The 560417-nt window shown below is 37.0% G+C and overlaps 30 protein-coding genes and 2 long non-coding RNA genes across 48 annotated transcripts; 13 read left to right on the top strand and 19 right to left on the bottom strand.

The window, feature by feature from the left end:
* Positions 1 to 3350: 3350 nt before the first annotated feature.
* On the bottom strand, positions 3351 to 47059 carry LOC106137204 (uncharacterized). The gene is made up of 28 exons (XM_060952369.1): positions 46940 to 47059; positions 40067 to 40161; positions 39780 to 39836; positions 36610 to 36756; positions 35733 to 35811; positions 34027 to 34148; positions 32881 to 33053; positions 31359 to 31465; positions 30632 to 30739; positions 29330 to 29402; positions 28068 to 28300; positions 26568 to 26647; positions 26169 to 26281; positions 25270 to 25427; positions 24295 to 24388; positions 23589 to 23695; positions 21110 to 21247; positions 17970 to 18073; positions 17332 to 17545; positions 15992 to 16080; positions 14677 to 14774; positions 13427 to 13571; positions 12249 to 12438; positions 10793 to 10919; positions 6344 to 6501; positions 5475 to 5561; positions 4415 to 4523; positions 3351 to 3721 (listed from the first exon to the last, which is right to left on the bottom strand). The coding sequence occupies exons 2-28, from the start codon at positions 40128 to 40130 to the stop codon at positions 3587 to 3589; spliced, it is 3309 nt and encodes a 1102-aa protein (XP_060808352.1). The 5' UTR covers positions 40131 to 40161; positions 46940 to 47059; the 3' UTR covers positions 3351 to 3586.
* Positions 47060 to 49349: 2290 nt separating this feature from the next.
* LOC132903606 (uncharacterized) lies at positions 49350 to 50353 on the bottom strand. Its single transcript, XR_009657458.1, has 2 exons — positions 50213 to 50353; positions 49350 to 49529 (listed from the first exon to the last, which is right to left on the bottom strand). It is a non-coding gene; the product is annotated as an uncharacterized LOC132903606 (long non-coding RNA).
* A 2199-nt stretch (positions 50354 to 52552) lies between these two features.
* LOC106137203 (ruvB-like 2) lies at positions 52553 to 68254 on the top strand. Of its 2 annotated transcripts, XM_060952273.1 has the most exons (12): positions 52553 to 52733; positions 52864 to 53050; positions 53573 to 53689; positions 54218 to 54299; positions 55052 to 55214; positions 59674 to 59770; positions 61189 to 61320; positions 62073 to 62185; positions 63443 to 63663; positions 65303 to 65441; positions 66530 to 66641; positions 67719 to 68254. In XM_060952273.1, the coding sequence occupies exons 1-12, from the start codon at positions 52728 to 52730 to the stop codon at positions 67748 to 67750; spliced, it is 1401 nt and encodes a 466-aa protein (XP_060808256.1). In that variant the 5' UTR covers positions 52553 to 52727; the 3' UTR covers positions 67751 to 68254. The 2 variants fall into 2 exon arrangements, with proteins under 2 accessions (XP_060808256.1, XP_060808255.1); XM_060952272.1 differs by lacking the exons at positions 65303 to 65441; positions 66530 to 66641; positions 67719 to 68254 and having other exon boundaries at positions 63443 to 64482.
* Positions 68255 to 68946: 692 nt separating this feature from the next.
* Positions 68947 to 91740, bottom strand: LOC106133729 (xaa-Pro aminopeptidase ApepP). Its single transcript, XM_013333548.2, has 17 exons — positions 91636 to 91740; positions 90442 to 90521; positions 89234 to 89358; positions 88385 to 88556; positions 87881 to 87987; positions 86836 to 86971; positions 85815 to 85910; positions 84685 to 84761; positions 81773 to 81910; positions 80984 to 81058; positions 79752 to 79957; positions 73907 to 74056; positions 73154 to 73286; positions 71564 to 71741; positions 70838 to 70929; positions 69521 to 69634; positions 68947 to 69155 (listed from the first exon to the last, which is right to left on the bottom strand). The coding sequence occupies exons 1-17, from the start codon at positions 91653 to 91655 to the stop codon at positions 68970 to 68972; spliced, it is 2085 nt and encodes a 694-aa protein (XP_013189002.2). The 5' UTR covers positions 91656 to 91740; the 3' UTR covers positions 68947 to 68969.
* Positions 91741 to 92976: 1236 nt separating this feature from the next.
* On the bottom strand, positions 92977 to 170168 carry LOC132903597 (uncharacterized). The gene is made up of 2 exons (XR_009657457.1): positions 170004 to 170168; positions 92977 to 93922 (listed from the first exon to the last, which is right to left on the bottom strand). It is a non-coding gene; the product is annotated as an uncharacterized LOC132903597 (long non-coding RNA).
* On the bottom strand, positions 94143 to 108298 carry LOC106133735 (uncharacterized). Its single transcript, XM_060952248.1, has 13 exons — positions 108116 to 108298; positions 106976 to 107103; positions 106545 to 106780; positions 105655 to 105825; positions 103547 to 103861; positions 102259 to 102923; positions 101507 to 101636; positions 100949 to 101046; positions 99661 to 99811; positions 98781 to 98910; positions 97719 to 97791; positions 97276 to 97406; positions 94143 to 96908 (listed from the first exon to the last, which is right to left on the bottom strand). The coding sequence occupies exons 2-13, from the start codon at positions 107084 to 107086 to the stop codon at positions 96780 to 96782; spliced, it is 2340 nt and encodes a 779-aa protein (XP_060808231.1). The 5' UTR covers positions 107087 to 107103; positions 108116 to 108298; the 3' UTR covers positions 94143 to 96779.
* LOC106133705 (xaa-Pro aminopeptidase ApepP) lies at positions 109710 to 142282 on the top strand. Of its 3 annotated transcripts, none has more exons than XM_060952251.1 (18): positions 109710 to 109846; positions 117954 to 118015; positions 118278 to 118375; positions 119717 to 119888; positions 120843 to 120955; positions 122768 to 122903; positions 123996 to 124091; positions 126260 to 126456; positions 127604 to 127684; positions 133497 to 133586; positions 134467 to 134594; positions 135828 to 135980; positions 136970 to 137099; positions 139390 to 139567; positions 140375 to 140466; positions 140986 to 141099; positions 141824 to 141949; positions 142192 to 142282. In XM_060952251.1, the coding sequence occupies exons 3-17, from the start codon at positions 118280 to 118282 to the stop codon at positions 141947 to 141949; spliced, it is 1902 nt and encodes a 633-aa protein (XP_060808234.1). In that variant the 5' UTR covers positions 109710 to 109846; positions 117954 to 118015; positions 118278 to 118279; the 3' UTR covers positions 142192 to 142282. The 3 variants fall into 3 exon arrangements, with proteins under 3 accessions (XP_060808234.1, XP_060808235.1, XP_060808236.1); XM_060952252.1 differs by lacking the exon at positions 109710 to 109846 and adding an exon at positions 112590 to 112813; XM_060952253.1 differs by lacking the exon at positions 109710 to 109846 and adding an exon at positions 112814 to 112923.
* LOC106133708 (monocarboxylate transporter 13) lies at positions 144455 to 179912 on the bottom strand. 3 transcript variants are annotated; one of them, XM_013333520.2, is made up of 9 exons: positions 179645 to 179912; positions 167544 to 167833; positions 159891 to 160013; positions 158640 to 158783; positions 157920 to 158046; positions 156611 to 156790; positions 153707 to 153833; positions 149890 to 150969; positions 144455 to 146990 (listed from the first exon to the last, which is right to left on the bottom strand). In XM_013333520.2, the coding sequence occupies exons 2-9, from the start codon at positions 167686 to 167688 to the stop codon at positions 145764 to 145766; spliced, it is 3153 nt and encodes a 1050-aa protein (XP_013188974.2). In that variant the 5' UTR covers positions 167689 to 167833; positions 179645 to 179912; the 3' UTR covers positions 144455 to 145763. The 3 variants fall into 3 exon arrangements, with proteins under 3 accessions (XP_013188974.2, XP_060808232.1, XP_060808233.1); XM_060952249.1 differs by lacking the exon at positions 149890 to 150969; XM_060952250.1 differs by lacking the exons at positions 149890 to 150969; positions 179645 to 179912 and adding an exon at positions 168628 to 168696.
* Positions 179913 to 181985: 2073 nt separating this feature from the next.
* Positions 181986 to 184011, top strand: LOC106133684 (uncharacterized). The gene is made up of 3 exons (XM_013333495.2): positions 181986 to 182462; positions 183121 to 183378; positions 183565 to 184011. The coding sequence occupies exons 1-3, from the start codon at positions 181986 to 181988 to the stop codon at positions 184009 to 184011; spliced, it is 1182 nt and encodes a 393-aa protein (XP_013188949.2).
* A 377-nt stretch (positions 184012 to 184388) lies between these two features.
* On the top strand, positions 184389 to 189835 carry LOC106133738 (motile sperm domain-containing protein 2-like). Its single transcript, XM_013333565.2, has one exon. It carries the CDS (start codon positions 184549 to 184551, stop codon positions 185923 to 185925), a length of 1377 nt encoding a protein of 458 aa, XP_013189019.2. The 5' UTR covers positions 184389 to 184548; the 3' UTR covers positions 185926 to 189835.
* LOC106133711 (adenosine 5'-monophosphoramidase HINT3) lies at positions 188931 to 192424 on the bottom strand. The gene is made up of 3 exons (XM_060952559.1): positions 192029 to 192424; positions 191514 to 191707; positions 188931 to 191196 (listed from the first exon to the last, which is right to left on the bottom strand). Exons 1-3 carry the CDS (start codon positions 192219 to 192221, stop codon positions 191170 to 191172), a joined length of 414 nt encoding a protein of 137 aa, XP_060808542.1. The 5' UTR covers positions 192222 to 192424; the 3' UTR covers positions 188931 to 191169.
* Positions 192425 to 192654: 230 nt separating this feature from the next.
* On the bottom strand, positions 192655 to 194683 carry LOC106133710 (EEF1A lysine methyltransferase 2). The gene is made up of 5 exons (XM_013333525.2): positions 194530 to 194683; positions 194227 to 194424; positions 193711 to 193847; positions 193122 to 193281; positions 192655 to 192816 (listed from the first exon to the last, which is right to left on the bottom strand). The coding sequence occupies exons 2-5, from the start codon at positions 194420 to 194422 to the stop codon at positions 192659 to 192661; spliced, it is 651 nt and encodes a 216-aa protein (XP_013188979.2). The 5' UTR covers positions 194423 to 194424; positions 194530 to 194683; the 3' UTR covers positions 192655 to 192658.
* Positions 194684 to 195953: 1270 nt separating this feature from the next.
* LOC106133709 (alpha-1,6-mannosyl-glycoprotein 2-beta-N-acetylglucosaminyltransferase) lies at positions 195954 to 231905 on the top strand. Of its 5 annotated transcripts, none has more exons than XM_013333521.2 (13): positions 195954 to 196430; positions 202973 to 203214; positions 205379 to 205447; positions 208036 to 208134; positions 208828 to 208967; positions 219574 to 219717; positions 220167 to 220264; positions 220928 to 221073; positions 222520 to 222680; positions 224189 to 224320; positions 226842 to 227059; positions 227804 to 227983; positions 228737 to 231905. In XM_013333521.2, the coding sequence occupies exons 2-13, from the start codon at positions 203100 to 203102 to the stop codon at positions 228822 to 228824; spliced, it is 1590 nt and encodes a 529-aa protein (XP_013188975.1). In that variant the 5' UTR covers positions 195954 to 196430; positions 202973 to 203099; the 3' UTR covers positions 228825 to 231905. The 5 variants fall into 5 exon arrangements, with proteins under 5 accessions (XP_013188975.1, XP_013188976.1, XP_013188978.1 ...); XM_060952245.1 differs by lacking the exon at positions 195954 to 196430 and adding an exon at positions 196639 to 196778; XM_013333522.2 differs by lacking the exon at positions 205379 to 205447.
* On the bottom strand, positions 210224 to 217867 carry LOC132903541 (uncharacterized; the record flags this gene model as incomplete). The annotated part of the gene is made up of 7 exons (XM_060952107.1): positions 210224 to 210466; positions 211077 to 211191; positions 214076 to 214147; positions 214953 to 215104; positions 215631 to 215732; positions 216521 to 216671; positions 217674 to 217867. Coding segments are annotated over 7 exons (1029 nt in total), but the record flags the coding sequence as incomplete, so codon positions are not given.
* A 1058-nt stretch (positions 231906 to 232963) lies between the features above and the next one.
* LOC106133683 (uncharacterized) lies at positions 232964 to 238122 on the bottom strand. Its single transcript, XM_060952482.1, has 6 exons — positions 237986 to 238122; positions 237424 to 237561; positions 235795 to 235967; positions 235337 to 235470; positions 234133 to 234245; positions 232964 to 233028 (listed from the first exon to the last, which is right to left on the bottom strand). Exons 2-6 carry the CDS (start codon positions 237552 to 237554, stop codon positions 232986 to 232988), a joined length of 594 nt encoding a protein of 197 aa, XP_060808465.1. The 5' UTR covers positions 237555 to 237561; positions 237986 to 238122; the 3' UTR covers positions 232964 to 232985.
* A 5860-nt stretch (positions 238123 to 243982) lies between these two features.
* On the top strand, positions 243983 to 250146 carry LOC106133726 (uncharacterized transmembrane protein DDB_G0289901). Of its 2 annotated transcripts, XM_060952330.1 has the most exons (5): positions 243983 to 244063; positions 245029 to 245065; positions 245826 to 248636; positions 248961 to 249360; positions 249563 to 250146. In XM_060952330.1, exons 1-5 carry the CDS (start codon positions 244031 to 244033, stop codon positions 249963 to 249965), a joined length of 3684 nt encoding a protein of 1227 aa, XP_060808313.1. In that variant the 5' UTR covers positions 243983 to 244030; the 3' UTR covers positions 249966 to 250146. The 2 variants fall into 2 exon arrangements, with proteins under 2 accessions (XP_060808313.1, XP_013188997.2); XM_013333543.2 differs by having other exon boundaries at positions 245826 to 249360.
* Positions 250147 to 252042: 1896 nt separating this feature from the next.
* Positions 252043 to 263754, bottom strand: LOC106133682 (uncharacterized). The gene is made up of 13 exons (XM_060952118.1): positions 263741 to 263754; positions 261981 to 262117; positions 261479 to 261632; positions 260364 to 260550; positions 259313 to 259431; positions 257301 to 257481; positions 256782 to 256867; positions 255144 to 255241; positions 254232 to 254306; positions 253274 to 253392; positions 252910 to 252947; positions 252259 to 252559; positions 252043 to 252111 (listed from the first exon to the last, which is right to left on the bottom strand). Exons 2-12 carry the CDS (start codon positions 262107 to 262109, stop codon positions 252267 to 252269), a joined length of 1479 nt encoding a protein of 492 aa, XP_060808101.1. The 5' UTR covers positions 262110 to 262117; positions 263741 to 263754; the 3' UTR covers positions 252043 to 252111; positions 252259 to 252266.
* A 2813-nt stretch (positions 263755 to 266567) lies between these two features.
* LOC132903593 (uncharacterized) lies at positions 266568 to 270773 on the bottom strand. Its single transcript, XM_060952223.1, has 5 exons — positions 270593 to 270773; positions 269496 to 269663; positions 268346 to 268500; positions 267506 to 267632; positions 266568 to 266684 (listed from the first exon to the last, which is right to left on the bottom strand). The coding sequence occupies exons 1-5, from the start codon at positions 270771 to 270773 to the stop codon at positions 266647 to 266649; spliced, it is 669 nt and encodes a 222-aa protein (XP_060808206.1). The 3' UTR covers positions 266568 to 266646.
* Positions 270774 to 276365: 5592 nt separating this feature from the next.
* LOC106133719 (uncharacterized transmembrane protein DDB_G0289901) lies at positions 276366 to 282921 on the bottom strand. Of its 2 annotated transcripts, XM_060952367.1 has the most exons (5): positions 282808 to 282921; positions 282328 to 282355; positions 280903 to 281004; positions 278031 to 279584; positions 276366 to 277814 (listed from the first exon to the last, which is right to left on the bottom strand). In XM_060952367.1, exons 1-5 carry the CDS (start codon positions 282835 to 282837, stop codon positions 276487 to 276489), a joined length of 3042 nt encoding a protein of 1013 aa, XP_060808350.1. In that variant the 5' UTR covers positions 282838 to 282921; the 3' UTR covers positions 276366 to 276486. The 2 variants fall into 2 exon arrangements, with proteins under 2 accessions (XP_060808350.1, XP_060808349.1); XM_060952366.1 differs by having other exon boundaries at positions 276366 to 279584.
* Positions 282922 to 288372: 5451 nt separating this feature from the next.
* On the bottom strand, positions 288373 to 304656 carry LOC106133690 (heart- and neural crest derivatives-expressed protein 2). 2 transcript variants are annotated; one of them, XM_060952320.1, is made up of 8 exons: positions 304481 to 304656; positions 300650 to 300740; positions 299751 to 299861; positions 298856 to 298933; positions 298118 to 298305; positions 294775 to 294867; positions 293863 to 294003; positions 288373 to 288834 (listed from the first exon to the last, which is right to left on the bottom strand). In XM_060952320.1, exons 2-8 carry the CDS (start codon positions 300732 to 300734, stop codon positions 288736 to 288738), a joined length of 795 nt encoding a protein of 264 aa, XP_060808303.1. In that variant the 5' UTR covers positions 300735 to 300740; positions 304481 to 304656; the 3' UTR covers positions 288373 to 288735. The 2 variants fall into 2 exon arrangements, with proteins under 2 accessions (XP_060808303.1, XP_060808304.1); XM_060952321.1 differs by lacking the exon at positions 294775 to 294867.
* Positions 304657 to 310220: 5564 nt separating this feature from the next.
* LOC106133681 (endoribonuclease Dcr-1) lies at positions 310221 to 365869 on the bottom strand. The gene is made up of 43 exons (XM_060952116.1): positions 365679 to 365869; positions 364862 to 365010; positions 363591 to 363750; positions 358545 to 358670; positions 356726 to 357264; positions 356150 to 356299; positions 354884 to 355002; positions 353304 to 354430; positions 352711 to 352829; positions 352295 to 352399; positions 351584 to 351713; positions 350412 to 351304; positions 349870 to 350026; positions 349078 to 349183; positions 348640 to 348758; positions 346811 to 346922; positions 346304 to 346451; positions 344363 to 344479; positions 340008 to 340117; positions 339588 to 339730; positions 336627 to 336746; positions 335798 to 335976; positions 335190 to 335360; positions 334321 to 334459; positions 332783 to 332868; positions 332353 to 332467; positions 331885 to 332002; positions 330927 to 331014; positions 329853 to 329929; positions 329213 to 329376; positions 327906 to 328451; positions 326833 to 326985; positions 326037 to 326174; positions 324946 to 325042; positions 324172 to 324344; positions 322794 to 322985; positions 320310 to 320397; positions 319381 to 319524; positions 318554 to 318683; positions 317811 to 317901; positions 317123 to 317231; positions 315522 to 315654; positions 310221 to 310633 (listed from the first exon to the last, which is right to left on the bottom strand). Exons 2-43 carry the CDS (start codon positions 365008 to 365010, stop codon positions 310474 to 310476), a joined length of 8040 nt encoding a protein of 2679 aa, XP_060808099.1. The 5' UTR covers positions 365679 to 365869; the 3' UTR covers positions 310221 to 310473.
* A 721-nt stretch (positions 365870 to 366590) lies between these two features.
* Positions 366591 to 381063, top strand: LOC106133734 (adenylyltransferase and sulfurtransferase MOCS3). 2 transcript variants are annotated; one of them, XM_060952255.1, is made up of 11 exons: positions 366591 to 366775; positions 366885 to 366994; positions 367418 to 367551; positions 368872 to 368992; positions 369432 to 369582; positions 370165 to 370251; positions 371030 to 371144; positions 371907 to 372017; positions 372726 to 372832; positions 377220 to 377442; positions 380391 to 381063. In XM_060952255.1, the coding sequence occupies exons 1-11, from the start codon at positions 366674 to 366676 to the stop codon at positions 380543 to 380545; spliced, it is 1416 nt and encodes a 471-aa protein (XP_060808238.1). In that variant the 5' UTR covers positions 366591 to 366673; the 3' UTR covers positions 380546 to 381063. The 2 variants fall into 2 exon arrangements, with proteins under 2 accessions (XP_060808238.1, XP_060808237.1); XM_060952254.1 differs by lacking the exons at positions 377220 to 377442; positions 380391 to 381063 and adding an exon at positions 374984 to 375935.
* Positions 381064 to 382416: 1353 nt separating this feature from the next.
* LOC106133680 (transmembrane protein 26) lies at positions 382417 to 395084 on the top strand. Its single transcript, XM_060952517.1, has 10 exons — positions 382417 to 382619; positions 385198 to 385324; positions 386035 to 386194; positions 387505 to 387682; positions 388555 to 388711; positions 389203 to 389336; positions 389973 to 390074; positions 391940 to 392035; positions 394388 to 394531; positions 394761 to 395084. The coding sequence occupies exons 1-9, from the start codon at positions 382417 to 382419 to the stop codon at positions 394467 to 394469; spliced, it is 1239 nt and encodes a 412-aa protein (XP_060808500.1). The 3' UTR covers positions 394470 to 394531; positions 394761 to 395084.
* A 1427-nt stretch (positions 395085 to 396511) lies between these two features.
* Positions 396512 to 398852, bottom strand: LOC106133679 (juvenile hormone esterase). Its single transcript, XM_013333489.2, has 3 exons — positions 398639 to 398852; positions 397187 to 398469; positions 396512 to 396784 (listed from the first exon to the last, which is right to left on the bottom strand). Exons 1-3 carry the CDS (start codon positions 398816 to 398818, stop codon positions 396631 to 396633), a joined length of 1617 nt encoding a protein of 538 aa, XP_013188943.2. The 5' UTR covers positions 398819 to 398852; the 3' UTR covers positions 396512 to 396630.
* Positions 398853 to 400593: 1741 nt separating this feature from the next.
* Positions 400594 to 403144, top strand: LOC106133694 (zinc finger protein PLAG1). Its single transcript, XM_013333505.2, has one exon. The coding sequence runs from the start codon at positions 400874 to 400876 to the stop codon at positions 401435 to 401437; it is 564 nt and encodes a 187-aa protein (XP_013188959.1). The 5' UTR covers positions 400594 to 400873; the 3' UTR covers positions 401438 to 403144.
* A 2862-nt stretch (positions 403145 to 406006) lies between these two features.
* On the bottom strand, positions 406007 to 471830 carry LOC106133713 (cytoplasmic polyadenylation element-binding protein 2). Its single transcript, XM_013333527.2, has 10 exons — positions 471591 to 471830; positions 451023 to 451107; positions 422266 to 422388; positions 421389 to 421517; positions 418302 to 418414; positions 416988 to 417198; positions 416044 to 416129; positions 415301 to 415402; positions 414573 to 414677; positions 406007 to 413704 (listed from the first exon to the last, which is right to left on the bottom strand). The coding sequence occupies exons 1-10, from the start codon at positions 471801 to 471803 to the stop codon at positions 413588 to 413590; spliced, it is 1284 nt and encodes a 427-aa protein (XP_013188981.1). The 5' UTR covers positions 471804 to 471830; the 3' UTR covers positions 406007 to 413587.
* LOC106133725 (guanine nucleotide-binding protein-like 1) lies at positions 441792 to 510140 on the top strand. 2 transcript variants are annotated; one of them, XM_060952484.1, is made up of 13 exons: positions 441792 to 441797; positions 497470 to 497521; positions 497808 to 497921; positions 498077 to 498224; positions 498785 to 498932; positions 500642 to 500782; positions 501771 to 501981; positions 503289 to 503462; positions 504333 to 504535; positions 505109 to 505224; positions 506774 to 506908; positions 507743 to 507840; positions 508788 to 510140. In XM_060952484.1, the coding sequence occupies exons 3-13, from the start codon at positions 497822 to 497824 to the stop codon at positions 508994 to 508996; spliced, it is 1683 nt and encodes a 560-aa protein (XP_060808467.1). In that variant the 5' UTR covers positions 441792 to 441797; positions 497470 to 497521; positions 497808 to 497821; the 3' UTR covers positions 508997 to 510140. The 2 variants fall into 2 exon arrangements, with proteins under 2 accessions (XP_060808467.1, XP_060808468.1); XM_060952485.1 differs by lacking the exon at positions 441792 to 441797 and having other exon boundaries at positions 497471 to 497567.
* LOC106133699 (uncharacterized) lies at positions 476749 to 480076 on the top strand. Its single transcript, XM_013333509.2, has 5 exons — positions 476749 to 476884; positions 477665 to 477794; positions 478436 to 478603; positions 478917 to 479001; positions 479259 to 480076. The coding sequence occupies exons 1-5, from the start codon at positions 476817 to 476819 to the stop codon at positions 479537 to 479539; spliced, it is 732 nt and encodes a 243-aa protein (XP_013188963.1). The 5' UTR covers positions 476749 to 476816; the 3' UTR covers positions 479540 to 480076.
* Positions 480168 to 487449, bottom strand: LOC106133701 (uncharacterized). 2 transcript variants are annotated; one of them, XM_060952464.1, is made up of 8 exons: positions 487287 to 487449; positions 486697 to 486904; positions 485439 to 485609; positions 484931 to 485014; positions 483879 to 483923; positions 483240 to 483297; positions 482740 to 482902; positions 480168 to 481851 (listed from the first exon to the last, which is right to left on the bottom strand). In XM_060952464.1, the coding sequence occupies exons 1-8, from the start codon at positions 487292 to 487294 to the stop codon at positions 481773 to 481775; spliced, it is 816 nt and encodes a 271-aa protein (XP_060808447.1). In that variant the 5' UTR covers positions 487295 to 487449; the 3' UTR covers positions 480168 to 481772. The 2 variants fall into 2 exon arrangements, with proteins under 2 accessions (XP_060808447.1, XP_060808448.1); XM_060952465.1 differs by having other exon boundaries at positions 482752 to 482902.
* On the top strand, positions 489065 to 497116 carry LOC106133678 (probable galactose-1-phosphate uridylyltransferase). Its single transcript, XM_013333487.2, has 8 exons — positions 489065 to 489173; positions 490169 to 490332; positions 490766 to 490893; positions 491828 to 491905; positions 492398 to 492550; positions 493231 to 493306; positions 496111 to 496330; positions 496892 to 497116. Exons 1-8 carry the CDS (start codon positions 489149 to 489151, stop codon positions 497107 to 497109), a joined length of 1062 nt encoding a protein of 353 aa, XP_013188941.2. The 5' UTR covers positions 489065 to 489148; the 3' UTR covers positions 497110 to 497116.
* Positions 510141 to 510420: 280 nt separating the features above from the next.
* On the bottom strand, positions 510421 to 511201 carry LOC106133723 (U6 snRNA-associated Sm-like protein LSm4). Its single transcript, XM_013333541.2, has one exon. The coding sequence runs from the start codon at positions 510880 to 510882 to the stop codon at positions 510463 to 510465; it is 420 nt and encodes a 139-aa protein (XP_013188995.1). The 5' UTR covers positions 510883 to 511201; the 3' UTR covers positions 510421 to 510462.
* A 754-nt stretch (positions 511202 to 511955) lies between these two features.
* LOC106133720 (zinc finger protein 57) lies at positions 511956 to 535980 on the top strand. 2 transcript variants are annotated; one of them, XM_060952290.1, is made up of 13 exons: positions 511956 to 512162; positions 512889 to 513008; positions 513708 to 513855; positions 514447 to 514628; positions 514991 to 515209; positions 516075 to 516280; positions 517359 to 517469; positions 524255 to 524353; positions 529922 to 530134; positions 530477 to 530588; positions 531885 to 531995; positions 532676 to 532831; positions 533824 to 535980. In XM_060952290.1, exons 1-13 carry the CDS (start codon positions 512031 to 512033, stop codon positions 533962 to 533964), a joined length of 1950 nt encoding a protein of 649 aa, XP_060808273.1. In that variant the 5' UTR covers positions 511956 to 512030; the 3' UTR covers positions 533965 to 535980. The 2 variants fall into 2 exon arrangements, with proteins under 2 accessions (XP_060808273.1, XP_060808274.1); XM_060952291.1 differs by lacking the exons at positions 529922 to 530134; positions 530477 to 530588; positions 531885 to 531995; positions 532676 to 532831; positions 533824 to 535980 and adding an exon at positions 525717 to 527144.
* Positions 535981 to 560417: the final 24437 nt, after the last annotated feature.

Genomic DNA, 560417 nt, shown 5'->3' with positions numbered 1-560417 from the left:
AGAAACACATAATTGAATACAAGATTGGTAAAAAACGCAATTTCGTGATTGCTATTTCATTTTCACTTGTTTTACACTGGTGTGGCAAATTTCAATTTTTATTACAATTAAAGGTGACTTCAAGTGATCTTACGACGTAACGCCAGATATAAATTAAGTCATCTGTATTAAAACACTAGATACATATGTATATATTATGTCCCTATTTACTGCCGGTAGTAATAAACTGAATAATGTTATATTTCAAAACTGTTGTTTAAAAGACGCAAATATTATCTATTTTGTTAGTTTAAGAAAAATATATTTAAATATTATATGTTCGTAACTAATGTAAGGACCTTGACGAATTTTGTCACGGAGATGAGACTAAGCTTGCAGGAGATACATAGGCTTATATTTTAGGAAATTCCCTCAGGAGGTGAGCCCCGGGCAATAATATGGTGAATTATATTTGTCTGCACTATCCTTAAAAATAGCTTTTTAAATAATTATTTAATGTAAAAAATAAAACTCCATTACATTTGGAAAGTTTATTACAAAAGCAGATACAAAAATTACATACAGTCACGTTGTTGTGGTCGCAAACATTGAATACATTAAAAAAAAGAATTACTTCATATTACTTAGGGTACATTTCAACATAAAAGAAAACAATTATATATTTAAAAATTATTTTTTATTTGATACATAAAATAATTTAATGTTAAGAATTAAACATATGAATAAAAATGATTCTATTAAAAATACTATACAATAGAAACCATTTTTATAAAAAAAATAACAGCTTTTGCGACGAGATAATACTAATGATGAAAATATGAACATAATACCGATAAATATTGAAGAAAGATATGGCAGTGCTCAGACACCGTAGTAAGGCACGCGCGACGCCATTTTAATTTTTAAAAAAAGGCGAAAACTATCTCTATTTCGCTTTTTATTTTGTTGTGAAACGTGACAGCGATAGTTTTTCGCATCGCGCATGTCATCATACTACGGGATCAGGAGCGGGCTATGGCTACATATAATATTATAGTAACATTACATTAACGCCACTCGTCCAAACACTAAGACTACGGTCGGAACGTAGGTATCCGAACACTTCAAATGCTAAATAGAAAAATTCACATATAAAAGTTAGTTTAGTCCTACAAAAATATACAAAAGTTTCGCTAATTTGGTCACAAGAAATATTTTAATCGACGGCATGGATTTTTTCAATTTTTTTTTATCATGTTTAAGGCAGACTGACACTTAATATACTTACAACATTGTTTAAAATAAAAAGTTTATGTAACCACATTGATTTTAATTATAAAATCAAAATTTTTAGTTTAAACAAAATAAGTAAAATTTGGACGGCTTCCATCAAACATTGAGCCAGATTTAGGAAAAAGGTAATGGAATTGTATTATACTTTGTAAAAATCAGTCCTGCCTTCAAAGTCCTCTAAATTATGAGCCGATACTAAAATCTGTTTATTCAAAGAAAATATATTTTTTTTTTGTAATTTTTTTTACCTCAAAATTAACATTAAACACCACGTTTTTGTCGAGTGAAATTTTGACTTTTTAGATTTGTGGTGATTTTTAGTTGAAAAAGTTGACTAGATTTTTATAAAATGTAGAAAAAGTTTTATTTGATTCACTCTAAATTTACAATTTGTAAAAACATTTATCTAAAAATTTTGTCTGATGATCTTTAAAGTTATTTCTAAGAACATAAATAACAAGCATTTAGCATAAAAGCAACTACAGATATTAATTTTATTTATGTCACAGAAATGAGGAAACGATGCACTATAATTCTTAATTACTTCTTTATTTTGTGCAATTATTTTTTTTAATTAAACTTTTGTTAGTTATGTCTAAATGTCTATATATATGATAAAATTATATGTTTCGTGCGCAAATAACTGTGAATATAATAGTTATCTGTTATATATTTAACGTTATAAATTTTATGATAATACTGCGTTCTTACAACTATAGCGAACATGAAATATTTTGATAGAACCATATTGAAGTAGAATTTGTTTTAACGGCCTTGTTTTTTGTTTATATAAATATAGGATATTAAAGACGCGTGAGTCGCAGGTTTCAAAGTTTTTGACTTTTCAAGAAAGATTTAAAAGGTACAACCTTGGTGTTTTGTTAGTTTTAAATCTTTAGTTAATACAAGCCGTACAACAAATTCTATTTCATAAATTATTTTCATATGAGATGACATTTAATATCGACGCAGGGTGAAAAAACAACCAGTGCATGGCTTTAGAATGAAATATTTGGCCAAAATATGCTAAAATATATTTTCAATGCTGTTGATAACTTTATAAATATCTACATAAATAGGCCAATCTGGCTGAATAATTATGTAGAATAAAAAACAAAGCGCTGATTCTTTTTACGTAAAAAGTAAAAATGTCAAAAATTGACAACATTCTTTTTTTTATTTCGACAATAATTTAGACAAATAATAAACACGTCGATTATAAGAACGTTAACTCACGGTAAATTGAATCTGTATTCTACATTATATTTAGGTACTTTCTATGGAAGTTAACAAAGCTGATATATTTTTGCATAGGCATACGATAAGTCACATTAATCCTATAATTTTCAGATATTATCAATGGCGGCGCGATCGTCGTTTATACCAGAAACATTTTTTTTTAATTTAGATTTCGAAAAGACATTCTTTTTTTCAAATGAATAATTTTTCATAACACGTTCTGGTGTAGGTATCCAAAATACTTTTTTCCAAATCTTTATCAATTTAAGGAGATGTAAAAATTTTTTTACATTACCCTTTTTACACGCCTATCGTTTCATTCTATAAAAAAAAACCACATTTCTTCATAAATTACAAATCATCTGTTTGAATTTTTTTTTCAAAGATTATAATAAAAAAAAATACAATATCAAATTAAGGAGATATTATATTCATAATACAAACCAATAACCGGAAAAAAACATTTATTAAACCCCTATTTTAAGTTTTATAAACTAAAAACACGTTATTTTTGACAAACAATTAGAAGTATATAATTTTTACACATACAATTCTTCCACCATAATTTGACTTTACATTCCTAAAATACAGTAAACACCAGAATGCATCAAAGATGTTAATTTTATTTCTGTCCATATTCGAAGAGCTCGGCAAATTTTTGCAAAAAATATTTTGTATAAGAACAATTAAATGTATATATTTAAAATACAAGATTATTGAAGAAGGAGTAAAAAAAATTTCTTTTTTTGATAAATTATTAAACCATTATTTTAGAATTGGTTTTGTTATTAGTAAATAATAAAAATCATTTACTAATAACAAAACCAATTCAAAAAAAATGTCTTTTCCATTAATATTATTTATACTTTTATTGTTAAAACAATCAAAAATTGTAAAAAAATAATAATCTAATTTTAAAGTTTTTGCCAAGCTCTAAAGTCATTCATGCATAATATTGGAACAAAGTTGAGAATCATCATCTACTCTTTTCTCTATTATGTTTTTCCACTTTATTTTTTATTCACGGATAGAAAATAATGCCATTCGTGTTTCTGCTATAGATCGCGAGCCAGGGTTACTGTTTCGTCCTGTCCAGCACGTTGAAGTAGCGCGTTATGTCGTTGTCGGCGCGCTCCATCCAGTTCAGGTTCAGCGCTATTATGTCCAGGGCGGCCGCGCCACCCGGGGTGGAGCCGAATGTGTTTTTGAACTGCGAGTTAATGTTATTTTTACTTTGATTTGAAAGAAGAAATTTGATTTGATTTGAATTTACAACTGTTACAACAACATGTAATGGACTTCCTCTGTAGGGTAGGTTGGGATTACATGCATGCGGCGGATGAATTGCTAAATAATTTAAAGTGATTTGGACGGTGAACTGTTTTATCGATTGCAGTCGGTGACAGTTACCGCCATCTGTCGGAAAATGATGTAACTAACCTGTTTCTCAATTTATGGCGCTGATGTTGTGTTACATTTTTTTTTTCATTATATGAATATCCTTTGCAGGGTAGACAGAGCAAGTAGTCTTGAAAGACTGACAGGCCACGCTCAGCTGTTAGACTCAATAAAAGAATTGAGATTCAAATAGTGACAGATTGCTTGCCCATCGTCTAAAAGAAGAATCCCAAGTTTATAAGCCTATCCCTTAGTCGCCTTATACGACATCCATGGGAAAAAAATGGAGTGGTCCTATTATATTTTCTATTACTGCCTTGAACCACACAGCACAATATGTATTGTATATTATCTTATATATAACATTCTCGTGTCACAATGTTCGTTCGCGCACTCATTTTTTTTTAACTTTAAATAACTTAAAAATGATTTATGTGGCAAAACAACGTTTGCCGGGACAGCTAGTTATATATTTAATTGGTATCTATATCTACACACAACTGACCGTGTGATAGTCATCGGGCAGGTGTATGCAGCGAGCGGCCGCCTGCAGCGCCTCCGGCGGCAGGTCGGCGCCGCGGCACGAGCGGAGCGCGCCCGCCGCGCCGCGCCATCTTGCGGCGGGAAATACCGACATTATTATTTCTCGAAAATCTTATTTTTTAAACTGTTTTTTTTAGTGAAGACCTGTAATTGGCTTTTAAATGTACTTATAATTGAAAATCGAATGATTGTAAAACTTGGTGTTGTTCATTCAAATGTATAAAATAAAAAAAATTAAAACCGGATTTACATTACGAGATTAGTGACTTGAAATTAGTTTGATAAAACTAATTTGACCGGTAATTTCACGTGTAGACGGTTCAGTTTTATAATGCGTGCGTTACTTTTGTGAAACTAGTGTAGTTTTGTGTTGTGTGCATATATTTTTTGTAAAAGAAATGTCGTGCCACTAATTTCGTAATGTAAATCCGGCTTTAGATATGACATTAGGATATAAATGTAAGTGATACGAAGTGTCCCCATAATAACGTTTATTTTTTTTTTTGCATTATATAACACATACAACCCTAAATTTTTACCCTTTTATCACCAACCCCTATTTTGCATAGCCATTTTAGTAATTTAATCATTTTCATCACCGGTCGATAACTGATCAATCGTCATTTTATATTATTTACTAGCTGTGCCCGCGACTTCGTCGTCGTGGAACAATTATTTTGGGCATCATTAAAGCCCTCAAGGATTAATAATTTACCCGTTATTTTCGCATTTTCCATTATTTCTTCGCGCCTAATAGTTGCACCGCGATGTTATAAAGCCTTCCTCGATAAATGGTCTATTCACACAAAAAATAATTTTTCAATTCGAACCTGAGATTAGTACGTTCAAACAAACAAACTCTTCAGCTTTACAATATTGGTATAGATATGGCAAAGAACCAGCAGTTCCTGACATTAGCACGTTCAAACAAACAAACAAACAAACTCATCAACTTTATAATATTAGTATAGATATGGCAAAACAAAGTTTGCTGGTCAGTCAGTTAGCGGCCGGTCAGTCACCTGCAAGCGGACGCACAGAGCGAGGTGACCCACGCGCGCCAATCGGGCGCCCGCCGGGCTTCTCCAGTCAACACCACCACCGCGAACCTGATAGAGGAATACAGGTTCATTTGGAAAGAAATTATATGCTGTAGGAGTTGAAAAACGCGAATGTGATAGAAAATAGAGTAAATTTGGTGTAATTTATATAGGTAAATATATTATGATGTTTTATTTTCTCGACCTCCGAGTAAGTTTCTTGTGGAATTCCCGTCCTGAAACCACCAGGAATAGTGATGTGCCGTTCCCAGGAACGTTCCCACTTTCCCAGAAATAAGAGGGAATTTTCCCATTCCGTTTGGCAATGATAGAGAAAGTTGTAGTTTTCTCTTTAAAAAATAGTTTTTAATGTCTTCCAATACACTAATCTTATATAAATACAAAATGTTGACTAAAAAAAAATATTGAAATTGTACTCACTAGTTCTTTAATATTTCAACATTCCCATTTGTACTGGTAATATTTCATGGGAATTTCCTCAAATTTCCGGGGAACGTTCCCATATTTTGGGGAACATTCCTTTGTTGTTTGGAACGTGATTAGATTTATTTATTACTAGCTTTCCAGGCGCGGTTTCACCCGCGTGCCGGAAACCCGGGAACCGGGAACGTTCCCCGGAACGGGAAGTGGAAACATTTCCTGGAAACGGGAATTTAGGAACGGCACATCACTATTCAGGAAAAGGGAGATTCGACGTCCCTTCAATAAAAACAATAACAATATTATAAAATAGCAATTCAAACAAACAAGTGAATAATGAAAAACATATTAATACGTTTTATTATTATTGCTTAAATAAAAAAAAAAACGAATGTCAACGTCAAACTCACTTGTTATATAGCCAGTCTACAGGGGAGGAGCCGAGCGCGTTGAGCAGCGCCGCGTGGCTGTAGAGCGGGCGCGGCGCGGCGTACGACGCCAGCAGCGCGGCCCAGCACGCGCGCCACGCCCGCTCGCCGTGCGCGCGCACGCCCGCCGTGAACGCCGCCTGCCGGTGTGACACACATCATCACTATATATATATATCAGCACGCGCGCCACGCCCGCTCGCCGTGCGCGCGCACGCCCGCCGTGAACGCCGCCTGCCGGTGTGACACACATCATCACTATATATATATATCAGCACGCGCGCCACGCCCGCTCGCCGTGCGCGCGCACGCCCGCCGTGAACGCCGCCTGCCGGTGTGACACACATCATCACTATATATATATATCAGCACGCGCGCCACGCCCGCTCGCCGTGCGCGCGCACGCCCGCCGTGAACGCCGCCTGCCGGTGTGACACACATCATCACTATATATATATATCAGCACGCGCGCCACGCCCGCTCGCCGTGCGCGCGCACGCCCGCCGTGAACGCCGCCTGCCGGTGTGACACACATCATCACTATATATATATATCAGCACGCGCGCCACGCCCGCTCGCCGTGCGCGCGCACGCCCGCCGTGAACGCCGCCTGCCGGTGTGACACACATCATCACTATATATATATATCAGCACGCGCGCCACGCCCGCTCGCCGTGCGCGCGCACGCCCGCCGTGAACGCCGCCTGCCGGTGTGACACACATCATCACTATATATATATATCAGCACGCGCGCCACGCCCGCTCGCCGTGCGCGCGCACGCCCGCCGTGAACGCCGCCTGCCGGTGTGACACACATCATCACTATATATATATATCAGCACGCGCGCCACGCCCGCTCGCCGTGCGCGCGCACGCCCGCCGTGAACGCCGCCTGCCGGTGTGACACACATCATCACTATATATATATATCAGCACGCGCGCCACGCCCGCTCGCCGTGCGCGCGCACGCCCGCCGTGAACGCCGCCTGCCGGTGTGACACACATCATCACTATATATATATATCAGCACGCGCGCCACGCCCGCTCGCCGTGCGCGCGCACGCCCGCCGTGAACGCCGCCTGCCGGTGTGACACACATCATCACTATATATATATATCAGCACGCGCGCCACGCCCGCTCGCCGTGCGCGCGCACGCCCGCCGTGAACGCCGCCTGCCGGTGTGACACACATCATCACTATATATATATATCAGCACGCGCGCCACGCCCGCTCGCCGTGCGCGCGCACGCCCGCCGTGAACGCCGCCTGCCGGTGTGACACACATCATCACTATATATATATATCAGCACGCGCGCCACGCCCGCTCGCCGTGCGCGCGCACGCCCGCCGTGAACGCCGCCTGCCGGTGTGACACACATCATCACTATATATATATATCAGCACGCGCGCCACGCCCGCTCGCCGTGCGCGCGCACGCCCGCCGTGAACGCCGCCTGCCGGTGTGACACACATCATCACTATATATATATATCAGCACGCGCGCCACGCCCGCTCGCCGTGCGCGCGCACGCCCGCCGTGAACGCCGCCTGCCGGTGTGACACACATCATCACTATATATATATATCAGCACGCGCGCCACGCCCGCTCGCCGTGCGCGCGCACGCCCGCCGTGAACGCCGCCTGCCGGTGTGACACACATCATCACTATATATATATATCAGCACGCGCGCCACGCCCGCTCGCCGTGCGCGCGCACGCCCGCCGTGAACGCCGCCTGCCGGTGTGACACACATCATCACTATATATATATATCAGCACGCGCGCCACGCCCGCTCGCCGTGCGCGCGCACGCCCGCCGTGAACGCCGCCTGCCGGTGTGACACACATCATCACTATATATATATATCAGCACGCGCGCCACGCCCGCTCGCCGTGCGCGCGCACGCCCGCCGTGAACGCCGCCTGCCGGTGTGACACACATCATCACTATATATATATATCAGCACGCGCGCCACGCCCGCTCGCCGTGCGCGCGCACGCCCGCCGTGAACGCCGCCTGCCGGTGTGACACACATCATCACTATATATATATATCAGCACGCGCGCCACGCCCGCTCGCCGTGCGCGCGCACGCCCGCCGTGAACGCCGCCTGCCGGTGTGACACACATCATCACTATATATATATATCAGCACGCGCGCCACGCCCGCTCGCCGTGCGCGCGCACGCCCGCCGTGAACGCCGCCTGCCGGTGTGACACACATCATCACTATATATATATATCAGCACGCGCGCCACGCCCGCTCGCCGTGCGCGCGCACGCCCGCCGTGAACGCCGCCTGCCGGTGTGACACACATCATCACTATATATATATATCAGCACGCGCGCCACGCCCGCTCGCCGTGCGCGCGCACGCCCGCCGTGAACGCCGCCTGCCGGTGTGACACACATCATCACTATATATATATATCAGCACGCGCGCCACGCCCGCTCGCCGTGCGCGCGCACGCCCGCCGTGAACGCCGCCTGCCGGTGTGACACACATCATCACTATATATATATATCAGCACGCGCGCCACGCCCGCTCGCCGTGCGCGCGCACGCCCGCCGTGAACGCCGCCTGCCGGTGTGACACACATCATCACTATATATATATATCAGCACGCGCGCCACGCCCGCTCGCCGTGCGCGCGCACGCCCGCCGTGAACGCCGCCTGCCGGTGTGACACACATCATCACTATATATATATATCAGCACGCGCGCCACGCCCGCTCGCCGTGCGCGCGCACGCCCGCCGTGAACGCCGCCTGCCGGTGTGACACACATCATCACTATATATATATATCAGCACGCGCGCCACGCCCGCTCGCCGTGCGCGCGCACGCCCGCCGTGAACGCCGCCTGCCGGTGTGACACACATCATCACTATATATATATATCAGCACGCGCGCCACGCCCGCTCGCCGTGCGCGCGCACGCCCGCCGTGAACGCCGCCTGCCGGTGTGACACACATCATCACTATATATATATATCAGCACGCGCGCCACGCCCGCTCGCCGTGCGCGCGCACGCCCGCCGTGAACGCCGCCTGCCGGTGTCACACACATACATACACAACGTCTACGTACGTCTCTTTCCCATGGATGTCGTAAAAGACGACTAAAGGATAGGCTTACAAACTTGGGATTCTTCTTTCAGACGACGGGCTAGCAACCTGTCACTATTTGAATCTCAATTCTTTATCATTAAGCCGAACCTCGCAAGGGATAAGGACGTGATCATATGTATGTATATATAAATATTTACAGGACAAATTGCACAGATTTGAGTTAGCCTTGAAGTAAGTTAGAGACTTGTGTAACGAGATACTAACTCAACGATACTATATTTTATAATATTCATTCATGTTTTTTAATGTAGACAATGTGCATACGTCCACGATTTAGATTTAAGAGATCTATATTTGTAAATTGACGTCCGATAAAAATGCTGCTGTGTAGTTTGATCCGCCGCTTGTTCTACACATGCGCTTTGGAAGCGGTAGTAGTTATAATAAGATTTAAGTTATGTGACGTCAATAAGTGATAACTTGTATCCAATTTTGAAAATAAATCTATTCTATTCTAATAAATACTTATATAGATAAAAATCCAGGACCCATGCCAAACAGTAAAAGTTCTTTTATCACCATGCCCTGGCCGGGATTCGAACCCGGGACCTCCGGTGTCACAGACAAGCGTACTACCGCTGCGCCACAGAGGCCGTCAAATGTTAATGTTACACACACAAATCACGTCACGGCTATATCACTTGCTGGGGTCAGCAGTGGGATCGAGCCTGAGTGACGGAAGTCAAAGAAAGATAATCTGTATATCTTACACTTGGGATTTCCTAAGCATATCCACTTCCGGTTCTAGGGTCAACGACCTGTTAAGCAAGTTACACCTCGCCGTCTTTGACGACAAAATATTAAACCAATTATACATATAATCACGTCTATATCCCTTGCGGGGTGGATGGAGGCAACGGTCTCGAAAACACTGATACGTCACGTTTAGGTGTATGGCTTTGTCATGGAATTGAGATTCAAATAGCGACAACCTGTCATACTTCATATGCTTATATCCTTTCCAATGGAATTCGTAAAAGGCGATTAAGGGATAGGCTTAAAAACTTGAAATTCCTCTTATAGGCGACGGGCTAGCCACCTGTCACTCTACGCCACAAGTCACAACAGCCAATCACGCGACGCTATCCAGCCAATAACAGCGAAGAGTCTAAATCGCGCAAGCAAAAATTTCCCGGATTGGAACATGTATACAACCTCCGACACAAAATCGTTCGTCGCGCGGTTCCCCAGACATCACACCAGCCTGCAGGAAGATCTTCCCTTTGGTGGCGGTCGAGCCGAATCATCGCTCCCGCTACACTGTATATGTATGTGTATATACATAATGTGACTTACCTCCTGATAGATTTCTGGTATAGTCTTGTTGTTCTTGAACCAGGGGTCAAAAAGTTGCAGCGCTTGTTTCGTCACCTTGGCGTTGCCCCACTCCACACCGGCTGTCAGGAGGGCGCCACTGAGCCAACTGGAAACAAAATATACATACATACATACTTATGATCACGTCTATATCCCTAGCGGGGTATACAGAGCCAGCAGTCTTGAAAAGACTGATAGGCCACGCTCAGCTGTTTGGCTTTGTGATATAGAATAGAATAGAATAGAAGCTTAAGAGATCCCGAGTGTACAATATACAGATGATCTTTGACTTCCGTCACTCAGGCTAGAATCCCACTGCTGACACCTACTAATGATTTTTCTCTCTCTGACACAGTGAAGATGACATCTTGAGGAAACCGGAACGATCAGGAAACTGTTCTAAGATATTAATTGCTCTATCTCACTACATACATACATACATAATTATGGTCACGTCTACATCCCTTGCGGGGTTGCTAGCCCATCGCCTAAAAGAGAATCCCAAGTTTGTAAGCCTATCCCTTAGTCGCCTTTTACGACATCCATGGGAAAGTGATGGAGTCTATTCTTTTTCGTATTGGTGCCGGGAACCACACTATCTCACTATCAAGGACGCGAAACTGAAAAAGGACTTAAAAGATGATCAAAAGTATGCAGAGATCGTGGCAAGTGGAAAGAGGTAGTCTCTACTCTACCTACCCCTCCGGGAAAGAGGCATGATTTTATGTATGTACTAGCGACCCGCCCCGGCTTCGCACGGGTGCAAAATTATAAATGTTATTTTACATAAAAACCTTCCTCTTGACTCACTCTACCTGTTCCAAAAAAACGGCATCAAAATCCATTGCGTAATTTTAAAGATTTAAGCATACAGACAAACAGACTAAAATAGCGACTTTGTTGTATAGGTACTACTTAGGTATATAGTGATGTTTTGACGGCCTCTGTGGCGCAGCGGTAATACACTTGTCTGTGACATCGGAGGTCCCGGGTTCGAATCCCGGCCAGGGCATGATGAGAAAAGAACTTTTTCTGATTGGCCTGGGTCTTGGATGTTTATCTATATTAAGTATTTATTATAAAATATAGTAAGTATCGTTGAGTTAGTATCTCTTAACACAAGTCTCAAAGAACTTACTTCGAGGCTGACTCAATCAGTGTAATTTGTCCCGTAGGTATATATTATTATATTTATTTATATATTTACTAGAGGCCGCCCGCGACTTCGTCCGCATGGAAACCCTATCAATCCCGCGGGAACTCTGGGATAAAAAGTAGCCTATGTGTTATTCTGGGTCTTCAGCTACCTACATACCAAATTTCATGGTAATCGGTTCAGTAGTTTTTGCGTGAAAGAGTAACAAACATCCATACAAACTTTCGCCTTTATAATAGTAGTAGGATGTATGTAAGATGATTAAAAAAACACTCTCACAGCTGATCCTCGTCCAGCTTCCCGCTTTCCAAATGCTGTGCACTGTACACTTGCACAGCGGGGTGAAGTTTGCTCAGCAGGTCGTTGACCCGGGGGCCGGATGTGGCCAAGTTCAGGAGTTCCCGCCACCACGACAAGTGGTTGAGGGCGACCCGCCACGGAGCCCAATGGAGTTCTGTTGTTAAGCGCGCTGGAAGAACAAAATTGTTGTGTGCTAATACTAGAAAGGAGTTTATAATCTACTAGCGACCCGCCCCGGCTTCGCACGGGTGGACATATTTTGAATAATCTACCTGAAAACTAATTTATTTCAAAACAAATTGCCTATGTCACTTTTGAAGGTCTATTCTATATCTGTGCCAAATTTTATCAAAATCGGACCAGTAGTTTTTGAGTTTATTCCACACAAACATACAAAAATACAAATCTTTCCTCATTATTATAGTATATAATCTATATGTATATTATGTCACTAAATGTTTTGTCATCGATCAATCAAAAGTTAATACTAACAAAACTTCAAAAATTGTTTATTTTTTAAAAGCTTTTATCAGTTTGTCTTGTATGTAGACAGAGCTAATAGTCTTGAATAGACTGAATGGCCACGTTCAACTGTTTGGCTTAATGATAGAATTGAGATTCAAATAGTGACAGGTTGCTACCACAGCACAGCTGCCACAGCAATATATTCTTCATTCCACTTGTTAAAAATCCGGAAAAAATCTTAACAATTTACAAATCCCGCAATCCCGGACGGAGGCATGTCCATATTAATATATACGTTTCAATTCATTGACCCCAATTCAATCTACCTATTCCGATCTTCAGTAATGACTAAAGTGACCATACGTCCCGCTTTCGGCGGGATTGTCCCGCTTTCAGGCTGCCTGTCCCGCTGTCCCCAGCGAGAGCAAAAATGTCCCGCTTTTGCAAACAAACTAAATTTTTACACTTATTTTATATCAACATTGCACTCAAATCTCGCTGACGAGAACAGTCAGTCAAAAATACTAAATGTACAGACAAAATATTTTTTACTGTTTTATTATATCTATAGATAATTATTTATAATTAACTTATATATTAAGTATATAGTATATTTTTTTATTTACTTATGTACAAAGTTCTGAAAGCGTCCCGCTCTGACGCATAAAAATAATGGTCAAGAAATGACTCACATGCGGCCGCTATAGCCCTGCTGGCAGGCACCCTGCACACCCTGGCGAGCACGAACAAGTCGTCCAACAGCAGCGCCCTTTCAGCCGGAGCCCCGCTCTCGTACATAGCCGCCGCTCGGAGTATCGCCTCCTCGTCTGTTTCTGTCTGTAAATGATTGATTGATTTCAATAATTTGTAGGCCTAACCTTCTTGTACGCCATAGCAACGGTTGCCGTGGATTTTGTTTAGTCAGAAACATACATACATATAATCATGTCTATATCCCTTGCGGGGTAGACAGAGCCAACAGTCCTGAGCGGACTGATAGGCGAGATTCGAATAGTGACAGGTTGCTAGCCCATCGCCTAAAAAAAGAATTTCAAGTTTGTAAGCCTATCCCTTAGTCGCCTTTTACGACATCCATGGGAAAGAGATGAAGTGGTCCTATTATTTTTTTGTATTGGTGCCGGGAACCACACGGCATTTTAGTCTTATTTTAGTATTTATTTTTATTTTAGTCAGAAAAATGACAGATATAATTTTTATTATAAAATTTTCTTAATTTTTTGCTCAACAATATAGTAGTTTTAAACTGAATATTTCTCTCCTCTTTTCTCCTTCTATCTTCTGTAGGAATAACTAACTTTGTAACTATACTTCGTTATAATATCATAAGGTGTTGACGGTATCTACAGAAATGTACCTTACGGTACCTCATCCAAATACTTGTCGTCAGGAGAGACTTTCTTTAAGCCGCGTGCCCCAAGTTGTAGCGAACCCAACTGTTTGTCGTTAGATATAGTCACTGTAACGGGGGAACTAAACTATCTGAGAAACAAAAACAACTAACATCATCCAAGTATCTGTCGTCAGGCGCGATTCTGTACAGTCCGCGTGCCCCACGTTGTAGCGGCCCACTTCTTTGACATTATGTATACTCACTGTGATAGGGAAACTAAACTATTTGATAAACTAGAGACCCGCCCCGGCTTCGCACGGGTAGCATTTTGACATTGAAACTTTCCTCAGAACAATCTCTTTCTATAATTTCAGACAGGAACATAATCCGTCCATAACTTACCGAGATTAGTGCATACATACAGACAGGAAAAATAGGAAGACTTAACATTGTTATATGTAGTGATACATCATCCAAGTATCTGTCGTCAGGCGAGACTCTGTACAGCCCGCGAGCTTCCACTTTTTTGACGTCAGTTGTATAATTAGTGACTGTGATGAGGAATTAAACATTATCTGATAATAAACTTACATCATCCAAATATCTGTCGTCAGGCGCGACTCTGTACAGCCCGCGAGCTCCAACGTTGTAACGCACCCACTTGTGTTTACCGAGGTCAGGGATGGTCACTGTGATGTGGAAATAAAATATAAGTAGGTATTACATTTAGTAATTTTTTCAATCTTGGTTTAAACGTGATCATTAAAAGGCTAGCAAGAGAAATTAAGATTAGATTATGCAGTATTTGTGTGCCGTGTGGTTCCCGGCACCAAAAATAAAAGAATAGGACCACTCCATCTCGCTTCCATGGATGTCGTAAAAGGCGAATCAGGGTTTAAAAACTTGGGATTCTTCTTTAAGGCGATGGGCTAGCAACCTGTCACTATTTGAATCTCAATTCTATCATCAAGCCAAAAAGCTGAACGTGGCACATCAGTCTTGTCAAGACTGTTGGCTCTGTCTACCCCGCAAGGCATATAGACGTGACTATATGTGTGTATTTATTTAAATAGATTTCCTCAATCTATCACCTAAATGACGTGTATATTTGATAGTCACTACATATTTTCACTTCCTACGTCCAAAACGACAATGTATAACAGAAACTTAAACCTTACTACTAACTCACTACTGTCATAGTAGTACTACTGAACTGACTAGCGCATTTTTGTCACAGTCAGTACTGACTAGCGCAATACTGCCACAACTGACTAACGCCTTTTTCAGGGGACCTACTACAGGTTTTTCGCAAATCCTACTGGGACTTTTATATTTACCGGAATGAAACTTACCCTATATCCTTGTACACCCATTCATACATACATATGGTCACATCTATATCCCTTGCGGGGTAGACAGAGCCAGCAGTCTTGAAAAGACTGAATGGCCACGTTCAGCTGTTTGGCTTAATGATAGCATTGAGATTCAAATAGTGACAGTTTGCTAGCCCATCGCCTAAAAAAGAATCCCAACTTTGTAAGCCTATTCCTTAGTCGCCTTTTACGACATCCATGGGAAAGAGATGGAGTGGTCCTATTCTTTTTTGTATTGGTGCCGGGAACCACACAGCACGTATCCTTGTCCAGACTCTTTAATATACACGTAATTTCAAGAAGATTCTTTCAGAAGATAATGCGTGAAGAGGTTACAAACATTTTTGCATACCATGACGGTTAAACGCGCGAAATGTATATGCTTTGTAACACATATAATTGTACCGTACCGCATTTATAGCAAATAAAGTATTTTTATTTGTATTATTTGTAACATAATTCACTTATTTTAGGACCAAGATTGTATAAGTAGCTAGTATTTCGTGAGATATGTACGAATAAGTTAAACTTACTCTCCGTGTCGTTCATCCAAATGAGATGGGTTACGTTTTGCGCCCATCGCGACGTCCTCGCCGATTTTGTATCGTTGCCTACGTCATACCTGTTAAGAGATAAATAACATGAAGGTGGAGGTTTCGACGGCCTCTGTGGCGCGGCGGTAGTACGCTTGTCTGCGACACCGGAGGTCCCGGGCTCGAATCCCGGCCAGGGCGTGATGAGAAAAGTTACTTCGATTTTTTTTAAAGATAAATAACATGAAGGTAAAGGTTTCGACGGCCTCTGTGGCGCGGCGGTAGTACGCTTGTCTGCGACACCGGAGGTCCCGGGTTCGAATCCCGGCCAGGGCATGATGAGAAAAGTTACTTCGATTTTTTTTAAAGATAAATAACATGAAGGTGAAGGTTTCGACGGCCTCTGTGGCGCGGCGGTAGTACGCTTGTCTGCGACACCGGAGGTCCCGGGTTCGAATCCCGGCCAGGGCGTGATGAGAAAAGTTAATTAAATTTTTTTTAAAGATAAATAACATGAAGGTGAAGGTTTCGACAGCCTCTGTGGCGCAGCGGTAGTACGCTTGTCTGCGACACCGGAGGTCCCGGGCTCGAATCCCGGCCAGGGCGTGATGAGAAAAGTTACTTCGATTTTTTTTAAAGATTAATAACATGAAGGTGAAGGTTTCGACGGCCTCTGTGGCGCGGCGGTAGTACGCTTGCCTGCGACACCGGAGGTCCCGGGCTCGAATCCCGGCCAGGGCATGATGAGAAAAATTACTTAGATTTTTTTTAAGTAAAGTTTGTTGAAACACAAGACAGGAATGGGACTTAAAAACTTTTTGCAACGGAAAATGTTATCTGTTATGATTTGACAAGTAATGTAGAATTGCTTAACTTGTGGAGTAGGCTGTGAGGAGTTTTTAAAATCCTTATATTTCGCAGAATGTTCATTTCTCAAACTAAATGTGCATTAGTACTAACTTGATAAACGGCACTATTAGTTATACCTAGAAAACTGCTCATTATGACAAGTGCACATTTTGCAAAATACTCATTTTGCAAAGTGCACATTTTGCAAAGTGCACCATTTGCAAAGTGCTAATTTTGCACAATACTCATTTTGCAAAATGCACAATATGAGAAGTGCACATAATTTTGCACAATACTCATTTTGCAAAGTGCACAACATGAGAAGAGCACATTTTGCAAAGTTCTCATTTTGCACAATACTCATTTTGAAAAGTGCACAATATGAGAAATGTCCTTATTAAGAAATGCACATTTTTCGTAATGTAAATTTAACTTTAAGTTCGTGCTCATTCTGCGTAAGACCCAGTAAACGTTAAAAGACATTAACTTACCACGTAGCATTCTGCATAGCCTCCGTCGCATTCTTGAACACCCTGGTCACATTATCCTCATCCACCTCCTTAAGTGGACCCACAACAAAAGTGAGGGGTACCATCCACTTGGGGTCCGGTGGTCGGGGAGTGGTCTTAGGGTAGACCTTCTTGGTGGTGGGAGCTGGCGTGGTGGTTGTGGCGTTCATGTCGTCTTCTATATCTGTGTCGTTTTCTGGAACAAAGGGGTTTGGTTGAATTTAGGAGTCATTTGCCGTGTGGTACCCGCCATTTTGGAATAGAACCACTCCGTGTCTTTCCCATGGATGTCATAAAAGGCGACTAAGGCTAAGGCTATAAACTTGGGATTCTTCTTGAAGGCGATGGGCTGGCAACCTGTCAATATTTAAATGGGTGGCGCTAAATTCGTTGCTTGTTTTTGTACGTGGTGTGCTCATTTCGTCGCATTTTTGTTAGATGGCATTAAATTTGCCGTGCCGTGTGGTAGAGACGTGACCATATGTACATATGTATGGCATTAAATTTTAATTCTTCGCTTATTTTAAATGGCGCTTAATTCACTCAGGCGAAGCAGTATATGTCATTGACTAATTTGCACGTTAGAACAATGAAGATCAAAACAAAAATGAACAACTCACCAGGCTCATAGAACACGTTGTTGAGATCCCGCCTCAAGTCCAGGGTGATCACAAATTCCACCAGAGACGGTTCATCTTGAGGAGTCGGCGCTTGCATCACGAATCTGTTAGTTGAAAATTTATTAGTCCGGGTCATTGTGGAATTGATTATTTCTAACTGTGAGAATTAGATAGATAGATAGATAAAAATGTTAATTCAGTTGCTACAGACACAAAATACAGAATTAAACACAACATTATAAAAAAAAACACAGTTGAGATGCATTTGCGTGCTGCAGCAAGTAGAAATGGTCATGGAATTGAGATTCAAATAGTGACAGGATGCTATTCCATATAAATAGCATCCTGTCACTATTCATATAAAGAAAAATGAAGGTGAAATGCAGATTCGACTCTGTTGTACGTGTGTGAGAGAGAGATAAACACTGAGAGAGAGAGATAGATAGACTCTATTGCACCATAAGAAAAAGAAAAACAGAAAAACAAAAACACAGGTAATGAGGTACAAAGGCGGACTTATCGCTAAAGCAATCTCTTCCAGTCAACCTTAGGATGGGAGGAAATTAAAATAGAAAGGCGATTGGCGCAGTACATCTATACTAATATTATAAAGCTGACGAGTTTGTTTGTTTGAACGCGCTAATCTCAGGAACTACTGGTTCGAATTGAAAAATTATTTTTGCGTTGAAAAGACCATTTATCGTGGAAGGCTTTAGACTATATAACATCACGCTGCAACTATAAGGAAAACAAAGAAATAATGGAGAATGTGAAAAAAAAACGGGGAAAATTATCCATCCTTGAGTCCTTCAATGATGCCCCAAAATAACTATTCCACGAGGACAAAGTCGCGGGCACAGCTAGTTTAAAACAAAATGCAAAGTGAAAAAAAAAAACGACAAGTGTGCCGTGTGGTTCCCGGCACCAATAAAAAAAGAATAGGACCACTCCATCTCGTTCCCATTTATGTCGTAAAAGGCGACTAAGGGATAGGCTTATAAATTTTAAGCGATGGGCACCTAGCAACCTGTCACTATTCGAATCTCAATTCCATCATAGCGCCAAACGGCTGAACGTGGCCTATCAGTCTTTTCAAGATTGTTGGCTCTGTCTACCCCGCAAGGGATATAGACGTGACTATTTGTATGTATGCAATGCAATGCAATGCAATGCAATACAGTACAATACAAGACAATACAATACAATACAATACAATACAATACAATACAATACAATACAATACAATACAATACAATACAATACAATACAATACAATACAATACAATACAATACAATACAATACAATACAATACCTCAATCAATCCTCCCATTCCTATCAAAAGTGCTAGAGCGGTTAGTCCAATTACAACTTAACAGTTTCCTGGTCAAAAACAATCTCCTCAACCCATTTCAATCCGGATTTAGGGCTGGACATAGTACGACTACCGCTTTAGTAAAAATCACAGATGATATCCGATATGGCATTGAAAATTCACAAGTCACAATCCTGGCTCTTCTGGACTTCAGTAATGCCTTCAACACTGTGGACTTTGACGTTCTCTTAGGTCTGATGCAATCACTGAACATATCTCCTTCAGCTATTAACTGGTTTCAATCTTATCTGTGCGGACGCCGCCAGCGGGTGCGCATTGAGGACGAGTTTTCTTCTTGGTGCCACACCGTGGCTGGTGTCCCTCAGGGTGGTGTGCTCTCTCCTCTCTTATTTGCGTTATTTATAAACTCCATCTCGTTTCAGCTCTGCACTTCCTATCATCTCTATGCTGATGACCTTCAAATTTACTGCCACTCTTCTTTAAGTGACCTATCAAACGGCATCGAAAAAATTAATGGCGATTTGTCTCATATATCCAAATGGAGCAGGGATCACGGGCTAATTGTTAACCCCACCAAAACTCAAGCAATCATAATAGGCTCCCCGTGGCAGATTTCAAGAATTGATTGGTCTTCCCTCCCTCCTATTTCCTTTAATGGAGTAAAAATTGTTTATAGCGAAAGGGTCAAAAATTTAGGTGTTCTCTTTGACCGTCAGCTCTCATGGTCCCCTCAAGTGGCGGAAGTTAGCAGGAAAATATTCGCATCAGCAAGATCACTCACAAGACTAAAAAAATTCTTACCCACTGCAACTAAAATTTCACTTGCCCAATCCTTACTTCTGCCTGTCCTTGACTATGCTGATTCATGCTATCTCAATCTTTCTGAAGATCTACTTAATAAACTTGAGCGCCTTCAAAATTTCTGTATCAGGTTCATATTTGGTTTACGCAAATATGACCACATCTCCTCTTTCCGTGCACAACTCAAGTGGCTCCCAATCAGGTTACGTCGCAATTATCACATTCTCACACTGCTTTTTTCTGTACTTTTCATCCCTTCTACTCCTCAGTATCTTAAAGAGCGCTTCACCTTTTTTCATCAGAATAACAGTCACACTTCCCGTAGTCTAATTGCCCTTCGCCTCAATACTCCCATTAATATGACTGCAGCCTACTCTAAATCCTTTACAGTTCAGGCCGTTCGTCTGTGGAATGCTTTACCCATTGACATACGCACCTCACAAACAATAGGTACCTTTGGAACAAACTTGAAGAAGTACTATCTCTCTTCTTAACTTTATTCATGGTAATATTCACTTTAATCAATCTATTTTTATATAGGTATGTATATTATTATGTATTTTTTTATTTTGTGTAATATTATGTATGTAGTCTGTGTAAGTTTATATTTATAGTTTATGTATGTGTGTAGTTTATTTATTATACACTAACTAACATATCTTAAATATGCTGCCCACCCGGTTCCAGGATTTTACCTTTCACTACCCAAAGGTTGGCTGGAAGAGATTGCTTAGCGATAAGTCCGCCTTTGCTCAACATATTCATAATGTATGTTTCTACTACGTTTGTATTTTTTTTATGGGCAATAAAGATAATTTGTATTGTATTGTATTGTATTGTATTGTACAATACAATACAATACGATACGATACGATACGATACGATACGATACGATACAATACAATACAATACAATACCTATTTATTGCACCACAATAAATTACATCGAATCCACAATCATGTATTAAAAACAAAGCAACAAAAGGCGACCAAAGTGAGCACTGACCTCTCTTGCCGCACGTGCACGTCGTCTCCTACGGCGTGGGTGCAGAGCAGGGGATAGCCGGGCAGCTCGCACCAGCCGTCCCACGCCGCGCCCGCCGGCGCCCCGCCGCTGCCCCGCTCCAGGGCCCGCCACAGGTCCCTGGGCAAATACAGTTTGTTACCGCTTCAGCTGCGTTCCAACTTTATTTTTCTTTATATGAATAGTGACAGGATGCTATTTATCTGAATCTCAATTCTCTCAGTAAGAATTATCGCCTTGGAAGCGGCAATAAACTTAGTTTTAACCACTCTATTATTAGCAGACGCAGATTTTAGGCTGTGCAACTAAGAAACTATTTTATTCAATATTGGATTTACCATGAAGAAAATGCTGCAATGCAGTTTGTTACCGCTCCTTCTGCACTGACGCCTTGGAAGCGGCAATAAACTTAGTTTTTTTTTTATATACGGGAATAATACTGGGTACAAATAAATTAACGAACTGACTTCGACATTTGTAAAATTAGTATGGATTAAATGTGGCGCCATGTGGTCCATGGCACCAAAATAAAAATAAATAGGATCACTCCGTCTCTTTCCCATGGATTTTGTAAAAGGCGACTAGGGGATAGGCATATAAACTTGGGATTGTTCTTATAAGCGATAGGCTAGCAACCTGTCACTATTTGTATCTCAATTCTATCATTAAGCCTAACAGCTGAATGTGACCTATCAGTATTTTCAAGACTCCGCAAATGTAAAGACGTGATTATATGTATTTATGATAATTCATAAATACATGTACTACATGTATGTACATACATGTACAATGTACATACACATACTTATAGAATGAGAGTGTATGTAATCTTAGATCGCGGAATGAGAGTGTATGCATGTAGGTATGGATCGCGGAATGAGAGTGTATGCATGTATATATGGATTACAGAATGAGAGTGTATGCATGTATATATGGATTACAGAATGAGAGTGTATGCATGTAGGTATGGATCGTCGAATGAGAGTGTATGCATGTATATATGGATTACGGAATGAGAGTGTATGCATGTAGGTATGGATCGTCGAATGAGAGTGTATGCATGTATATATGGATTACGGAATGAGAGTGTATGCATGTATATATGGATTACAGAATGAGAGTGTATGCATGTAGGTATGGATTACGGAATGAGAGTGTATGCATGTATATATGGATTACGGAATGAGAGTGTATGCATGTATATATGGATTACGGAATGAGAGTGTATGCATGTATATATGGATTACGGAATGAGAGTGTATGCATGTATATATGGATTACGGAATGAGAGTGTATGCATGTATATATGGATTACGGAATGAGAGTGTATGCATGTAGGTATGGATCGTCGAATGAGAGTGTATGCATGTATATATGGATTACGGAATGAGAGTGTATGCATGTATGGGTTACGGAATGAGAGTATATGCATGTAGGTATGGATCGTCGAATGAGAGTGTATGCATGTATATATGGATTACGGAATGAGAGTGTATGTATGTATGTATGGAGTACGGAATGAGAGTGTATGTATGTATGTATGGATCGCGGAATGAGAGTATATGCATGTATATATGGATTACGGAATGAGAGTGTATGCATGTATGGATTACGGAATGAGAGTGTATGTATGTATGTATGGATTACGGAATGAGAGTGTATGTATGTATGTATGGATTATGGAATGAGAGTGTATGCATGTATGGATTACGGAATGAGAGTGTATGTATGCATGTATGGATTACGGAATGAGAGTGTATGTATGTATGTATGGATTATGGAATGAGAGTGTATGCATGTATGGATTACGGAATGAGAGTGTATGTATGCATGTATGGATTACGGAATGAGAGTGTATGTATGTATGTATGGATTATGGAATGAGAGTGTATGTATGTATGTATGGATTACGGAATGAGAGTGTATGCATGTATATATGGATTACGGAATGAGAGTGTATGCATGTAGGTATGGATCGTCGAATGAGAGTGTATGCATGTATGGATCGCGGAATGAGAGTGTATGCATGTATATATGGATTACGGAATGAGAGTGTATGCATGTATGGATTACGGAATGAGAGTGTATGCATGTAGGTATGGATTACGGAATGAGAGTGTATGTATGTATGGATCACACAATGAGAGTGTATGTATGTATGGATCACACAATGAGAGTGTATGTATGTAGTATTATTGATCACACAATGAGAGTGTATGTATGTAGTATGGATCACACAATGAGAGTGTATGTATGTAGGTATGGATCACACAATGAGAGTGTATGTATGTAGTATGGATCACACAATAAGAGTGTATGTATGTAGTATGTATCACACAATGACAGTGTATGTATGTATGGATCACACAATGAGAGTGTATGTATGTATGTATCACACAATGAGAGTGTATGTATGTATGTATCACACAATGAGAGTGTATGTATGTAGTATGCGAGTCACCTGGCGTCTGCGCTGGCGGCGCGGTGGTCGCGCAGCAGGCGCGCGAGCGCGGCGCGGCCGGCCGCCTCGCCCGCCGCCTCCACCGCCATGCTCACTATGGCCGCGCCCTACGTTCATGTCAAATTCAATGCGAATGCCTGATCGTTATCATTTATACCCTGAATAAAATAAATATAGTTGTGCCGTGTGGTTCCCGGCACCAATACAAAAAAGAATAGGACCACTCCATCTCTATCCCATGGATGTCGTAAAAGCCGACTAAGCGGTAGGCTTATAAACTTGGGATTCTTATTTTAGGCGATGGGCTAGCAACCTGTTACTTTTTGAATCTCAATCCTAACTTAAAGCCAAATAGCTGAACGTGGCCTATCAGTCTTTACAAGACTGTAGGCTTTGTCTACCCCGCAAGGGATATAGACGTGATTATATGTATGTATGTATGTAAATAAATATAGATAGATAGACTCTTAATTGCACCATAAGAAAAAGAAAAGCAGAAAAAAAAACAAAGGTAATGAGGTACAAAGGCGGATTTATCGCTAAAGCAATCTCTTCCAGTCAACCTTAGGGTGGGAGGTATAAATAAATATATACGGGACAAATTACACAGATTGAGTTTGCCTCGAAGTAAATTCGAGACTTGTGTTACGAGATACTAACTCAACGATATATCAACGATATGAAATAACATTAAAATGATATTTACCTTGTGCAAGGAGAGTTCGTCAGAAGCGGCCTCTATGTCGGCTCGCTCGAGTCTTGGCGATGCGACTGCGCGCACTGTGTTACTGGAATCTAGTCTGAAAAGGAAAAAGGAATAATAATCAAGGATAAAAGGTATATGACAAATTAAATAAATTGATTGACGGCCTCTGTGGCGCAGCGGTAGTGTGCATGTCTGTGGCACCGGAGGTCCCGGGTTCGAATTCCGGCCGGGGCATGATGATAAACGAATATTCTCTGATTGGCCCGGGTCTTGGACGTTTATCTATATAAGTATTTATTATATTATAAAATATAGTATCGTTGGGTTAGTATCTCGTAACACAAGTTTCAAACTTACTTCGAGGCTAACTCGATCTGTGTAATTTGTCCCGTATAATATTTATTTATAATATAAAAATAAATCTCTCAATTGCTTTCCTTGTCTTACCTTACCTTAACCTGACAAAATATTTAAAATACGAAGTTTTACCCACAGTCACCACGCCGGGCAGACGGGTTGGTGACCGCCGACCGAATAAAATAATCATTCATAACGCCATCTATAAATATAATTCAGAACTACCTCTTGATACATCAAAATTATTAACAGCGCCATCTGTGAATAACAATAAGAACTACCTCAATGCTGGCAGAACGTGGTCCAACAGTAGCGCGTCGAGTTGTCTTTCAGCCGTGAGGTCACCAAAGGCCGGGGCCTTCCATCAGCCATCGTGATAATATAATATCATATAAATTTCAAATAAATGAAAATTATTAACAGCGCCATCTGTGAATAACAATAAGAACTACCTCAATGCTGGCAGAACGTGGTCCAACAGTAGCGCGTCGAGTTGTCTTTCAGCCGTGAGGTCACCAAAAGCCGCGGCCTTCCATCAGCCATCGTGATAATAATATCATATAAACATATAAATGAAAATTATTAACAGCGCCATCTGTGAATAACAATAAGAACTACCTCAATGCGGGTAGAACGTGGTCCAACAGTAGCGCGTCGAGTTGTCTTTCAGCCGTGAGGTCACCAAAGGCCGGGGCCTTCTCGGCCAGTACCGAGGTCAGGGCTTCCATCAGCCATTGGGAACTCCACCACCGAGGGGACACAAGGCCGCCGAACCACTGAAACATACATACATTACATACATATAATCACGTCTATATCCCTTGCGGGGTAGACAGAGTCAACAGTCTTGAAAAGACTGATGGGCCACGTTCAGCTATTTGGCTTTATGATGGAATTGAGATTCAAATAGTGACAGGTTGCTAGCCCATCGCCTAAAAAAGAATCCCAAGTTTGTAAGCCTATCCCTTAGTCGCCTTTTACGACATCCATGGGAAAGACATGGAGTGGTGCTATTTTTTTTTTTTGTAGTGGTTCCGGGAACCACACGGCACTTGAATTTATACGAGACTAATTATTACTCGAGATAGGAGCAGCAGGTTGAATCGGTAAGATATATGCCCGGTTCAAATGCGTGATGCCTTGAAAGGCTAAGGTTCTAATCCCATCTCGGCCATGTAGCAATGATTATTTCCGAAGTTACATACATTAGTTTGAATATTAACCGATGATCTTACGGTGAGGGAAAACATCGTGAGGAAACCTGCACATACATACAACGATGAGTATGAATTTGCAGGATGAGGAACCATGGATCCAATACGGAATGTCAGATGTGTAAGTACGGAGGTCAGACGGGAGTCGCTTCGTGTAGAAACCTGACTCACCCAATCCAGGATACATGGTCAAAGACATACCCCGGGCTCCTCTCCAGGTGCAATCGGGACTAAAGTCAGGAGGAAGAAAAAAACAGGTGACTTCTCTTGCAAACGCTGGTGAGTAATATATTCTTCAGTCACCTGCTGTGCCAGTAGCCTGGCTATGATCTTGGTGTCGGAGAGCATCGCTGGAGACAGGGTGATGAGTCCCCAGCCTTCCGAATACTGGTTCCCACCTTCAACCACCACGATATCTGGGAAGGATTGGATTTTAAGACATAAAATCTTCAAAGCTTTATATTCATATTTATTTGCAAACTCAATGTAGGTGCATTGGTCTTCTTAAATAGATTCTGTCAAGGTAGATAGCGACATCAGTCTTGCAAAGACTGATAGGCCACGTTCAGCTTTTTGGCTTGATGATAGAATTGAGATTCAAATAATGACAGGTTAGCACATCGCCTAAAAGAAGAATCCCAAGCTTATAAGAGACTATGAAAGAAGAGAGGCTGTCATAACTATAAGAAAGAATATACTCACCAAACTTAGGTAAAGGATATGACGTGTTCAGTTCAAATGCAAAATGTTGTATTGTCTTCTGCACCCACTCCAGAAGAGGCCTGCAAGAAGAAAAAGGAAAGCTGATGGGATAGAAAAACCTATAGGTATGTAGAATTATTCTAGTGTTTTCTCGATTGAAATAGTCAATTGTTAGCTACTAGATGGAAGCTCTAACTATTAGAGTCCCTATAGGCTGATGATCTAATTATAGTTAAAAGTGTCCAAATAGTTCGCCGGTTTGTATCCGGGTCGAAGGACCAATATCACTTTCTTAGGCTTTATATGTTAAGATGAAATCCGTCTTCATCAGTTGTGGTATCAGTTTCTACTGTAGTAACTTCAGAATCGTTAGCTGTTTTACTATATTAAGTGACACTTGTATTTAATACTGCTTAAATAAAATCTTCATTGATCTCAAATCACTTGTTGGTCACTATACAGGCTGAAATCAGGCGGGGGCAGTACAAAATCATCTTATACATCAGTCGTAGTATCAGTTTCTACACTAGAAACTTCCTTTGCAGTCTGGTTATCTTCGGTCCCAACAGTAGCACCTATATAAGGCTAATCTATATCTAAATTTAGACAAGTCACTCACCCAGACTTATCTAAAATCACTTGTTGGTCACTATACAGGCTGACTTCAGTCGGAGGTAGTACAAAATCTTCTTCAACATCGGTCGTAGTGTAAGTCTCTACTGCAGTAAGTTTAGAATCATTGATTGTAGCCTCATTAGTATATACGTTAAAGGTAAGGCTACCTCTGCTTCAGCTAGACTTTTCTTAACAGGTTCTTTGTCTTAATTTGACATATTAGGTTCTAAAGATTTATCTAATTTTAAATCAGGTATATTTACTCACCCAGACTCATCAAGTATCACTTGTTGGTCACTATACAGGCTGACTTCAGGCGGCGGTAGTACAAAATCATCTTCTACATCAGTAGTAGTATAAGTTTCTACTGTGGTAAGTTCAGTATCATTAACAGTAGCCTAATTATCGCCTAGACATTAATTTTTGTCTTAATATATTATGTTCACTCACCCAGACTCATCAAGTATCACTTGTTGGTCACTATACAGGCCGACTTCAGACGGAGGCAGTACAAAATCATCTTCTTCATCAGTCATAGTATCAGTTTCTACACTAGGAACTTCCTTTGCAGTCTGGTTATCTTTGGTCCCAACAGCAGCACCTATATAAGGCTAATCTATATCTAAATTTAGACAATTTACTTACCCAGACTCATCAAGTATCACTTGTTGGTCAGTATACAGGCTGACTTCAGGCGAAGGCAATACAAAATCTTCTTCTACATCAGTCGTATAGGAAGTCTCTACTGCAGTAAGTTTAGAATCATTGATTGTAGCCTTATTAGTATATACGTTAGAAGGTATGGCTACTTCTGCTTCAGCTATACTTTTCTTAACAGGTTCTTTGTCTTAATTAGACATATTAGTTTCAGGTATATTTACTCACCCAGACTCATCAAGTATCACTTGTTGGTCACTATACAGGCTGACTTCAGGCGGGGGCAGTACAAAATCATCTTCCACATCGGTCGTAGTGTAAGTCTCTGCTGTAGTAAGTTCAGTTTCATTGACCGTAGCGTCGGTGGGTAGCGGGGGCGCGGCGCGACGCTGGAGCCGACACACGGCCAGCGACACCATGTGGGGCGGCATCGGTGGGGATTGCGCGAACTCGTCTTGGAGCTAGAAGTGAAGATCAAATTCTTACATACATAGATATGGTCACGTCTATATCCCTTGCGCGGTAGATAGAGGCGACAGTCTTGTAAAGACTGATAGGCCACGTTCAGCTATTTGGCTTAATGATGGAATTGAGATTCAAATAGTGACAGGTTGCTAGCCCATCGCCTAAAAAAGAATGCCAAGTTTGTAAGCCTATCCCTTAGTCGCCTTTTACGATATCCATGGGAAAGAGATGAAGTGGTCCTATTCTTTTTTGTATTGGTGCCGGGAACCACACGGCAGCACTCTTGGAGCTAGAAGTGAAGATAATATATAAATAAATAAATATATACCGAGACAAATTACACAGATCGAGTTAGCCTCGAAGTAAGTTCGAGACTTGTGTTACGAGATACTAACTCAACGATATACTTCGAGGCTAACTCAATCTGTGTAATTTTCCCCGTAAATATTTATTTATTTATTATTATTTGCATATACAGGTTGACATTAAAAACAACTGCATCCTTTTAAATATAGACTATACCCATGCTTCTGAGCTGTTTGAGCCTATTTTCATTTAAATTAAACGTCATCATTTTCACATTTAAAAAACCCTCAAAAACTACGTCACACGCTTTATTAAAGAATCAATCAATACTACAAAAAGAAATTAAAACTAAACATGTAAATGAATGTCTGAAAAATAAATTATTTTTCTAGTATCAAAATCAAATAATGTACAGAGTTGTCGAGATTGCTCAGCTGAATGAATTGTGTCGTTGACCTCTGAATCTTACGGGTCGCTTTTCCGCCGGCCGGGGTGATATGACGTATTTAGGATCGTGGATTTTGATACTTTTATTTTTATTCGTACTTTCTGAAATATGAACCGATATTTTTCTTTAAACGTTTTTAAATATCCGTTAGATGAGTACACTTAACACTTAAATTTATGCAGTTGAATTAAAAGTCAACCTGTATATCAAGTTGAAAATAGAGTTTTCTTCATTGATTTTACACTATTTCACGACAGTTCGGGTAACTTACCAGACGATGTCCTAAATAGAAGCCAGCTTCCTCCGTCGCCATGATGGGCATATTTGTCAAGGACACGTGAAACCTGGAATCAAGTTTGGTATAATGATATCTTTTTAATCCGTTTAATGGTGTCGTGTGGTTCCCGGCACCATTACAAAAAAACAATAGGACCACTCCATCTTTTTCCCACGGATGTCGTTAAAGGCGAGTAAGGGATAGGCTTATAAACTTGGGATATCTCTTTAAGGCGATGGGCTAGCAACATGTCACTATTTAAATCTCAATTCTATCACTAAGCCAAACAGCTGAGCGTGGCCTATCAGTCTTTTTAAGACTAGTGGTTCTGTCTACCCCGCTAGGGATATAGACGTGATCATATGTATATATTTTAAAACATGTGTAGCGGGAGCGATGATTCGGCTCGACCGCCACCAAAGGGAAGATCTTCCGCCGGGCTGGTGTGATGTCTGGGGAACGGCGCGACACACGATGTTGTGTCGAAAGTTGTATATATAGCTCCAATCCGTGAAATCTTTGCTTGCGCGATTTAGGTTTTTGCTGTTTTTGACTGGCGTCACGTGTATTCATTATGTATCGTGTGGTGTCCGGTACCGTTAGAATAGGCCAACTGCGTCTCATTCACATGGATGTCGTAAAAGGCGACTAACGCCGATCGGTTACGAGGAGAATCCCAAATTTATTAGCATTTCCCTTAGTCGCCTTTTACGACATCCATGGGAAAAATATGGAGTGGTCCTATTAATTTTTCCTATTGGTGCCGTAAACAATTTTCTTGAAATATCAATTCAATTAAAAGTCTGGAGAGTGTTCATCACGATAAAAACTGTAGTTCTCGTGGGATTTGCGAAAAACGTTACAAAATGGGATTTTTGTGGATGGCGTTAAATTCGCCGCTTTTTGTGGATGGCGTTAAATTCCCCGCTTTTTGTGGATGGCATTAAATTCGCCGCTTTTTGTGGATGGCGTTAAATTCGCCGCTTTTTGTGGATGGCGTATAATTCTCGCTTTTTGCGGATGGCGTTAAATTCGCCGCTTATTGCAGATGGTGTCAAATTCGCCGCTTTTTGTAGATGGCGTTAAATTCACCGCTTTTTGTAGATGGCCTCAAATTCACCGCTTTTTGTAGATTGCGTTAAATTCGCCGCTTATTACAGATAGCGTCAAATTCGCCGCTTTTTGTAGATGGCGTTAAATTCGCCGCTTTTTGCAGGTGCCGCTAAATGCACGCGTACGAAGCCGCGGGTATTACCTAACTTGCTATACTTATAACTAAAACGGGACAAGACTTACCTGTCCCTAACGATTGTCAACCTGAAGGTGGCCCTGAGGTGAGGCTCGTCCAGACAGGGGAACGCTGAACGCGCATGCGTCAACCAGAACCGTGACACTGCGCAGCGACTGAAATTCGATTGAAAAAATATTGTTCTATTCTGATAGGCTGAAAATAATTACTGCCTTTGTACCATCTATATCTGCTTTGTGTTGTTTTGTATGTTTTCTCTTATGGTGCAATAAAGAGTTTTATCTATCTATCTATCTATCTACTTGCGTAAGTATATGTAGGTATACATACATACATAAAGTCACGCCTCTTTCCCGGAGGGGTAGGCAGAGACTACCTCTTTCCACTTGCCACGATCTCTGCATATTTCTTTGCTTCATGCACATTCAAAACTCTCTTCATGCAAGCTCGGCGGTGTCGGGTACTCTTGACCTGACCCTTTACCAGGACGTCCTTAATTTGATCAAGATACGTTCGTCTAGGTCTTCCCACTCCGACCTTTCCCTCCACACTTTCCTTGTATATCCTTATATATGTAGGTATCGGTGTATGTATATTTGAACCTTTTGGAGTAGAAACCCTGGGGCCCATATGTCCACCAGCTGAACAGACAAACAGCTCCTTCTTCTACTACGTATATGTATTTAATACCACGTATATACTACGTATATAAAGTCTAGATATTGTTTCTGTCCATGGAATTTGAACGGTCTGTGTTAACGATAGATCACTTACTGCTTGTGAGTCCCGGTCATGAAGAATCCGCGACGCTTGTCGTTCTTCTCCAATTTCGTGATGAACCTGAGGCTTAGGGTGTAGTTGTATTTGCGCCGGAGTTTCTCCTAAATATATTTAAAGATTTATTTTATACCTACGTATACATACATATAATCAAGTCTATATCACGTGAGGGCTAGATAAAGCCAACAGCTTAATGATAAAATTGAGAATCAAATAGTGACGTTGATAGCCCATCGCCTATAAAGAACAAAAGTTCATAAGTCTATCCCTTAGTCGCTTTTCACGACATCTTTGGGAAAGAGAATAATAAGAAACACAAGTTTGTAAGCCTATCCCTTAGTCGCTTTTTACGACATCCATGAATAAAATATGGAGCGGTCCTATTCTTTAGGTAAGCTTATCCCTTAGTCGCTTTTTACGACATGAAGATGGTGGTAGTCCTATTCTTTTTGTGCTGGTGCCGGGAACCACACGGCACTATAACTAGACACATTTAACAACAAGATGTGAGTGTTGAGTATGAGGCTGACGCATTGAGAGCAGTAGTTTTATTTTTTTTTATTTTTCAATTTTATTTTTATTTTAAATTTTATTTTTTTATTTTTAATAAGGCTTAAAAACTTGGGATTCTTTTTTTAGGAGATGGACTAGCAACCTGTCACTATTTGAATTATTTGTAATATTAGTTTACTAGCTGTGACCGCAACTTCGTCCGCGTGGAATAGTTATTTTGGCCATCATTGAAGCCCTCAAGGATGAATAATTTTCCCCGTTTTTTTTTTCACATTTTCCATTATTTCTTCGCTCCTAATAGTTGCAGCGTGATATTATATAGCCTCGATAAATGGTCTATTCAAAAATAATTTTTCAATTCGAACCAATAGTTTCTGAGATTAGCACGTTCAAACAAACAAACTCTTCAGCTTTATAATATTAGTATAGATGTATGAAGTTACCTTGAACTCTATATAGTTCTGTTTGGCCGGCAAAATTAGTCCAAAGTCTTCACCACTTTTGTCCCAAGAGTCTCTTACAAGGCTTGTAAAGACAAACAGACTTTCGCATTTGTAATATTAATCTTATATATATTAAATTCTCGTGGCTTGACTGATTCTCGTGAAATTTTGTGAGCATATTGAGTAAATCAGAGAATCGACCAACATCTATTTGTCATTCCCACAAAATGCAAAACCAAGTTTGCCTGTACGCTTATTATGTACGAAGTTACCTTGAACTCTATGTAAGTCTGTTCAACGGCAGATAGTCCAGAGTCTTCACCACTTTAGGCCCGAGAGTCTCTTACAAGGCTTGTAAAGACAAACAGACTTTCGCATTTGTAATATTAATCTTATACATATATAACATTTTCGTGTCACAATGTTCGTTCCCGTACTCCTCCGAAACGGCTTGACCGATTCACATAAGTGTAATGTGAGCATATTGAGTAAATCTGAGGATCGACCAACATCTATTTGTCATACCCACAAAATGCAAAACAACGAATATATGAAGTTACCTTGAACTCTATATAGGTCTGTTCAGCCGGCAGATAGTCCAAAGTCTTCACCACTTTAGGCCCGAGCGCCCCCCCACTCCTGAACAGGGCTCGTTCCGTCACATTCATGTCGCGCACATTCAACACCACGAAGGTAGTGTCTCTGTCCACTTTGAAGTCTATGGACACCTCTCCTGCGATGAAAATTACATACACGTTATAAGCCATTCCTTTAGTCGCCTTTAACGACATCCATGGGCAAGAGATGGAGTGGTTCTATTCTTTTTTGTATTGGTGCCGGGAACCACACGGCACGAATGTAAATTAATTATATTTATACATAAATAAATAAATAAATAATCTTTGTGGCGCAGCGGTAGTACGCTTGTCTGCGACACCGGAGGTCCCGGGCTCGAATCCCGACCGGGGCATGATGAGAAGAACTTTTACTGATTGGCCCGGGTCTTGGATGTTTATCTATATAAGTAAGTATACATACATACATATGGTCACGTCTAAATCCCTTGTGCGGTAGACAGAGCCAACAGTCTTGAAAAGACTGATGGGCCACGTTCAGCTGTTCGGCTTAGTGATAGAATTGAGATTCAAATAGTGACAGGTTGCTAGCCCATCGCCTAAAAAAGAATCCCAAGTTTGTAAGCCTATCCCTTAATCGCCTTTTACGACATCCACGGGGAAAGAGATGGAGTGGTCCTATTCTTTTTTCTATTAGTGCCGGGAACAACACGGCACAAAAATTGTTGAAGATTTAGTATTTGGTACATTAAAAAAATACTAACATTATTCCTTATTTTATTTCTTTCTTATACATACATACATACATAAAATCACGCCTCTTTCCCGGGGGGGTAGGCAGAGACCACATCTTTCCACTTGCCACGATCTCTGCACATTTCCTTCGCTTCATCCACATTCATAACTCTCTTCATGCAAGCTCGGATTCTCTCATTCTTTCTTTTTTTTTTATATAGATATAGATAAACATCCAAGACCCAGGACAATCAGAAAAAGTTCTTTTCTCATCACGCCTTGACCGGGATTCGAACCCGGGACCTCCGGTGTCACAGATCACAGACAAGCGTACTACCGCTGAGCCACAGAGGCCGTCAATAAAAAATTCTTATTTTATTTCTTTCTTTCACCTACCCCTTAGCTCCCCAGTGGTCAAGTTGGGGTGCAGCCACAGGCTGTAATGCTTCGGAATGACAAATGTGGGCAACCTCGCGCCGCGCCACGGAAACACCGCGCCGTTGGTAGCTATTCTCTCTCTGCGAAAAATAAATAAATACATTTAAATACGATACGATAATAAGATAAATAAATAAATGCTGCAGTGCAGTTTGTTACCGCTCCTTCTGCACTGACGCCTTGGAAGCGGCAGTAAACTCAGTTTTAAGTAATTTATTTGACGAAAACCAATGTTGTTAAACCATACGTTTTGACAATTATTAAGCGATATGAAGTATCCTATAAAAATTTTGATTTTGATTTTTTAATACGATTTAGACTTAAGAGATCTTCAAAAATTAATATTTAAATAAATACATTTAAATATACGATACGATAATTAGACGATGTGCATTAGTCTACGATTTAGATTTAAGAGATCTGCAAAAATAAATACATTTAAATACGATACGATAATTAGACAATGTGCATTCGAACACGATTTAGATTTAAGAGATCTGCAAAAATAATTACATTTAAATACGGTACGATAATTAGACGATGTGCATACGTCGACGATTTAGATTTAAGAGATCTGCAAAAATAAATAAATAAATACATTTAAATACGATACGATAATTAGACGATATGCATTCGTCTTGGATTTAAATTTAAGAGATCTGCAAAAATAAATAAATTTAAATACGATACGATAATTAGACAATGTGCATTAGTCTACGATTTAGATTTAAGTGATCTGCAAAAGTAGATAAATAAATACATTTAAATACGATACGATAATTAGACAATGTGCATTAGTCTACGATTTAGATTTAAGAGATCTGCAAAAATAAATTAACAAATACATTTAAATACGATACGATAATTAGACAATGTGCATTCGAACACGATTTAGATTTAAGAGATCTGCAAAAATAAATACATTTAAATACGATACGATAATTAGACAATGCGCATACGTCCACGATTTAGATTATAGAGTTCTATATTTGTAGATTGACGTCCGGTAAAAACGGTGCAGTGTAGTTTGTTCCGCCCGCTTCTTCTACACATGCGCTTTAGAAGCGGTAATAGTTATAATTAGATTTAAGTGATGTGACGTCAATGAGTGATGCATCACAGGTTTATAAGACCATACCTTAGTCGTCTTAAACTACATCCATGTGAACGAGCTGGAGTGGTCCTATTCTTTATTTTTATTAGTGCCGGGAACCACACGGCATAAATCTTTTCTATACATACGTACATATGGTCACGTCTATATCCCTTGTGGGGTAGACAGAGCCAACAGTCTTTGAAAAGACTGATCGGCCACGTTCAGCTATTTGGCATAATGATAGAATTGACATTCAAATAGTGACATGTTGCTAGCCTGTCGACTAAAAGAAGAATCCCAAGTTTATAAGCCTATCCCTTAATCGCCTTAAACTACAACCATGTGAACGAGATGGAGTGGTCCTATTCTTTATTTTTATTGGTGCCGGGAACCACACGGCATAAATCTATTCTATTGTAATACTAATATACTATTGCTTGCATGAAGAGAGTTATGAATGTGGATGAAGCGAAGGAAATATGCACAGATCGTGGCAAGTGGAAAGAGGTAGTCTCTGCCTACCCCTCCGGGAGAGAGGCGTGATTTTATGTATGTATGTAATACTAACTTGTTGGCAGCGGTGTTACTGGCGTCTGAAGTCGGTTGCTGTCCTGGTATCAAAGGGTTTTCTCCGGCGCAAGGGCAATCTAAAAACAACATAGTAAGTAAGTTAGTAAGTAAATGCTTTATTGTTCACTAAAGGAGTACATCTACACTAATATTATAAAGAGGCAAACTTTGTTTGTTTGTTTGGTTGTAATGAATAGGCTCAAAAACTACTGGACCGATTTTAAAAATTCTTTCACGATTCGAAAGCTACATTATCCACGAGTAACATAGACTATATTTTATTTTGGAAAAAAATAGGGTTCCGTAATATATTAGCCGGGGCGGGTCGCTAGTTACAAATAAAAACAGTAGGTACAGTACAAAGGCGGGCTTATCCCTTAGCTACTTCTTTTTCAATGAAGAATGTTTACAAATTGTTACGTTTCCAATCTAAACCTATTATCTATATCTACTTCTACTAATTATATAAAGCTGAAGAGTTTGTTTGTTTGCGCTAATCTCAGGAACTATTGGTTCTAATTGAATTTTTTTTTTGCGTTGAATAGACCATTTATCGAGGAAGGCTTTACGCTATATAACATCACGCTGCAACTACAAGACGCAAACAAATAATTGAAAAAGTGAAAAAAAAAACAGCTAGTTAAAAATACAACTAATCTTATATATAAAAGTACTCCTACGATTCTCATGAAATTTTGTGAGCATATTGTGTAGGTCTGAAAAATCGGCCAACATCTATTTTTCATAGGGTACCTAGTCCATACCCTTAACATTTTTTTTTTACTAGAAATAACTTTAAAACATATTTATATGGCAAAACAAAGTTTGCCGGGACAGCTAGTATACCGATACATTATAAGATATATAAGACTTACCGGCTTGAGGCGTAGCGTAGACGACTAGTAGCGCAGTAGCGAACATAGCTGAGAATACTAGCGCGGCGAGGCAGAGCGCCCTGCGCTGAGAGCACACTGCCACGGGCGCCTCGCGGAGCTCCCGGGCTTCGCGGGCCTTGTCCGTGTCTGATGGAAAATATAGATAAATATGTAGGTACAAATATATAAAATTCTCGTGTCACAAATGTTTGTCTCCGTACTCCATCGAAACGGCTTTACCGATTTTAACCAAATTGAAAAAAAAAATTGAAAAAATCTTTATTTCCAAGCCTTAGTTTCTAAAACTACACAAAACTGGGACACACCTAGTAAGCTTAGAAAATCCTGTGGCAGGGGGACCCGCTCTTCCAAAAACATAATATTTACTTAGGCCTAGCCTATTCTAACCAAATTTTGCATGCATATTCAGTAGGTCTGAGAATCGGCTAACATCTATTTTTCATACCCCTAAGTGTTAAGGGTTGTCCACACTTAACATTTTTTTTTTAACTAGAAATGACTAAAAAGTGATTTACATGGCAAAACAACGTTTGCCGGGACAGCTAGTATATAATAAGGGATAGGCTTATAAACTTGGGATTCTTCTTTTAGGCGATGGGCTAGCAACCGGTTACTATTTGAATTTCAATTCTATCATTAAGCCAAGCAGCTGAACGTGGCCTATCAGTCTTTTCGGGACTGTTGGCTCTGTTTATCCCGTAAGGGATGGAGACGTGATCATATGTATGTATGTAAATACAAATTTAGAGGAAGAATCCACGTTTACATTTCCCAAGGAACCTTGTCTTCTTCTTCTACGACTCTTGTCTTCTTAGACTACGCTACAGTCCAAGAGTACATACATACATACATAAAATCACGCCTCTTTCCCGGAGGGGTAGGCAGAGACTACCTCTTCCCACTTGCCACGATCTCTGCATATTTCCTTCGCTTCATCCACATTCATAACTCTCTTCATGCAACCTCGGCGGTTACGGATACTTTTGACGGAAAATATCGCAGATGATTACAAATTTAGAGGAATAATCCACGTTTACATTTCCCAATGAACCTTGTCTTCTTCTTCTTCTTCTACGACTCTTGTCTTCTTAGACTACGCTACAGTCCAAAAGTAAGATAGCAAATTCTGATATAACCTTTAGTGAATCTATGGACAGATTTACCCAGCTTGGCTAATGGTAGACCATCAAAGTTGCATCAAATTTTACATACATGCGTCACATCTATATCCCTTGCGGGGTAGACAGAGCCAACAGTCTTGAAAAGACTGATAGGCCACGTTCAGCTGTTTTGCTTTAAGATAGAATTTAGATTCAAATAGTTGTCACTACTGCTAGCCCGTCGCCTAAAAGAATCACAAGTTTATAAGCCAATCCCTTAGTCGCCTTTTACGATATTCACGGGGAAAAGATGTAGTATTCTTTTTTCTATTGGTGCCGGGAACCACACGGCAAACATTATTTTTAATCGTTCGGAATGCATAGAGGGAAAAATACAAGTCTTTTTGTATACCTTCGTCTATGGTATAATGTCATAAATTCTGTCAAAGCATTCCAGAAATTTCTTTATTGTCAGCAGCCTACTAGCACACTTGTGTGTGACATTGAAAGTGTCGAGAACACTAGAAGCACTCTACTACGACCTCGATTAGAATCTTGCAAGGCGAGAATGAAGTGGGAAGAAGTGGCTGTTGGGTTATAATAGTTGAAGTGGAATTATTGAGTGTTAGCCACTTTTTAAAGACCTAGGTTGAAATAAAAATGCTGAAGTGAATATTGTTGTTCCATAATGGACGTAGCCGGGTGTAGGGGGGCTAATGTAAAATAACTTTGAAAAAAATAGTCAAAGTAGACAAGCAAAGTATAGTACCTACCTACCTACTCGCAAAGATAAGAAAGGGATTATTTTATATTAAAAAAAAAAATTTCTTGCATTAGGTATATGGCGACTGCCCATTATCTACGTGATTTTTAAAGAATATTCAGTATATGTATGTATAGTATAACATATAATACATACTGTATAGTATATATAGTGTGAAATCCTTATATGAGGATTCGAGTGCTTGTGTCAGGATAAACGGAGCGCACACTGAGTGGTTTAAGATTGAGAAAGGCGTTAGGCAAGGATGTGTTGCGTCACCGTGGCTGTTCAACCTATTTATGGATAGCTGTTTGACAGATTTGAAAGAGTCTAAAAGTGGATTAAGGATGAATGAGTTACTCGTCAAATGTCTGCTCTATGCCGACGATCAGGTTATACTGGCGTCATCAGCGGAGGAGTTACAGGAGATGGTAAACTGTATGCATGAAGCTTTAAAAGAGAAAGGAATGAAAGTGAACGTAAGTAAAACTAAAACACTGGTTTTTGAAATGGAGAAAGAAATGACAGCATGTAATATTTTGATTGGAGGAGAAAAAGTGGAGCAAGTGAAAGAGTTTGTATATCTAGGATCAAAGTTTACATCAGATGGCAAGTATGATAGTGATATTGAAAGGAGAGTGAACGCGGGGAACATGGTGAATGGAGCTTTGCATGCCTTTATGAGCAGTCAGAAACTATCCAAAAAGGCTCGACTGGCTGTGCACAGGGGCGTGTTGGTCCCGACATTAATGTATGGGAGTGAAAGTTGGGTATGGCAAAAGAAGCATGAAAGCAGAATAAATGCAGTGGAAATGAGAGCGTTAAGGAGTATGATGGGTGTGAAATTGAGTGACAGGATAAGGAACAGCGTGATAAGGGAATGTTGTGATGTGAAAGAAGATGTAGTTACAGGAATAGAAAAGGGTATGTTAAGATGGTTCGGTCATGTGGAGAGGATGAATGAAAGCAGGTTGACTAAGCAGATATACAAGGAGAGTGTGGAGGGAAAGGTCGGAGTGGGAAGACCTAGACGAACGTATCTTGATCAAATTAAGGACGTCCTGGTAAAGGGTCAGGTCAAAAGTACCCGAAACCGCCGAGCTTGTATGAAGAGAGTTATGAATGTGGACGAAGCGAAAGAAGTAGGTAGTCTCTGCCTACCCCTCCGGGAAAGAGGCGTGATTTTATGTATGCATGTATGTATGTATATATAGTGTATATAGTAGGTATATATAGTGTATAAAGTATAAATGGTAGAAATGTTATGATTTTGTGTATGTACTTACCGGCCAAAAAAGCGACATCGTCCAAATCCTGGTCGACCATATTACGCCAAGCAGCTGCTGAAAATATATACATTTCATTTAGTTTAGTTTCCTACTCACATACATATAGTCACGTTTATACCCCTTACGGGGTAGACAGTGTAAATAGTCTTTGAATGACTGAAAGACCAGCTGTATAGCATTAAGGTTCAAATAGTGACAGGTTGCTAGCCGATAGCCTAAAAGAAGAGTCTTAAGTGTATAGGGTTTTATGACATCCATGGGAAAAGGTAAAGGCATTTTCCTACCTTTCGCAGAACCGTTTCTGTCGGCTTTGTACTTGCCGATCGGCTCCATTTGTATACCGTCCATCTCACGCCGACCACCGCATGCCGATGTCTACCTGCCAACAAACAGAGCAATGGATTTAAAAGAAACGTCTACTTAATTGAATCAAAATAACGACTATGTGTCGTTGACATTTCCCGACAAACTGATTCATTTATTTATTTATTTATTTATTTGGAAGACCAACAACCGTTTACAAAAAATAGCGTCACATATGTAAAACAAATGGTCAATTATAGGTCCTCACAGATACAAAACACTAATACAATTAAAAAAAAGGAACATCAATCTCTAAACAATCAACAATAACAATCTATGAGTTAACGTCTAATTACTAAATTTAAAAGAACTTAATTCTATCGACAGTTAAATATATATAAATTATTGTGATATAATCTCCGGTCAGCCATCAACCACATCGCTTGGAAAGAAGAATTGTATAAGAGTCCGCCTCAATTTAGGAATGCTAAAATCAAAGATATCAATATCAGCGTCTACTGAAATTCGATTGTACAGATGAGCGGTTCTCCATAAATAATTTATGGAGAACCGCTCATCTGTACAATCGAATTTCAGTAGACGCTGATATTGACATTGACAAAATTCTTATGAATTTTGTCTATAATTAGTGTTGACGAAGGGGGTATTAAACAATGGATTACTACGCATAGTTCTAGGTGGGACTTTAAAGCCTATTTTTGCAAGAATATCAGGACAATCAACAATACTATTGATTATTTTGGAGAAAAATATTAAATCTGCCACATTCCTTCTAGTGACTAGAGGAACGAGATATTGCTTCGCACACAACTCGTCATATTGATCAGAACTATAAGAAATATGTAACTGAAAACATAAATAACGTAAAAATCTTTTTTGAATTGCCTCAATTCTGGAAATATAAATATCATAAATTGGGTTCCAAATCTGACAAGCGTACTCCAGATGGCTCCTTACATAAGTACAGTATAAAATTTTTAAGGTTTTGGCTTTTTTAAAACTTTTGGAATTGCGCATCACAAATCCTAAGCATTTGGAGGCTTTATTAATTATATTGGCAATGTGAGTATCAAATAATAATTTAGAGTCATGAAATACGCCTAAATCACGAATGCCAGACTGTTTTTTCAATTCGGTACCTTTAAGAAAATATCGTGAATTTACTGGTTTACGTTTTCGAGTGAACGTGGCAAACGCACATTTATCAGCGTTTAAATCCAACTTATTACGTAGACAATAGTCAGATAACCGATCTAAGTCCTGTTGAAGTAGCTCAACGTCAACACCGGAAGAAATAGAACGAAAAACTTTCATGTCATCTGCATAACACAAAAGTTGTGATGAATTAAAGCAGCTAGTAATGTCATTGACAAAGACAGTAAAAAGCAAAGGACCAAGCAGTGAACCCTGAGGAACGCCGCTTGGGACAGGAATCCAACTAGAAATATTATTTCACTCTGACATTTTCATTCGGACTGCGAACGAGTAGAGATCCACGTATACATACATTACATATCTATATATAAGTGCCGTGTGGTTCCAGGCATCAATAAAAAGAAAAGATCCCATGGGATTTGCTTCAAACGAATCTTAAAGCTTTAGCAAAAATATGGACATATCACAGATATTAATGTCTAAGACATAGTATAAAAATCATAAATTAAAAAAAAAACATTTAAATAATTTTCCCAGTGTAGCAAAACAATGGCGCGAACTGCAAAAGACTAAAGAAAAAAGCGGAAGGCAAAGAAAGCAACGCATACAGCCGCCCCATTAAAAAGTTGAAAGAACGCACAAGCGATTGGATGCGTAACACAAACTCTATGGTGCGAAGATGCCTGCGGGGCAGGGTTACCGAGATACGAAATTAAAAATAAACAAATAAGTACTTATAAGTGCGCTCGGTTGCATAAAAATTAGTAAATACATTTTTGCGGCGGTGAAAATTCCGCAAATATGTAAGTCTATTACCGATACAAACAATGCATTCAATATGTGAACTATTTCGATACTTAGTTTATGGTACTTAGGAATCTTATGTATATAGTTAAGTATCACAGAACACAAAGATTTATAGGCGATGCCATGTCCTGTTTAAAAATATCCATTAATATGATGTAGCTTATAAATCAAAAAAAGAGGTACTAATAAATTAAGTACTTTATAGTGGCTAAACAATAGGATTCCCTCGACTAACACACACATCTCGCTTATGGGGTAGACAGAACCTCGAAGGCCACTGTTAACTGGAGATATTCCGAGAAAAAGATTTGCTAGCCTTACAAAAACTGCCCTAGTTGTTAAGACTTTCCCTTTTTGGCGGTTATGACCTACACAAGCAGAGAAGCAGATGACAAATACGTTTTTATCGATTCAGCATGGATATAAATGTCACTACGGTAACCTAAAAAGCATTATTTTAAAACTAGTAAAAACCTAGCTTAGATAATATATTCTAGGCATTCAACTAGCAACCCTATGTCACATTATCCCGCTGCCCTATAGAGGAAGAGGGGCTTTCATCCCCTCTTAGGCATAGAGGGTAAATATTTGTATACAAAGAAAAGTGGGTTTTGTTTATGGATAGACTAGGTTTTAACCCTGGATAGTAAAGAGGCTGTAGCGGGAGCGATAAGTTTTAAATACTTATTTTTTAAAACATTTTTTTTTTAAATTTTTATTAGTATGATTTAGAATTTGTAATAGTCAAGTCACATTTTGTCAACTTTATTCGCCAAATAAATGTCATGCAGGTTTTTTTTCAATTATTATATGTTTTGTTAATGAGAATTTTTTTCTTAGAGTATCGACTTAATTATAAATAATTAGGAATTTTTTTAGACAATGGCAGATAATGTAAAAAAATATTTTTAATATTACATCTAAACCACCTTGCTAAATCTAAATAAAACTAATTAAATTATATAAGACAATGGAAAATTATAGAACCATGATTAACTGTTGTTTCTTTTTTTTATCAGTACTGTTCTTATGGGGACATTTTTTTCTATATAAGTATATTTCCTTCGTAGATTTAAGGACTTGGTTTCATAAGTATTTGAGAATCCTTATTAAATTATTTTATAACAAAATTTTGATATGTACAGATGCGTTTTCGTGCTGGTCTAGTAGTGAAGAAAAAGCGTAGTGTGTGCCAGACAGACTCTCCACTACCCAAACAGACTAAAAGTTAATCAAGGGGAAGGCTTATAATACATACAATATACATACATTTAATCACGTCTATATCCCTTGCGGGGCAAACAGAGCCACCAGTCTTAAAAAAGACTGATAGGCCACGTTCAGCTGTTTGGCTTGATGATAGAATTGGGATTCAAATAGTGAAAGGGGTATAGCCATTTCCCAAAAGAAGAATCCCAAGTTTTCAGGCCTATCCCTTAGTCGAAAGAGATGGAGTGATCCTATTCTTTTTTTATTATAATTAATAGTATAATACCTAATACTTGAGATTATTTATTTTAGGCGATAGGTTAGCAATGTCTAACTAGTTGAATTTCAACTCCATCAAAAAGCCATACTTACACGTGGACATTGGCTTTCAGACTTTTCGAGACTGTTGGCCCTGTCTACTTTGTAAGACGTGTTTTTATTGTACTAGCTGTGCTCGCGACTTCGTCCACGTGGAATTTTTATTATGGGCTGATGCCCATTGAAACCCTCAAGGATGAATAATTCTCCCCGTTTTTTTCACATTTTCCATTATTTCTTTGCTCCTTAAAGTTGCAGCGTGATATCATATAGCCTAAAGCCTTCCTCGATAAATGGTCTTTTCGACGCAAAAAGAATTTTTCAATTCTGACCAGTAGTTCCTGAGATTAGCGCGTTAAAACAAACAAACAAACTCTTTAGCTTTATAATATTAGTATAGATGTAAAGTTGACATTCTCATAAAAATACTTAATTGTTATTTGCGAAACCTCATTAAGAATAACAATTTGTATTTTTAAACGGACAGACAGATATATAGGGTTATACATTTATCTTATATTAAGGGACATCCCCTCTCTAGCTGTCATTTCTAATAACCTTTAACTAGGCAAGGGAGGGTAATTTCCCGCGCAGACGACGGGAAATGATCACTCGTCTGGCTATATCCGGGACTCCAGTCTGCCATAATTTTACAAACGTTCCTGGATTGGTAATTTTTTTAAGTTCTAGATTTAAGTCCTAACATTTTGGGATTCTAATTCACCTTCTTTCTTAAAAAAGGTGGATCCCAGTTTGTGTATGTATGTATGTTTGTTTGCGATTATCTCGCATTTCGCTGAACCAATTATGATGCGGTTTTCAGGAAAGCATTTGTTACATTACACACAGGTAAAGTTTTTAGAAATTTAACCGAATTCAAAAAAGAAGGCAATCGATAACCGTTATCTTTTTACAATAGTCATAGACAAGTAGACTAGACGCAGGTACATAAAATCACGCCTCATTAGGCAGAGACTACATCTTTCCGCTTGCCACGATCCTTGCATAGTTCTTTCGCTTTATCCATGTTCATACTCGTACCTCTCATCATGCACGCTCGTCGATTTTACCTACTCTTAAACTGACCTTTTGCCAGAATGTCCTCGACGTGTGGACAGAGCCAATTGTCTTGATAGGGTCACTTAAGTCTTAAGGGCACGTTCAGTTGAATTAAGATTCCATAGTGGCAGATTTCTAGCCCATCGCCTAAAAGAAGAATCCCATGCCTTTTACGACCTCCATGGGAGAGAGATGGAGTGGTCCTTTTCTATTTTCTATTGGTGCCGGGAACCACACGGCTAGTTAAAAGTGTTCAGCTACCTAAATACCAAATTTCATCGTAATCGGTTCAGTAGTTTTTGCGTGAAAGAGTAACAAACATCCATACTGACATCCTGACATACTCACAAACTTTCCCATTTATAAAATTAGTAGGATGTATTTATCAAATCAAATAATTTATCTGAATGTGACTAATTAATTGTCACAATTAGGCTCTGTCTACCCCGCCAGGGATATAGACGTGATTATATGTATGTATGTGAGTAATTATTATACGGATAGTAACTATAGGTCAATGGATTCGGTTACTGCCGTGCGCCATTTCAAAAATATGTTTACCTTCTATAAAACCATGTACTTAACATCAACTATGGAAAGTTATTGTGGGCGTCTTTATTTGCTTACCTGAAGGTCGGCCCAGCCCATTTGACAATAATAAATAGGTATGTAACCATAGTATAATCAATCAATAATAGGTATGTAAGCATAGTATAATCAATCAATATATAAATCAATATCGAAATTAATGTGCCGTGTGGTTCCCATTTAAATAAAAAATGAAAAGGACCACTCCATCTCTTTCCCTTGGATGTCCTCAAAGGCGACTAAGGGATAGGTTTTATAAGCTCGGCATTCATCTTTAGGCGATGGGCTAGCAACCTGTCACTTTTAAAATTCTATCGTTAAGCGAAACAGCTGATCGAATCTGCTTGAAATATAACGTTTTTATAATTAAGAGCCTATAGAATGAAATAGGATACCTCTCATCTCGGAACAAACTGTAGTTCCTGCAGGATTTGCGAAAAACATGTAATTTTTTGCGGTGGCGCTAAAGTCGTCGCTTTTTTTAGATGGCGATTAATTCGTTGCCTTTTGCAGGTGGCGTTAAATTCGTTTTTTTAGATGCAAAACTAAGTAAAAGCTAATTAATATATAAAAGAGGACATTGACTGATAAAGAGAGCTTAATAAAAAAAGTTATGAATGTGGATGAAGCGAAAGACAATGCAGGGATCATGGCGTGGCCAGTGGAAATATGTAGTCTCTGCCTACTCTTCCGGGAAAAAGCGTGTTTTTCATGTTTGAAAACAAACAAGTATGGAGTGCTAATTAAAAAAAAAGAAAACAATTATTTCAAGAAGTATTATTTTCATTTCTTCTTTTTTTTTTACTATTTCAAGGAACTTGTTGTAGAAAATTATATTAACCTTTCTTCGTTTACTGTAGTACTGTGGTAAAAAAAAGTTAGGTAAAACGTCAAAGTAAAAAAAAAGCAAAACATAATATTTAAATCGATAATCCTGTAACCTGTATACTAATCTAATCGGCAATATCTCCCTTCGTTAAGGGATGGCCTGCCCTTTAGGATTAAGAAGGGTCGTGTGCATTATGTTGGTATTTGTTATAGTAAGGGTATCGGTGCTAGAGAGATATACATACATACATAAAATCACGCATTTTTCCCGTAGGGGTAGGCAGAGACAACATCTTTCCACTTGCCACTAGCTCTATAGATATCGATATAGAGTGGTATTTGAGCCTAAGGTTTGAATTAACTGCGGCCATGTACTAATGACTCCTTTCTGAGTTACGGACATTAGTTTGTTTGCTAACCTAGTAGTGTAGTAGCGTTTTTCTAAGAAATTTTATCAGAAAAATAATTTTTCAGTAGGTATAAATACTTATTTTTTTCTTTGAGATCCAATTTAGAACCATGATTCTGAATTGGACTGCACGAAAATATATTACGCAAAATTAGATAAAATATATTTAAAACCCTACATTTCAGAGTTTCCAAAAAATTTAAAATACGCCCGCAAAGTTTTAATTAGACTGCGCTTTGAATTTTCTCTTCTCTGGAATAAAAAAGAACAAAAACGGTAAACACAGCCATGCGACCACAGCGCCTGAAAAAACGACGGCTAGTGCAAATAAAAACAAAAACAAGCATCGACGCCATTTTCTCTACATTTTCCAAATTCAAATCGAGAGTAAGAGACCAAGTTTAAAAAAAAAACATTTTGACGTCCTTGATTTTCAAATTTAGAATAAGTGCTAACTTACCGGACACTGGTCCTTTTGTGCAAAGATCACAGACTACAACAGGGTAATTGAAATCGATATTATTATTATTATTCAGAAAAATTGGAAAATAGGCGGTATTTTCACCGATAAATATTAATTTCCGTAACTACGACACACGGGGTTATTTCCGTCACAATTTTCACGAGCACAGCGCGCGGTGGGCTCGGGAAATGTGGCAAAATCGATTTTGCGCGGGAAAGAGAACTTCCTTGCGCGAAAAAGAGATGGGTATAAGGGAATGTGTGAGAGAGAAAGGGAAGAATGTTTATTGCGGAGCGAGCGAGGGGAGGCTTGGTGTGTTGAACCCTCGAAAATAGGGTTGTTTTATGAAGAGTTACTATCTGTTCTCGAATTAGGATTTTCCACAGATTCGAGTTCCAGATTTAATTCAAACAATTAAAATATTATTTCCTTTATAGATTTCTTCCTCTTGGCTTTTGTCACTCACCACCCTGGAAAGGAGCCCAGGGTATGCCTTGACCATTGATTGCATTTTCCTTTAAATATATTTGTACTTGTCTTTGCTAATATTTATATTATTACTAATCATTTTAGTAAAATTTTTATTTTTAATGATTATCGAGAAAATAATATTTTTGTAGTAATAAGTAAAATTACATTTTCTCAAATAACTTTGATTTGTTTAAAATTCACCATGAAAAGCGCAACTGCGTAAGCGCTCGACTTGACGGCGCACTTCAAACGCAAGAGTAAAAAATCAGCAATAGACCGCCGCCGCCGATACCTCGACTCGATCACACCTCACCACACTCATCGTGGTAGGGGCGTGTGTTTTGAGCTCGTATGTAGAGCAGTGGGGAAGCTGTACTGTGAGATGCGTTCTGCAGTCAAAGTCATTGCACTCGTCATTCTTTTGTCCATAACAGGATTTTCCATTTTTAACCCACTACAAAAAAAGAGGTTCTACGTTCAACTTTAGTTATGTATGTTAATTTTTTATTTATATATTTATGTACATGAAGGAAAATAACAATAAAACTTAAAATAAAGAGAAGTTCAGTATATTATTCTTTAGATTTTTCTTGGGAATTGACAAAACATTTTTGAGATGAACATTCACATTTAGTTGTAGATTTGAACGTCTGTCTGGCGGACTCCAGGCTCCTTTTTAGAAATTTAAGGGACTAAATACCTACCGAAACTAAGTAAACGCCAAGGAACTAACTTAACGTCTAGAAGCAAAGCATTGTAAGCCATCATCAAGATTATGGATTATTTTATCTAGATAATAAGTAGCTATTATCTACACTTGTATTATAAAGCTGAAGAGTTTTTTGTTTGCACGCGCTAACCTCAGGAACTACTGGTTCGAATTGAAAAATTATTTCTGCGTTGAATAGACCATTTATCGAGGAAGACTCTTCCCTGCTAATGGCTGAGCGCGTCGCATTCTTCCGCTTTCATTGACCAATAGCTTGTGACGTAGATTATATCGCCACAATACTAAAGCTGACTGGTTTATTTATCCCCAGGGAGATGAGAAGGCTAAGGCTAGGATATTCTGGTTAGTAATGAGCTTTTCTGAAACACCCCACGGCCATCAACTGTCACCAGATGAAGATCCACAGATAAAACAAGACCCCGCGAACGTAGGAGACCATGTGTAAACAACGAAATAAATAGTTCTCTCTCAACATAAGTCTTATATTTATTTGCAAGCTTCTAAGAGGTTTTACTAAAAAAATATTTTTAGTATAGTAAATACATATAGTCACGTCTATATCCCTTGCCGGGTAGACAGAGCCAGACAGTCTTGAAAAGACTGAGAGGCTTTGTTCAACTGTATGGTTTAATGATCGAATTGAGATTTAATTAGTGACAGGTTGCTAGCCCATCACCTACAAGTAGAAAACTTAAGCCTTTTCCTTAGTCGCCTTTTACGTAGTCCATAGGTAAGATGTGGTCCTAAATTACCGGGAACCAGACAGCACTACTATATACTTATACCACAGTTATTAGTTATTACATAAAACTGTAAACAACCAATGTTTGTGCTTCAGTGTAAGATTATCTGAAATATTAAATACTAGCGGCCCGCCCCGGCTTCGCACGGGTGGTAATATTTTTATGTTTTATATTTTGAAATAAACAAAGAGTAAAAACAAATTTATGCCTATGTCACTTTTGAAGGTCTATTCTATATCTGTGCCAAATTTTATCAAAATCGGACCAGTAGTTTTTGAGTTTATTCCACACAAACATACAAAAATACAAATCTTTCCTCTTTATTATTAGTGTGGATGGGGAATCTACATATATACAACCGATAAAGCCAAAAACGAGGTTTTTATAATATCTGTCTGTATGTATGTACTCTCTATGGTGAACAAAATTGCAGGCAAAAGCTAGTTACAAATAAAACACAGAATTATTAATAGATTAAATCACTTTTACTTAACATAATAACGAAACTTGCCATAGATATATATCTACATAAACTAATGTCTATGGTTTAGTTCTTGTCCCGGTAATTCTTGATGTGGCAGAGTACCCAGGCGGGGACGGCGGTCCAGCCGATGACCAAGACACCACCTAGGAAGATGAGTTCCTGGAAATAAAATAAATCATTGAAACTCAGTACACATATAACATATACCAAATCAAGCCTCATTCCCTGCATAACTTATTTCGCTTCATTGTTCAGTTCTAACCATTATGATTCAATGCTTACGGGGTAACCCTTCATTACGGCCAAGACAGATATTTTAGCCTATTGGTTTGATTCATCCGGTCTCTAAAAAATAGTAACATGACTTGTATTTTATTTATAAAAATGTTTTTTTGAATTTTGTGCAATGTCTCACCCGGGTATACCATTGATTAGGGATAATAGTGAAGGCTCCTTTGATTGTAGGTAAAAGTATAAAAAAAAAGGTTGTTACATGTGTTATACAAAGTTACATAAAATATGCACACAAAAATTGTTACTTATGTGAAACTAGTAGAGCATGTCACGCTTTTGGCAACAAAGCATATTAGGTACGCCGAAACGTCAGTAAGTAACAACTTAGAGCGTAAATTATTTTAATTACAAAGACCAGTAGGGGGAAATATTTTGATTCCAAAGATAACCTATACGGAAAATTACGTAATGTACAAAAGTATCCAAAATCCAATCAATTAGCAGGATACAACCAATGCATCCTTAAATAAACCAATTTAGCTCTATATTTTGTAGATTCTAAACGAAACAAGTCTGAATATAGTGCAAAAATATAATTAAGTACTTACACCAGTGGAAACCTTATTTCTGGCCGGAACTGCGGTTGCACTCATATTTCTTTGTTGGATTACATTCTTGGTAACCTGGGGTGTGTTTCTAAGTAGGCTTCTGATTGCTAGCATTTTGATTTAGTTGAAAAAATCACTTCTCAAAATTACGACAGCCCAAAAAGAGAAAAATATGAAAAATCGATAAATGTTTGCCATATTTAAAAAATGTTATGTCAACGTCATGTTACCAGGATAAAAATACATATACAATTTATTTCTTTTGTGTTTTTATTTCACATCAAAGCACAAATGAAATTGTGAAGGATAAATACTGCTTTATTATAAAAGGAACCCTTTTTTTAAAGAAATCTATATATCCCACTGTACTATAATGCATTTCTATATGATTTTTATCGATCTAACAAGCACTTTTAACCCTAAGCATTGTATATATACTTTGCTATGCCCATGATTTTACCAAAAATAAAAAATATAGATGTTAGTGTTGCTAACTTATGAATTCTCCAATGATTTAAGAGTAAATTGTTTATCGGGATGAAGTAACGGTGATTCTGCAAATAATATTAGTTTCGCTAGTTATATTATGTATAGATAGCATTTTAGTTTAAAACTTAAGAATCGTACAAGAAGAAAAGTAACTTAATATCTTAAAAGGTGACATAGGTAACATATGCGTCATATGCCCTTCCTAACTGGCTTTTTGGCTGGTGTAGAAAAAAAACATACCTACTGTGTGCCAGTTGCTTTTTCCCCTTCTTTTTTTTAGATATTAAAAACCTTGCCTGTCACTTTTTGAATCTCAAACCTTAGTATTTTTGAGACTGTAAGCTTCTACTTTGAAGGTTAAGAAGTGATTGTATGTTTTCTATAAATGAAGATTATAATACAGATTCTTTAAATGAAGAAAGTCGCGTCAGTCGTTAAACAGTTGAGATAAAAAAGTTTATTGTGGAACGCAATTTCAAAGTTTGTCGCGGCAATGCGTCTAAGTCTATTAGTATACCTCTAGGTTTGGAGAGATATACTAATTAAGCAGAGTAGTGGTTTTTGAAATAACGGAGCACTCGGTAGAATAAAAGATATTTTATTTTAAGATATATATAGGATGAGAGGCAGAGACATGACATGAATGTTAAAACAAAATCTATCAAAAAAAATATAATTAAATCAAAGATGAAATTAGAAGAAGAAAAAACATCTTACACTCTAAAGAGGTTTATCTCTTTAACAAAGTCTCTGTTTAGATTTTTTTAAAATAATTTATATACAAACATATTATCACGTCTAAATCCCTTGCGGAGTAGACCGATTTAACAGTCTTCAAAAGACTAATTTCTTATTGATAATCTCCAAACTCATGATGATGGATTTTTATTAGAGGTGTTTGATATACATATAGAAGTAAATGAATTTGATATATTTTTTTCAATATTTTGTAACATATTTTAATAATAGCTAATACTAATATAACATATAAGTACAGTTTTTTTATTATATATGAGAACACCAGGCGATGGGCTAGCAACCTGTCACTATTTGAATCTCAATCCTATCATTAAGCCAAATAGCTGAACGTGGCCATTCAGTCTTTTCAAGACTGTTGGCTCTGTCTACCCCGCAAGGGATATAGATGTGACCATAATGTATGTATGTATGAGAACACCTATCATAGCTTGCGTAAAATAGTTATTATGATTTTAATGACATCTATTAAATTAAACTATGACATAAATTGATGACACAAGATGTCTCTGTTCCAATCTGCAATAAAATTGTGTAAAAGTCACAACTAACACTCGAGGAAATTCTATGCTAAAAATATTAAAATTACTTTGTTGAATAAAGTGAACCACCTTTAATCAATATCCTCCTTTTTTTAAAGCGCTAAAATTTCTTTTACCTCTTCGTTGGTGTAAGAAATACTTTCCTGAAAACCGTATCAAAATCGGTTTAGCGAAACATACATACAGGTCAAATTTCGTGACTGACGCTCGTCGAAATTTTCACATAAAAAATATTAATAGCAATGTGTCCATCATCGCTCCCGCTACAGCAGTTTGAAAATAATATACATATACTTATAAGTATTAATAACATATTCAGTAACGCACACCATCCGTAACGTAATGAACGATTTCGCAACTAACATTCGACGACGAAAGTTTATTATGAAACGTAGCAGTTCGAACTAATATAATATGCACTTGATAAATATTAAGTTAAAAAGTAATAGCATACTCACATAACTCGTTGTCAAAATAAAGCCGTTGTGAACCTCCTTACTTTTTATTATTATTTATTTGGCAAGGGTATTTGGTATATAATTGGTGGCAACACTTTCGGAAATGAACAAACAAAGTGAACAAACTGATGTTTTGTAATTGTTGATTGTCTGACAGATTTTTAAAATTTGTGAAAATACAATAACATTGTTCTATATTTAATGCTACATTGGCATTTCAATTAATTTCCAATTATATATCTCTAAATATTTGTATCATTAAATACAAACATGACTGTGAGTATTTTCTTCATCCGGTGTTAAACAATCGAACTAACATAACCTCAAAATATTTTTATATACAACAATGTATTAACACATTTCAGCTTTTTCGCTACTAAAATTTGTTTTATATATCATTTTCTAGTCGTTAGCAGCCGCTCAAGTGCAAGAGGTTCGGTCTATAACGCGGATTGAACGTATAGGAGCGCATTCTCATATTAGGGGGTTAGGATTAGATGACTCCTTGGAGCCCCGCGCCGTGTCCCAGGGCATGGTGGGACAGAAGACAGCCAGGAAAGCCGCCGGAGTGGTCTTGCAGATGATTCGAGAAGGTATGTATTTATTGACTAAACAATATTGTAACCATGGCAACCTGTAAGATGGGTGTAAAAATTGTTTTGTCGCCATATGCTTTGTGAGTATGAAACGAGCTCTTACCCGCAGCTTCGCCCGCGTGAATTTAGCGCAATTTACAAAAAGCAACAATTTAACGTTATCTACAAAAAACTATGAAATCAGCACCATTTACAAAAAACAAAGAAAGAAACGTCACTAACAAAAAGAAATGAATTTACCGCCACCTATAAAAGAAATCAAGGTTTTCACAAATCTCACGGGAACTATAGTTTTTACCAAGATGAAAGGTACCCTATGTCCTTCTCAAGACTCTTAATTATATACATATATGTATGATATTTCAAGAAAATTAATTCACTCACACTCACTGTCGAGTTTATATTACTTGGATTATAGGTAGTATCATATCTTTAGTATCCCAGTCAAGAATATAAAACTAACCTAAAGGTTATTATGCTAATCAGTGTTTCCTTTTATTAATGAATTAAACTTTTCAGGAAAGATAGCGGGTCGGGCGGTACTCCTGGCTGGGCAGCCTGGAACGGGCAAGACGGCTATCGCCATGGGGCTGGCCCAAGCATTGGGGCCGGACACACCGTTCACCAGCATGGCTGGTATGTACGCTTAAATCACATTAACTGTGAGACTGATGAAAAACTTTGAAATTATATTGTCATCAAGGCACGGTTAACTGATCTGACCCAGGAACTTTTTGGTGAAATGGGCGGCCATGCTGCCAATTACTTATGTTAGAGCATTTATGAAACTACATACTACAAAAAAACCTACTACTACTACTAAAACTACCTATTTTAATGAATTGGGATAGACTCCAGAAGTGACTTTGTTTTAAACTATTTTGAATAGGACCACTTCTTCTCTGTCCTATGGATGTCGTAAAAGACGATTAAGGGATAGACATATAAACTTGGAATTCTTTTAAGCGACGCGCTAGCAACCTGTCACTATTTGAATCTCAATTTTATCATTAAGCCTAACAACTGAATGTTGCCTGTCAGTCTTTAAAGGATCTGTCTACCCCACAGAAGAAATGAACGTGATTATATGAATGAATGAATGATGGAATGATAGTATAATGCAATGCAAAAGTTTAATAATCAGTCATAATTTTCTCTTTGTAGGATCCGAAATATACTCACTGGAAATGAGCAAGACGGAAGCACTCACACAAGCCATCAGGAAGTCCATTGGTATCAGAATCAAGTAAGTTTTAAACCTTTAGTTTGACCTAATATGAACTGAGTCAACATAATAGCCAACAAAATCTGCCCTCCCGTTCCATATTATTTTATAATTGCGATGCCCAACAGGGTTCATATGTTACCTGTTTATAGATAGATAGATAAAACTCTTTATTGCAACATAAGAGTAAAACATACAAAACAACACAAAGCAGATATAGATGGTATAAAAGCGGACTTATCGCTAAAGCAATCTCTTCCAGTCAACCTTTGGGTGGAAGGAAACCAAACAGGAGATCGGCGTTGGCGCAGAGCAAGATAAATAAATGTTTGAACATAATAAAATACATACAGAATATATATCTATATATAATACATACAAATACGCATAAATACAGATAAATACAAAATAATAACATAACCTAACCAGATTTTATAAGCAGTAATACAGTTACTAATGAACTTTATGATATGATATGCAATAATGATTTTGAATTTGATTCAGAACTTTTTTCTCGGAGTCACAGCACTACTATTTTTTATCATATGCATCTGCAATATTCGACGGCGCAGAAAAGCGCAATCCACCGCCGAATCAAAGCTATCATCAAGCTCAAAAAGCTGTATGTGGCCTATCAGTCTTTTCAAGACTGTTGGCTCAATCTACCCCGTAAGGGATATAGACGTGGCTATATGTATGTATGTAGGTAAAATAATAATAATTAATGTCAATATTTATTAACGCATAGCTAATTGTTTTATTGAAATCCATAGAGAGGAGTCAGAGATAATAGAGGGGGAAGTGGTAGAGGTGGTGGTGGAGCGAGCGGCCGGTGGGGGGGGCGCTAGAGTGGGGAGGCTCACGCTGAAGACCACGGACATGGAGACCAACTACGACATGGGCGCTAAGATGATTGACTCGCTGCTTAAAGAGAAGGTATTATTATATCTTATACAAGGTGTAACGGAAAGGGGGTTATCATAAAAAGTGGGTGGATACTATACCTTAAATAGATTCTTCCTACTGCTACTGCTGGTCCTTATCACCATGTTCATAAATGCATGTCAATAAAATTTCGCAATAAAATGTATTTATTTAAATGTAAACAAACGTGGCAAATCACTATCGGGTCAACATCCCCAATTCAAAACAACACACACACTAAGACACTATCGATGTACACTAAAACACTAACTCCTCACTCGTCATTTTCTCCTGGTACCGTCGGCGACCTAAGTCGTAGGTAGCCACTTTGTCGGCGCCGTCAAAGAGATCGCGGCAAGGCGGCGAACGTTTGACGAAGATTCTAAAACAAACAAATAAGACTCGTTTACTTAATCAATAAGAATCATTTTGTTTTGACAGAGGTACGTCGTTTAAGACATTCAATCGATTTGAAAATATTCGCATGAAATGCAAAAGAAATAATAATTACCTACATACATAAAACCACGACTTTTTCCCGGAGGGATAGACAGAGACTACATCTTTCCACGATCTCTGCATACTTCCTTCGCTTCATCCACATTCATAACTCTTCATGCAAGCTAATAAATAATTACCTACATTACAAAATAAATTGGTAACTAAGTCAAAGAAAGATTGAAAACCTACATACCTTTCAAAGAAAGGGTTCAAAACGTCGACCTCCTTGGATGCACAAGTCAGCTCTCTGGTAAATGGAAACCCAGACATTGCGAAGCATTCCTGGCGTTACAGTATCGCATGCGGTTTGATGCGGGCAACCATTTCTTCGCTCGAAGGGGAATCCGACGCATACACTTTATTTTTAATGTATCCCCAGAAAAAAAGTCAAGTGGTGTGAGTTCTGGAGACCGCGGAGGCAATGCGATACGTCCTCCTCGTCCAATCCATTCCGGGAACCGGGCAATGAGGTGGCTGCGCTCATCACGAGCGAAGTGAGCTGGAGTGCCACCATGTTGGAATATTAGGTTGTTTTCCATCACGATATCCACGTAACTTCTCACTGGCATTACTGTTCCTCATTTAAGTAATTTTCTAGGAAATTTAGGCTGTTAGGCAAAAAATATGGTTCAACGACAACATCTCCGACTATTCCAGCATCCAGCCAACACATTTATCCGCCACTGGTACTGGAAAGATGACTCCGTAAAAACATGTGGATTGGTAGCTAGGTATGCGACCAATAATGTTCATTGTAGTCGTAATAATATTCTGAATTACTCAAAGAAATCACGAAAGAGAACACGTGTACGAAAAAGTCAAAACACAAACACAAACAATGTTGTCATCAGTGCTGCCAGACCAAAAATCCGATTGAGCGCTGTAAGATGTAAAAAAGCGCTCGATTTCTTGGAAATTGTGCTTTAAAAAAGCGCTAGATATCGCGCTAAAAGAACAATTTTTCTTGAATGAAATAAAGCAAACAAACAAAAAAACACTCTATTAGGCTTTAAAATAACTGATGCTGATAGAGCCATAGAGTTTTTTAATATGTCATGATGTAAATTAAAAAAAACACCAGATTATCCGCTAGGTGCCATAATTCTGTAAAGCGCACCAAACACATAAAAAAGCGCTAGATCTAGCGCCCAAAGCGTTAAAATGGCAGCACTGGTTGTCACGCAAATGGATAGCGAACGACTGATTGACTTCTCAAATAATTGTACATTTCCGCTTCCCGATTCTGGCATCCTAGTACAGGGGAGACACGGGCAAAGTCGACCACGGTCACGTTAACCGGCTATTTTTGTAAACAAAGGTGAAATAAAATTATTTTAGTACAAATATGTTTTGTCCCTTTGATTCAATATCTTATTAATTTTACCATAATAAACGGGTTAAAAACAGTATTATTTGATTTCAAAATTTTACCATACTTACTACCACTCTTACCAATAGGAAAAAGTGGCATGTACAAAACGTGTTTCCTAGGTTGACTAAATGTTGACAACTTTTTTATGAATGTGGCGATAAAATTAAACAAAGTAAAAGTTTACTAATCACAAACGTAAATAATCAGGTGGGATCATCATTTTACCCTCACTTACCCTAAAGCGGAAGAAAGGATACGTGTACATCACCTGTCTCGCGGCGTAGCGCCATTGGTCGGCGCTTAGTGTACTAGACAGTGAACCCATTGACTGCGCACACACACACTCTCAAATTTGAATATTGACCTTGAATTAGTCGAATTTAAGAACGAGAGACAAGTACTCTATCTAGTCTTGCCTTCTCGTTTTGGTAAATTAGGGGCCCGTTTTCATTTATTTTTAAGTAGATAAATTAAACCTCTTGCGTATCCATGAAATCCTGGTAGCTAAATGATTAATTCCTTTATTTTATTCGGAGATGTTTTTACCCATGATGCAAAAAAGAGCAGTGTTGTTGATGCAGATGACGCAGAGAGACTGCCGTCTGACGTCCGCAAGGATCAGAGACTTAAAAGAAAACATGTTTCCCTTCACGAACATTTCTTTCTTCCCGGACTTTTAACAACCTATGTAAACGTCATTTAAGTACTAGATCATTAGTAATAGTTTTATTAATTTATGACGATATTCGTTAATCGGCTTCTTAAAATATGAAAAAGAATTTCGTTCGTAATAGAAAATTTCTTAAAATATCCGGAACCATTTTAATACATTATTAATCGACCTTGCTCTTTGCTCCTTGCAAAGAAAAGTCACGCCTATTTCAGGGTTCATTTGGAAAATTTTAGTTAAAACCAACAACAATAGTTTGCTCGGATTTTGTGATTCAATAATAGTTTGATTATTTCTCTTTTTAATTATTATTTCTTTAAAAAATATTTCTTTCATATTTAAGTTTTTCATAATGTTACAAACACGTTCTCTGGTAACTACTACATTGATATTATTCAGTACGCTTAGTTCGTTGTTTTACTTTTACTTTATTACTGTAAAAACGCCAGTCCGGTATTTTAGTTGCTACAATTAATCTGCTAAAATAATTGATGAGAAACTGTTAGTCAGTTTTCTTTTTTGCCATGAGATTGAAGAGTCATATGAAACTTCACTTCAGTGTAAAGTTGTAATTTTAATGAGATAAAGTAAAAAATCAAGTTTCGCAGGTGGGACTCGTCAGCTAAATAGTAAAAAGTAAAGAAAAAAGCAGGAACACTTAGTTAAGAAAAACAAAAAAAAAAGATATCCGGAACCCTGGCTCTAAAATACTATTTTAAAGTACCAGGAGTACAGACGGGTGGCGTCGACATTAGGCCAGTGGGCCAATGGGTGTGATCGTTAAGATGCTATTGACCTCACAGCTGTTTACTGCTGTAGTGTTGTGCAAGTTTTAATAAAATAACATAAAATAAAATAAAATCGGCTGTAAAAAATAAAAATTTCAAAATAAAAAATTTACTTTTAGGGTTTTGCGTGGCACCAGGCTGTTTGTTACCGGTAACTCGTTTGGTGTACTCAATATGATAACCCCCTTTCCGTTACACATTGTATATGTATATTATATCTTATATATAAAATTCTCTATACCTTATCTGAAGGTATTGTTATATCTTATATGTATTATTATATAATATCTTATATATAAAATTATCGTGTCACAATGTTCGTTCCCGTACTCCTCCGAAACGGCTTGACCGATTCTCATGAAATTTTGTGAGCATATTGAGTAGGTCTGAGAATCGGCCAACATCTATTTTTCATACCCCTTAGTGATAAGGCTTGCCCACCCTTAACAATTTTTTTTAAACTAGAAATTACTTAAAAATTATTTATATGACAAAACAATGTTTGCCGTGACAGCTAGTTACTTAAAAATATAGCAGTTTCTGTCCCCTGGCAGAAGGGTGAAGAGAAGAATTAGAAGAGAGATAAAACAGAGGTGGTATTGTTAGAAGAGTCGGATAGATGATTGACTCCCTGTTCAAAGAGATGGTATTATTATCACGTTAATATATCTTGATAGATACAGGAGCAAATGTTACAGTCATTGGTTTTTGGATAATTTAGATCCGATCTATCTGGAGTCGCCTTTTTTATAAAATACTCGTAAAGGAGCTAGACCTAATGTTTATGTCATGTGGTTTATGTCACACTTTAGAACGAGTTTAGACCGGATATATCTTCCTGACTTAATCATGAAATTGGTATCTTTGTAACAGCAATATAGACTTAAGAAGATAAGAATAGAATAGAACAAATTTATTTTCAAAATTGGATACAAGGTATCACTTATTGACGTCAACTTAAGTCCAATTATATCTACTATCGCTTCCAAAGCGCATGTGCAGAAGAAGCGGCGGAACAAACTACACTGCAGCATTTTCACCGCACTTCAATTAACATTATATACATCTCTTAAATCTAAATCACGATTTATCACCGCGCCAGTGTTTTTATCTTAAGATTCCTTGTTTTGTCTGTGGTAGGTGCAAGCTGGTGACGTCATTACCATAGACAAAGCGACCGGAAAGATAAACAAGCTTGGCAGGAGTTTCGCCAGGGCGAGGGACTATGATGCAACCGGTAAACATTATTTCTTTATATCATAATAATGATTTTTATAATATCTTTAAACAGTATAAATTAGTTGATAAAATAAAAGATTACACATACTTAAGTACTTAATTAAACACATTATGTGAATTAGTTTTGATTTTCGAAATAAGTCATGTATCGTGCCTATTTGAAGTACTTATAGCTTTTACTTGCGGCTACGCGCGCGCTAATTTATTATTATGTAATAAAATTTATAAATAAATTATGAATGTATAAATTTATTACCGTGAACTTAGTGCCGTGTGGTCCATAATGTATAAATAATAGGACCTAGTTCCTAATATAAAAATAATAGGACCACTCTATCTCTTTCCCATGGATGTCGTAAAAGGCGACTAAGGGATAGGCTTATAAACTTGGGATTCTTCTTTTAGACGATGGGCTAACAACCCGTCACTATTTATCTCTCAAATCTATCATTAAGCCAAACAGCTGAACGTGGCCTTTCAGTTTTTCAAGACTGTCGGCTCTGTATACCCCGCAAGGGCTATAGACGTGATTATTTATTTATTTATTAGTTTGTTCTGTGCGACAGTCAATCTGTCACATTTGCGTTTTTTATATACATATAGTATATACATACATACATACATATGGTCACGTCTATATCCCTTGTGGGGTAGACAGAGCCAACAGTCTTCAAAAGACTGATAGGCCACGATCAGCTGTTTGGCTTAGTGATAGAATTGAGATTCAAATAGTGACAGGTTGCTAGCACTTTCTTGTTATTTCATCTTATGTTTTCGGGGAAACATTTTTCCCAGAACTGCGTCCTATAATTTCATCAGCAACCATTATATAAATAAATAAATAAATATATACGGGACAAATCACACAGATTGAGTTAGCCTCGAAGTAAGTTCGAGACTAGTGTTACGAGGTACTAACTTAACGATACTATATTTTATAATAAATACTTATATAGATAAACATCCAAGACCCAGGCCAATCAGAGAAAGTTCGTTTCTCACCATGCTCTGGCCGGGATTCGAACCCGGGACCTCCGGTGTCACAGACAAGCGTACTACCGCTGCGCCACAGAGGCCGTCAAATATATACATATATATATATACGGACGGACGGCCTCTGTGGCGCAGCGGTAGTGCGCTTGTCTGTGTCACCGGAGGTCCCGGGTTCGAATCCCGGCCAGGGCATGATGAGAAACGAACTTTCTCTGATTGGGCTGGGTCTTGGATGTTTATCTATATACGTATTTATTATAAAATATAGTATCGTTGAGTTAGTATCTCGTAACACAAGTTTCGAACTTACTTCGAGGCTAACTCAATCTGTGTAATTTGTCCCATATAAATTTATTTAATTTATAATTTATTTATTTATATATATAATATAGATTGAATATAAATTGATGATTTCTTTTTCAGGCCAGCAAGCCCGCTTCGTACAGTGCCCAGAAGGCGAGCTGCAGAAGCGGAAGGAAGTCGTACACACGGTCACTTTGCACGAAGTGGACGTTATAAACTCCAGAACACACGGATTCCTGGCGTTGTTTTCTGGTAAGTTTTATTCGCATACATACATATGGTCACGTCTATATCCCTTGCGGGGTAGACAGAGCCTGTAAGGGGTAGCAATCTTGTTTTATGTTAAGAAAAAAATAAATATATGTATATAAAAATGATTTAATGCACACATACATATGTATAGTCACGTCTATACGATGTTTATGGCAAAAAAAAAATACTATGCCGTGCCGTGTGGTTCCCGGCACCAATACAAAAAAGAATAGGACCACTCCATCCCTTTTCCCATGGATGTCGTTAAAGGCGACTAAGGGATAGGAGGCTTACAAACTTGGGATTCTTCCTTTAGGCGATGGGCTAGCAACCTGTCACTATTTGAATCTGAATTCTATCATTAAGCCAAATAGCTGTACGTGGCCTATCAGTCTTTTCAAGACTGTTGGCTCTTTCTAACCCGCAAGGGATATAGACGTGTCCATATGTATGTAATATATAATATGTAAAATCACGCCTCTTTCCCGGAGGGGTAGGCAGAGACTACCACATTCCACTTGCCACGATCTCTGCATACTTCCTTCGCTTCATCCACATTCATAACTCATAATGTTAAGTATGTAAAAAAATTACTAATAAAATTTATCGAGTTCAAATAGCTGAACGTGGCCTATCAGTCTTTACAAGACTGTAGGTTCTGTCTACCCCGCAAGGGATATAGACGTGATTGTATGTATGTATGTATGTTTATCGAGTTCCTCATAAATTATGTCTGTCTGTTTGTATGTCAGGTGACACCGGCGAGATCAAGTCGGAGATTCGTGAGCAGATCAACAGCAAAGTGGCCGAGTGGAGGGAGGAGGGCAAGGCCGAGATGATACCCGGGGTGCTGTTCATTGACGAGGTACTTGCGGCCTTGTAGGCTTCATACACACCTTTTTTTTTACATACATACACACCTTTTTCTTACATACATACACCTTTTTCTTACAACGGCTTATAGGCTTCATACACCTTTTTTTACATACATACACACCTTTTTTTATATACATACACCTTTTTCTTACAACGGCTTAAAGGCTTCATACACCGTTTTTTTACATACATACACACCTTTTTTTTATATACATACACCTTTTTCTTACAACGGCTTATAGGCTTCATACACCCTTTTTTTTTACATACATACATACACACCTTTTTTTTACGACATCCATGGGAAAGAGATGGAGTGGTCCTATTCATTTTTGTATTGGTGCCGGGAACCACACGGATCTTTTAATAACATCATTGATATGGTCACGTCTATATCCCTTGCGGGGTGGACAGAGGCGACAGTCTTGAAAGACTGAATGGCCACGTTCAGCTATTTGGCTTAATGATAGAATTGAGATTCAACTAGTGACAGGTTGCTGGCCCATCGCCTAAAAAAGAATCCCAAGTTTGTAAGCCTATCCCTTAGTCGCCTTTTACGACATCCATGGGAAAGAGATGGAGTGGTACTATTATTTTTTTCTATTGGTGCCGGGAACTACACGGTACATACTTTTTTCTAGATTATAAAAAGGCGACTAAGGGGTAGGCTTATAAACTTGGGCTGCTTCTTTTAGCCGACGGACTAGCAACCTGTCACTATTTGAATCTTAACTCTATCTTTGAGCTGAACGTTGCCTCATCAACCTTTCAAGACCCGCTTGTTCTATCCACCCCGCAAGGGATATAGACGTGACCATATCAATGATGTTATTAAAAGATCCGTGTGGTTCCCGGCACCAATACAAAAAAGAATAGGACCACTCCATCTCTTTCCCATGGATGTTGTAAAACGGGACTAAGGGATAGGCTTACAAACTTGGTATTCTTTTTTTAGATGATGTGCTAGCAACCTGTCACTATTTGAAACTCAATTCTATCATTAAGCCAAATAACTGAACGTGACCTATCAGTCTTTTCAAGACTGCTGCCTCTGTATATAGTCGTGACCATATGTATGTACCTATGTACATACATAAAATCACGCCTCTTTCCCGGAGGGGTAGGCAGAGACTACCTCTTTCCACTTGCCACAATCCCTGCATACTTCCTTTGCTTCATCCACATTCATAACTCTCTTCATGTACCTATGTTATTAAAATTAATCGTTCCTCTGCCCACCCACCAGGCGCACATGCTGGACATCGAGTGCTTCTCGTTCCTGAACCGGGCGCTGGAGTCGGAGACGGCGCCGGTGGTCATCATGGCGACCAACCGCGGCATCACGCGCATCCGCGGCACCGCCTACCGCAGCCCGCACGGCATCCCGCTGGACCTGCTGGACCGCATGATCATCGTGCCCACGGCGCCCTACCCGCACGGCGAGCTCAGGGAGATCCTCAACATCAGGTCGGATATATATATATATATATACCGCATCCCGCTGGACCTGCTGGACCGCATGATCATCGTGCCCACGGCGCCCTACCCGCACGGCGAGCTCAGGGAGATCCTCAACATCAGGTCGGATATATATATATATATATACCGCATCCCGCTGGACCTGCTGGACCGCATGATCATCGTGCCCACGGCGCCCTACCCGCACGGCGAGCTCAGGGAGATCCTCAACATCAGGTCGGATATATATATATATATATACCGCATCCCGCTGGACCTGCTGGACCGCATGATCATCGTGCCCACGGCGCCCTACCCGCACGGCGAGCTCAGGGAGATCCTCAACATCAGGTCGGATATATATATATATATATACCGCATCCCGCTGGACCTGCTGGACCGCATGATCATCGTGCCCACGGCGCCCTACCCGCACGGCGAGCTCAGGGAGATCCTCAACATCAGGTCGGATATATATATATATATACCGCATCCCGCTGGACCTGCTGGACCGCATGATCATCGTGCCCACGGCGCCCTACCCGCACGGCGAGCTCAGGGAGATCCTCAACATCAGGTCGGATATATATATATATATACCGCATCCCGCTGGACCTGCTGGACCGCATGATCATCGTGCCCACGGCGCCCTACCCGCACGGCGAGCTCAGGGAGATCCTCAACATCAGGTCGGATATATATATATATATATACCGCATCCCGCTGGACCTGCTGGACCGCATGATCATCGTGCCCACGGCGCCCTACCCGCACGGCGAGCTCAGGGAGATCCTCAACATCAGGTCGGATATATATATATATATACCGCATCCCGCTGGACCTGCTGGACCGCATGATCATCGTGCCCACGGCGCCCTACCCGCACGGCGAGCTCAGGGAGATCCTCAACATCAGGTCGGATATATATATATATATATACCGCATCCCGCTGGACCTGCTGGACCGCATGATCATCGTGCCCACGGCGCCCTACCCGCACGGCGAGCTCAGGGAGATCCTCAACATCAGGTCGGATGGGTGGAGAACCTGTCACTATTTGAATCTCAATTCTATCATTAAGCCAAAACAGCTGAACGTAATGTAGCGGGAGCGCCAAGCTGGTGTACCGCGCGACAGACGATGTTGTATCGGAGGTTGTTTATATAGTTTAAGTAGTTTGAGTATATCCAATTAGTGAAATCTTTGAAATCGCGTCTTAGATTCTTCGCTGCTATTGATTGAGCGCGTCAATTTCTTTGCGATGATTGACAGTAGTTGTTTGATTGGTTGTTGCGACGAAATGAAATACGATATTGTACGTCCAATTTTATTTATTTAAAACTAGCTGTGCCCGCGACTTCGTCCGCGTGAAATAGTTATTATGGCCATCATTGAAGCCCTCAAGGATGAATAATTTTCCCCTTTTTTTCACATTTTCCTTTGTTTCTTCGCTCCTTATACTTAGTTACAGAGTGATGTTATATATCCTAAAGCCTACCTCGATAAATAGTCTATTCGCAACGCAAAAAGATATCTTCAATTCGAACCAGTTAGCTCCTGAGATTAGCGCGTTCAAACAAACAAAACAAAACTCTTCAGCTTTACAATATAAGGTATAGATTTGATTATTCATTAACATACCTTACAGATGCGAAGAAGAAGACTGTGAGATGTCTGCCGACGCCCTGACTGTCCTCACGCGGGTAGCAACAGAAACATCGCTCAGATACGCCATACAACTCATCACTACAGCCTCTTTGGTTGCTAAGAGGAGGAAGGCCACTGAGGTAAGTACATACATACATACATACATATGATCACGTTTTTATCCCTTACGGGGTAGACAGAGCCAACAATCTTGAAAAGACTGAATGGCCACGTACAGCTATTTGGCTTAACGATAGAATTGAGATTCAACTAGTGACAGGTTGCTAGCCCATCGACTAAAAAAGAATGCCAAGTCTGTAAGCCTATTCCTTAGTCGCCTTTTACGACATCCATGGGAAAGATTTGGAGTGGTCCTATTCTTTTTTGTATTGGTGCCGGGAGCCACACGGCATCTTTATTTTTAATAGGAAGATCAACAGTTACAGACATAATATAGTAGTAGAAATAAAGCTAGTTAGCAAAGCAGCCAATTAAAGGTCCTCACAAATAAGAAACAAGATAAACAGAAAAAGTTGAAAACGTTGACAACACACAACTTAGAGTTCTAAAAATAATAGAAACTTAAAGTAAAAGTTATATACAAAATGACGGCCTCAGTGGCGCAGCGGTAGTGCGCTTGTCTGTGACACCGGAGGTCCCAGGGCGTGAGAAACGAACTTTCTCTGTTTGGCCTGGGTCTTTTACGATATTCACTATTTACATATTAAAACATCGGAAACCACACGGCATTCATTATAGTATGGAATATCTTGTAGTGGTTCCCGGCACCAATAGAAAAAAAAGAATAGGACTACTCCATCTCTCTCCCATGGATGTCGTAAAAGGCGACTAAGGGATAGGCTTACAAACTTGGGATTCTTCTTTTAGGCGATGGGCTAGCAAACTGTCACACAAATAGCTGAACGTGGCCCATCAGTCTTTTCAGGACCGTTTGGCTCTGTCTACCCCGCATGTGATATAGACGTGACCATATGTATGTATGGCCCCGGGTTCGAATCCCGGCCAGGGCGTGAGAAACGAACTTTCTCTGATTGGCCTGGGTCTTTTACGACATTCACTATTTACATATTAAAACATCGGAAACCACACGACATTCTCTATATGTAATATGGAATATCATAACAGGTGAGCATGGTTCACTATTTACATATTAAAACATCGGAAACCACACGACATTCTCTATATGTAATATGGAATATGATAACAGGTGAGCATGGAGGACGTGAAGAAGGTGTACTCCCTGTTCCTGGACGAGCACCGCTCCGAGCAGTTCCTGAAGGAGTACCAGGACGAGTTCATGTTCAACGACGGCGCTGGAGGTAATTATGTATACACACATACATACATATGGTCACGTCTATATCCCTTGCGGGGTAGACAGAGCCAAACGGTCTTGAAAAGACTGAAAGGCCACGTTCAGCTATTCGGCTTAATGATAGAATTGAGATTCAAATAGTGACAGGTTGCTATCCCTTTCTTGTTATTTCATCTTATGTTTTCGGGGAAACATTTTTCCCAGAACTGCGTCCTGTAATTTTATCAGCAACCATCACTACATAGTATAAAACAAAGTCGCTATTTAAGTCTGTTTGTCTGTATGCTTAAATCTTTAAAATTACGCAACGGATTTTGATGCGGTTTTTTGTAACAGGTAGAGTGATTCAAGAGGAAGGTTTTTATGTATAATAACATTTATAATTTTGCAATTTTTATAATTTTTTGGGGCGGGTCGCTAGTTATATATAACCAGCTGTGCTCGCGTCTTCGTCCGCGTGGAATAGTTAGTAGCAAATTTATACTTATAAAGCTGAAGAGTTTGTTTGTTTGTTTGAACGCGCTAATCACAGGATCTGGTTCGAATTGAAAAATTATTTTTGTGTTGAATAGACCATTTATCGGAGAAGGCTTTAGGCTATATAACATCACGCTGCAACTATTAGGAGCGAAGGAATAATGGAAAATGTGAACAAAAAACGGGGTAAATTATTCATCTTTGAGAGCTTCAATGATGCCCAAAATAACTATTCCACGCGGACGCAGTCGCGAGCACGCGAGCTAGTCTATTATAGAGAAAAATTATAGTTTACAAAACATATATACATACATATCATCACGTCTATATCCCTTACGGGGTAGACAGAGCCAACAGTCTTGAAAAGACTGAAAGGCCACGTTCAGCTATTTGGCTTAATGATAGAATTGAGATTCAAATAGTGACAGGTTGCTAGCCTGTCGCCTAAAAAAGAATCCCAAGTTTGGAAGACTATCCCTTAGTCGCCTTTTACGACATCCATGGGAAAGAGATGGAGTGGTCCTATTCTTTTTTGTATTGGTGCCTGGAACCACACGGCACAAAACATATATAGTTAACATTTTTGCATTTTCTTTGATTGTAGATGCCCCGCAAATGATGGATGTCGCTCAATAAAAACATACTTGTTCCCAACAGCTGATATGTCAAGATTGAAAAAAAAAAATGAATCCCACATCTAAATATGTCTTCAAGGTTGAAGAAAATTGAACAGTTTATTTTTTTGTGCAAACTTCCTTATTATTTTAAGATATAAAAAGTAACTAATACCAAAGTTTTGTTTTTTCATATCCGAAAGATGGTTTGGTTTGTCTGTTTTTACTCCTAACTTTAGTCCCGGTTGCATCCTCACCACTCTGGAGAGGAGCCCGGGGTAAGACCATGACCATGGATCCTGGATTGGGTGAGTCAGGTTTTTACACGAAGCGAAGATGGTTCATGTCACCATTAATAGAGATAAAGTTGACATTTTTCAATGAAAGAATTGCGGGATTCCTTAAACTTACTCTATGTATTTCCAATTTGTGATTATTCTAGTATATATATTTTTGTATTCAGAAGTATCTTTTAAGTTACAGTAAGGTTAAGTTTATTTTACAATAAAGTTCATTGTGACTATAATTACGGCTTTTTAATGTACTTAATTACTTTTACCCTCGGTCTTGGTAGAACTGAAGAAGCTTTTAAATTAAGAAGCGCCTATATATGACTCAAAATCATGGTTCTAAGACACTTATATAAAAAAAATTAACGATTATCTTTTTTTTGCCTCAGTTTTTAAGTGCCGGTTTACTACCAGAAAATTAATGAAACTATATAGTTTATTATCTATGTATTAACATAGGTACGAGCCGTATGGTTCCCGGCACCAATATAAAAAATAATGGGACCATTCCATCACTCTTCCATGTCGTAAAAGACGACTAAGGGATAGGCTTATAAACTTGAGATTCTTTTGGGCCATGGGCTAACAACCTGTCACTATTTGAATCTCAATTCTATCATTAACAGCTGAACGTGGCCTGTCAGTCTTTCAGGACTTCTAGCTCTTGTCTACCCCGCAAGGGATATAGACGTGATAATACAAATGAATGACTTTCACTTCCTTCTGTCAAACGGACACGAAAAGATCGTTTCACTTCATGTTGATATCTCAAATATGTTTTCACTAAATATAATTAGCCATAGCCATAATTAGCTATTTGTAGTATTTTATTGCACTGTAGGTCATATATTAGTTGGATATTTTAGTCACATAAGAAATCTTGAACCGACCCTTTTTTGCTTCAATTAATAAATAAAAGAAAAAAACATAATATTCATATCTATGTTTAATCTATAACCTAAACACAATGACAGCTACAATCCAAAATGGCGACGACGTCAACAAAATGGCGGCGCTCCTCGCGATTGGCGCGCATTCCCTCTCCAACCAATTGTAGTCTTCAAACAGTTCCCTCTCTTGTAATATAGGGCCTAGAGTCGATAATACTCTGGCGTGGTAGTCGTTTATGTATTTTATCTGTAATAAAAGAAATTTTTGTATTGAAATAAATCTTATTCATATAATTCAAAAAATTCTTAGCTGATTTTATGAATGCGATAGTGAGCCTCACTTTTTTATATAACACAATCAGACTATTAAACATTTTCAATATACGTATACCTATATACTTATATTGAATATATATATATGTATATGAAAATGTATAACGTATATATATATATAATATCAGCATTCGATCAAGTGAAAAGTACCCTTTAATACCTTTCTCCGTACTCCACATTATTTATGTTTGCAAAATGTCACATGTAGATCGTGCACTGGTTTTGACGAGCCGTGTGGTTCCGGCATATTATTTATACAATAAAATATATCTCTCTCACCTCCAAATCCGTAAGCAGCTCTACATCCAGGCAGGCAGTCTGGTGCGGCACCAAAGATATGGTGTAGAAACCTAGGGCTCCCACGCCGGCGAAGTCACCCACTATACTGTCTGCCTGAAATAGATAATACGAATAAGGTAAGTACTATTTTTTCTATATTCCATATTCCTGTGTGAACAATTAAACTTATAAATATTAACGTAAAACACACACCCATTTATACCACCTACATTTACATAAAACATTTAGACTCAGTTAATATTTGTACTATTAATAATAATTTAGCTTTTATGATGTACTAACATAAACTTAAATACTTGTTGTTATTGAAGAGCGGGATCTCTTAACACAAGTAATTCCTTACATAAAAGGAGATCTCGGTCACAAATATGTTTGATCTAAGTTGGTACAGAAATAAAGAAATTATTATTATTTTTTTTCTATATTATATACTTATTAAGGAAATCAAAAGAACGTAGGTATGTGAAAGAATTTTGCTGTTTGGTGATAAATTCTGTGGTCGAATCGGTTAGGCGGCCGGATTAAATGCGTGAAGCAATTAAAAGGTGCAGGTTCAAATCCCACCGCGGCCATGTACCAAAGACTATTTTCTAAGTTATGTACATTAGTTTGAATTCTAACCGATGGTCTTACGGTGAGGGAAAACATCGTGAGGAAACTTGGACAACTGGATGTGTAACCATGATTGATCCAATACGAGTTATGTTCTCATGCAAAAGTTGTGAGTCTCAGATGGTAGGGTTCATGATCAAAGACATACCCCGGGTTCCTCTCCAGAGTGGTGAGGATGCAACCGGGACTAAAGCCAGGAGGAAATGGTTTTTATATACTCCCTTAATTACAAATACATATAGTCACGTAATTTTTAGCTGGGTGTACCTTTATTTATTTATTTAGGTACACCAACAGGTTACATGGCAAACATTTACAATAAACATTACATTTAGTGTGCTAGCATGCAACCCAATTATAGGTGACACAGCATTTCCAAAATTAAGCTTAGTCCTAATTTGTAGGTACAAATATCATGCAATTACATATATTATTAACCTACATTCATTCATATAATAACGTAACGTAATATAACGTCTATATCTCTCGTGGGGTAGACAGAGCCAACAATCTTGAAAAGACTGAAAGGCCACGTTCAGCTGTATAGTTTCATGATGGAATTGAGATTCAAAAAGCGACAGATTGCTAGCCCATCGCTTCAAATAAGTATCCCAAATTTTTAAAGCCTATCCCTCAGTCTAATAAAAATAAAAACCTAAATAAAATTAAATTGGGGATGTTTACCATGATGTGGTCAGAAGTGCTGTTGACCACGATGACTTCCACCAAGTCTTCATGTCGGATTCCGTACTCGCCCACTTCGTAGTAACCAGGCTCTGTAAAATTCACACTTAATACATACATATGGTCACGTCTATATACCTTACGGGGTAGACAGAGCCGAACAATCTTGAAAAGACTGATAGGCCACGTTCAGCTGTTTGGCTTGATGATAGAATTGAGATTCAAATAGTGATATGTTACTAGCCTGTCGCCTAAAAGTCGAATCCCAACTGCAATATTTTTTTTTTATAAATTAGTATTTTAGGAGCACCTAGTTGTTTTTTATTATTAGTAGATACATACATACATATAATCACGTCTATATCCCTTGTGAGGTAGACAGAGACAACAGTCTTGAAAAGACTGATAGGCCACGTTCAGCTATTTGGCTCAGGAATAGGCTTAACAAACAAACAAACTCGGGATTCTTTTTTAAGACGATGTGCTAGCAACCTGTCTCTATTTGAATCTCAATTCCACCATTGAGCCAAACAGCTGAACGTGGCCTATCAGTCTTTTCAAGACTGTTGGCTCTGTCTACCCCGCAAGGGATATAGACGTGACCATATGTATATGTATGTATTAAGTGTTAATTTTGCAGAGATTGGTTACGGCAACCTAGTCACTATTTGAATCTCAATTCCATCACTAGCTGAAGTTCTACCTACATAATATTTGCATACGAACCGTTGCTGAATATCATCTTCTCAACGATCCCAGGGTCTGTAGCTATGGGGCCGGACAGGATGCCGGAGGGACCCTCGTGCACGTTCAGGAAGTGGCCCACCCCGTGCCCCGTGCCGTGCCCGTAGTCCAAACCCACGTCCCATAGGGCCTTCCTGGCAAGAGTCTCAAGTCTGTGTCCCTGGGTGCGTAAATTTGGTGATAATATAATTTTTAAGAGCGATGATTCGGCAAAGGGAAGATCTTCCGCCAGGCTAGGTTGGTCGGTGGTTGTATATACAGGGTGACTTTAAATTCAACTGCATAAATTTAACTGTTAAGTGTACTCATCTGAAGGATATTTAAAAACGTTAAAAGAAAAATATCGGTTCATATTTCAGAAAGTACGAAAAAAAAATTAAAGTATCAAAATCCACGATCCTAAATACGTCATATCACCGCGGCCGACCAAGCAGATATGCAAAGAGTTCGGAGGGAAAAGTCGGAGTGGGAAGACCTAGACGAACGTATCTTGATCAAATTAAGGACGTCCTGGTAAAGGGTCAGGTTGAAAGTACCCTAAACCGCCGAGCTTGCGTGAAGAGAGTTATGAATGTGGATAAAGCGAAGGATGTATGCAGAGATCGTGGCAACTGTAAAGATGTATGTGCCGTATGGTTCCCGGCACCATTACAAAAAAGAATAGGACCACTCCATCTCTTTCCCATGGATGTCGTAAGAGGCTACTAAGGGATAGGCTTACAAACTTGGGATTCTTTTTTAGACGATGGGCTAGCAACCTGTCACTATTTGAATCTCAATTCTATCATTAAGCCAAATAGCTGAACGTGGCCACTCAGTCTTTTCAAGACTATTGGCTCTGTCTACCTCGCAAGGGATATAGACGTGACCATATGTATGTATGTAAAGATGTAGTCTCTGCCTACCCCTACGGGAAAAAGGCGTGATTTTATGTAGATATGTATTGTTTGTGAGGTGCGTACGTCAACGGGTAAAGCATTCCACAGACGAACGGCCTGAACTGTATTTGACGGCCTCTGTGGCGCAGCGGTAGTACGCTTGTCTAAGACACCGGAGGTCCCGGGTTCGAATCCCGGCCAGGGCATGATGAGAAAAGAACTTGCTCTGATTGGCTTGGATCTTGGATGTTTATCTATATAAGTATTCTATTATAAAATATAGTATCGTTGAGTTAGTATCTCGTAACACAAGTCTCGAACTTACTTCGAGGCTAACTCAATCTGCGTAATTTGTCCCGTATATATATATATATTTATATACTAGCTGTCCCGGCAAACGTTGTTTTGCCATATATATAATTTTCAAGTAATTTCTAGTTAAAAAAATGTTCAGGGTGTACAACCCTTATCACTAAGGGGTATGAAAAATAGATGTTGGCCGATTCTCAGACCTACTCGATATGCTCACAAAATCTCATGAGAATCGGTCAAGCCGTTTCGGAGGAGTACGGAGACAAACATTATGACACGAGAATTTTATATATAAGATTTTATATATAAGATTTATATTTGTAAAGGATTTAGAGTAGGCTGCGGTCATATGAATAAATAGGCAATTTAAAGAGTTTCCTACTTGAATTCCCCGCGGGAAAACAGCGGTGGCCATCAGAATCTGCCCTTTCAAGACTCGTGTGAACGCGCGGCTTTGCTCGAAGGAGGGCGACGCGCCCACGTGGCGAGTCCTAGTAATGTCGGTTGTTCCGTCTCTACAGAAATAAATTAATTCAATGCTTAGAACCATGCGATATGTTTTTACCATAGATGTAGTAATAGGCGACGAGATAGGCTTACAATGGTTCCCTGCACTTTTTAATAGAACCACTCGATATTTTTCACATGGATGCCGTTAAAGGCGACTAAGAGATAGGCTTACAATGGTTCCCTGCACTTTTTAATAGAACCACTCGATATCTTTCACATGGATGCCGTTAAAGGCGACTAAGAGATAGGCTTGCAATGGTTTCCTGCACTTTTTAATAGAACCACTCGATATCTTTCACATGGATGTCGTAAAAGACAACTAAGGGATAGGCTTACAAACTCGGGATTCATCTTGTAGACAATGAGCCAGCAAAGTGTCACAATTTGAATCTCAATTCCAGGTGTGGTCTCCTGCACTTAAGCATAGAACCATTCGATATCTTTCGACTCGAGTAAGGCGACTAAGGGATAGTCTTACAAACTTCGGATTCCACTTGTAGACAATGGGCCAGCAACCTCTCACTATTCGAATTACGAACCTTTCATTATTATCGAAACTGTTACCTCCGTCTACCCCGCAAGGGATACAGACGTGACTATACCTATGTACCTACGTATGCCTTACATGTACTGCCCCCCGGAGTCCACAAGAAGCATGTCATCAGACCTGATGACCCTGGAACCTTCCCTGGGCGGGCTGTAGTGGATGACGGCGCCGTTCTCACCAGCGCCGGCTATGGTGGAGAAGGAGGGACCATAAGAATCTGCTTCTTCCCTGAAAATATGTTTCTAATTTAATATCAACTAGCTGACCCGACAGACTTCGTTCTGTCAAAAGGATTTGTAATATGACAGTTTTTTGTTCCTATCTATTAGACCTACATTGCTTAGACAATAGTGAACTTTATACATTAGCAATAAAGCTCAAATTGATTGTACGTATTAGTTAGAAAACGTTTGTATGGGATAAAGAAAAGGACTTTTTAAGGTTTTTCAGGCAATTATTTGGTATTTTTTCGCCGTAAAAATCATCCATGAGCTTCGACGAATATTAAAAAAAAAGAATTGGCCAAATTGGTCCAGGCGTTCTTGAGTTATCCGCTTACCAACACATTTAGCGATTCATTTTTATATTATAGATTTTTGTAGGTGATGGAGTTTAGCATTTAAAAAATAGCTTCTTCCCTGAAAATATGTTTCTAATTTAATATCAATTATTGTAGGTGATGGGGTTTCGGCATTTTAAAATAGTACCACTCCATGTCTTCCCCTTGGATGCCGTAAAAGGCGACTAAGGTACTAACCTAATAAAAGGCTTATTAACTTGGGATTCTTCTTTTTGGCGATGTGCTATCAAACTGTAAGTATTTGAATCTCGATTTTATCATAAAACCAAACATCTGAACGTGGCCTATCAGTTTTTTCAAGCCTTTTGGCTGTCTACCCCGCAAGACGTAATTATATGTATGTATACTTTCCTTCTAAAGTGCCGTGTGGTTCCCGGCACCAATACAAAAAAGAATAGGACCACTCCATCTCTTTCCCATGGATGTCGTAAAAGGCGACTAAGGGATAGGTTTACAAACTTGTGATTCTTTTTTTAGGCGATGGGCTGTCACTATTTGAATCTCAATTCTATCATTAAGCCAAACATCTGAACGCGGCCTATCAGTCTTTTTTTTTTTCAAATTTCAAATTCTTTATTGCATATCATAAAGTACATCAGTTAAATTACAATTCTGCTTATAAATAGGTACAATATGAACCCTGTTGGGCATCGCAATTACAAAATAATATGGAACGGCGGGCAGGCTTATGTCGACTAATGTGTTGAATATATCTAACAATAAAAAGTGTCGCATTATATTTGGAGAGAACATTAATAAGTAATACAAAATGAATATGAATATAATTTATAACATGTATTTAATTGATAAAAGTATATGTATGTATATAATAATGAAAGATAATTTAAATGTCAATATTTCTATCGTTTAAAAACTCGTCCAGTGTATAGTAGCATTTATCGGTCAAAAGTAATTTTAAGTTTTTAATAAATAAGTTCATATTTTCTTCTTTTCTTATGCAGTCAGGTAGGGCATTATAGATTTTTGTAGTCATCGCTAATGGGCCAGAATTTGAGATTACCAGTTTATAGCTAGGTGTTACTAATTTATTTTTCTGTCTTGTGGGATAACGCCGCGGTAAATTATCTTTTTTATTGTAGAATTCTGGGTGTTTTCTCACGAATTTACATGCCTCCAAAATGTATATTGAGGGTAAAGTCAAAATTTTTAGGTTTTGAAAGTGAGGTTTGCAGGTATCCGTCCCTTGAACATTATTTATTATCCGAATACATTTTTTTTGTAGGATAAAAAGTTTATCTGCGTCGGTGCTATTTCCCCAGAGAACAATTCCGTATATTAGCCACGAGAATGCATATGCATAATAGGCTGTTAAGGCAGTGTTTTTGTTTGTCGTTTTTTTAAGTTCTCGGAGTGCGTAAATGAATTTAGATAATTTTGTTGCTATTTTGTTAATATGGGCTTTCCAATTTATATTTGTGTCCAACACCAGCCCGAGTAGTTGGAAACTACTAACGCATTCTAGTTTTATGCCATTATAGGTGAAGTCTATATTTATAGGGGGTTTTTGATAGGGTCGAAATTCCATTATTTTTGTTTTAATAAAATTAATGTCAAGATTGTGGTCGGATAGCCATGATATTACGCAGTCAATAATTTGTGTAAGTTTTTAAGTATGGCGTTAAAATAGATACGTCGTCCGCGAATAATATGCAAGTCTGAGTCAAAATTTTTGGTAAGTCATTTATATATATAAGAAATAATAAGCATCCGACAACACTACCTTGGGGAATAGAACACTGCATGTGAGCGGTTTCTGACCTGACTGGTACAATCGTTCCCGAATCATAGTCAAAATACTCTATTTCAACATATTGCTCCCTATTTTGCAAATATGATCTAAACCAATTAAGAGCAACTCCCCTTATGCCTACTCCCTGTAATTTATCCAATAATATATTGTACTGGACCCTGTCATATGCCTGTGTCATATCCAGCAGTATTCCAATACCATATTTTTTATCGTTTAATAAGTTTAGTATTTCTTGTATATATTTAAAAGTCGCAAGTGTAGTGGATTTATTTTTTCGGAAACCATTTTGGCAATCGTCAAGGATGTTAAATTTTTCACAATAATTATAGGCTTGTATGCACATTGCTTTCTCAAAAACTTTTGCAGCTGTGCAGGGTATTGCTATAGGACGGAAATTTCGAGTCACCGTTTTTTCCCCTTTTTTATGTACAGGTGTAATCAGGGAAATTTTTAAGAGGTCTGGAAATTCACCTTCCGTAAAGGATTGATTAATCATCAACGTTAGCGGTAGGGTAAGCTCGTCGGCACATTGTTTAAAAAGAATAGGTGGCATCTCGTCAATTCCGGTACTATATTTACTTTTTAGTCGTTTCAATATTTTCTTGACTTCTGATAAATCCATTTGTCGTAAGAACATGGAATTTTCTGGGGGATGTAGTACGGGCCTGCCTGGTGGCTGCGTGGAGCCACCAGGCATCCCAACTGATGCAAAGTATTTATTAAATGCGTTGACCACTGCATTTGGATCCGACGTCAGATTGTTATGGATGTTCAATTCTATGTTTTGATGCAGGTTTCGTGTGTTTTTATTTGTTCTCTCTTTTATAATTCGCCACATCGATTTTACAATATTTTTAGATGTTTTAACTTGGTTTATATAATTAAATTTTTTTGACTTAATAATCGCCCTCTTTAAAGTTTTTTCATAAGTTTTATAGTATTTTTTTAGGATATCACTTTTTGAACTATTTACCAAAATTTTTAACTGTCTTTTATTTCTACACGATATTTTTATCCCTTTTGTAAGCCAGCGTTTTTTGAAGTTTGATTTAACTTTTATAGTTTTTTTGGGAATGCATTTGTCAAGTATGTTTTTTAAAACAATGTTAAATGAATTATAATTTTCGTTAATATTTTTTTCATATTTTATGATGTCATTCCAACATATACTGTGTAATTCTGTTTTGAATTTTTGTATGTTATTATTGTCAAAGATACGTTTTTCTCGTCGCCAGATTGATGGTTTGTCAATTATAAGTAAATTTGTTTTAATAGTTACGCTTTTATGATCAGAAAATCCAAAATCCCTAACTTGTGCATATAAGTTCAAGTCAGAAAAATTTGTAAAAATTATGTCAATGCAAGTGGATGACGTGCTTGTTACCCGTGTCGGATCTTTTATTTGAGGTGTCAAATTATGTTCCGCCATTAGGAAAAGTAGTTTTTTGGAATTAACGTCGTCTAATAAAATGTCAATATTAAAATCTCCTCCAAGCACAATGCGTTTCTTACTGTATTTTTTAGACAAATAGTTCAATATTAATTCTAATTGTATAAAGAAATCGTTTATCTGTCTGTCGTTCCAATAAAATGAGATAAGGATAACATTATGGTCAGTTAGTTCCACGGCACACAATTCCACAAGAAACTCGATTGACATGTCCCTAATATCTTTTCTCTCAACATAAACAAGATCATTCCGCAACACTATGCAGACCCCGCCCCTCGCCTTTGTTTGCCGGCAGTATGCAGTTGCTACGTGATACCGATTGAAGTGTAAAAGCGTCAATTTATTTTCATTTAAAAAGGTCTCTGATAAACAGCATGCGTGAAAGGTGTCTTGATATTGATCAAGGAAAGCTTCAAAAATATCTCGTTTGTTCCATAGGCTTTGCATATTCTGAAACATCACATTTAGTTCACAAGTGGTCGCGAAATGTGCGGTGTGAGTTAGCTGCTGGAATGTGCTCGTTTATAGTGACGCTGTTGTTGTGATATGAACCGGAAGGCAGGTGAGTGGTGCTGGTCCTAGTTTTTGGTGAACTCACGCTGGTGGTGCACTGCGTACTTGTGTATCTTCTTACTGATGTGTTATTATTTTGGGTCATATTATGTTTATGTATCGTCATTCTATGTTTGTTTTTGTCGTCCAGTGTTTTTTTATCTAGTAGCTTCGATACATATAGTCCTGTGTTTTTAAAATATTTGACATTTCTAAGTATATATTGCGACATTCGTTTACTTATTAATTCTATACGCAGAGGTCGTCGTGGTCCTCTGTTTCCTAATCGTCTTATTTCTTCTATGTACCCTGTTAGATCTATCTGTAATATGTCTTTAAATGCATTAATAATTCTAGATTCGATTTCATATTCCTGTTCTCCTAAGTATTCAGTAAGACCGTATAATACAAAGGCATGCATGTTATGCGGGTCACTTATTTGTCCAGTTTTTTCTTGTATCTTATCTTCTAATCCTAAGGTAATGTTGTTTTTTTTTTGTAAGTCTTCAAGTTCCTTTTTTAGTCTTTCGTTTTCTAAACTTATTTTTTTAACTTCTTCACTTATTGCAGAGATTTGTTTGTTCTGTTCATTTTGTTGGTGTTGCAAAGTGTTTGTTTTTTCATTGAATTCCTGTTTTAATCGTAGAACAGCGGAGTTTATTTCTGATGTCAATATAGCCTTTATATCTGATATAATCGATATTTTGTTCATTTCAAGTTTCGAATCTAGTAAAAGACTAATTTTTTCTAGAGTGATAATGTTTTGGTCCTCAATACATTGGCTTTTTATACCTCTTGGTGTATTTTGTGTATTTGGGGGTGTGATTGAATCGTCCAATGTTTTATTATGTAAATTTTCATCTATCGACATAGTAGTCTCGTCTAAAAGGAATTGTCTGTGTTTACTAACGGGTGTGTTGTCGTTTCTGATTCTTTTTGTGACATTTTCACATGAAGGGCACCGCCATGTATTGGTTAGGATGTGTTTGTTTTTTATGTAGTAAGATAGTGTCATATTAAGGCAGCCATGATGGTACTTTGCTTGGCAAGTAGTGCATTTTAAAAAGTCTCCATTTTTCAAATTTTGATCGCACCCTGCAGCGCAATTAATTCCCTGTGTAGCCATTGTCGTTTTTGCGGTAGATTTTTTATTAATCTTCGTAATTACGTACAACGACAATCAACATTGGTCGCCGAGATGCGCGCGAATATGTATTTCACACGGTGATTGGTTGGTCGTTTTTGGCGCGGTAACGGCGATGAATTCCGAAGGGTTGTTCTCACTTTTTTTGTGATAGATTTGAAACTGTTTTGTTTTTTAATTGACAATTTTTATGGTTTGGCACTATGTTTATGCATGAGAATGTTTGTTTTTTTATGGAAGCACAGTTTTTTATGAAATATATCAGCACTTAATCACTTTTAACAATTATTATAGTGAAAAAACTTAGCACGTATCTACTTCCGATCTTTTGCTTTCGGGCCCGCGAGCCGAACCAGCCGTTCTTTTCGAGCCTTTTGGCTCTGTCTACCCCGCAAGGTATATAGACGTGACCATATGTAAGTATACCTTCTGAACTCAGCTAGTTTGTCAGACAGGTCGATTTCTGTTATGACCTCCCCAGCGGCGACAGCTTCTTCAATCCATCTCAACCCGCGGACCACAGCAACTCCGTCTTTGACATGAGCGGATCTGAACCCGCTAAGTTCTACGTCGTTCTTGATACATTTAATGTTCGAGACTGGAGATAGGGTTGATAAGATACTGGCGTTGCCCTGTGGGAATCAGATCAGGAGCCTCGTGAAGGTTCGTTGTTTGATATGAAACTCCTTAGATCAAAATTAGGTACACCTACACTCTGTACCTATATTAGTTTATTTAAAATTGCCGTTCCGTATTAAAATTTTATATTTTATTGATTAAATTGACGGCGCAGCGGTAGTGCGCTTGTCTGTGTCACCGGAGGTACCGGGTTCGAATGCCGGCCAGGGCATGATGAGGAACGAACTTTCTCTGACTGGCCTGGGTCTTGGATGTTTTTTATATAAGTATTTATTCTAAAATATAGTATCGTTGAGTTAGTATCTAGTAACACAAGTCTCGAACTTACTTCGAGGCTAACTCAATCTGTGCAATTTGTCCCGTATATACTTATTATTTATTTATTTATTAAATTTCGTATGAGTCAATTAATCACAACAATGTATTCTCTCGTCCACATTTCTATTATATAAGTTGGATAATTGTGAAGTTGACGTTATTGAGGAAAATGCTGCAGTGCAGTTTGTTACCGCTTCTTCTGCACTGACGGTTTGGAAGCGGCAGTAAATTTAGTTTTGAGTAATTTATTCGTCGACAACCAATGTTGTGCAACCAAAAGACAATAATAAAGTAAAAACAAAATATGACAATAATACAGTTATGTCTGAAAATGAATAAAAAAAAATTAATTTGAATTTTGAACGAGGTCGTCGCAGCGCCGACGAAGTTCAAATTCAGAAATTCAATAATTTGATTATTATAAGATTGAGAACTATGTAATAATATGGATGTTAAAAAAAATATATAAAAAAAGATATTAATTTAATTTATTAGCTATTATTAGATTAAGAACAATGGTAATAATATGGATGTTTTAAACATAAAACAAAAGATATTAATTTAATATTAATAATAGACGACGTTAGAAATTCAAAAATTTGATTATTATTAGTCGAAGAACTATTGTAATATTGATGTTAAAAATAAACTGATTAAATATAAGTAAAAAAGATATTAATTTAATATATTGGCCCACTCACTGCTTCTGCCGCAGTATATATAGCGTGGCTCCCACTGTCAGGCAGCCATATGACACTGCTCGGTGGTAATTCACTCTGCAATCAAATATCATTTAATACTAAGATAAAATATTTTTAAAATAATACATACATACATATGGTCACGTCTATATCCCTTGCGGGGTAGACAGAGCCAACAGTCTTGAAAAGACTGAATGGCCACGTTTAGCTGCTCGGCTAATGCTAATGATGGAATTGATATCCAAATAGTCGCAGGTTGCTAGCCTATCGCCTTAAACAAGAATCACAAGTATGGAATCCTATCCCTTCGTCGCCTTTTATGGCATCCATGGGAAAGAAATGGAGTGGTTCTATTCTTTTTTGTATTGGTGCCGGGAACCACACGGCACCTATAAATTACCTATTTATTAATATGACTGCAGCCTACTCTAAAACCTTTACAGTTCAGGCCGTTCGTCTGTCTGTCTGTCTGTCCCGTTGACATACGCACCTCACAAACAATACATACATACATAAAATCACGCCTTTTTCCCCGAGGGGTAGGCAGAGACTACATCTTTACACTTGCCACGATCTCTGCATACTTCCTTCGCTTTATCCGCATTCATAACTCTCTTCATGCAAGCTCGGCGGTTTCGGGTACTCTTGACCTGACCCTTTGCCAGGACGTCCTTAATTTGATCAAGATACGTGGCCACAGCTGTCTTCCCGCGAGGAATTCAAGTAAGAAACACTTCTTCCTCCTAGCACAAACACTAAAACAGCTAAATGTTGCAAGTACCCACTCACAGAGAATTCAGACAGATAATTAAATATGTCAGCATACGGCCGGGTTTCAATCTGCAGTCCTTCTGAAGACAAATGCTCCGTTATTTCACTGGGCAGCACACCTGTCCCCCAAAATAGTATAACGTTGTTTGGTGCGTCCTAAAAGAAAATAATAATATCTATACTTCTATACTAATATTATAAAGCTGAAGAGTTTGTTTTGTTTGTTTGTTTGTTTAAACGCGCTAATCTCAGAAACTACTGAACCGATTTGAATAATTCTTTCTCTGTTAGATAGTCTATTTATCGAGGAAGGCTATAGGCTACATTTTTATCCCGGATTTCCTACTGGAAACGTCAACAATGACGGTGAAAGTTGAATAAGTCGGCTATCTGCGAGCTTTCCACGCGAACGCTGCGCAAACCAACAAAGATATAGTAAAACAATGTACTAAAGATGTGAAGTACACATTTTTTGCCACAAAAAAGTCCGCGAGAGCATATATCTATCTCTTAAGGTTTACTTACAATAACCACTTTTATGTTCATTTTTTAAGATTATTTTTTCATTATAAACATAAGTTATTTTGAAACCAATTTTCTTTAATTCAGTATTAATCCTTATCCAAATAAATATGTTTATTACTTTCGGCTTTTCATGTAGATTAAAATTGCCATTTACAGTATATAAATCAGACGAATAGGTTTTGAGATATAGTGGTTATAAGCAATTTGCAGCGAAACATTTAATACGGCGAACCAGCGTTCTTTCTAATACGCGTGACCGCCTGACCGCCCCCCTCACCCCGCATCTTTCGATTGCCCTTATTACTATTTTAAAGTAAAATATCAGCCTGTAAGATCCCACTACTGGGCAAAAGCCTCTCATCTCACTATACGGTCTCCGTTCCGTCACGGGTAATGATGTGGGCCAAGTCGTCGCCAAGTCGCATAACAATTAGCAGCTATAATTGATAAAGCCGAGGAGGATGTTTGCAAAAATAAATATACATACATACATACATACATAAAATCACGCCTCTTTCCCGGAGGGGTAGGCAGAGACTACCTCTTTCCACTTGCCACGATCTCTGCATACTTCTTTCGCTTCGTCCACATTCAAAAATAAATATGATGCCCAAAATAAATATTCCACGCGGACGAAGTCGCGGGCACAGCTAGTTATTTTATACATATGTAGCGGGAGCGATGATTCGGCTCGACCGCCACCAAAGGGAAGGTCTTCCGCCAGGCTAGGTGTGATGCCTGGGGAACCGCGCGACACACGATGTCGTCGTCGTCGTGGGTCTTCCTGCATTTCCGCCGTTAGGCGGAAATGTGGGGTAGCTGTTCAGGGATTGTGGCCCTCTTCAGCGGATGTCTACGCTGCCTGCAACGGCAGGCAGGTCACGAGCGTGGCCGTGGCGGCCACTAATGAGGTCTTCCTCTTCCTGCGGGGTCAACGGGCGCCGCGGGTGCGGCGCCTGCAGTGGTGTTCGCTGTGAAGATGGCTTCTACAGACAGACGATGTTGTGTCGGAGGTTGTATATATAGCTCCAATCCGTGAAATCTTTGAAATCGCGTCTTAGATTCTTCACTGCCATTGGTTGAGCGCGTCAATTTCTTCGCGATGATTGACAGTTGTTGTTTGATTTGATGTTGTGACGAGTGGCGTAGAGATGTCGCCACACAAACATACATATATATCATGACGTCTATATCCCTCACGGGGTAGACTGAGCCAACAGTCTTGAAAATACTGAAAGGCCACGTTCAGCTGTTTGGCTTTTTGATAGAATTGAGATTCAAATAGTGACAGGTTGCTAGCACATCGCCTAAAAGAAGAATCCCAAGTGTATAAACCAATCCCTTAGTCGCCTTTTACGACATCCGTGGGGAAGAGATGGAGTAGTCCTATTCTTTTTTCTATTGGTGCCGGGAACCACGGTATTATTTTATTTAATTGAAAATTTTGATCTTAATGCTGTTGCATCGTATAAATTTTAAATACTCGTATATATTAACTTACAAAATAAATAATTAAATAGCGATTAATTTTATTGCTTAAATTTTATTGCTTTTTAATCTCCTACACATCAAAAGTAATTATTAAGCAATTTTTTGGTCGATTTTAATAACCAGATACTAATATTATAAAGCTGAAGAGTTTGATTGTTTGTTTGAACGCGCCAATCTCAGGAACTACTGGTTCGAATTGAAAAATTATTTTTGTCTTGAATAGACCATTTATCGAGGAAGGCTTTAGGCTATTTAACATTACGCTGCAACTATTAGGAGCGAGGAAATTATGGAAAATGTGAAAAAAGGGGTACATTTTTCATTCTTGAGGGCTTCAATGATGACCAAACTATCACGCGGACGAAGTCGCGGGCACAGCTAGTATGTAATAAAAAATGTATTGGAATGGAACCCTTCGCGCGCGAGTCGACTCGCACTTGGCCGGTTTTTTTCTTCTTAAACCCCTTATGATTCTTACGAAATTAGTTTTAGGCATGTTTACACTTATTTGGACTAATTCCTATAGTCTAAAGGCACACAAATCTATACTTCTTATAATATAAAGCTGAAAAGTTTGTTTGTTTGAACGCATTAATCTCAGGAACTAGGTACAGGTTCGAAATGAAAAAAATATTTTTGTGTTGAATAAACCATTTATCGAAGAAGGCTTTAGGCTATATAACATCACATTACAACTATAAAGAGCGAAGAAATAATGGAAAAAGTGAAAAAAATAAACGGGGTAAACTATTCATCCTTGAGGGCTTCAATGATGCCCAAAATAACTAATACGCGAAGTCGCGGGCACAGCTGCTAGTCTATTATTATAAAGAAAAATTATAGTTTACAAAACATATATACATACATATCATCACGTCTATATCCCTTATGATATATAACTTAAATTTACTTACCACATCAGTCCTGATGATTAAATAAGAGAAAAACACAGGATTGTACGGTATGTCCGAACCTCGGATGTTTAACGTGTCTGAAATAATAAAAATACATACATACATACATACATATGGTCACGTCTATATCCCTTGCAGGGTAGACAGAGCCAACAGTCTTGAAAAGACTGAATGGCCACGTTCAGCTATTCGGCTTAACGATAGAATTGAGATTCAACTAGTGACAGGTTGCTAGCCCATCGCCTAAAAAAGAATCCCAAATTTGTAAGCCTATCCCTTAGTCGCCTTTTACGACATCCATGGGAAAGATATGGAGTGGTCCTATTTTTTTTTTGTATTGGTGCCGGGAGCCACACGGCACTAAAAATACAAGTTTCTTATAAACGATTAGGAATTCCTTGCCAAATTCTTTAAGAGGTGTACTACTTCCGTTGTATTATTGGTGTAAATAAATAAATAATAATTAAATAAATAACAATCGGAAGGCTCATGCATTACTTATTTTTTAAACAGTTTTTGTTATTTTATAAAATGTAGGTATATTTAAAAATCTAATGATTGTAAAACTTGCTTTTGGTCATCCAAATACATAAAATATAAAAAAATATATAAGTACTACCTGTTGCCGGCGACTTCGTCCGCGTAAACTTCGAGTTGAATCTACAATTTGGCACGCAAACTCATGCCTGAGTTCATTCAAATGACGATAACTTTTTTTTTTAGAGAACCGATTTTGATGAAACAACCTTTAAATGTTTTTCTGAGTTAAAAAAAGTTTTAAGTAAATCGGTTCAGTACTTTCGGAGATAAGCGTGATCATACATACAGACAGACAGACATAACATTAAAAAAAAATTTTTTTGCTTTCTATTATTCATTCTAATTCTAAGTCCATCTATCCATTTCAGTCAAAAATACTTAATGTACAGACAAAATATTTTTTACTGTTTTATTATCTATATACATACATAAAATCACGCCTCTTTCCCTGAGGGGTAGGCAGAGACCACATTTTTACAGATTCAACTCTGTATTTACGCGGACGAAGTCGCGGGCAACAGCTAGTACCTACTTATATATATTTTTTTATATTATATGTATAGATGTATAGATTAATATAAATAACTTACACGCGATGTCATCTAGAGCAGTCAAGACCAACGCTGTAGCGCCACGATCCAACATTAAATCCGACAATTCTGTTATTTTGTGGCTCGCCAGCCTACCTGCAAACCAAAATAATATTGATATATTTATAGATACATACATATGGTCACGTCTATATCCCTTGCGGGGTAGACAGAGCCAACAGTCTTGAAAAGACTGAATGGCCACGTTCAGCTGTTTGGCTTAATGATAGAATTGAGATTCAAATTGTGACAGGTTGCTGGCCCATCGCCTAAAAAAGAATCTCAAGTTTGTAAGCCTATCCCTTAGTCGCCTTTTACGACATCCACGGGAAAGAGATGGAGTGGTCCTATTCTTTTTTATAAGTATTGGTGCCGGGAACCACACGGCACTTTTATAGATATTTATAAATATTCATGCAATAAAACCACAGGATAGCTTGGACACGAATGCCATGTATTTTCAAGATGCGCGCGCATGGGACGCCGCACCACAGATAAACAAGGATCTAACAAGGAGTTTGTATAACATTTCAAACTTCTTTGAACATATATAACAGATATTCTTCCTTCCTTTTGGCTATAGTCCCGGTTGCATCCTCACCACTCTGGAGAGGAGCCCGGGGTAAGCTGTTGAGCGTAAATCCTGGACTCTCGCAAGTCAGGTTTTTACACGAAGCGACTCCCATCTGACCACCATAACCTTTGCAGAGTAACCTAACCCGTATTGGATCATTTTGTTAAACATACAGTCGCCTGAATGTGCAGGTTTCCTCACGACGTTTTCCCTCATCACAAGGGCATCGGTTGGCAATGAAACTAATGTGCGTTTATTTGAATTACTTCCATACATACGTACATACATACATAAAATCACGCCTCTTTCCCGGAGGGGTAGGCAGATACTACCTCTTTCTACTTGCCACGATCTCTGCATACTTCCTTCGCTTCATCCACATTCATAACTCTCTTCATGCAAGCTCGGCGGTTTCGGGTACTTTTGACCACAATTACTTCCACCTACCTGAAAACTCCACAGGCAATACAATCAGATCATTGTTAGGTCTTCCCGGCGGGGGATCCCCGATGTTAGTTCTCGCGATGTCCACCAGGTTATTTGGTGTCGCTACTAGCTCTATGTTAGCGGATGACAGTGTCGCCTTCAACAAATGAAGGGTGTTAAATTAATAATGAAGATTTGTCGTGAAGCGGATCCCAAGCCCCGAAGCGGCAAAGGGTGCAATTGGGAACGTGCGAAGATAGGAAGAGCACGTTGTTTTTTAGAATTCTAATTCTAATTTATTTCCTTAAAATATGGTATTAAAGTTGCCACAGTTTCGTATGTGTGAGGCATTTTGTTGTCCACTGATTTCTATTACAGCCGCATAGATCATAAATATTACAATTAAGTACCTACATTGTACTTGGGATTCTACTTTTAGGCGATGGGCTAGCAACCTGTCGCTATTTGAATCTCAATTCCATCATAAAGCCATAAAGAAAAGCAGACCCTGAGCCGAAAAGAACAGCAGCAGAGGGTGCAACTGAGATCATGCAGATTTGAGAGAGAATACTTAGAGAGAGAACGAGAAAAGCGGTCCCTGGGCTCAAAAGAAGAACAGCAGAGGGTGCAACTGGGATCATGCAGATATGAAAAAGAGAATAGTTAGAGAGAGAACGAGAAAAGCGGTCCCTGGGCTCAAAAGAAGAACAGCAGAGGGTGCAACTGGGATCATGCAGATATGAAAAAGAGAATAGTTAGAGAGAGAACGAGAAAAGCGGTCCCTGGGCTCAAAAGAAGAACAGCAGAGGGTGCAACTGGGAACATGCACATATGAAAAAGAGAATAGTCAGAGAGAGAACGTGAAAAACGGATCCTGGGCTCAAAAGAAGAACAGCAGAGGGTGCAACTGGGATCATGCAGATATGAAAAAGAGAATAGTTAGAGAGAGAACGAGAAAAGCGGTCCCTGGGCTCAAAAGAAGAACAGCAGAGGGTGCAACTGAGATAAGTGAAATTACCTGCAAAGAAGTTCAATAAATGAGGAAGATATAAGAAAGAACATATACCTGCAAAGAGTTCCAAGCAGTGCGCGTGTAGGTAGTAGGGTCCACTCCAACCCTGCTGTTTGCGGTCAAGTTCTGGGCCAACCAGTTATTGATGGGTGGGTCTATACCTGGAATATAGGTAGTATAAAATGTAGTAGTTAAATTTATATTATATACCTAACCTAACCTATATTAAAAAGCAAGCATGTCCGCTAGTCTACTGTTTTCAGTTGTATCAAATGAATGCCAAACAACATAGATGGCTTGAGAAAATTTCCAAAAAAAGACCTGCGATTTAAAATACCAGTCAATAAAAAAACAAAAACCCTTACCGTTACCTTAACTCAGAGAGCCTATTTTAGGTTAGGTTTTTTTTCTCGTACCTATACACACTCACGTACAACTCAAGAGGGCAAGAGAAAATAATAAAAAAAAATACACTTGCGTCAAAAGACACAATGCAATAAAATAAAATAAAAACCTAACCTATATTTTTTTTTATTGCATAGCGATAAATGAACCTACCCTGCCTCATGAGCTGCCAATGCTCCGTGTCCACCTGCATAAAAAACTGAGTAAAGTATCTGCTGTCAGTCCACAGCAGCGCCTGGGTGTCGGTCACCACCGCCGTGCCGGAGGAGCCCGCCAAACCGGATATCCAGACTCGGCGGGCATCTGACGGAGCTATGTATTGCGACTGAAACAAGACGTGCGTGATAATTTACCCAGAAAAGAAGAAAATCTTGGCTTGACGTACAAAAGAGCGGAGAGACTGAAGACAAAAAAAAATACAGATATGTGCCTTGTTGTTCCCGGCACCAAAAGAAAAAAGAATAGGAACACTTCATCTTTTTCCCATGGATATTGGCAACTAAGATTATGCGAAAAAACTGTATTCTTCTGTGGGTGACGTGACTAAACTCGAGCGAGCGAAGCTATTTTTGGAGCATAAAATCGAAACGTTAAAAATCTTATTCTAACTTATTTCTACCTAAAAATTCAACTCAGGTTTAAGCCATGACATGACCATAACTCTGCTTTACACTGGTTGTAAGTATGTATGGTTGTATAGTTTTTGTAGTCGAAAATAAATACTTACTTGGTGCCGTGTGCTTCCCGGCACCGATACAAAAAAGAATAGGACCACTCCATCTCTTTCCCATGGATGTCGTAAAAGGCGACTAAGGGATAGGCTTACAAACTTGGGATTCTTTTTTAGGCGATGGGCTAGCAACCTGTCACTATTTGAATCACAATTCTATCATTAAGCCAAAAAGCTGAATGTGGCCATTCAGTTTTTTCAAGACTGTTGGCTCTGTCTACCCCGCAAGGGATATAGACGTGACCATATGTATGTATGTAATAAATACTCACATTATGCGCGTCCGCTGTGGGCACGATGTACGCGTCCAAATAATTTTCAGTCAACACTTGTCTCAGTGCAGTCAGCCTCTCAAGACTGTTGTCAATGCTCAATCTTGCAGTCTGTGAGCCTAAATCTGTACATAAAATGATGACACAAAATAAATTGAGTGCCTCTCTATTGACATAAAAAAGGCCTTATTGCAATGAAAGTAGTATAGCGTATTATTGAATCAAAAGTTCCGTTCAAAAGTTTTTGAGATTTCGTAATCAGTGAGTGAGTGAGTGTTTTTCGTCTTTATATGTATATACCAGAGGCCGCCCGCCACTTCGTCCGCATGGAAACCTTATCAATCCTACACGAACTCCGGGATAAAAAGTAGCCTATATGTTATTCTGGGTCTTCAGCTACCCACATACCAAATTTCATCGTAATCGGTTCAGTAGTTTTTGCGTGAAAGAGTAACAAACATCCATACTGTCATCCTGACATACAAACTTTCGTATTTATAATATTAAGTGGGATAGGATATATGTGTCTGGTAAATCGCGGACATTATAAATCATGAGCACGCTTAACTTTACAAAATATAAAACTGACAAAATAGTTACTTATTATGAGTATTAAAAATTAAATAAAAAGGAAAGGTCGGAGTGGGAAGACCTAGACGAACGTATCTTGATCAAATTAAGGACGTCCTGGTAAAGGGTCAGGTCAAAAGTACCAGAAACCGCCGAGCTTGCATGAAGAGAGTTATGAATGAGGATGAAGCGAAGGAAGTATGCAACTATGCAGAGATCGTGGCAAGTGGAAAGAGGTAGTCTCTGCCTACCCCTCCGGGAAAGAGGCGTGATTTTATGTATGTATGTATGTTAAAATTAAATAAATCAAAAGTTTTAGCATGTTTGGACGCCTTGCGCTCGCTAAGCGGATTCAGCGAGACGGGCGGCTCCCTATCCGCATCGCTGCGCTGGCGACTCGTCTTGTTCAAATTTTCGCCGCCCGCAAGGATCGACACACTTCTTGTTTTTGTTGGATAAATAAGATATTTTTTTTTCTTATTTTTTTTTTCTAATTATTTGGCACGAGAGTCAGATACTCAGTGCCCTCTTAAAATATATAACGCGATTTACCAAACACCCTGTATTTAAAAATAAGTATTATATATTTAAAAAGGGTATTATATGTTAAAAAGGTATTACATATATAGATTACTTACGGTATTCCGGCCCGCCATCTGGTTCCGCCCACTTTTCATAGTGGTCAGGTATATGAGCATTTACCACTGATGTGGCTATGCTGAAATATATAGTTATAACTATATGTTAATACTAGAATTATATAATGGGCAGATTATATGTAAATAGGCTTGTGACGTTAAGGTAAAACGTCGCAGGTAAGAGTGATAATAATAAATCTACATATAATATTAATACAGTGCCGTGCCGTGTGGTTCCCGGCACCAATAAAAAGAAGAATAGTACCACTCCATCTCTTTCCCATGGATGTCGTAAAAGGCGACTAAGGGATAGGCTTAACTTGAGATTATTTTTTAGGCGACAGGCTAGCAACCTGTCACTATTTGAATCTCAATTCTATCATTAAGCCAAATAGCTGAACGTGGCCTTTCAGTCTTTTCAAGACTGTTGGCTCTGTCTACCCCGTAAGGGATATAGACGTGATGATATGTATGTATGTATGTAATATTAATACAAAATTTTGAAACATTGCGTGTGGTTCCCGGCACCAATAGCAACAATAATAGGATGTCGTAAAAGGCGACTAAAGGATAGGCTTATAAACTTCGGATCGGATTCATTTAGGCGATGGGCTAGCAAACTGTCACTATTTGAATCTCAATTCTATCATTAAACCAAACAGCTGAGCGTGGCCTATCAGTCTTTCAAGACTGCTGGCCCTGTCTTGCAGCCCGAGAGTCCTATATAGACCTTTGGACTACTTCAGCGGTCACCAACTCAAAGTACCTAGCTTGCCATCCCCTGACGGCTACTCGCTAAATCTCGTGTCTATGACTAAATTGGAAAACTAGTCCTAATAAAGGCTGAGTTATACATACATATACGTACATATACGCGGCAAATGTTTATATTACATACATACATATGGTCACGTCTATATCCCTTGCGGGGTAGACAGAGCCAAGTCTTGAAAAGTAAGTAAGTATTTGGCTTAATGATGGAATTGAGATTCAAATAGTGACAGGTTGCTAGCCCATCGCCTAAAAAAGAATCCCAAGTTTGTAAGCCTATTCCTTAGTCACCTTTTACGACATCCATGGGAAAGAGATGGAGTGGTCCAATTCTTTTTTTATATTGGTGCCGGGAACCACACAGCACTCACATTTATACATATTTATGAAAAAACAATATTCAAAAAAGCAATAAATACTCACATAAAATACAGCAACATCATGGCGGACTGTCCTCATAGAGGCCATAACAATAAAAAAGCAACTAAATTAATATTTTACAGCGATACTTACCGATTAACTTATCGTCTAGCTATTGATACACTATCGGATTTAGATAAAACACTCATTTCGAGATTATCGTATGTAAATATTATCGAATAATTTAGCTAAAGGTGCGTACAGATTGTATCACTCTGGAGAAGAGCCCGGGGTAAACCCTTGACCATGGATCCTGTCACTATTTGAATCTCAATTCTATCATCAAGCCAAAAAGCTGAACGTGGCCTATCAGTCTTTTCAAGACTGGTTCTGTCTTCCCCGCAAGGAATATAGACATGACTATATGTATGTATGTATCAAACTGAAAATATAAACATATATACTATCTCACCTTGTCTCTAAAAGTAAACGCGGCCAGGGTCTTGGTGATCGTAATTACAGGGCCATTGAGATTACGAGTACTATTTTGTAGCGGGAGTGATGATTCGGGCTCGAACGCCATAAAGGGAAGATCTTCCACCAGGCTAGGGGTTAATCCTGAGGAATTGTTGCTCCGACGATGTTGTGTCGGAGGTTATATATACATATGTTCCAATCCGTGAAATCTTTGCTTGCGCGATTTAGACTCTTCGCTGTTATTGGCTGATAGCGTCGCGTGATTGGCTGTTGTAACTTGCGGCGTATAGAGTTGCCACTATTTTATTAAAATTCAATAGAGACTGCAGTGTGTTTTTACCTTTAGATATAATAGGACCGCACAATCTGTCCGTGAATGTTGTAAAACATGACTAAAGGACAAACTATACTTATAATATTGCTAGTCGAAAGCAGTATAATTTACGAAATAAAAACAAACATTCAGAATATTTTTTTATTAATTCTATAAAAGATCACAAGTTTTCGAGATATGTGCACGAGTATAATATTCGTAACTTAAATACATCACAAAATCTTAATATACTGGGAGCGCTGAAATTGAGTACAAACATTTATAATGTGGGTTCAACCGACTACAACAAGGGAGGTTCTCATTTATCGAGGCCGGAAACTACAGAAACAAATTTAAATAGAACGTATAAAAAATTTACTTGACTAAAAATTATCATGAATAATTCTTTCTTCAATAACAAAAGAGGTAAAGTCCTTCTATGAGTATTTGTTCGTAGTCCCTTTTTTTCTACACATAAAATATTTGTACTTAATTAAAGCGATCCTTACATTGTAAGTATTACAATTACATATTTAGCAAAATAACCTTGAAATGGAAATACAATAACGGTTAAATAATATGCATTTAGCCAAATAAATAAATAAAACAAAATAATTTATCAGATCTATCTTTGAATACATTCAAAAATGTATTATATTGTATACCACCAAACGAATTTAATTTTCGGTCAATTTGTATAGAGCATAGTAGATTTGGATACGACCAAAGAATTTGACAGCTGTTAAACTACGAAAATAATCGCGTGCGTAGGTTATATAAATATGAAGATATGTTATGTAAAATTTAACACCTTGTTGTAGGTACTAATGTTATGCATATAAAAATTTGAATTTGAATTATATAGAAGTATAATTTGGCATTTCTATTATCTTCTATCATTTCAATGTCTGTGAATTGGTACGACGCAAATCAATAGTAAATAAAGGGTGAATTATTTTTTTTTCGCTTCAAATTTTTTTAATTCCAAAATTAATCTGGCTCAGACAATTTGGTTTAGTGTTTAAAAACTCTTTTGCATTTTATGTATTTACTAGCTGTGCCCGCGACTTCGTCCGCGTGGAATAGTTATTTTGGGAATCATATTTATTTTTGCAAACATCCTCCTCGGCTTTATCAAGGGGGGGGGGGGCGGTCAGGCGGTCACGCGTATTAGAAAAAACGCTGGTTCGCCGTATTAAATGTTTCGCTGCAAATTGCTTATAACGACTATATCTCAAAACCTATTCGTCTGATTTATATACTGTAAATGGCAATTTTAGTCTACATGAAAAGCCGAAAGTAATAAACATATTTATTTGGATAAGGATTAATACTGAATTAAAGAAAATTGGTTTCAAAATAACTTATGTTTATAATCAAAAAATAATCTTAAAAAATGAACATAAAAGTGGTTATTGTAAGTAAACCTTAAGAGATAGATATATGCTCTCGCGGACTTTTTTGTGGCAAAAAATGAGTACTTCACATCTTTAGTACATTGTTTTACTATATCTTTGTTGGTTTGCGCAGCGTTCGCGTGGAAAGCTCGCAGATGGCCGACTCATTCAACTTTCACCTGCATTGTTGACGTTTCCCGTAGGAAATCCGGGATAAAATGTAGCCTATAGCCTTCCTCGATAAATAGACTAAATAGACTATCTAACAGTGAAAGAATTATTCAAATCGGTTCAGTAGTTTCTGAGATTAGCGCGTTTAAACAAACAAACAAACAAACAAACAAACAAACAAACAAAACAAACTCTTCAGCTTTATAATATTAGTATAGATTTATGAGTGGCGTCCATAACAAAAAAGGAATGTACCTAATTATTTTAAATGCTTAAAAAATATGTACATTAATATGCGCATTACATATTTTAAAATCACGTGTATGTAGTAAATAGTATATTATTATAAAATTGTAATAAAATGTACTAGAAAAATTACGTGATATGTAATCAAGCAATAATTACATTTAATTGTTTGTATATTTTATCAACAATTGTACATGTGTCTAAAAGTCATTTAAAATTATACAAATATTCACATAAAAATTCGCTTTTGGCCCTCACTCGATTAAATTTTTGGTTAAAATCTTAAGATTAATTTTTAAAAGTATTTCTATGGATCAAGTCTAAATAATTCGTAGAAATTCGAAATTACTAAATTTCTTTTGTAAATAAATTGAAAAATATTTTAATAATTTTACTAGGACGCAATTTTTTTAGTCGTATGTATAGAATTAATTTTAAAATATTGCAAAATAAACCTTTTATAATTCAGTGAATATAATTTGTTATAATTAGTTAGTAATATTATAGTGTAATGTATTTTTATTAGTTGTTTACAATGCATATTATAAATAAAAACACTCCCGTTTCCTAAAGGGGTAGGCGGAGACTATATCTGTCCAGTGAATAAGATGCTAACATATTTTTCTTCTAATAAAAACTTGAAAAATATTTCGGTAAATATTTTAATTTATACTAAATATTAACAAAGTATTGCAATTAAAATTGCTATGAATATTAAAATGTACAGTCTACAGATAAACTTGACATGGTTTAGATCTCAATTCTATCATTAAGCCAAACAGGTACTGGCCTGTACCTGGCCTTTAGTCTTTTGATGACTGTTGGCTCTGTCTACCGCACAAGGGTTATAGACGCAATTATATGTATGTGGTCTTGATTTTTATGAACAGGAAGTCATGTTTCACCTACAGGCGACTGTACATTATGGTCGGTTCATTGTACAAGTCTTTAAAAAACAGTTTTAATAAGTAATACCTAAATAGTTTACAACATTATTTGCACATCACCAACTAAAATACAGATATGGTGTTACAAGTTTACCGTTATAAAAAGTTTTCATACAACCTGTTTTTATTTGTCAAAAAAAAGTCCTTATATTAGAAGCCTTAGACACAAATTTAGTTGTATCTCTTTCTAATTAATTTCTAAATTATAATTAGACACAATATGTGCGTTTAATTGATGAGTTTACACGATGATTACAATTTAAACTTGATTATGATCAGATCATTTTCAACTATTTCCTTAATCTTATGTAAACGAACGTATTATAAAATAATGTACTAAATCTGTTCAACAAAATTCATTTTAATGATATCGTACAAAAAGTGTATATAAATATATAAAACTGCATTTTATACGACACAATTATTATACACAGTATATGAATGTCAACATTCTATGTAAATTTATACATACGAGTATGTTATCTTGTGATTTCTTTTTTCAAATACATGTACTTCATGATGTACATTTGATTCTAACAGCCTTATTCATAAATGTGACATAAATTTAAGACACTCTTTACGTCATAAATAAATACGGGACAAATTACACAGATCGAGATAGCCTCGAAGTAAGTTCGAGACTTGCGTAACGAGATGATATCTCAACGATTCTATATTTTATAATAAATAGTTTTAAAATATATAGATAAAAATTCCGATCAGAAAAAGTTCTTTTCTCATCATGCCCTGACCGGGATTCGGACCTCCGGTGTCACAGACAAGCGTACTACCGCTGCGCCGAGGCCGACAACTCATACTTTAAAAAATCGTATTAATATATGCTGTTAAGAGTTTAACATCTTCTTAAATTGCTGTCAAATTAAACAGCCTCGGACGCTAGTTCAAGGGTTTAAGAAACAAAATGGCGGACCAGTCACAGCTGATTCCATTTGCCGCCGATGACTGTCTCTCACATCTGGCATTTCAATGACTTTGGCGCGTTTTGTTTACATTTTTTTGGGAACTTTTCTTTCGTTTCGTGACAATTGTGTTAAGACGTTCTCAAGAGACTAAATAGGTTTAATTTTTATGAATAAGGCTGTAAATGTTTACACGGATATCCTACTGAAGTTAAAAAAAAATGTAACAGCAATAAAACAGACATATACTTTTTTACTCAATTATCTAGTTCCTTTATTGTTTGCCGGTTGACTGGAGGAGATCTATTGATGGGATAAATCCGCCAATGCAAATGATTTATTTATTTTAAACTACTGTACTATTTCTTGTAACGGAGTAAATTTACATACAATTACACAGTATTTTTTTAAAGTTAAGTTCGCTTTCCTTTCAAATGATATTACATATTGTTTGATTCTTCTAAAGTATAGAAATCAAGCCTTCTAATTTATTTCTGATTGAGCAAACCTTGAAAGGAGCTGAACGTGGCCCATCAGTCTCTCAAGACTGCTGACGCTGTCTACCCCGCAAGAAATATAGATGAATGAATATATATGAACGAATGAATGATACAAGAAATAGTACATAGTTATTTAAAAAAAGAAAACACTTGCAATGGCGGACTATACAATATTTTTTCAAAGCAGCCAAAACCTTCATTTTTATTCCCGGCTGCCATGCGACAAAGTGCTTTCCCTACCTGTATATAAGGTGTTTATTGGCTTTGAGAGCCGTCCTTATTTTCTTGACTAGAGCTGACGGCTGGATAAGAACTGACACCTCGGAGCCGTGCATGATGAGACGCTGCATCTCTTCTTCGCCACCCTGGTGATAGAAAACATATATATTTTTTTTTATAAATAAATATACATATTCATAAACGGGTTAGCCTCGAAGTAAGTTCGCCACTTGGGTAACGGGACCCAGATCAATCAGAGAAAGTTCATTTCTCATCATGCCCCAACCTGAAGTCTGACCTTTCCCTGAACCCGGGACCTCCGGTGTCACAGACATGCGTATTACCGCTGCGCCAGAGGCCTTACTATATGTATGTATATACTACTATATACATACATAGGTACGTACTGTCTGCTGAATGTAGCCTATCAGCTTTTTCAAGACTGTTGGCTCTGTCTACCCCGCATGGGATATAGAAGTGACTATATGTGTATATACATTATACGGCACATACCTTGAGTAAGTTTATATGTCGGTTATTGACCTCAGTGACCGCCCACCGCCCCGCCGGCGGGAGGCCTGCGCTTGCGCACACTGAACCGCGCTCCACCGATGTTATGTTGCATTCACTGTCCAGTTTTAAACCTGCGAGGAAGAATATTGTTTATTTGTTTGTATTAAAATTATAGAAAAAAAGTCTCCAATACAAAAAAAGAATAAGACCACTTTATCTCTCTCCTATGTATGTCGTAAAAGGCGACAAAAGAACAGACTTATAAACTTGGGATTCCTGTTTTAGGCGATGGGCTAGCAACCTGTCATTATTTCAATCTCAATTTTATCATTAAGCCAAACAGCTGAACGTGGCCTATCAGTCTTTTCAAGACTGTTGGCTCTCTCTATACCAAAACAAAAAGACATAATTTATTTGTAAACTGAATTAATACAAAAACTCACCCAAACTCTCATTGTTCCTCCTGTTGAGAACGTATATTTTTCCGAGGGGCACCCGGTGAAACAAAATGTCCACCTGAAAAAACACGAAGTAATAAAAAATATATAATTTTTTAAACAATAAATTAACCATCTATACAACCTTATTGCCGCGGCTTAAGAGTATGTTACAGGGTTATATACTTAACTAGCTGTGCCCGCGACTTCGTCCGCGTGGAATAATTATTTGTGGCATCATTGAAACTCTCAAGGATAAATAATTTTCGCCGTTTTTTTTCACATTTTCCATTATTTCTTTGCTCCTAATCGCGCCTATCCTGTCTGAACATACCACGGCGCCTGCCTCCTGACTCTGTCTCCAGGGCTGTTCAATACGAGGCCAGTGGACTGGAAAGGTCAGGTCAAAGACTATCCTGAACCGACAATTTTGCATAGTGATAATGCATGTGGATGAAGCGAAAGAAGAATAAATAAATAAATATAATAAATAGAATAATAGAAGAATAAATAAATAAATAGCTGAACGTGGCCATTCAGCCTTTTCAAGACTGTTGGCTCTGTCTACCCCGCAAGGGACGTGACCATATGAATGTATATTATAAATACATACGGGACAAATTACACAGATTGAGTTAGCCTCGAAGTAAGTTCGAAACTTGTGTTACGAGATACCAATCCGGCATTCGAACCCGGGACCTCCGAGACAAGCGTATTACCGCTACGCCACAGAACGTTCTTCGGAACATATTATTTTGTGCCTGAAAGAGGTTGCTTGCCTAGTTCTATGTCTGTCCCCCACTCACCCTCTGCCTATCCTGCCTGAGGAGCTGCGAGGCGTGCTGGGCGCTCCTCGGCGCCTGTCTCCCCTCTGCCTATCCTGCCTGAGTGCCTGAAAGAGGTTGCTTGCCTAGTTCTATGTTAGTCTCCCACTCACCCTCTGCCTATCCTGCCTGAGGAGCTGCGAGGCGTGCTGGGCGCTCCTCGGCGCCTGTCTCCCCTCTGCCTATCCTGCCTGAGTGCCTGAAAGAGGTTGCTTGCCTAGTTCTATGTCTGTCCCCCACTCACCCTCTGCCTATCCTGCCTGAGGAGCTGCAAGGCGTGCTGGGCGCTCCGCGGCGCCTGCCTCCTGACGGCACACACGCGGTCTCCGGGGCGGCCGTTCACCACGCGGCCGGAGTTCCCCCAGTGGCATATCCTGTAGGAGAGAAGATTAATCAACGAATTAATCCTACTAATATTATAAATGCAAAGTTTGTATGTCATGATGTCAGTACGGATGTTTGTCCAAGACGTCCAGGAACGTTGAACCAAGTAACGTCCCTCTCCCCCCCCCCCCCATCTTAAACCTACCCAAAATCTCTTCCTCTCCGACAAACCTACAAAATATAACCTCAAATCCTCGTTAAAACTTACCAAGCCTGCTCATCGTAATCTACTTTCGCAGACACCTTGTACACACACATATTATATATATATCACGTCTTTATTAAAATTTAATTATATATGTGGTCAAAATATACTCAAAAAGCTTACAATGCCATTCGTGTACAGTACAATAACGCTTTTAGGATATGCTGCTGGGGCTGCCTCGCTTCTGGGATATTTGCAGATGCGCAAATTGTTTTTACAGTGTGATGCGCAAGCGGTGCGCAGAGTGCGAGAGAGCGACAACAGCATCCTGCGCATGATTGCGGCCAGGCTGCATGGCGGCTACGTAAACCACTGCGGTACTGTAGCTGGGGGGACAGTGCAGATAGGTGGTCTGCGCATATGTAACTCGAATTTTAATTTAATTTAATTTTTTAATTATGCCTACTAACATATTTATATGTATACTAACATAATGAGTCTGGTTACTTTAATAAATAATTTTTCATTCATTCATTTTATGCATTTCAATTTTAAAAATCCCAAACATACGACCTCTTCTTCGTGTAAAACTCACCAAACCTGGTGATCGTAGTCCACGAAGGCGGGCGGGTCCCTCGCGGACACGGTGACCGCGACGGCGGCGCCGCGCCTCTGCTCCGCTACCAGCGCGGCCGCCTGGCGCGCGCGCAGCGGCCGCAGCGGCGGCGCGGGGCCGGCGAGCTGGCCTGAGGTGACGGAACTTCAATATACATACATAAATACAAGCACGAGACCAAGAAGAAGAAAATGCTGCAGTGCAGTTTGTTACCGCTTCTTCTGCACTGACGCCTTGGAAGAATAGAATAGAATAGATTTATTTTCAAAATTGGATACAAGGTATCACTTATTGACGTCACATAACTTAAATCTTATTATAACTACTACCGCTTCCAAAGCGCATGTGTAGAAGAAGCGGCGGAACAAACTACAATGCAGCATTTTCATAGGACGTCAATTTACAAATATAAATCTCTTAAATCTAAATCGTGGACGAATGCACATTGTCTACATTAAAAAACATGTATGAATGTAGAACTGATTATGTCAATACGAATATTTCGTCAATTTAAATAAATATAAAATAAAATATGTACATACTGTACAAATTATATCAAGATTATGTCAAAAATACACAAGCATTTAAGAGGCCATTATGTCCAGCTCAGGCCACACATGCTTATCATTAATATAATCATCCGTGCTGTAATAGGCTTTCCTACAAAGCTCAACTTTAATATACTTTTTGAATTTTCTATCATTCATTTCAAGAACACTTTTTGGTAATTTATTATAAGCGGCAGTAAACCTAGTTTTAAGTAATTTATTTTGACGTCAACCGATGTTGTTAAACCATATGAAGTATCCTATAATAATGAATAAAATTTTCGAATTTGAATTTAACCACATCTATTCCACTTGCCACGATCCCTGCACACATCATTCGCTTCGTCCACATACATTACTCTCTTCGTGCGACGAGCTTCGTCGCTTTTTCGGGTACTCTCGACCTGTGACCTTTTGCTTTTACACAACATCGTGTGTCGCGCGGTTCCCCAGGCATCACACCAGCCTACAGTATATAGCCGAATTTTCTTTTCCGCTACACCAACAAATCACATTTACTCTAAATGGAAAACCTTAATTATATAACCTTCAATCTATAACCTTTATACAATAACCTTTATTCAATAACCTTAATCCTATAACCTTTATTCAATAACCTTTATCCTATAACCTTTATCCTATAACCTTTATTCAATAACCTTTATCCTATAACCTTTATTCAATAACCGTTATTCTTCTGGACAAAAGCAATATCTTACCGTTGTTCAAAGAGCTGCTTCTTCTCCTTACTCCGTCCACTCTGCCTTCAGGTCTCGACCGACGTACAACTTTAACGGGAGAAGTTGTTGCGCGGTGACTGAAACAAACATACCTATATATATATATTTCTACTTGTATATGTTATTTTATATTTAATTCCGGGAATCACGGAATGCCGTGTGGCTCCCGGCAAAAAAAAAGAATAGGAACACTCGGTCACATTCCCATGGATGTCGTAAAAGGTAACTATGGGGAATGCTTATAAAGTTGAGAAATATAACTTATTTCAGGCGATTGGCTAGCAACCTGTCACTATTTGAATCTCAATTCTATCATTAAGCCATACAGCTGAACGTGGTCATTCAGTCTTTTCAAGACTGTCGGCTCTGTCTACCCCGCAAGGGATATAGACGTGACCATACGTATGTATGTATGTATGAAGCTATACAGCTGAACGTGGCCATGGCCATTCAGTCTATTCAAGACTGGTGGCTCAGTCACAAGCACAAGGGATATGATAGACATGATCATACATATGTATGTATGTATGTATTTACCTGTCAACATCCGGTTCCTGTCTGTTGGGGCTCTCGTGCCGTTTCCCGCCAATCCTCAGCTTGGTCAGCAGAGACAGTTCCGTGAGACCCCGTTTCCATATTGGTTTCGTTGGCAGAGCCTCCGATTTTTCTGAAAGAAATTATTATTATAATCTTTTAAAATTAAAATTTTAATTAACGTTATCTACAAAAAAGTGACGAAATTTTACGTTGTCTACAAAAAAGTGACTAATTTAACGTTATCTACAAAAAAATGACGAACTTCACGTTATCTACAAAAAAGTGACGAATTTAACGTTATCTACAAAAAAGTGACGAATTTAAAGTTATCTACAAAAAAGCGACGAAATTTTACGTTATCTACAAAAAAGTGACGAATTTAGCTCCACCTACAAAAGAATACGGCTTTTTTTGCTTATCCCACGGGAAATATACTTTTTGTCGGGATGTTCATGTCCAGACTCTTAATTATATGTATATTTCAAGTTGAATTCATTAGATAACACGTCAAGAGGTAACAACAAACAAACAAACTCACTTTCGCATTTATAATATTTACTTGGATTTAAATTATAAAACATGTAGGTTTATTTATTTAAAAAAAAGGATTTTTTTTATTATAAATTAATAACTTTTTGGTTTATTACTATCAGTAAGTTTATACATACACACATACAGTCACGTCTATATCCCTTTGCGGGGGAGACATACACCACTGACTAGGCAAAATAATTAATTAATATTTTACTCACCAGTCTTATTAACATCTCTTCGTGGACTCCTACTAGGTCTCACAAGTCTATCTCTAACTCTGTCTCCGCTATCGTACGCACTCTGACTTTGAGATCTCTCTATACTACTCCTCACTCTAACCGTATCCACATTTTGCACCAAATTAATCCTACTCACTTCATGTCCATTACCATTCTGCGTTACACTCTCTTCTGTTCTAGAAGAATCATTTCCATTATTATTCGGAAACAAATATTCATACGTTGAATCGTTCGTGTCCAAATTTGGAAGCGATGACTTCCTCAGTTTCTCCATATTCCTCAAACGTGACACCGTTTCGTTTGAAGTTGAAGCCATACACAACCTCTCGTAGACACCTTCCGTTGTATCGTTGCCTGTTGAATTATCCGTTACGTTAACATTGCTCGAAGAGTTATCCGTTGTTAAATTAACCGTGGTTGTTAAACTCAAGTGACCGTAGTCCCCATCGTTGAAAACTGCTCCGTAACCGTTACTTTCTGTGTTGACTATGTTGACGAAGTTGTCCGGTTGTATTGTGACTTTCTCTTTGAATTCAAAGTTGAAGACATCTGTCTCCGGACCTAAAACCGGGATGGCTGTGTGCGGAGGACCTTTATTGGATACTTGGATCACCGTTATGTTTGTTGCTTGTGGAGGCGTTTCGCTGAAACCAAAAGAGGATTAATATCGTATTTACTTTTCCAAATGCTCCTCTTGCCATTAGCCCCGGTTGCATCCTCACCACTCTGGAGAGGAGCCCGGGGTATGCCTTTGACCATGGATCCTGGATTGGGTGAGTTAGGATTTTGCAGGAAGCATCTCCCGCCTGACCGATATTGGATGATCAGGGTTGCCTGAACATGCAGGTTTCCTCAGGAGGTTTTCCCTCACCGTGCTTAATTCACTTTTCTAAATATCTCTCTTAAAATTATATTGTTTTGTATTGTACTCCGATTTATGTGCATTCTTTTTGAGCATTTAATAATTTTGTGGGTTCTGTCTACCCCGCAAGGGATATAGACGTGACTATATGTATGTATTTTAACATTGCAATTTTCAGTTTCCACGTTTGCGGTAGCTACACTTAGTATATGTATGATTTCATAGCTATAATTAAATAAATTAATTAAACGCCAAAAAAAAATGGAAAAATCAGTGTCAGCTAATGATTGTCAATCCTTAACATATACATACATGATTATATGTAGATATGTACTACTATAAAACCAGCCAGTTATGAGCATCGTATCTTCGTCAAAAAAAAATTACAAATTATAAGTCTCTTACCACTGAACATTTTCTTCAGCCGCTTCATCACCAACCTTCACCGTCTGCTTATAATCCTCGTTGCCATCATCATCATCAAAGAAATCATCGCAACTCTCTCTCCGTCTCAGGATAGAGTCATCGAGACATATATTCTGTCCGCATATCTTGGCAACACTTTGGGGTTGGTCCATACTGGTGCCGGGTTGGGGGTCCACTTCCCAATTAGAGATGTCCACGGGTTCCGCTTGTGGTGGTGGTAGTGGGAGCGGTTCTGGGGGGTTCTGGGCCTCTTCTGGTGGGGGGCGAGGTGGTATGAGCTCTATGCCCGGTACCCTGTAAGTGAATTTGGGGTTAAGTTTTTACATATAATCACGTCTTGAAAAGACTGATAGGCCACGTTCAGCTGTTTGGCCTAATGACAGAATTGAGATTCAAACAGTGACAGGTCGCCAGCCCATCGCCCAAAAAAGAATCCCAAGTTTGTAAGCCTATCCCTTAGTCGCCTTTTACGACATCCATGGGAAATTGATGGAGCGGACCCATTCTATTTTGTATTGGTGCCGGGAACCACATGGCACATGGTACGTTTATATGTATGTATGTATGTTTCTAAGTTTAATTAATATTGTTAAGTTGACGTTGTTGTAGAAAATGCTGCAGTGCAGTTTGTTACCGCTTCTGCATTGACGCCTTGACGACTTTAATTTATTTGACGTCAACCAATGTTGTTAAACCATACGTTTTGACAATTATTAAGCGATATATAGTAATGAATAAAAATTTTGAATTTTTAACACTTAAGGACTCGCTAATGGGTCCAGTGGACCCAGTCCTTTGTATTTTGTTGATTTATTTAAAAATTACGACATTTGCGACGTTGCCGTTTTTAGTACCTTTCGGCCATAGCATAAGGCGGTAGTTTACGATCTAACTTGTCAGTTAGCGTACTGCCCGTGAGTGCTACGGACGTAAAAGGTGCGTATGGGTCCGCTGGACCCGGTAGCGATTAAATACGTAAGTGTTTTTTCTCTTATTCGTAGTACCTTCATATGATCTCACCCGAACAGATTTTTATCCAACCGATACTATTTCTTTGATTAAACCACACCTACATATAAGAATTTCTATCCTTAATATTCGACACCATATCAAAACCCGTATTCGAAATATAATTTCGGAATTAGAACCAACTGAAGCATGCAACGCATCTCTACCAACGAGTGGACGAAAAGTACGTTGTGGTCCATGTAACTGGAAGAGAGATAGGAAAACCAAGGTTTTTTGTGTAAAATGTAATACACCAGTTTGTGGAGAACACATGAAACAGATTTGTGCAAATTGTTATGGCTTATTTTCATGTAGAAAAATGATTTTATCCCAAAAATATTTTTCTAAAATTTGTTGATTTTGAAAGTTGACTTGTTCCTATGAAAATTGATCTCTTAGATATATTTTTTCTTAGTAGATACATTATAGTAGTATATTAAGGTAAAGAAGATTTAGTTTAAAATATATCGTTACAGAATTTATTAATACTTATTAGTCTAAGTTCAGTCATAAAACTATGCCAAAATTACTTATATTTTTGTACTGACTACTTGATTAAGTAAAAACAGTAAATTTTTCTTTTTTATTAAATATTTGTTTTCTTTATGAACTTAATTAACGATATTAAAAGAAACCAACTCCTTTCATTCAGCAGTTTATAAAAAAAAAGATGTTTTTTGTCTGGGTCCGCTGGACCCGATTGCGAGTGTTTATGTTGCTTTTTGAAGTGCGGGTCCCCAAGTGTTAATTTGAATTTGTATGTTTGTATGTATGTATGGACGTCCTGGTAAAGGTTCAGGTCAAAAGTACCCGAAACCGCCGAGCTTGTATGAAGAGAGTTATGAATGTGGACGAAGCGAAAGAAGTATGCAGAGATCGTGGCAAGTGGAAAGAGGTAGTCTCTGCCTACCCCTCCGGGAAAGAGGGGTGATTTTATGTATGTATGTATGTATGTGTATGTATGTATGTTTGCATGTATGTTTGTATGTTTGCATGTATGTATGTTTGTATGTCTGTTTATATGTATGTATGTCTATATGTATGTATGTATGTACCTACGTATGTACGTACGTACGCACCTGTCGGGCGGCACGGGCGGCGTGGGCGGCAGCGGGCTGGTGGGGTCGCGGGCGGGCGCGCGCGGCGCCGGCGCGGCGGGCGCGGCGCAGTACACGTTCTCGCCGGGAGACACGATGCGCAGCTCCTGGAGCTTGCTGCGGAGGCACGACACCCAGTCTTGCATCGTGTCCCTAAGATAAATAAATAATAATAAATATATATAAGAGACAAATTACACTGATTGAGTTAGCCTCGAAGTAAGTTCGAGACTTGTGTTTACGAGATACTAACTCAACGACACTATATTTTATAATAAATACTTAAAAAGATAAACATCCAAGACCCAGGCCAATCTGAAAAAGTTCTTTTCTCATCATGCCCTGGCCGGGATTCGAACCCGGGACCTCCGGTGTCACAGACAAGTGTACAACCACTGCACCACAGAGGCCGTCAAGTAGCATCATCATTTAAGCTGTAGGACGTCCACAACTGAAGATAGGCCTCCTCCAATGACTTCCACCTCGCTCTGTTGGAAGCGGCCTGCATTCAACAATATCCTGATAGGCCACATAAATGTTTAGCTTAATGATAGAATTGAGATTCAAATATTGACAGGTTGCTAGTCCATCGCCCTAAAAGAAGAGTCCCAAGTTTATAACCCTATTCCTAGTCGCCTTTTACGACAACCTTGGAAACAAGATGGAGTGGCTCTATTCTTTTTTTTTTTTATTTGTGCGGAGAACCACAGGCACTTTATAAATTAAGTTGATTATGTAAATATGATAGATTAGTTAATCTATCACCAAATCATGAGAGTGCGCTACACACGCGTTTGCACTCTAACAGTGCACATTCGCATTCATAAATAATATCTAATTCATTGGTAAGTAAAAAAGAATTGCATGAATACCAATCAGGAGCGATCATCCTAATAGATCCGTGCTGCGTGTCCACTAAGAAGTCATACTCCCCCCCGGCGCGGGGCTTCACACTGGCTGTCACGTGTCTCGCTGTACGGAGACACGCTGTCCACACCGGCTTGTGGCACAGCGTGGTGGGGGAAGTCGCTTCTGGGTACTGCTCGAGGTACGGAGTCCGTCCGTTGTGGATGCAGAATAGCGTCCACATTGGTTTGAGTGGTACCTTCTGGAAATACAATTGTTTTGGGTCAAATTAGACAATATTGTTGATGGTTTCACTTGACTTCTTCATCATAAATTTCTATACATGTTAACATATTGTGTTATTTTCTAATGTCTTAGTTTATTGCTACAAAATATGAAAACAAACAAACACATCCTTGTAATTTAAGTAAACATAAAATAACTTTGAATTACCTACCTTATAACCAAGCTGCATGAATTTACTGCCCGTTGGTTCGTTCGGTACTCTCTTGAGGTACGCATTCTTCTGTATTTCTCTATAATACAGCGGTCCCTCCTCAAAGGACATTGTGATGTGATACGCAACTGAAAAAAACAATTGTAAGCTGTTAATGTTTGGATAAAAACGCCACTAGTAAATTCCAACTGACCATTGTAATTTACTAAAGAGTGTGTGCAATGTGGTTCCCAGCACTTCTAAATAGGACTGCAATGTTGGTTAAAGTGACTAAGGGATAGGCTTATAAACTTGGGATACTTCTTGTAAAAGATAGGCTAGCAGTGCCGTGTGGTTCCCGGCACCAATACAAAAAAGAATAGGACCACTCCATCTCTTTCCCATGGATGTCGTAAAAGGCGACTAAGGGATAGGCTTACAAACTTGAGATTCTTTTTTCAGGCGATAGGCTAGCAACTTGTCACTATTCGAATCTCAATTCTATCTTAAAGCCAAATAGCTGAACGTGGCCTATCAGTCCGCTCAGGACTGTTGGCTCTGTCTACCCCGTAAGGGATATAGACGTGATTATATGTATGTATGTATGTATGATAGGCTAGCAACCCGTCACTGTTTGTATCTCAATTGTTACATTAAGCAATACAGGTGAACATGGTCTTTCAATCTTTTTAAGACTGTTGGCTATGTCTACCCTGTATGCAATATAGACAGAATTCTATTTATGAATGTACAATATCTAATTAAATATACAAATTTTCCAACTGGATCCTAGACTAGTTGTGACCAACACAGCATATCATTCCTATCAAAATCCATTATGAATAATTCATTAAACAATCAATTTATCTCAGTCCTCATATTACTGTCTGTGTGACTAAACTTTCTAAGTAGTGATTCTCGAATTAATTAAGCCATTGGCGACAAACACTGTGACTCAGAACAAAAATATGTCTGTCCTAGTGTCCTTTACTTGTAAAAGGTACATAACCATGTAAGGAATAAGATACGAATACTTTCATGGCCTCTTTTCACACTACGATAAAGATAGAGCGAAAAAAAAAATAAACAAATGCAGCTAGGCAGTTAATAATAGTCAACTGAATATAAAAAGTGTAGGAAAATGAGGAAATTAAAACTTACCATGTACTACCTATGTAAAAACTAACTTTCTACAATATAAACACTGCAATATCAACGGCTGACCTTCATGTTATAAGTCGACCGCGACAGTTATCGCACCTGCAAAGTTATTACGACACAAATAAAGCATTTGAATGCATAGGCGAATAAATATTTGCCAAACAGTGCAAACACAAAGCGAGCACAAACGCCATTTATTGTAATTGACGTTTGTTTGACGTCTAAAGTATGTTATTGCCAGTAGTTTTGAGAATAAATAGCTTCACAAAAATTTTAAAGATCAGTGCCCACGTAATAACTTAGAAAGTTGAAGGTGGTTTATCAAGTTTATTGATCGAGCAACAAAAGCGACTAAGCCCAATCAAAATTGCCACTATTAGTATGTATATACGTTTGTAATTGTAACGCAATAACATTCGGAATCCAACCTTAAAAATTCTATTGATAGATTCTACATACTTACCTTTTAAATTCCATCCACCTTGGACCAGCGGACCAATACATCTCTATGAACCGCCAAGCGAGCCTTTTAAGACAGCTTCTGAGTGCTCATAAAGGCGTGCAACTCTCCATCCATTCACATTTCACTCTCCTTTCATTCAATGTCACTGTCTCACTTTATGCTGTAAACTTTGATTCTTGATGTATTAACTCTTTAATTTCTCCACTTTTTCTCATTCAATCAAAATATTACACGTAGGTATATAAAGCTAATACCGACAAAAGATATTATGAAACAGCAAATCGTAATTAGCTAAAGAATAACAAGGTATTGTTAGTTTATGAATCTTAATTCTATCATTATGCCAAACATGTGAACGTGGCCTTTCAGTCTTTTGATGATTGTTGGCTCTGTTTACCCGGCGGGGGATATAGACGTGTTTATATGTTAAGAAAGAAAGAAAGAAAAATCTTTATTTGGCGCAAGATGTAACATAACATTTTCATTCATAAACAGAGATAAAAATAAAAAAAAATACATGATGCGACCAAAAGGGTTCCACTCAGCATATGCATGTGTATGATGAGGTTACACAATGCGCTGATTTTCAGTGGAACCTAGTACGGAGGCTTTGCCATTCAATATGAAGGATACATATTAAAAATATCAACACAAAATAACAAGAAGACAGCAGTGCTATGGAGTTTATGTTATGTTTGTTTATGTACTCAAAAACAGAACTACGATTCATTTTCAGAGTATTTGCATACAAACATATTGCATAATAAACGACGCGACACTTAAGCAGTATTGGCTTATGAACAAAAGAAAATCGTTAGTCTTAACTTTACCTCACTGACCACCCACTTCATCGCATTTTTTAAATGCTTAAAAGTTTATTTAAGACAGTGATAACCGAAAAATGTTTAAAAATATATAGAAAATCAATGGCAAGTAAAACGCACTAATAAACTAACGTCACTAACAAAACCGTCGAAACGCTAACAAACATATTCTACATAAATATAAATGGATAACTAGAGCAATTTTAATGATCTCCGGAACGTTCAATTCCAATCTCCCATGTCCGGACCGCGTAGATTATCTATAACTATACTTTTTCTACGCCGGAACTTTATAAAACAATGTTGCTCATATTGTCTTTGTCACTTTTCGACATTGCAACATAACTAACATCTGTGGTCATTTTCCTCTGTTGTTTTTGGGTAATTTGACGTTTCTTGTGTTGGTGATTTATTCCGAAATCTAAATTAGAAATTCAAGTTTTGGTAAGTTTTTTTCAATTGGTTTCGAATGATATTGTTTCTATAGCAATCTTAGGACTTTTTTATCCAAACTTAGAACTCTAAATTTAACAATAAAAATGATAAAATAATGCCTTATCATTGAACTGTCAAAGTAAATTTGTTTTTAATTTTAGTTCATATTTCAGTCGCAATAGCGCTATTATCGTATGTTATTTTGATCACGTGACGGTTTGAACCGCCAAAATAAATGTCATTTTGTTTGTCATCTGCCGATGTAATTTATTGGCGTGAAAAAACATTTTTCCGTGATTTTTCGTTATAAAAGCTGTGGTACATCATTTTGTGGATTATAAATCGTCAGAGACGTGTGATTAGAAATAAATTTGTTCACGAAGCAATGGCCAAAGTGCATATTACAAATGTGGTGGTCCTAGACAACCCGAGTCCATTTCTCAATCCATTCCAATTTGAATTAACCTTCGAATGCATTGAAGAACTAAAAGAAGACCTCGAATGGAAAATGATCTACGTAGGATCGGCAGAAACTGAAGAGCATGACCAGGTTTTAGATACTATTTATGTCGGTCCTATACCCGAGGGCCGCCACATGTTCGTTTTTCAAGCACCTCCACCCGACGTTAGCCGGATTCCTGAAAACGACGCTCTAGGCGTCACAGTTGTGCTATTAACGTGTTCATACCGAGGACAGGAGTTCGTTAGAGTAGGATATTTCATAAATAATGAATACAGTGATAGTGAACCTGAATTGAGAGAAAATCCGCCGGCGAAACCACAATTCGACAAAGTCGTAAGGAATATTCTGGCGTCGGAGCCTAGAGTGACTAGATTTAAGATAAATTGGGCTGAACCCGATGCAGCAGCAGCAACGGATTCTGGAGATGGAAATTTGGAAACATCACATGCTCCAAGCAATGACTCATACGGAGCGTCCTTCAATGCTGACAGCCAAATCAGTGGTATTGAGTTCCAAGGTAGTTTAAGTGGTTATGGTGATAATTCTAATTCAATTGCTCCTATGGAGTGCTGAGGTGAGACTTATTTTGCTTTTATATTAGAATTAACTCTTCAAAAAAATATCAATCAAATTAAAGTCCAGAACCTCTGAATGGACTAAGCTAAAATGAAGAAACTTAATGACTGAAAATCTGCAATTTTAGTAAATGGGAATTCCCACAAAATGTCTTTTTTTCTCAGTTGTTCAGTGTGGCAAAAGCTACCCTATCTAAAGTCAATTGAATAGGGAAAAGAAAATAAAAGGGAGGTACACAATGTCTACAAAAAAATGTCAGCACCAAAGACTTTTGGGATAACGAACTTGTCTTTCCTGAATAGGTTTCTAGTAAATAATTTTGTCATATATTTCCTGTGATCCATGTTTTTTTATCCAATTAATGAGAGAATGTCTTTGTTTCAGATTACCAAATCATAGGCCAAATGAATTTAATTACGCAGAAGATTCATTGAGATGGAATGGAGATAATAGTAATAAAATTGAACTAACAGCATGAACACCATGAAAATGTGGAATGAAAAAAGACTGTGAGAGAGACATTACTGAGCCATATATCATGTTAATTCATTAGTAACTAATAGTATAGTTTGAAATTCTGTCTGGTTGTATCACCAATGCCTACATTTTTACTAAAAATTTGGTATGAAGACAGTTATTCTGAAGACCGGAAGTAGTTAAACTTTTACAACATTTTAAGCAGATGAAAGTTCCAACCAACAATTTTTTGTACAAAGTTTAAAGTTACCAACATCAATACATTCATGGCTCAGAATTAGTAACAGAATAGTTTTTATCAGATTATCATGACAACCTCTTGGCCGATTCAATAAAATATGTTAAAACTAGTTTTTGTCTGCCTGCAAGTTTTGTATGTGATGTACAATTGATTGGATATTTATCTATAACTTTTTGGTTAAAAGGGAAAGTTATTCAATTAGCTGCTTCTTCAGTTGTCTATATAATGTATTTTTCAACAGAAAGATGTGTTAATTTGTTTACCCTTATTTCATTACCTAAAGAAACTTTCCAACTAATATTACAAATTTGAAAGTTAAGTTTATTTATTTGTTTTTTAATTATTTGTTAACTACTGAATTAATCTTCATGATATATCTTGTATATATAATTAAGAGTCTGGAGAAGGACATAATGAACTTTTTATTCTTGTAAAAACTATAGTTCCCGTGGCATTTGCAAAAACCCTGTATTCTTTTGTAGGTAGCGGTAAATTCTTAACTTTTTATAGATGGCGTTTAATTAGTCCCTTTTTATAGTTGGCGCTAAATTCAAGCGAACGAAGCTGCGCGGAAAGGCTAGTGAACTATATATGTAGACAGAAAGCTAGATAAAACTCTTTATTGCACCAGAAGAGTATAACATACAACACAAAACAGACAGAGATGGTTCAAAGACAGACTTATCCCTAATGAAATTTCTTCCAGTCAACCTTTGGGTGGAAGGAAACCAAACAGGAGAATGGTGTTGGCATATGTAAGCACCGAACAAATTGTGAATGTAACTAATATAAGGCAATAGTTTGATTATGTTGTATTTTTATTTGTATAATTTAGTGTGTTATTAATTTAAGGTTTTACTTTTGAGTTATTAATATTTACTTAAATATACCTCTTAAAATTTGTAATAAGGAATAGTGATTTAAAAGTATGTATGCATAATTTGTCATTCTATGCTAACAAAGATATCTGAAAAAAAAATAAAAAAAAAACTTGTTTTGATATCATAATCTGGCTAACCAATATTTAAAATAAGAATGTCTCACTAGAAACTCACACTATATTTCTGAAATCAAGACGTAGGTACTTATTTGTAATTTGTTTGATTTTCATACATTGGTTTGATAAATGTTTTATTTAAACAAGATTATGAATATGTACTTATTTGTGTTATCTGTATGTTGTATTTTAGTATAACAGCAAGTTTCACTGGAATATATGGTATGTTAACAGTTTTTTGGCATATAAGACATTATCCATACATATATTTTCCCGCGATTTTGGCTGCCAAATAAAGCTGAGCTCACTCTATTGCCCCGTTAGACGTGTGGGTGAGACATTTTTGTATACAAGTTTTTTAATTTGGCATAAAATGAAACATTATATGTATTGTCATAGATATGGTATTGTCATACATATTTAACTATTTCTCAGTCTTAACTATGATTTTCTCTTTTATTTATTTGCTTAATATACCAAATCATTTATTTACATACTTAAGAAAAAAAGAACTAAGTTATTTGTCTACAAATCTGTATGAAATTGTTTTGTTTTGAACAAAACTTATTTTTCTGCGTCAAAAATGTAAGTACTTTTATAAAAATAGACAATATAAAAACTGAAGTTCTTTAAATGTCAAAATAGATAGAGCACCCGGCGTATAAGTCTACAATTTGATGCTTCAGGAATGCGCAGAGGCAATTTTTCTTTAAAAAAAATAGGTCCTTGCGTAGCTCCCTAAAGTACAATTTTGATTGAACTTACTCGCCTGGCACATGTCATATATCTCTCTCTTTCTTTCTTATTGGTTATTCTCAGTAAGATAAGGGAGAAAATATTTAAGTTGACAAGAAATATGTATTATCTCACCTCTCCCTCTATTACATACATACATAAAATCACGCCTCTTTCCCGGAGGGGAAATCTCCCTCTATTTCTGAGGTTAAATGCAGCAGAGGAAAAGAGATGGAAAAAGACATCCCTTATCAAGTTCGTGCATAACCTTGCTGTACTATTACCATCTCTTTTTGCTTCGCCGTAGTCGGGTAAAAATTATTCTGTCACGGACACAGAGAAGTGTATTTTTCACTACAATGACGAAAAGGCTCTCGAATAAGGTCTGACTGGATTTTGTAAATTAAAATTTGTATATTAAAAAGAAAGTGATCGTACAAACCTATATTTTTATTTAATTAAAAAAAATTATTAGCTCCTGCCATGTAGGTTCAAATCGTACAATTATGTTCCTTCACCCTATTGGCGTTAGGTTGCGTTTCCACTTAAGCGGAAAAGAGACGTAAAAAGTGGTGTGTTTCCACTGAAGCGGAACGGAGGGAAGTATACCGACAGATATCAGTTAGGTACGGTTCATTTTTCACTCAGCACCACACCGTGCCACCCCACTACGCCCTGCCCCGCTTTGCTAGAGTTGAACGGTGGCCACTTTTCATCTCGGGCACTCCTTAATTTTATATTTTAAGCCCTCAAGGATGTTTTTTTCACATATTCCATTATTTCTTCGCTCCTTATAGTTGCAGCGTGATAATAAAGCCTCCCTCGATAAATGGTCTATTCAACGCAAAAATAATTTTTCTATTCGAACCAGTAGTTCCTGAGATTAGCGCGTTCAAACAAACAAACTAACTCTTCAGCTTTATAATATTAGTATAGATATAGGTATAGTTATGAAAATCTGCTCCTCTCTCCTGCACTGTTTGCATTAAAGCGATAATTTTGAGTATTGCGATTGGTTAAATCATACATCGCTTCAGTGGTAATTCAGCTTTAGTCCCAGTCATTGGATTACTGAATAGAATAGATTTATTTTCAAAATTGGATTGGATTACTGTAGCAGCGGTACCTATATAAACCTACACTACAAAATAACATCTAAATATACAATGTATTATTTTCCCGCGTTTGGGGACATTTTAAAGGTCACCGCACATCGGCGGCTTTTCTCCGAGCGGTCAACTATGTGCCAAGTGACCTGGAAGCTATTATAAATACATATAATTACAACTTTATCCCTTATGGGGTAAACAGAGCTAACAGTCACGAAAATACTGAAAGGCCACGTTCAGCTGCAATGGCTTATTGATACAATAGAGATTCAAATAGTGAACGCTCCCTAAAACAAGTATCCCAAGTTGGTAAGCCCTTCCCTTTGAAAGGCAAGGTGGGATTCGAACCAGTAATTTTACACGAAAGTAGAATAAATGCGGTGGAATATAGAGCGTTAAGGAGTATGATCGGTGTGAAATTGAGTGACCGGATAAGGAACAGCGGAAAATAAGGGAATGTTGTGGTGTAAAATAAGGTATGTTAAGATGGTTTGGTCATGTGGAGAGGATAAACGAAAGCAGGTTGACTTAGCAAATATACAAGGAGAGGGTGGAGGGAAACGTCCGAGTGGGATGGCCAGGACAAACGTATCTTGATCATATTACGGACGTCCTGGCAAAGGGTCAGGTCAAGAGTACCTAAAACCGCCGAGCTTGCATGAAAAGAGTTTCTGCCTACCCTCCGGGAAAAAGGCATGATTGTATGTAAGTATGCAACTGCCGCTTTCTTTATTATAATTTTTTAGCAGTCACTATCGTCTACTATACTACTATTTTTTATAACATTTGCCCGTTTACTGATCTACTGAGGTCGCCAACCTGAAACGATAGGGCAATATTCTTAAATAGGCGATTGAGTTATTCTGGTTAAAGTTTACATATTTTATACAAGTTTTATTTGTATAATGACTAATTCAGCCCACGATTTCTCACTTATAGTAAACGCTCACGTTTCTTAAAATTAATACCTACACATCATATGACAGACAAGTATTGATGCAGAGATATATTATCGTAATAAAATATTGCATAAAATTTATCTTTATTATTAGTTACATGATTAATGTGGTATCGTTTACAGTACAAATCAATAAATAAAATTTTATAACATATAAATAGAATTTGTCAAATAGAAAAAAAAATCAAAATACCTATCATTTGTCAAAAACTCCGCCCCGAATCGTATCTACCTGATGGGAGAAAAATCGAACCAAGTTTATTAATACCGATAACTCTACATTTATTAATCTATGCTGCAATTTAAAAGGGTAAATGAAGTCCAACGCTGCTTCCATTACAAATTTTAGACATTTAAAAAAAAACATTCTGAAAAAGCTATTTTTAGTAATAATTTTTAGTAAGTTATGCAAAATGTTGTCACCCTATTTCATTATTTTCATACTAAATTAAAATTGATTTTCTTATACAATAAAAGATGTTTTTATTAACCAATGGTACTGTATTTGTAGCACATTTTTTTCCACAAAAGGAGACAATTTTGTGTTTTTGTTAGCTATCATACGTTAAGCGAAACAAAACGAAAACCAAAAAGTGGACGACTGAGGGTCCGAATTTTAACTAGGTGATAATTTTTAACCAACATGATATCGTGATCTGTTATTTCTTTCACAAAATGTCACAATTTATATACTATAATATAGGGTTTCAAAGAGTAGCCAAAAGTTAATGGTTTTGTTATTATAAGCGTAATAATCTTTCCACGTGAGGGTCCATTTTGAACGCAGGTATGGAAAATAATACAATGTTTTTCTTGTAATTTCTTGTGTCCGCAATTTTTGCTTGGCATTATCTTACATTTTGGCGTAAAGACTTTTTCTTTAGTGCCCTTAGTTTATCCGGTACAAGTGGACCCTCAATCCTCTATGTGCGGATTGAGGGTCCAACTTTAAAGCCCATAATTCCCTTATTTGATTTTCACAAAATCTGGTTCCAACTTTCACAATTCTTTGGGAATCTTCACTAAATCCTGAACATGTTTTCAAAGAAATTCGAGAGAGTGGCCCTCAGAGCACACGCACATCCATCGTTGTATCGCGAGTGAGATGCGTTATAATTAGATAAGATAAAATAAATCATTTATTTTAATTAAAATTACAATTGCAAGCTTTATTTACTCCTCTTCCTCCTGGCTTTAGTCCCGGTTGCATCCCCTCCACTCTGGAGAGGATCCCGGGGTATGCGTTTGACTATGGATCCTAGATTGGGTGAGTCAGGTTTTTACACAAAGTGATGCCCATCGGGCCTCCGCAACCTCTGCAGGTAAACCTAACCCGACTTGGATCCGTGGTGATGGTGACACATGCAGTTGTCATTGGTACATGGCCGAGGTGGGATTAGAACCTGTGCCTTTCTGCGCATCAGGATTTTTTTTACACGACGAGCTTGTATAATTAATTAAAAGTACCTGAATGTACTATAAAAAAAATATATAAAAATCTATGGGAAATGTATTTATTATACAAGCTCGTCGTTTTAGGGAGCGTCTGCAAACTAACTAAACTATTTTACACTCTTCCTCGACTAATATGGACGTTCAAGCAAGAAAGAGGTAACTAGGTAGCTATTATTCCGTTACAAAGCAGTCTACATTGATGCTTTATAAAATGCTGGCTGAATACACTATTATTTAGTATTGCTGAGTTTCGACACGTAAAAAAGTAAATGGATTTACTGGTTTTTTTTTATATTGAATCTGTTTTCGATATTTAATATTCTTTTGTGTTGTCTTGTTGTTATTGATTATGTACGTCAGCCATTTTATGTTATTATTTATTGTGTAAGTACCTACAATAGAATAATAAAAATGAGAAGTGAAAGACAAAGATTTATATGTACTTCCTTAAGAATTATGTACCGACATAATATAAGTATGTAGGTAGATATTAAAAAGTTTTGTAAAAGGGAACATTTGTCACATCTTGTCTTTTTTTTCTCCGTCGTGGGTGAAACTTCATCCGGAGGTTATTTTAGCCAGTGTTGAATTTTTATTTAAAGGTTAGTCTTCGTCTTAGAATATTAAACTATTTAGGGAGGTTCTCGTTATGGTTGAATAATAGCTGTGAGTGCATAAGTAAGTACCTGTAATTGTCGTTTCTCGGGGCTTCTTGGAGACAACCTGAAAACCCACTAAATTCGAAATTATAAAACTATCCAGCAGTAATAATTAAAAACTTTGACTCAAATATAATGCCTTAGTCCAAACTTTTTTTTTTATTACGCCTCACACTAGACCAGTCTTTGCCTGCAGGCCTCGATTAGACGAATTTAAATAGCGAATGCAATAATCATTGGTACCTACGTATTTGTTTAGTCTGAGTTGTTTTTATTGTAGTCTTTTTATGTGACTTTCTACATATATATAGGTAGCTCCTAAAACGGTGAACTTTTTTTTTTAAATGTACATTTTTATAAAAGAAAATAGATTTTATTTTAGATTTCCTATTGATGTTGTTTTTTTTAATACTCTTTTGTAATGTTACTATTTTCTATCTTTCCAGGCTGACTGGGAACCGTGTGACAGCGACTAATGATACAAATAATCCAAAGGCATTAAAAACAAGTAAGTTTCTATATTAAATACAGTACTTACTTATTTTATAATTGCAATTTTCATGACACTTAAGTAGGTTTAGAACCATCGACAAATTGCTAAAGAGTCGTGAGGTCTCTGCACCCAAATGTTAGGCCGAAAAAAAAATATTTTAATATTCTTATACAAATTTTTATCTTTTATTTTTTCAGCCATAGTTCCGTGCACCGTAAAAAAAATATTTGAACTTTTTTATACAAAAATTTAATTTTTTAAATTATTTTTTCCTTAGAAATGTCGCTGCAGCGTTTGACGGCGCTCCGGGCGCTTATGGCAAGCCAGCCTAACCCGCTCGCGGCCTACATCATACCCACGGCAGACGCCCACAATGTAAGTCATGACTCGATATATTTCTTACAGGAACACATACAAACATATTATGATCACGTCTATATCCCTTGCGGAGTCTTGAAAAGATTGACATGCCACGTTCAGCTGTTTGGCTTAATGATAGAATTGAGATTCAAATAGTGACAGGTTGCTAGCCCATCGCCTCAAAGTAGAATGCCAAGTTTAGAAACCTATCCCTTAGTCGCCTTTTACGAAATCCATGGGAATGAGACGGAGTGGTTCTTTTCTTTTTTATTGGTGCCGGGAACCACACGGCCTGCGAGTATTTTTGATTTAGTTAATTGATGAAATATACCTAAGTATGTGTCAGCGGCCTATCTTCCTGTTAAAGCCAATCAGGAGAGAGGTGAGGCGCTCTTTTTTTCCCGCTACAGTCCTGTATTGGGTATGTAAGTCAGGTTTTTATACGAAAAGATTTTCATCAGACTTCCACGCCGTGGGCAGAGGAACCTAACCTGTATTGTAATGGTTACACATCCAGTTTCCTCACGATGATAGCCCATAAGAGATTCGGTTACCACTCAAACTAATGTACGTAACATAGAATAGAATCATTGGTACCTACATGTGGTAGGATTTAATCCTGTGCTTCCGTGCCCATCACACATTTAAATCTGCATGACAAGCAACGATATTTTTTTTAAATGAATAAGTAGTTACCTAAGTACGTCCTGGTAAAGGGTCAGGTCAAAAGTACCCGAAACCGACGAGCTTGCATGAAGAGAGTTATGAATGTGAATGAAGCGAAGGAAGTATGCAGAGATCGTGGCAAGTGGAAAGAGGTAGTCTCTGCCTACTCCTCCAGGAGTGAGGCGTGATTTTATGTATGTATGCTTATATTATAAAGCTGAGGAGTTTGTTTGTTTGAATTGAAAAATTATTTTTGTGTTGAATAGACTACTTATTTATCAAGGAAGGCTTTAAGCTATATAACATCACGCTGCAACTACTTATAAGGAGCGAAGAAATAATGGAAAATGTGAAAAAAATGGAGAAAGTTATTCATCCTTGAGGGCTTCAATGATGCCCAAAATAACTATTCCACGCGCACTAAGTCGCGGGCACATTTAGTGTGCAATAAAGAGTTTACAAACAAACAATCAAACAAACAATCAAACCAGATATCCTTAGCCATTCAAAGAGGAAACGCAGCTAGTGTGATACCCACCTTTGAGCCGGGTACGATTCGGGGTGGAATTTTTGATTGACAATTGTATATATTAAATTTAGAATGAATAAAAAAAAAAAAACAAACAAACAAACTAACATTGTCTTTGCTCACATCTCTCAAACAAACAATGTCTTTGCTCACATCTCTAGTCCGAATACATAAGTCCCGCGGACGCCCGCCGGGAATGGATATCCGGTTTCACTGGGTCAGCGGGCACGGCCGTGGTGACCGGAGCCCGAGCGCTGCTCTGGACCGACGGCAGGTACTACACGCAGTTCGCGAACGAGACAGACCCGGCCGTGTGGACGCTGATGAAGGAGTGTAAGTGTTGTGTTTGTATCTAGAGATGTACAAAATACTTAGTTTTAAAAAAGCATTTAATTTAAATACAAAATGCAAAATACTTTTCAGATTAACTATATTTCAATAGTTTTAAAAAAGCATTTAAATACAAAATGCAAAATACTTTTCAGATTAACTATATTTCAAATGCAAAATGCAAAATACCAAATATTTAGTTTTATGTTTTGTATTTCAAATGCTAAATGCAAAATAGGTATTTTGAATTTTGTACTTATTTGCATTTTAAATAGAAGTATTTCAAATAAATCGCATCTCTGTTTGTATCTAACAATAGTGCCGTGTGGTTCCCGGTACAAAAAGGAATGGGACCACTCCATTCTCTTTCCCATGGATGTCGTAAAAGGCGACTAAGGGATAGGTTTACAAACTTGGGATTCTTTTTTTGGCGATGGGCTAGCAACCTGTCAATGTATTCTCTCGTCCACATTCAATTCTAAGTTTATTTGATTGATGATTGTGAAGTTGACGTTGTTGAAGAAAATGCTGCAGTGCAGTTTGTTACCGCTTCTTCTGCACTGACGCCTTGGAAGCGGAAGTAAGCTTAGTTTTAAGTAATTTATTTGACGTCAACCAATGTTGTTAAACCATATGTTTTGTCAATTATTAAGCGATATGAAGTATCCTATAATAATGAATAAAAATTTTGAATTTTGAGTGTTTGTATCTAATAATAGTGCCGTGTGGTTCCCGGAACCAGTACAAAAAAGGAATGGGACCACTCGCATTCTCTTTCCCATGGATGTCGTAAAAGGCGACTAAGGGATGGGCTTATAAACTTGGGATTCTTCTTTTAGGCGATGATGGGCTAGCAACCTGTCACTATTTGGATGAAAGAGATGAAATGGTTCTTCTTTTCTGTAGGTGCCGGGAACCGCACGGCACCAAAATAAATAAATTTTGGTTAATTCACAGCGTTACCCGAAACCCTGACAATGGAGAAATGGTTGACAGCTAACCTGGTGTCGGGAGATTTGGTGGGCGTGGATCCTCACACCATCAGCAGGGAGGAATGGAATAATTTGCAGGTTTATAATCTCACACCATGGTAAAGAGATGGAGTGGTCCCATTCTTTTTTGTATTGGTGCCGGGAACCACACGCGGCACTCACTTAGTCGCCTTTTACGACATCCAATGGATCCATGGATGTCGTAAAAAGCGACTAAGGGATAGGCTTACAAACTTGGGATTATTTTTTAGGCGATGCGCTAGCAACCTGTCACTATTTGGATCTAAATTCTATCGTTAAGTCAAATAGCTGAACGTGGCCGATCAGTCTTTTCAAGACTGTTGGCTCTGTCTACCCCACAAGGCTGTAGACGTGATCATATGTATATATGTATGTTTATACTCACACACTTATATAACGGCCTTATTATCTCGTAACACAAGTTTCGAACTTCGAGGCTAACTCAATCTGTGTAATTTGTCCCTTATATAAGTATTTATTTATTTAGTTTAATAATAAAGAGAAAAGATTTGTATTCTTTGTATATTTGTAATGAATAAACTCAAAAACTACTGAACCGATTTCGATGTAATGTGGTACACAGATAGAATAGACTTTTAGGAATAGGTAACAATTTGTTGTTCTCCTTGTAGGCTAGCGACCTGTCACTATTTGAATTTCAATTCAGTCTAATTAGTCTTTAAAGACTGTCGGCTCTGTCTGCCTCGTAGGGGATATAGACGTGATTATATACATACATAAAATCACGCCTTTTTCCCGGTAGGGTAGGCAGTGACTACCTCTTTTCACTTGCCACGATCTCTGCATACTTCCTTCGCTTCATCCATATTATATGTTATACAAACATAAATACATAAAATCACGCCTTTTTCCCGGTGGGGTAGGCAGAGACTATCTCTTTTCACTTGCCACGATCTCTGCATACTTCCTTCGCTTCATCCATATTATATGTTATACAAACATAAATACATAAAATCACGCCTTTTTCCCGGTGGGGTAGGCAGAGACTATCTCTTTTCACTTGCCACGATCTCTGCATACTCCCTTCGCTTCATCCATATTATCTATCCTACTACTATTATAAAGGCGAAAGTTTGTATGGATGTTTGTTACTCTTTCACGCAAAAACTACTGAACCGATTACCATGAAATTTGGTATGTAGGTAGCTGAAGACCCAGAATAACACATAGGCTACTTTTTATCCCAGAGTTCCCGCGGGATTGATAGGGTTTCCATGCGGACGAAGTCGCGGGCGGCCTCTAGTATGTTATATATATGTAATATTCCACAGAATTTATTCCCTGGGGACCCAGGATCCGCTTATGAACAATGAATGTCAATGTCAAAAATCACTTTTATCTAGAACTAGAGGCCGCCCGCGACTTCGTCCGCATGGAAACCCTATCAATCCCGCGGGAACTCTGGGATAAAAAGTAGCCTATGTGTTATTCTGGGTCTTCAGCTACCTACATACCAAATTTCATGGTAATCGGTTCAGTAGTTTTTGCGTGAAAGAGTAACAAACATCCATACATCCATACAAACTTTCGCCTTTATAATAGTAGGATTAACTAAATTCCACACCATAATGTTTTAGTTTAAATTGTGTAATTTTTTTCTGTTATTTGCATGTTTGTTCCTATTATTTATTATTTTTAAGCATTAAAACTTGTAATTGCGCATTGTCTGCAAATAACACATATTTAATTATTTAAGAGCGGGTCTTTCTAACACAGGTTTATATAACTTAAAAGCCTTAAAGGCCCAACTTTGGTTCCAAAATTGTTAATTTTTTCAAGACAATAAAGAAATTTATTTATTTATGAGAATGAGAATGACGATCGAGACTGATGCAAAACCCCTTTCAGACGAACCTCATCAGGTCGAAGATGGCGCTGATCGCCGTGGAGAAGAATCTGGTGGACGAGGTCAGGATTCAGATGAACGACCCACCTCCAGCGAGATCAAGAAATGAGATAATACCCCTCCCTATCAAATACACTGGTAATTCATATCTCAATTACAATGATAAATGTGCCGTGTGGTTCCCGGCACCAATACAAAAAAAGAATAAAGACCACTCCATCTCTTTCCCGTGGATGTCGTAAAAGGCGGCTAAGGGATAGGCTTACAAACTTGGGATTCTTTTTCAGGCGATGGGCTAGCAACCTGTCACTATTTGAATCTCAATTCTATCATTAAGCCAAATAGCTGAACGTGGCCATTCAGTCTTTTCAAGACTGTTGGCCTTGTCTACCCCGCAAGGGTTATAGACGTGACCATATGTATGTAGAATGATAAATCCTTTTTTTACTTTATAATTCCTCTTTCAGGCGATGGGCTAGCAACCTGTCACTATTTGAATCTCAATTCTATCATTAAACCTGCCAGCTGAACGTGGCCTTTCATGCTTTTCAAGATTGTTAGCTCTGTCTACCCCGCATGGGATATAGACGTGATTATATGTATGTACTTTAAGATTGAGTTTCTTTTATTATTTAAAATTATAAATATACATACATATAATCGCGTCTATATGCCTTGCGGGGTAGACAATGCCAACAGTATTCAAAAGATTCAAATGCCACGTTCAGCTGTTTGGCTTAATGATAGAATTGAGATTCAAATTATGACAGGTGTCTACCCCGCATGGGATATAGACGTGATTATGTGTATGTATGTATGCACTTTAAGATAGAGTGTTGCGACATATATACGTCACAAGTCACAAAAATACGCGACGCTATCAGTTAGCGTAGTATAAAAACGGCGAAAAACCTAAATCGCGCAAGCAAAGATATCACGGATTGGAGCTATATATACAACCTCCGACACAACATCGTCTGTCGTGCGGTTCTCCAGGCATAACGTTCCCGCTACAAGTTTCTTTTATACATGCATCTATATATTCACGTCTATATCCCTTGCGGGGCAGACAGGGCCAACAGTCCTGAAGAGACTGACAGGCAACGTTCAGCTGTTTGGCTTAACGATAGAATTGAGATTCAAATAGTGACAGGTTGCTAGTAGCCCTTCGCATAAAATAAAATAAAAGTTTCTTTCATCATTTCACATAATAAAACATTGTAAACGCAGGCAAAGCCGCCGGTGAGAAGATACAAGAGTTGAGAGCTAAGATGGCTGAGAAAAAAGCCGCCGCTTTGGTTGTGACAGCTTTAGACGAAGTTTGTTGTGAGTATATACATACATACATTCTGTCAGAAAAGTATCGGGAATGGATTATTTATTTATGGTTCCAAATTCAAATTTTTGTTTTTTTTGTTGTTGTTAGATTGGCACAACTGTTTTCCATTTTGGCGCGGAGTTTGAGTTGCATCTGTTGTTTACATTAAATACAGTGCTATTTTTAGTTATATCATATCTAGTGTGTATTGCTAATTTCATAATGGATAAAAACATCGAACAAAGAGTTTGTCTTAAATTTTGCATTGCCAATGGAATATCGTGTTCGGAGTCACTGAAAATGTTACAGAGGGCTTACGGTGAATCGACTTTATCAAAAACTCGTGCTTATGAGTGGTACAAAGCGTTCAAAAGCGGTCGAGATGTGATAGAAGATTTGCCTCGCTCTGGTAGGCCATCAACGTCTGCAACTGAAGTTAACATCGCAAAAGTGAAGGAAATAGTGACTGAAAATCCTCATTCAACTTTGAGAGAGATAGCCACCGAACTTTCTGTATCTCACGAGTCGATCCGTACCATTTTAACTAATAATTTGGGTATGAAACATGTTGCCGCTCGGCTAGTCCCAAAAGACCTGAATTTTTTTCAAAAACTCAATCGCATGAGAGTCGCTGAGGACATGCTAGAACGAGTCAATTCCGACCCAACATTCATGAAACGCATTGTTACTGGTGACGAGACGTGGGTTTACGAGTTTGACATGCAAACTAGTCAACAAGCTTCGGAGTGGCGCCTTCCAACTGAACCGAAACCGAAAAAACCACGCCAAAGTCGTTCAAAAGTCAAAGTCATGTTGACTGTTTTCTTTGACTATCGCGGTGTTGTGCACTCGGAATTCTTGCCGGAAGGTCAAACGGTAAATAAGGAATATTATTTGAGTGTTATGCGGCGTTTAAGAGAGCAAATCCGACGAAAAAGGCCAGATTTGTGGAAAGAAAATTCTTGGATTTTGCACCATGATAATGCACCTTCGCACAAGGCCATCATTGTGAACGAATTTTTAACCAAACACTCAACAAATACCATCGAGCAACCACCATATTCACCAGATATGGCTCCAGCCGACTTTTTTCTTTTTCCTAAACTCAAATTACCACTTCGTGGCACCCGTTTTCAATCGGTAGAAGACATAAAAGAGAATTCGCGGCGAGAACTGACCTCAATTCCGGAAACAGCGTTTAAAAAATGTTTTGATGATTGGATTATTCGTTGGCGTAAGTGTATCGTTTCTAAAGGAGCATATTTTGAAGGTGATAAAATAAATGTGGATGAATAACAAACAGTTTGTGTATTATTGATCTTTTCTTGCTACTTTCTTGACAGAGTAGTACATACATAAAATCACGCCTCTTTCCCGGAGGGGTAGGCAGAGATTACCTCTTTCCACTTGCCACGATCTCTGCATACTTCCTTCGCTACATCCACATTCATAACTCTTCATGCAAGCTCGGCGGTTTCGGGTACTTTTGACCTGACCCTTTACCAGGACGTCCTTAATAATATAGAGTGAGTGAGTATATAGAGAAGGTTATATATTAGAATTATTATTTATTTTCTGAATAATGTATAAACACATCCCAACAGTGCCGTGTGGTTACCGGCGCCAATAAAAAATAAAGAATAGGACCACCCCATCTCGTTCCCATTGATGTCGTAAAAGGCGACTAAGGGATAGGCTTACAAACTTGGGTTGGGATTCTTCTTTTAGGCGACAGACTAGCAACCTGTCACTCTTTTATTCTCAATTCTATCATCAAGCCAAACATCTGAACGTAGCTTATCACTCTTTCAAAACTATTGGTTTTGTCTACCCCGCGCGGGATATAGACGTGATTACTTATAGGTATGTACATACATAACATCACGCCTCTTTCCCGGAGGGGTAGGCAGAGCTAACAGTCTTGAACGACTGATAAGCCACGTTCAGCTGTTTGGCTTAATGATAGAATTGATATTCAAATTGTGACGGGTTGCTAGCCCATCGCCTAAAAGAAGAATCCCAAGTTTATAAGCCTATCCCTTAGTCGCCTTTTACGACATCCATGGGAACGAGATGGAGTGGTCTTATTCTTCTTTTTTTTTATTGGTGCCGGGAACCACACGGCACCAATAAAAAAAAAATACATCAAAAATAATTAGGGTTTCTCCATGTCCAGACGTCCTGAACCTCCGTGGTAGCGACATTGAATACAATCCGGTGTTCTTCGCGTACTTGCTCGTAACTCCCACGTCGGTAGTGCTGTCCTGCTCGCACACACTCTCCGACTCTGTCTTGGACCAGTTGAAATCGGAACGTGTGGATATCACGCTGGCCCCATACGAATCGATAACGGAGACTCTGACGCAACATGCCGTAAGTGTAATAATTATTATTTACAGCGCCATCTTGTGACGAATTTCTGTACTATAGCGTATATCGTTTTGATTTTTTGCAATACATATAATTGTGTGTGTTGTAAAATGTAATGTTTTCGGCATTTTAGAATATAATCACTCCACATGTATCACGTGGATGTCGTAAAAGGCGACTAAGGGATAGGGGAGGTATAAACTGGAGATTCTTTTAGGCGATGGGCTAGCAACCTCTGTCTTTTCAAGACAGCCGGCTCTTGTCTTTCCCGCAAGGGATATAAACGTGATTATATGAATGAAAGAATGAACTATCTATCTATATACTTAAAGAATAATTAACTAATATACCTAAAAAATTCCTTTATTATTGCGCCCGCCCTTAATCGTTCTTTCTAAAGGTGCCGTGTGGTTCACGAAGCCAAAACAAAAGATATTAGGACCGCTTTCATTTCTTTTCCATCGTCGTCGTGAAAGGCGACTAAGGGATAGGCTTTATAAACTTGGGATTCATCTTTTATGCGATGGGCCACCAACCTGTCACTATTTGAGTCTCGACAGCTGAACGTGGCCTATCAGTCTTTTCAAGACTGTTATCTACCCCGCAAATGATATAGACGTACATATAATGTACATATAATCAAGTCTATATCACTTGTAGTACATATGTAGGTATGTATATATTTGGTGTTAACTGAAAATCAGCGTTTTGCACTTCAGTTAGTGCAAAAATTCCGCTGAGTTATGACCTTTTCTACTTTCTGCAGCACCCAAATGCATCTCAACTGTGTTTTTTTTATAATGTTATGTTTATTTTTGTATTTTGTGTCTGTTGCAACTGAATAAACGTTTTTATCTATCTATCTTTCTATTGCCGTGTGGTTCCCGGCACCATTAAAAAAAAGAATAGGACCACTCCATCTCGCTCCCATGGATGTCGTAAAAGGCGACTAAGGGATAGGCTTATAAACTTGGGATTCTTCTTTTAGGCGATGGGCTAGCAACCCGTCACTATTTGATTCTCAATTCTATCATTAAGCCAAACAGCTGAACGTGGCCTATCAGTACTTTTCAAGACTGTTGGCTCTGTCTACCCCGTAAGGGATAAAGACGTGATCATATGTATGTATGTATCTTTCTATTATTTTTAGAAAAAAGTAGCTGAAAGTGAACGTCGTCCTATTTGGCTTTCCAGCGAAGCAAGCGAGGCTATACACAGCGCTGCGTCTGGTGTAAGTTTTTAATACCTACCTTTTTTTATTAGTGATATAAGGCCTGATAAGATGAGAGAGATGGAGTGCCATCTCTTTCCCACGGATATCTTCGCTCAAAGGTCGGAGTGGGAAGGCCTAGACGAACGTATTCTACCCTCAAAATGTCAACCAAATGTGATATGTGTAACAAAAACATAACTAAATCTAAACCAGGATTAGAGTGTAATCGTTGTGAAAAGGTAGTGCATCTAACTAATCAGTGTACTGGTCTCACCAACAAACAACTCTCAGCTGTGAGAGCTACCGACAACCTGGAATGGACCTGCCAAGAGTGCCAAAATAATTCCGCTCAACGTCGATCTATCGTTGTACCTAGCGACGACGAGGCCGATGAGGATTGTCCGGTACCTCCAACCATGCAAATAGACATGAAAAGATTGCTCAGTGACATTTCGAAAGAAATGGAAAAAACTATGAAGAAAGAGATGAAAGAAGTAACTCAATCGTTGCAGTATCAGTCAGACAAAATGGATGAGCTGGTGTCAAGCATAGATATAATGCAGGGTATTATTTCTGATCTACAAAAGAAGAATACTGAGCTTACAAATAGGAACAACCACCTCGAGACAAGAGTGGGGGCACTCGAGCAGCATATTCAAATGATGGAGCAACAAAAACTAGGTAATCTCATCGAAATACATAACGTTCCAACGACTGATAATGAGAACTTACTAGAAATTACTACCAAAGTGGCTGACGTCCTATCTGTAAACAGCAGTGACATCAAACAAACAAAAAGGTTGCCTGGACATAACACACGCCCAGGCCCGGTGCTGGTAGAACTCCAGTCGGAGCAGACACAATCATCATGGCTGGCGGCAATAAAATCTAATAATGTTAAGATAACTGTCTCAGATATTATTAACCACCCGAACAAAGCGAATGAAAGAGTGTTTATAAGCGAAGCCTTAACATCTTACAACAAACATCTACTTTGGTATACAAAGCAGGAGCTGAAGGACATTTACAAGTTCATATGGATAAAAAAAGGAGTCCTTCGGGTGCGGAAAGAGGGAGAGGATCAGAAGCCCATTATAATTCGCTCGGTAGAAGACGTCAAGAAAATAAAAACCACCAACTTGATCAAAGCACAACACATTTCTAACTCACAACGTAATCGTAAGTGGTGAAAATTAAAAATTGGCATAATAACGTTAAAGTTACTTTCATATCTATATGGATATTAACTTAGAAGATATATCAGAACAAGTTAATTGTTTAGACTTAAACGAATTTGTAAAGCCAATAAACTTAAATCAAATTTCACTTTTATGTATTCACATGAACATTAGGTCAATCATAAAAAATTTTGCCACATTAGAACAATGTATAAGCGTCTCACCAAGGATTGTCGATGTTGTAATGTTAAGTGAAGTAAACATATCTGAACCTCTCAGTACATTATATCAGCTCAAAGGATACGATATGTATACGGAGTTGCGGAGGAATCAGAAGGGCGGAGGTATCATTATTTATATACACAAAAAACATAAATTTCAGAGAAAAAATCAAAAATTAAAACATTGCGAAAATCTCATAGGAACGATATCTACGCCTTTCGGTTATTCCGCAACACTGTGCTGTATTTACCGTCCTCCTAAAAACAGCAAACATTTATTTGTTAAAGAACTTGATTCCCTATTACGTAACATAGGCAATGCATGTGATCTATACCTACTGGGAGACATAAACATTGACTTGCGTAACAATAGTCCTGTAAAACATATTTATAATACCACTATGTACAGTCACGGATTAGCTTGCGGGATCAATGAGTACACACGAATAGAACTAGTAAACAACAGAATTTGTAAATCTTGTATCGACCATATTTATGCCCGATCCCGCTCACTAGCTTTGTACACAGGGGCACTCGGAACGACACTGGCTGATCATCGCCTCATAGCATTAGTAGCCATACAAAATGGATTGTCGGCAGGTGACACACGGGTGAATTTTAATTATGTTACAAAATATGATATAAAAACGCTCAACAATAGTTTACAACAAATAGATTGGAAACCGATCAAAAATATTATATGCCCAATGAAAATATATAAAATTATAGTAGATAATTTACAGAAATGCTATAATAAAGCTATGATTAAAATTAAGAAACCAATTAATAATACTCGAGTAAATAGTAAATGGATGAACAAAAAAATTAGAAACGCGTGTGAATATAGAGATAAGTTATTTATAAAATGGACATTGGATTCATCAAATTTAATTCTAAAACAAAAATACAATTCATCTAGAAACTTTGCAAATAAATTAATAAATAAAAATAAAAATAAACAACTGCGTCTTGACATAATTAAAAATAAAAACAATCCTAGACTTTTGTGGCAATTACTGAACCAAATAACAGGCAGAGATAAAGCACCTGCAGATACAATTATATTAAATGCTTTTTTGAAAAATAAAAAAATTACCACAAAAGAAATAGCAAATAGTTTTGCTTCGTGTTTTTCAAATAGTATTAAAAACATTATCCCAAAATGCAACGTTAAACTTCTTAACAAACAACTATACACAAGTCCAGTAAATGTATCATGTAGATTTCAAAACGTAACCGCTAAAGAAGTAAGTAAAGAAATAGTATCTTTGAACTCATCAAAAGCACCAGGGGTAGATAAGATAAGAACACAAGATTTAAAATATATTGAGAAAGATATAGCAGAAGTTATGGCACATTTCATTAATAGTACTATAAAAGAAGGGAAATATCCGGATCAACTTAAAACAGGAATAGTTAGACCTATCCATAAAAAAGGCAATATTGGTGACTATAATAATTATCGTCAAATAACAATACTTTCAGCTATAGACAAAATAGTAGAAAAATGTATCTCAAAGCAAATAAATAAGTTCTATACTGAAAACAACATTATTACGGATAGGCAATTTGGTTTTCAGACGGGCAAAAGCACAACACAATTACTTGCCAAATTCACAGATACTATAGATGAACACCTGGACAATCGAAAACATGTTCTAGTAGTATTCATTGACTACAGTAAAGCTTTCGATACACTAGACCATGAAACCTTGCTAGATAAGCTTGATAACTGTGGTATACGTGGTCCCCTAAAGGTCTGGTGCCAAGATTATCTGAAAAATAGGTCTTACATGGTAAAAATTGACGAGAATGTCAGCGATAAGGTAGACGTTAGAAAAGGCACGGCCCAAGGTTCTGTTCTGGGACCCTTGCATTACATCACTTATGTAAACGATGCAACAAAACTAGTTACAAAAAGTGACATCTACCAGTTTGCAGACGACACATGTCTTATATCAGCAAATAAAAACTTAAAGACAGCACTGGAAGAACTACAAACTGACTTCACATTATTGATGAAATGGTCCCATGACGCTGGTTTAGTCCTCAACGCTGACAAAACAAAGTTGATGTATATAAGCTCAAGCCAAAATAGACTTGCTGAACATCCTAAGTTGATAGCTCATAACCACACATGCCTTCATAATGAACCTAATAACTGCTTATGTCCCCCAGTAGAAGTAGTTCAAAGACATAAATACCTGGGGCTGGTGATTGATGATAGATTAAAATGGTCTGACCATTCTCATTACGTAAGTGACAAGTTGCGAGCTATCTTAGGAAAATTTTCTTTGGTTAGAAATAAAATTCCATATAAAATATTACTTAACTTATATAAAGCATTAGGCGAAACAATAATTCAATATGGTTTAAGTAGCTACGGTAGAACGAGCAAATCACACCTGGACGAAATATACCACTTGCAATGTAGAATATTAAAGGCAATAGTACCAATTAAAATAAAAAATAAATATCATAACAACTATCATCAACTTTTCTATTATTGTAATATATTACCAGTCCACGATCAGGTTAAATTTATGATTTTAACAGAAAACTACTTTGATCAAAAATTTCAAAACGTAGTAATTAGAAATAAAAACACACGCGGTTCTTCCAAAATCACTTTTAGTGTACCAAAATTTAACAATCTTTATGGAAAACAACTTTTACAATACCAAATACCAAAATTACTTAATAACGTACCATCAACATTAAAAGAAGAAATTAATACCAAAAATCTTAAAACAAAATTAAAAAAATACTTTCTTTATAAAATTCAGCAAGCATAATTCACCTCGTGTGGTACCGAGACATTCTTCACTTGTGTATTACTGGGTGCGATGCGCAGCATTGCATTTGTAAAACTACCTACATCTTATGGATGTTCAACGATGAGTGCCAGTGTACGTTCAAACCTACATATTATGGTTTTTGTTACACTGTAGCAGTTAAATGTATGTAATGTAAAAATATCTAAGTTTAATAATAATAAATAAATAAAATAAATAAATAAACGTATCTTGATCAAATTAAGGACGTCCTGGTAAAGGGTCAGGTCAAGAGTACCCGAAACCGCCGAGCTTGCATGAAGAGAGTTATGAATGTGGATGACGCGAAGGAAGTATGCAGAGATCGTGGCAAGTGGAAAGAGGTAGTCTCTGCTATGTATGTATGTATCTTCGCTCACTTGGATGCTCTCATCATTCATGCATCACAATGTATTCTCTCGTCCACATTCTATTCTAAGTTTAATTGATATTGTGAAGTTGACGTTGTTGAAGAAAATGCTGCAGTGCAGTTTGTTACCGCTTCTTCTGCACTGACGCCTTGGAAGCGGCAGTAAACTTAGTTTTAAGTAATTTATTTGTCGTCAACCAATGTTGTTAAACCATACGTTTTGACAATTATTAAGCGATACGAAGTATCCTATAATAATGAATAAAAATTTTGAATTTTGTTCAAATTCCACTTTTTTGTTACCTGAAATCACTTGATGGCATATTATCTGCGCATACGCTACCACTAATAAATTTTCAATAAATGGTAATAATTTATTTGAACAAACCATTTATATTTCTATACATATAAAATTACAGGAAATGTACATCTCGTTATGTCACAGAGTAAAGAGTGAAAGACATAGATAATACATACTTTGGAAAAGTGACGTAAGGCGCCAAATTTAAATATTTAACAGTTTTAACTAAAATCAATATACGTTCCGTTATACTCATCTATACTCATATTATAAAGCTGAAGAGTTTGTTTGTTTGTTTGAACACGCTAATCTCTGGAACTTCTGGTTTGAATTGAGAAATTATTTTTGTGTTGAATAGACCGTTTATCGAGGAAGGCTTTAGACTATATAACATCATATTGCAACTATTAGGAGCGAAGAAATAATGGTAAATGTGAAAAAAAAACGGGGAAAATTATTCATCCTTGAGGGCTTCAAACTTGGGACTCTTCTTTTAGGCGATGGGCTAGAAACCTGTCACTATTTCAATCTCAATTCTATCATGAAGCCAAACAGCTGAACGAGGCCTACGCTATCAGTCTTTTCAAGATTGTTGGCGCTATCTACCCCGCGAATAATAAAGACGTGATTAATATGTATGTACGTATGGATGGTGCCGTGTGGTTCCCGGCACCAATAGAAAAGAGAATAGGACCACTCCATCTCTCTCCCATGGATTTGGCAAAAGGCGACTAAGGGGTAGGCTTATAAACTTGGGATTCTTCTTTTAGGCGATGGGCTAGCAACCTGTCACTATTTGAATCTCAATTCTATCTTAAAGCGAAACAGCTGAACGTGGCCTATTAATCTTTAAAAGACTGTTGACTCTGTCTGTCCCGCAAGGGATATAGACGTGATTATATGTATGTATGTATGTATGTATGTACGTATGGACTTAACATTTTCAGATGACCGTTTTGAAAAGACCACTCGATTTGATTTCTGAAGTTGCCCCTGTAGCGCTGATGAAGCTGATCAAGAACGAGGTGGAACTTCAGGTCAGTTCACATAAGCAATTATTATTGTTGTCATTAAGGAAGGAAGTATGCAGAGATCGTGGCAAGTGGAAAGAGGTAGTCTCTGCCTACCCCTCCGGGAAAGAGGCGTGATTTTATGTATGTATGTATGTATTATTGTTGTTATTAGGTATAATTTGGAAATAGCTACACTCTTTTGTTGTTGGTAGGTTTTCAGTAAAACAACGTTATTTAAAAGAGTGATGGGCTAGCAACCTGTCACTATATGAATCTCAATTCTATTATCAAGCCACACAGATGAAAGAGTCAAGTCGGTCAGTCTTTCAAGACTGTTGGCTCTGTCTAAGCCGCAAGGGATATAGACGTGATTATATGTACGTATGTTACAACAATTGATGGTGTCAAGCTTGTTTTGGTCCAAAAATCTGTTTGTTTGTCATTTTGGTTAAAATAAAACTCATATCTCATTAATTATCTAAGTATGTAATTCATATCTCGTTTATATTACACATAAAATTATAGTAGACTAGACGTAACTATATATATAGTATATATATATATATACATATATTATATTAGGTTGACTAAGCAGATATACATGGAGAGTGTGGAGGGAGAGGTCGGGGTGGGAAGACCTAGACGAACGTATCTTGATCAAATTAAGGACGTCCTGGTAAAGGGTTAGGTTAAAATTACCCGAAACCGCCGAGCTTGCATGAAGAGAGTTATGAATGTAGATGAAGCAAAGGAAATATGCAGACATCGTGGCAAGTGGAAAGAGGTAGGTAGTCTCTGCCTACCCCTCCGGGAAAGAGGCGTGATTTTATGTATGTATGTATGTATACATATATTATGTATATTATCTTTTAAGAGATTCAAATATTTTTTTCTCTTTATATAGGGTTTCCGCGCTTGCCATATCCGAGATGGAATAGCAGTCATAAGGTTCTTCCGCTGGCTGGAACAGAACGTTAAAGAATCTTCTGTCAGCGAAGTGCAGGCGGCCGACAAACTGCTGGAGTTCAGGAAGTAAGTGTTTACATACATACATACAGACAGACATTTTATTTAACTTGTCATTATTTTTGTCATTAACAAGTCCAGTTCGTCCGATGATAGAAAAAAGAATAGGATCATTTCATCTCTTTTCCATGGGTGTCGTAAAAGGCGAGTAAGGAAAGGAAAAATAACCATTGGTACACGGCCGAGGTGGGATTCAAATCTGTGCCTTTCTGCGTATCACGCATTTTTTAAGCACCTTACCGACACTATGCTTTCACAAATGAATATTTATCAGTTCTTATTATTCTTAATTTTATTGTTCCCGGCACCATTAGAAAAAAGAATAGGACCACTCCATCTCTTCCATGGATGTCTTAAAAGGCGACTAAGGGGTAGGCTTATAAACTTGGGATTCTTCTTTTAGGCGATGGGCTAGCAACCTGTCATTATTTGAATCTCAATTCTATCACTAAGCCAAACAGCTAAGCGTGGCCTAGCAGTCTTTTCAAGACTGTTGTCTCTGTCTTCCCCGCAAAGGATATAGACGTGATTATATGTATGTATGTACTCGTATGTAGATCTTACACACTTAGGAATAAACCCGCCTTTGTACTGCACTTTTCTTTGAAATGAAGAAAGAAATGACAGCATGTAATATTTTGATTGGAGGAGAAAAAGTTGAGCAAGTGAAAGAGTTTGTTTATCAAGGATCAAAGTTTACATCATATGGCAAGTGTGATAGTGATATTGAAAGGAGAGTGATCGCGGGGAACATGGTGAATGGAGCTTTGCATGCCTTTATGAGCAGTCAGAAACTATCCAAAAAGGCTCGACTGGCTGTGCACAGGGGCGTGTTGGTCCCGACATTAATGTATGGTAGTGAAAGTTTTATATTTGTAATGTACTCCTTTATAGAGACGGCCTCTGTGGCGCAGCGGTAGTACGCTTGTCTGTGTCACCGGAGGTCCCGGGTTCGAATCCCGGTCAGGGCATGATGAGAAAAGAACTTTCTCTGATTGGCCTGGGTCTTGGATGTTTATCTATATAAGTATTTATTATAAAATAAAGTATCGTTGAGTTAGTATCTCGTAACACAAGTCTCGAACTTACTTCGAGGCTAACTCAATCTGTGTAATTTTTCCTGTATATATTTATTTATTTATTATATTTATTTGTACTGTACTACTGTTTTATATTTGTAATGCACTCCTTTAGTGAACAACGAAGCATTATCTTTCTTACTTAGGTACTTATTTACAGGGAAGAGGCGGATTTCATGGGGCCCTCGTTCGAGACGATCTCGGGCACGGGCCCCAACGGGGCGGTCATACACTACACGGCGTCCAGGACGGGGCCGCAGCACGTCATCAGCCCGAAACACATGTACCTGTTGGACTCTGGGGGCCAGTATAGGTAAAAACGTAGTTTTGAGCGCCATCTGTTTTTTTATAACGTAAACTTCCAGATTCTTTAGAGCGCCATCTAGTTTGTAATGTCATCAGCCCGAAACACATGTACCTGTTGGACTCTGGGGGGCCAGTATAGGTAAAAACGTAGTTTGAGCGCCATCTGTTTAATTATAACGTAAACTTCCAGATTATTTAGAGCGCCATCTAGTTTGTAATGGCATCAGCCCGAAACACATGTACCTGTTGGACTCTGGCGGCCAGTATAGGTAAAAACGTAATATAAGCGCCATCTGTTTAATTATAATGTAAACTTCGAGATTATTTACAGCGCCATCTAGTTTGAAATTTGTGTACTTTTGTGTTTTAACTTTCTTTTTTGCATTTTTAATGATATCTTAATTCGTAATCAATTACAATGCTCGACATAGTCATCACCATCGCTGAGCCTCATCATCACGTCTATATTACTTGCGGGGTTTCAGAGCCAACAGCCTTGAAAATACTGACAGGCCACGTTCAACTGCTTTGGCTCGATGATAGAATTGAGATTCAAATAGTGAAAGGTTGCTGGCCCATTGCACTAAAAGAAGAATCCTAAGTTTATAAAGCCTATCCCTAAGTCGCCTTTTACGACATCCGTTGGAAAAGATATGGAGGTCCTATTCAAAAGAGCCAGGAACCACACGGCAAACTAAAATTGTGTTGATGTTTCCTAGATAGAAATAAAAAAAAATATATATATAAAAATACGGGACAAATTACACAGATTGTGTTAGCCTCGAAGTAAGTTCGAGACTTGTGTTACGAGATACTAACTCAACGATACTATTATATTTTATAAGAAAAACTTATATAGATAAACATCCAAGACCCAATTCCATCATTAAACCAAACAGCTGAACGTGGCCCATCAGTTCTTCAAGACAATTATGACCATTTCTACCCCGCAATAGATACAGACGTGACTATATATGTATGTATGTATGTTCACAGAGATGGAACAACGGATATAACCCGAACTCGCCACATGAGCAAGGCGAGCCCGGAACAGCGGGACGCGTTCACACGCGTTCTTCAAGGGCAGATGATGATAGGCAGCGCCTTGTTCCCCAGGGGGATCAAGGTAGGACGCCGTTTTGTGTATTTGTGCTGTTCGAAAAATAAAACTACCGCCAATTTGATAGAAACTAACGCCATCTATCGGATTAAATCTATACTAATATTGTAAAGCTAAAGAATTTGTTTGTTTGTTTATTTGAAGCGCTAATTTCAGGAACTAACTACTGGTTCGAATCAAAAATTCTTTTTTCAACGAAAGCGACGAAGTCGCGGGCACAGCTAGTGTGTAATAAAAATGACGAACCGAAGCTGAAAAGTACCTATGAGATGGGAACTTGCAATGGCGGACTTATCCTTTCGGAAAAGTGTGAATGGGAATTTGCAATGGCGGACTTATCCCTTCACGGGATAAGTCCGCCATTGCGAGAGATTTATTCCTTTATATAATTTAGTATTATTTTATGTTACTAAGTTTATTTCTATCCAATAAAGATATTACTAACAAACAAATATAACCCGAACTCGCCACATGAGCAAGGCGAGCCCGGAACAGCGCGACGCGTTCACACGCGTTCTCAAAGGGCAGATGATGATAGGCAGCGCCTTGTTCCCCAGGGGGATCAAGGTAGGACGCCGTTTTGTGTGTTTGCGCTGTTCGCAAAATACAGCTACCGCCAATTTGTTAGGAACCAACGCCATCTATCGGATTAATTGGGTAATAAAAATGACGGATCGAAGCTGAAAAGTGTGAGATGGGAACTTGCAATGGCGGACTTACGAGTATCCCTTCACGGGATTGATTTATTCCTTTATAAAACTACTAGCTGTCCCGGCAAACGTTGTTTTGCATATAAATAATATTAAATGACGATTGATCAGCTATCGACCGGTGATGAAAAATTATTAAATTACTAAAATGGCTATTAAAATATGGCTTGTGTTTAAACGCCTACCAGAAATGCACCTATATTACTTCCAATAAATTCGAAGTGCCTGCCATAACGGATAAATGCTCACCAAATTGTGTATCACAAAATATTCTAGAAAAAAAGCTATTTTGCTTTTTATTACATTCTATAAAAATAAATACACACCTTTAAAGTCAATTTGAGTCCAAATTTTGTAAATTATCGCTAAGGAGATGTTACCAATATTTTATTTTATTACTTTCATTTTAGTTATCTATGCTGAGGGAAAAAATTACAGTCAACCGCAAATATTTTTTTCATACCAAATATAATATTGATTACACCAAACACAAGTTACATAATTAATGCATTATGCATTTAATTATATATTTTTATGCAGTTACATAATTACTTTGTTGTCAATTATTGCAACACATAATGACTAAGGTATACAATGAAACAAACCATTGGTAGATGAGGAAATAAAAAATCTAAATTAAAACAGAAATTTTATTAAAGTGTTCATAAGATTAATTTAAGAATAATCAATGGCACTTCAAAAGGAACACAATAATTACAGTCTTATACAATCTTATCTTATAAGATTAATTTGTACTTAAAAATAATCAATGGCACTTTATATTTTACGTATATATTACGTAATCTTAGCTTGACCATAATATATTTTGGATTTTGGTTACATAATTTGATTACAATAAAGCAAATTTGAACTGTACATTTTGGTATCAATGTTACTGTTTTAGTGAAACAATATTTGGTGAGCATTTATCCATTTTGGCAATCAAAAAGAATATTTGTACACAACGTACGATTATTCTGACGTGTGTATACTTATTTTGAAGCTTAATACGTTTTACTTTGGGAAACTAAGTATAGATTGATTTAAATTTATATGGAGTTAATTTATTTTACTGGGTACTAAAATTTGGAAAACAAAAGCTATTTTGGTGAGCCCTTAAATTGTACCCTTAAAATATAGGGGTTGGTGATAAAAAGTTTAAAATTTGAGCTGTATGTATTTTTAATGGGACATAATAAAAAAATAAAGAAATTACAAAATGTCTAAAATTTAAAAATATGTGAAGGGTAGACAAACCTTATCACTAAGGGGTATGGCAAAACAACGTTTGCCGGGACAGCTGGTTATAAAAGAAATTAAATAGTATCATTACCATAATTTTGTAACCAACCACGTTATTTCCAGATTATACAAATACATAATAAACAATTATTTTGGTCGACGACAATACTTTCAGTTTGGCTGGAGGGATCCCACTCAGGGATAAGCCTGCCTTTGTACTGCACTACTGTTTTATATAATTTGTAATGTACTCCTTTAGTGAAACAATGAAGCATTCACTCACTTCTTTAGTGAACAATGAAGCATTCGCTCAGATAGGTACTTAGTTCCTCCCCTGCCCCCAGGGTAACGTCCTAGACAGCTTCGCTCGGAAGGCCCTCTGGGACGTTGGGCTGGACTACGCGCACGGCACCGGCCACGGGGTCGGCCACTTCCTCAACGTGCACGAGGGGCCCTCGGGCGTCTCCTGGAGGCCGTACCCGCGAGACCCGGGGCTCCGCCCGGCGCAGATACTCAGCAACGGTGAGTGATAGTATCACAGTGTAAGGTACTTCTTTTTTTGCCAAGAGGGATCGTAATAATACAATTAAACTTTACAGAAGAAAGTTTATTTTTTCCTAAACTGTGCAGTTCTCGATGCACCTGGCAGGTACTTTTGCTTACTCTAATCGCCTGGCATTTTTTTTTTTATAATTATCAATTAAAAAAATAGATGATATTAAATTTTGAAGCTTACAGCAGGAAGTTTTTTTTTCCTATGTATTTTACATTTTAAGAAATAAAAGTGTTGATGACGTGCAGGGCAGATGCCTGCCAGGTCATGATTTTTGGCCTTGGTGTGCTATGAATCATCACTCTACAAATTTCTAGCCTTACAGGAACACCGTTACTCGGAGGGTTCACTAGCTCTTAGGCTATATGTACTTCTTCAGCCGTTGTGAGAGCGTGGCGTACTGTTACACAGGCTTGAGTCTTTAACAGACGCCAGTCTCCACCAATATTTTCTTCATTTTTTGTAACTCTTCTATGCCTATGGAGACGAAATAAATACTTTTTACTTTTACTCTTGTATCAGATTCTGGAGGTGGGCGTTGACATCTGCGACTAAGTTAAATAACTTCTTCAGATGTCATCGTTATCATAAGATATTTAACTATACTTGTTCTGGATTTCAATTTTTTTTTAATATTATATATTTTCAGATGCAACAGAATACAGTTCTTTGATTTGTGATTTTGAAAGAACCATGGCTACCAGCCATCTCATTTCTAAGGGGACTTTATTACAAACCTTTTTATTATTTATGATAATTTTTATTTGTATCTCCAGAACCCGGTTACTACAAAGTTGGTGAATACGGAATTCGCCACGAGGACCTGGTGGAGATCATCGCGGTCACCAAGGATTCTGACCATCCGAAGGTAAGTCAAGAACGACACTGTCAATAGCGCCATAGCTTGTTTACATACATACATAAAATCACGCCTGTTTCCCGGAGGGAGTGCCGTGTGGTTCCCGGCACCATTACAAAAAAGAATAGAACCACTCCATTTCTTTCACATGGATGTCGTAAAAGGCGACTAAGGCGATAGGCTCACAAACTTGGGATTCTTTTTTAGGCGATGGGCTAGCAACCTGTCACTATTCGAATCTCAATTCTATCATTAAGCCAAATAGCTGAACGTGGCCATTCAGTCTTTTCCAGACTGTTGGCTCTGTCTACCCCGCATGGGATATAGACGTAACCATATTTATGTATGTATGTTCCCGGAGGGGTAGGCAGAGACTACATCTTTTTAATTGCCACGACCCCAATTTTTTAACCAAATACCTACAAAGTACTTATCTTAAGATTGAGTTCACTTGATTATTTCTTACATTTGTGTCAGGGGTAGGTATTTTTTTTTTTTTGTATTAAAATTCGCCATTTTTCCCCCCAGGCTAAAGGCCTACTCGGCGATTTCGAAGGTTGCGGAGTCCTAGGGTTCCGCACACTGACCATGGTGCCCCATCAGAGAGACTGCATCAATGTGGAGCTGCTGAATGATTTTGAGGTACGAAAGTAATTCCAAGTGCCGTGTGGTTCCCGGCACCAGTAGGTACAAAAAAGAATAGGACCACTCCATCTCTTTCCCATGGATGTCGTAAAATGACGAGATAGATAGATAGATATTTAGACGAGTAGCCCATCGCCTAAAAAATAATGAGTGACTGAGTGGGATTAAACAAAAACAAATTACTCTCCCATACAAAAGAATATGGATTTTAAAATGAATGGGAAAATACATTTGTATGAAAACTTAAATAAAAGTACCAATTTTTAACAAACGTGTTTTATATATCCCGGGTTCGAATACCGGCCAGGGCATGATGAGAAACGAACTTTCTCTGATCGGCCTGGGTCTTGGACGTTTATCTTTATAAGTAGATATTTATTAAAATAATATCGTTGAGTTAGAATCTCATTACACATGTCTCGAGGCCAACTCAATATGAGTAATTTGTCCCATATATACTTATTTATATATACTTACATAATACTTCGCTTCATCTACATTCATAACTCTCTTCATGCAAGCTTGGCGGTTTCGGGTACTCTTGACCTGACCGTTTACCAGGACGTCCTTAATTTGATCAAGATACGTTCGTCTAGGTCTTCCCACTCCGACCTTTCCCTCCACACTCTCCTTGTATATCTGCTCAGTCAACCTGCTTTCATTCATCCTCTCCACATGACTTATTTATATATATGTATGTAAATATATATGTTTTTTACAGTTGAACTACATCAACAACTACCACAAAACGGTGTTGGAGACAGTCGGGCCGATTTTGAAAGAACGCGGACTAATGAGCGACCTGCAATGGCTGGAAAATGAATGTCTACCATTGGTCAGAGCTTAGGTGAGCAACCTTCTTCTACACAAATTGGTTTATTTTCAAAATACGAGGTATCGCTTAATGACGTCAAATTAAGTATAAATATATCTACTACCGCTTCCAAAGCTCAAGTATGAAAGAAGCGGCGGAACAAACTACACTGCAGCATTTCGTTCAAATAAATCTTTCATTCACTCATTCGTTCATTATGATAAGATTACCCTCGGCGTTCAACACGCATATAACCGGATTTTTTTTCTTTTCAGTTCCAAATAATCGACGAATATAAGCAAGTTCCAATAAACAATGTGCATTTTAATCAAAAATAATTAAAAATATATTTTCTGAGAATAAAAAGTGTATCTTTATTACCTATTGGGTTTATTTATGCATGAACTTTCATTACGTATGTATTTATATATATATATATATATATATATATATATATATATATATATATATATATATATATATATATATATATATATATATATATATATATAAATGTATCTTTCAGGCGATGGGCTAGCAACCTATTAAAATCACAATTCTTCTATTAAAGACTAATCCCAAGTTTATTAGCGTATGCCTTAGTCGCCTTTTACGACATCCATGTGAAGGAGATGGAGTATTCCTATTCTTAAGAGCCGGAAACCACACGGCTTTTAAGAATATAGGACCACTAAATACAAAGATTTTACAAGTTGAAAATATTTATTTTGCATAGTGTATAGCATTCAACAACGTCTTTGAGACTTACAAAAATTCGTAAAGTTGTTTAATTTTTACATACTTATATGTGCAAATACAGATTATTGATAGAAATTAAAATTTTGGAATGAGCAAATATTATACTAGTTTAAAAATAACAATAAATATATGGATAGTCAGCTTTTTAACACTGGTGTTTTGAAAAAGATATAAAAATCTTTTCTTTCTTCTGGCTTGAGTTCTGTTGCATCCTCCATAAAAATATATAAAGATGTTTTCATTAATTTTTGACGAAAACTTTTATTAACATTGCATTGTCATCCAATCTACAAAACTATGCTTGAAAAATTGTTAAATATATTTTGCTCATTCCAAATTTTCCAAAACACTAACTACTTATGTAGTAACAATAACATATTTGATATGATGGAAGCATTGTTTATCATTAAAAATATTAAAAACTAACATAATTGAGTCTAAAATACGAAAATAGGTTGGTCTAAAAAGTTTCATATGAACAAGTTAAAAAAAATTACCAGTATAAAACCTACAAGCCTCTTTGTTTTTTTCGTAGTAGCATGGAACTACTCCCATATCTACATGTGATTATCGTATAACACGACAAAAGGACAATAGATACAACTAGTAAGTCGAGACTCTGACTGCAATTTAATTTTGCATCTGTGCGTCAAAAAGAAAATTTTATAAAACAAGTAAATATTCAGTATTTTCTTATAATAAAGATTCCTTTTTTAAATTTTAAATAATTTTAATGAAACTGAGAAGGCCAACCTTTTTTCTTGTGAAAACATAAATTCGGATTAATAATATTAACACTAATTATAAAGAATACTATTTGTATGGAACAACTATTTTTTAAGGCATGTCTTCGACGTGTTCTTCGATAAATGGCACTATGAATATAATAGAAATATACTGATAATCCATACTAATATTATAAAAGTGAGAGAAATGTTTTTATACGTCCATCTTTCAAGGCAAAACCCGTGAACACCTCTCCATGGAAATTTCGCATAGGTTTAGTGTAAAGCTCTAAAGTACTTAAAACGCGGGCAAAACCGCGGCAAAAAGCTAGTAATAAATATATAGGTAACTGCCATGTGGTTCTCGCCAGTTTGCAACAATAATGATCCAATCTGGATTAGATTCTCCTGTTAGTAAAATTCTGGGGGTCAGATGTGAGTAGATTCAGACTCACCCACTCCATGATCGGGCTCAAAGGCGGCTTTTTAAATTATTTATATCAAAAGATAAAAAGTGACGCCAGATACTAATGACCCAATGCAGTACAATACAGGCTAACTTTCTCATTCTTGTGCGAGTGACATGCAGACAATTATTCAATTAATTCTTTTAAAATTCACGCCCGTACCTCGATAAGTAAGCGATCGCGCTCGGACCCCGCCCCACAGCGTCGAACGGAACACTGAATGGCGGGAAGCGACATACAAGACTTAAAGCGGCCACTTTAATCTTGTGGTATGAATAATTTAAGGAAAGCTCTTAACTCTTCCACGGGGAGGAATCACGAGGAACAATGTGCTAAGACGAAATATAATTACCAGTATATCTCTTTAGTAACTATTATAACAGAGATGATTATATTCCTTATTTTGAACTTCCAAGTGGCTATGGACGATTATTTACAAAAATATAATTTAACAAAGGCGAAACACGGCGTTGGTACTGCAAAGTCGTGTTCAACATGATTCTTAGCAACTAAAATGTATTTTTTTTTAATATTAAAATGCACTAAAATCACCTATTGTTGATGCGGAAGAAGTTTTTCTTTAATAAAAAAAGAAAATATAGTGTTGAGATTTATATTTTGTTATTTTTATCAAGAATTTCGAGCACAAAGTCTAAGCATTTCCTTCTTTTTTTTCAACGACTTCGTTCGTGGACTGGTGACTTTAAATCTGAAATCCTGGGTTCGAACTCCTTCATAATAAAAGTACCTAGTATTTTTTGGCCTAGATCTATCTATATCAGTTGGTATTTATAATAAAAATATAGCATTTTTCAATTAGTACAAGTCTCGGAACTTATTTTGGGGCTAGCTCAACTTGTCTGATTTTTCCCAATTGTAAAAACGTACAGAAAAGATTTCCTTATTCAATTTCTACACATATTAATCACGTTTTTTTTTCCGGAAGGATAGGCAGAGACTACATCTGTCCACTTGCCACAAACCTTGCACACATCTTTTGCTTTATCGACATTTAATTTCTAACTCTAACATAATTCTACCAAACCTATTGAAATTAAGATTTTTTTCAGTGGCCTTTTTTTACAGAATTTAGAAATCAAGAGTTTTGTCACCTTTGTTTTCTTTAACTAAAACTCTGTTTATAATTTGCAAAAGTAAAAAATACTTGGTAAGTATAAAAAACACAACATTATTTCATGGTATGTAATATAGGTGCAAATCCTTTGCTAAGACCTGCCTTAGCAAGATTAAAACCAAGTTAATTTAGATAAAATATTATAATTATAAATTATGTTAAATGTAAAAAGGCATAATTAAAATTATGATTTATATTTATATGATTTATACAAAACGGTCTATAATTAATTCAATTAAATTGTAATAATATTGTCAATTTAATTGATTGCAATATTGTCCTGTGGCACTTTTTATAATTGAATTTTAGTTGTTATTTTTTTTGTGTCATCATTAGAAATTAGTATTTACGCGTAATAACAATTTTTTTATACGTTCAGTATTGTGTTATTAATGACAATTTTTTTAAAAAGAAATGTAGAAAATGCAGTATTTATATTTGCGGATATTTTTGTTTAGAAAATGAAATTAAATTATTTGTATATGAAATTTTCAAGTGCAAGTAATAAGTAATAATCTTTTAATATTATTGGGGTCACTTCACTATTTTCTGATTCAAATATTTGTTCGTATTTTTAAAACTAATAGCTAATAATTAAATTTCTGCATAGTTTTCAATACAATTGTAAAAATAGCCTTAGATTGAAGTTGCATTGAAATGAATAATCGGGACAATTAAATATTTATATTCGAGTAGCAGGTAAGCATAGCATTCAGCCAACCGTTTTCACATTAAGTACCATTAACTGTTATAACTTAAGTTTACGCTTTTTGCAAATTTTGCTCCACTCCCTCCCTATTCCTTCTTCTTCTCCAATGTATTAAAGGCACCCAGGCCCATAGTGCTGCACCACCAATTAATATAAAGCCGAGTGTTACGAATAAAGACTTATATGAATTTGTATGCTCAAACCAGAATCCGCATATAGGCGGCCCGATCAACTGTAAAATACCGTTCACAAATAAACTTATACCGTAAGAAGACATAAGTCTCTCCGTACCTAACATTTCGGTCATCACTAGTGCTGTGACACCCACGTTTATTCCGGACGCGATACCGAATATCGAACAAAAAATACTTATCGCCAAATAACTCGACACGGAGGGTATTAACGCCAGACTGATACCGGAAAGTAACAGGCCGAAAATGAAGAAATATCGCTTCGGCGTGACGACTACATCTGAAAGTGCCGACCCACCTATCCTACCGACTAAATCGAGAGCAGATATTATCGATAAAAGATACGCCCCGGACGATTTGTCGAAACCACATTCTTGCGCGTACGACGGTACTAAAATAATGAAGTTTGTATAGGATATCGCACAAGTACAGTTCGATATTAATATAACTAAATAAATCGGGTCTTTCAATAGTTGGACATCAAAATATTTGCTTGGTTCCTTTTTGGCGTCGTCCTTGCGTTTCTTCCTGAAACCGCAGCAGTAAGTTATCGGCGCCAAGCTGTCCGTTACTGATTTCAAACTAAACTGGGACGCGAATTCGCTGGGTTTTTCGAAAGCTGACAAAGTTGAACCGTGGAAAGGCGTGGACATGTACTGGAAAGATGACGTCGAAGGACTCCGTTTTGGTGTTTTTGGCACTGTCAATTTTTTACCGAACGCTTCCTGGGAATTGACGCGGCTACGTTTGCCTTCAGGGACGGATTCTAACAGAGACGGGTTGCTGGGGAGGTGGTTTTTACTCGCGATCTGCTGCAAGCCGTGCCTCGACGACGCGGGTGTCGATATTTTTCTGGTTCTATCGACATCGACCCGCGTCACTAGCGCAGCACTGGCGGATCTCACGAAGTTCTCGTTTCGGCTGGGTGAAGACTTCTCGCCCAGGTTAGCGTTGGAGCGGTTTTTGAAAATGGGGGGCGAGCCGTTGGGGTGTTTCTCCAGGGTGGGGGTGGCGTCCTCTGGTGTGAGGACCATTTTAGGGTTTGTCTCCTCCATATCGCCGGGCTCTTCTTCGACAAATGGCTCGAGCTGGAATTGAAATAAAGTAAACTTCATTATAAGTAACTCTGAACAAGTTTAGTATCTTTGTTGGCGGCCGTTTGGCGCAGTTGTCAAATTCTCGCCCATGAACCAAAAGGTCTCGAGTTCGATCCCCGATCAGGTCAAGATCTAACTCTAAGCGAACCCTATGAATCCATGTCCAATCTAATGGCAATTTTTTAAATGGTACTCTCAAAGTTTTGCATGACGATTTTTGGCATAATCATAATTCTGCATTAATTTTCTGATGCTTGAAGATAATTTTGTCTAAAAAATTATCAGTCTTAATATCATCCCGAACTATTAAAAAAAATATTTATTACGATTAATTTCGTCAAAAACTGTGTTGTTTTGTGTTCAGTTCAAATTTAGCAAGAGCATGGAAATTTCAACTGTGGATACTAAATATTAAGTTTGCCAAGTCACATAACCTACCTAGTATACCTACCACCTACCACCTAATATACCTATCTGACCTACGCTCTAAAACTATTTTTATCTTAGGCTCGTCTCTCTTCCTCTCATATATATAAGAGTATTTGGCAAGAAAAATAAAGAATATTTAAATTGAATGTGTTATGTTTTAAGACTGATGTAGCTTCGTGCAATTACTGACTTACCTATTCCTGAATCTTGATAGGAAGGAAGAAAGAAAATATTCGAGTAATACAAAACTTTAAAAAAACACAAATTCAGTTAAAACTTAATTTTACTATTTACAAATACAACACAGTAAAATAAAGGTAGGTAACAACTGTGTTTGAATACAAAATAATGTAACACAATTTAATTATGAAAAAAAAAAACACACAATTATCGAAATAAAGTAATTAAATTAAAATTATTTAATTACATATTCAACTATTAATATTTCTTCTATTACAATCACAATTTTCACATACTTACAAAAGTTTAATTTAAAATATATATATATATATATACATTATTTCGAAATTCAATTACTTATCTATTAAAAAATATTTTAAGTAAAATACGAGTATGTAATTGAAATAATTGAGTGAAACATAAGGAATGACAGAAAAGGAATGAGATATCAATATTATCACAAATATATTTGTATTGTACACAAAATATAACTATAAAAATATATAACAACTTTATGTGTTGGCAAGATAATAAATTCTGCACTTGATAATTCTTATAAACTAAGAAAATTTGAAAAAAAAAGGAACATGAAAATTTTGGAACAAAAAATTATATATTTAGGTACAAGTATTGTGAAACCTAACTCGCATTCGTGTAAAATTTGAAAATATTATAAAAAATCTTTAAATACAGCACTATTTCCTGTTTTTTTATTTAGATATAATAACAAAAAATTACAAATTGATATGCGGTGTACAAAATTCATACTCCTAATATTTAAAATACACGCAAAACATTAATTATAAAAAATATAATTGTTTCATATAAAAATTGGCAAGTGGCTAAATAAATTCGATACATTAAAAAGTCTCAGATAAAATTAAATTCATAATTCATTTATAAAAAAAATATATAAATGTCGATTAAAATGAATATTAAAAATCTATCATACGAAAAATAATATGAATTGCTTAAAGGCATACCAACATAAGACATTATTTGGCATATATAAACAAAAAAATACCGGTTAATTACGAATTAAAAATAATTTTTAACTGTTCAAAGTAACGCCAAACCATGATTTACACGATTCACTAATAAGACGAAAAACCACTAAGATATTGTTTTTAAAATTAATAAGTGTAACATAACAAGTCTGAAATTAAGTATTATAAAATTATACTTGCTAAATAAGGTACAAATATTTTAGTGTAAAAATCAAATCAAAGCTGTTGACTTAACTTTTTTTTTAAATGTAAAGGGTGTAAATAATATCTGTTTGAATAAATTTCTTTAAAAATGTTTGAATCTTCCGTTCTGTTCTTTAGTACACAAGCCTCAAGTTTTATGGTAAGTGCTATGGTAGTTTGTAGCTTTTTGTCAAACACCAATATATTAGATATAACTTAAATTTAATTTATTGAAATGTAAAATGACGTGAAAAAGTGACTGCGAATAACTATTTTCTGAATAAAATATTGATTTTGATAATTTGGTCATGTCTAGCGAAAGCATGCAAGCTTTAAAGGGGACATATGTCGGGCCGCAGACCAAGGGAAAAATGACAAATAGCTTGAGTTAGTATACTAGAACTGATAACGGCTCAGACCGAACAAGTGTAGAGAAATGGCGGAACGAAGACCTACTGATCCTTCGGAATAAAGATGGAATCGTGAACATAGAGTGATTAAAAAAAAATTGAATATATGTTTCCGATACAAATAAAATAATTGTACCTATTTTGCGCGAAGTTTGTATTAACATCTAAAATAGATAATACAAATTTTATAAAAATTACTATTTCGTGCATTTATCGGGAAGCCTCATTCATTGGGTAACTATTTTTTTTTCAAATAAACTATCATTAAATCTAATAATTGACACCTTTGCTATAGGGGATGAGATAAATTAATCTTTCACTGTCATTATCGTTGTCAAAACTTTGACATTTGTAAGTCTTAAACATAACCTAAAAGTTATAGATTTCTACGCCATTACGTTATTGTGCGTTACGTCAAATACATTTGGCATAATAATAATTGACCTAAAGATTTTTGTGCCTTAGCATGTGTGATCACATCTTTATATAGGTAACTTAAATCTGATTAGTATTACGATACCAAATCAATTCTGAAATTTATGCGATAACGTTAAAGTACATTTTTAAGTAATAGTTCAATTCAGACTTACAACTGTCTATAAATAAAGTACAAAAATGGCAATTAACCTATTTGTTTTAAATTTTCTGGTCTTTCAACTCGTTCTCTTTTCTCGCTTTCACTCTCTTCCTCCAATTAATAATCGGCATGAACAACCACAGGGCTGCACCGCCCACGAAAATCATACCAAATGTTACAAACATACTCGTATAATTTTTTTCTCTTTCAAACCACAAGCCACAAATAGGTGGCCCTACTAACTGCAATAAACCGTTCACAAAAAGACTTATACCATACGTTGACATAAGCCTCTCGACGCCTAAAATCTCCGCCATGACTAAAGTCGTCACTCCATTGTTGATTCCAGACGCCAAACCGAAAAAACCGCAGCATACACTTATACCTATATAGGATTTCAAAAATGGTAACACTCCTAACGCGATCCCTGAGAAAAATAACCCGCCGACGAAGTAAAAAGTTTTCGGCATAAAATTCAAATCGGATAATGCCGAACCGCCTATACGGCCGACTAAATCCAACGCGGACACAGTACTAAGCAAATACGCGCCTTGAGATTTATCGAAGCCTATTTCTTGCGCATGTGACGGCAGTAAAATTATGAAATTCGTACACGAAATCGCGACGGTACTGCTCGATATTAGGATAACTAAATACGTTGGATCAGTCAAGAGGCTAATGTCAAAGAATTTGTTGGGCTCTTTATCTTTTTTCTTTTTACAACAGAAACAGCAGTAGGCAACATCGGCGACGGAGTCCGTTATAGATTTAAGAGAAAATTGTGAGGCGAATTCGTTGGGTTTCTCGAACGCCGACAAAGTGGAGCCGTGGAATGGGGTAGAAACGTATGCGAATGACGAAGTACTGTAATTCCTTTTAGGCCCAGCCGTGCTTAATCGTCTTGTAAACGCTTCTTGTGACCCCAACTTCTTGGCGTCGGCGAACCCGTCTAACGTTATAGAACTATTCGTGGTTTTAGGTTTCGAGTAAGACAATTTACGTTTAGACAAGTTATGCTTTAGTTGATTCTGTGATGGAACGGATGCCATGCAATTTTGGCTGTTATGTATTGAGGATGGATGGTTGTCTTTGGTTTGGCCGTTCGCCACGCCTTCTTGGATGCTCGCCATGTTATTCATATTGTACGCTTCTATAGGTTCATCTTCTTCAAAAAGGATGTCGTCCTGAAAAATAAAGTTTTATTTGAATCAAATAACAAATTAAAAATAGTCGCACAATAACATTTTATAGTAAACTTGTAGGCGCAAAACACACATTAAAGACATAAAGGTTCCAATATTTAAATAAAAAAATTTTTTTGGCAACTTTTTTTCGCATAATTATCATTTCGCATAACTTTTATTATATTTCCAGAACTATTTTCAAATAACATTATGTACTTTTCAAATAATTCTATTCTTAACATAAAAGAACAAAAGGACGAATATTATATTATCTTGCCGAGTACGTAAAAATTATACAGAAATTAATGTTACCAAAGACGCGGTGCCGGCCAAATATTTTGTATAAACGATATTTTTTTATAAGGGACGTCTGTCGTGTTATTTGCGGCCTACAAGCTTTGAAATATCATTGTGTAACTAAATTTTTACATGTACATTAAATATTTACAGATGTCTACAAACTAAAGGTGGACTACACTGCCAGTGGCGAAGATCGTTTCAACCATATCTATGGTCAAACTGAAAACGAGTTCTTATCATCACATCATCGCCTGACTTCGCTCGTTCGCCCACTGGAGGTGTGGCCTTTCCTAAAATGATTTACTATATTTTGATTTGAGTCGTATTAATTTACAGCTAGTCGACTATCTAATTTTGAAGCTAAAGCGTTTTGTTTGTTTAATCGCCCTATCACCGGAACGAAGCGGGGGATATTACTTTTTTTGCATTAAATAGGCCTACTTTGGTTATAAGCTTTCCCGTGGTTTCACTCGTATAAACTAACAACCACGAGGAACAGTCGACGAAAACAACAACATAAAAAAAAACGATAACCACTTTCGTTATCTACCAAAAAAAACCACACGCTTAGCAGTTATAACGTTATTTGTGCGTTTTGAAAATGAAACAATACCCACTAGATGGCGCTGTTATAAGGAAAGTGATTATTTGATGAGGGTAGTGTTAGAATTGATGTAGAATTTTGACTGTGATATTATTATTTAAAGAAAAATATTAATAACAGTTACAAAAATAATTAGTTTAAAATGGTCGACATTAAGCTTTGCGATATTCAATATAGAGATTCTTTTAGTAATACGCGATATAGCTAGCAAGTGATTGTTTGTCAGTATCACCTCTATCTAGCTAACTAAACGCTTAATGTTGCGTTCGTATTTATCAATTTACGGCTTTATCTATCCCATTATGAAAATAATGTTCCTGACACAGTCAAAATTCTGCATGGCTAAATATTGAGTAAGAAAAAGAAATAAATGCAATTTGATTAGTAAAGTTAAAGAGCATGATTGGAATGCAATGCGAGAAGAAATAATTTTAATTAATTTCTGTACAAATTCATTAAACAAGTATATTTTGAGACTTTTTTGACATAAAGATATTTAGGCATAATTTTTATTCACATAATATTTTACACTATTTTCAAGACGTATTGACGTCAGAGAGTAATTTGGGAAATTTGCTTTTCACTATTCAAAAAAAAATTCGTTTTCTATTGTCGGTTTTGAAAAAAAAAAGAAATAAAAAAAGATAAAACAAAAATTGATTCACAGATGTGGAATATTAATTTTCAAAAATATTATACCGATATTCAACAGTCTTTTCACGTATTCATGCATACATATGACTTTATCGATATTTAAAGCGCTTTAAAAAATGATTAATTAATAAAAATGAAAATGGGTATATGTACATACATATACATACCTGTATGTGGTTCATAAAAATGTGATGCGATGCTTAGCAAGCAAAATTATTACTTGAATGTTAAAAAAGTTAATTAAAAAAAATATCATGTTTCGAAAAGTTTTTTATAGCTAACAATCATAAAGACAAGAAACGAGCACAGACAATACAAAACAGACATAGACTACGATATATTACGTCATTTTTTCATTGACAAAAAAAATTATACAAATTTTTTTTTATATATAAAAAAAATGACGTAAACAATCTTATTGGCACATGGACAAACATAGAATATTAAAAAAAAATGTATCGCTTACTTTATAAATGCCTTGATGCCACCGAAATGATGCTTGGTGCAAATGACAGGGCCGTTTCATTTTCAAAAAACACTTACTTATCACAAAGTAATTAAAAATTTATAAATATATATTTTTAATGCGACTTTAGATTTCCTCAAAGTAAATTGAAAAAAAAAAACAATATATATTTTTCTTTAAAATTTAATGGACTTTATTAAGTATATTGAGACACTGAAATTAATGATTACCGATGTCATCACTATTTTTTAGTGTAAAATTGGTTTTCAAAATGAGAATATTTTAAATGATTTCGAAATCCTGATTTAAGCATGTTTTCCAATTTTTTTTTTAATTTATAAAATCAAGGTTTTTTGTTCACGGGTTCACGAAAAATGTTTTTTTTTTATTACAGTTCTTTGCCTGCTCTTAAATTATAATAACCCATCGAGAACATGACAAATACATCATAATAAAGTCCCTCTATTTTCTCAGTATGTACGTATGTTCTAATCTCGGGAAGGTTGTTGACGTTTTATATTTCTGTTTGAAATGTTGAAAAGATGATTTTCTGAAGAAGGTTTATATCTATAATTGCACAAAGCCGGGGCGGATCGCTAGTAACGTAATAAATTTATAAAGAAAAAAATATTGTATGTCATAGCGTAACAACCTTTTGAATTTCGTAAATTTTTATTTTATCGTACCACATCCAAGTGGTCTAAAATACATACCTGTGGCCCGTCTTCCTCGTCTTCCGGCTCCTTATACTTCTTCACCATATGTTCTTCAACTGGTTGAAACAGTAAAGCGGCGGCCCACACGTTCAGCATTATACCTCCGAGGATCAGTACTGCGCCTCTGTGGAGAAAAAAAAAATAAAAATTTAAATTTAAAAATATAAATTTCTTTTTAAAAAAAAAATGGGGCAATACCGCTAGAGTTATGGGTACCCCTTTCAGTTTCGGGTGGTATTACCATTCCGTTTCTCGGTGATGATAACTTTCCTACGAAATAATTTTAATACAATAAGTCTATCATAACTTGAACTCCGGTCATTATGGGATCGCTTAGAAATCAGAGCTCAAGTAATAGGTGTTTTATTGAACTTACTTGCATTCATAAGTTCCCAATAAATATCTCAGCACTGTTGCAAGTATGATGCTTCCAAAGGCAGATCCAGTAGTTGTGGTTGAAGTACGACGTCAATTTAGAAGGTACGTATAGTCCAGCATAACTGGAAGTCCAAACGCTACGGGAGCGCCTAGGAATCAGAGCTTAAGTAATACTGGTTTTATTAAACTTACTTATATCCATAAGTTTCTATTTATAGTTCTCAGCACTGGCGGCAGTATGATGCTCCCAAAGGCAGATCCAGACATGCAGATGCCATTGGCCAGTCCGCGGAGACGAACGAAGTGTGACGTCATTTTAGTATACATATACCAGCATAACTTGAACTCCAATCGCTTTGAGAGCGCCTAGTATCCAGAGCTCAAATAGCGCCCGCACCCACTTCAATGGTGATAACTGAAAATCAGCGTTTTGCACTTCAGTTAGTGCAAAAATTCCGCTGAGTTATGACCTTTTCTACTTGCTGCAGCACGCAAATGCATCTCAACTGTGTTATTATAATGTTTTGTTTAACTCTGTATTTTGTGTCTGTAGCAACTGAATAAACGTTTTTATCTATCTATCTATCTATCTATCTATCTATCAAATAATACTGTTTTTTTTTAAACTTACTTGTATCCATAGGTTGCCAACAGATATCTCAGCACTGGCGGCAGAATGATGCTCCCAAAGTCAAATCCAGACATACAGATGCCATTGGCCAGTCCTCGGAGACGAACGAAGTGTGACGTCATTTTAGTAGACATATACCAGCATAACTTGATATCTAATCACTTTGGGAGCGCCTAGTATCCAGAGCTCAAATAATTCTGGTTTCTCTTAAACTTACTTGTATCCATAGGTGCCCAACAGATATCTCAGCACTGGTGGCAGTATGATGCTCCCAAAGGCAGATCCAGGCATACAGATGCCATTGGCCAGTCCTCGGAGGCGAACGAAGTGTGACGTCATTTAGGTAGACATATACCAGCATAACTTGATCTCCAATCACTTTGAGAGCGCCTCGTATCCAGAGCTCAAATAATTCTGGTTTTTCTTAAACTTACTTGTAACCATAGGTTCCCAACAGATATCTCAGCACTGGCGGCAGTATGATGCTCCCAAAGGCAGATCCAGACATGCAGATGCCATTGGCCAGTCCTCGGAGACGAACGAAGTGTGACGTCATTTTGGTAGACATATACCAGCATAACTTGATCTCCAATCACTTTGAGAGCGCCTAGTATGCAGAGCTCAAGTAATACTGGTTTTATTAAACTTACTTATATCCATAGGTTTCTATTTATAGTGCTCAGCACTGGTGGCAGTATGATGCTCCCAAAGGCAGATCCAGACATACAGATGCCATTGGCCAGTCCTCGGAGACGAACGAAGTGTGACGTCATTTTGGTAGACATACACCAGCATAACTTGAACTCTAATCACTTTGAAATTGCCTAGTATCCAGAGCTCAAATAATTCTGGTTTTGCTTTAACTTACTTCAGATCCAGACATACAGATGACATTGGCCAGTCCTCAGTGGCGACGAATTGTGACGTCATTTAGGTAGACATATACCAGCATAACTTGATCTCCAAACACTTTGGGAGCGCCTAGTATCCAGAGCTCAAATAATTCTGGTTTCTCTTAAACTTACTTGTATCCATAGGTTCCCAACAGATATCTCAGCACTGGTGGCAGTATGATGCTCCCAAAGGCAGATCCAGACATACAGATCCCATTGGCCAGTTCTCGGTGGCGACGAAGTGTGACGTCATTTTAGTAGACATTCACCAGCATAACTTGATCTCCAATCGCTTTGAGAGCGCCTAGTATCCAGAGCTCAAATAATTCTGGTTTTTCTTAAACTTACTTGTATCCATAGGTTCCCAACAGATATCTTAGCACTGGTGGCAGTATGATGCTCCCAAAGGCAGATCCATACATACAGATGCCATTGGCCAGTCCTCGGAGACGAACGAAGTGTGACGTCATTTTAGAAAACATATAACAGCATAACTTGATCTCCAATCACTTTGAGGGCGCCTAGTATGCAGAGCTCAAATAATTCTGGTTTTTCTTAAACTTACTTGTATCCATAGGTTCCCAACAGATATCTCAGCACTGGTGGCAGTATGATGCTCCCAAAGGCAGATCCAGACATGCAGATGCCATTGGCCAGTCCTCGGAGGCGAACGAAGTATGACGTCATTTAGGTAGACATATACCAGCATAACTTGATCTCCAATCACTTTGAGAGTGCCTAGTATCCAGAGCTCAAATAATTCTGGTTTTTCTTAAACTTACTTGTATCCATAGGTTCCCAACAGATATCTCAGCACTGGTGGCAGTATGATGCTCCCAAAGGCAGATCCAGACATACAGATGCCATTGACCAGTCCTCAGAGACGAACGAAGTGTGACGTCATTTTAGTAGACATATACCAGCATAACTTGACCTCCAATCACTTTGAGAGCGCCTAGTATCCAGAGCTCAAATAATTCTGGTTTCTCCTAAACTTACTTGTATCCATAGGTTCCCAACAGATATCTGAGCACTGGCGGCAGTATGATGCTCCCAAAGGCAGATCCAGACATGCAGATGCCATTGGCCAGTCCTCGGAGGCGAACGAAGTATGACGTCACAATGTAAACAGTGGGAGGAAAAGCTAGACCCGCCCCCGTGCCGACCATTGCGCCGAAACTGGAAGAGGGAATGCAATTTATAAATAAATAAATAAATATAAATATATACCGTGCCGTGTGTTTGCCGTGTGGTTCCCGGCACGAATAGAAAAAAGAATAGGACCACTCCATCTCTTTCTAATGGATGTCGTAAAAGGCGACTAAGGGGTAGGCTTATAAACTTGGGATTCTTCTTTTAGGCGATGGGCTAGCAACCTGTCACTATTCGAATCTCAATTCTATCTTAAAGCCAAACAGCTGAACGTGGCCTATTAGTCTTTATAAGACTGTTGGCTCTGTCTACCCCGCAAGGGATATAGACGTGATTATATGTATGTATGTATAAATATATACGGGACAAATTACACTGATCGAGTTAGCCTCGAAGTAAGTTCGAGACTTGTGTTACGAGATACTAACTCAACGATAGTATATTTTATAATAAATACTTACATAGATAAACATCCAAGACCCAGGCCAATCAGAAAGAGTTCTTTTTTCATCATGCCCTGACCGGGATTCGAACCCGGCCCCTCCGGTATCACAGACAAGCGTACTACCGCTGCGCCACAGAGGCCAAAACATTTAGATTTTTTTTAATTAGACCTTATCTCACTTCGCTTGGAATGGTGTCCGAATTTCGGAACCTCTTGAAATTTTTGAGTTGTAACTATATTTTCATTTGATACATTGAATCCTTCCAAAATCTATATCCACAAGTAGAAAAGAAAATTACCTATACACTTAAAAATTTTGTAATTTGAATGTGTTATAAAAGTGTGGTTCCCGGCACCAATACAAAAAAGGATAGGACCACTCCATCTCTTTCCCATGGATGTCGTAAAAGGCGACTAAGGTAATAGGCTTACAAACTTGGGATTCTTCTTTTAGGCGATGGGCTAACAACCTGTCACTATTTGAATCTCAATCCTACCATTAAGCCAAATAGCTGAACGTGGCCATTCAGTCTTTTCAGAACTGTTGGCTCTGTCTACCCCGCAAGGGATATAGACGTGACCATATGTATGTATGTATGAATATTATAAAAGCGGTCGAAAGGGTGGTGTGTTTGTGTGTGTGTGTGTTTGTGAGTCTTGCGTGTGATGTCGAGTCTGCCGAAAAAAAAAACGAGGTAAGTAAAAACTCACCTAAAATACAAAAAGGTGATGCAAAAAGCGAAACTGCTCGCTATCATTCCGAACGCGGCGAAACTGCCGCCTATCAGCGTCACAGTGCGATACGACCATTTAACGGAGAGGATTGATGATATAGGGCCTGCAAAAAACCATATCGTCAATTTAAATAGGTGAATTATACAGTTTATTTTTAAATTTCAATTTATTTATTGCATATACATATATCATTTTGTACGATTTCCGTGTGACTGAATCTTTCAAGCTCCAATGAAAAAACTTAAAAAAAAAACAAAAAAAAAAAGGAGAATCCCATAAATTTATATGTCTAACCTTAGTCGCCTTTTACGACATCAATAGGAAAGAAGCGGCTTTTCTATCGGTGCCGGGAACCACACTATAATGTGGTCGGCGCTGTTTCAGCTCTTTATATACCTGACTAGCTTTGCCCGCGACTTCGTCCGCATGGAAAAGTTATTTTGGGCATCCAAGGATGAATAATTTTCCCTGTTTTTTTTCACATTTTACACATTTCTTTGCTCCTAATAGTTGCAGCGTAATAGCCTAAAGCTTTCCTCGATGAATGGTCTATTCAACGCAAAAAGAATTTCTCAATTCGAACCAGTAGTTCCTGAGATTAGCGCGTTCAAACAAACAAACAAACAAGCAAACAAACGAACAAACTCTTCAGCTATATAATATAAAAAAAATATAAATTTAAAAATCAATTCTCACCCAAACTGCTGTATAAGAAGTAACACAAAGCCACGATCCCCGAGGAAGCAGACGGGGTGGTCTCAAACACGTCGTAGAACTCCACGAGGAGAACTCCGAATGACTTGATCGTGCCAGGAATCAGGATGTTGACCAGGGTCGCTCCTGGAGTAATAACGATACATACATACATACATACATATGTACGTACATACATATAATCTCAATTCTATCATTAAGCCAAATAGCTGAACGTGGCCATTCAGTCTTTTCAAGACTGTTGGCTCTGTCTACCCCGCAAGGGATATAGACATGGCCATATTTATGTATGTATGTATATATGTATACAATCATGTCTTTATCCCCTGCGGGGTAGATAGAACCATCAGTCTTGAAAAGACTGTGAGAGGCCACCTTCAGCTGTTTGGCTTAATGATAGAATTGTGATTCAAATAGTGACAGGTTGCTAGCCCATCGCCTAAAAGAATATCTAATATAATAGTATCCCAAGTTTACAAGGCCTTTCCCTTAGTCGCCTTTAACGACATGCATGGGAATGAGACGGAGTGGTCCTATTGTATTTTTATTGATGCCGGGAACCACACGGCAATGATAAAGGTTATATGTGTTTTAGCTATTTTTCGCCAAATCTTTCATCATGCGAACGGCTGTAATCCGGGAATTCCTTCAACGCATCTCCTCTTTTCCCCGATACATAAAAACTCGGGGATTTTCAAGGCAAGAGTGAATAGGCACTATTAGAGCTTGTGTGAACCATCTTAGGCCTCATTTCGCTTACCACCAGGCAGACTGAGGTCAAACACGTAATCAAAATATTATAAAAGAAAAATTGTTGGTACTTATATAAACTTGGAATTCTTCTTTAAGGCGTTGGGTTAGAATCCTGTCACTATTTGTATCCCAATTTCATCTTCATCTTTTTCTTTATCTTTTCCCACTTTTTACGTGGGGCCCAGGTACAGTATGTCAGTTTTTTTCCAATTACTTCTGTCACATGTTATAATCACTAATCATACTGGAAAGTTTTGGCTATAGTTTTCTGACACCGGCCGCCAGCCTGACTTCAACCCTGATGGACCAGCAGCCTGTCACTATTCGAATCTCAATTCATCATTAAGCCAAACACTTGAACGTGGCCATTCAGTCTTATCAAGACTGTTGGCTCTGTCTACCCCGCAAGGGGGGATATAGACGTGGCCTTGTGACCTAGAAGCAGAGACTGATAGATGTGTGGTGGTACGCCGTGTTTACCTACGAGCACGCACCATCCCCACTGGCCGTCGGGCGGCACCATCTCCCAGTCGTGCGCAGGCGCCGGTCCGATGGTGAACCGGCCCGCGCCCACCGCTGGCGCTTCATCTTCTGGTAATTTAACTGTTGACAAAGAAATGTTCGTTATAATAGAATAGATTTATTTTCAAAATCGGTACAGGTCTACCCACGTTTATAAGTTACATCGGCATTGTTCGACGGCGCAGAATAGTACAACCGACCGCCGAATCTGGCCGAATGAAAACTTTTACTTTTAAATCCCAAAACAACAGGAGTCGTGTATCTCGCTCATTACCGCTCATTCCTGCGAACTCCAAGACATGGCGCGTACGCAATTAGCCAATAGCGAACGGTTTTGATCCCGCGTTCAAATGGCGCACTATGATTGGCGCAGATATTTTCGCGCCATGACAAAAATTGATTTCTGCTCAGGTACATCGGTGTAACTTATTAAAGTGGTAGTACTGTACAGAGATGTTGAGCCTGAGATAAAAACTTAGGCTGCTTTTACGCGGACGAACTCGCGGGCGAATACAAGTGTCACACAATTCGGCGTTCGATGTTACAACCGCCCGTATGTTTTCTCCAGCACTCCAGCGTTGGATACGATCCAAAGCCTACATGCGCATGCTATTAATAACTTCATTGATATCAGTTTTAATTGCTTCCAAAGCTGGGTCAAGTGTGAACTAACTTTGAAAATTATTACTAGTTTACGAGTTACAACAATTTCGAAGCGCAAGAGCAATTACAACACTACGTTAAATTTCTGGAATTTGAATCCCCCTTGTATACACATAAGGAACCTACATGTCAATTTGCAAGTGAGGCGACTTTTCTGACGTCACACGCCATCAGCCAATCACAGTGAGAATACGACGCGCTCAACCAATAGCAGCGAAGAAACTATGGCGACATCTCAAACGTCCTACGCCACCGAGCCTACACGCCACAGCGCGTATGCTAAGTCGCGCAAGCAAAGACTTCACGGATTGAAGCTGTCCGACTCTACAATGTCGGAGCCGCGGTTCCCCAGGCATAAAACCTAGCCTGGCGGGAGATCTACCCTTTGTGGCGGTCCAGTCATCGCTCCCGCTACGCAAGTAGGCCCAGTGTCTAATTTCAGTCAATAAGTCAGTGCCCTTCTTCAGATATTTAGAAAAATAGACATTAAGAATTTTAATAGTATTTTACATTTGCCGTGTGGTTCCCGGCACCAATACAAAAAAGAATAGGTCCAATCCATCTCTTTCCCATGGATGTCGTAAAAGGCGACTAAGGGATAGGCTTACAAACTTGGGATTCTTTTTTAGGCGATGTGCTAGCAACCTGTCACTATTTGAATCTCAATTCTATCATTAAGCCAAATAGCTGAACGTGGCCATTCAGTCTTTTCAAGACTGTTGGCTCTGTCTACTTTGCAAGGGATATAGACGTGACCATATGTATGTATGTATGTTGTACGTAAAATGAACTGCATGTGCCTATTTTTTTCGAAGAAAAACACTCTAACGAACAGTAAAACAAAATTTATCCCAAAAATGAAACCTATTTTAAGTATTTTTCACCATTACAACCTATTATATATGTATATATTAAGATAGAAGCCAATACATTTCAGTTATTGCTAAATGTTAGTATATTTTATGGAAAATAGAACAGTTCAATGGCCATTCCTTTTTCAGTCTAACTGCAAAAGACCTCATCAACGTATATTAATAGTCGGATGCAAAACAAATCATTTGGCCCGCAGCCAAGATTTGGAACTGGAATGAAACTTACGAGCAGATATAACGTCGAATTTACAACTCGTGTTTGATACAATTATAACTTGTCCTATTAATAATTATTGACATACATATAATCACTTCTATATCGATTGCGAAGTAGACAGAGTCAATCGTCTTGAAAAGACTGAAAGGCTACGTTCAGCTAAATGGTTTAATAATGGGATTGAAATTCAAGTATTTGAGCCGTAAATTGGTGCTAACATTTATTATTTGGACAATTAAAAAAATACATGAACACCATCTTTCTACAACATAATTTGTATTTACTAATGGTTCGGCTTATAAACTTGGGATCTTCTTTTAGGCGATGGGCTCAATTCTATCATTAATGCAAACAGCTGAACAGACTTTTGGCTATGTCTACCCCGCTAGGGATACATACGTGATGAATGTATGTAATTTGTATTTTCTGAATTTGTAACCTTATAAGCAACGAAGCAATTCGAAACCTCCATGATAAAATAAAGGTACGTTACGTGCGCGTTTAATACCTGTAGTATTGATAAATCGTATAATCAACGCTTAATTTAAGCAATAAATGAAGCGTTGACATTACACACTTAACACATTATTACTGATTTGCTCGATGAATTATCTGTACGTGTGTTTACACGGTATGAAATAAGCGTGTTTGACTCGGAGTTCGTCGCTTTTGTCTGCATTTCTTTGTTTCAAGAATTTAATATAGCTACTCGTCCCGGTTTTACAAATACGCTATGAACATTCCTCAAGTACCTACCTACAATTATTTACACTTATTTTTGTGACGTGTGGTTCTCGGCACTAGAGAATAGGACCACTCCATATATTTCCAATGGATGTAGTAAAAAGCGACTAAGGGATAGGCTAATAAATTTAACTATTCGAGTCTCAATTTCATTATTAAACCATACAACTCATGGTGGCTTTTCAGTCTTTTCAAGACTGTTGGCTCTGTCTACCACTCACGGGATATAGACATTATAATATATATCAATTTATGTTATAAAGCCTTGTAGTCCAAAATCGTAGTCATAGTTGGGTTAGGTTTTCCATTTGAGGATTATAAGGTCAGATTGAAGGCACTCAATATTGACTTACTACCCTTTTCTGGGGCGAAGCACCGACTCCTCCCATTTTTCGTAGGGGAAATCCTGTTTACGGAAGACCCCCCGGTTCTTCACCCGGGGCAATGTGGGACTTCTGGCACGTAGTGTGCCAGTCTACCCACTAAACCCCTCGTCCCTTCGCCCTTCATCACAAGGCATTCCTCGGGAGAAGTCGGGTTAATATCTACACTTCCAAATCATCAAATGTAAAAGTCTAGAAATTCTATGCTAAACCACTGAAACAATTTTTATAAAATTTTGAGCGAATGAAATTCATCAGCCGAGGATACTTCTACAAGGGAACATACAACTATTTCGGAAATTATCATAAAAACACGGGAATTTCGGTTTAACGCGTGCTGAACACATTACTAAACTTGAAACCGTCGGTAATTTTTCGTCGTAAATTTCGGAACTTGTCCGTTTTTTAACTTGATTTTTAATTATCTATACTAATATTATAAAGCTGTGGAGTTTGTTTGTTTGAACGCGCTAATCTCAGGAATTACTGCTTTGAATTGAAAAATTATTTTTGTGTTCAATAGACCATTTATCGGGGAAGGCTTTAGGCTGTATAACGCCATGCTGCAACTATAACGAGCGAAGAAATAATGGAAAATGTGAAAAACACGGTGTAAATTATTCATACTTGAGGGCTTCAATGATGCACAAAATAACTATTCCACGCGGACGAAGTCGCGGGCTAGTTTTTACTAACCATCATTACTTTGCACTAAATCACTGCACTTATCCGAGTCATGACCACAGCAGATGAGCTGCATATTGCACTAACAAACAGCAATGTTTGCGTGCAAATAAACTCTTCAAAATCCTTGTATCTACGCGCTAGAATTGGATGATTAGACAATTAGTGAAAAAAAAAAAATTTATACACGAGTTCAGTACATTTAGAGGCGCACCCCGGGCTCCTCTCCAGAGTGGTGCAGATGTTACAGAGCCAGGAAGAAGTAGACATAAGTTCAGTTTATTCGTACAGATATATAATGTAATGATTCTTCGATGGTCGAATCGGTAAATTGCTTAAAATGCGTGATGAGCAGAAAGGCACTCGTTCGAATCCCACCTTGGCCAATGACTGTTTTCGAAAGTTATGTACATTAGTTTAAAAACTAACCGATGTTCTTACAAGAGATGGAGTGGTCCTATTCTTTTTTGTATTGGTGCCGGGAACCACACGGCACATGAATATAGACGTAATAATATGTATGTATGTAGGTATGTCAGTATTTTTTTACATACAGAATATATATATAAAGGATTTCTCACACCTATTGTGGTACGCTATTTGGTGCGTGACTAACAAATTAGCAAAAGAGACGCATTATAAACGACTAGAGGCCGCCCGCGACTTCGTCCGCATGGAAACCCTATAATCCCGCGTTAACTCCGGGATGAAAAGTAATATGTTATTCTGGGTCTTCAGCTACCTACATACACAAATTTCATCGTAATCGCTTCACTAGTTTTTGTGTGAAAGAGCAACAAACATCCATACTGACGTCCTGACATACTCACAAACCTCCGCATTTATAATATTAGTAGGATATACATAATTACATTCTGATAATACTTTAATAATAATCAGCTATATCATCAAAAGAGCGCCAGCAGTCGAAAAGTTAAAGTGTCCGACTAAAACAAGGCGCGATGCAGAAGTACCCGTGTTCGGTATGGTTCCCGACACCTTAGAATAAGACCACCCCACATCTTACCAATGGATATCGTTAAAGACGACTAAGGGAAAGGCTAATAATCAACTTGAGATTTGACTTGTGACTGTTACACTTTGAATATCAATTCCATCCTAAAGCCATACAGCTGCACGTGGCCTTCAACACTGTTGGCTCTGTCTACCCCGCGAGGGATATAGACGTGACTATATACATGAATGTATGCATGAGGTACCCGAAACCGCCGAGCTTGCATAAAGAGAGTTATGAATGTGGATGAAGCGAAGGAAGTATGCAGAGATCGTGGCAAGTGGAAAGAGGTAGTCTCTGCCTACCCCTCCAGAAAAGAGGCGTGATTTTATGTATGTATGCATGAGGTTCAAATCTTACTGCAACAATGTACCAATAATTATTTTCTATGTTAGATGTTTGTGTAAGTAATCCTTACATTAGTTTAATAACTATCGGATACTAGAAAAGCATAAACTTAGCATTATTATAAGTGTACAATGACACGACTATTATTTCTGACTCGGTAATAAAGTGACAAACAAAAACAGACCTAATTGTAAATAAGATGGCATTTCCCTGATGTCATCATGATGCCCAATAAAAAATATTTGCGATAAACAAGGTTAGTCTAAGAGCTAACATACAATTTGCTGTTCACAGAATGCCAAAGATATATGTAATTGCAGTAAACAAAATCATTTTCCTGGTAGATACAACTCGCATTCGAAAAACAAATTGTTTGCGTTCGAGTCTAGTGCAAGAGCCAGAACAAATTTTATTTAAAAATAAATTGTGATAATATACTGACATGACATCATCATATTATGACAAAAGAAGTAAATCTCTCTCTTAAATATTGTTTTTAGAAATCAGTGATGATTTTAAAAAACACACCCGACATTATATACCTACTCATTGATTCATTCATTCATATAATCACATCTATATCCCTTGCGGGGTAGACAGAGCCAGCGGTCTTGAGAGACTGACAGGCCACGTTCAGATAAATTTAGGCTTCATGATAGAATTAAGATTCAAATAGTGACAGGTTGCTAGCACATCGCCTTAAAGGAGAATCTTAAGTTTATAAGCCTATCCCTTAGTCGCCTTTTACAGCATCCATAGAAAGGAGATGGAGCGGTCCTGGTCTTTTTTCATATTGGTGCCGGGAACCACACGGCACTATATACTGTATGTTAACATTTTCTGATCTCATCGGATGTAACGTTATTTATAGAACAAATAGAATACAAGTTTATAACACAGCGTGGGATGGGTTTAATTAGTGGAAGATTTCAGCTTATTCGTGTTTTTTTTATTATTAGACATTGTAAGTAATGTTGCGCTTTTTTTACTAAATTTTGTTTGATAAAACACATGTAGTTTAAAATCAATTGAGAAACACATCAAAACCGGTAAAATACAATTTTCATTTACGATCAACCCTTATAACATAAATGATAACTTGCTGATAACAAGTCAAAAATTAAAAATTATTCCATAAAATACCTTTTATCAGCCGCCTAATTACGAAGTACGCTAACAAGATTTTACGTTAAAAAAAAGCCTTATCGTTTACATATCAGACTTCGGCTCCTCGACTATGCCACGTCTATTATCACTTAAAGCTGTGTGACATAACGCCACGCCCATCTATTGATGTGGCTACATTGTGCGTGGCTAGTTTACGAATCAATTTGACGCACAGTAAGTCAGTTAATTGGTCATTCCTTGCTTCATTTTAGTTGTACGGCTCAATGATGGAATTGAGACTCAAATAGTGTTAGGTTGGTAGCTCATCGCCTACAAGATGAATCCTAAGTTTATAAGGCTATCCCTTAGTCGCCTTTTTATGACATCCATGGGATAGGTATGGAGGATAACCGCTATTTTAGATTAGATAAGGTTTTGACACAGAACAAGTCCCATTTTTACATACATACACATAAAACGCCCCCAGGACGAGGCGTTTAGACGATAGGCAGATCCAACTCCACTTGCCACAATCTCTGCCTGCTTATTTTGCTTCATCCACTTTCATAACTCACTTTATGAAAGCTCCAAGCGTTTTCATTCATGAAGCAAGGTCAGGTCAAGTGTATCCCAAATAGACTCTTATTAAAAAAAAGTACAAAAAGTCAACTACGAATTTTTTTCCGCAGAATTCGTATCCAATCCAGTATAATATACGGGTTATTATCTTAAAACACATACAATTTTACTACTCATTCTTCTAACAACTTCTAAATCTATAAAAGATAACATTGACTGACTGATTGACTAATACATCAACGCACAGCCCGAACAGAGTTGTCCCGAAATAACCAAAATTACCAGGAAATTTTATTTCAGGCGGGCGTTATTTAGTCTTCTTCTTCCTCCTGACATTTGTCCCGGTTGCATCCTCACCACTCTGGAGGAGTTCGGGGTATGCCTTTGACCATGGACCCTGGATTGGGTGAGTCAGGTTTTTACACGAAGCTACTCCCATCTGACCTCCGCAAATCTAACCCGCGGGCGTTCTTAAGTATAATAGAAATATAAAAATTACCTGTTTTCACACGTTTGTATCTGGGTTTACGCATATTCAATTACACTTTAATCAAAAAACAATTACTAACACGTTTTCTACGAAATCACCAAAACACAATGAAAAGGTAAAACAAAACTGATCACAAATAATTTCCATGACTTGTTTTCTAATACTACCCGCCTTTTAAATTAAAAATGTATCAATGACAGTATTATTTTTATGGCGCAGAAATGCAAGAGAACTTGTATCGATGCAGCCACATTTATTTCCCCACATAAAATACTGGCCGGTAAAAATATTTTATTGACGATGTCGCATCAAAATAAATGCAAGGAATGAATGTTATTGTTGTTTTTACTAAATATCCGTCTGTATCTAAATATTTACATAACAAAATGCATATTACATTTATAAGTATGTTTGCAATCTTTCAGCGATGGTAAATAATGGTTGTGCGAAGTTAAAATATTGTACTGAAAAATATGTGTCAAATATTAAAAAAAAAATTAAACACCAACCTTTCTTAGATGATTTCACAGATAATAATCCCTCTTCTTCTCTAGCAGCTGGGACGATTAAAACTTTGTTTTCTTCCAGAAGTTTCTCTTCTGCTTCGTCTCCCTCCTTCTCCTCGACCACCGATCGTATGGCCGGCGTCGCCATCTTGTCTTGCGTTCTGATTTCAAAATGGTGGGCAGCGCATGCCGCGTGTCAAAGGGGCATACTATTGGAATGTAGATAGTTTGATCGCGTAAATTTATTCTACATAGCTCTATGTCAGTCTTATGTTTGGTTGGCGTCGGTTTACCTGGAAATAAAAATATTTTCAATGAGACAATATGAAAATAATAAACCTCCTTTTACGTTGGAGGTTAATAAGAAAGGAACTGAGTGAATGCCATTAATAAGGAAATAGACAATGGCAGTTAATTGAACAACAACCTTGGATTCGACCGTGTTTTACATTAATTACACTATCCAATTTAAGGGCTGATTTTCGGCTTTGAACGGTTTTATTGACACTAGGAAGTCTTGCCCACTAAATAAATTATTAAGTTATAATTAATATAATTAAAAATACGGAAAACGTTCAATTTTCACACCACACTGCATACTTATTGAGTATACATTTCAATTTTCTCATTATTGACTTTTATATGAATTGCGGGAAAAATGTAAACATTTTTTGTGACGCGATAACTTTTCAGACCATGAATTGGTTTTGTTTGATGAAATTAACTTGGTAAATACCTAAAAAACTTTGCTAGAATTATTAAGTAATTTCATACTAAGGGCATTAGGTAGTTTTCATGATATTAATGAAAATGATAAAATATGTTTACTACAGAAATGTCTCACTAGGTGGCACTGAAAATAATAGTTTCAATATTTGGGGTACGACTTATTGATTGTATACTATTATTTTTTTATAAAATGACAATTGATTAAAGGTAACCTTGTTTAAATTCCAATATCATCCCTGAGTGGAAATTGGTCTCAAAATTTTACTAAATGACATTTCATACAAAAAAAAAATCATCATCCTAAATTGTCCACTTAAAATTGGACATGGTAACAATCAATACAATTTCTAAGTCTCACCGAAGACAGCGGAGTCCGTTCCACTCCAGGGCTAATGACCTTATAAATTATACAAAATGCGAATACGCCGTTATCGTCATAAAGTTATACATGTTTGATAAGATATGGAATTATTCGCGTGTCTAGTTAGTATACTCCCGCTAGATGGTTCGATCAGATTAGGTTTGTGGATACATTTACAATAATTCTTCACTGATTGCCAATCGGTTATAATGGCGCAGTTGTAAAATGCTGCTGCATGTATCTTTATCTCCCTCTCAAACCCGGAGGTAAAATTATAAGATGAAAAGAGAGGGAAGAAAACGCTCGACCCCCAGAACAAGAACGAGATCTTATTCAAAATTCAAAAAGTGGCGAGGATGCAGTACCGAAACTAAATCCCGGACGAAGAAGTAATGAATAAATTAAGAAGAACGTAGGTATATTTAAAAATTTCAAGTTAGTACATAATTGAGGAATTCTCTCATCCAAATTTGATGATTATGATCATGATTTTTCCCCGTCTGTCCCGCTTGTCCCATTTATTTGTCTCATGGCGGGAAAAGCGGGACGATTTTTTGCCATTAGTCTCATGGAGCAAGTGACACAAACTAAATGGTCTCAGTTGTAAGTACCATTGTTAAACTCAACCCAAAAATCCAATTATTGAGTCCGCAAGCTTTGATGCCAACCGAGAATGCAATTAGACAGTGTATTCTCTCGTCCACATTTCTATACTAAGTTTGGATAGTTGTGAAGTTCACGTTGTTGAAGAAAATGCTGCAGTGCAGTTTGTTACCGCTTCTTTTGCACTGACGCTTTTTAAACGGGAGTAAACTTAGTTTTAAGTAATTCATTTGACGTCAACCAATGTTGTGAAACCAAAAGGTATGACAATTATTAAGCGACTAGCTGTGCCCGCGACTTCGTCCGCGTGGAATAGTTATTTTGGGCATCATATTTATTCAGGGCGGTCAGGCGGTCACGCGTATTAGAAAGAACGCTGGTTCGCCGTATTAAATGTTTCGCTGCAAATTGCTTATAACGACTATATCTCAAAACCTATTCGTCTGATTTATATACTGTAAATGGCAATTTTAGTCTACATGAAAAGCCGAAAGTAATAAACATATTTATTTGGATAAGTATTAATACTGAATTAAAGAAAATTGGTTTCAAAATAATTTATGTTTATAATGAAAAAATAATCTTAAAAAATGAACATAAAAGTGGTTATTGTAAGTAAACCTTAAGAGATAGATATATGCTCTCGCGGACTTTTTTGTGGCAAAAAATGAGTACTTCACATCTTTAGTACATTGTTTTAGTATATCTTTGTTGGTTTGCGCAGCGTTCGCGTGGAAAGCTCGCAGATGGCCGACTCATTCAACTTTCACCTGCATTGTTGACGTTTCCCGTAGGAAATCCGGGATAAAATATAGCCTATAGCCTTCCTCGATAAATAGACTATCTAACAGTGAAAGAATTATTCAAATCGGTTCAGTAGTTTCTGAGATTAGCGCGTTTAAACAAACAAACAAACAAACAAACAAAACAAACTCTTCAGCTTTATAATATTAGTATAGATATGAGGTATCCTATAATAATGTATAGAAATTTTGAATTTTATTTTTAATCAACAGCAAAATCCTCTGTTTACTTGATACGATTAAATTATGTGCCGACGAAGTTAATCGTTGATAAACACTCGAAAGACAATGTCGTAATTACGATATAACCACACTTCAGAGACGTGTCGAAAGATTTCATAAAAAAAACATTACTTTTATCTATATGGTACATTATTCTAGAATTCAAGAGTTCTAAGGCTTACGGTAAACAAGATAAACCTATATGCTCTTATTGTGGGGGATATAATCGTACGGAAACGTGCAATCAGGTAAATGAATGTGTGCCGTGTGGCTCCCAGCACTATACATAGAAAAGGACCACTCCCATCTCCTTCCCACGGTTGTCGTTTAAAGCGACTAAGGGATAGGCTAATAAACCGTGTATTCTTTTTAGGCGATAGGCTAGTAACCCGTCACTATTTGAATCTCAATTCCATCATCAAGCCTTACATCATATAAAATGGAGTACCTCAAGGGTCTATTCTGGGACCTCTATCGATCATTATATGACGCACATCAAGATGTTTAGTCTCATTATGAAACATAGCCATACCTAATTATAAGACATCAATACTTCGTACGCGTATCGAATGGAAGTGCATGGTAGTAGCTGTTGCAAATATTGCTTTATCAGTACATTATGTAACCCGGCCTTGTACCTTGCGAAGCAGAACTGTACAAGACTACTGTATTATTTTACGCTTGTTCTTATTAATAAGGTTACAATTTATACTAATATTATAAAGCTGAAGAGTTTGTTTGAACGCACCAATCTCAGAAACTACTGGTTCGAATACAAAAATTATTTTTGTGTTGAATAGATCATTCTTAATTAAATAGATATTTAATAGATCCTTGAGGGCTTCAATGATGCCCAAAATAACTAATCCACGCGGACGAAGTCGCGGGCACAGCTAGTCAGTAATAACTTTATCAAATTTCATAACAACACACCATAAGATACTAATAGATATATCGCTTAAACTATTACCACATATTCTTCGATGGATTTAAATTATGTATAAAAAAATACGTTTATTTCAGATTACAGGACCCATATGCGTACAAAAAGATTTGATTGGACTTAAACAATTAGGTAAATATAAAAAAATATTTTTTTCAATACAATAGTAAAAGGTAAGGTGAAAAAAGTTATTTTGAACAAGTAAAAGAAAAAGTACAGTCTCTACATATTTTTTTTGCAAAAAACATTGACAAAAAAGAAATTCAATATGTAATCTATCTATGTTCCAACCGCCTTTAAAAAAAAGGTGGTTCTCAGTTTTACCTGTATGTAAATATGTTTGTCAGCGATTATCTCGCGTTTCGCAAAACAGATTTTTATCAGGGGTTTCCAAAAAACATTTTTTGTCACACTTAAGAGAAGTTTTTAATTAGAAATTTTACCGACTTCTAAAAAAGAGGATTCGATAGGAGGCAGTTTTTGTTTTACATAAGTTATTACCTAAACTAACCACATCTGGCTCTTAAATATACAAAGAAAAGGATTAGACGATAAAGGAACAATTTACAATTCTTTCTTAAAAATTTCGTCACAATTATCTATACATATAATCTATACATATAATAAAACAGTAAAAATATTTTGTCTGTACATTTAGTATTTTTGACTGAAATGGATAGAGGGACACTTAGAATGAATAATAGAAAGCAAAAAATTTTTTTTTGAATTTCTTGTCTGTCTGTATGTATGATCACGATTATCTCCGAAAGTACTGAACCGATTTACTTCAAACTTTCACCAATTGCTTTGTTTTAACTCAGAATAACATTTAAAGTTTGTTTCATCAAAATCGGTTCACTAAAAAAAAAGTTATCGACATTTGAATGAACTCAAGGCATCAGTTTGCCTTGAGTTCATGAAATTAAAAATTCAAAGTCATATACGACAGCATTATACCTATAACATATAAATATAAGTGAAAGGCGACTAAGGGATGGGCTTACAAACTTGGGTTTCTTTTTTAGGCGATGGGCGAGCAACCTATCACTTTTTGAATGTCAGTTCTATCATTAAGTCAAATAGCTGAACGTGGCCATTCAGTCTTTTTAAGCCTGTTGGCTCTGTCTACCCCGCAAGGGATATAGACGTGACCATATGTATGTAGTCTACTTTAATTTCGCCATCAACGCAACGGCCTCGATGGTCCAGTGGTTAGCCTGTGAGACTGTGAAGTTGGCGGTCCAAGTTCGAATCCCAACAATTACAAGATATTTTTTTTTAATATTTTTTGTCTGTCTGTCTGTCTGTATCTCAAATTCAATTTCTAAATTTTTATTCATTATTATAGGATACTATATATCGCTTAATAATTGTCAAAACGTATTGTTTAACAACATTGGTTGACGTCAAATAAATTACTTAAAAACTAAGTTTACTGCCGCTTCCAAGGCGTCAGTGCAGAAGAAGCGGTAACAAACTGCACTGCAGCATTTTCTTCAACAACGTCAACTTTACAATATTAATTAAACTTAGAATAGAATGTGGACGAGAGAATACATTGTTCAGATTTATATATGAGATTGAATATTGAAAAAATATATATATATATATATATATATTTTATGGATTGCCAATTTTAAAAAGATTTATGTACAGAGTGTACTGAATTTTGATTTAAGATCAAATCAAACTACAATTAATTGCGAGGTTCCTGTGCCAAGCTCGAGCCAGATGTTTTTATCATTAAGGTAATCATCAGTCCTATTATAAGCCTTCTGACAAAGTACTTTCTTTACATACTCTTTGAATTTTCGGTTGGGCATATCAAGAACAGACTCCGGCAACCTATTATAAAATCGTATACAGTTCCCCATAAATGATTTACTGACTTTGCTAAGCCTATAAACCGCATGACTAATTTATGTTTATTACGTAAATTTCTATCAGTTGTGGCACTAACTTTTTGAAAAAAAGAGGTATTTTTCCTAACATACATTATAAGATCAAAAATGTACTGGGACGCTACTGTAGGTATGTTTATTTTCTTAAAGAGTTGTCTTAGTGAGTCTCTTGGTCCTAAGCCATAAATTGCGCGAACGGCCCTTTTCTGAATTATAAAAATAGTTTGTATATCAGCCGCGCTACCCCATAAAAGTAAACCATAAGATAACAAGCTATGAAAATAGCTGAAATAAACAAGCCTAGCTGTAGCTACATCTGTCAATTGTCGGATCCTCCTAACAGCATAAGCGGCAGAGCTAAGTCTATTGGAAAGTTTAGAAATATGAGCACCCCACTGTAGCTTTGCATCAATTATAATTCCTAAAAACTTTGTATTTTCAACAAATTCTAATTTCTGGCCTTCCAGTATTATGTCAGTATTGGCCTGCCTTACGTTTGGAAGGGTAAATTTAATGCATTGGGTCTTATTAGCATTTAAAACAAACTAATGTATGTATCTGGTAATTTATAAGTCCAACAGATGAACGCTGCTTCTTTGTTCTTTGGTTTTTATTTTTTTATTTTGTTTGACTGGAAAAAATCCCGATTGGAATAAGTCCACCATTGTACATATTCTTCTAAATCCAATGACTATTTTATAATTTGTTATATATATATTTTAATGTGCAATAAAAATTTTACAAACAAACGAATGTGTAAAATTTTTCCAAACCCACACAGACAATCAGACTGATCGTTTTATGTGTATAATTATGAGATGTAAGAGTTTAACGATTATTACGAGTATTACAGCATCATAAAATTCAATGGCACGTTAACATTGAATTATATCTGCATCTTTGACAGCTTAAACACGTAAAAGCACATTTTTACTAATATATAAATAATCCATACATACATACATATGGTCACGTCTTTATCCCTTGTGTATCCAGTATTATGTCAGTATTGGCCTGCCTTACGTTTGGAAGGGTAAATTTAATGCATTGGGTCTTATTAGCATTTAAAAGAAGATTGGTGGTTGAGAACCAGATAGATATGGCCGACAGTATATTATTAACCGAACTTACATTTTCGCTATGGCGATCTAATTTAAATATTAAAGAAGTGTCATCGGCAAACAGCACTATACCCGCCTGTTTTTCCACCATAAAAGGCAGGTCATTGACATATACCAAGAAGAGGAATGGTCCTAAAATTGAGCCCTGAGGAACACCCATTGAGACCCTTGATCCGCTTGACTTTTACTCCATTAATATCTACAGTATGAAGCCTATCAGTCAAATAGGATGCCATTAGTTTAGTTGATTTGTGGTCAAACCCATATTGACGAAGTTTACGCAAAAGTGTCTGATGATCTACGCAATCAAATGCTTTAGAGAGATCGCAAAAGACTCCAACTGAATCCTGTGAGCTCTCCCACGCGTCATAGATTTGAGTAACAAGTGCTACTCCCGCATCAGTGGTGGACTTCCCGGCAGTGAACCCATATTGTTGGGAATGGAAAATGTTATTGATTTTAAAATATTGTTGCATTTGATTAAGCATCATCTTCTCAAACACCTTGCTCAAAACTGGCAATATAGAAATAGGTCTATAATTGCCAAGGACTGTTCTCTCCCCTTTTTTGAATAAAGGTATTAATTTACTACATTTCATTAAATTTGGAAAAATACCCTCATCAATACATTCATTAAATATAAAAACTAGATCAGATGCAATAATGTCTATGATTTGACTTATGATACTAACAGACATACCCCAATGGTCTTCAGACTTTTTCGAATTAAGTTGTTTGAACGCCTTTAATATATTATCAGAGTTAACATATATAAATTTAAAGACAGATTTGATGGGAGTTGTGTTATTATTAAGAAGACAGATTTGATGGGAGATGAGTTATTATTAAGATTATCTGACTGTATGATTAAGATTCAACTCGAAATTAACGCGGACGAAGTCGCGGGCAACAGCTAGTTCTTAATATTACTTCCGTATGTGTTATTGTAGTTATGTTAAATCGTTATCATGCAAAAACCGTACGCAAACAAGACTCAGATGGAGATGTTTGACTTGTCATACAATCAGAGTATGATGTTAGTAATCTGTATGTAAAAAAAAACATGCCGTGTGGTACCCGGCACCAATAAAATAAAATAAAGAGTAGGTCCACTTCATCCTTTTCCCTTGGATGTCGTAAAAGTCGACTAAGGGATAGGTGAATAAACCTACATTCTTCTTTTAGGCGATGGGCCAGCAACATGTCACTATTTGAATCTCAATTCTATCATCAAGCCAAATAGCTGAACGTGGCCTATCAGTCTTATCAATACTGTTGGCTCTGTGTACCTCGCAAGGGATATAGACGTGATTATATGTATGTATGTAAAAACTATCGCTGTTTCGCTATTTTTGGACGTGAAACGGGGATACGTATTCTCAATTCTTTCCTTCATCGTTAGATCGTTGGTAAACAAACTAATGTATGTATCTGGTAATTTATAAGTCCAACAGATGAACGCTGCTTCTTTGTTCTTTGGTTTTTTTATTTTGTTTGACTGGAAGAAATCCCGATTGGAATAAGTCCACCATTGTACATATTCTTCTAAATCCAATGACTATTTTATAATTTGTTATATATATATTTTAATGTGCAATAAAAATTTTACAAACAAACGAATGTGTAAAATTTTTCCAAACCCACACAGACAATCAGACTGATCGTTTTATGTGTATAATTATGAGATGTAAGAGTTTAACGATTATTACGAGTATTACAGCATCATAAAATTCAATGGCACGTTAACATTGAATTATATCTGCATCTTTGACAGCTTAAACACGTAAAAGCACATTTTTACTAATATATAAATAATCCATACATACATACATATGGTCACGTCTTTATCCCTTGTGGGGCAGACAGAGCCAACAGTTTTGAAAAAACTGATAGGCCACGTTCAGCTATTTTGTTTAATGATAGAATTGGGATTCAAATAATGACAGGTTGCTAGCCCATAACCTATAAAAAATCCAGAGTTTGTAAGCCTATCCCTTAGTCGCCTTTTACGACATCCATGGGAAAGAGATGGAGTGGTCCTATTCTTTTTTGTACTGGTGCCGGGAACCACACGGCACAAATAAATAATCCATTACATTACATCAAATCACGCCCTTATCCCGGAGGGGTAGGCAGAGACTACATCTTTCCACATTCTTAACTCGCTCATTGCGCGTTCAAACAAATTGAATTGAAAAATTCTTTTTGCGTTGAATAGACCATTTATCGAGGAAGGCTTTAGGCTATATTTACATCACGCTGCAGTTATAAAGAGCAAAGAAATAATGGAAAATGTAAAAAAACGGGGAAAATTATTCATCCTTGAGGGCTTCAATGATGCCCAAAATAACTATTCCACGCGGACGGAGTTACGCGGGCACAGTATGTATGTATGAACATGAACACGCTAATCTCAGGAACTACTACAAACAAACTAACTCTTCAGCTTTATAATATTAGTATAGATGTAAGTACCACGGTCGAAGCCGTGGCGGGCCGCTAGTGGTATAATGATGAACTCTAACGAGGGCAACGCACCCCAGATAAAGCGACCATTACTGGTGATGTCCGTGACTCATTTCACGAGAAATTGTTTTATGTAGTGGCTGACACGACATAAAAAAAAATTTTCAGTTCAATCATACACACATAAAGTCACGTCTATATCCCTTGCGTGGTAGACAGAGCCAACGGACGGCTAAATGATGAAATTGAGATTTGAATAGTGACAGTTGCTAGCCCATCGCCTGATGGAGGAATTAAAAGTTTATAAGCCGACTAAGAACGCCTTTTACGACATCCATGGGAAAGATATAAGAGTTGTTCTATTCTAAAGTGTGGATTCACACTGTAAAAGTTAATTTTTAAAGTCAATCAAGTTATTTTAAACCAACCTTTTTTATTATCGTATTGGATCGTAACCTCTTTTTAACATTTAGGTACCTATTAGATATAAAAAGTGGTTAACTACGTGCCCACTAAAATGTAGTTATCACGTTATTCGGCGCTAATTGTATGCCTATATCGGGTGAAGATGTTCATATTCATAATAACTCTATTAACACATTGGTGCTGCTGCATAAGTGTGAATTGTCTATGATACTAATATTATAAAGCTGAAGAGTTTGTTTGTTTGTTTGAACGCGCTAATCTCAGGAACTACTTGTTCGAATTGAAAAATTATTTTTGTGTTGAATAGACCATTTATCGAGGAAGGCTTAAGGCTATATAACATCATGCTGCAACTATAAGGAGCAAAGAATTAAATGGAGAATGTGGAAAAAAATCGGGGAAAATTATTCATCCTTGAGGGCTTCAATGATGCCCAAAATAACTATTACATGCGGACGAAGTCGCAGGCACAGCTATTGATAAGAATATTTAGCTAATTCTATAATATCGTGATGACAAGCATTTTAGGGGTTAAAATTTAAATATGTAATAATCTTTTTAGGCTGTAATTTAGAATAGATTTTTTTTCCTTTAATAAATAATATTGGTTGTTTTTTTAATAACAGGCACAGCTAGTTTTTATATAAAATGTTAGGCGGTCAATTCAACTGGATGCCTTGACCTGGCACAAATACAACAGATGTTCGATTAAAACCAGTTTGACAAACATGGTGTTAACGAGTAATTACTTGTTTATATAGCTTAAACTTACACAAAAATATTTTTTTTTCTGACTTAAGACATTTTAGTGGCAGTGATCTGCAAAAAAAATTACTATTCCAAAAAAAGAATTTTGAGTGATTTATTTCTTTTATAACTATGTTCTATTTCTTGTAACTGTGTAAATTCCTGTGCAATAAAGATATTACAAACAAACAAATAGATCAGATGAGAAAAGTAGAGGAAAGAGATAGATAAAACTTTTTATTGCACCGTAAGAGTAAAACATACGAAGAGAGCTAGGGGGAAAAAGACATAGAGGCCACAGTCCAAAGCAGTGATGGGAACAGATCTCAGAGAAGTTGGAAACACTAATCAGCACTGAGCTTCACCAAGCAGTTTTGCAGCTGATGGAAACATTTCATTGACAAATTAGGACTCTTTATAATAAGCAATGCATGACCAATTAATAAGAAGAAAGATTTACGTAGAACAAAGCTTGAAAATATTGGAAAGTAAACTTTTATTAACTTATGTTTCCTTTGATCATGGTTACACATAAAAATGTCTCAATATGAAAGTTTTCTAAAGATATTTTCCCCAAACTGAAAGAGTATGGTTAGGATTCGAACTAAAAGTTAGGAAGTTTGGCTCAACTCTTAAAACGGGCCACCGCCAGAGAGGTTGGGGAGGGGGTGGGGAGGGTGGGGGAGGGTTTGTATGACCCCCCCCAAGTATTTTTTTTTGCCGGAAGCCCCCCCTTTTTGTATACGAATTTTTGAAAATCTTAAAAATTGCACTAAACAACGCTATATTTTTGGTTTGTCATTGTAAACTGTGTTAATTTAGTATTAAATAATTAGTTTGTCCATTAAACATGTACAACACATTAATTAATATATTTTAGCACTAAAAATATAGTCAAAAACTTTGCTTAAAAGTAAAAACAAAAAAGACACTAACTATGAACAGAACGCAATCCGCCGTTTTGGTTATGTGCTACTGTCATCTTATCTACTGACTTCGAAAGTAGCTGTCGCTAAACGGGGGGGTCGGGGGTCGGTAGCGGTAGCCCCCCGCAATGAAAAGAAACAAATTAGTCACATATCAAACTCGGTTTGGTTAGGTCAGGTCAGGTTGGTGTAAACCACCAAAGCGGAGCGAGCGAAGCGAGCGGAGCGTTCAAACTGAGTAAAAAAGTATAATAGACAGTACGTATAGGTTAGGTTAGGTTTAACTCACCTTCACCCCTTTCATCCCTTCTGACTTTCCCCCCCCTTGCCCATCTGGCGGTTAATGACCTTTAGCACACTTTTTATATGAAAACTTTAAAAATTCGTAAAAAAAAACTATAGGCTTCCGGCAAGGGGGGGTCACGGGAGGGGGGGGGGTGTTAACCCCTCCCCCATCCCCGTGCCCCCTCCCCACCCCTCTCCGGCGGTGGCCCGTTTCAAGAGTTTAACCGGAAGTTTTTTAAGGAGTCCTCCCTTTTTATATGGCCATGAACAGGTAAAAAACTGGAATGGTTACACATAGTTACAAAAATAATTTTCTCTATAATTAAGAAAAAATCGTTTTAATAGGTAAATAAAAGTAAAGCCTCAGAAGCATGGAGATACTGGTTGAAGTATCTACGTGGTGTTATAAGAACTTTATCCGGAAAAGTAGACTTTCGTCAAATAGGCACTTTATTATTTAAACAAAGAATTATACAAACCGTACTTCCCTACAATTAATAGGAGTATACAGTAATCATTTATGTATTTAAACCAGTACAAAGTCTCACTAATAAAGGACAATGATACTCACCGATGAAAGAATTTCCTTGTTTGTAAAATAAACGTATTCAAAACACAAATCTTCAAATCAAATGTAAAAATTAGCACAAAATAAACACTCCGTATTGCACAAGGTTCATGTCACATACTGTTTTGTTAATTAAACTTTGCTAATAAATAGTAATAAGCCATTATTTTCACAATTATGAATAATCACCTCCGAACTCGCTGGCCATTTCATCAGCGAAGCGAATGAATGAAGTAGTATTTCTTTATGAATTGAACGACTTTACGCTAAATGACGTGAACATGACATTTGTTTTTGTTATGTTGTTGGCTGAGCCACTGCTGAGCATAATCGGAAATAACCGATTATATTAACTCGTTGTCGAAACAAATTGAAACAAATTTAATATTAATAAATTCCAATTCCCACACCCGGCATTTTTATTTACTGATGTAATTTAACTATTAACGTACACTTACTCAATAATATTCCATGTAAGCTATTGATTCAAAATAAATTCCAAAATGAATGATTTTAAAACATAACTTGAATTGAAACTAAATTTGAAAAGGTTTTGAAAAAGACATCCAACAATTTTTTTGTAATTTATAATTTATTACAATTGCTAGATTCCGGCCTTGGCTCCCACGCGAAAAATAACAATATGTTATTTAATATACTTACCTACTATATCTGTAGGTACAAACAGTCCATATATTTAAGTACTGAAAAAAGGTACACAATCAAATCTTCTTATTGCAATATTAATATGCGTATTTTTGTGGAAAAAATACATTTAAATATTAATTTTTAACTATGAGAAGAAAAAGCAAAATGAAATAATAGATTACCTGATGCATGATTTTTTTCTTATAATCCCACAAATGTACATACCTATATACATACATAAAATCAGGCCTTTTTCCCGAAGGGGGAGGCAGAGACTACATCGTTCCACTTGCCACGATCTCTGCATACTTTTTTTGCTTCATCCACACCCATAACTCTCTCATTACGCAAGCTCGGTTGTTTCGAGTACTCCTGACCTAACCCTTTGCCAGGACGTTTTTAATTTGATAAATATACGTCCGTCTAGGCCTTCCCACTCCGACCTTTCCCTCCACACTCTCCTTGTATATTTGCTTAGTCAGCCTTCTTTCATTTGTGGCGTGTCGTTTAAATTATGGATATAAAAATGATGTCTGCGCACGCATGACGCCGCTCCTCAGAGCATCGCCGTTCCGACAATTCACGTCAAGCTCCTGTTCATGTCGCCCGTCCTTGCGTTTCTGTTTAATTTTTACATTTATATTATTCAGATTCATTGGGTTATTTCCTACATCACGCTGTTCTTATTTCTATTGTGTTTCGTTTTCTCTTTCCTAATTTGTCTTCAAATATCTTAAATAAATCTACCTTTCTCGCTTAAAAAAATCTATAAGTACCTCATTTGTTTTTTAAGTCCATAATTTCTCCACTTCTTTATCCTTTTAGCTGCTTTCTTCTGCTTCAATTTTGTTAGGACGTTGTGAACCTAAAGTTCTACACATTCATCCTCTCCACATGACCAAAATATTTTAACATGCTTTTTTCTATTCCTGTTACTACATCTTCTTCAATTTTTTTTCTTTCATTCTTATTCGCTGTTTCTTATTCGGTCACTCAATTTCACACCGATCACACTCTTTAACGCTGTCATTTCCACCGCATTTATTCTACTTTCGTTCTCTCTCCTTTAATATCACTATCACACTTGCTAAATTTATTTTCCAATAAATGGTTTATCAACATTCTTTACCTTTATTTCATTATCTAAAGATATCACACAGCACAGGTCCAAATCATTTCAGTCGCTTCTTGTAAACACTTGACTCTACCCAACATCAGGATCATGGTTGTATAGGTACACACAGGTCTTCTCTCCAGAAAGGTGAAACGGATGTTACCGGTACTAACGCCATGAGGAAGAAGCTTAGGACAAATTTATTGTTATAAGAAGAGCATAGCATGTAGCTGTAGCATGCCCAGAAACAGCAAATCTCGTCGTCATATTAAGTTTAAGTAGTCAGTGTTGTTTATCGTTCCCTTCATTATTATACATCTTCTCAAACAGGTGGGTTCATATTTGGGAATACTGCCTTTATTACCTCACTGATAGGTGACAGTGTGACACACAAAAATTTGGTGTGCCTTTGAGAAACGTAGAACTAGCATACTCATTGCCAGGTCTGCTATATTTCTGGTCAAGCTTTACTTACAGTTATTTACAAAATAATGTTCATACTCTTATCGATTTGAAAACATCCCATGTTAATCAAGGTAGTAAAACCTTAATGCTTACTCTTAATGAAATATGTGTACAAATATGAGCCTGTTCATAAATGTTCTCGTTCTAATTAGTGTCAGCGCATTAAAAATTAACTTCAACGAACACAACAAAATAGGTTTTTTTGACTATGGTGTAAATTGGAATGATCAAATTGTAAATAAAGAAACAGACCTAAGAACTAAATTTCTTGAAAAAAAGAGAAATAATATTGATAGTAAAAAAAGGATATATGCTCTTGAAAGAGTGACTTCAAATAATATAGAATATCTAGATGGTATTCCACATTATAAAGTTGGTAAAAGTTTAAAAAGTTTGCGTGACGTTGAAAAACTTGAAAATAATTTTAAATCTCTGGTGAAGATGGAAGGAGTACAATATGATTACAAAAGAGACATGCATTGGAGAACTTGGAGAGAAGTCGCGTATCCCAATATGAGTAAAATAGTAGTGTGTTATAGATGTGAAAATATTGTTAATACTACTTGTGAAACGTGTACAGGCAGTGGTTCGTGGGTAAGAAGAACATAAAATAGTTGAGTGTTTGCCCTAAAATGTCTGCATTTAATTTTTCTACAAAAAAGACGGTATTCCTTCACGGTATCTTATTAAAAGTAATTCTTGATCACATTCTCTGGTTTCGACTTTTATACACAAGTGGTACTTCTTTGATATTACTATACTAAATTTGATAAAGTTTCAATGGTCAGCCGCCTGACATCGACTTTGTATGACTTTCATTTTTAGTAATTTAAGAAATATTTGAAGAAACCCTTTCGGAAAAATTACGAATATTTTCTTATATTTCCCAAAAATTTGTCCACGAAAGTTGATAATGATAAATAAAAGAATTTAATTCATTAACCTGAATGTGAAGATTTTCTCACGTTGATTTTGCTTACCGTAGAACACCCGTTGGCACTCAAAGTAGATATTATTAACATACATTCATTTTGTGCATGACTGCATTAGAGGTTTGAACAGTACTTCTAAATGTTTGCAATATCCGAAAGGGTTAATATGAAGGAGATGCTAGTTTAAGACCTTGTTGTACTCATAATGTGCAAATAATTATTAGTTATTGTAGAATAATATCGCACGAAATTTTATTCGCTTAACGATATTAATTTATTCGTCACTTCACTATTTACGTTCAGTTCCTAATTTATTTCAGGCCATAGAAGAAAATTTACCTTGCCCATTTGAGTTGTTTTCAATTATTAATAAAAATGAAATATGTGCAGTAAATTACAAGCAGATAAATAAAATAAGGGAACAGTGTCCACTAATAATAAAATTGTCAGATTTAAGAGACTGTAATAATCCGATTGAAACAAAGTATTTAGTGAAGCGTGATTTTAAATCCGCTTCTGAACGTAGCACAAATTTGTGTAAAGAGCGGGAATATTGTGAAATTTCAACAATTTACACGGTAAACTAGTGTTACATACCTACTTACTTATTTTAAATCTGTGAAATTTATTTGATAAAAAAATTCGTGTAATTATGTAGGTATAAAGTTTACGTTTACATGTCAAACTGAAAAAGAAATCTGATGATTACATTTTTTTACTACTACTCACACACACTTATAATTAATTAATTTTTCACATTTTAGATATTACCAAACCGAACAACTTTTAGAATAATTAATTCATCTAACCACATAATATATTCAAGGATAATGAAATTTGGCAGAGAAAATTATGTATGTATAGAGGACTGCGGAATCTACAACCCGACAACAAAAAAAATTACGACTAATGAAAAGCCTTTCATAGTAGATTTATTAGATAAGTCTCATAAAAATAAGCGAGAGGATTTGCTTAATGAAACCGTGTATACTAATGAAACAACCCAATCAAAGACTACCAGTATGCTGCCTATTAAAATTGGGATAAAAATTTACAAAAATCCTCATTTCGAAACGGCGAGGAAGAAGAAAGAGGAAATAAAATTTAAATATAATGATTTTTATGCCAGTACGACGCAATCGAGTTGTAAAAAAATGCAGACTACGACTCAAGATGAGTATGAGTTAGATGAGTATTTTGAGGCTCTGTAACAAACCGTATTTAAATATTAAAATTAGTTAATTTTTCTAAATATTTATATGTTTTAAGAATATTGACTAGATTTGTAAATAAAACAATATTGTAAAGCTATTTAGGTAGTTAAAGCTGGCCTGTGATTGTTGTGAGATTGGCTCTGTCTAGCCCGTAAAGGATTTCTATCTCTTTATATAAGATAAAAAATTCAAGATCATTTTTCCTTATTAAGATAAAATGTATTTAATTTCGATATTTTTCATATGCAATATTTCAAAAAGTTACCCCAAGTCTAAATTAAACGGTATTAGTGCAACTTTTAGGATAACGATTAATGCCACACTAACTAAAATGTCAACCAAATGTCAACTCTACACTGGTTGAGTTGACATTTGCAATGCAACAGTCATTCATTTTCTGTCAGTCAAGTTGTTATTCTCTTTTGTGTCTGATTGTCGAGCGTTTTTTATTATTAAAATTATCGGGATAACCTTGGAAATCGATGTGAGTGATTACAAATTTACTTATTGAACTTTAATCATCAATTTATCGGAATGGCTACTCCCGCGGACCTACGATCTGCGTTTGAGAACCGATTGAAAGAAGGTATACCTAATCCGCCGGGCGAATTCCATCCTTTGGACTTAGAACGGGCGAAGGACGATAAATATTTAAAGAGGATCTTGACTCACGTTGATAATGACCTGAAACAAGCCTCGGATATGCTCTGGGACCTAATGGTGTGGCGAAAAACGGTTGGAGCTAACGATATAAATGAAAGTACTGTAAGAATGGATTATCTGAAAGAAGGTACGTTCTTTCCTAGAGGCAGAGATGTGGACGGCAGTCTTCTTATGATAGTCAAAGCCAAAATGCACGTGAAAGGCCAAAAGGATTTTGAGGAAATTAAAAAAATTATTATATACTGGTTGGATAGAATTGAAAGAGAGGAAAATGGTAAATGCGTTACATTATTTTTCGATATGGAAGGCTGTGGCTTAGGAAATATGGATATGGAGCTAATAAAATATTTGATAAGTATGTTCAAATTATACTATCCACTGTTTCTGAACTATATTGTTATTTACCAAATGCCTTGGGTGTTGTCGGCTGCATTTAAAGTTGTGAAATCACTGTTGCCGGCCAAAGCTGTGGAGAAAATGAAGTTTTGTTCAAAAGATAACTTGAAGGATGTTGTTCCTCCAGAGCAGGCTTTGACATGTTGGGGTGGCAAAGATTCCTACAAGTTTGAATTTGTTCCTGAAAACCGATCTGCTGAACAAAGCACAAAAAAGGTCACCTTTGCTGAACAAGGTGACAGTCATTCACCTGGGGAAATGCTCCGATTGAATCCTCATGATATCATTGTATTTAAAAATGATAATGACGAGTTATCAGGTCAATTCACAATCACAAATATGGATGAGAATGCTGTTTCATTCAAAATAAGAACAACATCACCAGAAAAATTCCGTGTGCGTCCCAGTTCTGGCACGTTGCCAAGTGGTTCAACACAAACAGTACTAATAGTGGTGCAGCCTGGTTTCCAACTACGTACAGTAACAAAAGACAGATTCCTTGTTATGTCTATTCAGATACCGAAAACTGATTTAACACCAAAAGAATTGGCTGATTTCTGGCAAAATTCCATTGGTAGCAAAGTTGATGAGTACCGTCTGAAATGCCAGTTTCCAGAGAAAGCCTTATCAAGGAATGGTACCGTATTGGATGGCAAAGGTCTGGAGAAGCAAGATTCTGTTACAAACGCATTAAATAATTTGCAATCAAACTATGAATTTCTACATAGGGATGTTAAAAGGCTGAAGATTTTCCAATTCCTAACTCTCTTCATGACGGCAATTGCAGTTGTATTAGGCTATTTGGTATACCTGAACACAAACGCCAACGGAGGGTACTGCGAGCGAATGTAGCCTTTAAAGCTAGTGGTTTTAAATACCACTATTGAAGTTGAGAAACTCTTGAACGGGCTTTTATTCATAGTACTATTTACAAATACTGTTATGTTTTTGATTTATTGTCAGTTACTTCAAAAAGTAGACCTTTTGCACTCTGCAATGTAAAAATTGTCAATGGTTTGCGCTGGTCTATGGTATTAAAATTTAGGCATGTACACATCAGTGTGCTTTTTCAATTTATCAATGTGATAGGATAATGATAGCGAGGGTTAATTCTTGTATAAATGTATAGACAAGCCACACATTAAATAATATAATAAGGACATATCTCTTCTACACTTTCTTATGTATGATGAAAGGGATGCTGTTTCCAAATTATGTTTTATCTGTGTGGTTTTGGTAATGGATATAATTAGGTATTTTTCCAAATTGTGTATTTAATAGTAATTTAAATAGGGATTAAGAGTTCGCGGGGCGAATAAAATTAAAGTTATTTGTGTAAAATAGTGTTGCCAGATGTCACTTTTTTTTGATAGGAAATTGAGCTTCATTAAGACTTAACTAAGTGGCACATAATATCGGCTTTTGGGATACAGGCTTTAGTATTTGGATTTTCCAGACCTTTTTTCCTCTCTCTGGCCTTGCAACCTGGCAACCCCTTGCATACATAGTTTAAGACTTAAGTAAGCCTAATCGATGTTTAGGTATTCCACATGTAGAAAATGTTCCATTATGTCGTTAAATGTTGTAGATAAGTGGGTAGATTAAGAAAATATTTATATTTGTACTCTTTTCCATATAGATTAGTCGTACGGACAGGTATGTATAGGCACCTATGTATAAAAAAAAATTGAATAGAATAGATTTATTTTCAAAATTGGATACAAGGTATCACTTATTGACTCACATCACTTAAATGGAATTATAACTAATACCGTTTCCAAAACGCATGTGTATAAGAAGCGGCGGAACAAACTACACTGCAGCATATGCCCCATATTTGTTTTTGTATCAAAATAATTTATTAATCTTGTACCTATAATAGATAATTTATAGGCTTCAAACAACTCCATGAATTGAAAATAAAAAAAAAACCCAAGTTTATAAGTCTATCCCTTAGTCGCCTTTTACGACATCCATGGGAAATAGATGGAGTGGTCCTATTCCTTTTTTGCCGGTGCCGGGTACCACACATTTTGTCCCAGTGGGAAATAACATATGATCATTCAGCAGCAGCGAAAAACTATCGCTGTTTCGCTTTCTATCATGGCGTAGAACGGGAGAGCGATAGTTTTACGCGCGATCAAAACGGCGTCGCGCGTGCCATTCCACGGAGGCAGAAGTCCACTGCAATAATATAAAATAAACTATTTTCAATGATTATAACATTCAAAGGAAAGATATCAGTTCGATATGAGTTATCATACTTAGTATGATGGAACTGATAAAACGTCTTATCTTTTCTTATACATTGCTAATGCGTTTTTGTTATTCGATTGTGGATTTCTAAATCTAGACAATGGGGAAATAACTTGTAAATAAATGTTATTATAGGTACTTACATATACATATGTGTACAAATTTCACATACTCTTCAAATACTTTCTTTTATATATCTATACTTAAGAGGAAGACAGAGGCAATTGGGACATGATCAGCTGGATGAAATTGAGATCTTAAACAGTTCAGTGCGCTAGCGCATCTCCTCAAAGTAGAATCCAAAGTGAAGCCGTTTCCATAATTAACTTTTACAATAGTGCGGGAACAAACGCGCACTATGTTTTTCTTTTCGCTACCAGACCATGCCGTGTGGTTCCCGCCACTTTAAAATAGAACAACTCCATCTTATCCCCATGGATATCGTAAAAGGCGATTAAGGAATAAATTTGGAATTCTTTTAGGCGATGGGCTAGCAACCTGTCGCAATTGGAATCTCAATTCCATTATTTAACCATACGGCTGAAAATGACTCTTCAGTCTTTTCAACACTGTTACTTCTGCCTACCCCGTAAAGCATAAAGACATGATCATGAACATACCACTAAGATATATGCATGTTTTCTAATATCAATGTAACATTCTCGATATTGTTTATCAAATCCGTTTTAATCGCAGCCTATAATTATTATTAGTCACCGATTGATAAACTAGTGATTTCACAAACAGGACTTGTCAACAATAAATTTAATACGACTTTATATCTATGCTCGTAAAGATGAAAATTACTGCAAAATATCATTAGTTAGGTAATATAAAGTTTTCGTGTACTTATAGAGGATAGCTTAGCCCTATTTAATATCACTGAAACAATATTTTAGATAGATACCAATATAATTTGTAAATATACCAAATCATTACAATTTCACAAATTAAACCGCTGGATGGATTCTGATAAAATTTTGCACTGCGCTAGTTGTAGTAAGTTGGAAGTAATTATGCCATTTTTTTTTCAACCAACAATTTAAAAAAGACCATTTTTATAAAATCCGTTGTCAATCCTAACCTCTTAAATAAAGCACACTTTATACATTTGATATTAATGAACATGAACAATATAAATTATTTAAAAGAAAAATTATGTAGCATTATATATTATGTACTACAGATAATTTATATATAATTAGTTATATTTGTTTAAAGACAAACAGTTGACTTACTTTGTGCATAAGATATTTCGTAAAACTAATCTTTTGTAACGACAAAAAAGGAGGAGGTTACAAACCTAGGAAAGTCTTAAAATAAATTAAAAAAAAACATTGTATTTAGAGTTGAAATAAATAAAAAAACATTGTATCTTTTATTTTTTAACAGGGTATGGAGCTATATTATACAAGAAAAATGTTAAAATTATATTTATTTGGTTAAGTTTTTTGTTCATCTATTTCATGTTTTTCTTTTTTTTTCATAAGTACATAGATATTTATATAATAAATTTAGTAGTAGTTAAGTTTACAAAATTAACACAAGCAAGGGTATATTTCAAATTCAGGGCAGATTTTAACATTCCTGTTTTTATTTAAAAAAAAACACATCACTAAATTGTCTTAATATGTTCATTATATTTGTCTTTTTTATGTTCTCTTTTCCTCTCTAACATCACAATGTATTCCCTATTGCATTCCTAAAAAGCTGAATATGGCATAAAAAAAAATTTGCATTTATATAAAATCATGCTAAGCATAATATTTTTTAGCATACCTAGGAAAGTCTTATCTTAAAATTTCTTTTTAAGATAAGACTTTCCTAGATTGCATTTTGCATTGTTAGGTACTAAATATTTTGTATTTAACAGGGTAGGGAGTCATATTTTACACGAAAAATGTTTAAATTACATTTATTTGGATAATCATGTAGTATTGGGTATTTAATAAATTGTATTTTGAAGTAATTAAACGCACAAGTCGAAAATAAAAAGGTGTGTGTACGTATATCATAGTATTTATTTAAGTATTTATCAGAAACTGGCTGTATAATAGCTTATGTTAATAAGCACACGCACATTAGACCGGGCTGTGCACTCTGCACGATATCGTACACCGAGCATTAAGAGGGTTTTTCAATATCTTTAGCAAGTGAGATGAGATCTTCCGTCTCTCTCTCATTTGAGGTTAACCATGAAAATAGAAAGAGAAGATATACCTTGTCAACATTCGTGATTTTGTATGGTCGTTAGTTAACGTTACGTACCTACACATTTTGTATGAAGCCATTACACAAATTGATTCATACAAAATGTGAACGTCACGATTAAAATCCGCGCCCCGCACAGTCGTCTCCAGAACGACTGTCACCATAAAAAAAAGGCACTGCCCGCTCTAATGAGTTTCACCTCTAGAAAAAGGTACAACATACATGTTTTATACGTAGATTAGTCTTGCCATAAACTTGTATACCCAGATTGTTTAATAAAATGTATGTTATAATTCTTCGTTTTGTTTTAACATTTTTTTTTTTAATAAAATTTTTAATCAATAATTATAAATAATATCCAATATATAAAAATAACAAAACCTACTTAAATTTCACTAAAGATCTATAACAATTTACTATTCAATAATGTCATAATTTGTCTTAAATAATTTTTTTAAAGACAAAAAATAATTTAAATCTATATTTTTTGGTATTTTCCATATTCATACGTCTAAATGCAAGCAAGCCCGCAACTGAATGGCGCAATGCACTTTTTTTTGCTAATAAAAGATGATCTTACTTTCGATAACAAGCCTCAATTCAGTATAATGCTTGTGTCAGCTCCATGTATGGCACTATCGCTGTTCCGTTTCACGTCATAATAAAAAGTGAATCGGGGATAGTTTTTCGCGCGATAAAAACAGCATCGCGCGTGCCATTCTACGTTGGTAGGAGACTGCTCATACATTACGCGTTCGCTCATAGATTTCATAGATAGTGTCGTATAGACTTTCTCATCATCTCATTGTGTTCCCAGTTGTACGAGTACCTTCTGCCACAATCTTCAACAACTAGATCCGCTTTCCAACGTTTTTCCCTTCCACATTGTTTGGTTCACGGCGTCTTTATTTATTTACTAGCTGTGTCCGCGACTTTAGTCCGCGTGGAATAGTTATTTTGCGCATCATTGAAACCCTCAAGGTCGTTATTAGTTTTTTCACATTTTCCATTATTTCTTGGTTCCTAATAGTTGCAGCGTGATGTTATATAGCCTAAAACCTTCCTCGATAAATGTTCTATTCAACACAAAAATAATTTTTCAATTCGAACCAGTAGTTCCGAGATTAGCGCGGTCAAACAAACTCTTCAGCTTTATAATATTAGTATAGATTTGGTCTACCATTGTATGCTACATTGAAACATGATATACAATGTAATACATATGTCTTTAGTTTAAGACCCGTGTATAATGGCAGTATATTCTTTTCGGTGACGTCGAGACGGGACCTCATTGACCTACCCCTTACATGACCTACACTTCACTTTCCTGGCATTTACTTTTTTTTACCGCCTTCAAAAAGAAGTGGTTCTTCGTTGGACTTGTTTTTTTGGTCCGTGATTCTCTTGCGTTTTGCTGAACCACTTTTGATGCCATTTTCAAATGTCTGAGTTAAAGAGAAGTTTTAGAAACTTAACCCACTTATGAAATAGGTGGATATCGATTGAAGGCTTCTTAAAAAAGTTATTCTGATCTGTAGCCATCATCTGGTACATGATTTTTACCGAAAGTAATATATTCTTCAAATAAAATAAATGCGTATCACAAATTTAATAATATTATATCTCACATCACAATCTGGATGCGACGTATTCTGGCTGTAACAAATAAAAAGACAAAGTTAAACTATTGAAACTCATATCACATTTTATTTCTTTACAAGGCAGACAGAGCTCATAGTCACCAGATTCAAAGACTGGCTAAAAAAAGCTGGATAGATTGTGTCAATAAAAGCAACATTTAATATAAGCAGATTGACTAAGCAAATATATAAAGTGCCGTGTGGTTCCCCACCAAAAAAAAAGAATTCCATCATTCAGGTATAAAGCAGACATGCCCAAGTCTTTTCAAGATTATTGGCATTGTCTACCATGTAAGGGATAAAGATGTAATTATATTATGTTGTAATACTAACCGAAACAAACCAATAGGAATCTTTCCTAAATATCCACCGCCCGAAGAAGCCAATTTCCGATTCCGGAGCAATGGTGTGCAGGTGTAGATGTTTGACACTCCGGAATGGAGGCCAGTGGTACCCAGATCTTGAATCTTCAACTGACAAGTTGTGTTTACCGATCAACTCTTGAGCAACTCTTAGCATTTTTTCAACTGTAAAGTTAAACAGTTTTTAAATCAACACCTTACAGTGCATAAGGTCCATAGTACTATAACATTAACAGTATCATTCTGTATGTTTTTTTTTTATTGCTAATATGTTTTGTGGGCAAGAATATATATGACTAGTTTTCTAAATTTAAGTGTATGAAGATTAGCGGTGATGGGTACCTGCTATTTGATACAGGTATCATTCTGTATGTTTCAAAATAGATGGTGCTTACAAAAAAAAAATAACCGTTCTCACGTTATCTCTTACGGTTACAAGTTCAAAGCCACTTAGATCAGAAAACAATAGGATTTCGGAAAACTCACCAAGTTCCTTGTCCGCCGCTGTAAGCGATTTAACATCCTCAATGTGCCTTTTCGGGACAGTCAGTATGTGAAACCTGCTTGCTGGCTTAATATCTCGAAAAACACATATTTCCTCGTCTTCGTATAACAATTCAGTGCCAGTTAATTTATTTACAATATTGCAAAAAATACACGGCGACTGGTCGGGTGACATTTTCCACGCGAATTTTAGTAAATTGAAGTATTTGACCAAATTAATTGATGGAATAATAATGTCACAGACTGTTATTTGTCTTTTACAAGCGTGAGAAGTAAATATTTCACACGTATTTTGAAAATTGAGGAAAGATGAAGTAGAAAAACAGAACTTCCAGACTTCCAGGCGATGTGGATTCTGGACATTAGTAATATTTTCACGATTTGACATTGACAAATTTGTTTTGTTTTTATTAATGGACGTAGCAACGTCCTTACATATGAAATTGGCGTTTTGTTTTGTTGTTCTACCGCTTTAATCACTTATTTCTCCTCTTTGGTTAGGTACCCCAAATTCAAATTTATACAGCTCTATACACATGTATTTGTATTTTGTTAATTGTGCTTCATTAATTTGGTGTAAATAATAACAAGTATGTTAGCAATTGAAAACATTTATTTCTTTTGAAAAACAACTGATGACACAACACTGCCTTCTTTCCCGCCAAATTTGAACTTGGGGGACGGTATTACATATTTAAGCTTGAGTCTCTCTGAGAAATGCTTGATTAATTCTTCTTCTGTCCAATTGCAAGATGTTATTATGAATAATCCTGCAACAAAATATATTGTTGTAGTACTGCTAGTGTGCTGTAGATTTGGGGGTAATTTGTGACCTGGGACATGCATAAAGTGATGAATGAGGCTGGCAAAACACCAAGAAATACATACATAAAATCATGTCTATATCCCTTGTGGGGTAGACGAGGCTCACTCAGCTGTTTGGCTTAATTATGGAATAAAGATTTAAAATAGTGAATTGAAAACAACTTAACCCAAAGTTGCAATCTGGGCTCCTCTCCAGAGAGGTGAGGGTGTAACCGGAATCATCAACAGGAGTAAAAAGAAGAATACTCACCATTATCATCCATCATCATGGCCACTTGGTCGATATACTTTTCTCTCTGCTGTTTGGGCTCCACTGGGCTTAAACTGATCGCGTCATATGTACCCTTGTCATGTATTATACCAAATTTGCTACCTAAGTCTGTGACATCGCCCATTATTATGTCAAATATCTGGAATAAAATGTTAATAAAATATTATAGTTTAGTGAAATGCTAACAGTGGTAACAGTTTTCTAGCTCATTCTCAAAAACAATCTCAAGTTTATAAGTCTGTAGTGGGAACGATGTTTCGGCTTGACCTCAAATCAAAGGGAAGATCTTCCGCCAGGCTAGGTGTTATGTCTGGGGAACCGCAGCTCTGACGATGGTTGTATTAATGCTCCAATCTGTGAAATCTAGATTCTTCACTGCTATTGGCTGAGCACATTTCTTTGCTATAATTGACAAACTCTCAAAACACTCAGCACGTTCTTTTTTTCATTTACTTGTAAACTTCGGCGTTGCATAATATTTTTGCTTCCCTACCAGACCGGCTTGGAAGGTTGATAAAGCAAGAAATGGGATGGGCCTCTACATAAATAAATAACTGTCAAAACTTACTTTGTATTTTATATTAGGAAAATCTTCCTTGGAGATTTTTTTTGCTAAGACAAAAGCTTCCGGACAATAGTCCACTCCTAGAAGATTTGTGAAGCCCTGCCGTGCCAGTTCTAACAAAGTGTATCCATTACCGCAACCTGAAAAAAAATAATAATATGTATAGGTTTTAGGTTTAAGGTGAAGTAAATAAATGTGTGAACAGTGCGCATGGAGGTTCAATTCAAATCCTACCTTGGTGTACCAATCTCTTTTTAAAGTTATGAATGTCAGTTTGAGAACTAACCATTACTCTTACAGTGAGGAAAAATATTATGAGAGAACCTGCACACTCAGACAACTGTATGTTGATTCAATATAAGTTATGTTCCCCTGCAAATGTAGTGGATGTCCATTGGGAGCCACTTCATGAAAAATCTAACTCTACAAATCCAGGATCTTAGTCAATGGCCGAGGTAGGATTTGAACCACATGCACTACTCGCGCATTTTAGCCGGGCACCTTAACCACGTATCTTACCTAAATCAATGACGGCGGTGTCTTTAGATGCTCCACATTTACATATCCAATCTATCACTCTATGAGCGCTGTCTTCACCGAACCACACGTCACCCGTGTCTCCGTACCTTTCAAAATTAACTAACTCAGTTCGGTACGCTTCCTGCCAATACTCCCGCGTGCCAAGCTCCGAGGAATCCAGTTCGACATCTTCCATAACTGGAAATTAAAATGAAATTGTGTTCCATCATGACTTTTTGGTTATGAGCTTATATGAAGTGAAATTTAAGCAATTGTGATAAAGTAAATACAGTAAATACTTACCTATTATTTTGAAGTCATAAGTTTTCAAGTTTTCATAAGTCGTGTTTATTTATTTTCTTTTATTTCGTTTGTTGCCAACTTTCTTCGACGAGAAGGCACTAAGTTGGTCCTAATAAATTGCGCTTTTAAAGCACTAAATGAAATGAAGAAAAAAAAAACGCCTATCAAAAATCTTGAGCCTTTTGCTAAAGATGTAGAAGACAATTTTGAAAGCATAAAGAGCGTTTGGTTTTGCGAGGTAGACAGAAATAGATTTGAAATGACTGAAAAGCCCCATTCATAATATTTGATAATGGCGACAGAAATTACGCCACACTCCATCAGTCAGGCGGAGTCAGAGTATGTGAAATGCGGAGTATGTGAAAACGAGCAAGTAGAGATTTAATGGATTGGAGTATAATTACAACCTCTGACTCAACGTCATCTCAGGCGGTTCTTCAGGGGTACACCTAACCTGGCAGAAGATTTCCCTTTAGTCAAGTGGTGGTCAAGCCCGAATCATTGCTCCAGAAACTTCCGATACCGATCCGATGAGTAAAACCATTTTCTTCTCAAACATTTCTTTACCTCGTATATTCCTTGTTTTGATCTTAGATTAACCTCAAAACTCCCTGAAATCTTTGAATATGAAATAGTTTCGGAAAAGCGTTAGGTTACTACAAAATGCGCCAAAATGGGCGCTTTTGGGCTCCCAAAAGTGCTCAATTTGGTGTGGTAGCAATAAGTTGGCAATTCTCCTTTCAATTCGTTCCATTCATGTTTCATTTGTCTACGATGTCAATGACGACTTTGACAGCATCAAAGCCAATGAAAAATGAAACGTACTTGAACGTACCTAACACTTTCTTTAGAAATAAAATAAGTGTCTCTCTCAGTTCGTTTTGAACGTTACACGGAGTTTAGCTTGTTTTCTATATCTACGGGTTTGAGTTTGAATGAAGCTCGAATCTCCAAGTAAGATAGAAAATAAGTACCAAAAACTTTAACTATGTTTATAAATTTAATTCACATAAATTAATTTTTAAAGTATTGCTATTATTATTCATAATGTTAAAAATATGCGTTTTTATAAACAAGTAAATAAAAGAGCAATTGACTTATAAAAAAGAATATTCTCTGCGTAAAAGGTAACGGAAAGATTTGTTGACACATTAGTGGTAGGGTTGTATGTACAGAATATTATTAAATTATGGTTGGTAGATTCGTCAAAATTCATTCTTGGAAATGAAGATAAAATGATTTACATGGATATATGAAGGGTGGGCCTTTTATGATTAAATTTTTTAAAGTTTTTATTAGAACTGTTAACGCTGTGACTGGACGAAATGATAATATGAAAAATATGAATGAATAATAGTGAATTGTTCTTAGTTGTTTATGACAACACTGTGCAAATACTGTCATTTTGAGTATATTTTTTAAAGTAAGAATCTATCTTTTTAGAAAAAGGCAAGAAAAAGGTTTGAAGTTGAATGTGTTGTACACTTTGCAAAAATTATTTGTTTCGCTACAGTGCCGAACTACCTATTAATATTCTGCCTAGATAATATTCGGATTGAAATCATGTGATTAACTTTTAGGCCTATTAATTTCATAGTATAATTCTTATAAGCCATTGGCGTGTAAAATTTGCTGTATACAAGTATTGAATAAAAGATAAAACGTGTTCAATCAATATATATTTGAGTCATCGTATTCATAAATTAACTGTAAATAAAGTGCTATACCACTTTAACCTAGAATATTTGCATCTGGCACTAAAAAATCTGAGTGTAATCGTGTCTTCAAATTTACCTTTTTGATATATTTTATTATTGTTTTTTTTACGTAATAAAATAAAACAAGTTATATTCGCGTTACATCAATCGAGGGCAAGGGAAAGTGATACAAAACATCTAATGGTAAGTGAATCGTGTAATTTTACACAAATTACTATATTACGAAACATTATGAAGTTCATTAAATGCGTTTGTTTTTATTTATTTTTTTGATAAAAGTTTATAGTTCTAAAATGAAATTTGCGCGGGGTTTTACACGCTTATTTCACGGTTAGAGTTTAATAGCGGCATTATTCCTACATCAGTAATGTTTATGGCATTATAACTTTTATCTTTGTGATTTGCTTATCAATGCGGCCTTGCATTAAATTCATTAAATTTATTGCTTGATCTCCTTTTAACTGAAAACCAGTCATGATTTAATGTTGCCCTCGTGGTGTGTTTGATTTTGTTGGCCACTGTAGCTTAGTGGTAAGTAAATAGTCTAGGTATCAATACTCCTAGGTCTAACATATATACTAGGGAAAACAGTTCCCAGTGTTCTTATTAGAAATGTACTGATAAGACTTCTTTATAATACTAATGGGAGCAGGGGTAATCTTCACAGATTCTTTGTATACCATATATTATATCCATATATCCATATATTATTAATATTTGGCTGCCTGTGGTGCAGCAGTAGTACACTTGTTTGTGACAGTGGAGGTCTGGGGTTCGAATCCCGGCCAGGGCATGAAAGAACTTTTTCTGATTGGCCTGCGTCTTGGATGTTTATCTATTAAAGTATTTATTATAAAATATAGTATCATTGAGTTAGTATCTCGTAACACAAGTCTTGAAATTACTTTGAGGGTAACTTAATCTGTGTAATTTTTCCCGTTTATATTTATTTATTCCTCACTTATAATTGATCATAAGTTGTGAAATAAATATACATACATAAAATCACACCTCTTTCCCGGAGACTAGGCATGGACTACATCTTTCCATCTGCATACTTCTGTTTCTATAACCACATCTAACTCTCTTTATGCAAGCTTATATTAAAAGTATACAGCTACAAGAATCTTTAAAAATAATGAATAAAAATATATATTTAAAAGAATGAAACTTTTATGACAGAAAATTAATGTTAAAATCCTCTAATAATGACTAATGATGCTATAGTGTACCTGAAAGTGGCAGATCTTCGAGGTGGAGGCACAAAGTCATATTCTAAAATAAATTAAAAAATAAAAACAAAATGACAAGTTGCCTAGTAAGTGTAAGTGAAATGAAAATTCTCTGTCCCATGCTTTTGAAGCCACTTTAAGACCTTCAAATTCATCAACCATGTCATAAAAATTCTGTTTATACAAAAGAAAAAAATAAAAAACGTTTATATGTAATAATAGTATGATATTATGTTTGCATTGTGGTTCCCGGACCAGCAGAAAAAAAAATAGGACCAATCCATTTCTTTCCCATGGATATCGTAAAAGGAGACTAAGGGATATGCTTATAAACTTGAGATAATTTTTTTAGGAGATGGGCTATCGACCTGTGTCTATTTGAATATCAACTCTATCATAAAGTCAAACAGCTGAACATGGCCTATCAGCCTTTCAGGAGCGTTGGCTCTGTCTACCCAGCAAGGGATGTAGACTTGATTGTGTTTATGTGTATGTATGTGTGTATTATGTTTATATCTATTTTTGATTTTGTAATAAGTGACAGGGATAGGCTTATAGACTTGGGATTCTTCATTAAGGCAATGGGCTAGCAACCTGTCACTATTTAAATCTCAATTCTATCTATAGCCAACCAAACGTGATTTATCAGTATTTTCAAGACTATTGGCTCTGTCTACTCTTCAAGGGATATAGACGTGATATGTTTTACGTTTATAAAACTATAATCATACATACATAAAATCACGCCTCTCTCCCGGAGGGGTGGGCAGAGACTACATCTTTCCACTTGCCATGATCTTAGCATACTTCCTTCGCTTCATCCACATTCATAACTCTTTTCATCCAAGCTGACCCTTTGCTAGGGCGTCCTTAATTTGATCAAGATACGTTCGTCTAGGCCTTCCCACTCCGACCTTTCCCTCCACACTCTCCTTGTATACCACACACTTGATAAAACTATAATCACCCAAAAAAATCTTATACTGTTGTGCGTTTGTTGCCATTCTGTGTTTGCATTATTTTATACTCTTATAAAAATTGCCTCGCTGATTTGTATGCGTTAAACGTTAACTGTTCTGGGAAAATATTCTTGGAATGTTTGTATGGTAACGGACGCTCAAAATGTTGAGGGAAACGTAGTGGGATAACTGAATGTGTAACTGTCACTACATAGTATAAAGCAAAGTCGCTCCCCCGTGTCTGTCTCTCTGTATACATACATACATTCATATGATCACGTCTTTATCCCTTACGGGGTAGACAGAGCCAACAGTCTTGAAAAGACTGATAGGCCACGTTCAGCTGTTTGGCTTAATGATAGAATTGAGATTCAAATAGTGACGGGTTGCTAGCCCATCGCCTAAAAGAAGAATCCCAAGTTTATAAGCCTATCCCTTAGTCGCCTTTTACGACATCCATGGGAACGAGATGGAGTGGTCCTCTTCTTTTTTGTATTGGTGCCGGGAACCACACGGCACTGTCTCTCTGTATGTATGTATGTATGTATGCATGCGCAAACCTCGGAGAGTTGTGGACGGATTTTGTTCCTGTTTGGAATGTTGGAAAGAGGGTTTTGCTGAGGAAGGTTTATATGTATAAATGCTACGCGTGTGAAGCCGGGGCGGGTCGCTAGTTATGCATTGTAGCGTTGCCGAATCATCGATAGTTGAGCTCGGAAACCCACGCAAATTATAAAATTTTAACTGAGCGATGACAGCATTTGAAACATATTGACCAAAATTCGATAAAGGGAATCTATATAAGACTAGCTGTGCCCGCGACTTCGTCCGCGTGGAATAGTTGTTTTGGGCATCATTGAAGCCCTCAAGGATGAATAATTTTCCCCGTTTTTTTTCACATTTACCATTACTTCTTTGCTCCTTATAGTTGTAGCGTGATGTTATATAGCCTTAAGCCTTCCTTGATAAATGGTCTATTCAACGCAAAAAGAATTTTCCAATTCGACCCAGTAGTTTCTGAGATTAGCGCGTTAAACAAACAAACAAACTCTTCAGCATTATAATATTAGTATAGATTAACAGCAGCCAAAACTTACTTTTCTTTCTTTCAAAAATAATTCAGTGAAGAAATAAATCTTGTAACTGTAAATTTCTGTGCAATAAAGATATATATAGTAATTTTAAAAATCACATATTTGTTTGTTTGTTTGTAAACAAACAAAAATGTGGTTTTTAGAATTACTGTCAGTCTGTATGTTTGTAGCCGCATTACGCAAAAACTATTGCTCCGATTTGAATGCGGTTTTGTCGCTTTGTCTTGGTCCAACTTCAAAACTGGAATACAAAAATTCAAATCCCAAATGTTTATACTTATCGATGCTTTTACGGTGTTTGAAAACATCGTGGATAAACCTGCACATTCAGGCAACTGGTGTAGATGATCGATCCAATACGAGTTAGGTACACCAGCAAAGGTTGCGGAGGTCAGACGGGAGTCGTTTCGTGTAAAAACCTGACTCACCCAATCCAGGGTCCATGGTCAAAGGCATACCCCGGGCTCCTCTCTAGAGTGGTGAAGGTGCAACCGAGACTAAAGCCAGGTGGAAGAAGAAGTTTAAGTTTTTTTATTAATTTTTTACACATACGTATAATCACGTCTATATCCCTTGCGTGGTAGACAGAGCCAACAGTTTTGGGAAATCTGATATGCGCCGTTCAGCTGTTTGGTTTAATGATAGAATTGAGATTATGACAGGTTGCTAGCCCGTCGACTAAAGAAGAATCCCAAGTTTATAAGCCTATCGCTTAGTCGCCTTTTACGACATCCATGGTTAAGAAATGGAGTGGTGCTATTCTTTTTTATATTTGTGCCGGGAACCACACGACAAAGGAATACACCACGGCCGTATTAAGGGCTGTAGTAATTATGTTTTACTCTGTACATGATAATTGTTATCAATGTTTTGTATCATATTGTTATCTGACTGCGGGACAGGAAAATAATTATATATTTTATCTGTAAAAATGGTTGCGTGTCATGCATTACTTTTTATATCAATTTATATAGTAGCTGGTTACCAAGCATGAAAAAAAACCATGTTCATATCTGGTTACCAAAAGTTACCAGTTACTGAGTAATAAAACAGTAAAAAAAAATGTAATATCATTCAAAAATACACGCTTAAAATTACCGAGTTATAAATAGGCTTAAAGGCGCGATATATATAGTGACATAAAATGATTCTATAAATATACCAATTGTAATACAAAATTCTGATCAACTAATGATGATTAACCGTAGGCAATTTGTCACAGGAAACGCATTATTTCGCGTTGTTGGCAAATGAGATAATGATGGTGTTTTCACTAACTAAGGGTCAATTGAGACCAGATGGAAAAATATAGAGTGCACCTTATTAGGTTTAGTTCACACAGAACAGCCTCAACATTTTACAATTAAAAATAACTAAGATACATTTTTACCGCACGTTAGAAACATACATTCACATATGTACATACATATAGTCACGTCTATATCCCTTGTGGGGTAGACAGAGCCAACAGTCTTGAAAAGACTGATAGGCCACGTTCAGCTATATGGATCTTCCAGATCAGAGTTGAAGCAAGCGAGAGAGACTACATCTCTCAATTTCTCACGATCTCTGTATAGTTAGTCCTTTTTTTCATCCACATTGTATTAGTGAATTCTGGCCTGATCTGACCATTCTGAGCAATCTTTTTCGTTCAATGAGCTGATCATTGTAACTTTTTCTAGTCTTTACCCTTCCAACGTTTTTTTTTTTTATTTACATCAATGATTGCTGAGAATCGGCGTAGCATAACAACCATTTAAGAATTGCTATTATGACACTGTTTAACCAAGAGTACAAAAACAAATTGGCGAGGCCATCCGTTCTTCATTTAGGCTAACGTGATGCAAGGTTTACTACTTGTGGGTGACGTGTGCATGCATGTAAACGCTTGAATTGAATAACTAAGTTGATTTTGTCTGGATATTCTTAGGAAAGGTAATGTTTGAGTCTTTTTTTATATGTTTGAATATAAAAAAAAGACTCAAACATATCGTAACGTAACGTAACGTTTTGTCTTGGTGGTTAGATATTGACTTCTCAAAAGCCTTTAAGAAAAAAATGATGACATTTGAGTTATAAAGCACTTGAGTTACAAAGTTCGGTGTGCATGTATTTTCTAGAAAAGATCAATCCTAATAAGAATAGTACTCAAGTTGTACGTGGAAATGGTTGTTGCTCAACTTGTTTGCTTTAACTTTCTGGCGGCCCCCAAGGTTCACTTTTGGGGCCAGTTTTATTTTCTCATAGTGATTCTTTAATTGTTAGTCAAATTATTTGACCAGGACGACGTCGCAAAAGTAAACTTGCGCAGAAATTATCTTAAAAATTCTCGTTCCAATCATTATTTAGGGTAAAGCATGCGCAAACAATGGGAATACAACGGACATAACTCGTGCTTCATTATTGACAAACGATGAATTGTCTAAATGTCACACTAACAAGAAACTCGCTGTCGAAGGACTTGTGATTGGTGTATTTCATAAGCTTTAGCGATAAATACGTATGCAATGAAATATTGTATTGTATTTACGAGAACTGACAATAATGTTTGACTCAGTGTTTAAGTTCATAGCTCTGGACCAGAGTTCGATTAAGACGACCTTACTTATTGAAATGAATTACAAATTGGATTGTTTCTTGAATGTTCATATATTAATCATGTGTAAGTAATATATAGTATCGTAGTCAACGTGATTTTTTCGTGTCTGATTTATTGAGCCTTGTTGCGATGTTTTGACAGTTTTAATAAAATAACTGCCACGTGCCATGAAACATTTGTGACGGTGTCATGTAATAAAGTGAAAAAATACCTATGAAAATTATAACCTCGTCATTGTAGAAGGTGCGTTAAAAACGGATCTGATGCAAATCTGTAGAAGTGAATCCCATCCTATCCCAAGAATCGAGATATTATTCGAAGATTTATTTTACCCGACTGCAACCAAAAGAATTCCTTCTTAAGAATCATAAAGTTTTGTTTCTACTCAATTATACATACATACATACATATGGTCATGTCTATATCTTTTGCGGGGAAGACAGAGCCAACAGTCTTGAAAAGACTGAATGACCTCGTTCAGCAATTAATACTATTCCCTACTCAATTATGGTCTTATAAATATTATGATTCCGCTTAAGCCTATGAATCGCGCCTCATTTGACATTGTACGGAATTAGTCTCGTCTGCGGGCTTGCTTTGCTCATGTTTCGCTCATAATCAACTACGTAATATCTCATTAAACGCAATTTTTACACGTTGTAAACTTATCACCTAATGAACCTTTTACGTCTATACAAAGTTACGACCTGTTGGGCGTGGATGTTCGATTTCTGAACCAAAAGGTCTCGGGGTCGATTCCCGATCAGATCATGGTGGAAAAGTAAGGCAGGCAGTAACTTTTTTTTTTTAAATTACTAACGATAAAATAATTTTGTTACAGAAACCGAAGCGGCGCTGTCACAGTCAAAACACATAGCGCCATCTACCGACCACAAGATAATGATTAATCGAAATTGAAAAGCATTATCCTGGGGAGGGGTAAAATGTTTCCAAATTTTGTGTGAAGGATGCCACGTGTTAAATATGGGTCTGTGGTTCGAGGATTGGTCATACTCGGACTATTTTGCCTGTGGCTGCAGATAATGCTGTCAGCTTCAAGCGGCGGCATCTATAGAGATGGAGGTATGTGTTGTATTGTATTTTTGAAATGGTAGATTAGCACATAAGCAACATTAACACAGGGTTAACTTGCGCACCAATGAGTATTACTTTGCAATGAAGTTGGTTCTCTCAATTTTATCAAAATAACAAAATTGTAATTATAAAAAGTGGTGAATTGGTTTTTTTGAAAATAAAACCTAGTATTGCTACTTTTATTAGTTACCTACTTCTATGTAAGTAACAGCGTCCGAATTAAAAAAAATTGTATGGCGCGAAAATATTTGAGCGGTCTGGCCAATCAGAGCGCTCCATTTGAACCAGCGAACAGCAGGAGGCATTTTGTTTTTGGATTTTAAGATTAATACTACTTGTAATAAGGTCTTTGTTTTACTGATTTCAATATATTGGCAATGCGACTTACGAAGTAGCTATTTGACTAGTGGTGATCTATACTAATATTACAAAGCTGAAGAGTTTGTTTGTTTGAACGCGCTAATCTCAGGAATAGTTATTTTGGGCTTCAATGATGCCCTAAATAACTATTCCACGCGGACGAAGTTGCGGGCACAGCTAGTTGCACCATAGTCGTGATTATAGTTTACGTCATGGTTAAGTTTAACGGTAACAATTAAAGTTGTAATTGTATAAAAAAATTAATTGAAAATTTAGATCGGAGTGTTTAATATAGTTTGGGGTTTGTTTTAGTGGTGTGGTATGATGCTAGTAGGCGTATTAATATTAATTTAGAATAACCATAGCATTGCATGAGGCTTGTAGATTTGTTAAGATTTTCACCAAAGGGTTTTTAATCTGTAAACCAAATTTAATAAGTTCGTTTCTCGTCATGCCCTTGCCGGGATTCGAACCCGGGACCTCCGGTGTCACAGACAAGCGCACTACCGCTGCGCCACAGAGTGCCCGTCAAATTATAATATTGTTCACATTATTCAAAGTTAAATTACATCGGTTACGAAGTATCTTTGGTGAAAATTTTAAACTTGTCGTTCTTATATAACATCTGAATCCGACAGTACGCATCGGCATGTTTCAATTAGACACAGGGAAATGATTATTTTGATCGAAATAAATGTATAACAGCAGAAAAAAGCTTCATATAGTAGTTTCAACCGCATCCTAATCATATTCCATCAGAATTATTTATTGAAACCATTTTAACCAAACATATGTATAACTACTTTAAAGACTTGAGACCAACAAAATCAGCTCGAAATCAGCGCAGTCTCAAAGCGGGCCCGCAATTATTTGTAATACAAGAAAATCTTCAAAGCAGTCACACTGCGGCGCGGCACAGCAGTTCGAGCGCGGGACGGCGTTTCAATTCACTGTGTTAAATTCGTAGAGTTTCTTACATACATACATACATATGGTCAAGTCGTATATCCCTTGCGGGGTAGACAGAGCCACGTGGCCATTCAGTCTTGAAAAGACTGAATGGCCACGTTCAGCTGTTTGGCTTAATGATAGAATTGAGATTCAAATAGTGACTGGTTGCTAGCCCATCGACTAAAAAAGAATCGCAAGTTTCTAAGCCTATCACTTAGTCGCCTTTTACAACATTCATGGGAATGAGATGGAGTGGTCCTATTATTTTTTGTATTGGTGCCGGGAACCACACGGCAAGAAGAGTTTCTTCTGTTACAATATTCCACGACAAGTTCTGTCCGCGCACATTCAAAAGTAGAATAAATGGGTATCTCATGGATATGCATGTATCATCTTCGTCTTCATCGTCACTCACCATCAGGAGACATTGAAGACAGACAAATGCCTTATCCAATATTGGATTAAAAAGACCCCATGAGGGCCCGCTTTTGAGCTGCATTTATTGTACTCGGGTCTTTTAGCTATACTAACTCCAATATAACCATCGATCATTTATTGATAACATAACATATAATCACGTCTTTAATCCTTGCGGGGTAGACAGAGCCAACAGTCATCAAAAGACTGAAAGGCCACATTCAGCTAGCTGTTTCTTAATTATATAATTGACATTCAAATAATGACAGGTTGCTAGCCCAGCGCCCAGCGCCTAAAAGAGCCTATCCCTTAGTCGCCTTTTACGACATCCATGGGAAAGAGATGGAGTGATCTTATTCTTTTTTCTATTGGTGCCGGGAACCACACGGATATATTGATCGGAGATACTAACTTGCATTTTCAGAATATTCCGAAAGTGTCGTTTATCGAGGCATGTCGAATGGAGACGCTATATCTGAATTGCCTGGAAAAGGTTTTTCTATTTTTTTTTTCTTTAATTTTTTTTTTATGTGTTCGTCTCGCATTGCATGTAGTTTGTGCTTTTTTGTATGGTTGGCCATTAATTTTTATATCATCGAGGTAAGTGTGTGATTTGATTGGTGAAAAAGTTTCTACGTAAGGTCTATAGAAATATACTCAAGAATCATGATCACTAGAACTACTTTACTTTATATCTCGTAATAACTTTTTTTTATTATTCTTTTATTTTAGAAAAGGGTTATGTCATGTCACGCCTGTAAAGTTAGATACACAAGTTTATTATGTGATTAAGTGTCACATTTACAAGGCGTATAATAATTGTTACAATCAACTAAACTTAGCCGTGTGCTTCCCGGCATAAATACAAAAAAGAATTGGACCACTCCATCTTTTTCCTATGAATGTCGTAAAAAGCGATTAAGGGATAGGCTTACAAACTTGAAATTCGTTTTTTAGGCGATGCTAGGCTAGCAACCTGTCACTATTTGAATCTCAATTCTATCATTAAGCCAAACAGCTGAACGTGGCCTTTCAGTCTTTTCAAGACTGTTGGCTCTGTCTTGCCCACAAGGGATATAGACGTGACCATATGTATATGTATATGTATATATATATATATAACAACACAGCTGTTATTATGCTAACAATGATTATATCGTCACCATTGTCATTATGTTGTTTTTTATATCAGTGATATACTTACATGCCGCAACTATTGTCCACATATTTAGTTCCTCAAAAGCAATGATTGATTCTTCTTCCTCCTGGCTTTAGTCCGGGTTGTATCCTCGCCACTCTGGAGAGGAGCCCGGGGTATGCCTTTGACCATGGATCCTGGATTAAGTGAGTCAGGTTTTTACACGAATAAACCTACCTGCTATTTGAATCTCAATTCCATTATGAAGCCATACAGCTGAACGTGGCCTTTCAGTTTTTTTCAACACGGCTCTGTCTACCCCCGCATAGGATATATAAATAATTATCATAAAATAAAGTATCGTTTAGTTAATATTTCGTAACACAACACAACTTACTTCGAGTCTTACTCAATTTGTGTAATTAGTCCCTTATCTATATATATAAAAGCGAAAAACAATCACTTAGGAATCACGAAATCTCAAAATCTACTGAGCCAATAAAGATGAAATTTGACAGGAAGGTAGATTTTAATTAGGAGGGATCCACTAAGAAAGGATTTTTGGAAATTCTATTCCTAAGGGGGTGAAATAGGGGTTGCAAGTTTGTATGAAACTTCTGCATTTTTATTGTTGGACACATGAAATTTATACATTTGCGCGGGCGAAGCCGCGGGCAAAAGCTAGTATACATATATATTTACTAGCTGACCCGCGCAACTTCGTTTGCGTGTATCCCGCTACTTCGACAAATACAGTCAACGCACCAACACATATTGGATACTAATTTTCAATTCACAATAACTTCTCTTTCCCTTAACCGCGTTTAAAATATTAAAATGTTAGGGATGTTAGGGATATGTCTAAATAACACACTGTAAACTGCAAAAATAATCTAAATTAAATGCTCGTGATCATGAACTTAATTATTTTGATAAGGATATATGTATTATTGGTTATATCACCAGTTAAACATCACCCAACGAATTAAATGTTTTTTTAATACAGAAAAGTAGTTTTTGTGACTTAAATAAAAAAGCTGGATATATGTCATCGCGGACTTTTTTGTAGAACTAATAAAGACCAATGTTTTTGCTATACATTGTTCTTACTTGTATCCAACGGTATAAGCGGCGCACGCACAAATGCAATCTTCAATTAGATTTTTTTTCTGACTTCTTGGACATAAATCGCTATAACTCAGCTAATATAGTTTCAATGTATTTCAATTATATATAAAAACCTGTCGGAGAAAATACTCTTTCTATTAGTGAAAACCGCATCAAAATCCGTTGCGTAGTTTTAAAGTTTTATGCATACGAAGGGACTACAGACAAAATGGGCGACTTTGTTTTATACTATGTAGTGATTTAAAAATACATACGTGCATACATTTAATCACGTCGATATTCTTAGCGGGGTAAACAGAGCCACCAGCCTTGAAAAAACTGATAGGCCACGCTCAGCTGTTTGGCTCAATGAAAGAATTGAGATTCAAACAGTGACAGGTTGCTAGGCCATCGCCTAAAAGAAGAATCCCAAGTTTATAAGCCTATCCCTTTATCGCTTTTCACGACATCCGTGGGAAAGAGATGTAGTGGTCCTATTCTTTTTTTTTCGGAAACAACACGGCACATTTGAAAATACAGAACTATTAGAATAGAATAGAATAGAATAGATTTATTTTCAAAATTGGATACAAGGTATCACTTATTGACGTCACATAACTTAAATCTAATTATAACTACTACCTGCTTCCAAAGCGCATGTGTAGAAGAAGCGGCGGAACAAACTACACTGCAGCATTTTCATAGGACGTCAATTTACAAATATTGATCTCTTAAATCTAAATCGTGGACGAATGCACATTGTCTACATTAAAAAACATGTATTATTGTATTACTATTATTACATCAAAAGTATTACATCAAAATCTTGTCAACAGAAGAGCTGATGAACGCCAATGAAACCTCGGAGCAGGTCCTGAGGTTGGTGCCGCCCGAACTTCACAAGTACCTGACCGTGCATGCCAGAAACGCAAGTGGTGAGTAAAAAAATGATATATCACGTCTATATCCCTTGCGGGCTAGACAGAGCCAATAGATTCGAAAAGACTGATTGACCACGTTTGGCTTGATTATAGAATTGAGATTGAAATAGTGACAGTTAGCTAGCCCATCGCCAATAAGAAGAATCCCATCTTTATTACCATATCCCTTAGTCGCCTTTTACGACATCCATGGGAACGAGATGGAGTAGTCTTATTCTTTTTTCTATTGGTGTTGGCATCCACACAAAGATAAAAATAGGAAAAAATCAAACTAAATAATTAACGGCCTCTGTGGCACAGCGGTAGTGCGCTTGTCTGTAACACCGGAGGTCCCGGGTTCGAATCCCGGCCCATGCCCTGGCATGAGAAACGCACTTTATATGAATAAATATAGTCACGTCTATATCCCTTGCGGGGTAGACAGAACCAACAGTCCCAAAAAGACTGATAGGCCACGTTCAGCTTTTTGGCTTGATGATAGAATTGAGACCCGAATGGTGACAGGTTGCTAGCCCATCGCCTAAAAGAAGAATCCCAAGTTTAAAAGCCTATCCCTTAGTCGCCTTTTACGACATCCATTGGAACGAGATGGAGTGGTCCTATTCTTTTTTTTTTATTGGTGCCGGTAACCACACGGCCAACCTTTATATGAATGTATGTAGAAAATATATATATATATATTTTCAGGAAATTCGACAGAAAAATCAGTGTTGAGAAACATTACGGACATAAGGCGAGCCATACAGAGGAACAATGACGCGCAAACAATTTACAACGAAGATATATTCGGTCCGGTACAAAATGACACACTCATCATAGCCATCCAGGTGAGCTTTTTGTATGTTTACTTCATAATTTTTTAAAATTTAGTCGATACTGTGAGAATTCATACAAGGTTTATAGCTCACTAGCCGTGCCCGAGACTTTGTTCGCGTGGAATTGTTATTGTGGGCATCATTGAAGCCCTCAAGGATTAATAATTTTCCCCGTTTTTTTTTTCATTTTCCATTATTTCTTCGCTCCTAATATTTGCAGCGTCTATTCAACACAAAAAAGAATTTTTCATTTGAACCACTAGTTCCTGAGATTAGCGCGTACAGACAAAGAAACAAACAAATTCTTCAGCTTTATAATATTAGTAAAGATGACAAATACTAGCACTACAATATGCTATAATAATATGAACTACTACAATGCTATAATAACTACTATAATAATATGAAAGCTGTCAATTTATATATTTTTATTATATCTTTGCCGTACAAACCTACATTATTAGTTTTAAGTGTCCTGCTTTCATCCACCTGACGTAAAGATGTTGTTTTTTTTTTGCGGTCGACGATGTTGGCAAAGGAATAATGCTTATGGAAGCTAAAAGGTCTGTGTTACATATAGATGTTTTTACCATCATAAATTCTGTATTTTAGGCGATGGGCCTGAAACCTGTCACTACTTGAATCTCATTTCTTTTATTAAGCCAAAAAGCTGAACGTGGCCATTCAGTCTCTTCAAGACTATTAGCTCTGAATACCCCGCAAGGGATATAGACGTGACCATATGTATGTATGTATTCTGTTTTTTTATTTTAACGAATTGATCAGCGTTACACATACAGTTGCCAAAATGTGCTGGTTTCCTCGCGATGCTTTCCCTCACCGTAAGAGTATCGGTTAATCAATCAATCAAAATAATGTGTAACTGAGAAAGGAGTCATAACATCACAAGGCCGAAGTAGAATTGTATCCGTAGTATGTGCAATGGTGCACAAATTCCTTGGCAAATTCGTTTTTTCATGATCATCCAAAATCAATTTTTTCACGTGAACCTGTTGATCTAGTGGTCAGAGCGATCTGCTTTTACGTCGGTGTTCCCAGATTCGATACCCAGCAATGCACATGTTTATTTAGGTACCGTTTTTCCAATTTTTTTTTGTTGCTTTTCTGACGTCCACCGAACACCGCTCGGTCACCCAGCTGATAGTTTTGAATTTTAGTAACCAGAAGCAATTCCTTGGATAAATGAAATCCTTATTATTTCCAAATGTGTTTTTATTCATTTATATATATATATTAAAAAAAAACACTTAAAGATCAGACGGCGCAAATTTTGGCGTCGCCATCTTCCTCCTGGCCAGAATCAAGTCTTTGCCTTTGAGTCCTGTCGGATCAATCATTTTCGGTATCAAGTTAGTCTCTCTCGGCACTATTACTTTTCTCTTTGGCTTCTTCTTCATCTTCTTCGGTTTTGGCGGTTCTTGTCTCCGTTCAATCCAGATCAGTTGTTCCTCCTCGGGTATACCTGTTTGAAACCTGAATTTCCTGGGTACCTTTAACGACAAGTTGTTAATAAAAATCAAGTTTTGTGTTGCGTATATTAAAAACTGTTATTCTATCATCAAGCCAAACAGCTGAACGTGGCGTATCAGTCTTTTCAAGATTGTTGGCTCTGTCTACCCCGCAAGGGATATAGACGTGATTATATGTATTTACTGCTCGCATATTGTGCTTTCCATGTTGGTCCAACACATTAGGTCGTACCAGCTGCTGCAATTTTTTAAATCAGTGCCGTGTGGTTCCCGGTACTAATACAAGAAAGAATAGGATCACTCCATCTCTTTCCCATGGATGTCGTAAGGCGACTAAGGGATAGGCTTACAAACTTAGGATTCTTTTTTAGGCGATGGGCTAGCAACCTGTCACTATTTGAATCTCAATTCCTATCATTAAGCCAAATAGCTGAACGTGGCCATTCGGTCTTTTCAAGACTGTTGGCTCTGTCTACCCCGCAAGGGATATAGACGTGACCATATTTATGTATGTATGTATTTTTAAATCAATCGAGGGATAAGATTCTTCTCATAAGAAGTACATCAAATAGTTATAAGTGTATACTTAACTTGTATCTATTTGAATCTCAATATCTCCATTTGTATATACCTGATATTCATAGCAAATAGTCTCCTTCATCGCTTTGTACCGTGGTATGTGTTCGTGTGTGTGTTTGTCTGTAACCCGCGCGAACATGACCTTGGGGTAATCGGGCTTTTGATACCTGAAATTACCAAAAAATGTAACAAATTTGACCATAGTTCGCCTTAGTTATCTTCTCCATTCAACAAACGATACTTTCGGAATATTCTGAAAATGCCAGTTAGTATCTCCGATCAATATATCCGTGTGGTTCCCGCCACCAATAGAAAAGAATAATAGGACCACTCCATCTCTTTCCCATGTATGCCTTAAAAGGCGACTACAGGATATGCTTATAAACTTGGGACGCTTCTTTTAGGCAATGGGCTAGCAACCTGCCACTATTTGAATCTCAATTCCATCATTAAGCCAAACGGCTGAACGTGGCCTATCAGTATTTTCAAGATTATTTGCTCTCTACCCCCAAGGGATATAGACGTGATACGTCGTATGTATTTATTTCTTTTTCAATAAAAAGACAATGGTTTGCCTTTAATTCAGTAAGTACCTAAATTATACAAAGTAAATATATTGCATTCTCTAGGGCAATACCTAATGCAATATAAATTGACCTCACCTACAATGTCAATAGACCGAACTAATATTTTAAATGCGAAAGTAAGTTTGTTTGTAACCTCTTCTCTTTACGCTTCGTCTTCTGAACCAGTCATCTTGAAATTTTGCATGTATATAATTAAGAGTCTGGAGAAAGGCATTGGTAATTTTCATCATGGTAATTACTATAATTACCGTGGGAATTGCGAAAAATTCTTTTGTAGGTGTTGCTAATTTCGTCGCTATTTTAGAGACGGCGTCAAATTCGTCGGTTTTGGTAACATAACATATAATCGCGTCTATATCCCCTGCGGGATAGACGGAGCCGACAGCCATCAAGACTGAAAGGCCACGTTCAGCGGATAGAATTGAGATTCAAATAGCGACAGGTTGCCAGCCCATCGCCCAAAAGAGGAATCCCAAGTAGCTATATAAGCCTATCCCTCAGTCGCCTTTTACGACATCCACGGGAGGGGTGGGCCTATTCGCTTTTGTGTAGATGGAACCAAAATGACGCGGGCGAAGCTGCTGGCAAAAGTTAGTGGTATTATAATTTCAACGTAGCGTTTTACAGTGTTGTGACGTCACGCTCCTATAAAAATGAGTAATAGCTGAGCTTGATTACCCCGGGGGCCTTAGTTTCATTACCAAATTAACTTCTTTTATGGTTAGGTAGTTTGTTCTTGACCTGGTCGTGGATTCGAATCCCGGTGGAATTTATTAAAAAACTTTATTGCTCATAAAACAATTGTACAATAAATGATTACTATCCATGGGTTTTGTGCACAGTAATATGTTTAACGTAATAGATGTCGTAAAAGGCGACTAAGGGATAGGCTTCCACTTTGTGGCTTTATAATGGAATTGAGATTCAAATAGTGTCAGGTTGCCAAGTTTATAAGCCTGTCCCGTAATCGCCTTTTACGACATCTTTTACGTAAAACATATTACTATGTATAAAACCCATGGCATCATTAAAATTCAAGCACGACGTTGCAACCCCTGTCGACCTTTGTCTGACATTTAAGTTAATTCCTCATTTTAAGAAATGTGTAACATTTGCAGTTCAGATTAATTCGTTTTACTCGACTGCTATATAGAAGTTTATGAATTCATGAGACTTCCAGCTTTTCAAAGCTCAATCTATAGACCATTTAATATTTTATTGGGATTCTTGTAAAGACGGTTCAGACGATGTGCCGTGTGGTTCCCGGCACCAATACAAAAGAATAGGACCACTCCATCTCTTTCCCATGGATGTCGTAAAAGGCGATTAAGGGATAAGCTTACAAACTTGGGATTCTTTTTAAGGCGACGGGCTAGCAACCTGTCGCTATTTGAATCTCAATTCTATCATTGAGCCAAATAGCTGCACGTGGCCGTTCAGTCTTTTCAAGACTATTGGCTCTGTCTACCCCGCAAGGGATATAGACGTGACCATATGTATGTATGTTTGTACGGTTCAGAAGATAACCCGTAAAGAGACAACAAACAAATAAACTTACTTTCGTATGTATCAATCTAGCATGAATTTCAATTCCGACTAATATTAATTAAAGGTATCTATGTTAAAAAAAACAGCCTACTTTTTTCTAGAAATTCCCAAATTAAGTACAACAAAACCTACCTTTGAAATTTCCCAAATTTAGTACACAAGGTACTTTTTATCCTGAAATACTCACGGGAACGAAGCCCCGGTGCGCATTTAGTTTATATATAAAGGCTGTGTATGTCCCGAAAGTAATTGTTTATTAGTTTCTTATAAGAAACTAGCTGTGCCCGCGACTCTGTCCGCGTGGAATAGTTATTTTTGGCATCATTGAGCGTTGCAGCGTAATGTAATATAGCCTAAAGCCTTCCTCGATAAATGGTCTATTCAACACAAAAAGAATTTTTCAATTCGAACCAGTAGTTCCTGAGATTAGCGCGTTCATACAAACAAACTCTTCAGCTTTATAATATTAGTAAAGATAGTAACAAATTAAAATTATATAAAACTAAAATAAATCTAAATAAAACTAATACAGGAAAACTGAAATCTACAAATACATCTAATTACCAGAGATCGGAATAGGTAGATTGAATTTATGTACTTGCATCATGAATTACCATAGAAAGCATAACATAGATAAGCCTCTTTTCCGGGATTCCATTTCAGTACTTACACTTACAGTAAACTACATTGTCCGCGGGTAACATAGGACTACAATTTACGTGAACGAAGTCGGGGGAAATCAGCTACCACTAATATATTCTTCATCCCACATGTAAAAATTCCGGAAAAAATCTTAATAATTTACAAATCCTGCAATCTCGGACGGAGGCATGTCCATATTAATATATACGTTTCAGTTCATTGACCCCAATTCAATCTACCTATTCCGATTTCTGCTTATTACATAGTTTCTTACCAAACTAGATCCCAGTGGTTCATGTAAACAGGCGCCGGCATGACAATCTTCATCCATCTTAATATATCTAATCTGTTAACAGATTTAAAAAAAAAATTGAGAGCAATGAACTTGCATCCATAATGCAATTATGTTGATTTTTAGATGGTAATAAAAGATTAGATTAACATTGTTTCTAATATCTATATGAGTCGCTAGCAAACCTAAAAAAGGGAGTATAATTAGTGTCCTCCTTCAGAAAGTAGTAGCGAAAAGTTATTCAAATTCGCCTAATGTGGTAGGTTATTTGATTTAGACGGCCTCTGTGGCGCGGCGATAGTGCGCTTGTCTGTGACACCGGAGGTCCCGGGTTCGAATCCCGGCCAGGGCATGATGAGAAACTAACTTTCTCTGATTGGCCTGGGTCTTGGATGTTTATCTATATAAGTATTTATTATAAAATATAGTACCGTTGAGTTAGTATCTCGTAACACAAGTCTCGAACTTACTTCCGAGGCTAACTCAATCTGTGTAAGTTGTCCCGTATATATTTATTTATTTATATGACAGAAATGAAATGAAACAAAAAGGTCATTGCTTTGAGATTCAATGCTTTGCATCAACTTCACATGAACAAGTCCTTCACAAATAGTAGAAGACCATTTTGGATACGTTCATATTCATTGAGGAATTGCATTTAATGAGGTATATTTAGGGCGTAGAATAAAAAAAAATTGAGAAAATTCAAAATGGCGGCGAAGTCGCGTCTCCGCGCCCCTCAGGTACACGAACCCATGACTCCCATGTGACCTCGAATCCTTATGGGGAAAACTTACCCGAATTGGATGAAAGTAGAAGCTGCTTTAGATGAATCTATCCCTTTGCATGTTATACTTACCTCGTCCAATTCTTCCTGATTCCCCAAGAAGGTCCAGTCCGGGATTTGAACCAAGTGCAATGCGTCAGGGGGTACCGTGGGGGCAGACCGACGCTCCTGGAGAACTTGATGAAGTCTGTGCCGTATAGTTTGCGTATCCCGCCAGATATGAGCTGAAATAAAAAATAAATAAAAATATGGCGCCCGTGTTCTCTTTGGAGAAGAGTCAAAATTTTTTAATTATAATTATAAATGTTGGTCATTTTTCTATTCTTTTTTTTTATGTGGCCGTCTTGCTACAACGGTTTTCTTCTGGCTTTAAATCAGTGCTGAACGTGATCAGCGTATCACTAAGCCAGGAGCTGTTATGGTATTCACCTATAGGTATAAATACTTTTTTGTGAGATGAGCTGTGATTGTCATAATAAATTATTTCCTTTCTTTCTTCTTCTTACGCGCTAATCTCAGAAAAAAGATCTAATCTAACTCATCTAAGAAAAAATATTTTTGTGCTGAATATATCATTTATCGAGGAAGGCTTACGGCTATATAATATCACGCTGCAACTTTAGGAGCAAAGAAAAAATGGAAAATGTGAAAAAAAACGGGGAAAATAATTCATCCTTGACGACAACAACTATTCCACGCGGGCGAAGTCGCGGGCACAGCTAGTTCATAATATAAGTTGGGATTTCTGACCTTAATATGATCGAAGTAATGTATGTTGATCATTGGAGGCCGTGAGGGGTCTTCCAGCATCAGCAGTCTCATGCCATCTATGTGATTGTCCGTTATGCATTCCTGTAACAATGATTACATAATGATGGGTCTGATAAGCAAACGACATCGACAGCGTCGGTGATACCCGGTTAAAATGCGTGATGCGCAGAAAGGCACAGGTTCAAATCCCACCTCGGTCATGTACGAATGACTATATTCTAAGTTATGTACATTAGTTTGAATACTAACCGATGCTCGTACGGTGAAGGAAACATCGTGAGGAAACGTACCATACATACATACATATGATCACGTCTATATCCCTAGCGGGGTAGACAGAGCCACCAGTCTTGAAAAGACTGATAGGCCACGCTCAGCTGTTTGGCTTAGTGATAGAATTGAGATTCAAATAGTGACAGGTTGCTAGCCCATCGCCTAAAAGAGGAATCCCAAGTTTATTAGCCTATCCCTTAGTCGCCTTTTACGACATCAGTGGGAAAGAGATAGAGTGGTCCTATTCTTTTTTGTAATGGTGCCGGGAACCACACGGCACTACCAAAACGTACCATTCAGGCAACTGGATGTGTAACCATGGATCCAATACGGGTTAGGGTTACCTGCAAAGGTTGCGGAAGTCAGATGGAAGTCGCTTCGCGTGTAAACCTGACTCACCCAATCCAGGATCCATGGTCAAAGGCATATCCCGGGCTCCTCTCCGTGAGGATGCAACCAGAACTAAGTTTATTAGCCTATCCTTTAGTCGCCTTTTACGACATCCATGAGAACGAGGTGGGGTGGTCCAATTCTTTTATTATATCGGTGCCGGGAACCACACGGCACATGCCTAAATATAAGGATGAAATAGATACCTTATATTGCGGCAGTCCCAGCTCCTCAGACATCCATTTCACCACGTCTTCCTCGCTCCAGGTGAAGGCTGCTGGGAAGTTCAGCTGTTCGACCACTTCTGCTGCCAATTCGTACAGGGTCAACGGAGTCTTTAGGCATGGGTTTAGTTTCCTTAAAAAAAATAATAACTTTGTGTATTTGAATAGTTATGGAGTCGGTTGCGAATTATCTTCCTCCTTCCTTCCTAGAAGAGTTGTGTCTTTTAAGATTTAATACATACATACATACATATGGTCACGTCTATGTCTCCTGCGGGGTCTCTTAGGGTCTCTTTCCACTGGGTCTGGTTTTCGGCGTTCTCGGTAACCAGGTCAGGCGGCAGTCGCTCTACGCAATTGTTTTACCAGGATTAAGTGCCGTGTGGTTCCCGGCACCATTATGAATAGGACCACTCCATCTCTTTCCCATGGATGTCGTGAAAGGCGACTAAGGGATAGGCTTATAAACTTGGGATTCTTCTTTTAGGCGACAGACAAGCAACCTGTCACTATTTGAATCTCAATTCTATCATTAAGCCAAATAGCAGGCTCTGTCTACCCCGCAAGGGACATAGACGTGACCATATGTATGTATGTATGTATGTATGTATGTATCAAAGAAGCAGTCGTTGATTGAGTCCATACGGGCTTCCATATAGTTTAATGGCGTTACATTTCGCACTTATTTTTTTTGCTAAAATTACTTTCTTGGGTAACGATTTGTATGAGAAAATTTATGCGACGATCATGCCAAAAAAATCGTGCGAACTGATGATTGAGAAAAAAGTACATACATTCATATGATGTATTTTTCCCTTATAAGAGTAGACAGAGCCAACAATCTTTGAGTTGATCTTTTTATTAAAATGTTAAAAGACTGAAGGGCACGTTCAGCTATTTATGTAAATGAAGTTGTCGGATTAGTTTTCCATTTTTTACACTAGATGGCGTGCTGCCATATTAAAACGCGCTATAGTTGTTTTTACAATTTTTATATAGTGTTTGACAATTTGTATATCTATAGTCTTTAATACAGATTACTTACTTCTTATTCCAAGTTTTTGGACCCAGTACGGCAGTGTCTAGGTAGCCATTAGTCATATTAGACTTAAAGACCTTAGTAATAAAGACTCACTTGGGTCTAACATAAGGGTCCTCCTTAGGGTAGCAGGTGCATTCCGCGCACGTGGTCTTATCAGGCGACGGGTACACGACCTGCCTCGGAGGCACCACTATAGATGGCGCTCTACGCGGTATGTGAAGCTTTTTCTTCCTCCGCGGCGGCGGGGGCGCCTCGGACTTCTTTCTTTTCTGTTTGTGGATGGGAATAGAATAATATATATGTATATATATATTAATCTGAACAATGTATTCCCTCGTCCACATTCTATTCTAAGTTTAATTGATATTGTGAAGTTGACGTTGTTGAAGAAATGCTGCAGTGCAGTGTGTTACCGCTTCTTCTGCACTGCCTTGGAAGCGGGAGTCAACTTAGTTTTAAGTAATTTATTTGACGTCAACCAATGTTGTTAAACCATACGTTTTGACAATTATTAAGCGATATGAAGTATCCTATAATAATGAATAAAAATTTTGAATTTGAATTTTGAATGAATACATCCATACATTCGTCCATTATGCAGTATGCAAGTGCACATTATCGCCCCACCAACTTTTTTCTGTTTGGTCAGCTGGTAGACTGGTAGAGAATGCCAAAAGGCATTAATTCCGCCTTTTGTAAATTTTCTTGTTCAATGAAGTTTAAAATAAATACAATAAATAAATATAATAAAATTGTAAACTAACGATGCCAAAAAAATCGATATGGGGAATCTAAATAAGACTAACAGAAGCCAAAAATGTGGTTTTTAGAATTTCTGATTGTCTGTCTATCTTTATGTTTGTATTCGCATAACGCGATAACGATTGCACCGATTTTAATGCGGTTTCCTTTAATATGTAAGGTTTAGTCTAACGTCAAAATTGGTACTTATAGAAAAATTCTTTTCTGTATAATGTGTCTCTGAATACGACTATGCAGGCAGAGAGAAGTGAGTTATAAGTGTAGTGGATCTTTATCTAGCTGGGATCACGTTTACACATCTAGTTGTCTGAATGTGCAGGTTTTCACAAGACGTTTTCCCACACCGTAAGAGCATGGAATGATACCGGACGAATTCTACTTAACCAAAGCGTCATCAAGTTCTGTGATAAAGTTTAACAAATAATACGTACGACAACTATTTCTTCATCAGACATTTCAGTTATAAATTAAATAATTTAAATAAAAATACATAAAAATTGTGTTACAACGATTGACAGCTTGTCATTGGCGTTTGGTGAAATTGTTTTTTTTTTTTATGTGACAATGATTCTTGGACGAAAGAAGACAAAATATTCTAAGGTTATTCAACCTATTATTAAACTGTTACGAGCCAAAAAAAAACGAGATAATTTTTTATTACAATGTATACCGCATAAAAGTATAAAATTAATATTTGTCTCTCCGGCTCTTTAGAATAGGACCACTCCATCTCGTTCCTAATCTCTTCTCTGACATGAAATGTAATAAATATTTGTATTTTACATGGATGTCGTAAAAGGCGACTGACTAAATTGATGAAGTAGTTTAATGGTGACTAACGGATAGGCTAATAAACTTGAGATTCATGTAGACTTGCAACCTATCACTATTTGAATCTCAATTCCATTATATAATAAAACTATACAGCTGAACTTAGCCATGGATGTCGTAAAAGGCGACTAAGGGATAGACTTGTAAACTTGGGATTATTCTTTTAGGCGATGGGCTGCAACCTGTCACTATTTGAATCTCAATTCTATCAGTAAGCTTAACAGTTGAACGTGGCCTATCAGTATTTTCGAGACTGTTGGTTCTGCTTATCCCGGAACGTGATTTAGACGTGATAATATGTATGTATCGATAAGTTTAAATGACATAGTATATCTTTATACTATAAATATCAACTCGCACTTAATTGGATTTTCATTGATAAAGCCCCGTTTAATTTCAGGTACACACCCGCCTGACTTACCTCCGTCACCTCATCGTGTCTCTGGCCCAGGCGAGGGGTATAGACAAAACATTGCTTGTGTTCTCGCACGATTACTATGATGAGGAGATCAACACTCTTGTTAGAAGTATCGATTTTACTAAGGTACGCTACGTATTTGTTATAAGAGATAGGCTTAACCGCCGAGCTTGCATGAAGAGAGTTATTAATGTGGATGAAGCGAAGGAACTCTTCTCTTCTCTGCCTACCCCCCCGGGAAAGAGGCGTGATTTTATGTATGTATGTATGTAGATAGGCTTATAAACTTGGGATTCTTCTTTTAGGCGATGTGCTAGCAACCTGTCACTGTTTGAATCTCAATTCTAATCATCAAGCCAAAAAGCTGAACGTGGCCTATCAGTCGTTTGAAGACTTTTGGCTCTGTCTACCCCGCAAGGGATATAGACGTGACCATATGTATGTATGTATGTTTAATTTATCATTATGACCGGGATCAAATGCTATAAAATTTTTGGGAATCCAAGCCGGAAATCGTGAACAACCGGCGCTTTGTTTAAAGTTTTATCAGAGTAAATAAGTTTTTTTTTTTACAGGTGATGCAAATTTTCTACCCGTACTCAATACAGACCCACCCCCACGAGTTCCCGGGACGGGACCCCAACGATTGTCCCAGAGACGCCAAATACGACGCGTGAGTATTCTCCAAATGATTCCTACTCGTAATCTACACGGGAAATTACCTATTTGTAGATTTGTATGTTTGTAAAGAATAAACTGAAAGACCACTGGACTGATTTTCACGAAATTTGGCACAGGTACAGAATAGACTTGCGGGCCTTTTTTTTCTGGAATTTCTCACGGGAGCGAAGCCCCGCGCATCAGCTAGTCTTCATTAATTTGGATAGTTTCGCGCTGTTCCATACAAAGTAAAATATTTTCTAGGCAAAGACTTGCTGACATGATATAATGTCTTTATGTTCTGAAATAAAATGTTAATTATAATTATTTATGCATGAAACCTTTTATTTATTCATTTAAGTTTATAGCACACAATGTAAGACTGTATATATAAAAGTTAAACATGATGCTAATGCATTGTCTATAAGTCCCTTTTCTAATGTTGAAAAGCAATGTTTTATCTTCTGTCACTTTCTACCACTCCAGTGAACCTCAAAGCTAGAAAGAGACAGAAGATTAAGACATATCTCCCAACTGATCGCTAATCTATGCTACACCCATTTGCGACTCGTGAGTCTTAACTTTGGCACCTCGACCACATCAGTTTTCACTTCAGCGTTTGTAGAATTGAAGTTTTTTTTTTCTAATTTGTTTTTATTTGATTTTTTTTTACCAGAGCAATAAAACTAGGGTGCAACAACGCGAAACACCCAGACCTCCACGGTCACTACCGCGAGGCGGAGTACACGCAGACCAAGCACCATTGGTGGTGGAAGGCGAACAGGATCTTCAACCAGCTACAGTGCACTGCGGGACATACAGGTCAGTCAGTCAGTCATCAATATAACTAGAGTCTCTAACCAGAGTGAAAGAAACTCGTTATTTCTTCTCTTGCTCAATTAAACGACCCATCCTTGTAGCGACCACTGAGGTAACTGCTTAACCTACGCCAATTTCTTTTTGGAAAATGAAATCAAGGGTGGCTACCCCTGGAATCGTCCACAGAGGTAACGGATTAACCTACCGTGATTTCCTACATAAGATGGCGACCCATCCTAATAGCGACCGCAGAGGTAACTGCTTAACCTACTGTAATTTTTCTTGCTAAAGATTGTGACCCATCCCAGTTGTGACCATAGAGGTAACTGCTTAACCTACCGTGATTTTCTTGCTAAAGATGACGACTCATCCCAGTTGTGACCATAGAGGTAACTGCTTAACCTACCGTGATTTTCTTGCTAAAGATGACGACCCATCCCAGTTGTGACCATAGAGGTAACTGCTTAACCTACTGTAATTTTTCTTGCTAAATCTTGTGACCCATCCCAGTTGTGACCATAGAGGTAACTGCTTAACCTACCGTGATTTTCTTGCTAAAGATCATGACCCATCCCAGTTGTGACCGTATAGGTAACTACTTAACCTACCGTGATTTTCTTGCTAAAGATGACGACCCATCCCAGTTGTGACCATAGAGGTAACTACTTAACCTACCGTGATTTTCTTGCAAAAGATGACGACCCATCCCAGTTGTGACCATAGAGGTAACTACTTAACCTACCGTGATTTTCTTGCTAAAGATGACGAGCCATCCCAGTTGTGACCATAGAGGTAACTGCTTAACCTACCGTGATTTTCTTGCTAAAGATCATGACCCATCCCAGTTGTGACCATAGAGGTAACTGCTTAACCTACCGTGATTTTCTTGCTAAAGATGACGACCCATCCCAGTTGTGACCATGGAGGTAACTGCTTAACCTACTTGTACTTTGTGACATCATTTTAGAATTTACAATTAAAAAAATGTTAATGTTGATGTAAAACTAAATTTGTAAACACTAATATGTCTAGTCTTTGTTATATGTAAGGGCCCGGGTTCGAGTCCCGGCCAGGGCATGATGAGAAAAGATGACTTCTCTAATTTTCCTGGATGTTTATGTATATAAGTATTTATTATAAAATATAGTATCTGAATACATACATACAGTCACGTCTATATCTCTTGCGGGGTAGACAGAGCCAACAGTCTCATAAAGACTGAAAGACCACGTTCAACTGTATATCTTAACTATGGAATTGTGATACAGAAAGTGGCTGATTGCTAGCCCATCGCTTAATAAAAAATCCCAAATTTATAAGCCTATCCCTTAGTCGCCTTTTACAACATCCATGGGAAAGAGATCGAGCGGTCCTATTCTTAAGTGCCGAGAACCACACATCATTTGTTCCGTACATATTTAATGTTTATTTAAGCCCCCTTTTTTTCAGGTATGGTACTCTTCTTGGAAGAAGACCACTACGTAGCCGAAGACTTCATTCACATGCTGAATCTTCTCAAGAGTACTGCGGATAAGACCTGCCCGTATTGCGAAATTTTATCCCTAGGGACCTACCTTAAAACTTACCAGTACCACGTGAACGGGGATAAGGTAAGTGTTGATACGTACATCTATCTATACTAATATTATAAATGCGAAAGTTTGCGAATATGTCAGGATGTCAGTATGGATGTTTGTTACCCTTTCACGCAAAAACTACTGAACCGATTACGATGAAATTTGGTATGTAGGTAGCTGAAGACCCGGAATAATATATAGGCTACTTTTTATCACGGAGTTACACTTAATTATCATCATTCATATAGTTTATAAGCCTATCCCTTAGTCGCCTTTTACGACATCCATGAGAAATGAGATCGAGTGGTCCTGTTCTCTTTTATATTGGTGCCAGGATCCACACGACACTCAATAAGATGATTTTTTTTGTTTAAATAATTTATGATGATGTATGCTTTAAAATAATATTCTCAGGCAACAGCTGGTTTAAATTATTTTTTTTCGCAAATTTAACTTTATAACTATATCTGTATATGACGTGAGAAATTGATAGGTAATTCAGGCACGTCTCATACAAATAAAATGATTATAACACAACCGTTATGACATTCACAGCTTTATGTGTGCAAAGCTTTTAAATGTCGCTTACAAGTTGCGTGTTATTAAAAAAATTCACAACTAATATTGTATGTGAGCGCACATCGTCATATTTATCACTCATTCTTGCTATATTCCCGGAGTTTCCTCTCTGGAATGGAGCCCAGGGTCTGCCTATGAAATAATCACGAAAACGTATAATGTTTATCTCATTAAAATTCTTAGTTCATCAAGATAACATTTAGCACATTAAAAATAAATAATATATGACTTCTTTAAAAAAATAAAAGACAATTAATTCTCAATTTTTTTCTTAAATCAGACGAATTTATAAGTACATACATATACCAATCCCTGAATATTATTTAGTTTTGCGTTAATTTGCGTTTTTTTATATATCAAAGTATTATGGATTAGAATATCATGAATAAAAATATAATATTTAAGAGTTTTGCCCTCAAGTTTTCATTAAAAAAACTTTGGATTTTATTTTCACATTATAAAACATTTATATACATATAAGTGATTACTCATTTATATGTGTAATATTTAAATTGATGTCTATAATATAACCTTACAAGATAATCTTAAGCCTACCTTGTCAAGATTTGCAAATAAAAACCGAAAGTAAATTTAGTCTAAAATTGAAGGTCGTTTCTCATTGGCCCTACGAACGGTTCGACGACATAGTTATTCACCGTCGAGAGTTCAGCAGAACTTTTCATCGTCCAATCATTCGTCGAAAAAATATTATTTTTTTGTCGACGAATCGTTTTTTGATGAAAAATACTCTCGTCTAATGTTTATATGACGAAAAATTTGTCGTCGAACCGTTCATAAGTTGAACGACCCATACGCGAACAGTTTCAAATTGAACTACTTACACGAAAACTTGAGTGTTTAAAAATTGAGCTTATTATGTGTTCATTAGTACAGTACATAGTTTTTAAGCTAAAATAGGCTCAGCTTTAGCCGCCAAGCGAATATAGTCGTTATTACAACAGCGGAAGAAGCAACTCACCCTGAACTACATACAGCAAGTGCACGCGGCGAACGAGGAGCGAAGGAGACGGCAACAGGAATCGCAAACGTGGAATTTCCAAGTTTATCCCAATTTGTATTCGAGTAAACAGAAGGTGTTTATTTTTTTGCTTTAAAGTTAGTTACGGTACGGGTGTTGGAATGCCTCCAATTTTAAAAATAAAGAAATGTTTACTTTATTTTTATTTATTTATGTACACAAAATTATATACTCTTGACGTGACCTTTTGCCAGGAAGTCCTTAATTTGATCAAGATACGTTTGTACCCGGAACCGCCGAAAAAGCTTGCGTGAAGAGAGTTATGAATGTGGATGAAGTGAAGGAAGTATGCAGAGATCGTGGCAAGTGGAAAGATGTGGCCTCTGCCTGCCTACCCCTCCGGGAAAAACGCGTGATTTTATGTATGTAGGGTAAATTATTTACAGTAAGCATTTAATACAGTAATTGTAGTACAAAGCTGCATATCTCTTCCAGTTAAATAAAAATATATTATTATTAATGAATAAATTATAAAAAGCAAATTATTGCGGACTTAAGCAAGTTTGGCACAAATTATCTTAAGGCGACCAATAAAATAAAAAAAAATTAATCGTTTCACAGGTGCAACAAAAATAATTGCCTTATATCTAGTGGTCATAACTTCTTTAGTTTGCAAATTAATTATTAGCATTAAATTTAAATTAAATAAGTACATACCTAAAAATGTTTTCAATTATACATAAAAATTGGTGGCATATTCAATATCTGTACTAAGAAATTTAAAATAATAGCTGAATTAGAATATATTGTTTCTATTAAGTGCGTACGCACTGAATAAGAACTGTTTTTTTTATCTAGTAGTAGATAGACGCGCTATAAGTTGCCTTAATTGGTGAAAATTACAGCTTTTTTTGGGTGCGTGTGTATATAGCTGCTATTTTGATTATATCCTGAAGTCAGATCAAGGGATTGGACTTTATTCCTTTTTTTATGAATAGACTACGGGTTAGCTACTCACTTTTCATTGCTTTAAATTCTTTTGGAGCATAGACAAAAATTGTAATCATTGAAACCTGGAAAATCGTGCAATAAATAAAAAATAAAATCATCAATAGAGAAAATGAACTATTTTTTTAATAGCATGCAGTATTTTAAGCTTTGTAGTTGAAGCATGTATTTTATAAATATTTCAGTGCTTAATATTAATGGTAGAGAAAAATGACCTCTGTTCTTGAAAATTGAAATTTGTAACTTAGGAGGTCAGGTTTCTCAGCCGTTGACTGTAAAATGTACCGGGACGTGCATTGACCTAAAATGGCGTCAGTAGTAAACCTTGATTTAAATCTGTGAATGAACTGTATATGTAAGTCACAAGATGACTTGTAAAAGTTAGTGACAAAAATTTGCGGCCAGTGCCTTACATATTACAGTTTATTCAATGACTTATTCACTTACTTTTACAAGTAATCTTGCCTCTCCCTCTATCGTTGCGGAGAACCGAAGTGGCAGAAAAGAGCCTTGTTAACTTTTGTGAATAAACTCACTGATTGTATTTGAAAGATCTTTCATACATCAACTGCTTATTTAAAAAATAAATATATACGGGTCATATTACACAGATGATCTTAACTTCATCATTATAAGATGTAAAATAAGGCGGACGGAGTTTTACTATACAGCATACAGCTGCAGTGCAGTGTGTTACCGCTTCTTCTGCACTGACGCCTTGGAAGCGGTAGTAACCTTAGTTTTGAGTAATTTATTTGACGTCAACCAATGTTGTGATACCGTAAGATTTGACAATTATTAAGCGATATGAAGTATCCTATAATAATGAATTTGAATTTTTGAGCAAAATTAAACACCAATAGTATGCTGGCTCACTGCCACTCACCAATAGTGTGACAGTCTGCCGCCATGACGTCATAGATGCGTCATTGACTATCTCACGAAATGGCAAGTTTTGACAGAGAACACACATTCGTACGACGCTGCCATTATGATGCTTCATTTGTTGTCAAGCCACACTCCGTCCGCCTTTTTTTTCTACGTCTATGATATATTTTTTTTTGTTTGTTTCGGCGATCAGATGATGCACGTCATAAGCGCTTAATCTCGCTAGATGGCACTGTATGTAATATATACCACTAACATTTTAAAAACACTAATTTTGAACTTATGCATGCTTTTGCTAACTCATATTATTAAGACTGAGGTGAATGACATTGTAAATATAAATTTAAGTTATTTATTTTTTTAGTTTCTAAGACATAACTGTTTTATTGATAAATATCGTTTGGAGGTTGATTCTATAAAATAATAAAAAAGAAATTACTTGAAGAGCCCGTAAAAAAAAATTCTTAGTGAAGTAGTAGGTATTTTCACTATCTATCTATCTTTACAAAATGTCAAAATAATTTTCCACTAAGACTATAGACTGTGTCTGTCTGGAAGACAAATGACAAATACAATTAAGAAAAAAAAAAGAATTTGAAACCACTTGGGGACATTTTGCGAACAAGTCATTTTGAGACTTAACCCAACGAGGGAAGGTCGAAATTTGATTGCGTAGTCAGCCTCCTAACGGTAGTGCCCAACCAAGCCCTACATCATTCTCAGGCATTATACAATTCTAGGTGGAAATCACGCCGTGGCATTCAAGTATGCACAACATGGGTTTCGCCTTCAACAGAACCGTATGGAACTCGATAATGGAACTCCAGGATTTGTTCTGCAATTATGACGATTACAACTGGGATTATTCTCTGTTGAAACTGTCTCAGAATCGCCCGGGCAGGGAGAAATTTAGGGTTATTCTGTGCAAGGGGCCTAGGGTGTTTCATATTGGGGAATGGTGAGATTTTTTTTTGTTTTTTTTTTTAAATTTTATACTCTTGTGAGAATTGTTTCCAGGTTCCATGTGCCGTGTGGTTCCCGGCACCAATACAAAAAAGAATAGGACCACTCCATCTCTTTCCCATGGATGCCGTAAAAGGCGACTAAGGGATAGGCTTACAAACTTGGGATTCTTTTTTAGGCGATGGGCTAGCAACCTATCACTATTTGAATCTCAATTCTATCATTAAGCCAAATATCTGAACGTTGCCATTCAGTCTTTTCAAGACTGTTGGCTCTGTCTAGCCCACAAGGGATATAGACGTAACCATATGTATGTATGTATGTTCCATGAGCGTCGGTGGTCGAATCGGTAAGGTTTGTTAAAAACGCGCGATTCGCAGAAAGACACAGGTTCGAATCCCACCTCGGCCATGTACAAATGACTATTTTCGAAGATACATTATGTGGCGTGTGGTTCCTGGCAGTTAAAAATAGGACCGCTCCATATCTTTCCCATGGATGTCGTAAAAGGCGACTAAGGGAAAGCCTAATAAACTTGTATTTCTTCTTGTCGGCGATGGGCTAGTCACCTGTCACTATTTTAATCTCAATACTGTCTTAAGCCGAACAATCTTGTCTTTTCAAGACTGTTGGCTCTGTCTACCCCGCAAGGGATATAGACGCGATTATGTGTATGTATGTAATTCATCTCAATCAACTCTCAACAAAAAAAAACGATCAACAAAAAAACTCATTCCAGTGGCATCCACCATAAAAAATCGAACTGCAACGCTTCTACAGTCATCAGCAAAGTGCAGAAACTTCTGCAGAACGCCAAGTCATACATGTATCCTAACAGAGTGACCGCCACGATCACGGCTGGCGGCGCGAAGCAGAACAAGAAGTTGGTGAAGGGCAACGGGGGCTGGGGTGACATCAGGTATGTTATTTGTTAGTTATTATACATATTAAGAGGTAGTATCTGCCTACTCCTCCGGGAAAGAGGCGTGATTTTATGTATGTATGTATTATACATATAGGTGCCGTGTGGTTCCCGGCATCAATAAAAAAAGAATAAGACCATTTCCATCTTTCCCATGGATGCCCTAAAAGGCGACTAAGGGATTGGCTTATAAACTTGGGATTCCTCTCTTCGACGATGGGCTAGCAACCTGTCACTATTTGAATCTCAATTCTATCATCAAGCCAAAACGCTGAACGTGGCCTATCAGTCTTTTCAAGACTGTTTGCTCTATCTACCCCGCAAGGGATAGAGATGTGACTGTATGTATGTATGTATGCGTGTAGTGTACATATCAGTTATTGTGCAGCAATATTTGTATGCCGCGAAAATTTGGGGTTGGTGGTGGAGCATAAATTCTTCGTATAAAGTCAAACTCAAAATATACAAGACATTAAAACTTCTATTTTATTCCAAAAAAAAAAATGGAGGTTAGGGTGTTTACAGTGTTTTTAGGGTGCTGCAGTGTAGTTTGTTCCGCCGCTTCTTCTACACATGCGCCTTGGGAGCGGTAGTAGATATAATTAGATTTAAGTGATGTGACGTCAATAAGTGATACCTTGTAACCAATTTTGAAAATAAATCTATTCTATTCTATTCAGGAAATAAAAAGAGAAGAACTCCATGGTCCCAAACTGAATTATATTTAATTATTATATATTTTTCTTTCAGAGATCGGGAGCTTTGTACGAATATGACGAAGATAGGTAGACAGAGGAAACAATACACAAACACACCTCATTTGGCCGACCTTTTGTAGATTTAAAGCCAGCCAGTTTATTTTGGAATGAATAGTATCAAATTTACGCCATATTTATGTAAAGTGTAAGAGTAAAATAATTTTTCATCTAGGCCCATAACCTCATATCAATTGATCAATTTTTATTTGTGTGTTAAACAGCTTACTTACAATATTATAACATTCAATATGTTTGAGAGAAATAGTATCAAATTGATGCCATAATAATTTAATATATAAAGTTATATGTAAAGTTAAACTTTTTAAGAGAAAAATACAGTTGTTTCAGCTAGGCCCATTACCTCAATAATGTGTTTTTAACTTGTTTAATTATGAAGAAAGGTTACAAAGTGATATAAATAAGCATTCTTAATTATTACAGAAGAATCGAAATATTTATTTATATGGCTTTTTTGTCAAAACACTTTTGGAACCAGTGACAAATTAATTTTAGAATGATATCCTTGTATAATGTTTTACATATTTAATAGTTAGTTTAACCACTTTTTCTAATTGTTTTAATAATTTTTTGAGAAGGTTTTTTTTTCTTATACTTAATACGTTTTTTTTCTCTCTTTTCTCAATTGGTATATTTTTTTGTTGAATCAGTATAAAATTCAGTATTTTTTACGCGCAAACTGCACTGTATGTACTTACGAATATAGTATTTTTTTTATGATTAAAAATTTGTATTATAGTCTCGTTGCCTAAGTTAAGTTGTTTTTTTATATTTGGTTGTTAAATTTTTTATTCGATTTTTCAGAGAATATTCAAGCACAAATATTTATAGTATTTTAATATGTGAAAGATAGATAATAATCATTAATATTTTAAGATGAAGCACCGTCATATTAATATCTGAAATTTAATTAATGTCTTTTTAACGAATGGAATTAAATATAAATTAGGTGGACAGTGGTATAGCCGACAACGAGGTGTATGTCTTAACGCAGGGAAACCTGCACATTCAGGCAAATACGAGCCATAGCTTCAATTTTTAAAACTGAGATTGGATTGTATCCCTTTCGTGTAATTATTTGATGTTCTATACCTGGATCGTGGTTATTGGCGGAGCCCCAGTTTCGTCTCTTCAAAAGTGGAGGGAGAAATGAGAATTTGATGAAGATATGTTGACGATATAAATAAATAACTAGAGTATAATGCCATAATGATTTGAATGAGTGCAAATTTGAGATTTCGACTTTTTGAGTAATTTCGATTCATATATAGCACAGTCTTTTTGATGCATATGTGCCTTTTTTTTGTCAATGAACGTTCAGCTTTTTGTTTGCAATATTTATAAAAAAAATCACTAATCACACATATTTTTTTATGGTAATCATTTGATCATATGTGTGGCTTTATATTCTATAGAAATAATTAAATAAATATAAATTGTGCAAAAATGTATATTGTGACTAACTCGCTCTCTCGCATTGAAAGCGCTACGTATTTTTGCTTTTTTTTATATTTAGTTTTTTTTTTGTTATTATTTAGGCGGCCGCGCTTTCAATGCACGAAGCTTGTAGATAGGGTTTAATAATTTCAAGTTTAAATCATCTATTGCTTAATGTTTTCGTTTAAACTTTTTTTGTATATTGTTTTTTTAATGTTTATTTGCGTTTTTTTCCCCCATCATGATGGAAGTTCATATGAACATTTATAACTGTATACATGATTCGTTAGTTTAACTTTTTGTAAACTAATATTGTTAGCGACTGAACACACTACCTTAAAAATCTAATGGCCTGTATTATCAATGACGCTAAGTACTGAATGAGTATTAGATTTTATTTGCGAGAAAAAGTTAACTTAGCGAATTGGTGGAAACAATGCCGAGACATTTTTTTTTAATAGTAATTATATCAGTCATATGTAAAATGTTTTGAAGTCTTACATCATGTTTTTTTTAGTATTTTGTTTTTGTAAAAAGCTGTTTGTTTAGATATGTGTAGGTATGCGCATTGTAAAGCGTACGTTGTGACGAATCACGGCGCATACGCATATATTCAAAATGGCGGCGTGTAAGCAGGTGCTATAGTCATTTGGCCGCCGCACCTTACGTTGATTGACAACACTATTCATTAATTTTTGATAAGGCGTATGTCTTATCAGGCCTCTCTATAGAAAGACATACGCCTTATACTCGCGTAATGTAGCAAAAACTCTGTTTGAAACTGAAAATTGCTTTGAGAGTGATAAGTTAAGAAACAATTAAGAAATAACTTAAAATGTTATAGATTCCTTTTACTCATATCGGAAATTTCCATTTATTTACTCAATATTTAGCAAATTCAAAATCAAACAATGGCAACACCGTGTCGTCGGCGGCAACGAGCGTTAAGTCGATACGTATAAGTGTTGCCATGTAATTTTATCTTCTTTCAATATTAAATTTTCTAAAACATGTTTATACAGGGTTATTTTTAGCTTACCACAAACCTCGCAGGGTATCTAGCTGACATCATAAGCAATATAGTTGGTTCTACGAATTTTGATAAAACTCAATATATTAATTAGTAATGTTTTTTTTTAGTCTGTATCGTCCTGTCACGCTTGTACGCGATGCCGCGCCCAACGCTGTTTCTTCGAGTTCCTTCTTTGCTTATCTTTTACGATGCTAGAAGAGTTATAAATAGTGAATTGCATATTAAATTAATATTTTTTTTGATGAGGTTAAAATCTAATGAATTATCAAAACTCGTTAAACAAACGTTGTTGTTTATGATGTTAGCTATCTTAGAACCTGCGAGTTTGCGAGTAAATTAAAAGTAATCCTGTATATTAACCTACCTGGGAACACGGGAGTCAAGACGAGCCAAGCAGGCACTACCAGCCTTTTTTCGATAGTTTTTTTATTAGATAGTAAATCTTTTTAAAAGAAATTTCACAATTACAATCGCAGATTGAACAGTGTTTTTGTAACATGTTTTAGGTATACATTATGCCGTTTATTCACTAGTTATAACATCGAAATTAAATTGTCTTTTGTAAAAATTTCATTTGTTCTGTGATAAAACACATTTGTTGTAAATTTGTATAAAAGAGTGGAAGCGAAACCAAATACAACCTGTTTAGGTGAAATAAACACATTGTAAAATATATTTTTTGTTTTATTGTGCCGTACCTAAGTGCCCTTGTATCTTATGGGATAGACAGAGGCAAAAGTCTTGAAAGAAATGGAGGCTGCGTTCAACTGAATGATAAATATATACGGGACAAATTACACAGATTGAGTTAGCCTCGAAGTAAGTTCGAGACTTGTGTTACGAGATACTAACTCAACGATACTATATTTTATAATAAATACTTATATAGATAAACATCCAAAACCCAGGCCAATCAGAAAAAGTTCGTTTCTCATCATGCCCTGGCCAGGATTCGAACCCGGGACCTCCGGTGTCGCAGACAAGCGCACTACCGCTGCGCCATACAGGCCGTCAAAATATGACTGAATGGTTTAAAGATCAATCAATATCATGGACGTAGACAAAAAGGCGGAGTGCGGCTTGAAAAAAAGTGAAGCATCGTTTTGGCGGCATTGTACGCACGTGTGAGTGATAGAAAATGAGATAGTCTATGACGCATCTATGACGTAATGGCGGCCGACTGTCACACTATTGGTGAGAGTGAGCGCGTGAGGCCTCTATGTATATATATACAATGGTGCTTCATTTTGCTGTATAGTAAAACTCAGTCCGCCATTTTTGCTACGGCTATGATCAATTTATTTGTGAAAGAAAACAGGTCACAATGGTGTTACATTTAGCCTACAGACGAATAAATGTCAATTTCCATGTAATGTAATGTTTCCGTGTGGTTCCCGGCACCAATACAAAAAAGAATTGGACCACTCCATCTCTTTCCCATGGATGTCGTAAAAGGCGACTAAGGGATAGGCTTACAAAATTGGAATTCTTTTTTAGGCGGTGGGCTATCTCAATTCTATCATTAAGTCGAACAGCTGAACGTGCCCCGTCAGTCTTTCAAGACTGCTGGTTCTGTCTACCCCGCAAGCGATATAGACGTGACCATATGTATGTATGTTCCATGTAAACTAAAATAGAAATTATCATTGGCATTGTCAAATGCTGAGGTCAAATGTGTAGGTACATAATATTATTTGTAAAATTAAAATGCTTTATATTTTTATTTACATATTTTATTATTTTATAACATATTTCACCAGTTCTCTATCGACCAGCCGTAATCATATTTCCATAGTCTGAAAATAAAAAAACATGTTTTTAAGGGTTCTACAGTGAGCAAGGAATCGGTATAATAATGGTTCATGGACATTTACGTAAACAAATTCGGACTGACTGATTTTACCAAATCCTAAATTATGATCAAAAGGCGTACCGCGGACTCTTCTCCTTAGAGCTCTTTTCCATACATACATATGGTCACGTCTATATCCCATGCGGGGTAGACAGAGCCAACAGTCTTGAAAAGTCTGAATGGCCACGTTAAGCTATTTGACTTAAATATAGAATTGAGATTCAAAAAGTGACACGTTGCTAGCCCATCGCTAAAAAAGAATCCCAAGTTTGTAAGCCTATCCCTTAGTCGCCTTTTACGACATCCATGGGAAAGAGACGGAGTGGTCCTATTCTTTTTTGTATTGGTGCCGGGAACCACACGGCTCTTTTCCAATCCTGGGTAATGGAAGAAGAAGTAAAAAGATGGACTTTATTTATTTATTTAAAATTCATTGCACAAAATACAAATGTATAACACAATTGGCGGACTTAATGCTAGAAGCATAATCTACCAGTCAACCATTGGGTCTGACAGAGAACTTAATGTGGGGTTAAACTAAATAAATATATGTATGCAGGCTATGTTTTTTAAAGATGTTTTTGGAGAATGAAACTTGCTTATTTAGGTATTCTATAGAAATTGATTTGATCCAGATTGATTGCATATAAATTGCTTGTTTAGTTGATCGACCTTGGTATGGGAAATTACAAAAAATATCGCTTTTTGCTAAGTAAATGTTTGTAAACCTACTTATTTTCTTCGTCCAAACTTACATAAGTACATACATAAAATCACCCCTTTTTCCTAGGTACAAACTACATCTTTCCACTTGCCACGATCTCTGCATACCTACTTCTTTCGCTTCATCCACATTCATAACTCTTCTCATACAAGCTCGGCAGTTTCAGATTCAGCTTGTTCCTTAAGTACATAATAAATGTTTATTATAATGAGGTACTACATTCATATCTCCTTATAGTCTCTATAACCCTTGCGGGGTTAACAGAGCCAACAGTCTTGAAAATACTGAAAGGGCATCACGTATCGCTGTATATTTTGTACTTACTTTTTGAATCCAGGTTTTTTCCAAGGGTAGGTACCCTTGGTGGGCGTAACGATACCCTTTTGCATGTCCTTCCTCTGTTTCCTTAATTCCTTTCTTTTTCTCTTTTGCTCTGCCTGTAAGTAACAAAATATTGTGATAGGTGCACTAAATAAAGATATCGGAATTAAAAATTATCTCCAAAGTTCTTTTTGTAGTTTTTGGCTATTAAATTTTACTCGCAACTGCGCCCGCGCAAATTAAACGCCACCTATAAAAGTACTTATACAGGTTTTTCACAAATCAATATGTGGCAATATTTCTAACTCTGCCTGCAATTGTCCTTCAATTGATAAAGTCAACCAAACTAAGTATCTGGGTGTAGTTGTTGATGAGAGGTTAACGTGGTACCAACAGATTGAAATAATAACAGCTAGGATCCGTAAATTCATATGGATGTTTAAGACATTACGCCATATAGTTTCTAGAAAACTTCTAATAATATCTATATCTCACTAGTTCAGTCTGTCATCACATACTGCATTTCGATCTGGGGCGGTGCTTTAAAAACTCGCTTCCTGGAAATTGAACGAGCACAGAGAATGCTATTGAAAGTTATGTATTTAAAAAAAAAGACTTCCCGACTTCTGAACTATATTTGACATGTAATCTTCTGTCTATTAGGAAATTGTACATTCTGGAACTCATTCTCAGTAAACATAAAACCTTATCCTTTAAATCTGACACTGCAGGGAGAAGAAGAAGATACGCCGTTGCTGACATTCCGCACACAATACAAAATTTGCAAGGGTGCAGCTTAACTCTCGTGCTTCCCTTTTATATAATAAAATTAATAGAACACTGTATATACTCGTATATAACAAATCCTATTATGAGTTTAAATCTATGTTAATAACATGGTTAAGAAATCAAACCTATGATGAACTGGAGACATTAATCAGTAACAATGTATAACGTAACTAGTATAACTTTATTCTCTTTTTATATATTTTTCTATTTATATTCTCAAATTTATAGCATGTAAAAACTTTATATATTATATTGGTGACAATGTACCTAATCTAGCGATAAAAAGAGCGGAGCCGCCTGGCACAAGCCTTTTTCGCTTAAAAGGAGGCCCCAGCAACTACTATTATTTGTAATGATTGTTACCCAATAAAATATTTTTATTTTTTATTTTAGTATAAATTACGTAAAAAAATCTTACTATAAGTTGGGCCTGATAAGCTTGCGCGCCTTGCAGATTTTCCTCGCCAGATTCCCCCTTAGAGACTGCAGGTTGACCAAAAACAGTCGTCAAATTTTCAGGACTTCCCGTATAATCTCTGGTAGTTCTGCGAGCTGAGAAACAAAAGCGTATATAATCTGTATTCTATATATGTATATAATAGTCACGTCTATATCCCTTGCGGGGTAGACAGAGCTAACAGTGTTGAAAAGACTGATAGGCCACGTTCAGCTGTTTGGCTTAATCGCAAATTCGTAAGCCTATCCCTTAGTGGCCTTTTACGACATCCATGGGAAAGAGATGGAGTGGTCCTATTATTTTTTTGTACTGGTGCCGTTAACCACACGGCACACCTCTATATTTCACACATATAGAATTTATTGATTGCTATAGCGACCCGGCTCGGTCTATCGCCATTTGTAAAATGAAATACTCACTCCTCGAGGTCAGATCAACCCAAAGCGGGTTGGTGACGTCCCTGTACTTGGCTTCCGTTTCCGCCAGCATATTGGCCAGGTTCACTATTACTTGACCGAGTTCGATCATGTTCGTGTACAAATAGAAAAATGGTGAAATAGGCAGCGCTCTTTCGTCCGGTTTTTTGACAAATCTGAAATCATTTGCAACATTGATGTATGTACATAACATACATATGTCATTGATAAACTGCGATTCAAACTGTACATACCTACGTATAATCACGTTTTTATCTTAAACGAGGACGACAGAGCCAAGAGGCTCGCAAAGACTGAAAGGCCTACTTTAAGACGTTACGTACTACGGTTTAGAGATAGAATTGTCATTAAAATAGTGACAGGTTGCTAGCCCGTCGCTTAAATGATAGGACTACTCCATCTTTTTCTCCTTCATCATTCATTCATATAGTCACGTCTTTATCCCTTGTGGGGTAGACAGAGCCAAAAGTCTTGAAGAGACTGATAGGCCACGTTCAGCTGTTTGGCTTTATGACAGAATTGAGATTCAAATAGTGACAGGTTGCTAGCCTAAAACGAGAATCCTAAGTTTATAAGCCCATCCCATAGTCGCCTCTTACGACATCCATGGGAAATGAGATGGAGTGGTCCTATTCTTTTTTATGTTGGTGCCGGGGACCGCACGGCACCAACATAAACTTTTTTTCATGGAGGTTGTAAAAGGCGACTAATCTAAACATCACAAGTAAGGGAAAGGCTTATTAGGCTTTCTACTTGGGATTCTTGTTGTAGGCAACGGGCTAGCAACTTGTCACTTTTTTAATCTTAATTCCATCATTTAAGCCAAACAGCTGAACGTGGCTTTTCAGTCTTTTCGAAATTGATTATCTGTCTACCCCGCAAGGGATATACTCGTATACGTGATTATATGAATGTATGTTCATAAGTTATTAGTCTTATATAATGATCGCCTTGTAGTACATACATGAATACGTTAATCACGCCCCTTTCCCGGAGGGGTAGGCAGAGGGTCGTCGGTTTCGGGCACTATTGACCAGACCAATTGCTAGAATGTCTCCGATTCTAGTATGTAAAAAGTATCTTAAATACAGGAATCCCTTAGTCCACAATACGTGATTACTATGCGATTAGTACGTGTATCCTACTAATATTATAAATGCGAAAGTTTGTGAGTACGTCAGGATGTTAGTATGGATGTTAGTAACTTTTTCACGCAAAAACTACTGAACCGATTACGATGAAATTTGGTATTTAGGTAGCTGAAGACCCAGAATAACATATAGGCTTTTTATCCTGGAGTTCCCGCGGGATTAATTGTTAAGTTACGATAAGTTTTCCACGCGGACAAAGTCGCAGGCCGCCTCTAGTTGTGCATATATAAGAAACTAGCGACCCGCCCCGGCTTCGCACGGGTGCAAAATTATAAATGTTATTATACATAAAAACCTTCCTCTTGAATCACTCTACCTGTTACAAAAAACCGCATCAAAATCCGTTGCGTAATTTTAAAGATTTAAGCATACAGACAAACAGACTAAAATAGCGACTTTGTTTTATACTATGTAGTGATAGTGCTGGAACAGATGTGAAAATAATGAACTAAAGGCATACTTCTTTATCACAATATGATAAGTCTCGATCATCAGTTGATAACGCAATATTATCTGGTGGGTGATGTAGCCTATATCATATTCTATGGTGTCCTTGTATAGAGTCCTTATATTGTAATAACGATATATCATGTCCAATCTGAAAAAGAACTAGTTTCTGTAATAATTATATCTTATTTTTTTCGCTCCTTGGTTAGCGTGGAAGCTTAGCAAAATTAAAGATAATCAAAACATAATTCATTGCCCGCGTGGAATAGTTATTTTGGGCATCATTGAAGCCCTCAAGGATGAATAATTTTCCCCGTTTTATTCACGTTTTCCATTATTTCTTTACTCCTTATAGTTGCAGCGTGATGATATATAGCCTAAAGACTTCCTTGATAAATGGTCTATTCAACGCAAAAGATTTTTTCAATTCGAACCAGTAGTTCCTGAAATTAGCGCGTTCAAACAAACAAACTCTTCAACTTTATTATATTAGTACCTATAGATGACTACTATTTTAATTTTAACACTTGTATTTTTTTTTCTTATGAGGTTAATTAAAAACTGATAACACTTACGAGCCGCGATAAATGTTTCTTATCGAATGGCAAGATTTAAAAGCGATATTGTTTTCGTCATACGCAAAAGGCCAGAAGGCATTCACCGCCCACACTGAAAATCTTCTGAAAGTATCGATGTCCCTCTTGTTTAAGGGTTTATCCCCTGGAAACGATAAAATACATGAAAGGTGCCGTAAACCACACGGAGCCGTGTGGGTTTCGGCACCTTAAAGTGAAAGCACAACTAAGGGATAGGCTTACAAACTTGGGATTCTTTTTTAGGCGATGGGCTAGCAACCTGTCTCTATTTGAATCTCAATTATATCACTAAGCCAAATAGCTGAACGTGGCCATTCAGTCTTTGCAAGACTGTTGGCTCTGTCTAAGCCGCAAAGGATATAGACTTGACTATATGTATGTAAACGATAAAATACAAAAAAAAGTTACAATTAACTACTTGAGTTAGCCAACATTTAAATAGAAATTACTTATCAAATATAAATTAAATAAAGATATACGGGACAAATTACACAGATTGAGTAAGCTTCGAAGTAAGTTGAGACTTGTGTTACGAGACGAGATACTAACTCAACGATACAATTTTTTATCGAACGATATTTTATAGTTTATTATAAAATATCGTTCGATAAAAAATAGTTTGCCATATAAAAAAATAAATTATAGTTCAAAAAAAATGTTAAGGGTGGACAACCCTTATCACTAAGAGGTATGAAAAATAGATGTCGGCCGATTCTCAGACCTACTCAATATGCTCACAAAATTTCACGAGAATCGGTCAAGCCGTTTCGGAGGAGTACGGGATCGAACATCGTGACACGAGAATTTTATATATAAGATACTTTTATAGATAAACATTTAAGACCCAGGCCAAGCATTAAAAGTTCTTTTCTCACCAAACCCTGGCCGGGATTCGAACCCGAGACCTCCGGTGTCACAGACAAGTGCACTACCGCTGCGCTATAGAGGCTGTATTCCTAATATTTGGCTTTGCTCCCAGTTTTATCCCAGGACAGGTAAGGTAAGTATTTCATTTCTAAAGTTTTATGTTTTTTTGAGAACAACTCATCATTTCAAAAATATTGAGATCGTTTTCAATATCACCTCTTATTTCTCCAGTTACAGAATTGTTATTATCTTTAAAGAGGCTGTAATATAATTCTTCAGACATATAAGGTATCAATTCTGTCAGCTCTTCAATAGAACCGAGGAGTGGGTTGATGTGAAGAAGACCTTAAATAGATAGAAAAAAATTAGATGTGCCGTGTGGTTCCCGGCATCAATAAAAAAAAGAATAGAACCACTCCTTCTCTTTCCCATGGATGTCAAAAAGGCAACTAACGGACAGGCTTATAAACTTGGGATTCTTCTTTTAGGCGATGGGCTAGCAACCTGTCACTATTTGAATCTCAATTCTGTCATTAAGCCTAAAAGCCCAACGTAGCCTATGAGTCTTTTCAAGACTGTTGGCTCTGTCTTCCCCGCAAGGGATATAAACGTGACTATATGTATGTATGTTAAAATTAGATACTTACAGACATACTGCCAAGGTAGAAAGACAATATAGATAGATAGGCAAAACCAACAGTCTTGAAAAGATGTCCAGCCACGTTCAACTGTAGCCTTAATGATGGAATTGAGAATTCAAATTGTGACAAGTCGCTAGCCCATCGCATAAAAGAAGATTCCCAAGTTTTTACAATCCGCACGCAAAGATGGGAGACATTTAATTGTAAATGTCACCGGAAAATTACAAGAATGGCAAGTTTATAAATTTTCTAAGTCGTGTGCGAAAATGTGAATGTAAGTTAATATTATACAATTCATCTCTCGTTAAGAATCCTACGAAAATTTATTATCTTGCAGTTTTTGTTATTTTCCGGTGACATAAAAGAAGCTGACTTACATACCAAGACACAGTCCTTATTTATGTAAGTAGTCTAGGGGTGCACTTAGAAATAGTTTTCAAGATACCGAAATGAACAAAACCTTTAAATATATATGTATATATATATATAGGTATTTTGGTACGGGTACGAAGCATTGCATTTTAGATCAATATATAAAATCACGCCTCTTTCCCGGAAGGGTAGGCAGAGACTACCTCTTTCCACTTGCCACGATCTCTGCATACTTCCTTCGCTTCATCCACATTCATAACTCTCTTCATGCAAGCTCGGCGGTTTCGGGTACTTTTGACCTGACCCTTTACCATAATACCTTTACCTTTAGATCAATGGTAGTTAAAAATGTGGATAATGGTGGTTTTAATCAAAATCCTTGATTACAATATACATAGGTCGTAAGTATTCAAGTACAGTTTCTGTTAACACATATTCTACCTTTGAAGGCGTCGGAATTATGTACTTTAACTTTACTTAATTTTAAATAAGTATAATTTATATATTTTTTTAAAAAGTATTACATACCAGCATATAATAAAAACAAAACAATCATCTCGCATTGTTGTATTTTGAAGCGTGTTAAGGTACTTACTGTTATAATGAAATTAATAGCTACTGTAATAAAGTGGGTATAGTTAACAAAATCAACGATACTATATTTTCTAAACTTTATTACCTAGATACATACAATCACGTCTCTATCCCTTACGGGGTAGAGAGAGCCAACAGTCCCACAAAGACTGAAAGGCAACGTTCAGCTGTAGGTATGGCTTAAAGATTAAATTGAGATTCAAATAGTGACAGGTTGCTAGCCTGTAGCCTAAATGAAGAATCCCAAGTTTATAAGCCTATCCCTCAGTCGCCTTTTACGACATCCATGAGAAAGAGATGGATTGGTCCTATTCTTTTTTCAAATGGCGCCGGGAAACCACACGGCGCATCTATTGTAAACGATTGTAATAAATGTTTTTGAGTGTACAATGTATTATTTTACGATCTCACGTAAAAAAAAATTAATAACACGGTAAATTAAATATAATTTTTTTGCAACTCAGTACGCGTTTTTGGTCCAACGTTCTTTCCCTAATAGAAAAGTAAGTCAGTATTCTATATAGTCGTAACTGGAATAAAAACTTGATGTTGAATCCTAACTCTTCTAGCTGCAAACGACTATTTAGGATTTATATAGGTACCTGGATTACATATACACAGTCACGTCTATATCCCTTGCGGGGTTGACAGAGCCAGTCTTGAAAAGACTGAACCGCTCAGCTTTAATGATGTAACTAAGATTCAAATAGTGACTGGTTGCTAGCTCATAGTCTGAAAGAAGAATCCCAATTTTTTTTTTAACATTTCCCTTAGTCGCATTTCAGGTCGCAATAGTATAGTCGCAATTTTAACCTTTCCTTTAGTCGCATTTTACGACAGAAAAAATATGTAGTGGTCTTATTGTAAGTAGTGCTGGGATCCACACGGCACGATTAAAATCAATAAAAGCTCACAAACTAGGCATTCTTTCGTAAAGGCGATGGGTGATAATTAATATCTAATTCGTTCATGGTTGCCTCTGTCTACCCTGCAAAAGGTATAGCGTACCTATATACATATATAAGCGTGATCATATGTATGTAGGTATTGACTCTTAAAATCTCTCAATTGGAAAAAAAATGTTGTTCCTTCGCTATTCGACCATTATGAAAGGAAATAAATTTTCATTTAAATATTAAAAGTTTCTTTTATTTTACACGACTACGCAAAAACAGGAGAGTTATTGTATTGTATTCTCAATGACATCAACCACATGTGTGACGTTCAATTATATTGAAAAATTGCCAATTGGTATAACAAAGTGATTAAATAATGAAACATCAATATTTGCCTACAGCTGCGCGCTTGGGCGTAGCTAGGTACGACTAGTGGGGCCGGTGACTCCCCCTAAAGAAATATATTACATACATACATACATATGGTCACGTCTATATCTCTTGTGGGGTAGACAGAGCCAACAGTCTTGAAAAGACTGATAAGCCACGCTCAGCTATTTGGCTTAATGTTAGAATTGAGATTCAAATAGTGACAGATTGCTAGCCCATCGCCTTAAAAAAAGAATCCCAAGTTTGTAAGCCTATCCGAAAGTGATGGAGTGGTCCTATTCTTTTTTGTACCGGTGCCGGGAACCACACGGAATATATTCCTTATTAGAAATATATTCTACGTACATATAATCACGTCTATATGCCTAGGGGGATAGACAGAGCAAACAGCTTTGAAAAGACTAAAAAGCCAAGTTCAACTGTATGGCTTAATGATGAAATTGAAATTTTAAGGTTGCTAGCCCATCGATGATGACTATTTTCGAAAGTAATGTACGTTAGTTTGAATACTAACCCATGCTATGAGGACAAACTTGAACATTCAGGAAACTGGATGTGTAACCATGATTGATTCAATACGGGTTAGGTTTTAGGTATCTGCAAAGGTTGCGGAGGTGAGACGGGAGTCGTTTCGTGTAAAAACTTAACTCACCCATTTCAGGGTCCATGGTCAAAGGCATACCCCGGGCTCCTCTCCAGAGTGGTGAGGATGCAACCGGGACTAAAAGCCAGGAGGAAGAAGATCATTGATAAAAAAATCTTAATATGTATTTTGCGCCGTGTGGTTCCCGGCCCCAATAGAAAAAAGAATAGGACCACTCCATCTCTCTCCCATGGATGTAGTAAAAGACGACTAAGGGGTAGGCTTATAAACTTGGGATTCTTCTTTTAGGCGATGGGCTAGCAACCTGTCACTATTTGAATCTCAATTCTAACTTAAAGCCAAATAGCTGAACGTAACCTATCAGTCTTTTCTGACTGTTGGCTCTGTCTACCCTGCAAGGGATATAGATGTGATTATATATATTATTATGTATGTATGTATGTATATTTTGTACAGAATATCTAAACCATAGGCACATTTATACTTGTACCTGAAATGTACCTAATGCAAGTAAATGAAGAACTTCGAGACTTACTCATATTCAATCCTTGCCCTTTTGTACCTAAACCGTCCTAGCTACGCCCGCGGCCGTACCAGCGGGACATAGGCAAAAATTATACTAAATAATTACCGTGACTTTTACGACATTAGATTGGAGGTTAAGTTATCTGACCGCGAAGTAGGTATCGATGAAGCTGGGTTCGAATCCCACTGTGCCAACAAAACATGCCTCTTTCCCAGAGGGGTAGGCAGAGACTGCATACTACAAAATTGTCATAAGCCATTCTTCTTCTTATTCTTCACATTCATTATTCGCTTCAAGCTCGTCAATTTAGGATACTCTTGACTGGACCGGTCACTAGGGTGTTCAGGCTAACAATGGTAATTATATTACAGATAATTTAGATTACTAACATTACTTAAAATGCAAATCGATGAGGGAAAAGTCATAGGAAATTTACTTCGTTTTTATTTTCTTCAGGCAATGTTTTGAAGGGCCTCTGTGGCGCAGCGGTAGTGCGTTTGTTTCTGACATTGGAGGTCCCGGGTTCGAATCCCGGCCAGGGCATGATGAGAAACAAACTTTCCCTGATTGACCTGGGTCTTGGATGTTTATCTATATAAGTATTTATCATTAAAAATAGTAACGTTTGGTTAGTATCGCGTAACACAAGTCTGGAACTTGCCTCAAGGATAACTCAATCTGTGTAATATGTCCCGCTTTATTTATTTATTTAACTTATTTGTAACCAATGATCCAATAGGTTTATGTTCAGACAGGAGTCGCTTCGTGTTAAATCCTGGCTTGGATTGTGGTCCAAATCCAAGATCCAATGACCTGACCAGGAGTAAAATCAGAAAAAATTATGTAGCACTATTTGTAGAAATCAATATTACATAGAATCTATTATTACGTAATCAAATTGCAACTTATCAATAAATATATATCATTTAAAAGCAAATATTAATATAATAAATGTGTATTTAAAATTTTACACGGACATAAATTTTTGTTTCGCATTTTGTCTTTATTTAATTACCTGCAGACTTTGTATGTGTGTTTGTATAGTGTGCAAAATTTATCCACTTATTGTATGAGTTTGGTATAAAAGGTGGTAAAATTGCATGTCAATTCGTACTTCTGGATATCCTATCAAAAATGAAGTTGGCTTTTGCATTGGTCCTCCTAACGGTAAGATAATTCTTTTAATTCAAATTCTTAATTAAATTTTAAAAAAAATTATTCATTATCATGGAAAATCTCGAGCGTTACTTTGTAATTGTCATAACTTTTGTTTTCACAACATTGGTTGGCGTCGAATAAATTACTTTTAAACTTTTACAAAAGCGGTGAAAAATTGCCATTTAATTTGCTAAACGGTTATTTTTTATAAGCTGACTTTTGTTTTTGCTGATTTAGAATTCTTTTTTACCGATAACGACACATATAATGTGCGTTATTCATAAATGTTTAAGAACTAAGTATTGTTTTTTTATTTTTAATCCATATAGGTAATCCAAATTACATTACGCTTTATCAAAATTACATTTGCTTTGGGTTATACAGGGGTTTTTAGGGGTTTTACAGGGGTGTTATTATACCTAGATTATATTTAGATTTTTATGGTAATCATCATAACTCTACTTGTGGCATTTATACCTGTTGCGCCCTCTTGGAGACGAGCCCGGGGTCCGGGTCCGCATCTGACTTCGATCCAGGACTGGGACCGTCAGGTATTCCCACCAAAAAGTCCCTTCTTTTTTCCCGTTAAAATCTCATGGAACCAATTCTTTTTCTAAATATCTTTAATTTTTTTAAATTAATATCTCTCCTATCCTTATAATTCATAATTAGTCAGTTAGTTAGTTGGTGGACTAATGGCTGAGTTATACCTGTGGGTGCTGCACTTCCTCCTTCTTCGAGACTTTTTGGGACACCTACAAAATAAATTGGGATTTGTAACGCTTGAAGACTCATGGCGTTGTTAGTCGAATAAAAATATTTCAGCACAGTCTCCACAGACTAACAACGTAGTTTCCCGCCAAAAAGGCCCCGCCCCGTTCCTTTTTTTAATTTTATCGTTATTTTTTTTTCATAACCAGATTTATCTGGCTTTAGCTTTTTATATTTTTAAATGTAACTGTCTTTGTTTTCAGGCGCTGGTAGCCACCCAGGCTGCCCCAAGGCTTGGAGGTGAGTGACATCTTTTATTGCTACAAACGTTTTGTCTTTAATTTGAGAAAGTAATTGCTACGTACCTACTTACTATATGTATGCCGATCTCTTCAGGCGCTTAATGTAAAACTACTTAATCAAGGAACAGGCTTTTGAAATTGGGATTCTATTAGACATGAATTAGGAATCTGTCACTATCTCAGAATCTCAATTCCACCCAAGCCATCTTGCTACACGATTCATCTTCACCGTGTTTATTTCGTAATGAATTAAATAACGAATTCATGGGATAAGTCCGCCACTGTATATGATTTTTTTTAACTATGTACTATTTGTATTGCTGTGTAATAAAGATATTACAAACAAACAAACGAAATGACTCCTTAGGGACCTATGACAACAATAAAAGAGTCAAACAATTACGTGTAATGACATCTGAGTTATCTTTTGTATTTTCTCAATTTCTGTATTTTCATCATGCGTTGCATTTGCAGACAATTTGAATATAAATTTCACTTGCCTTTTAGAAGAAAGGCTTTCTGATATTTTCAATTGTCAGTAACTTGTTTTTCGGTAACCGTTTCAATGTATTCCGTTTGGACAAAGAGCTTTGGACTAGCTCGGAACCGACTAACTACTTACACAATAGCATTGAGATAAACCAGGAGAAACAAAAGGTGGAGAAAAACCTTACCTCAACATTCCTTTCTCAATTTTCACGACACTACCAATTTTCTTTACTCAACGGAATTTCAACATCTTTTCAATGCATTCACAGGCAAGGAAATCACCGTAATCAGACAAGGTGGGGCGTCCAGCAGTAGCTACTCGTCAGCGTCATCCCAATCTGAATCCGAAAGCAGCTCACAAAGTTCCAGCTCAGCCCAGAGTTACTCCAGTAGCCAAAGCGATGAAGACAGGAGTGGCAGTAGCAGCGGCTCCAGTTCTTCAGCCCAAAGCAGCAGCGGATCCTCCAGCGGCAACTCTGGAAGCAGTAGTGGATCCAGCGCTTCTTCACAAAGTAGTAGCGGATCTTCTAGTGGAAACTATGGCAGTAGCAATCTTTCAAATGCTATCGCTCGAGGCAGATCTGGTAGTGGAAGCAGCAGCGGCTCCAGCTCTTCAGCCCAAAGTGGAAGTGGATCTTCCAGTGGTAGATCCGGAAGCAGCAGTGGTTCCAGCTCTTCAGCCCAAAGTGGAAGTGGATCTTCCAGTGGTCGATCTGGAAGCAGCAGTGGTTCCAGCTCTTCAGCCCAAAGTGGAAGTGGATCTTCCAGTGGTCGATCTGGAAGCAGCAGTGGCTCCAGCTCTGCAGCCCAAAGCAGCAGTGGTTCTTCCAGTGGTAGATCTGGAAGCAACAGTGGATCCAGCTCTTCTTCTGAAAGCAGCAGTGGATCATCCAGCGGCAATTCAGGCAGTAGAAGCGGCTCAAGTGCTTCATCGCGCAGCAGGAGTAGGTCTTTGGGAAGGGGATCTGGCAGCAGTAGTAGTTCAAACGCTTCTTCTCAAAGCAGCGCCGAATCTTCAAGCAGGGAATCTGGAAGTAGCAGCAGCTCGAAAGCATCATCACAGAGCAGGAGTGGATCTAGGAGGAGGTTAGGAAGGTGGGGAAGTGGTAGCGGCTCAAGCTCTAGTTCCAGCAGTGGATCCCAATCTGGAAGCAGCTCTGGCTCAAGCAGCGGAAGCAACTCTGGAAGCAGCTCTGGCTCAAGCAGCGGAAGCAACTCTGGAAGCAGCTCTGGCTCAAGCAGCGGAAGCAACTCAGGAAGCAGCTCTGGCTCAAGCAGCGGAAGCAACTCAGGAAGCAGCTCTGGCTCAAGCAGCGGAAGCAACTCTGGCTCAAGCAGCGGAAGCAACTCTGGCTCAAGCAGCGGAAGCAACTCTGGAAGCAGCTCTGGCTCAAGCAGCGGAAGCAACTCTGGAAGCAGCTCTGGCTCAAGCAGCGGAAGCAACTCTGGAAGCAGCTCTGGCTCAAGCAGCGGAAGCAACTCTGGAAGCAGCTCTGGCTCAAACAGCGGAAGCAACTCTGGCTCAAGCAGTGGAAGCAACTCTGGAAGCAGCTCTGGTTCAAGCAGCGGAAGCAACTCTGGAAGCAGCTCTGGCTCAAGCAGCGGAAGCAACTCAGGAAGCAGCTCTGGCTCAAGCAGCGGAAGCAACTCTGGAAGCAGCTCTGGCTCAAGCAGCGGAAGCAACTCTGGCTCAAGCAGTGGAAGCAACTCTGGAAGCAGCTCTGGTTCAAGCAGCGGAAGCAACTCTGGAAGCAGCTCTGGCTCAAGCAGCGGAAGCAACTCAGGAAGCAGCTCTGGCTCAAGCAGCGGAAGCAACTCTGGAAGCAGCTCTGGCTCAAGCAGCGGAAGCAACTCAGGAAGCAGCTCTGGCTCAAGCAGTGGAAGCAACTCTGGAAGCAGCTCTGGTTCAAGCAGCGGAAGCAACTCTGGAAGCAGCTCTGGCTCAAGCAGCGGAAGCAACTCAGGAAGCAGCTCTGGATCAAACAGCGGAAGCAACTCTGGAAGCAGCTCTGGCTCAAGCAGTGGAAGCAACTCAGGAAGCAGCTCTGGCTCAAACAGCGGAAGCAACTCTGGAAGCAGCTCTGGTTCAAGCAGCGGAAGCAACTCTGGAAGCAGCTCTGGCTCAAACAGCGGAAGCAACTCTGGAAGCAGCTCTGGTTCAAGCAGCGGAAGCAACTCTGGAAGCAGCTCTGGCTCAAACAGCGGAAGCAACTCTGGAAGCAGCTCTGGCTCAAGCAGTGGAAGCAACTCTGGAAGCAGCTCTGGTTCAAGCAGCGGAAGCAACTCTGGAAGCAGCTCTGGCTCAAGCAGCGGAAGCAACTCAGGAAGCAGCTCTGGATCAAACAGCGGAAGCAACTCTGGAAGCAGCTCTGGCTCAAGCAGTGGAAGCAACTCAGGAAGCAGCTCTGGCTCAAGCAGCGGAAGTAACTCAGGAAGCAGCTCTGGATCAAACAGCGGAAGCAACTCAGGAAGCAGCTCTGGCTCAAGCAGCGGAAGCAACTCTGGAAGCAGCTCTGGCTCAAGCAGCGGAAGCAACTCAGGAAGCAGCTCTGGCTCAGGCAGCGGAAGCAACTCAGGAAGCAACTCTGGCTCAAGCAGCGGAAGCAACTCTGGAAGCGGCTCTGGCTCAAGCAGTGGAAGCAACTCAGGAAGCAGCTCTGGCTCAAGCAGCGGAAGCAACTCTGGAAGCAGCTCTGGCTCAAGCAGCGGAAGCAACTCTGGAAGCAGCTCTGGCTCAAGCAGCGGAAGCAACTCAGGAAGCAGCTCTGGCTCAAGCAGCGGAAGCAATTCAGGAAGCAGCTCTGGCTCAAGCAGCGGAAGCAACTCAGGAAGCAGCTCTGGCTCAGGCAGCGGCAGTCAATCTGGAAGCAGCTCTGGCTCAAACAGCGGAAGCAACTCAGGAAGCAGCTCTGGCTCAAGCAGCGGAAGTAACTCTGGAAGCAGCTCTGGATCAAACAGCGGAAGCAACTCAGGAAGCAGCTCTGGCTCAAGCAGCGGAAGCAACTCTGGAAGCAGCTCTGGCTCAAGCAGCGGAAGCAACTCTGGAAGCGGCTCTGGCTCAAGCAGCGGAAGCAACTCTGGCTCAAGCAGTGGAAGCAACTCTGGCTCAAGCAGCGGAAGCAACTCAGGAAGCAGCTCTGGCTCAAGCAGCGGAAGCAACTCTGGAAGCGGCTCTGGCTCAAGCAGCGGAAGCAACTCTGGCTCAAGCAGTGGAAGCAACTCTGGCTCAAGCAGCGGAAGCAACTCAGGAAGCAGCTCTGGCTCAAGCAGCGGAAGCAACTCAGGAAGCAGCTCTGGCTCAAGCAGCGGAAGCAACTCAGGAAGCAGTTCTGGCTCAAGCAGCGGAAGCAACTCAGGAAGCAGCTCTGGCTCAAGCAGCGGAAGCAACTCAGGAAGCAGCTCAGGCTCAAGCAGTGGAAGCAACTCAGGAAGCAGCTCTGGCTCAAGCAGCGGAAACAACACTGGAAGCAGCTCTGGCTCAAGCAGCGGAAGCAACTCGGGAAGCAGCTCTGGCTCAAGCAGCGGCAGTCAATCTGGAAGCAGCTCTGGCTCAAGCAGCGGCAGTCAATCTGGAAGCAGCTCTGGCTCAAGCAGCGGCAGTCAATCTGGAAGCAGCTCTGGCTCAAGCAGCGGCAGTCAATCTGGAAGCAGCTCTGGCTCAAGCAGCGGCAGTCAATCTGGAAGCAGCTCTGGCTCAAGCAGCGGAAGCAACTCAGGAAGCAGCTCAGGCTCAAGCAGCGGCAGTCAATCAGGAAGCAGCTCCGGCTCAAGCAGCGGATCCAGTGGTTCAGGTGCTAGAACGAGGTAATTATTTTTTTGGTGTTTGTTAAATTTGATAATCGGTCCGGCAAATTTTGGATGTTTTTTAAGTTAATTCTTTCCCATCCCAACTCTTGTGTTTTGTCATAAATCACAATTTCCACATTCATCTTAAATGTACATTGTTTATTAAGCTTCAAAAACATTTAATTTCCAAATATAAAGCCACTTGTTTTTACTTTTTCAGTTCATCCTCACGATCATCATCCGCCAGTCAAGGTGGTTCATCTAGCAAGTCAGTTAGGAGAAGTCAGTCATCAGACGGCAGTTCATCCAGCAGCGAAGCGGAAAGCCAAAACGCATACTCCAATCAGGCAGAAAGCAGCAGGCGTGTCAACTCTGATGGCAGTGAAAGTAATTCTGCTAGCTCCGCCCAAAGCGCCGCCGCTTCAAAGAGTAGCAGCAGTTCTCAAGTTGGACCAAATGGCAGCAGTTCTAGCCAATCCGCGTCTGCGAGCCAATCTAGCGCTGCCGCTGAAAGTTCAAGCTCAAGATCTGCTGATGGATCATCGTCGTACGAATCTGAGAGCTCCTCAAGCAGCAGCAGTTCCAGTTCTAGTTCAAGCGAAAGTGAGACTTACTCCAATTAGAAACCTAATTATAAGATCTCGGATATCTTTACGACCAGGCTAAGTGTAACGGATTTGATAGGTTCTATAGTTTATGTTGGAGGCTGAAGGGATACCTGATCACTCTTCAACAATGTTGTTTATCGAAAAAGCATAAAAAAAATTGGCCGTTTGGCACAGAAATAAAGATTTATGAGCATTATATCGTTTTTTTAATTTATTGTGATGAACTGTGGTAAAATCTTTCTTTTGAAAACAATATTAACCTGTCGGATCCTAGTATCTTTATTTTTTGCCTGTGTGTGCAGAAATTTTATAAAAAATTGTTGTTTAATCACCTTTAAATTCCAAAAATACCCACAACAACCTTGGATAAAAATCAAAAACAGTTTTGAATTTATTGTCAGTTAAGTTCTATGACAGAGTTGAGAGGAATGAATTGTGGTCAGCACTTTCTATGCATGGGGTGAGCAGTCTCTTAATACGAGCACTGAAATCCTTATATGAGGATTCGAGTGCTTGTGTCAGGATAAACGGAGCGCACACTGAGTGGTTTAAGATTGAGAAAGGCGTTAGGCAAGGATGTGTTGCGTCACCGTGGCTGTTCAACCTATTTATGGATAGCTGTTTGACAGATTTGAAAGAGTCTAAAAGTGGATTAAGGATGAATGAGTTACTCGTCAAATGTCTGCTCTATGCCGACGATCAGGTTATACTGGCGTCATCAGCGGAGGAGTTACAGGAGATGGTAAACTGTATGCATGAAGCTTTAAAAGAGAAAGGAATGAAAGTGAACGTAAGTAAAACTAAAACACTGGTTTTTGAAATGGAGAAAGAAATGACAGCATGTAATATTTTGATTGGAGGAGAAAAAGTGGAGCAAGTGAAAGAGTTTGTATATCTAGGATCAAAGTTTACATCAGATGGCAAGTATGATAGTGATATTGAAAGGAGAGTGAACGCGGGGAACATGGTGAATGGAGCTTTGCATGCCTTTATGAGCAGTCAGAAACTATCCAAAAAGGCTCGACTGGCTGTGCACAGGGGCGTGTTGGTCCCGACATTAATGTATGGGAGTGAAAGTTGGGTATGGCAAAAGAAGCATGAAAGCAGAATAAATGCAGTGGAAATGAGAGCGTTAAGGAGTATGATGGGTGTGAAATTGAGTGACAGGATAAGGAACAGCGTGATAAGGGAATGTTGTGATGTGAAAGAAGATGTAGTTACAGGAATAGAAAAGGGTATGTTAAGATGGTTCGGTCATGTGGAGAGGATGAATGAAAGCAGGTTGACTAAGCAGATATACAAGGAGAGTGTGGAGGGAAAGGTCGGAGTGGGAAGACCTAGACGAACGTATCTTGATCAAATTAAGGACGTCCTGGTAAAGGGTCAGGTCAAAAGTACCCGAAACCGCCGAGCTTGTATGAAGAGAGTTATGAATGTGGACGAAGCGAAAGAAGTATGCAGAGATCGTGGCAAGTGGAAAGAGGTAGTCTCTGCCTACCCCTCCGGGAAAGAGGCGTGATTTTATGTATGTATGTATGTAAGTTTTATCTTAACCTCTCTCTATAAAGCAAAATCCATGCACTACAAAACGATATCTTCATAGACAGCAGAGGGAGCCAACTATAATCATTATCACAGAAAAGTACAAGTATTGTCCTCGTCCGCAGCGGACAGCGAGAGTTACATGGCAGAGGTCATTCAGCTGATATTTATTGGTCTGCCAAAAATCAATGACGTCTCTATTCCCGCCAAATTGTATGTATGTACATCTTGATAAATTCAGTCACAAAATTTGTCATAGCCACAAATTAAGGTCTATTTAAAGAAAAAATTTATACAATTTCTAAAAGTGTTCACTTTATTTAGCAAAAGTCACTTGGATAAATGTTAGGCGCTATACCTTTGGCTCTTGAAAGCTAAGTATCCTTGCCTTCTGGTAGGTATATAACACATTTAGGTTTTTTTTCTCAGAAGATTGTACGGCAAAGGTACTTCGCAGTAGGTATTTTATAAAAATTGTAAGTAGTCTTTCAGTCAGATCAGATATTGTTAGAGGAACCAAGAATAGTATAAATGAAAATACAATACTGATGTTTAATATTTTATTTTCAATTAAGTATAACTACATAATTTCAGTTAGAAAGCGACCGCCAGATTCCACCTGTAACCAAAATGTTATAAAAATTTAATTCGATCAAACTACATGTATATCAACATCAAACACAACGTAAAGTACCCATTTATAGACACTTTAGAACAAAAAAAATACCTGAACAAAAAATTTCCAATAGAAGTCAATTTATCAAACCTGTCAATTTAACTCTTCTCAGTCGCACTACTGGTTCCAGTGACAGCAGATGTTACCGCATCTGTGGCTGCCACTGGAGTAGTGTCTTGTGATGTTTGAGTAGGGACAGTGGTATGTCTATTTTTAACACCCATTCTTCTTTCATCCGCGGCTGCCTCTTCGGCTGCTTCAGTGGCTTCACCGCCTTCTGCGGCTTCGCCCCCCTCAGTGGTTTCCCCTTCAGGAGTTTCTGAACCGTCCGCTGAAGGTTCAGTGGCATCACCATCTGGACTTTCTGACGCGTCGCCGGCCGATTCTGTGCCTGATGAAATATCATGGAGTTGTAAAAAAAGAAATAAGGTACTAGTCGTTTGCCGCAAACATAGACCTCGCGGACGCTTTAAATTTTAATAAAATTGTGAAGATCTCAAAAACTATTTGGTTGATTTTGATGATCAACAAAAAATATTGTAGGAACTGTCAATATAATTTTTAAGCTGGTAACTTTAAAATTAAATCAATTCCATTAAGCCATACAGCTGAACATGGTCTTTTAGCCATGACAAGACAAGATGATAAATGTATGTATGACTATTCAAAATCGAAGAGTTTAAATCGTTAATTATCATTGTACCTCATTTCTTTATTTTTTAAGGATATCAAAAATCGTACCAGTTCCACCAGATGGCGCGCCGCCTTCTTCGCCATCCCTGAAAAAAAGGGATTTTGTGAAAGTTTTCAATGTTACACATGTGTCAAACACATGTCAAATTTTTCAGTGGCGCGAAAACATTTGAGCGGTTCAGCCAATCAGAGCGCGCCATTTGAAACCGCGAACTGTGCGCTATTGTACTACTAACGAGAGCTAGTAGACTAGCTAACTAGAGCGAGATAGCAGGAGATATTTGATTTTGGATTTTGAATTTAATATCCTCGTAGTAAAGCCGTAATTGAGTTTTCATTCGGTATCGTAGGCTGCATTCTACGCCGTCGAATATTGCCGAGAAAGGAGTTTGATGTTGTTTGAATCACTTACTTGATTTCTAGTAAAGTCTTGGTAATATTTGTTGATTTAAACTTAAACAACGCTTGGTAGATGCCGGCGTAGCCTACGGTGAAAGAGCTGATTCGAATTTTAATAGAAGTGCCGGTCGCCTGAAAAACAATATTTATATTTTAAGAATTTGTTGACACTAGTATTTATTAATTTGAAACTTTATTACACAAAAAAGGCGGACTTAATGCCGTTTGGCAATCTCTACTAAACTACCAGCTGACCAAACAGAGAAACTTTGAGCGTTCTCTTCCAGGTAACCTGTAAATTGTGTATAAAACTTCACCCAGAGAAAATATAATCAGGTGGCGCTGAGTTAATATACGAGTATAAAATATACACACATATATACATAAAAATCACGCCTCTTTCCCGGAGGGGTAGGCAGAGACTACCTCTTTCCACTTGCCACGATCTCTGCATATTTCCTTCGCTTCATCCACATTCATAACTCTCTTCATGCAAGCTCGGCGGTTTCGGGTACTCTTGACCTGACCCTTTACCTGGACGTCCTTAATTTGATCAAGATACGTTCGTGTAGGTCTTCCCACTCCGACCATTCCCTCCACACCCTCCATGTAAAAACCAGTGTTTTAGTTTTACTTACGTTCACTTTCATTCCTTTCTCTTTTAAAGCTTCATGCATACAGTTTACCATCTCCTGTAACTCCTCCGCTGATGACGCCAGTATAACCTGATCGTCGGCATAGAGCAGACATTTGACGAGTAACTCATTCATCCTTAATCCACTTTCAGACTCTTTCAAATCTGTCAAACAACTATCCATAAATAGGTTGAACAGCCACGGTGACGCAACACATCCCACAGTGTGCGCCTCGTTTATCCTGACACAAGCACTCGAATCCTCATATAAGGATTTCAGTGCTCGTAGTCTAAAATATAGGTTAATCTATTGTTTGAAAAAATAACAAAATCTTACCAGGTAACATGCCGTGGGTGATACGTCAAATCTCCGGGTTGGCTCTGGATCAAGGGGAACGCCGTTCACCGAAACCTAAAAATAAATGTGCAATTTCTATCAAGCTAACATGTTTCATAATTTTCAATGACATTGTAAGTAGGTATAGCACCCCGCAGTGTTACACAGTATAGCACCCCGCAAATAAGTAGAATTTAGAATTTGCCACTTTCGGAATGCGCAGTAGCAATTTTGTACATAAAATGATCTGCGCAGCGCAGTGTATTCTTTTGTAGGTGTTGGAGACGTCTTCAATCTTCACCGAAAAATTAGTATGTCAGTTTATATATATATATATAATATATATATTACCCGAATAATATTTATGCCGTCTTATTCCCGGCACCGATAAAAAAAGGAATAAAATCGTTCCGTCTCATTTCCATGGATGTCGTAAAAGGCGACTAAGGAATAGGCTTATCAACTTGGGATTCTTCAATTAGGCGATGGGCTATCACTATTTGAATTTCAATTCTATCAATTAAGCCAAACAGCTGAACTTAGCCTATCAGTCTTTACTGTTGTCTTACAAGACTGCTGGTTCTGTCTGCAAGGGATTAGACATGATTATATGTATGTATAATATATATATTTATATAAAATACGTGCCGTGTGGTTCCCGGCACTAATACAAGAAAGAATAGGACCACTCCATCTCTTTCTGGATGTCGTAAAAGGTGACTAAGTGTTAGGCTTACATACTTGTGATTCTTTTTTAGGCGATGGGCTAGCAACCTGTCACTATTTGAATCTCAATTCCTATCATTAAACCAAATAGCTGAACGTGGCCATTCAGTCTTTTCAAGACTGTTGGCTCTGTCTACCCCGCAAGGGATATAGACGTGACCATATGTATGTATGTAAAATACTAACCGCCTCTACCGTACATCCTTCGCAGCTTATTGGCAGTTCAACTTCAAACCCGTCTCCGACTTTCGGCGCATCAACGCTTTCCTCCGACACGGATACGTCTACATAAAAAAAAATTATAATGAACAAAGTAATCGTTACTGGAGCGACGATTAATTATCTCTAGTTATTATATGGATAGATTAGATCTCTTTATTATATAGATATACTAGCTGTCCCGGCAAACGTTGTTTTGCCATATAAATATTTTTTAAGTAATTTATAGGTAAAAAAAAATGTCAAGTGTGGACAACCCTTATCAATAAGAGGTATGAAAAATAGATGTTAGCCGATTCTCAGACCTACTGAATATGCATGCAAAGTTTGGTTAAAATCGGTAAAGCCGTTTCGGAGGAGTACGGAGACAAACATTGTGACACGAGAAATTTATATATAAGATGTATATTCTGTGTGTATTTTATTATGTTTTAACATTTATTTATCTTGTTCTGCGTCAACGCCAATCTCCTGTTTGGTTTCCTTCCACCCAAGGGTTGACTGGAAGAGATTGCATTAGCGATAAGTCCGCCTTTGTACCATCTCTATCTGTTTTGTGCTGTTTTGTATGTTTAACTCTTATGGTGCAATAAAGAGTTTTATTTATCTATCTATCTATCTCGATCGCCACAAAAACAAGAGGTTGAAGTTATATGCTCCAGTACTTAGAAATAAAACTTGAACGATTAAGAATCTTCGCTGCTATTGGCTGATCACGTAGCGTACTTCGCTGTTATTGGCAGATGGCGTGTGACGTAGTGATGTCGCTATCAATTTAAATAACCGTGAGTTAAATTTTTTATAATGATTTTGAATTTGTTATAAAGTGATGAATTTTTTATAAAGATGACAAACTAGTAAGTCATAGGAGTTTAAGTAAATCTAATATAAAAAATACCTTTTGCTGTAAATAAAAAGAACGAAAATAAATAGACAATGTTGATATAATAATTAATGTAACAGTATTTATTCCAAGAGATGTTCTGTTTTTCTTAATAAAAATTTTTACTTACAGTCGTCTGAAAAAAGAATGATGAAAGTTTTATCAGTTTCCAATGACTAAACGATGTAAAACATACCTATGTAGGTAAGTTTTATGACCCTTATTATTTAGAGTCAAAAAATAAATACCGGAATTCAAAAAATATAGCTCTTGGTAAATATTTTTTAAGATTTTTATATAAAAGACTATTAATTTAGTAAAACAAAATATGTAAGTAATAGCTTTTTATATACTGTTAACGTAACGATAAAATAACGGCCTATGTCGGGCCCGTTTTCATAAATAAATTTTTGAAAACAATTTTGCCATGGTCAACAGTATGTTTTCTTGTTAAAACTATGTCTTTGGCGAAATTCTATGGAAATCCAATTGATATTAGGATAAAAACAAAATAAGTTTATTTTTTTCACATTTTATTATTTTGCATACCCACATGAGTTTTGATTTTTGCTTATTTTTTTTTTAAATCTTTATGACAATCTAATAATTTAACTTATTCAAAATTATTTATTTTTTTGATAAATATCTCAGTCATGATGTGTGTAAAATGTAGATGTGTGCACGAAACGCGTTTTATATAAATGAATAAATAAAAAACTTACTGTCAATAACGGCAAAGATCTTTCTATAAGAAGAGTTGCTATGTGTGTAAGTTCCAATGTAGACACACGCATTTTCATCTTGGAAGCTGAAATCAACGGTTTATATGACAAATGAGAATGTTAGTATAAATAAATATATACGGGACAAATTACACAGATTGAGTTAGCCTCGAAGTAAGTTCGAGACTTGTGTTACGAGATACTAACTCAACAATACTATATTTTATAATACTTAAATACTTAGATAGATAAACATCCAAGACCCAGACCAATCAGAATCAGAAATCAGAGAAAGTTCGTTTCTTTCATGCCTTGTCCGGGATTCAAACCCGGGACCTCCGGTGTCACAGACAAGTGTATTAACGCTGCGCCACAGAGGCCGTAAATAAGAATAAAACGAAACTTCCCCCAAAAAATCAAAAGTGAATTTGTCAAAAACATTTGATTAATTTTGAATTGGTAATGGAATTATAATCCTTTTGATAAATAATTTATAAAAAAATAAAATAAAAAACTTACTTGGGAAAATTAAAAACAACATTTTTATTTGCGGGTAGATGCGACACTTTGTTGCCCGATATCATGCTGTCTCCGTTGCAAATTATGTCAGTCAGCTCGCAACTGTCGCAGGAGTAGGTCACGGTGTGGTCGAACGGCTGGCCCACGGTGCCGGACACCTTGAGGCGGTTCACGGTCATTACTGAAAGGGAATTATTCAATTACTCAATGCTTGAGCTTGGCACAGGAACCTCTTAATGAATTGTAGTTTGATTTGAACCTAAATCAAAATTCAGTACACTCTGTACATAAATCTATTTAAAATTGGCAATCCATAAAAAAATATTATTATATTAATTATTAAAATCTCATATAAATTAATTAATCTGAACAATGTATTCTCTCGTCCACATTTCTATTCTAAGTTTGGATTGTTGTGAAGTTGACGTTGTTGAAGAAAATGCTGCAGTGCAGTTTGTTACCGCTTCTTCTGAACTGACGCCTTGGAAGCGGCAGTAAACTTAGTATTAAGTAATTTATTTGCCGTCAATGAACCAATGTTGTGAAACCAATAGATTTGACAATTATTAAGCGATATGAAATATCCTATAATAACGAATAAAAATTTTGAATTTAAATTTGAATTAATAGTCAAAATTTAAACAATAATATTTTTAGTCTGTAATTTAGAATTGGTGTAGAAGCATGAGTGTGTAGGTTCAATTTATCGGTTCCTCGTTATGTTATTGACAATTATATATTTGTATTGTAACATTCACAATTTGTTAAGTAAGTACAATAGGCATACTTAATGCTAATATCATATCTAACAGTCTACCATTGGGTTAAGCAGAGAACCTTTGTGAACTCCTCTTAAAATAATTTATCATTAAAATAATAGTAAATCACTCAGTAAACATAATATTTTTAAGATATACTTACTATTTTCTAGAAAATAAAAAGTAATTGTTAAAAATTTAAAATACTTTTATCCAAAGTAATCAAACAAAATTATTTTTTTATGTGATTATTACATACATACATCCAAACATATGATTATTAAAAATACAAAGTAAACTTTAATAGGTATGCAAAGAATATACTTGTGTATAAATAAATATAAATAAATTTAAACACAGATTGATTAACTTACTATTGTCTGAAATAAAATAATAATAAAAAAATTTGAACTTAACACGATTTAAATTTATAAGTAAACATCTAGCAAACAACAGATGTTAAAAAAATATTAAATTAATATAATTAAAAAAAAGTGTGTCAAATTATTATAGACTAGCTGTGCGTGGGACTTCGTCCGCGTGGAATAGTAATTTTGGGCATCATTGAATTCAAGGATGAATAATTTTCCCCGTTTTTTTCACATATTCCATTATTTCTTCGCTCCTAATAGTTGCAGCGTGATGTTATATAGCCTAAAGCCTTCCTCGATAAATGGTCTGTTCAACTCAAAAAGAAAATTTGTCAATTCGAATCAGAAGTTACTTAGATTAGCACGTTTAAACAAACAAACAAACTCTTCAGCTTTATAATATTTGTATAGATGAGTTGTATATATGAGAACTTACCACGCCTTGGCCCTGAAAAACAATTGGGAATCAATAAAATAGGTAGGTACTTTCATTTATTTAAAAAAACAGTGTATCCAAAATTTATATTGACTTTAAAGTCGTACAGGTGTTCACATCGTGGAGTCTGGCAACGGAGGATTACATTACATTACATATAATCACGTCTTTATCCCTTGCGGGGTAGACAGAGCCAACAGTCATCAAAAGACTGAAAGGCCACATTCAGCTGTTTGGCTTAATGATAGATTTGAGATTCAAATAGTGACAAGTTGCTAGCCCATCGCCTAAAAGAAGAATCCCAAGGTTATAAGCCTATCCCTTAGTCGCTACTAACACAACTACAATTTAACAAAAACAATTTTTGTTTTGTTTTACTGATGTCATTTCACCGAGCTGAGCTCGGTCGCCCAGGTACTATTTACTTATATGCCTTAGTAAACTTACCGTCAAGGGTAAGCAGTTTCACTCTCTCCGGGTTGCCATTACCGTCGGTGAATTGGCCGAAGTATTGACCCACGTCTTTGGGCTTCAGCCGGCCCAGGTCGAATTGTATGTATTTTCCTCTGGAAAGGAAATTTAGTAATCAGTATAATATAATTATCTGCTTCCTCCTGGCTTCTAGTCCCGGTTGCATCCTCACCACTCAGGAGAGGAGCCCGGGGTATGCTTTTGCCCATGAACCCTGGATTGGGTGAGCAAGGTTTTTGGTATTGGATCGATCATGGTTACACATCTAGTTTTCTGTTCAAGACTGTTGGCTCTGTCTATCCCGCAGGGGATATAGACGTGATTATAATGTAAAAAAAATGCCCATCGTCTGATGAGTTTATACGTGTAAATAGCCTTATAAGACATGTTGCCGTGACCGCCAATAATACTACCATTAAAAATACTTATTATTTGGCGAGAATCCAAACTTTATGTTGTTTGCGCTATTATTTTTTTTTTCCAAAATGAATGTTTGATGCAATGTTATTTAAAAGTGTAGATTATTAAAAAATAAGTGAAATATCAACAAAAACGAATTCGGTGACTTTTGATGTCCCAAAAAGTCCTAGAATAGAAACATCCACAGCTATTACTCCTAATACGACAAATAATCTTTAAGTACACTTGACACTGGCAAAAAATAATCACATGAAAAACTTCGTTTGCCAATACGACAAAAAAAAAAACTAACATAAAATTTGAGCTTTACGCGGGAACCCAAACGTCATGTTGTTTGTGTTTGCATTGTATTTGATTGGCAATTTTTAAATAATTAGATCTAAATTGTGCATTAATAATTATTATATTAAATAAGTGTTCGTGTTAATACTTAAAAGGAGATCTCGGTCACAAATATTTTTGATCTAAGTTGGTACAAAAATAAAGAAATTATTCAATTTAATTTTATGTAAAGAATCGCTTCATTTCCTACTATTTGACATCCTATTAAGTCTATACATTAAATTGTACGTGTACAAACACAAAAAAAAACTTAAAAAATACTTACTCCGAGCCATCTATGGTCTTAAATCTTGACTTGTCCAGTATAACAAGGCTCTTGTCTCTGTCTCCACGGACAACAATATACTCCAAGGTACACCGATCACATTCGTAGTTAACTGTTATTGAGTCTTCAAAGCGTTGAGCGGGCACCGCGTCTAATTTCTTAGGCACCGCTGAAATGGCCGCTTGAGCTGAAATGACATGAGAAAATTCGTTACTAATATTATAAAGCTGAAGAGTTTGTTTGTTTGTTTGAACGCGCTAATCTCAAGAACTACTGGTTCGAATTGAAAAATTATTTTTGTGTTGGATAGAACATTTATCGAGGAAGGCTCGACTTGATTACGTATATGAATAAACTAGCTGTGCCGGCGTCTTCATCCGCGTGGAATAGTTATTTTGGGCATCATTGAAACCCTCAAGGATGAATTTTCCCCGTTTTTTTCACATTTTCAATTTTTTCTTCGCTCATAATAGTTGCAGCGTGATGTTATATAGCCTAAAGCCTTCCTCGATAAATAGACCATTCAACGAAAATTTATAAATAATAATTTTGCAATTCGAACTAGTAGTTCCTGAGATAAGCGCGTTCAAACAAACAAACCCTTCAGCTTTATAATATTAGTACAGATAATACATTTTAGTAGTACATAAAAAGACATTAAAAAAACAATGCACAATGGCGGACTTATCCGTAAGTTTCGTCGCGAAGCGGCGCTTTATGTAGACTCCGTAAGGGATCTAGAAAGTGTGACTACCCGACTCTTATTTAGAATAGAATAGAATAGAATAAATTTATTTTCAAAATTGGATACAAGGTATCACTTATTGACGTCACAATGTATGTGTGTATTCATTATTATATGTCTTATTTACTTTATTTCAAAAAAAAAATGTATACAAAAGGCGGACTTAATGCCGTTTGGCATTCTCTATCAGACCAGCTGACCAAACAGAAAAACTTTAGTGGTCCAAGTTCTTCATGCAAGCTTGCCGGTTACTTGACTAAGACTAAGACTTGACTAAGACCTAGTAAGACTACACTTGACCACTGACCTACCGCCAGGAGACTGAGGATTAATTCCTTGTTCGAATCCGAAATATCGGCTTAAAACTTACCAAAATCGGCTAGTTTCTCCCTCTTCTCGTCACCAGCGTCGTTCTCCATCACCACCCAGAGATCAGCGTCTGATGATGGGAACCTTGGCCAGTTGATGGTAACAGTAGCGTACCCAGACTCGTCCTCCTCGATTTTCACATAATTTTCGTTAACCTGTGATGATAATGTGTGAATGATCCTCTTTTGTGAGTTGTATTCATACATACATACATATGGTCACGTCCATATCCCTGGCGGGGTAGACAGAGCCAATAGTCTTGTAAAGACTCTGATAGGCCACGTTGAGCTTTTTGGCTTTAAGATAGAATTGAGATTCAACCAGTGACAGGTTGCTAGCCCATCGCCTAAAAAAGAATCCCAAGTTTGTAAGCCTATCCCTTAGTCGCCTTTTACGACATCCATGGGAATGAGATGGAGTGGTCCTATTCTTTTTTGTATTGGTGCCGGGAACCACACGGCATCATTTATTATTATTTTTTTTTTTTATTTATTTATTCTAACCGGTGAATTTGGTCCTTCCTTGCAATGTTTACAGTTTCTCCTCTCCACGTGCTTGATTTTGTAATTAGCGAGTAATTTCACTTGGCGTGAAAACTCGTAAGGTTTGTCAAACACTACACTTTCTGTCATGGAGTCCTCTGAAAATAAAACATAAATATTTAACTTGTTAAACGTATCTTGATCAAATTAAGGACGTCCTGGTAAAGGGTCAGGTCAAAAGTACCCGAAACCGCTGAGCTTGCATGAAGAGAGTTATGAATGTGGATGAAGCGAAGGAAGTATGCAGATATCGTGGCAAATGGAAAGAGGCAGTCTCTGCCTACCCCTCCGGGAAAGAGGCGTGATTTTATGTATGTATGTATGTAATATTTAACTACACAATACCTATATTATATAACGACGCTAAACTAACCTACCGCTCACCTTACACATATATTATAGCATTTAGGGTACCTACATCATTAGAATTTGAAGATCGTTTGACCTCTATGTATCACGTCTATATTCCTTGCGAGGTAGACAAAGCCAGCAGTCTTGAAATACCGACGGGGCACGTTCAGCTGTTTGGCTTTATAATTGAATTGAGATTCAAATTGTGACAGGTTGCTAGCCCATCGCCTAAAAGAAGAATCCCAAATTTATAAGCCTATCCCTTAGTCGCCTTTTACGAAATCGATATTCACAGTACATACTTATTTATTTATTTAAACTTCATTGCACAAAATAAAAATATATAGCACAATTGGCGGACTAAATGCTAGAAGCATTATCTACCAGTCAACCCTTGGGTCTGACAGAGTACTTTATGTGTGTAACAGATAACCTAACTTGCAACGTTTTACCTAAAACGTCACAGTGGCACCCAACGTGGGGCTAATATATTCGAACTAAGAAATAATATTAAAAAATATATAAGTTTCATTGTAGAGGGTGTGACAGCATCACTAACATAATGCATTAATGAACATACATATGGTCACGTCTTATCCTTTGCGGGGTAGACAGAGCCAGCAGTCATCAAAAACTGATAGGCCACGTTCAGCTGTTTGGCTTAATGATAGAATTGAGATTCTAATAGTGACAGGTTGCTAGCCCATCGCCTAAAAAAGAATCCCAAGTTTGTAAGCCTATCCCTTAGTCGCCTTTTACGACACCCATGGGAAAGTGACGGAGTGGTCCTATTCTTTTTTGTATTGGTGCCGGGAACCACACGGCACGGCATTAATGAATTGATTTTCAATAACCGACATTGTCATTAGTGCTTCATTCTCTAGTTAAATTTACTTACCAGCCACAGCTAAAAATTATACCAAAATAATAAGTCTCTTGCTCGTTTCAATTTTACCAAATAACCTTAACCCTAGTAAGATAATCATATTTTGTAATACAGAAAAGATACTCGTGTGAGGTAAAATTGACGCAGTTATTTAAGTTAACTGTAAGTCTAAGTTTATTAGTTTTTTTTATTATCTGTAAGTTATTATATAAATACATATATATTAGAATAATTTATACTGCAGATAAGTTATTTATACTCATTTATTCTAATAAAAAAAAAATTTTGAACTCCTTCTATAACTTTTATAACACTTATTCTTTCATAAGAAAACTTACTTTTTATTCTTATATTCAGGCCTTTTTATTGTAGAAAATCAACAATTAGTTTTTATACTATAATTTATGAACATATAATTCTTAACTTAAATAGCTGCGAATAGGAGTTAACTAAAACTAATGGAGATAATAAAAATAAAACTTACGAGAAACATACTCTGTAAAATAAAAAAAAAAATAAAAGAAATTTTAGTTTTAAATCAAAGTCAGATTCAGATAATATTTCTTCGCAGGCACTTTTTACGTCATTTTACATTTCAATAAATTAAATTAAATTTATTAAATAAAATTTAATTATATTATTTATAATTTGATGAGCGATGCAACGTTATTTTTATAAGTTATGCCAAATCCTCAATTAACTAAATTGATGACTATAATTTTCAAATTCATTGTCGCCCAGAATGCACGTAGATATAGGTACTAAGTTAATATACTGAGTTAAGTTTAAAATACTAAGTTATAAAGTAAGTATTTTTATAAATTGCATTTATTACGTACCATCTCCTGAAATAATTATTTTGATATTGGATTATAAACTTGGTTAATTAAAATTATTATACAGTTAATTAAAATTATTTTGATTAATTTGGTACTATGACTGATGAACAGAACTGCGACTTCGTCCGCGTGGAAGCCCATCATAATTTAACAATCAATTCCTAAGTAAAGTAGCCTATATGTTATTCTGGGTCTACCTACATACCAAACATCGTAATCGGTTCAGTAATTTTTGCGCGAAAGAGTAACAAACATCCATACTGACATCCTGACATACTCACAAACTTTCGCATTTATAATATTAGTAGGATAGATTATAGTGCCGTGTGATTCCCGGCACCAATACAAAAAAGAATAGGACCACTTCAACTCATTCCCATGGATGTCGTAAAAGCCGACTAAGGGGTAGGCTTATAAACTTGGGATTCTTCTTTTAGGCGATGGGCTAGCAACCTGTCACTATTTGAATCTCAATCCTATCTTAAAGCCAAATAGCTGAACGTGGCCTATCAGACTTTACAAGACTGTAGGCTCTGTCTACCCCGCAAGGGATATAGACGTGATTGTATGTATGTATGAAGGATAGATTAAGCCGCTGGTTTTCAGTCGCTTGGTGACAATGTGTAGAGATTCGCTTACCCACCCGCTTATCGGCTCTCAGATACACACTGTACCCTCCATTATGAACTGCTGTTCAAAATCCATCATGGTGGCATGTGTGCTAGAGACGGCATAATACTTCCTTCTCTTTCATTCTTATACATATGCACTACACCACGGATTATTTATTGTAACATGATTCGACACGTCCGAGATTAAATAAAGGTACGTTATGTGCGTGTTTAATACCTGTATTATTTGTAACACACGTTTTAAAATACATAAGTATGTATATAGATACATATAGTCACGTCTATATCCCTTGCGGGTTAGACAGAGCCAACAGTCTTGAAAATACTGATAGGCCACGTTCAGCTTTTCGGCTTGATGATAGAATTGAGATTCAAATATTGACAGGTTGCTAGTCCATCGCCTATAAGAAGAACCCAAAGTTTTTAAGCTTATCCCTTTGTCCCCTCTTATGACATCCATGGGAAATAGAAGGAGCGGTCCTATTCTTTTTTTTTATTGGTACAGGGAATCACACGGCAACGGCACTTTTTAGAATATTAGATTTTTTTAAATTAAAAATACACTAATTGTATTAAGATAGGTAGGTACTTACGTTCATAATCTATGGAAATGTAATTAATAATTGATATTAATAATATGAAATAATTTATTTATAAAAAAATATATCTAACTAGCTGTGCCCGCAACTTCGTCCGCGTGAAATAGTTATTTTGGGCATCATTGAAGCCCTCAAGGGTGAATAATTTTTCCCGTTTTTTTTTTTCACATTTTCCATTATTTCTTCGCTCCTAAAAGTTGCAGCGTGATGTTATATAGCCTAAAACCTTCCTCGATAAATGGTCTATTCAACACAAAAAGAATTTTTTAATTCGAACCAGTAGTTCCTGAGATAAGCGCGTTCAAACAAACAAACAAACAAACTCTTCAGCTTTATAATATTAGTATTGATGTGTAGGTATCCATTATGATACATAATCGTGATTATTTTTACTGGACTACTTACCCTCGGGAACTGAAATATAATAACAAATGTAATAATTTATCTTTAGTATATCATCATTTATTGACATATTTGCAAAACAAAATTTAAGCTACATAATCAACATAAAATAATAAATATTTATTAAAATAAATTAAAACTTATGCAATTTTTCTTAATGTAAAAAAAAATTAATAAAACAATAAGTTGTTTTCTTCAAAATTACTAACGTAACGGTTGAATATTGCTAAAATTTAGCATACGACAGGAATTATAAAAATGTAGGTTACATACAAAATTTTTACAAAAATATATGAGGGCACGGTAGTGCCCCAGCCAAGTCGAGCAAAAAAAAGCGGCACGGCCGTACCATCCTATTCTCGAAGCAATTTGAGGCTATTTTCGACCCCCCAAAAATTTCCTTGTGAAATTTTATCCAACAATGATTATTTTTTTTATAACAAGAAGCCTGAATTTTCAGTAATACTTACTTTCCGCTAAAAAGACAATCAAAAAGAATTAAATAATTGTTATTATAATTGAATTTTACTTTATTAATATACAAATCCCTCATATCTATTATTGACGATGTTTCTCATTTACAAACAACATACATATAATCACGTCTTTTTCCCTTACGGGGTCGACAGGGCCGACAGTTTCACGGAAATACCTACTGAATGGCCACGTTCATCTATATGGCTCAAAGATTGAGATGAGAGAAGAAGAATCCGAAGTTCATAAGCCTATCCTTTAGTCGCTTTTTACGACAGCAATGGGAAAGATTTTATGATTTAAGAATAATCTTATCTACCTTCCTATCCTTTATCCATAAGGATGAAGGATAGTTTTTACGGTTAGGAAAAACGTCGTGAAGAAATCTGCAAATTCAGTCAAAAGGGAGAGGCAATGATATAACACCAGGAGGAATATGAAGACTTAAAGTAATATAATTATATTATACATACTGTAATTACCTGTGAAAAATAAAAATGTGTTTAAATATACTTTTTTTCATTCGTCAGGGTATGAAATAGTTGGTTTACTGGATCCTGAGGAAAATCCTCTAAATTTCAGGGTCCTCTTATACTGTTATTGTCTGTTATACCACTAGGTACTAATTGTATTGTTCTGTTTAATTTTTTTAACTAGCGACCCGCCCCTGGCTTCGTATGGTTAGCATATATAGACATAAAACTTCCGTTTTCACTCGAGTATAGTCGCCGACATTCGGCCTTCAACACTCTTAACTCTTAAACGGCTCAACCGATTTTGATCAACATGTCTAAGAACACTCGCACGTAAATCACTTTTAATCCAAAAAACTAAATTGAAATAGCTCCATCCATTTGCGAGTTATGATGCCACAGACACATCAAATGTATAACACCCCTCTTTTTTTAGTCGGGGGTTAAAAATGCTTTATGCTATTATAATTTATCGACATTATTATAAATTCATGTTACAAGTACTCTTCATCATCGTCGTATCAATGTACTTGAAAAAAGTGATGAGTGTGGAGGAAGCGGGTGAGGTCTGTAAGGATCGTTGCTTGTGGAAATCACAGGCATGATTGTATGTATGTAATACATACAATCATACATGCAATCAACCATGCATGCATGCATACATACACACTATGTATGTATGCATGTATGCATGAGTGCATGTATGTACATATGTGTGCATGAGGGCATGTGTGCACGTGAACATGTCTGTATGTATGCATGAGTGCATGTATGCATGTTTGCATGAGTGCATATGCATGTGTGCATGTATGTATGTATATATGCCTTACGCCAGAGCTCGCTAGCCACCTCAGCCTCGTCTATGGTCCGCAGCGCGAAGATATATCCTAACTGACATGGGTTCCAGTGGTCACAGACTTCCCTGTCAGGATCTAACTCCGTCACGTATTTGTAGGTCTGAAACATACATAGTTATATGTCACCGGAAATCCGTTAGATACAGGTGTACAATTAATATAGTATATATGTAGATATTAAATAAAGTTCTATATATATTTATTATTCTAATATTAAAAACTTCTTAACAAATTATTTGCCCCACGAACTTATAAAAGCCATTGACAGAACCTACATGAATTTAAAGTTTAATAAAGTTCAGCCCAATAATTCTGAAGTTATCGCGTTACAAACATACAAAAAATATTTTCGTGTCAAGTTCTAGTTCTATTCAACTAGTATTTCTTATCTTACCCATACATACATATAATCACGTTTATATCCCTTCCGGGGTAGACAGAGCCAACGGTCTTCAAAAGATTGATAGGCCACGTTCAGCCGTTTGGCTTAAAAATAGAATTGAGATTCAAATAGTGACAGGTTATTAGTACCCGTACATATAATCACGTCTATATCCCTTCCGGGGTATACAGACAGAGCCATTAGTCTTCAAAAGTCTGATAGGCCACGTTCAGCCGTTTGGCTTAATGATAGAATAAGCATTCAAATAGTGACAGGTTGTTAGCCCATCGCCTAAAAGAAGAATCTCAAGTTCCTTAGTCGCTTTTTACGACATCCATGGGAACGAGATGGAGTGGTCCTATTCTTTTTTATTATTGGTGCCGGGAACCACATTACTTTTACTTCAACTACCACGGGTACTTTTTTCTTACCCTATCAGGATAATATCTATAATGGACGAGGACATCTTCGGAGCCCTCCAGGCCACATTTACTCATGGTGTAGTTATAGGAAGTCCGCTGAGTTGGGGGGCAGCCCACCACTGTGGTGTTCGTACGGGGAAGATCAGGCATCTCCCGCCAGTACCCTGATGGAGAAGGTAGGTACATGTAGGATCACGTCTGTATCTCTTGTGGGTGAAGAAGATCGAATGAGAAGGTCTTGGGCGCGTGCGCACGCTTTATAGGGTACTAGCTGTGCCCGCGACTTCGTCCGCTTGAAATAGTTATTTATTTTTGATTACCATAAAAACGGTTCTGGTGAGTTAATAGTAAAAGATAGACATATACTGTCGTAGACATTTTTTTAGATTATTTCAAGAGGAATAATTCATTCATACATATATTTTTGGTATCTTGAACCGTTTTCGCAGCGCACGCAACAGTAATATTCTTTTTGTGTTGAATAGACCATTTATCGAGGAAGGCTATATAACATCACGCTGCAACTATAAGCAAAGAAATAATGGAATATGTGAAAACGGGGAAAATTATTCATCCTAGAGGGCTTCAATGATGCCCAAAATAACTATACCACGCGGACGAAGTCGCGGGCACAACTAGTTACTTAATAATTGTCATATCTTTTAGTGTCACACACATTGGTTGACGTCGAATAAATTACTTAAAACTAGGTTTATTGCCGCTGCCGAAGCGTCAGTGCAAACTGCAGTGCAGCATTTTCTTCAATAACGTTAACTTCTCAATAAATCCAAACTCAGAATAAGAATAGAAATGTGGATTAGAGAATACATTGTTATGATGAATTGATTTAATTGAAATTTACTACTACATGACATGACATAGAATCACGTCTATATATATCCCTTGCGGGGTAGACAGAGCCAACAGACATCAAAATACTGAAGCTGTTTGGCTTAATGATTGAATTGAGATTCAAATAATGGCAGGTTGCTAGCCCATCGCCTTAAAGTGGAATCCCAAGTAGGTATATAGGTCTATCCCTATGTCGCCTTTTACAACATCCATGGGAAAGAGATGGAGTGGTCCTTTCTTTTTTGTATTGGTGCCGGGAACCACACGGCATTATAACGATTTTGAAATTGAATTTGGAACAACTCACGGTTACAAAAGAAGTAATGGTTCTCGGCGACAAAAAGCTCCTTGTCCTCGGCGCTGAGACAGGAATCATACATCACCAATATTGGCTCTATGTCGTCTTCGCAGTAAATGTTGCCCGAGCCGTCGGGCTCTTTAGGCGCACGGTTTGATGGACATCTGTACATTAGACCTGGAAAATATAGACATACATTTAGGCGATGGGCTAGCAACCTGTCACAATTTGTATCTTAATTCTATCATTAAGCCAAACAGCTGAACGTGCCCCGTCAGTCTTTCAAGTCTGCTGACTCTGTCTACCTCGCAAGGAATATAGACGTGATACATAGAGGTCAAACCATCTTCAAAATCTAATGATGTACCCTAAATGCTATATGAGTAAGGTGAGCGGTAGGTTAGTTTAGCGTCGGGATATAATATAGGTCTTGTGTAGTTAAATATTACATAAAATCACGCCTCTTTCCCGGAGGGGTAGGCAGAGTCTACCTCTTTCCACTTGCCACGATCTCTGCATACTTCCTTCGCTTCATCCACATTCATAACTCTCTTCATGCAAGCTCGGCGGTTCGAAAATATAGAAATGGAAAGAAAACGACATTAATAGGTACAAATGTAGCGGGAGTACACACATACATACATATGATCACGTCTTTATCCCTTACGGGGTAGACAGAAGCAACAAACTTGAAAATACTGATAGGCCACGTTCAGCTGTTTGTCTTAATGATAGAATTGAGATTCAAATAGTGACGGGTTGCTGGGTAGCGGGAGTGATGATTAAAATTACTACCACGTAGGTATATAAACGTGCCGTGTGGTTCCCGGCACCAATAGAAAGAAGAATAGGACCACTCTTTCTTCGTGGATACCGTAAAAGGTGACTAAGGGATAGATAGGCTTTTAAATTTGGCATTATTTTAGGTGACAGGCTGGCAACCTGTCACTATTTGAATCTCAATTCTATCATTAAGCCAAACAGCTGAACGTGGCCTATCAGTAAAGACTGATAAGCCACGTTCAGCCAACAGTATTAAAAAGTTAATACTGTTGGCTCTGTCTACTCTGTTCTGAGCAGTTACATCAGTTCAACTTTCAAAATACCTCTTTTAATAATGAGCGGTGGTTTATTTCTCATCTCGACTATTGTGACACCTTTCTCTCCGTTCTGTATGGCTGTCATGACCCTCTTATACAGGGTGATGCGGCGTTCTTGTTCGGCCATTATGTAAGGGAGGAGATCGTCTGAAAGCACGTCCACTTTCTTCTTCGCTTCTGCATTCATCTGCAGATGGAGGTTTTGAAATAAAAATAATCTATACTAATATTATAAAGCTGAAGAGTTTGTTTGAACGCGCTAATCTCAGAAACTTTTGGTTCGAATTGAAAAATTATTTTTGTGTTGAATAGACCATTCATCGAGGAAGGCTTTAGGTTATATAACATCACGCTGCAACTTAGGAACGAAGAAATAATGGAAATTGTGAAAAAACGGGGAAAATTATTCATCTTTGAGGGCTTCAATGATGCCCATAATAACTATTCCACGCGGACGAAGTCGCGGGCACAGCTAGTAAGATTTATATATATAAAGTTCTCGTGTCACAATGTTCGTTCCTTAGAATTACTTAAAAATTATTTATATGGCAAAACGACGTATCGCACAGCTATTATAAAATAAAAAAATAAAATATGTTTATCTATATAAGTATTCATAAAAGCAATATTTTCTTTAAAAAAAAAACCATTTGACACTTACGCGGTCAGCGTCTTTGTTGAATTTAATTCCTGTGCCATCCTATAAAAAAAACATGTTTAAATGAACATCGGAATAGATGTATATGTGTATAGATTTCGCGGCAGCCCTCTTGGGGGCTTGGGTATCCATGAAGTCAGAATGAGATACGCGACTAAATCAAAGTCATAATTAGAAAAAAAAAATTAAAAATTATTACCACTCCAAGCTTTGCTAATTTGACATATTTTGTGTAAGTTCATTATTTGGCATTTACATATGTATGTATTTTATGCATACATACACATACATATGGTCACGTCTATATCCCTTGCGGGGTAAACAGAGCCAACAGTCTTGAAAAGACTGAATGGCCACGTTCAGCTATTTGGCTTAATGATTCAAATATTGACATTTTGTTAGCCCATCGCCTAAAAGAAAAATCTCAAGTTTATAAACCTATCCCTTAGTCGTCTTTTACGACATCCATGGGAAAGGCATGGAGTCCACCTCTTCTTTTTTTCTATTGGTGCCGAAACCACACGGCACAATGGGTGATTCATTGATTGATTTATACATACCACAGCCTGTCTTCTCACGATGTTAGCGAGGTACCGGCCTCTTCTCGTGGCCGGTAGCAGAACACTGCCAGCTTGTACCTCGTCTCCGATCTTTGCAGAAAAGATAGATCCTTAATTAAGATGAACAGGAAATTTCGTGCATTCTATCTAATGTGTGTTCCGACCAAAATGGATATTTTTGTATGAAAATATTCTGAATTGTGTAGCGGGAGAGATGATTCTGCTCGACCACTACCAAAGGGAAGATCTTCCGTCAGGCTAGGTGTTATGCCTGGGGAACCGCGCGACAGACGATGTTGTGTCGGAGGTTGTACTTATATTATATATAGCTCCAATCCATGAAATCTTTGAAATCGCGATTTGGATTCTTCGCTGCTATTGGCTGAGCGCGTCAATTTCTTCGCGATGATTGACAGTTGTTGTGTGATTGGATGTTGTGACGAGTGGCGTAGAGATGTCGCCACAATTGTGTGTGTTTAAAATACATTACCTACAGATTTGTTACCGCTTCTTTTGCACTGACGCCTTGGAAGCGGCAGTAAACTTGGTTTTAAGTAATTAATTTGACGTCAACCAATGTTGTGAAACCAAAAATTTTGACAATCATTAAGCGATATGAAGTATCCTATAATAATGAATAAATAAATTTAATTTTTGTGCCGTGTGGTTCCCGGCACTATTACAAAAAAGAATAGGACCACTCCATCTCTTTCCCATGGATGTCGTAAAAGGCGACTAAGGGATAGGCTTATAAACTTAGGATTCCTCTTTTAGGCGATGGGCTAGCAACCTGTCACTATTTGAATCTCGGTTCTATCATTAAGCCAAATAGCTGAACGTGGCCATTCAGTCTTTTCAAGATTGTTGGCTCTGTCTACCCCGCAAGGGATATAGACGTGACCATATGTATGTATGTATGTATGTAAATTTAATTTGAATTTGAATTCTTGTAAAATTAATCGATGATTCTTCTATTGAGTAGAAGATATCGCCAAATGTGCGCTAACTTAATTTAATTTAATTTTTCAATAATTAATAAATAACTAAGTACTTACATATATTTTTCATTTATACAAAAAAATCTTTGTTGATTTTTAATATTCATATGATTGAATAGTATTTTAACATTTACTTTAATTTATTTTTATTAGAAGTAACCGGACATTGCGCTTTATTTACTGACAAAAAGTGAAGAGTTAGAAAAAGATTTTAATCTACCTAAGTGATCCGTCTTAATATTTTTTTTTATAATGAATCCATCGATAGTTATTTTTTATCTGTGTCTGCGACTATAGTTCATAGATATTTGATCAACCTCCTTTTTAAATGAAGTATTTTGTGATTCTTGTTTAAAAAAAATAGTAAGTAGGTACATACCTTATCTATTGTGCAAAATTCAATGGGTTTATGAAAGCTAACCCGTAAAGTCTACAAAATGCAATAGTATACTACATACCTTTACATATGGTCACGTCTATATCCCTTGCGGGGTAGACAGAGCCAACAGTCTTGAAAAGACTGAATGGCCACGTTCAGCTATTTGGCTTAATGATAGAATTGAGATTCAAATAGTGACAGGTTGCTTACCCATCGCCTAAAAAAGAATCCCAAGTTTGTAAGCCTATCCCTTAGTCGCCTTTTACGACATCCATGGGAAAGAGATGGAGTGGTCCTATTCTTTTTTGTATTGGTGTCGGGAACCACACGGCACTAGCAGTACTTACCGGTGGATATCCACATTGCACTAAAATAAATGAATTTAATAAAATAAACAGAAAATACGACTCTTTTCTGGGCATTTTGTCACCAAACAGTGTTCTCTCGGTAAAAATAATTGCTTGTTACATTTTTTTTATATTAATTGGCATCGTAAAACTAATGTAACTACTTTTTTATGGTACCACGTCAGGTATTGCTCAGTCTGACTAGAATCCACTTCAATTTTCTTATGGATGTCGTAAGAGTCAACTATGGGTAACATAATTTGATAGTTTGATGATGAAAAAAAAAACTACGCTCAAGAGACAAATAAATAAATATGTAGTTATCATAAAATAATTTTATTTCAGCAAATAAAAAATGATAATATGTAATTGTCAGATTAATACAATTATTTATTGTATTGATTCATTAAAGTATTTTAATAATGTAAATTTATAACACTATATTTTTGCATGCCAACTGAATGTTTAGTGCTTAAAACAAATGTCACAACAATGTAATATGACTCATTCATTGCAAAGTAAATCATTCATTCATTCATTCAAATACATACATAGTTATTATACACTACACATTTTTTACATTCAGTGAACTCGACTTTTGAAGTCAATTAGGCAGGAAAATGTAAAATATTTTCTAATAAAATATTCTCCATATCTCACCTTACACCGGCAGAACTGCGAGCGTTCTCTAGCCTTTTTTATACAACAACGATGTTGGTTTTGACATAAGGGTGACATAATAAGCAACAAGTTCTGTATAAATCAGCCACTTATAGTTTTAGGCACGTGTCAATTCCCCGAGGTAACCAGGCAACATGCTGTGTTAATGCTAGGGGAACAATTTAATTTGACAAATAAAAAATGGCCGACTTTTATTGATAATATTCAAATAGAAAATACATACATATAAGTCTATATACCTTGCGGGGTAGTAAGAGCTAACAGTCTTGAAAATACTTTCTTGTTTTAAATTTTAACCTAACATAACCTAACCCATATCACTAAGGGGTATGAAAAATAGATTTCGGCCGATTCTCAGACCTACTAAATATGCTCACAAAATTTTATGAGTATCGGTCAAGCCGTTTCGGAGGAGTACGGGAACGAACATTGTGACACTAGAATTTTATATATAAAACGAGAATTTTATATATAAGATTTCCAGTTTTTTCCTTAGCGGTGTTTAAAAGCCAGGGGTCTGCTATCAAATTTAAGTGATTTGACGAGGTATTAAATGTAACTAAAGAATAGACTATAGACAAAATAGCTACTTTATAAGATCAGCAAAAGAGCTGAATAAACTAGCTGTAGGCTCCGAACTGGATCTGTTCAACTCCAGCCCGAGACAGTTTGTAAATGGGATGTCCAAGGCTTAGTTTAGTCCGGTGGCTTAATGACTCTCAAAAGGTTCAATTTTATTTATATATTTTTTTTTCTGGTTCCTTTTGTCTTAGTTATTACTTATGTAGTATATATAGTTTTGCAGATTGGCTGTTTAGATTTTAAATGTGAAAATATGTAAATGGTCAATAGTCTCTTATATAGTTATTAAATTATTATTTAAGACTGTATATTTTTTGAATAAAATAAAATAAAAAAATAAATTTGAGATCCATGTTGTAGGCGGTGGGCTAGCAACTTGACACTATTTGAATCTCAATTCCGTCATGAAGTTGAACGTGGCCTTTCTATCTTTTCAAGAATCTTGGCTCTGTTTACCACGCCAGGGATATACAGGCTGACTTTTAATTCAACTGCATAAATTTAACTGTTAAGTGTACTCATCTAAAGGATATTTAAAAACGTTAAAAGAAAAATATCGGTTCATATTTAAGAAAGTACGAAAAAAAATAAAAGTATCAAAATCCACGATCCTAAATACGTCATATCACCCCGGTCGGCGGAAAAGCGACGAGTAAGATTCAGAAGTCAACGACACAATTCATTCAGCTGATCGATCTCGACAACTCTGTACTTTACTTGATCTTGATACTAGAAAAATAATTTATTTGTCAGACATTTATTTACATGTTTAGTTTTAATTCCTTTTTGTAGTATTGGTCTTTAATAAAGCTTGTGACGTAGTTTTTGAGGGTTTTTTAAATGTGAAAATGATGACGTTTAATTTAAATAAAAATAGGCTCAAACGGCTCAGAAGCATGGGTATTGTCTATGTTTAAAAGGATGCAGTTGTTTTAAATTTCACCCTGTAGACGTGGCTATCTGTATGTATTGTAGCGGAGTCGATGATTCGGCTTGACCGCCACCAAAGGGAAGATCTTCCGCCAGGCTAGGTGTGATGCCTGGGGAACCGCGGCTCCGACGATTTTGTGTCGAAGGTTGCATATATAGCTTCAATCCGTGAAATTTTTGCTTGCGCGATTTAGGTTTTTCATACTGTGACGAAAATAATGTGAATAATGTGTAATTTAATATTAATGAGTACACTGTGCCTTTGTAACGCAAGTTGTAACATTCAGATTATTTAATAGATAATATAATAGATAGTTACTCTATTAAAAGTTATGTTTTTGTAGGTACTTAATTCGAACTGCAATCTCACAATATATAAAATAAATTTACTCAATTCGTGTATCCGACAAATAATAATAGCAAAAATTCAAACAGCTCAACGTGGCATATCAGTCTTTTGAAGACTGTTGGCTCTGTTTACCCCGGAAGGGATATAGACGTGATTATATGTATGTATGGGCAAAAAAAAAAATATCCCCTCATCAGTCGGCGGCCATTTTGATCTTTCGAATACTAGTTTTCTAATATACCAATCTATCATTGGTCAGATTTCGATTTATTTTTTTTTAAATAAAAACATGTAATAATTATTCATTCAAATTTATTTGCAAACACATTTCAATACAATAATCGCGCTCGGTTGACAGTGAGAACTTTCGTGTTATGTGATTTTGTACAAATACAAACACAACCTCGACGAGTCATCTAGCAGTCTTCGGTGTAAGAAGACGAGGAAGATTCTGAATAAGATGAGGAAGCTGAAGAAGATTCGCTTTCGTATGAGCTACTCGAATATGAGGAACCGTCGGCGCTTGATTCACTGGAGCTCTGTGATTGGCTGGACGCCTGATTAGCTGCGCTCGCTGATTGGCTGGACTGACTTGATGACTGAACGGTCTTGCCACCTGATTGGCTGACTGATTCGCTCTGTCTAGCGGATTGGCTAGATTGGGATGACGATTGGCTTTGGGATGAAGAGGAACTGCTGCTTTCATATTGGGATCCACTGCTTGAGCCAGAGCTGCTTCCTGATTGACTGCCGCTGCTTGAGCCAGAGCTGCTTCCAGATTGGCTGCCGCTGCTTGAGCCAGAGCTGCTTCCAGATTGGCTGCCGCTGCTTGAGCCAGAGCTGCTTCCTGATTGACTGCCGCTGCTTGAGCCAGAGCTGCTTCCTGATTGACTGCCGCTGCTTGAGCCAGAGCTGCTTCCAGATTGGCTGCCGCTGCTTGAGCCAGAGCTGCTTCCAGATTGACTGCCGCTGCTTGAGCCAGAGCTGCTTCCAGATTGGCTGCCGCTGCTTGAGCCAGAGCTGCTTCCTGATTGACTGCCGCTGCTTGAGCCAGAGCTGCTTCCTGATTGACTGCCGCTGCTTGAGCCAGAGCTGCTTCCAGATTGACTGCCGCTGCTTGAGCCAGAGCTGCTCCCAGATTGGCTGCCGCTGCTTGAGCCAGAGCTGCTTCCAGATTGACTGCCGCTGCTTGAGCCAGAGCTGCTTCCAGATTGGCTGCCGCTGCTTGAGCCAGAGCTGCTTCCTGATTGACTGCCGCTGCTTGAGCCAGAGCTGCTTCCTGATTGACTGCCGCTGCTTGAGCCAGAGCTGCTTCCAGATTGGCTGCCGCTGCTTGAGCCAGAGCTGCTTCCAGATTGACTGCCGCTGCTTGAGCCAGAGCTGCTTCCAGATTGGCTGCCGCTGCTTGAGCCAGAGCTGCTTCCTGATTGACTGCCGCTGCTTGAGCCAGAGCTGCTTCCAGATTGGCTGCCGCTGCTTGAGCCAGAGCTGCTTCCAGATTGGCTGCCGCTGCTTGAGCCAGAGCTGCTTCCAGATTGGGATCCACTACCGCTGTGTGAACCACCTTTAGAGCCGCTGTGGGATCCGCTGTGTGAACCACTGTTAGCGCCGCTGTGGGATCCGCTGTGTGAACCACTGTTAGCGCCGCTGTGGGATCCGCTGTGTGAACCACTGTTAGCGCCGCTGTGGGATCCGCTGTGTGAACCACTGTTAGCGCCGCTGTGGGATCCGCTGTGTGAACCACCTTTAGAGCCACTGTGTGATCCGCTGTTAGAGCCGCTGTGTGATCCGCTGTTAGAGCCGCTGTGTGATCCACTGTTAGAGCCGCTGTGTGATCCGCTGTTAGAGCCGCTGTGTGATCCGCTGTTAGCGCCGCTGTGGGATCCGCTGTGTGATCCGCTGTTAGAGCCGCTGTGTGATCCGCTGTTAGAGCCGCTGTGTGATTCGCTGTGTGAACCACTGTTAGCGCCGCTGTGGGATCCGCTGTGTGAACCACCTTTAGAGCCGCTGTGTGATCCGCTGTTAGAGCCGCTGTGTGATCCGCTGTTAGAGCCGCTGTGTGATCCGCTGTTAGAGCCGCTGTGTGATCCGCTGTTAGAGCCGCTGTGTGATCCGCTGTTAGCGCCGCTGTGGGATCCGCTGTTAGCGCCGCTGTGTGAACCACCTTTAGAGCCGCTGTGTGATCCGCTGTTAGAGCCGCTGTGTGATCCGCTGTTAGAGCCGCTGTGGGAACCACCTTTAGAGCCGCTGTGTGATTCGCTGTGTGAACCACTGTTAGCGCCGCTGTGGGATCCACTGTGTGAACCACCTTTAGAGCCGCTGTGTGATCCGCTGTTAGAGCCGCTGTGTGATCCGCTGTTAGAGCCGCTGTGTGATCCGCTGTTAGAGCCGCTGTGTGATCCGCTGTTAGAGCCGCTGTGTGAACCACCTTTAGAGCCGCTGTGTGATTCGCTGTGTGAACCACTGTTAGCGCCGCTGTGGGATCCACTGTGTGAACCACCTTTAGAGCCGCTGTGTGATCCGCTGTTAGAGCCGCTGTGTGATCCGCTGTGTGATCCGCTGTGTGATCCGCTGTTAGAGCCGCTGTGTGATCCGCTGTTAGAGCCGCTGTGTGATCCGCTGTTAGCGCCGCTATGGGATCCACTGTGTGAACCACCTTTAGAGCCGCTGTGTGATCCGCTGTTAGAGCCGCTGTGTGATCCGCTGTGTGATCCGCTGTGTGATCCGCTGTTAGAGCCGCTGTGTGATCCGCTGTTAGAGCCGCTGTGTGATCCGCTGTTAGAGCCGCTGTGTGATCCGCTGTTAGAGCCGCTGTGTGATCCGCTGTTAGAGCCGCTGTGTGATTCGCTGTGTGAACCACTGTTAGAGCCGCTGTGTGATCCGCTGTTAGCGCCGCTGTGGGATCCGCTGTTAGCGCCGCTGTGTGAACCACCTTTAGAGCCGCTGTGTGAACCACCTTTAGAGCCGCTGTGTGATCCGCTGTTAGAGCCGCTGTGTGACCCGCTGTTAGAGCCGCTGTGTGATCCGCTGTTAGAGCCGCTGTGTGATCCGCTGTTAGCGCCGCTGTGGGATCCGCTGTTAGCGCCGCTGTGTGAACCACCTTTAGAGCCGCTGTGTGATCCGCTGTTAGAGCCGCTGTGTGATCCGCTGTTAGAGCCGCTGTGGGAACCGCTGCTTGAACCAGAGCTTGAGCCAGAAGAGCTGGAACTGCCACTAGAACTACCAGAACCTCCTTCACACGGTCCGCCTGGAACAACTGGGCCTGGTCCACCAATAATCAATCCATGTCCAAGCTTCTTCTTCCCGATCGAAAGGCTCTTTTTGCTGATAGAAGACGATGCGCTTTTGGAAGCGCTGGCGCTTGACGATTTCTTCTCAGAACTTTGGCTAGAAGAAGAGCCATCTGAGTAACTGGAGCTGCTTGAGCTTTCCTGGGCTTGTTGCGAAGCGCTCTGGCTCGATTCGCTCGAACTTGATGATGAGCTTTCTGAACCATCGGAACTGCTACTGTATTCTGTAATAAAAATTTGTCAAGTAAGAATTTGGGATAAGGCACTTATTGAAGCTTTTACCATGATCCAATACAGGTTAGGTTTTTTTGCAAAGATTGCAGTGCGGAGGTTAGACGGGAGTCGCTTTTCCAGAGAGGTGAGCGTATATCCAGGACTAACGCCATTTGGAAGAAGAATGAAGGCATTTGGAAACACGACTAGCCCTCTCCTACGTGGTAAACAAAAGCCTTCAGCTATTATCTTGGTTGTCTTAAAAAAGTGCCTGAATTGACACTAGCCGCTGCAAACTCGCTAAGAAGATATGAAGCCTTGCTAATGATATTTGCTCCACGCAAGATGGACCCCATATGCAGTATACAAATTCAAAAAGATTTCATTCATGAGAGAAATACCAAGGACCGTCTATGAATGGAAGAATGCCAGTCTAACCCGCGGTCCTGAAAATCACGCCAGAGGAATTTTTTTATGGATAGACAGGACCGGGACTATATTTTCTGATGCCCCCTGAGAGAGAGAGAGTCAGCCGTAATAAGGCTTACCCCTTTTTGCTACTACAATGGAAGTTTCAGTGTTTAAGTGAGTAAGTATAACGAATTCGCTTTGATGATGTAAAGGCCTTTGTAATAAATCCTAGAAGCATGTCATTACAGACATTTTATTTACATTTTTTTTACGATCGGAAGACATATAAACCGTGCGGTTCCCAGCACTTTAGAATGGAACCACCACTCCATATCATTCCCACGAATGTCGTAACAGGCGACTAAGGGATAGGCTTATAAACTTGAGATTCCTCTTGTAAGCGATCGTCTAGAAACCTGTCACTATTAGAATCTCAATTCCATCATTATGCCATACAGCTCAAGGTGGCATTTTAGTCTTTGCGAAACTGTTGGCTCCGTCTACCCCGTAAGGAATGGAGGCGTGAATATATATATGTATGTCTGAAGGGCGGACAAAACCATGTCTTTCACTTCAACTACTTTGGTCTATCTCGTAGTAACAAAGTATTTCAAACAAATATACAGACACAATGACTTACGTGTAACTTAATTGTGCCGTGTGGTTCCCGGCACCAATACAGAAAAGAATAGGACCATACCATCTCTTTCCCATGGATGTCGTAAAAGGCGACTAAGGGATAGGCTTACAAACTTGGGATTCTTCTTTTAGGCGATGGGCTAGCGACCTGTCACTATTTGAATCACAATTCTATCATTAAACCAAATAGCTGAACGTGGCCATTCAGTTTTTTCAAGACTGTTGGCTCTGTCTACCCCTCAAGGGATATAGACGTGACCATATGTATGTATGACTTACGGCTGGACGAGAAGGACTCAGCTTGGGCAGCGCTGGAGCTGGAGCTGCTGCTGTAAGACGACTCCGACTCCAAGATTGGAGATGAGGACTCCACCGACCTGGCTGTAAACGAAAGCACAAGTTTGTTGTTTAATCAGAAGATCTGGGTACATTTGACATTAACCTCACAAAGTTCCTTATACGAGTAAAGACGTCTCTCTTTCTTTACGCCGTCATTAATGGTATTTGACCATGATCACCACCACCACGCTTCGTGTAGAAACCTGACTCTCCCAGAGAGTCCGGTTTCTACACGAATCGTCTCTCTGGGAAAGTCAGGTTTCTACACGAAGCGTCTCCCGTCTGACCTTCGTAGACCGTTTTACCTTTAAAGGGGAACTTTATTTGAGTTAAGGTAAAAGCTGCACTACATAATTGTGCCTATTTCCACTACCTTTTATGACATCCATGGGAAGGAGCAGATGCCGTTAAAGGCGACTAAGGGGTAGGCTTTTAAAGAAGCCGTGCGCCTAGCAAACACCTTTCCTCCTTTTGTCCAAACAAATTTCCAACTATCAGGCTCAGCGCTTCGGGATGCCTGAAGTGTTTTGGCAAATATGATTCCGTTGAGTCTGTTCAGTCTCTCATTAATATAGAACCTTTTTGGTGTATGATGAGGAATGCCGAGATCTTGCATTTCTACGGACGGGAGACTGCCGCAGTAGATCATCACGGATAGCATCAACGGGCCGCTGCCTCAAATCACGCCTCTTTCCCGGAGGGGTAGGCAAAGACTACCTCTTTCCACTTGCCACGATCTCTGCATATTTCCTTCGCTTCATCCACATTCATAACTCTCTTCATGCAAGCTCGGCGGTTTCGGGTACTTTTGACCTGACCCTTTACCAGGACGTCCTTAATTTGATCAAGATACGTTCGTCTAGGTCTACGTACGTCACCCCCCATGGAAAAATGACAGCCTCTGTGGCGCTGCGGTAGTGCGCTTGTCTGTGACACCGGAGGTCCCGGGCTCGAATCCCGGCCACGGCATGATAAGAAACGAACTTTTTCACAAGTCTCGAAGTCTTCGAGGCTAACTCAATCTGTTTTATCTGTCACATATATTTATTTATTTATATGCCTTCTGACTACGACCAAAAGATGATTTGTCGAAGTAACTATTCTATAGAGCGACTGCTCAGTATTTCTCATAACGTGTTATGTTATTAGCATTAAGTTCAACTAATGTAGCTTTGAAGGCTTAACAATGTTTCTAACTCTGATCTCTGTAAGCCAAAGGTTAGTCCGAACTCACGCTTAGTAATGTATTTTTTTGGTTAAATTAGTTCTGTTTGGCTTATATTTTTCCACGAATTTATACTATTCTGCCGGTAACTACACGACAATACCAATCTAAGTCCAGGAATATATAATCAGAATACTTACATGGATACGCAGAGACGGCTACGAAAGCCTGAAAAAAAAAACCATTAAAATAACATTATGCCGTGTGGTTCCTGGCACCAATGAAAAGAGAATAACACCACTCCATCCTCTTCCAATGGATGTCGTAAAAGGCAATTAAGAGATAAGCTGTCTTACGACATCTGCGGGAAACCGAAGCAGGTCAGGTTATTCAAAAGATTTTTGACTTCCCTGACCTTGTTTATAGAGTATCTTAACCCAAATTTTGATCATGGTTGTTACACGTAACTAGAGTGCTTTATCCCTTAGGTATCTCTTACGAAAAAAGATAAAGTGGTCCAAAAACCAAAGTGTTATTATTTTCTTCAATTTTAAATATTTTTTATATTTTTTTTATATACGGGACGAATTACTACTAAAGTAGATTTTCAAGAAAAACTTAAAAATCGAATTAAGATTTAAATAAAGGAATTAAAAAATAAAATAAATCCTTATACTTACCACAAGGGCTAATAGCGCGAAGTACCTCATGGTTGTATTTAGTGGTACTGTGACATTACTAGCTTATATACCCGATATACGGTTACCAAAACAAACATAATTATATCGAATGTGACAAACTGAATATCCAACATCTGTACAAACGTTGGAATCTACCAATTTCATTATTAACTAAATAATCATAATAATCATTTAATATACGTGGGTTCAGCACGCGTGTAATTTTTTACATACATACATACATACACATACGGTCACGTCTATATCCCTTGCGGGGTAGACAGAGCCAACAGTCTCGAGTAGACTGAATGGCCACGTTCAGCTATTTGGCTTAATGATAGTATTGACATTCAAATAGTGACAGGTTGCTAGCCCATCGCCTAAAAAAGAATCCCAAGTTTATAAGCCAAATCTTAGTCGCCTTTTACGACATCCATGGGAAAGAGATAGTGGTCCTATTCTTTTTTGTATTGGTGCCGGGAACCACACGGCACTTCGTGTAATTTTTTTCGGAAAACAAATATCGTTTTTGACATTTTCTTCAAGATGGCGCCGAAGAGAGTTTTTGATTTTCAAACTGATCCCAACTATCGCGTTCCCAAGTATAATAGGTATCATAAATGCTAAGAATTTTTGAATTAATCTTGAAATATCACGTATATATTATATAATTAAGAGTCTGGAGTTTAATACACAATTTACAGGTTACCTGTAAGAAATCGCTTTTAGTGATAAGGCCGCCATTTTCTTTTACGTTTTTAATACACCATTGTGAATTTGCTGTAATTTTTTGTGATGCATTAAATTGTTATTGTATTGTATGTAGAAGGACATAGAAAACCTGTATACTATTGTTGGTAGCGCTAAACTAGTTTAATTCGCCGCTTTTTGTAGGTGGTGCAAATTTTGTAGTTTTTTCGTAAATGGCGCTAAATTCGTCGCTATTTGGACATGGCGTTTAATTCGCCGCTTTTTGTAGGTAGTGTTAATTTTGCCGTTTTTTTTTTGTTATAACTTTAAATTCTTAGCTTTCTGTAGATGGCGCTAAATTCACGCGGGCGAAGCTGCGAGTAAAAACTAATCAATTATAATTTATTTCTTGTCTTTAAGTAAGCGCCAATCTCGGTAAGTTGTTGGCGGATTATGTTCCTGTTTGAAATATTTTAAAGAGGGTTTCCTGGGGAAGGGTTATAACTATAAATGATACCGGTTCGAAGCCGGGGCGGGTCGCTAGTAAGTACTTACAAGTACATTATAATTATATAATCTTGTTTAAGCCGATGGGCTAGCAACTTGTCACTATTTGAATCTCAATTCTATCGCTAAGCCAAACAGCTGAACGTGGCCTATTGGTCTTTTCGAGACTGTTAAATCTGTCTACCCCGCAAGGGATATACACGTGATTGTATGTGTGTATTGACTTGTGACTACTGTCTTTGTCTACTCAATAAGGGATACTCAGAAATTATGTCGTGTGTGATATATGAATTTATACATCCCATAATCAGTTCCTAACTTAAGGACAAAATGGAAATTTTCATACCTAACCCGATCAGGCATCAAACCTGGGACTTTAGAGGCATACTCTCCCACACGTCACGACAGGAACTTGTCAAATGAACACAAAATCTCGCCTCTTTCCCGAATTTAGTGTTAGGCAGCCGCCCGCGACTTCGTCCGCATGGAAACCCTATCAATCCCGCGGGAACTCTGGGATAAAAAGTAGCCTATGTGTTATTCTGGGTCTTCAGCTACCTACATACCAAATTTCATGGTAATCGGTTCAGTAGTTTTTGCGTGAAAGAGTAACAAACATCCATACAAACTTTCGCCTTTATAATAGTAGTAGGATGTATGTGGGAACACACCCCCTTTTCTAAAGGTGGTTAGCGAAATAAATAAATTAGGTAGATAAGTGACGCAATTGAAAAAAACAATATTATACAGGAAAACATTTGCGCAAATAATATAATGTAAGTACATAAATTGGTATCTATCTGGTGGTAAATTTTTGAATAAATTAAACATACTCGTACATATGTTTTTGTAGGTATTTTGTTGCTTACCTACTTTGAAGAAAGGTGTGTCTTTCTTTCATTAAATATTTAAACGGAATTTCAAGATAACTATATAGTGACAACAATGAAAAAGGTTCCGTGTGCCGTGTGGTTCCCGGCACAAATAGAAAAAATAATAGAACCACTCCATCTCTTTCCCATGGATGTCGAAAAAGGCGAATAGTTGATAGGCTTATATATTCGGGATACCTCTTTCAGGAGATGGTGGTGGGAGGACGTGTAGTGAATTCTTGTTGAGTGTTAGGAGTCTTCGTAGGTAGGTACCTACTTAATTGTAGTATTAGTTATCTAATTTATTAATTTTGCTAACCAGTTTTGGAAAAGAGGGTGTGTTCTTGTTGAGTGTTAGGAATACTTTGTAATAGGTGTAGTTAGGAGGAGAGTTGAGTGTTAAGTGAACGAATTGAAATTCGTGAAATCTTCGTAATCGCGATTTAGATTCTTCGCTGCCATTGGCTGAGCGCGTCATTTACTTCGCGATGGCTGACAGTTGTTGTTTGAAGTTAGTGATGTTGTCACGAGCGGTACATCTGATCGTGGCCTTTCAGTCTCTTCTTGACTGTCGTCCCTGTATAATAAATATATACATACATATAATCACGTCTATATCCCTTGCGGGTTAGGCAGAGCCAACAGTCTTAAAAAGACTGATAAGCCACGTTAAGCTGTTTGGCTTAATAATAGAATTGAGATTCAACTGGCGACAGGTTGCTAGTCCATCGCCTAAAAAAGAATCCCAAGTTTGTAAGCCTATCCCTTAGTCGCCTTTTACGACATTCGTGAGAAAGAGATGGAGTGGTCCTATTCTTTTTTGTATTGGTGCCGGGAACCACACGGCACTGGCACGGCCTACCCCTCCGGGAAAGAGGCGTGTAGTATATAATTATATACGTGACAAATGACACAGATCGAGTTAGCCTCGAAGTGAGTTCGAGACTTGTGTTATGAGATACTAACTCAACGATACTATATTTTTATAATAAATACTTATATAGATAAACATCCAAGACGCAGGCCAATCAGAAAAAGTTCTTTTCTCATCATGCCCTGGCCGGGATTCGAACCCGGGACCACCGGTGTCACAGACAAGCGTACTACCGCTGCGCCACAGAGGCCGTCTAGTCACCGTTGAAGACGTGATTGATGGAGCGTCGTTGAGAACGAGAGGGAAAATAAATTCAGCACTAAATTACAGGTAAAAATAACAAATTTTATTAAGCTCACTTCCTTGGAAGCGCGAGTTTATTTGTGAAACGCCGTTAATATAGTTCAGTATAAAGTTTAGGTCGTTTCAGTCGGGCCATGTGGCAATGCGCGTGCTTGGAGGGTGTCCATGGTAAAGGAAAACATTTAGATATTAATAACTACATTCAATTAATGTTTTAATCTATTATTCAGACAGATTTCGTTCTGTTAAAAAGGTTTGTAATGTAGCAGTTTTTTGTTCTTACCCATTTTATAACATACATACATATAATCATATCTTTATCCCTTGTGGGGTAGACAGAGCCAACAGTCTTAAAAAGACTGATCGGCCACGTTCAGCTATTTGGCTTAATGATAGAATTGAGATCCAAATAGTGACAGGTTTCTAGCCCATCGCCTAAAAAAAGAATCCCAAGTTTGTAAGCCTATCCCTTAGTCGCCAAGGAAAACATCTATACTAATAATAAAATGCGGAAGAGTTTGTTTGTTTGTTTGTTTGAACGCGCTAATCTCAGGAACTACTGGTTCGAATTGAAAATTCTTTTTGCTTTGAATAGACCGTTTATCGAGGAAGGCTTTAGGCTATATAACATCACGCTGCAACTATGAGGAGCAAAGAAATAATGGGTATGTGAGAAAAAAAGGGCAAATTTATTCATCCTTGAGGGCTTCAATGATGCCCGAAATAAGTATTCCAGGCGGACGAAGTCGCGGGCACAGCTAGTTAAGGTATTATAACTACATTCAATTAATGTTTTAATCTATTATTTTATTTAGTGCCGTGTTGGTGCCCGGCACCAATAGAAAAAAGAATAGGACCACTCCATCTCTTTCCACGTGGATGTCGTAAAACGTGACTAAAGGATAGGCTTAGGTATAAACTTGGGATTCTTCTTTTAGGCGATATACTAGCAACCTGTCACTATTTGAATCTAAATTCTATCACTAAGCCAAACAGCTGAACGTGGCTTATCGGTCTATTCAAGACTGGTGGCTCTGTCTACCCCGCTAGGGATACAGACGTGATTATATGTATGTATTTATGTATATGATTTATTGATTCCGTGTAATGCCAGAGAGCATGGTCACCCTATCATACGCGATTACCAGCAACCTACCTAATTTGTTTTATAGCTTCGGTGCAAGAACCTTTGATGTGAACAATTATTAAAAGTTCACCCAAAATCCGTAACTATATCAGGCAACTGGATTTGTAGGTACCTAACTATGATACATACATACATATGGTCACGCCTATATCCCTTGCGGGTAGGACAGAGCCAATAGTCTTGAAAAGACTGAATGGCCACGTACAGCTATTTAGCTTAACGATAGAATTGAGATTCAACTAGTGACAGGTTGCTAGCCCATCGCCTAAAAAAGAATCCCAACTTTGTAAGCCTATCCCTTAGTATGCCTTTTACGACATCCATGGGAAAGAGATGGAGTGGTCCTATTCTTTTTTGTATTGGTGCCGGGAGCCACACGGCACTTACTATGATCTGACCATGATATGGAAAAGGTTTCCCTGCTAAAGTTGAGGAAGTCAGACGGCATTTGATTCGTGTTAAAACATGATTTACCAGGATCGTGGTACGTACCTACGTTTAATTTAACTGCAAGTGAACATAAAATGAAATATGTGAAAACTTGATGAAGTGACTGCTCTACTTTGGCTCTAATTTAAAACTTTTATTAATTACTTAATAGAAAAGGGTATGTTAAGATGGTTCGGTCATGTGGAGAGGATGAATGAAAGCAGGTTGACTAAGCAGATATACATGGAGAGTGTGGAGGGAAAGGTCGGAGTGGGAAGACCTAGACGAACGTATCTTGATTAAATTAAGGACGTCCTGGTAAAGGGTCAGGTCAAAAGTACACGAAACCGCCGAGCTTGCATGAAGAGAGTTATGAATGTGGATGAAGCGAAGGAAGTATGCAGAGATCGTGGCAAGTGGAAAGAGGTAGTCTCTGCCTACCCCTCCGGGAAAGAGGCGTGATTTTATGTATGTATGTATTAATTACTAGCTTCGTCCGCGTGGAATAGTTATTTTGGGCATCATTGAAGTTCTAGTTACGGGATAACCCATCGCCTAAATGAAGAATCCCAAGTTTATAAGCCTATACCTTAGACGCCTTTTACGACATCCATAGCAAAGAGATGGGGTGGTCATATTCTTTTTTTATTTAGTGACATTTTATTGGAAGGTGGTCATATTCTTTTTTTAATTAGTGACATTTTATTGGAATTTATATTTGATGAGGATATAAAATAAACATGGTTATGAGACTTCGTTTATTTAATCTTTGATATAAACTAATATTGCTAAGTTGTTATAATATTAATATTCAACTATGTTACACAAATTAAAACTAGGTATAATACAAAATATCAACAAAAGATATTTCCTAAAAAACTTTTTTTACAAACTATTTACAAAATAACGCATGGACTAATCACCATGACCACGACTTAGATATAATCAATCACGTCTAAATCCCTTGCGGGATAGACAGAGCCAACATTCTTGAAAAGGCAGAGATGCCACGTTCAGCTGTATGGCTTAATGATGCTACAGCCGTGGAGAAGAAGATGAACCCATGCGAAGAGTTCTTCGCATGGGTTATGGGACAGTTATGGGACCTAGGATTGTAGATTCTGCTCAGTCTTCAGTTCTAGAGCCCAAACATGCTGAGGCCACCCAGTGCGCCCTTTACCCCGCTTCTCCAAAGCCGAGTTTGTCTGAAACAAAAAACAATAAACATTTTATAAGTACCAGCAATTTCTTTGAAGCTTTTTCTCGTGGGAGTTTTCGGAAAATTGTGTGGATTCCGGCACCAAAAGAAAAGGAATAGGACCATTCCATTTCGATCCCATGGATGTCGTAAAAGGCGACTAAGGTATAGGCTTATAAACTTGGAATTCTTCTTTTAGGCGATGGGCTAGCAACCTATCACTGTTTGAATCTCAATTCTATCATTAAGCCAAATAGTTGAACGTGGCCATTCAGTCTTTTCGGGACTGTTGGCCCTGTCTACCCCGCAAGGGTTAAAGACGTGACCATATGTATGTATGTATAGGCCGACAAAAAGAAATTGAAATCTTAGAACGTAAGGAGTCTCATCCCAAGACACCAATAAGTAACACTAGTTTCAAATATTTTGTTACCAATTATACGGCTAATTTTAAAACGGGCAAAAACTTGTAAACGACTTTGTGAAATCAAAAAGGTTAAGTGCGGTCGCGTTTTATTTTTAAGGGTTCCGTAATAACTTTCTAAGAACAATATAAATATTAAAATAAATTATTGTTCATAATAAATATTACTTAATTTTAAGAAAACATAGAAAAAGAAACAATATGAAAATTTACGAATTTATCAAAATTATTTTTTCTACTATTATTAGCTGAACGTGGCCTATCAGTCTTTTTAAGACTGTTGGCTCTGTCTACCCACCCCGCAAGGGATATAGACCTGATTATATGTATGTATGTATGTTTTCTACGTTTAAAAAACTTTTTCATTAATAATTTTTTAAAGCGCGACAGCTGCTTATTCCGGTGCAAATTTTAAAAGACAAATAAGGAAAGAATTTTAAACTTGGGATTTTTACGCGATTTCATCAGCTAAACGTGTGTTCTTCGATTATTTTCAAAATCATTTACTCTGTCTTCCCCGTAAGAGATAATGACGTATTTCTCGTAAACACGATATTACCCGGGCAAAGAGATTAATCCCTTTTATGTCCCTTCTCGCTGGAAGAAGAATCCCAAGTTTATTAGTATATCCCCTAGTCGCCTTTTACAACATCCATGGGAAAGAGATAGTGTCCTATTCTTTATTGCCGGGAACCACAAGGCACTTATTTAAAAAATAAAAATATTTATACATAACTAATAACAAAATGACTAAAATGTGTACCATTTCTTACTCTTAGGGGACCCTAAAAATAGCTGTTACCACGTTAACAAAGATAATTGATACCACACGTGGCACGTATCAATTTCAGGGGGCGTTAATTTGAAAAAAGCGTTTTAAGGTACGCTACTGATATTGAACAAGATTGTTTTTGTGTGTGTAATTATTGTTAACCTCATTTTTTGTTAAACGTAGCGAAGTTAAGATGGCCGTCGGTGGTCGAACGGTTAAAAGGTAGTTTAAAAAAGCGATTATTCTTCTCGCACAAGATTACATACCTACATACATGAAATCACGCCTCTTTCCCGGAGGGGTAGGCAGAGACTACGTCTTTCCACTTGCCACGACCTCTGCATACTTCCTTCGCTTAATCCACATTCATAACTCCCGTAATAGCCCAGCTTCGGGTACTCTTGAATTTGAAGCCGATAAATTTAACAGAATAATGACTGTGTGATTCGTGTCCCTTAATTTTTATCTGTATAAAATTAGGTATGTTATCTTCGTTTGTAAACCTATCCCTTAGTCGCCTTTTACGACATTCATGGGAAAGAGATGGAGTGGTCCTATTCTTTTTTTTTTGGTATTGATGCCGGGAACCACACGGCACAATCAAAACAAAGTGATAAAAATATCATTTTCATGTAATATAACTCTGGGCGTCTGTCTATTGATATTTTTATATAGTTATCTGCAGAGGCCATGTGCTGCATTTTATTAGATTAGATGATGGTGTATTTGAAAAGAGAAAGCGGATAAGTACATTGGCGGAATAAATAAATATATACGGGACAAATTACACAGATTGAGTTAGCCTCGAAATAAGTTCGAGACTTGTGTCACGAGATACAAACTCAACGATACTATATTTTATAATAAATACTTATATAGATAAACATCTAAGACCCGGGCCAATCAGAAAAAGGTTCTTTTCTCATCATGTTCTAGCCGGGATTCGAACCCGGGACCTCCGGTGTCACAGACAAGCGTACTACAGCTGCGCCACAGAGGTCGTGAAATCTGAGAATCGGCCAACATCTATTTTTCATACACCTTAGTGATAAAGGTTGTACACCCTTAAATTTTTTTTTAACTAGAAATTACTTAAAAATTATTTACTTTAGTGCCGTGTGGTTCCCGGCACCAATACAAAAAAGAATAGGACCACTCCATCTCTTTCCCATGGATTTCGTAAAAGGCGACTAAGGGATAGGCTTATAAAATTGCGATCCTTTTTTTAGGCGATGGGCTAGCAACCTGTCACTATTTGGATCTCAATTCCATCATTAAGCCGAGCAGCTGAACGTGGTCATTCAGTCTTTTCGGGACTATTCGCTCTGTCTACCCCGTAAGGGATAGAAACGTGACTATATGTATGTATGTAATTTACTTATATGGCAAAACAACGTTTGCCGGGACAGCTAGTTTTATATAAAAAATTGATGACACGAATCACGCAGATTGATCTAACCAAAGTTAGTTTTATTTTGTTTAATTTATTGACTTTCAACTTATGACTTAGACCACAAAACGTGTAGAACATTCCTCCTAATACATTCAGAGAGTTCTGGCGAAATCTATCTCAATTATACCGTTTTATATCTGGTTATTACTGTTTTGTGGTTCGATTTATTTTTATCTGTAACTTTTTCTTTGATGTTATTATAAGTTTTTCAACCAGGTTCAAACCCTGGCCACGTAATGATCTAAAATTCTCTTTTTAAATCATAACTTAAGTTCTATCTAATGTTATTTAATATTAAAAAAAAACTTTAAGTAATATTACATTTAAATAAAAAACTTTTTAGTCTATGTTTAGAAATTTTTTTTATTGTCTTGATTGCATTACTTTACATAAAAGAAAGAAATTTTTATTATAAATAGGTATGAAGAACTCCAAAAAGTTTAGTTCGGCATTTAACGCGTGAAGAGTAAACAAACAAACTTACTTACATTTATAACCTTATCTTAATATAAGTCGGGATTTTTTCAGATGCGTAAGGCTTATATTTAAAACAATTTTTTTTATTAAATTCTTTAACCGTCCTTCCTCTGTTACAATATCAAGTCCCATTCTGCCGGAAATATTTGAAACAAAATAAAAAAAATTTATAACCTCAAAGTTCGTTCTAATTTAGTTTCGGCACACCTGATACACAAACAGACATACAACAGACACGCGTCCTTGTTTACAATAACGGTTTACTGCTTCCGAAATCTGTTTATTGTTTGTTTCAGTTTGTTTTTTGCACTTCATCGCCGTAACTAAATATTGCATGAAGAGATTGATAAATTTGGATGATGTAGGGATGTTATGGATGTAAAATTTCGGATACGGATACGGATATGGATACAGGATGACTATCCCGGATACGGATATGAAATTATTTCGGATTATCCGTTACTTTCACATAAATTCGGTTACCTAATAAATTATTTAGCAGCTAACTTATTAAGACAATGGAAAAAATATAACAAGTACTTCATTTCCATCATAAAATTGAATACATGTGAAATAGGATTTAGTCACGTCTTAACCCTTACGGGTTAGGCAGAGCCAACAGTCTTCAAAAGTCTAATTAATATGCCACGTTCTGCTGTATGGCTTAATGATGGGATTGAGATTCAAATACTGACCGGTTGCTAGACCATCGCTTAAAAGAAGAATAGCTTATAAGCTTATCTCTTAGTCACCTTTTACAATATCCATGGGAAACGGATGGAGTGATGACAACATGAAACATTTTTTTTAATGAATCACAAATCTAATCAATCAACAGCTGAACGAGGCCTGTCAGTCTTTTGAAGGCTGTTGGCTCTGTCTGCCGTGCCGTGTGGTTCCCGGCACGTACCGTGTGGTTCCCGGCACCAATACAAAAAAGAATAGGACCATTCCATCTCTTTCCCATGTATGTCGTAAAAGGCGACTAAGGGATAGGCTTACAAACTTGGGATTCTATTTTAGGTGAGGGGCGAGCAACCTAGCACTATTTAAATCTCAATTTTATCATTAAGCCAAATAGCTGAACGTGGCCATTCAGTCTTTTCAAGCCTGTTGGCTCTGTCTACCCCGCAAGGGATATAGACGTGACCATATGTATGTATGGCTTTGTCTACCCCGCAAGGGACATGGACGTGACTATATGTATGTATGTTTGTATCAAATCCATTAGATTTATTTACGACTTCAAATCAAATAGCTTCGAAAATAGACAGTGGCGCCGATGAGAGTGATCAAGTGCGGTGCGCAGGCGCATGTGGCAGATAACGTAATGCAGTTGCATTGATAAGCATGGGAACTTCAAGTGAATACGGCGCCATACTAGTACTCATGCGCATATTACGTCTATATCGCTTACAGAGGCATGATAACATGCGACTATACAGTCAAAACTTAATTGAGGGTTGTGGGTTTTTCTTTTTAATATTAATAATAATGTCAAAAGTACCCAAACCGCCGAGCTTGCATGAAGAGAGTTATGAATTTAGATGAAGCGAAGGAAATATGCAGAGATCGTGGCAAGTGGAAAGAGGTAGTCTCTGCCTACCCCTACGGGAAAGAGGCGTGATTTTTCTTTATGTATTAAGAATAATATTTAAAGTTTCTCAATTCTATCTTAAAGCCAAATAGCTGAACGTGGCCTGTCAGTCTTTGCAAAACTGTTGGCTCTGTCTACCCCGCAAGGGATATAGACGTGATTATATGTATGTATGTATGTATTTAAAGAAAAATGTTGGATGGATGAAAAATGGATAAAGACCTTTATTATATGTATGTATGAGTAACCCCAGGTTAGATAGAGTCTTAAGTCAACTTTTAAAGTAATAAGTCAAATTAAAAAAAAACCTACTTGAGTGCTAGGATCCGAGGTCCTCCTCCTCGTCGTGGTATGATGTAGATCAGCTCTGAACCCACCAGCGGGTTCCCCATCAGTTTCCAGAACTTTCAGCAGGTAAGAGATGTAGGAAGTCGCCAGGCGGAGAGTTTTGATCTGTGGAGGGAGTAAGAGTTAATGTCAGAATCGTCGGGGGAAGCGTTTTGGTGGGCTGGATGGAGTGAGTCAGTCAGTCAGAGTGCTGAAGAAGATTTGTCTTCTTTTTTCAAATTTCTGGGAAGTTAATCGCCAGTCGGGTTTAAAAAATGTCTTTATAATAATGAATGAATGTAATTTTATTTATTACAAATAAGAAAAGATAAGATTTGAAAATAAAGTATTAAGGTATTACAATAATTTAACCTGTCTCAGTTTTTTGTTTTTTTTTTTGTTAGGTTCAACAAATCAAAAAGGATTTGCTTCAATACAATTTAAAAAAAAAAACTATACGCGACATGGTATTATGTGGATTTGACAAATTACACAAGGGAAAATACTTAGTGGGTTTTTTAAGGTTTCACGATTTTGAATTTTCTGAGATTCACAACAGTTTAAGTTGTATTATTACAAAGTAAAACCGGAGTATTTTTTTTTATTTTAAGGCGAGAGAGATTGAAGCGCGTCTAAATAGCTTTTTCAAAGGTGTGACCAATTTTGAAATTTTTGAATATAACTGTCATAGATTTTAAAGGGTTTATCGTTAAATATGTCACATCTAAGAGAGACGAGACGCGACGATGCACACAGATTTAGTAAAATAAATGAACTGACACGTTAATTATAACCTAGGGTTTTAACTTTAACCGCTACTACACATGAGCCTGTCTAAAACATAGTCAATTAGTCAGTCAGTCAAACCCACTCCAGTCAGCCCACGAGTGAACCAACCTTAGTCATTTTTGTATCAGGCAGAACGTTTGGGATACGCTGTCTGAGGCTTGAAAACGCAGTGTTGATGCTCTGCGATCTCTTTCGCACCATCTGGTGATTGCATAAGTTTGAGTGAGACAGAGATATGTATGTCAGTTTGACGTTTTTACGAAAGTACGTCCCCGCGGCATAGTATGGAGCCTTAGAATTAAGATCTGGGATGTCATTAATATAGTTTATTGTATTGTAAGACAACATACATACATACATACATATAGTCACGTCCATATCCCTTACGAAGTAGACAGAGCCAACAGTCCCGAAAAGACTGAATGGCCACGTTCAGCTGCTCGGCTTAATGATGGAATTGAGATCCAAATAGTGACAGGTTGCTAGCTCATCGCCTAAAAAAGGATCGCAATTTTATATAAGCCTATACCTTAGTCGCCTTTTACGACATCCATGGGAACGAGATGGAGCAGATCCTATTTTTTTTTGTATTGGTGCCGGGAACCACACGGCACTGTAAGACAAAGTAGTATTAAAATAAGAATAAAATTCGTGTAGCGCGGCGCTTATAGAGTAACACAGGTTCAAATCCCAACTCGACCTTGTACCTACAATGACTCTTTTCTGAGCTATGAAAATTTGATTAAGTAAATGCTATAATTGATACTCTTAAGTTAAAAGCAAAAACATCGTGAGGAAACCTGCACATTCAGGGAACTGAATGTGCAACCATGACACTATGCGAGTAAGGTTTCCCTGTAAAGGTTGCGGAGGTCAGATGGGAGTCGCTTCGTGTAAAAATTAACTTATCCAAACCAGAATCATGGTCAGTGCCGTGTGGTTCCCGGCACCAATACAAAAAAGAATAGGACCACTCCATCTCTTTCCCCGTGGATGTCGTAAAAGGCGACTAAGGGATAGGCTTACAAACTTGGGATTCTTTTTAGGCGATGGGCTAGCAACCTGTCACTATTTGAATCTCAATTCTATCATTAAGCCAAATAGCTGAACGTGGCCATTCAGTCTTTTCAAGACTGTTGGCTCTGTCTACCCCGCGAGGGATATAGACGTGACCATATGTATGTATGTATGTATCATGGTCAGAGCTGCACCCGGTTTTCATTCTGTCATTATTGGAATATAAATTAACATTTGCGCCGTGTGGTTCCCGGCACCAGTAGAAAAAAGAATAGGACCACTCCATCTCTTTTCCCGTGGATGTCGTAAAAGGCGATTAAGGGATAGGCTTACAAACTTGGGATTCTTTTTAGGTGATGGGCTAACAACCTGTCACTATTTGAATCTCAATTCTATCTGAAAGCCAAATAGCTGAACGTGGCCTTTCAGTATTTTCAATACTGTTGGCTCTGCCTACACCCTAAGGGATATAGACGTGATTATATGTATGTACGTATGAAAGTATAGACTAACTTCTAAATTATAGACCCACCTTGGACTCAGCATTTTCAAGACTGTTGGCACTGTCTACCCCGCAAGGGATATAGACGTGATTATATGTATGAAAGTATAGACTAACTTCTAAATTATAGACTCACCTTGGACAGTTTAGTGTCAGGCGGTACGTTGGGAATGCATTCCCTCAAGTCAGAGAATGCTGTGTTTATGTATGTATGAAAGTATAGACTAACTTCTTAATTATAGACTCACCTTAGACAGTTTAGTGTCAGGCGGTACATTGGGAATGCATTCCCTCAAGTCCGAGAATGCTGTGTTTATGTATGTATGAAAGTATAGACTAACTTCTAAATTATAGACTCACCTTAGACAGTTTAGTGTCAGGCGGTACGTTGGGAATGCATTCCCTCAAGTCAGAGACTGCTGTGTTTATGTATGTATGAAAGTATAGACTAACTTCTAAATTAAAGACTTACCTTAGACAGTTTAGTGTCAGGCGGCACATTGGGTATGCATTCCCTCAAGTCAGAGAATGCTGTGTTTATGTATGTATGAAAGTATAGACTAACTTCTAAATTATAGACTTACCTTGGACAGTTTAGTGTCAGGCGGTACGTTGGGAATGCATTCCCTCAAGTCAGAGAATGCTGTGTTAATGTATGTATGAAAGTATAGACTAACTTCTAAATAATAGACTCACCTTAGACAGTTTAGTGTCAGGCGGCACATTTGGAATGCATTCCCTCAAGTCAGAGAATGCTGTGTTTATGTATGTATGAAAGTATAGACTAACTTCTAAATAATAGACTCACCTTAGACAGTTTAGTGTCAGGCGGCACATTTGGAATGCATTCCCTCAAGTCCGAGAATGCTGTGTTTATGTATGTATGAAAGTATAGACTAACTTCTAAATAATAGACTCACCTTAGACAGTTTAGTGTCAGGCGGCACATTTGGAATGCATTCCCTCAAGTCAGAGACTGCTGTGTTTATGTATGTATGAAAGTATAGACTAACTTCTAAATTAAAGACTTACCTTAGACAGTTTAGTGTCAGGCGGCACATTGGGTATGCATTCCCTCAAGTCAGAGAATGCTGTGTTTATGTATGTATGAAAGTATAGACTAACTTCTAAATAATAGACTCACCTTGGACAGTTTAGTGTCAGGCGGTACATTGGGAATGCATTCCCTCAAGTCCGAGAATGCTGTGTTTATGTATGTATGAAAGTATAGACTAACTTCTAAATTATAGACTTACCTTAGACAGTTTAGTGTCAGGCGGCACATTGGGAATGCATTCCCTCAAGTCAGAGAATGCTGTGTTTATGTATGTATGAAAGTATAGACTAACTTCTAAATAATAGACTCACCTTAGACAGTTTAGTGTCAGGCGGCACATTTGGAATGCATTCCCTCAAGTCAGAGACTGCTGTGTTTATGTATGTATGAAAGTATAGACTAACTTCTAAATAATAGACTCACCTTAGACAGTTTAGTGTCAGGCGGCACATTGGGTATACACTCCCTCAAGTCAGAGAATGCTGTGTTTATGTATGTATGAAAGTATAGACTAACTTCTAAATAATAGACTCACCTTAGACAGTTTAGTGTCAGGCGGCACATTGGGTATACACTCCCTCAAGTCAGAGAATGCTGTGTTTATGTATGTATGAAAGTATAGACTAACTTCTAAATTACCTATAGCCTCACCTTAGACAGTTTAGTGTCAGGCGGTACGTTGGGAATGCATTCCCTCAAGTCAGAGAATGCTGTGCTTATGTATGTATGAAAGTATAGACTAACTTCTAAATTAAAGACTTACCTTAGACAGTTTAGTGTCAGGCGGCACATTGGGTATACACTCCCTCAAGTCCGAGAATGCTGTGTTTATGTATGTATGAAAGTATAGACTAACTTCTAAATTATAGACTCACCTTAGACAGTTTAGTGTCAGGCGGTACGTTGGGAATGCATTCCCTCAAGTCAGAGAATGCTGTGTTAATGCTCTGCGTTCTTCTTCTCTCCTTCTTGTTCGCTGTAGTTCTCCTTTTCACAACTCTGACGAACGAGGGAGCGGGACGGTCGTATCGGAGCGAGACGGGTTGCATTTCACAGTCCAGCCCTATATGCATAATAATTTGTAGTAATAAAGATACTCTTATATTGGTATTTAATGAAATTAATGTGTCCCACACCAATAAAAAAAAAAGGAGAGGACCACTCCATCTCGCTCCCATGGACGTCGTAAAAGGCGACTATGGGATAGGCTTATAAATTTGGGATTCTTCTTTAAGGTGATTGACTAGCAACCTGTCACTATTTGAATCTCTATCATATAGCCAAACAGCTGAACGTGGCCTACCAGTCTATCAAGACTGTTGGCTCTGTCTACCCCGCAAGGGATATAGACAAGATTATATGTAAGTATGTTTATGTTATATGTTCTACTAGCTGTTGCCCGCGACTTCGTCCGCGTAAATTTCGAGTTGAATCTTAATCATACAGTCAGATACAGACACAAAACAAAAAATGTAAAAAAAAAAAATATAACTCTATCCGTTTCAGTCAAAATATTAAATGTACAGACAAAATATTTTTACCGTTTTATTACATATATAGATGTATGTATGTATGTATTTATTAGTGTGGATTATTCAGATGTCACATCTTACCATTAGTTTGAGGGTATCCATGGTGCATTGTATGATAAGCGTCATAGGGTTCATTATTCATGGGAACATCTTCATAACCTGGAGAAAAAAAAAATATGAATTCAATATAATCCTAATAAAATTATAGGAGCGAAAGTTTGTATGTAAGTGTGTTAGTCTTGGACTCATATAAATAAATCTAATATATTTAAACGAGCAATTCTTGTATATATAATCAGGATCTCGAAAACGGCTCCAACGATTTTCATGAAAGTTACAGATTAGGGGCTTATCGGCTCAAGGAATCGATTTATCAAGGTCCTAGGTTCGAGAAAAACTCGGTTCCCAAGATATATAAACAGGTCGGTCAGGTACCAACCAGGTACTTAGACTTTAATTAGGTAACTTGAGTTTATTGAATGAACATAAGTAATACAAAAGTTTGTCGCGAGAGATGGCTAGCCCTCAACCTGGTTGGGACGCCATCTTCATTCGACTAGTGATGTCACACAATAATAGTGACGTGACATAAACATATTCATAACAGTAAGTATGTGTGGATGTTTGAAACCTTTCACGCAAACATTACTGAACCGATTACGATTAAATTTGGTAAGTAGGTATCGAAATAGGTAGTAAAGTCGTTTTATGTCATGATTCATGAAATTCAAAATTCAAATTCAAAATTTTTATTCATTATTATAGGATACTTCATATCGCTTAATAATTGTCAATACGTATGGTTTAACAACATTGGTTGATGTCAAATAAATTACTTAAAACTAAGTTTACTGCCGCTTCCAAGGCGTCAGTGCAGAAGAAGCGGTAACAACCTGCACTGCAGCATTTTCTATGACTGGACAAAGACAGGAACATTACCACTAGGCCTAATAAGATGAAGTTGATGTATATTTACCGTATCCTCTGCTTATGTAATGCGTGGCGTCTTGGTACATGTCCGGGTTATCGAACTCTGGACCCTCTGAATTGGAGGCCGGCCAGTACACGCCGCCGTCCATAGGACTACCTGTTAAAAATACGATTCGGTTAATCTATTATCATTTCTATTGGAAGGGATTAAGACTAATTATTGATCATAATTGCTTGTCTGCGACACCGGAGGTCTCGGGTTCGAATCCCGGCCAGGGCATGACGAGAAAAGAACTTTTTCCCATTGCCCTGGGTCTTGGATGTTTATCTATTTATTACTAGCTGTGCCCGCGACTTCGTCCACGTGGAATAGTTATTTCGGGCATCATTGAAGTCCTCAAGGATGAAATTTTTTCCCAGTATATTTCACATTATTTCTTTGCTCCTTATAGTTGCAGCGTGATGTTATATAGCCTAAAGCCTTCATCGATAAATGGCTTATTCAACGCAAAAAGGATTTTTCAATTCGAACCAGTACTTCTTGAGATTAGCGCGTTCAAAAAAACAAACAAACTCTTCAGCTTTATAATATTAGTATAAATTATTTTTATTTAAAAATCTCCACCTGAAGATGAATGCAGAAGCGAAGAAGAAAGTGGACGTGCTTTCAGATGATCTCCTCCCATACATCATGGCCGAACAAGAACGCCGCATCACCCTGTATAAGAGGGTCATGACAGCCATACAGAACGGAGAGAAAGGGGTCACCATAGTCGAGATGAGAAATAAACCACCGCTCGTTATTAAAAGAAGAAGAAGAAGCTCTTCAGCTTTATAATATAAGTATAGATTAGATAGATTATGAAATTAAGTAACGTTGAGTTAGTACCTCGTAAATAAGTACATACGAGTATGATCACACTTTGATCAATAATCGGGAATTACCTTGATGAGAAGGCGGACAGAAGAAGGGGGGCTCGTAACGGTCGAAGCCCTCGTCTGAAGGAGACATGCTGCCATAGCTGGACATCGGCACCTGATGACAGAATCAACATACGTCACGTCCATATCCCTTACGGGGTGGGCAGAGCCAACAGTCTTAAACGACAACCATGGAAAAGAGATGGAGTTGTCCTATTCTTTTTTGTATTAGTGCCGGGAACCACACGGCACAAAATCAACATACCTACATATAATCACGTCCATATCCCTTTCGGGGTGGGCAGAGCCAACAGTCTTAAAAAGACTGATGGGCCACGTTCAGCTGTTTCGCTTAATGATAGAGATTCGAATAGTAACAGCTTGCTTGTATGTCGCCTGAAAGAATCCCAAGTTTATAAGTCTACCCCTTAGTCGCCTTTGAAGACATCCGTGGAAAGAGATGGAGTGGTTCTATTCATTTTTCTATTAGTGCCGGTAACCACACGGCACTTTTTAATGGATAAAATCAATTTATAAACAATACAAGTACATACCTATTAAACGCGAACTTAATACTAACCGATGCTTTTTCGGTGACTGAAAAACATCGTGAGGAAACCTACACATTCAGGCAACTGGATGTGTAACCATGATCGATTCAATACTGGTCAGGTTCATCCGTAAAGGTTGCGGAGGTCAGACGGGAGTCACTTCGTGTAAAAACCTGACTCACCCAATCCAGGATCCATGGTCACAGGCATACCCCGGGCTCCTCTCCAGAGTGGTGAGGATGCAACCGGGACTAAAGCCAGGAGGAAGACAGGTATTTAACGCGCGCTCCATATCTTTCCCATAGATGTAATAAACTTTATAAACTTGAGATTCCTCTTTTAGGCGATGGGCTAGCAACCTGTCACTATAACATTCTATTCCGAAAGACATATATAAAATATGTAAAAAGAATCAAAAAGTCATAATTTCTGGTGTAAATAAATATATAACAAAAACAATGTCTCGGACTGAAGGCCAATATTTTATTTGTGCAAAATTTTGTACAGTGGGACTAAATCATTACGAGTAGGTAATGTTTTTATCTGGGTCTTAGGAGGTTAAAAATTCTTAAGAATTAGTTTCAGCCAGGCAGCAGACAGTAAAATTTAGTTAACGTCAGAATTATTTCTTTGTTAACACTAGCTGTTAACTGCAGCTCAAGTTCCCGTGGAAATATCAAAAAAAAAAGTTAAAGTCTGTGTTACTGCTGTTATTTTCTGTGTCGAAATCCGTCAAATAAGTAGTTTTTGAATTTCGAATTTGTAAAAAATATACTTAATAAGTATTTACTTATCCAAAAAAAGAAAACTTTTTTTTCTTTTTAAATGAGAAGAAAGAACATTTCAAGAAGATTGAAACACATATAAAGCAACTGAGAATTAAAAGGGTTCCATTTTTTTATAATGAGGAAGCCAAAATCGCTGCCAACTATAATTAGTAACATGATTTCAAGTGGCCCTCGACAAATGAATGCCGTGTTGTTATCCTTAACAAGAGCTGATGGAAAGAGATAGTGAATGCATTTTAAGAATCCGTATTAAAAATATGCGTGCCGTGTGGTTCCTGGTACCAATAAAAAAGAATTAGATTACTCCAACTCTTGCCCATAGATGTCGTAAAAGGCAACTAAGGGCCTATCCCTTAGTTGCCTTTTCCGACAACTGTTAAACTTGGGATTCTTCTTTTAAGGCGATGGGTTAGTCACCTGTCACTGTTTCAATCTCAATTCTATCAGTAAGCCAAACAAATTAAGTATAAATGTATGCGCTAATACATACATACATATAATCACGTCTATATCCCTTGCGAGGAAGACAGAGCTAACAGTCTTGTAAAGACTGATAGGCCACGTTCAGCTATTTGTCTTTAAGATAGAATTGAGATTCTAATAGTGACGGGTTGCCAGCCCATCGCCTAAAAGATGCGCTATTCTCGGAAAATTTTCGACGGATTTTGTTCATACATACTTATACATAATCACCTTTGCGGGGTAGACAGAGCCAACAGCGGATTTTGTTCCTGTTTGAAATGTTGGAATGCTTGGAGTGTTCTTTCCGAGGAAGAGTCATATATAAATGCACCCAGTGCGAAGCCGCGGAAGATATAGCTAGTTAAAATTATTTGGTAGATACCTACGTCCTCGTTCAACAAAAACTCAAACAACGGACGGCACAGGAAACTCCCGCGCATAAAACAATCTCAAATAAATCGACACATATTGTCCCGTTTACGTAAACACAGACAAACATTGCAACGTGGGCAGCACGTGTGGTTTTATAGTAGTTAAACTGTCTGTAACGTCGAATATCGAAAACCTAGTTCCCTAAGTTAACTTTTTTTAACATAAATAGGTACTTACAACGAGCTTGAGATTCCGTTGTCATTGTTTTTTTTGCGTTGGTCTGAATCTTACCTACATAACATAACCGCGTTCACTCTCCTTTCAATATCACTATCACACTTGCCATCTGATGTAAACTTTGATCCTAGATATACAAACTCTTTCATTTGCTCAACTTTTTCTCCTCCAATCAAAATATTACATGCTGTCATCTCTTTCTGAATCTTACATCGATAAAAAGTACTTACGTTATTCCAGATTAAGTGTTAAGATACCCGTGTAAGTAATAAATTTCATCAAAATCGGTTAAGTTGTTTTACGTGAAAGAGTAACAAAAACAGATCCCTATAAACTTTTGCATTTATAATATTAATGATTAATGTAAGTATATGTAGGTAATATAAAAATGAATATCGTTGACTTTACGAGTACCTATAAGTATAGATACATACCTTTTGAAAATTAGACAGAAACAAAAAATCTAGATACTTATTTATTGGTGCATAGATAATATACAAATAAAAATAACTTTATAACTTATTTTAACTTACATGCTATCAAAAAGGTTCCACTCAGCTTTATGTCATGACATGGTCATGACGCTGGTTTTCAACGGAAATTATTGACCAATCTGTTTCAGATTAAGCTTAGTTATTCACAGCTTTGGTTTTCTGAATAGGTACGATGAAGTGTATTTTTGTTAATAAATAAGTAAGTACTTACCTAATATGTCAATTATTTTTATTAGCGCAACTTTCAAAAACATATACCTACTTACCTATATGAATTTTTTACGTTTTGTAACCATAGATAACTTATAGCTAACTGACAAAAAATATTTTCTTTCCGATAGATATTAGAACTCGCATTGTCGTGTGGTTCCCGGCACCCAATAAAAAAGAATAGGACCACTCCATCTCTTTCCCATGGATGTCGTAAAAGGCGACTAAGGGATAGGCTTTTTAACTTGGGATTCTTCTTTTAGGCGATCGGCTAGCAACCTGTCACTATTTGAATTTCAATTTTATCATTAAGCCAAACAGCTGAACGTGGCCTACTTATAAGTCTTTTCAAAACTGTTGGCTCTGTCTGCCCCGCAAGGGATATAGACTAATATATACTTAGTAGAGATGTCCATCTGTCTTGCACACACAAGTGCGTTGTTCGTTTATCCATTGAAAGTGTAACAAAACCTTTATTTCTAAACTTGTGGAGGTCGGGTACTTACATACACATCAGTAGGTCCCAATAAGTGCAAGATGCATGTGACTATTTCACGTATTTTGTGAGGCATGTGAAAGTAGGCATAAATGCCTTTTCTTCTTCCTTTCTTCAATCTTAAACGATCTTCGATAAAACCTTGCCTTGTCAAAATTCGTGAATAGAATAAAAAAAAAGGATAAATACCAAGACAATAATTTAAAACAATTTTGTGCTTTCATAAAACAGTAACGATCACTTACCTTTTTAAACCGAGATTCCTCTTTATAAACGTCTAGGTATTTGTGTAAAAAATATTTTTACATCACTGTTTTCAACATGACTTATTTGAAATCAACACTTTAAAATAAATATTTTGAAAAACACTCAAATATCAATTTCAACTCAAAATAAAAATTTTTGTTGAATATAAAAATTTAATTCCAAACAACACTTGAGTATAAATAAAAAAAACACTTTTTTTAAAATATATTTCGAACAGCTGTCAAAAATGACAGGACTTGTGAAAGCGCGGGAATCGTGTTTGATTTTCGACGCAGGCCGAGCGCACTGATAACTACAGAGGAATCCTGTAGGAAGGAATAGGCGGGATGGGGCGGAGCTACGAGACATTGTAGGCGGGAAGATTTCAACGTGAGTAAATTTTCAAATGCTATATTTTTGTACATTCTTAGCTTTACTTGGTTTGAAACAGATTTAAAAAATAACATTTCGTCGTTGTCCTCATCAACCTTTTAATAAAAACTTGGTTGTAACTAACAAATAAAAAAAAAACAATTTGATCCGTGTGACAGACTCTTCTTCCGTTCACGACAAGCTCCGCCCCCTTTACCGTGATTGGTCACCGCTCCTGTGAGTCCCCCTCCACCCTCTCCAATCTTCTAATATCATTTCGTCCACAAAGACATCTGAATTATGGAGATGACATAGTTACAATTTTCTTATAGGCGATGGGCTAGCAACCTGTCACGATTTGAATCTCAATTCTATCATTAAGCCAAGCGAATGAGCGTGGCCTTTCAGTCTTTTAAGACTGCTGGTTCTGTCTACCCCGCAAGGGATATAGACGTGATTATATGAATTTTAGCTATTGATTTTTGCGCCAAATTTGGGGCCGTCGTAAAATAAGACCAAATACTTACGTTCTTAGTTCCTTGCGCGCTTTCTGTCTCTCATAATGGCGTATTCCCAGTTGCACCCTCTGTCTTAAAGCTTCGAAGCCTGAGGTCCGCTATCATACTTCTCACTTAAAACTAAGTTTACTGCCGCTTCCGAAGCGTCAGTGCAGAAGAAGCGGGAACAAAATGCACTGCAAAATTTTCTTCAACAACGTCAACTTCACAACTTTTCTAACTTAGAATAAAAATGTGGACGAGATATAGAATACATTGTTGTGATTAATTGACTTGTATGAGATTTAAATAGTAAAAAAAAATATTTTATCTATGGATTGGCAATTTTAAATAGATTTTTGAATAGTACTATCCTTCACGACTTCAAGCCGGGATTTTCAGTCTCTCAAAACGGTTGACCGACTCTGTGGCGCAGCGGTAGTAAGTACGCTTGTCTGTGACATTTGAAGTCCCGGGTTGGAATCCCGGGCATGATGAAAAAAATTTTTTTCTGATTGGCCTGGGTCTTGGGTGTTTCTCTATATAAGTATTTATTATAAAATATACCCAGTATCGTTGAGTTAGTATCTCGTAACACAAGTATCGAACTAACTTCGAGGCTAACTCGATCAGTGTAATTTGTCCCGCGTTGTCAGTTCCATGCATCTGCCATCAATGTCGCCGACTAAAATAATACAATTTATCCAATCTCTAATAGCGGAGTGCGGTTAGGGCTCTAATTTCATTACAAGTGTGCACGTGGCCCAATGTTACTTTTATTAGGATTTTATCGCTTCATGATAATGGGGCTTAATCTAATTTAGCTTAATTTAGTGCCAAATCATCTTAGTAACATTTATAAACACAGACCACAGACGCTTATTTTGGCGATTATCGCAAATTATAAGTCATATTACGTTATTGCCGTGTGGATTCTGGAACTTTAGAATAGAACCAATCCATATCTTTCCCATGGATGGCGTAAAAGTCGAACTAAGGGATAGGCTTATAGGTAAACTTAGGATTCTTTTTTAAGCGATGGGCTAGCAACCTGTCCACAATTTGAATCTCAATTTATAAGCTATAGGTACAGTTGTACGTGGCCTTTCAGTCTTTTCAAGATTGTTGGCTCTGTCCACCCCGCAAAGGATAAAAATAAGTAGGTATATTATACTTTGTCTGTTTAATAAAATCAAACTCATATGTAGTAAATGTGCCGTGTGGTTCCCGGCACCAACATAAAAAGAACAGGACCACTCTTTCCCATGGATGTCGTAAAAGGCGACTAAGGGTTGGGCTTATAAATTTGGGATTTTTATTTATTTTCTATTTGAATCTCAATTCTATCATCAAGACTAAAAACTGAACGTGGTTTTTCAGTCTTGCCTCTGTCAACAAGGGATATAAATATAAATAAAAAAAATAAAAAATAAATGTGATATATGTATATGTAACACAGCTTGCCGCTTTTTTTCTTTAGTTCCTTTATTGTTCACTGGTTGACTGGCAGAGATCCCTCCATGGGATAAATCCGTCATTGCAAGTGATTTGTTTTCTTTAAAACTACATATTTCTTGTAACTGCGTACATTTCTTTTTCTTCCTATACCTAAGCTTTAGTCCCGGTTGCATCCTCACCACTCTGGAGAGGAGCCCGGGGTATGCCTTAGACCATGGATCCTGGATTGGGTGAGTCAGGTTTTTACACGAAGCGACTCCCGTCTGACCTCCGCAACCTTTGCAGGTGTACCTAACCCGTATTAGATCCATGGCTACACAGTTATTGTAACGATGTAGTTTGACGTAGTAGAGTAGCCCTTAATTATTGTATTGGCTAGATCGTGAAATTGATCGTATAAATAAAATAAATATAGAATAGAACCTACTCCATATCTTTCCCATGGATGTCGTAGAAGGTGACTAAGGGATAGGCTTATGAACTTGGGGTATCCTCTTGATGGGCTATCAACCAGTCACTATTTGAATCTCAATTCCGTTATGAAGCTATAAAGCGGAACGTGGCCTTTCAGTCTTTTAGGGAATGTGGGCTCTGTCTACCCCGCAACAGTTATAGATGTGACTATATGTACTATATGTTAGCTGCCGGGAGTCCCACACTCGCCCGGGTGAAGACCCGGGGGGTTTCCGTAAAAAGGATTTCCGTTACGATAAAAAAAGGGTAAATTAAATAACAAAAATATTCCAAAAAAATATATTTAATACATAAGCTACATACATACATTAAACAGAAAAATGTTTCAATGCTCTGTGACAGATATCCTTAAGAATTATAATATGTAATAAAATGGCATTTTCATAATAGTTATTTTTCTTACATTTAATCACACATACAAAAAAAAATACTTAAAATAATCGCAGGTTACTTTTTAGTCAGCGAAAATGATTTACAATTATAATGAAAATTAATATTGAATCATATGCCTAACACTTGTTTTTTTCGATAATAAATCATTTGTTTCATACATTTCCTGTCAATTACAAACAGATGAACAGACGGTACAGTTTTAATTAGTAAGTTTCTTTTTTTAGTTTCACACGAAAAGACAGCTTTTTATGTAGTACAAAACTTTATCATATTGAATTTTTTTCATACATACATATAATTACGTCTATATGCATTGTGCGGTAGACAGAGCCAAATGGTCTGAGGCTTGAATTTGTAAGTTAAATAAATTTATAATTGGGGTTTACATCGGGTCTCAAAGTTGACATACGAAAATTTATGCGAAAAGTGATTTGTACCTAAAATATTTGTACAAAACGAGGATTATGTGAACAAGAAGTTATGAGAAATGAGTAAAACAAAACAACAAACAAACAAAAAAAAAACAGGAATTATTTGCACTGCCTAAAAAATAACCAACTATATTTGCTAAAAACTTAATAACTATACATTTCACTCGGTTAAGCGATTGGCATAATTTTATTACATATAATTAAACTTAAATATTACTTCTATACATGATTAATTTATGTCCCTTGTATATTGAGTCGTTTTAGGCAGGATGGCTTTATAAACTCCAGCCTTTTCTAAATTCAGTCTGATAAATCGAGTAATCCACGGCGTAAATTTAAACATACATATGTACATAAAATCACGCCTCTTTCCCGGAGGGGTAGGCAGAGACTACCTCTTTCCACTTGCCACGATCTCTGCATATTTCTTTCGCTTCATCCACATTCATAACTCTTTTCATGCAAGCTCGTCGGTTTCGGGTACTCTTGACATAACCTTTTGATACAGATTCGGAAAAGTGAACATTTTATTAATTTTAAAAGTTAAATTTCACTTTGCATCAAAAGCTGGAATTTTTTGTCTGTATTCAAATGTCTTATATAAATCAGATTCAAACAAGATAAATAGTGTTATGCAAATGTCTAAATGCTATCTTAGTTTGTCTGAATTAGTTACTGAATCATTAACGACATCTGAATTTACACAAGAAACCGCCGAGCTTCCATGAAGAGAGTTATGAATATGGATGAAGCAAAGGAAGTATGCAGAGATCGTGGCAAGTGGAAAGAGGTAGTCTCTGCCTACCCCTCCGGGAAAGAGGCGTGATTTTATGTATGTATTAATCTTAAAATGTTGCTGATTTTTATAAAGTCCAACCAAATAGACGACAATTTATTAGTAAATCATAGAAATTATATTAACACAAACATTTTTCATTCGAAAATATCTTTAGCGTAGTTCTCTTACTCTATCATATGGTTGCTAGACTACGATAGTTGTGGTTTTCTGATGTCATTTGAAACAGTTGACAATAAATCCGAGCCCCGCTCGGTCGACCAAGTGCTACTTAACCATTAAATGAGAGAAGATTATGAAATATGCCTTATCAACGTTCGTGAATAGACCCAAAGATGAAGTATGTGTCTAAATCAACATATTACCGCGACATTCCCTTACGCACTCCAACATTCTTCATTACTGCTTAGTATAGTTTAGTAATAAAAACTAATGTAATTAAGTTAAGACTCTCTTTCTACTATCTTCTGAATTCGATATAGTTACACGAATAAATTCATAATTGATACTTATGGATTTCTTTTAATTCTCCACAGACACACACCCTCAAGATCATGGCGACCCTGCCAGGATTATGTTATTGTTCACACACATACATACATACATAAAATCACGTCTCTTTCCCGGAGGGGTAGGCACATTGTTCACACACACCCTCAAGATATCTCAAAGATCATTGAAGGAATAGTGGTTAAGGTGTTTCATTCATAAGTATAGCATACACGGGTTGAAATCCCACCACTGCCACCAAAAAAACCTTTAAAGAGTCGCGTTTTACCCGACTGCGTCAGAATGAAGGCTATGGTAATCTGGAGTCTGACTTTGACCATCTTGTGGGTGAATCACGTAACAGTACTCTCAGCTACTTTCACCAGACGCGACACTTCCCCTCGCCGTAAGAGCATCAGTTAGCAATAAAACTAGTGTACGTAACTCAGTTATTGTGGCCGCACGGTAGGGCAACTTTTATTATAATTAACCTTTGTTAAATTAATAGTATGAACACGTTTTTTTAAAATATTATACTAGAATAAAGAAAGGACCGGAGAGGTCCTATCTTTTTTCCGTGGATATCGTATAAGTCGACTAAGGAATACATAATTTCTTAATGCTCATATAATTGGGATTCTTCTTTCAGGCGTCACCTGTCACTATTTGAATCACAATTCTTTCATTAAACCACAAACAGCTAAACGTGGCCCGTCAGTACATTACAAAACTGTTAGCTCTTTCTTCCCCCCAAATTATATAGACGTGATAATATGTATACATTTAATGTATATACATACATATGGTCACGTCTATATCCCTTGCGGGGTAGACAGAGACAACAGTCTTAAAAAAACTTAATGGCCACGTTCAGCTATTTGGCTTAATGATAGAATTGAGATTCGAATAGTGACAGGTTGCTAGCCCATCGCCTAAAAAAAAGAATCCCAATTTTGTGAGCCTATCCCTAAGTCGCCTTTCACGACATCCATGGTAAAGAAATGGAGTGGTTCTATTCTTTTTTGTATTGGTACCACACGGCACCAATTATATTAATAACATTTAATGTAGGTACAGTAAACCTAATGTCCCTTATGCAATAGCCTGAGATGTCTGAGGGCGCATCTGGCGGCTGTACCTTTGGCGATGCGGTAATTCCTGCCGATCCCTTTGAACGTGCCGCGTCCGAACACCTCGACCGAAACGCGAACGCGGCGGCCGTCGGCCAGGCGTTCCGGTTTGCTAGAAAAGAAATTGGTATTATATATATATATACTAGAGGCCGCCCGCGACTTCGTCCGCATGGAAACCCTATCAATCCCGCGGGAACTCTGGGATAAAAAGTAGCCTATGTGTTATTCTGGGTCTTCAGCTTCCTACATACCAAATTTCATGGTAATCGGTTCAGTAGTTTTTGCGTGAAAGAGTAACAAACATCCATACATCCATACAAACTTTCGCCTTTATAATAGTAGTAGGATATATATATCGTCCCCTTACTGCAAAAACCAACTAAGTGCATGAAATTAGGTTTCGAGAAATTGACGTTTAAAGGTTTGCACTGTCAAATCACTATTAAGATTGTAACCTATCAAGAATCTGTTCATGTATTTTTAATACTTATTTATTAAGCTTTAAAGGTAATTAGTACAATAAAAGCAAATCTTCGAAGTACTAGAATAAATTAAGGTATTAGGCCGAGAGGTGGTGCAAATAAATGGTTTTTACTGTAAAGATTTTTTAACTTTACTACTTAAGTGCCCTAAATATTACTTAATATTGGGTTAGTTGCTTTTAATTTAATATTAAAATATCCCATAACTCACAAAAATGTTACAAATATGTTGGTAAAACGAGTTTAAAACACAATTATGTCGGCCTTAATACTTTATTATGTTTTAAAACAATACCAAATAGTACAATCATCATCATCAATGTTGTTAAAATAAAAAACCAATTCTATTTATTTAACATAATCAAAATCAAATAAAAAAAGTCATACAAAAAGTCTGCAGTTTTAGTGGCTGACTCGTTTAGGTCTGAAGATCCTCTACTGTTATCATCTGAAATATAAAATGTGCATAAGTAGTTGTTCTCTGCTAACTTGCAAATACATGCATGCATACATACATAAAATCACGCCTCTTTCCCGGAGGGGTAGGCAGAGACTACCTCTTTCCATTTGCCACGATCTCTGCACACTTCCTTCGCTTCATCCACATTCATAACTCTCTTCATGCAAGCTCGGCGGTTTCGGGTACTCTTGACCTGAACCTTTACCAAGACGTCCTTAATTTGATCAAGATACGTTCGTCTAGGTCTTCCCACTCCGACCATTCCCTCCACACTCTCCTTGTATATCTGCTTAGTCAACCTGCTTTCATTCATCCTCTCCACATGACCAAACCATCTTAACAATTTTTATTCCTGTAACTACATCTTCTTTCACATCACAACATTCACTTATCACGCTGTTCCTTATCCGGTCACTCAATTTCCCACTGATCATACATCTTAACGCTCTCATTTTCACTGCATTTATTCTGCTTTCGTGCTTCTTTTGCCATGCCCAACTTTCACTCCCATACATTAATGTCGGGACCAACACGCCCCTATGCATAGCCAGTCGAGCCTTTTTGGATAGTTTCTGAATGCTCATAAAGGCATGCAAGCATAAGGCTCCATTCACCATGTTCCACGCGTTCACTCTCCTTTCAATATCACTATCACATTTGCCATCTGATGTAAACTTTGATCCTAGATATACAAACTCTTTCACTTGCTCAACTTTTTCTCCTCCAATCAAAATATTACATGCTGTCATTTCTTTCTCCATTTCAAAAACCAGTGTTTTAGTTTTACTTACGTTCACTTTCATTCCTTTCTCTTTCAAAGCTTCATGCATACAGTTTACCATCTCCTGTAACTTTTCCGCTGATGACGCCAGTATAACCTGATCGTCGGTATAGAGCAGACATTTGACGAGTAACTCATTCATCCTTAATCCACTTTCAGACTCCTTCAAATCTGTCAAACAACTATTCATAAATAGGTCCTCGGCCGCTTCTCCAACACAAATTGAAAAGGCAGTACAACTGACAAGCTAATACGCCTTGTCCTGCTTTTAGCATCTCGACCGACACTATCATACCCAGCAGCCTTACCCGCTTTCATACTCTTAAGTGCTTTCACAATTTCGAACATTTCAATTTCGCCTTCCATCTCATTCTCTTTTTCTTCGCTATAACATAAATTTTAATATTTCCTTCCTTTTTTTTCAAATAAACTTTCAAAATACTTCTTCCATATCTTAACACACATTCTTCTCCTTCCGCAACGCTACCATCCTGGCTTCTGATCCTGGTCAGCTCTCTGGTTCTAGTTTTTCCTCGGGCTAACCTTACGGATTTCCAGAATACTTTCAGAACTTGAAAATATTCTATTCAATACATAAAATGAATGAACCGATTTAGATATGGAAAGACTAGGAGTCGTCGAAAGCCTAAAAGGCGAGGTAAAGTAGGAAGGGGGTGACAGGGGAGATGATGCATCATCTCTCCTGTCACCCCAGATGGATAGACAGACAGACGGACAGCGGAGGCTTAGTAATACGGTCCCGTTTTACCCTTTGGGTACGGAACCCTAAAAATGATGTACACATGTAAATCACTTTCAAAACCTAACAACTATAAACTTTCATTTAAATATCTTTAATTAGCAAATAAATAGCATAGTAACATATATCAAATGGTAGCTACACGTGTAATTTTTTGCCATAAGCACTTATACGAGCACTTACGGTCAACTCCGATGGGCTAGATTCTTTCGCATTTACACTGACTGGGTAGGTATTATTATAGTCACCTAAAAATAAACGATCATCATTACATGCACATTCTTATTAGTTAAATATTGTTAACTAGCTGTGCAAATGTGTGCCGTAATACGATTAGTTCCTGAGATTAGCGCGTTCAAACAAAGAAACAATATCTTCAGCTTTATAATATTAGTATGATTAAACAAACAAAATAAGCCTTCCCGCCACCCCAGGTCGCACGTAAGTAGGTATTTATCTTAGTATATGAAAAATTATTTATCGTCAAAAATCATCGGCAAAGTACATGCGTATTATAATATTGTGCTATAGGTAGGTGTAATACAATCAAAATATAGATCATAATAATACATTCCGTTTCAATTTTCAACTAAGTAGGTAACAAAATCATTCTTACAAAAATCTAACCAAAATTAATTACATAATGATTTTACTTACCCGCTTTTTTCGTATTATTACTTTCTCCACATACAAGGTTTAACATTTTTCTAGATCTGGAACTCATTACTATAAAATTATACACACAAAACAGCAAATTAAACGAAATTCAACGCAGACGCACAGTAAGAGTGACGGTTGAAACGCGACTTACACGGTTTTTGCTGACGGGCTGAATGAGATCAAAGTTTAAAGCTTACAAGTAAAGCCAACAAAACTACTTTATTATATTTTTCTTGTAGATAATATTTATTTACGAGGGAAATATGAATCAGTAAAAAGGACTAACAGATTATTAAATATTTCGTAAGTAGGTAACATAGAGAATTTTATGTAACAAGTAACTGCTAAAAGCTTGCTAGTATTGTTAAGTATATTTTTGCAGTACTTGAATAATTTTGTTTTGTCAAAATTTAACATGCCAAAACCATTGAAAATACGATTACTGATCTTTTCTGTAAATTTTATTTAAACATTTTATTTAACCACTACATATTACTGTTTTACTGTACATTATTTTCAAAATTACATTGTAAGATATCTTAGCGGAAAGCTAAATCAGGAATGAAGCGTCATATCAAAAAACGGGTTTTACCAGCGTATAGAGCTTGAAAAGGAGATTATGAAGGTGCACTTAACTCAGTTTTGACAAAAAGTGACTTTAATTGGTTTTTGCAGTAAGGGGACGATATATATATATTATATATATCTATACTAATATTATAAAGCTGAAGAGTTTGTTTGTTTGTTTGAACGCGCTAATCTCAGGAACTACTGGTTCAAACTGAAAAATATTTTTGCGTTGAATAGACCATTTATCGAGGAAGGCTTTAGGCTATATAATATCACGCTATCCTTAACTATTAGGAGCGAAGAAATAATGGAAAATGTGAAAAAAAAAACGGGGATAATTATTCATCGTAGAGGGTAAAAAAATAATATTTTTAATAAAAAAATAATATTTTTAATAAAAAAATATCTTGTTATATATATAGATATGTATTATATATTATATATATATATTTATATATGTCTTCATTGATACCCCTTAGAGAGTACCGACTTCCTTAACAAAAGAAACCAAGTCACAACAAATTAATGGCTTATATAAAATACTAGCTGTGCCCGCAACTTCCTCCGCGTGGTATAGTTATTTTGGGCATCATTGAAGCCCTCAAGGATGAATAATATTACCCTATTTTTATACATTCTCCATTATTTCTTCGCTCCTTATAGTAGCAGCGTGATGTTATATAGTCTAAAGCCTTCCTAGATAAATGGTCTGTTCAACACAAAAATATTTTTTCAATTCGAACCAGTATTACATTAGCGGAGCGAATAAAATATTGCATATACATACATATGGTCACGTCTATATCCCTTGCGGGGTAAACAGAGACAACAGTCTTGAATAGACTGAATGGCCACGTTCAGCTATTTGGCTTAACGATAGAATTGAGATTCAAATAGTTGCCAGCCCATCGGCTAAAAGGAGAATCCCAAGCTTGTTCCCATGGATGTCGTAAAAGGCAACTATGGGATAGGCCCTTGGTCGCCTTTTACGACATCCATGTGAAAGAGACTGAGTGGTCCTATTCTCTTTTTCAATGGTGCCGTGAACCACACGGCCAATTACCTACCACTTTTTAAAACTGCATCAAACACTATACACATACTACACTAACAAGTACCCGAAAACCGCCGAGCTTGCATGAAGAGAGTTATGAATGTGGATGAAGCGAAGGAAGTATGCAGAGATCGTGGCAAGTGGAAAGATGTAGTCTCTGCCTACACCTCCGGGAAGGAGGCGCTATTTTATGTATGTATGTATGTATCAAACACTATAATAAAACTCACCCGAACTTAGCGGTGTCAGGTTCGGCCTCCAGCAGCTCCCTCACCGGCGACTTGGGCGCGGCCGCGCTGAACGCCTCCAATTCAGCGCCCATCAGATTCACGTAGGATTTCCACACGGCGCCGAGGGACATTCCTGTGTGGATTGGATGTACATATAAATTTATTCCACTTTCTATTATTACTACTTACTGCCGTGTGGTACCCGGCACCAATACAAAAAAGAATAGGACCACTCGCATCTCTTTCCCATGGATGTCGTAAAAGGCGACTAAGGGATAGGCTTACAAACTTGGGATTCTTTTTTAGGCGATATGGGCTAGCAACCTGTCACTATTTGAATCTCAATTCTATGATTAAGCCAAATAGCTGAACGTGGCCATTCAGTCCTTTCAAGACTGTTGGCTCTGTCTACCCCGCAAGGGATATAGACGTGAACATATGTATGTATGTATGTTCTATTATTACTCGCCGCTTGCGCGCTTTTGCCGAAAAGGCTGTTGGAGGAGCGTCGAGGGGCATTCCTGTGTGGTGTGTGTTCCTGTTGTAAATTTATTAGTTACCTAATCGCCCCTTGCGCGCTTTTGTCGAAAATACTGTTTGCAGGAGCGTCGAGACCTCGCCTAAAAATGACCCGCTGTAATAGTTAATGCCTGAAGGCAAACTATGTTAACATAGTAAAAAAAAAAGCAAAAAAAGTTTAAAAAAATTAATATGCAGTAGACATAGAGTCTCTGCCTATACCCCTCCGGGAAGGGGGCGTGGTTTTAAGTCGTATTGGAATCATTAATTTTTTATATTTCTTAAATATTTCAATGTAGACAATTTCCATTCGTTCACGATTTCGATTTAAGAAATCTTTATTTGTAAATTGACGTTGGGTGCAAATGCTGCAGTGTAGTTTGTTGCGCCGCTTCTTCTACACGTGCGCTTTGGAAGCGGTATAAGATATAATTAGATTTAAGTTATATTGAGGTCAATAAGTGATACCTTCTATTACATTTTGGAAATAAATCTATTCTATTTTATTCTTTTAATCAGAAATAGTGACGTGAATCTATATGTATTTTGTTTCATAAAATATAAAGAGATGTACTGTTATACGTTAGACGAACGTATCTTGATCAAATTAAGGACGTCCTGGTAAAGGGTCAGGTCAAGAGTGCCCGAAACCGCCGAGCTTGCATGAAGAGAGTTATGAATGTGGATGAAGCGAAGGAAGTGTGCAGAGATCGTGGCAAGTGGAAAGAGGTAGTCTCTGCCTATCCCTCCAAAAAGAGGCGTGATTTTATGAATGTATGTATGTATGTACTGTTATATATTATAATTAACGGCCTCTGTGGCGCAGCGGTAGTACGCTTGTCTGTGACATCGGAGGTCCCGGGTTCGAATCCCGGCCAGGGCATAATGAGAAAAGACCTTTTTCTGATTGGCCTGGGTCTTGGATGTTTATTATAAAATATAGTATCGTTGAGTTAGTATCTCGTAACACAAGTCTCGAACTTACTTCGAGGCTAACTCAATCAGTGTAATTTGTCCCGTATATATTTTATTTATTTATTTATTTATATATAAAATGAACGAATACGTTGAATTGTAATTACCTGAATCCAAAAATATCGCGCCGGCTACTGACTCGAACAAGTCGCCCAATGCCTTGGGCACTTCTACGTCTTCCGCCTGCTCCATCTCGTCCTCTTGGATAAGATAGTGCTGAAATGAATAGCTTTATAAACAACTAGAGGCTCTCCCGCGACTTCGTCCGCATGGAAACCCTATCAATCCCGCGGGAACTCTGGGATAAAAAGACGGTTTGCTCTGTCTACACCGCATGGGATATAGACGTGATTATATGAATGTAACTATATAATAGATATAAGATGTATAATTAAAATTATAAAACCGCCGAGCTTTCATTAAGAGTTATGAATGTGGATGAAGCGAAAGAAGTGTGCAGGGATCGTGGAAAGTGGAAAGATGTGGACGCTGCCTACCCCTCCTGTTAAAATGTACGTACATACATATGGTCACGTCTATATCCCTTGTGGGGTAGACAGAGCCATCAGTCTTGAAAAGACTGACAGGCCACGTTCAGCTATTTGGTTGTATGATAGAATTGAGATTCAAATAGTGACAGGTTGCTAGCCCATCGCCTAAAAAATCCCAAGTTTGTAAGCCCTATCCCTTAGTCGCTTAACGACATCTATAGGAAAGAGATGGAGTGGTCCTATTCTTTTTTGTACTGGTGCCGGGAACCACACGGCACCAGTATGTATGTAGATATGACCTTACCTCTTCACTAATAGAATGTCCATTCTCCTCTTGTATTTTCACATATTTCGTTAAAACCTCGTTCAATCCGGGCGACATGTGACGGAAATATCTATAAACCAAACAAATTATTATTATTATAAACTAGAGACCGCACGCGACTTCGTCCGCGTGGAATAATTCCCGCGGGGACTCCGGGATAAAAAGTAAGCCTATATGTTATTCTGGGTCTTCAGTTACCTGTATACCAAATTTCATCGTGATCGGTTCAGTAGTTTTTGCGTGAAAGTGTAACTAACATTCATACTGACATCCTGACATACAAACTTTCGCATTTATAATATTAGTAGGATAGTATGTATCAATTTCGGAGGTGAGAAAGTCATTTATTATATTATTAACATATATATAATTGAATACGACCATTCTTAACAACTTATGTGATATTTCTATATTTTTATAATTGTTACGATGGACGTGTGCCGTGTGGTTCCGGGCACCAATAAAAAAATTGAATAGGACCACTCCATCTCGTGTCGTAAAAGGTTACTAAGGGGTAGGCTTATACACTTGGGATTCATCTTTTAGACAATGTGCTAGCAACCTTTCACTATTTGAATCTCAATTCTATCATCATGCCAAACAGCTGAACGTGGCCTATCAGTCTTTCAAAAACTGTCGGCTATGCCTACTCCGCAAAGGATATAGACGTCATTATATACATTTATGTCGAGATTGTGACGAGTAAAATTATAACTACATACTTATGAAACCCATGCCTGGCGGCCAATGTGGCGAAAATTGTATTATTGACAAGCGCCGAACGGAGATCTGTCAACGCGCCGGGAGAGTGGCGACGCGGCTCCTCGTACAGATGACGCGTTATGAGATAATCTGAAATGGACAGACATACATACATATATATACATACATAAAATCACGCCTCTTTCCCGGAGGGGTGGGCAGAGATTGCCTCTGTACACGAATTTGTTGTAAGAAATTTCTCTAGAAATAAGTAGTGCCCTTGTATTGAAATATCTCTTTATTTTAAGTTTTATTTTTATTTTACATGATGTACATAAATACATATATAAATAAATAAAATATATATACATATATAATCAATTTTTTTTATTTACTTACAGTTTAGCCAGCAAGGCGTCGTTTACCTAGTATGGCGTATTGTAATATACATACATACATAAAATCACGCCTCTTTCCGGGAGGGGTAGGCAAAGACCACATCTTTCCATTTGCCACGATCCACATTCATAACTCTCTTCATGCAAGCTCGGCGGTTTCGGGTACTCTTGACCTGACCCTTTACCAGGACGTGCTTAATTTGATCAAGACACGTTCGTCTAGGTCTTCCCACTCCGACCTTTCCCTCCACACTCTCCTTGTATATCCGCTTAGTGCCTTGTAACCTGCTTTCATTCATCCTCTCCACATGACCGAACCATCTCAACATACCCTTTTCCATTCCTATAACTACATCTTCTTTCACATCACAACATTCCCTTATCACGCTGTTCCTTATCCGGTGGTTCGGCCGTGTGGTGTAATATAACACTCTTGTAATAAAGTTTACCTAATATGGCGTCTCCCAGGAACTCCAGTCTCTGGTAGCAGTCTGTGAGCCTGTTGTTGTGATGGGACGCGTGCGTAAGCGCTTGCAGCAATAAAGAACGATCCTTGAAGCGGTATTGCAGCGTTCTTTCTAAAGCGTCGTAGCCTGTGGGAAATTAATACGTTTAAAACTACTGAAACGGCTGAACGTGGCCTATCAGTCTTTTCAAGACTGTTGGCTCTGTCTACCCCGTAAGGGATGGAGACGTGATCATATGTATGTATGTAAAACTACTGCCCTGCTTCTTCCCGGATTTAGTCTCGGTTGGATAAAACCACTCTGGAGAGGAGCCCGGAGTATGTCTTTGACCATGGATCCTGGATTGGGCGAGTCAGGTTTTAACACAAAGCGAGCAATCTTTGCAGGTAAACCATACTTTACCGTATTGGTATCATGGTCACACATCCAGTTGCCTGAATGTGCAGGTTCCCTCACGATGTTTTCCCTCACCGTAAATGCATCGGTTAGTATTAAAACTAATGTACATAACTTAGAAAAGAGTCATTGGTACATGGCCAAGTTGGGATTTGAAAGGAAGAAAGAAAAAATATTTATTTGGTACATAATAATATATGAAGAACAAAAAGCTTAATCTATAACAACATTTGTACCAAAATGCCCAATGATATATTTGAACCTGTGCCTTTCTGCACTTCACGCATTTGTAACTGGGCACCTTACTTATTCGACCACCGGCGCTGTTCAGAACTACTTTAATGTAGTTATGTTAACTAGAAGCCATATTGTCCAAACATCATTCTCTGTTTTTAATTACAACAAAAAGGGGAATATAAAAGACATTATTAATGTGACTTAACACTTCGGAAGCCCTGAATACTAAAAAAAAAACAAGTCTTTTGGATGCATGTATGTATGTATAAAAGACTAACCTGATAACATTTGCTCCAATTCTCCCTCGGGATCCTCTATATACCTCAGCAGCGGTGAGGGGGGTGGTTTCAGCTCACCAAATATTGACTGCAACAATATATATTTACTTACATACATACATAAAATCACGCCTCTTTCCCGGAGGGGTAGGCAGAGACTACCTCTTTCCACTTGCCACGATCCCTGCATATATATTTTCTTATTTACTTATTATTGTGCCGTGTGGATCCCGGCACCAATAAAAAAAAGAGTAGGACCACTCCATCTCGTTCCCATGGTTGTCGTAAAAGGCGACTAAGGGATAAGCTAAAAAACTTTGTGTTCTTCTTTCAGGCGATGGGATAGCAACCTGTCGCTATTTGAATCTCGATTCTATCATCAAGCCAAACAGCTGAACGTGGCCTATCAGTCTTTTCACGATTGTTGGCTTTGTCTACCACGCAAGGGATATAGATGTGATCACATGCATGTTTTTATGTAAAGTAACATGACAAGTTCAAATTACACAAATGCGCGCCGTGCGGTTCCCGTCACCATTAAAAAAAAGTGTATAGTTCTTTTGGTTATAACAAAAATAATCTATATGTACATATAATAAATCAATAGAAGGGTAAATTCTGTACATTGAAAATATTGAAAAAATAAATAGCAAGGGGTGTTACTAGATCGATATCAAACTCAAATTTGTGATTAAAAATTTTTTGAATGTCTGTCTGTATGTTCAGGCAACACGTGAAAACTAACGGTTCTATTTCGATGAAACTTGGTATAATTATAGTCTAAGATCCGGCTGCAAAATCACTACGTTCATCGCGTAGTTAATCAAACTCACATTTTAACATACATTTATGAATAGGATAATACATAGATAATAGGGTGCCAGTCAATAAGTGGCCGCAAGTAATTTTAATTAAATTAATGTTAATTAATTTTCCAAAAAAAATTTCGTTCACTTGTTTTTTAAATAAAATATCATCCACATCATAGAAATGTATGTAAAGAATTCGAAAATCAATGGGTGCCGTTACACACTCGGCCGCAACTACTACGCAGCCAGGTGTAAACAGGTAATATTTTGGTCTATTTATACGTTCATGTCGTACACGCATGTTTTTTATATCAAATTAAAGCTAATTTTTTTTTTAATATGATGATATATCGCTGCCTGTGAATAAATGGCCGCAAATTAGGGTTGCTAGCTGTTAAAAACTCGAGGTATCCGAGATAAAGTGAAAGAGAGTTAGCGCGTAACGCCACTTGTTAGACAAGGATGGCGAGTACCAGCTGTGCGAGTATTTGAAGCCACTGCGCACGCGTATAGATAGGGTTCTCAACAGTGCAGCTAAATTATTCTTATATGCTAACCTTCTTATTGAGCTCGTTATACACAACGTTGTTGATATCATTTATTTATTGAACTTGAAAGTGTCATTACGTTGATAAAAGTAATATTAACATTTTAGAAAAATGAAAAAGTGTTTTTTGTGTAGTAAAACTCAAAATGTAACGAGCTCAATAAGAAGGTTAGCATATAAGAATAATTTAGCTGCACTGTTGAGAACCCTATCTATACGCGTGCGCAATGGCTTCAAATACTCGCACAGCTGGTACTCGCCATCCTTGTCTAACAAGTGGCGTTACGCGCTAACTCTCTTTCACTTTATCTCGGATACCTCGAGTTTTTAACAGCTAGCAACCCTAATTTGCGGCCATTTATTCACAGGCAGCGATATATCATCATATTAAAAAAAAATTAGCTTTAATTTGATATAAAAAACATGCGTGTACGACATGAACGTATAAATAGGCCAAAATATTACCTGTTTACACCTGGCTGCGTAGTAGTTGCGGCCGAGTGTGTAACGGCACCCATTGATTTTCGAATTCTTTACATACATTTCTATGATGTGGATGATATTTTATTTAAAAAACAAGTGAACGAAATTTTTTTTGGAAAATTAATTATCATTAATTTAATTAAAATTACTTGCGGCCACTTATTGACTGGCACCCTATTATCTATGTATTATCCTATTCATAAATGTATGTTAAAATGTGAGTTTGATTAACTACGCGATGAACGTAGTGATTTTGCAGCCGGATCTCGTACTATTATACCTTATTATCCTGGGCATAAAATGGGATACTTTTTATCCTGGAAAAATACGTAGAAAAAAATAAATCATAATTTTTCAATTTTATCCATAGACGTTGTTCTGTAGAACCTCGAACACACGTTGCGTTACCCGCAGTGGATTCAGCGCCGTATCCCAACAATTTTCCATTTCAATTTTAGAGTATACAGTTTCCTGTAGCTTTGTGTTACGCCATGACAATAAATAAGTAAAAAAACAAAACAAAAAAACAAAAAAAAAAACAAAACAACAAAACCCTAGGAGTTGCTGGCCAGTCCATTGAGTAATAAACCATCCACGCGAAGACCGACATCCGCGCGGGCGGAAGCTAGTGATACAACATTTCACCTGCATCCACCCGCCGCTCTCGTCTCGGTACGGCCGCAGCGACCCCACAGGCCGGCCCGCCCACGACCAGTCCTCCTGCAGGCCGTCCTGTTGCTGCTCGTGTGCGTCTGTCTGTTCGCTCGCCGTGTCCGAATCCGTGGCGTCGCGGCCGGAGTGGTGGGGGGAACGCTGCTTTTGGCGTGATGGGGATTTCTGGGGGAAAAAAATTGTTAGTAGTGACAGAGATTTGTGGAAAAATTTAAATTGTTAAACGGCCCGAGGGTCTATTGGGTCGTGTCTGTCTGTGTCTGTGTCTAAATAAAAACAGAATTTAGCCCGTTCAAGATACGTCTTGTCGTCTTGATGTCGATTGTCCTTTTTTTTACAGTCTGTCAGTCAGTTTTAGTCATCTAAATTGTCAAGTCAAAAAGTGGTTTGTCCATATAGGCTGAACGGCCGCTACAGTTAGAGATGGTACAAAAATATAGGTACATACATACATACATATAATCACGTCTATATCCCTTGCGGGATAGACAGGGCCAAAGAATAGAATAGAACAGTACAGATTTATTTTCAAAATTGGATACAAGGTATCACTTATTGACGTCACATAACTTAAATCTAATTATAACTACTACCGCTTCCAAAGCGCATGTGTAGAAGAAGCGGCGGAACAAACTACACTGCAGCATTTTCATCGGACGTCAAGTCAAAAAGTCTTGAAAATACTGATGGGCCACGTTCAGCTATTTGGCTTTAAGATAGAGTTGAGATACTCGTACTTCTTCATATACGCCATAGCAACGGTTGTCATGGTTTTGTTTGTTAGGTAAAAATGTCAGATATATAATTTTTATTGTCAAATATTTTTATTTTATGTTCAATAATATAGTAATTTTAAACTGATTATTTCTCTCCTCTTTTCTCCTTCTATCTTCTGTAGGAATAACTAACTTTGTGACTATAGTTCCTACAATAGGTATGAAATAAATAAAAAAAAGTGTGATATGGTCGCATATTGGGTTCACAAAGTTGAAATATTGCATAAATTATATTAAAATTATACGAGTGCCGTGTGGTTCTCGGCACCAATAGAAAAAATAATATGACCACTCCATATCTTTCCTCTGGATGTCGCAAAAGGCGACTAAGAGATAGAGTTACAAACTTGGGATTCTTCTTTTAGGCGACGGGCTAGCGACCTGTCACTTTATATAAATCTCAATTCTATCAGCAAGCCAAACAGCTGAGAACATGACCTATCAGTATTTTCAAATGTCAACTCTATCTACCCCGCAAGGGGTATAGACGTGATTATATATATACCGGGAACCACACTGCACCGATTATCAAAAAACAAAAAAAAAACAAAAAATCTCAAAGACAACTAATTTACCAGTGTGTCGTTCATTTTTCTGACCACATAAGGGTGGTCAGGTGGTAACGGAAGCTCGTGCGATGGCAACACTCGTATACCGAGCCAAGACATGAAGAGCAAAGCGCCTCGTGGTCCACATTCGAGAAGATATGCTCCAATTAGAGCTTCCACGCAGTCGGCTATTGATTTGTCTGAAAATATATATATATATATATATATTAGTAAACTACTTTTATAGTAACCGAAACAGACGAGCTTGCATGAAGAGAGTTATGAATGTGGATGAAGCGAAGGAAGTGTGCAGAGATCGTGGCAAGTGGAAAGATGTAGTCTCTGCATACCCCTCCCTCGAGAAAGAGGCGTGATTTTATGTATGTATTTATTGTGTACTTTTATTAAATTGTGACATTTTAATAATAAAAATAAATAGTATGTACCTAGTATTGATCAGAACGTAGGAATGAAAAGGGTTTTTACAACATCCTTGATACATATAGTCGCGTCTATATCCCTTGCGAGTTAGACAAAGTCAACAGTCTTGAAAAGACTGAAAGGCCACATTCAACTGTTTGGCTTAATGATAGTATTGAGATTCAAATAGTGACAGGTTGCTAGCCCATCGCCTAAAGAAGAATCTCAAGTTTGTCAGCCTATCCCTTATCGATATGTAACGAACTTCGCTTCGTCATAGAGATGACGTCATAACTCTGTCAGTGGAATTTATTAATTATCTTTTTTTGTAAAATGAAATAGTAAAATTACTGGTTACATATACTTATATGTTAAGAATACCTGGAATACTATGTTGAGTGATCAGGTTGTACGGTATGAAGCAGCCGGCGGTGTCTTGTGGTATTTCAGCGGTGGATGGAGTATTTTCGGAGTCCTCCTGGAAACAATAATATATAATTATTAATATCTCTAATATATAATAGTTAACATACATACATACACACATACATAATTGTATATAATTCCTTGAAAGCGTCGATACTTGACAGACGCACTAAGCAGTTCTTGCGGTTTGAACAAAGATGTCGCCACAATGTGTACAGTCTAAAATGTAATATACTTACTGTAGTCTTGGGATGTAGTGTAGGTGGCGGCTTATGACACGGCGGCAACCAGTAGTCGTTTTGTTTGAACTTGGACACTATCATAACAACATCATTGCATTACTTACAAAGCATTTCTAAACAACGCCATCTATCAAACAGAACTTGCATTAAGTCACTTCTCTCGATGCTCGACAGACGCACTTAGTAGTTCTTGCGGTATGAATATAGATGTCGCTACAATGTACTGTCGAAAATGGGGCTGGTTTATATGGGTTTAATATACTTACTGTAGTCTTGGGATGTAGTGTAGGGGGCGGCTTATGGCACGGTGGAAACCAGTTGTCGTTTTGTTTGAACTTGAACACTATCATAATTCCTACATTTTATTATATTTAAAGCATTTCTAAATAACGCCATCTATCAAACAGAACTTGCATTAAGTCACTTCTCTCGATGCTCGACAGACGCACTAAGTAGTTCTTGCAGTTTGAACATAGATGTCGCTACAATGTACTGTCGAAAATGGAGCTGGTTTATATGGGTTTATTATACTTACTGTAGTCTTGGGATGTAGTGTAGGTGGCGGCTTATGACACGGCGGCAACCAGTTGTCGTTTTGTTTGATCTTGGACACTATCATAACAACATCATTTCATTGCTTACAAAGCATTTCTAAACAACGCCATCTATCAAACAGAACTTGCATTAAGTCACTTCTCTCGATGCTCGACAGACGCACTAAGTAGTTCTTGCAGTTTGAACATAGATGTCGCCACAATGTACTGTCGAAAATGGAGCTGGTTTATATGGGTTTATTATACTTACTGTAGTCTTGGGATGTAGTGTAGGTGGCGGTTTATGGCACGGCGGCAACCAGTTGTCGTGCGGTTCGAACTTGGACGCGATCATACGAGCGCCGAGACGTTTGTTGCGACCGAGCCGGTACAGGTTCAGATTCGACACCTGAGAAAAATAAAATACAATACAATACAAATTATTTTTATTGCCCATAAAAAAATACATATGCAGCAGAAACATACATTATGAATGTGTATGTTAAGGTAAACGAGAATTATTGACGTTAGGGAATTAATTCTACGCCATAAAAATCAATTTTTGGTGGTTCTATTCTTTTTTGTATTGTGCCGTGTGGTTCCCGGCTCCATTACAAAAAAGAATAAAACCACTCCATCTCTTACCCTTGGATGTCGAGAAAGGCGACTAAGGGATAGGCTTATATACTGAACGTGGCCTATCAGACTTTTCAAGACTGTCGGCTCTGTCTACCCCGCGAGGGATCTACACGTGATTGTATGTATGTATAAATAAAAAAACCGACCTGCTTACTCCTCATGTGACTCAATTTCCCCTCGTGCACGGTAGGATGTGCGCAGTACAAATACGCGGTTATCGTTAATTATTTTAATAAATTATTATATATTGCGTATTACAATAGGCCGGCGCGGGCCCGGGGCTTATATAGCCTATCCCTTAGTCGCCTTTTACGACATCCATGGGAGCGAGATGGAGTGGTCCTATTCTTTTTTGTATTGGTGCCGGGAACCACACGGCATTGTCTTTCTTACATATATAATTTTTTCAACAACCACAATAAACTGACCTGCTTACTCCTCATGTGACTCAATTTCCCCTCGTGCACGGTAGGGTGGGCGCAGTACAAATACGCGGTTATGGCGAACTTGAGGAAACTGTCACCTATCGTCTCCAAACGCTCCAGATTTATACCATCGTTGGCGTTCGACATGGTCAGCGCCTGAAATGGAACATGTTTATTTGTATATATATATATATATATATATATACACATATACAATATATATATATCTTATACTAGATGTGCCACAGCAACTTCATCCGCGTGGAATAGTCATTTTGGGCATCATTGAAGCCCTCAAGGATGATTAATTTCCCCGTTTTCTTCACATAGTTCATCATTTCTTTTCTTCTTATAGCTGCAGCGTGATGTTATATAACCTAAAGCCTTCCTCGATAAATGGTCTATTCAACGCAAAAATAATTTTTCAATTCGAACCAGTAGTTCCTGACATTAGCATGTTCAAACAAACAAACAAACAATCTCTTCAGCTAAATTAGTATATAAACATAATTTTTATTTTTCTTCACAATACAAGTTTGTATGTACAGGGTATATAATGTAAAAATAACTATGAATAATTTCCTTCCAATCTTGTGACTATCCTGTCTACCCGGTAAACGAACACGTCATATTTATGTCTTTAAAATGAGTCTAAGAGTCACTTAATCACCTACACTAATAAATAAAAAAATTATAAAAATTTACATTAACAATAATAAAAAAATTAACATTATTACAAAATTTACATCTATACTAATATTATAAAGCTGAAGCGTTTGTTTGTTTGAACGTGCTTATCTCAGGAACTACTGGTTCTAATTGAAAAATTCTTTTTGCGTTGAATAAACCATTTATCAAAGAAGACTTTAGGCTGTATAACATCACGCTGCAACTATAAGGAGCAAAAAAAATAATGGAATATCTGAAAAAAGCGGGGGAAAATTATTCATCCTTGAGGGCTTCAATGATGCCCAAAATAACTATTCCATGCGGACGAAGTCGCGGGCACAGCTAGTTAAAAATAATAAAAATTAACATTAAAAATAATAAAAATTAACATTAAAAGTATAACATACCTGTAATATAACACTGGGACTGGGCCCCGGATGTCCCTCCAAATTGGGTTGATAATCGAAATCAAAGCTCTTCCCATTCTGGACTTTACCCTCTTCATAATAAGGTTTAAATTCCCTCACACTGTCCCAATTACTAATTTTCCTCTCATAAATATCTCTGGTATCAAAACCCACATTGACCAATTTCTCGTTGACATAACCCTTCGCGTCTATATCCACGTCGACCATAGAGAAACACTTCATTTTTTTTATCTCGTCAACTGTCAAACTCTTTTTCAATTCGGCCAGTAGCATTCTCTTATTTTGCTCAATGCTTTTCAATGTAATCTGACCGTTCTCAAGCACTTCCAATTTATCGTCCTTGTACGGGAACATTTGTTTGACAAGTTCGTTTTCGACTCGAGTTTCGGTCGAGTTGGCGGCGAGTTTGTCTCTGGCCGGCTCCGGCAGTATGTCCAGTATCGGCCTGTCCTTGTCTATGAGACTTCCGTTTCGTATGATGTCGTTTTTGTGTTGTTCTACGGATTTACGGAACTGTTCAATGTGCTAAAAAGTAAAAAAATATATATTTAAACAATTACTTTTTTTACAAATAGCCTATATAATACCACAGGTCATAGTGGTGGAGGCATTATATCTTAATAAGACATTTAAAAAAAATACTTCAGGGTTTGGTTATTTCAAAATAACATATAACATGAATATTGTCACTTAAGAATAGAACCACTCCATATCTTTCCCATCGATGTCGTAAAAGGCGACTAAGGTATAGGCTTAAAAACTTGGGATTCCTTTAGCGGGCGAAGGGCTACCAACCTGTCACTATTTTAATCTCAATACCTCATCAATAGCTGAACGTTGTATATTAGGATACCCCTGGCATATACGTAATTACTTCGTGTAAAAACCTGTTTCACCCAATCCAGGATCCATGGTCGAATGGCAAATCCCGGGCTCCTCTCCAGAGTGGTGAGGATGCAACCGGGACTAAAGCCAGGAGGAAGATTTGTTTGTTTTATAACTATGTATTTACTATTTTCTTGTTACTATGTAAATTACTTACTATGCAATAAAGATATTACAAACAACCCACGAAGCAAATGCTGCAGTGCAGTTTGTTACCGCTTCTTCTGCACTGACGCCTTGGAAGCGGCAGTAAACTTAGTTTTTAAGTAATTTATTTGACGTCAACCAATGTTGTTAAACCATACGTTTTGACAATTATTAAGCGATATATAGTATGCTATAGTAATGAATAAAAATTTTGAATTTTGAAACAAACAAGAAGATTTGCTTCCAAAACTCACCTGTTCCGGGGCAGTCCCCTGTCTAACGCACAGTTCGTGTTCCCTCCTATCCAGCGCGTCATCCAGGGGATCCCCCGTGGGTGCGGGGTTCACCTTCTTGCGTTCCAAGTCGAAGGCCTCGGCCTCGTGGGCCGTTTTGTACTCAATGCGGAAACTAGATGGCGCTGTTAGTGAAAGGATAGATTTATTTTCCGAATCGGAGACAAGTTATCACTTATACATACATACATATGGTCACGTCTATATCCCTGGCGGGGTAGACAGAGCCAATAGTCTTGAAAAGACTGATGGGCCATGTTCAGCTATTTGGCTTTAAGATAGAATTGAGATTCAATAGTGACAGGTTGCTCGCCCATCGCCTTAAAGAAGAATCCCAATTTTATAAGCCTACCCTAAGGGATAGGCTCATAAATTTGGGATTCTTTTCAGTCGTTTCAAGACTATTTGCTATGTCTACCCCGCAAGGTATATAGACGTGATTATATGTATATATATTTCAGTAGGTGATTCCTAAAACATATAAAACAGAACTTCTAATTGCAACAAACATTTTCCTCAAAACCGCATCAAAATCGATTCAACAAGACAGGTCAAACTGAGAACCCTCTTTATTTTCGAAGGCAGTTAAAAATAAACTCACTCATATTAATCTTTCCCGTGCCAAAGCCGGAGTCGCCATCGTAACTCTCATCAGAGTCTGTGTCCGTATCGAAATCGCTGTAACATAAAACATATTATTACATACATACATACATACATACATAAAATCACGCCTCTTTCCCGGAGGGGCAGGCTGAGACTACATCTTTCCACTTGCCACGATCTCTGCACACTTCCTTCGCTTCATCCACATTCATAACTCTCTTCATGCAAGCTCAGCGGTTTCGGGTACTCTTGACCTGACCCTTTACCAGGACGTCCTTAATTTGATCAAGATACGTTCGTCTAGGTCTTCCCACATAACATATTTTAATATGATTATTATTTTATTAAACATATTATTTTTATATTTATTTAGTGCTGTGTGGTTCCCAGTACCAATGGGAAAAAAAAGAATAGCAAACAGCCGAACGTGGCTTTTCAGTCTTTCGATGACTGTTGGCTCTGTCTTCCCCGCAGAGGATATAGACTTGATTATATGTTATTGTAGTGGCCGTTCAGCCTCCATGGACAGACAGGAACTCTGACTTGACATTTAAATGAACAAAACTGACTGACATATAAATATAAAAAAAAGAACTTTCGATTTGGATTTGGAAGAGGAAGACCAGACGGGACGCCTTGAACTGTCTGAAAATCTGGTGTTTTATTTTGACTGACCCACCAGATCTTAGCCCGTTCAGTTAAATAAATAAATATATACGGGACAAATTACACAGATCGAGTTAGCCTCGAAGCAAGTTCGAGACTTGTTTTACGACATACTAACTCAACGATACTGTATTTTATAATAAATACTTATATAGACATACATCCAAGACCCAGGCCAATCAGAAAAAGTTCTTTTCTCATCATGCCGGCCGGGATTCGAACCCGGGACCTCCGGTGTCACAGACAAGCGTACTACCGCTGCGCCACAGAGGCCGTAAATTATGTCATGTCATGTCGTGTCGTGTCGTGTCGTGTTGTGTTGTGTCGTGTTTTGTTGTGTTGTGTTGCGTTGCGGTGCGGTGCGTTGCGTTAAGATATGTTGTTAAAAAAGTTGTTTTGTTACCTAGACATATAAGAACAATCGCTGTCCGCCACTGAGAATGCCTTCGGCGGATTATACTGTCTCGGCTTCTCTGACCAATTTACGCCACCTGAGAACAATGTGAAATTTGTTGTTAAAGAAAGAATGCACCGTGTGGTTCCCGGCAACAATATAAAATAGGACGACTCCATCTCTTTTCCATGGATGTCGTAAAAGCCGATTAAGGGATATGCTTATAAACTTGGGATTTATCTTTTAGACGATTGGCTAGCAAACTGTCACTATTTGAATCTCAATTCTATCATCAAGCCTAACAGCTGAACGTTGCCTATCAGTCTTTCAAGACAGCTTGCTCTGTCTACCCCGCAAGGGATAGACGTGATCATACGAATTAATGAAAACAGAGAAAGAATACGTGATTATATTAATAAACGAATGAATAGAGAAAAAATGCCGTGTGGGTCTCGTACATGTAAAGCAAGCTTCCACGCTGGTATTCTCACTGTGATTGGCTGATAGTGTGTGACGTCATTAATGTCGGCAGAATTCGCATTGAGAACATTGACAACTGAACAATGACAAGGCTGGGTGAGGTGGGAGTAGGTTCAAATTAAATTTCTACACGACTATATATCGTTTCTTTATACCATACTATCTTTGCCCGCAACTTCGTCCGCGTGGTATAGTTATTTTGGGCATCATTGAAGCCCTCAAGCATTTTCCCCGTTTTTTTATATTTCCCATTTTTTCTTTGCTCTTTATAGTTGCAGCGTGATTTTATATAGCCTAAAGCCTTCCTCGATAAATGGTCTATACAACGCAAAAATATTTTTTTTCCTGAGATTAGCGCGTTCAAACAAACAAACGAAGAGTTTGTTTTGAGCTTTATAATATTAGTATATAGATGTATGTAATTGTTAACGAAATCAATGGATGATTGTTAGTACGATTGAACGAATGAATGAACAAAAGAACCCACCTGACTCGGAAGTGACAAGGGTGACGTTTGAAGGCAGAGGCTCCATCAACTCATCGTATTCCGTCTCCGCTGGTATATTGTACGCCATCTCGTTACTCCACGTGCCAATTTCAAAACTCTGAAATGAAAGGAGCCTTTAGAAAAAATCCTCCCTAAATTTGCCATAGCCATAAAATTAAAAAAAGTCTAAAAGCGTTATCGCTTATAACAAAATTCACATGGCTAAGGTAGATAGAAAACACAGACAGATGTTGAATTGCTAGCTTGCATGAAGAGAGTTATGAATGTGGATGAAGCGAAGGAAGTGTGCAGAGATCGTCGCAAGTGGAAAGATGTAGTCTCTCCTACCCCTCCGGGAAAAAGGCGTGATTTATGTATGTATGTATGTATGTATCTATGTATGTATGTATGTATCTATGTATGTATGTATGTAAGTATAATAAAGCTAATCTCGATCTTTATACTCACACTCTCAGCATTCTCTTTCTCTTGCAATATATCATTGATGGTCTTCTCTTTCCCTTCCTCAGGAGATGTTTCAGATTCGTTTTTTTGATCGGTAGCCTCTTTGAGTTTGTTTTCACTGAAATAAAAGCAAATAATAAAAAACCTCATCAAAATCGGTTGAGTGGAAATCGAGATAATCGCGGACAATTATACAAACATGCAGATCAAACTGAGAACCACCTTTTTTGAAGGTGGTTAAAAATGGCCACAGTGAGTAATATTTTAACACAGATTTCTTGTACATGTATGTAAGTACAGGGTATGTTTTTAAGAAAACCTTAGTTACTCGACCACCGCTAACCCCTTTTATTTTGTTCTAAACATTTTTTTAATAGTTTTCTACATTTTATTATTGATCAACAATATAAAATATACAGAAAATGCCAATCACCTGTCCGCGACTTCTTTAACATCCTTTTCTTCGCTCGCGTTATCGCCACACTTCTTCCTGTCATCTTTTTCATCCGCATTCAGTACCTGTTGAAAAAATATACATTTTTTTTTATTATTAACTCATTTTAAACTTTCACATTGCATTATACATATAGACTCTAGTGACCACAGATCATTGTGACATGTTTTGACACGTCACAGATAAATAGATAAAGGTGCGTTACGTGCGCGTTTAATCAATTATAAATGATATTTATTTGTTTGGTCTTAGGATGTTTTAGTGCCCGCGACTTTGTCCGCGTGGAATAGTAATTTTGGGCATCATTGAAGCCCTCAAGGATAAATAATTTTCCTCGTTTTTTTTTTCACATATTCCATTATTTCTTCGCTCCTAAAAGTTGCAGCGTGATGTTATATAGCCTAAAGCCTTCCTCGATAACTGGTCTATTCAACGCAAAAAGAATTTTTCCATTCGAACCAGTAGTTCCTGACATTAGCGCGTTCAAACAAACAAACAAACAAACTCTTCAGCTTTATAACATTAGTATAGACAAGCTGTTGCCCGCGACTTCGTCCGCGTAAAGTTCGAGTTTAATCTTAATCATACAGTCAGATACAGACAGACAGACAAAAAATTAAAAAAAAAATCTCTTTACGTTTCTGTCAAAATATTAAATGTACAGACAAAATATTTTTACCGTTTTATTATAAGAAGTATTTTGATTTTCAGTTTTTTTAAATAAAATACTCAAAGAACACAAAAAAAAATATTTTTAATAAAAAATAATATCTTGTTTTTGTTGGGACTCGAACTTGGACCGCCAACTTCCCAGTCTCACTCGCGAACCACTGGACCATCGAGGCCGTTACGGTGGTGTCGAAATTAAAGTAGACTACATACATATGGCCACGTCTATATCTTTTGCGGGGTAGACAGAGCCAACAGGCTTGAAAAGACTGAATGGCCAAGTTCAGCAATTTGGCTTAATGATAGAATTGAGATTCAAATAGTGATAGGTTGCTGGCCTATCGCCTAAAAAAGAATCCCAAGTTTGTAAACCTATCCCTTAGTCGCCTTTCACTTATATTTATATGTTATAGGTATAATACTGTCGTATAATGATAAATGACTTGAATTTTAATTTTCGTAACTTATATGCAGGCAAACTCATGTCTTGAGTTCATTCAAATGTCGATAACTTTTTTTTAGGGAACGGATTTTGATGAAACAAACTTTAAATGTTCTTCTGAGTTAAAACAAAGCAACTGGTGAAAGTTTGAAGTAAATCGGTTCAGTATTTTCGGAGATAATCGTGATCATACATACAGACAGACAGACAAGAAATTAAAAAAATATATTTTTGCTTTCTATTATTCATTCTAAGTGTCCCTCTATCCATTTCAGTCAAAAATACAAAATGTACAGACAAAATGTTTTTACTATTTTATTATATGTATATAGATATTGTATGAGCGTTGCCCCGCGCAAAAACTTATAAATATATAAACTTACACCACACGGCATCGTTGTCTCACCTCAGCCAAACTCCATCCGAAGTCCAGCGGCGGCCAGGAAAACCCTGGGCGCGTGGTCTTGTCAATCTTCGGTATCCCCAGGCCCACCTCTATTGCCACCGCCCGTCGTATTTCATCAGCTATGAGCAGTGCATTAATTCTGCAAAGAATATCACTACATAGTATAAAACAAAGTCGCTATTTTAGTCTGTTTGTCTGTATGCTTAAATCTTTAAAATTACGCAACGGATTTTGATGCGGTTTTTTGTAACAGGTAGAGTGATTCAAGAGGAAGGTTTTTATGTATAATTTTTTCCGAATTTTGAACCCGTGCGAAGCCGGGGCGGGTCGCTAGTAAATAGATATTAATACCTTTTATTGCACATAAATTATAACATTTTATTATATTGATAATAATTAATAGTTCAGAAAAGGTTCTCGCAAATATATTTGAATAAACGTGAATTCGTCGACTCCACGTTTATTAAAAATCTTCTACTACGGCATCAAAAATACACATGATAGAAACAGTACATATAGCGAGAGCTAAACGACTTTTGTATGAGCACTTATAGGATTAGTAGTTTTAATAAATAATATACATATATTTTGTTAATTCTTATACTTTTAAGCACTTATCAGCCACTTTACTTGTTGTACTCGATTGCGAGTGGCGTGTTTAGTTTTGTTCAACTTTTATATCACCATTGTATTTCTATTTGTGAGGACCTATAATTGGCTTTCTTGATATGTATCGTGTTTATGTATTTTCATATAATTAGCTGTTGATCTTCCTTGTAAAATAAAATAAAAATAAAATATCAATTGGTAAAATCACATATTAACGCCATCTAGCGCAAATCGGCGGAACTACGACGTCAATTTGTTACCTGTATAGCACACAAGGTAGCGCCACGGTGGCAAACCACAGGGGCGCGGCGAACGGATGTACAGTGCACAGTTCCGGTAACAATATCTGTTTCTGGTCCAGTCTGTCTCGTTTCGCACGTCGGGTCCTCTCCGATGATACGGGTAGGGCTACGCCTTTGCGGTTCACGTATCTGTTGGAAAAAAAATAATAATTATAAATCAACCAATATATGTACATACATATATACACAGATAGTGCATAGTACCTACTACATAGTACCTAGTACAAATTGCCTAATATGTAGTTCCTAATTCCTAGTATATAGTAAATAATACTTAGTACTTAGTTAATAGTACATCGTACAAAGTTCCTGGTACATAGTACATACCTAGTAGCTTCTATATAGTTCCTAGTATGAGGACCAAATACGTTGTACATAACATAGTACCTAGTACAAAGTAAATAGTATATAACATAGTACCTAGTACAAAGTAAATAGTACATAACATAGTACCTAGTACAAAGTATATAGTACCTAATACGTAGTACCTAGTACATCACACCTAGTAACATTTACCGAATACGCAGTATCCACTAACGAGTACGTAGTATCCAGTAACAACTAACCTGGGTGTGAGTAGGTTCAGTCTAGCGCTGGTATGGTCCACGTCCAGCAAAGGCTGAGACGCCTGCGTCAGAGTGACGCCATATTTGCTGCTGTAGTATTTTCTGAAGCTGCTGTGGCTCGCGGATGGGAATGCCGAGTCTGGGGTCAGGTTCCAGCATATCTCGGCGACTAGGAAGAACTGGAGACAATATATATACATATACATACATAGATAAAATCACGCCTCTTTCCCGGAAGGGTAGGCAGTGACTACCTCTTTCCACTCGCCACGATCTCTGCATACTTCCTTCGCTTCATCCACATTCATAACTCTCTTCATGCAAGCTCGGCGGTTTTGGGTACTTTTGACCTGACCCTTTACCGTTTACCTATATATATATACACAATATTTAAATATAAATTTTTCTGTGGCGCAGCGGTAGTGCGCTTGTCTGTGACACCGGAGGTCCCGGGTTCGAATCCCGGCCAGGGCATGATGAGAAACGAACTTTCTCTAATTGGCCTGGTTCTAGGATGTTTATCTATATACATTTCGTTATAAATACAGTATCGTTGAGTTAGTATCTCGTTACACAAGTTTAGAACTTACTTCGAGGCTAACTCAATCTGAGGAATTTGTTTTATATCTAGCTGTCCCGGCAAACGTTGTTTTGCCATATAAATATTTTTTAAGTAATTTCTAATAAAATTATTAAGTATTTACAAATAATTCATAAAAAAATTAACAAAGTAAAATAGATAGATAAACTCTTTATTGCAATAAAGAGTTTTTTTTTTTAATTAAAATAAAAAAAAAAGTTTTGTATAATCTGCACTTCTGGTGAATACCTGCGGTTGGTCCTGGTTCCTGTACCACGGCGTGACCACGGCTTCTTTATACTTCTCAGGGTCAAACACGAACACTTCGCCCGGTTTGAGGAGAGGGTTCTCCATTTTCTTAACTCCTTCCTGTTTTCAACGAGAAAAATAATAGTTTAAAAAAAACTAAAAAACTACGCTTTATTGCTAATCAAACTAAAAAATAGAAAATAAAATTTAAAGACAAAGGAATTATAAAACAGTAGTAGCAAGTCGAACAATCGGTTATAGTCAATTACCTCCGATTAAAATTATAACAAAATTAAATTTATAAACAAAACAATTGAAATCTGAGTAAAAAGCGTGGGGTGCCTGATGTAGTAAATATTAAAATCATTCTATTAGCATATATTTATGACAAGAGAGTTATGAAAATGAAGTAAAATGCACCCCACGCTTTTTACTCTGATTTAAATTGTTTTGTTTATAAATTTAATTTTGTTATAATTTTAATCAGAGGTAATTGACTATAACCGATTGTTCGACTTGCTACTACTGTTTTATAATTCCTTTGTCTTTAAATTTTATTTTCTATTTTTTAGTTTGATTAGCAATAAAGCGTAGTTTTTTAGTTTTTTTTAAACTATTATTTATTTTCTATTTTTTAGTTTGATTAGCAATAAAACGCCTAGTTTTTTTATACAATTATTTTTTGGTAGAAGTGTTAACTTCCTACTACTTCTACTACGCTGTATAACTATCTTACTAGAAATGACTTTCGCAACCATGCGCCCATCGCCGGAGGTTTTCACAACTAACTTTCTTAAAGTTATATGTGGCCTGATTGGATTAAATCTCATAATATTCTCATCATCATGATTCTTTTTTAGGCGATGGGCTAGCAACCTGTCACTATATGAATCTCAATTCTATCTTAAAGCCCAATAGCTGAAGGTGGCCTATCAGTCTTTACAAGACTGTTGGCTCTGTCTACCCCGCAAGGGATATAGACGTGATTATATGTATGCATGTATGTATGATGATTGTTAAACCCAGTTGAAAAGAATTTTATAGTGATAAATCACTGTTAATAATATTTTTGACTATCCAGCAAACATAACAATTTTCGATTGTGGCCTTGCCAGGAATCAAACCACAAGATTAAGAGGCAGATTGATACAGGAACAAAAATATTTCAAACATACCTCCACTGCCTTTACAACCAGGAACGCAACAATGTTTATCTGAAGACATCGTGGCACTTTTGTAGTAAAATCTGTCTTTCACAAAAACAAACACAAACTTGGGACTCCTATCTCAAATAATCAGGTACTTTTTACAGGAGTCCTATCTCAAAATATCTGCACAACACAGTGAACACAGTCAGAGTCCAATCTCAGATGATAAAATCACACGAATATCCGGAAGAACAAAGCTCGACTCAACGGAAGATTCCAAACTCCAAATAACGACAAGTTATCAGCACAAAACAAAGTGCAAATAGGTAAATACACAGGCACCGGTAAAAAAACAGAAAGAAAGTTTACAGGTGTTAGAATCGAATTCAAAACTTACTGCAAAACTTATTTTACATAAATAAACAAACTGTCACTCATTTTCCAAGCGAGTATTACAGTGTTGCTATTATAAATATGCAAAAGTTACATAATGTTAATTCAAGAATCGCATTAATATGTTAAATACGTATTAAATATCGCAAAGTTCTGTAGGTAGTAACTTTATTCTTGTATTGTTGTAAATTTAGTTGTTCAATTTTCATTTATTACTTTTGTTTTATTACTTATATATTTTTTATTGTTTTAAAATATTCTACTAATTCTACTATTGTTTCTAATGGTAATTCTAAATGGAGCAATGCGATGAAATAAAGAAGCCTCAGGTTAATAGTGACATTATATGGAAATATATTACATCTCTTTTTGACTCATTATACGTCAGAACTTCTTGGTTTCTTGTATGGAGATTACTGGCACTGGTGCTATCTCTGTCTCTCTTACTCTCATACGAAGGATCTAAAAATGAATTTATTAATCCTGGCAGTTTTAATAAGGATAATGAGAAACTCTTATCAAAATATTGCATTGTCATCGGTCCTTGATACGTGTGCAAAGTTTCAAGTTGATCAGACGTTTAGAAATCAGTGAAAATTAAGCTCAAAGATTCCGTTACATACATACATACATACATACATACAACCCAAGCTAATAAAAGCGTAGTAAAAATATTATATTAGTGTCGTGTGGTTCCCGGTACTTGTACAAAAAAGAATAGGACCACTCCATCTCTTTCCTATGGATGTCGTAAAAGGCGACTAAGGGATAGGCTTACAAACTTGGGATTCTTTTTTTAGGCGATGGGCTAGCAACCTGTCACTATTTGAATCTCAATTCTATCATTAAGCCAAATAGCTGAGCGTGGCCTATCAGTCTTTTCAAGACTGTTGGCTCTGTCTTCCCCACAAGGAATATAGACGTGACCATTTGTATGTATGTAAAAGATATTAAGACCTTTTAACGGTAAAATATTGTTGATATGTCATTGTCCGTTAATAACACTATTGCACACAATGTGCATTCGTCCACGATTTAGATTTAAGAGATCTATATTTGTAAATTGACGTCCGGTGAAAATGCTGCAGTGAAGTTTATTCCGCCGCATCTTCTACACATGCGCTTTGGAAGCGGTAGTAGTTATAATTAGATTAAAGTGATGTGACGTCAATAAGTGGTACCTTGTATGCAATTTTGAAAATAAATCTATTCCATTCTATTCTATTCATACAAACATATAAACACGTCTATATCCCTTGCGGGGTAGACAGAGACAACAGTCTTGAAACACTGAAAGGCCACGTTCGGCTGTTTGGCTTAACGATAGAATTGAGATTCGAATAGTGACAGGTTGCTTGCCCGTCGCTTAAAAGAAGAATCCCAAATTTAAGCCTATATCTTAGTCTAGAATTATTCTTACCTTTTTCCCGTCTTTGCTTTCTCCGTCGGGGAATAATACAGGCTTCTCAATCTCCGCGTGTTTCTTAGCCTCCGTGTGTTGGTATATCAGCTCCAGAAACGACCAATCGATGTCAATTTTAGTCGTACCATCTTCATTGGTTGCTGTAATTAAAAACGGCCAAGTTAAAAAAAAAGTGCCGTGTGGTCCCCGGCACCAAAAGAAAAAAAAAAGAATAGGATGTCGTAAAAGGCGACTAAGGGATAAAAATTTGGGATTCGTCGCGGCTACTTGCTGGATCACGTGTCTTTAGCTAAAAACCACGCCCTCGTGAATATTGTTAAACTATTCCGCAAATTAAGGTAGCAGTGATTCTATGGATCTGTAAATCACCTCTCTTATCTAAAACGCCACAAGATTAAGAAATTCTGAAAAACTTACTTTTAATGGTGGGCACAACATAATAATTGTTGTGCGTAGACCCGTCACTCTGTAGTTTCATCCCGCGCCTGTGCACGCGTAATACTTCCGCGAAAACGAAACGCATGAATCTAAAAATAAATTAATGATTAATATCTATTTTATTATAAAAATAAATTAAAAATTTCATCCAAATCTAAATCATTACACGATACTCTTGAATATATATTAAGACAAGTTAAGACTTGTACGTCTTAACTTTGGCACGCGGGTAGCAAGTCTATTTTCTTTCCATGAGTTTTTTTAATGGTTTTTCCTTTTACATGTTTTCAAATAGGATAACATAATTAATAGCATAACAGACGTTCAATAAAAGGTAGAAATTACACCGAATGATTGTTACATACATACATACATAAAATCACGCCTCTTTCCCGGAGGGGTAGGCAGAGACTACCTCTTTCCACTTGCCACGATCTCTGCATACTTCTTTCGCTTCGTCCACATTCATAACTCTCTTCATACAAGCTCGGCGGTTTCGGGTACTTTTGACCTGACCCTTTACCAGGACGTCCTTAATTTGATCAAGATACGTTCGTCTAGGTCTTCCCACTCCGACCTTTCCCTCCACACTCTCCTTGTATATCTGCTTAGTCAACCTGCTTTCATTCATCCTCTCCACATGACCGAACCATCTTAACATACCCTTTTCTATTCCTGTAACTACATCTTCTTTCACATCACAACATTCCCTTATCACGCTGTTCCTTATCCTGTCACTCAATTTCACACCCATCATACTCCTTAACGCTCTCATTTCCACTGCATTTATTCTGCTTTCATGCTTCTTTTGCCATACCCAACTTTCACTCCCATACATTAATGTCGGGACCAACACGCCCCTGTGCACAGCCAGTCGAGCCTTTTTGGATAGTTTCTGACTGCTCATAAAGGCATGCAAAGCTCCATTCACCATGTTCCCCGCGTTCACTCTCCTTTCAATATCACTATCATACTTGCCATCTGATGTAAACTTTGATCCTAGATATACAAACTCTTTCACTTGCTCCACTTTTTCTCCTCCAATCAAAATATTACATGCTGTCATTTCTTTCTCCATTTCAAAAACCAGTGTTTTAGTTTTACTTACGTTCACTTTCATTCCTTTCTCTTTTAAAGCTTCATGCATACAGTTTACCATCTCCTGTAACTCCTCCGCTGATGACGCCAGTATAACCTGATCGTCGGCATAGAGCAGACATTTGACGAGTAACTCATTCATCCTTAATCCACTTTTAGACTCTTTCAAATCTGTCAAACAGCTATCCATAAATAGGTTGAACAGCCACGGTGACGCAACACATCCTTGCCTAACGCCTTTCTCAATCTTAAACCACTCAGTGTGCGCTCCGTTTATCCTGACACAAGCACTCGAATCCTCATATAAGGATTTCAGTGCTCGTATTAAGAGACTGCTCACCCCATGCATAGAAAGTGCTGACCACAATTCATTCCTCTCAACTCTGTCATAGGCCTTTTCCAGATCTACGAATGTGCAATAGACTTTTTGACTCTTGGCCAAAAACTTTTCGGCTATGCACCGCAAGGAAAAGACCTGATCAGTACATCCCATTCCCTTTCGAAATCCCGCTTGAGCATCCCATATTTTGTCATCAGTTTCATTCCTGACTCTATTAATCAATACCTTAGCATACAATTTGCCGACGACGCTAAGCAGGCTTATACCACGATAATTTTTGCAGTCCAGCTGTGACCCTTTTCCTTTGTAAAGTGGCACGATAACAGCCTTACACCAATCTTTTGGTACTCGGCCGCTTCTCCAACACAAATTGAAAAGGCAGTACAACTGACTAGCTACTACGCCTTTTCCTGCTTTAAGCATCTCGACCGACACTCTATCACACCCAGCAGCCTTTCCCGCTTTCATACTCTTAAGTGCTTCCACAATTTCGAACATTTCAATTTCGCCTTCCATCTCATTCTCTTTTTCTTCGCTATAGCAGAAATCTTTCTTATTTCCTTCCTTTTTTTCAAATAAACTTTCAAAATAGTCCTTCCATATCTTTAGTACACATTCTTCTCCTTTCACAACGCTACCATCCTGGCATCTGATCCTAGTCAGCTCTCTGGTTATAGTATTTCCTCGGGCTGACCTTACGGATTTCCAGAATACTTTCAGATTTGACTGAAAGTCTTCTGATAGCCTTTTATCAAAATCCTCTTTATACTCTTCTTTCTTTCTAATCACAGCTTTCTTAACCAAATCTTTCATTTTCTTATATTCCTTACGTGCTTCATTCACATCTTCATCTATAACCTCTTGCATTCTTAAGTTAGCTTTTGCTGCTAACAAATCCAGCCATGCTTTCTTCTTTAATCGCACAAGTTCTTGCACATCTTTACTCATCCACGCATTTTTGTGATTTTTTCCTTTCCTTCTTCTACTTACACCACACACTTCAACAGCTACTTTCACAATTCTTTTTTTAAATTCCTTCCATCCATCTTCAATATCGCTCATTTCCTCTAAATCTTCAAATTCATCCTTCAGTCTATTAATATACTTCTTACCTACATCCATATCTTGCAAATTTTCTACTTTTACTCTTTCCAAAGCGCTGGTTTGCTCCCTTACCCTGTGCCGCCAGCGATTGAAGATACCCCTTATCCGGGATATCACCAGTAAATGGTCCGAGTCAATGCCAGCACCGCGATATGCACGGGTATCCAGCACTTTGTTCTTCAATCTTTCATCTACAATCACAAAGTCTATCATACTTTTTAAAATACCTTCCACTCTTGTGTAGGTGTGGATCTCTTTATGTTGAAACATTGAGTTCGACACAAAAAGATCCCATTCTAGACAAATTTCTAATACACTTCTTCCATTATCATTCACCTTTTCGTCACCAAACGCACCAAGCACCTTTTCATATCCATCACGCTTTACACCCACCCATCCATTAAAATCACCTAACATAATAATCTTCTCATTTGGCTTGGTAACTTTCAATACTTCTCTTACACTATTCCAGAACTCCTCGTTTTCGCTTTTTGCTGATGTTGTACCCCTCGAACCCACATCCCAAGGTGCATAAACACCTAGAACGAAGATCCGAGTGATTCCAACTTTCAGCCTAATCCATAGAAGACGAGGGCTGACACACTCATACTCATTCACGCACTCAGCCATTCGTGCAGAAAGAATTAGACCGACCCCTTGACAGCCTCGGCTGGTACTGGAAATTCCAGACCAATACGCCGTGTAAGGGCCGTGCTGCGTCGCGTCGCATCCTTTCCGCTTCGTTTCATTCACGCACAACACATCCAAACGTCTTTCATCCATCATCTGGCATACTTCCTCAATCTTATCCTTCATTCCTCCTCTTACATTCATCGTCGCAAAGCGGCTTTCAGCAGACCGCATACCGCTCCCGCCGGGAACGAGACGTGATGGGGTGCGGACACCATCGCCGCCAACTAGGTGCTCTTTCAAAAAATTTGCATCCATGCGATTCCCACGAGACGCTAGGGAAAAATTTTGTCCGCCCCAGCAGAGCCCCGCATGCCAGGGTAAGGCTAGCCATTACCTGGGGGTCGCCCAACCCCATGGCGGAAGTGGCACGCTCGAGACTAGGCTCGCCCCTAGCCATGCATCCATCGGCGCGGCAGACCTTAGATTGGCAGGTTGTTATGTTTAAAAATGATTGTTAGGTTTAAAAAAATATATAAAACAAAATAATGATTTGAGCATTTTTGAACAGATCATTGCAATACATGTGCCTTTCTTCTGGAATTGTCACGGCAGCCACATGAATATTAAAACAGCCAATTTTCAGGGTTCCGTACCTAAAAACTATATTCACTTATAAACCTTTTCTTTACCCTAATTTATAAACTAAACAATAAAATAACAATAAAGTAATAATGTATTTAAGACTCCCATACAACAAACCTAACTTTTAAGCAATTTTTGGTCGATTTAAATAAACAAAGAAACGTGAATATAAAAATAAAAAATATTTATACAAAAAACATGATGATGTCACGACACCCTTCGTACGCAAGTCAGACTCACACTTGGCCAGTTGTTAACTATCTATTTATATATTTATGTAGGTACATAAAGTAAATAAGAAAAAAAAACTTAAAGAGAAATTTAGTACAAGGGCACTACTTATTTCTAGAGAAATTTCTTCCAGCAGGCCCACGTCAGGAAAGTCTAAAGAAAAGCATTGGCTTGTGTACATACCTAATATTTAAAATATAAACTTACTGATATTAAAAGACCTTAAACATATTATCTTAAAGTAATAAATATCAAATAAATCTATCTATTTTCAATCTACACGTACCTTCTAACAAGGCGACATCTAGCGGGGGACAATCTCGTATCCGCGTGTGGCACATGACGAACGGAGACTAGTAATTCACCCGACCTCGTGTATACGGGAAACGCGGGTATCTGTAAACTGGAAGAGATGGAGAATAATTAAGTTTCATTACACACATATGGTCACGTCTATATCCCTTGTGGGCTAGGCAGAGCCAACAGTCTAGGAAAAGACTGATAGGCCACGTTCAGCTGTTTGGCTCAATGATAGAATTGAGATTCAAATAGTGACAGGTTGCTAGCCCATCGCCTAAAAAAGAATCCCAAGTTTGTAAGCCTATCCCTTAGTCGCCTTTTACGAGATCCATGGGAAAGAGATGGAGTGGTCCTATTCTTTTTTGTATTGGTGCCGGGAACCACACGGCACAATTAAGTTTCAATTCGGTTAGAACCCCGGGCGGTCAGAACTCAGGCGGACCCAGGGCCCGGAAACACTTCTGTGGAGGGTCTAAGTGGGAACACGCAAAGGTGAGAGAGAATTCGGTTAGAATAGAATACATTTATAGATAGGCTTTTAAATTTGAGACTCTTCTTTAAAGCGATAGGCTAGCAACCTGTCACTATTTGAATCTCTATTCTATCATTAAGCCAAACAGCTTAACGTGGCTGTATTAGTCTTTTCAAGACTGTTGGCTCTATCTTAAGTGCAAGGATATAGACCCAATGGTTTACTGGTAGATAATTCTTCTAACTTTATTAAGTCCGCCAATTGTGCAATATAATAGGCTATTTTACACCATGTAAAAAAAAATATAAAAATGCACGTATCTTATAGATTTTGTAAAAAATAAAAGAAAAACATCGATCATTATTCATAAAAGTGCAATATGGATTTTATAATTCAATTTAAAAAATCCTCTTTTTTAATCTGTTCTTCAAAAGTCGAAAACGCTATCCGCCATGTTGGGTACTGACGTGACGTCATACTTTTAGTAAACAAATATCGAATCGAAAACATATTGATGATGTCAGGCTCTGTTTATTTTGAAATTTTAAAATTTCTATCACGTTTTGGGTTTTTACTCTTTAATAATTTAATAGAATCATGGAAGACGGTTTTGTGAAAGCAGACAATATAAATCTACCGAGGATTAATACGTTGATGGTTTCTCATTTTAATATCACTTGGCAGTGGAATCCACAATTTTTCTGGTGTTTTTATACTTGTATTCTTGCATTCAGGAACAAGACACCAACAATATTATTGTAATTCATTATTACAAAAATCTTTTTACTTTAGTCTTACGTAGAGCCGTATTGTTTACTAAAAGTATGACGTCACGAGTCAAAACAGCATGGCGGATGGCGTTTTCGCGCGAAAATACAAAATGATAAATAATAAATCGTTTTTAGAGCACTTTTCGGCTTCAAAAAATTTTAATAAAAATTCTATAGGTATAACACAGTCTCAGGATTGATTTAAAACAGTTTTCAAAAAAGAGTGTAATAGCCTATTATATTTTATACAATAAAGTTTTAATAAATAAATACATAAAGACGTGATTAAATGTTATGTATGTGTTTGTATCACTCTTGCAGAGCACACAAGAGACGGGATTCAAGTGTTTGCGGGATTCTAATGTATGCGGGATTCTAGTGTATGCGGGATTCTAGTGTTTGCAGGATTCTAATGTATGCGGGATTCTAGTGTTTGCGGGATTCTAGTGTTTGCAGGATTCTAGTGTATGCGGGATTCTAGTGTATGCGGGATTCTAGTGTATGCGGGATTCTAGTGTTTGCGGGATTCTAGTGTTTGCAGGATTCTAGTGTATGCGAAATTCAAGTGTATGCGGGATTCTAGTGTTTGCGGGATTCCAGTGTTTGTGGGATTCTAGCGTATGCGGGATTCTTGTGTTTGAGGGATTCTAGTATGCAACGAATGACATTACAAACAAACACTCACTCGTCACAATTGTCCCTCGCCATGAGGAGAGCTATAGCGTGCGCCGCGTGTTGAGGCGCGTGAAGTCTCCTGCCTCTAGTGTTGTATCTCTCTGGCAGAGCGCACGAGAGGCGGGATTCTAGTGCGTATAGTAGATTACGTTTTACACCTAAAACAAGAGAGAGAGAGAAATAAAAAAGTATTATAATAGTCTTAACAAATTTGCATATAAGGAAATTAAAATTCGATTATTTAACAAGGTAAAATACTTGCCATAACGAACCAATATTAAATTTAATTAAAATAAAATTATATATTACGTGCTGTGTGATTAATGACTTTAAAATGGGACCACTCCATATCTTTCCCCTTGGACGTCGTAAAAGGCGACTAAGGGAATAAGCACTCCGACCTAGTGCAACTAGAGAACTCCCAAGGACAGGAGGGCACAAGAAGGCCTCCTATCGAAAAAAAAACATAATTCACCTATTATTTTATGCAATAAAATTTTATACAGATAAATAATACCTTGCTTCTTACACATATCTTCTTCGCTCTCAGGTGGTTTTGTAGGATTCGCCTCTATTTCCTCGTCGGTAGCGTCTATTATCGGCTGGCAATCTGTGAACGCCCATGCTGTCTGACAACAAAATTATTTGCTTTCTTAAAAAAAACATTTTCAAAAAACAAATGCGATTAGAATTTTTTTTAATAGCTCATTTATTTCAGAAGATCTAGATAGATAAATAGACTCTTTATTGCACCATAAGAAAAACAAAAACAGAAAAAAAACACAGTTAATGAGGTACAAAGGCGGACTTATCGCTAAACCAATCTCTTCCAGTCAAACTTAGGGTGGGAGGAAACTAAAAATAGTAAGGCGCAGTTCATACAAAATAAAATACGAAACATAATTATAAGTACCTAAACCTAATATAAACACAATATCAATACATACTGCATTGAAATATACCTACATAAATCTTACAAAAATCTCAACAAATTAAATATATAATAGGCTATTACACTCTTTTTTGAAAACTGTTTTAAATCAATCCTGAGACTGTGTTATACCTATAGAATTTTTATTAAAATTTTTTGAAGCCGAAAAGTGCTCTAAAAACGATTTATTATTTATGATTTTGTATTTTCGCGCGAAAACGCCATCCGCCATGCTGTTTTGACTCGTGACGTCATACTTTTAGTAAACAATACGGCTCTACGTAAGCCTAAAGTAAAAAGATTTTTGTAATAATGAATTACAATACATATTGTTGGTGTCTTGTTCCTGAATGCAAGAATACAAGTATAAAAACACCAGAAAAATTGTGGATTCCACTGCCAAGTGATATTAAAATGAGAAACACTTGGTTGAAATTAGCAAGAAGAGATCCAAAGGCATTGTCTACAAAATCAAGATTGTATTTCTGTGAAGACCACTTTGATGTAAGTTAGCATTCATTGTAAATAGTAAAGTAACCACAAGTCATGTTAATATAACACCAACAACCTTTGAGTACTTTTAGGTTATGTTATGGACGCAAAAAATTTCGCCACCATTAACGTATTAATCCTCGGTAGATTTATATTGTCTGCTTTCACAAAACCGTCTTCCATGATTCTATTAAATTATTAAAGAGTAAAAACCCAAAAACGTGATAGAAATTTTAAAATTTCAAAATAAACAGAGTCTAACATCATCAATATGTTTTCGATTCGATATTTGTTTACTAAAAGTATGACGTCACGTCAGTACCCAACATGGCGGATAGCGTTTTCGACTTTTGAAGAACAGATTAAAAAAGAGGATTTTTTAAATTGAATTATAAAATCCATATTGCACTTTTATGAATAATGATCGATGTTTTTCTTTTATTTTTTACAAAATCTATAAGATACGTGCATTTTTATATTTTTTTTTACATGGTGTAAAATAGCCTATTATGACAACCTACAAATATGTACATATTATTTGTGCCGAACACAACATTAAACGTATACAAACATATAGTCACGTCTATATACCTTGCCGGGTAAACAGAGCCAACGGTCTTGATAAGACTAAAAGGCCACTTAAGACTAAAAGGCCACTTAAGACTAAAAGGCCACTTTCACCTGTATGGCAATATGATGGAATTGAGATTCAAATAGTGACAAGTTGCTAGCCCATCGTCTACAAGCGGAATCACAAGTTTATAAGCCTATCCCTTACTCGCCTTTTACAACATCCACAAAAAAGATATGGAACGGTTTTATACTAAAACACGGCATTTAGTTTATTTTTTAGTGTCTACAATTGAGTTGTTTCACTCCCATTGCCACAAATAAAATAGGGAGATTCTATAAGTTACACTCACCCGCTTATAATAATACTGCCTTCGCTTCGTAGTTCCCGGTCTCGCCGCGTCACCGGTGTCGCCACTGTCGCTCGTGAAATTTGAGTTTTCCAATTCCGCCGCTTTGAAGTTCTCTTTGCCTTTAAAAAAAAAAATAATAATATAAAAAGCATTCATTCATTCTTATAATCACGTCTATATCCCTTGCGGGGTAGACAGATTCAACAGTCTTGAAAATATTAAATAATAAGTCACTTATTAACGTGACATCACTTAAATCTAATTATAACTACTACCGCTTCCAAAGCGCATGTGTAGAAGAAGCGGCGGAACAAACTACACTGCAGCATTTTCATCGGACGTCAATTTACAAATATTATATATAATGAATGAATACATGAATGAATGAATAAACGAATGAATAAATGAATGAATAAATAAATAAATGTCTAAACATACCAATAGGCATCAGCTGTTCGTCTAATTCGCCAGATTTGTGTAGTATCCTGCAAGCTTGCAGCGCCACCATGCGGCGGGCGAGCACTCTGGTTTTCATTGGGTGACCCTGGGCGAACGAAGAAAATATTTTATTTAAAAAAAAAGTGCCGTGTGGTTCCCGGCACCGATACAAAAAAAGAATAGGACCACTCCATCTCTTTCCCGTGGATGTCGTAAAAGACGACTAAGGGATAGGCTTACAAACTTGGGATTCTTTTTTAGACGATATGGGCTAGCAACCTGTCACTATTTGAATCTCAATTCTATCGTTGAGCCAAATAGCTGAAAGTGGCCATTCAGTCTTTTCAAGACTATTGGCTCTGTCTAACCCGCAAGGGATATAGACGTGACCATATGTGTATGTATGTTAAAAATAAAAACAACTATATCTATACGACAAGGGGACATTTTGCAAAAAAAAAAGACATTTACGGCCAGGGGACATTTTGCGAAATAGACATTTACGACAAGGGGACATTTTGCAAAAAAAAGACATTTACGACAAGGGGACATTTTGCAAAAAAAAGACATTAACGACCAGGGGACATTTAGCAAAAAAAAAAGACATTTACGACCAGGGGACATTTTGCAAAAAAAAAGACATTTACAACCAGGGGACATTTTGCAAAAAAAAAGACATTTACGACCAGGGGACATTATGCGAAAGAGACATTTACGACCAATGGACATTTTGCGAATGAGACTTATTGCGCATGAACAAAATTGGCTTCCAAATTCATAATTGACACTTACCACTATATTATATTTAACAGGACAGTTAAGCGGCAGCCGTAGTGTACATATGTAAGCCGTGTGTAGTTCCCCGGCGCTGTCCGGGATTCGAACCTGCTCCGTCCACCACTGAGGCGCCAGGCGGGTGAACGTATCGGAGGGCAGTTTGGCACAGTATCTGTGAAATTCATACTTTGTCAGCGGCTTTTTAAATGGAGTTTCAAGTATTACTGAAACTATTCATAGTAGTGCAGTGTGGTTCCAGGCAGTTCAGAATATGGGTATCGTAAAAGCCGACTAAAGAAAGGCTAAGAAACTTTGGATTATTCTTGTAGTCAATGGGCTAGCGACCTGTCACTATTTGAATCTAAATTTCATCATCAAGCGAAACAGCTGAACATGGCCTTTCAGTCTTTTTAAGACTGTTGGCTCTGTTTACTCCGCAAGGGATATAAATGTGACTAAATATGTGAAACTTAAAAAGACTGGTGGGCCACGTTAGGCTTTTTGGCTGAATGAGAACACTGAGATTCCTATATGAATGACAGGTGACATAAACTTACCTATTTATAAGTGGTATAGCAGTACTAAGATCGACAAATGGAATATCATTGTCCACAATTTTCACTTCACTATTACACTTAACACTTTTCGTTTCACTAAATGCATTTCCACTAATATTGTTACCAATATCCATATTTCTACTAGCACTATTCGTTTTATTTACAATTACTATATTATTAATATCTGCAATGTCTAAATCATCATTTGGTTTATTTGAATTAATATAATTTTCACTTGTTATTTTTATTTGAGACACGGCTGTAACTGTATTTATAGATTCATTGTTTAAAATATTGTGTAACATTTGAAAATTGTTATCAAAATTTGATCTATTTACATAAGTACAATTATTTATTGATTTCTCGCTAAAAGCTTCCTTTTTCGCTTCTGTATTTTCTATTATTTCAATATTCTTATTGTTATCAGCTATTATATCATGATTTTCAATGTTAGCATTTTCATTTTTATCAATATCATCTGGGGTTATCGCAGTCACGTTTACTTTATCATTCATTTTAACAGAATCATTGGCATTGTTTTCTTCACTAGCTGTATCATCAATAATCAGTTGCCTTACACCTTCAATCATTTCCATTTTATCAACATCATCAATTTTACTATAATCAGTCATATTACCAGTGGTTAGATGTCTTGCATTTTCAATCATTTCAATTTTATCAATATTATTAATATCAGTCTCAACTTTATCATTAAGTTTATCATTTCCATCATCAATATTAACTTTTTTATCAAAACTAGCATTATTCCTAGGTTTATTATCACAGTCGTGTGGAGAATAAGGTTTGATGACGCAGGTCAGTTTATCTGCGTCTTCTTCTTCAGAAGGTGGTGGTTCATCTTGCACACCGCAGCCGCACTTTCGGCTTATAATCTGTGGGAAATTTATATAGTGAAAAACAGAGATTTAGAATTAATATGAATTGTATTATTGATATGTATATATGAATAATCATTTTTTCCAGTGATGTTCGTGTGGTTCTGATGTTGTAAAAGGCAACTAAGGGCAAGATTAATAAACCAGAGATTCTTCTACAAGATGGGCTAGCAATCCATCACTATTTTAATCTCATTGGGTTATATGTCATAGCATTACATAAATTAAACAGTTGTTCATGCCTCCGGCTCTGTCCGCCCCGTAAGATATAATCACCTGATCCAGCTCCCTGTAAGTGGCCACGTTGCGCAGCAGCGTGCGCGCGAGCTCCCCGCTGCAGCACAGCAGCGCGGACGCGGCGCGGGCTGCGCGTGCGCGGCCGCGGCACAGCCCGTATGAACGGTAGCTGGAAACAAAACATTAAACACTGTAAACACATAACAACATACCATATTATCCCTTGCGGGGTAGACAGAGCCAACAGTCATCGAAAAACTGAAAGGTTCAGCTGTTTGGCTTAATGATAGAATTGAGATTCAAATAGTGACAGGTTACTAGCCCATCGCCTAAAAGAGGAATCCCATGTACCTATATGTATAAGGCTGTTCCTTAGTCGCCTTTGGACTCATTAAAAGCATTATGGCTACAAGCTATATTTTTTTATTTGCTCAAAATCTTATCCAAACTAAAGAAAATCCCTGTTGTCGACGCTACAGAGATTTTTTTATTAAATTCAATTTTAGGCATCATTGAAGCCCTCAAGGATGAATAATTTCCCCCCTTTTTTTCACATTTTCCATTATTTATTCCCTCCTAAAAGTTACAGCGTGATGTCATATAGCCTAAAACCTTCCTCGATAAATGGTCTATTCAACGAAAAAAGAAACAAATTTTTCAATCCGAACCAGTAGTTCCTGAGATTTGCGCGTTCAAACAAACAAACAAACAAACTCTTCAGCTTTATAATATTAGTATAGACATGCTTACGAAGCAGGTACATCCCAACGCAGCACCAGGTTACACCGCGGGAGGTCAATGCCCTCCTCGAGTGCTGACGTGGCGAAAAGCAGGTTGCATTCGTGCATTCTGAATCTGCAAAAAAATATAATGAAAAAAAGGTTGATAATAATTAAAAACAATAGTTAAAAAAAAAAAACATATTTTATTTTTAATTAGCGACCCGCCCCGGCTTCGCACGGGTGCAAAATTCGGAAAAAATTATACATAAAAACCTTCCTCTTGAATCACTCTACCTGTTACCAACAAAAAAAAACCGCATCAAAATCCGTTGCGTAATTTTAAAGATTTAAGCGTACAGACGAACAGACTAAAATAGCGACTTTGTTTTATACTATGTAGTTCCATTGTCAATTGATTTTTTTCGTCAAATATAGAATACTCACTTCTTTAGAACAGTTTCATGTCTTTTACCCTGCTGTTTGGAGTCACTCTCCATAGTGTCTTCAACGGCGCAGTATTGAGCACAGATGTAAGAGAGTTTGGGGTTGCAACGGCACATGTCCTGTAAACAACGTATGCATTAAAAGAGTAATGAGTGTGGAGGAAGCGGGAGAGGTCTGTGAGGATATTAGCAAGTGGAAATCCATGGTCTCTGCCTACCCCAATGGGAGACAGGCGTGATGGTATGTAATTATTAATTTATTTTAATTTTTCTATATTTGGATGAATAACAGCAAGTTTTACAATCATTAGCTTTTAAAATATACTTTAAGAGCCAATTTACTTATTATACTATTTTTGACGGCATCTGTGGCGCAGCGGTAGTACGCTTGTCTGTGACGGGGGGTTCGAATCCCGGCCAGGGCATGATGAGAAACGAACTTTCTCTGATTGGCCTGGGTCTTGGACGTTTATGTATATAAGTATTTATTGTAAAATATAGTATCGTTGAGTTAGTTCGAGGCTAACTCAATCTGTGTAATTTGTTCCAGTTGTTGTTGTGTTTGTTATAAATAGAAATCCGCGACCAACTCACCGACACCACATGGAACATAGTCCGGGCCACGAGCGGGTGCCGGTGGAACACCAGCCCGCACAGCGCGTCCGCGGCGGGCGGCGCGCGCGCCGGCGCCCGCGCACGGCCCCGCGCGCCGCCCCGCCGCCCCGCGCACACGCTAGTCTTGTCGCCAACCGCTCTCCCCGCACCGGGCTCACTCACTTTTGCGTCACTCACTTCATTAGTATCACTAACTGTGTCCTTTATAACTTTAGCTGAACCGTTTACATCATTTTTGTCCGTTGTAACTTTATCTTTACCGTTTACATCATTATTGTCCGTTTTAACTTTATTTTCATTGTTTACATCATTATTGTCCGTTATAACTTTATCTTTACCGTTTACATCATTATTGTCCGTTATAACTTTAGCTTCACTGTTTACATCATTTTTGTCCGTTTTAACTTTATTTTTACCGTTTACATCATTATTGTCCGTTATAACTTTAGCTGCACTGTTTACATCATTTTTGTCCGTTATAACTTTATCTTCACTGTTTTCATCGTTTTTGTCCGTTATAACTTTATCTTCATCGTTTACATCATTTTTGTCCGTTATAACTTTATCTTCATAGTTTACATCATTTTTGTCCGTTATAACTTTAGCTGAACCATTTACATCATTTTTGTCTGTTATAACTTTAGCTGCACTGTTTACATCATTTTTGTCCGTTATAACTTTAGCTTCACTATTAACATCACTATTGTCAACTTTATCGTCAATATCCTTCAAGTTAGCCTCGTAGGTGTTCACGCGATCTTCAATCTTGTTGCCCAGCGATACAAAGTCGCAATTGTCTATGTCGTTCAACAATTTGGCGACGCCATCTTTTGTAGTATTTTTAATGGAATGTTCGCTTTTCGCTTCGTTCGGTTGGAATTTCTCTAGTATTTCGACGAACCTCATCAGTTTCGGTGCACTGAAAAGCTTTATTTTGTCCCAATCTGAGTATTTTTCTAAAACAGAGTCGGTGTAACAACGGATTTTGATGAATACGGTCGTCAGCAGGCAGAGTAGAAGAAAATGGCGGTCATATTTCTCGCGCACTCTTAACTTTTCCAATTTCACGAGAAGTGTGAAGGCTAGTTTGTCAGCGGCGTACGGCCCTGTTAAAATAAATAAGACTATATTTAATGCCCCATGGATGAAATAAAATGTTATTGTATCTAGATATTACAGGACGTAGGTCTATTTTTTTGTAAGTAATATATACTTGATAATTCTTGTGATACTTATCTTAAGCGATGGGCTAGCAAAGCGTCCTATTTAAATCTCTATTCTATCATTAAGCCGTAAGCTCTTTCATTCATATAATCACGTGTATATCGCTTGCAGGGTAGACAAAGCCAGCAGCTTCCAAAACCTGACAGGCCACATTCAGTTTTATGGCTTAGTGATGGAATTGAACATCCAATAGTGACAGTTTGCCAGCCCATCGCCTGGAATAAGAATCTCGAGTTTATTAGCCATTCCCTCAGTCGCCTTTTACAACGTCCTCGGATAAGAGATGGGAGTGCCCTACTCTATCAAAGTGCCGGTAACCACACGGCAAAACTCACCCAACTGGTCCAAAACATAAAGGAACTGGTTCAGGAAGTTCTTCGGCGCCACAGTGGGGTCGGGAACGTTCTTCAACTCGTCGATAAAGTCTTCACCGTATATCTCTATCAGATCGAACCTGTAACAAAAGTGGAATTGTATTCATACTAGTAGCTTTTGCCAGCGGCGTTGCACGCTTTCTTAAATACGTAGAATAGAATAGAATAGATTTATTTTCAAAATTGGATACAAGGTATCACTTATTGACGTCACATAACTTAAATCTAATTATAACTTTCAATCCGCTAATTATAAATTTCCGCTTCCAAAGCGCATGTGTAGAAGAAGCGGCGGAACAAACTACACTGCAGCATTTTCATAGGACGTCAATTTACAAATATAGATCTCTTAAATCTAAATCGTGGACGAATGCACATTGTCTACATTAAAAAACATGTATGAATGTAGAACTGATTATGTCATACATAGATATATAGATCTTATAATATAAAATTCTCGAGATATGACATCAATAATTGATAGGTACCTTGTATCCGATTTGAAAATATATCTACATACATACATACATATGATCACGTCTATATCCCTTGCGGGGTAGACAGAGCCAACAGTCTTGAAAAGACTGAATGGCCACGTTCAGCTATTTGGCTTAATGATAGAACCGAGATTCAAATAGTGCTACAGGTTGCTAGCCCATCGCCTAAAAGAGGAATCCTAAGTTTATAAGCCTATCCCTTAGTCGCCTTTTACGACATCCATGGCAAAGAGATGGAGTGGTCCTATTCTTTTTTGTAATAGTGCCGGGAACCACACGGCACTTAAACGGAAAATATATCTATTGTATTCTATATCTCTTTCGGGGTAACAGAACCGACAGTCTTGAAAAGACTGAAAGACCACATTCAGCTGGTTACCTTAATCATATAATTGAGATTTAAATTGTGACAGGTTGCTAGCCCATCGTCTACAAGAGGAATCCCAAGTTTTCAAGCCCATCCCTTAGTCGCCTTTTTCGACATCCATGGGAAAGATATGGAGTGGTTCTATTCTAAACAGCTCGCACAGAATTTACATAGAAATGTTGACATTGTTGAAAAAAAATATTGCAGTGCACTTTGTTACCGCTTCATCTGCATTCACGCTTTAAAAGCACTGTCTATAAGCAGATTTGTTGCAGGTTAAAACAATTTCAGAACAGAATCAACTTAGGATGAAATTATGAAAACTCCCACGCGAGGAGAATCCAGGACAAAATCTAGTCTCACCTATGATCCCCTAGGAACTCCATGACATGTCGAACCGTGTCCTTCATGAAAGTCTCCAGTTCCACGTAGGCTTCGGGCAGATCTTCGTTGGGGGGGCGGGTGTTGTATTCAATTATCAACTCCTTGGGCTTAGCAAGGGTTCCTGACAGTCTGAAATAATAGTTTTTATTAATAACAAAAATTTAATGTCACGTTTAGCTGTATAAAAAATTTCATGTGCCGTATTGTTCCCGGCACCTATAAAAAAAAAAAAATAAGACTACTCCATCTCGATCCCATGGATGTCGTAAAAGGCGACTAAGGAATAGGCTTATAAACTTGAGATTCCTCATTTAGGCGATGGGTTAGCAACATCTTCAACATCATCACTATTTGAATCTCAATTCTACCATTTACATAAATTGCTGAACGTGGCCTATCAGTCTTTTCAAAGACTGTCGGTTCTGTCTACCCCGCAAGGGATAATGACGTGATTATATGTAGGTATGTATATTTTATGGATCGGATCAAAAGTTTTGACGTGAACGAAAACAAACAAATACACATTCATAATGGATTGTATTTTGATAATCTCACCTCTTCCCACCGTCAATATCTTCAGCCAAATCCATCTGACAGCAAATTTCTTTCTCCAACTCTTCAATTTTCCATTCGAGCTTCTCATACATATCAAAATCATCATAATTCTCATACAAACTGTAATCTTCTTCACTTGTATATTGTAGATCTTTATTCGTAGCTTTTGTTGGCATATCATTTAATTCAGAAACAGCATTACCTTCTTTCGTATCATGGTTGTCAGTGATTTTAGTTTCATTGTCATCGAGTGCTTCAAGTTTATCATCAGTAGATTCTAGTTTTTCATCATTATCTATCAAATCATTATTCCCTGTGTTTACTTTCTTATCACCTTTTACGAAATCAATATTTTCTGCGACATTTTCATTACCTTTCGCTTCCGCATCATCTTTATGCTCATTGTCTTTGACAGTTAGAGATTGGTTGTCTGTGGTTTCAATGTGGCCATCTTTTTTTGTAGATAAAAATAGTGGATATGTTAACGCTAAGATTCTAGGGCGTTTATCTTCCTCGCTTTCTTTGTAAAGCTTCAGAATCTGCAAGCAGAATTAAAAAAGCACGTTACTTAAATAAAATTAATAATTAATCGTTTACTCTATTCTTGGTCCCAAATACCCAAAAGTAACAAACAATGTGGATATAAAAAATCTGAGAGGTCTTGCAAAAAATCTCTGTCCACCACTCCGGAAGACGTATGACGTTTGTATGTAATTTTAATCTATGGTTATATAGTCTTTTGAGCGTCGTCATGTTGCTAACCCCCAATCTGTATGATATACTTATCGCTACATACATATAACCACGTCTATATCCCTTGCGGGGTAGAAAGAGCCAACAGTTATGAAAAGACCGATAGGCCACGTTCAGTAACTTATCGCTACGTAACATTATTACATACTAGAGGCCGCCCGCGACTTCGTCCGCATGGAAACCCTATCAATCCCGCGGGAACTCTGGGATAAAAAGTAGCCTATGTGATATTCTGGGTCTTCAGCTACCTACATACCAAATTTCATGGTAATCGGTTCAGTAGTTTTTGCGTGAAAGAGTAACAAACATCCATACAAACTTTCGCCTTTATAATAGTAGTAGGATTCTCATTTATCTTCCGACAGGCTAGGTTTCCCTGGGAAACCGCGACTCTGACGATGTTGTATCGGACATTGTATTATTTATACATATGTTCCAATCCGTGAAATCATTGCTTGCGCGTTTAAGACTCTTCGCTGCTTTTGGCTGTTGTGACTTGTGACGAAGAGATGTCGCCACAATGTCTTCAAAAGAAATATAACTACAAAAATAAAACTAACATACATGCATACATACATAAAATCACGCCTCTTTCCCGGAGGGGTAGGCAGAGACTACCTCTTTCCACTTGCCAAGATCTCTACACACTTCATCCAGATTCATAACTCTCTTCACGCAAGCTCGGCGGTTTCGGGTACTCTTGACCTGACCCTTTACCAGGACATCCTTAATTTGATCAAGATACGTTCATATTTTATAAACTTACATACATACATATACCTATATAATCACGTCTATATCCCTTGCGGGGTAGACAGAGCCAACAGTCTTGAAGACTGATCGGCCACGTTCAGCTATTTGGCTTAATGACAGAATTGAGATTCAAATAGTGACAGGTTGCTAGCCCATCGCCTGAAAGAAGAAACCCAAATTTATAAGCCTATCCCTTAGTCGCCTTTTACGACATCCATGGGAAAGAGATGGAGTGGTCCTATTCTTTTTTGTATTGGTGCCGGGAACCACACGGCACTGCCGGGAACCACACGGCACGGTTTTATAAACTCACATATTTCAAATTGTCATCTTTGTAGATAAGATGGCAGCTCTCGATGATGAGCACGTTCATATTGGCGATCTCGATCACACCTTCCTCCAGGATCCGCTTCAGAACCGCTGAAGTGCACACGACCACCTGGAAGTATATTTATAACATAACTTTCTCCAGAAATAAGTAGTAGTGCCCTTGTACCTACTGAATTTCTCTTTAGTTTAAGTTCTATTCTTATTTTTTTTTTCCTTGATATATTCCTGAACTGAACTGACTGAATTAAATTTGTGGTTTTTGTTAGTAATTGAACGCAACCCTTGTTTAGTTCATGTAGCTGCCACTACGTGGCGCCAACTGTCTATGGTACGATAGAAATGGTCTGCCATGTTGAATTCTCTTCCCGCGGTACTTGTAACCGAACTATAATTGTGTTTGCAATAAACTAAATATTATTTCTAATCAAAGTTGTTATTTACCGAAAAAACCTTTATGGTAGCAGAGCGTAGTTCTGTAATAAATAACAAAGATAAGAAATACCGATATTCCGCAAGTTTACCGGCAAAACAGTTACCGAGTTCAAGTTGAGGTTAAGAAAAAACGACAAGACACGTGTGAAATTTTTTCAGTATCTTTCAAGATGAGCTCTCATGGTCAAATGTTCAATTTAGAGAAACTCACTGGACGTGAAAACTTTGCTACATGGAAGTTTGCAGCAAAAACTTATTTAGAACATGAAGATTTGTGGCAATGTGTTGAACCGGGTCCCGAGAAAAGTGTGAATGCTACCAAAGACGTCAAGGCCAAGGCTAAGTTGATATTACTTCTGGATCCACAGATATATGTACATGTACAGAACTGCCAAACAGCCAAACAAGTGTGGGATAATCTACTTAAGGCCTTTGATGACCGCGGACTGACCAGAAAAGTTGGTCTCCTAAAAGATTTAGTCAACACATCTCTAGAGTCATGCAGCGGTGTTGAAGACTTCATAAGCAAAATCATGACTACAGCACACAAGCTCAGGAATATTGGCTTTGAAGTAAACGATGAGTGGCTCGGAACCCTCATGCTGGCAGGCCTTCCAGATGTATATGCTCCCATGATCATGGGACTGGAGAGTTCGGGTATTGAAATAAGTGCTGATCTTGTGAAAACAAAACTTCTACAAGAAATAAAGACAACTGATAATAGCGCTGCTTTCTTTACAAACTCAAAGAAGACCAATAACAATCAAAAGCCATCAAAATATAAGGGCCCTCGGTGTTTCAAATGTAATAAATATGGGCACTTTGCCAAGTTTTGTAAGAGCGCTGAGAAAACAAATAAAAATGAGCACAAAAGTGAAGAGAGGTCAAGTTTTGTCGCAGCTTTTTCAGCTACAGTAGGAGAAGAGAAAGATAAGTGGTATATTGACTCCGGTGCATCCATGCATATGACAAGCAGAGTTGATTGGATGTACAACGTCACAGCACCATCAGTAAATAGCATCACAGTGGCCAACAGAGAACCATTGCCGGTAAAAGGACTTGGTTGCATAGATATTTACCTATCACAGGGCAATAAGATACAGGTAAAAAATGTCCTATATGTTCCTGGATTGGCAACCAATCTGCTTTCTGTGAGTACCATAGTTAAATGTGGTCATAAAGTAACATTTAATGACACAGGCTGTGATATACATGATATAAGTGGAAAATATGTGTGTTCTGCTACATTGAAAAACAAGTTGTATGTACTAGAAACCAAAAGTAACTGTGAAACAGCTCACTTAACTTCAGATGGAGAAAATATTAATAGCATTGATTTGTGGCATTTCAGGATGGCTCATTTGCATGTTTCCGCTGTAAGCAAATTACCAGACTGTGCAGATGGTGTGACTCTGACTCCAGCTAGTAGTAATGTCACCAGATGTATCCAATGCTGTGAAGGTAAACAAGCCAGACTGCCATTTAAAAATACAGGTACCAGGGCAACTCAACCTTTGGAAGTTATTCATTCGGATTTGTGTGGGCCCATGGAGAACTTGTCACATGCAGGTATGAAATATTTCATAACTTTTATTGATGACTATACCAGAATGGTGCATGTTTATTTTATGAAAGATAAATTGAATGTTTTGGAAATATTTAAGGATTTTAAGTTAAAAGCAGAAAATAAATTAAGCTATAAAATTAAAACCATTAGAACAGACAATGGTACAGAATATTGCAATGTGCACTTTGAAAAATATTTATCTAACAGTGGTATAACTCATCAAACCTCAACACCTTATACGCCTCAGCATAATGGCATGGCAGAAAGAATGAACCGCACCCTTGTTGAGCGAGCGCGATGCATGTTGTTTTATGCAAATCTAAACAAACGTTTTTGGGCTGAAGCCATAGCTACTGCAGCTTATATTGTTAACAGATCTCCTACCAAATCTTTAGGATATAAGACACCCTATGAAATGTGGACTAGCAAAAAACCCAATCTGTCGCACATGAGAATATTTGGGTCAGAAGCTATGGTACACATACCAAAGGAAAAACGGCGTAAATGGGACAAAAAATCAAACCGAATGATATTAGTTGGGTATTGTGAGACTTCCAAAGGATATCGTTTATTTGATCCGAAATCAAGTAAAATACTCATTAGTAGAGATGTAATATTCTTTGAAAAATTACAGAATAAAACACAAGAAGCTACCAACATCAATCCACCATTGGATGATCACTCCGAAGAGTCAGCTGTGTCTTCACCATCTCCCAGTAAGTCAGATACTTACTCCGGCATTGGGCAGGCTGATGAAGACAACTCTAGTGAATATGAGACTGATGTTGGTGACCTTGATGAGAGTTATCAGCCTCCAAAGAATATATCTCCTCAGCAAATTGGACGTATGAATCTGAGAAATCGTAACAAAGCAGAGAAGCATGTAAGTGAAAGTAATATGTACTGTATGTTTACTGACTTGTCTGACCCACAGTCTGTAGAGGAAGCACTGTCGTCACCACACGCTTCTCAGTGGAGAAAGGCCATGGATGAGGAATATAGCTCACTGATTAAAAACAAGACATGGACCTTGACTGATCTTCCTCCTAGCAAAAGAGCTTTGCCTTCAAAGTGGGTGTTTAAGACCAAGTCAGATCAAGATGGCAATATTGTTCGATACAAGGCGAGGCTAGTCATAAAAGGTTATATTCAGCGTAAAGGAATAGACTACGAAGAAATTTATTCACCTGTAGCAAGGTACACTACTCTGCGTTACTTATTTGCTCTGGCTGCTAGATTTAATTTTGATATTGATCAGATGGATGCCGTATCTGCATTCCTACAAGGGGAAATAGATAAAGAGATATATATGGAACAACCAGAATTATATAATGAAGGTTCCCAAGTATGTTATTTGCACAAATCCATTTATGGACTAAAACAAGCAAGTAGACTTTGGAACATAAAACTCAATAAAGTCTTGCTTGAAATAGGAATGTTACAATGTAAAACAGACCCATGTGTTTATTATAATATGGAAAAGAATACATTCATTGCTGTATGGGTTGATGATCTGATTTTATTTACATCTCAATTGTCCGTGAAAAACAAGATTAAAGAACAATTAAAAATTAACTTCGATATGAAAGATCTTGGGAGTGCCAGTAATTGTGTTGGGTTGCACATAATAAGAAAAGGAAATGCAGTTATGTTGAATCAGAAGAAATATATTGAAGAAATTTTAGCTAAATTTGGAATGACTGATTGTAAGCCTGCAAAAACCCCTGTAGAAGTGGGATTAAAGTTCTCTGAAGATGACAGTGTATGTGACAATCCATATCAACAGGCAATAGGATCACTCTTATATGTGGCACAATGTACAAGACCAGACATATCATTTACAGTCAATATGTTAAGTAGATATAATAAAGAACCTAAGACAGGACACTGGATTGCTGTCAAAAGAGTGTTGAGATACTTACAGGGCACCAAAGATTTAATGCTAGTATACACCAAAGATGGTGATGGAACAATTGCAGCATACTGCGACGCTGACTGGGCAAGTGACATGCATGACCGCAAGTCATACACTGGTAATGTTTTTATTTTACAGAATGGTGCTATCTCATGGTGTTCACGCAAGCAGGCAACTGTGGCACTCTCAACAGCTGAGGCAGAGTACATGTCCATGTCCTCTGCCACCCAGGAAGCTCTCTGGCTGCAGCAACTACATGTGGAGCTTGGACAGCAACAGGCCAGCCCGATCATTATTAATTGTGATAATCAAAGTGCAATAAGACTAGCTAATAATGATTGTTATTTGCCAAGAACCAAACATATTGATATTAGGTATCATTTTCTCAGAGACCAAGTTAATAAGTGTAAAGTTAAATTTAATTTTTGTAAAAGTAGTGAAATGGTAGCCGATATTTTAACCAAGGGTACAACTTTAGAAAAGCTCTTGTTTTGTGTAAATGGAATGGGCTTGCGTTCAGGGGTGGATGTTAGTAATTGAACGCAACCCTTGTTTAGTTCATGTAGCTGCCACTACGTGGCGCCAACTGTCTATGGTACGATAGAAATGGTCTGCCATGTTGAATTCTCTTCCCGCGGTACTTGTAACCGAACTATAATTGTGTTTGCAATAAACTAAATATTATTTCTAATCAAAGTTGTTATTTACCGAAAAAACCTTTAGTTTTAAATAAATAATATTACAGAAAGAAAAAATTACACTAAGTTAGTATAGTACACGGCAGTGCCTTGTGGTTTCCAGCACCAATACAAAAAAGTATAGAACCACTCCATTTTTCCCATGGATATCGTAAAAGGCGACTAAAGGATAGGCTAAACTTGGGATTCTTTTCTGGGTGATGGGCTAGCAAACAGCCACTGTACGAATCTCAAGACCTCATCTCTCATAGACCCGGGCAGCCGGGCGCGGACTATCAGTCTTTTCAAAACTGCTAGCTCTGTCTTCCCCGCAGGGGATATGGACGAAACTATGCGTATGTAACTGAGTACATCTCGCTGCAAACACTAAAATTTGCACGAACAAAAGTTTAAGACCAAAAACAAAAGATAACCTACCTCCTTTTTATCCAACTCCGCGAACCAATCGTAAACGTCCCCATAGTCCGTAGCGTGAGCTATCGCGAGATCCGTCAGCGCACGGTAATCGTACGCTACGGCTTCCACACGTGACGCCCTGGCGATGTGCACTGAGCGTTGGCTGCCGTCGAAGAGAGAACTGACGAAGACGAAACAAAATTTACCTAAATACATACCTACATATTTTATTTTATTAACTGGCTTACGAAAATCGTTGAAAAACTCCCTGAGAGGGGTGGGGGGTGAAAATTTTTGCATAGTTACAAACATCTTATATATAAAATTCTCGTGTCACAATGTTTGTCTCCGTACTCCTCCGAAACGGCTTTACCGATTTTAACCAAATTTTGCATGCATATTCAGTAGGTCTGAGAATCGGCTAACATCTATTTTTCATACCCTTAAGTGTTGAGGGTTGTCCACCCTTAACATTTTTTTTAACTAGAAATTACTTATATGGCAAAACAACGTTTGCCGGGACAGCTAGTACATACATAAAATCACGCCTTTTTCCTTTTTCGGAGAGGTAGGCAGAGACTACCTCTTTCCACTTGCCACAATCTCTGCATACTTCCTTCGCTTCATCCACATTCATAACTGTCTTCATGCGAACTCAACGGTTTCGAGTGCTCTTGATCTGACACTTTGCCAGGACCTTCTTAACTAATCAACAAATAATATTGAATTTCATTTTATTCTATGGACTAGCTGTTGTTCGAGAGAGGGAGACTCCCTGAGGGGAGAAATTTTTGTGCACCTGATTATAAGTTGGCTCAAACCTAACATTAGATATTATGTTATAAATAAATAATTATCCTGGATAAATTACACAGATCGAAGTAAGTTCGAAACTTGTGTTACTAGATACTAACTCAACAATACAAATTTTATAATAAATCATCATACTTATATAGATAAATAAACATCCAAGACCCCGGCTTATCAGAGAAAGTTCATTTCTCATCCGGGATTCGAACCAGGGAGATCCGGTGTCACAGACAAGCGCACTACCGCTGCGTTACAGAGGCTGTATAAAAAACTCATTTAAGTAGGAGCAACAGTTTTCGCGTTATGCGAGGCTCCCAGGCTCTTCGCCAGATGGGTGAGGATGTAACCAGATCTATTACCAGGAAAAAACCTGACTCACCCAATTCATGGTCCATGGTCAAGACTGTACACCGGGCTCCTCTCCAGACTTATGAGGATGCCACCGCTACTATAACCAGCAGCAATAAGAAGCAAGAACTCACCCCCTGATCTTATAAGCGTGTTCGTACACCAAACGTGTTGATATGAACGCGGGGTACTCCACGGCCAGTATGTTGCGCTCACTCGCAGCCGCTGCAAGTCTCGCCCCGCCCTCCGCTGGGGTGAAACGGGAACAGTTGCTATCCATCATCTGAAAAATGTAATTAAACAACAGTTTATTGACTATAATCAGTCTTCTGGAAAAGTTCCCTTTGTGGGATAAGTCTCCTTCCTTTACGGATTAGATTAGCTTCTGTGGCAATCTAACCCAACTTATTATTGTAAATGCCAAAGTAAGTCTGTTTGTTTGTTTGCCCTTCACACATTTTCTAATAAACCAATCTTCCTGAAACTTCACATATTTATAAAATGAGAGTCTGGAGAAGGACATAGTGTATCTTTTATACTGGTAAAATCCTGTATTCTTCTGTAATTCCCTGATGTCTGAAGGCAGACCTTAATACTGATGTGTTGCCAAAAAAACATTTACAAAATTACTTTGTCAAAGCAGGCACTGAGTTAAAAGATAATTAACTTTGGCCAAAACTACTTAACGTAGCTTTAGTAAAGCTGTGAAGGCACCAGCTATGGATACAATTGGAAATACGCTACGAAAGAATTAGTGGGCGAAATAAGACGGTTTACATGAATTAAACAAGAATGATGTAGGTAATCGAAATTCCAAAACAAATATGACCTCAACTATTATTGAAGCTCGTAACTTGACTACCGATACGATGATTTCTCATTAAACATCACTTGAAGTCATTTCTCAGCATTATTACGATACATATTTCATAAAAATATAACAACAAATACCTTTCTATCGCCTTGTTTTGCAAACACGATGAAATTACACTCAACTCACATTGCCAAAAATATCATAAGAAATCGGGAGAAAAAAAGTAACGTTTTTAAAATAGAAATTCAATAAACTGATATAAAATCAATCGTACAAAATTCTGTGGAATTTGTAAAATTACAAGATGCAATCAACGCCGGGTTAACCACCTTTGATTGGTTTTGACAGATGCGTAAAAAAAGTTCACTTGACAGTTCACGATAGTGAAGAGCAAAGAACTTTTGCGAAGGGATATTCATCATTCTTTGACGCTACCTTTTCCTACTTCTACGTGGGTCGACCCATTATGTTAGTTTTTAATCTAAAATAGTAAATAAATGAAATAAATTAGATTTCAGACAGGATGTATCAATATTTACATATAATGTTATCCGGTAATAAAACCGCTTCCGAAAACCTTTTTTGTGTAAGCGGAGCACAAGGTTAATTATTTAGGCATACGATAAGCATACGATGTACTACAAAAATATATGTTTTTAAAAGATCTATAAAAAAGTGCGCGATACAAAATATCTAACTCCTATAATTACGTATGTAACTATATTGTATAAAAAAAATTATAAGGTACATTTAGAGCATTATTACTAAACAAAAAAACATATCTATATAAAACACGCCTGTAGTAATGCGACGAACGAAGACGAAACGAAAGAACTAGGCAGGGTTCAGGGCAAGTGGAAAGATATAATTTCTGCTTACCTTACTCCTCTGGGAAAGAGACGTTATTTTTTTACGTATGTACTTAAGATGAAGTAAACTCGCAGACTTACTCGCATATGTTACCCCTTATGTAAAGAAAGGAATGTCATTATTTATCAATGTCAATTATTTCAACTCACGTCAAAGTCAAATCAGTCAGAGCAAGCGAGCGAAAAAGATTGTTTGCCAAACAAACAATCAAATTTCATTTCTTTTATAAAATTTAATATTCAAATAAAGCTCATAAAAAAAAATGGATAGAATTAACCACTTAGAGTGTGAAATAGCAGAATTACGGCAAATATTATCTGCGAAAGAGGGAGAACTGTACACAGCACGAAAGGAATTGATACAGGTTATAAAAAATCCTTACTTTATTTACCTACGTTTAGCACAAATTAAACAAAGCTTAGGATTTAGCCGTGTAATTTGTTAAATTATTCGTTATTGTATCTTTGTTCCAGCAACAACAAGTTAATGTGATAAAACAGACAGACAACCAGTACCAACAGTTTGATGTGCATGTAAACAAGACTCAGTACGGAGATAAACTCCCCAAATGGGCAATTGAGAGGTAAGAAAGATATAGGTAAGGAAAAAGACTTCTATGGACAATCCTCGGCTTAACTCTTAAAACGGGCCACCGCCAGAGAGGTTGGGGAGGGGGTGGGGGAGGGTTTGTATGATATTAACTCCCCTTCACCCCTTTCATCCCTTCTTACTTTCCCCCCCCTTTGCCCATCGAGCGGTTAATGACCTTTAGCACACTTTTTATATGAAAACTTAAAAAATTCGTAAAAAAAAAACTATCTATAGTTTTTTTTAGTTAGCCTATAGGCTTCCGGCAAGGGGGGGTCACGGGAGGGGGGTTGTTACCCCCTTGTGCCGGGAATCACACGGCATTGCCGGGAACCACACGACTTTGTGGGTTACATTACCTAAATCTTTGCTTTTTATCGTAATAATTTAATGTCATCATAATCATCATCATTTCCAGATACTCCCGCCAAATACTTCTATCAGACATTGGAGTGCTGGGCCAAGAGAAGATATGTACTTCCAAAGTGCTGGTCGTAGGCGCCGGTGGCTTGGGATGTCCGGCTGCCATGTATTTAGCTGGAGCAGGAGTTGGTATGTGATCTTTCCCTTGTTTTATACTTGTTTGTTTGTTTGTAAACTCTTTATTGCACATAAAAATAAATATAGCAAATTACAAAATAGTTATTGGATTTAGAAGAATATGTACAATGGCATCTCCATCTCGTTCCCATGGATGTCGTAAAAGGCGACTAAGGGGTAGGCTTATAAACTTGGGATGCTTCTTTTAGGCGATGGGCTAGCAACCCGTCACTATTTGAATCTCAACTCTATCATTAAGCCAAACAGCTGAACGTGCCCTATCAGTCTTTCAAGACTGTTGGCTCTGTCTACCCCGTAAGGGATAAAGACGTGATCATATGTATGTATGTACAATGGCGGACTTATCCCCAATGGGATTGGACTTGTCTTCAACATTACCGTATGGTTCTTTGCAATTAAGAATAGGACCACTCAATATTTTCCACATGGATGTCGTACATATACATATAGTTACGTCTATATCCCTTGCGGGGTAGACAGAGCCAATAGTCCCGAAAAGACTGAATGGCCACGTTCAGCTGCTTAATGTTGGAATTGAGATCCAAATAGTGACAGGTTGCTAGCCAATTGCCTAAAAAAAAGGATCGCAATTTTATAAGCCTATCCCTTAGCCGCCCTTTACGACATCCATGGGAAAGAGATGGAGTGGTCCTATTTATTTTTGTATTGGTGCGGGGAACCACACGACTTTTTTTATATGTGTCTTCAGCAATACTGTTTGGTTCTTAGTACTTTAGAATAGGACCACTCAATATTTTCCACATGGATGTCGTACATACATTTAGTTACGTCTATATCCCTTGCGGGGAAGATAGTGCCAACAATCTTGCAATGAGTGAAAGTGCACATTGAGCGGTATGGCTTAATGATGGAATTGAGATTTAAATAGTGACTGGATGCTGGCCCATCGCCTTCAAAAGCAATCCCAAGTTTACCTAAGCTTGCCCCTTAGTCGTCTTCAACAACATACATAGGAACTATATAATAATCTTTTTATCAATATGAAAAAAAAAAAAAAAGAATAGGACCACTTCATCTCGTTCCCATGGATGTCGTAAAAGGCGACTAAGGGATAGGCTTACAAACTTGGGATTCTTCTTTTAGGCGATGGGCTAGCAACCTGTCACTAGTTGGATCTCAATTCTATCGTTAAGCCAAACAGCTGAATGTGGCCTATCATCAGTCTTTTCAAGACTGTTGACTCTGTCTAACCCGCAAGGGATATAGACGTGATTTTATGTATGTATGTCGAATTGAAAATGTGAAATTTCCCTTTCACAAAATGTTATATTGTAATTAAATTATTTGCAGGTGAAATCGGCATAGTGGATTACGATACGGTGGAACTGACAAACATACATCGGCAAATTTTGCATGCGGAATGTGATCAGAATGTGAGCAAGGCTGAATCGGCCGCACAGAGTCTTAGAAGGTAAAGCTTTGAATGAGTAGAGGAATTATCTTGATTTAATTACTTGCTTTTCTTCGTCGGCGTGAATTTAGCGCCATCTACGAAAAACGACGAATTTATATTTAACGACATCTAACAAGTGCCGTGCCGTGTGGTTCCCGGCACTAATAGAAAAAAGAATAGGACCACTCCATCTCTTTCCCATGAATGTCGTAAAAGGCGACTAAGGGATAGGCTTATAAACTTAGGATTCTTCTTTTAGGCGATGGGCTAGCAACCTATTACTAGCACTATTTGAGTCTCAATTCTATCTTGCATAAATATGGTCACGTCTATAACCCTTGCGGGGTAGACAGAGCCAACAGTCTGAATGTACCTGAATGTAGGTATGTATTTCACCAAAGAAGAAAAATTCACAAAGTATAAATATGTAATTGAAATAAAACTAATTTTCTTTCAGCATAAACTCCCGAATCAATGTTACTGCTTATAACGTCCAACTGAATTCAGCGAACGCTTTGGAAATTATAAACAAATATGACATTGTTTTGGATTGCACTGACAATGTGCCTACGAGATATCTGTTGAACGACGCGTGTGTTACGGCTAAGGTGAGTTTACATACATACATACATACATATGGTCACGTCTATATCCTTTGCGGCGAAGGCAGAGCCAACAGTCTTGAAAAGACTGATAGGCCACATTGAGCTATTTGGCTTAATGATAGAATGCCTTGTGGTTCCCGGCACAGTTAGTGACAGGTTGCTAGCCCTTCACCTAAAAAAAGGATCCCAAGTTTAAAAGCCTATCACATAGTCGCCTTTTACGACATCCATGGGAAAGAGTTGTTCCTATTCTTTTTTTCACATTTGTGCCGGGAACCACAAGCCATTTTGTATAAATATGTATACATACATACATATGGTCACGTCTATATCCCTTGCGGGGTAGACAGAGCCAACAGTCTTGAAAAGAATGAATGGCCACGTTCAGCTATTCGGCTTAATGATAGAATTGAGATTCAAATAGTGAAAGGTTGCTAGCCCATCGCCTAAAAAAAGAATCCCAAGTTTGTAAGCCTATCCCTTTTACGACTTCCATGGGAAAGAGATGGAGTAGTCCTATTTTATTTATTGGTGCCGGGAACCACACGGCATAAATATAATTATAATAATATTTTTTATTTTCAGAAACCATTAATATCAGGCAGCGCTCTCAAAATGGAAGGACAACTCACGATATACGGGTACCGCGCTGAAAATAATCCTAACGAAAAGGTAAATAGTATTCATACATACATACATAAAATCACGTCTGTATCCCTTGCGGGGCAGACAGAGCCGACAGTCTTGAAAATATTGATAGGCCACGTTCAGCTGTTTGAATAGGATCACTCCGTCTCTTTCCCATGGATGTCGTAAAAGGCGACAAAGGGACAAAGGGGCTTATAAACTTGGGATTCTTTTAGGCGATAGTCTAGCAACCTGTCACTTTTTGAATGTTAATTCTATTATTAAGCCTAACAGCTGAACATTGCCTATTAGTCTTTCGAGACTGCTTGCTCTGTCTGCCCCGCAAGGGATATAGAAGTGATTATATGTATAACTTACCTTTAAAAATTTTAAAAGTAAGGTATACATACGTACCTTTTAATATTTTATTTCTACATACATATTTACCAAAACTATCTTTATGTTTTCTATATTACTAACAAAGTGGATCATGATATCTGAATAAAAATAAATGAATTTAAGTTTGAATTAAATAAATATATACAGGACAAATTACACAGATTGAGTCAGCCTCGAAGTAAGTTCGAGACTTGTGTTACGAAATACTAACACAACGATACTATATTTTATAATAAATATTTATATAGATAAACATCCAAGACCCAGGCCAATAAGAAAAAGTTAATTTTTCATCATGCCCTGACCGGGATTCGAACCCCGGAATTCCGGTGTGGACATTCAGTCTTTTCAAGACTGTCGGCTCTGTCTACCCCGCAAGGGATATAGACGTGAGCATATGTATATATGTATGTATTTATCACAGGACCACACATACATCGGGCCGTGTTACCGCTGCGTGTTCCCCGCGCCGCCGCCTGCGCACGCCGTCTCCAGTTGTTCCAGTTCCGGGGTCTGCGGCGCTGTCACCGGTGTTATAGGTCACATATATACATATGGTCACGTCTATGTCCCTTGCAGGGTAGACAGAGCCAATAGTCTTGAAAATACTGATGGCCCACGTTCAATTTTCCGGTCTGATGATAGAATTGAGATTCGAATAGTGACAGGTCGCCACCACATCGCCCAAAAGAAGAAACCCAAGCCTACAAGCCCATCCCTTAGTCGCTTTTTACGACATCCAGAGAAGACAGGATACATACATATGTATATACAATCACGTCTATATTAGAAACAGAGCTAACAGTCTTGAAAAGACTGATAGGCCACGTTCAGCTGTTTGGCTCAACGATAGTATTGAGATTCAAATTGTGACAGGTTGCTGGGCTAGCAACCCCCAAAAAAAGGATCGCAATTTTATAAGCCCATCCCTTAGTCGCCTTTTACGACATCCATGGAAAAGAGATGGAGTGGTCCTATTCTTTTTTTTGTATTGGTGCCGGGAACCACACGGCATATACATTATGATTAATATTTAAATAGTTTAACATTCACAACCCAGGCTGAAAATTCAGACCAAAGAACCTTGAATCAGTTTCCTGATGTCAAAGTATTTCTTTTTATATATTTATGTAGGATCAAGGAAAAAATAAGAAAAGAACTCAAAGTATAGAAAAATTCAGTATAAGGGCACTACTTATTGCTAAAGAAATTTTTTCGAGCACTCCCGCGGCAGGAAAATGTAAAGTTTTTTTTTTTCCACACATAGGGTGTTGTATGAAATTGATATATTTTTTTCACAGGCTCCCTCCAAGCCCTCGAAGCCATTAAATGCATAGCAGGACACACGCACAAACAGTTGTTGGTGGAGAGAATGTTGTTATTCGACGGCGAAGACACCAGTTTTGGTACAGGTGAGATATATACATATATATATACAATAAAAAAAATAATACAAGCGAAGGAAGTATGCAGAGATCGTGGCAAGTGGAAAGAGGAAGTCTCTTCCTACCGCTCCGAGAAAGAGGCGTGATTTTATGTATGTATGTATGTATAAATACAATACATACATACATATATGTATATGTATGTTGCGTCTATATCCCCTGCGAGGTCAACAGTGCTGACAACATTTATATGTATATACATATAATCACGTCTATATGCTCTGCGGGGTGGACAGAGCCAACAACATTTAAATATACATATAATCACGTCTATATCCCCTGCGGGGTGGACAGAGCCACCAGTCGTCAAAAGACTGGAAAAACCACGCCCAGCTGCTTGGCTTAATGATAGAATTGAGATTCAACTAGCGACAGGTTGCTAGCCCTATCGCCTATAAGAAGAATCCCAAGTTTATTAGCCTATCCCTTGGTCGCCATTTACGACAACCACCAGTAAGAGATGGATTGGTCCTATTCTATTAAAGCGTTTGTTTGTTTGTTTGTAATATCTTTATTGCATAGAAATTTTAAATATAGTAAAAGAAGCTAAAGTATATAATAAAAGAAACAAATCACTTGATTAAATCACGTCGGTAACCACACGGCACAACACCGAAACAAACACACAAATTGTTTAAGAACTTGAATGTAGATTTTTTTTTTTTGCATCCACAGTCAGATTGAGACCGCGCTGTGAGCAATGTGCAGTTTGTTCCGACCAGCCAACTGTCACTCAATTGGTAGATTACGAGGTGTTCTGCAAAGCGCAGGCCAAGGAGAAGGTTTGTTGACTAATTCTATATTCTACATACATACATATGGTCACGTCTATATCCCTTGTGGGGTAGACAGAGCCAACAGTCTTGAAAAGACTGGAAAGGCCACGTTCAGCTATTTGGCTTAATGATAGAATTGAGAACTAAATAGTGACAGGTGGTTGCTAGCCCATCGCCTAAAAAATGAATCTCAAGTTTGTGAAAGCCTATCCCTTAGTCGCCTTTTACGACATCCATGGGAAAGAGATGGAGTGGTCCTATTCTTTTTTGTATTGGTGCCGGGAACCAGACGGCATTCTATATTCTCCTATCTTCCTTTCGTTTCGAACCTACTCCTACCTTACCTAACCTTGTCATTGTTCAGTTTTCAATGTTAACTGGCCACATAAATGACGTCATACACCATCAGCCAATCACAGTGAGAATACCAGCGTGGAAGCTTGCTTTACATGTACGAGACCCACACGGCATTTTTTCTCTATTCATTCATTAATTCATATAGTCACGTCTATATCCCTTGCGGGCTAGACAGAGCCGGCAGTGTTGAAAGACTGATATGCCGCGTTCGGCTGTTTGGCTTAATGATAGAATTGAGATTCAAATAGTGTCAGGTTGCTAGCCCCAGCGCCTATAAGATGAATCCTTAGTTTATAAGTCTATCCCTTAATCGCCTTTTACGACATCTATGCGAAATGGATGGAGTGGTCCTTTTTTTTTGTATTTGAGCCGAGAACCGTGTGGTTCCCGGCACCTCTCCTTCTTATAGAAATAGATCCCAACTCAAGTAAGCATACATGAATATGTCTCTTTTACTGAACCCCGGGCTCCCAAAAATGGAGGAGGCTAAAACTGGACACCGAATAAATAATAAGGGAGATATCATTAGTATTTCGAGGACGGGTAGGCAGAGACTACATCTTTCTTTTTGCCACGATCCCCGCATGTTTATTACGCTTTATATAAATTAAAATTAATTGGATTAATTTAAAGATATGTTTTGTCAAATAAGTACGTTAAGTCTTAACTGATCCAATCATCTCTCACACAAGTCATCCTAATCTTATATATAAAATTCTCGTGTCACAATGTTCCCGTACTCCTCCGAAACAGCTTGACCGTTTCTAATGAAATTTTGTGAGCATATTGAGTAGGTCTGAGAATCGGCTAACATCTATTTTTCATACCCACAAAATGCAAAACAACTTTGCCGGGAATAAGTAAATAAGTGCGAAAGTTGGTATATTATGTTTGATACTCCTTTAAGCAAATACAGCTAAACCGATTGCGATGAAATTTGGTATGCAGGTAGCTGTAAACCCAGAATAACACATAGGCTACTTTTTATCCCGGATTTCTTGTGGGATTCCACGCGGATGAAGTCGCGGGCGGGCTTTAGTTAGAATGAGTTATTCTGTAAAGCTCCGGCTAAGGAGAAAGTCATTATATGTTCCCTCTTTTTTTAATGAATTATAAATTACTGTTACAACTCATTGGACTTGATTATACAAACATTCATGCACACATACATACAATTAAATTTTTATCCCTTACTCATTTTTACGACATTCTATGGCACTTTTTAAATTTTTTTTCCGTGATCCTAGTGAGCGCAGAACAGGAAACGGAAGTGTCAAGTACATGTTGCCTCACCTTGTAGATGTATATAGTTCACCAAATATATATTTTATTTATTGATTAAAAGTTTTTTTTTGTTTTGTGTGACTGTGTGAGTGTGCTTTATTTCAAAACTGCGAATGTCACATAAGGTAAGTTTCAGTTTTTGATTGTACAAAATTCTTTGTATCTTTAAATTATTTAAATGACTTCAATACATTAATTGGAAACTTAATATAAATTATTGGAAACTTAAAAAAGCCCTGATTGCGCAAAGTATTGTACTTTTCAAATATTACAATTAAAACTTAACTAAGAATAAAATTTCGCCTCGTGACTGCGTCATTATTCCCGTGGTAAATACTCACTTGTATTTATGTCCAATTTCTATATTTCATCAAAATCGGTTGAGTGTTTATAAGTGTATTCTTTGTCACAATATATATTATTGTTACATTCGCGGTTTTGATATATATTATGTATATGCTAAACTGTATTCTATTGTAAAAAATATTGAATTTAGTTTTCTTTTTTGTTTTTTAGAAAAAGCAAGAGTTACGCGCCAAATCTGAGAAGAGAAGACAAGAGAAGGAGAAGCGAATGACCGGTCAGAGTTACTACGGTTTCCGCGTTACGAACGCACACGAGGGAAAGAGATGGATACAGGATGTCCCGAAATCGGAACGGAAAATAGGACCAGCCTGTACATCGGAGTTTTGCGCGAAAGGGACGGCGCGATACTGCTCGGAGTTCTCGGAGGAAAAGAGACAGCAGATATTCAGTTACTTCTGGAATAATCTAGACTGGAAAGGCAAAAAGAATTTTGTGAGATCTCTAGTTGATTCGGTGCCTCCGAAAAGACGTAGGTTGAAACATAAAGGTGATAAATCTAGGAAGGGCGATTCTAAACTTTATCACCTACATAATAAGGACCAAAGATTAGCGGTTTGTCGTACTATGTTCTTGAATACTCTAGGTATTAAAGAAGCTATGGTTAGGTGCTGGTTAGTCAAAGAAGAAAGGCCAAAAATGACTAAAAAACCAATTAAATCGTTAAACGTAGATTCGTACATAGACAATTTACCAAAGACACAGCCGAAATGTCAGTATTGTTTGACATCAGGCGTTACCGTAGAGTATATAGATATAGATTATATAAAAAATCAATATCAGTTGTATAATAAATATATAAAAGATATGAAAGCGAAAAATATGAGTCCCGCGTCGCGCAAAACGTTTTCCAAAGTAGTCGCTATGAAAAATATAAGAATTTTTAAGCCCAAAAATGATACGGACGTGTGCGATTTGGTAGCTCAGCATAATGTGTTGCCAGTGATAAATAACTACCAAAATGTAGAAAAAGAACAGGATTTGAACGCGCAGTATTATTATCAAAATCGATGGTAGCCTTTTTATCAGGCTGTACCTAGTGTGGTCATTGTCAGTTACATATAACTACTAAATATTTGAAATAGTAGAAATAAAATCTGGATTTAAAGCGCAGTCCAATTATCAAAATCGATGGTAGCCTTATATCCGTTTGTAGTGTGGTAATTATCAAAAACATATTCTAGTAAAATTAGAAAATAGTAGAAAAAGAACAGGATTTGAACTCATGGTACTATTGTCAAAATCCATGGTAGTCGTTGGATCCAACTGCATAGGTTGCCTATAATAAAAACTACCAAAATGTTAAAAATTATAGGAAAAAAATGTGTGTAAATTTATTATTATAAAAAAAACCGATTGTAATTTTTTTCTGACTGAATATGTTGCCAGTAGTAAATAAATATGAAAATATTTCAATATGTCGGAAACGTTGTACCTTATGCAAATTTGTATTAAAATAATTTTTAACAACTCACTGTGTTTTATTTATTATTAACTTTATTTTACCCGTAGCTTCGCCCGCGAATGTAGCGCCACCTTAACAAAGAATACAGGTTTTGCGCAAATTCCACGGGCACTAAAGATAGAATAGAATAGAATAGATATATTTTCCAAATTGGATACAAGGTATCACTTATTGACGTCACATCACTTAAATCTAATTATAGCTTCCAAAGCGCATGTGTAGAACAAGCGGTGGAACAAACTACACTGCAGCATTTTCATCGTACGTCAATTTACAAATATAGATCACTTAAATCTCTCCATGGTTTTGCCGTGTTAAAAATAATTTCCTTCATCAGACTCCTAATTATATATACGCAAAATGTCAGAATTGTTTCGGTAAATAATGCGTGAAGCGACACCAAACAAATAATACTTACTTACCTTCGCATTTATAATATTATTTGGGACAAGATAAAAGCTATTTTCTGTCATTTTTTTCTTGTGCTGAGTGGACAGAGCCATTGGAGAGATAAGCTTTGAATAAAGCTTTAAAAATAACTAGGAATAAAAGAAAACTATGTACCTAGCCTAGGTCTATTCTATATCTGTTCGAAATTGTATCAAATCGAATAATGATTTTGAGTGTATTAATACTTACATATAATCAAGTCTGTCTCTTAAGGGATAGCCAAAAGTCTTAGCTTGATGATGGAATTGAGATTCAAATAGTGACAGGTTGCTAGTACATCGCCTAAAAGAGGAAAAGCCTTTTTCTTGATTGTCCAAATGTTTGTACTGAATAAATGTGCTCCTATTCCCTTAATCGCCTTTTACGCAATCCATGAGTAAGCGAGTGGACCAAAAGTGCCAAACGCCATTTTGAGACGAAGCAAACATATCCATACTGGCTGACAGGATAAAAAAAAACTTTTTCTTTTTACAGGATTTAGAACTAAACATTTTACCATCACATTGCCGTATATCGCCGATACAACTGGCCGAAAAATTAAATTCTAATTCAGAACAACGCCATCTATTGGTAGACGTGCGGAACGAGGAGGAGTTCAAAATGTGTAGCATAGATGGCGCTGTGAATAAACCGATTGAAAGGCTGCAAGGGAAACGTTTTGAAGATTTAGTCAATGATATTAGGAAATGTTCACAAGGTTTGTATAAAATAAAATGTTATTTTTTTTAAATCAAAACCAGGGAATGAAGAATTATGATTCAATACGGGTTAGGTTGCGGAGATCAGAAGTTCGTTTAAAAATCTGACTTACCCAATCGTGGGTAGTTGTCATTTAAAAAGTTTCATTATTTTGAATATAATCTAATATTTTAAGTTAGGTTACCCTGAAAATGTTGCTAAGTTTATAAGGATTCCTGTAAAATACTAACTTTCCTTTCTCTTCCCAGAGCAAGTTATTTTTTATAGTGCATATCTTTATATAGATAACCGTACAAGGCGACTAAGAAATTTCCTTTAGTCGCAGTATATGATATTCGCAAAACATCATAAGAGCAAGACATTATAATCTCAAAATAGCACATTCTCAAAATATGATATTCTCAAAATATCATAATAGCTAGATATCATATTCGCGAATCATAATGTTCCCAATACATCATATTTGCAAAAAAGCTAATACTCAGGAAATCATATTCAATCAAATATCATATTCGCATTTCACGATATTTTTGATCCAAAAGTAACATCAGCTACAATAAAACCAAGACTGCGTTTAATTGATTCTTGTCCTAAAACGTGGTACTGGCTGGCCATTTATTTTCCTTTATTATTTATGACTAATAATGACAGGAAAAACGTCAACTTTGATTAAACATATTATTTATTGCCTCAGAGGGTAAAATACTTTGCTTTAATTAGTGTTTCTCTGCTTAGGCATAAATATGGAACAATTCAAATGTAATAATAATGAAATAAAGTTCATCAAAAGTCAAAAAAATAAACCGGTGTTACTCTATCAGGGATACAGGTACAATTTCTATTTAAAAAACAAATCTGGGACGACAAACTGGCGGTGTTCTAAGCAACAAGAATGCAGAACGTCAATAACTCTCAACGCCAACAATGAAATTATCAGACCCGCTAAGCATGTCTGTGATTCTCCCAATTTTACAAGCAACCTAATAGATTTGATTGTTGATGACTGTAAGAATGAGGTGTGCACCAATTTTACTTCTGCGCAAAAGATTTTTGAGAACAATATTTTAAAACACGATTTCAAGGGTCAAGAACATGAAATACCAATATTTGCGTCAAAAAAAGATACTCTGTACAGAGCTAGAAATAAATATTTAAATATGGATAACTTGAAAAAAGACTCATTTAACATAAGACTTCCAGATAACTTAGTAGGAGATTTCTATTTATACGACGTACATGAATCATTTGGCCGTATTATATTTTTTTCAATGTTGACACGTGCAGAGATACGTGAATATTTAAAAACGGTATCAAGTATTTACGGAGACGGTACGTTTAAGATTGTACCTAAGCCGTATTATCAACTATACAGCTTACATGTCGACGTGGCACGTACTGAAGAAACAATTAATTTTATTCCAATAATTTTTGCTTTACTTCCCAACAAACAGCAAAAAACGTACGAGTGCTTTTTTTCTATACTTAAACTACAATTCGGATTGAACTTAAATATGTACAAGTGCGATTACGAACTGCCTGTTGTTAAAGCTGTAAACCAGGTATTCCCAAATGCAACCGTCAAAGGCTGCTATTATCACTTTTGCAACGCTGTTTTCAAAAAAAGCAAAGAATTCGATCTCTCTGCAGAAAATCGAAAAATTGTGCAATATTGTTCATTGTTACCACTGCTACCATCAAATTTGATACCGGAGACATTCTACACGATTATGGAAATGTCATCACGAGACCGAGACATTAATAAATTTCTTGATTATTTTAATAATCAGTGGATGAAAAAGATAAGCAGTTCTATATTAAGCTGTTATGATCAAAAAAACAGAACTACAAATGGAGTCGAAGGATGGCATCGCCGAATTAATAGTAAAATTCCTAAAAAGCCAACATTGTATCAATTTATAGCATTAATGAAAAAAGAAGCAAAAATACAAAAAGTAAAACTAGAAAGAAACAATTTACATTTTGCTGACAAGAAACGAAATAAAAAAACGATAGACAAAAATAAAAAAATTAAAAGTATCGTCAATGATTGTGTACTTAAAACAATAAGTCTTCCGGTATGTCTAAAACGGTTAAGTGTTTTACAGAAATATTAGTAGTAAATATATTTTGAATATAATTAATAATAATAAGAATATTTTTTATTTTGTTTTTTGTAATAAGAATAAATAATTTGTTTTGTAATACCTAACAAATAATACTATGTTTCGAAATAATATATCTACCATTTCCAGCACTTCCAGCGGTCACCTCCTCCGCTCTTTTTTGTCTAGCTACATAAATTTTTGTCATATATCGTAATATATCAATTACATATGCCTTACTGTACTTAGAATATAATGTTTTGAGCTTATAATATATCTACCATTTCCAGCACTTCCAGCGGTCACCTCCTCCGCTCTTTTTTGTCTAGCTACATAAATTTTTGTCATATATCGTAATATATCAATTACATATGCCTTACTGTACTTAGAATATAATGTTTTGAGCTTATCATATTTTGCGAGTGTGGTATATTGCGAAAATCATATTTCGTGAATGTGTTTTTACGAGAATCTTATGTCTAGCTATTATGATATTTTGAGAATATCATATTTTGAGAATGTGCTATTTTGAGATTATAATGTCTTGCTCTTATGATGTTTTGCGAATATCATATACTGCGACTAAAGGAGAAATTTCACATCTGTTGACATAAATTTTAAATTCAAAGAACAGTAATTGAAACCGATTTTCTGAGAATATGTTTACTCTTAACTCTTTTTAATATCTACTGTTTCAAGAATGTTCGAACTTTGTGATAATTTTTTTTACGTAGTTGTTTTTTTTTTTCATGATTTCAGTAAGTTTTCTCATTTTTTGTGTCAAATAAAATCAACAAAATTTAAAGAGTTAAGTGATTAATAATTTATGTATTTGTTTTTGTAGTCACGTTTGTATGCAGACGGGGCAACGACTCCCAAATGGTCGCGAAGAAAGTTCTAGAATTAATTGAAAAAGATCATATAGACAAAATAAAAGATTTGAAAGGAGGTCTTCACGCTTGGTCCAGGGATGTAGACCACGAGTTTCCAGTCTATTGACAAGGAAATACAGGTGTTATTGGGTACCGGTACTAATTGCCTTTTGTGGTACCGGTATTATAACATAATCCTACTTTTTATATGAATAGTTCACCGTTTCAAATATATTTATTAGGGAAATTACCGGTGTCTGGGTAACGATATGCCTTTTGTGGTACCGGTATCATAATCTTCAGTTTGATATGTATAGTTCACCGACAACTTTTCACTTAATTGATAAGAGTAATACTGGTATTTTGGGTAACGGTACCGATAGCCTTGTATGATACCGGTACTAGACTAAATGCCTTAATTTTTTATATGGAAAATCACACAGATTGTACTTGCGCCAAAATAAGTTTTGTTTTGGGATAAAATATTAAATTAACGATACTATATTTATGTAAAATGTTTAAATAATCAGCAAATGCAATGTGTTATTATTTATATGATTTGTTGTTTTCAATAAGATTGTTCACGTCTTTTTACTTAAAAGGCTGACAGAGTCTTTAGATTGTAAAGAAACTATTTTTTGCCTTAAATATATACATATATATTGTTTAACATGTAAAGTAATGTTTTTAAAACTATGTTCTACACACCTTACGCTAAGGATAATATTTTTTATTCAATAAAGCTATGTAAAAATATCATAATGTTTTTAAATACTCAAACTTAAAAATCTGTTGGATTCAGGTCATGTCGAGCGTACCCTAAACTGCCGAGCTTGTGAAAAAAGGTACTCGTATGAATATCTTACGTATCTTGATCAAATTAAGGACGTCCTGGCAAAGGGTCAGGTCCAGAGTACCCGAAACCGCCGAGCTGGCGTGAAGAGAGTTATGAATATGGATGAAGCGAAAGAAGTATGCAGTGATCGTGGCAAATGGAACGATGTGGTCTCTGCCTACCCCGCCAGGAAAGTGGCGTGATAACTATCTGTATGAATTAATTTTTTACCCATGAATTTCGTTAGAAGCGATTAAGGGATATAGGCTGCCCATGCATAATGTTGTTCTTTTATTTAAATAGGTACGAAACCTTTTTCGTTCCCTTCGTTACTTTCTTTGAGCCAAAATATTTTTTTTTCAAATTGGGAATCGAACTCATTGCCCTTATTGACACTCTTGACGACTACGCCACTGCCAATAATAAAATTGTAGAAAATGATGACTAAGCAATGAAATACCTATACTAAAAATAAATGGTCCCATGTTCAAAACGGAATACACTCGATTTTGGCCTTTATTACATTTAACATAGGGATATATCCTCCTGGAACCTCGTAAAAGGCAATTTTGTAATACATTCCAAGCCCTTTTTCTCGGAAACTGCTTGTGATTGGCCATTCACTGATTTGCGCGCGCAGACTTTTGACCCCATCTCGAAATTTCCAAATAAAACTACATCCATTGCCCCTTTTCTTGTTAGAACACTCTACAACCATAAAAGGAAGCCGGTAATGGACAGTGTAGATTTTGTAGTTCAGGGAATGGTCGGGAAATGAATGCATTTGGAGAAGATAATATCTTTTTGTATCAGTGCCTTTTCGTTGTCCGCGAAATAAGTTCGCGATGGAGGCGATCATAAATAAATTTGTAACAAAATAAATTACGTTAAAACAATTTAATGTGCCTTTTCAAAAATAACGATAAAGTGCTGCAGTTATTATAAAAAAAAAGATTTTAATTTTACCAAGTTGAATAATACATTTTTTTTAATAAAATCAAAAAAATTCAACATGGCGGAATTCCAAATTTAACTACCTACTACATTAGATTCGATATCAAACTTCTATTTTCAAATGAGAAGATAACCGTTTTTTTTAAATAAACATAATCATATGACGTCACCCAGCCAAACATCAATGTTGTATCAGTTATACAGCCAAAATGGCCAACGTAGGCAAAGTTTTGGCAACGATAAAAGCCGTTATAACGCGATTAGTTTTTGCCTGCCACGGAATTATAGCTATATGGCAAGTGACGCTTTTTAAAAATAATATCGAGTATTGGTACTTAGCCTCGCCGATTCTGCTCTTGATCTTCGAAGGAATATTCACGTTGACAATCAAGGAAAATCAGGAATGGAAATGGTAAGAATAACTCCTTATAAAATGCTACCTCGACCTGCGTTCCCATGGGAAATTAGATATTTTTTTTACAGCTTCTAGGACAAGCGTAAAATAAAAAAAAGAATACGTCCACTCCTTTTCTTTCCCGCGGATGTCGAAAAAGGCGACTAAGGGATAGGCTTACAAACTTGCGGTTCTTCTTTTAGGTGATGGGCCAGCAAACTGTCACTATTTGAATCTCAATTCTATCATCAAGCCAAAAAGCTGAATGTGGCCTATAAGTACTTACAAGACTGTTGGCTCTGTCTACCCCGCAAGCGATATAGACGTGACTATATATATATATATGTATGTTAATAAATAAAAATAAGGTAATGTAACACCTTTCCCTCATGTCAACGACCTTCTGCACGCTTGACATTATATTCTCAATGAACGGCCTGTCAAGCGGAACGGAGACTTATTTCGTCACTAAGCTATCGTCCGGGTCTTCGTTCATGTGGGAATTTACAGAAATATGCAGCCTCTAGTCATTTCTGAGTCAGTCTGTCACTGTAGAAGTTAATTAATTATAATACCTACACTAGCTGTGCCCGTAACTTCGTCCGAGTGAAATAGTTATTTAGGGCATCATTGAAGCTCTCAAGGATGAATAATTTTCCCCGTTTTTTTCACATTTTCCATTATTTCTTCGCTCCTTATAGTTGCAGCGTGATGTTATATAGCCTAAAGCCTTCCTCGATAAATGATCTATTCAACACAAAAAGAATTTTTCAATTGTAACCAGTAGTTAGTTCCTGAGATTAACGCGTTCAAACAAACAAACTCTTCAGTTTTATAATATTAGTATAGATTTTTGTAGTATGTATGTAGGTATTTATATTTGTAACGCGATAACTCTCTAACCTTTGGTTTGATTTTAATAAAATTTTGTAGATTTGTAAGAAATATTACTGAACATAAAACCTTAATTTACAATCTGAATTCCAACTAATATTCTTCTTCATCATAAATTCGCCTATTGATGGGCACATGCCTCTCCAATATCTTTCCATCTAGCTCTATCGAAGGTTTTTCTGGCGCGTATATTCCTCTTAACAGCTCTTGGTCGACATTTAACACAGATTAAAAACCAACGTTCAGTAACAAATAAATAGTAGGTTTAAGTGTTAGGTATTTGTTATTCTATCTAAAAGCGCTGAACAGCTGAACGTGGCCTTTCAGTCTTTTTAAGACTGTTGGCTCTGTATACCCCGGAAGGGGATATAGACGTGATGATATGTATGTATTTATGTATTTGTTACGTCTGAAGGTTTTCCGGAAATTCCTACCCGAGCGAAGCAAGAAGCAAAAGTTTACTTTCTTAATAAAAGCATATTTAAAATTTAAAAGAATTTTTTTTTAAATCTTTAATTTACATGCTCTATAGAGAAGAAAATAAAAGTTTTAACCATCCAACCTTTAACCTCTTAATACACGATTAATTTATATAATAACAAAAGATTGTAAAGAACTTATAGTGCGATTTCATTAAATATTGATAGGCGATTCAAACCTCGCGACATATTTTATAATCATAATTTATTTTTATACAGTTAAAGCTTTAATATCGACAAATTCAGTCGTTTTATATAGATAATATAGATAATTTGCATGGAAGTGACTTTAATTTAGCGATGTTTACTTCCCTCCGCGTCAGCCACTAATGTGGCGCGCCCTACTCATCATTGACAGTGTACAGTCACCTGCTAAAGTCCATATATTCAACGGCAAATTAATTTTCTTTTCTTCTTGGCTCAAAGGGATAAAATTCAAAATTGAAAATTTTTATTCATTATTATAGGATACTTCATATCGCTTAATAATTGTCAAAACGTAAGGTTTAACAAAATTGGTTGACGTCAAATAAATTACTTAAAACTAAGTTTACCTACTGCCGCTTCCAAGGCGTCAGTGCAGAAGAAGCGGTAACAAACTGCACTGCAGCATTTTCTTCGATATTAGACGTAATTATATTTAGAAAGTAAGAAAGTAAAATATTTATTTGGCGCAAGATGAAACATTACATTGTTCATTAACATAGAAAAAAAAATTAAAAAAAAAGAAAAATATGATGCGACCAAAAGGGTTTCCACTCAGCATATGCATGTGTATGTTGAGGTTACACAATGCGCTAATTTTCAGTGGAACCTAGTACGGAGGCTTTGCCATTCAATATAAAGGATACATATTAAAAATATGAATACATATTAAAAAGGCGACTAAGGGATAGGCTCATAAAATTGCGATCCTTTTTTTAGGCGATGGGCTAGCAACCTGTCACTATTTGGATCTCAATTCCATCATTAAGTCGAGCAGCTGAACGTGGCCATTCAGTCTTTTCGGGACTATTTGCTCTGTCTACCCCGTAAGGGATATAGACGTGACTATATGTATGTATGTATGTATTAAAAATATCAATACAAAATAACAAGTAGACATCGGTGCTAGGGAGTTTTTATGTGTGTAAGGTAATGCACGAGATGATGCCTAATCGCATTGCAATATCTTCCAAGACAAGTTATAATTTCTATTGTAGTTGAACTCACATTGTTCTCAGGTTCTGCCCGTCGGTCTTCATCTACCTCGGCCTGGTAGTTCCTGCTATTTGGCTGCTAGAACTACACAAAGTGGACATTCGCCTCGCCAACAAGAATAATAATATTAACAATCAAGAGTCTTTAGAGGTAAGTATGTAGCATTTTTATGGGGCCACTTTTTATCGCATAAATTGTTATGTCCTATTCTTCTTTGGCATACAATATTTTTGCATAATAGGCATACGGGTTAATGTGGCATAATTAACTTTTAGGCTAGGTAAGGTACAAATAGTTTTGTGTAAACCGTTACGCGAAAGAACGTTATGCTTAAAATTTATTATGCTATAATACTTACGGTCTACTACATTACATTATTTTATGATGCTAATAGAAATTGACTCTTATACTCTTATAACGACTTGTATATTTTCTTAACCTGCTTTCATTTATCTTTTCAACATGATCAAATCATTAAAGTACCTATTATCTTTTCTATTCTTGTCTCTATATCGTCACATAAATATCAGTTAGGCCTACTGTTAATACTTTTGTTATTCTTTTTGGTTTGTATAATTACGCGTATGCAAATTAATCACACCAGACTCACTGCTCCCTAAAATACAGGTTCGTTCCTAGCTTAGGGAGCAGAGAATTATAATTCCTATGCATACAAAATTTTTTGTCTGTCTTGCTGTAAATTGAATTTGAATTTGAATAAATAAATTTATTATTATTATTTATTATTATAACAACATTACCTTATAACACTGCTCCTTATCCTGTTACTAAATTTTACACCGGTGATTAAACGTCTTATTTTGTCTAATGAGAAAATTAAAGCTGTTATTCTATTCCAGACTGAAATCCCCATTCCTGGAGCGACCAAAATCCCAACAGATATGTGGGTTACGCTGATAGAACAGTTTCTGATGTTGACCCTCATTGTGGGAAGGTGGTTACTGCCTAAAGGAGACCTGACCAGGGATCAGCTCAGCCAACTTCTACTGGTTTATATTGGTAAGTGTACTGGAGATACAGCTTCCATGCTGATCTGGTACCCAAAAAAAACATAGAATGCTGCCAGCCTATTGCCTAAAAGAATAATCTTAAGTTTATTTTTACTTTTTTATTATAATAGTGCCGTGCCGTGTGGTTCACGGCACCAATAGAAAAAAGAATAGGACCACTCCATCTCTTTCCCATGGATGTTGTAAAAGGCGACTAAGGGGTAGGCTTATAAACTTGGGATTCTTCTTTTTGGCGATGGGCTAGCAACCTGTCCCTATTTGAATCTCAATTCTATCTTAAAGCTAAACAGCTGAACGTGGCCTATTAGTCTTTACAAGACTGTTGGCTCTGTCTACCCAGCAAGGGATATAGACGTGATTATATGAATGTTTATTATAATAATTTGAGTGAGTTTCACCTTAATTTGCCTGGTGGTAAGCAAGCTGCAGTCATAGGTGACGCACACAAGCTCAAACAATGCCTATTTACTCTTGCCTTGAAAATCCCCAAGTTGTATAGATCGCGGAAGAGAAGTGCGGGGAGAGAATTCCAAATCACAGCCGTTCGCATGATGAATGATTGGCAAATCGCAAACTTGAAGGGTAGGGATATCAAATATCGCAGCCCTCGCCGTGTCGTCTGATATTTGAATGATGCAGAAGGAAGTAAATTATGCAATTCCAGTACACACTCTCTAAAGTGAAGCCTGTTGAAGACACATAGACTTGTTACCGATCGGTGATGTTCAAGATTAGCATGAATTGAATTTTACGGTCAGATTGCGAGAAAAGAAAAGCAACTGGCACACATTATGTTTTATCTTTACTACATACTGATATAATCACCTCTATATCCCTTGCGGGGTAGACAGAGCCAACAGTCTTGAAAAGACTGAATGGCCACGTTCAGCTATTTGGCTTAATTTGGTTGCTAGCCCATCGCCTAAAAAAGAATCCCAAGTTTGTGAGCCTATCCTTTAGTCGCCTTTTACGACATCCATTGAAATATTATTACGCATAGCCATTGAAATATTATTATAAAATATATAACGTAGCCTACGTTCAGCTATTTGGCTTTATGATGGAATTGAGATTCAAATAGTGACAGGTTGCTAGCCCATCGCCTAAAAGAAGAATCCCAAGTTTATAAGCCTATCCCTTAGTCGCCTTTTACGACATTCATGGGAATGAGATGGAGTGGTCCTATTCTTTTTTTTTATTGGTGCCGGGAACCACACGGCACACTTTTTCTTTACTACCAGAGCAGTATTGAAGTTGGGAAAATCATGGGAACACACTGTCATAAGAATTCTTCTCCAGGCACAGCTGCCGACATCATAGAATTCTTCGACTCCTTCAAAGACGAGAAGGTTGCCACTGAGAAGGTCCTAGTACTCCTGACCCTGGCCATCTGGTCGTGGTCCCTGGTACAGTTCACAGTGGTCCTGACCGCTACTAAGTCCAGGAAGTCCAGGGGAGCAGCTAATAGGTCTGAAATGTACGTATTTACACTGCACGCTACGCCTCTAACACGGTCATGCACGGTGATTATTTTTGTTTTTATTTTTTCGGCTTTCATTGTCAAGGATAAAGTTTAATGTCATAATCATCTGTTTGCCTAAAATTATTTAGCATAATCAACGTCTCGCATAAATTTCATTTAATCATGTATTATGCGAAACGATGATTATGCCTAAGAACGTTATGCGAAAAAAATATTTATGTTATTAAAGTTTTTGCGACTCAAGAGACCCCATTATTGGTTTCATTCGACGGTGTAAAATACAGATCTTTTTTCCTTACTCTATCTATCTTCACAGCGTATTCTCAGCCTTCTGCCTAAAATAACGGTCTGCAAATATTCTCAAGGCTTATGTTCCCTCTTTCTCTATCTTGAAGGTTAACCCCAGAGTAAGAGCAAGATGAAAGATAAGCGTGTCTTGTCAACGTTCGTGAATAAGCCAGCAGGTTTGAGAATACAATTGCGCTTTAAAGCATGCTTTATATGTATGTTCGAAAAACATTATCTCTCTCTCTCGCATCATCAGAGGATGAATTAAATGATAAATAAGTACATTTTTGTCATTGAACAGTTATTAAATATTCTTTCGAGTTACTAATACTTCCGTTTTATTTAAATAAGTTTGTATTTAGTTCAACCAGTAGTAAAAAATAGCTATTTCGAAGTTACTTTTATGTTTGTTCGTTAAGTACTCCAAGTTATGTTGTTTGTATATAGGTACATAACGTATAAAGATCTTATCCCACCTCTGATATTTACATATCAGAAGTGGGATGCATGTATTTTTTTTTGTTTTTTTTTTATTTGTAATCATGTCAATTTGACAGATAATATATCATAATTTACAGGAACAGCCGCGCGTGCTGCTGCTCGATTGAAGTGTGCGCCATCATTATGAACATAGCGTTACAGGACGCTCCATTCCTCGCCTTCAGACTGCTGATCATATGTCACTATAAAATAGTTAACTACATGAACATATTCTTCACTTGCAAGAACACTTTGGTGAGTCTTCCTAGACTTGTTTTTTTTTTTAATTTATTAACTTTTTCCCGCGATTCTGCTGGAGTGTGATAGTTATAAAGCCCATCGTTATATTACCGTTCGGTCCTTTTTGTAGTGTCTAACGTTGAATGAGTCGCTTACACCTTAGATTATTCATTCATATAGTCAAGTCTATATCCCTTGCGGGGTCGAGCCAACAGTCTTAAAGATACTGATAGGCCACTATCAGCTGTTCAGCTTTATGATAGAATTAGCCACAGATTATATATATATATAGCACACAGTTATATTATGCAAATAAAAGTTTGAATTTGATTATTATGCCATTAAATACCGCGTAGCATCTTGAATAAAAATATTCTGGATCTAATGATTAATTTATGGCTATGGATTTATCTATGGCTATCGCTTTGATTCTATGCGGGGTAGACACAGCCAAATAGTCTTGATATTGTAGAATCACACATTTATATTGTGTCAATGTTCGTCAGGTAATCCTCCTGCAGATATACCGCCTCTACGTGCTACATTTGGAGACGGTGGACGAAGGGAATGGCGGGTCTGTTTACAGGAAGAAACACAAGCATAAGTCCGCTGAGAAAAAAAACAAGGACAAAAAACACAAGTGAGTGATAAAAGTGCTATGACAAATTATGATGAAGTTTTTGTTATTTTCTTAATTTATTTATTTACACAGAGAACATCGAGAATGATAAACACAAGAAACAAAATTACGTAGGTTTTCTGCTAATTTCTAAAGAAATCTCTACCAGCAAACAGAATCTAACTTCTTCATGATTATTTTTGGCAGTGTCGAGTTTAAACAGTCTAGTCATAGATTTTACTTACTTTGTATTGGTCGAGTTATGGCTGTGAGTGTTTTACTCCGTCCTTTCTCAGGACTTTTTGTGACAACATCAAAAGTGAATAAAACCGATATTGTAACACTCCATAACACTCACGCTTGTCCAAAAACATTTAATAATCAATAATCCACACTTTTAAATCATTAATATATCATAAGACACATATTTTGAAAAAATATTACAGCAAAACAACATGACGTTTGGGTTCCCGCCAAAAAGTCCAAAATTGTGGTTATCAAATCAAAATGTTATTTGTTTTTTTTTTTTAAATATGCACACCAACTGTATACTATACATACATTGCTTTAAAAGATTAAATCTAAATACTCAGTTCTCATAAGTACATATGACAGATGCTCACGGCTTTTACAATTATTTTATATTTTTTTGTACAGAAAACACAAAGATAAAAAGCAGAAGAAGCATGGTGCTGGCGAGACCTCAATATCCATGATCAGTGACAGGAGACATGACAAAGTGGACGGAGGAAGGATCAGGTAAGTTCAATTTTTGTGTTTTTTTTATTTAAATATTTTTTTTTTACATTTTACAGATTGAGTTAGCCTCGAAGTAAGTTCGAAACTTGTGTTTGAAGATACTAACTCAACTGTACTAACTGTATTTTATTTTATTATAAATACTTATATAGTTATACATCCAAGACCCGGGACAATCAGAAAAAGTTCGTTTCTCATCATCTCTACTCAATATCTTTCCCATGGATGTCATAAATGGCGACTAAGGGATAGGTTTATAAACTTGGGATTCCTCTTGTAGGCTAGCAACCTGTCACTATATGAATCTCAATTCCATCATAAAGCCATAAAACTGAACGTGTTTACACCTTACAGCCTTTTTAAGACTTGCTCTGTCTACCCCGCAAGGGATGATGTTTGTAGAGACATTCGTAAAACGCCCGCAAATTTAGCCGCGTCCAAATCTAAATAGAAGGGAACCAACACCCTTCACCCTACAAGGCGCCAGACGTTATCCAATACACAGATATACATACATATATTTGTAGTAGAGGGTCAAATGATTGTTCAGGCGTTCAGGCCGCGCCCTGCCTAGGGATGGGAAGAAACGTTATCGATAGTTTAGCGGGAGCGTTGATTCGAACTCAACCGCCACTCATGATCTTCCTGCTAGGTGTTATGCCTAGGAATCCAAGGCTTCGGCAATGTTGAGTCGATGGTTGTATTTATGCTTCAATCCGTGAAATCTTTAGTATGGAGAATTAGCATAAGCGCTGTGATTGGCTGATGACGTGTGACGTTAGTGGAGTCGCCACAATAGAATTAAATGAAATTAGTAACGACATACTTAGATAGCTTTACATAGGTACGTAGATAGGTATGTGTCATTTTTTAAAAAGTGATTTCTATAAAATAGTTTTTCTTGTTAAATAAATCTAGCACATTTTCAGTTGGTTTGATGAAACAGAGCTTGGAAATTTGGAACTTCAATCTCCCTTGTTTTTTAATAATAAAATGTCAAAAATTATTTGGCCAATCAATCGATCGGTCCTAAGTAAAGAAAAGTATTTTTAAATCTTATTACTGACAATTGCTTCCTCTGATTTTTAAAACTAAAACTACTTATATAAAAAAAGATGATTACAGACTAAAATTTTATTTACAGTTCTTGCATAACATCAACTCGCGTGAGTGTGCCCAAAAGCCCGGCAGCATTGCCATTTGAATATGTTTCATATTTTTAAAATATTGATATGTGTATGTAAATTTTAATGCCCATATTATTAGTAACAATAACAATTGAGTTACGATTTTTTAATTCTTTTTTGCATCGACAATTAAATCGTATTATCGTCATTAAGCGTATCGATAAACGTTTTATCCCAACACTAGCAGGTGATTCGGCCGCCCCGTGTCAAGGTGACTCTCCGGGTAGCGAGGCATTGATTGGTTCTCATTGCAATGTTAAATATATAACGCTGAAGACTAATTTGACCGAACAAATTAAACTATTGTATAAGTATAAGCGAAAAACAAATACCTATACTAATATCCCCATGAAATGTTTTTGTAAGAAAATGTAAACTTCATACAAAAAGATTACGTTTTATCATACAGACAGAATCTACAGAAGACTCGAAAGCCACTTTCAGTTGGATGATGGAATTGAGATTCGAATAGTGACAGGTTGCTAGCCCATTGCCTTAAAGAAGAATCCCAAGTTCGTAAGTCTTTCCCATAGTCTCCTTTAACGACATCCATGGGAAAGAGATGCAGTGGTCCCAGTCTTTTTTTTATTGGTGCCAGGAACCACACGGCACATCCTCCCATCTGACCTCCGCAATGAAATAAGTAAACATCTTTATCATGCTTTATTTTTATTCCAGAGCTATAATACTGACAAACTCCGACGAAATACGGGAACTGGAGTTGTCTACATTATTCAAGGATCAGGTTTCAATGGAAAATGAAAAGAAGAAGAGGTAAGAGTATTTTAAATAAATTATTTTACTTTTTTTTGCCCGCGGTTTATTTAATCGAGCACTAATTTATTGACCATGCAGCCTCCGTGGTGTGACTGTTGGAGAGACGAACCTCTTTAGAATTTAAGAGGTTTTTTTTTTCTAATTTCATCTTTGAATTGATAGATTTTGTTTTATATTTTCATGTCATAACTCTGCCTCTCATCTTATACATATGTAACTTAAAATAAAATATCTTTTACTAGAGGCCGTCCGCGACTTCGTCCGCATGGAAACCCTATCAATCCCGCGGGAACTCCGGGATAAAAAGTAGCCTATATGTTATTTTGGGTCTTCAGCTACCCACATACCAAATTTCATCGTAATCGGTTCTGTAGTTTTTGCGTGAAAGAGTAACAAACATACATACTGACATCCTGACATACCCACAAACTTTCGCATTTAATTTTATAATATTAGTAGGATTTTACCGAGTGCTCCGTTATTCAAATTAAATCACTTCTCTGCTAAATTAGTAGATACATTCAGTCAAAAAAGTATCGGGAATGGATTATTTATTTATGGTTCCAAATTCAAATTTTTGTTTTTTTTGTTGTTGTTAGATTGGCACAACTGTTTTCCATTTTGGCGCGGAGTTTGAGTTCCATCTGTTGTTTACATTAAATACAGTGCTATTTTTAGTTATATCATATCTAGTGTGTATTGCTAATTTCATAATGGATAAAAACATCGAACAAAGAGTTTGTCTTAAATTTTGCATTGCCAATGGAATATCGTGTTCGGAGTCACTGAAAATGTTACAGAAGGCTTACGGTGAATCGACTTTATCAAAAACTCGTGCTTATGAGTGGTACAAAGCGTTCAAAAGCGGTCGAGATGTGATGGAAGATTTGCCTCGCTCTGGTAGGCCATCAACGTCTGCAACTGAAGTTAACATCGCAAAAGTGAAGGAAATAGTGACTGAAAATCCTCATTCAACTTTGAGAGAGATAGCCACCGAACTTTCTGTATCTCACAAGTCGATCCGTACCATTTTAACTAATAATTTGGGTATGAAACATGTTGCCGCTCGGCTAGTCCCAAAAGACCTGAATTTTTTTCAAAAACTCAATCGCATGAGAGTCTCTGAGGACATGCTAGAACGAGTCAATTCCGACCCAACATTCATGAAACGCATTGTTACTGGTGACGAGACGTGGGTTTACGAGTTTGACATGCAAACTAGTCAACAAGCTTCGGAGTGGCGCCTTCCAACTGAACCGAAACCGAAAAAACCACGCCAAAGTCGTTCAAAAGTCAAAGTCATGTTGACTGTTTTCTTTGACTATCGCGGTGTTGTGCACTCGAAATTCTTGCCGGAAGGTCAAACGGTAAATAAGGAATATTATTTGAGAGCAAATCCGACGAAAAAGGCCAGATTTGTGGAAAGAAAATTCTTGGATTTTGCACCATGATAATGCACCTTCGCACAAGGCCATCATTGTGAACGAATTTTTAACCAAACACTTAACAAATACCATCGAGCAACCACCATATTCACCAGATATGGCTCCAGCCGACTTTTTTCTTTTTCCTAAACTCAAATTACCACTTCGTGGCACCCGTTTTCAATCGGTAGAAGACATAAAAGAGAATTCGCGGCGAGAACTGACCTCAATTCCGGAAACAGCGTTTAAAAAATGTTTTGATGATTGGATTATTCGTTGGCGTAAGTGTATCGTTTCTAAAGGAGCATATTTTGAAGGTGATAAAATAAATTTGGATGAATAACAAACAGTTTGTGTATTATTGATATTTTCCTGCTACTTTCTTGACAGAGTAGTATATCTGTAATCCAAACCTAGAGATATACTAATAGTGGCAAGTCCGTTTTATTCGCGCTAAATACTAACGCGAAATACAACATACATACATTTGCGAAAAACCTGTATTTTTTTTTTTTATGCGTTTTGAATTAAATACGCGCTGTATGTGGCTCTGTAGGTATTCGAAGCGAAGCAGTTGGCGATAGCTAGTTCCAAAGTAATAATATAATAAGATTCTTAGAATTCTCAATGTGCCGTGTGGTTCCCGGCACCAATATAAAAAAGAATAGGACCACTCCATTTCTTTCCCATGGATATCGTAAAAGGCGACTAAGGGATAGGCTTACATACTTGTGATTCTTTCTTTAGGCGATGGGCTAGCAACCTATCTCTGTTTGGATCTCAATACCATAATTAAGCCGAGCAGCTGCACGTGGCCATTCAGTCTTTTCGGGACTATTGGCTCTGTCTACCCCGTAAGGGATATAGACGTGACTATATGTATGTATGTATGTAATTCTCAATTTCTCATCTTCTCTCTCTCCAGCTCAAAGAAAAAGCAAAAATCGGAGTCCTCCGAGGAATCCCTGAATAACATTCACCACACGACCGACGACTCGGGCATTTGACATCATCGGATCCGTCGCGAGAGCCCTAAACGAAGCCCTAAACGCAAGGAGAAGCATGACAGGTGAGTACACTAATTTTGCTACCATCTATACTAATATTATAAAGCTGAAGAGTTTGTTTGTTTGTTTGAACGCGCTAAGCTCAGGAATTTCTGGTTCGAATTGAAAAATTCTTTTTGTGTTGAATAGACCATTTATCGAGGAAGGCTTTAGGCTATATAACATTACGCTGCAACTATTAGGAGCGAAGAAAATTTAAATTCTGGAAATCTTATTTTTATTTGTTTTCAGGCACAGAGACAAAAAGAGCAAAAGGAAACGCGACAGCAGCTCGAGCGACTCCAGTTCTAGTTGAAAGGTGTATGCTACTTGATTTATTTGCCTGGAAAACGTGTTACGGAAGAAATAAAATGTCAGTTACAGTGGCAGTATGCGGTGTTGTTCCTTTGCCACGAATTGGAGGCAAAGTTTGACTTTGCTTGTTGAGTTTTGAATTTGGAAGTAGGTATTGATATTCGAATTAGAATGTAATTTGAATATTTTGAAGTGATTCAGTTGAGGCGATGCGTTTTTTATTAGAGTCAGTTTGTAGTTAGCTGTCGACGAGGTCGACAAAAGTGGTGCAAATATCTTTGTATTTTTGTCGATATTACGAATTATATGTTCAAAGATGTGGGCCCTAATAAAATGTTATTTCTATATAATATATATATTCATACTAGTTAGCTGTTCGCCCGCAAAAACTTGTGACGCGAGTCTGGAACTAACCCTATTTTAAATTTCATGAAAGTCGGTCAAGCGGTTTAGCTAGTAGTGCCTAATTTGTGCCTTTTCTTATAACGAAAGTGCCTTACTATAACTATTGTATCAAGATATAACAAATGCTTTGAGAATTGTACAGCATGCATTAAAGAAATAATAATAAAAAAATTAATTAAGTCATTGAAATTCGTTTTTACAGTCGAGTTATTACCTATATTATATTATTATCTTATAAAGTTTCTAGACCACGCACAAAACCTGATAATAATAATACTTATGTATTTAATAAAAATAAAAATTGATATCAGTAGGAAAATAAGTAGTATAAGGAATATTGTATATAGGAAAGTACAGCGAACATCATGTCATAAATACCCTGAATAGAGCAGTCTCCGTAGAATGACACGCGCGACACAGTATTATCCCGCGATAAACATCGCTATCCCGTTTCACATACATACATATATATGGTCACGTCTATAGCCCTTGCGGGGTGGTCAGAGCCAACAGTCTTGAAAAGACTGACTGTTCCCCGCACCAATACAAAAAAGAATAGGACCATTCCATCTCTTTCCCATAGACATCGTAAAAGGCGATTAAGGGATAGGCTTACAAATTTGGGATTCTTTTTTAGGCGATGGGCTATCAATAAGCCAAATAGCTGAACGTGGTCATTCAGTCTTTTAAAGACTGTTGGCTCTGTCTACCCCGCAAGGGACATAGACGTGACCATATGTATGTATGTATGTATTATGTACATTAAGGAAAAAATGTAAGAATAGAATTTAAACTGCAGAGGAATTTAAAAATTTATGTGTCTTTTGTGTAAGTTGGATATGTTGTTGACTGTACAATACTCTACGATGTCTACAATCAATATTTTTAATATGGTTCTGTAGATTTTTTAATAAACAACGTTGAAAATAAAATGGTTTTATTTCTCAAATATGATAGGTACAATTCAATAACAAATAATTTTATAAATAAATATACATATATTGTAAATGTAATATAGCATGTTAAAATACGACACTGTACTTAATATTAAATTTTTATATAAGTAGTGATGTCAGGAATAAAAATAAAAAACCTAATAAACCCATTATTTCTACTTATATAAATACAAAAATAAATATTTGGAGGCTATATATTGTTCTTTTTCTAAAAAAAGTTTTACCGATATAAATTCAGACTAGGTAAATTAAATATACAGACTTTAAGAAAGAAATACATAAGATAGAATGTAACGTATAAAATTTTCTTTTACAAAACGCATTGAATACTTAACAAAAAAATAAATATTGGGGAAAATACATAAAATAAATACAAAATATATAACAAATCTAACTTAAAATTACAATAAATTATTTAAGTAATACCGTTAATCTTCCCGCCATTTTTAATTAATGTCAGCGCCATATTGGCTGTACAAAGCGCGCCAAAAGTACGCGCGGTCAGGCGTGAGCGGCGTCACGTATTGGGGTTCCAGGGTTATGGCTAGGTGGTAGGGGTATGGGAACCATTCGCCGTTACGTGGTTCAGGAGTTGGTGAGCTGAAATAATTTAAATAGATTATGTTGATATTTTAAGTTAACTCTACTACTTATATAAATAGAAATAAATAAAATATGTAATAAATACAATTAGTGTTAGGAGCAAACGGACAACCGTTCCGATTTTTTGTATAAAAATTCATGTGCGGAACTCGTAACTCCGGCTATAAATTCAGTCCATAAATTTATTTCTTTCATTTTTATCTTATATCCTTTCCTGTCTCTTTCTCTGATTTCGCTTCACCTTCCATAAAGTAAGCCTTTAATCTATCGCTTCATCCTTAGAATATAATATTTATTTGCTTATGATTAGGGTAAAGGTTTATTCTTTACAAAATAATATGTGTGTATGGAGGCAAAGGGCATTGATAAGCAATAAAGTGTAGTCATAAAAAATCTTACCCGTATCGTGCAAAGTTAGTCCACATCATTGTCATAAAGGTAACCATTCTAGCGTCATCTTCATTCATAGGCAGAGGTACACGTTCTAACTCGAACAGGTAAAACAGTTCATCTTGGTGCGCCGTAGCATTCAAACTACTATTAGTCAGCAGCCGGCCCAAATTCCTGCTTCCGATATAATTGAAAATGTACTCGTAAATCGGAACGTCAGAATGATTCGAATACAATTCAGAAAACAACGACATCGGCCCCACGAAAGAGAAGTCCGTATTCAAATTAATAATACCACCAATCAAAGCTTCGTCAGAAGTGGTATTAGAGAAATATGACTCCTTCAAAGTGGTTCTGAATTCTTCAATTTCGTCTTTGGCTACTATGAGACTCCTCTGATCGAGGGCTGAGTAATCTTCGTTTTTAATTCTATCCATTTGGCTGGTTATAGTGTTGTAATCTAAAGTACTAGTCAGTCCTTCAACCGTATTCAGACCGAGAATGATTGGGACTGGATGGAAGGAACCACTTGATAAAATAGCATAAGGAGATTCAGTTATAAAAGCCTCTTCGTTTTCGAAAACCTTTTCCGCTGACGGCAAAAAAACGCTTTTAGGATTCATTTGTTTTGAAATAGCTTCTTCTACTTTGATGATATCGGTTTCTGTGTATGTTTTAAGCAATTTCTTAGGGTCCATTGTGTTTAGGCCCAAAGATTTAGCAACCTGGCTCGCGGTTCTTAGTGGTTTTGGATCGAAGGATTGAGGTGCAAAAAGAGTACCACTTTCAGATATTATCCTGTGGAATAAGCCTTTAGTTGAATCAGATAAGGTAAGATAAATAGCTGCTATACCACCGCTGCCTTGACCCATTACTGTAACATTATCAGGGTCACCATTGAAGCCTTTGATATTTTCCTGGATCCATCTTAAAGCGGCTCTAATATCCTTTAAGCCAGCGTTACCAGGGGCCTCTTCTATGCCAAGATTGAGGAAGCCATACGCGTTGAGTCTATAATTCACCGTAACTACAATAATGCCATGACTGACTAGGTATTGTGGGCCGTAGAAGCTTGGAGAGCCAGATCCAGTGCCGAAGCCTCCTCCGTGGAGAAAAACAAGGACTGGTAATGAGGAATTGGTGACAGCGCTTGGGGAGTAGATGTTAAGAACCAGGCAGTCTTCGTTTTCACTTGGTGCTGCCAAGGGGTCAGTAGTGAGGAATTGAGGGCATAATACTGCTCTGTTGTCGGCTTTGTAAACTTCGTCGAAAGATGGCGGTTCTTCGGGGGCCTAGAAAATGATATTTTTGTTATTGTTAATTGTATCAGACTTAGTGAAAACAAGCTCAGAAAAAATAATTATATGTTTACTACGTTCAGTCAATATTGAACAAAAGTAACGGACTTTGAACATTAATAGAAAGTTACAGGGGTGCGATCGTAAAAACAGTCAAACTTACCCTAAATTTTACAGGAACGCCGTAACGAATGCCCAAAAATTCATAATACAACCCATTACTGGCTAATTCACCTTCAACTTTCCCCTGTTTCGTTACCACGATTCTCGAAGGTTCTAAGGAACCCGCTACCTCAATAAACACAAAAAACGCGCCAAAAATTACGGCTGTGTAAACACCCATTCCTTTGCTTGTTTATCTTAAAACTATGCTTTTGTTTTTAATTCAACTGTTTTTATACTAAAAGATGTTTAACAATCAAAATTATTTCGTCATTCGATTTCGATTCTTTTAACTTGATTACAATTGATAAAAGACGTGACGATAATTCAATATTCTTAATCGATTGTTAAATGATTGTACGTGATTTTTTTAATTTCGATTATTGTTACATAATAATTAACTTGTCTTTGTTATTATTTTGTTGATATATAATTTTGTAAAACACATACATTACGTCTTTATCCCTTACGGGAAAGACAGTGTCAACGTTCTCAAAATGACTTCAGCTTTATGGCAAAGTGATAGAATTGAGATTCAGATGGTGACCGGTTGCTAGTCTATCGTCTAAGAGAGAAATCCCATGTTAGCTTTTTTAGACTTTCCATTGATTTTTTTTTAATTTTTGTGGAAGAGCAGCCAGCACACAGCCAAATTGATTTTCTTGGCTTGGCTCGTCTTGGCGAGGGCACGACCATATCCCCAGATTCGCTTTTATAAGACATCCTTGGAAAAAAATATAGGAGTCGTCCTTATTCTTAAGTGCCGAAAACCACATGGCATAACTTCAAATTTACAATTTTATCCACCTGAAGCTTCGAGTATTTCGTTTTCGTTATTTTCATGATAAAAAAATTTCATTGGCAGTCATTATTGCTAGGTATCAAATCATCGCCTTGACTTTTGTTTCGGTTATTTCCTCTTTGGAGATGAGCCTGGGGTCCTTACCTGATATTTCTACAATCCAGAAGTAGGTCAGTCAAGGCAAATAAGGCAAGGGACTTCAGCTTGACCTCAGTGACTAGATCATGATCATGCTTGCTGTGTTGCACTAGTTAAGTCGAAGTGCTCAAGTTCCCTTAGTTAAGACATATGGAAAGAGATGAATGAAGGTTTGGAGTGGCCTTTTTTTAATAGGTAGTGTCTGAGTCTATGGTCAAGTTATACCTAATGTAAATTTACGTAATTTTTCATATGCTTAATATAATTTGGATTAGTATCTATTATTTACCCACCTACCTACACATGCATATAATTATGCTGAGTAACCCTTTTGGTCGCATCATATAATTTTGTTTCAGTATAATAACCAATTTACAATGAAACCTTTTGAGCTAAATAAAGTTTTTTTTTCCTTTTTTTCCTTCTTACCTACCACGCAGCATGCGGACCGAAAGCGTATATTAATTTAATATACGCTTTCGGTCGATTATTCATAGATAATGTTTAAATATTACAAATTAATGGAAAGTATGTTTTAGACTCTAGGGAAGGGATTCCCTAAAGCATTGGGACGAGCCTCTATGTGACTATTCAAAAAAGTCGTTATTCCCATTGATAAAATCTGATTAATAGATCAGAATATACAAGATAATGCAAAATTTTTATTTTTAAAGTTTTTAAACTTATTAATTCCTTTAAATTTTCGAACTCTCACTATTGCATTACATGTATATGTTGCTAATAAACACATTTTCATTTTTTTATATTTACATATTATTTAATTTATGTTTATATTGTTAAAATTATAAAATCTCAGATACATTTTAAAAACAATAATTTGAACTACATATCGAGTTATCGAGCAATCTAGAATGGTAGTAGCTTTTTTTACTTTCAATGCTTTCAATTTCCTTTGTCAAATATACATCACCACCTACAAAAAAAAACAAATGACGCGCAGAACGCGCATGACAGCTATATCAAAGTCAAAATTGTCTTTTAGTTTGTGTCAACTGTCAATGTTTGTAGTTTTTCACGAAAAGAAAGGATTTGTATTTTTGGAAAAATACAGTTATTTTTCGTTCTCCAGGCCAACACTGTAAGATTTTGAAAATATATTGTTGTTACGTAGTGCAACCAGTGTAACATATTCGTTTAACACGAAATTTTTGTTCTCGTCAACTAATAATTGGACTGCCTACGTGTTGAGTCAAACACTGAACATTTTCAAGAAATACTCGTAAAAGCTATGAGATATTGATTTCATAGGTCGACAGAGCACAAAAAGGCCCAGTTATGAATAAAAAACCTCTTAGGACTGGTCCTAAAATAAGGATTACTCGACCAGCAAATAGATTGAGACGCCTCGAAGACGGCGCCTTACCCTCCACAAAGGGAGTCGAAGAAGTTAAATATATCTACACCTGTCAGTACTGCCGTCTCAAATTCACTCAGAACAGCCATTTTTTCCGCCACATGACTTCCAATCACGAGTTACAACAACGTCAAGAAACTTTTGAATGCAATGAATGTCAAATAGTTTTTAATAAGAAAGCTAATTTGGATATTCACTGTCAAACGCATCACCAGGCGAAGAGCAAGTCTAAATGCGAGATGTGCTCAATCACATTCAAATCGAGGTATTGCCTTCGTCGGCATTTGAAAATGAAACAGGTCATGCAAGAGAATGCATGTTTGAAATGCCAGAAGAAATTTTTGAACAAGGAACAACTGGCTAAGCACATGCAGAACAAGCATACATTTAAAAATAGAACATTCCAATGTGAATTGTGTTCTCTAAAGTTTAAAGCAAGGGAATCTCTGCAGAGCCACCTGAATCGCATTCATAAGAGATTATGATTGTGCGAAAGATTTAGAAATAGGTATTGAAGAAAACTAATAATATTGTCTCTTAAATTTCATGATGGAAGAAGGATCCCATGACATTATGAGACATGGAAGCACAAAATTTATATAGGTAATGTATTTTGTCTGATTTGGTATAGAATTCTGACTTCTACACTAATTTCATCCCTTTGCTAGTTTTATTAATAGGTTTTTTTTTTCGACATTTTTTTTACCATATTGACAGAATGGACTCACTCTATTTTGTAAGAATTTGTCGATGTTTCAAGAATTTAGCAGAAAGTTTCTTAAAGGAATTAAATATATCTTTGTTCTCATAAATTTATCTAAAAAAATGAACTACCAAACATAATGCTCAAACCTCTTTTTCATAGTAGTGGAAATACAGTAAATTTGTAGGACAAAATATACAAAGGCAGACTTATCCCATTTAGGGATCTTTTTCATACATACATACATACATATAATCACGTCTTTATCCCTTGCGGGGTAGACAGAGCCAACAGTCCTGAGCGGACTGATAGGCCACGTTCAGCAATTCTATCTTAAAGCCAAATAGCTGAACGTGGATCTTTTTCCATGACTTTAAATTGATGGATGTATAAAGCAAAAGAACTACATACAATAATTCTGGCAAGTTGAAAGATATAGTGTCTGCCTATCCCTCCGAGAAAGAAAGGTGTGATTATATCTTTATATGATACCATTAATGAGTATATAAAACTTGGTTGTCGAACTGACATGTTTATAATTTTTGTGAGTTTTTTGTATTTTAAAAGAATTATTTAATAAATTATTGTTAATATTCAGATTGGCTAAATGTATATTATATTCATCTTATAGTAAAGCGTTGGTGGGCGAATCGGTAAGGTGCCTGGTTAAAATAAGCGTCGCGCATAAAGGCACCGGTTCAAATACCACAACCATATACCAATTACTATTTTCGAAGTTATGTACATTAGTTTGAATACTAACCGATGCTCTTACGGTGAGGGAAAACATCGTGAGGAAAGCTGCACATTCAGGCATCTGGGTGTACAAGCATATGATCCAATACGGTTCCAAATCCAATTTGGTTCCCCTGCAAAGTTTGCAGACCTCAGATGGGAGTTGCTTCGTGTTAAAACCTGACTCACCCAACCCAGGATCCATGGTCAAGGGCTTACCCCGGGTTCCACCCCAAAGTGGTGAGGATGTAACCAGGACTAAAGCCAGGTGGAAGTAAAATGTCATGGAATTCAAATACCGTAGTTCGAAACACTAGTTTGATACACTTGATAAAGTGATATGTAGGTATTTTGTAAGGTTAATACCCAAATTAGCCCCGATAGATTCTGCATGTACGGGCGCACGCGGTTACCACGCAATAATGATGTGATCAGTTATCACAGATGATTCGTTAGTGTATTAGTTAGAAATTAAGAAACATCGATAACAATTTTGGCGTTTTCATTCTATGTCACATAACTAGCTTCCACTTCCGACCCGGCACTTCCTCTTAGTTTGGTGACTTGTCGACGCGTACAAGTATTGAAAGATGCTCAATCTATTGGGGGTGATCTGTGGGTTAATACTTTTGGATATACAAATTTGTACATAGGTAGTACAATTATATTTGTGACGTGGATATTAGATCTGGTAAAAAGCGAATACTTTTTAAATTTAGATGATTTTAAGGGTTCCGTGCCAAAACGGTAAAAATGGTACATATAATCACGTCTATATCCCTTGCGGGGTAGACAGAGCCAACAGTCTTGTAAAGACTAACAGGCCACGTTTAGCTGTTTGGCTTTAAGATGGAATTGAGATTCAAATAGTGACAGGTTGCTAGCCCATCGCCTAAAAGAAGAATCCCAAATTTATAAGCCTACCCCTTAGTCGCCTTTTACGACATCCATGGGAAAGAGATGGAGTGGTCCTATTCTTTTTTCTATTGGTGCCGGGAACCACACGGCAAGGTGCCGGGAACCACACGGTAAAAATGGTACCATATTTATAAGCCTCCACTGTCTGCCAGTCCGTCTGTCTGTTATCAGGCTGTATCTCAAAAACTGTGATAGCTAAAAAGCTGAAATTTTTACAAATTATGAATTTCCATTGCTTCTTTGACAACAAATATTAAAAATAATAATAAATATTAAGTGTATACAATAAACGTGTTCTTTTCGAATTTTTTTGCTCAACATTAATAAAGGAAGAGCTTATAATTTACATAGAAGTATGAAAATTAATAAGTTCAAAATAAATAATTAAATAAAAAAAAGGGTTTATTAAATGGGCCTCCCATACAATAAATGTTTTTGGTCGATCATAATAAACAGTTGTATATTTTCCATAAAGTAAACGAGATGATGGTACGGAACCCTTCGCGCGCGTTTCCGACTCGCACTTGGCCGTTTTAATAAGTCCATTCGTCAATAAAATGTATTTTTTGCTTATTTTTTTTTAAACGTTTATCTGGTTAAACTAAAAAACTTATTAATTTATTTTTTTAAATTAATAAGTTTTTTTAGTGAAAGTGTGTTTTAACTGAAAACACAAATATTTTAAGTTTTCACTTAAATTCCTATGAATTCCTATGAATTGGCTCATAAGTAGCACTCAACCTTTTTATTCAGAGATGTTTTTTCATAAAATTTTTATTTTCACTTCTTTTTTTCGCTACATTAATCTGTTTAACGGAATGATTGAAACGGAATATACAGCTACCTACATATTTTGTTTATATGTATAGCTACATAGTTTTATTTTTAGTTTGTAAGATTTTTGAGATTCTTATTTATTTTAGTTTCTTTAGTTATTGTTAACAATAAAAGGCCTCAGTTTCTTTCAGATTTATTTAATAGTTTGTATACCCTTTTTTTTCGTCCACCTTGTTTCCTTAATATATCGTAAGAAACAATACCTTTATATTTTTTTTCTACTGTATAGTTACAATTATTGAAGGTTGTGGTTTACTCTGAATGACAGCTGGGGCCAAGTACCTTATACAAGTTTTATAGCGAATATTAATTTAGTCAATAAATAATTGTTTTTTTTTATGGCAAAAACTATTACAATTGTAATAAAATACTTAAATGATAAATTAAAGGTTTTCTGAGCAGAATAATATGTCATTACTAATCAAAATTGATGAAGGTACATACTATATTTTTATCAGTTTGGTACTTAACGTAAATTCAGCTCGGTTGAAAATCGCTTGTGCTCAGATCCTATATCAGTGAGGTAAATTTTTGGTTACAGATATATTATATGCCTTATTGTACATGAGTATGTGTCCATGGACTATTGCAAACATGAGGAATGCCTTATAACAACTGAATTGTTTATTTGTAATGTGAATAGCAAGCAATAAATTTGAAATAAAAATTAAATCAAAAATCTCATTTTCTCATTACCTACCCAATTTCTTTATGAATATCAATAAAAACTTTAGTAAAAAGAAAAACATCTCTAGTTTTAATATTAATAATAAAAAAATATCTTCTTTTTTTGAAGACGGTACATACTTTCATACTTTTCGAGACTGTTGGCTCTGTCTACCCCGCAATGGATTTAGACGTGATTATATGTATTTATGTTAAGTATACCAAAAGTGATCTTATTTAATCTTGACTGTGTGGCGACATCTCTACGCCACAAGTGACAACAGCCAATCACGCGACGCTATCAGCCAATAACAGCTAAGATTCTAAATCTCGCAAGCAAAGATTTCACGGATTGCGGCATATATACAACTTCAGAGACAACATCGTCGCAGCCGCGGTTCCCCAGGCATCACACCTAGCCTGGCGGAAGATCTTCCCTTTGTTGGCGGTCTAGCCATAATCATCGCTCCCGCTACAACTGTTATTGTAAAGCAGCATAGGTACTTACCCACGTTTATAAGTCTACCCTATATACCTACACGGCGGCGTCCAAAACTGTTATAGATAAGCTACTCAGTTATGTTGTACCTAATCCTTAAATCCGTGCCGTCTGGTTCCCAGCACCAATAGAAAAAGAATAACACTTCTCTATATCTTTCCCATGGATGTCGTAGAAGGCGACTCAGTGATAGGCTTATAAAATTGGGATTCTTTTAGGCAATGGGCTAGCAACCTGAATTTTTCTAGCAACTTGAATTTGAATCTCAATTCTAACATTAAGTCAAACAGCTGAACGTGGCCTTTCAGAATTTTCAAGTTGTTGGCTCTGTCTACCCCATAAGACGTGATTATATGTAAGTTGCCTTGAAGTCACGTTCGTAGCTGATATTTGTGCAACGCTAGTTGAGAAAATCGTCAACCCTCAGACTCCTTCATAAAATTTGTATGGAATAGTTTTCATAACACAATTCCCTCAGTGGTTTAGTTTTAGACATGCACCATCAGGACTACCAGATGCATGGCCGGTAGTATGGTGGTCCTTAGTGAACCCGACGGGTCAATCTCCGTCAGAGTTCAGTCAGATCTAAACGTTCCCCGTCTATCCTGGTGTCCAAAGATGGGACAATTGGGGCTAAATTATCGCATTCCAGTCAGTTGTAAATTATAAGGGATATAGGTAAATAAAACAAGCGTAAAAGATTTAATATTGGACTAATATTTAGTAAAATACCATATTATAATAATAAAATTCATATAAAAATTCAAGTATTTCAGTTTTAAACAATACCTACAGACCTGCAGGGATTAGCGTGTTTACACAAAGAAGACCAGTCTCCGCGGATGATCATCAATATATTTGTCTTGAGACGAAACCGGGTTTCTTCGCGTAATCACTTATAATTGAAAATGTCTAAAAATCGCAATTTCTTTCCAATATCACGTTGGCAAATTGTGACTAAGGACGACCACAGACGGGCGACTAGTGGTCCTAACTACAGCTATAAGTGGTCAAGTCGATGCATCGCACGCTTGTGACCGACCTAAGCCAACGTTGATTATCGATTATTCCCTTGCAGGTAACACATAACGCTATTATAATAATTAATACTATTATTTCAAACAACAAAAAAATATAATTCACTCTCATTAAAAATAAATGAAAAACAGGTAAATTCAAACTACGTAGTTACGTCTACAAATTTTTACATAAATATATAAAAACTTTAGGGTGTTAACCACAATTTATTATAGGGGAAAAAAACTGTAAAATAAACATAATAATCTTACCAGTAAAGCTCTGATTTAGAAATTTCTGAATCTACATTGCAATTTTATTTTACCGACAAAACGATTTTTTTACATTTTTTTCACTATTTTCATTCGAATGTTAAATATAATAGATTAACCTTAAATTTAATTTCTTATGGCCAATGTGCAATTTGCCTTCATTTATTGGCAAAGCTTAATCTATTGCAGTGTAAAATTACTTATAGAAAACTTGGAAAAATACTGAATTATTAAACTACTAAACACTAATAATAAAAAATATAAAACAACTACAATGAACAACTAGTTAAATAAAAAAAATGTAATAAAAAACGGTAAAAAATATAAATAGGCATAATTTCAAAAATATATCAAAAGAAGCGGATGATAGAGATGAGATATGATTTTAAAAAGCAAACAGGTGCAGATATGATTTTATGTTGTCGATAGACTTTTCATCAGTCGCACAAATGCACAGATTAAAAAAAAAATTACATGTCTGTGCAGAAATGTCAACATTTGTTATTGCTGAAAATTTTCTTGTAACACTTGATGATTATTCTTTACTTTAAGTAAAATTGGAATCAAATCATATCCGCGGCTGGGCTATCTCCAGAAATTAAATAAAAAAAATCACTGGGCACTATCGCCCTGTCTTTTTGGTGTCGTCTTTGGACGAATCTTTGGTCAAAATTTGGAGATGCACACAAATTACGATGTGTCAAAAGCATGAATTTGGTTTTCACACACGATCAATAGACTGCGGCGCTTAGAGTAGGTGTGTAATGTACTTTTTATTGCGTAGAGGCAGGAATTAGTTTATCGATAGACCATAGGTAATCAGTTGGTCACATGTCTTAATTTCTCGTTTGGTAAAAAGCGACATTCGAGTGTTATTTGTGAATAACCACGCCTGTAATCCACTTAGTAAGTTCTCATGGTGGGAAAATTGGGTTTCCATTATACTGCTAGTTCATAGCAAATTACATGACACCCCTAGCGTCTCTCGACCGTGTGCGACAAACCACAAAGAAAACCGATTGCACGAATCCCACACACAAACTACAAGATGAAACACAGGAAAAAGATTTCAAATTCATTTTAATGTCTCCACAATAGTCTCAACTGCATGAACAATCCGACTACATACAAAAGCATAGAAACACATTAGATACCTGGAATACATAAAAACATTGAAATTTCCCAGTAAAAAAAAATCCACTCGGTTCGGTACAAGTTTTACAAACTATAGTGTTTAATACCGTGTGCTTATTCTAAAAACAAGGCTTAAATTAATCTTAAATATCTCTCACTAAAGCTGTCACTAGTTTAAAAAAGTCAAATGTGTGGTGCAGCCAGACGTGGATGAACAACAAATGTTTTATAGCTTCGACGAATTCATTAAAAAAATATTGCACATCCACGCCTGTCGGTACCAAAGAATACCGAACCGAATGTAATGCGTTACAAAAATGATTGTAGCAAATAATTTTTAACGAAATGGATTCTATTTAACAAGTCACTGAAATAACTGTCTATAAAAATATATAAATCTTATGTCAAATCAATTTAAATGATATTCAAACCGACTCCCAGATAGAAAAAGAATAGAACAATGTTTATTTACCGTGGAGTTGGCTTATAAAGTCTATTAAAAAAATAATTTCAATGCACCTATTAGTCAAAAACACGAGTATTAACATTAAATAATGAAACGTGAAAACCGACGACGGTGCAGGAAAACTTCAAAACAATATTGTCTAGCAACTTTTTAATGTATTTAGGTACTATTTTCTCATTATATTATCATACACAACTAGGTAATGTATTTAATGAATTGCACTACCATTCGCTATTCTTTAAAAATTATGTAATTTCACTAGAGACCCTAGCACAATTTACAGAGCGCCCGTAAGCGAACGCCAAGACAAAAATTTCTCTAACACGGTCCGCCGCCGTAAATCGTAAAAAACCTTATTTATGCGGATTTTTATTTTTTTTTTAATTTTTACTAAGAAAAGTTCAACGTATGAACCTATTTACATGCAAGTGAAAAAGTGCGAAAAAAAGTCACTCTGAAACAACGAGGGGTTGAACATCGATTGTCATCAACAACAACAAGTCGTCAAGTTAGCTACAATATCAAGTACAAATTTTATGACAAAACAATGTACACATGCTATTAAATACTTCATAGAATATTAAAGAATGACAATGCCCCCCGCGGTGCGCCGCAGCAAGTGATATGAAACCACGAGATTACGTCTAAAATAAAAGAATTCAATCTAATCACACACACTCGACCGCGCGCTGGCGACAACAATTTATTACAACAAGAACAGACCCGCGAAGCGGCGTAAACGAGGAAGCAAAAACAGCCTACAAACTATAGCGCTTAATACACAGTGCCATTTTCTCAAACGTCCTCAGACAACGCAATACTTTAAAAATATTGCCATTTAAACTCAGACGTTTACAAATAATGTTACACTGTGTAATAATCGCTCAACAAACAAATGAAAACATATCGGCCCGCAGAAACTTCCGAACTTAAAAAACCTAATAGGTACTCCAAACGCAAACTTCGTCTAAAAACTAAAACATGTCAAAACACTGCGGGACGAACAATCAATAAGACAATAATTAATAAACTTTATAAAATTAATACACCCCCGACGAGTACACAAATTCAAATTAAGAAATACCTCTCTACCTGGTCACGGTAGAAAGTAAAGTCAAGTTTGGCAACACTAAACACATGCTCATGTCGACGCTAGCGCCACCAAATCACCAAAGGCAGCATCATAATTATGGCTGATAACCGCCGTATCTGATACCTGGTCGGGGGCTACAAAACAACGAAGCCAATGAATCTTCTCCCGTGTTTCAATTCAACTAGATTACACACAATCCTTGCAAACTAGCGGCTTATACTGCTCATTGAAAGACATCGCAATGAGTCTCCATGAACAACATTACAGCCGACGTCGACACCCGCCATCACTACAAACAGCTTCTAGCGCTATGAGAAATCTAAACGCAGAGACCACATATCCCAAACACACCTCGGTTTATAAAATCTAACACCAATTAAGTTTTTAATCGCTGGGTTGTACAGACCTTAAAGGTGGGACCGTCAGTTTAATATAAGACATTTAAGTTAAAGAATTATTATAATAACTTCAAATCTTATTCAATGGTTGTTATAATCTGAAGGTCCCGAGTGACAGTGCACCACTTGAAGATCCGTTAGGTCGTGGAGACCAACACCATTAAAAAAAATCAAGTCACCCAAGCGTTCAACAGCTACTAACGTTGCGCGCAAAGTAAAAAAAGAACACGTCCGAATTCACAATTGTCGTTTTTTATAAAAATACAAAAATACAAAATGGGACAGGGCGACCACACATCACACTCACGCGTCCCGCCTCTTCACTAGTTCACAGGAGGATTAGGGGGCACCAAACAATTTCACCAAATATATTTGAGCAATTTCATCAAAAAAAAAAAACTTTACATCAAATGCACGAAAATGATTAAAAATAAATTAAAAAAGCAAATGATCACACATCTATTCAGAGGCATAAATAATATTCTTCTTTTATTAAATTTTATGAAGTATTGCAACTAAAAAAAATACATCTACCAAAGTGGAAATTTAATTGAAAATGCAGTAAACAATTACGCTGGGACCGTCTGAGCGGTAAAAATCGAGGTGCCAAGCGAGTGAGGTGAGAGTCTGGGGCGTACTTAAGGCGTGTTCAAAAATGTCTAGGAAATTTCTAGTTATCAATTTATAAAGAGAAAACGACCTGAGATCGTTTATTCGCTATTACTGAATCTACTAAATATTTTTCTATAACTAGAGTTAACGTTACGTCACGCCGCATGTGACCACTCTGTAACGAGACAACTACGTGACTTTTCGTGTCGCCATATACATACATATTCTAAATACTAGGAAAATATAATTCTTGCAAATATTCTTGTCTACCATTTAATTGATTTAGTTGAACATTGTGTCATATTATTTGTTGGCGGCGACGGAAAAGTCATCGCAGCTTTCGTATTATGGCAAATATTTTTACTAAAATGCTCTCTATTTAGTTATAATAGAAATTGTACCTACTTAACGTTTAGAAAAATCGAAACGGGGCTCATTTTGCTCGTGCCAAGAGAATGGTTAATGAACAATCTTAATTTTGCTAAAGCCTACAGAAACGTTAGCTTGGGGCGAGCAAAGCGCGCCTTTAAATTCCATCCTTAATTGTTTTTTTAAGGTGAACGCGTGCCCAAACATTTGAAGGTGTGTAGTTCGAAAATCGGCGTCGCGAGTCAAAACGATATTGTTATTAGAGACGGTATAACCCAGTCTCTATTTAGCAGCGACAACGGTTGCATGTTGGGTCGAATCAACCGAGTAAAAAAGGACTTCAAAATTCAGATAATCAACAGCATAGTTGAGCTCAGATGATGTTCTCAACATTTTCTCACACTAGGGAGGGGTACGCCGTACGCAGTCGCAATACCAAGGCACTATCAAGCCTCATTTAATTCTGAAAAAGATACACAACACGAAAAAACCGCATCAAAATCATGAAAAAACCCTCAAAAAATTCGCGCAAGTCTTTTTACTACAGTCTATAAAACGTCCGTGGTCGATCGGGATACGGTGCCTTTACCGATTAATTTGTTAATAATCTTTAAACGGGCAAATCTCATTCTAAATAACAATAAGTCGAAAATTATTCTCAAATTCTTATTCAGAATAAAACAAGCCGTTGTCGCAAGATCGATGAACAAATGTTTAAGTACATACGAAATCAAAGTTTGTTTTAACAACGAAACTAACATTAGTATAGCACTTTTCAATTCAACTCTAGCAAGAGTTAATGTTATCCAATCATCACGTTCTTCCAATAGAATTAATATGAAAGTGCCAGATGATTAAAAACAAGAGTGCTATAAGAATGCAAGCAAAACCGCATCATTATAATATACCTAGGAAATTGGTTACAATAATATTTCTATAACACTATCCTACCGTCTATTGCACTATCCCGGCGGATCGAAAAAATATCATTTATAAATAACATTTTACGCTAATCACTATTGTACAATCCCGACAAAAAGTCGTAGTTTTCAATATTCGAGGTTGGTGGCGCAACGATTCGCCAAGGTTTTTGCGAGACTGTACAATAGGCTTACATACGGTCCCAGAAGACGAGACGAGAGTTGCAGTTCTAAATCCGTTCAGCCGAAGAATACACAATAGCATTCAGATAAATTAATCTCAACGTCTCGCTTTTGAGGACTGAAATGCCCGCGATAAAACGGACGTACAGCCAAATTGGTAACAAGTTTGTACTAACGAGTTCCTACCACCTCCCAGGAAACGAAAAACGAACGAATGAAATCCCATTCAAAGATATGGACAAATAGACTTGTGGGCCGTTAGCGTGAAAGTAAATCGAATTCTTACCCGATGTCATCGGGTCATTGATATCAAGGTAAATTGAGCGTTCGGTGTGAATCGAAACAAGACTGAATTTAGCTTAACATCACGGCCTCGCACTCCGATGAATAAGATGCGCCGCTATAGATAACTTCAGCAAAAAGTCCATTTTCAATATGAGACATTCAAAGTCAGAAAACAAAAACCCATTTCTACCAAAAACAAGTGAACATAATCAGGCTTCAAATACTGAAATAAGACCGACACGAATCGCATAGCAACCGAATTGGACGAACCGACAATCATCCGCAACAGTATCCAATAAGAAAATCGAGAGAAAAACCTTAGGAAATTCATTCTAGCTACACAGGTACAATTATATTTCTTTTTATATCGAGAAATCAGACACTTTATGCCTTATACAATAATATCTTACGAAAGTGAGCGTACGAATTCATGCGACTAGTCAAAACCTGTCGATGGTCTAAGGGCACCACTTCGTTTCAAGGTGGAGCTTATTTCCAAACGGACAACTAGCTAAGTTTTGGAATACATATTTTTGCTTAAATCGAATAATGGTTTACGCCATCGCCTCCCCGGCGAATGAAAAAACTACTAACTTAGCAGTTTTTTTATACACTGGCAATACCTTTAAAAGTACAGAGCATAGCAATCGCCGAGGCAGCGACAAAGCAAACTAACGCCTTGTACTTGAACTCTATAATATTCTGCTTAATATTAAACATTGGATAATGTTGCTTATTAAATTGTTTATTTCTCTACAGCCAAAGAATTGGCATCCGAATCGGAAAATGTCGTATCCGGTAGTCACTAATTAGCAACATTGTGTTTTTGCAAAATAAAAACACAGTGTTGCCAGCAACAAGCTAGTTGCTACCAAATAGAAGAAAAATCTAGCCCGGTCAGTTGATACGTGGGCTTCTTTCTAACTTTCCAGAGTAGATTTTAAGTCTGTCTGTTCCTGAAGTATTTGGTAAGGTCTCAAAGAACCGTATTTTGATGATACTCTGATGTTTTAAAGTACAAGCAGTGTGGGTAGGATAGGAAGCTACCATATAAAATACGATTCCGGGTAAAGAGTGGTAGAAAGTGGTTAGTGCCTCTGTGGCTCATTATGTTTTTAGTTTTTATAAAGGTCGCGAGAGATGAATAATGTAGTTGCCACACATTTTTATGTCGCTAACGACGTGTGGTGTATCTCAAATCAAAGCGACAAAATTTTTAACGACCAAGATGTTGCTAATAAAGGCTTACAAAAGTTAAACCAATTTATAACAAAGTATGGTTAGTGTCATTTAGTGGTTCATTGAACTGCTAAGGTATTAGTCTCGTAGAGACATTTATTCACAAACGTTGACAATGACCTTATATTAAATCATTCGGTTAACTTTAAAAAAAAGAGAGAGCAGACAATCGTTAAGAAAACAAATTATACCTTTCACCCGGTTTTTCCACACAACAAAAATACACCACACTCAGTGTTGCCCACTTTCTACCACTCTCCACCATTCTCTACCACTCGCCGCGACGTCACTAACACCAGCGGAAGGGCACGGCGCGCGGGCGGTCCGCGCCTTCCTTCACGAGCGGCTTGTGGAACTCGCGCCCCGGCCGCGAGTGGATCGTGGCCCAGCAGTGCTCGCAGTAGTACTGGAATAACACATTAAATAAATAAATATATACCGGACAAATTACACAGATTGAGTTAGCCTCGAAGTAAGTTCGAGACTTGTGTTACGAGATACTAACTCAACGATACTATATTTTATAATAAATACTTATATAGATAAACATCCAAGACCCATTGCTTGTAATACATCTTGTATATAGAATTCTTAGTGGAATAACACATTGTTCATAATACACCTTAGGTATATATGAAATTCTCGTGTCGCACTGTTCGTTCCCGTACTCCACCGAAACGGCTCGACCGATACTCATGAAATTTTGTGAGTCAGAGAATCGGCCATTTTTTTTTGTGTGGTAAGGGCGTCCAACCTTTACATTTTTTGTTAGTCGCCATTTACGACATCCATGAAAACGAGTGGTACTATTCTTTTTTTATTGGAACCACACGGCACTTTTATCTTTATATTTATAGTTTATCAATAACCAGGAACCGTGTGGTTTCTCTTAGTCCATCCCTTTCCCATGAATGTCGTAATGACATACTACACCTCTACACTAAAAGTGTAGTATGTGCCGGCTGTCGTGAGGTTCTGTTCCCACGTAGATGAAGAGGACGTGGATCAAGAGAAAGGCTAAGGGATAGCTTTCTTTTAGGTGATGGGCTAGCAGCCTATCACTATTTTATTCTTAATTCGTATAGCTGAAGGATGCCATTACTAGATTTTGTCTAATCTCAATGTATAGAAACGTGTTCTCATTTCTGCATGCTAAATATAGTAAACGTAAAACGGGCAGGAGACTTTTTTTTATAAATAATACAGGTATTAAAGGCGTTTGCGCAACGCGAAAGTAAAAATCAGTTACCTAGTGGCGTATTGTTAATAGTTACCTGCAGACAAGTGACGTTGGCGCAGAAGAACGGCGCGAACTTTGAGCCGCAGCGTGCGCCCGCGCACTCGTCACACATCTGATCGTCCAGCACGTACGGCTTCACCTAAAACAATATATATCGTTAGTATATAATCGCCGTCATAAATATATTAGGCAGAAAACTTATTTCGATTTGCCATGAATTCAATCGATAAACATTTAATGGTTGTAAACTTTATTATATACTGGCACCACTTTGTATTTTTTATGGTTGGCATTACTGCCATTTAACTGTCACTTGTGTTACCTCCATATCTTTGTTTCTCTCTACAATTTTTCCAAAGTGTGCGTGCAGTTTGCAGTGCTGTGTGGTTCCCGGCACATATATAAAAAAAGAATAGGTCCACTCCATCTCGTTACAATGGATGTTGTAAAAGGCGAATAAGGGGGTAGGCTTATAAACTTAGAATTCTTCTTTGTTGCTAGCCCATCGCCTGATGGGCTAGCAACCCGTCACTCTTTGAATCTCAATTCTATCTTAAAGCCAAATAGCCAACAGTCGTGTAAAGACTGATAGGCCACTATCAGTTTTCTAGTTTTTACAAGACTGTTAGCTCTGTCTATTCCGCAAGGGATATAGACTTGATTATATGTATGTATGTAATTATTCCAAAATGGCGTAACTCTATCTGACCATTGGCCCAGTCTTCCCCGTAACGTATAAAGAGGTATAAAAAAAAAACAAACCTCAACACGCTTGTCAATGTCGCCGTGTTGCAACTGCACGAATCGCGCAGAAATCGCCGCGATGTACGACTGCTGGTTGGAGAACGCCACTCGGCCCGCGCCCTGCAAATAAATAAATAAATAATAAAAAAACAATTAAATATTAATAAATAAAAAAACAACAAACAATAAATAAATATAAAAACAATTAAAAAACAAAGGTATCACAAGTGCAGTGTGGTGCCCGGCACGAATTGAAAAAGGAATAGAATAGAACCACTCGCGTCTGTTTCCCATGGATTACGTAAAAGGCGACTAAGGGATAGGTTTTCAAACTTGGGATTCTCCATTAAGGCGATGGGCTAGTAACTTGTTACTATTAATTTGGATTTCAATTCTATAATTAAGCTTAACAGCTGAACATGGCTTATCAGTCTTTTCAAGATAGGTAGTTGCTTATGTCTATCCCGCGAGGGATATAGACGTCACAATATGTTTTTATGTATCCTACAACAATACAATAAATCAATATACAAACAGACTCAAGAAATCATTGCTTGATATTACTAACGAAAACATGGAATATGGATATTATTTGTGACAGGGTGCAACTGGGAACACAGATCACATTGAGGGTGCAACTGGGAACACAGATCACATGGAGGGCGCAACTGGGAACACAGATCACATCGAGGGTGCAACTGGGAACACAGATTACATCACGGAGGGAGGTCGAATATAAATAAAGGTGCCAAAAGCCTTACCTTGGGGTATTTGAGCTCGGGGTCAGTGTCTATGCCGGCGTAGCACACGCCGCCGTACAGCCGGTCCATTATCATCGCCAGCTCCACTGCAACAAACAGGATTAAGATCAATATTTCTTATACATATGGTCACGTCTATGTAGAAGTGATTATCACGTCTATATCCCTTGCGGAGTAGACAGAGCCAACAGTCTTGAAAAGACTGATAGGGCCACCCTCAGCTATTTGCCTTTAAGATAGAATTGAGATTCAAATAGTGACAGGTCGCTAGCCCATCGCCTAAAAAAATAATCCCAAGTTTTAAAGTCTAGTCTCGGGTCCAGGGGCATGCTGGCGTCCAGCACAAAGTCGGCATCAGCGAGCCGCCACGGCCGGATCTGCACGGGCTTGTCACGAACTGTGAGGAACCTTTTGAAGCTACTTCTTTATTGTCCAGTTCTTCGGTTACTTTGGTCAAATTTCTTATAAAAAAGCGTTCATCAACTCACCAGCTTTGAGCGGACGCGGCACTCCACCCACAAACAGTCTTCCTAGGATCCAGGGTAAAGTCTGCATCAGCGAATGGTGGAGATTCTTTAGAAACCACTTCTTTATTGTCCAGTTCTTCGGTTACTTTGGTCAAATTTCTTAAAAAAAAAGCGTTGATCAACTCACCAGCTTTGAGCGGACGCGGCACCCCGCCCACAAACACAGTCTTCCTAGGATCCAGGGTAAAGTCGGCATCAGCGACTACTTCTTTATTGTCCAGTTCTTCGGTTACTTCGGGCAATTTACTATTTAAAAGCGTTGATCCACTCACCAGCTTTGAGCGGACGCGGCACCCCGCCCACAAACACAGTCTTCCTCGGGTCCAGGTTAAAGTCGGCATCAGCGACTACTTCTTTATTGTCCAGTTCTTCGGTTTCTTCGGGCAAATTACTATTAAAAAGCGTTGATCCACTCACCAGCTTTGAGCGGACGCGGCACCCCGCCCACAAACACAGTCTTCCTCGGGTCCAGGGGCATGCTGGCGTCCAGCACAAAGTCGGCGTCGGCGAGCCGCCACGGCCGGATCTGGACGGGCTTGTCGCGGATGGTGGGCGACGACACGCACAGGTACAGCTTGTCCTCGTCCGTGATGCAGGCCTCCATCAGCGCGGCCACTGAGCTCTCGTCCTGGAACAATGACTTGGACAAATTAACGAGTGCCGTGTGTTTCCCGGCAGTGCCGTGTAGTTCCCGGCACCTATACAAAAAAAGAATAGGACCAGTCCATTTCCTTCCCATGGATGTCGTAAAAGGCGACCAAGGGGTAGGCTTACAAACTTGGGATTCTTTTTTAGGCGATGGGCTGGCAACCTGTCACTATTTGAATCTCAATTCTATCATTAAGCCAAATAGCTGAACGTGGCCATTCAGTCTTTTCGAGACTGGTGGCTCTGTCTGCTCCGCAAGGGATATAGACGTGACCATATGTATGTATGTACTAATTAAGAATCTACTTAGGACAAAATTAGACACGGCTTCGTCAGGAATACCTAACGTGATAGTCAGCTCCCCCATCGATAAAAGGGTAGGGGAATGGAACCGTATATTGGATGGTTCTTTATCTCTTCTATTAATGGCGCCATCTGTGTGATTTTTTTAAAACTACTACCTCAAAGCAATGGATCAAACTTTATTTTGACTCCACCGTCATATTTTTTTCTCAGTTATTCTTACCCAAAGATACCAAAGTGTATAAAAGTTATTTTAGGGCATCAAGAAAGCATGCTGCTAAAGACAAAAGCGGTAGCAGAGAACCCATTCGTAATTTAGCTGAATGTTGGCATTACGATAGGTACTTGGAAAAAACAAAATTAATGTGAAAGATTTCCAAAAAGACATTCGCCAGTTATCAAACTTGTCAATTAAACTGAAAATTAAGTCCACTGTCTCTTCATATCAGTATAGATATCATGACATGGGCATCACAAAGCTTTAGAAACTGTATAATGCATTGAAGACTAACCATTGATAAACAAGAGTCATTAAGAAAGAAGTACAAAAACATTCTACGTTAATTCGGAGACGTTCTAGTAAAAGGCTGACCTTTTACTAGAACGTTTGACCTTCTATTGACCTGAGTCAATAGTACCCGAAACCGTCGAGCTTGCATGAAGATAATTATGTCTGAATCGAGAAAGTATGCAGGGATCGTGGCAAGTGGAAAGATGTGGTCTGTGCCTTGCGGGAAAGAGGAGTGAGTTATGAATGTATGTATGTGTCCAAAAACATGCCTGGAACAGTAGAAACGCGTAACCCTTAGGCGGGAAGTAGCTCTTGCTCTCCGCTTTGTGGGGCCAGTCCACCACCAGCGGACCGAACCGCCGGAACGAAGATGTTATCTCATCTGCAACAAAAGATCTATCATCAGCGTCTCATAAAGCAGTAGTATATGTGAAAGAAGACATATATCTTCTTTCTCCTGGCTTTAGTCCCGGTTGCATTCTCAGCGCTCTGGAGATGAGCCCGGGGTATGCCTTTGACCATGGATCCTGGATTGGGTGAGTCAGGTTTTTACACGAGGCGATTCCCGTCTGACCTTCGCAACTTTGCAAGGGAACCTAACCCGTATTGGATCGATCATGATTATTTTTAATTTCCTCCCACCCTAAGGTTGACTGGAAGAGATTGCTTTAGCGATAAGTCCGCCTTTGTACCTCATTGACTACCTGTTTTTTTTTCCTGTTTTTCTTTTTCTTATGTTGCAATAAAGAGTCTATCTATCTATCTATCATGACTCAATTGTACAGGTTTCCTCACAATGTTTTCCTTCACCGTAAGAACATCGATTACTTTTCAACTAATGTACATGACTTCGAAAAATAGTCTTAAGTACATGGCCGGGGTGGGATTAGAACCTGTGCCTTTTTGCGGCACACGCATTTAACCGGGCACCTTACCAAATCGACCACCGACTCTCTAAGCGAAAAAGACATAGATAGATAAAACTCTTTATTGCACCATAAGAGTCAAAAATACAAAACAGCACAATACAGATAGAGATGGTACAAAGGCGGAGACTTATCGCTAATGCAATCTCTTCCAGTCAACCTTTGGGTTTGTTTGACATACACAGTGACGTGAACAGAGAAGAGAACGTTACGATGCATTTGTTGGCTATGCAGACATATAAATAGATTTTTATTACCACCAAGGACTAAAACAGGGTTAAGGAGTATGACAAAATACAATACAACTTAGAGGTTAGATGTGCTTCCTTAAATCGGACCCCTTACACTTGTTAAAAGTACCACAGACATGCTGGTTTTGTACCAAAAAATGTAAATATTTTCTTCACGCGTTAGTAAAAGTAAATCGATAAAAAGGCTTCCAAACTCGGGGATTCTTCTACGCTTAGACTAATAAAGCAATCTGTCACTATCTCAATTAAAATTCCATCATTAAGACATCCAGCATGTCCATCACAGATCAACCGTAGTCTCTTTAAGACTTTCCACCCCGTAAATTATAGAGACGTGATTAAATACGAGTTCAAAATTCAGGCAGTCCCAGACAATGCCTACCAATTGAAATCAGATATCAGAATCATAGCGTTTTTCCTTGTCAAAACGCCGTGAAAATCCGGGCTATCGCGACCGCTCATTGTATAGAACCAGGCCGGCGGTGTATTGTGTTCGTCTTTCACACAATAGGCTGGCAACATTGGTTATATTTATATATTTTAACAGTGCTTGACCTATTTAAGTTAGATCTAATGGAATCCAATGATAAGATAGGATTGAATCTAAAGGTTGACTGGCAGAAAATGCTTGTAGCTATAGGCTGAATGAATGAGAGATATGTGTAAACCGTGTGGTTCCCGGCACCAATAATAAAAAGAAAAGGACCACTCCATCTCGTTTCCATGGATGTCGTAAATGATATAATATGATATAGAGTTGAGAACCAAATAGAGACATGTTGCTAGCCCATCGCCTAAAAGAAGAATTTCAAGTTTATAAGCCCATCTCTTAGTCACCTTTTACGGCATCCATGGCAAAAAGATGGGAGTGGTCCAATTCTCTTTAAAAGCTCTTATTTAGTTTGTTTCTTTTGGTGCCAGGATTCGAACACAGAGGCCGTCAATTTCAATGCAGAAGGTACGAAGGACATGACAATTACTCGTATAATTGTCCCTTAACGTTAATGATCAACCTTCAAGCAGCAAGAGGTAATAATGTGTACACGTATGTTGCTAGGCGACGCAATACTATATCCTTGATAAGGGCTTTTCAATAATAGAAAAACTAGTTGGCTTCAAAAAGGGGTCATTAGTGTTTACCAAAATATTGTTAGTTCAACATAAACTTGTGTTTAGTAAGTTAGCAGCGAGCGGCTATATATGCAACTACCGACTTATTTTTATTTTTATTAAAAATATGTAATATGTATTTGAATTCTCACACCAACAAATGTACATATTTATTTTAAATGTTTTCTCTGTAAGTGAAATGTAAATTTCTTTGAGAAATAAAGTTCTTTAACCACAACTCAGACCGACTACACACAGTTGTATAAAAAAAAATTACCAACAAATGTTTGATGTTTCATAAAAGAAAAAATTTCTATTATTTTTATAGTAATTTAGGCCAGACGATTGTTCCCCACATAACTACAAGTAAGTAGGTACATAGAATTTCCCTTCATCGCTGTGCTTTTGAACCTGCCCTTGTAGCATGGCAAAACTATTTTTTAGGGAGTCAAGACAAATGGCGCTGTTAGGGTAAGTAAAAATTATTAAAAACTGCTCACTCTATGAGAATTAGTTTTTAGTATTTGTTTGTTCTTTGCTTTATTCTTTGTGCTTGTTATCGTTCAACCAAAAAATAATGTATAATATACCCTGGATATTACCCTTAATTAAATACGGGACTGCTGTTAAGTTTTAAGAACTTTTATCTCTTTTGTTCTCATGTAAGTGGATTTTGTTGACTTTTTTGAGAATAAATTCTTTAAACCTAAACGCGAGAGCAGCCTACTCCTCCCACACATCGACTCATATTATCAGAAGGTTGGTAGAGCCGTGTGGTTCTCGGCACCAATACAAAAAGAACAGGACCACCCCATTTCTTTGCCATGGATGTCGTAAAAGGCGACTAATGGATAGGCTTACAAACTCGGGATTCTTTTTAGGCGATGGGCTAGCAACCTGTCACTATTTAAATCACAATTCTATCATTAAGCCAAATAGCTGTTGGCTCTGTCTGCAAGGGACATAGACGTGACCATATGTATGTATGTATGTTGGTAGAGCCATGGGTGGTTGTGGGATTTCCCCCTCCACTCTTCAGTATTCTCCTCTAAAATCATTGCAAACTCACCCTCGTCAATGTCTGGTGGTAGGCCCCCAACGAACACTTTCCTACTGAACCGCTCGCCGTGCTCCGAGCCGGCGGAGACGGGCGACGAGCGAGCGGGCGAGCCGAGCGCGCTCACGCACATGGATAGACCTGGAAAAATTGGATAAAAATTGGATAACTGGTCCACGTCAAGCGTTAAACATCAGGATCTGGTTAAAAAAAAAACATTTGAGATCCTAAGAAGGAGGATGAATAATAAATAAATATAACGAATTACGAGATACTAACTCAACGAAACTATATTTTATCGTTGAGTTAGTATCTCGTAATTCGTAATATTTATTTATTATTCATCCTCCGCTTTCGTCTTTATGGCTTCTCCCATCACTCACCCAACTGACTGCAACTATTGAAAGCACTTGCCAGCATTGCGCCTTGAAATGACGCTTATACCTTTGCCTCTGCAGTTCCATCATTAGTCTGCAGCATTCCATCACTATACTGCAACTATCAAAGTACGGAGGATAGCTGTGCCACCTCGTCATGACGGGAAGATGTCCAGGTATCTGCTAATCCGTATGCACACGTCTCATCAGCCGCACCTTATATTGGTACGCCTCTTATGATCTACATACATACATACATACATAAAATCACGCCTCTTTCCCGGAGGGGTAGGCAGAGACTACCTCTTTCCACTTGCCACGATCTCTGCATACTTCCTTCGCTTCATCCACATTCATAACTCTTCATGCAAGCTCGGCGGTTTCGGGTACTTTTGACCTTTACCAGGACGTCCTTAATTTGATCAAGATACGTTCGTCCTAGGTCTTCCCACTCCGACCTTTCCTTTAGGATCTTCTGAGCTAAATTTAGTCTGGAGCTATAGGAGACTTACCAGCCGCACTGAGCCTGGACACGACATCCTGCGCTTGGTCCGAGGGCACGGAGGGCGAGCCGGCGCCCGCGGCGCCCGCCGCCACCGCCGCCTCCTCCACGCCTGGGAAAAACGGCGACTTGCCTGCAACAAACAGACGAATAATTAAGCTTCTTGTAGCTTATCTTACATACATACATACACATGGTCACGTCTATATCCCTTGCGGGGTAGACAAAGCCAACAGCCTTGAAAAGACCTAATGGCCACGTTCAGCTATTTGGCTTAATGATAGAATTGAGATTCAAATAGTGACAGGTTGCTAGCCCATCGCCTAAAAGAGGAATCCCAAGCCTATCCCTTAGTCGCCTTTTACGACATCCACTGGGAAAGAGATGGAGTGGTCCGTTTCTTTTTTGTAATGGTGCCGGGAACCACACGGCACTATAGCTTATTTCGGTGAATAAGCCCAAAAGAAAATTCATGACAATTGTGTCATTAAGGTAAAAAGTCGCATGTAAGAGAGATAATTTAAAGATCCATTGAATAACTACATCAACCTTTATTGGGACTATTTTAACAAATTTAAAGAGGGCGTGGGTTAAACTACAGACAAGAGATCCAGCAAGTAGCTGCCAGAGCAATCCTCAGCTACTAAACTCGGTGAGCGCTGTAGTAGTCCAAAAGCAAAGACCCCCCAGGGGTTTGACCGAAGCGGCACGACGTCACACCATTGGAACAAATCGTAGTTTTAGACAACTCGACGGGACTATGTTTGATGCTCTTGTCAATAAGATGTTTGAGTCCACACATTGCTTATTATTTCAATAATAACGTGAAGTTCAAACAGTAATCCAAAAGAAACAATCGCGTGATCATTTGGCACCTTTAGATCCAGTTCTGAGCAAAATTTTGGGTAATTAGTATTAAGACAAGGGGTGAGACGTTGTCTCTACAGTCACAGGGATAAGAGATTTTGTAGGGAGTCAAGAAAGAGAGCGCTTTTAGAGAGTTTGGTAGAACTATAGCTGCTGGTATAGTACATTACATTCTGTTTTTGGAAAAGCCTCGCTAACAAATCAACCCACTACAATTCAAACAAAAGCTAAATTTTTCTAGTGATCATGAACAAATTTTGTTTACGCAGATTGGAAAATGTTTGAAAGAAATTTATCACGCACAGGCGTTTTGTGTTGTGGATACTCAAATTGTGTCATCAACAAATATGACAATGTGTGTCAGAATGGCGGGTGTACCTCACGGATTTTAATATCTGTTTTGGATTAAAAACGTACCTGATGTGTACCTCAGTGTACCTATCCTAAAAATCTGTGTACCTTCTTCTATGTAAAGATTTTTAATAAAATAGGTACACCCGCGGTCCTGACGTCAGGACCGCGGGTGTACTTCTAGTTAGCATATGTAAGTAAGTTAACTGTATATGTAGATTTGGTACCTCTTGTGTACCTGCAGAAACAAATTTTAAATAAATAAAAAATATTAAGGGTGCTGCGAAAATGAAAAAAAATAAAAATAAAAAAAAAGGAACTCTTATAGGATCACTCTAGTATCTGTCTGTATGTGATTATACATTTATGTACAGAATTGTAACATTCCTAAATCACAAAATATATATTTATGTATATTACAAAAAAATATTTCAATCTATAAAGGTCACATTCTGAAATCATACATTTAGCTTTTTCTTACATTATTACGAAGATCGTCATAACACTCCCATCGCTTGCCTCGGAAGGATACCTACATAAAAGTATATACTGTAGTAATGAACTAGAACTAGATCATTTATACATTAACATTTTGTTGTTGATATATGTTAATTATAATTTGTATTGTGCAACTTCTTTTCTGTTTTGTTCAGAATGTGTCATAACTGGCCAGTTACAAAAAAAAGAAAAATAAAATTTTAACATGAAAAAAAATGTTTTTTTACATTTTCTCAGCACCCTTAATATTTTTTATTTATTTAATATTTGTTTCTGCAGGTACACAAGAGGTACCAAATCTACATATACAGTTAACTTACTTACATATGCTAACTAGAAGTACACCCGCGGTCCTGACGTCAGGACCGCGGGTGTACCTATTTTATTAAAAATCTTTACATAGAAGAAGGTACACAGATTTTTAGGATAGGTACACTGAGGTACACATCAGGTACGTTTTTAATCCAAAACAGATATTAAAATCCGTGAGGTACACCCGCCATTCTGACACACATATATGACAAGAATTTGCAGCAAAACAGCATTCTTTCAGTGACAGTGGGCCAATAAATCCAGACAGATAAAAAATTTGCTGGCCTCGACCAAGGCCAGCCATGATGGATTTGGGGAGAGCGAGTCAATGACATTTTAGTATAAAATTGTCAACATTTTGGCCGGCAGCCAGGGTTAGACATGAGAAAACAAGTTTCTGCCTACGGGAATTTAAATGGGATGTCAATAACTTTTTTCTACGATAATTTGGCGGACACCGGCAGCCCTTAATCTTGGGCGGTATTATCTTTCTTTTTGAGGTTAGTAATTTGTCTTTTGAAGATTTTTTCAAGTTTGCTCTGGTTCAATTTATCTTTGTATACAACAAATTACATTGAAATCCCGATTGGATTGTACATTTTATTCTAAAATAATCCCAAGTTTATAAGCCTATTCCTTAGTCGCCTTTACGACATCCATGGGAAAGAGTTGGAGTGATTTCTATTCTTTTTCTTTTAGTGCCGGGAACCACACGGCAAATCTACATTTATCAAACATTTTATACAAGCTCGTCTTAACAGTATAGATTCTTAACCCCAACCTTTCACTACATAACGACCACGATTTCATCAAGATCGGTTTAACTAGACTTTACTGCAGAGAATCAGACAAAACGGCTTAAGACAGAATTCCAAAGATTTTTCCAGAACATTTGCGTCGTATTTTCTATCTGAAAATTGCAAGGGTTTAGGGCATACGGCCACTGACAGACGGATAGCGTAATCACCGTCTATATTACCGCATTTTTGTCGCAACTACCAAACGCTTCGTAAGGCTGGTGGCACATAGAGTTTTAAAAGCTTATTTTTGAAACTATATTAATAATGAATTAATTCAATTAATACAATTATTATTTGTTTACTGAAAATGGCGGGGTATAAATTCATGAAAATATTGTTTGCTCTGTCTACCCCGCAAGGGACAATAATATATATAGACTTAACTTTTTATCTCAGAAAATATTGCACAACTTTTTTAATCATACTAATATTATAAATGCGAAAGTTTGTGAGTATGGATGTTTGTTACTCTTTCACGCAAAAACTACTCAACCGATCACGATGAAATTTGGCATGTGGGTAGCTGAAGACCCAGACTAAAACATAGGCTACTTTTCATCCCAGAGTTCCCGCGGGATTGATAGGGTTTCCATGCGGACAAAGTCGCGGGCGGCCTCTAGTTATTAATAATTTTAAGTAATATTCACACTGTCGCTTCTATGAAAACATACATACATATGGTCACGTCTATATCCCTTGCGGGGTAGACAGAGCCAACAGTCTTGAAAAGACTGAATGGCCACGTTCAGCTATTTGGCTTAATGATAGAACCGAGATTCAAATAGTGACAGGTTGCTAGCCCATCGCCTAAAAGAGGAATCCTAAGTTTATAAGCCTATCCCTTAGTCGCCTTTTACGACATCCATGGGAAAGAGATGGAGTGGTCCTATTCTTTTTTGTAATAGTGCCGGGAACCACACGGCACTATTTCTATTTCTATGAAAACTAATAGACAAAACCCAGTGTGTCCCGACCCTTACACTCCCGAGCTGCAAGCCACCACGGGCGTTCAACTTGGTGACCCCAGGGTCACAGAGGTCACAGGGGTCACAGGGGGTCACCAATCAATATTTCGTTGCCCGTAAAAATTACCGGAGGTACATCGCTTCCGTATCCTCAACTAAATTTACGACGCGACTGTGGGACCACAACCATACACACGTCATTTTTTTTACGGGGTAGACAGTCATAGTCACATAATTCGAAGGTCACTTGGTTTAAATAGTAGGTCCTGTTTTTAACTAGATAGCTTAATGATAGAACACACATATAGTCACGTCTATATCCCTTGCGGGGTAGATAGAGCCAGCAGTCTTGAAAAGACTAATAGGCCTCGGTCAGCTGTATAGCTTTATGATAGGATTTAGATTCAAATAGTGACAGGCTGTCGCCTTTTACGACATTCATGGGAAGATAGGGAGTGGTTCTATTATTTTTTATATTTGTGCCGGGAACCACACGGCACGGTACGACAGGGAAGTATATATATTAGGTAATTTTTCTAAACAAAAATATCAAGTGAAAATATTTGTATTTTTTTCATGTACCTACTTAATAACTTAAAAATTACAAATAAAGTTAACTTTATGAGGTCAATCATAGGCCAATTATCCCATTCCCGCGGGAACGGAGCCTCAGTCGAAAATCTAAGTATATCATAAGATAATTAGAAAAAAAAAACCTATTTTTTAAGACCATTTAGGCCACCTTTTTTGCGGCGTCAACTTGACTCAAATTTGGACAAAAACGAGGTTGACGAACCTTCCGATCTGTGCGGCCATGCGTGTCCTGCACAGAGTATATAACACCAATAGAGAGCACAAGTGTCAATGCAAAATAAATATTGCAAACATTGGATCCCACTTCTGATACAAATGTTAGACTGGGACGGAGTGTTTGTGAAATTAAATTGATGAAAGTTTTAAACAAATAAATAAAATAAATTAGCTTATGCGCGGGGAAGCCCCCTTGTGAATTTCTAGAAGAACCAAAGGTACCCCGCGGCTATTTCTAGAAGAGAAGAACCTAAAGGTTTCATCGGTGCATGTGACAAATATAATCAAAATCGGTTGAGTAGTTTTCAAGTTTATTTGTGACAACAGCACAATATAATCTTTATTATAAATCAAAAAAAATTACTCATTATTCATTTAAAAATTAGACAAATGAAGGAAAGACATATGTAAATCTTCAACCTTTCATCACAGTCTGTGTAAACGAATAGCGCTGTACCGACAGCGTGTCGTCTCCAGTGGATATTTCCTCCGGGTCACGTTTATCGAGGCCTAGTAGCCTGTCACTCCAACAAAAAGTTTGTTTACGAAAAAATTAGGTTTCTAGCACCGAGTCGTAAAATACTTGGACAAAAACTCAAAGTTAATAATGACTAGAATAGACTAACTTACTAAGTAATTAGAGTATTCCTTTCAGATAACGCGGGATGGCCTTTACCATGCCATACACGTCTCAACCACAAATGTTCAGCTTTTTTTATAGAAAAACGAAAGAAACTGGTTTGCCTCATTCTCCGTTGAAACTTTACGAAACTTTATCAATATGTTACATAGAAAAATTTATAAAATAAGAGAACATTTCTTCATATGTTGAACTTGAGTCTTGGTTAAAGTCGGGATTATTGGTATAACAAGTTCCTTTAAAATAACAATACGCAACGGCCTGTAGAAAAACCTTTGATGTAGGTCAAAGAAAAAATTATAAGAAAAAATTTCTACGCTAAATTAATATTTATATTAATATTTAATTTAGTAGTTTAAAGTAGTTCTTGTACAGTGTGTGTATAAAAATTATTAATTCATTCACAAACTTACCTGCTAAAATATTAGAATGTTATACCGTGACGGACAAATCTGAAGAAATCTTAGTATGAAACGGCTAGGCTAATAATTTTTATTTCACAGGTACACTAGTAATAAAAATACATATCTTATATTTGTTGAAATTAGTACCTACATGTTTAAAAATTTGTGTCAATATTATCTTGTCAAAAATATGTGACATTTTTATTACTTGTACCTATCTGTACTTCACTTTTGTTTACAAATATATCACCAAAATAATATTTTATTATTATTTTCTAATTAATGCATATTTTTAAATATATTTAACTTTAATAAACGTGGCATAAAAAAGTATGAGAAAAATAACAAAAAAACTTACTCTTTCGATACGGGAACCTCGGACCTCGGAGAAAGGGCGTAACCAGAGGAATCGTATGCACCGACATAATATAACAAAATAACTTTAATTATCACAAAACGATCTTTTTCACTACGAAAATGTCTTGCAAAAATATACGAGCTTCCTCCGCCACGATTGATTACGCGAATGAAAAAAATTGACGAACGCATTCCAAATGCAAAAATAATTTTGTTTTTAAATTCAGCCTGGCATAGATTAAATACAAAAATAAATATTTTGGGTTGAAACCGTTTTGATAAATATTTACCGGCCCTAGAAATGGTGGGTACTCTTGGAAGGAAACAATTTTTTTTTTTAAATTTTATTCACAATATCGGCTGGTTTTAAAAATAGATAACGACAATTTTTTTTTATTTATCTTTTGATGAAATTCTTGCTTTTTTATTTTTAAATTATTAATTTGTAGTATAACTAATGGAATTGTAAATGGCTATCTATAAAAAAAGCTTTTCCTACCTTTTTCCATAACAGTGAAGCTATAGACCTAGAAATATTTGCGCGCTCGCGGAGCGATATAAAAATGATTAAAACTTAGGTCAAATTTATTGTCACATATAAGTAGTACTTACCTCTAAAAATCATATTTATATATATAGATATTTTAATTGATAAAAAGTATAATTCAACGCGAAAGTTTAAAATCAATTGTGTTACGTACCTAACTAGGTAACATAGGATAACAAGATGAACCTTTACGAACAACAATAAGTATACTATTTTAGCATACATTGGCGGTTGCCAATGTCATATGGCGCAATGTACGATCTGACGCCAATACTGTGGTGTGTAATGTGTAAAATATACTCTTAACTAGTTGTATCAATCTGTGTGTATATATATACCTATGTACTCGTCAAACTTATATAAACATGTTTATCCTAAAATATAGTGATATTATTCCAGCAGCCTGAAGAACCTATCATTTCTTTCCAAAATACCTCCGTCCTTACAGGTGCAACTCGCAACGTTCATTATGAAGGTTGAAGTGATCCTTTTTAACCCCCAGGATAAAAGAGGGGTCAATTGTTCCTCCTGGCATTAGTCCCGGTAACATCCTCACCTCTCTGGAGACGAGCCCGGGGTGCGCCTTTGGACCATGGTCACGGGTTGGGTTAGTCAGTCAGGTTTTTATCCGAAGCGACCTTCGACGGCAACCTTTGCTGTGGAAATTAGTCTGATATCAACCGTGCCGTGTGGTTACCCGGTACCAATAGAAAAAAGAATAGTACTACTTTATCTATTTCCCATGGATGACGTTAAAGGCGACTAAGGGATAAGCTTATTTATCTTGGGATTCTTCTTTACGGCGATGGGCTAGCATCCTGCCACTATTTGAAACTGAATTCTTTTACTAAACCATACCACTGAACGTTGCCTTTCAGTTTTTATCGTAAGACTGTTGGCTCTGTCTACCCCGCAAGGGAATTGTATTTACACGCTTGTATTTGCACGCTTTGCGTCATGCTACAAAGATAAGTATTGTGCTATTGATTTTTTAGTTTGCGCTATAATATGCTATAATATATAGCATATGTTACTTCTCCTGGGAACTAGGTCACTCCGATCCTTATTCTTATAGCAATGAATGTTCAATTCATTAAATGCATTTTTAATCCAAATGGTGTGCTATAACTAGGTGCCGTGTGGTTCTAGCACTATGGGATCAGTCCGTCTGTTTCTTTATCGTGAATGACGACTAAATGAAGAAGGATTGTTTATATATTTTGGTTAAAAAAAAATCATACTTACCTAGGTTTTAGAAAATGGAGATGTATGGTTCCCAGCACCATAAGAAAAAGAATAGGACCACTCCATCTCTTTCCCATGGATGTCGTAAAAGGCGACTAAGGGATACGCTGATAAACTTGGGATTCTTCTTTTAGGCGATGGGCTAGCAACCTGTCACTATTTTAATCTCAATTCTATCATTAAGCCAAACAGCTGAACGTGGCCTATCAGTCTTATCAAGACTGTTGGCTCTGTCTAGTCACAAGGGATATAGACGTGACCATGTGTATGTATGTATGTATGTAGAAAAATGGAACATCACGGCCACTACCTTGATCAAATTGAGGACGTTTTGGACAAAGGTCAGGTCAAGAGCGTCATTAATAGACGAGCTTGCATGAAAAGAGTGATAAACGTGGATGAAGCGAAAATGTATGCATGGATCGTGGCCAGTGGAAACAAATAGTCTCTGTCTACCCTTCCGGGAAAGTGCGTGATTGTTGAAAGCGAGCGAGGTCTACCAATCAACTTGGGGCACAAATAAATTATATATTTTAATAAGTATGTTTATAACGCTATAACATTCGAACAGCTACTCCGATTATGATGATATAAAAAAAATGTAGGATCTGTCAATAAGTATATTTTATTTGTCTTAATTTCGCAGAGATCAATTTGTATATTTACCGGACGGTCGCCATAAACGTAGACCTCGCGAATTAATTTTTAAAAACATACGTGTACCTACACACTGATAGTCTTCTTATAAAAAACTACTTTAAAAAAAAAAGATGATTACAAACTAAATTAAATTTACAAATTATACAGTCCCTGCAATGCATCAAGCTGTGCCCAGAAGGCTGGCAGCGTTGGCATTCACCCAGTCATTGGGGCTAGCAACCTGTCACTATTATGTCAATCTTAGAAAAAAAAAGTCAAAAAATGAACAAAACTAACATTTTTTTTGCATTATCATTCGTTCTAAATAATGTTTGAAATGGTGAATATTCACAGAACGTAGTTATCAAGTTTAGCGGCCATATTAGTTAGCGACTGTTTACAACACAGACATAGAAATAGCTAGATACCGCCAGTTGGATCTTTAAAACTAGGCGTGACAAAATGAGTGTGCTTACTTATTTTCAATTCAGTTCAACGTGTATTTCATAAACTATCTTATTTCTTACTAGATTTTGGTAGATTTTTCTTCTTTTTTATTGTGTGCAAGTAAACTGTATTTCTAAATCATCTATTAAGAAATCAACAAGGGAAGTTAGGATTATTATTTCATAGTTTTAACTTAAAAACTGTTTAGAAAAATAAATGTAGATTATGTTGATTCTGCTCGATACAATTTCTCGATTTTTACTACGCTTTTATTCTTTGTCGATTACATTAGAAAGCGAAGACCGAGATGAACGTACCTTGATCAAATTGCGGACGTTTTAGTAAAAGATTAGATTAACAACATTCTTTGCTTCAAAATACGCGATTACTCTAGATGTAAAGTTCTAGTCTTACTGATACCTTCAGGAACGTGGCGTGTTCGTACTATGAAGTTAGGAATTAAAACATTTAAGTAATTAAGACATACATACGTGTAGCGTGGTAGACAGAGCCAACAGTCTTAAAAAGACTGATAGTTCAACTGTTTGGCTATGAATGACGGATTTGAGATTCAATTAGTGATAGGGTGCTAGCCCATCGCCTAAAAGACTGTCAAGTTTATAAGCCTATCCCTTAATCGCCTTTTACGACATCCATGGGAAAAAATGGAATGGTCCTGTTATTTTTTCTATTAGTACCGAAAACCACACGGCACTAACGAACTTAACGAATTAAACAGATTGAAAATGATACACTGGTCATAAAAAAAAATTCCATACAAAGTATTTCCACTCACAAGGTCTATCTCGATCTATGTCTGTGTTAACGAGCTCGTAACAATGCTCACGGTTTCTAGGTCATTCGGTGAAAAAATCAATACGGAGTGTCATTGAGAGTGACGGTTTACAGCAAAACATACAGGCGGCCGTGTGGTTCCCGGTACCAATACAAAAAAGAATGGGACCACTCCATCTCTTTCCCATGGATGTCGTAAAAGGCGACTAAGGGATAGGCTTATATACTTGGGCTTCTTCTTTTCGGCGATGGGCTAGCAACCTGTCACTATTTGAATCTCAATTCTATATTAACGCCAAATAGCTGAACGTGGCCTATCAGTATTTACAAGACTGTTGGCTCTGTCTATCCCACAAGGGATATAGACATGATTATATGTATGTATGTATGTATTTTTTTTGCGTTTACATAAACGCAGCTGAGCGTAGCCTTTCAGTCTTTACAAGACTGTGGGCTCTGTCTACACCACAAGGGATATAGACCCGATGTTATGTATGATATGATAAGTTTACATAAAAAAATATCTATATAAGTATTTCTAGTTCTCCTATGCGCGTGCGCAGTTGAAAAATACCTATATAGGTATTGCTAGTTATCCTATGCGCGTGCGCAGTAGTAGAAATCATGAATGGGCAGGTTGAATCTGTTATAATGAACGGGCCGCCGAGGACGCATAATAGGGTACTTCCTACGATGATTGTCGGCGTTCGAGGCAGATATACATACACTAGTTTTGTTCTATTGTTTCGCCCGCGACTTCTTTTCCGTGAGAATAAAAAGAAATATGTTACTCCCATAGAATTATTTGTTTGACGTCAACCAATGTTGTGAAGCCAAAAGATTTGACAATTATTAAGCGATATGAAGTATCCTATAATAATGAATAAAAATTTTGAATTTGAATTCGAATAGAAATTCCGAATTATTGAAGTGGTACATATTTTTAAATATCTCGTTGCAACTGATGGTGTTCACCACCATCAGTCGTGATTACGTTTTTATTCCTTGCAGGGTAGACAGAGCCAACGATCTAAATAAGACGTGAAAAAGTGGAAGGCCTCATTCCGCTGTATAACTTAGGTAATAATTCAATAAATAAATATATAGGTATGGGACAAATTACACAGATTGAGTTAGCCTCGAAGTAAGTTCGAGACTTGTGTAACGAGATACTAACTCAACGACACTATATTTTATAATAAATACTTATATAGATAAACATCCAAGACCCAGGCTAATCAGAAAAAGTTCCTTTGTCATCATGCTCTGACCGGGATTCGAACCCGGGACCTCCGGTGTCACAGACAAGCGCACTACCGTTACGGCACAGAGGCTGTCGTAATTATTGAATTTAATTTAATTCATATACAGTATTTCAGTTGAATAACAGTTATTGCTTATAAGTAGGTACAATATGAACCCTGTTTGGCTAATAGCTGTTTGGCTTAATGATAGAATTGACATTTAAATAGTGACAGGTTGCTATCCTAAAATTCTTCTTTTAGGCCCATCGCCTTAGGAAGAGTCAGAGAAATATTTAATAAAAATCATGTTACACTAACAAACTAAAATGTATTTTTTATATATCAAAAACGTCTTTGTGTATTAAAAACTAACGAAAGACCGACCGAAAATTATTATTTTTTTTTATGTCGGTAGAAAATTAAATAAAAACAGTTGTCATCATTAGTTTAGTTACGTACTTGACGCTAGATGGCGTTGTGCCTTATAACATAAAAGGTGTTTGAATAAATAAGTTCGAAAAAAAACATTATGCAGTGTATAAGTGACTCCCTCTATCGGTAAGGTGTATGCAACAATCTATATGAGAGGCGTGTAATGGAAATTTTTTTAAAATCCTAAGATTATATGAAGGGCTCCCCTTCAGTTCTATTTGCAAATAAAGTACACTCATCTAGATTTAGATGATCCAAATAAACCCCATTTAACTCTGTCATAGTCAATGCAATCCTAGAGATTTGCAGAATGAGTATTAGGTTAGCAATAAAAGCCAAGTGCGTGTCGGGCCACAAGGCCACAATTCTATCATTAAGTCTAACAGATAAACGCGGCCTATCGGTCTTTTTTTAAGATTTTTGGCTCTGTTTACCCCGCAGGGATGTAGACGTGAGATGTATGGAATAAAATAGAATTGATAAGTTGGAATGTGTACCTAACACGGAAGATAACATAAATGACCTAAAAATAACTTTTTCATTACATAAAAGTAGGTACGTAGATGTTGAAATATATAGAAGTGTAGTAACAACATTAAATAAAGTACGCAAGTGGGTCAACCTATAAAGGGATTGTCTAAGAATAGTAGAGTTAAAAGGATTAGAAGCGGCGATGTGTCGATCTTGGCGCCTGCTTGTTTTCCTAACTATTGACTAGCTTTCGTCCGCGGTTTCCTCTGCTCCGTGTGGTATCCGGCACAAATAGAAAAAAAGAATAGGACCACTCCATCTCTTTCACACGGATGTCGTAAAAGGCGACTAAGAGATAAGCTTATAAACTTGGAACTCTTCTTTTAGGCGATGCGCTAGCAACCTGTCACTATTTGAATCTCAAATTCATCATTATTGATGCCGTGTGGTTCCCGGCACCAATACAAAAAAGAATAGGACCACTCCATCTCTTTCATACGGATGTCGTAAAAGGCGACTAAGAAGCTTATAAACTTGGAACTCTTCTTTTAGGCGATGTGCATGTGATTTAGCAACCTGTCACTATTTGAATCTCAATTCTATCGTAAAGCCAAACAGCCGAGCGTGGTATATTACTATTTTCAAGACTGTTGGCTATGTAGTGGTATATGGCTAGAGGTAGTCTCTGCCTACCCCTCCGGGAAAGAGGCGTGATTTTATGTATTTTATGTTGGCTATGTCTACCACGCAAGGGATATAGACGCGATTATATGTATGTTCCTTTCGATAATTTGCCGCTACCTACAAAAGAATATAGGTTTTTTTTGCAAATCCCACGGGAATTTAAATTTTACCGGGATGAAAAGTATCCGAGTAACGAGCGCGGTCATGTCTTTAAGTTAAAAACTCTATGTTCAAATCGTTAATTAGTTAGTAATTATAAATTAATATCCAATCGTGGGAGACACTTCTTGATAAATACTTAATTTAATGATCAGTGGTGGTCCGTTGAGTTTATAATTGGCGATTACAAAAAAAAATATTTTTTTATACCAATTTTTTTTTTAAATTCTTTCTCAGTCAGAGTAAGACTTTGAAATACATATGGTCACGTCTATATCCCTTGCGGGGTAGACAGAGCCAACAGTCTTGAAAAGACTGAATGGTCACGTTCAGCTATTTGGCTTAATGATGGAATTGAGATTCAAATAGTGACAGGTTGCTAGCCCATCGCCTAAAAAGAATCCCAAGTTTGTAAGCCTATCCCTTAGTCGCCTTTTACGACATCAATGGGAAAGAGATGGAGTTATCCTATTCTTTTTTGTATTGGTGCCGGGAACCACACGGTACTTTGAAATAGTAAATAGTAATAGTAGCAACCTGTCACTACATATTAGTCAATCTTCCGAATTTTTTATGTTGAAGTTGAATTATTTTTGGTTTCAAATAAAAAATATTTTTTACACCATATCCCTGCACAGTTAATTATGTATTCGACTGTACTATTTCGGAATCAGCTGAGACGCACGCAATGCGCAGGTCCGGTCTACCACGTGTCGGGTCAATGACCCCGCCCTGATAAGTGTTTGATAAAACTCTGACAGGTATTGATGTGATAATGATTAATGAATCTTGCGAATATTAGTAATAGTTAGGTTAAAATATATATATAACGTCTTTTTCGCTGACGGGGTAGACTGAGCCACAAAACTGAAAGGACTCATTCAGTTGGTTGGCTTAATTATTGAACTGAGATTCAGATAGTGACAGGTTGTTAGGCTATCGTCTTAAAGAATCCCATGTTTATTTGCTTTTCCCTTAATCGACTTTTACAATGCACGGGAAAAGAAGCAGCCGGCACACTCCACGTGATCATAGTATTTACAAAAACTGTTAGCTCTGCATACCTCGGGATTAAGAAGTAATGATATAAGTGCCTTGTGGTTCCCGGTTCCCGGGTCCCGGCACCAATAAAAAACAAGAATATGACCGCTCCTTCTCTTTTCCACGGATGTCGTAAAAGGCGACTAGGAGATATACTTATAAACTTGGGAATTCTTCTTTAAGGCGATGGGCTAGCAACCTGTCACTATTTGCATCAACAATTCGTATCATCAAGCCAAAAAGCTGAACGTGGCCATTCAGTCTTTTCAAGCCTGTTAGCTCTGTCTACCTCGCAAGGGATACGTATGTAGTCTACTTTAACTTCGATACTACCGCTCCGGCCTCGATGGTCCAGTGGTTAGCGCGTGAGACTGTGAAGTTGGCGGTCCAAGTTCGAGCCCCAAAAAAAACAATATATTTTTTTTATTAAAAATATTTTTTTTTGTGTTGTTTGTGTATTTTTTTTTTATTAAAAATATTTTTTTTTGTGTTGTTTGAGTATTTTATTTAAAAAAACTGAAAATCAGAATAGTACATTAATAAAACAGTAAAAATATTTTGTATGTAGGTACATTTAATATTTTGACTGAAACGGATAGAGAATTTTTTTTTTTCATTTTTTGTCTGCCTGTCTTTATCTGACTGTATGATCAAGATTGAACTCGAAATTTACGCGGACGAAGTCGCGGGCATGTAATTAAATAAATGAATAAACAAAATAATGACGCCACTATGACCTAACCTCAATTTTCTTACCTCAACCCCCAAAGGTCACAGCGCCCGATATTTTTTGTACCATGAAAATGTAACTATTTTCTACACGGCTTAATCTGACCGCGTTGTCATCTGACCTGGTGAATCAGGTCGGCGTGTGATACAGTTCACCTGGTTGTGACGTCAGATTTAAATATATTATATATATATATATATATTTTATTTTAGATATTAAGTACTTTTATTTACTTTTATGTCTTCCTTTTGTATGGAATGTATGTAACATGTTTTCTTTTAGGCCAATATAGTCACGTCTATAATCTTTTTAGGGATAGACAGAGCCAACAGTCCTAATAGGCCACGTTCAGCTTTTTGGCTTGATGATACGAATTGTTGATTCAAATAGTGACAGGTTGCTAGCCCATCGCCTAAAAGAAGAATCCCAAGTTTATAAGCCTATCCCTTAGTCGCCTTTCACGACATCCATGGGAAAGAGATGGAGTGGTCCTAATGCAATTCCATACAAATTCGTGATTACTTGCTCGGCGCGTTTTATCGAGTAAAACTCGCACTAACCCCTCAGTTCAATGTTCCCATGCAAGGTTTAGAAGTGAAGACAGGAATCGCTTTGGGTAAAAGCCTTAAGCACCTATTAGACTATTCGATATTCAGACAGTCTTTTGTCTAAATCGCGTATTGTATAATAAGTTACACTGTCATACTCTCAATTCAGATTGCAAGAACGGGTTGGGCGAATGTTGCTATCGACGACTCGAGTAGTGTAGTAAGAGTTTTTGATATTTACCGAATTCTGAATCGTGGCATAGCCCGAGAGTAAGATACGTAATCGAGTTTTACATAGATACATATAGTCACGTCTATGTCCCTTGCGGGGTAGACAGAGGCAACATTCTTGAAAAGACTTATAGGCCACGTTCAGCTGTTTGGCTTAATGATAGAATTGAGATTGAAATAGTGACAGGTTGCTAGCCCATCGCCTGAAAGAAGAGTCTCAAGTTTATAAGCCTATTCCTTTGTCGCCTTTTACGACGTCCATGGTAACGAGATAGGGAGTAGTCCTGTTCTTTTATTAGCTACTGGTGCCGGGAACCACACGGCAGTAGTTACTCATCACGCAAATCAGATCGTTTTATGAATTTTTGTTAACGATTATAATATAACCTGGTAAAAATTCCCATGGGACAAAATCCCCAGGGCACAGCTAGTAGGTACTTTATTTTGGGTATCATTTAAGCTATCACCAATTTAATTAGTTTTGTGTTTCTTAAATAATAGAGTTTGTCCTCAACATAGTAGATCTGTCACCAAAATGTAGTCACCAAACAATGCAAAATCAGTTCCACAATAAATCACCTAAAATCCTGAGATATAAGGTCTAGTACCAAATAAATGTTTTTGTATGTATTATAATAGGTGTGTCCTAATAAGTATTTAAGCAAACTAATTTAAAGAGATCACCAATAAATCATATTATGTTACTAGAAAATTGCATTAAGTTCAAATAAAAAATTAGGGTTGTCATCATCGTTTCAACCAAAAGATTCTGCTACTTAACTAGACTCCTAATGTTCTAAATTTCCACTGGTAGTATAAATTATATTTAAATAAAATTTTTAGCAGAGTAGTAAATAAAACAATTAAAGTTAAAATAATCAATATTTATTGTTGAAAATAATTACCACTGAACAATCAGCGCTGGTTTAAAATAGCTGGCTTATGGCTAGCAGAATAGTAGATAAAACACTTAATTAAAGTTAAAATAATCAATATTTATTCTTAAAAATAATAACCACTGAACAATCAGCGCTGGTTTAAAATAGCTGGCTTATGGCTAGCAGAATAGTAGATAAAACACTTAATTAAAGTTAAAATAATCAATAGTTAACTACTACCCATCGTTGAGGCCGGATTGGTCAATTTTTAAAGCGCGCCAATTTGTCTCCGCCCCTTTGATCATTTTTCCATTAAAATTATAAATTGATGTATTAAATTGGTAACGAATACTATTAATTTAATATCTGAACGAAATAAAATGTTACTACTGTATTGGTGACAAAATATCAAATAAAAAGGAGTCGCAGTCAGGGATCGATAATCGATTTATTTGGTGACAGATCTACCATTCTGAGCACAGAGTTATTATTTAAGTAACAAAACTATTATTATAAGAACGAAGTTTATATTCATGTAATTCAATATAATTTTATTGGTTATCGATCTCTTATTTTACACATATATTAACATTAATTTGATAATTCATACCTGGGAACAATTTTTGTTTATCTGAGAACGAAAATATTTCGTGGCGATAGATCTATTTATTAGGTGATACAACTTGATGACAAATATAAATTTTGGTGATAGAAAATATAGTTCCCCTTTATTTTCCCATTTTCTCTCGCAACATGCATTTTGCCAAGACACGCCTTACCACATGACATTAGCGCGCGCGCATGCGCGGTCTCCATGGCGATACAATATGGTCGACGTTGCTATGGCAACGGAATGTGGGACAGGCGAGCCTAGATGACCCATATTCCAAGTTGAGCCCTGGTTCTCAGTTCTTATAGAGGAAATATGTAGGAAATATAGTGATTATATTTATTTACAGTTCCCGCGCGAATGATTTAAGTGTCAAGGTCGCAGAATAGGGATGTTCCCAGTTTTTTTTCTATCCTTTCATATTATCGATACTTATTTTTTTTACATTAAGTTTCGCATCGATAGAATCACATAATGTAATAATCATTAATTCATTATTTCGACATTGATTCCACCTTTTGTCTTATTTTGTTCTATAATGTTGTACTTAATTAAATTAATAATTTGATGAAATTATGAGTTAGTCCGCGCCATTTTGGTGTAGCTTTGAATTTAATTAACCAATGAATGGTTAACACGAAGTTTTCTATGACGCTACTGGTAGTGCAAATTAATGTTAACTGATCCTTACCAGTTACCATTAATAAGTAATTTTAATAGAATCCATCCACATTACAAATTTTCATACTAATATTATATTAATGTGAAAATGTATTCGAATTATCGTATTGTATTTGTATATAGTATGTTTGTCCGTCTTTCACAGTGAAACCACTGAACGATCTCCTTGAAATTTTTCATACATACCAATAGTATAGTATATATAAACGCTCACATATTTTACATAAATACATACATATAGTCGTGTTTACAACCCTTGCGGGGTAGACAGAACCAACAGTCTCGAAAGGACTGATAATCCACGAATTATGAGATTCAAATAGTGACAGGTTGTTTGCCTATCGCCTACAAGAGGAATCCCAGATTTATAAGCCTCTTTTGCAAGATTTAAACGTTTCATTGTCCATGCAATTAGGATAACTTTTAAAGTGCGATAAACGTTTGTGAAAGTGAACTTTTTTAATTGAATTGATTAAGTTGATCCCTTGGCATGAGCGTTTGTTTGTCCGTAATTAATTGTTAAAATCAAAGGCACTTACCGTAGTAAGCCATGCTGCTTACTAATCGTTCGTTTATCATTTTGGCAGGTATAATCTCGATACAACACTATTCACCATAACATTTTACACTTCACTAAGTCACAACACTAAACTGAAATCATATAGGTTATGTAATTAGGAAAGTGGGTTTGGATTTGAAAATACATTCAAGGTCTTAATATTATATCATACTGAATCAAATAAAATTTTTCCTTATTTTTGTTCTGCAAAGAACCAGTTAATTATTTGTGTCAAAATGATTTGTCCCCTAAACCGACTTACTTGCATGAAAAATTGATCAATGTGGATAAAGTAATCGTAAAGTATGCTGTAAATAGATGTAGTCTCTGCCTTCCATTCGCGAAGAAATTATAATGTGTTTATGCAAGTATGATGTCTGCCATGTATTTTATCTCTAGATGTGAGCAAGCATATTAAGATTAGTGAAAATGCAAGAAATTAAAAAAAATATTATATACAGCGGCTACCCTTAACTTGGTTTATATGACAAATATATGTATTTTATGTTATATCTCTTTCACACTTATATCACTGTAATCATCCTGTCTCGCTATCGCGGGCAGTCATATACGAAAAAAAAAATACAATAGTAATTCAATAATAGGCGTCAAATGACGTCACAAGCTGGTAAGTGGTTCATTGGCTACTGAAGGTCGCCGCTCACAATGACATAAATTGGCGAGAATAAAAAAAAACAATACTTCTTTACAAAGATGCAGTCTAACATTATTTTTATCGTCTGTTACTTGTAATATTTACATACATACAAACATATAATCACGTCTATATCCCTTGCGAGGAAGACAGAGCCAACAGTCTTGAAAATATTGATTCAGTTCAGCTGTTTGACAGGTTGCTAGCCCGTCGCCTAAAAGAAGCATCCCATGTTTATAAGCCTATGCCTTAGTCGCCTTTTATGACATCCATGGGAAAGAGATGGAGTGGTCCAATTCTTTTTCTATTGAATATAATTGAATAAATTTGGATGTAGTTAGTCATGAGTACATCAACCACGATCCAAGGTTACGGCTACCTTCTACAGTAAATATTAATCTTCTGTTGGTACATACTTATCAGTTTAGGATCATTCCTGGATCGTGGTAATAATGAGTGGACTCTGGGCTATCTTAGAGAAGACGTCACTTAAACAAATACCAGGATATTATTCTTAAAATATAAGACTATGCAACCTTCTCGTTTGTAGTCGGTTAAAAACAATTGTTAAATATCCCATTGATATTGATATCTTTTGAAACGTGCTTGTATTTTGAGTTTATTGTCACGTACTTATCAAAACTTCCTCTCTTTTATTTTCGAGATAATGTCATTTTGTGGGAGCTGTTTCAAAGGCCAAATATCGTGGGCAAGCTTATTGGGAAGAAGCAAATCAATAACCGTCGCTCTGTAGTCCTGTAGAAATTCTTACCTACAATTGAAAATCCAGACTAAAGAATTATGTTGCTAATCGATATATTCAATTTTTTTATGAATACCTATTCACAAAATTGTGTGTTCTTGATGGTTATCTTATTTCGAAAATAGTATTAAACTTTTGTAATGCTCTAATGCCATGAAAATCAAATAATCGGATCGGAGTTATCGCGTCACAAACACTTAATAAAAAATAAAAATATTAGTGAAAATAACCCTTAATCATAACATTTAGCCATAAGCTCGTTTGAATGTAACCCACTTCATTATTGGTTTATCTGGAACATTCTGCCTATCGGGAATTCGTAATTCGAACTGAAACTATGTAAATTCGATAAATCATATGGGATTCGATGCAGTTGCAATACTAGCTCATGCTTGTGGCACCACTTTCGCGGACACCGTCTGTTTCTCGTTAAAATATTTTAGAGTTTATCTAAAAAATATTACACAGTACAAATATTGTTTGAGAATTATGTTCCAGTACCTTTCTTTTTGCTTGTTTTGAAAGAGAAGTTCAATTTGGGAATATAAAAGCTGATCGGATAACATTAAAATAATAGACATAAAGTATTATATTATAATAATCTCAATACTATCATTAAGCCAGACAGCTGAACGTGGGCTATTGGTCTTTTCGAGACTGTTTGCTCTGTCAACCCCGCAAGGGATATAAAAGTGATTATATGTATATTTGTAAATATTAATATTACTCTACATATTATACAGTCAGATTTTAAAATTCTGATCATGATTTCAAAATTAGAGATAGCCATCTCAACTGATTGAGCAACCAAATTAAAATCGAGTCACGTTCAATCAGAATAATATCAAATCGATTAAAAATAACCTTGGCCTAGCGCGTCGCATCACTGGCCCTATCGATATTGAGTCGTCGACGCGTGCACATCACTACATTGCGTAACTTTTTCGTAAGCGCATCCCTCAAGGTTGGTAGCATTGTTTAATGTTTACAATTCCAATTTTCAAATTGAGAATTGGATTGTCATGGTTTGAGATTTTTTGGCGTTTGACAATGAAGATTGTGTGACCGGCTGTACCACTATTATAATATGCAGACTTTGTTTTCATAATTTCGATAAAAATAAAAAAACTCAAATATACGTGTGCCAACATACATAAAAATAATCAGTTAGTTATGTCTCAGAATCACTAAGAGTTAGAACATCTTATAAAAAAAGAGATGTCCTAACTTAGGACGTACGTCTAACTACTAAGTCACGGTTACGGCAAGGAAAAACATCGTGAGGAAACCTGCATATTCTGAAGACTGAATACTAATATAAGGATCCTCTGTCACCGAGGTCAGACGGGTCACAGGCGGCCACCTACCCAGAAAAACGACCGCCATTGATGATACTAAAATACTTAGTTACAATAAAACTGAGAGTTTAAAACTAAACCATAATCGCTATTTTATTATCAAGTCCTTATCCCTTGCTAGTTGTTAGATACACAGAGCCAATAGTCAAAACACTCGAAAAAAATTTCAGTGGCTGTTAGCCTTTTATTCTAAAGAATTCCAACTGATTATACCTACTGATTTTCTACGCTACCAGCTAGACCAGCAAGGAATCTTACACTAAATGGATTTGCTTATTCCTTTAGTCACATCTTACGACATCCACGGCAAAGAGGGGTGTGGCCCCACGCAAAGACAAGGCCCATAAAACAATGATGTCCGCATTTTCCCAAATGAAGTTTATTTTTAATGTTTATTACATAATTAGACCAATGCGGCAAACGGAACGTGTACAAAATATACGGAATACGGCTTGGCTGTATGCCAGCCGTGCCTCGGACAGTTTAGTAAACGGTGCAGATAAAAAACAATGTCAGGTGAAATAATCCGAAAAATATTGTAAACAGTTGAATGCGGGTTCTGACAATTCTGTGCTAGATGCTCCTGTGACCTAGAATTAAAAACTACGGTACCAAATCTTATAGAGCATAAAGTTGCAATGAATGCTTAAAGATAGTTCAACTCTCGACCTAGGCAACCGCTGAGGAAGGGTTTTAAAAATTTTAGCTTAATTCGAAGCTAGTCGATAATAGATACCATATTAAATTTTTAAATGTATTTATTATAGTCACAATCTATATAAAAATGCCTTTATGATTTTCAAAATTTTGAGAGACTATTGCCTGTACTGCAGAGCTCATCAGAGCTTACATCTTTAATTAGTGACCTACCCCCGAGATAACTATAGATATAAAATTTAAAAAAATCTAAATAAATATCAAAACAAATATCTCTCTAATTTCGTCAAAGCAGTACTTAATATATTGCACGTAAAAATATAAATATAATCTACAAAAAATAAACAATGATTTTCAAACAGTAACGAAACGCAAATATACGTTTGCCAACATTCAGAAAATAAATAAAAAAATTATTCCCGCCAAAATGTGCTCGTATTTCCACAGACTAAAGGTGGAGCTCGGAGACCCGGGAATTTCTGGAATATACGATCAATAACACACCGGCTAGTTTCCGGTGTTCATGTCACTCATTGTCACTATTCCAGGACATTTTGGGGTTCTACGGGACTTTTCAGAAAACGTTGTTAGATATGTGGTATTTCACCTCTTTCTATTTTTAGGTTAACCGAAAATATAGAAGTTAAGACGTATGTAGGTATATAGCAAAGTATTCTGTATTATTATACAAAGGGCGGACTTGATTTCGATAATGATAATATGATTGATTAATTTAAAGTTCGTGAAAATTAAAGACCATAATTTTTCTCCAACTAAATTTCAAAACAGTTCCCGCGTACGGGACATTCTCGTGGGGATTTTGGGATAGGTATCCAATTCTTTCGACTTCGCAAAGAACAAAAATGCCAAATTTCCGCTTTATAATGGAAAAAAAAGCATCATAGTGACATGATATTGTTGTCAGATTTTTATATATTTATATTAAAGATTTTATTGAACCATCGATAATTAAAAACAACGCTTGTACTTGACCATCTTTTTACAAACAGATTTTATTGGTGCCGTTTCGTTCAAGGCGTAGTTTTAAAAGAAAAAACTGTTATTTATATAAACAGTACAAAAACTATCGTTATTGGGTTAAGGTTAACTGAGCGACATTAAAATCATGATTATTATAGCTAGCCTTTGTTACGACTTTGTTCGAAAAGTCTCGTATAAGAAAAAAAAACAATTCCTGTAGGAATTTCGATAAGTTAAGGAAAAACACTTTAGTGCGGTAATTTTAATTAATAAAATATTCAATAATAAAGTTTTATTAAAAATCAATTATTTTTTTAAAGAATCGAAGCCCCATACAAAAAAAAAACTAGTTAATACCAATCTGTTACCCGGAAATATTACATTACAATTTTGTCGCAGATCTGTAATTAAATCACGATCAAAGTTCTCAAGAAAATTTTTGTGATAAAGATGTTTTGACTTTTGTACCCTTATTCCACTTTAACGACATTACGTGATTGATAATAACGATCAGATTTAATTCTTCTTTATAATACTTATTACTGCTAACACTCTCAAAGTGAGGGAAAACATACACCTAATTACGTTTTTCATCCCTTACGGAGTCAACAATCTCAAAAATACTGAAAAGCTGCGTTCAGCTGAATATAGGAAAAACATAATTAAAAAATACTACTTATATATTTACTAAATATTATTTTCCGTCATGAATGTGAAATGGAGAGAAGAAAGGAATAGAGCATTTATTAAATTAATCAAAAATGAGCTGTTAACTTACTTTAATATCGACCTAGATTGCTTAAATGCCTATAATTATTTTAGAAGTAATAGAACCTTGATGGCCAAAACGAAAAGTAATAATAAATAATATATTTATGGAAAAACAAATAATTATTGCAAATAGATGTGTACTATTTTTTGAAATTCTCAAAAGTGTCAAATATTTTTTTTTAATTAAAAAAATACTATTTTTCTTCAAAAAAGGTGGCAACCCCAGTGGTGGGCTATTTGATCCTGTGCCTTTCTGCGCATCACGCATTTTAACCGGGCATCTTACCAATTCGACCGCCGACTCTCTACTTACTGCCAGCAACCCTTAATAACGCGGGCGCACCCTAATTGTAAATGGAATCGATAAAAAATTATATAAAGTAATATCATGAAGTAGGTAATATTATGATCAAAAGTGAAATTAGAAAATCAAGAATTAGATAAACAGTTAATGCTAGATGTGTCTTTGGAAAATGAAAATGGGTTTTATAATTTAATTTTTATTTTCTTTTCCTCTATTTTTCAAGTGGTACTTAATAATAACTAGAATATGATGATTAATGTTTTATCACAAAAAAATTTTTTATTGTCACTATAAGTATGTACCTTATGTGTGTCTTAAGAAAAAAAAATACATAACAAAGCTATTTTTTTAATATTTTTTGATATTTGTTTTGTGTAAGAAATACTCTTTATTATTTTTAATTTGTTTAAAAGACAGTATCTGTATATTCATTGATTAAGAAATGCATTATTATATTCACGCCCGCGCCAAATATTATGTCACTGCCTTAATGCACATCCATTCATATGTGTGTTAATTAAACTAGTTGGCCTCCTAGTCTATAGTAAATAGTTACATCTTGTTTAGATAACAAATAGTAATATTTTTTTATTTTACTTTTTATACAATTAATGTGTTAAAAAGTATATGCACCTAAAATGACTTCCATCCAAAACCACTTTCCTTCGCGCATAACATAAAAAAAAAATAAAAGCCAGAGTTCACTGCACTCCAAGCGTACACAATATTTTTTTTATAAATAGCACACCCACGTTCTAAATTCAAATTTTCGAATTCTCGTTCTATCCGCGGTACGCATGCGTTCGCGCGTAGTTTGTTACTGACAAGACGAGCGATGGAGTTGGAATCTGCCGCATTTGACAACCGACTAAATTTAAAGCGCCTAACCTTTACAAAATCTGATACAACTGAGCATCATCTTCAGCCAGCCGGTTTATTGTCCTATTATTATTCTACTAATTTTAAACTGAATACATTAGTTCAGATATGTCTTACTTTGAATATAGTCTTGAAATTCGTCGGCTAACGTGGAAAATCTATTGATAGTTGTTTTAAAGTCACGAGTGATGTATTAAAAGATTTTAGTCTATGCTTCTTGTTATTTTTAACTGTTCGTCTAGCAGCGAGCCAAAGTGAAAATGTCAGGTTTCTATGAATCTTTTTGGATCAATTTATAGTTAAAGCTATTAATACAAAATGACATTTATGTGTAATTAAATTGAAACAGGTGGTTTATCTGTCAATATCAACTAGGTATATTAATTCTATAGTAACTATATATGATCTCAAAATAAATTCAATTAATCAAGTTTAAATTTTTTTAGATACTGTGAATTTCATGGTTTATTCAAACAAATAATCGAAATGGTTCTGAAAACTGAGGGCCCTAAGTGCGCCAGTGCGGATATATACCTATCTAGGTTTTTTTTTGTTTGTACATACGACATTTTACATACCTACATACTAATACGTCTTAAGTCTGGAAAAAGACTGAAATGCTACAGTCACATTTTATTTTCAGGTATAACAGGTCTGTGTTGAAGGTTATCTTGACCCTTAACGCTCTATAGCTATAAAACGTCATCAAAGTTGGTTCAAGCCTGATATTTTATAAAAGTTTCTTTTCCATAAAAATTTAATACTAATTAACTTACTTATAATAACTTAAAATATAATTTTATGATCATAATATGATTTATCTTATAGGCGATGGACTAGCAACCTGTCACTATTTGAATCTCAATTCTATCATTTAAGCCCAACAGCTGAACGTGGCCTGTCAGTCTTTCAATACTGCTCTGTCTACCCTACAAGGGTATAGACTTGATTATATGAATGAATAAATAAATTATTACTATAAGTAACTACTTTTCGAACCAAAACACAAATACCTACTAACATAGATACAACAATGGTCTAGAAGTGACACACGACTAATGTTTTTCAGCCAGTTAATTATTTAACAAAACCCAGCAAGGTCGGTGTACAAAAGGTTGTTGCGCAAAACGGCATGTCGCAGCGAACTAGAGCTACTGGATATGACTTGTGACTTGTCATGACCTTGAAACGCACTTGAAACTATAATTGTTTTTTTTCTATGAGCATAAAGGCTAATTATGCATGTTTACGTAATTATTGATTTTGTAAAGTTACTGGATGTGTCCTAATATGTGTTTTGGCATAAAAAGAATTAACTTTTATACACGTTTGCATGGTTTTTATCCATTTTTTATTCCACATTATTTCTTCTAGGTATTTTAGGCTTAAATTCATTAAGAGTATCTACGTAGAGATTTAGGTCAATTAATTTGTTATATAAGAATTCTTTGCCAAATACTTTAAGAGGTGTAATATTATTTATTACCGTTGTATTATTGGCATAAATAAATAAATAATTTATTTTCTCATAAAGTTAAAATATATGAAATGAAAAATAAATATTTTTTTTTACTCGTCTAAAAATGTTTTTACCTCATCCAATGACGGAGTTCTTTTCTCTTTCTGTTTTATTTTCATTTACTACCATTATTATTGATTTTATTAATTTATAACACCACCCAGTCGTTTCGAATACAAACTTGGTTCAAATGCTAACTTACAAAATTCAAACCATAAATGGTTTACTCAAAAAATTTAATATTTTTAAGCAGCCGCCTCTACCACTGACTAATGCTATTTGCGGCTGCTTAAATTAAGCCGTTTCGTCCATTTACACAGCATTGCGTGACCACCATTTAATTTGCTAAGTAATTTGATGTTTTATTTTCTGAAAGAGGAACAAAATACTTACAAAAAAATATTTTTAATATCAGCTGTCCCGGCAAACGTTGTTTTGTCATATAGGTATATATTATTAAATGACGATTATTAAGAGGCGTTATTTTATGTATGTATGTATGACGATTGATCAGTTAAAAAGTTGGCTATTAAAAAATAAGGGTAATAAATTTATCACCAAAAAGGGTAAAAAAATAGGGTTGAATATATTTTTAATGCAACAACAAAAAATAAAAATGTATAAGAGAAAAAAAATGTTAAGGGTGGACAACCCTTATCACTAAGGGATATAAAAAAATAGATGTTGGCCGATTCTCAGACCTATACAATATGCTCACAAAATTTCATTAGAATTGGTCGAGCCGTTTCAGATGAGTACGGGAATAAACATTGTGACACGAGAATTTTATATATAAGATTAACCGTATCCAATATTATAAACAGATTTGCTTTTTATACTTTTTGTTTTAATTGAATAATCCCAAAAAATACTAATCGTATATACATACGTCCAGTATATGCTAATATTATTTACATTAGCATAGTGCCGTATGGTTCCCGGCACCGATAGAAAAAAATAATAGGACTACTCCATCTCTTCCCCAGGGATGTCGTAAAAGGCGACTAAGGGATTGGTAAGTTTATAAACTTGAGATTCTTCCTTTAGGCGAGATGGGCTAGCAACCTGTCACTATTTGAATCTCAATTCTATCAAAATGCTGAACGTGGCCTTTCAGTCTTTTCAAGACTGTTGGTTCTGTCAACCCCGTAAGGGATTTAGACGTGATGATATGTATGTATGTATTTCTATGCAATAAAGATACTACAAATAAACAACCAAAGTGCGGAAGGATGACTGATGATTTTTACATTTCGATTAGTGAACGCAAAATGTCACATCTAGGAGACCAATTTAATTCTGTGTTGCAATGTGACGACACGCTATGCAAACCGAATACAGTCTGCAAAACAATGGAGATTATATATTTATCTACGTATGTACGTACATATAATGTATCTCAATGCGCGGGAGGTTGTACATATACAATTCTATGTCAATTCTATTGACATGTCCATAATCACGTTAAGTATGTGATTAAAACTGATTTACATATTGAAAAATTAAAGTTTTTTCCAAGTTATTACATTTGGATGCATTAAATTCCCACGTATATTCTCAGAAAGACACTGGCATTCTTGCTAATCATCAGGATTAAAAAAATGATTTAAAAAAAAAGGTTCCGCTTTTTTTCAAGTTTAGAATAAAAGCGGATTACTTCAAACACTATGTTTCAGTTCACATCCAGCTTGTTCTCATCTCATTATAAAAGTCAATCAAGAGAAGGCTAATTTGGGATTCTCCTTAAGGCAACGGGTTAGCAAACTGCCAGTATTTGACTCCCTATTCCATCTTAAAAAGGCTTTAGAGTCTTTAGAGGCTCTGTCTGTGCCGTAAAGGATAAGATGTGATAAAGGTATGTATGAGTTTTTATGCTGTCGTTACCCGTAACTGCTAAAAAGGAAGTCAGGGTACAAGTAGGTACTTTAGCAACGTTACGTAACTTGTGTTTATGTGTATTTGAAATACAGTTACAAACATACATTTTATTGATATTAAACACGAAAATCTAATATATTATGTAAAATATATCATAAGACTGTTGGCTCTGCCTTCCTCACAAAGGACATAGACGTGATTAAATGAAAGAATGAATATATCATAATCGTGCAAGCTCAAATAAATAGCAACCCAGTCTTTTTTGTATCTATACAATAATATATTATTGGCTGAAACTGGCCGCTAAGAAAAACAAAAAGAGAATGTTATGTCAGATATTGTTTAGGACCACAGATTCAAAATATTTCTACGTCTGTGTTAAGAACAGATTAACAGATCAGTTCTGTATTTAAAAGTCTCGCTGGGAGATTTTGGTATGCATTTTGTTTTATTTAAACATACGGTAGATATTTATCATGGCCATCTGGTTTTTTTCTTTTGCAAATTGATTTTCCAGTTGACCAGAGGCTTTGCCAAGCACTATTAAGATGCATCAAAAAACCATTGTCTTAATTAAACAGATATAAGTATAAGTTAAATCCTAACACACTCATAATTACCATCAGATAACCTGTGAAAAGCTAACAAACAAATAAACTCACTTTCGCATTCATAATATTAGCTGGGATTCCGTGTAGAGACTAAGGGATAGGCTTATAAACTTGGGATTCTTCTTTTAGGCTATATGCTAGCAACCTGTCACTATTTGATTCTCAATTCTATTATTACACAGCGCCGTGTGGTTCCCGGCACCAATAGAAGAAAAAATAGGACCACTCCAACTCTTTCCCATGGATGTCGTAAAAGGCGACTAAGGGATAGGCTTATAAACTTGAGATTCTTCTTTTATGCGACGGGCTAGCAACCTGTCACTTTATATGAATCTCAATTCTATCAGTAAGCCAAACAGCTGAACGTGGCCTATCAGTATTTTCAAGGCTGTTGGCTCTGTCTACCCCGCAAGGGATATAGACGTGATTATATGTGTAGCACTTACCTTTCATGTGATCTGACGTGTCCGCTCTCATTATATCGGTTAAATAATGTTCTAATGACCGCATGTTGTCCAATCCCCCTCTTTCCTGGAACAAAAGAGATGAAAAATATTAATTAAAACACATATATAACACTAGCTGTGAACGCGACTTCGTCCGCGTGGAATAGTGATCCGTGTGTGTGTGAGTGAAAATTATTCATCCTTGAGGGCTTCAATGATGCCCAAAATAACTATTCCACGCGGACGAAGTCGCGGGCACAGCTAGTTTGGTGTAAATAGCAAACTATCCGAAATCAAAATAAGAATATGTACTTTTTTTCTGAAAATTCCTAGTAAATAGAAATTTTGTATAACACGGGTGGAACTGCGATCAAAAGTCAGTTCAGGATAAAGAGGGTTTAACATGTCACGAATAGAAAAGTGTGCCGTCTGGTTACCGGCACTTTAGGACAGGACCACTTCGTCTCTTTCTAATGGATGTCTTTAAAGGCGACAACGAATAGGCTTATAACCTTGGAGTTCTTCTTTTCGGCGATGGGCTAGCAACCTGTCAATATTTCAATCTCAATTCCAACTTAAGACAAATATCCGAAGGTGGCCTTTTAATGTTTTCTAGACCTGTCTAACCCGCAAGGGCTATATAACTTGTAGGTATGTATGTATATACCTAAAAGTTACCATATAGATAGTTTCTAAATTTGTTATTATTACATACATACATACATACATATGGTCACGTCTATATCCCTTGCGGGGTAGACATTGCCACCAGTCTTGAAAAGACTGAATGGCCACGTTCAGCTATTTGGCTTTAGGATAGAATTGAGATTCAAATAGTGACAGGTTGCTATGCTAGCCCATCGCCTAAAAAAGAATCTCAAGTATGTAAGCCTATCCCTTAGTCGCCATTTACGACATCCATGGGAAAGAGATGGAGTGGTCCTATTCTTTTTTGTATTGGTGCCGGGACCCACACGGCACTGTGTGATTACTTGACTACGTGATTACTTGTGTGTATAAATAAATAGATAGTTTCTAAATTTGTAATTATTTAATACAAAAATAACTTTGGTTTAACTATAATTAATATTTTGTGAACAAACCTACAGAAAATTAACCGTAGAACATCCAAGTGAACTACTTTGATGAAACACGGGTCAGAAGAGCAAAAACCATCCAATTAATAAATCAAAATACGGATAACCTGCGTACTAAAAGACTACATTAAGAAGACACGTGACCTCTTAATTTCATTACATAACCGGAGCTCTATCTACACTAGCCGATAAAGAACCACATAACCACGACCTTCCTTTCAGTAATAACTTAAGAGTCTTGGAGTTCTATACAAATTGGCCGGCTTACATACAGCAAACCTAGTGACCCATTTTCCTTTACGCAGTGTGACGTCACTGCGCCAATGCGCTAACGCGAGGGAAACTTTCAAGGGAAATTGTAACGTACCACTTTGTAATAAAGGTGAGAATAGCTAGTTAAGGTTATGTTGTTGAACGGTAATGAAAAATGTAGACGGTAAGTAATCATTGTCCCTGGGGTTGGCAAGAATGGAGTGAACGTTTGAATTTGGAATGTGTCAGCTTGTTTAGTTTTTTGGGCAGAGTCAGCCATGTAAAATGTTGCCAGGTTCAATTTTAGTAATAACTTACAAAGAAAGCAAAAATTGTTGCATTATTCAGACTTTGCGGGGCCACATTAAAATTGTAAAGGATATATTATGTACTACCTACGTGAATATCAGGCTTTTTGTATTCTTAAACTAAATAAATTGGTTTTGGATTATTAGCAGGAGAAAAACCTTGTATAATCGTGACAAGAAAAAGAGGCTTAATTATCATGATAATATATAAAATGCAGACAATATGTAGCCGAAACAAATGACTGGAAGAAAAGTTACGAAGCTATAATTTGCCTTAAATTCCTTCTCAAGGGTTATAATCTAGGTAGTTGATTTTAAAGCAAAACAAGGAACAGTTAGTAAGCCTAAGCAAACACAATCTTATGATTCTCCTTTTTTGCGATGGGCTAGGTAGCAACCTTACACCCTAATCTTAATTCTATTATATATCCACACTGCTGAATTGCGGTCTTTTCTAGACTGTAGGCTGTACATTTATAAAGACCCCCTATTTTATTTGTATTTATGTGCTTATTTTGGAAATTCGAGGACGGATTTTGTTCCTTTTTGAAATATTAGAAAGAGGGTTTTCTGAGGGAGATTTTTATAAATGCTGGCCTAGCGAAGCCGAGTCGGGCAAGTATTCATTCATATTAGCGTGACCTTTGTATCTTGTGACTTTGACCCCACAAGGTATGAAAACATGATGTTATGACTACTTCGTCTCTTCCTGGCTTGAGTCCCGGTTGCATCCTCACCACTCTGGAGAGGAGCCCGGAGTATGCCTTTGACCATGGATCCTGGATTGGGTGAGTCAGGTTTTTACACGAAGCGACTCTCGTCTGACGACAACCTTTGCAGGGGAACCTAACCCATATGCAGTCATGATAAAAGCTTTTCTATCTTTAACTTCAATACTACTAAACCGATCTCAATGAAATTGTGCATACCTATAAAGTGGTAACTACGGAGACGGATATAGGGTACTTTTCGTGCGAGCGGAGCTTCGGGCGAAATAGAATAGAATAGATTAATTTTCAAAATTGGATACAAGGTATCACTTATTGACGTCACATCACTTATATCTAATAATAACTACTACCGCTTCCAAAGCGCATGTGTAGAAGAAGCGGCGGAACAAACTACACTGCAGCATTTTCACCGGACGTCACTTTACAAATATAGATCTCTTAAATCTAAATCGTGGACGAATGCACATTGTCTACAAAGTTAGTTATACATGTATGTAAAATCTAGTTCTTTTATAAATTATGGTATAATTACGATACGCTAACTTATAATTAAGCTGCTAACTTGCCGCCGGGCAAACTTTCAGCCTTATGAATAATAAACATTGCTGAATTACATTTGAATAATCCATGTATTTCTCAATTTTAATGAATAAATAAATCTTACATTGACTATTTATATACCTGTTAATTAAGTTTATTAATATATCCCCACTGTGATGAAGGGGCCGTTTTCTTTATACAATACTAGCTGTGCCCGCAACTTCATCCGCGTGGAACAGTTATTTTGGGCATCATTGAAGCCCTCAAGGATAAATAATTTTCCCCGTTTTTTTGACATTTTCCATTATTTCTTTGCTCTTTATAGTTGCAGCGTGATGCTATATAGCCTAAAGCCTTCCTCGATAAATGATCTATTCAACGCCCAAATATTTTTTCAATTCGAACCAGTAGTTCCTGAGATTAGCGCGTTCAAACAAACAAACTTCAGCTTTATATTATTAGTATATAGATGATAGTTTTTTGTAAACTTGAAGGTTACAGAAACTATTTAATGGCTGTCTCCTTTTTTGTAAAATACAATTTTCAATGCACATAAATTACTTATCACTAATGTTGAGCATGCTGTGCGCACTAATTTGTTAGTTTTCAACGAGTCATGAACCTTCGCTATACCTATGTATTAAGACATTTTATGTTATAATACTGTATTGTGTGCCAAGAAATTAATAAATAAACTAGATATCGCACGCGGCTGCGCCTGCCTGAAATCCCTTTGTCCTTCCCCGCAGACCACATTATATGTGTGCAAAATTTTATGGAAATCAGTTCATCAGTGGAATTTAAAAAAAAATTAACTGTTGGCATCAGACGGAGCATGTTTCTGATAATTAGAGTTTATATGTAAAATTTATTTAAGTTTTTTTTAATAATTAATTTCAAGTTTAATTTTTCTTCACATCTGGTTATTGAAAAAAGTACTTAAATATAATCTAAAAAAAGGAAGTTCAAAGCATGAAAATCGTTTATTTCCATTTAGAAAGTGATCGGCGAATTACAAACACGTGCTACGCAAAGACAACAAAACAAACATGGCCGCCGCTAGATATGTGCAGATAGAATGCAGGAAGATCTAAATGTCAGTTATTCCTGAAGGGTAGTCGGAGAGAAAAGTGATAGTAATATTTACATTATCCCTTATGGGGTAGACAGAGTTTACATTATAACGTATAAAATAAACAAAAAAATAGAAAATTTATATTCAATTATATGGCTTAATGATTGTGTTCAAAAAGCTATCGTCATTGCTAGTTCATCGCACAAAAGAGGAACTATAAACATTTTATATAAACAGTCTGCGTGGGAAGAGAAGCAGTCTGAAGTAGTTAGCACACATAGGTGACTAAGATTATAAGCTGCCTCGAGAGCCCGAGATATGCCTTTGACCATGGACCCTGGATTGGGTGAGTCAGGTTTTTACACGAAGCGGCTCCCGTCCGACCTACGCAACCGTTGCAGGGGAACCTAACTAGTATTGGATCGATCACGGTTACACATCCAGTTGCCTAAAGGTTTCCTCACGATGTTGTCCCTCACCATAAGTACTCACCATAGTCAGTAAGTATTCAAACTAAGTAAGTAGGTAGTTAATGTACATTACTTTGAAAATAGTCATTCGCACACGCCTCTTTAACCAGGTATCTTACCGATTCGACCAACGACTCTCTTAGTATCTCTCGGTGCTGAATTACTCACTCCACATTACTGTAGGTCTGCTAATGGGATTACTAGACAAGTATCTGACGCCAGTCTGTTCATTATATCTTGAGCTCAGTAACAATCGCTTTGATATAGGAGGAGGTAAGATATCTAAATGCGTCCCATGGAACCATATAGCTAGCTAACGAATTTTGCTACCTATAAAGTACAATACAAATGCTATGCAATACAATACATTAAAATAACTCTTTATTGCACCACAATAAATTACAGCAAATTCACATAGCAAAACGCTATATGGTTACATAATTATGTACAATTTCCTAAATTAAGAAAAAACAGGCAAGACCCTACATTAAGAAAAATATTCAGTATGTGACTGACACGCAGAAAAGATCCGTTTATCCGTGCAACAGAAAAATTATATACGTAAACCATTTCGTTTTCTGTCAAAATTCCAAGATGGTTGATAAAACCTTTTTTTTTTAATTTAGCTACTTTGTACGGAACCGATACGTGTGTTTAACTCGCAATTAGTTGATTTATTTTTTAACACGATATACCTACTCGTAAGTTAATATTTTAGGGTATCGAAATAACAAGCTTATCAAATAACGTGACCCATTTAATGTGTTAGAATGTGTGACAGTTAAATGAAACGGATATAATCTGTGATCACATGTCAAGGGGAGATTTTATAGTTGAAGCGGTACAGTAGGTATAGATAACAAGTACAGAATGCCACTAGACAATTGATAAGTTATGACACCTCGTCTCATCCCCTCTATTGCATCTGTGCGTGAATTAAAATCTGCAAACAATTACGTCTGGTGTGAGGCATTTTGAGAATTATTATCACATATGCACGCGACTGTACTATCATGTCATTTACTTCACTTTATTACTAATTTGTAACAAATATATAGACTAAAAATTGTGTAGCAAATTTGTAGATTCATGCGATGTATTGTTTAGTACCGTAGCTATAAATATTATCTAAGATAAATATTAGATAAGAATGACAGGTGATTGACAGGTGATAATATAGACCCGAGACAGAGACTCTGTACACGAACTTAATTTAAATTTAAACCCGTTCTCATGGTCATCATCCTGGTAATGTAAGTAAAGGAGTATGATCGCGGAAAGATGTAATCTCGGCGTACCCCTTCGGGATAGAGACGTGATTTTATAGTCAAAGTAGAGTAAATATAGAGTTGTATATGCATGTAACATCTTCGTCTTCATTGTCACTTACTATCAAGTGAGATGGTAGACAAATGCTTAATACAATATTGAATAAAAAAAATGGATTAACCTAGCCTTTTTGGCAATAGACAGCCCAAGATTTTATTACGATCTTGAACAAAAAATCTTATACGTTGTGCATATTTTTAGTATTTCTCCCGGCCAACTTCACTTTATACGACAAAGAATTTTTTTACTTGACTGTACCTATATACTTTAAATTTAACCTAACACATTAGAACAATTTATAAGTGTAATAAATCATAATTAAAATTTCATAATTATTGCATTTAAAGGTTATGATGTAACTGATTACCTAAATGAAATTAAGGTTATTATTTAAATGAATACATAAATAAATAAATCATTAACATAAGCTTAACTATTAGTATTGGAATATTGAGTATTCTTCAATATTTATTTTATAAGCATCTCGATTATTAATTTTAGTTGCCCTTATCAAGTAAATACTTTTTGTAAGCAAATAAAAATGGCGCGTTCTATTTTCCAGTCACCTAACCTAATTTTCCCGCGCCACAATTGGCCACATTCCGCTCTTTTGAAGTCTTGTCAGTTGGCAACATTGCGAGGTCTTTTATAAGGAACGCGGAGAGTTATCTTCATGCTTTATGTAACTCCTTTTTTATTTGTTCAAATACTGATTCACATTTTCTATAAAGTTCTGCATTATGGCAACCTTTTTTAATTTGGAGGTTATATTTATTCATTCATTCATTCATTCAGTTAGTCAGTCAGTTATTTATAAAATTTTATTTATTTATTTAAGTACACAAAAGAATATACAAGAGCATTTAATATAGAAATTGTAGTCCAAAGGTGCTACTTATTACATTATAAATCTCTTCCAGTTGACCCGTGAAAGGAGAATATTGAAGCAGTTTGGCACGTGCATAAAATAAGGATTTATTCAAATTTTCAATCGGCATTTGTTATGTGTAAACAATTAGGCTCTTACTTATTATATTTTAGTGTGCCGGTATCATGGCAAGTGGAAAGATGTAGTCTCTGCCTACCCATCTGGAAAAGAGGCGTATATTATGACGGTGTGTATATAAAATACTAGCTGTACCCGCGACATCGTCCGCGGTCACAGCTATTTTTAACATCATTGAAGCCCTCAACGATGAATAATTTTGCCCGTTTTTTTTCACATTTTCCATTATTTCTTCGTTCCTAATAGTTGTAGCGTGATATAATATAGCCTGGTCTATTCAACACAAAAATATTTTTTCAATTCGAACCAGTAGTTCCTGAGATTAGCGCGTTCAAACAAACAAACTCTTCAGCTTTATAATATTAGTAAGTATAGATTACTAGGTATTTGCCTAATTAGTTTTTTTTCTTTTTAAGTATTTTCTCTTCATAAGTGTGTAATTGAGTAAATTTTTTTTGTCAACATTCGTGAATTACCTGATGAGCAACTTCTATCCGCCGTCAGTAAAACCACAGCCCTACCTTGGTCTTCCTTTATCGTGCGTGAATCGTGATTGATCGTGGCCTGATAAAATTCTTCAGCACGGAAATTTGTTTTTTGAAACATTTATGGTTAAAATCACAAAATGCTTTTACTTCTATGATTATGAATGAATGAATGTAGGATGTATGGATAGTATGAATATAGGAAGTTGGTATATGGCGTACATAAAGAAGGTTGCGTACAATGGAGAAAAGGGTCGAATTACATCTTTTTCCGCGTAAATAAATGTCATAAAAGGCGACCAAGGGATAGGCCAATAAACTTAGGATTTCATTATTTGAATCTCAGTTTCATCATTAAGCCAACCAAACAAACTTTGCGAGACTGTTGGCTCTGTCAAACCCGTAAAGGATAAAGACGTGATTATATGTATGTATCTAAGTATGTTACATGTAACAACCTACTCCGAAAAATTGTCAAGTGTTTAAAAAGTCAGCTCATTCAATCCAAGTGCTACATTATTGAACTCTAAAATTCCCAAAACTATTATCTCAAATTTGTTTACACATATGTATGGCGATGATAAAACACCTGATACCAATGTACCTGCTAAGCACACATTCATATCGTCATATTGGTAGTGTGTGAACGAAAATAGGTCATTCATTGATTTTTACAACATTTTGCACACTGCCTCCTAATCGATAAAGGATTTTGTACCCAAATTTAGGGACTTACATACATACATACATGTGGTCACGTCTATATCCCTTGCGAGGTAGATAGAGCGAACAGTCTTGAAAAGACTGAATGGCCACGTTCAGCTATTTGGCTTAATGATAGAATTGAGATTCAAATAGTGACAGGTTGCTAGCCCATCGCCTAAAAAAGAATCCCAAGTTTGTAAGCCTATCCCTTAGTCGCCTCTTACGACATCCATGGGAAAGAGATGGAGTGGTCCTATTCTTTTTTGTATTGGTGCCGGGAACCACTTATAGGAACTAGGATAGTAGATAAGGTATTTTGGTTGCTCTTTCTCCTCGCCTGGCTGGTGTGACTTGTGACGTATACATGTCGCCACAGTTAAGTTCTCATATACCTAATTTTGAGAGCACCAAGAACTTATCTGAACTAGAGATATCTAACTGTTGATAAAGCAGATACTGATAAGATAACATATGAGATGCGTGTACGTGGTGTTTTTAGCACGTTTTGTAAAAGGAAATGTTTGTATAATATTTTTTCTTTATTACACTAACAAGTAATGTAATCACACCTATATCCCTATAGGTACATATGTGCATACATCCCAATACATACATACAGGGAATTAGGTAAAGTAAAAAATTTTAAAAGAATTTATTCGAAAGAAACCATTAAAAAAAAATAAGAATATGTTACTACAAGTTTAAAAGTAGATAGGTAGGATGGTGTTCCCGAAAGGGGGCAAGGCATATCAACTCCATCTCTTTCACATGGATGTCGTAAAAGGCGACTAAAGGGCAGGCTTATAAACTTGGGATTCTTCTTTTAGGCGTTGGGCTAACAACCTGTCACTATTTGAATATCAATTCTATCATTAAGCCAATCAGCTGACCGTGGCCTATCAGTCTTTTCACGACTGTTGGCCCTGTCTACCCCGCAAGGGATATAGCCGTGACTATATGTTTGTTTTGTTTATGCAATTTATAGCAAACATACCTAGGTACAAATTGAAAGAAGAAATATTTTTTTTTTTCTTAATTTGGTCGACGGTGTCCATAGGACAGGAAAAAAAAACAAATAAAAAAAAAGAAAAAAAAATTATCCTTTGAAAATTACGTAAGCCTCAAAATTGCTCAGCTAATTGTAAGTAGCGCTTACAAAATTCAAATTTAACGGTTCAACGTCCGATAAGGGCGTATGAACCTGTTGTGGTTGATAACTTAGCATGGTGTGATGATCCCGTTGTTAGCCGACTACGAAAGGTAAGTCATTGCAAGCGGAAATATTATATACATACAAACATACATACATACTTAAAACCCCGCCTCTTTCCCGGAGGGGTAGGCAGAGACTACATCTTACCATTTGCCACGATCTTGGCTTAATGTTAGAATTATGATACATACATAAATACATATACATACATACATATGGTCACGTCTATATCCCTGAAAAGACTGAAAGGCCGCGTTCAGTTGTTTGGCTTAATGTAAGAATTGAGATTCAAATAGCGACAGGTTGCTAACCCATCGCCTAAAAGATGAATAAAATATGTTTATATTTCAGTTAATTCACAATTTAAATTGCAAATCGTCACGTGGCCATTTTATGCGAAAGGTAGGTACATACGAACGGACGTAACCTTGAAAAACAAATAAACCATAGACCGATAAGGAGAAATGGTTTCAACGATACAAAATTATAGTTGTTTTAACGTAGAATTCTGTAAAATATACATATCTACATATTATCTCACACAATCTTTATTCCTTACAGGGTAAACAGAGCCAATAGACATTTTGAAAAATTCGCTGTATATATAGGTTAGCGATGGAATTTAGATTCAAATAGCCCATCGCCTACAAGAAGAAACTCAACTCTATTAGGCTATCCCTTAGTCGCCTTATATGACTAGCTGTGCCCGCAACTTCGTCCGCGTGGAATAGTTATTTTGGGCATCATTGAAGCCCTCAAGGATGAATAACTTTCCCCGTTTTTGTCACTTTTTCCATTATTTCTTTGCTCCTTATAGTTGCAGCGTCATGTTATACAGCCTAAAGTCTTCCTCGATAAATGGTCTATTCAACGCAAAAAGAATGTTTCACATCGAACCAGTAGTTTCTGAGATTAGCGCGTTCAAACAAACAAACCCTTCAGATTTATAATATTAGTATAGATTAAGACTTCTCAACGACGGTGTATCAAAAGAAAAGAATAAAAAAGGTTAACACGTGTTCTAACACAGTGTAACATAAACAATGTCAGCAAAAGCGGACCGCTCCATTCATCTCCATAGAGCCTTCTCCAAAAATTGCCACAAATAGCGCTTCTACACACTAGCCTTCCCGAGTCAGTGCTGGCGCACTGCGGCCCGCGAACTAGGTCACGCGGCCCGCATTTCTGGTTGAATGCTACAGCCCTGACTAATGTTAAGTATACGAAACCCGATACGTATTTTGATACTTTTTAGTGGATTTTCAAGATATTACTTATCACGTTTATATATTACGGAGTAGACAGAGCCAGTGATAAGATTCGAAGCTTCAACGGGATGAATTAATTTATGGTTCGAAAATGTATGTCGTAGTAACTGTCTGAAAACACGTCTTATCCCTTACGGGGTAGATAGAGCCACTAGTCATAATATACAAAGGCTAGGCTTAACTGCATGATATTACCATTTTTTGGAAATTCCTGTGATAATAGCTATCTCAAAACACATCTTTTACCTTACGGGGTAGATAGAGCCACTAGTCATAATATACAAAGGCTAGGCTTAACTGCATGATTTTACCATTTTTTGGAAATTCCTGTGATAATAGCTATCTCAAAACACATCTTTTACCTTACGGGGTTACAGAGCCAGTAATCTTGTGAATCCCAAGCGAGGTTTAGCCAATATGAAATACAGGGGGAGTGTAGATGGGTCATTGGAAGACGAAAGCCTAAACTAACCTACCTATCATATCGGAGATATTTTGGCGAAAGGTCAGGTCAAGTCAAGAGTACCCAAAACCGACGAGTTTACTTGTACTTGTACAAGTGTTTATTTTTATAATGCTTATACATACATACATATGGTCACGTCTATATCCCTTGCGGGGTAGACAGAGCCAATAGTCTTGAAAAGACTGAATGGCCACGTTCAGCTATTTGGCTTAATGATAGAATTGAGATTCAAAAGGTGACAGGTTGCAAGCCCATCGCCTAAAATGAATCCCAAGTTTGTAAGCCTATCCCTTAGTCGCCTTGTACGACATCCAAGGGAAAGAGATGGAATGGTCCTATTCTTTTTTGTATTGGTGCCGGGAACCACACGGCACTATAATGCTTACTTATACTTATTTTAGGACGTCCTGGTAATGGGTCAGGTCACAAGTACTCGAAACCGCCGAGCTTGCATGAATAGAGTTATGAATGTGGATGAAGCGAAGGAAGTGTGCAGAGATCGTGGCAAGTGGGAAGATGTAGTCTCTGCCTTCCCGTCCGGGAAAGAGGCGTGATTTTATGTATGTATGTATGTAAACTTATTTTGTATTTTTCGTACAAAAGGAGAAATTAAGAAACAATTACATTAGTTTGAGTGCCAACCATAAGGGTTATAATACATCGTAAGAAATTTATGCACCCACGTTGCCACTGAGTCAGATTCCATTGCAAGGTTGCGGAGGTCTGACGGTCAAGAAATGTAAAAATACATACATACATATCATCACGTCTATATCTCTTACGGGGTAGACAGAGACAACAGTCTTGAAAGGACTGATCGGCTACGCTCAGCTATTTGGCTTAATGATAGAATTGAGATCTAAATAGTTACAGGTTGCTAGCCCATCGCCTAAAAAAAGAATCTCAAGTTTCTAAGCCTATCCCTTAGACGCCTTTTACGACATCCATGGGAAAGAGATGGAGTGGTCCTATTCTTTTTTGTATTGGTGCCGGGAACCACACGGCACTATTATATCATTTATATATTAACATATATATTACACTATCGCATTAGATTAAGTCTGTAATGGTAGATGTAAGAAAGTATAAATAAATAAAATTTGATTATTAATTCATAACTTCCGCAAACCACACGTCACAACACGATATATAGATATTTATAGTTACCTATTTTCCAATATTGTTATCAAAAAATCTGGCACGCCCGATAAACTCATTCCCTGAGCAATATTAGCTGTTATCTTTAACGTAATTTTCCTTATCACATGTGTTCGTTGTGATTTTTTCAAATAAAGACAACGTATTAATGAGTTCGTTGCAAATTGGCTTTTATTACCGTGTGTCAGAGTTCCATACATACATATAATCAGGTCTTTATCCCTTACGGGGTAAACAAAGCTAAATATTGAAAACACTAAAAGGCCATGTTCAGCTATGAAAGAACTGAGATGCAGATAAACCAAACGATTTGACAATTATTAAGTGATGTTCGAAATATTAATACGGGACAAATTACACGGATTGAGTTAGCCTCGAAGTAAGTTCGAGACTTGTGTTACGAGATACTAACTCAACGATACTATATTTTATAATAAATACTTATAGAGATAAACATCCAAGACCCAGGCCAATCAGAAAAAGTTCTTTGCTCATCATGCCCTGGCCGGGATTCAAACCCGGGACCTCCGGTGTCACAGACAAGCGTACTACCGCTGCGCCAAAGAGGCCGTCATGCCGTTATGGAACATTAATAATGAATTTTTGTTTTTAGTTATAGTAACTAAACCTCCACTTAACATAAAGTAACCTTCCACTTTTTATAAGAACTTTGTCTCTGTCCACCCAGTAAGTAATAAAGACGTGGTATATGTATGTATGTATGTGGGGCCACAGCTAAGATTATAAGATATTCCTACAGGGTCGAAAAATTTGTAATCTGAATTTTATTTGTAAAACCAAAAATACCCGGACTGGGAAAAAGTACAGTTACCTACTTTTGTTCATCAACAGATCTTTTGGGCTTTCATGCCGTCCTGGTAGCAAAGCAAAATCTTAGTGTGTGCCATTTGCATCTCTACCCATGCAGACTGTAAAGGTAAACCAAAGGAAACGCTTGTGGCGACATCTTCACGCCACAAGTGACAACAGCTAATCACGCGACGCTATCAGCCAATAACAGCGAAGTCTAAATCGCGCAAGCAAAGATTTCACGGATAACATAAAATCACGCCTCTTTCCCGGAAAGGTGGGCAGAGACCACATCTTTCCACTTGCCACGAGCTCTGCACACTTCCTTCGCTTCGTCCACATTCATTTCACGGATTGGAGCTATATATATACAACCTCCGATTCAACATCGTCTGTCGCGTGGTTCCCCAAGTGGAAGGCAAGCCTGGCGGAAGATCTTCCCTTTGGTCGAACTGAATCATCACTCCCGCTACAGAGAATCTTCTATTAAGTAATGGGCTGCAAGCAACCTGTCACTATTTGAATCTCAATTCCATCTTTAATCCTAACAGCTGAACGTGGCCTTTCATCACGTAGGTACGTCTTTCAAGACTACTGGCTCTGTCCACGCCACAAGCTATATAGACGTGATTATATCTATACTAATATTATAAAGCTGAAGAGTTTGTTTGAACGCGCTCATCTCAGGAACTACTGGTTCGAATTGAAAAATTATTTTTGTGTTAGACCATTTAATGAGGAAGGCTTTAAGCTATACAACATCACGCTGCAACTATTACGAGCGAAGAAATAATGGAATATGTGAAAAAAAAACGGGAAAAATTATTAATCCAATGATGCCCAAAATAACTATTCAACGCGGACGAAGTTGCGGGCACAGCTAGTGAATAAATTAACATATTGACATGTTGTACAATGTAATGTTCATAGTCTGGACATCGTTAAGGACATTCCCGCATTGCGCCCGGAAAACTAGGTCATCGCTCTTGGCCATACAAAATATAGGGCGGTAATAAAATCAATATATATTACAATCCAGGGATTATATAATGCTTATTATAAATATATTAATACCAATATATTAACAATATAACCAGGGATAGGCTTACATACTTGGCATTCTTTTTCAGGCGACGGGCTAGCAACCTGTCACTATTTGAATCTCAATTCTATGATTAAGCCAAATAGCTGAACGTAGCCTATCAGTATTTTCCAGACTATCTGTCTGTTGGCTCTGTCTACCCCGCAAGGGATATAGACGTGATTTTATGAATGTATGTATGTATATTACAATCCAAGCCTAAAAGATGGGCGCAAAAAGATTTACCGTAATACCCAATTCGAGAAACTAAACAATCGTATAAATAACTAGCTGTGCCCGCAACTTCGTCCGCGTGGAATAGTTATTTTGGGCATCATTAAAGCCCTCAAGGATAAATAATTTTCCCCGTTTTTTTTTTCACATTTTCCATTATTTCTTTGCTCCTTTTAGTTGCAGCGTGATGTTATATAGCCTAGAGCCTCCCTCGATAACAGGTCTATTCAAAGCAAAAATATTTTTTCAATTCGAACCAGTAGTTCCTGAGATTAGCGCGTTCAAACAAACAAACAAACAATCTCTTCAGCTTTATAATATTAGTATAGACGTGTGTGTGTCACTGTGATTTGGAATTCCCTAAAATTTTTTATTCATTATTTTAAGATCCTTCATATCACACTTAATAATCGTCATATTTTTCAATTTAACAGCATTAGTTAACGTCAAATAAATTACTTAAAACTAAGTTTACCGCCGCTTCCAAAGCGTCAGTGCAGAAGAAGCGGTCACAAACTGCACCGCAGCATTTTCTACAACAACGTCAACTTCACAACTATCCAAACATAGAAATAGAAATGTGGACGAGAGAGACTCTCTTCTCCGATATATACAACTTGGAAACTTTATGAATAGAGTTATGAATGTGGATGAAGCGAAGGAAGTATGCAGAGATCGTGGCCAGTGGAAAGAGGTAGTCTCTGCCTACCCCTTCGGGAAAGAGGCGTGATTTTATGTATGTATGTATGTATGGAGACATTCAAGGGAAGAGTGAATAGGCAATATTTGAACTTGCGTGCATTGCGTTAGGTCTCATATTGCTTACCAACACACATCTGTCATTAAAAAAACTGAAGTAAACTATACCATACATACATAGTATAATCACGTCTATATCCCTTGCGGGGTAGACAGAGCCAACAGCCTTGTAAAGACTGATAGGCCACGGTCAGCTGTTTGGCTTCAAGATAGAATTGAGATTGAAATAGTGACGTGTTGCTAGCCCATCGCCTAAAAGAAGAATCCCAAGTTTGTAAGCCTACCCCTTAGTCGCCTTTTACGACATCCATGGGAAAGAGATGGAGTGGTCCTTTTCTTTTTTCTATTGGTGCCGGGAACCACACGGCAATAGTATAAACTATCCCAACTGATATAAATGTAAAAGTAAGAAGTTTATTTGTTTGTTACCACTTTACGAGTTGACTGAATTAATGTTTTCGAAATATCACGTGAATATATTATATCATTAATAATCTGGAGAAGGCCATAGGGTATCTTTCATCCCGGTAAAAATTATAATTCTCGTGGGATTTGCGAAAAACCTGCCTATTCTTTTGTGTAGATGGCGTAAAATTTGTCGTTTTTCGTACATAAATACCTATAATCGCGTCTATAACCCTTGCGGGGTGGATAGAGCCAACAGCCTTGAAAATACTGAGCGGACTGACGAGCTGTTTGGCTTGATGATAGAATTGAGATTCATTCACACAAGACTGTTGGCTGTGTCTACCACAGGGGAGGGAGGAGAGGAGGGATATAGACGTGATTATATGTATGTAATGTATGATTGAGATTCATGTAGATAGCGCTTAATTCACGTGGACGAATTCGTATGTTCTCGTGAAATCCGTGTGGCTACCGGCACCAATAGAAAAAAGAACAGGACCAATCCCATGGATGTCGTAAAATGCAACTAAAGGATAAACTTATCACTACATAGTATAGAACAAAGTCGCTATTTAGTCTGTTTATCTGTATGCTTAAATCTTTAAATTTACGCAACGGATTTTTTGCGGTTTTTTGTAACAGTGATTCAAGAGGAAGGTTTTTATGTATAATAACATTTATAATTTTGCACCCGTGCGAAGCCGGGGCGGGTCGCTAGTTACTTATAAACTTGGATTCTTCTTTTTGACGACGGGCTAGTAATCTGTCACTTTATATGAATCTCAATTCTAGCAGTAAGCCAAACAGTTGAACGCGGCCTATCAGTATTATCAAGATTGTTGGCTCAGTCTATCCCGCAAGCGATATAGACGTGATTATATATCCTTTAGTCACCTTTTACTACAACCAATGGGGTGAAAAAATGGAGCGGTCCTATTCTAATGCACCGAGAACCGCACGACATTCAAACCATTGAAAAAATATAACAATCGGAAAAAATGTTGGTTTTTTTTCGTTAGGTAACATTGTAAGTCGGTTTGTTTGCCTCTACAGCCGTAACAGCGTGTTTGATAAACACGGCATTCTTTACAAAATATGCCTTGTTATGAAATTTTGGTTGGGAAGTGTACAATAGTAGGCATTGAGCTTCGTTGAGCGTTCTTTTCATACATATGTATGTATTTGTGTTTCTGTCACTTTCCGTCATTATTTTACTTATAATTGTTCATCATTGCCGTGTGGTTCCCGATACCAACAAAAATAAAAGAATAGGACCACTCCATCTCTTTCCCATGGATGTCGTAAAAGGCGACTGAGGGATATGCTTATAAACTTGCGATTCTTATTTAAGGCGATGGGCTAGCAACCTGTCACTATTTGAATCTCAATTCTATCAGCTGAACGAGGCCTATTGGTATTTTCAAGACTGTTGACTCTGTCTACCCCGCAAGGAATATAGACGAAACGATATGTATGTAAGTAAAGGTGGGATACTGATCAGCAACACACGTTATTCTGTTCAATTATCTGTGGAAAGCGTTGTTGGTTGCACTTTTTGAAACAACATTATGTCGTCAACATACTTAGATTAAGTTTTATGAGTGTAATCGTTTGCCAAATAAATAAAATTAAAAATAAATAAATAATAAATAAATATATACGGGACAAATTACACTGATTGAGTTAGCCTCGAAGTAAGTTCGAGACTTGTGTTACGAGATACTAACTCAACGATACTATATTTTATTATAAATACTTATATAGATAAACATCCAAGACCCAGGCCAATCGGAGAAAGTTCGTTTCTCATCATGCCCTGGCCGGGATTTGAACCCGGGACCCCCGATGTCACAGACAAGCGCACTACCGCTGCGCCACAGAGGCCGTCAAAAAAATGGTTTCGGAGGTCAAATTGGAAATTCGTGCCCTTTCCCCGGAGAGATAGACAGACACTACATCTTTACACTTACCACGATCCCTGCACCTTTCGCTTCAAATCTATACTAATATTATAAAGCTGAAGAGTTTGTTTGTTTGAAGGCGCTGCTAATCTCAGGAACTACTGTTTCGAATTGGAATTTTTTTTTCAATTCGAAACATTAGTTTCCAAGACCATTTATCGAGGAAGGCTTTAGGTTAGGCTTTATAACATCACGCTGCAACTATAAGGAGCAAAGAAATAATGGTATTATGTGAAAAAAAAAACGTGGAAAATTATTCATCCCTGAGAGCTTCAATGATGCCCAAATGACTATTCCACGCGGACGAAGTCGCGGGCGCAGCTAATGGACTATAAAGTATGTGGCGACATCTCTACGCCACTCGTCACAACATCCAATCAAAACAACTACTGTCATATCATCGCGAAGAAATTGACGCGCTCAACCAATAGCAACGAAGAATCTAAATCGCGATTTCAAAGATTTCATGGATTGGTTCATAAATACAACCTTCGACACAACATCGTCTGTCGCGCGGTTCCCCAGGCATAACACCTAGCCTGGCGGAAGATCTTCCCTTTGGTGGCGGTCGAGCCGAATCATCGCTCCCTCTACAAGTATTTTTATGTACTTGACAAATTCAATACCATGGCTTATAAATGTTGGTTGACATGCCTCACGAGTTCACCTCTAGGATTACTTACTCTATCTGGTCATGATTATTCAATTTCATGGTAAATTTCACATACCTACCTACATACAACACGCGTTTGAAGTGTTACGAAGATCAGGCCAGAGTGTAAAACTTGACTTACTTTATCCAGAATCGTGGTCACAACCATAATTCCATAAACAACATTTTTTTTTTTGGACAAATTTAGAAAGGGAATTCCCTTTCATATAGGTATTATATGTAAAATTAACCGAATTGAAATTAAATGTTTTTACTCCGATTATTTTTTGTAGCTTTTTGTCTCAAATTAATTATTTTCACACAATTTTTTTTTTTTCATAGTGTGGAGGGAAATTTCGGAGTGGGAAGGCCTTGACGAACGTATCTTGATCAAATTAAGAACGTCCTGGCAAAGGGTCAGGTTAAGAGTACCCGAAAGGATGAAGCGAAGGAAGTATGCAGAGATCGTGGCAAGTGGAAAGATGTAGTCTCTGCCTACCCCTCCGGGAAAGAAGCGTGTTTTATGTATGTATGTATGTAGATTTTCTTTATCATGTTTCATCAATCTTCCTTTTTTTATCCTCTCAACATGAAAAGCCACGTGCATTCTTCAAGGAAAGTTTTTAAATCTGTGCGTAACGTTGTCTTTTTCTAACGCACAGATTGCGTCATATGTGTAAATGAGACTGCTATATTCATTCACTCTCATTTTGGAAATAATAATGACGGTGATTAGCATAGTAGGTTAGCTACGATTTTAGATTCTGTGGTACATTTCGAAAAATAGTTTGTAGCTATTTTTTTGTTTGTAATATTTTTTTATCCTTTTTTAAATTAAATTTGCAAGTAAATCTACATATACCATGAGTTTGTTCTGACCCCTTCTGGGGAACTTCCGTGATACGCCTACAACCAAAATCCAAGAGTGAAAATCATACATTGATACCGGGAATGTAGAAAATTAATAAGGGCAAGGCAGTGCATATATTTATATTTTTGTGCTATGTGGTTCCCGGCACTAATATAAAAAAGAACAGGGCCACTCCAACTCTTACCCATGGATGTCGTAAAAGGCGACTAAGGGATAGGTTTATAAACTTGGGATGCTCCTTTTGGGCGATGATCTAGCAACCTGTCAATATTTGAATTCTATTGTTTAGCTGAATGTGGCCCATCAGTATCCCAAGACTGCTGGCTCTGTCTACCCCGCTAGGGAAATAGACGTGATAATATGAATGAATGCATGAATTAATTGTCTTGAATTTATGTAACAATAATGTGTTTGTCTATTGATTATGAATGTATCTAATGTTATTTCATTCATAATAGATAAAAATCTATTATTAATGTTAAAAATTGTAATTGAAAAAACCATAACGTTATTTCAACATTTCGGCAAAAAGTGGGCGTTTTAAAAATTGAGCTCTATCAAAACTGATAAAAGTATCTAACTACCACACATTTGGTTGTTTATCAAAATGAGTCTCATTTTTTTTGAACAAAACTAAATTATGGGTTAACTGTTAGAGAATTCTTTCAGAATTGAGTTTACATTTTATGCAATAATATTTTTTTATTTCTTTTTTAAGTTATGAGCTTTTTTTCCACAGGTATTATCTGATTAGACGTTCGTGAGCATCATCTGACGTAACGAATTGTGACGGCTAATTAGAAATTTTGGTCGTGTATTGTAAATTAAAATGGGAAAAGGAATTCCATATTCACAATCATTTTTCCGTGATAAAAAACGAATGTATAAAGTTACACAGATCCAGCCAGCACTAAATAAATTAGTAACTATACGATATTTATTTTTAATACTTAACACGTAAATATATGTAGAGATAAAAAGCATTTTTTATCTAAATTTTGAGCTTAGAAGGCCTATTATCATGAGGTCAGGTTTAGAACCCGGAACTTTTTTTTGAGGCAAGCATCACTACGCCATAGGATGATATAATATGTGCTAATGTATGTTTAGTGTATATTTATATATATTATGAGCTTGTATGTGTATGCTCCAAATGAATAAATTTATTTCTTTTTAAAGTTATCGATATATAAAAAATCTAAACTTGACAATACTAATTATATAACTAAAAAATTTTAATGTTAAAGTTACGAACTTAATTTCTTAAACAAAAATTACCAAAAATCGTTTGGAAAACTGTGCACTTCAAAATCGTATTTTCACGAAAAAATACAATTTTTATGATAAAATCGTTTCTAACATGCGTGGTTTTATTTGAAACTTTATCGACGTAGTTATAGCTGTTGTGTTATGTTCATGCGATTGCGATAAAACACAATATGTCACGTCTATACGCTGTTTTCACGAGGTGCCACGTTAAAAACACAATTTCATGTTTACATTACTTAAATAACACAATATGAAAATCTGTTTATTGCTACGTCATATGTGTTTGATCAATCCGTTTTCCAAAACTGACATGGTTACCACACGATATTCAAATTCAAAATTGCGTTCTTTTTGACAATCTCCACTTTGCCAGCCAGTACACACTGCGTGAATACTCTGCGCATCTTTTCACTGACTTACTTGAAACGGCTCATCTGGCTTCCCAGGGTATGAGGCACTACGTCGGTAGTCGGGCGGCCGCGGCGGGGCCGGAGCCCTGCGCCACGGGGCGAAGGCCGAGGGCTGCGGGGGTTGGGGCGCAGGCCATCTGTACTGAGGAGCCCTTCTGAAGGGAGCCCTATACTGTCTTTCGTCGTCGACGCCAGGCGCGCCGGGGTACTGTAACTCACCCATAAAGGCATGCGTCCGACCCGCGGTATGGTCGGACGTCCACTGCCTGCGATAACAGATATCGGGGTCGATGTTGCATGCGCGCGCACCCAGCGTTCCATTTCCATCGAAATTTGAAAATGGTATATTTTCTTTTTAATTTGAAAATTCTTATTTTGAACTGAAAATAGTTTCGGGTGGTCGCTTTTTGGATTCGTTTTAATTTGTAGGGTGACAAGGATTTCTGTTTTAAGGAGCAGTAAAATAGACTTTTGCATCACGTAAATAAGAGTGCATTTCGCTTGCAGTAAAATACAGCTGATGGGCGTTAAACATACCTATAACTTAACCTTCATAACTAATTATAATTAAGATGGAAATATTACAGAATTGTAAAGACATTTTGTACTTTATTATATGTTGATAAAAAATAAGCTTAAGTATAACAGATTTATCTATCTATCAAACTAGTTGGCAGATATAGGTTGCGTGTGAAAGAGACAGAAGATTCTTGTGACACAGTTTTCTGAATCCACATCTCAACAGAGGGGTGTTATTTGTCACATAAAATTGGATCTTGGGGTTAAAGATTCATGAATTGGGTGTTCTGTTCTAGTTATGAGGAGATATATTGCTTTTTCTAAGGCCGTCGTAAAAAAAGGTTACGGTATTTGGAACCATGATTTCTACAATTTAAGTATTTACTTTAAAGGATAAATTTATTTATTCTATTCAATTGATTTGAAGAATTGAATAATATATAAAGTGTAACTAAAATTAAATTGTTAATTACATCTTTAAAATGTCTTACATATATACAGACATATATATGTAGATATCACGTATTACACAGTTCAACAACAAGACAATTGCCATCCTCTTAGTCGCCTTTTACGACATCCATGTGTAAAGTGTGTAGTGCCGTGAACCAGAAGGCAAAATGGCAAAACTTAAAAAAAATCTTTACTGATATAAACAGATTAAACAATGAAATAAAAAAGAAATAATATATTTATTTTATGCTTTAATATGATGTCGAATCTTGAAACCGTACAAAGTACATAATTCTAAAGAAAACTCTTGCGAGATACCTTAAAAAAGATTTTTATATTTCTACAGAAACAGTTCCACGAGTAAATAATTTGTAGTAGTATAAAAATAAAGTACTTTACTTTATTTTTTCATATTTATACTTGTGGCGTTTTAGTAAAACGTCGCAGGTAAGAGAAATGAGAGATGATGAAAGCACTTATGTTATGGATTCGTTTGCCCTGTAGACCCGCAGCTCTCCTTGTTACGGAGATGCCCCTAATAAGTACAGGAATAAATAAAATACAGAGATTGCAAAAATACGGTCTTTACTTTTCCACTGACAAACGATGATGAAAAAAACAATTATAGAATAAAATCAAAATTTATTTGGAATAGTTTGACAACTTAATAGAGGTCGTGGGTGTAGCTAAAGTCACGAGATCCACCATAACTTGGTGAATGCTGATAGTCCAAAGGTGAAGGTTCGGGGCGGGGCTCTTTTATAGGCCTCCCGGGCTGCGAAGAGGGGTGCCGCGGAGACCGAAGCGGCTCGACATCACATACATCAAATTATGTAGCAGAAGATGTAGTATGCAATTATTTGACGGCCTCTGTGGCGCAGCGGTAGTGCGCTTGTCTGTGACACCGGAGGTCCCGGGTTCGAATCCCGGCCAGGGCGTGATGAGGACTTTCTCTGATTGGCCTGGGTCTTGGATTTTTATCTATATAAGTATTTATTATTAAATATAGTATCGTTGAGTTAGTGTCTCGTTACACAAGTTTCGAACTTACTTCGAGGCTGACTCAATCTGTGTAATTTGTCCCGTATATATTTATATGCAGGGATAGTCGTAAGTGGAAAAACGTAGTCTCTGCCTACCCCTCTGGGAAAGTTTTGGTTTATTATTTTTACAGTGCATTAAGAAGTCTTTCATCATAATAAATTTAAGGTCTCGTAGCTCCAAGCTACGGCGTAGACGCCTACGCCGTAGCCGCTACGCCATGCTACAATTAAAATTTCTCTCGTGCTAGCGTGCTACAAATCTGAAGAATTAAACCCATACTAACATTACAATTTATTGTGAAAGTGTGTTTATTCGTCTTCCGCGTCAAAACTACTAAACCTATCTTCATGAAATTTTGCCTACATATAGGGTGGAGAACGGAGGATATAGAGTACCTACTTTCGCGGAAGGAACTAAGTGTGAAATATATATAACTATATATAACTAACTGTGCCCGCGACTTCGTCCGTGTGGAATAGTTATTCTGGACATCATTGAAATTACCCGTTTTTTTTTTCACATTTTCCATTATTTCTTCGCTCCTAATAGTTGCAGCGTGATGTTATATAGCCTGAAGCCTTCCTCGATAAATGGTCTATTCAACACAAAAATAATTTTTCAATTCGAACCAGTAGTTCCTGAGATAAGCGCGTTCAAACAAACAAACTCTTCAGCTTTATAATATTAGTATAGATACATACATACATACATATGATCACGTCTTTATCCCTTACGGGGTAGACAGAGCCAACAGTCTTGAAAAGACTGACAGGCCACGTTCAGCTGTTTGGCTTAATAATGGAATTGAGATTCAAATAGTGACGGGTTGCTAGTCCATTGCGTAAAAGAAGTATCCCAAGTTTATAAGCCTTTCCCTTAGTCGCCTTTTACGACATCCATGGGAATGAGATGGAGTGGTCCTATTCTTTTTTTTATTGGTGCCGGGAACCACACGGCATTTTAGTATAGATCTTGTATTTAAACTTGTCGCAACGTTGTGCACTGTTCAACCCGCACTACGGCTTAGCAATAGGCCTGATGACGTCACAAATTGCGGAAACCAAAGATAATAATATAGAATAGGAATGTATACGGGACATATAACACTTAATAGGATTCCTAACTATACTTCTTTTTTTTTAAACATGAGTCCATACATACATACATACATGTAGTCACGTCTATATCCCTTGCGGGGTAGACAGAGCCACCAGTCTCGAAAAGACTGATTGGCCACACTCAGCTGTTTGCCTATCAGTCTTTTCAAGACTGTTGGCTCTGTCTACCCCGCAAGCTAGTAAAATAAAATTCATTGTGTCTTTCATTTTCTTTTGTCCATAGATTTTCACGATTGGTCAACTTTTTAACACAAAAAAAATCACCTTAATATATTAAGGGATTTCAGTTTTACAGATTTGCGGAAGGAATTCAAGTTCTAAATTTTTTTAAATACGATACAGTCACGTCTTTATCCCTTTCGGGGTAGACAGAGCCAACAGTCTTGAAGACTGATAAGCCACATTGAGCTATTTGGCTTAATGATAGAATTGAAATTCAAATAGTGACAGGTTGCCAGCCCGTCGCCTAAAAGAAGAATCTCAAGTTTATAACCCTATCCCTTAGTCGCCTTTTACCACATCCATGGGAACGAGATGGAGTGGTTGTGTTTAGTTTTTTTTATTGGTGCCGGGAACCACACGGCACCAATGATTCACAAATTTTCACATACAAAATTACTTAGTTAGTCTTTTCACTAAATGCCGTGGCCTTTTGCCGGTTTGCGGATCTTGGAGTTGCCTCAATTCAGACTGCATTGCGTCGGAACATGTAACAGGCACGGGGCATAGAGGTGGCTGAAAATATGTTATTACTTTTTTTAGCTTGGGTTGTATGTATGTGTGTAACGGAATCTTTGAGCTTAATTTTCACTGGTTTCTAAACGTCTGATCAACTTGGAACTTTGCACACGTATCAAGGACCGATGACAATGCAATATTGATTTGATAAGAGTTTCTCATTATCCTTATTTCAAGGTTCTTTGCACTAGTGTGCAGCTACATTTTGATTTACTAAATTTTTACAAAATGGCGGGTATAATATCTATATAGTCGATGGTATTTTTTTTTTGATACTGTTTCTGATCTCTCTTCTGATCCTTAGATTATATACACATACATACATACATACATATCATCACGTCTATATCCCTTGCGGGGTAGACAGAGCCAACAGTCTTGAAAAGACTGAAAGGCCACGTTCAGCTGTTTGGCTTTTTGATAGGATTGAGAATCAAATAGTGACAGGTTGCTAGCCCATCGCCTAAAGGAAGAATCCCAAGTTTATAAACCAATCCCTTTGTCGCCTTTTACGACATCCGTGGAGAAGAGATGGAGTAGTCCTATTCTTTTTTTTATTGGTGCCGGGAAACATCCGCACACTAACACACATAATAAAATATATACACTGTTGGCGCTCTGCCAATAGTAGCTAAGAGTCTAAATCGCGATCACAAAGATTTCACATATCGGAGCATAAATACAACTTCTGTCTCATCATCGTCGGAGCCGTGGTTCCCAAGGCATAACACCTAGCCTGGCGGAAGATCTTCTCTTTTATGGCAGCCAAACCCTAATCATCGCTCTCACTTAATACTGTCCATATTGTAGATTATTTCTGAGGTCAACTTTCATCAATAACACTTTACAGGCGGGGCAGCGGGCGAAAGCTAGTTAAAATAATAAAAATCGATAAGAAAGAAAACATATAACGCTACCTGACCATTAAAAAATCGGAATAATGGTATGAAATTTTACCTAACAAGCTTCTCCATATAAACAAAGTACTTTGAGTTAGTTCTCCATCTGTTTAATGTTGCAGATCGATTGTAAATTGACGTACGGTGAAATGCTGCAATGTAGTTTGTTCTGCCGCTTCCTTTCCATTCTGTGCCGTTCCGTTCTACCATAACATTTAAATAATACAAGAACAAACATACAAACAAGATTTTTGAAGAGTCTTTTCTTTTAAAGGGTTTAAAATATTTTTTGTTTTTGTTTTCTTTGCACGTCTGTTATAATATAAATGCCACTGTCACTGTCATATTTTGTCAATAACAATGCAGTGCAGGCTGTACATTGTGATCTATTGTTTTGTTTGTTTTCTTTAAACTCAAATTTGTGTTGTGTCTATAATTATTTGGCTAGATTTAATTAGCATAATTATGGAATTGAGTAGACCCAACAGGACGAGTCAAATACAATTTAGTATAATGGTAGAATTCATGGAGAAGTGAGTTAATAATAAAAAATCCTTCAACTACAATATTTACCGAAAGTGTTTAAAGTTTCGTTCTTGTCTGTGTGAGTTGAAACCTGCGTATAAAAGTTACTGAAATCAGACAATTGGTACTTTGTTTCACAAGAATTCTAAAACTCAGAAATCTTTATTTGAATCAAAGTTTCTTTAGTATTTTATTTCCAGTAACTGTATTGTAACCGATGGTGCCGTGTGATTGCCGGCACTTTAGAATATAGAACCATGGATGTCGTAAAAGGCGACAAAGGGATAGGCATATAAACTTACGATCCTTTTTTAGGCGATTGACTAGCAACCCATTACTATTTGAATCTCAATTCTATCATTAAACCAAATAGCTGTGTATCAGTCTTTTCAAAACTGTTGGCTCTGTCTGCAAGGGATATAGACGTGACCATATATATGTATGGGAAAAATATGGAGTGATTCTATTCTTAAGCGAAGGATACCACAGGGCACAGCCATAAAGATGGTTATACATACATTAAACACGTCCACATCCCCGCGGGGTAGACGGAGCCAACAGTCTTAAAAAGACTGATAGGCCACATTCAGCTATTTGGCTTAATGATAGAATTAAGATTCAAATAGTAACAAATTGCTGGCCTGTTGCCTAAAAGAAGAATCCCAAGCCCTATCCCTTAGTCGCCTTTTAAGACATCCATTGGAAAGAGACGGAGTGGTCATATTCTTTTTCCTATTGGTCACAGAACCACACAGCATAAGACGGTAAAATTAAGTATTCTTTTTCAGGAACGGTGATTTATCCAAACCGACTGAGTTGCACGGTCGCATATGGCGCCTTAAAAAGTGGAGGGAGCTGACTAAACTCCTCAATTTAGAATTAAGCGGAAGCACCCGATCAGAATCACAGTGGCGTAAAGTATGTGGTTAATTAAAGACTCACTAAAATGTAAATTTAATTTTACTTTTGTGTATTTAATGTGAAAAAAAAACAAGTGACTCTCACCTGTTAAAAATTAACTCTTTTTATAAACGCTGCCAGTGCGCGTGTAAAACAAAAACAGTATGTCTTTTTCCTGGCGTAAGCCTGGTACATCATCATCACTGTGGAGAGGAGCCCAAGGTCTGATTTATTATAAAAACATTATATGACACCTCTATTATATAGTATCTAGTACTATATAAATAGTCTCAATTATATGGGGGGTCAACAGAGCCCAATCTTGAAAATACTGAAAGGCTACATTTAGCTGTATGATTTAATGATGAAATTGAGATTCAAAAATTGACAGGTTGCCATCTTAAAAAGAAATCCCAAGTTTACAAGCCTATCCCTTAGTCTTCTTTTACGATTTTCATGGAAAGGTTATGGAGTGGTTCCATTTGAAGGTGCCAGAAACCGCATGAACAATAATACATACATACATACATAAACTACCTCTTTCCCGGAGGGGTAGGCAGAGACTACCTCTTTCCACTTGCCACGATCTCTGCATATTTCCTTTGCTTCATCCACATTTATAACTCTCTTCATGAACAATAATCCATTTTGTTTTCTAGACTTGGAGTGACTTTAAGAATAACACCAAAAAGAAATATATAAGGATCTCGAGAGGTTCAGCAAATAACAGTCGTGTCATGAAGCGTTTGACCGACTTGGAGAGGCGAGTTCTGGCCATGATGAGTGAAAAAGTGGATGCGGACGGTTTTGAGAGTGATCGGCTTGAGGTCAGTGCTGAGAATAGTAATAAAGTACTTCTTATGTCCATGCAGTGCTTACTACCACATTTATAAATCACCCTACCTATCCTAAAAATGTCTATGTTAATTTTAAATAAAATAGATACACCCGCGGTCCTGGCGTCAGAATGGTACACTGAGGTACACATCAAGTACGTTTTATAATCCGAAACAGATATTTAAATCCGTGAGGAACACTCGCGATTCTGACACATATTATTTCTAGACGCCGCTTTTTCGTGACAATAGAAATAATACACTTTTAGGCTTGTGTGGATAAAAAAACTGTTTTTTTTTACAGAATAAAATAAAAATTGAAACAAAAATAATTTCTTCTCCCGACTCGTCGGCTAGAGACAGCAGTAGTTCAGGAAACGATTCCTCGGGTAAGTGTGGTTGTGGTTTAGCCATTTTCTGTTACATACATACATACATACATACATAAATCCACTTGTCACGATCCCTGCATACTTATTTGTCTTCATCCACATCGCCTAAAAGAAGAATCACAAGTTTATAAGCCTTAATCTCTTGGGCGCCATGAAGGACATCCATGGATTTTTTTTTCTTTTTGTATTAGTGCCGGGAACCACACGGCACTTTTGTAAAAACGTTGCCTACACACCTTTCTTAATAATTTCAGGTGACGATGAAGATTCGGCGTTACCAAAAAATGACGCTGATCACACAAACATCACCAACCAAAACTCTGAATCGAGAACAGAAGAAAAACAAGAACATACAGATTTCTGTCCCACAAACGATTTAGAAGCGTTCCTAGCTTCTGATAGAAGAATGCAGTACGAGTTGGAGAAGGAGAGATTGAGGCAGAGGAATGTGGAGTTGGATCTGCAAGGGCGATGGTTGAAGTTCATGAACGACGCTTTGGGGGTGATGAAGGACTATTTGAGAGATAAAAAGTGATGTGTTTATGTGTGAAGTGTAAAAGTGTGTGGTATGATAGGTCGCCACGAATCAAGAAACCTGCGCAGTGAATGAAAAACGGGTGTAAGTTGAGGTCGGTCTATGGGCGCGGGGAGCGTTTCATTCGTGAATGCGTGGCGGGTGCGCACGCGCAGCGGCACCGTGCATCCCTTAACGTGCGTAAGGGTTATCGCAAAATTTAAAAAAAAATAACATTTTTTTCAGATAACAGGGATGTTAACAATAATCAACACATGTAATCACGTCATTTGCGGGGTAGACAGAGCCAACAGTTTTGAAAATACTGATAGGCCACGTTCAGCTTTTTGACTTGATAGAATTGAGATTCAAATAGTGACAGGTTGCTAGCCCATCACCTAAAAGAAGAATCCCAAGTTTATAAGTCTATCCCTTAATCGCCCTTTACGACAACCATGAGAACGAGATGGAGTGAACCTGTTCTTTGTTTTTTTATTGGTGCCGTAACCACACGACACTATAATCTAAAATCCAAAATAAAATAAAAAAATAATAAATCTATATCAATCAAAAGTGTGTTACTTTGTTGACGTCTTCCGCTCTTGTCAATTCTCTGTTTTGTCAATATTCTTGTGTTTTAGTTTGACGTACCAAGCTGTTGAAGTTAAATAAAGATTTTTAATAATATGAAGTGTTTATTTGTTCCTATTGTTGCATTGGTAAAAAACTTTATTTTAACAATTTTAGCATTAAATATAAGTAGTAAGCGTCACTCTATTATGTGACACTGATTGAATATAATCATTCATTCATTCATATAATCACGTCTATATCCCTTGCGGGGTAGACAGAGCCAGCAGCCCCGTAAAACTGATGGCCACGTTCAGCTGTTCGGCTTCATGATAGAATTGAGATTCAAATAGTGACAGGTTGCTAGCACATAGACTGAAAGAGGAATCCCAATTATATACTATATTTATTAGGTGCGTACTTTTAATTATGCGTTAGTAGTAATATTAAGCCTTCTTAGTATTTTTAATCTATACTAATATTATAAAGCTGAAGAGTTTGTTTGTTTGAACGCACTAATCTCAGGAACTACTGGTTCGAATTGAAAAATTCTTTTTGCGTTTAATAGACCATTTATCGAGAAATGCTTTAGGCTATATAACATCACGCTGCAACTATTAAAAGCGATGAAATAATGGAAAAAGGTGAAAAAAAAACGGGGAAAATTATTCCTCCTTGAGGGCTTCAATGATGCCCAAAATAACAATTCCACGCGGACGAAGTTGCGGGCACAGCTAGTAGGAATAATATTTGAAGACATTCTTTCTGTCGTTATATTTTTTCTAAAAACTTGTTTGTTTGTTTGTAAACTCTTTATTGTACATAAAAATAAATATAACAAAATACAAAACAGTGCCGTGTGGTTCCCGGCACCATTACAAAAAAGAGTAGGAGCACTCCATTTCTTTCCCACGGATGTCGTAAAAGGCGACTAAGGGATAGGCTTATAAACTTGGGATTCTTCTTTAAGGCGATGGGCTAGCAACCTGTCACTATTTGAATCTCAATTCTATCACTAAGCCAAACAGCTGAGCGTGGCCTATCAGTCTTTTCAAGACTGGTGGCTCTGTCTACCCCGCTAGGGATATAGACGTGATCATATGTATGTATGTATGTATGCAAAACAGTCATTGGATTTAGAGGAACATGTACAATGACGTACTTATCCCGATTGGAATTTCTTCCAGTCAACCAAAATAAAAAAGGAAAATCCGGAATCAAAGAGGCAACGCACAATAAAAAGCATTGTAGATGCGTTACAATAACCAATTAATTACAAATTAATAAATGATAAACATACATAAATAAAATGTGAATTAAACTTAAATTATATTCCTTGACATGTCATCTTATTAATAAAATTTGTTGCCGTGTATAAAATTTGTTCCTGGCACCAAAACAAAAAAGAATAGGACCATTCCATCACTTTCCCATGCATGTCGTAAAAGGCGACTATGGGATAGGCTTGTTAACTTGGGATTCCTTTTTTCAGGCGATGGGCTAGCAACCTGTCACTATTTGAATCTCAATTCTATCTTAAAGCCAAACAGGGCCTAACAGTATTTTCAAGACTGTCAACTCTGTCTACCCCGCAAAGGATATAGACGTGACTATGTATGTTTGTATATATGTTTATGTCCGGTAAAGCCGTTTTCTGTCAACTATGCTTTTTCCCAAAACCGCATCAATTCCTTGATATTGCCTCTGCTAAAGCTTTTAAACCTTCACCCATAGCTTTGACAGCCTCCGCTATCATGTGATCCCTAAAAATAAAAAAAATGGTCTGTATTTTAATTAAAAAAAGACTTTCAATAAATTGACGGCCTCTGTGGCGCAGCGGTGGTACGCTTGTCTGTGACACCGGAGGTCCCGGGTTCGAATCCCGGTCAGGGCATGATGAGAAACGAACTTTCTCTGATTGGCCTGGGTATTGGATGTTTATCTATATAAGTGTTTATTATAAAATATATTACCGTTGAGTTAGTATCTCGTAACACAAGTTATGAACTCACTTCGAGGCTCACTTCGAGGCTAACTCAATCTGTGTAATTTGTCCCGGATATATTTATTTGTTTTAACATGGTCTTTAACGCTGCAACTATAAGGAGCGAAAAAATAATAGAAAATGTGGAAAAAACCGGGATAAATTATTTATCCTTGAGGGCTTCAATGATGCTCAAAATAACTATTCCACGCGGACGAAGTCGCGGGCGCAGCTAGTACATACATACAATTGGCCCAGGTCTTGTCTGTATATCTATATAAGTATCTATATATTATAAAATAATTTATCGCTGAGTTAGTATCTCGTAACACAAGTTATGAACTCACTTCGAGGCCAACTCAATCTGTGTAATTTGTCCGGAATATATTTACTGATATTTATACATACATACATTATCAGGTCTATATCACACACACAGTGACACTATCCCCGCCTTGGCCGGCCGGACAGAGTAATTCAATCTGTGTAATTTGTCAAAAAAAAAAACCTGTCACTATTTGAATCTCAATTCTAACTTAAAGCCAAAACAAGCTGAACGTGGCCTATCAGTCTTTACAAGATTGTTGGCTCTGTCTACCCCGCAAGGGATATAGACGTGATCATCTATAGTCTATTCTCAAAAAAAATAATAAAAAAAATAGTTCACCAACTATTATACCTCTCGCTATTCCGCTCCATGACATTCACTATTCGCCTGTCCAACTCCAATCTCTGTTGTTCGATCCTGCACAGTTTGTCCGCGACCAAAAAAAACCATTGACCCGACTCTTGTTTTTTTTGTGGCACTTTGAAACGGCTCCATTTCGAACCTGAAATACATATATTTTTAAATTGTATTATTTTTTGTTACTAAATTATTATTTTTTCTGTTGATGCCGGCTGTAGTGTGGTTCCCGGCAATAATGGAACAAAATAATAGTTATTTTACCTTGGATGTTGTAAAAGACGACTAAGGGATAAGCTTATGAACTTGGGGTTCCTCATTTAGGCGATGGGCTAGCAACCTGTCACTATTTGAATCTCAATTCTATCATTTAGCCAAACGGCTGCACGCGGCCTATCAGTCTTTTCAATACTGTTGGCTCTGTCTACCCCGCGAGGGAGATAAGACGTGATTATATGTATGTATGTATAATTCATACTCACTGGAAACTTTAGGCGTGCTTTCGCTTTCTCCGTTCGAATGCGGTATCCGATTTGTGTCCTAAAAGTAAATAAATTAAATAAATAAATATGTATATACGGGACAAATTACACAGATCGAGTTAGCCTCGAAGTAAGTTCGAGTCTTGTGCTACGAGATACTAACTAACTCAACGATACTATACATATTTTATGATACATACTTACAAAGTTGAAAAAAAAACTTTTAAACTTCTTCACTCCGGGACTCCGGAATAAAAAGTAGCCTATATGTTATTCTGGGTCTTCAGCTACCTACATACCAAATTTCATCGTAATCGGTTCAGTAGTTTTTGCGTGAAAGAGTAACAAACATCCATACTGACATCCTGACATACTCACAAACTTTCGCATTTATAATATTAGTAGATAGGATAAATGTACCTACAAATAAAAATCACTACATAGTATAAAACAAAGTCGCTATTTTAGTCTGTTTGTCTGTATGCTTAAATCTTTAAAATTACGCAACGGATTTTGATGCGGTTTTTTGTAACAGGTAGAGTGATTCAAGAGGAAGATTTTTATGTATAATAACATTTATAATTTTGCACCCGTGCGAAGCCGGGGCGGGTCGCTAGTAAATAAGTAATTTTAACTCACAACGAAATTTGTCAGAAATGTGTCTTCGTCTTCATTAGTTTCTTCCTGAAAAAAAAAGGCAAGCGAGTTGATTTTTATACACATATAATGGCGTATGCTGTTCTTTCGGGGTAGACAGAGCCAACAGTCTTGAAAATACCACCACAATAGGCCACGATCAACTATTTGGCTTACTGATGAGACTTGAAAAGCTGCGATAATTTTTATTTATGTCGTATCGAATATACTTTCAAAAAAGCTTATTTTTTGTTCTTTTTCTTTTTGTTACATGCCAGCATTTAGTTACAAATATAATTACCTACAGATGTTGAATTGAATATAATTTCAAAAAAGCTTCTTTTTTTTTGCATCTAGTTACAAATATACTGTACAAACTGATGTTGAATTAAATAGAATTTTAAAAATGCTACTTTTTTAATCTTTTTTTTTGTTACATGCCAGCATCTAGTTATAATAATAATAAATATAATAATAATAAATATATACGGGACAAATTACACTGATTGAGTTAGCCTCGAAGTAAGTTCGAAACTTGTGTTACGAGATACTAACTCAACGATACTATATTTTATAATAAATACTTATATAGATAAACATCCAAGACCCAGGACAATCAGAAAAAGTTCTTTTCTCATCATGCCTTGACCGGGATTCGAACCCGGGACCTCCGGTGTCACAGACAAGCGTACTACCGCTGAGCCACAGAGGCCGTTACAAGAGGAGTTACAAATATACTGTACCTACAGATGTTGAATTGAATAGAATTTCAAAAATGCTACATTTTTTTTTTTACATGCCAGCATCTAGTTACAAATATACTGTACCTACAGATGTTGAATTAAATAGAATTTCAAAAATGCTACTTTTTTTTTGTTACATGCCAGCATCTAGTTACAAATATATTGTACAGTAGTTGAAACGCAGTCGGGGGAAGGTTGAAAGAAAAAAATGTTGGCTAATAAAATATGGAAGGAATAAATTACACGATTCATATTAGTGCCACACGGCACAATTCGGCAAAGATTGTAATGTGGTATAAATAATTTACTTACAGTATGTGTCTCATCTCCCATTTCTTCGTCCAACAAGATAGATGATACAATAACATTCTCAGAACTCTCTACTTCAACTTGTTCCTGCCAAGATAAATAATACAAAATATATGCATCCGGAAGAATGCCGCTAGTGTCAGGTTATGTGATAGTGATAGGTTTCTAGCCTATTGCCTAAAAGAAGAATGCCAAGTTTATTAGCCTATCCCTTAGTCGCCTTTTACGATATTTATTTGTATATTAACAACAATTTCTAATTTATATTTGTTACAAAATTATTATTTATTTCTTGTGAAAAAATTTCAATAAGAAAAAAAAACGTAATGGCGCGAAAATATAGCCAATCAGAGCGCGGTATTTGAATTACTATTGGAGCTAGAGTTTTTGGATTTTAAGTTTAATGTTACATGTACATAAAGTCGTTATTTTGATAGTTAATTTTTTTATTTAGCGGTAATTTGCGCCTTCCCGACATATAAATATGGTACTACTTACTGTAAGGACTTACATCTGGCTCTGTTTTGAATCCTTTATGACCCCGAGGCGTAGGAGTCTTTATTAAAGTTAATATTCGTTCTTCAATCTCGGAGAGTTCGAGTATTTCTTGTTCACCACTTTGTCGGCATTTCTCTATATTAACTTGTTTCCTTTTCACAGCATTTTTTTTATCGCTCCAATACTGTGACAGGAAAGACTTTAAAGCATAAGATAATCTATACTAATATTATAAAGCTGAAGAGTTTTGTTTGTTTGAATGCGCTAATCTCAGGAACTACTGGTTTGAATTGAAAAATTCTTTTTGCATTGAATAGACAACTTATCGAGGAAGGCTTTAGGTTATATAACATCATGCTGCAACTATTAGAAGCGTAGAAATAATGGAAAATGTGCAAAAAAAACGGGGAAAATTATTCATCCTTGATCCTTCAATGATACCCAAAATAACTATTACACGCGGACGAAGTCGCGGGCACAGCTAGTGAAAATATAAGAAAAGTACCCGAAACCGCATGAAGAGAGTTATAAATGTGGATGAAGTAAAGGAAGAATGCAGGGATCATGGCAAGTGGAAACATGTAGTTCTGCCTACCCCTCCGGGAAAGAGGTGTGATTTTATGTATGTATATAATGAGAATATTAGTGCCCCTTTTTTTAAAGTAATTATTCGAATGTGAGGTGAGATGCGAGGTGGAATTCAAGCTGTGCATATTTGCGCCATCATTTTAACCAGGCACGTTACAGATTCTAGTCATGTCACTAGTATTTGACGTCAACCAATGTTGTGAAACGTAAAAGTTGTGACAATTAAGAGTATTAAGCAATATGAAGTATCCTATAATCCTACTACTATTATAAAGGCGAAAGTTTGTATGGATGTTTGTTACTCTTTCACGCAAAAACTACTGAACCGATTACCATGAAATTTGGTATGTAGGTAGCTGAAGACCCAGAATAACACATAGGCTACTTTTTATCCTACTACTATTATAAAAGCGAAAGTTTGTATGGATGTTTGTTACTCTTTCACGCAAAAACTACTGAACCGATTACCATGAAATTTGGTATGTAGGTAGCTGAAGACCCAGAATAACACATAGGCTACTTTTTATCCCAGAGTTCCCGCGGGATTGATAGGGTTTCCATGCGGACGAAGTCGCGGGCGGCCTCTAGTAATGAATAAAAATTTTGAATTTTGAATTTGACCACTGACACTCTAAAAAAAGTATTTATACTGTTATATTTATAGATAGATAGATAGATAATACCTTCATCCACCTTTTTACAGTCTTCACTGTGCCTTCGGGCATATTGTTCAACTTCTGACTAATCCGTAACCAATCCTTCTGCGCTCGTTCCCGCTGCCCCTGGGTTTTCTTGAAGCCCCTAGCCAAGTCCGGCCGAGTCTCCAGATAGGATACTAGGGCTTCTACTTGAGATAATGATGGGTGCGATGACCTTGTCTCTAATGAGTTCCTGAAAGTTTGTTTTATTACACATTAATAATATTATAAAACAATGTGCATTCGTTTACACTTTACATATAAGATCTATATTTGTAAATTGATGACTAGTGAAAGTGCTGCAGTGAAGTTTGTTCTGCTGCTTCTTCTACTCTATTTATACTTGAGTTAAGTTGAGTTCAATAAGCAATATATATCCTATTTGAAAATATATCTGCTTCTGATGTTTCCTGCTCAAGTCGCCACCATGAGCCGCGCGTACTCTAGTGGTATTACGTATAGTTCAAGAGTCATAAGCGAACCAAAGAAGATATTTTACAAGCAATACGGAGCACTGAACTAATATTTAATAATAAAATATTTTCTTTCTTCTTTCTAATAACTATGGAACTCACCCTGACATATTCTCTTTTTTGTTTAAATGGTATTTCCATTAAACTTGTGCATTCTCAATTACAGTAGGTTCAAGTAAGTACTTATTTATTATAATAAAATAAAAAAGTAATTTTCATAACTTTTTTTTGCACTTACTCCGCAAAATAAACAAAACAATCGAAGTAGAAAATTCTATTGACAATGACATAACTACGGAAAAAACAAAGCTAAGAAAAGAAGAAACCTGAGCATAGAACATGATTCTGAGATTCTTTGGATCAAAGCAAAAGTAATGTAGAGTGCATTTATACTTTAATCTTCTCTTACGTTGTCCACAAAACAAAGTGGTAAAATTATTATATTTATCTATGCCGATCTCCACATAAACGTAAGTTTGAAATAGCAAATATATCTTTGTCTCTCTTTCTGAAAGAAATGAACTTTTTAAAGTTCGTGCATAGACCCAGACGTATCTTTTTTGTATTAGGTACCTATGTAAGCAGAATAAATGATTTTAAGGCATCATCATCTATTCCTACCAAGGTTCGAAACCACATACCACCTATCACAATTCATTTCTGTTTTTTTCCTTTATATTCCTTTGGTATTATAAACCATCGCTTTTGTGGTCAAACTTTTTCAGTAGCAAAAAACATTGACAGACAATCTGCACATTCTGGAAATCTAATGCCAAAACAACAATCCAATGGATTCGATTCAAAAAGTCATGGAGATCAGACGACTTCTCGTAAACTACCAAATGCGAACTTATAAAATATTTATGATATTATATTTTACCATACGTAGTTGGACGTAGAATTTCAGTCTTTTCAAGACTGTTGGCTCTGTCTATCCCGTAAGGGATATAAACCTAACGATATATTATATGCATGTATTATATTCTACCTACTAGTTTATACAATGATAATATCTAATTTATCCACTTCTGGATCGTGTTCATAAAAGTCCGCTTCCCAATAATTCCATCTGCTCAGAAAGTCTGACCATTATGTAATAAAAGGTTAAAGACTCGTAAGATAACTCGCAATCATATCGTCAATTAGTTATATTGCAGCAATATAACTCGTCACAGATTAAAAGAAATAGACACAGAAGGAATAATTAGGTACATATTCGACTGCCATAGAAATCTGAAATTTATTAGGACTATTATTAAAAATTCTATTTTAAATTGACGAGGTACTAAGTAGAATAATTTTATACATTTAAAAAGGTAGCTACCTATACATAAATAAAGTTCAGTCATTTCATACAACTTGAGAGATGTCAATTTTTGTGGTAAAATGGAGTTAATACCTACTCGTACTAAAGCCACCTTTAAAATGTTAATTGCGTGGTAATCGATTGAAAAGATGTAGGAACCTATCAAAGATTTGTTTGTTATACATTAATAGCTCGTTCAATACTAAACACACCTACTATGAAGGGAGTTATGAATGTGGATGAAGAAAAAAAAGGTTTGTAGGGGTCGTGGCAAGAGAAACGATGTCGTCTCCGCCTATCCTTCCGAAAAAGAAGCATGATATACACACCTACATATATATAATCACGTCTATCACGTCTATAACCCTTGCGGTATAAACAGAGCCAATAGTCTTGAAAAGACTGATAGGCGACGTTCAGCTGTTTGGCTTAATGATTTGCCGGTATTAAGTATGAAGTTGTCATAAAGCATTGCAACGTAGGTGTGCCTTCAAAGAATTTCTCTTAATGTAGGCCACTTAATGATGTCTAAGAATATAGGCATAATCCGAACGCAGTAAATATATTCTACCTCTATGTAATAAACTCTTTGACGATCGTTTTTTATCAGCGCACAAAACCTCCACTCAGTATCTATTGAACCACGGAGAGAGATACAATGAGTGGGAATTTCAAACCTACCGGTAAGTTATCATTGTTAATATCAAAACCTATCTTGTGTGGGCAACCTATTTCATTTATATATTAGTATAAATATAGAAATAAGTTGCCTACTTATCGTGAATTTACAATTTAACCTCAAACCAACAGGAGTTTTGAAAAAAGCATAAAAGGTTTATTTTACATAGTCCGCTGACGGTGGAGTAAAAAAAGTTATAATTATTGTATGTTACGCAAAGTAAATTTACATATAGAGCCAATTTTATTTTTTAAACCTAACTGTTTAATTAAACTTGTTCGGTTATTTAATTACTACCAGATTAACTACACTTATACTGTACTGTAAGTAAGTGTATTAATTACTGGCTACCGGTGAGTTATCATTTGTTTTTGTAACGAACTGATAACGGGAGGGATAACATACAACACTAAAACATTGTAGTGTTTTGTTGAATATAAAGCCAAGTTCTTAGAATATAATACATACATTAAGTACGAGTACGTAACTAATCTTAGATTTTTATTCACAAAATATTTTTAACCGACTTAAAAAAAGAAGAGATTCCCAATTCGACTGTATTTCTTTTTGCTAATAAAAAGCTTTTAGGGAGTATTATTGACAATTTTCATTCGTTCATTCACGCCTTTATCCTTTACAGGGTAGACAGAGCCAGCAGTCTTGAAAGAAAATAGGTCACGTTCAGCTGTTAGGTGTAGCGATAAAATTGAGTTTTAAATAGTGACTAGATAGCATCCCATTGCCGAAACGAAGAATCCCAAGTTTATAAGCCTATCCCTTAGACGCCTTTTACGACATCCATGGGCAAGTGATGGACTGATATTGATATTCTTTTTTATACTGGTGCCGAGAACTCCGCGGCATATTGATAATTAAAGAGCAAAAAAAAATATGTAATGATTGCTTTATTGATGCTGATTTTACTTTCTCCTTATTAGTCATCAAATGAAAGATGAACTTTTTTCCTATCTTACAAGCATTTCAATTAAATAATTTCAGAACACCAACACATCCGATACAATCCACTTAAAGACGAGTGGATTCTTGTTTCTCCCCACCGCTGCCAGCGCCCTTGGAGTGGTCAGGTAGAGGATGCAGTGGAGGATCAGCCCTCAGACCCTAAAAACCCTCTGAAAGCGGGCGCCTTGAGGGCTAATGGACAGGTGAGTTATGTGGCGCCATCTAGTTACACGCCACGAAGACAAGTAGAATGAAAAGTTTCGAAAACCTCAATGACCTAACGATATTATGGCGCCTAAAGTAATGTCATACAAATTATTCTTATTCACTTATCTTACTTATCCTTAGTCACTAACGAATAATGTTCATTTTTGGGGTACATCCAATCCAAATCTAGTATCATACCTATTCTACTCATAAAGTTAGAATTCATTCATTATTTTATTGAAGCAATTTTAATACGTTTATAAGTATATTCGACCCCTTTTCCTTGTTCACCAGTGAAGCTATTTACGAAATTTGTTAAGACAGACTCAATCGAATCCGGTCTGCTCCACCTATCCAAAAATAACTAAATTAATAATGAATCAATAAATTTGAGTACATAATTTTCATCTCTTTCTTTTTTCTTTTCAGCGTAACCCCATCTACACATCCACCTACGTGTTCCCTAATGACTTCCCGGCCCTACTGGAGCGAGTCCCTGAACCTCCAGAACCAGATCATCCTCTCTTCAGATCCAGCGCGGCCAAAGGAACCTGCAGGTACAAAATTACCGCTTTTTAAAGCAACCATTTTGTACATGCTCTTTTGTTCTTAAGTAAGTAAGTAACTGTTGTTCACTAAAGGAGTACATTACAAATATAAAACAGTAGTACAGTACAAAGGCGGGCTTATCCCTAAGTGAGATCTCTTCCAGCCAACCTGACAATAGGAGGATCGCAAATAAAATTGAGGCAAAGACGAACAACAGTTCATTTACGAGGTATGATGCTTAAGCCTCAAACAATTATGTTCTTAAATTTAACAGCTAACTCTTGTCGGTGGAGTTAAGTGGAGCCTCCACCATTCATCTCTTTTCTCTGTTTATTTTTTTTCTTACTGGTATTTTGTAACGTTTACTTTTTGCTTTATTGGATCAAAATATTTTATTTGGGTCTTCCTCTTCCTCTTTTTCCTTAAATTTTTCCTTCTACTATAGATCAAAGATATTAATTTATTAATGTATGTAGGTAGGTACCTATATAGATTTAAAAAAATCCTGCGCAGAAGTAAAATTTTTTATGGCGCGAAAATATTTGATCATTTTTAAGCCAATTAGAGCGCACTATTTGAACACGCGATCTGAACTATCCGCTATTCCAAACGAGATAGCAAGAGATAATTTGTTTTTGGATTTTAAGTTTATATGAGTACTTATAATAAGGTCGTTATTTTATCGAGTTTTTCATTTGTTTGACTTGGCAGTAGGTTAAGCTATTCTGTGTATATTGATGTGACTTGAAAAAGTGGTAGTACGTTACTCTCATTTCAATAAGTGAATTATAAAGTATAGGAATGGAAAAGGAGGTAACTAGTGTGATAGCAAGTTACATAACTAATTGAAAAAGTAGATAATTAGTAAGTAGTAAATACGCGCGAGCGAAGCTGCAGCTAAAAACTAAGTTGTTTATAATACCTTCATGTTTTTTTTTTCAGAGTAATGTGCTTCCATCCAGACTCCTCGATGACCATCGCTCTGATGTCCGTTGAAGAAATAGTGGCAGTAATTGAAGAGTAAGTATGGAGTACTTACTTCAAACGCACATACTAAGTGTAACATACTTAGCCCCTCAACGGTCCAACTAAGTAAAGTTTCACATTTATTATCTTGTGCCGTGTGGTTCCCGGCATCAATACAAAAAAGAATGGGACCACTCCATCTCTTTCCCATGGATGTCGTAAAAGGTGACTAAGGGATAGGCTTATAAACTTGGCATTCTATTTTAGGCGATGGGCTAGCAACCTGTCACTATTTGAATATCAATTCTATCATTTAGCCAAATAGCTGAACGTGGCCATTCAGTCTATTCGAGACTGTTGGCTCTGTCTACCCCGCAAGGGATATAGACGTGACCATATGTATGTATGTATGTTATCTTAAGCCTGCGGCTCTGCTCGAGCGAAATATACCTACCTTAAGTAAAGGACTTACGAAGCTGCTTCATCCACATTTATCAATCCCGCCCTGGATTCAAGCACGTCTCTCTGATGATTTTAATTTTTCAGATGGATAAACCAAATGAAGGAACTGGGCCGTAGGTACACCTGGGTCCAGATCTTTGAGAACAAGGGAGCTGTCATGGGGTGCTCCAACCCACACCCGCATTGCCAGATATGGGCCTCCAGTTACCTCCCAAACGAAGCTAGGATGAAGGAACGGTAATAATAACTAGCGACCCGCAAACATACGGTCACGTCTTTATCCCTTGCGGGGTAGACAGAGCCAACAGTCTTGAAAAGACTGAATGGCCACGTTCAGCTATTTGGCTTAATGATGGAATTGAGATTCAAATAGTGACAGGTTGTTAGCCCATCACCTAAAGAATCCCAAGTTTGTAAGCCTATCCCTGAGTCGCCTTTTACGATAGCCATTGGAAAGAGATGGAGTAGTCCTATTCTTTTTTTCAATGGTGCCACACGGCACGGCCAAACTTTCCGACATTAGCGCATACATACAGATATAGGGGATACATTCCTCAGTACATATCACGTCTATATCACTTATGGGGTAAATAGATCCAATAGTCTCGAAAAGATTGAAAGGCCACGTTCAGCTAGATGACGTAGTGATGGAATTAAGTTTCAGACAGTGACAGGTTTATAGGCCTTAAAAAATAACAAGTTTGTATAAGTATTTCCCTATACATACATATTATGTCTTTATCATTTACGGGGCACCTATATACCTATATGATTCGATTTTATTCAATTCGATTTGTACATTTAATTCAATTCTAATAAGCATAATAAGTAATTTAAAATTGCATTGCATTGCAATTGAATCTAATTGCATTAAGTAAGTCTTAATAAAATAGCTAATAACTCTTACTCTTTTTCAGATGTCAAAAAGATTATTTCAATAAATATGGTGCACCGTTACTAGTGGATTACTTACAACAGGAATTGCACAGGAAAGTAAGTGGTTTTATTTAAAGAGGGATGGCTATAAATTGATATCTCTTTTCCGCTCGACTCTGCTATTACCATAGACAAAAGAATTATTCGAATTAATTTGGTTGATAGTGAAATGTGGATATATTGTGTTAATACGTACTTGGTACTTACTCAATTCATTAATAAAAACTTTAATTTGAAAAAGTTATATAATTTAAAATATGTATTTTGGTAACTATATTGCCACGATTTCACAGCTAGTGAAGGGTTAATTGAAGCTGTCTATATTCCGCGGGGTTATTCACGATCATTGACAAGTTGACAAGATGTAAGTCTTATCTTCCCTCTCTCTCGAACGCCAAGGTAAAGGTAAAAGTTAGAAAAAGAAAGAAGATAAGCATTCGGACCAATAAGAACCCCGAACATTTAAACTTAACACTTTAAAGATGCAAACGGGAAATACATACATACATCCCAGCCAACACAGTATAGCTGTATAAATTTTGCGTAAAAGCAATCTTTTAACTTTAAGCTGGATAAAGTATTTGTATAACTTCTGTGTAAGCGCTTATACAGGTGATATTCAAGCAATTTGGGCACAAAATATCTTGCTTCAATTTGGTTAACAGTTGATTAATAGCCACATAGCAGCTGAATAAATGTACGACACACTGAATATCTTCTGCATAAATTCTGATTTTTCTTTAGTCCAGAAATTATACATCTTTTATGCAGTTGTTAATTTGTGAGTTCAGATATTCAAATGATATACGAAATTCCGATCTTTGGAGTAGTTTTACAAAGAAATTATTCAAGTAAAAAGTATTTTTTATTGTGACGGGATAAATTTGTGTCGCTTAGTTCAAAATATTGTAAATGGTCGCCGATATAAAATAGCGTAAATGATTTCATTCATTTTAAGTAAGTTTAAGGTGAATTATATAAACGCATGGCACTTTACTGTGAATTATCAACATGATCATTATACATTTTTTGAGCGCCTCAAGATAAAGCTATATTTTAAAAGGTAAACAAATGTGAAATAATATTTAAATTAAATGATCTTTACTTTTTATCAAATTTCAGTCCCAGCAAGTAATGAGAATCAAATTTTGTATAACTGATAATGTTTCCTACTCACTAAACAAAGTGTTTCATAAGATAAATGTTGAGGATTTATAAAAATAGGTTTATGTCGAACGTTAGTTAATGGCGGAAGGCCAATTTGAATTAAAGTGTTTATATCAGAGATTATTTTGCTTATTTTTGCATAATAGTTCACATACTACTACATATCCAGAAATTATTTGGTTTAAAGTACAATAATTATATATTTATCAGCAAAAGGTCTTAAATTACATAAAACAGTATACTTTTATTCAGCTTTTTAGGGTGCTTTTTTATAGAAAATAAATCCATGAATATTTGAGGGTGATGGGACCTATACTAATGTAGGTATTTATAGTATTTATAGTACTACTATGAATGACGCATTGCGTAATATTTAGTTAGACAATTGTTTATATTACCAACTAAAATTGTAGGTAGTTGCAACCAAAAGTTTCGCGCTTGTTACAAAATACACCCAAGAGCACCTAATTATATTCCCATTTAAATCTCTTTTTTAATATCTTTCACACATATGTATGTATTGTCGTTATCTGCACCTAAAGTTGGACCCAGTCTATGTGTTTGAATCACTAATCCTGATGGTGATGCATAATCATCGTGTACAGAACCCTCTTCAACTGTGTTGGTCGCACTTGGCTCGGGCCCATTTGTATCAGATGTTAAACTCTTTTCTATTACTGTACAGATACTATTTTTTATCTTTACATACTTACTCTCGTGAACATTTTCTTCTTATTCCTCCCGTTCTCTTTTTTTTTCCATGAATCATTTACTCTTTTGTTATTATTTTTCTGAGGTGGCATATTTTTTTATTTTTTTGATTTTGTCACAAAATGGTGAAATATCTGGATATAAACATACGATATCTTCAACTAATCAGTTATTTGCTGCTTAAGATACCCACATTTGTAACTGATATTGTTTTAAGTTTAACATAAAGACAATTGTATGCTTATAGCGCTATAAGTTTGGTAAAACAAGGAGTTTATTTTCAATTTTGCAGAAGTTAGCTGTAAAAAGAAGAAAATATCTAAATTATTCAGCATCTGAATAAATTAGTACCATTTCGTACACTAAACAGCTTAAAGAAAGTATTTCGTCTAATATTCAGCGTTTTGCTGTTTAACTGCTTTGCTTTAAAATGTTATACAGGTCAATGCAAAAATTTCAGCTAATGTGCAGATAATAGCTGTTTCAATTACTTTTATTTGAATATCGCTTGTTTAGCAGATACTACTCTTGATTATTATTCAGCTTGAAAAAATACCGCGAACTTTATGCAGAATTTAGTAAGCTTACAACATTATTTTAATTTAAGAACTCTCTTATTCAAAATTAAGCCATAACATCAGCTGTAATACATAATTAATAAAGCTTGACACTGCTTATTGTGGTATATTTTCGCTATTATCTGGCTTATGTGTTGGCTGGGATATAATCACGTTTATATCCCTTGCGAGGTAGACAGAGCCAACAGTCTTGTTAAGATAGAATTAAGATTCAAATAGTGACAGGTTGCTAGCCCACCTTAGAATCTAAAGTTTATAAGCCTACCCCTTAGTCGCATTTTACAACATCCATGGGAGAGACATTGAGAGGTCCTATTCTTTTTTCTATTTGTGCCGGGAACCACACAGCACACACACGGGAAATTCAAATGACAGTTAACCTCATGACCTTTTTTTTTTTTACAGGAACGCATAGTCATTCAGAATACAGAATGGGTGGCCGTGGTACCTTACTGGGCAGTGTGGCCATTTGAAACGATGCTGCTACCCGTAAATGGGAAACCACAGAGGTTGACTGATCTGAATGAAGTTCAGAAGGAAGGTTTAGCCGATATCATGAAGAAGTTAAACACGAAATACGATAACTTGTTCAAATGCAGCTTCCCTTACAGCATGGGGTGGCATGGTGCGTATATTATTGGACATTAAATACTTAATTAGCTTTGTTTATACAAACTTATGTAAAGTCTCTTATTTCTCAGTCCAGTTCATGAATAAAGATAGGGATTTTGAAGGGGAATGTTGAAGAAAGTTGCAGGAACGTTGGGACTGTCGGCTCTGTCTACCCCGCAAGGGATATGGACGTGCTATTGTATGTATGTATTTATGTTGAAGAATCATCGCCTAGCGCTCCAATATATTCCCCATACGCTCATATGTACCTAAAATATGCTATTTCAGCATTCCGCGATCGGTATGTAGGTTGTTCCGGCTTTATGTAGATGAGGTTAACATTTATTAAAAAAAAAATTGTCAAGAAACATATGAAAGAAAATTGACGTTACCGTGACACGATGCCGAGTTTCTTGTCTTTCCACCAGTAATCTAAGTTTCGATCCTTGCGATCACAAAAATGCATAAAAATCCATGCCAAATTATGAAATATAGGCCAGAAACACTTTACAACGTATTTCTTTTTTTTTTTTTTTTTTTGTAACCCACAATTATTTTATTTTCTTTTTCAAAGGAGCACCAACGGGCCCCAACCACACACAAGGCGACTCCCCTCATTGGCTGGTTCACGGGCTATACTTACCCCCACTCCTGAGATCGGCGACCGTCAAGAAATTTATGGTTGGCTACGAGATGCTTGCGCAGTCCCAAAGAGACTTGACTCCTGAACAAGCGGCCGAAAGGTTGAGAAACTGTGACCATTTAGTACATTACAAGAATAAAGTTATGTGATGAGTAACGATGTGTTTTTCTTAATGCTGGAAAGCATTCTAGATGCATTAAAATCGCCAAGATTTTAATAGAAAAAACCTCCGGATGTATTTCTGTTGATAGGTAGGTATTCAAGATTTCCTATAATATATTTTTTATTACTGTCCATAATTTATTTTCATGACCAAATAGATTTAAGGATGATTAGTTATTTAGCTGAAATATAAATAAAAAATTATCTTCATACTTCTGAGACCTTATTAATAGTGCATCTATAACATATGATAATAAGCAATTAACTTTACGTCCACGCAGTAAAAAAAAACCTAAGTGTCAGTGTCGAATTCAATCATCTGTCATCACCGGCTGTCACTGTCAATGGCAGCTGGGCAGCTGACTGATTCGAAGAACTTGTTATCTACCGTTCGTAAATGTGAGATTCTTGAAATTTCCTTTATTGTTCCCATCTTCAAGTACAGGTAAAATTTAAACAATGGCTCATAAACTTTAAACACTCTCATCTACAAACTAAGAAGTACTTGGTTTGATTTATTGCGTTTCAAGAATGTTTATATTGTCCCGGTGTGTTCAGCGTGTTAACCGCTAATTAGTGTTTTAACACACAAATACGGCAATAAATTATGGGAATGAGATCATTCTGTAAGTTTTAGTTCACACACATTCGTTCCATTGAATTTCCAATTGGATATTATTTTCAGATTGTGAAATCAAAATGCCGCAAGATCGGAGAAAGGTGCCGTTTAGCGGAAAAGCTAAAAAACAGCAAATGCAGGCCAAGAAGGACAGGCAAAACAAAACATTGCTTCTCTCAAGTAAGTTAGTTTCAAACGCTTTTGACTTTTCTCTAATATTATTTAAGTACAGATTATAATAGTCCTAATATACCGGGAAAGCTTTAATGCACCCCAAGACTACTTGATATATATATAATAATTAGGGATAAAATTATATATATTTATTTTTCCAGCATCATCTGGCTCCAACGCTTACGATGTGATCTCGGTGAACTATCAGCCGTCAAAGGGCCGGGGCGGACGTGGTGAATCCAACCGTTACGCGTTAAAGTTCTACCGGGAATCTGATGAGGAATTGAAGCTGAAGAAGGAGGAGGCATTGTGAGTTTTTGAAAGCTTTTTTGTAGTGGTATAAGCTAGTCTCATCTCAGATTCATAAATGCTGTCTTTAGACAACCTGTCACTATTTGAATCTCAATTTTGTCAGTAAGCCAAACAGCTGAATGTGGCCTTCCACGGGATATAGATGTGATTGTATATATTAATATGTATGTAATTTGTCTTAACAAAGGGAAATATCATTTTTGATTGACTCTATTCTTGTTTATACCTATAAATAACGTCTATATCCCTTGCGGGACGTTATTTATATGGGAACTAATAGTCTTGAAAAGACTGGAGGCCATGTTTAGCAGTATGGTAGTGATGGAATTATAGAAGTCTTTTTAATATAGAGAAAAGTCATGGTATCTTAATCCATTCTAATTCAAGATTCTCATTCATTATTATGGGACATTTCAACATCACTTAATAATTGTCATATCTTTTGGTTCCACAACATTGGTTGATGTCAAATAAATATTTAAAAATGAAGTTTACTGCCGCATCCTAGTTCATAAGCCTATCTATTAGTCGCCTTAGTGTCTGATTTTATATTCCAGAAAATCCTTGAACCCAGTTCCGGAGAAGGAAATGGAAGTGAACCCGGCCGACTTCTTCCCGAAAGAGCTGACGTTCCCCAAGCGGCCGCCGTGGGACTTCAACATGACCCCGGCGCAGTTGGACAGTCAAGAACAGAGATATTTTAAGGTTAGTTTGTTAGGTTCAAGATATGAATAAAAATTCTTTTCCCTGACAGTATAAGCTTCTTAATAAAGTGACCATACGTCCCGCTTTCGGCGGGATTGTCCCGCTTTCAGGCTGTCTGTCCCGCTGTCCACAGCGAGAGCAAAAATGTCCCGCTTTTGTAAACAAACCAAATTTTTATACCTATTTTATATCAACATTGCACTCAAATCTCGCTGACGAGAACAGTCAGTCAAAAATACTAAAAGAACAGAGAAAATATTTTAACTGTTTTATTTATTTAAACTTTATTGCACAAAAACAAAAATGTACAAAACGCGGACTTAATGCCGTTTGGCATTCTCTACCAGTCAACCAGTTGACCAAACAGAAAAAACTTTAAGTTGGTGGTGCGATAAAGTGCACATGCATACTGACAAAATACATACATTCCAAAAAAATAAATGCGTAAATACATACAAGATACATAATATACACTAATAAATACATATACATACATAAAATATATAATTATATAATTAGGATGACCCATCATTAATCTGCCGAAGAAAGAACCCCTTCACAGCATGTTTGAACGCAGAGCGACTAGGAGCTCTCCTAATCATTTCAGGAAGACCATTCCAGAGCCTCACAGCCTGAACCTGGAAAGATTTCTCCAAAAAAGTAGACCGGAACAGAGGAGTACGCAGAGTCAGGTTGTCTGCAGAGCGAAGAGAACGGGAATGGGCGGAACTCAGAAGCGGGAATTTAGATTTTAAGTAAAGAGGAGAGTGAGCATCATTGAGTAGAGAGTACAACAAACAAAGAATTCTGGCTTTACGACGTTCAGGAATAGGAAGCCATGATAACTGCGAACGAAAAGAAGAAATATGATCGTATTTACGGATATTAAAAATAAAGCGAATACAGTTGTTGGCTAATCTGTTGAGTTTAATGAGAAGGACTTGAGTAAGATCGCAGTAACACACGTCGGCATAATCTATAGTAGGAATGACTAAGGATTGAACGAGGGAGATTTTGGTTCTCAGAGGAAGGAAGTTCTTTAGTCTATAAAGAGAACGAAGCATACCAGTTACTTAACGGCAGACCTCAGTGACGTGAGGAACCCAGCTAAAAGTTGAATCGATCTGCAGTCCAAGGTCTTTTGCGCTGGGGCAGTAAGGGATCGTAGCATCATTAAATTATATGTATAGTTATAATATTTAATTATATGTATAGATAATTATTTATAATTTACTTATATACAAAATTCCGAAAGCGTCCCGCTCCGACGCAAAAAAAAAATGGTCACGTTATTCTTACAGTACTTACTTGTTATTACAGCAGATACAGGAAAATTTATGTAACTTTTTATATCCTACTACTTCCTACTACTATTATAAAGGCGAAAGTTTGTATGGATGTTTGTTACTCTTTCACGCAAAAAATACTGAACCGATTACCATGAAATTTGGTATGTAGGTAGCTGAAGACCCAGAATAACACATAGGCTACTTTTTATCCCAGAGTTCCCGCGGGATTGATAGCGTTTCCATGCGGACGAAGTCGCGGGCGGCCTCTAGTATGTATATAAGTTATGAATTAAACTTTAGTTCATAAATAATATTTTTTATTTTTTGTTGACTGTTGGCTCTGTCTGCAAGGGATACAGACGTGATTATATGTATGTTTGTATGCATGCATGTTACTAAAATTTTCCGTTCTCATTACAGAACTACATAGACCAGTTGCAAGCATCGGAACATTGGAAGAACATATCTTACTTCGAACTCAACTTGGAGACTTGGCGACAACTATGGAGGGTTCTTGAAATGTGTGACGTGTTGCTATTGATTGTGGACGTCAGATATGCCGTGAGTCTTCTTCTTCCTCCTGGCTTTAGTCCCGGTTGCATCCTCACCATTCTGGAGAGGAGCCCGGGGTATGCCTTCGACCGTGGATCCTGGATTGGGTGAGTCAGGTTTTTTTACACGAAGCAACTCCATATATACTATCCTAGATCCTTGGATCATGGTTGTACATTCAGATGGCTGAATGTGCAGGTTTCTTCACGATGTTTTCCCTCGCCGTAAGAGCATTGGTTAGCACTCAAACTAATGTACATAACTCAGTAATGTCGCTGTAGACTATGGGATAGGCTTACAAACTTGGTATATCTCTTGTTGACAACCTGTGTCACTATTTGAATCTCAATTCAATCATAAAGCCATAAAGCTGAAAATGGTCTTTCAGATTTCTCAAGACAGTTGACAAGTCTTTGGATTGCTATACTGTATAATGTTAGTGTGTCAATGAAAAGAAATAGAGTAGTCCTATTCCATGCCGTGTGGTTCCCGGCACCAGTACAAAAAAGAATAGGACCACTTCATCTCTTTCCCATGGATGTCGTAAAAGGCGACTAAGGGATAGGCTAACAAACTTGGGATTGCTATACTGTATAATGTTAGTATGACAATGAAAAGAAATAGAGTAGTCCTATTCCGTGCCGTGTGGTTCCCGGCACCAGTATAAAAAATAATAGGACCACTCCATCTCTTTCCCATGGATGTCGTAAAAGGCGACTAAGGGATACGCTTACAAACTTGGGATTCTTTTTTTTAGGCGATGCGCTAGCAACCTGTCACTATTTGAATCTCAATTCTATCATTAAGCCAAATAGCTGAGCGTGGCCTATCAGTCTTTTCAAGACTGTTGGCTCTATCTACCCCATAAGGGATATAGACAAGGGATATAGATAGATGACCATATGTTTGTATGTATGTAGTCCTTTTCATTTTTTTTTGCCGTGTGGTTCCCGGCACCACTTGTATTCTATTTAAAAAAAACAAAAATCAATTCCAGGGCATGATGTTCCCCCCCTCCCTTTACGAGTACGTGGTGAACGATCTGAAGAAGGACATGATCCTGGTGCTGAACAAGATTGACCTGGTGCCGGCGGGCGCCGTGCGCGCCTGGCAGCTGTTCCTGGCGGAGGCCTGCCCGGGGCTCCGGGTCGTGTACTTCACGTCCTGCCCCGGGTACCGGCTCCGGGGCGCCACCAGGGATAAGGCTGGTGAGTGGTTATAATAATCCTACTACTATTATAAAGGCGAAAGTTTGTATGGATGTATGGATGTTTGTTACTCTTTCACGCAAAAACTACTGAACCGATTACCATGAAATTTGGTATGTAGGTAGCTGAAGACCCAGAATAACACATAGGCTACTTTTTATCCCAGAGTTCCCGCGGGATTGATAGGGTTTCCATGCGGACGAAGTCGCGGGCGGCCTCTAGTACATACATATATAGGATAAGGCTGGTGAGTAGTTATAATACATACATACATACATAGGATAAGGCTGGTGAGTAGTTATAATAATACATACATACATAGGATAAGGCTGGTGAGTCATTATAATTATACATACATACATACGGTCACGTTTATATCCCTTGCGGGGTGGACAGAGACAACAGTAGTCCTGATTTATAATTTTTGACGAAATAAAACTCTGGACTCGATAAAAAGATGTGTATTCGGAAAAACGTTCAAAAAAAGGCGGAAAGATTTTTCTTCTTTTTTTTACTTTGGAAATTGCGCACAGATAACTAATTGGCGCAAACAGTCTTGAAGACTGAATGGCCACGTTCAGCTGTTTGGCTTAATGATAGAATTGTGATTCAAATAGGTTGACAGGTTGCTAGCGCATCGCCTAAAAAAGGATCCTAAGTTTGAAAGCCTATACCTTAGTCGCCTTTTATGACATTTATGGGAGAGAAAGAGGTGCCGGGAACCACACGGCACATAATTATAATAATAAATATAAATATAGGTATATGGGACAATTTACACTGATTGAGTTTGCTTCGAAGTAAGTTCGAAACTTGTGTTACAAGATACTAACTCAATGATACTATATAAACATCTTAGACCCAGGCCAATCAGAGAAAGTTCTTTTCTCATCATGCCCTGGCAGGGATTCGAACCCGGGACGTCCGGTGTCACAGACAAGCGTACTACCGCTGCGCCACAGAGACCACAGAGTGGAAGGTATATTAGGTACTACATACTAAGTACACACGATACTAGGTATTGGATAGTACCAGATTTAGGATATTACTAGGTATAAGTAATTAGATACTATGATACCAGATACGGGGTATTGTATACTACTACTGAATACAAAAATTATTGGCCTGGGTCTCTGAATGTTTATCTATATAAGTATTTATTGTTAAATATAGTATCGTTGAGTTAGTGTCTCGTAACACAAGTCTCGAACTTATTACGAGGCTAACTCAATCTGTCCCGTATATATATTTATTATAATATTTATTTATTTAGTAATACATAAATATTTTTTCTTGCTTGTACGCAGGCTTACAAATCCGCCGTCGTAAAGGGCGACAGCAGATGTGCGCGGAGGGAGCTACGAAAATTCTAGAAGCATGCAAGCTGATTGTGGCTAACAACGTGGACTTATCATCGTGGGAGAAGAAGATTAAGGAAGAGGCCTCTTCGGAAATGGACGACGAGGAGGGAACGGAAATTGGTACATACATACATACATACATATAATCACGTCTATATCCCTTGCGGGGTAGACAGAGCTAACAGTCTTGTAAAGACTAACAGGCCACGTTTAGCTGTTTGGCTTTAAGATGGAATTGAGATTCAAATAGTGACAGGTTGCTGGCCCATCGCCTAAAAGAAGAATCCCAAATTTATAAGCCTACCCCTTAGTCGCCTTTTACGACATCCATGGGAAAGAGATGGAGTGGTCCTATTCTTTTTTCTATTGGTGCCGGGAACCACACGGCAAATTGGTAAGGAAATCTAATATATTTAAACGAGCAATTCTTGTATATATATAATCAGGATCTCGGAAACGGCTCCAACGATTTTCATGAAAGTTACAGATTAAGAGCTTTTCGGCTCAAGGAATCGATTTATCAAGGTCCTAGGTTCGAGAAAAGCTCGGTTCCCAAGATATATAAACATTTTAAAAACTGCGTTTTAAGAAACTATACCAGCGCCATCTTTGGAAGGCCAGCTCGGTCAACCGGGTATGATAAATTTTATACACATACATACGTCACGTCTATATCCCTAGTGTAGTATTGAAAAGACTGATAGGCCACGTTCAGCTGTTTGGCTTGATGATAGAATTGAGATTCAAATAGTGACAGGTTGCTAGCACATCGCCTAAAATGGAATCCCAAGTTTGTAAGCCTATCCCTTATTCGCCTTTTACGACATCCATGGGAAAGAGACGGAGTGGTCCTATAGTTTTTTTATTTATAAAAAAATATCAAATAAAAAAAACCCTGGTCTTCACTTCAAGACCGTCTGCTCTGTACACCCCGTAAGCCGACAAAACGTGATATAAATAGGTACCTATAAATGCACAATCATTCCACAGGCGAAACGATCGTTGAAAAAGCGGATACGACATTTTACAAGCACGAAAAATACAAAAATGGCGTGCTCACAATCGGTTGTGTGGGTCAACCCAACGTGGGGAAATCATCGCTCATGAACGCCATCATGGGAAAGAAAGTTGTCTCCGTGTCTAAAACGCCGGGGCACACTAAACACTTCCAAACTATATTTCTGACGCCCCAGGTATGTTTATGATTTAAAAAACGTGTTAAGTTATACGTTCGGTGAGGAAATTTTACAGTTCACATACATACATACATGGTCACGTCTTTATCCCTTGAGGGGTAGACAGAGCCAACAGACTTGAAAAGACTGAATGGCCACATTCAGCTATTTGGCTTAATGATAGAATTGAGATTCAAATAGTGACAGGTTGCTAGCCCATCGCCTAAAAAAAGAATCCCAAGTTTGTAAGCCTATCCCTTAGTCGCCTTTTACGACAGCCATGGGAACGAGATGGAGTGTTCCTATTCTTTTTTGTATTGGTGCCGGGAACCACACGGCACTAATGTACATAACTTCGAAAGTAGTCATGCCCGAGGTGGAATATTATAATCAGTAAATCACTACATAGTATAAAACAAAGTCGCTATTTTAGTCTGTTTGTCTGTATGCTTAAATCTTTAAAATTACGCAACGGATTTTTTGTAACAGGTAGAGTGATTCAAGAGGAAGGTTTTTATGTATAATAACATTTATCATTTTGCACCCGGGCGAAGCCGGGGCGGGTCGCTAGTAAATAATAATTATTTGTAGGTCCGCCTGTGCGACTGTCCCGGCTTAGTGTTCCCTTCGACCGTCCCTCGTCCCATACAGATTTTGATGGGGTCCTTTCCCATAGCGCAGCTTAGAGAACCTTATACGACCATCAGGTAAGAATTGTCCGTACTATGCATTTGTGGTATTTTCATCAGTTGACTAATATTTTGTGTAGTTAATGCACTATTTAGATATCTGTTAAAAATAAATTTATTTATAAAATGTGTATAGGTTGATATCTTAATTACGGTTTATATCTTAATGATTAACCCCACAAGGGATATAGACGTGAACATATGTATGTATGTATCTTAATGATTATGTACAAGCCAATGTATTTCTTAACATTATCCTGTCGTGGGCCTGCTGGAAGAAATTTCTCTAGAAATAAGAAGTGCCCTTGTACTGAATTTCCATTTATTTAAAGTTTTATTCTTATTTTCCTTGATGTACATAAATATATAAAATAAATAAATTTATTTTTCACACTTTGTTTTCTATTATGTAGAAATAGTAAAAAAAATACAATTAATTATTACCATACGGGTTAGTAGTCGATTGGCACGAAAATTATTCGCACGATCGTGCGAATCGTCCCCTTTCAATAAAAATATTTTTTTAGTAGGCGATTCGCACGGAAGTATTTAAATTGCGTGCGAATCGACCCCTTCGAAGTAATATGCGATTCGCACACACCTGTATTTTATCGAAAAGTTTCAAGAAAACGTGCGAATAATTTTCGTGCCAATCGACTACTAACCCTACCATACGAACAAAAATGGCGCTTACCTGCACAAACTGTAGTCGGTAAAATAGTACATACCTACTTTTTGAAATTAGCGCCATCTACTGACAAGTATTATTTAATTTAACCATAAATCCAATACTACAAGGCTAAGTTGACATACAAAGGTTGCTAAGGTCAGACGGGAGTCGCTTCGTGTAAAAACCTGACTCACCCAATTCAGGATCCATGGTCAAAGGCATATCCCGGGCTCCTCTCCAGAGAGGTGAGGATGCAACCGGGACTAAAGCCAGGAGGAAGAGATTGACATATAGTATTTATGTCAATTCAATTTTTTTTCGTAGATATTACATATTTTTATATACTGTTGTGTCACTCTTCAGTACTTTAAAAATATTTTTCCCTACAAATAAGCTATATCATTGAAGGCCTGAATTTATTTATATATATTGTTTATTTATTGTAGTTTTTATGTATGTTTATTATAATTATTTTATTTCATATATTGTCTTAGTTAGTTTGACCCCACATAAAGTTCTCTGTCAGACCCAATGGTTGACTGATAGATAATGCTTCCAGCATTAAGTCCGCCAATTGTGCTATACATTTGTATTACATGCAATGAAGTTTATCATACATACATACATAAAATCACGCCTCATTCCCGGAGGGGTAGGCAGAGACTACCTCTTTCTACTTGCCACGATCTCTACATACTTCCTTCGCTTCATCCACATTCATAACTCTCTTCATGCAAGCTCGGCGGTTTCGGGTACTCTTGACCTGACCCTTTATCAGGACGTCCTTAATTTGATCAAGATGAAGTTTAAATAAATAAATAAAATAAATAGATATGGTTAATTCCAAAAGTCACTAAATTTCAAGGCATACAATACTCATTTATAAAAAAAAATCAGATATCTTGCCGAAAGACTGGACCTACCCAAGTTACTACGCATCGAGCACCCAGAAAACGATGACACGTGGTCGCCTAGAGACATCTGCGATGGCTGGGCCAAGAAGAGAGGTTTTCTTACTGCCAAAGCGGCCAGGTAACATATATTTTTTACTATTTTTAACTTTTACATACATACATACATAAAATCACGCCTCTTTCCCGGAGGGGTAGGCAGAGACTACCTCTTTCCACTTGCCACGATCTCTGCATATTTCCTTCGCTTCATCCACATTCATAACTCTCTTCATTCTTTTACATACATATGTATAGGTACATAAAATCACGCAAATCTCAATTCTATCATTAAGTCAAATAGCTGAAAGTGGCCATTCAGTCTTTTCAAGACTGTTGGCTCCGCATGGGATATAGACGTGACCATATGTATGTATGTATAAAATCACGCCTCTTTCCCGGAGGGGTAGGCAGTGACTTCCTCTTTCCACGATCTCTGCACACTTCCATCGCTTCATCCATATTCATAACTCTCTTCATGCAAGCTCGGCGGTTTCGGGTACTCTTGACCTGACCCTTTGCCAGGACGTCCTTAATTTGATCAAGATACGTTCGTCTAGGTCTTCCCACTCCGACCTTTCCTTCCACACTCTCCTTGTATATCTTTTTTTAACTTTTATATTTACCGTGTGGTTCTCGGCACCAAAAGAAAAAAGAATAGGACCGCTTACATCTTTTTTTCCATTGATGTCGTAAAAGGCGATTAAGGGATAGGCTTATGAACTTGGGATTCTGCTTTTAGGCGACGGGCTAGCAACCTGTCGCTTTATATGAATCTCAATTCGATCTTTAAGCCAAACATGTAGCTGAACGTGGCCTACCAGTTTTTTCTAGACTGTTGGCTCTGTCTTCACCGCAAGGTATATAGACGTGACCATATGTATGTATGAATGTGTAAAAATGTTTATATTTTCAGATTGGACACATATCGAGCGGCTAACAGCCTCTTGCGAATGGCGTTGGATGGAAGAATTTGTTTGTGGTTGAGACCGCCTGGTTTTACGGAGAACAGAGGTGAGATATCTAATATTATCTCGTTCACATTCATTCATTCATTCATATAGTCACGTCTATATCCCTTGCGGGGTAGACAGAGCCAACAGTCTTGAAGAGACTGATGATAGGCCACGTTCAGCTGTTTGGCTTTATGATAGAATTGAGATTCAAATAGTGACAGGTTGCTAGCCTATCGCCTAAAACGAGAATACTAAGTTTATAAGCCCACCCCTTAGTCGCCTCTTACGACATCCATGGGAAATGAGATGGAGTGGTCCTATTCTTTTTTTATGTTGGTGGTGGTCGTCCACATTTCTATTCTAATTTTGAATAACTGTGAAGTTGACGTTGTTGAATAAAATGCTGCAGTGCAGCTTGTTACCGCTTCTTTCGCACTGACGCTTTGGAAGCGGCAGTGAACTTAGTTTTAAGTAATTTATTTGATGTCATTCAACGTTCATGTAGTGAAACCAAAAGATATGACAAATATTAAGTGATTTGACTTGTATGATTTGATGATTATCTATATTATTTGACTTGTTTTTCTCAACATATACCCGCAGCTTCGCAAAAAAATTCATAGATTATCTTGTAAGAAATGGGATAAAATTTTCTAAATTTAAAGAATATCACAAAACTATTTAGACATTTCTTACTTATTTGATAACAAACATAAAATTGAGTTGAGAACTCGTTCATATTTGGAAAAAGGTTATTATATGTATATGTGCGATTATTAATATACTTGTTATCGATTTTTCTTAATTTTTATAGTAGGTATTATGCAAATACTATAAAAATTAAGAAACATCGATAACAATTTTTGTATTTTCATTCAATGTCACATCACTAGCCACCGCTTCCGACCTCCCGCACCTCCTATTAGTTTGATGATTGTCTACGCGTAAAAGTATTGAAAGATGTTCAATCTATTTATTGAGAGTAATGATTGATGACTATTACAGAATCATTCGAGAATCACGCCGAACTAAAATACATCAAATGGGTGCAAGCGCTGACAAAAGATGATGAAGTCAGTTCAACAATCTCCGACAGCGATGACGAGGGAAAGTCAAGCGAGTCCGACGCTGATGATGACAGCGATGATGATGATGATGAAGAAGAAACTATAGCTATTGTGAATAAATTCAAGGCTTTGGCCAGCGATGATTGATGTAACAGTTCCATTTGGTCAAAATTTATTTGTGTGTATAACAGTGACAGTGACTCCGGAATCAACTAAAATATATTGTTCCATCTTTTTGCTCTTTTTTTGTCTAATTTTAGCCTCGGATCGATTCCATTATTAAGCCATTCAGCTGAACGTGGTATTTGAGTCTTTTCCGAACTATCTCTCGGCTCTGTATACCCCCCAAGGGATAAAGATGTGATAGTTTGTTATTTCTTGTTGTAAGATTCTTTGCGAAGTTGATTTTTAAACTTAACTTTTGTTGGAAAATTCATCTGGCAATGTATTCTTTTGCACACAAAGTAATTATACCTTGTCCAACCATTTATTTTAATCATGATAGCTGCTACGGTAGTTTTGTTTGTTTGTAAACTCTTTATTGCACATAAAAAAACATATATAACAAAAATAAAACAGTCATTGGATATAGAAGAATATGTACAATGGCGGACTTATCCCAATCGGGATTTCTTCCAGTCAACCAAAATAAATTTGTTTTATGTTAATGTTTACAGTTTTATGATATAAACTTTTACTTCGTAAAAAAATATTAATCGTTAAATATATTCTGATTGCATATAAATATCATATTTGTATTTAAATCGCAGATGTTTTAGTTTTTTTTTTTAATATTAATTATTTAAAAAAAAAAACCTAAAATGATAGTGAACGTGATCAATAAGTTATGAAGAATGTTATGTAATGGAATGTACCTCATGTAGTAATGTATTGGTTGCAAATAAAATCAAAAGTAATATATAGTCTCAATTTAAAAAAATCCCGCGAAGGATATAGACGTGATGATATGTATGTTATTATAAAACAATATAAAAATGTTGGACAAAAAAAGTATGTATTTTTTTATCAATAAAAAGTTTTCAGTCGTAAACTAATTGAATATGTAACTATGTAAATTTCTATGGATATTACAAATGAACAAACTTTATAGTACAACACTAATAAATGTGGTGTAAGAATTAAAATAAATAGTTGGACAAGGTATAAGATCAAATTTTGACTTTCAAAGTAACTGCAGTCTGAAATGTATGCGAAAATATAATATAACATACGTAATGCATTTATAGATAACTAATCGCTTTTACATTTAAGCATATATTTATTTTATGTTTAATTAATAAATGTTATAAACATGAAGTTGCTTTTTTTTATTATGAACCATCATTTCCCCACAGTTTTGCCCGTGAGAATTAAGCCTATAAAATCACACGGAAACTATAGTTTGTACCGGGATGAAATGGACCCTATGTCTAGGTATCTTTTTAAGAGTCTATTTATGCAAAATTTCAAGAAGATTGGTTTAGTAAATCCCCTTAAATATAGGTAGCCAAAAATACAGCCATCTTCTTTGGTGCAATTTCTAACCGGACCAATTAAACTAAAACACAAACTACCTTACCAAAAAATTAATTTATTAAATAAACATAGCCTATTCACTTTTTATTTTTATTCTGTGGTCTTCCAGTGTTCCCGCCTCCTCTTGCCAACGGCGCCGGTCTGCCTCGGTTTCCGAACGCGCCTCTAGCTCCACCTCGACCAGACCGCATATTCTGACCGCCACCTCGTCCTTTAGACATTTCACTGCGACCTCTAGCTTTAACTTGAGTCTCTTCTTTAACCATATCGATAACTTCATCCGGAATCCTCAAATACTTGATGGTACTACCCCGGATATAACACTCGGGCATCCTCCAAAACTTATCACCGTCTCTTGATGTGCAAATCACTTCTCTGAGATTTATATTCATCCAATTGTCGCAACTAACAAGGTGACCGTTGTAGGTCTCGCCATTTTTTAATTCCACAAGCATTGGGTGGTTTTGAGCTGTTCGTAGTAGCGAAAGAGGCAACATTTTGGCAGATTACACTTGAGTTTTGAGATCCAATGTGAAATTTTTAGTAAAATATAAATAGCGCTCAATCCAATTTGTTTACCTCTTCAAACAATAATTTTTAAGGTTATATTTTAAGGTAATTTATAATGTCATGTAACTTAGTTATATCGTTGTGACTTGTTTTGTTGTTATCGTTAGATAAACAAAATACTAAGGGTTTAATAAGTAAGCCATTGCAATACACGAAAATGAAAACTGCGGGCAAACACTGTGAGAACACAAATGAAATAGAAATGTAGATATAAACGTAATTGCTGGTCTGATAAAAAATTGTATGTTAAAAGACCTAAAATATGATTTGACACTGACATTCATTTGACTAGTGTCAGTTGTCATTATTTTTAAGGTAGTGTTTCACATTACAAGAGTCAAGACTAGGATAACAGCAGCCGACCCTGCGCCATGGTCGGACAATAGACCTTAATGTGCTGCAATATGGATCGAAAACGCGCAAACAATCAAAAAGGCGCCCGTCCTTAAATTTAATACTTTGTAAGTATGTACATTATTTTATATGAAAATAATTTTTATACATACATATAAAAGCATTTAAATATAAAATGCAAAATACTTTTCAGATTAACTATTTCAAATGCAAAATACCAAATAGTTTTATGTTATGTATTTCAAATGCTAAATGCAAAATAGGTATTTTGAGAATACTTTAAAAAAATCAAATACCTTTTGACCAGATCGATATTTTTATTTATTTAGGTATTTGAAGTATTTCAAATAAATCACATCTCTGATCAAATCACGCTTTTTTCCATGCAATCTTTATACAAATGGAAACAAATGATAAAATGAATTTAGCAAAAAAAATGGATTTCCCAGTTGCACACAGGACTATAATTCATACCATGTCGGTGATAAATATCAATTTTCTATTTAATTTTGACGAGGGTTTAAACGGATAGTCAGTACAAGTACACACGTAGTATACGTACCTACTTGGATACCGATAACTGGTTTTAATACCTGGTCGCGTAAATACCTAACATCCCTGGCCAAAATTCAAATTTCCAAACAAAATGGCCGAAGGAAATCTATACAGTCTCCTTTGTTTGTAAAGTTTTTGAGAAACAATTTACCTAAAATATTCCAATATGAATGAAATAGATATAAATATCGAAGGTTTCAATGTTAACGGCATATGTGTTGGCTGTTTAAACTACAACCGCAAAATGTACTCCGACAGTAGAATAAATGATTGTTTTAAATTGTTGGGCAAAATCGAAGTAAGTAACCTGTTTTATGTTTAAAATGCAGGTTTTGCTTAAGTTACTCAACTTATTAAACTAAGTTGCTAAATCCAACAAGATAAAACTGATTATGAAGCAATATATACCCTTATTTGAGGTTATAAAATATGTAAACAAGAACAAAAAGTATTGGATACGCCTTCGGTTTTTTTTAACTCTTATTAGCGTTTCGCGTTAAATTTAATTCCATATTATAATTATAAATATAACCATATTATATAATATGATAATATTCCATAACTTAAATGATGAAATGCTTTTTATTTCTTATAATAAGCTCTTTACTTACTAACTAGTTTGGCAATTACCAGACAAACATGTTACATACATACATACTTTGGGCTAGCAACCTGTCACTATTTGAATCTCAGTTCTATACATACATACATACATATGGTCACGTCTATATCCCTTGTGGGGTAGACATTACTCAGTTCTATCATTAAGCCAAATAGCTAAACAGCCTTTTAGTCTTTTCAGGACTGTTGGCTCTGTCTTCCCCGCAAGGGATATAGACGTGACCATACGTATGTATGTAAAAGGATCACTCCCATCTCTTTCTCATGGACATCGTAAAAGGCAACTAAAGGATAGGCTTATAAACTTGGGATTCTTTCTCAAGGCATCTGTTGATCAATATTTTTCAAGTACAGACGTCAATCAGTAACTACTATTATATGTGTGTATATGCATTACTTTCAGGTGCCCGACTGCCTCTACATCCAAGTGTGTTGGGAGTGCTTGGCTGCCGTTCGAACCGTGCACAACTTTCAGAAGCAGATTGTCAAGTCATTTGAAATCCTCCATGACTATTCAAGAAAGGTATAGCTCTTTGCATCAATATACTAAATAGTTAAACCCACAAACCTTCTGAAATAGGTACTGAATAAAAAAAATGTCCGTTAGTTTAAAAATGGATCATAATTTCTTACTGGATAAGGCACAAAATCCTCAAATAAGGAATTCTTTGTTGATAGCCAGGCCTGTTTAATTATTAATTATAAAATATAGTATTGTTAAGTTAGTGTCTTATAACAAATCTCCAACTTACTTTGACTCAATCTGTGTAATTCTTGCCATATATTTTCCTGTTTGGTTTCCTTCCACCCAAAGGTTGACTGGAAGAGATTGCATTAGCGATAAGTCCGCCTTTGTACCATCTATATCTGTTTTGTATGTTTTACTCTTATGGTGCAATAAAGAGTTTCATTTATCTATCAATATTTATTGTATTGTAATAATAGTGCTGTGTGGTTCCTGGAACAAATAGAAAAAATAATACGACTACTCCATCTCTTTCCCTAGGATGTCGTAAAAGGTGTCTAACGGATACGTTTCTAATCTTGGGATTCTTCTTTTAGGCGATGGGCTAGCAACCTGTCACTATTTCAATATCTCACTATCATTAAGCCGAACAGCTGAACGTGGCCTTTCAGTCATTTCAAGACAGTTGGCTCTGTCTACCCCGCAAGGGATATAGACGTGATGATATGTATGTAATACTTATTATCTCTTTCGTAGCACATGTTCCTGGACAACCCGTCGGACTTGTCGCAACATGCCAAGACACGTTTCAGCGTGTCGCAGATGGAGATCGAACCGACTTTGTGCGCACCGATGCCGGCGAAGATTGAAATAAAGATTGAGCCTCAATATGTTGAAGATATCGGTGAGTATTCCTTTACTTATACATACAATTGTGTGCCGTGTGGTTCCCGGCACCAATAAAAAAAAGAATGGAACCACTCCATCTCCTTTCTATGTCACAATGTTCGTTCCCGTACTCCTCTGAAAGGGCTTTACCGATTCTCATAAAATTTTGTGAGCATATTGAGTAGGTCTGAGAATCGGCCAACATCTATTTTAAATACCCATTAGTGATAAGGGTCGTCTACACTTGACATTTTTTTTTTTTTGTAGATATCCCGTGAAGACGTAACAAACAAACACATAAACTCACATTCGCATTTATAATATTTGTTTTACATACATACATACATAAAATCACGCCTCTTTCCCGGAGTGGTAGGCAGAGACAACATCTTTCCACTTTACACGATCTCTACACACTTCCTTCTCTTCATCCACATTCATAACTCTCTTCATGCAAGCTCGGCGGTTTCGGGTACTCTTGACCCGACCCTTTACCAGGACATCCTTAATTATATCAAGCAAGATACGTTCGTCTAGGCCTTCCCACTCTGACCTTTCCTAATATTTGTTGTGATTGAGACAAAAGTTGTTCAACTGTTTTTTTCAGATGACTTCTCAGCCCAAGTGAAATCGGAAGACAAAAATGATAGTTATCAAGAGGACGACTCGACCATAGACAATAATTCTATAGACATGACCGTTGAAGATGCCTCGATGGATCATCAGCCTTCATCTGATGACGATGACGTGATACTGTCGCAACTGAAGGAAATGAAGAAAACTGTGAAAGTAAGTGATGTGGTTTAGGTTAATCGTCTCAGGTAAGAGGGAAGAGATATCATTTAAATAATTAATAGAATAACGACAATGCCGTGTGGTTCTCGGCACCAATGAAAAATAGAATAGGACCACTCCCATCTCTTTCCCATTGATGTTGTTAAAGGCGACTAAGGGATAGACTTACAAACTTGGGATTCTTTTCAAGGCGATGGGCTAGCAACCTGTCGCTATCTGAATCTCAATTCTCAATCTTTAAGCTAAACAGCTGAACGTGGCCTATCAGTCTTTTCAAGACTGCTGACTCTGTCTACCCCGCAAGTGATATAGACGTGATTATATGTATGTATGACTGATCTAATTGTCAATTTCAGGTCAAAAAAGACGTGAAACCGAACAAGGGCAGGAAACTGAAGAACCTTCCCGAAGACCTGGTGGAGGTTTACACCATGGGCGAGGAGGAGATGTGGTCGGTGAGGAGGGGGGACGTCTCCGGCGAGGAGTTCCAGAGTGTGAAGTACAAGTGTGATGACTGCATCATGGGATTCCTCTCCGCTAAGCTCAGGGACGCCCATGCGGCCAGACATCAGCCGGTGAGATACATGCATACATTATAATTACGTTTTCTCCCCTTACGGGGTCGACAGGGCCAACAGTCTCATAGAGACTGAAAGGCCACGTTGAGCTGTTTGGCTTGATGATAGCATTGAGATTCAAATTGCGACAGGTTGCTAGCGCATCGCCTGAAAGAGGAATGCTAAAGTTTGTAAGCCTATCCCTTAGTCGCCTTTAACGACATCCGTGGGAAAGAGATGGAGTGGTCCTATTCTTTTTTGTAATGGTGCCGGGAACCACACGACACACACACACACACACCTTTTTAACCGCCTTAAAAAAAAAGGTGGTTCTCAATTTGACCTGTATGTTTGTATGTCCCGTCATTATCTCGTGTTTTCCTGAACCGATTTTGATGCGGTGTACAGGAGTTTGTTTGTTACACTCAGGTAAAAGAAGGCTTTACAAATGTAATGGAATTTAAAAAAAAAACATGATATCTATTGGAGTCGGTTCTCTTTTTAACCGCCTTCAAAAAAAGGTGGTTCTCAGTTAGACCCGTATGTACCTACATAATGTTTACTTGAACCGATTTTGATAACGTTTTGCAGGAGAGTGTTTGTTACACTATGAAAGGCATTTAGAAATTTAAATTAAACGAGTTCAAAAAAGTCTCTCTCTTCCTTCAGAAACTTTAAAAACTGGTAAAGGGTCAGGTCAAAAGTACCCGAAACCGCCGAGCTTGCATGAAGAGAGTTATGAATGTGGATGAAGCGAAGGAATTGTGCAGAGATCGTGGCAAGTGGAAACAGCTAGTCTCTGCCTACCCCTCCGGGAAAGAGGCGTGATTTTATGTACCTATGTATGTATTATTGAAACGTCCACACGTCAATTTTGTTCCAGAAAGGCGACAATTCCATCCAATGCGACGTTTGCAAAACGTATTTCCTCACCAAAGACAACTTCCTCGCGCATCGGAAACACCATGCGTCCGCGTACCGCTGCCGGCGATGCGGCTTCCGGAGCACAGCGAAGCGCATCATGGCGAAGCACGTGACCTCGCATGACGTCACATGTTACAAGTGTGACGAGTGCGATGCGAGATTTCAGTGAGTCGTGTTTGCGATAAAAAATACTAATACATACATACATACATATAATCACGTCTATATCCCTTGCGGGGTAGACAGAGCCTACAGTCTTGTAAAGACTGATAGGCCACGTTCAGCTATTTGCCTTTAAGATAGGATTGAGATTCAAATAGTGACAGGTTGCTAGCGCATCGCCTAAAAGAAGAATCCCAAGTTTATAAGCCTACCCCTTAGTCGGCTTTTACGACATCCATGGGAAAGAGATGGAGTGGCCCAATTCTTTTTTGTATTGGTGCCGGGAACCACACGGCACGGAAAAAAACGAATGATAATCTATACTAATATTATAAAGCTGAAGAGTTTGTTTGTTTGTTTGTTTGGACGCGCTAATCTAAGGAAGTATTGGTTCGAATTGAAAAATTCTTTTTGCGTTGAATAGACCATTTATCGAGGAAGGTTCTAGGCTATATAACATCACGCTGCAACTATAAGGAGCGAAGAAATAATGGGAAATGTGAAAAGAACGGTGAAGAAACATGACTCATGCGGCGTTACCTCGTTCTGAGGCGTTCCATGTAAGGCTTGAAGTGCGCGAAACTAGCGACAAGAAGGCACAATCGGCCTTCGCGTTCGTCAGCGTATACCTCCTTCTATATATACAATACATACATATAAATTTATTAAACAAATGAATTTAAAATTTTCTTTTCATAAAATGCTGACGTGTCGTGTGGTTCCCAACACCAATAGAAAAAAAAAAGAATATGACTACTTACTTCACATGGATGTCGTAAAAGGCGACTAAGGGATAGGCTTATAAACTTGGGATTCTTCTTTTAGGCGATGAGCTAGCAACCAGTCACTTTTTGAATCTCAATTCAATCATCAAGCCAAAAAGCTGAACGTAGGCCACGTTCTTACTTACTGTTGGCTCTGTTTACCCCGCAAGGGATATAGACGTGACTATATGTATGTATGTAAAATGCTACCATTCCATCAGTGTTATCTTAAGACGTTGTCACGTTCAACTATCGTTAATCGTAAATCGTATCGTAACCGACTTTGCAGATAACCGATTTTTTTTTCTTGTTCCCAGCACGCGATCCAAACTCACTTACCACAAGTCGGTTTGCAGCCGAGAGCGTCCCCAGTGCGACTGCTGCGGCAAAGTGTTCGCTAACAAGATGACGCTGAAGTATCATCTCAAGTGTGTATATTTTTTCAATATATATATATATATTTATGTGCCGTGTGGCACCAATAAAAAAAAAAAGATTAGAAGCACTCCATCTCTTTCCCATGGATGTCGTAAAAGGCGACTAAGGGATAGGTTTACAAACTTGGGATTTTAGACGACAGGCTAGCAACCTGTCACTATTTGAATCGCAATTCTATCATTAAGCCAAATAGCTAAACGTGGCCTTTCAGTCTTTTCAAGACTGTTGGCTCTGTCTACCCTGTAAGGGATGTAGACGTGATGATATGTATGTTTGGATGATATGTATATATATATTTATACTAGCTGTCCCGGCAAACGTTGTTTTGCCATATAAATAATTTTTAAGTAATGTCTAGTTAAAAAAAATATTAAGGGTGGACAACCCTTAACACTTAGGGGTATGAAAAATAGATGTTAGCCGATTCTCAGACCTACTGAATATGCATGCAAATTTGGTTAAAATCGGTAAAGCCGTTTCGGAGGAGTACGGAGACAAACATTGTGACACGAGAATTTTATATATAAGATTGATTGCTATTTTTGATCTATAAATGCTATTTATTATACACGCGACTTTGTCCGTGTGGAATTTGGAATTTTGGGCGTCATTGAAGCCCTCAAGGGTAAATAATTTTACCCGTTTTTTTTTTACATTTTCCATTATTTTCATACATACATAAAATCACGCCTCTTTCCCGGAGGGCTAGGCAGAGTTTACATCTTTCCACTTGCCACGATCTCTGCATACTTCCTTCGCTTCATCCACATTCATAATTCTCTTCATGCAAGCTCGGCGGTGTATATTTATATATGTATATTTTTTACTATTTTTGATCGATAATAGATAATACACTGGACGAGTTTATAAAAGCACTAGCTGTGCCCGCGACTTTGCCCGCCTGCAATTTGGAATTTTTGACGTCATTGAAGCCCTCAAGGGTGAATAATTTTACCCGTTTTTTTTCTTCACATTTTCCATTATTTCTTTGCTCCTTATGGTCTATTCAACACAATATTTATAGAAATGACAACTTTTCTGTCACTCACACATGCGTACAATGCTGCCATAACGATGCTTCACTTTTTTTTGAGCCACACTCCGTCCACCTTTTTTCGCCTGGATTGAGAACGATCCAGGATCCTGGGAAGATTATATTAAAATATTTTATTTTGTGCTAGAATATTAACATTTTTATAAGCTTTTATTTAATTTGTAATGTATGTGTGTATACTATGTATATGAGCACGCAAATAGGTATGTAAGTATGTGTATTCGGGTGGAATCTTGAAACTCAATTTTAAAGCAGATATTTCTTCTACCGCTTCAATCATATAAATAAATAAATAAATATATACGGGACAAATTACACAGATTGAGTTAGACTCGAAGTAAGTTCGAAACTTGTGTTACGAGATACTAACTCGACGATACTAAATTTTATAATAAATACGTATATAGATAAACATCCAAGACCCAGGTCAATCAGAGAAAGTTCGTTTCTCATCATGCCCTGGCCGGGATTCGAACCCGGGACCTCCGGTGACACAGACAAGCGCACTACCGCTGCGCCACAGAGGCCGTCAAATATATTTTGAATACTCGCAAAAGAAGGCATAAACCGACAATATTGACCTTGTTTAGCTCTCATTAGCTTGGTGACCGCGCTCGAGTAAGTACGTCTAGCAACACGCGTGTACTTTTAATTATTAAAGTTCTAATTAGATAGCGCTGTATGACAGTTTAAGACTGTTTTCACGATACCTCAAGTGGAATACTTGTAGGTACCTAAGTATGTATAGAAGTGTGGACAGTATTTTGTTTAACTTTCTATGGTACGGTGTATCTACAAAATATAATATCGAAGGCCGGTTGAGATGCAATTTTTCACACACGTTTAGTTTGGATGATAATGAAATTTTATTATAAGCATGACCCGATGATGCACTCGGAAGTGTTTGATTAGGTTAGCTTAATAAAAAGTGACTGAATTGAAGTACATTTAGAACTTTAAATATTATATTTTGTTACCAGAAAAATGGCAAAACCAAAAATGAAACAGACCAAAGAAGAAATATTACTAAAAAAAAGGTTGGCTGAAAAATTAAGATATGAAAAAATTAAGAACGATCCCCAGAGATTAGCGGTTGAGAAAGAAAAAAGAAAGGAAAAGTATAAGAAACTAAGAGAATCTGGCAAAAAAAAACTAGTATCTGAAATGTCGGCTCGTGAGAAAAGGCAAGTTCGTAAAAATTGGAGAGAATATTCCGACAGATCCTACAATAAGAATAAAAAAGGATTAAAATGATGAATGATTTTGTTAGAGAAAATACCCCGTCTAGTTTAAATGATGAACCTTAAAGTCCTGGCTTTCTTGACTATGAACAGCCTCAGGAAGTAAATCTTGAGATTAATGTGCCTCAACTTTTGTCACCAGCGTAAAGTCCAAGATCGATATTAGCACGAGAACGATCACAGAAGCAGCGTTATAAAAGAAACCAGGATTTAAAACAAAAAAGTTTGTTAATTTAGAAGCTGAAACAAAAACTTAGCAAATATAAAAAAAAAAGATGCCAGAGATTGAAAAAATAAAATAAAAACTGGAGCTATCGCTTAAAACCGCAATGACCAAACTAGCTGATGATCCCACGACACGGGAAGACGTCGTAAATAAGGCTTTAGTCGGCGATGTATCAGAAAAGCAAATAGCTGATAACCTGTCTAATCTGAAGACTCGTCAAGAGAAGAAAGTAGCAAACAAATTGTTATTGGGAGGCATTGCCAAGGAAAGAAAAGTTTGGAAGCTAAAAAGCAACGTTATAACTTATAAAAAGATGTGGAACCAAGAAAAGAAAAAAAAGGCGAAGTGAAACAAAACAGATGTTTAAAAAAGATAGTTCAAACGTTTTTGGAAGATGACAAATATAGTAGATTATGTGCAGGCAAGAAAGAATTCGTAAGAATTAAAGGAACGAAACAAAAAATACAAAGACGCTACAGGTTAGACACATTGAAGAATCTCTACAAAGAATATTTAAAGTCAGGAAATGTCACTATAAGCTACTCCCTCTTTGCGAGGCTAACTCTTGCCTGGATAGTAGCCCCAAAAATATCAAACAGAGAAACATGCTTGTGTACTCTGCATGCTAATTTCCAATTTGTTGAAACTGCTCTTTATAATGCAAAAATAGTAAAAGTTCCAACATATCAAAATTTGTTAAACGCTGTATGTTGTGATAGATTCAATGAAAAATGTTTAGAGAGAAAGTGTGATGCTTGCATTGAAACACCCCTTCCTGTCAACGATTTTAATGCAGATATGTCGATTACTTACAATTACTGATTGGCATCAAAGGAAAATATTATGGACATAAAAACTAAGAAGGAAAGACAAGTGCTAAAACAAAAAAGAGAAAGTATTACCACCAAAGCTCAAGAACTCGTTTTGAAATAAAAGACGGATTTAAGTAGAATTTTTCAACACGAGAGAAATATTGTTAATCAGTACCAATTCATAACGGAAAAGAAAAAGGCCTTAACTGAACAAGAAGCCATGATACATATGGATTTTTCAGAAAACTTCAGTACAAAATACAACGAAGAAGTACAATCTTTTCATTTTGGTGGATCTCGTACACAGCTCTCACTTCACACAATAGTTTTGTATTTGAAGGGATCTAAAAGATCGTATTGCACTGTATCGACAGATTTGAGTCACAATGTTTATGCTATTTGGGCACACTTAAAGCCTGTATTGAAAGAGCTTCCAAGTCAAGTAACTACAGTCCATTTTTTGAGTGACGGTCCAGTGACACAATATAGAAATAAGATAATGTTCTTCACACTAGCGTCTAAAATGTCAGACCTGTGCTCTGGAGTTGTAAATTGGACTTGGAATTACCACGAAGCTGGCCACGGCAAAGGCGCGCCCGATGGAGTAGGCGCCGTATGCAAAAGAACTGCTAATGATGTTGTAGCTTGTGGGGGTGATGTTACTAACCTGACTGAGTTGTGGAGTGATTCAAAGTCGCGTCGATAAAAAGTGTCACACCAGGGCGGTGTGACACTTTTTATCGTCACTAAAAGCGAAATTGAAGACATGGAAAGGTTGATTTCGAGCGATCAACAGAATTTAATTCCTTTTAATGGGACGCTCAAAGTCCATCAAGTGCAGGGGAGTGCCTTCGTGCCACGAAAGCTTTAAATGAAATCCCTTAGCTGTTTTTGTGATGAGGGTGATATGTGTAAACATTACCGTATTGGTCCACTGGAATACCCTACAGAATCACGGCAAACTTTCAATGACGTCTACGAAAGTGAGACAGAATCAAATGGACAAATTGATGACATGAGCGTAATCTTACTTTCAATTTAGAAAACCCAGAAATTTTGAGTACCATGCCTGACTTGCAGATCGACTCTGCTACTCTGTTCCAGACTTATTCCAAGAGCCCCTCAGAGATAAAGAAAATGAAGGAAAACGTAAAACCTAAAAGAGAAAAGTACTTAAACAACCAGAAACAGAAAGAAAAATGATATCAAGGAAAGATAAGGTTAAAAAAGCAGCTAATAGTAACAAAATAGACTTAAAAAGTAAATTGAATGCTAAGAAACACACAGGTAAAGAGAATGAATCTAAAAAAGCGAATGAAAATAAAAACAATCTCAGTGATTGCGAGTGCCTGATTTGTGGTGTTCTCTACAGCGAAGATACGACTGGAAGTGACTGGGTACAGTGTCTAATATGTAATAATTGGGCACAAGATGGATGTATTAAAGGTGAATCTGCATTATTTACTTGCCCTGACTGTTCAGCTGACTGTGATTACAAAATATAGTTGTTTAATAATTGTTTTGAAAGTAATTATTTTTTATTACTAGCTTTAAGTATAATACTAGTTTGAAATGTCATTTAGTCTCAGACTTCGTACATTCATGTTTACCTTGTCTTTAAGAGAGATTTTACTTAATTCGATTAAGAATAATTATATTTTTGCTCAATGATCATTTGATGATTCATGTTCCTATTCAAGACTGTTTTATGTATAAGATTAATGTCTTGGACATTTAATTTAAGCATTAAGATAATTTAAAATTGTTGTTACAATGCAAATTTGTCAAATAAATATTAGAAATACTTTGATTTAGAGTGGATTTATTTTATTTCTATACATACATACATACATATCATCACGTCTATATCCCTTACGGGGTAGACAGAGCCAACAGTCTTGAAAAGACTGAAAGGCCACGTTCAGCTATTTGGCTTAATGATAGAATTGAGATTCAAATAGTGACAGGTTGCTAGCCTGTCGCCTAGAAAAGAATCCCAAGTTTGTAAGCCTATCCCTTAGTCGCCTTTTACGACATCCATGGGAAAGAGATGGAGTAGTCCTATTCTTTTTGTATTGGTGCCGGGAACCACACGGCACTTATTTCTCAGTATTCTAATTACACTCTCAGTATCCTGTGGCTAGATTATCTTTAGCATTAAGATAATTTTATATTATTGATAATTTTATATTAATGTTACAAAGCAAATAAGTCAAATAAATAATTAAATACTTTTATTTCGAGTGATATTTATTTTATTTCTCAGTATCCTGATTACACTCTCAGTTTCCTGTGGCTAGATTATCTTTAAATTGCCATAAATCAAAAACTATTTAATATTTTGACTGTTCCTCTTAGGATTACCTAAAAGACGCTTTACTTTTGCTATTACAGTGGATTCTGCAATCAGAATGTAAAAAAAATGTCGGGCCGAAATCAAGCCGAAATTCTTCCTTAGTTTGTAGAACTACCCATATATACAAGAATTGCTCGTTTAAATTAGATTAAATATATTAAATTGCGGTGTCAAACATCCATACTGTACCTATTTATAAGCAGTAACTGTAATTCGACTGATGTACTTTATGATATGCAATAAAGATTTGAATTGAATTGAATTCATTCATATGATCACGTCTATATCCCTTGCGGGGTAGAGCCAGAGCCAGCAGTCTTCGAAAGACTGAAAGGCCACGTTCAGCTGTTGAGTTAATTAGGAGGTGGAGTGGTCCTATTCCCTTTTTATTGGTGCCGGGAACCACACCGCACTATAAGTATACATATTATAGAAGACATTACTAACGTCAGTACGCCATCGCGAAGAATGTCACGCGCTCAGCCAATAGCGGCGTAGAGTCTAAATCGCGCAAGCAAAGATTTCACGGATTGGAGCATATATAAAACCTCCGACACAAAATCATGTTTGCGCCTTGGGAAATCCTACAAGCCTGCAGGGCACATCTTTTTTTGCCTTTGAAAAAAAAAATCATTAATTCATTCATAACTGAGGTCAGATTCATAAAAGAGATTAGATAATCGGATGCATATTTACCTAAACTAATATTTTGGCTAAGAAAGTATGGAGGCGGCTTCTTGCTTTCGGGATTCGAATTATTTTGAATCCCGGAAATTTTATTAAACAAGAAATTGAAATTTATCGTATATTAGGTATGATAAACACCTTTATAAACATAAGTGATGGATGATCATATTTATTACCTACCTACCGGGATTCCAGAATTATACCGCGTGATTTTTTTATGTCAGTACAAAAACTTTCTGAACATAATTAGAACATTAAGTGTATCAATGCCGAATCCCGGAATTTTTGAGGTACAGAGTACGTTCCATACTAACCCAACACCCCAACTTTAGGTAAATACCTATGCATCCGAATATCCGATCTCTGTTCATAACGTATAATCTTATTATTAATTTTCAGAGCTAACAAAACCACGAATCGGCCCAAAGAGAAAGTGTACATTCCATGCAAGGGGTGCAACAAAATATTCCATTCAAAGAAGAGTTACAAAGCGCATTCGTAAGTTTGATTTTTACATTTTTTAGATAGATAGATAAAAAACTCTTTGTTGCACCATAAGAGTAAAACATACAAAACAACACAAAGCAGATATAGATGGTGCAAAGGCGGACTTATCGCTAAAGCAATCTCTTCCAGTCAACTCTTGGGTGGAAGGAAACCAAACAGGTGATCGGCGTTGGCGCAGAGCAAGATAAATAAATGTTTGAACATAATTAAATACATACAGATCTTTTTTTATATAAGGTGGGTGGACCACGGAAGGCCGCGCTCCTTTGAAGGCCAACTGTTGAAAAGTCGTAGTTAATTGACATGTTATTGACATATTCCTTATACTTAACACACACACACCACACATGACACTGACACACCCATCAAACTGCACACATCAAAGTGTCGTGTGGTTCCCGGCACCAATACAAAAAAAGAATAGGGCCACTCCATCTCTTTCCCATGGATGTCGTAAAAGGCGACTAAGGGATAGGCTTACAAACTTGGGATTTAATTTTTCGGCGATGGGCTAGCAACCTGTCACTAGTTGAATCTCAATTCTATAATTAGGCCAAATAGCTGAACGTGGCCATTCAGTCTTTTCAAGACTGTTGGCTCTGTCTACCCCGCAAGGGATATAGACGTGACTATATGTATGTATGTATCCATCAAACTCAAGGCCACAAACGTGGCAGCGAGTCGATTGCGCCGCCATTGTCTCACGCTTCGTAGACTTTGGCCGTCGACGTTACAACTGTTATTCGCGCGCACAGCAAAACGTAAGTTTTTGGTTAATTAACTTATTAATATTGCATTTTTTTCTCTGTGAATCGAAGTAGAAGGATTTGTCTATGGTATTAAAGAATAATGAAAAATAGTTTTCCCTCAATTTAAGTTAAATTATTGGTAGTGTTCCGAGGAAAGCCGGTCGTTCCTTAAAAGGCCAATAATTTTTTTTACGGTTGGCCTTGCTATCGTACATGGGCCTTACAAGGAACACTTACAAAACATGTATGTATTAACAATTACTTTAAATTTATATTTTTAGTTACAGTTAAAACAATGTTTTATATTATATTTATATATTTTTCATTTAAATTCGTTAATAAACTTTTTAACTAAGATCGAAAAAACATATTTTATTGCCTTCCTTTATTTATTTTTAAAGGAAGGTTATATGTGAAAATAAACTAAACTAATTTATATGAAAAGCAAAGAATATAAAATATATTTGCAAGTCAACCACCGTTAACTATGTGATAATTTATTTAAGATAGTATGCGTCTTCGCTGTGATTGAACCAACAAAACTTTATTTATAACCAAAAAATCGAAAATTGAACTGTGGATTAAAGTTTATGCGAATATTTCAGATTAAAAAAAATGTCGGAGTCAAAACCTAGCAAAAGAGGCAGTACATGGGATGAAGAAAGTTTGAGACGAGCCATGGAAGCCGTACAAAATAATCAACTTAGTGCAAATGCTGCAGCGCTAAAATTCAACATTCCAAGACGCACTCTAAGAAACCATCTATCAAGCGGTAACAGTTCTAAAATTATTGGGAAGACAACTATACTCACAAAACAATTAGAAGAAGATTTATCGCAGCAAATCCAACGTTTTGCAGAACTGGGTATACCACTAACGCCAGAATTTATCAGAAAACAAGCCTTTATATTTTGTGAGACGTTTAAAATAAAGCACTCATTCAATATGTCAACTAGAATGGCGGGACGCAAATGGCTCAGAATGTTTTTATCTCGAAATCCCATCAATATCCAAAAGAAAACCTCAGCTAATGAACCCTGCTAGAGATCAAAAAATGAATAGGTTCATTGTGAAACACCATTTTGAAGAAGTGAAGAAACTCTACGAAGAGCTTGACATTACTGCACATTCAGAACGGTTGTATAACATGAATGAAAAAGGGTGTCGCCTTACGGGCCACAAACAAAATGCAGTTTTGGCTGGAAAAGGGAACACTAAACATCTTGTTGCTCCGGAACACGCCGAGGTCATAACAATAGCGATGTGCGTAAATGCTGTGGGCAATGCTATACCGCCTATGATAATTTTTAAAGAGATAAGGCACAGATCAGAATTGGCATCAAATTTACCACCTGGAACAAAAGTTAGTATGGCACCAAAAGGCAGCATGACTAGCAGCTTATTCGTAGAGTTCATTCAACATTTAGCTCAACATAAAGTACCAGGCAAATGTCTGCTTATCTTTGATGGCGCAAAGTGTCATTTATCATATGAAGTTGTGGAAGAGGCAGATAAAAATAACATAGTAATGTACTGCTTACCATCCAACACAACGCATGAACTCCAACCTTTAGATATATCAGTGAATCGGTCCTTCGAAAATCACTGGGATGAAGATGTTTTAAAGTACCTGTGCAACTCTCAAGAGAGAACTTTAAACAAAGCTGCATTTAACAAAAAAATTTCCCGAACATGGCCAAAGTGTATGAGTCGAACCAATATTACAAATGGATTTAAAGCAACTGGTTTATATCCTCTTGATCCTGATGTTATACCCGAAGATGCTTATGGTCCTTCAATCATAACTGAAAGACCTTTATCGGAAACGTTACAATATCAGATAGACCAACCATCTGTTCAAATAGCGCCCCCTGTATCTGAATTTAAGGAAGTGTCCGACTCGGCTAATGTTTCCGATATATCTTCAATTTTTCCATCAACTTCCAAAGGAAGTTCGTTGAGTTTTTTATAAATGGTGAAATTATATTGAACATTTAATGTTACGCTTAAATGATAAAGCTTATTGTGTAGTTTTAGTATATGCAGATATATTTATTGTTGCAACTCTATTTTTGTGTTTAACGTCTAATTTTTAATATTGGCCTTATTTGGAGCCGTGTTCCTTGCAACGCCATTTGGAAGAGCTTCATAAAACTTAAGTTTGTTATAAAGTGATTAAAGTTAGGTAAAAAAAATGTTTTGAATGGTGCACAATAAAACAAAGCATTACTTAATAATTTGTTGTCTTCATTTTTCCAGTAAACAAACGAATAAAAAGTATTTCTCCGTTAGAGTGGCCTTCCATGGTCCACCCACCTTATTTATATATAAGGTGGGTGGACCATGGAAGGCCACGCTCCTTTGAAGGCCAACTGTTGAAAAGTCGTAGTTATTGACATGTTAAGACATATTTCTTATACTTAACACACACATCCATCAAACTCAAGGCCACAAACGTGGCAGCGAGTCGATTGCGCCGCCATTGTGGCTGTGCGACCTCATGCTTTGTAGACTTCGGTCGTCGACGCTACAACTGTTAATCGCGCGCACAGCAAAACGTCAGTTTTTGGTTAATTTACTTATACTATTGCATTTTTTTTTCTGTGAGTCGAAGTAGAAGGATATGTCTATGGTATTAAAGAATAATGACATAGTTTTCCCTCAATTTAAGTTGAAATATTGGTAGTGTTCGTAGGAAGGCCGGTCGTTCCTTAAAAGGCCAATAAAAAATTTGACGGTTGGCCTTGCTATGGTACATGGGCCTTAGAAGGAACACTTACAAAACATGTATGTATTAACAATTACTTTTAATTTATATTTAGATGTGGGAAGGCCTAGACGAAGTGGAAAGATGTGGTCTCTGGGAAAGAGGCGTTATATATCTATGTATATGAAAAAATCATAGTCATAATCGTTAGTTAGGAAAGGAACATGTTGGCCTAACAAAGAACGGACCCAATGGAAGGCCAATTTGGATTAAAAAAAAAGTTCGTAATTTCGGTATAAAACACGTTGATAGGATATATATTGCCAATATAATATTCATTATAGCTTGTTTTAAATTATTTCCATTAATATTTTCTTAGTTACACTACGGTGTTCAAATATTGTTCGTTGAGTTTTTAATAAATGATAAAAATATATTCAGCAAATAATGTTACGCTTAAATGATAAAGCTTATTGTATAGTTTTAGTATATGCAGATATATTTATTGTTACAACTCTATTTTTGAGTTTAACGACTGATTTCTAATATTGGCCTTATTTGGAGCCGTGTTCCTTGCAACGCCATTTGGAAGAGCTTTATAAAACTTAAATTTGTTAAAAAGTGATTAAAGTTAGGTAAAAAAAGAATGATTTAAATGGTGCACAATAAAACAAAGCATTACTTAATAATTTGTTTCCTTAATTTTTCCAGTAAACAAACGAATAAAAAGTATTTCTCCGTTAGAGTGGCCTTCCATGGTCCACCCACCTTATATATATATATTAAAGTGACCGTGGTGACCGTTAATTGTTTTTAAAAATCATATGATCACGTCTATGTCCCTTGCGGGGTAGGCAGAGCCGGCATTTTTGAATGACTGATAGGCCACGTTCAGCTGTTTGGCTTAATGATAGAATTGAGAATCAAATAGTGACAGGTTGTTAGCCCATCGCCTAAAAAGCGGAATCCCGAGTATATAAGCCTATCCCTTAGTCGTTTTTTACGACATACATGGGAAAGAGATTAGTGGTCCTATTCTGTTTTTAATGTGTAGGTGCCGGGAACCACACGGCACTTGTATATTAGCTGTTCCGGCGAACGTTGTTTTGCTATATAAATAATTTTTAAGTAATTTCTAGTACTAAAATAAAAGTTATAGTTGCGACAACCCTTATCACTAAGGGGTATGAAAAATAGATGTTGGCCGATTCTCAGACCAATTCAATATGTTCACAATATGCTTAATGAGAATCGGTCAAGCCGTTTCGCAGGAGTACCTACGGGAATGAACATTGTGACTAGGGTTGAAAAAAGCGCGAAATTTTCCGGTTTTTTTCAAATTCCATCGTTTTTATACAAGTTTTTTACGAAAGTTTCAAGAAAGATAAGAATTAAATATTTCATGTTTTTTATTAATAAAACGGAAAAATATGAAAGAAACGGAAAAATACGATAGGAAAAGAATTGATTTCATTACAATATGCATCATTGTTTTAAAAATTGGTAATTATACATAGAATATATATATAGTTTTACAATCGTTTTTTTCTTATTTTTCGAAACAAACGACGAAAATCTCAATAAAACCGTTTTTTCCCCAAGGTTTTATTCTGATATATTTCAATGTAACAAACCAATAAAACGGTAAAAAACGTTTCTTTCACCGAAAAAAACAATTTGTTTCTTTTGGAATTTTCAACGCTAATTGTGACACAAGAATCTTTACTAATATTATTAAGTTGAAGAGTTTGTTTGTTTGTTTGTTTGAACGCGCTAATCTCAGGAACTACTGGTTAGAATTGAAAAATTATTTTTGCGTAACTAGCTGTGCCCGTGACTTCGTCCGCGTGGAATAGTTATTTCGGGCATCATTGAAGCCCTCAAGGATGAATAATTTTCCCCGTTTTTTTTTTTTCACATTTTCCTTTATTTCTCTGCTCCTTATAGTATCAGAGTGATGTTATGTAGCCTAAATCCTTCCTCGATAATCATTTATCGAGGATAATCAAAGGAAACGTCAACCAATGTTGTACGAAACCGAAACATGTAAGTGATGTTGGTATCTATGTATGTATGTATATATAACAGAAGATCCCCTTCCAGCGTCATCCACGAGGGTCTGACGTACCCGTGTCAGATATGTGGCAAGCTGTTCCAGTGGAAGAGGAACCTCGCCCGCCACACTCGCAACCATCGCGAGCGCGAGGCGGGCGCGCTTCACGAGTGCCGAGAATGCGGGAAGTCTTTCTCCAGCCGAGACTGCTACAACAACCATATGAAGCTGAGCAAGAAGCATGCGCCGCCTGACGCTTATATGTGAGAGCTAGATTTCGTAGCTACATATAATCACGTGTATATATCCCTTGCGGGGTGGACAGAGTCTTGTGAAGACTGATAGGCCGCGTTCAGCTGTTTGGCTTGATGATAGAATTGAGATTCAAATAGTGACAGGTCGCTAGCCCATCACCTGAAAAATAATCCCAAGTTTGTAAGCCTATCCCTTAGTCGCCCTTTACGACATCCATGGGAATGAGATTGGAGTGGTCCTATTCTGTTTGTTATGTATTGGTGCCAGGAACCAAACGGCACTAAATGTATATGTATATATGTATGAATAAAAAAAAATATGTATTTGATTCAGTTTTCTCACTTTCTCAGTCACCAATGCAGTTTTTGCGGTAAAAAATTCGCCACGAAATGGTGCATGGTGGATCACGTGAATTGGGAGCATTTGAAGAACATCAAGTATCAGTGTAACATATGTTTCAAGGTCAGTGGTCATATTGTCACTAAATAAATATATATAATTATGTAGAAACTAGAGGCCGCCCGCGACTTCGTCCGCATGGAAACCCTATCAATCCCGCGGGAACTCTGGGATAAAAAGTAGCCTATGTGTTATTCTGGGTCTTCAGCTACCTACATACCAAATTTCATGGTAATCGGTTCAGTTGTTTTTGCGTGAAAGAGTAACAAACATCCATACAAACTTTCGCCTTTATAATAGTAGTAGGATTATGTAGAAATTTATTGTTTATTTCACTGCATCTCAATGCTTTTTATGTGCGCTGCCTTTTAATTATGGATTTTCCTTTATATTTTGGTTGACTGGAAGAAATCCCATTGGGGATAAGTCCGCCATTGTGCATATTCTTCTTAATCCAATAACTGTTTTGTAATTTGTTTTATTTATTTTTATTATTTATGTGCAATAAAGAGTTTACAAACAAACAAACAAATATAATAGAGTCCGTTTGCCGTGTGGTCCCCGGCACGAATAGAAAATAGAATAGGACCACTCCATCTCTTTCCCATGGATGTCGTAAAAGGCGATTAAGGGGTAGGCTTATAAACTTGGGATTCTTCTTCTAGGCGATGGGCTAGCAACCTGTCACTATTTGAATCTCAATTCCATCTTAAAGCCAAACAGCTGAACGTGGCCTATTAGTCTTTACAAGACTGTTGACTCTGTCTACCCCGCAAGGGATATAGACGTGATTATATATATATGTATGTATGTATAATAAAGTCCTCATATTCCCTCTGTGTTGGTTTTTTTTTTCCACTGGGATTTAGTCCCGGTTGCATCCTCACCACTCTGGAGAGGAGCCTGGGGTATGCCTTTGACCGTGGATCCTGGATTGGGTGAGTCAGGTTTTTACACGAAGCGACTCCCGTCTGACTTCCGCGACCTTTGCAGGGGAACCTAACCCGTATTGGATCGATCATGGTCACACATCCAGTTGTATGAATGTGCAGGTTTCCTCACGATGTTTTCCCTCACCGTAAGAGGATCGGTTAGTTTACAAACTGACCTAAGTCTTCTGCTGTTTAATACATACATACATAAAAATCAGGCCTCCTTCCTGGAGGGATAGGCAGAGACTATCTCTTACCACTTGCCGCTATCATGACAGGTGAACGTTTCAATACATGATTGTGAATATGCTGTAATTTATTGTGGTACAATAGTTAGTTATTGCATTGCATTGCATTGTATTGTATTGCATTGCATTGCATTGCATTGTATTGCATTGCATTGTATTGTATTGTATTTAATTTGCAGGCATTCAAAACGGCCAAGATATTAGTGGCTCACGTGAGGAATTTGCACGGCGAACCCAAGCGAGAATTGGAAGGGGAACACCTGTGCGAAATATGTGGGAAGTCTTACAAGGTGTGTACATATACATATATATGTATATCGTGTGCCGTGTGGTTCCCGTCACTTAGGTATAGACATACTGTGGCGACACCTCTGCGCCACGAGTCACAAAAACAAATCACGTGACGCTATCCCATGGATGTCGTTAAAGGCGACTAAGGGATAGGCTTACAAACTTGGGATTCTTTTTTTTGGGCGATGGGCTAGCAACCTGTCACTATTTGGATCTCAATTCCATCATTAAGCCGAGCAGCTGAACGTGGCCATTCAGTCTTTTCAAGATTGTTGGCTCTATCTAGCCCGTAGATAAGGGATATAGACGTGACTATATGTACATACATACATACGGTCACATCTATATCCCTTGCGGGGTAGACAGAGCCAACAGTCTTGAAAAAACTGAATGGCCACGTTCAGCTATTTGGCTTAACAATAGAATTGAGATTCAACTAGCGACAGGTTGCTAGTCCATCGCCCAGAAAAAAGAATACCAAGTTTGTAATCCTATCCCTTAGTCGCCTTTTACGACATCCACGGGAAAGAGATGGGGTGGTACTATTATTTTTTTTTGTACTGGTGCCGGGAACCGCACGGCACACGTGACTATATGTATGTATGTATGTATGTATGTATGTATGTATGTACCTATGTATGTATGTATGTATGTAATAATTGTTTCTCAACATTCTCAGACCGAGAAACGTCTCAAAGCGCACGTGTGGGCTATGCACACGAGGCGCTCCACTCAGAAAACGTTCAGATGCAAATTATGTCCGGCCACGTTCACATGGCAGACGTCTATATACAAACACATGAAGATGATGCACGATAACAATAAGAGGAACAAAGTGAGTAGCTGTTTTATATATTTGGTGCATGCATGTAATTTAACAATTCACTAATTCCAATTTATATTTTTTTATAAACGATTTTTACTACGCTTCAAGCACCCCACGCTTTTTACTCTGATTTAAATTGTTTTGTTTATAAATTTAATTTTGTTATAATTTTAATCGGAGGTAATTGAATATAACTGATTGTTCGACTTGCTACTACCGTTTTATAATTTCTTTGTCATTAATTTTTATTTTCTATTTTTTTAGTTCGATTAGCAATAAAAAGCGTAGTTTTTTAGTTTTTTTTTTTTAATTATTATTTATTCTTTCTTTCTTTCTTTGTATATATATTTATTTGTTTATTTATTAAATAATATAATATAACATAAAATCACGTTTCTTTCCCGGAGGGGTAGGCAGATACTACATCTTTCCTTTTTTCTATTGGTACCAGGAACCACACGGCACTTTGTAGCAACATGTCACTATTTGAATCTCAATTCAATCAAATACAAATACTTTATTTGCTATAAATGCGGTACAATTATAGGTTAACACCTAATTAAAGGTTAACACCTATAATTGTACCGCATTAGCATATACATTTCGCGCATTTAACTAGTCACGGCATGCAAAAATATAGAAAATTTAAATTATTATCATTAAGCCAAACAGCCGAACGTGACTTATCAGTATTATCAAGACTGTACTGTCTCTGTTTACCCCGCGAGAGACACAGACGTGATTATAATTGTATATTTAATAAATATTAAGGACTATTTAATATATATTAAGCACGTCCTGGTAAAGGGTCAGGTCAAGAGTACCCGAAACCGCCGAGCTTGCATGAAGAGAGTTATGAATGTGGATGAAGCGAAGGAAGTGTGCAGAGATCGTGGCAAGTGGAAAGATGTAGTCTCTGGTCTACCCCTCTGGGATAGAGGCGTGATTTTATGTATGTATGTATGTAGTGAACACATCTCAAGAATGTAATTTAATTTCAGCCGCCAAGAACAGTGCCGTTGAAGAAGGAGGAGGGGGCTCACCCGGGCATCGAACTGGCGAATCGGATGCAGTTCTACAATCAGCCACAGAGCATGAACGGCTTACAGAGCATAGCGCCGCCTGTGCCTATTTCATTTTAGTTATTTTACTAGTTTAGCCTGTAGTCCGGTCAATTTAGACCAAAAAATATGTAAGAATGAATTAATTCCCATCAAGCTGAAAATGAGTATAATTGTTTAAAACACAATCAAAAGCATTATTTCAAAATTCCCCATGGTTCCGGTTTAAGGAAAAAAATTTACCCAAGGTCAAAGGTAAAAAAATGGGTGTTTCAAGATTTTCTTCAAAACGGTACGTTTTATCGGAATATTACCTCAGACATAGATCATACCTAAAGTTATCTATAAAAAAGGTATCAATATTTTTTTTCAATAAAGCTACCGTTTCTGAGATATAACGATGAAAAAAGTTGCAAGCGTCATAATATGCACACGTTTCCACGCCACGTTTGTGTTTTAAACAATTATACTCATTTTCAGCTTGATCGGAATTAATGTAGCTTCGAATGTCTAGATTGACCGGATTACAGCGCAATATTAGAGCCATCTACATCGAGGATTGCAGGTTTATCGCAATTCCCTCGGGAGCTGTAGTTTTTACCGGGATGATATGTGAATAAGAATTAATATAAATATATACGGGACAAGCCTTTTACTCTCGAAGTAAGTTCGAGACTTGTGTTACGAGATGCTAACTCAACGATACTATACTTTGTAATAAATCTATACTAATATTATAAAGCTGAAGAGTTTGTTTGTTTGTTTGAACGCTCTAATCTCAGGAACTACTGGTTCGAATTGATTTTTTTTTCCATTTTTCCAAGACCATTTATTGAGGAAGGCTATATAACATCACGCTGCTACTATGAGAAGCAAAGAAATAATGGAAAATGTGAAAAAAAAAACGGGGAAGATTATTCATCCTTAAGGGCTTCAATGATGCCCAAAATAATTATTCCACGCGGACGAAGTCGCGGGCACAGCTAGTACTTATATAAATAAACATCCAAGACTCAGGCCAATCAGAAAAGTTAGTTTCTCATCATGCCCTGGTCGGGATTCGAACTCGGGACCTCCGGTGTCACAGACAAGCGCACTACCGCTGCGCCACAGAAGCCGTCATGAAAGGTATCATATGTCTTTAATTATATAGATATAATCGTTAATTTCAAGAACATTATATTTATGTATGTTTATTGAAATAATTATTATAGTTATAAATAATAATTAAATATTTTTGACTGTAAAATTGGGACAGGGCCTGCCTCGTCGAACTTTCAACGACCAAATTTTGTATATCTTAAAAAAGAGATAGGAGTTAGGAGTACCCGTAATAGTCGAGTATGCGTGAAAAGAGTAATGAGTGTGGAGGAAGCGGGTGAGGTCTGTGAGGATCGTCGCAAGTGGAAATACATAGTCTCTGCCTACCCCAATGGGAGAAAGGTGTGATGGTATTGCCTGTTAGTATAAAATTAAGGAAAAGATAATTGCAGGATTCGTGACAAGTGAAAAGATGAAGTCTCTGCCTACCCCTCCGACTAAAAAGCGTGATTAAAATAGATATTTTACACACGTACATAAAACGTGTGTAAAATAGAATTGTAGTGCGTTCAGGCAGCATTTTATATAAAATTTTCTAATAATCAATACGATGTTCATTGAGTATATTTTGAAATAACCATTTTTAACGATGAAGAAATAGTAACCGAGCATGAATTTAAAGATAAAAGACTGTATGTATGTATTTGTATGTTTGTTTGTACACGCTAATCTCCGGAACTGGAGGACGGATTTGATTGAAACTATTTTTTTGTAAGGGTATCATTTATTTTACAATCTGGAATAGCTATCAATTATATACCTACATACGATGATATTATGTCTTACTGTAAATATGAAGTTTTATTTGATTTGATTTTAATTATAAGATGATGAATTTTATTTGAAAAAATGACACTCAAAATACATCACTAATTATTCATCAATAATTGTGATTATTTACAAATATGTACTTGACTAATTATACAAATTAAGTCTATTATTATATTATACAATGCTTTTACTTAGTATTAATATTATTTAATAGAACTGCCATATTTTGTGTAGGTTTAAGTTTACATGAAGTGAATGATTATACATTGTAATAAATTAATATAAAATCTCTTTTTGTTTTATTTATAACCAAAAAGTAATGATTTTAAAAATCTTGGTACTCCGTCTTTTTTGATATTGTGCAAAGCTTTTGGTTATCGGCTGTGCCGTGTGGTTTACCGCATTTAAGAATAGGACTATATATCTTTCCGATGGATGTAGTAAAAGGCCACTAAGGGATAGGCTTATAGACGTGACCGTAAGTATGTATAAATCATCATAAAACAGGCTTCAGAGATGAAATAGGCCCAAAGGTTTGTTGACATTAGTATCATGGAACAGTTCCTCTTAACTATCGATATTATTCTGTAGGTATAATAGTTCCATTTACAATGGATCTTAAAAATAATGGAACCAGTGTTTACTTGTCACACAATTCACAATAATCAATACATCCATTCTGTTTCCCACGGATGCCGGAGAAGGCGACTAGGGTCAAAGATAGGCCAATAAAATTGAGATTCTTCTTTTAGGCGACGGGCTATTTGATCACTCAATTCCATCACTAAGCCATGCAACTGAACGTTGTCTTTCCGAGATTGTTGTCTCTGCCTACCCCGTAAGGAATGGGGACATAATTATATTTACAATACAATACAATAAAAATTTATCTTTATTGCCCATAAAAAATACATATGTATTAGAAACATATATGATGAATATGTTGAGCAAAGGCGGACTTATCGCTAAGCAATCTCTTCCAGCCAACCTTTGGGTAGTGAAAGGTAAAATCCTGGAACCGGGTGGGCAGCATACTTAAGAGTCTTACATCAGCTAATTGAAATTTAGAAACGCAAGACATAATCGACATATTAAATAAATAAAATGTATACGAGACAAATTACACAAATTGAGTTAGCCTCGGAAGCGAGTTCGAGACTTGTGTTATGAGATACTAACTCAACGATACTATACGTTATAATAAATACATATATAGATAAACATCCAAGAGCCAGGCCAATCAGAAAAAGTTCTTTTCACATCATGCCCTGGCCGGGATTCGAACCCGGGACCTCCGGTGTCGCAGACAAGCGTACTACCGCTGCGCAACAGAGGCCGTCGATATCAAGATATTATTTATGTACAAGCATATTTTAACGTTCATTGCGACGCGTTATTGATAAAAAATAATGCGAATATTCATTACATACTTTACGCAGAGCTCAGTACGTCATCGGGCTAGGGCTGCGCCGCTCTGTGCACACCCACATTCCAAGGATCCCGCTGTGTCGAGATAAAGCTTATCTGAAAGTTCTGTCAGCTTTCAAAAGCCGCCCGATGTGTAGAACCCCTTCGCTGTATTTGACAGGTTAAATATTTATAGGTGCCTTGCTGTTAGTCGCAGTTCGCCCGCGCGATATTAGCGCCATCTTCAAAAGAATACAGGTTTTTAGCAAATCCCACGGGAAGTTTAGATTTAAACGGGATAAAATGTACTTTAGGTCCTTGGCTAGATTGGTTAATTATTTGCAAATTTCATGAAGATTGTTATGGAGGATAATTCGTGAAGAGTTAACAAACAAACCAATACCTAAACTTACTTTCTTATTTATAATATTATTAATAAGGAGGTTGATTTTAAGTTTAGGAATAAAAAGAGTTGTTTTTCAATTGGATTGCAATTAATGTAATAATACTAAAAACAAACATTTTAAGTCGAAATAGTGTTTTTCGAAATTGAGACCCTGTTAAAATAATTTTCTGTTGAAATTCGGGCCTACAGTCTCATTTTCGATGTAATATTTTTGTTTTTACCTATTAACATCCCAACTATAATCAATATACCTATACTATATCTGTAATTAAAATAGTAAAAAAATCTGTACTTTGAATATACTTACGATGAAGTACGGTTCCCGGCACCAATAGAAAAAATAATAGGTCTAATCCATATCTTTTGCATGGATGTTGTAAAAGGCGATTCTTTTAAGGCCATGGGCTAGCAACCTGTCACTATTTAAATCTCAATTCTATCATTAAGCCAAACATCTGAACGTGGCCTTTCAGCCTTTTCAAGACTTTTACCTCTGTCTTCTCCGCAAAGGGATATAGACGTGATTATATCTATGAAATTAAAATAATGATCATCCTTCTACCGGTTGAATAAGATCTCTTTATGGGCTATGTCCGTTATTGCAAGTATTTATTTGAATGAATGCATGAATGAAAGATTTATTTGAAATAACTCAACGTACACAAGCTTCTCAAATACATAACATAAAATAAATAAAATAGAACTAAACTCTAAGCAGGTTTGCGTACCTACATACATACATATAATCACGTCTACATCCCCTGCGGGGTAGACAGAGCCGGCAGTCTTAAAAAAAGACTGATAGGCCACGTTCAGCCGTTTGGCTCAATGATAGAATTGAGATTTGAATAGTGACAGGTTGCTGGACTGTCGACTAAAAGAAAAATCCCAAGTTTATTAACCTATCCCGATGCATCAATTCAAAAAGGTCATAAGTTCAGCGGATTTCTTTGTTCGAGATGAGCAAAGCACTGGTTTATAACTATGTACTATTTTGTGCAATAAAGATAGATACATATTACAAATAAACCTATATCTATACTAATATTATAAAGCTGAAAAGTTTGTTTGTTTGTTTGAACGCGCTAATCTTGGGAAATACTGGTTCGAATTGAAACATTCTTTTTGCGTCGAATAGACCATTTATCGAGGAAGACTTTAGGCTATATAAAATCAAGCTGCAACTATAAGGAGCTAAGAAATAATGGAAAATGTGAAAAAAAAAACGGGGAAAATTATTCACCCTTGAGGGCTTCAATGATGCCCAAAATAACAAATCCACGCGGACGAAGTCGCGGGCACAGCTAGTGTAATATAAAAATAACAAAATCTTCGTATATTAATTACTTACTTCATTACATTGACAAGTTATGCACGATACTTTCAAATAAAAGGGGTTTAATTAACAATAACTGTACTTTAACTGCCCGGTTAATTGTCCGGTTCCAAATTAACCGGAGCAAGGGCCGGTCATAACCGGACCGTATTTAGATTAAACCACAATTTGATTGAGTCATTTAAGATAATTGGGGTTCAGGTAAGTTCAGTAGATACGAGCTTTCAGAATTTCATAGAATTGAACGTAAGACTATAATTATTTTATTAGTATGCATGTCGTGAAAGGCGACTAAGAGATAGGTTTATACACTTGGGATTCCTCATGTAGGTGATGGGCTAGCAACCTGTCACTATTTGAATCTCAATATTATACGGTACTAGCTGTGACCGCGACTTCGTCCGCGTGGAATAGTTTGGGCATCATTGAAGCCCTCAAGGATGAATAATTTTCCCCGTTTTTTCACATTTTCCATTATTTCTTCGCTCCTAATAGTTGCAGCGTGATGTTATAAAGCCTAAAGCATATATAACATCAGGCTGAAACTATAAGGAGCTAGAAAGTAAGGGATAAATACGTAAATAAATAAATAAATATATACCTACGGGACAGATTACACTGATTGAGTTAGCTTCAAAGTAAGTTAGAGACTTGTGTAACGAGATAGTAAGGTAGTAAATGGTTCACTAAACGAATAAATATATTACAAATATAAAACAGTAGTACAGTACAAAGGCGGGCTTATCCCTAAGTGGGATCTTTTCCAACCAACCCGACAATAAGAAGATCGCATACAAAATTGAGGCAAGGGTGAACAACAGTTATTATATACGTCATATATAAATAAAGTAAAATACCGGTCAATCTGATAAAGCTCATTTCTCATCATGCCCTGACCGGGATTCGAGCCCGGGACCTCTGGTGTCACAGACAAGCGCACTCCCACTGCGCCACAGAGGCCTTTACTATACTGTATTATAGTATGCATGTATAAATAATTATAACTAGAGTTAGCGCGTTTATAACAATTGATTCTTGATTATATCAATGAATGAAAAATTTATAACAAAGAAATGTGTATTCACAATTACAAATTACTTCACTTCACTGATAAACCTTATATACTTATAAAATTCTGTTCGTTCCCGTATTCCTCGAAATCGGCTTGACCGATTCTCATGAAATTTTGTGAGCATATTGAGTGGGTCTGAGAATCGGCCGACATCTATTTTTCATGCCCCTTAGTGACAAGGGTTGTCCACCCATAACATTTTTTTAAACTAGAAATTACTTAAATATTATTTATATGGCAAAACAGGGTTTTCCGGGACAGCTAGTTAACAATTATATTTGTAAAAGAGTTTTAACAGGCATATGTATACCTATGTCTACTTAAAATGTGATTTCATTTCCTGACATCTGTATGTACCATCGATTTTTGTCGTCCTGTTGATTTTACCGGAAGAAGCGTTCCGTTTTGCATTCAGATGAGGGGTTGGAATCAATTTGGAAAAAAACATCCGCTGTATAAATTAAGGGTGACATTGTTTAAAAGAGAAGTAGGTAACTAATTTTTTATTTATTGCTTAACCAAATTTGGTTCTTGATATTTTTGTTTGTTTGTTTATATTATCTTTATTGCGCAGAAATTTACACAGTTACAAGAAATAGTACATACATACATACATATAATCACGTCTATATCCCTTTCGGGGTAGACAGAGCCAACGTCTTGAAAATACTGATAGGTCACGTTCAGCTGTTTGGCTTAGTGATGGAATTGAGATTGAAATAGTGACAGGTTGCTAGCCCGTCGAAACCTTTTGCTATTTGAATCACAATTCTATTATAAAGCCATACAGCTGAACGTAGCCTTTCAGCTCGAGACTGTTGGCTTTGTCTGCCCCGTAAGGGATAAGCACGTGATACATACATACATACATACATAAAATCACGCCTCTTTCCCGGAGGGGTAGGCAGAGACTACCTCTTTCCACTTGCCACGATCTCTGCATACTTCTTTCGCTTCGTCCACATTCATAACTCTCTTCATACAAGCTCGGCGGTTTCGGGTACTTTTGACCTGACCCTTTACCAGGACGTCCTTAATTTGATCAAGATACGTTCGTCTAGGTCTACTAGCACGTGATTATGTATGTTAAATCAATGGACAAAGTCACTTTTAGTAACAGAGTACCACAGAAGCTCATTTTGTAGAAGCCCGGGGTATGCCTTTGACCATGGATCCTGGAGTGGATGAGTCAGGTTTTTACACGAAGCAACTCACATCTGACCTCCGCAATGCTTCAGGGGAACCTATCACATTATAAAAACATTAGCAACCTGGCTTGAAGATGCATCAAATAGCAAACAAACCAGGAAGCTAAAGAAAATTCTTTTTACACGAGTGACAAAAGAACTTAAAGTGATAAAACAAATAAAATAAGTTAAAAAAAAACTCATCAAAACCTTTTATATCATCATATTATCATGGTTGCACATTCAGGTGCTTGAATGTGTTTTTCCTCACCGTTATTGATCGGTTAGCAACTAAACTAATGTGCATGACACAGAAAACTGGGCCGGATTTGAACCGGTCACATCACACTTTTTTTTATACGGGTACCACCTATGTAAACACAGCTGTCCCGACATGTATAAGCTGAATTACTTAGTCGCCTCTAACGATATCCACGGAAAAGAGATACCTAGATAGAAGAGCGTGATAGAAACTGAAATACCATATTGTCGAAAGACAAGTCTTATAAAAAATTATATGTATATATCTAACCATTAAAACCTAAAAACCGCCATCTTAGTCTAGACTGAGGTAATAATTTAAAATATTCGATGGGCGTGGCCTAACCACGCCCAAAACACGCCCACAAAAGATCTGCCTACCTCAGTTCTAAGCTTCAGTTAGCTTTCAACCGTCGACCGTAACGGACGTACTGAAAGATCGCGTTCTAATTTCAAGAAAATAATTTTTAAATTTTGAACTCAAACTGGCTAATTATCGTTCGATATTCAAAAGTAGTATTCTGTAACGATAACGGAAGAAGTGAAGTGATTTTCATGTGATCACTATGGATTTTATTGGATGTTTGTTTGTTTGTAAATAAAGTCACGTGGCGATGTTTACGTCGGGTCATTGACCTTGTGTAGTGAACTTGAGAATACTTACTTGAAGTGGATTTGTTTTTTTTGGCTTTGCATTTGGTGTAGTGATTTTTGACATTGACTAACATAAATAATCTTGCAAAATAATAGAAAGACTTTGTAAATAAAATACAGTGCTGTTTTAAAATTAAATTAATCAGTGTTATGTTCTACATCAAAACTTTCATTAAAAACTTTGAAATTAAGGCCTGCAAGATCTATTGACCTCGTGCCTGCTAAACGGGCAGGTGACAAAAAAAACTGTGGGTAAAAAACAAGAGAAGCATCTAAAAAGAGGTGATAAAGTATCTAGTGTGTTAAAATTAAAGAAACATCGTATAAAACAAAGGTAGCGGGTTCAGACTCTACGGAAAATAATTTGTTTCAATGCGTTTGACTAGATAATTTTCAAACAAAACAATTTTTTGATCTCAATAAACACCTACAGATTTAAACTACACTAAAACCTCTTAAAAATAACGGTGTGAAAAGTCTATTTGAAAAACTTACTTTGAAAGCATATTAGAAGTTTCTTAAATTTCAAAGTACCCACACCCAATACATCGACAAAAGTGTAACTGCAGTTCATGAAGGATAGTTCTGTCAGAAACCACCAAATTGGATCCAAAAAGCACGTCTGAGGCCCTCGAGGGGGCCTCACTCCACCCTAAAACCCTTTTGGTCCACCCTTACAGAGAAAACAAGAAGAACTACCTTTTAGAATTACCAAAAGACGTTAAACGCAAAACACCATTACTGGAACTGCCGAACGATTCGAAAAAGCCTAAGCTGTTCAAAAACGATGAGGCATTGCGCGAAAAAACTGAAATGAAAACCACTTCGATTCAGACGAGCGAGTGTTGTGACAGTAGGAAGTGTCATTGTTGTTGTAAGCGTGAGATATCGACGTGCGAGTGCCAGAATCAGCCTGTCAAAGTGATATTCGCACCAGCCATGATGCCATCTATATTTGGTGGCGTTCCGGGGCTGCCGTATGTGTTGAAGACGAGCAAGGTCGGGGAAAAAGTAAGTGATATTTTTCTTAAAGTTACTTAGATAAGCCGCTCTGATTTATTTGTTGGTCTCGGCTGGAACTTTCACATTGTAAAGTTATTTGAAGCTTTACTTAATTACTAGAAAAAAGACCACTCCATCTCTTTCCTATGGGTATCGTAAAAGGCGACTTAGGGATAGGCTCATAAACTGAGATGGATGGGCCAGCAACCTGTCACTATTTGAATCTCAATTCTATCATCAAGGCAAAAAGTTAAACGTGGCCTTACAGTCTTTTAAGACTGTGAGCTCTGTCCACCCCGCAAGGTATATAGACGTGATTATATGTATGTATGGATATATAACAGTCAGTCAATGTGCCTTCTTATATACGTATACCTATTTAGAGAGATACACATTTTGTATTGTATATGTTGGTAAGTATAATATTATATGTTTTTCATCCCCTCACAATAATATGTAAATCCAATGCGCCCTCATACGTCTTCCATGGCTTATAAATTTTAAGAGAACTATAATTTTATTCATGGAGCTTTTTACGCGTTTTGCACTTGAAATAAAGCTTTCGATCCGAATGGGATTGGGCTTTTTACGATTGCTTACTCACAAAATGGAGAAAAAAGAATATGAAAATGGTACAAATTTATTTATTAGCGACATCGTTTTTGTTTTTTAAACTAAAATTAAAAGACCCCCTGCGGTATACATTGTAATTTTTTTATTAAACTTTCCAAGATCATTCAGTAGGTACCTCTAACTATGTTATGATTCATTTATAAAAGGTTGTGGTGACATATTTACGAAACAAAATCACGCGACGCTATCAGTCACCATACATACATACATATGGTCACGTCTATATCCCTTGTGGGGTAGACAGAGCCAACAGTCTTGAAAAGACTGATCGGCCACGTTCAGCTATTTGGCTTAATGATAGAATTGAGATCCAAACAGTGACAGGTTGCTAGACTAAAAAAAGAATCCCAGGTTTGAAGGCCTGTCCCTTAGTCGCCTTTTACGACATCCATGGGAAAGCGATGGAGTAATCCTATTCTTTTTTGTATTGGTGCCGGGAATCACACGGCATCAAGCAAAAATAGTGAAGTGTCTAAATCGCGCAAGCAAAGATTTCACGGATTGGAGCATATACAATACATACAATACATATATAATATCCGCCAACAACATGTAGCTCGTTCACCAGATACCGCATTATACCAGGGCGCTTTACGCCGAAACGATAGGCCTCTAAAACAAGATAGGTTAGCTAAGATAGAACTCCTATTCTCAATTCTATCATTAAGCCAAATAGCTGAACGTAGCCGGTCAGTCTTTTCAAGACTGTTGGCTCTGCCTACCCTACAAGGGATATAGACGTGACCATATGTATGTATGTATGTAAGGTTATCAGCGTTGCATCCGCTAGCGAACTCCACAGGGGATATAGACGTGACCATATGTATGTATGTATGTATAGAACCCCTAAGGTTGAGCGTTGCATTGCTCGCATTGCTCAAAGGCAAAGTCCAAGGCCGAGATTCATTCCACCTGGGAGCCCCTTGCTTTTCCCGAAAAGGCTGTTGGAGGAGCGTCAAACCCTCGCCTAAAACTGTCCCGCTGTCATAGTTAATGCCCTTCAGACAAACTATTTATTTATTTACTATATAATTTATGTACACAGAAAACATCGAGACTGATAAACACAAGAAACAAAATTACAAAGGTTCTGCTTATTTCAAAAGAAATCTCTTCCAGCAGACTATGTTCTCATAGTCTAAAAATAAATAAATAACATCGTCTGCCGTGCGGTTACCCAGGCATCACCTAGCCTGCCGGAAGGTTTTCCCTTTGGTCGAGTGGAATCATCGCTCCTTCCCCCTTTAGTCCCGGTTGCATCCTCACCACTCTGGAGAGGAGCCCGGGGTAAGCTTCTTAACCAAGGATCCTGGCTTGGCTGAATCAGGTTTTACACGAAGCGACTCCCGTCTAACACCCGAAACCTTTGCCTGGAAACCCTTGTTAGTTGTTAAAACTTTTACTTGACTTTGACTTTGAATGAAATTTTACTTGACACGATGAAAACTGTATTCATTTACTTAATTTTAACAACAGTAGAACTAAATAACAATTATGATCTGACGATATGTACTCATTGAACGATATGGTATTAACATTTAACAATTTTTCACAAACATAATTTTGGTGCCGTGTGGTTCCCGGCACCAATACAAAAAAGAATAGGACCACTCCATCACTTTCCGATGGATGTCGTAAAAGGCGACTAAGGGATATGCTGTTAAACTTGGGATTCTTCTTTTAGGCGATGGGTTAGCAACCTGTCACTATTTGAATCTCTATACTATCATTAAGCCAAATAGCTGAACGTGGCCATTGCTCATGGCATGACATGGCTCTGTCTACCCCGCAAGGGATATAGACGTGACCATATGTATGTATGTGTGTACATAATTTTGTTACTGGCCGTAACGCATACGTACCGTGGCAGTACACAAAAAGGTTGAACTTCTTATTATTTTCATAGCATTTTGGACATTGGATTTTTTGTCTAGTTCTCCATATTCATTGTCCTACAAAATAATATTTACTATTTAAATTTCTTTTTTAAAATCTCATTCCTTTCAAAGTAATTATCTTATAAATTTATTTTTAAGAGCAATTTTTTTAAGCGGATCCCCATAAAACTTCAATTGAACGATAGAGATATAAAAGTTGGGACATTTTGGACAACACTATACGATCACTTGACCTAAGTTATCGTCCGCCCCGGCGGTCAAAGGGGTGTAAAAACGTTTTCTTAACTTAGCTGTGCCCGGCAGATAGCCCTCGCGCCTCTTAGAAATGTACAGTCGGTGACAAAAGTTCAAAATCAAATCAAAATATTTATTCATTCATTCATTCATCCTTCTATTCATTCATACATCATATATATCCCTTGCGGGGTAGACAGAGCCAACAGTCTTGAAAACACTGATAGGCCACGTTCAGCTATTTGGGTTAATGATAGAATTTAGGTTCAAATTGTGACAGGTTGCCAGCCCATCGCCTAAAAGAAGAATCCCAAGTTTATAAGCCTACCCCTTAGTCGCCTTTTACGACATCCATGGGAGAGAGATGGAGTGGTCCTATTCTTTTTTCTGTTAGTGCCGGGAACCACACGGCACACATTTATTCATTTATTTATTTATTTAAACTTTATATGCACGTAAAATGTACAAGAGGTGAACTTCATGGATTTCAGCAAGGCATTCTCTGCTAGTCGAACCTTGGACCAAACTGAGATGGATGTACGGATGGTGCGATATATCGGTAATATCTATATATGTATCTGAACCTTTTGGAGTTGTTATTCTGGGACCGTGGGACCCATTTCCAACAATTGTAGGTAAACATACATAAACATAGTGCCGTGTGGCTCCCGGCACCAATACAAAAAAGAATAGGACCACTCCATCTCTTTCCCATGGATGTCGTAAAAAAGGCGACTAAGGGATTGGCTTACAAATTTGGGATTCTTTTTTAGGCGATGGACTAGCAACCTGTCACTAGTTGAATCTCAATTCTATCTTTAAGCCAAATAGCTGAACGTGGCCATTCAGTCTTTTCAAGACTGTTGGCTCTGTCTTCCCCGCAAGGGATATAGGCGTGATCATATTTATGTATGTATGTATGTATAATAAAACTTCACAATAATCTAAACATTGTTTTGACAACAGATGAATTTATTCATTTTATTGAACGTTATTTTTAAATAAAATTGGTGTACTACAGACAGAGTGTGACAAATTTTGATTTGTACTTATTACAATTTTCATGAGATTTCTGTGCGCGAATGTACCTCCTCATAGTATGTAGGTAACTTGTTATGTTAGGTCTGCATGGCGCCCGCTGATAAGAACGGAAAAATAATACTAGCATCGGTCACTCAGCCCTTCTTTGATATCCGATTAGGGATGTTTTGATAGGATACTGTCAATTTAGATGTTTTATAAAAGAGCGTCGATGGTCGAATCGGCAAAGTACCCGGTGAATTAGCGTGATGCGCAGAAAGGCACAGGTTCAAATCCCAGCTCGGCTATGTACAATCAATACCTACTTTTTTCAAAGTTATGTACATTAAATAAATAAATATATAGGTACGGGACAAATTACACAGATTGAGTTAGCCTCGAAGTAAGTTCGAAACTTGTGTTAAGAGATACTAACTCAACGATACTATATTTTATAATAAATACGTATATAGAAAAACATCCAAGACCCAGGCCTATCAGAGAAAGTTCGTTTCTCATCATGCCGTGGCCGGGATTCGAACCCGGTACCTCCGATGTCACAAACAAGCGCACTACCGCTGCGCCACAGACGCCGTCATTAGTTTTAATACTAACTAATGCTCTTACGGTGAGGGAAATCATCGTGAGGAAATATGCTGCAACTGGATGTGTAACCATGGATCCAATACGGGTTGGGTTTACCTGCAAAGGTTGCGGAGGTCAGTTGGAAGTCGCTTCGTGTAAAAACCTGACTCACCCAATCCAGGATCCATGGTCAAAGGCATACCCCGGGCTCCTCTCCAGAGAGGTGAGGATGCAGCCGGGACTAAAGAAAGCCAGGAGGTACATAATCATTATCTATATAAGTCGCTTTTTATCTGACATTCAAATAGTGACAGGTTGCTAGCCCATCACCTAAAAGAAGAATCCCAAGTTTATAAGCCTTCTCCTTAGTCGCCTTTTACGAGATCCATGGGAAAGATATGGATTTTTCAGTTGCGGACACCACCCGGTTGTATTTCGTCTAAATTTTTTCCGGACAAAAGAGAGATTTCTTTATATAAGTAGGTAAGTATAACTTACACTCATAAAATTTGAAAATATAACATATTCATAACACGAAATTTAGTGGCGTATAAAGCGTGCTCTGTCTAACACCTTATGTACAGGGCGGTCTGTTTTTTTTGTAATGTCACAGTTTCAAAATATCATTACATACATACATATGCGGGGTAGACAGAGCCAACAGTCTTAAAAAGACTGAAAGACCACGTTCAGCTTTTTGGCTTTATGATAGAATTGAGATTGAAATAGTGACAGGTTGCTAGCTTGTCGCCTAAAAGAAGAATCTCAAGTTTATATGCCTTTCCCTTATTCGCCTTTTACGAAATCCGTAGGAAAAGAGATGGAGTGGTTCCTTTTCTTTTTCCTATTGGTGCCGGGAACCACACGGCATCAATACGAAAAACATCATTATGATGAGTATATAGCACTAGTTGTGCAATAGTTATTTTAGGCTTTTTTTTAAATTCTCCATTATTTCTTTGCTCCTTATAGTTGCGGCGTGATATTATATAGCCTAAAGCCTTCCTCGATAAATGGTCTATTCAACGCCAAAAATAATTTTTCAATTCGAACCAGTAATTCCTGAGATTAGCGCGTTCAAACAAACAAACTCTTCAGCTTTATAATATTAGTATAGATTGTAACAAAAAAAAAATAAGCATACTGTATAACCACGCGGCACCAAGTCATAAGGCGGTTCCTTTATAGCTTTTACGTGAGACAGCCGAGCGCGGTAGAGGATTACCTCCTTTATTTATATGTTAACTTACACCTGCCCCCGTGAAACGGCGCGCGCTATGCTGTTTTTATAGCGCTGAAAACTATCGCTGTCCCGTTTTGCGTCTTAATAAAAAAGGTTTATCGCGCGATAAATACGTTGTATATTTTAAGAATTTTACTTAATTTTAATTAGGTATATTTATAATTAGTATAGTTTAGAAATTGTGATAATCACATTTTATCAACTTTATTGGTGGACAACCCTTATCACTTTGGGGTATGAAAAATAGATGTTGGCCGATTCTCAGACCAACTCAATATGCTCACATAATTTCATGAGAATCGGTCAAGCCGTTTCGGAGGAATACGGGAACGAATATAGTGACACGACAATTTTATATGTAAGATTTCGATTACTATAAGCAATAAGTGCCGTGTGATTCCCGGCACCAATAGAAAAAACAATAGGACCACTCCATCTCTCTCCCATCGATGTCGTAAAAGGCGACTAAGGGGTAGGCTTATAAACTTGGGATTCTTCTTTTAAGCGATGGGCTAGCAGCCTGCCGCTATTTGAATCTCAATTCTATCTGTTATACTGTTGGCTCTGTCTACCCCGCAAGGGATATAGACGTAAATATATGTATGTATGTATAAGCAATATGTATGTATACATTTTTCAAACAAACTCACCCCAAGTCCTACCCGGGAACACCACAAATCTCTCAGGAACATAAATCTGTCTCTAACAGGAAGCTACACCGTTAACCACTTAACCATAAGCCCTTTGATATAAGAACTGCGTATATACTTAATCTATTGAAAATGGTCATTTGGAATAAATAGGAGATTTTTATCCGGTAATAGGTATATTGATTGATCAACTTTTTTTTTTATTTTTTAAACACATACATAATTATTACATCTACAAAAACTAATAATTTAAAATAAGTTATCTTAATTAGGTATAGACTAAAAATTATAACTTAATTTTTTTATTTGGTGCCGTGCCTACCCTATAGAAATAGGTTAAAAATTTAAACGCACCTACACATAATCACGTCTATATTCCTTGCGGGGTAGACAGAGCCAACAGTCTTAAGACTGAAACGCCAAGTTCAGCTGTTTGGCTTAATGGTAGTATCGAGATTCAAATAGTGACAGGTTGCAAGCCCATCGCCTAAAAGGAGTGTCCCAAGTTTGTAAGCATATCCCTTAATCGTCTTTAACGACATCCACGGGAAAGACATAGAGCGGTCCTATAACAATTCAGTATTTTTTAATATAACCTCCATACATCAAAGTCAAATCTAAAAACATATGCGCACTTTAATATCTTTTTTCCTACCCCTCGACGCTCGAAAATTGCATATAGCAATTATAAAAATAACCATACATATCTTAATGTTGAGACATTAACGTCGAAAATTGAATACAGTAAAGTTATATATGTAGAACGCTTTTGTAAAATAACTAAACATATCTTAAAATTGAGGCGTTAAGGTCGAAAGTTGAATATCGTTAAATTATAGAACACTTTTGTCGTTGAATGTATAAATGCGTAAGTAAAAGAATTGTTATGAATTTATTAGGTAGATAGTTACCAAAGTCATCTTCAACGTGCGGTACATCAAAATTTTTCGAGCATATTTTTACTAACACACATATCACGTCTATATCCGTCGCGAGGTAGACAGAGTCAACAGTTTTGATTTAGATTCAAATAGTAAGAGGTTACTAGCCCATCGCTAACAAGACGAATCCCAAGTTTCTAAGCATATCCCTTAGTCGCCTTTTACGACATCCATGGGAAAATATGTAGTGGTACTAGTAAAAAGTGACGGAAACCACACGGCACGCATTGCATATCTCTTGTCCTTATGTACCTACATACAGGGTGACTTTTAATTCAACTGCATAAATTTAACTGTTAAGTGTACTCATCTAAAGGATATTTAAAAACGTTAAAAGAAAAGTATCGGTTCACATTTCAGAAAGTAAGAAAAAAAATAAAAGTATCAAAATACACGATCCTAATTACGTGATATCACCCCGGCTGGCGGAAAAGCGACTTGATACTATAAAAATATTTTATTTTTCAGACATTTATTTACATGTTTAGTTTTAAATCCCTTTTGTAGTAGGTACCTATTGGTCTTTAATAAAGCGTGTGACATAGTTTTTGAGGGTTTTTTAAATGTGAATATGATGACGTTTAATTAAAATAAAAATAGGCTCAAACGGCTCAGAAGCATGGGTATAGTCTATGTTTAAAAGGATGCAGTTGTTTTAAATGTCACCCTGTATATCTGAACTGAAAAAGCTGAACGCGGCCTATAACTCTTTTCAAGACTGTTGGCTCTGTCTGCCCCGCAAGGGATAAAGACGTGACTATATGTATGTATGTATATCTACAGCAGTGTATGCTATAACCCTAATTTTCTTTATGGCCGTTAAAACGGTCAATTAACAGAGTGACATCAAAAATTATCCGGTTTATGTCCGCACCGCCATTATCTGATTTTGATTAGGAATCTCGAGGGCGGGATTTTATGTATTGACTAGCTGTGCCCGCGACTTCGTCCGCGTGGAATAGTTATTTTGGGCATCATCGAAGCCCTCAAGGATGAATAATTTTCCATTATTTCTTCGCTCCTAATACTTAGTTGCAGCGTGATGTTAAACAGCCTAAAGCCTTCCTCGAATGGTCTATTCGAAGCAAAAATAATTTTTCAATTCGAACCAGTAGAGATCCTGAGATTAGCGCGTTCAAACAAACAAACAAACTGTTCAAACAAAGCTTTATAATATTATTATCTATAGATTATATTGAGTACGATGCAATGAGTTCCCAGCGGCGGTAAACTATAAATATTCATCTCTCCTCTCACACTACTGGCAGAGATTTCTACTGAAATAAGTAGCGCCTTTGTACTACAATTACCGTATTAAATTGCTTCTGTATATAATTTTGTGTACATAAATAAATAAATAAGAAATTTCTTTGCTATAAATTAACTTTGAACACCACAAAAATTTGCATGCCGTACATTTTGTGTGCCGAAAATATAGCGAACTTGTGAAATACTTGAACTAATTTCATTTATTCATATAAACAATAATTCGAACACACTGGTCACTTAAAAAGTAGACACTAAAATTAAATTATTTTAATTAACCTACGATTTCTATTACAATTTTTACATCAAAAGAAGGATTTAAAACGATATTATTATAAGTCATCAAAATTATAATAACACGTCTCTATTTCGGCAGTAATGTTCTTAATTGTTTTTGAATTTAGAATATAAATAATTTGAAATTCTACTAATATTATAAATGCGAAAGTTTGTGAGTATCTCATAATGTCAGTGGATGTTTGTTACTCTGTCACGCAAAAACTACTGAACCGATTACGATGAAATTTGGTATGAAGGTAGCTGAAGACCCAGAATAATATATAGTTTACTTTTTGTCCCGGAGTTCCTGCGGAATTGATTTCACGCGTACGAAGTCGCGGGCGGCCTCTAGTTAGAAATAAATGATTCAGTTTCGAAATAAATGATTGCCGTTTCGTATGCGACAATTTTTATACAGTTTGTGTCGTCTTATTAAAAAAATAACAAATGTTTTTTTCGAACAATTAATAGACATTTTATAGAGTTATTTACAAGTTATTTAAAATTTTGAACCTTAACTTTTTTCTCAGTGGCGGTAAAATTGTCTTATTTTATCGAGATAATTTTTGATGAATTGTTTTGTGTTACAAAAAGCTGACACAGACACAAGAGAAGACCATTACAATGGAATTGAGATTCGAATAGTGACAGGTTGTTAGCCCATCGACAACAAGAGGAATCCCAAGTTTCTAAGCACATCCCTTAGTCGCCGTTTACGACATCCATTGGCTACGTAGCTGTTCTATTCTTATTTGTCGGAAAAACACGGTACAGAAGGGAATAAATGACGTTTCTTTGCTCCGTAACCAGGATCGGCCACCCTCATTGTTTAGTTACAAAGTTTGAGGGCAATTTGTTTTTAGGGCCCTTGGATAGTCCACAATGGGCCAACTTCTTAAGGCGTCTCGGCCTGTCCTGTAATTACAGTTTGCTACGAATTTTTAACACTTGAATACTTTGGCTGTGGTGCAAGTGAAAAGAGTTGACGGTGTCAAAAAAAAAACAATAAATACATACATACATATGGTCACGTCGATATCCCTTGCGGGGTAGACAGAGCTTACAGTCTTGAAAAGACTGAATGGCCACATTTAGCTATTTGGCTTAATGATAGAATTGAGATTCAAATAGTGATAGGTTGCTAGCCCATCGCCTAAAACAAGAATCTCAAGTTTGTAAGCCTATCCCTTAGTCGCCTTTTACGATATCCATGGGAAAGAGATGGAGTGGTCCTATTATTTTTTTCTATTGGTGCCGGGAACCGCACGCTCATCTTAATTCACGTATATACATATATCTTTCGAATGGGATTCTTCTTTTAGGCGATGGGCTAGCAACCTGTCACTATTTGAATTTCAATTCTATCTTAAAGCCAAATAGCTGAACGTGGCCTATCAGTCAATAAAAGACTGTTGGCTCTGTCTACCCCGCAAGGGATATAGACGTGATTATATGTTTGTACGATTCACTTATGTGTTACTAATGTAAGAGTTAGAGATAATTCTCTAACTCTTTTAAATTGTACCACACCCCGAAGACGGGCGACTGTACCAAAAGCGTCCGGGCTCTAATAAGCATACAAATGGCCCTGTTGGAACTTCGCGCTAATCACTGTCTTCTTAAACGTTGGGAGGGGAGGTGGGAATTGTGATACTTTGTATATACATAACATACATACATATAATCACGTCTATATCGCTTGCGGGCTAGACAGAGCCAACAGTCTTGACAAGAGTGATAGGTCACGTTCAGCTTTTTGACTTCATAATAGAATTGGGATTCAAATAGTGACAGGTTGATAGCCTAAAAAAAGAATCTCAAGTTTTAAGCCAACTTTGTGATACTTTGCGTATGTAAGTTTTTTTTTTAATTTTTTTTTTATGTATACGGGACAAATTACACAGATTGAGTTAGCCTCGTAGTAAGTTCGAGACTTGTGTTACGAGATACTAACTTAACGATTCAATATTTTATAATAAATACTTATATAGATAAACAGCCAAGACCCAGGCCAATCAGAGAAAGTTCGTTTCTCATCATGCCCTGGCCGGGTTTCGAACCCGGGACCTCCGGTGTCACAGACAAGCGCACTACCGTTGCGCCACAGAGGCCGTCTAAGTATATAATATTTTTTTTTTGTGTAGGTATAATTATATTTACATATTTAGTTTGACCCCACATAAAGTTCTCTGTCAGACCCAATGGTTGACTGGTAGACAATGCTTCTAGCATTAAGTCCAATTGAGCTATACATTTGTATTTTGTGCAATAAGTTTAAATACCTGAATAAAAAAATACATAAATAAATATTAAAGTGATAGTATGAATGAGCACCAATAAAAAAAGCATTAACTTCCTTCCTCTTTCCCATGGATGTCGTAAAAGGCGACTAGTGGATAGGCTTATAAACTTGGGATTCTTATTTTAGGCGATGGGCTAGCAACCTGTTCTCTATTTGAATCTCAATGCTATCACTAAGCCAAGCAGCTGAACGTGGCCGGTCTTTTCATGACTATTGGCTAAGTTTTAAGAGATCTATATTATATATTATAGCCTAAGTTTTAAGAGATCTATATTACAAATATAGATCTTTTAAAACTACATCGTGGACGAATGCACATTGTTTATATTAAAAACATGAATGAATGTATGCAGAGATCGTGGCAAGTGGAAAGATTTAGTCTCTGCCTACCCCTCCGGGGGAAAGACGTGATGTATTATTGTATTGCCACTAGACTACCATAGAAGTTTTTACTTATTTGTTCAATCCCTTGGTTGTCTTTGACGCCATCAAAAGTAAAGACATGGACTAGTCTTACTGAATCACATAAATGTCATTCAACTTACATAAATAAGAATCCCAAGTTTCCTATTTCGTGAATCCATACCCTTAAGGTTATCCAGCAAACGCATTAACCACTGAACCATAGGGAAGTAAAACGAAAGCATGCAAAATAATGCTAAAACAATTCCGAGATAACGTATCTTTTAAAAACGGTCGTCTTAAAAAATTCCCTTTATCTGTACGGGGCTTACAAATACAAGATTGAATCATTGTTTCAAAGGAGCATTTTTTCGCCTTGGAAGAATAGTGTGGACATGTCCGTCGATAAAGTACTTAGATGTTTAATTAAAAATAATGAAATTAAAAAAGGAGATGTGTGCCGTGTGGTTCCCGGCAGTAATAAAAATATTGAATAGGACCACTCCATCTCGTTCTAATGGATGTCGTAAAAGGCGACTAAAGGAAAAGCTTATTAACTCGGGATTCATCTTTTAGGTGATGGGCCAGCAATCTGACACTATTTGAATCTCAAATCTCAATTCTATCATAAAGCCAAACAGATGAACATGGCATGTCAGTCTGATCAGAAAGTTGCATGCGGATAAGGCGACACACCGTTATGTTGTGCATCATTGACATTTTGATTTCTTAAAATATAGAATTGTTGATCATATGTCAAAAGGCGACTGAAGATTAGGCTAATAAACTTGGAATTCTTCTTTTAGCCGATGAGCTAACAACCTGTCGTTCAGCTGTACTGCTTAATGAGTGGCCTTTGCGAGTCTGTTGCCACTATCTACCCCTTAAGGAATAATATGTATGTATGTGATTATATGTATGTGTGTATGGTGTTTATTTATATTTTTATTTACTAATTTATGTACACAGAACACATCGAGACCGATAAACAAAAGAAACAAAATTACATAGGTTCTGCTTATTTCAAAAGAAATCTCTTCCAGCAGACCTGAGATTTGAGAGTATTGACAAGCGTGTGCTCACTCACAACTAATTAAGAATAAAACTCTGAGACGTGATCATACTTCTTGAGGCCAAAAATGAATCGGATACACAAATTCCGCAGACGTGCCAGTTTATCAAGGAGTTGTTATTTTTTCGTTGATATTAATTACAGGGCCCAGTTCAAAGACACATAGCCATTTTAATTATTAGTTTTAGGTATGTCCATACAATTCTGTCATGTACAACGTACAGTCGGCTCGTGAAATTGGAGTCATCGTCGCGTGAGATTCAAGGCGGGGCGGGCCCTCGCGAATTGAAATTATAATGAGTAAACTTGAGTATTTAGGTACATTTTTTTGTCTGTAAGAAACTCTATTCGAAATTCTTTACAATGATTTTTTTAGATAGCTTTCTTCCCGTAGAAGTTATTTTTGTTACATACTTACATACAGTTTTAGTTATAATATTCATACATACATATAATCACGTCTCAAATCTCTTTCCTATGGATGTCGTTAAAGGCGACTAAGGGATAGGCTAATAAACAAACGTGGGATTCTTCTTGTAAGCGATGGACTAGCAACCTGTCACTTTTTGAATCACAGATCCATTATAAAGTCATACTGTATGCGGCCTTTCGGTCTTTTCAAGATTATTGGCTCTGTCTACCCCGTAAGTGATAATAGACGTGATAATATGTATGTAGGTATGTATGAAATTCAAAACTCTTCAGTTAAACCCTACCTGCTGGCATGTCAATTAACTCGAGGAATTTACGTCGGGTCGTTACGACCCCGATTTTAGGGTTAATTTGTACCGTCGACGCCATTTTAGGGTTATGATGCGAAATATTTGTAATGTACCCTTTTTGTACAGATTGCGAATGTTTGATTTTTTAAAAATTAAACTACCGAACCGCCCCGACTTCGCACTGGTATCAATTATAGAATAAATCTTCATCAGGAAACACTCTGTAAAACATTTTCAAAAGGGAACGAAATCCGTCCACGACTTTCTGAGATTAGTGCATTCATACAGACAGAGTAAATAGCGCGCGACTTTATAAATCTATACTAATATTATAAAGCTGAAGAGTTTGTTTGATTGTTTGAACGCACTAATCTCAGGAACTATTGCTTCCAATTGAATAATTATTTTTGTGTTTAATAGACCATTTATCGAGGAAGGCTTTTTTAGGCTATTTATCATCACGCTACAACTATTAGTAGCGAAGAAATAATGGGAAATGTGAAAAAAAAGGGGAAAATTATTCCTCCTTGTAGGCTTTAATGGTGCCCAAAACAACTATTCCACGCGGACGAAGTCGCGGGCACAGCTAGTGTAGTGATAAAATAGGATATTAGTGCGCGCCGGCTGTTTCTGTTTTGAGCATATTGTAAACGTCAATCAAAAGAAAGGTATATTAACTTAGGATTCTTCTTTTAGGTGTTTTTTTTTGTGTGAAGGCTGTGTGGTTGCCGGCACCAGTAGAAAAAGTATAGATCCACTCCATCTCTTTCCCATGGATGTTGTTAAAGGCGACTAAGGGATACGCTTATAAACTTGGAATTCATTTCAAGCGATGGGCTAGCAACCTGTCATTATTTGTGTCTCAATTCCATCATTAAGCCACATGGCTGAGCGTGGCCTGGCAGTGTTTTCATTACTGTTGGCTCTGTCTACCCCGTAAGGTATATAGTCGTGATCATATGTACATATGTATGTATTGTATTCTTCTTTAAGGCGATGGGCTATCAATCTGTCTCTATCCAAATCTCAATTCCATCATTAAGCCATACAGTTGAACGTGGTCTTTCGGCCTTGAAAACTACTGGCTCTGTCTACCCCGTAAGGGATTTAAACGTGACAAATATAACTAAAGTAAGTAATTTTGGGGTAGTACCGTGAAAATATTGCCGACAAGATGTTAACATCGCTTTTTTGGTCCGCAATGCGTTTCCAATGTGGCAAAGGCGTATTCATATATTACTTTGAAAAATTAATAAATTTCTTGTTAATATATATTTTTTTTAAATCCAATTTGTCACTAAATACAATATTTAATCACGACTATATCCCTTGCGGGGTAGACAGTGCCGACAGTCTTGAAAAGACTAATACTTGTACCACGTTCAGCTGTATGGGGAGTTGAGATTTAAATTGTGACAGGTTGCATTGCAATAGACACACATCGCCCAAAAAGAAGAAGCCCTAGTTCGCTTATTCCGTAGTCGCCTTTTACGACAACCATGGGAAAGAGACGTGGTGACCCTATTCTTTTTTCTGATTTTTTGAAAACCATTTTGTTACATACATAAATAACGCATAGGTTATAATTTATAAAAAAAAAATTGTTATCCGTCTTCCAAATTATTATATGATTTATGTTACCACATTCCCAGTAAATGTGGAGCGACCTTAATTTAATTTCCACCCTTGTCCGGCCGCCATCTGGCCAGAGACGATGGAAAAATTACGACGCCTGGCAACACTCAATTACGTGTGTCTGCGCAGTGTTGCCGCACTCGAAAATTGATTTTGTCAAATGTGTTTTGTGACGATGTTTATTTATTGTGCCGTGTGGTTCCCGGCACCATTACAAAAAAGAATAGGACCACTCCATCTCTTTCCCACGGATGTCGTAAAAGGCGATTAAGGGATAGGCTTGGGATTCCTCTTTTAGGCGATGGGCTAGCAACATGTCACTATTTGAATCTCAATTCTATCACTAAGCCAAACAGCTGAGCGTGGCCTATCAGTCTTTTCAAGACTGTTGGCTCTGTCTACCCCGCTAGGGATATAGACGTGATCATATGTATGTATGTTTATTGAGTTTATGTGGTAGTCCGATTTGGGATTCATAGCTGTTGAATTAGATTTATTATTATTAAAGAGAAAGCGACTAAGGGATAGGCTTGTACACTTGGGATTCTCCTTTTACCCGATTGGCTAGCAAACAGTCACTATTTGAATCTCAATTCTATCATGAAGCCATATAGCTGAACGTGGCCTTTCAGCATTTTCTAGACTATTAGCTGTGTCTACCCCGCAAGGGATATAGACGTGATTATATGAATGAATGAATGAAAAGGTAATTCTAAAATTTCCATTATTCTTCTCGACGTTAGGTTAGGTAGTTACATTTTTTATCGAATTCTATCCGTAGACGCATCGCTCACATTTTCGCCATTTGCCCAAAAAAAGCGTAAAAAGCACGAGGGGAGTCGGGCACGGTCAATTAGTAATGTCGGGATGGAATTGTGACCACGCTACGTTGACATTAGAATAGACGAGGTTTTAAAATGTCTTGGTTAGACACTTTTATTCTTATACTATTAAATGAGCAATATGTAGGTAGGTACATAGTACAATATATTTTAGGTTACCTGACATATGAAATCGGCGTTTGGTTATACGAGGAACATAAAGTCGAATACTTTTTTAATATTACATATTATTTTATTAATATACGGGACACATTACACAGAATGAATTAGCGTTGAAGTAAGTTCGAAACTTGTGTTATGAGATACTAACTCAACGATACTATATTTTATAATAAATACTAACTTAGATAGATAACATCCAAGACCCATACCTATCAGTGAAAGTTCGTTTCTCATTATGCCCTGACCAGGATTCGAACCCGGGACCTCGGTGTCACAGTCAAGCGTATAACCGCTGCGCCACAGAGGCCGTCGATTTATTTAATCAAAGTAAGAACCATTTTTATCTATGCACTTTTGCCATTTCGTAAGTTCATTGATCCCTTTACTTAAAAAAAGACATTCGGCAAAAGGCGGTTTCGACTATCGGAGTTGAATTTTTCCCTTAGAAGAAGTACAAATATAAAATATTAATGATTATACTAACAAAGTTTATGATTACACAGAATAATCCAAATCTTTTTTAAAATGAAAGAAAAAGGAAGTGTTATTTAAAGAAAAACATTTAAAACCTTAGATACTCGTAACTCATAATTAGATAATCTCTATATGATTTCCAGAAACGCAAATTAAACTTCCATATCTTTTTAAAATCTGAAAATGAATATGAATGAAAATGAAAAACTGAAGCAATAAACAAAATTACTGACGTTAAATTAACATTATTTTATTTTATTTATTTTAACTTACATTTATTTAACAGATGATAATAAAATCTCGAATTTCAATTTCAATATATTAACTGCATATCATTGTGTACATTTCAGTTCTAACTACTACAATAGTTTTAAAAATTGGGATCTACATGAACCCCGTAGGGTAATGCAAAATTAAGATCTATTTAAAAAGCTTATCGATTATGTTAGCTTGTTATAACACGCATTCGTTGGGACAATGGTTAAAAATTGGTTAACAATTAAATTTCAGTCAGCAAAAAGACAAAAACGGAACGGAGTGGACAGAAAAGGAGCTGAATCGCTGACCGGTGCCGATCATTCAATTAACGGAGATCCAATCTTTTTTATTTATAGTCTGTGCCTGTGGCTCTCAAAGTGTATCCTCCCTTGTGGAATGTAATGCATACATACATACATAAAATCACGCCTTTTTCCCGGAGGGGTAGGCAGGGACTACATCTTTCCAGTTGCCACGATCTCTGCATATTTCTTTCGTTTCATCCACATTCATAACTCTCTTAATGCAAGCTCGGCGGTTTCGGGTACTCTTGACCTGACCCTTTACCAGGACGTCCTTAATTTGATCAAGATACGTCTTTATTATAAACAGAAAACGCAATCTAATTGTAAATAATTCAAATTGTGGTCCATTAGCGATGACTACAAAAATCTATATTGCCTTAAAAAAAGATGAAAACTTATTTATTAAGAACTTAA

This window comes from Amyelois transitella, chromosome 28, assembly GCF_032362555.1.
Source record: "Amyelois transitella isolate CPQ chromosome 28, ilAmyTran1.1, whole genome shotgun sequence".
In the NCBI taxonomy this organism is placed as follows: Eukaryota; Metazoa; Arthropoda; class Insecta; order Lepidoptera; family Pyralidae; genus Amyelois; species Amyelois transitella.
Note: the sequence above shows the minus strand (reverse complement) of the source record. Positions and strands in the feature narration are given on the sequence as shown.

Bases quoted from the DNA above. Each gene is read 5' to 3' on its own strand.
- LOC106133711 (XM_060952559.1), bottom strand. From the start codon at position 192,221: ATGTCACCCGACCAGTCGCCGTGTATTTTTTGCAATATTGTAAATAAA. The intron at 191,708-192,028 runs GTGAGTTTTCCG...TTAACTTTACAG, and splicing joins AGCGGCGGACAAGGAACTTG to TTGAAAAAATGCTAAGAGTT. The intron at 191,197-191,513 runs GTTAGTATTACA...TATTTGTTACAG, and splicing joins ATTCCTATTGGTTTGTTTCG to CCAGAATACGTCGCATCCAG.
- LOC106133709 (XM_013333521.2), top strand. From the start codon at position 203,100: ATGCCACGTGTTAAATATGGGTCTGTGGTTCGAGGATTGGTCATACTC. The intron at 205,448-208,035 runs GTTTTTCTATTT...TCTTGTCAACAG, and splicing joins ATCTGAATTGCCTGGAAAAG to AAGAGCTGATGAACGCCAAT. The intron at 219,718-220,166 runs GTACGCTACGTA...TTTTTTTTACAG, and splicing joins GAAGTATCGATTTTACTAAG to GTGATGCAAATTTTCTACCC.
- LOC106137204 (XM_060952369.1), bottom strand. From the start codon at position 40,130: ATGGACGGTATACAAATGGAGCCGATCGGCAAGTACAAAGCCGACAGA. The intron at 23,696-24,294 runs GTAAATATCATT...ACATGAACGTAG, and splicing joins ACGAACTCTCCTTGCACAAG to GGCGCGGCCATAGTGAGCAT. The intron at 18,074-21,109 runs GTCAGTGCTCAC...TTCAACTAACAG, and splicing joins GTGCACGTGCGGCAAGAGAG to ATTCGTGATGCAAGCGCCGA.
- LOC106133683 (XM_060952482.1), bottom strand. From the start codon at position 237,554: ATGATATATCGTTATTACAATATAAGGACTCTATACAAGGACACCATA. The intron at 235,471-235,794 runs GTGAGTATTTCA...TTTGTTTCTCAG, and splicing joins GGTTGATCTGACCTCGAGGA to CTCGCAGAACTACCAGAGAT. The intron at 233,029-234,132 runs GTAAGTACAAAA...TTTTATTTTCAG, and splicing joins AAAAAACCTGGATTCAAAAA to ACTATGGAAATATGATTACG.
- LOC132903593 (XM_060952223.1), bottom strand. From the start codon at position 270,773: ATGAATGCAGAAGCGAAGAAGAAAGTGGACGTGCTTTCAGACGATCTC. The intron at 268,501-269,495 runs GTGAGTTGTTCC...CTTCTCCATCAG, and splicing joins CCATTACTTCTTTTGTAACC to GGTACTGGCGGGAGATGCCT. The intron at 266,685-267,505 runs GTAAGGCATATA...TATTTTTCACAG, and splicing joins GGTGGCTAGCGAGCTCTGGC to GTAATTACAGTATGTATAAT.
- LOC106133694 (XM_013333505.2), top strand. From the start codon at position 400,874: ATGAATAAAAAACCTCTTAGGACTGGTCCTAAAATAAGGATTACTCGA.
- LOC106133699 (XM_013333509.2), top strand. From the start codon at position 476,817: ATGGAATTGAGTAGACCCAACAGGACGAGTCAAATACAATTTAGTATA. The intron at 477,795-478,435 runs GTATGTGGTTAA...TTTGTTTTCTAG, and splicing joins CAGAATCACAGTGGCGTAAA to ACTTGGAGTGACTTTAAGAA. The intron at 478,604-478,916 runs GTCAGTGCTGAG...TTTTTTTTACAG, and splicing joins TTGAGAGTGATCGGCTTGAG to AATAAAATAAAAATTGAAAC.
- LOC106133682 (XM_060952118.1), bottom strand. From the start codon at position 262,109: ATGACAGAAAGTGTAGTGTTTGACAAACCTTACGAGTTTTCACGCCAA. The intron at 255,242-256,781 runs GTAAGTTTTTTA...TTTTTTATGTAG, and splicing joins GATCTTTGCCGTTATTGACA to ACGTATCCGTGTCGGAGGAA. The intron at 252,948-253,273 runs GTAAGTGATTCA...CCTTTTTTTCAG, and splicing joins AAGACTTTACTAGAAATCAA to GGATGGCGAAGAAGGCGGCG.
- LOC106133679 (XM_013333489.2), bottom strand. From the start codon at position 398,818: ATGGGTGTTTACACAGCCGTAATTTTTGGCGCGTTTTTTGTGTTTATT. The intron at 398,470-398,638 runs GTAAGTTTGACT...ATCATTTTCTAG, and splicing joins GCGTTCCTGTAAAATTTAGG to GCCCCCGAAGAACCGCCATC. The intron at 396,785-397,186 runs GTAAGATTTTTT...AAATTATTTCAG, and splicing joins ACTAACTTTGCACGATACGG to CTCACCAACTCCTGAACCAC.
- LOC106137203 (XM_060952272.1), top strand. The intron at 55,215-59,673 runs GTATTATTATAT...TGTCTGTGGTAG, and splicing joins ACTCGCTGCTTAAAGAGAAG to GTGCAAGCTGGTGACGTCAT. The intron at 61,321-62,072 runs GTAAGTTTTATT...TTTGTATGTCAG, and splicing joins ATTCCTGGCGTTGTTTTCTG to GTGACACCGGCGAGATCAAG.
- LOC106133713 (XM_013333527.2), bottom strand. From the start codon at position 471,803: ATGGGTGAGTTACAGTACCCCGGCGCGCCTGGCGTCGACGACGAAAGA. The intron at 421,518-422,265 runs GTAAGTCTCCTA...CAATTTTTCCAG, and splicing joins GTCCAGGCTCAGTGCGGCTG to GTCTATCCATGTGCGTGAGC. The intron at 413,705-414,572 runs GTAACTATTAAC...GTGTTATTCCAG, and splicing joins CCAACGTCACTTGTCTGCAG to TACTACTGCGAGCACTGCTG.
- LOC106133701 (XM_060952464.1), bottom strand. The intron at 485,610-486,696 runs GTATTATCTATC...TTCCTGTCACAG, and splicing joins CTGTAAAAAGGTGGATGAAG to TATTGGAGCGATAAAAAAAA. The intron at 485,015-485,438 runs GTAAGTCCTTAC...TTATCTTGGCAG, and splicing joins GATTCAAAACAGAGCCAGAT to GAACAAGTTGAAGTAGAGAG.
- LOC106133684 (XM_013333495.2), top strand. From the start codon at position 181,986: ATGAGCCTGTTCATAAATGTTCTCGTTCTAATTAGTGTCAGCGCATTA. The intron at 182,463-183,120 runs GTAAGAAGAACA...AATTTATTTCAG, and splicing joins GTACAGGCAGTGGTTCGTGG to GCCATAGAAGAAAATTTACC. The intron at 183,379-183,564 runs GTAAACTAGTGT...TTCACATTTTAG, and splicing joins AAATTTCAACAATTTACACG to ATATTACCAAACCGAACAAC.
- LOC106133726 (XM_013333543.2), top strand. From the start codon at position 244,031: ATGAAGTTGGCTTTTGCATTGGTCCTCCTAACG. The intron at 244,064-245,028 runs GTAAGATAATTC...CTTTGTTTTCAG, and splicing joins TTGCATTGGTCCTCCTAACG to GCGCTGGTAGCCACCCAGGC. The intron at 245,066-245,825 runs GTGAGTGACATC...ATGCATTCACAG, and splicing joins GGCTGCCCCAAGGCTTGGAG to GCAAGGAAATCACCGTAATC.
- LOC106133678 (XM_013333487.2), top strand. From the start codon at position 489,149: ATGAGTGGGAATTTCAAACCTACCG. The intron at 489,174-490,168 runs GTAAGTTATCAT...AAATAATTTCAG, and splicing joins TGGGAATTTCAAACCTACCG to AACACCAACACATCCGATAC. The intron at 496,331-496,891 runs GTGCGTATATTA...TCTTTTTCAAAG, and splicing joins TTACAGCATGGGGTGGCATG to GAGCACCAACGGGCCCCAAC.
- LOC106133725 (XM_060952484.1), top strand. From the start codon at position 497,822: ATGCCGCAAGATCGGAGAAAGGTGCCGTTTAGCGGAAAAGCTAAAAAA. The intron at 500,783-501,770 runs GTGAGTCTTCTT...AATCAATTCCAG, and splicing joins TTGTGGACGTCAGATATGCC to GGCATGATGTTCCCCCCCTC. The intron at 507,841-508,787 runs GTGAGATATCTA...TGACTATTACAG, and splicing joins TGGTTTTACGGAGAACAGAG to AATCATTCGAGAATCACGCC.
- LOC106133735 (XM_060952248.1), bottom strand. From the start codon at position 107,086: ATGTCCTTTGAGGAGGGACCGCTGTATTATAGAGAAATACAGAAGAAT. The intron at 97,792-98,780 runs GTGAGTGGGGGA...GTGTTTTTTCAG, and splicing joins TCAGGCAGGATAGGCAGAGG to GTGGACATTTTGTTTCACCG. The intron at 97,407-97,718 runs GTGAGTTTTTGT...TCTTCCTCGCAG, and splicing joins GAGGAACAATGAGAGTTTGG to GTTTAAAACTGGACAGTGAA.
- LOC106133719 (XM_060952366.1), bottom strand. From the start codon at position 282,837: ATGAGGTACTTCGCGCTATTAGCCCTTGTG. The intron at 281,005-282,327 runs GTAAGTATTCTG...TTTCGTTTACAG, and splicing joins AGCCGTCTCTGCGTATCCAT to CCAGGTCGGTGGAGTCCTCA. The intron at 279,585-280,902 runs GTAAGTCATACA...TTTTTATTACAG, and splicing joins TGAGTCCTTCTCGTCCAGCC to AATACAGTAGCAGTTCCGAT.
- LOC106133708 (XM_013333520.2), bottom strand. From the start codon at position 167,688: ATGGCGACGCCGGCCATACGATCGGTGGTCGAGGAGAAGGAGGGAGAC. The intron at 150,970-153,706 runs GTATGTATTTTA...TTTATTTTTCAG, and splicing joins ACGAGGAAGACGGGCCACAG to GACGACATCCTTTTTGAAGA. The intron at 146,991-149,889 runs GTGAAAGCGAGA...TTTCAATTCCAG, and splicing joins TTATTAATTGGAGGAAGAGA to CTCGAGCCATTTGTCGAAGA.
- LOC106133690 (XM_060952320.1), bottom strand. From the start codon at position 300,734: ATGTCCAGCTATGGCAGCATGTCTCCTTCAGACGAGGGCTTCGACCGT. The intron at 298,934-299,750 runs GTAAATATACAT...TTTTTTCTCCAG, and splicing joins TTACATAAGCAGAGGATACG to GTTATGAAGATGTTCCCATG. The intron at 294,004-294,774 runs GTTGGTTCACTC...CTCCCTCCACAG, and splicing joins CTGATACAAAAATGACTAAG to ATCAAAACTCTCCGCCTGGC.
- LOC106133738 (XM_013333565.2), top strand. From the start codon at position 184,549: ATGGCTACTCCCGCGGACCTACGATCTGCGTTTGAGAACCGATTGAAA.
- LOC106133681 (XM_060952116.1), bottom strand. From the start codon at position 365,010: ATGATGGATAGCAACTGTTCCCGTTTCACCCCAGCGGAGGGCGGGGCG. The intron at 335,977-336,626 runs GTATTCACCAGA...TATTGTCTCCAG, and splicing joins GGAACCAGGACCAACCGCAG to TTCTTCCTAGTCGCCGAGAT. The intron at 326,986-327,905 runs GTATGTTATACT...GTTCCATTTCAG, and splicing joins GTCCCAGTGTTATATTACAG to GCGCTGACCATGTCGAACGC.
- LOC106133720 (XM_060952290.1), top strand. From the start codon at position 512,031: ATGAATGAAATAGATATAAATATCGAAGGTTTCAATGTTAACGGCATA. The intron at 514,629-514,990 runs GTAAGTGATGTG...TGTCAATTTCAG, and splicing joins AAATGAAGAAAACTGTGAAA to GTCAAAAAAGACGTGAAACC. The intron at 515,210-516,074 runs GTGAGATACATG...ATTTTGTTCCAG, and splicing joins ATGCGGCCAGACATCAGCCG to AAAGGCGACAATTCCATCCA.
- LOC106133680 (XM_060952517.1), top strand. From the start codon at position 382,417: ATGGCCAACGTAGGCAAAGTTTTGGCAACGATAAAAGCCGTTATAACG. The intron at 387,683-388,554 runs GTACGTATTTAC...CATAATTTACAG, and splicing joins GCAGCTAATAGGTCTGAAAT to GAACAGCCGCGCGTGCTGCT. The intron at 389,337-389,972 runs GTGAGTGATAAA...TTTTTTGTACAG, and splicing joins AACAAGGACAAAAAACACAA to AAAACACAAAGATAAAAAGC.
- LOC106133710 (XM_013333525.2), bottom strand. From the start codon at position 194,422: ATGGAAGATGTCGAACTGGATTCCTCGGAGCTTGGCACGCGGGAGTAT. The intron at 193,282-193,710 runs GTAAGTTTTGAC...ATTTTATTCCAG, and splicing joins TTCCTAATATAAAATACAAA to ATATTTGACATAATAATGGG. The intron at 192,817-193,121 runs GTGAGTATTCTT...ATTTTGTTGCAG, and splicing joins CATGATGATGGATGATAATG to GATTATTCATAATAACATCT.
- LOC106133734 (XM_060952254.1), top strand. From the start codon at position 366,674: ATGGATAGAATTAACCACTTAGAGTGTGAAATAGCAGAATTACGGCAA. The intron at 370,252-371,029 runs GTAAATAGTATT...TATTTATCACAG, and splicing joins AAAATAATCCTAACGAAAAG to GACCACACATACATCGGGCC. The intron at 372,018-372,725 runs GTGAGATATATA...TTGCATCCACAG, and splicing joins AGACACCAGTTTTGGTACAG to TCAGATTGAGACCGCGCTGT.
- LOC106133729 (XM_013333548.2), bottom strand. From the start codon at position 91,655: ATGATGTTGCTGTATTTTAT. The intron at 90,522-91,635 runs GTGAGTATTTAT...TATATATTTCAG, and splicing joins ATGATGTTGCTGTATTTTAT to CATAGCCACATCAGTGGTAA. The intron at 74,057-79,751 runs GTATACTTACAT...ACATATTTTCAG, and splicing joins AAACTAGCTGAGTTCAGAAG to GGAAGAAGCAGATTCTTATG.
- LOC106133705 (XM_060952251.1), top strand. From the start codon at position 118,280: ATGTCGCTGCAGCGTTTGACGGCGCTCCGGGCGCTTATGGCAAGCCAG. The intron at 122,904-123,995 runs GTAATTCATATC...TTGTAAACGCAG, and splicing joins CCTCCCTATCAAATACACTG to GCAAAGCCGCCGGTGAGAAG. The intron at 137,100-139,389 runs GTAGGACGCCGT...CCCTGCCCCCAG, and splicing joins TGTTCCCCAGGGGGATCAAG to GGTAACGTCCTAGACAGCTT.
- LOC106133723 (XM_013333541.2), bottom strand. From the start codon at position 510,882: ATGTTGCCTCTTTCGCTACTACGAACAGCTCAAAACCACCCAATGCTT.